General features: G+C 41.5%; 4 protein-coding genes and 1 long non-coding RNA gene across 6 annotated transcripts; 3 read left to right on the top strand and 2 right to left on the bottom strand.

Annotated features, from left to right (window-relative positions):
* Positions 1 to 225,491: 225,491 nt before the first annotated feature.
* ADCY1 (adenylate cyclase 1) lies at positions 225,492 to 494,295 on the top strand. The gene is made up of 20 exons (XM_075921701.2): positions 225,492 to 226,463; positions 307,826 to 307,975; positions 330,940 to 331,058; positions 349,697 to 349,808; positions 382,002 to 382,129; positions 400,938 to 401,096; positions 403,113 to 403,254; positions 430,449 to 430,604; positions 433,794 to 433,988; positions 437,061 to 437,158; positions 444,219 to 444,303; positions 449,282 to 449,371; positions 453,293 to 453,549; positions 454,488 to 454,614; positions 468,385 to 468,501; positions 470,592 to 470,738; positions 471,150 to 471,248; positions 477,682 to 477,796; positions 479,991 to 480,115; positions 480,885 to 494,295. The coding sequence occupies exons 1-20, from the start codon at positions 225,801 to 225,803 to the stop codon at positions 481,221 to 481,223; spliced, it is 3,423 nt and encodes a 1,140-aa protein (XP_075777816.1). The 5' UTR covers positions 225,492 to 225,800; the 3' UTR covers positions 481,224 to 494,295.
* Positions 494,296 to 507,121: 12,826 nt separating this feature from the next.
* CCDC201 (coiled-coil domain containing 201) lies at positions 507,122 to 513,577 on the top strand. The gene is made up of 3 exons (XM_075921703.2): positions 507,122 to 507,264; positions 509,495 to 510,082; positions 511,953 to 513,577. The coding sequence occupies exons 2-3, from the start codon at positions 509,513 to 509,515 to the stop codon at positions 512,037 to 512,039; spliced, it is 657 nt and encodes a 218-aa protein (XP_075777818.1). The 5' UTR covers positions 507,122 to 507,264; positions 509,495 to 509,512; the 3' UTR covers positions 512,040 to 513,577.
* A 10,096-nt stretch (positions 513,578 to 523,673) lies between these two features.
* LOC142827254 (uncharacterized) lies at positions 523,674 to 533,359 on the bottom strand. Of its 2 annotated transcripts, XR_012901854.2 has the most exons (4): positions 533,025 to 533,359; positions 532,634 to 532,755; positions 528,417 to 528,485; positions 523,674 to 525,893 (listed from the first exon to the last, which is right to left on the bottom strand). It is a non-coding gene; the product is annotated as an uncharacterized LOC142827254 (long non-coding RNA). The 2 variants fall into 2 exon arrangements; XR_012901853.2 differs by lacking the exon at positions 533,025 to 533,359 and having other exon boundaries at positions 532,634 to 533,015.
* A 225-nt stretch (positions 533,360 to 533,584) lies between these two features.
* Positions 533,585 to 542,446, top strand: IGFBP1 (insulin like growth factor binding protein 1). The gene is made up of 4 exons (XM_025189758.3): positions 533,585 to 534,021; positions 536,020 to 536,198; positions 539,818 to 539,946; positions 541,365 to 542,446. Exons 1-4 carry the CDS (start codon positions 533,661 to 533,663, stop codon positions 541,494 to 541,496), a joined length of 801 nt encoding a protein of 266 aa, XP_025045543.2. The 5' UTR covers positions 533,585 to 533,660; the 3' UTR covers positions 541,497 to 542,446.
* Positions 542,447 to 553,098: 10,652 nt separating this feature from the next.
* On the bottom strand, positions 553,099 to 568,490 carry IGFBP3 (insulin like growth factor binding protein 3). Its single transcript, XM_006133278.5, has 4 exons — positions 567,438 to 568,490; positions 563,758 to 563,984; positions 562,441 to 562,560; positions 553,099 to 553,839 (listed from the first exon to the last, which is right to left on the bottom strand). Exons 1-4 carry the CDS (start codon positions 567,808 to 567,810, stop codon positions 553,714 to 553,716), a joined length of 846 nt encoding a protein of 281 aa, XP_006133340.1. The 5' UTR covers positions 567,811 to 568,490; the 3' UTR covers positions 553,099 to 553,713.
* Positions 568,491 to 576,716: the final 8,226 nt, after the last annotated feature.

Raw genomic sequence — 576,716 nt, 5'->3', positions numbered from 1 at the left:
TTGTAACAGCAGTCTGGATTGAAGTATAAATTTATGCAGGGACACTTACAGAACGTCTCGGAAGGCTCCTCGCTATAGGAGAGTTTTTCAGGGAATTTCACTGTCATGTGTAAATGGCATCTTTAAGGAAATAGGTTTCCCATACCACTGCCGCTTTTCCAATCTATATCATGTTGTGTGCCTGGAATACGTACACTGTTTTGTGCTTTTCCAGTGAAGATACCATATGCCCAGTTTATGTAGACAGAAGAACTGCCTCCACACTTACATAACGCATCAGCAACAAAAAATTGGAAATGAGGCTATAAATATTCAGAGATCTAAAAATTGCTGCTGTCGTCTTTCCTTAAACTGCTGTCACTCCTCAGTATAACACAGACCTTCAGATTAATATTCAAGGAAATCAGTACTTCGCTGTGTTCTACCATGCTAAAAATAGAGAGCTCTCCCAAAAAAAGAATGTAGTTGAAATAGTATCTTATATAATTTTGCTTTTAGTACCGAATGTGTGATTAATGTTATGTAATCACATCTTACTTCACAATATAATTAAATCATCTGTTTAGAGATACACACACACACACACACACACACACACACACACACACACACACACACACACTGTAACCCATCTCCAATAAAATGGGAAGAGCAGTGCTTCTGAAAACAATCTCTAAGGCATCACTTGAAGAATGTTTTAATATGCCATATAAACATTCTTAATTTAAAGTTTGCCATGTTAATTGATGGCCTCTAAATACTTCAAAGGGGTAGCCGAATTAATCGGAAACTGGAAAAACTTAAAACAACAACGAATAGTCTTGCATCTCCCTTGGAGACTAACAAAACGTGTAAATGGTATCATGCACTTTCGTGAGCACAACCCACTTCTTCAGAATTGTATGCCATTTTTTTCTGATGAGTCTGTGACAACAAGGAAATTAACTTTACCCAATGTAGCAGTATATAATATACAGAGTATGTACGTGTGCAATTGGCAATATATATCCAAAGTAACCTCTGCTCTTTTCTGAATTTGGAAAAAAAAAGCTTTATTTTTAAATTTTCTTGAATTGAGGAAAGGCAAAATAGAAATTATACATAAATGTTTGCTTTCATGCTTGCTATTGAAATACCATAGTTGGATATTGCCATTTAGCATTTGATTGTTATTCCATTTACAGAGCCTTAGCAACATATGTAACCCAATTGTAATGACAGTGAAGTACAGTAGCAAATCTAATGATGTGAAAATGACTTCATAATTAAAGGCTTCCATAGTGGAATCCCAGAAAAATTCTATTATTGTAATGCTTTTTCATCTGGTATTAGAAGACTAGTACAGTGCTACAAGATCAACTTGAATGCAATTACAAATCAAATTATTTAATCTCCAAATGCAGGCATCCTACCAACAGGCTCAAATTTCACATGTAGATGCCTCATTTTAGGCAACCCATATTATTAGCCTGATTTACAGAAGACCTGAGCACCCAAACCTCCCTTAGACCTCTGTGGGAGGTGTTCGCTGTGCAGCAGTTTTGAAAATCAAGCCACTGATTTTGTGTGCCTAACTTTATGCCTCCAGTTTTAGAAAATCCTTTCCTCGGGCTCTTGCATGGTGTCTCAGGCTCTTAAACATGTCAGTTCTTTTAGCACTGCAGCAGAAAATGTGATGTTGAGTAGAATGGGGGAGAGGGAGGAGAGATGAAGAGACCTTAAATAGGTAAGGCTGAAAAACAGGGAGAACCAACACTCCTGAGACCCACTGCTTCCCAAAGCTTTTTAAAATTTGGAAATACATAAGAACAGTCATACTGGGTCAGACAAAAGGTCCAACTAGCCCAGTATCCTGTCTGCTGATAGTGGCCAATATCAGATACCTCGGAGGGAGGGATCACAACAAGTAATCCTCATGTGATCCCTCCCCTGTCATCCACTTCCAGAGAAACAGAGGCTAAGGATACCTACTATTCCTACCCAACCTGGCTAGTAGCCATTGATGGACCTACCCTCCGTGAATCTATATAGCTCTTTTTTGAACCCTCTTAGGGTATGTCTACACTACAAAGTTAATTTGAACTAACAGACGTTAGTTCGAATTAACTTTAATAGGCGCTACACTAGCGCTCCGCTAGTTCGAATTTAAATCGAACTAGCGGAGCGCTTAGTTCGAACTAGGAAAACCTCATTTTACGAGGATTAAGCCTAGTTCGAACTAGCTAGTTCGAATTAAGGGGTGTGAAGCCCCTTAATTCGAACTAGTGGGAGGCTAGCCCTCCCCAGGTTTCCCCGGTGGCCACTCTGGCCAACACCAGGGAAACTCGTCTGCCCCCCTCCCGGCCCCGGACCCCTTAAAGGGGCACGGGCTGGCTATGGTGCCCGTGCCAGGTGCAAGCCTGCCAGCACCCAGCCAGCAGACCCTGCACCTGGCATGGATCGAGCCAGCCACCCGATGCCCCCCAGCCCTCCCCCTCTTCCCGGGACCAGGCTGGCGGCTCCCGGGAGCTTGCCCGGGACCGCAAGAGGCGGGCACCCACCTGGGCTAGTACGGACATCGTGGACCTCGTCCACGATCTCCGCACTAGGCACAGGAAAGTGGCCGTCTAGGGCAGGAGAGCTGCCATCCTGGCCACCCAGGAGCAGGTGTGCATGAAAATCAAGGGGGTCCACTGAGACCCCCGACCCTGAGCCCTGAGCTTACAATGGCAGTCCTGGGTCAGAGCAAAGGTCCATCTAGCCCAGTAGCCTGTCTGCCAACAGTGGCCAACCCTAGGGACCCTGGAGGGGATGGACCGAAGACAGTGACCAAGCCATTTGTCTCGTGCCATCCCTCTCCAGCTTTCCACAAACCTTGGGCAGGGACACCACTCCTACCCCCTGGCTAATACCACTCCATGGACCCAACCTCCATGACTTGATCTCACTTCCCTTTAAACTCTGTTCTAGTTCTAGCCTTCACAGCCTCCTGCAGCAAGGAGTTCCACAGGTTGACTCTTTGCTTTGTGAAGAACAACTTTCTGTTACTAGTTTGAAGCCTGCTACCCATTCCTTTCCTTTGGTGTCCTCTAGTCCTTCTGTATGGGAACTAATGAAGAACTTTTCTGTATGCACCCTCTCCACCCCACTCATGCTTTTAGAGACCTCTATCCTGTCCCTCCTCCGTCTCCTCTTTTCTAAGCTGAACAGTCCCAGTCTCTTTAGTCTCTCTTCATATGGGACCTGTTCCCAACCCCTGATCATTTTAGTTGCCCTCCCCTCTCCCAGCCTCTCTCTTACCCTCTCCCACCTCCTTTTCCCAGTCTCCCCCAGTTTTGTTCAATAAAGACAGATTCCATTTTGGAAGACACGTTATCTTTATTTTGTACATCAAGAAGAGGGGCTAGGGAAGGGTAAATGGAAGGAGGTGAGGGAGGAATGGGGCACGAGCCCCCGATGGGGAGGACTGGGCTGGCTCTGCAGGCTTCTGGGGGTGGAAGCTCTCCTGCAGCCCCTCAATTGCCCCCTATCCCCAGATTGCAGTCTGCGGCAAGTGCAGCCGAGCTGATGTCCGAGTGGTGTGATGTGCCCAGTGTGGGTACTACGGGCAATCCAAACCAGGACTGCTTGGCAAGTGGGGCACCCCTGAGAACTGTCTGTCCGGGGTGGGAGTCAGGACCCTTTAAGCACAGCCCTCGGCTAGCCTGAGACAGCATCTCCACGCTCTAAGTCCTCCTCTGATGCCCTGCCGGCACTGCTTCCAGCCATCCTTAACCCTGGTTCAGGGTCCACTTAATGTGGACATGCTAGTTCGAATTAGCAAAACGCTAATTCGAACTAGTTTTTTAGTCTGGATCCGTTAGTTCGAATTAGCTTAGTTCGAATTAACTAATTCGAACTAAGTTAGTTCGAATTAACATTGTAGTGTAGACATACCCTTAGAGTCCTAGTCTTCATCATGTCCTATGGCAAGGGGTTCCAGAGGTAGACTGCATTGAGTGAAGAAAAACTTCCTGTTTGTTTTGAACCAGCTGCCTATTAATTTCATATGGTGACCCCTAATTCTTATAATGTGGGAACATGTAAGTAAATAACTTTTCCTTATACACTTTTTCCACACCAGTCATGATTTTATACACCTCTATATCACCCCTTAGTCTCCTTTTTTCGAAGCTGAAAAGTCCAAGTCTTTTTAATCTCTTCATATGGCACCCGTTCCAAACACCTAATCATTTTTGTTGCCCTTTTCTGAACTTTTTCCAGTGTCAATATATCTCTTTGAGATGAGGCAGCCAAATCTGTATGCAGTATTCAAGATGTGGGCATACCATGGATTTATAGAGGCAATAAGATATTCTGTCTTTTTCTCTATTCCTTTTAAAATTATTCCTATCATTCTATTTGCCTTTTTGACTGCCACTGCACATTGAGTAGATGTTTTCAGAGAACTATCCACAATGAATCCAAAATCTCTCTCTCAAGTAGTTAAATCAGGGCACATTAGCAGTTAATAAAGTAAAGAACATGGAAGAAGTATGCATCAAAGAACATTTATCTATGCTATCTCATCTGATTTTTGAGAATGGAAGAAAGGTCAGAAACAGGAGCAGTGCTGAAAATATGGGATGTAAAAATGTCATCAGGAAGAGTTAATCACATGAATTGTGCTAATGCAGGGCATAAAAGATAATGTAGGGCAGATACTGGAAACCAGTGTAAGGCAGAACACAATTTTAGGGGTTTTTTTCTCAAAGATAAATTGACATGAATTAATGCTATCTTAAAATGCAGTTACTAGGGTATAAAATTAAATTCACATTACAAAGCTAGAATTAGAATGGATACCAGAAGAAAATTAGTTAGACATTGATTGCTCTTGAAATGAACATTAAGATGTATTGATTGAGAGGTAAATCTAATTGGGGGTGAAGCTGAGGTCAGTTTTTAACTCCTGGGTCAACAAATGTTGATGATTGGTTGGAAAAAGTCAGTGAGCCAAATTGCCCCTGTCTTTAAATTCCAAGGCAAATGTAATAAAATCCAAATGGAAATTTATCTGAGTAATAAATGATTATTTCTGTTGCATTAGCACCTAAGGGCCCCCAAACAGAAGATGAGTCAGCAGATATTAGGCATTTTGGAAAATTCCAGCATGAGGTTTTTTACTGTGGCAGAGACTATCTCTGAAATTTACATTGCAATTTGTTTAATGACATCTGTCTGGAATATTTTTCATGTATGGTCTATTCTCATGTTCATGCAAAAATAACCTTACATGTTTGTTACCCCCAAAAATTCCCACTAGAGAGAACCCAGAATTACACTGGTATAGATTTATTGATTGAGGAATTTACATTCCTCTGTATGCACTACAAGGCTCCTCATTGCAGGAGGAGTAACGGTAGTTTGAATTAGGAGCTTTAATTAGAACTACCTTGTCCGTGCCGCGTGTAGCCACGGGCAGGTATTTCAAACTTTGGGTCATTTAAAAATGGCGGCGCCCGGAAACATGCAAATAAAGCCCGGAATATTTAAATCCCGGGCTTCATTTGCAAGTTCGAATGCCTACATTAGCCACCCTAGTTCGAACTAGGGTGGCAGTGTAGACACACCCTCATATGGCTCCGTTGACAGAGCCATGTAGTCTAGAGAGAGTTTCAGAAAGAAAGCTACTGCCACGTGTGTTCTCCTTTTATTGCCTTTGTACAACCCCAGTGACTAATCCACATTCGTCACCAGGGAGCATGTTGAGACTTCCCTTGATGCCTCTGATGACTCTTCACCTGGCTCCAAGGTGCTCAACTTTGCAGTTTCTAATCCCAAACACACAATAGTCTTCTCTCTCACTCTCACTCTCACTCTGACACACATTCAAATCTCAGGGGAGAGTGCAGTTTAGAGCAAGTTACAAGCAAAGTGGATGAAAGTTACAAAAATTACAAAGTTGAATGGACCAACAATCACCAAGCTTACAGTAAGTTTCTGAACTTAAAGCAAAGTTGCTGAGAGTTACAAAGTTGCAAGGTTTTACAAAGATTACAACAAATTGCAGAGTTTACAAGGCAATGCAGCTGAAACAATTACAAAGCTTCAGAGAATCATTTACAAATCATCAGTAATGAAGTGATATAGAAGACATCTTCCCTTCCTCCCCCAGGAGGTTTTTTGCTAGTCTCCAACTCATGTGCTGGCAGGACCCCACAGTCTAGTGTATTTCCAGAAATTCCATATGTAAAATCAAGTAATAACTCAGGCGGAGGCTTTTATGTGACAATATTAATTCTATGCAAACATGTCAAAGGGGAAGATATATTCCCTATTATTTAAGAGGAAATTTTTACTTCACATCATGCAAGAATCAAGACAAACAATCAGACACTCACAAATGAAGCAGGAGGAAAAAATTCCAGAAAAAAGGAATGCTGCCACTGACAACATTGTTGCCTATGCCCATATTTTAACTTCTCTAGCTATTCATCACTGATACTATATGAAGTAAATTTTCACATGTCCTGGCACATCCATACAAAGTCACGCCATAATACACCACTTATTGTACATGCTACAAGAGATTATAGAATGACACTATAATATGTGGTATGACTCAGTGTATAGTAAATACCGAACATGCCATCTTTTATAACATTGTTCAGCTAAAGGAATATTCTATCAACTTAAATTCTAATCCAATATGCTTACAAAACTTTCCTTAATGTTTACAGAAAAAAAGTATTGAAATACTTTCCAAAAAGAGTGGGATTTTGCATTTATTACCAAATTCAAATAAAGGTGTTAATCATAACTGTTTTCAGTTTACTCATGTAACTATTTCCCTTGACCCTAATGGTGGCTAGGGCATCAATCCTACAATAAGCTTTATATGGGTTGACCCTTTTGTAGAGCCCCACTGAAGTTGGTTGGTTAGATTCAGGGGACTGTGTCAATACAGAGAAGAGTTCCCTGCAGAATTGGCTAATTATGCGATAGGAACATGATTTTATATATATTGTATCTATACCTTAGCTCAAAGTAGTACAGACTCTCTGTTGTGGTTGGGTGAAACCAGATCTGTTGGAAAGTTTCTTTTGCTTATGTCTCTGACATTTGGAAAAAATATTAAATTCAAATAATGATATAGGGAGTTCTGTAGCAATTATTATTTTTCACTCTGAACATGGTTTTTTTTTACTTGTCATCTAACTTAATTTCCCTTTTTAAAAAGAGAATTTCATAAAGAAACAGGACAACCAAAATTCATTATTTAAAAAAAATACCAAATAATAGAGGAACTTACAGGTATGTTTGATGAAAGCATTCACAATTTATGTAACAGTTATAAATATTGACTTCTTATTTTATAGAGATCAAGATTTATTGGTCCTTGAAGAAAATATTGACTTCAGCTTCACCTGGCTCAATAAGTCTTTATATTCGCCTCAGCGGAATTCAATATCTTCTTGAAGTCTGGATAAACAATGGCAGAATGCATCAAAAGTAAGACAAGCACATATATTTGCATGCCAGCATCAATATAAATCATTGTAGGGTATAAATCTTTGCAGGCCATAAGAGTTTCTTTTGCTTTTTCAATAACACATTAAGCATAGTAGACTCACTTGAAAAAAAAGTCTACTAGGTCTAGAGATCCTAGTGGTCCTAGCTATATTCCTCATTTTAAAACTAAGGGATAACTTTATGAACAAATTCACAGGAGGGAAATATTCTGAAAATGATAGGAAAGTTTTGTTTACTTCTGTACCCAGTAACAATTAAGAATATTATACTTGAAAGATATTGGAGATTAGAATCTGTTGATTTAATGAATTGTAGAGGATTTTTACCTGTCTGTTTGGACACTAATATTTTCAATGCCTAAAAAGAATTTGTGCCTTTTAAATTGATCAACTCCTTCTCTTTCTAAAGTTATGTCTTTCTTTAAAAAAATAGTATTGTTTCAGAAAGCATGATGAAAGCATTTCAGAATGAATGGAATATTATTCTTGTTACATTGAGCATATAGCAAATACTTTTCCTAAGGTGTCTTCAGCTGTGCAAGTTGATAAAAAATATTTCTTCCCGTGGGATGGTGAGTTTTATCTGTATTTGTCCCAGAAAAATTGTGACTCTGAAGAGAATTTCTTTTTAAATATGATGAAGCAAGAGGATATTTTTACCTAACCTTTGCAGATCCATAACAATCTGTAAATGGAGATAGGGTGGTTTGTATACTTACATATTCTCCGCTGCCCTAGGACCAAATCCTGCCACTGATTTCATGAATGAAACTGTCTTTGTGCCAACCCAAGTGCAAATCTGGGGCATAATTGCAGAATTCTTGGCTATAATAGGAGAATTGCGTCTTACAAAGCTTAATTTTTTTTAATTTTCAGAGATATATTGAAAATGTAGTGTCATATTTTATGTTTATTTAATTTATAGATGTTTAACTTTGTTTTGTTTTTTAATTATTGGATAATCTACTTTTAGGTTTTATCCTCTTCTTAGATAATAGTTTGTAATTGGAGGTGATCATCTATTAGAAGAGGCACTCTTTTCCCTCTCCTGTTGAGATTCTTATAATTTATATACATGTGTATATATAAATGTATTAAGAGACTTGGGGTTGCTTTTGGGTGGAAAACCAAGAGTGACTGATAGAATGATCTGAAAGGGCAAAAGCCATTTTACAATCTTGAGCACCTTGTGACATTTCCTCCCCATAATATACACCCAAGTACCCTGTTAGTCAAAGATTTTTGCCATGTATGGAAAGCAAAAGGCACATCTAATGTTGGAGTATACTACACTCTGTTTAGAGATCCAGATCCATAGCTCATGTCAGTCACAATGAATCCATCAATGCAGTTATGCCATCGTACAACATGTAAGGATCTGGCCAATAGTTGACAAGTTTATAATCCTAGCTATCAAATCCCTAGAGTTATTTCGGAGATATTTATAGATATGTAATTTTATCCTAAGGGTTTTTTTTTTTAATTTAATTTGAGAACTTCCATGAATTTTGAAAGTCTCCCAGTATCTTATCAATGAATCTGGCCAAACCTGGAAGTCTGCTAGAAAGGTGCTTATCTGAGCATATATGCCCTTTATTTTCTCCAAATATGATCCTAGCCATTTTTAATGCTAACTTATGATCTGTTATGTTTGACTGAAAATAAACTCTGTCCTTTATTCACCTCTGATCTTCACAAATGTCCTTCAGGTATGAACCAGCTTCACTAACGCGTGATCCAAACCATGGCCTGTTCAGTGTATTGTTCTTTCATAGATAAAAAGACAGCAATTTGATATTAAGAAACTATGATAGTATTCAAAACCAAAATCAGAATGTTTTCTTGTTTCATTTTTTTGGCTGTTTGCAGTCAATGTTTTAATGAGCTGCTGACCACATTAATTCTTTGAAGTAAACGATTCCACAAAATAATAAAAACAGCAATAGCACACTTTTCAAACTTTTCTGCTAAGGATTTTGCTTTGGTTTTTCAGCATTTGATGTGACTATGTCTAATAAAGTTTTCTTTAACATTGTAGTTTATTTTAAAAGCCAAAACAGCATCTGCAAAAGGAGACAACCTGATGTCACAATGCAGAGGGATTTTCATTGTTCAGTTTTGCCTGTAGACCTTAATATTTTCCTGTCATATTTGTGACATTATCAAAACTCTGCCCAAAATAATTTTTGATGACCAAACCTAAATTTTCAATGATTTCCAAAACCATTGTCTCTAGACATTCAGAAGTGTGAAATTTTTGTGGGACAAAAGAAAGAAATTGATCTAAAACTTCACAATCACTGGTCACATATCTTAAAATTAACATTAATTAGTGTATATGATTCACATCTGGTGTTGAAGTGACTATTGTGGAATAGTACTTGGCATTCTTTACTTCATCAGTGAATTTGTTTCTGAGGTGCTCTGCCAGTGTAGTAATTAATTAATTGTAAGTTTGGTGTATTAAAATGTTTGTCTTTTCTGAGTCACAATACTGATAATTTTTTCAAATGTTCATTGAGAAAATTGTCAAATGCACTAAGGGTATGTCTACACTACCACCCTAGTTCGAACAAGGGTGGTTAATGTAGTCAACCGAAGTTGCAAATGAAGCCCGGGATTTAAATAAAGAGGGATGCTGCAGCAACCTTTCACTTGCAGTAGTTTCCATTGTATTCAGGATTTACAGATTTTGCTCTTAGCAACCCACTGTACAAATTGTTCACTGGTGCACTGTATCTAGGAGCGCTGGAAAGGGAAAACCAAACAAAACAAGGACACAGAAAGCACACACTTGACTACATGACGCCTCTCTACTTTGGGCATCTTTCAGTGATTAAAATGGTCTCTTTCCTCATTTCTCTGTGCCTTGTGATTAGGGAATCTCCTGGCTCCCTGGGCCAAAAGGAATGGAGAACAGTGTCTTCATCCCTCCAAGAACCCAAACTAGTTCCACTAGTTGGCTAGATAGCTACCCTAATCAGTCCAGGTGGGGATTCTCCAGCAGGCTAAGCAGCTTCTTTGGTGTGAAGCAGGCCCTCTGATGGATTCCCTTTGAAGACAATGAGCCTCTTCCCTGCCTGGCTGAATGGAATCTTATCCTATCACACTATGTTTAACAATCTGAGTTTTTGAGAACTTGGACATTTTTTTCAGGATTTTAAATTTAGGTACCACACTCGGTTACATCCAACTCGCCGCACTGTGTCACATCAGGTTTAACTTGACATCCCAACAAGACTCCAATTATGCAGGCCACTGCGATGCTGTTTAATGCATTGCATGAGCTTCAAGATTTTCAATGGTGTAATTGCATTAAGCTTAGGTTCACAATCTCACTTTGATAAAAGTATATTTGGGGGATAGCTTAGTAAGCCCTGCTACATAAGCAGGGCTTGATCCTGGGTGGGGTTTATTTTTTGTATGATTTCTGCATTGGCCAATGCAGCAGCAGTTTATAGCAGATTCTTCCCTTTGATGTTTGCAGTTTTTTCTGGGGTTCTGGCTATTGGGAAGACTATTTAAGGTTGAATTGGATAATGTGCACATAACAGATTGGATGTGTTCAGGACATTGTCAAATACAAATATGTGCCCAAAATATTCATATTTGTCACTAGGGGTGTTTAATATTTTCTTGTCTGCAATTCGATTCAGGTTCTTACACTGCATCCATTGTTATAGTAGCTGAGTACCATCTAGTAATTTTCCCCAACATCAATGGTGTGTTCTTATAAGACATTTTCCTATTTATTTATGCTCAGTGTGTTAAATTATCATATGTTAATCATATAGGAAAAATTAATATGGAATCTTCCAATGAGAGTATTTACCTCTGCTGGCTTCCACTGAGACTTGGATCAAGACCATCTGTAAAATGGGCATATTAATATTTACCATCTTTACAGATGAGTAAATTGAGGCACAGAGGTAAAATAATACAGCTCACACAGCAGGCCAGTGGTAGAACTGAAAAAAAAAAACCCATAGTCCAAACCCTGAATCACAGCCTAGAGTCCTATTGCATATATATGCGAATAGAAGTCACAGCTAAAAGCATTGTGCTCTTTGAAACCTGAATGTCAGATATTTGAGAGTGTCTGAGTGCAAGAGAGAAACATTGTAATGTACATTTGTTACTAATTATTTATATACCTCATCAAACTTTCAGCACATTTAGCCATGGTGAATGCACAATTCACTACACTTCACCACCCACAGCACATCCCCTTCTTATTTTTATTTAATGGCCTTTTACATAAACATAGTTAGATACTTTGGATGAAAGCCTTGCCCCTTCACTTTAATGGAGCCAGGAATTCACCCTTAATTTCTAAAGCTGTCACTTAAAAAAGAAAGTGCTTAACTGAAGCACTTTAGAATAAAGAGATTAGAGAGACAGGACTACTGTCCTAGCTCTGCCTTTGTTTTCATATAATCACAAAAGAGAGAAAAAAAGGATTTTTTCCCCCTGTGAAATGACAGGTAGAAATGCAAATCTGAGTATATTTAAATATCAGACTCTCAAATCCCAGAGGTGAAATATAGAAGCTTTCAAATTCAAAACCAAGACAGAAAATAGCTAGCTACTGGTTGTGCTTGTTGGACAGTTAACAGTATTTTTATCTTGAAACAGATTGATCTATTACACATCTCTTTTCAGTTCATAGTAGTGATGCTGTCTTTACTCCATGACCAAACTGTACAACTTCGATATGCTCGTGAGTGTACAAAATCTAATCACTAATGATCGTTAGTTTCCATATTCTGCAACATTGTACAGCACAGTAGGAAACAGAATTATATTACTCACACACGAGCCATAAGGGGATGGAATTTCCTAGCAGCTTCCAAGCCTTTGCTTCCCTTTCCCTTTCCATATGGGAGAAGTACCATCAAGTGGTAAGTGGGAGTGACTAGTGAGCCGGGAAATGAGTCCTGATGTTTATATAAGGTAAATCCATACCTACATAAGCACAGATGATTTGTTCATTCTGCTTGAAGGTCAGTGAGGTTTGTAGTACTATATGTGGGGTCCAGAGTAATCTGTGAAGGGGCATGCTGGCCCTGGACTGGCACAGTGGGGTTAATGAGATCCTGGGGCTCCTCTGTCCATGCTGTGCTATACATAAAGCAAATGTCAAGTGTGGAGAGGAGAGTTAAAAGAGAAGGTCCATCTCAGTTCAGGGCTCACCAGGAAAGAGAGCAGAGTTCTTCTGCTACTTTGATAAGGGAAGATAAGTCTGAGAGAGCTTTCTTTCTGGGGGAGTCTCTGGGAAGAAGGGACAACTGGGGTCAGGCAGTTTGATTCAAGGGGCTTGCTGCATGAAGATGTGCCCTGAGCAGAAGGCAGGGTCCTGCTGAAGACTCTTTGGATGATCTTACTGAATTCTTAGCTTTTTTTTTTTTTAACTTTAATGCTTTTGTTGACTATGAGCAACTGACCTAGTTTTGGAAGGTCTTTATTATAAACCAGAACACAGTTTACATGCTAAGAATTAGTATGTTGTTAAGGAACTGAATTAATGTGTAGTGCAGTTAGATGGAACATATACATTGTAATGACGTTTGTAATAAGCTTGAGGCCTAGTAATATGCATGGTAGTTGGCATGATAATTAAGCAGTAGTTAGGTTAAGCATTCATGCTAGGGCTGTAAGATTTAGCCATAAGTGTCTTGGAACAAAGCAAGTTTGTAATAATGGATTTCTAGGGAATTCTTATCATATGGAACTGCAATGGAAATATTGGTAAATGTATTAATGCAAAGAGCTTATGCCAGCAATTGGACTCCGAGCTATGGATGCCATACATGGATTCAGGGCCAAGAAGCAATCTAACTATATACAACAGCCACATCTTGATGTGCAGAAAAATTGTATAGAGCAAGGTATGTATCCAACCTCTAGTGGATGTATTGGAGTCACAAAATGGCAGAAGCCACATCCCACTTACGATGACTTCAAACGTGATTGTGTTTCTTTTATCTTTCTTTCCGTTAATTTCCATAATGTTGTGACATCAGTAATGGGGTTGCTCGTATGTATGTGTTTTCTATCTGTGAATCCTTCTACTAGGATTTACTGGGATTTAAGCAAAGTTTCCATGCATGATTCACCTATTTCATCCTTAATAATGATTTATGTGGCTTCCAGAATAAAGAATATGTTATGAATGATTGAGTAAGTTAGAGCACAAAATTAAATCAATCAAAGGCAGTACCCTAAAAGGAGTAGAGTACAAGTATGTCTTAGCCATAGGGCTAAAGCACTAGACCCCAATTTCTGGAGACCTTGTGATGGAGTAAATGATGCCCTTTGGGGCCACAAGGAGTCACCATTTGAGTGGGCCCTGACACAGAGGTATCAAAGAACAATTGTGACACATGAGCAAATAGTAGCTCAGCAGTATGAGTTTGCTGGAGGGTAATGGGCTGAGAGAAGCTGGCATTGCTGGGAGCGTGATGGAAGAAGAGTCCTCCTTTGCATTTGATCAAGAAGCTATCAGGTCCCTTGCCTCTGGCAGAGCTGCATCGGAACCTCAGTAGATGCTACATGATAACTGGAATTCCCTGTTGCCCATGCAATTTTTCATGCAAGTTGTTCCCTTCCAAATATTTTTATTCAAGAGAAATGTACAGTCCACTATCAGTCACACCCAACAACAATCCTGACTCAGGAGTTCACCAGGACCATTCTACTGACAAATGTGTGGTTGCATCAGATGAGGATAAGTCACCCATATCTGTGATGTCTGAGAGAAAGTTTATAAAGCTAATGTAATAAAGATGTGAGACACAGGAGTACTGATCAAAGCCTGATTCGGATTCCCCCCCTTGGTATTGAGTTACAAAAGGATAATACCTGTATCACCTGACAAAGTGAAGTGTCCAGTGGCTGGTTAGTCTTTGTGAATAGTCCTGGCAGCGGCTGAATAGACATGGATATGAACTGTCCATCCATTTGTAGATGTGGTCCCTAAAAGTCAAGACTCCTACACATCAATAGCCTGTATCATGTTTTCTTGGTGACTACATATAGAAAGTCTTCAGGAATCTCAGGGTACATCTACACAGGGATAAAGAATGAGCAGCTGGCCTCGGTCAGCTAGCTCAGGCTCATGGGGCTTAGACTCCAGGCTGAAAAATTGCTGTGTAGGCATTCATGCTCAGGCCTGAGCTTGAGCTCTCAGACCTTGGAAGTGTGATGGGTCTTACAGCTCAGGTTCAAGCCCAAGCCTAGCAGCCTACACATCAATTTTAAACCCCAGAGCCTGAACCCTACAAGCCATAGTCAGTTGACCCAAACCAGCTGTGGTGTTGCTGAGTGTCTTTTATTCCTATGTAGATTTAACCCTGTTTTCGTAGTTTTAACAAATACCTGTTTTATGTGGGGATGGGGGTGGGGGATAGTTAATGTTTTCTCTCTGACATGCAATACTAGAAGTTAGTCTTATTTCAATTTTTTTTTTGGTGGAGCTATTTTCAGGAATACATGATTGAAAAAAGGGCAATGAAATTCAGTCTGACAGCTTTTTAGACTATTCCTACAAATTCCGATGAAGGACAGGTAGCAGGTTTAAAACAAACAAAAGGAAGTATTGCTTCACAAAATGCACAGTCAACCTGTGGAACTCCTTGCCAGATGATGTTGTGAAGATCAGGACTTTAATAGGGTTAAAGAAGAACTACATAAGCATTGATGGACCTAACCTCCATTTATTAGCCAGGATGGGTAGGAAGGGCATCTCCAGCCTCTCTGTTTGTTAGATGCTGGGAATGTGTGAGAGGAAGGGATCACTTGATGATTACCTATTCTATTCATTCCCTCTGGGGCAACTGGAATTGGTCATTGTCAGAAGACTGGATATTAAACTAGATTGGCCTTTGGGAAGGGATGATGTTGGTTCTCTAGAGTTTCAATAAGGATGAGAGTAGATTTTGCTTTGATGATGAGAAAACAAAATAATCAGCATGGATAATTAACCATGCCTAAAGGTTGTCTCTTCAAGTCAGGCTTGATACATAATCCTAGGAAAGCAGGAAGGAATGTGTAATGTCACTGCAGGTTTGAGCTGGCTGGGAAGATCTTTTCTTTTCTTCCCAATTCTCTGACCACCTTTACTGCCATCCTGTACGTGCTCTGTTGGGCAAGGCCATCATTCGCCTTGCAGTCAACTCTCCCCACCCAGCAGGAAATGAGTAACTCCTACTTACTTTAAAAGAAATTATTTGTCTTGGACTCAATTCAAAACTCACTAAAGTCAATAGAAGTTTTTCCACTGACTCATTGGACTTCAGATCAAACCCAGAGTGTGCACTTTTGTGTGTGATCACATGAGAGATGGAATTAATTCTCTAACTCTCAATCCAACATTATTTTTTTCACAAGCACTGTGGTATTCTCTTTCGGGACATAATTTCCAAATGTTTTTTTTTCCAAAATGTTTCATTTCTAATGCTCTGATTTAATAGCTGGTGTAGTGTAATTTCTCTCTGCACTCTTTTAATTACTTCATGATTTCCATGGCTTTTTGAATGCAGTATCACTTTTTCTCATGCTTGCATGTACACTAGTTTATACAATTAAACCATACAATAAAACCAAGGAAAGAAATGCTGATAACATGAGACACTGCTCAGCTAGTAGATCTGCACCGGGTCAATAGTACCTATTATTATTTGTACAGGCAGTCCCCGGGTTACGTACAAGATAGGGACTGTAGGTTTGTTCTTAAGTTGAATCTGAATGTAAGTCGGAACTGGCGTCAGCCGCTGCTGAAACTGATCAGTTTCAACCGCGGCTGAATCTGGATGCCAGTTCTGACTTACATACAGATTCAACTTAAGAAACCCAGGCATCCCCAAGTCAGCTGCTGCTGAAACTGATCAGCAGCTGATTCCAGGAAGCCTGGGGCAGAGCAACTCTGCCTCGGGCTTCCTGTAGTCAGCTGCTGGTCAGTTTCAGCAGCGGCTGACTTGGGAACGCCTGGGGCAGAGCAGCTGGGGTGCTGCTGGGTTGCTCCAGTAGCGCGGCTCCTCGGCACTACTGGAGCAACCCAGCAGCACCCCAGCTGCTCTGCCCCAGGCGTTCCCAAGTCGGCCGCTGCTGAAACTGACCAGACTTTTGACAATTAATAGTTTATTTTCTCTGGATTTGATAACAATGTAAATAAAATTCATTTTAGTTATGACACAACTTTCATTTAACACAAGAGAAAATTCTTTACTATAAAATTATTCCCAAAGGATAAGCTGACTGAGGAATTCTCTGCCCTGTTTAAAACAAAGAGGTACTGAAATAAAATGAAATATGATGAAGGTGCCAACTATATGGTAGATCGCTGATTAATTTTAGGAGCAGGCTTTGGAGGACAATGAAGAAATCTGTGAACCAAGATCTAAAGTTCTAGAAGCAGGAAGAGAAAGGAGGAGAAGTTGGGAAGACTTTCACCTAGGTTGGTACAAAGGCACCATTTCAGAGACATGAACTCTGCAATCTTATCACCATCTTTGCACCATCACATCATAACTCTGGGGTCAGGACAAGGTAAATTGAAGGAGAAATGAGACAGATCGGGAGTAGAAGAGGATATGTCCATGTCAGTCTTTGTATCCTAGCTCTGGTATGCCTTTAAATGCCAGGAAAGGAAACAGATAGGGGTCACATAAGCCCAATCTCCTCTTCCTGCACCAACAGATAGATGAATCTACCCAAACATCAGTGTAGCTTCAGGCATTTTAAAATCTTTTACTTAATTAAATTTCTTCAGAATATATTAGGATGTGTTTACCCAAGGTGCAGCTCTTCTATAGAAACAAGTCCACCTCAAAAAATTGTCATTCAGTGGATATCCCTTCAGTCGTCTAATGCAATACATATGGCTAATGATACTTCCTTCACCACATGTCTGTCAAGTAATAATGCACAGCCACTTTCTGAAGGGGACAAATGCCTTGTGCTAAATAAATAGTACTAAATAAATACAAATAAACCCTTTAATTCTTGGCAGAGCATATAACGGAATGTAGAAATGTCAATGCATTTATAAGAGAACCATGTACTGTATATACCCTTGTGCTAGATGGCAGGTGATCCTTACTTATTATTTATGGTGATATGAGGTGCCCTTGGGCCATTGATGTGCTTTACTTTTTTCCACAGCACCTTTTGTATGCAATGAGATTTGCTTCTGAGAGAGTAGCACTCTTTAGGTGAATGACAAATTTGCACCATCAGAAAAGATGCCCTTTGGCTATTTGGAGGCAAAATCTCTGCTTTCGCTTACATCTTTCACTTCATTAAAAATAAGTCAAAATAGCATAGATGAAGCATATTTTGCTATGTTTATCCCCATTTTAGCCTTCACGCTAGTCTCCATTTGGACATATGAAATCACCCCATCATGGCAACCTAGTGGAATACTAATGTATCCCACTGATGAGAATGTGTTACAAGTCCCCTTTCATACCATTTCATGGAGGATATGAGTTGTTACTGTTCTACTGCTAGAGTGTTGAACATTAGCTGAAGCTACAGGAATCCATGCTGTTTAGCAGTGGAGGTGCCTGGTTCAATTCCCAAGATGGCATTCATCACACGACCCTGTCATAGTATGCATTGGGTAACTATTTTGTAATGGTAAGTCTCTACCATTTAGACTTCCACTCTGCTGAGAGGCTATAGAGCTCCTCGTCCTCTGCAGTTACTAGAGAGTACCAAGATGGGTTGTAGAGGGAGCTTAATAAAATTATGAACATCCAAGTCCAGTAGTTCTCTAGAAGCTGCAAAAGCCACAGATTTTATTGTTTGTCATCACTCTATGTACTCTGAGGGTATGTCTAGACCATATGGTTCCATCGACGGAGCCATGTAGATGAGTTTACTAGACATAGGAAAATGAAGTGGGAAGCCTTTGTTGACCGCTCCGGTATGCCTTGTGAAATGAGATTTACCAGAGCGGTCGACAAAGGCTTCCCTTGTTGACCATGGCACATCCAGACTGCCCCCGCTGTGCCTCCAAACAGCTGATTGGCACAGCGTAGTGGTCATTTTGATGTAAACAAAGCAGTGATTATTTAAATTGCTGCTTCATTTTCCTATGTCTAGTAAACTCATCTACGTGGCTCCATCGATGGCGCCATGTAATCTAGACATACCCTGAGACACCTGCTCTGGTTGTCACAGGAGGAGGAAAAAGAATACACGTCTCTTGAATTAGAGTGGTGTTTCATCTGCTACAACACAGATTCCTAAGGAGAACCCTCCTCTCCTCTCTGTGCACAGTAATGTAGCGTCTATTAACAGAAGAACCAAAAGTAGTACTGCTGCACAAAGTGGGAGGAGATTGGAGTTGAGGAGATGATTCAGTGGGTATCTCTTGCCTGAATGGTCAGCAGCCATGCTATGCAGAGTGGTTGAATGGACGGGCATAGGTGAAGCAGAGAGAGCAGACGTTTTACTGCTCTTAATCAAATTCTCCTTTCCTATCTTAACAATATGATATATTGCTACTTTACCCATTGGAGGGTGGAGTGAAGTTTAAGGGTCTAAATGGGTATATGAAACTAATGTTTTGTGTGAACAGATGAGAGAAATATGTGGTGGATGTGAGAGGGCACAACATTGAGTTTGAGGAGAAAGTGGTGGGGGCAAAAGTTGGTAGACTTGGATGGGAAAGGTGATGGAAGAAACAGGAGAAAGATTTGTGGACTGTGGAAATGAGAGAGTAGGGCAACATGACGGGATCTAATATCTATACAATGTGGCTGTGTCTAGACTGGCAAGTTTTTCCGCAAAATCATCTGCTTTTGCAGAAAAACTTGCCAACTGTCTACACTGGCCTCTTGAATTTCCACAAAAGCACTGACGATCTCATGTAAGATTGTCAGTGCTTTTGCGGAAATACTATGCTGCTCCCGTTTGGGCAAATGTCTTTTTCCAAAAAACTTTTGTGCAAAAGGGCCAGTGTAGATAGCAGAGATTTGTTTTCTGCAAAAAAGCCCCAGTCGCGAAAATGGCGATCGAGGCTTTTTTGCGGAAAAGTGCGTCTAGATTGGCCACAGACACTTTTCTGTAAAAAGTGCTTTTGCAGAGAAGTGTCCTGACAAGCTAGATGCACTTTTCCGAAAATGCTTTTAATGGAAAACTTTTCAGTTAAAAGCATTTTCAGAAAATCATGCCAGTGTAGATGTAGCCCGGGTGTTTTGGGGGAAAAAAACTATATGACCAAGACCTCTGAGAGACAGTGATGGCAGTTGATGTCTGTCCTGGGTTGAGGGGAGTTCTGAGGAACTTGTAGTGTCTAAGATTCAACGTTTTCAACATGATGGGAGAGAGTTGTAAAATATACATATAAAGTAATAAAAACACAAAACAAAGAAGTCTGGGAAACCAATCTAATTTTGTCCAGTTTCTTCTTCTTCCTTCTCCTTCTCCTTCTGAATAGGTTGGTTTAAATGAGTTTTGGAAATTACCTGAAATACCTCTTGAAATGTGCGATCAAGACACTTTGAATATTAACTTTAGCACTTCATTGTTTACCTAGTTGAACTTGTCTTGATGTTGGAGTATTTTAATTGTTTGCCAGCACTAGGGGCTCTTAGGAGGCACATCCACATATGTATTTAATATACCCACTGTCTTTGAAATCAATAGGAGTTAGATATCGAAATAACCATAAGGATCTGGGCCTTGAGCCATTGTGGCAAAATTGCACTTCCGTCAGTGTGGTGACTGGGGGAAAAGTAGAATAGTTCAAGTCAGGAAGAGAGTGTAAACAGGAAAAAAAAAGAGGGTCTAAATAAATAAATGATTTCCGCAATGATATTTACTACTCCTCTTAAAAAGGGAAAGGAAAGTGATAGAAGGAAGTGAACTGATGTGCAGAAGGGTGGTTAAGGGCAATGGAGAGAGCGACATGGTGTTAAAGTCTCAAAACTATATTATCTCCAATTTCAATGGGAGACGTATCTGCAACTCTGTATTTGTCAGTTGGCACTAGCACATCTTCACATTTTTCCTTAGTACCTCTCCAGATACTAACCGCTCCAACAAACAGGAAGAACTGGAGGCTCTGGCCCAGTCCAAGAAATATGACTTAATTGGGATAACAGAGACTTGGTGGGATGACTTGCATTACTGGAGCGCTGTCATGGAAGGGTATAGACTGTTCAGGAAGAACAGGCAGGGGAGAAAAGGAGGAGGAGTTGCGCTACATGTAATAGAGCACTATGATTGCTCTGAACTCCAGTATAAAGAGGGAGAAAAACCTGTTGAGAGTCTATGGGTTAAGTTTAAAGGAGCAAACAACAGCAATGATGTTGTGGTTGGTATCTGCTACAGGCCACCGAATCAGGTGGATGAGGTAAATGAGGTTTTCTTTGGACAACTATGTGAAGCTGCCAGATCTCAGGCCCTGGTTCTTGTGGGGGACTTTAATCACCCTGACATCTGTTGGGAAACCAATACGGCAGTACACAGGCAATCCAGGAAGTTTTTGGAGAATGTTGGGGCTAACTTCTTGACACAAGTGCTGAAGGATCCGACCAGGGGCCATATGCAGCTTGACCTTCTGCTCACAAACAGGGAGGAACTAATAGGGGAAGTAGAGGTGGGTGACAACCTGGGAAGCAGTGATCATGAGATGGTAGATTTCAGGATCCTGACCAAAGGAAGAAAAGAGAGTAGTAAAATACACACCTTGTACTTCAGAAAAGCAGATTTTGACTCCCTCAGAGATCTGATGGGCAGAATCCCATGGGATGCTAACATGAAGGGGAAAGGAGTCCAGGACAGCTGGCAGTATTTTAAAGAAGCCTTATTGAAGGCACAGAAAGAAACCATCCCTATGCGTAGCAAGAGAGGCAAACATGGTAGGAGACCGGATTGGCTTATAGGGGAAATCCTTGGTGAATTTAAGCACAAAAAGGAAGCTTACAAAAAGTGGAAACTTGGACAAATAACCAGGGAGGAGTTTAAATGTATAGCTCGAGAATGCCAGGGGGTTATCAGGAAGGCGAAAGTGCAAAAGGAATTGCGACTGGCTAAAGATGTAAAGAATAACAAGAAAGGTTTCTACAGGCATGTTAACAAGAAGAAGGTAATCAGAGAGGGTGTGCAGACCCTGCTAGATGAAGGAGGTAATCTAGTGACAGATGATGTAGGGAAAGCTGAAGTACACAATGCGTTCTTTGCCTCTGTATTCATGGACAAGGTCGGCTCCTGGACTTCTGCGCTAAGTGATGCAAGATGGGATGAGGATGGACAGCCCGTGGTGGGTAAAGAACAGATTAGGAACTACTTAGAAAAGCTAAACATACACAAATCCATAGGTCCGGACTTAATGCATCTGAGGGTACTGAGAGAGTTGGCAACTGTCATTGAGGAGCCTTTGGCCATTATCTTTGAAAAGTCGTGCAGATCGGGAGAAATCCCGAATGATTGGAAAAAGGCAGATGTAGTGCCCATCTTCAAAAAAGGGAAGAAGGACGATCCAGGGACCTATAGGCCGGTGAGTCTTACCTCGGTTCCTGGAAAAATCATGGAAGGGATCCTTAAGGAATACATTTTGAGACACTTGGATGAGAGGAAAGTGATTAGGAATAGTCAGCATGGATTCACGAAGGGCAAGTCGTGCCTGACCAATCTGATTAGCTTCTATGATGAGGTAACTGGCTCGATGGACATGGGAAAGTCAGTGGATGTTATATACCTTGACTTTAGCAAGGCTTTTGATTCGGTCTCCCACAATATACTTGCCAGCAAGTTAAGGGAATGTGGATTGGATAAATGGACGGTAAGATGGATAGAAAGATGGCTAGAAGGCCAGGCCCAGCGGGTAGTGATCAACGGCTCGATGTCAGGATGGCGGTCGGTTTCTAGCGGAGTACCCTAAGGTTTGGTTCTAGGACCGGTTTTGTTCAATATCTTTATTAATGACCTGGATGAGGGGATGGATTGCACCCTCATCAAGTTTGCAGATGACACTAAGCTAGGGGGAGAGGTAGATACGCTCAAGGGCAGAAATAGGGTCCAGAGTGACTTAGACAAATTGGAGGATTGGGCCACAAGAAATCTGATGAGGTTCAACAAGGAAAAGTGCAGAGTCCTGCACTTGGGACGGAAGAATCCCAAGCATAATTACAAGCTGGGGACCAACCAGCTAAGTAGTAGTTCTGCAGAAAAGGACCTGGGGGTTACAGTGGATGAGAAGCTGGACATGAGTCAACAGTGTGCCCTTGTAGCCAAGAAGGCTAATGGTATATTAGGTTGCGTTAAGAGGAGCATTGCCAGCAGATCCAGAGATGTCATTATTCCCCTTTATTCTGCACTGGTGAGGCCACATCTGGAGTATTGTGTCCAGTTCTGGGCCTCCCATTACAAAAAGGATGTGGACGCATTGGAGAGGGTCCAGTGGAGGGCAACGAAAGTGATTAGGGGGCTGGAGCATATGACCTATGAGGAGAGGCTGAGGGAGTTGGGTCTGTTTAGTCTGGAGAAGCGAAGAGTGAGGGGGGATATGATAGCAGCCTTCAACTTCCTGAAGGGAGGTTCCAAAGAGGACGGAGAGAGGCTGTTCTCAGTAGTGACAGATGGCAGAACAAGGAGCAATGGTCTCAAGTTATGGTGGGAGAGGTCCAGGTTGGATATTAGGAAAAACTATTTCACTAGGAGGGTAGTGAAGCACTGGAATGGGTTACCTAGGGAAGTAGTGGAATCTCCATCCCTAGAGGTTTTTAAGTTCCGGCTTGACAAAGCCCTGGCCGGGTTGATTTAGATGGGATTAGTCCTGCCTAGAGCAGGGGGCTGGACTTGATGACCTTCTGATGTCTCTTCCAGTTCTATGATTCTATGATAAGGGGATTGTTTGAGAACGTGATCTTGGTAACTAATTGACCATTCATTATCAGTGGGAAATAGGTCAATGGAGGGATGATAGGAGTTACTATAAAAAACTTTCTGGGTGTCTGGCTGGTGAGTCTTGCCCACATGCTCAGGGTTTAGCTGATTGCCATATTTGGGGTCGGGAAGGAATTTTCCTCCAGGGTAGATTGGCAGAGACCCTGGAGGTTTTTCGCCTTCCTCTGTAGCATGGGGCACAGATCACAGCTGGAGGATTCTCTGCATCTTGGGGCCTTCAAAGTATTTGAAGGCTTCAATAGCTGAGACATAGGTGAGAGGATTATTCTAAGAGGGGTGGGTGAGATTCTGTGGCCTGCACTGTGCAGGGAGTCAGACTAGATGATCATAATGGTCCCTTCTGACCTTAAAGTCTATGAGTCTATGAGAATGCTAAAAATACAGTTGGTCAATGACAACATTTCCTTTAAAGAAATTTCAAAATTCTAAACTGTCTTGCCTTCTGTGATTTTCCCACAATTTCCCATCAGTTGCTGCAACAAACAAATAAAGAATATTACTCCTTAAAAATAGATAAGGGAATGAAATTCCCTTTTGCTATGGAAGGAATTTGGGATTTGTTCCATCAGACATGTTTCAGACTCCAGGCAATATTTAAGATTTGTCATGTTTTCTGATTCTTAGAAAGGTTCCACAACTTCATTTTTTTTTTCAATTTTGTCCCTTTGTAGTTTTCCATTTCTTTATTAATTAGATCAAGCCAGATTTCTACCAAGATTGATGTAATTGTCCTTAACCTACAATCTTGGAAACTATGCCTTCTAGTGAGAGATTTAAGAGCTTGATCTATTTAGTTTCTCCCAGAGAAATTTGAGGTGACTTGATCACATTCTATACTATCTATCTGGAAAAGAGATTTCTGATTGTAGACAAACGTTTAATCTAGCACGCACATAAAATGCATACCAAGATCCAAATGCTAGAAGCTCAAGCTAGACAAATTCAGACTAGAAATGAGTCACATTTTTAACAGAAGGTATATTTATGCATTGGAATAATGGATAATAGTGATGTGATGGATTCTTCATACATTCTAAAAGATTTGCTGTATTGAACCAGAAGTTATAGATTTGAGGCAAAGATTAGTCAGTGATGTTTGTTGGATGGTGTTATGCAGGAGGTTGGAGTAGATGGTGATAGTGGTCCCTTCTGACCTTAAATCAATGAAGTCCTTCCAGCTTTAGGTTTCTTCTATATAGTACCATCCCGTGGGTGTAAAATCTGTACTAGTTGTTATCAAAGTATTCTGTTTTCCATCTACATTTCAACGTAATTGCGTTTTTTGGATAAAATTGAAGAGATTTTTCTTAATGAGTGTCCATAGAATGTAATTCTTCATTCACGCAGCCAATTCTAATTCTGAAAGTTGTTGTAAAAGAATGTGTGTACTTAAGTATGTCATAAACTGCATTACTTGTGAATATTTGACTTTCAGATTGAATGTACATACTTCTCTCTCTGGCTTTCAATGACTCTTAATTCCATTCACTATGTATCTACCTGTTTCCGTACATCAGTGACTTTCTAATTTTTTCAGAATAGTTATTATTTTCAGTCCTTAGTTGAAATTAGATCCTAGTTTCTAGCATGAAAAAACTTTTAAAATTCTACTGTGTTAATGCAAATATCTCCGTCACAGAAATGTGGAACATGAACAACCCTGGAGAACCATCATGAAACTTGAAAAACCTACTTTTTCATTGTCAGAAATTCCCCATTGTAATATCAGTGCATGTTTCACATTTGCTGGTATTCTGACAGACATTTATTCCATACATGGGGAGAAAATTAGAAGGAACAGTGGCAACTATTTATATCTGCTGTGTGACAGCCAGGAAAATACTCAGCTGCAGTCAACATGTTAAAGGTACTCTATTATGGTATGTAATTAATGCTGTAAAGAAGAACCGGCCAACCCACTTGACCAGCAGCAGGTGCCACTAAAACAGAGATTCTCAGAATATAGATCACAATCTACAAGTGGCCCTTTAATCTGTCTCCTGTGGCTCTTTGCAGCACTTTATATTAAAACAGTGTGTTATTTAATTAACTAATCGGGATGCTTTTATGTTATAAACCACTTGTAGTTGATAAAAATAACACTGCTTGGTCCGTCCATTTTGCTGTGAGAATAATATGATAGCAAATGAAACAATGAATTTACCCCAAAGAGCCAGAGTTGTGTGATGTTGATTGCTAATTTGGCTCCTGAACAAGTGAGGTCTGAGTATCACTACACTAAAGAGAGAGTTGACCCATAGCCAACACATTAGTAGGGGATCCATTTTCTTTCCAAAATGAAGAGATCTGAAAAGAAAAAACCATCCAAATTCATTTTATCTACCATTTCCATTCATTTTCTTTCAAGTTAAGAGGTCCTGGAATCTGAAAATACCACAGGGGCTTGGAGACATGAGAAATTGGCAGACTAGGGTTTCAAGAATGATGAATTTGTGATGAAAATTCATAACAGCAGGAGGTAAAGATCTGCTGTAATAGATCTATTTATGGCAAGGCATGTGGCCTCAGGACTGCAAGTGAAATTTTCCCAGGAGTCATGATAGTCAGTGAGGAGGGAGTAAAATGTAGTCCTGTAGACTTGGTGGTGGTGATTGTTTATTTATAAGAGAACACTAAAAACTATTTACTGTATTTAGATTTTTTACTGTTAAATATTGTTGTTTATAAAGTTTCAGTTTTTGGTTTGTGAAAAAGTATTTGTATGAAGTCAATCACAAGCGATTTTGAATGTGTTGTATAAAGTTTGATTCCATACTGAGAAGAACTTGGAGATAGAAACATCCAAAAATGTGTGGTGGTTTCTATATTCCCATTTCTTTGCAATCTTATAATTATTACTGAATTTTAGCAGTATCTGAAACCCATAACAGTTGCATGATTTATTTAAACACACACCTGCATACTTTATACCCACTGACATAAAAAAGAAAGATATCAAAAACCCATTTGGAACATGATGAAGAACAGCAGTGATTAGCTGTGGAACAACTGCAGGGACTGCCATTAAAATTCAATATTTATCTCCATTTGCCACAAGGTGAGATCTTAGATCCTGCAATTATTTACTTTTCCAAATGTAGAGAAACACTCAGCTGCTGAAATTGAAAGTGGCATAATAAAAGAGGCATGTTCATTAAGATTAATTAAAGTGGGCTCTTACCTACATTATAGGTTGACACCTGGAATATTCTTTCTTGTCTTTCTCTGATATAGACAGTGTGTACATAAAGCATGTATAAAATGCATGGGGAGGTCTTTTTAGAAATAGCTAAGCTTTTTATGTTACTTTTTGTTACATGAATGAATTGGTAGCTAAAGCCAGAATGACATTGCAAATACATATTCACTACAAATTAGTTTCCAGCACATTGAGAAATCAAAAGATAAAATGAAATAGTTCCTCTGTGCAAATTTTCTGTTTTTAAAAAAATTGCTTAAGATGAAAAAGATCTCAAAAGCACTAGGAGCATGGGCAACAAGAATTGAATACATAGCTTTTGAGAGTCAAGTCAATGTCATAAAAGCAATTCTTGATGACAGCTACAAGCATGTTTTCTGTTTTTTTTTCTCCTGAGATGAACCTAGTAGTATTCGTTTTACTGAGCACAAATCTGTTGAAAACCCCACTAGGCTTTTCCAGATATAGAAATGTATTGAAGCCATCTTCTACCTGGGAAAGGATAAATATGTTCTGTTAAAATAAATGACCCAAATTTCCCTCAGAACTCAACGTTGAAGTTTAAAATTGTTTGTTGGTTAACAGCTTCAGAAAATAAGTTCCATATACTTCTGCATTTTTCTCTTGTTCACCTCCTCTCCTTTCCACATGTTAAAGTTAAGGGTCCAACTAGAACTGTACATCACTTAAACAAGCAGTATGTGGACCTCACAGTCCAAATTACCACAACTTTAAACAATGTTGTTTCCGTATAGTGTTTTGGGACACCAGTGCTTAATATTTATTTATTTATTTATTTTTATTTTTTTTACAAGCGTCCCCGAGAACTGAATAAGGATGAAATCAGAAGGGTTTAAACTATATAAGTTACTAAAAATAACTCAAAAAACCCCTATAGAACTTAATCATACAGAATATCCTTTTTATGGGCCATGTATAGTGACACTTCACCCCAGACATGTATCATAAAAAAACCCTTCCTTTACCTCATGGGGGGCGGGGGCAGTAAGAGACAGAGAACAGGGGAAATGGCAAGTTTTGCACAGAGGCTCCTTTACTTTTTCATCTGAGTAGCACAGGTAACCTCTTGCTTCTGAAATGGCTTCAAATCCCTTGAAATAGTTTATGGGCAGCAAAGGGATTCCAATATCTAATTTTGGAACCTCTAGCATAGGAAGTGAGAATGGAGCACAAAGAAATGAGACCAAGGATATAAATGGTGGCAAGATTCTGTAAAGCCTTCTCTGGGACAATTCTGACAAGTTTGCACACCTTCCTGTCATTGCTAAAGGGGGCTTACCTAAATAATTCATTTGGGGTTCTTATCCCAGGAGTGGTATCCCAGAAACCTGGGCCCTAATCTGCATTTTCCTTGGACCTAGGAGAGTTTTGGTGTATGTACTGCTCCTTGGGGAAGGGACAGTGATTTCAGCTCTGCGCTTTGGGTGGGGAAGACCAGGGAGCTGGCCCAGCAGGCCAGGGTGTCAAGAAATCCCGGGGGCTACGTCTACACTGGCCCCTTTTCCGGAAGGGGCATGTAAATTTCAGCAGTTGTCGTAGGGAAATCCGCGGGGGATTTAAATATCCCCCGCGGCATTTAAATAAAAATGTCCGCCGCTTTTTTCCGGCTTTTAAAAAAGCCGGAAAAGAGCGTCTAGACTGGCCCCGATCCTCCGGAAAAAGTGCCCTTTTCCGGAGGGTCTTCAAAGTAGGAATAAGAGCCTCCGGAAAAGGGCGCTTTTTCCGGAGGATCGGGGCCAGTCTTTTTTAAAAGCCGGAAAAAAACGGCGGACATTTTTATTTAAATGCCGCGGGGGATATTTAAATCCCCCGCGGATTTCCCTACGACGACTGCTGAAATTTACATGCCCCTTCCGGAAAAGGGGCCAGTGTAGACGTAGCCAGAGAGCAGAAAGGCAAGTGTCAGTGGCTTTGTCAGCACTCCAAGAAGCACCCCCAATAGGTCTTCTGTGACCAAACCCTGTCACAGAAGGTATGTCTACACTTGATTCCTCCTTCGAGGGAGGCATACAAATGTAGACATCCAAAATTGCAAATGAAACGTGGCTTTAAATATCCTGCACTTCATCTGCATAATCGCAGACTGCCGCTTTTCCACAATCACGCTATTTTGGGACATAAAACTCGGTCCCCACGGGGTTATTTTGAGAGAAAACCTTTCCCTCGAAATGACCCTGAAACCTAATTTTTTGAGGAGTAAGGATTATTTCGAGGGAAGGATTTTCTCTCAAAATAACCCCGTGGGGACCAAGTTTGATGTCCCCAAATAACGCTATTGCGGAAAAGCAGCAGTCCAGAATTATGCAGATATTTAAATCCCCACTTCAGGGGAATATTAGAAGATTTATTTAGTTGAAGGGGTATTTATAATAAAAATATTTGCTGCTGTACCACAACAGGATACAGATAAGAGAAAACTATGCATGTAATGTCCATTAGATTTGTGAAGTGTAAACACTCAAAATACTTCTACATTTAAAATTTTCTTCGATGTATACTGATACATAAGTGAATTAACCTGAATATACCCTGACATGACCTAATGTTTTATATAGTGCAAGCTCAAAGTTGCTTGCTCCCTTTATCAATGAGAGAGAGAGAGATGCACAGCTGTTGTTCTGTTCAGGCAGCAATGTATTTATACTGGGTTTAAAAAAGTGTTTTATTATTAATAAAGTATAAAAAGTAGGATTTATGTGGCTGCATGAGATAGCAAACAGATCAAAGTAACTTACTAAACAAAAACATAAAACAAAAACATGCCAGCTAAGCCTAATAGTCAAAGAAACTTGTTACATGTAATTTCTTACCCCAACAGTAGTTCTAATCATATTTTCTCAACTTTTACTCCCACCTAACGCCTGATACTTCTAAGTTCATTTTCAGATGTTTGCAGTAGGCATCTTAGAGGTGTCCTGGAATCCGCCAGCAGCTCCTATTGTGTAGTTGTCTGCTTATATATAGATTTTTGCCCAAGGTGGAACTCCTTTGTGTTCTGTTTAATCTTTTTTTATACTTCTCATAGAAGTACAGCATCCAAAATGGGTTCCAGCATCAGGTGATCTGCTGCATATCAGGGTGGGTCAGATCAACCACAGTTCAGGCTTACAAGAAAAATAAAACTCTTCACAGATCATTGTCCCGAGTACCGGGCTAATAAGCTCTAAGTACTACTAATGACCCTCACATAGTAGGTCTAGACTAGTAAACTGGTTTATTCTTCATATTTCTGTCTTGAGATACAGGTATGATACATGCACAGAAATAGAATACACATTCAGCAGATTGTAACTTTCAAAATTATGTTATATGAAGTGTTTTGCATAAAGCATATTCCAGTTATATCATATTCCTATTCATAAGCATATTTCCATAAAGAATATTAGGTGCAATGTCACATTTGGTACCATCTTCCTATGTGTGATAGACTATATAAGTCTGGCCAGAGTCTTTTCAGAGAAGAAGTTAACTCTCTGAGCATAAGAAGGACCACAGCTATCTGCCTTCAGCAAAAGATCTGCAGGGTAGCTGGTAGTTGTGAGTCACATGTGGGAGTTAACCCTCCTTGTACGCACTATAAGAGGAAACTGCTTGGGAATTAAGCACTGACTTTGGCAGTGAGAGAGTCAAGAGCTCTGAGAGGAGAATCACGATAGAATTAACGGACATGGTTAGAGAAGCTGTAGGAGAAAGAAAGAGCTTGAAGCATGGGTGTGGTGCCTGAACCAAAGTAAGCAAGAGTTATTCCATGAGTAACAGACAGGCCCTGTCAAAAGCAGATGTTTGCCTGCAAGTCAGTGTCTCTCAGCATTAGAACTGCTAAAAGCACATGAAATAAGCGTGTCTCAGCACTAGAACTGCTAAAAGCACATTCCACTAGGACACCCCAACTTAGCACATGATAAAATAGTTTGTGGTATTGTGATATTTGTCTGAAAACAAAAATAGTGATTTGGTGTCTGAAAACAACAGGAGTGAATAGGAATTCTTTGGAGGAAAGTACAAAGGGAGGTACCAAACATGTCATTAATACATAAGATGATACGTAAGGTGTGTATCATAGATTGTTTGTCTTTGTTGATAAATGTTGGATTATCTCGACTTAGCTCTTTTTCCAGCCTAGGGGGCAATAGTAAATCCATACTATTGACTGAGCTATGTTCGACAATAAACCTGACTTGGCTGCCTTCGTATCTTACCTGAGTCTGTAGTCTTTGGGGGCTTCCTTGAAGTCTGTTATGCTAGCTATCTGCATAGAGCTGGCATAGTATACTGGGGGAGCATACAAAAATGCGTGCAGCTGAACATTTATCATCACTGACAGAGGAGACTTGTCAGGACACCACACCAGTAAACCCTGAATGTACTACATCTCTTTCCTGACCTACTACAGAAGCCATACTTTTGAATTCTTCTTTGAGATGACAGAAACAGTGGATGTGTTACATGTTGACTTTGTAGTAAACCCCTGTTGTGTGTCAGCTTCCTAATGGAGAAAAACATTCCTTAATTCACTTTTCTGCTTACAAAGCCCACTACAAAGGTCTTCAAGCAAGTCTAGTAAAGGATGTAGACTTCTTTCCAGATCTAGGTTCCCATTACAAAATCAGACAGTTTTATATGGTAAATAAAACATACAATTTAAGCAAATAACTGCTGACGCAGAGAAACCCCTTAAAAACAAGAAGTGCATCTCAATTTTTTCCCTTAATCTCAGACAATGCACAATCCTTCAAATAGTTCATGGATAAAAATGTGAGAGGAAATTCTAATCATCCTAAAGAAGAGGACTGAAACCTTTCTAATGTGAGGAAGGGACACTTGAAAATACGAATTGTAGAAAATTAAGCACAATTACATAAGTACAATTTCAGAAACCATTAAAGGTAAGGGGATAGTATACTTACTAAAGGCCCAAAGGAAATATTTGGTAAAAGATTTCATACTCCTTACAGTTAGTGTCTAAAAGTGTCCTAAATGACTGTAAAAGTATTCTAAACTGCAGGCAAGAGAACAGAGAATACCTTGACAAATATTTTGCAACTTTTTAAGCAGAGAGAGCTATTAAGATTGATAGACAGTGCTAGTAAGAATGAATATGGCTTATTCTTTCATTTTAGAAACAGGTCTTCCTATGCTGTCTGGAACATTTAGATACATCTTAGAAACCAGTCCCTTCCTACCCCATGAATCAAGCAAAAATAATTCTACTAAAAAAGGTTAGATACCACTTTTCTTAATGGTAGTTCTATTCCAGTATCTCAAATCAATACTGATTATAAGGTGTCAAGACATGATGCTTCCAGGGAGTGCAAGGGAATTTAAATTGGACAAGAACAGGTGTGATTTGCAAAAGGCTGCTTGTTGCCAAACTAATTATAATTCATTCTGCAAAGGGAAGTCAAGGAGCCTGTTAGGGCTGTTGCCACAGATATGGAAAAAGCCTTCAAAACTATGTAATAGGATTTTCTTTGCCAGGCACAGGGAAAAGTAGAGACTGACAGGGAAAAGTAGGATATAGCCTATCCTACAGCAGTGTTTCTCTACCTTTTTTTATAAAGTACCCCTTTTAAAAATAAATACATATTTTTAAAGTGTGTGTGTGTGTGTGTGTGTACCCCAAGTGCCTTCAGTTTTCAGACACACACTTTTTTTTCTACCATTACAACACATTTGTTTAAACAACTTAATCGTAGCCGTGTGGGCAATGACATTTTTCCATGTAAAGAGTACAAAAATAATAAAGTGCTGTGAAACTTAAAACAAAAACAGTCTTCTCCAAATTTCAGTTGTGTTGATGTACCCTCCAGAATTCTTTCGAGTACCCCTAAGGGTATTCATACCTCTGGTTGAGAAACACTGTCCTATGGAACAGTGTGTGGAGGGAGGGAGATATTTGTCTGAGCTACAGGGATAGGGAATCAATTCATTTGTTTTCCCATGTGAATAAAAATATCTTCTCGTAGCCCAAACCACTGAGATAGGGAAAGCCATTTCTTAACTGTGATTTAAACAAAAATGAAAAGGGGCTGTAGGTACCATTAATTTAAAAATAAAGTGAAATGAGCAGCCTTTTCTCTCTTCCCTCTGACAAATCTGATTTCCCTCCAAAACCATTGGCTTCTGCAGCCTGAGCAAGCAGATGCGCTTTATAATACACCATCTTTGCACACTGAAGTAATAGTTGGAGATGTTTCCTGCAAAGATGCACTGAGTATATTGTAAGTACAGCAAAGAATTTAATTGACATAGTTTGTGGTTCAAGATTGGAGTGAAGACATTGGAGCTAATCCACAGGTACAATCCTATAGGATTTTTTTTTCTTAAATAACAATAAATCAAGTTGATGCAATCTGGTCCATTGCAGAGATGATGCATTTACTCTTCATTAGTATTTGTATAAGCCCAGTAATTTCAGAAAGGGCTGTTTCAGCAGAACATAAAGAGGAGACCTGTCAGAGGCAGGGGAATCATGATCTCATTTTAACTGGGTAGTAGGATTATAACAAATGGTCCGTAAGAACTGTCACGAGTCACAAGTCCCTAAGAGATCTGGAGAAAAGAAGATCTGTTTGTCCTTACTACTAGATTTGACTAGAAACATTTTTCAAGAGGGCAGCTGCGGACATGTAAGAAGATGGTCATTTGGGTGTGTTCTTACATAGATTATATTGCTCTCTGAGTAGGCTGTGGATGCGGGGTGTAGAGATTGCCATTAGGAAATTAGCAGCTTCACTGCCTATGGTATTTGCCTCTGCCATGTTGCATTAGGTGCACTGTCAGGGACTGTTTGAAGAAAAAGGCTGATATCATGGTGCTCACTGGAAGCCATGAAAGATTGATGATCACAACAAGTGTTTCCTAAATCTTAAGTGATCAGAATAGAACGAAGGGGGCGGTATGCACCCCATTCAATTGTAAAGCTTAAATAAAGGTGAAATGTTATGCCAGTCTACATTGAGGGAAGAATATGTATGCTGAAAATGTGGAGCCTGGCCAATTTTTTTATTGTCTTAGTGGTGATTCCATGCAAAGCCCACCCATTAGGTTTAAAAGCTGAAAAACAGGCTTCCTCGGGAGTTCAGTTTGATGTATAAAAACAAAATTAAGAAGACCAAACTATGCTTCTCAGGAGAGGGGAACAGTGTTCCCTGTAAGCTGTGCTCTTACGTAGCCACTCAGGAGAGATTCCAATGCCATTCAGCAGGGTTAGCAGATCGCCCACAGTTAGGTTTTTGTTTCTCTTGGTGATGCACAGTCACAAATGCCTCAGATCACAGAACGAAATGTATTCCACACATGAATGGGCAAAATATACCCATGGATGGAAAAGATAAGAGGGAATGCTGGAGGGGAGGTTTTGAAGTTCCAGACATGCTAAAAGATAAAAGTGAAGAGTGTAGTACAGAGACCAATGTCAAAGGGTCTCCTGTTGTAGATAAACAGCTCTCCTCTTAGACTTGACAAACTCATTATAGCAAATGCATATCCTGCAGGGTATTTATCAATAAGTGTTATCATGTGAGGTGTCTATAGCGAGCTTATAAATTGTCAGTGCTTATAATCTTTGCGAGATGGTTGTAGGAGTAATGTTTAAGGAATTATATTTCTACTAAAAGTGTGTTTTCTAGACTTGGACTAAAAAGTAAAAATGTGCCTCTGCCATTGGTACATCCTGGCAAGAGGGAGTTATTACCCCTCCCTGTCTGGCCTCTAATATAAAGCAAGACTCAGTTCTTCCGCCTTGCACAATACTAAGACTTAGAATGGGAACAAAGGCAAGGACCAACAATGAAAACCACTTAAAGGTGTTAAAAAAAACCTTTTCAACAAGACAGGATCTCACCTTATCTCTGAATCAAGAGAAAAGGCTGCTTACAGTATAACAGAGGACACGCTGTATCCATTCATTGAAGAAATCCCTTGAAGAGCAGGGCTGCATTCATAAATGCTTGGATCATGGTTAAGTTTGTCTGAAACTAGCCAGATCTGCAAAAAACTGATCTTTTGAGGGAACTCTAGGTTGGAAAGGTAACCATGGATAAGTTTGCATCCAGGTTCATATTTTATGTTTTGTTTTGTATTGCAAAGGCTTGGTTTTTCCCCTCTCTCTGGTTTTTCGGTAAATCTTAATTCTTCTTTAAAATAAAAAAAATGAAACAAAAGATTTATCATAAGTGCTCAAAAGTTCAGTGGGGTTCCAAGGAGTAGTGGTCTGAGGTAAAACTGATAAATTGGGTTATACTGCAACTTTGGATGTCAAATATCTGGAAATTCTGTGAGCAGATAGTGTGAAGGGCTGTCTAGCACTGTAGTGAGACACAAGGGGACTTGGGAATGGGGGTGCACCCCTTGTTATCGTGCAAGAGAAAGAGAAAGCTAAAACAGCCCAAATGAGAGTACTTGAGTGATTAAAAGACTTGTGGTGCCAGGGAGCTGACACCTAGCTACCACAAGGAAGACCCTTCTTACGGGAGGCAAAAGGTAACAGGGTGACTCTCAGTCTTGGGAACCCCCAAAACTATCATAGTATAATCCCCTGTTACCAGTCTAATAGAATGAAAGTGTTATAAAAGATAGTAAAGATGAATCTTAAACAACTTTTGATCTTGTTACGTAGTTTAGAAATATATTTTTGATGACAGTCAAACTGCTTTGCTCAGACACAGCAGAGATCTGGTATTGTTTCAGTGAGGCTGACAGTTATACTGTGGATGCCACTCTCTGCACACTCCTCCAGTCCCAGGAATCTTTAGATGCCTTTGAGCTGTTAATAAGTAGAATAAAGGCTGTTTTTTACCCTCAGCCCTGGCAGCAATATGACTGCTCCATTGCTAAACAGTTTGCAGAACTCAACAAAAGAAACAGCTGAAGTGCTTTAGAAAAAGAACTCAACCTTTGCCAAGTTAAATGCTAGAAGCAGTGCACCAAAAGACAAAAGGGTGTAATGTCTTAAATGCCTAAATAACCTAGGAATCCATGCCCTATTTTCAAAAAGTTTTAAATCAGTGGATGTTAGGAACCTAAATAACTCAGAATCTGAGTCTTCTTGAGCATTTAGAACCAGATTTTTAAAGGCATTTTGATATCTAAAGATAGATGCCTAGTAGGATTTTTTAAAAGTACCTGTGCAAGTTTGGTGCTTAACTCTCACTGTTTTTTTCTTTGAGACTTAGAAATCTGTCTAAATCACTTTTGAAAATTATGCTCTGGGTTACTTTTGAAAATGTGACTTAATCTGTATTACTGAAGATGTTATTTTAAAGTTTCAGCATTTCAGGGTTTTAATGTATGTCTAATCTGACACAAACCAGTTATGGAAGTGGTCTTGTGCATATGCAGGTAGCTGTCATTAAAATACATGTAGACTGACTGAAATTCAACCTGTGTAGTATATGGGCAAGGAATGAGCTTGCAAAGAATGTGTCTCAGTATAATGCTAAATTGGATACATTTGTTCGCTAGGCTACTATGTAAGAATTATTTTCAAGAGATATTTCACTTACCATAGAATCATAGAATACTAAAACTGAAAGGGATCTTGAGAGGTCATTGAGTCCAGGTCCTCATGGCAGGACCAAACATCTTCTAGATCGTCCCTTACAGATGCCTATCTAACCTGCTCTTGAATATCTCCAGTGATGGAGATTCCACAACCTTCCTAGACAATTTATTCCAGTTTTATCCACCCTGATAGTTAGGAATGTTTTCCTAACGTCCAACCTAAACCTTCCTTGCTGCAATCTAAGCCCATTACTACTTGTCCTATCATCAGAGGACAAGGAGAACATTTTTTCTCCCTCCTCCTTTTAGTTACTTGGAAACTGCTATCATGTCTCCTGTTCTTCTTCTCTTTTCTAAACTAAACAAACCCAGTTCTTTCAGTCTTCCCTCATAGCTCATGCTTTCTAGACCTTTATCTATAGCTGATTTTGCTCTTCTGCTCTGTGAAGGGGGAAAAATCTTTTTTTAACTTTAGTTTCCATAGCACTTCAAATTGCTGATGGCTACTTTGAATTAAAAGAGACATCAAAGTAATTATATACTTAGAGATAAGGTTTATTTAAGGACATCAAAGGAAGTCCTTGTGGCAAGTTATAGTCTGTCAAAAGTGAAGCTTAAAGTTTAAAATGTGATACATTCAAGTTTTTAAATTTTCTATGTGGAAAAATCAATGTTTTGTTCTTAAATCATGTTAATCAACACTAACCTTTCAAAGGTAACTATAGGAATGTATGTAATAATGATACTAATCAAGCTCTAGTGCAATAATGTACTTTATAATCTAACCTGCCTATATCTTTTCTCAAAACTAAGAACTTTAGACGTGTGTTCACCATGCTTTTCGAAGGTGTAATATCAACACATGAACCTAATTCAGTATGAAATTAATACAAAAAGACAAATGATTCTCAAAAATAAAATCAGGGTCAACTGGAGCAGAACATTATCCATTTGATTCAAAGACATATACAGAGTAATGCACATTGCAAAAAATAAAAAACAAAGCAATGCACATTGGAAAAAAATAATCCCAACAACACATACCAAATGAGGGAGTAATTTAGCTATAATCACTCAAGAGTGAGATCTTGGAGTTATTGTGGAGAGTTCTCTGAAAACATCCACTTAATGTGCAGTGGCAGTCAAAAAGCAAACAATGTTAGGAACCATTAAAAAGGGGATTGAGAATAAGCCAGAGATTCTATATAAATCCATGTTACACCAACATCTTGAATACTGCGTGCAGTTTTTTCATCTCAAAAAAGATATATTGGCATTGGAAAAGGTTCAGTAAAGGGCAACAAGAATGATTAGGGGGTTGGAACAGGTGCCATATAAAGAGAGATTAAAAAGACTGGGAATTGTCATCTTTGAAAAGCGGAGACTAAGGGGGGATATGATAGAGGTCTGTAAAGTCATGACTGCTGTGAAGAAAGTAAATAAGGAAACGTTATTGACTTGTTCCCATAACATAAGAACTAGGAGTCACCAAATTAAATTAATAGGTAGCAGGTTTAAAATAAACGAAAGGAAGCTTTTCTTCACATAGCGCACAGTCAATTTGTGGAACCCGTTGCCAGAGGATGTGGTTAAGATGAGGACTTGACTAAGGTTAACAAAAAAGAGAACTAGATAAATTCATGGAGGTTAGGTCCCTCAATACTTATTAGCCAGAATGGGTAGGAATGGTGTCCCTAGCCTCTGTTTGTCAGAGACTGGAAATGGATGACAGGAGAAGGAAGACTTGATGATTACCTGTTTCTGGTCACTCCCTCTGAGGCATCTGGCATTGGCTACTGTCAGAAGACAGGATACTGGGCTAGAGAGACCTTTGATCTGACCAGTATGGCCGTTCTTACGCACAGCCATTTTTGACAGTTGGGTGTCAAACAAAAACTGAATGTCACTATTATTTCTTTACTGTGTGATAGAGTCTGATGTCTGATGGGCTTTTATTCATTAGCTAATTGGATCAGAAGATGAATGACACAAATTAAGGCCACATCTATAATAGACTCTTTTTATTAGAATTTCTCATTATATCCACTGTTGCTAATACTCCTAGTGGCAAAAGCATAGAATAGCGGTCAGTGCTGACCTTGCTGTGAAAAAAAAATAGGCTAGTTTAGATACAGACCTAGGACCTCATTGCATTGGCCTTTTAGCTGTCTTGGGAAGCTATGTAAAAACCATTTTGTGCTTAGAAATCTATGGATGAAAAGCCCAGCACAAGAACAAACATTACAATACTAATACAAGCAATGAATAATATTTAGTTCTAGAAGTGGTATTTCAGATCTCACATGAAGAGGGAGACCATACTTATCCTCTAGATCCAAACATCTTTGAACCCGGTGAAGTTTTTGTCCGGATCTGAACTTTGGATATGAGCCTGAACCACACCTGAAGATTTAATAATTCAGCAGTTACAAATTGGTTATTCTAGAGATGTCTGTGGAAAGAACAGGTACAAATGCATCTGGGGTTTCTTTATTTTTATTTTTCATGTGCATATGGTACAAAACTCACTTCTCCAGGTGTCTGTGGAAATCAGATGAAGAAGTAGGTTTTGATCGTGATACTATAATATATTTTTGTTAGTCTCTAAAGTGCCACAGAACTACTCACTTAACTGTCATCACTTCTCTGTAATAGAGCAAACATTAATATCCATTAAAGAGCAGTATCTTGTAAGATTCGCCAGTGGGGTGATGTTCAGTTTATCTGTGTTATTACTCTCTTGCATTTTTTTCTTAAATGCATTTCATATAAGATATTTACATCAAACATGGATGTACTAGGCTGAAATCATAGATACAAAAACAAGTGTAATTGTTCAAGAGGTTTGTTGATAAGGTAGGATGTTTACTGAGTCCTAAGCATAGAAACAAGGGTTCAGAATTAATATCCGAGGGTTGGAGAAAAATGGTATCATTTGGTCTATGTGATTTTTGGTTTTAGTCTAACTATGCATATGTGTTTTTATAAAGATATGACAAATGAAACCTGAAAGAGCATATCAGGCAACATTTAGAGGTGATAGTATAGTTACCACTTAAATGTTCCAAGTGAACCCCCATTGTACTAGGCAGAGTACAAACCCCTAGTAAAAGACAGTGCCTACCTCAAATTGTTTACAATCAGAAGTTCAGATTATGATGTCCTTACTTGCACTTTACTCCACAAATAATGGTAGGTGTAAAGTACTATTCATTATGAGGAAGAGTATCACAATGTGACCTTGAATAGGCAGAGGAGATGTAAGTCTGCAGGGAAGCAAGCACTATAGGCACATATACACTGTGACATTTGACTGAATTTATTAAGGGTGATGTTTTACTGCCCAGTTTGGTTATGTCAAAGGTGTGTGTCCCCACTTTTCAAGAGAAATAGACTTTTTGAAATAGGTCAGTGTCACCCATCCCCAGTTCGGAGGCTACCGCTGACTTTGGGAGCATGGGCAGTTTGTGCAGCCTGGACTGGGGGAGGCAGACTCCCAACCCCACCTATAGCTGTGCTCCTCCTCTGAGGCCCTGCCCCCACCATGAGGAGTGGAGGAGACAGGGCAGTGTGCCGAGTGCATGCATGTACCCTTCCACCACCACAAAGAGGGGAAGAGCGCATGAGCCCCAGCACACCAGGGAGGGATGAGGACGTGTGGCATGACTCTCCCTGGCCCCTGGAGCAGTGGGGAAGGAGGAGGCTGTACAGCCCAAGCTGGCCTAAGCCTTCCTGGCTCCTGGAGAACCAGGAAGGGAGGAGAACATGCAACCTGAGCCAGCCCAAGCCTTCCCGGCCCTGAGAGCACCAGGAGGGCATATGACACACATTCCTAGCAGTGAGGAGAGTGGGTGCTGAGGGCAACAACACTCTGCCCTCACAATGCCTACAGCAGATGTTCTGGGGGCCGAGTGTGGGCGGGGCCATGCCTAGAGGTTTGGGAAGGCAAAGCTTTCCCCCACCTAGGCTACCGGATACTCATGTTTGGGAGTGATGCATTGTGGGAAGCTATCCCACAGTGCCTGTGCTCCTTTACATTCTGAACTAAGCTCCCGGTGGACCCTGGAACCAAAACTGCACAGAGTGGTTCTGGGAACATGTCATCAGTGTCCCATAATTCACTCATCTACTTACTCCACCTGTGCTTTATGGTAATAGCAAACATGCTTTTGGCACCCTTTCTTTACCTGACTACCCATGCAGATGCCATACAGTGCAAGCATTGATCCACAGTGGAGTTTGCTATGCATCAAAGCAGTGTGACAATGATGCTAGCCATCATGTGCCTTATGCTGGAGTATATACAGAGGTATCAAGGGTCCACTGGAACGAGGATGAATTGTGGAACGTACGGACCAGTGGTAGAATCTGTGTTTTTATGTTTAAAGGGAAGGTTCTGCAGTTGACTGACTAGGTTAGACCTTAGTGAGAGCAACATTCTCATTGTAGTGGGAGCCTGCTGTGTGCTTCATAATATATGTGAGAGAAAGGGGGAAGTTATGTTGCTGGGTGGAGGGTTGAGGCAGAGCACTTAGCCACGTATTATGAGCAGCTAGATGCCAGGACAATAAGGAGAGCTCAGCAATAATCAGAGATGAATTGAAATATGGTTAACGTATGGCAGGATTTGAGAGTCATGCATGTTGCTCTTAATGAGGTGCTCCTGTTGTCAATGTGCTTTCCTCTTCATCCTGTCATCCTACCCCCCCCCCCCAAACAAGCATAGTTTCAGAAAATATTTTTGTTTATTTAGGGGACACAAATAGAAAAGAAAAGGAGTTCAGGGCAGAAGCGGGGTGGGGAGGAATCAGTGGTGCAGAGGGAGAGCCTTTTGCTCCAGGACGCAGCTTGAGGGATTGAGGCTGCCCTTGACCTCACCCCCACCATCAGATTCTAGGGCCCCTGGGAGAGGAGTCTATGGACCCTGACAATAAGGGAATGTTGTTCCTCAGAGCTGGAGAAGGCCTCTGCAGGAATGCATCCTGGAAAGCTGCCATGCAGTCCATCACATCATCTATGCATGATATCAGTTTCTCCTGATTTCTCATTTCCCAGTCACTGCATGCTCTCCTGTCCTCAAGTTGAGCATCCTTCTCCTGTAGGAGCATGTTCTTCCATTCTTCTAGCTGCTTTCCATCCAAGTGGGTGGATTGCATCTACTCCTTGAACATTTCATCCATTGTCCATTTTCACCTGTGGATTTGCACCAGATGGACAGCTGGTGGAGCCAGAGGTGTGCACAGCAAGCTCCTTGCTTTTCCTGTGCAACAATTGGTGAAGGGTAGACTTTTCAGTAGATACACTGTGGAGCGTAAAACCTAATCTGTTAACATACAGTCAAGGTCAAAAGAAAATGAGAATGTGTTCTGTGGAAGGCCACAGTTATGCTTTTAAGCAGATACTGTACAGCAGGTACACAACAGAAATCTTAGGGTGTTGTACTTAAAAGAATTGCACGGGATATTTTTCAGAGGAATAAGGCAAAATGCCACATTTATTGGTAATAATGCAATCAACAATGTATCATATACATATGATATACTACACTAATGCACACACACAAACACACTCTGTCTTGTTACCAACTAGCTGCTCCCCTTAACTTTACTGGCCAGGTAAGTTAGATGGGGGAGGAGAGGAGCTGGGCTTCTGCTGATCCGGATCGGTGCTCCAATGTTGACAACATGAGACCCGGGGTCCCCTGCAAGATGTCCTACATTTATAGAAGCTTCCCTCTTATGCAAATCTATGCACTCTAGCTGTGTCAGTCATCTATGGCACCTTCTTCTGGGTGTTGTCCTCAATGCTGCCAAATTCATCTTCAAGGAAGGTTTTTTATTTGCTTCAAAAGAAGGTTCTTGCTTCTGACTCTCAAGGCCATCAATATGTTTGATTTTTTTCTCAATGAGCCCACTTGACAGATCTTAGTATCTTTGGGTTTGGCTCCTATTCCTCTCTGCGTCCAACTACTGCAGCTGTTCAGAGGTGGACGCCTCATTCATACACATTTCATTCATTCAGTAGGGCCACATTCAAGTCAAAGGAGAGAGATCTATTCTGCTTCTAATACAAAAACATTTTCTTTACCTTAATTATTCCACAGGACTATAACGTTATAAAAAGACTTAGTACGAAGTTTCTACAATATGAAAAGACTTAACACAAATTACGAAAATTTCTACAATATAAAGCATTATAAAAAGACTACATTATAAAACTAATACAAAGTTTCTATAAGACATTATGAAAAGATTTAATACAAAGTTAAAAGACTTACAAAGTTCCTATATTATACAATGACTAATACAAAGATTTATCTACAAGGGGAAACAGGTGGACTCGGTTTGTTTTCCAAGATGGTTGCACACAAATTCCCTTATTCCCTTTTCCCTGCCTCCACACTTGGCAGGCATGGTAAGGGACATGCTAGGGTAAGTTCCCATAGACAGGAGGGGGGAATGTGGTCCCCGTTGTGCTGGAGGGGCAGGGTGGAGGCTCACATGGCTACCCTTATGTCGAGCATACTCCTCCTCCTGGGCGTTCTCATCCTGTGAGAAGCTGTAGGTAGGAGGGAGGATGGGGTCAGGATTTGAAGGGCAGAAGGACAGGAAGCAGGGAGAGTGAGCCAGGGGCTGAAGCCATGCTTTAGTGGGTATGGGCAAATGGAGATTAGCAGCACAGGCAGCAGCTAATAACTTTCCCTTCTTCATCCAGGTTGCCATGCAAGTCTTCTCCAAATCACAGAGAGTGATAGGGAGCTGATACTGACTGAATGTGGGCAGAAAACTGGGCCTTATGCCGCAATGCTTTATGCTGCGATGATGCCAGACCATTTACTGCTGGCTTGGTGTGGGAAGGTGTCCTGCTGTGGAGGATGGAATAAGGAAGGTCTCCCCAGAAACCTTGTGAGAAGGATCAAATCATTCCTCTTAAAGGGCTTCAGGGAGATGTGCAGGGAAGATTCCTGCTTCATCTCCAGACATGGTAACAAGCTATTCTGGGTCCCCTGCACTGCGTAGTTACAGAGAACGCCACAGATCCCCACCTCACACCTGTTTTCCTTAACCCACTTGTACCAAGATAAAAAATGTGAATGCACCAGAAGTGCCTCCGCCATGGGTACATCTAGACTGAAAGCTTTTTTCGAAAGACAGCATCCACACCTTAAAACTGGATTGAAAAAGGCATCTGCTTTTTCACAAGAGAGCATCTAAACTGTACAGACACGCTCTTGAAAGAAAGCCCTGATTGCTATTCACAGAATGGCCACCAGGGCACCTGTGCTTTTTTGACTGCCTCTTCTTTCGAAAAATGTGCCTGTTCTGCATCCACACATGCCTTTTTTCGAAAAAGCTCTTTCAAAAAAGGCATTATTCCTCATAATTTGAGGTCTACCAATGTCGAAAAAAACCCTGTGTTCTTTCGATTTAATTTTGAAAGAACACAGTTGCAGTGTGGACGTAGGTAACGTTTTTTTTTGAAAAAAGGGCAGTTTTTTCCGAAAAAATAATGTAGTCTAGACATATCCTATGACACGTCCTGGGTAGAAAGGGTTGTCTTCAAAGCAATGAAAAGTTCTTGGCTCTAGGCGAATTTGATTGCTCCAATTGCCTGCTGACTATTATCCCCCTCCTTCTCATCTACGCTTTTCTCCATGCCACTGACTGATGCTGCCAGAATGTCTTGTGAGGAATCCACAGTCTGTCTTGAGAAGGTGGTTGGATCCCCCCAGGATCACCTGCAGTTGGTCATAGAAGTGGCATATTTGCAGCAATACTCCAGACCATCCATTTGCCTCCTTTGCCTTTTAGACTGCCTCAGCTCCTTTATTTTAATGCAGCCCTGCTGGGCATCCCTTGCGTATCTTTTCTCCAATGTGCCCTTTGCAATCTTTCCATAAATGTCCATGTTTCTTTTGCTGGCTCATAGCTCCGTGAGAACAGATTCCTCTCCCCACACACCAATGAGGTCTACGGATTCCCTCATGTTCCATGCTGGTGCTTGTCTGCAAATCTAGGCACTGGAGCCCATGGAGCTCATGGAATTTCAACTCATGGAACTCATGACATGCTGCATGACAGGCTCACCATGCTACCCACACAGGAAGTGGAAATTAAAATTTTCTTGGAGCTTTTATTGTTCATCTGGAGTCACAAGTCCTGGTCAGAGTGGTCACAGCAGAGCACTGTGAGATGTCTCCCAGAGGCCAAGAACATCAACTTTTGCAGTGCTGCAACTACACAACAATAAAGTTGACCATGAAAGGTCTACTTTTAACAGCCCTTAAATTCGATGGAACTGTCTTGGTAGCTTGGATTCGTTGTTTAAAAAATGGACCTAATGAGGTTAAATTCAACTTAAACTCCAGGCTTAAGTCAATAGCAAAACTTTAAGTAGAACACAGACTCCTGAGTCTTGATTTTTTTGGATGCTAAAACAAAGAACTTGGAAATGACATGTGTTTTAAAAGATCTACCAAGGCTTTTAGTTCAGAAATGGGGGCACTGAGACGGACAGATTACAAGCACCCTATATTTTCCCCTTCACTTTCAAAGATTTAAACTTTAGAGTTTCTTTATGCAAATTCCTATCTCTTATTCAGAAATGTCACTTTGCCCTAAAGGTTGGATATTCTCCCACAGATGTTTAACCAGATTAATTAGCTCCATTATTTCTTTTTCTCCCCCAATTATTTCAGAGTGTGCTCTATGTCAGAAGCCTAAAGAATCTATTAATTAAGCCCAGGAAATAAAGGAAATATTTGTCTGCCAAGATTGGTCAGAAAGCTTAGCCTCACAGTGACAGTGCTTAATTTTTCTGTCATTCTAGTTTTCCAACTTTTCCATTCTCTATTAAAATATTCACAGGTGCTTGAAAATTAGCACAAGAATTTGGGGAACATTCACTTTCCAAGGAGCAGCTAAGAAACATCAGGAAGTAAACTAATTGACCTATATTTTCAAAACTGCCTTGTGATGTTGGGTTCCTTAAATGTTGGAAACCTAATTTGACTGACCTGAGAGGGGTCTGAGTTTTAGAAACAGCTGAGCACCCAGACTCTGAAAATTATGTCCTTTTAAAGTTTTTCAAACAAGATACCCCAAAATGATCACATTAGCCATTAGAATTTATGGTCTTTCTAGTTTTTTCCACAGAATTTAAGCCTCTCTTCTCCCTTACCCCATTAAATACAGTTTTTTCCCTGATAGAATGGGTCTGACATATGTCATGTCTAAATCAGTTTATCAGTAGCCATCATGCTCACTATAAAAAAATTGAGATTGAGTTCTAAAAAGATTTGTGGATTTATAAACCATTCCTGTTTCTAGGGTCAGCAATATTGCAGCAGACACCTTCTTTTTCTATAGGGTGATGCTTAATGTAGCAACTATCTCTAAGGGTGCATCTACACTGTACCATAATGCAAAATAAGATACACAATTTGAGCTATGCAAATTGAATATCTAATTTCAGTACTAGTTTGAAATAGCTTATTTCTTCCTTTGGCAGAGTCTACAAAATGCCAAATTTTGAAATAAAGTGCTATTCCAAAATGTCCCTTATTCCTCGTAATATGAGGTTTACAGGAACATTGGAATAGCAAGCCTGAAAAAATGGGTTTGCTGTGAAGAAGCAGGATAGCTATTTCGGGATACTCCGGTATCCTGAAATAGCATTGCAGTATAGACGTAGCCTAAGAGTTGGCAATGTAAGCATTGGTCTAATGTCTCTAAATTGATTTTCAGTGAGTTCCTAATCTCACAGTGATCCTCACATATATGCATAGAACTTTATGGTGGTAAAACTGCCTCTTATGTTTTTCTATGAATCTGTGGCAAACAAGAATGGACAGCATGCTGCAAATAGATGAGGGTTGTATAATGAATGAGGCTGTTGTCTGGCAGACCCTTGCTTCATTTGTTGCTGAAGCCGGAAGGCATATAGTGAATGAGGATGGAAGAGAAAGGATGGTCATCTAATTAAGGCAGTTGAATAGGGCCCTGGAGAATTGGATTTTATCCTTGCCTCTTCTACAGTGTTCCTATGTGATGCTGGACAAGTCACTCAAACCAAGATTTTCAGAAAATGTGTATTCCTATTTTTCAGGGTGCCCTATGTGGCATGATTCGCAAAAGCATTGAGCAGAACAATGCAAATTAAAGAAATGTTTCAGTTCACTGTTGATTCTGAAAAATGTAAACAGGTTTTGGATCAAAGAAAAAAAGTATTTTTTAAAATTTTTGTCAAATTGAAAAGTCAGTTTAATTTAAGATAAAAACAAAGTTTGTTTTAGATTTTGGCCAGTTTTTAAGCTTCAAACAATTAAATGAAACATGAAATGAAAAATCATTGTCAACTGAAAAGATTAATTTTAAAATGTCAAAATAAAATATATTTTTAAAAATGTTGTTAGAATTAGAAAACACTTTTGGCAGTTTTTGGTCTTCATCTGTGTATAAATTCTTCATCTTTAAAATCAGAATGATTCAACCAACTAATCCATTACTATTTGTGAAACACTCAGGGTATGTCTACACTACAAAGTTAATTCGAACTAACAGCTGTTAGTTCGAATTAACTTTCATAGGCGCTACACATACAAACCGCTAGTTCGAACATAATTCGAACTAGCGGAGCGCTTAATTCGAACTAGGCAAACCTCATTCTACGAGGACTAACGCCTAGTTCGAATTAAGTAGTTTGAATTAGGGGCTGTGTAGCCACTTAATTCGAACTAGTGGGAGGCTAGTCCTTCCCAGCTTGCCCTGGTGGCCACTCTGGGCCAAACCAGGGAAACTCTTCTGCCCCCCTCCCGGCCCTGGAGCCCTTAAAGGGGCACAGTCTGGCTACCGTGCTTGTGCCAGGTGAAAGACTGCCAGCACCTAGCCAGCAGACCCTGCACCTGGCATGGCATGAGCCAGCCACCCGCTGCCACCCAGCCCTCCGCCTCTTCCCGGGACCAGGTTGGCGGCTCCCAGGAGCCTGCCCGGGGCCACAAGAGGTGGGTGCCCGCCTGGTCTAGTGCGGAGATCGTAGACCTCATCCAGGTTTGGGGGGAGGCCTCCAATGTCCACGACCTCTGCACTAGGCACAGGAAAGTGGCCGTCTAGGGCAGGATAGCTGCCAGCCTGGCCACCAAAGGCCACATGCGAACCCAGGAGCAGGTTTGCATGAAAATCAAGGTGGTCCAGTGAGACCCCTGATCCTGGGCCCTGAGCTTAGAACATAAGAACGGCCGTACTGGGTCAGACCAAAGGTCCATCTAGCCCAGTAACCTGTCTGCCGACAGTGGCCAACACCAGCTACCCCAGAGGGGATGGACCGAAGACAATGACCAAGCCATTTGTCTCGTGCTATCCATCTCCAGCCTTCCACAAACAGAGGCCAGGGACACCATTCCTACCCCCTGGCTAATAGCACTCCATGGACCCAACCTCCATGACTTTATCTAAATTCTCTTTAAACTCTGTTATAGTTCTAGCCTTCACAGCCTCCTGTGGCAAGGAGTTCCACAGATTGACTATTTGCTTTGTGAAGAAGAACTTTCTTTTATTAGTTTGAAGCCTGCTAACCATTCATTTCATTTGGTGTCCTCTAGTCCTTCTATTAAGGGAACTAATGAAGAACTTGTCTTTATGCACCCTCTCCACACCACTCATGATTTCATAGTCCTCTATCATATCCCCCCTCAGTCTCCTCTTTTCTAAGCTGAAAAGTTCCAGTCTTTTTAGCCTCTCTTCATATAGGACCTTTTCCAAACCCCTAATCATTTTAGTTGCCCTTTTCTGAACCCTTTCCAAGGCCAAAACATCTCTTTTGAGGTGAAGAGACCACATCTGTACACAGTATTGAAGATATGGCGTACCATAGTTGATACTTCTCCTCCTCCTTCTTCCCCTGGCTTCCCCCTTCCAGCTCCCTCCTCCTACGTTTCCCCCTCCCCTCTCCCATCCTCTCTCTTCCCCTCTCCCACCTCCTTTTCCCAGTCTCCCCAGAGGTTAATCCCCCCTCCCAGTTTTCTTAAATAAAGAGAGTTTCTATTTTTGAACACACGTGTCTTTTATTTTTTACATCAGGAAGGAGGGCTAGGGAGGGGTAAGTGAAAGGAGGCGAGGGAGGAATGGGGCACGAGCCCCCGATGGGGAGGACTGGGGTGGCTCTACAGGCTCCTCAGGGTGGAAGCTCCCCTGCAGGGTCTCCTGGATCCTGACAGCCCCCCAATTTACCCTCCCGGATGGAAGCCTGTGGCAAGTGCAGCCGGGCTGATGGCCGAGTACTGTGATGTGCTAAGTGCAGGCACTCAGGGCACTCCAAGACAGGACTGCTTTGCTGTCCCTCATCGAGGTAGACAAGCAAGTGGGGAACCTTGAGAACTGTCTGTCCGGGTTGGGGGTTGGTTCCCTTTAAGCACAGCCCTCGGCTAGCCTGAGGCAGCAGCTCTACGCTCTAAGTCCTACCCTGATGCCCTGCCGGCACCTGTTCCGGCCATTCTTAACTTTGGTTCAGGGTCTACTCAATGTGGACATGCTAGTTCGAATTAGCAAAATGCTAATTCGAATTAGTTTTTAGGTCTAGATGCACTAGTTTGAATTAGCTTAGTTTGAATTAACTAATAGTGCTGTAGTGTAGACATACCCTCAGATACTTTAGGTGAAAACATCATAGATATGCTTATGATCATTAATAATATAATACACAATAATATTGTATTCAATAAAGGGTTTGAACTGTGTGCTTTAACTAAGGTCTGGGACTTCACATTGAATGTAGAGCATTAAAAGAAATACTAAAGAACTACCCATTCACTGAATGAGGCTGGGAACCTACCATGGGGTCTATACATCCAATGCTAGTTTGGCAATCAAAGGGTTAATGCAGAAACTTCCTGCTTACCCAGCTCTGATTGGCAACCAATTGTCTTGATGTTAGATGGGTCGAGGGGGGCCTTACACTGAAAAGACCCTGTTTCCATTTTTGCTGTTCCTTGCCACTCATGGCAGCAGAGCAGAGAACTCTGTGGCACTTCATTCAGAATCTATAAATGTTCTCCAGTTATTCAGACAGAATGAAAAAAATCACATATAGTTCTATGGTCTCAAGGCCCTGTCTCATGGGCTTATTATAATCTTCCATGTCCTTTATAGAATCAAGCGCCAGGTTCTCAGGTGGTGTAAACTGGCTTAGCTCCATTGGAGTCTATGGCATTTTGCCAATCTAATTCTGCCAGGACTGCACCAAGGTTTTGGAGGGCTCAAAATCTGGAATAGAAGGTCCCACCCTTCAAATAAAATTGCCACTGAGAAGAAATGGAGGGAGGTGCTGGTGAGTGAGCCATCACCACACTTATCCCACAGTGGCAGCTCCTTTCCTACAGGCCTGTTTCCAAACAATACAATTTGGTACATGAGGTCACAATGTTACCTAAGGTTTTTAGAACCCAAACTAACAGTGGTAACAATTATTTCTCTCCAGACAGTGTGAGGAATAAATCAAAGGTGGAACAGCTCCTCCATATGATAAATGATTGATACAAACCAGGGTGCTTTCACCTAAAGCTACTTTTTAATTAGGTCTCAAATGCACATGAACACACACACACACACACAGACTGTAGCAGTAGGTTTAGAGCATTCCAAACATGTATAGTTGCCCCAAAAGTCTGAAATAGTTTTGCAGAATTGACAGCCAAGTTTCTGGGGATCTCCTTTCATCTGACTGCTGGAGGACTTGTATCTCAAATCACCCCTTGGACTGCTCCAAAGCATGCTTTCTAACTAAACTTTCTATAAATTTCCCCCTTACACAAAGCAAATCACTTATAATAGCTCCCAGTAAACCATGGGTAGGCAATCATTTTTGATGAGGGCCACTCCAAGATTCTATCTCAAAATACTTCATAAAATTAAATAGCAAGTGGTGCTTAAGACTGTGTTAGTTCCATGAACAGGTTAAAAAAGAATAAACATTTGTTTCATATTTGATTATCATTGCCAAATAGAGTGAAATCTATACAAGAGGCCATTTGTCTGAGGGACCCTCCTGTCCTAAAAAAATCTCCCCCAGTGCATGCCACATCAATATTGTATAACATTTCACTTGTCTCATTAGAAGAACCACTTTCATTACACAACCCATTTTCAAGTGTCACATCTAGATGATATTCCCAGTGTAGCAGTTCCCGTGTATAGAAATTTGTGGAGTAAAAATAGAACAAAAGGTGATGATAGTCTCAGTGACCACTTTATTCTAAGAAGCTTGAAAAACTTACAATGGTATCCACTTCTAATTACTTGGGAACAGGTTTTTCCTTCTACATATTTTGGAAGAGGATGAGAAGACCTAGAATTTAACGTTTCATTAGTCATTAAATTAACTTCAACCATTTCTGTGTGTGAAAAGGACTTTTTCTCCCTGTCTCCAACTGAGACTCGTGCTGTTTGTATTGTTAGCTTATAAAGCAGTTATTTATGTATAGCATGTATTGTAGATGTGGGACAGATATGGTCAGATATATTTTTCTCAATATAGTACCACAGTAGGGAGGGTAACCTCAAACTTGCCTTCTGTAGAGGCCTATTTAGTCAGTTTACTATATTAAATCCATGTTTATAATACAACATGACATTTAAAACAAAAAAAGAAGGTTCTCCTATTTCTTTATTGTAGACACTGGAGAACTCTAAGACAGTGGGGAGTGTTTTAATTATTTTGGAATTAAAAATAGAAAATGAGACTGGTTCTTCTTACTGATACATATTAAATAAACTCCTAAAAAGAGAAGGGCTTGGGCCAACAGAACTGAGTTAGATTGTCTGTGCTGCCCCACAGTTTGGATTAGGAGGGTGCAAGCTAAGTTTAATTAATGCCCACAGAGTCTGTATGAGAGAAGTGCAGGGTAGTACTTGAGTGCGCACCGACTGCATTGTAAACAAGCCCTACGGCCCACTAGTTGCTGAAATGTGAACAAAGAAAGGGAAAGTTAATGGGCTGTATTTGTCTTTGACGCCTTTAAAAATGCTGATATGTTTTTACCATGTCATGACAGATCTACTTGTATAAAATGAGTAGAAGGAAAATGTGCAAGGAAGTCTACTTGAAAGAATCTGCAAAAAAAAAGAAAACACTTTTTGAGCTTGAGTATGGCGAGAGAAATGCAATGAAATTTTGCTGTGGTAAACTTGATTTTAAAATGTGGGTTTCTGTTACACATATGAAATGTGCAATCTGTGCCATGCACACACAAATGTGTGTGTACAAATGAGGTGACAGATAGCTGGAAGGGATGCATACACCATTGCTAGTGATGAACCTGTTTTGTGTACAGACTGGACTTCTGTCTCTAGGATTGTCATTTCCATACCTGCTGTGAGTACTAAGCCTCTAGGCTTACAAAATATTTGAGAAAAACAGTCAAGAAGTGATTAGACTAATTAAAGTAGTGGTTGTATGAATCCAAACAGTTGCTCTGCCTACTACCCAGTATTCATTTTTTTATATACTTATTTGTGCTGGAGAATTTCTTTTAGATGAGACACTTTGTCAGACTTACCCCTTGGTATTGTTATTTTTAGGATAAACATTATTCTAGCCATGGACTTCATCTTGCTAGTACAGTAGAGGAGTATGGGACAGGCAAACAGGATTTCATTTATACTAGTTTAAACCCTTTAAGTCAATCTGCAGTCACACAAATATGAGGTCAAATTGCACACTTTACCTTTTGCAGATTTTTAATGCTTCATTGTTCAGTAATGAATTTTTTTCATGCAGAACCAGTTTGTTCCTATTTAACTTAACTCTGGGAGGACTGTGTACATCCATTGTGGTGTAGAAGGGGAAACTAAAGGACATTATTCAATACACCTTCTACTCTATTTGCTAATTTTCACCCACACTGACTGCTCACATTGCTGGACAGGGTTTTTGGGATAGAGGTGCAAGGTGGGAATAAGGAAGAGAAGAGTCCTGACCTGTCTCCTGCTTGCTTTTCCCTGCCCCATTGGGAGTACTATGTGTCACTGAATAAGCAGGGAAGCTGCAAATTTGCATATTTCTTAACATGGGCTTTACAGGGGCTTGCACCCCTGACCTGCTCTGTGTTCTCATGAGGAGACAGATAGAATCGGGCTCATAAATTGTTGATCCAACTGGCAATATACTAACTTAACTATATAAGCATTTAATTTCTGCATCTTATTTACTTACTTTCTTAAACAAAAAATATCATTATTTATCAACTTGGAGTGTTCTAATTCTGTGTTCCATTGCTGAAGCAGCAACTCATTCATTAGGAAAGTTTAGATTGTCCCTATGCTTACTGTACACTAAAGTTTGATCAGCAGATTATGTCAGACAGCAAAAATCAGTAGTTTCTTCAGCTACATAGTCTGACATAACTCACTGTTTTTCTCACTTGGTATATTTTGTTGACATACAGTATGGCTACGTCTAGACTGGCATGATTTTCCGCAAATGCTTTTAACGGAAAAGTCTGACGCTCCCACTCAGGGATAAGCCCTCTTGCACAAGTATTCCTAAGCAAGAGGGCCAGTGTAGACAGCCTTGTTAATTTCTTCCGCAAGAAAGTCCGATGGCTAAAATGGCCATCGGAGCTTTGTTGAGCATGAGAGCATCTACACTGGCACGGATGCTTTTGCGCAAAAGGTGTCTTTTGCGCAAAAGCATTCATGCCAGTGTAGATACTCTCTTGCGCAAATACTTTTAACGGAAAAACTTTTCTGTTAAGTATTTGTGCAAAATCTTGCCAGTCTAGACACAGCTAAGAAGTCTATGGTGTTTAAATGGGATGAGTAGCACAAAAGCAGGGCAGACTGCTCACAAACATATTACACACAACTTCTTCAGTATGTTTGGTGATGTTTTTCATGTATCCAACTGATGATTCTTCCATTGATTCCCCCGCCATGGTGTTCCAGTCTCAAAACTGGCAGAATGGAATTGCACTTTTGGATACAAATAAATACATGCGATTTATTTTTTTAAATTATTTATCCAGCTGTGGCTCACACCTATAAGGTATATACATACAACATGATTAATTATTATTTATTTATTTTTTAACCGAGGATGATACTAGAGGAAAAGAAAGAAATAGAAGAGGTTTTGAGGGGTGACGTATCCTCTAATACTTCAGAGAACAGCATGATTTGAAGAGCAAATCAGAATGGGAAAGGAAAGAAAAAATTGACTGACGAAAGAAAGATTTATTTAACCATATATATTTGAATCTTCAAAACATTCTCAGCTTGATTTGAGACTAGAACTGCTGTTTATAGGAACTGGTTTGTCCAAATTCTCTTTATGCTTTTTACTTGGGTCAAATAAAGTTCAAATCTATATGCATGAAATACCTGTTCTGCAGTTAGAGCTTTCAGTATTGGAATTAGCATTATTGGGCCTTGCAGAAATTGTTCACTGAGGAGAGAACTGAAGGGGAACGTGCCAGGGATTTTGCTAACATTAAGGACATGTCTAAACTGCAATTAAAAGCTCACAAGTGACCCATGCCTGGCTGATTTGGGCTAATGGGACTTGGATTGCAGGGCTGATTATTTGCAGTGTAGACTTTCAGGCATGGGCAGGAGCTGATGCTGTAGGACCCTCTAGGATGGGTGAGTCCCAGATATCAGGTTGCAGCCTGATTCCAGAGTTCTGCAAGACCAAGTCAGGTGGCATAGGCCACCATATGTCTAATTGCAGTGTAGACATAGCCAGAGAGCCCACTCCAGGTACATGGAACAGCATAAAGAAGAGAAATACGAATGAGAAGGATAGAAAAGTAGTAGTGTAATAGAAAAAGGGGATATTTAGGAGAAACAGGAGATGTGACCAGGGAGAGAGGGAGACTCAAGAGTGTAAGAAAATTTCCACTGAAACTGTTTTTGTCTGCTTTTTTTTATGCCCTACATTCACCAAATTAAATCCAGCTTGCTTAGTTGGTATGATTCTTGTAATTCATTAGGAACTGTGCTCATGTTAGCAGCTGGGAAATTCCCAAAATGCAGATAAATCCACTCTCAAAACATATTTTAAGGTGCTTGTAAACTGCCAATATACTTATGGTTCAGCACATTCATTGCAGAATGAATTTTACATTTGTCTGCCTGAACATCCATTTGCTTGGGGATTTGCAATTCATAGACATGCATATAGAGTGCATGCTTAGTTCTATCATTGCTATATCAGCAGTTCCATTTAAAACTTATCTACTTAACAAAAAAGCAGGGTATTGAGTAACCCAGTTATGGGAGCTAAACATGAATTTTTCATAAATTTTTCACTAAGTTATTTCCTCCTCTTATCCTTTATACTTGTTTCATACATTACTTCATTGTCTCTTACCTTTTCCCTTTATATTTGTCTTTTCTCAATATCGAGGTTAGCCGTTATTTCTCTTTCAGAGACAATTTAATATTTTAAAATGTAATAGTTTTGGAGGTGTGCTTTGGACACCTTCCAGTACTATAGGCATCCCTTGAGTCTTCAGACTTAGTTGTGAAAATGTCATACACAGAGGCTGTGTCTACACTGGGCCACTTATTCCGGAAAAGCAGCCGCTTTTCCAGAATAACTTGCCAGTTGTCTACACTGGCCGCTTGCTTTTCCGGAAAAGCAATGACGATCTACTGTAAAATTGTCAGTGCTTTTCCGGAAAAACTATGCTGTTCCCGTTCGGGCAAAAGTCCTTTTCCGGAAAAACTGTTCCGGAAAAGGGCCAGTGTAGACAGCACAGTAGTCTTTTCCGCAAAAAAGCCCCGATCACGAAAATGACGATCGGGACTTTTTTCCGGAAAAGCTCGTCTACATTGGCCACGGACGCTTTTCCGGGAAAAGTGCTTTTCCGGAAAAGCATCCTGCCAATGTAGACGCGTTTTTTACGGAAATACTTATAACGGAAAACTGTTCCGTTTTAAGCATTTCCGGAAAAGGGTGCCAGTGTAGATGTAGCCAGACTTTCCCATAGTATTCTGTTACTTTACGTTCCTGGTTGGTACAAGGAAATTCATAGGAATGCAAAAATGAAAATATAAAACTAAAGGCTTCTCTGCACAGACACTTAAATTTGCCTCATATTGATGGTTCTCTAGTGAGGACAATATAACTGCTCATGTTGATCCTAATGACTCACAAAAACTGTGTGTTGCTGTAGTTTGATTAGTCCTATTTCAAAGGAGACTAGATCCAAGTGTATTTACAAACTGGAAGGCATGTCAGCAGGGTCCATGTGCAGGGTAAATTTGGATTACAGCTTGCCACAAACTATGTTTGTGTAGACAAGCCCTGAGATTTTCAAGAATAGATACTAAAGTTTTGCTCTTAAAACCATATGAAAACACCAACGTAAGTCATCTGATTGCCAAAAGTTCTGAATACGCAATTGCTTCCATTGAGTTCCTAGTGTCAAAAAGTTAAATGATTTAAATATTTTTTAAATCCAAAAAAGATTTGAGTTCAGTTTGAATTTGGGCAAGATGTTCATGTATAGGATTATGTCGAGGGTGTATGTATTGCCATTTAGAAAAAAATACTTCATCATACATAAGAATGGACATACTATGTCAGACCAAAGGCACACCTAACCCAGAGCCTGTCTGCCAACAGTGGCCAGGACCAGGTGCTCGAGAGGGGATGGACCAAAGACAATGATCAAGTGATTTGTCTCATGCCATCCATCTCTAGCCTCTGACAAACAGAGGCCAGGGACAGCATTTCTATCCCCTCGTTAGCCTTTTATGGACCTAACCTCCTTGAAATTATCTAGCTTCTCTTTAAACTCTGTTATAGTCCTAGTCTTCACAGCTTCATCTGGCAAGGAGTTCCACAGACTGACTATGTGCTGTGTGATGAAGAAATTTCTTTTATTAGTTTGAAGCCTGCTACACATTAATTTCATTTGGTGTCCTCTAGTTCTTCTATTGTGGGAACTAATAAATAACTTTTTTTTATCGGCCCTCTCCACACCACTCATGATTTTATATACCTCTATCATATCCCCCCTCAGTCTCCTCTTTTCTAAACTGAAAAGACCCAGTCGCTTTAGCCTTTCTTTATATGAGACCCGTTCCAAACCCCTAATCATTTTAGTTGCCCTTTTCTGAACCCTTCCAAGGCCAAAATATCTTTTTTGAGGTGAGAAGACCACATCTGTACACAGTATTCAAGATGTGGGTGTACCATAGTTTTATACAGGGGCAGTAAGATATTCTTTGTCATATTTTATACCCTTTCTTAATAACTAGCCAATTAGCCCATCATAAGACAGGATTTTCAGGTCTCTCTTTCACGTCCGTCTTCTCTCCTGAGCCTCCGGTCTCTTGCTCCATCTCTCTCTCTCTCCTCCTCCTCCTCCTGCTTCCCTGTCTCTCTCTCTCACCTCTCCTCCACCTCCTACCTCTCTCTCTCTCTCTCTCCTCCTCCCCCTCCTGTCTCTCACTCGGGGGACCGCGGAACCCAAACGGCCATTTGGGCACCATGCTCCCTGTGCTGCATGGGGAGCGTGGAGCCCAAACGGTTGCTTGTGCCACTTGCTCCCATGCAACGGTCTGGTTGAGTGGTGCAGACATTCATGGCCATGGGGTGGGGCCTGGAGCCGCTGTCACGCCGCACGTCACCACCCTGCCCCCCTTCGTCTCCTGCTGTGGTGCTCGGCTGACTTCTGCACCGCTCAGCTGGGTCACTGCAGGGTAGCAAGCAGAGCAAGTGGCCATTTGGGCTCTCCCATGGCAGCCCTGCTGAGCGGAGCAGAAGTCATCGGAGCACCACGGCAGGAGGTGAAGGGGGGCGGGGCGGTGACGTACACAGCCAGGCCCTGCCCTCTGGCTGTGTACGTCACTGCCCTGCCCTCCTTCCTCTCTCACTGTGGCGCTTGGCTGCCTTCTGAAGTCAGATGTGTGCCACGGTGGGAAGCGAAGGATGTGAGTCAGGAAACAGCGCTGCCCAGAGGGAACAGCCAGGGAGGCAACAGCATTTCAGCATTACAGAGTCACAAACATTGGGCTACTATATATGGGTATGTCTACACTACCCCGCTAGTTCGAACTAGCGGGGTAATGTATGCATACCGCACTTGCTAATGAAGCCCGGGATTTGAATTTCCCGGGCTTCATTAGCATAAGCGGGGAACCGCCATTTTTAAATCCCCGCTGCTTCGAACCCCGTGCAGCGCGGCTACACGGGGCTCGAACTAGGTAGTTCGGGCTAGGGTGCCTATTCCGAACTACCGGTACACCTCGTTTCACGAGGAGTAACGGTAGTTCAGAATAGGAACCTAGTCCGAACTACCTGGTTCGAGCCCCGTGTAGCCGCGCTGCGCGGGGTTGGAAGCAGCGGGGATTTAAAATGGCGGCTCCCCGCTTCTGCTAATGAAGCCCGGGAAATTCAAATCCCGGACTTCATTAGCAAGTGCGGTATGCCTACATTACCCCGCTAGTTCGAACTAGCGGGGTAGTGTAGACATACCCTATGTGATTCCTAACATCCTATTTGCCTTTTTGACCACCGCTGCATACTGTGCGGAAGTTTTCAGAGAACTGTCCACGATAACTCCAAGATCTTTTTCCTGATTTGTCGTAGCCAAATTAGCCCCCATCATACTGTACTTATAGTTGGAGTTACTTTTTTCAGTGTGCATTACTTTACACTTATCCACATTAAATTTCATTTGCCATTTTGTTGCCCAATCACTCAGTTTGGTGAGATCTTTTTGAAGTTCTTCACAGTCTGCTTCTGTCTTGACTATCTTAAACAGTTTAGTGTCATCCGCAAACTTTACCACCTCACTGCTTACCCCTTTTTCCATATCATTTATGAATATGTTGAACAGGATTGGTCCCAGGACTGACCCTTGGGGGACACCACTGGTTACCCCTCTCCATTCTGAAAATTTACCATTTATTCCTACCCTTTATTCCCTGTCTTTTAACCAGTTCTCAATCCATGAAAGGACCTTCCCTCTTATCCCATGACAATGTAATTTACACAAGAGTCTTTGGTGAGGGACCTTGTCAAAGGCTTTCTGAAAATCCAAGTATACTATGTCTACTGGATCCCCCTTGTCTGCATGTTTTTTAACCCCTTCAAAGAACTCCAATAGATTAGTAAGACATGATTTCCCTTTACAGAAACCATGTTGACTTTTGTCCAACAAATTATGTTCTTCTACGTGCCTGACAATTTTATTCTTTACTATTGTTTTGACTAATTTGCCCAGTATTGAAGTTAGACTCACCGGTCTGTAATTGCCAAGATCGCCTCTAGAGCCCTTTTAAAATATTGGTGTCATGTTAGCTATCTTCTAGTCATTAGGTACGGAAGCCAATTTAAAGGATAGGTTACAAACCACAGATAATAGTTCTGCAATTTCCCATTTGGGTTCTTTTAGAACTCTTGGATGAATGCCATCCAGTCCCGGTGATTAGTTAATGTTAAGTTTTTCTATTTGTTCCAAAACCTCCTCTAATGACACTTCAATTCAGGATAGATCCTCAGATTCATCACCCACAAAAGATGGTGCAGATTTGAGAATCTCCCTAATGTCCTCAGCCGTGAAAACTGAAGCAAAGAAATCATTTAGTTTCTCCACAATGGCTTTATCATCCTTGATTGCTCCTTTTGTATCTCTATCGTCTAGGGGACCCACTGGGTTTTTATCAGGCTTCCTTCTTCTAATGTACTTAAAAAACATTTTGCTATTGCTTTTTGAGTTTTTGGCTTGCTGTTCCTCAAAATCTTTTTTTGATTTTCTTATTACATTTTACACTTGATTTGACAGTGTTTATGTTCCTTTCTATTTATCTCACTAGGATTGGACTTACATTTCTTGAAAGATACCTTTTTGTCCCTCAGTGCTTCTTTTACATGGTGGTTAAGCCACGATGACTCTTTTTTAGGTCTCTTACTATGTTTTTTTTAAATTTGGGATATACATTTAAGTTGGGCCTCTATTATGGTGTCTTTAAAAAGTGTCCATGCAGCTTTCAGGGATTTGGCTCTAGTCACTGTGCCTTTTAATTTCTGTTTAACTAACATCCTCATTTTTGTGTAATTCCCCTTTTTGAAATTAAATGCCAAAGTGCTGGACTGCTGAGGTGTTTTTCCCACCACAGGAATATTAAATGTTATTATATTATGGTCACTATTCCCAAGCGGTCCTGTAATTGTTATCGCCTGGACCTGATCCTGCACTCCACTCAGGACTAAATCAAGAGTTTCCTCTCCCCTTGTGGGTTCCTGTATTATCTGCACCACGAAGCAGTCATTTAAGCCACTGAGAAATTTTATCTCTGCTTCTCCCTATATTATTATATCCCTATGCAATAATATATCCCTATACAATACATAAAGAACTCAGTGCCCTATAGATGCCTAAATGTTAGAAGCAGAATTGATAGATCAGTATGTTCTACCTGAAAGTTAGCAAATAGGCTTTGTTTGAAATTACCTTAGAGTTATTTCTTAAGTCATCACCCCATTACTGTATTTCCCCACCATCACCATCCCCCTTTTGTCATCTCATGCTGGTTTTTTACTTTCATTTTATCACCTTATATCCATTTTGAAATTGATTCACAAACTGGTCTGAGGTTCGTTAGAGGATCACTAAAAAGGATCTTGCACCAAAAATATCACCAAAAAGAACTGACATCAGAAGTCAAAAGTGAGTCAAAAGTCTGTGGATTTTTGTGTCCCAGAATTTTCTCAGCCTTACGCACATACATCTTGTGTGCAATCCTTAAATCTTTATACTCCATTCTGGCGATACATAATATTATGAGGGTCAACAGCAAAATAAAACCTGGATTTTTCAGACAAGCATATGTAGACTTGTAGAATACTTTGCTAGAAATAATGATTTCTGAAAAGTGCACCGCTGTCTCCCCACCATTCCATAAGTAGCACATAATCTAGCAAATTGACTTAGGAAAGTAAAAGCCAACTCTTGGGACTAACATGAAATAGATGGAGAAGCAGTGCTTCAGACCTTGCTGCTGGTACAAGCAATCACATTCCTCTCATGTTGTGTTTTAAAATAGATCTTTTGTGACATGTGTGCAGAAAGGAAGCCACCTACAAAATGGGGAAAAATAGAAAGCAATTCCTCTCTTTCAATTTTCTGTCCCTTTTTGTCTTTTCATGGAAGATTTTCAAAGTTTTCCTGCTGTCTTTGTTCCAAGCACAAAGGTGAAGAGATGTAGGCTATGATACCTCATGAAGTGTCTATTTATTGTGAAGGGTTTTTTTTTAGGCCCAATTCACTTTGAGTGGATGTTGGCTGGAGGCAAAGCCTACAGATCACAGCTTTTGTACAAATATATAAAGCTTTACCAAGACTTTCAGAGTCTTTGAAGTATTCGGTCTAATTTATGTAAGCCTCTGACTGGCCATTTTGCCCATCTGCTACCTAACTAATAGAATGGGAGCTGAGATGGCTTTAATGATGGCTTTTCATATTATCCTACAGCATATAACCCCACATTTTAATAGAGGAAAGAAAGCTATGTGAAAGCTAAATACAATGGAAGGTTAAGTGAAATAATTGAGTATTTCAAATGTTAACTGTTAAGAAAGATGAAAATGGCAAAGATAGAAAAGAGGAGGGTGAATTCCGCCTGTAAAAGAACTTTCCTATTTTAAGATTACTTTTCTATAGAGTGCAAGAAGAGAAAATTCAGACACCTATCTGATGGACCTCCTCAGATAAATATTTCCCTGATGCACCCCAGGGTTTCTCTGTATGCCATTTCCCTTTTGGGGAAGAAAACTTAATGGAGCCAGTTAATGGCACTTGCACTTCAACTAAAAAGTCACCGATTAGTACTCCTTATTCTCAGCTGAGCATGGGTTAATTTAAATGATCTACTCACTATTCCAGGGGCAGCAAAATGGCAAAGGTGATTCTTCTGTCTTTTGCTAGTGGTGTTGCTCTCTGAGGAATTAGGGATCTCTCGTAGGGTAGCACAACTGTCACCTGTACAGCTCTAACCAGTCACACTGGAACACTTTTAGGATGGAAATCTCATCTAAAATGAAGTCCTAGCAGTCTCCGGCTACCATCTGGTTGTATGCGCACACTAGTGAATTTTATGTTCTATTACATACGATTCATTAATTTTCAGGACCTCAAATCTGCTAGAATGTTCAGGTTATTCTTGTGTTTTGCCAAATGTACCTGAAGATTAAAAAAACAAAAACAAAAACAAAAACAAAAAACCTCGTGGCCTCTCTTCTCAATGTCAGAGCCTCAATATCCCAACCTGCATCGGGAGATAAGGGAGAAAGGGGTTGTTACATTGCCATATCGGATATCATCTGGGACTGAAGAGTAGATGAGTGTGGGACTGGCAATCAGGATGCCGTTGACATTGTCAGCTGTCATCCAGTAAAGGAAGAATGGATGCAATTCACTTTGCAGCTGGTCAATAATGTTTCTTTATCTGTAAAGGATAAAGTTCTGCCTGACTTCAGAGCACTCATTGTCCTTAAGTGACCCAGTTTTCATCTCTACTGTAGCAAGACAGCTGTTTGCAGAGAGAATAATATCCATTGTTTTCAAGTGTTATGACAAATGTTAAGGGCCCTTATTTCTTTATCACTTACTAAGTGCTTTGTGTGATTTGAAAGCCATGGGCTGGATAATATGGCTCTTTCAGTTAAACTATTCAAATTATATTTATTTCCTGCACTTTCAGTCCAGCTGCAGTTTGGCCCATTATATGGAAGTTGTGTAGAAGGTGTGCAACCCACCAGGAGGAAAAGGCTGCATGTGATGCACAGATGGTAGCATGTATTGTGTTCAAACACACAATGGAATACGCATGGGAATGACACCACCATCATGAACAACATCCCCCCACCACCACATTTTGTATCCAAAATGTTATACGCACTTAGAACCTGTGGTTCTAGAGTGAAGATGGACATTTAGAAAGTCAGTCAAGCCATTCCATGGCCTTTCCTGCATTAATTCAATCAGTTTTCATGTCTTGAGTTCTAAGAGTCTTACCCTCTCAGAAACACATCAACACTATATAAAAATAAATGTCTTCTTTATTATTGTTTAGTATATTTTTAGTCATGCGATAAGGTATGTACCCTACACTGGCAATAAAAGAGTTAACTGGAGACAGAGTAATTAAGACACCTGGAGGAAATTAAGATGGTGGGGAGGGGGAGGAACTAAATGGTGGCCATAAAGAGAGGAAATCCAGATGAGAAGGACACACTGCAGGAGGGAATGTGGGGGCAGGGGGCGGGGGGAGAACTCTGCAGTCCCTCTGTCATTTCTATAATGTGGAGGAAAGAGCTAACAAGAGACAACTGTATGGTAAGCACAAAGAGGAGTTGTGGGAAAGGGCCAGAGGAAAGGCCAAGCTAGGAAGTTCAAGAAGGCAGTGAGGAGTCTGAGAAGGTAGATCTTCATTGCTTGCCATGAAATCCCTGGACTGGAACCCAGAGTAGAGGGAGGGCCTGGGGTTCAGTACCAGTCCACCAAGAAGATAATGCTGAAAGACTCTGACACAAGGGGAGAAGAACTATTGGACTGTGGACCTGGACTCCAGGGCTGTGTCCAGACTCAGGGGTTTTTTCGGGAAAAGTAGCCTTTTCCCGAAAAAACTTCCCCTGCGTCCAGACTCAAGCCGCGTTCTTTCAAAATTAATTCGAAAGAACGCGGCTTTTCTTTCGATGGCGGTAAACCTCAATTTACGAGGAAGAACGCCTTCTTTCGAAAGTTCCTCTTTCGAAAGAAGGCGTTCTTCAATGTAAATAGGGCGTCTTCGAAAGAGAGCATCCAGACTCACTGGATGCTTTCTTTCGAAAAAGCAAGCCGCTTTTTCGAAATTTCTCCGTGCAGTCTAGACGCGATCTTTCGAAAGATGCTCTTTCGAAAGATGCTTTCGAAAGAGCCTCTTTCGAAAGAAGCCTGCAGTCTAGACATAGCCCAGGAGGTAAGTCCTGGGAGGCATCTTTCCACTCAACATTCAGAGAATGATCCTGCAGAGCTATTTAAGGGTCTATGGTGTGACCTCAGATTGGGGTTAAGAATTAGGTTTATTTGGGCTTAGTTTATGGGCTCTATCATTTATTCTGAAATGGGTGGAACTAAACATGGCCTGGCTTGAGGCATGGCACTTGAGAAAAGGCAGACCACTACAGGGCCTGAGCAGCTGCTGCTGGCAAGGCTAGAAGAGGAGAACCTACTACACTATACCATTCTCAATTGTACATCCTAGCAGGGAAACTACTTGTTTGCAATAGTGAATGGGTCCTGACATTTTTAACTGTTTCTTATCAGGTGACAAGATAGGGATATTGCCACCTGGACCCTTTTGTAGAACTGTTATTTGTCAGTATCCCAAAAGTGTGCTAAGCACGTCACAAATTAATAAAAACATTCCTTTCCCCAAATGAGTTTACCATCTATGATTAATAAGACAAAACATGAGAAAAAGAAAGAGACAGGGAGGGAACACCAAGGTTGCTTAGAAATTTTGTTGATGCCTCTGAAAATTAACAGAGGGTTGCTGTGTTAGTCTGTATCCACAAAAAGAACAAGTCCGATGGCATCTTAAAAACTCACAGATTTATTTGGGCATATGCGTGTTTTTGTCCATGAATGCTTATGCCCAAATAAATCTGTGAGTCTTTAAGATGCCATAGGACTCTTTGTTGTTTCTGAAAATTAAGATATGGTTAAGGTATGTTTTCACTCAAATTAATTTGGAGAGGGAATCTTTTCTTTTGGATGGGAAATGAATCTCTGGGGCTAACTAGAGTGAAGAAGGGATTGGAAGAGTTGGGGGCATGTGGAGGGCGGTGGGCTGTAGAGAGGAGCTTTGAGTGGAAAGACATCTCCACTGGCAGAATGGAAGTGGAGGTTCAGCATCAAAAAGGCTCAAATAGGAGGCATGATTTATCAGGGTGCACTGGTGAGGCAGGAGAAAATGATTCTGATGGCAGTGGAGAAGGACAGAGTCTAAATTTAGAGGGGGTAGACAACTCGTGCTCTTGTATGGTGCCTGTGCTTTGAGATGCCATTCAGGAAAGTGTTATTTTAGGAGTTGGCTAGAGGTGGGAAAATGCAGCTTGGACTCAGTGTCCCTTGGTGAGCTGCTTCAGAAGAGCTAGTGGGTGGAGGAGGAGGAAGACAGTGAGTTATTTCATTTGTATTATAAAAGCAAGACGGCAGGAAGTCCTAAAACCCATGCTCACTTTGTGAAATATTATGCAATAGCACTTCTCACATCTGTTCTATCTCTTTTCCATGTCCTGTACTTATACTTTAAAACTATCATTTTATAGAAGTGTAAAAACATTTACCAAGTGCAAGCTCACAGATGACCCATCACATGCCATAATTATTTTTATTTATTTATATTCCATGAACATGCTCATACAAAGTTCTGGGGGCCATGACATATGTCTATATTATCCAAAATAGTCACAGCATTTTCATCCTTAACTCACATCACTTAATCATCCACCCTGTGACCAATACCTGTTTACCCCCACCTTCCTCTTTCTTAATTGCTTTAGCCTTCCCCCTGTGTTCATTTAAAAGATGGTCATCACATTTGGGTTATTTCATATCTTGAGGTGGGGAGAACCGAAAATGTTCACAGAATATTCTACCTGCCACTTCCCCACTTTTATTCTAAAGGGCAAGAGTCTCTGAAGGTTGTAACCATGGCATTTAAACATGGTGAGCTTTTGGTTAGGCACATTTCAGCCAATATGTGGTTTTATAAGTTAAAAATATCCCTGTTAGTTCCAAGCCAGTATGCAGTCAATTCACATAATTACGATACTCTGATTTTTCAAGTGTCTTGCAAGAAGATAGAACCCTTCAGCAAACTGGAATTTCAAAATAAAATCCAGATAGGAGAAAAATTACCTTAGCAACTCTAAAACAGAACAGACAATGAAACAAATCCACAGGTCAGTTTTCCAAACAGGACTTCTAGCTGTTCATATGATATTCTGCCAAGTTGACCTTCTCCTTACAAAAGACGCTGGCAGTTCATCCTTTGTAACTTCCTTAGGAAAATCAAACTTCTTCCCACATAAGTTTCTTAGAAGAAATCTGAATGGGTTTTGTTTGTATTTTTGACATAGAAGAAAACTTTCTGAATTAGTTTTTCTAATCTTTCTTCCTCAAATTACTACATTCTATCCAAACTGTTTGTTTTTTTCATCCCCAATACTTGCTGTTATAATCAGTGTACTTTCAAATGAAATAAGACTTAAAAATAAAGCTGGGTCTGAAGACTGTGTTATGCGGTAACCTGCTATATGTAAGGTTTTATAAGGGACACCCATTTCTACTCTATTAAATGTTGTATTAATTGCAATGTTATAAAGGTCTAAATCAGGGCTACTCAACACATTGCCCGTGGTGCAATTTGAGTTTATGCAGGGCTCAACACGCGGCCTGAAGATGGGATCCTTTGAACATGGCCTCCACTGGGAACATGCTCCACAATGGTGAGGATTTCTCAGGTGAAGTGAGCACTGAAAGATACAAGTGAACAGGCTGACTGGAACTGACAGGTGTAGGGTGTTGGTGTTTCTAGCCCCCAGGGAGAAGTTGCCCGAAGTGCCAGGACATTGTGTGAAATAAGCTATTTGCATATATATTTGCATGTATATGCATCCACACTTAAGTTGCAGCTCTCGGCATATGCTGTGAGTATCATTGTGTCCCCCCAGGGCTTCTAAAGTTGAGTAGTCCTGGTCTAAATATAGACCACACACAAAAAGTAGAGCTACGGCTAAGCTTACAACTTTGCAATTCTTGACTCATCAATGGTTTATTTCTGCATTTTAACTTTTCATTAATACTAGCTTTTGCACAGGACATACGTAAAGATGGACACAGAGATACAAATTTAAATGGAATTGTTCTGATTTAAACCAACCAAGATTCTGGCCCTATATTTTTTCAATATGTATATAATAGGTTTGAATGAGACACTGAATCACAGTTTCAGGCTCTTGCATTTCTTGCAGTCATATGGAGCTTTTCCCAAGAAGGCACAAAAATCTTACTGTCTGCTTCCACATTTTTAGAGTGTTGGGGGGAAGGCGGGGGGAAAGGATTGGAAAGGGAAGGAAGGAAAGAAGGAATGCCTGATTTCTAGAGCTTCCTTGTGTTCCTAAATTATTTCAGCTTTTTCTTCTGTTGTCTTCATTGACAGAATATTCATTTAATCCAATCTTCCATAGCAGCTTAAGCAGAGTAAAAGCAGCTCACTGTGTTTTTTATGAGTGGTGCATTATGGAAGTAAAATGTAAAGAGGCAGGATACCAGGAGAGCAACATCAGGAAATGGAAATGTCTTATGCGTGTGACCTATCGCATCCAGCATCCCTTCTAGGGAAAATATAAAATATACAGTAAGTACAAGAGAAAATTATCTAATTCTACCTGAGCAGTTTGCAAAAATCATAGAATCCTAGAACTGGAAGGGACCTCAAGAGGTCAACAAGACAGTTCCCTGCACTTACAGTAGGACTGAGAACAATGTAGATCATCCCTGACTGAGGTTTGTCTAACCTGCTCTTAAAAATCTCCAATGATGGAGATTCCACAACCTCTCCTGGTTTTTCCTAATGTCCAGCCTAAATGTCTCTTGCTACAATTCCCTAGCTACAATTTAAGTTCTTTGTTCCCCAAAGGTTAAGGCGAATAATTTTTCTCCCTTTTCCTTTGAATACCATTGCCATGTTATCTAGAATGATTATTCCTCTTCATCCTTCTATAATGTTGCTTTCCCATTCTACTCCAGAGATCAAGTCCTGCTGTACATTCATCCTTTTCTAAAATAATTGTTTCCCAAATCTACTCCCTTAGAATCTGGGATCCACCCCCTTCCCCCATGTCTCCAGAAGACCTGAAGCTCTTTGTTGTCTTCTGTATCAATACCTCATTTATGGCACTTCATGGATTTAACATTTAAAATAGGGAGATTAACTAAAGTCTGTGAAGAAATTTTTTTCTCTTTTCCGAGAATATCATATTGGTGACATGCCGTAATTGTATACAGTCCCAGTGTTTTTGCCATACTGATTGAGATGCCATTTCCCCATTGGCTGGAACCTGGGGATTAATGTTGGCCTCTTTCAACTCAGAACATTCCCGAATTGGGAAAATAAAAGCTTTAGTCAGTAAACAGATACCACCTCGAGTACATAATTTTCTTTCACAATAGTTCTTGCACATTTGGCCTATTCCTCACTTCCCTCTGTTCTGTCTGTTAAAGAAATAACAATTCCTCTGTGAAGGCTCTAAAGTAATTTAATAAATGTGTCCTTCAGGCAATACTGCATAAAACTTTAGTCTCTTATTCTATTATGTCAGATGATGTCCTTCACCTACAGATACTAATACTTTGTCAAGGTTTCACAACATTATACCTTTGCTTTTTCTCAAAATTTTCTTAAATTCACCTATTATAATCATAGACGATTGGGGTTGAAAGAAATTACCTGGTCGAAGCCCCTGCTCAAAGCAGGGCCAATCGGAACTAAATAATTCCAGACAGGGCTTTGTGAAGCCTGGCCTTAAAACCAAGATGGAGATTACACCACCTCCCTAAGTAACCAATTCCGGTGCTTTGCCATCTTTCCAATGAAATAGTTTTTACTAATATCCAGCCTAGACCTCCCCCTCTGCAACTTGACACCATGGCTTCTTGTGTTATCTGCCTCCACTGAAAATAGCCTAGCACCATCCTCTTTGAAAATGTCCCTTCAGGTAGCCACTTCTCTTCTATAAAATAAATAAGCCCAGTTCTCTCAGCCTCTCCTCATAAGTCATGTGCCTCAGCCCCCTCATAATTTCTGTTGCCCTCCAATTTGTCCACATCCTTTCTGTAATGGAGGGATAGGGCACAAACTAGATGCAATACTCTGGATGTCGCTTCACCAGTGCTGAATAGAAGTCCAATATACCATCAGCCTTTGGCAATAAGGGCACACTGTAGACACAGGCAGTTATTCCAGGCTAGTCAAAGTAAACCCCTAACTCGAATTAGCTGTTACTCCTCATGGAATGAGGTTTAACAGCTAATTTGAGTTAAGGGGTTTACTTTGAACTCCCGTTTCACTGCTGCATGTATACATGGGCAGTTATTCCAGGCTAGTCAGTTTCCAAAATGGCGTCTGCCCGGGAACATGCTAATGAAAAGCGGGATTTTTAAATCCTGAGCTTCATTTGAAATTTTGGTCGCCCTCATTAGCCTCCCTAGTTTGAACTAGCAGACTAGTGTAGACATACCCCCTACTGTGCTGCCCAATTCCGCACTCTGAGAGCTGACTTTGTCTGCGAAGACTGAGGCAAAAAGCATTCCAATAGGGAGTGAGGAATGTAAGTTTCTAAGCTTCGACCCTTATTAAAAAATTGTTTTGTGAAATTTCCCAATAAAAACTACTTCACCATTTTTATGAAAAAAAAGCAAGCAAAAACTCCAACCCTTATGACATTGTTTTTTAGAAAATTCTTACCACAATTTTTTGCCCATTTACTACTGCAGATATGGTTGAATTAGAAAGCAGCACAGAAAAGCCTCCAGTTGAGGTACGGGAGAGGTGGTGGATGAGTGCATTCTTGCTTATCTTCAAATGAAATTAGACTACACTTACAGAGTAAAGAGAATTTGAAAAATGCTTACTGAACATGTGAACTAGCATCTTGTTAGCTTATAAAGTGCACCCTGTAGGAGAATACTCATCTTGTAAAGGTAATTGTTTTCAAACCATAGTAAGACAAAGCATTAAGGCACAGTCCTGCTTATTTATTAGCAATAATATATAGTTCAGATTCCCAGAAATCTTTTGGGCATTTGGAATGCACATAAGAATGACACTCCTTGTTCCAAAGAGACAAAGGTAAGTATCAAACTCATGAAGTGAGGAGAAAAGCAGCATGGTCAGAAGGGAAGAGGGAATATGAAGGCTACAATGCTAATGCCTTTCACATATTATCAGACTACTATAATATGTCTAGAGAAATCTGTACAAAATATGACAAATGTGACTAGTTGTAATGACCATTAGATAATGCATATACTCCTGGCTCTGGAAAGTGAAATGAGAAAATGGTATCAGAGAAGGTAAAAGTTACAGTTACTATATAAAACATAGCAAAGATACTTCATCAGAGACCTTCATATTAAAGTATGTCTCTACTCCTGGATGAAAAGGACTGTACTTACTGAAACATTGTGATCCTGTGTGAAATGGTCCCTAAAAGACTATTATTGATGTCCTTTCCATAACAGGAACAGAGCAGGTTTTGATGGATAGTTGAGTTACTATGGAACTCCAGTCAGTCAGAATCTAGGATGTGCTGAGACTGTTGCCTTACATTTTTCATGAATTTATTGCCAGAGATGGGCTCAAACGAGCTAGAAGGCTCCAGGGAGGAAAAGTGTGCTCAGTACATACCTAGCTGCAAAGATGGTATTTCTTCGGGTGGCTAGCCCACCATGTTTCTGAAAACACCATGACTGTACTTTCATTGTTAGCATGGTATCTCAATCTGAGCTAGCCCAGAAAAGTCTTCTCAAGCTAGAAGTTTAAAGAGTCAGCATACCCTGAGTGCATGTTTGTGGAGAACATTTATTCAGAGTCACAGAACAGAGCAATGAACTGGAAAAAGTCCATATAGTAGCTGCCTCTGTTTTCCAAAAATATTATTGCATATGGTGAAGGTAAAGGTGTAGTACCTAAGTTTTTGGTCTGACACCAGAAACATGATTAGTGGATTTATTAAGTTCCCGCCTCTCAGTGTCATTCCTGAGTAATCATAATTACCATTAGATGCTTTAATAGCTGAAACTCCTGCAATACTGACCATCAAGTATTGTTGTACAATTTCTAGTGGACAAGGATGTTTCAAAGCTGTTTGCAGAACTGAGCTTCAGATAGCCTTGTGGATAGGGCATAGAACTGGGATCAATGAACCAACATTATTTTCCTAGTTTTCTATATGGCATTTGGCCAACCATTTATCCTCTCTCTAAGATAATGGGGAAATTACATTTATCTCCATAAACTGTATAGATCTGTTTAAGTGCTGGCTGACAGAAGATGATATACAGATAATGCGTATATACATTTTGCAAAATAAGATGGTTCAGTTTGCCTAGGGCAGCTGGCTACAATAGTGGAGGGCAAACATGCCAGTAGCTGGGTGAAATGTTTTTGTTTCCTGAGTGCACTGTCAGAGAATGCTGCCACATAATCCAGGCAGGCACCTGAGGGTAATTAAGAACTAGCCTGAAGCAGCAGGCTAATCACACACCTGCAGCCAATTAAGGCCTGGGGGGCTGCTGTAAAAGATTCCCTCCATGTAAGGGAGGGGGAAGGAGAAGAGTCATAGACTGAGAGGAGAAAGTGTGTTGCTGAAAATGGAAAGATTCACTTAGGTGCCAGGGGAGCGTTTGGGGAAGTAGTCCAGAGAAAAGGCTACTATATCAGGGCTAGAGGGAAAGCCCTGTCAGTTGCCACTACCTAGGGTCTCTGGGCTGGAACCCAGATTGGTGGGCAGGCTGAGTTCCTTGCAACCCTCCCCACACCACTGAAGACTGATCCTGGAAAAAGGAGGCTCAGGATTATGGAGGGGTCTTCCCTCCTTCCTTCCCCCCCCCCCCCCCCCAGTCCTTTGACTTGCCAATGATGAGACTGGCCTCTAGAAAAAGATGAGGTAGCCCAGAGAGTCACAGTGAGCCTCTGAGGCATATAATAGCCACCTAGAAGCATAGAACTTACAGGGCATGGCTGGAGCCTGTTTAAGGGAAAGACCATTTTATAGAAACAGGGATGTAGAAAGGACTATGGCAACCAGGTGTTAATCACTCAATACAATTGTCCTTCATTTAAAAACAAAATGGTAGCAAGTCTGATTACATTGAAAGGAGAACCCTACTCCATGTTTTCTCAGTATTGAATGCTTCTGGGAAACAAGATTATAATAAAAGTGACACATTTGCTCCAAGTTTTTAATATAGTTATAATTTTAAAAAAAGCCTTTTCTGTTTCCTTTCTCCTCTCCTTCATGCACCAAGATTTGAAAAATGTAGCATATGGGATGAAACAGCAGGAGAGAAAATATTCATAAACTTTTGAAAGTCAGGTCATTCATAATTTCTGCAGGACTTTAAACTGCATGAAGTTCACTATTCCCAAGGTATGATTTTACTTTTTAAATCTAAGATAGCTTCATGGTTCACTTACCTGGATCATTTTGACAAAGTCTCATTTTCAAAAGCATTCCTCACAATACAAAAAAAAGGGAGGGGGGGGGGCAAAAATCTATAGCATATGCTGTACTTGTGCTATGGAAGTGGATGGTAAAAATTATTTAAAAAGCTAGAGTTTGAGTACCTGACTCAAGTTCTACCTGGAAGCAGGCAAGAAACTTATATGAATGACATAATAAAAGCTAGCGAAGTGTCACAACAGAAATCATAAGGATTTAGAGTTTAAAGACCTAAAATTCTATCAGTCACAATAAGCATGTTCATGGCCAGTCTTGTGCACACAAATGACTGTGCCTGCAAAATTGAGTGAAAACACCTTTCTTTTACCAAGCAAATTGTGTTGAAGGAGAACAGGTTATCTGCATCTCTGTCCTCTCTTTGGTGGGGGCATTGGTAAGCCCATTCAATGGCTCCAGTTACATGCTGGAGGATCTCTTCAGTTAGCACTTTTTGTAATGCAGGTGCTGAAAGGGCTTCCTGATACCACTGGGTTTTGATGGGAGTGGTGATTCCTTTGGTGGTAGATGGTGATGGAGATCTTGCTAGGTCACTTAAAGCTGGTAATACATTGTATTCATGCTCTTGGAAGCTATTGATGACTTGTACACTCAATCATTGGTCACAAAGCCACATTGGGAGCCTTCTTGATGGCCAGCGTGGGGTCTGGTTCATAAAAAAAATTAAAATGGTATGAGTTCTAAAAATTCCTTGCTGGCTGATAGTTGAGTTTCTAGGATCCTGGGTAGTGTAAAGTACAGAGTATACACACTGTTCAGGCTGATAAAAAGGTAATGATTTGTCATGGGTTTTGGCCAATCAAATTGAGAAGGTAATAAGTGTTGAGTTGACCAGCAATGTTTGGGGCTAATTGGTAAGTGAAGCTGCTGTGGTTGTGGGAACTGGTAGGCCAGCTGGAGGCAGCTGGAATAACGGAAAGACTCAAGTTTTTCTTGGTGGTCAATGATTTTGTTGAAATCTTTTTGGCTGATAGTCCTATACAAATTGGATATCAGTCCTCCTGGACAAAAAGAAAAGCAAGATGAGAGTTGAACACTGGTACAAGATATGATAAAGCCATTTTATAGGTAGAAAGCACAACCTTTATTGTCCTTGTCTTATCTTCTTTCAAGATTCAGTTATATTTGAAATGATACAAACGTGGTGCATGGGTTATATGTCATGCGAAATTATTTGTCATACACATTTCAGGCTGAAAAAAAATCTCTCCTATTCCCTTCAGTTTTGTTCTGTATTTGACTGGGTTTCTTTCATACTGTCTTTTCTCAAGAAAGAAATGCCACATCATATGTAGCTAGGTTCCTTCTTTGTTGTTCTTGTCCAACTTCTTAGTGGGCTACTACAGTGAAACAGCAGTAGCATGCAGAATTAATTGCAGCCTGCTTCTCGTGTCTAATTTTAAAAATGACTTATATTCCCAAAGGATCCAATTGGCTTATCCATCTCTTGAGCAGTAACTTTGCAAATAGTTCCACTTAACCTAAAGAAGGAAAGCATCATGATAACTGGGAGGATGAGAGTTAAGTCAATAGACAATGAAGAAAAGGGCTTTACTCGTGCTCAGCTTCAGAAGGGAAGATGTTCCTTCTTAGGAACAGGAAAATATTAATATTAAATATTTAATTTATATTTTCTTTGTCTTAATATTTGCCCTATCTATAGGTTCCTTATGATCAATAAGGTTTGGGTTTTTTATATGTCTGTAAACACCATGAAAGGCACCAGTGATTAAAGAGTTAATTAACACCTTCCATGTCTTTGAGATTGAAAAGGGGTAGCGGCATTAACTGTTTCCTTATCCAAATGAGTCAGTCATGTATAGTTCAATATAATGATAACATTAATCAGACAGTTATACAATATCTGGAAAATGGTACTTTTTAAAATATGTCTCAATTGGTATATTTCCTGTTATTGCAATGGCATTTTCCATTAGTATCTTTTGAAACTAAAAAAAATCCCAATTTATCATCCTTGTAAAGATTGCTTGCATAGCGCATTGTCATGCAAAAATTTTCTGATTTTAAAAAAAATCTATATTCTGCTTCACAGGATTCCTTGTGATTTTAAAGGTTTGCTGACTTTTGGGGAATGATTTACATTTACTTATATGACTGCTGGACTGCTCTTTACTTTTGATTTTGACCTTGGCAAGGAAAATCCATGTAACAGTGTCAGGAGTCTAACCTTCAGTTAAAATGGCAATAATAGGGTCAGATTCAAACCTCTTAATCCAGCTAATGACACACCCATAAGCAGCTCAAGAAGCAACAGAAGCTGTCAGTAAGTTTTAATTTTCTTTCATTCTTTGCTCCCACTTGGCTGCTTGTATTTTACAAGTTAAACTTCATAGGTGGCATGTGCTATGTCAGAGCTATGTTTGCCAACATGACAGGAGCTCAGTATCAATACTCGTAGCATTTGTAAACACCACAGAAGTTCGGTCATAAAAAGGAAAGGCATCTGATAGCAGCAGTGAAAGGGGGCAGAATCAATATTTCCCTTACACTGCTCACAAACCCAGCTGATTTGGATAAACTTTTTTGGCTAGTGAGTTGTTGGCAGAGAATTGATGAATGTACATTAGTTGGATTTATTTCTCTGAGTATAATAAAGAAAAAGATTTTAATTGTTACATAACGCACCCACCCCAAATTTCTTCTTAAACCTTCTCCTTTTAATGTGAAACCTGGTTAACCAACTTTTAGTTCTAAGAATGAATATCCTGTCCTTCAAGTCAAAGACCTCTCATTTTTCATTGCAAGAAAATTGACATATCTGTAAGGAAAATGATTAAAAGTAAAAAATGATACATGGATAGTTATAGAATCATAGAACCATAGAGCTGGAAGAGACCTTAGAAGGCCATTAAGTCCAGCCCCTTGCCCATGGCAGGACCAATCCCAATTAAATCAACCCAGCCAGGGCTTTGTCCTCAGTAAAGAGTGTGTGCTTCTCTGTGTGTGAAAGGTTTTGTTTTCTTAGATTTTTTTCTAAATTGAAGTGCTTTTTTAAGGTTCCATCAGAAAAGATTGGTAAAGACCTATTCATGTACAAATATGTGGCTCTCCAGCTGATCCTTCAAGCTCAACTCATCATCCAATCCACAATCCGGATTTTACTTGCATCCGTCCAGCAAACCATCTGAAGAGGAGGAGAGAGGGAGCACAGATGATCGAGGAGGGGCAGGGTCGTGTAGGAAGAGGCAGCAAAAAAGCAGGCACTGGGGGTAAGAGGCAGCAGGGACTGGGACTCTGCAAGTTAGTGCTTACTGGGGTGGGAGAGCAGGGACAACCCTGCTCCGGTATCCACTGCACTATATGCGGTTCTCCACAGATATGAAGTGGATATCAACAGATATGCAGGGCTCTAAGAGAGTGGTGCTCTATCTTTTCAACATTAATTTCTTCTTAGGTCTTATTTATACTAAAGTTGCCTGTCCGAGCAATAATAGTGTCACTGTACTGACAAACTCTCCTAGTGTAGACAGTTTTTACTGTCATAAGTTTTTACTGTTTTGCTGGCATAGTTTACCTTTGTTCCCTGAGAGACATAAGCTGTGCCAGCAAAAACAGTAGGACTGATTCAGCAAAGCTATGCCGGTTAATCAGCCAATCACACAGCTACCAGTTTTAGCTATGTCAGTATTAAAGTATAGGCCAGGCTTTAATCAAGTTGAATTTATTTACTTATTGTCCGGAGTTAAACTAAAGAATTGGCACGGCCACCCTGCTTTTTACTAGCTGGAGTTATAGTCATGAAACCAACCTGTTATAACATCTCCTTTATCTAAACAAAAGGTTCCAAGTAATGACTCATCCAAGGATGTTTATTTTGCATTGTCTGGAGTTGCTGCCACAAGGGTAGTATAGCTTCCACCAAAGAGGAACTATTCCACAAAACAACTCTCTCCATTTTTGCTTTCATTGTCACACACAATTGAACATAAATAGCATGGTACCTAATTCAAATGCTTGTTCTGAATACCCAGCTACAGCTAACTTTGTCTTTGTTACCATTACATTTATTATCTCTTAAATTAAGAAATCTCCAACTTACAAGCAATGCAAAATTGCAATTTAGCCTAATAGCCTCTTTTAACACACTATAATTACAGTCCATTTGATGAAACAATTGCAAACCTGGACTCATACCTTAAGAAACTAATGCTGTCTTTTATAATTCAGTTTTGTAATGGAGACAATATTGATTCAGAAGCTATGAATTCTAATTGACATTGGCTCTGGCTTAAATTGACAAAAGTCAGAACTATCAGAGCACATAGACATTGTCGATAGGCAAATTTTGAATGCTTCACGGGAGTCTGCATTTGGCACATCATGCTATGGTGATCTTTACTTACATGCATTACCGTGGTAATTGGAGGTTCAATGTTTATAAAGTGCTTAAGTTATGGAAAAAACTAACTGTATTACTAAAATTCTGCCCAAAAAGGGTGTATCTACACAGCAGTGTTATTTTGGAATAATGGCTGTTATTCTAAAATAAGGATGCGAGTGTCTACACGGCAATTCCGTTATTTCAAAATAAATTCAAAATAACGTACAGCTTATTCTGACTTCTGTAAACCTCATCCCATGAGGAATAATGTCTTTTCCAAAATAGCTATTTCGAAATAGTGGAGCATCCACACTACAGCTGCTGCTATTTCAAAATAGCTCCTCCCCAGGGCCTTTCAAAGTAATTACTCCCTGGTGCACTTGGGGCTCTAAATCGAGGTAGCATATCCACATTAGGGGTACCTGCCTCGGACTAATTTCAAGGCTTTCTGATAGTGTAGATGTGCTATTTCAAAATAGCACATTTCAGAGTATTTCTGATGGAATAGCTTATTCCAAAATAAGTGTGTGGTGTAGACATCCCCTTAGTTACCTGAATCAGTGCATTTCCTGGATGCCATGAATGTGGAGCTGCTCTCTAGGGCTACATCTACACTGCAGCGCTATTTCGAGAGGTATTCCCCATTGTTTGAGCATGCCCATTATTTCAAAATGTAACAGGGTCGCTAGTCTGATGTCTCTGTAAACCTCAGTCCACAAGGAGCAAGGGACATTTTGGAATAGTGATTTATTTCAAAATAAGTGCTGTGTAGACAGTGCCAAATTTAAAAATAAGCTATGCAATTTCCATAGCTCAAATTATGTAATTTACTTCAAGCTCTGGGTGCAGTGTAGACAGATTTAGTGTAGATAATAATTTATGAATGCTGTATATCACCTGGTTATTGGATTAGCTACTATATGGCTATTTCAAGTCATTAGGATGTGTAAGTGTTTAGTTTAATAGAAGGAAATTCGGAAACGTGCAAGAATGCCAAGGAATGGCACCGGATAAAAATCATAGAATCAGAAAATACTAGAACTGGAAGGAACCATGAGAGGTCATGAAGTCCAATCCCCTGCCCTCACAGCTGAACCAAGCACCATCTAGATCATATCTGATAAATATATCTTTCTAACCTGCTCTTACATATCTCCAGTTGTGGAGATACAACAACCTCCCTACATAATTTATTCCAGTGCTTAACAACCGTGACAGTTAGAAAGTTGTTCCTAATGCCCAACCTAAACATCCCTTGCTGCAATTTTAGCCCATTGCTTCTTGTCCTATCAATAGAAGTTAAAGAGAATAATTTTTCTTCCTCTTCCTTATCACACCATTTTAGATACTTGAAAGCTGCTATCATGTCTCCTCTGTCTTCTCTTTTCCAAACTAAACAAACCCAATTTTCTAGACCTTTAATCATTTTTGTTGTTCTTCTCTGGACCTTCTCCAAATCTTTCCTGAAATGTGGTGCCCAGAATGGGACACAATATTCCAGTTGAAGTCTAATCAGTGAGGAGAACAATTATTTCTCGTGTCTTGCTCACAACAATCCTGTTAATGCATTCCAGAATTATGTTTGCTGCCTTTTTTTTTTGCAACACTGCCACACCATTGACTCATTTTTAGCTTGTGATCCAGTGTGACCCGTAGATCCCTTTCTGCAGTACTCCTTCCTAGACAGTCACTTCCCGTTTTGTATGTGTGAAACGGATTGTTCTTCCCTAAGTGGAGTACTTTGCATTTGTCCTTATTGAACTTTATCCTATTTGCCTCAGACCATTTGTCCAGATCATTTTGAATTATGACCTATCCTCCAAATACTTGCAACTCCTCCCAGCTTTGTATAATCTGTAAACTTTATAAGCATACCCTCTATGCCATCATCTAAATCACTGATGAAGCTATTAAACAGAACCAGTACCAAAACTGATCCCTGAAGAACCCCACTTGTTATGCCATTCCAGAGTGATTGTGAACAATTGATAACTACTATCTGAGACTGCTTATCCAACCAATTATGCACCCACCTTATACTAGCCCCATCTGCATTGTATTTCCCTAGTTTATTGATAATAAGGTCATGTGAGACCTTATCAAATGCTTTACTAAAATCTAAATATATCAGGTCTACTGTTTCCCCTTATGCACAAGGCTTGTTATCCTATCAAAGAAAGCTATCAGGTTGGTTTGACATGATTTGTTCTTGGTATACTCTAAAAGTTTTAAGAAACCATTTCTGTGTTAACTGGAAACAATCTACTTTGGCTTCAGCCAAATGATGCAGGTTGTTTTGCCAATGCTAGAAATCCACAGTTCAGAATGATTCAGTGTCAGGTAAAAAGACATGATCTAGTGTCCAGAGGTCAGGCACTGTGGAAAATAGTCTGACACGCACAGGCGTGACTGGCAGAGCTGAAAGAGGTAGGCCTTTCTATGCCTTCTATTATAGGGTGGTAGAACATCAGGGAAGAGACACACATATAGACTGTGTTTTAAAAATCTGCTTTCTCTTATGTTATGCTTTATTCCTACTGTTAAGATTAAACAATTATTTAGTGTGAGAAGTCTGGTCTGGGAATTAAGAGAACCACAGTCAAACCTGATGGGATAAGAATAGTTGAGCCAGAGGTACTTTAGACCAAGTCTGAAAGTGGGAGGGTCATATCGTTCCTCCCAAGAAAGGTAAAGAAAGGGAAGCCTTAGTCTTTGAAGGGATACACACAGAGACAATGGGGGGTCAGATGAACACCTGCCTTTGTAACTGTAACAGTATAATCTTCCCCTTGCCTAACCACTCAACCCCCTTTAAAGGCTGCCTTGGCTACATTGGCCCACAAAAGGAGCAGAGGTTGCAGGTGTCTTGAGCCAGCACAACTGCCCTCTATTTGTACTTTCTGCTGAAAGAGTCTGTGTGCAAAAACTGGGATATCCAGGTCTCAAAAAGGCCTTTTGTCTAGACAACTATTTTTATGTGAGCTACGACTGTGGTAACTCGTAGGATAAAATCGATTGACAGTTATTTAAAAAGACAGAAATAGCAGAGAAAACTGTCACTGAAGAACATTTCATTATGAGAGCATGAAAATGGTAATCTGATTGCAAGTGTTTCCACTGAAAAGATTTCTGTTGAACAAAATCTTCTATACTGAGGAATTCCTGCTAAGGGTAAAGGCTTCAAATACCAAATCTTTGTACTAAGAAATTGAATAACTTTCTGATGCTGCTGCTGCTGCTTCCTCCTTCTCCAGTAGTCCCAAGATACCATAGCCAGATTTGGATACCACAGTGCTAAAACTATACAGATACATAATGAAATAACATCCTTTTCCAGCAAGCTTATAATTTAGTTCAAGACAATATACTACAACTGAGTGACAGAGTTGGAAAAACAATATGTCCATTGAAGACATATTGTGAAGCTCCTGAAAATAAACACATGTAGGCAGTTGATATTATCTAGAGATATCTGTCCTCCAATGATGTAAAGCAGTTTGCTAAAAGCTCCTGGGTTCTCTTATGAAAGCTATCAAAATTAGTAACAATAGCCATGTAAATTTCAGTTGCTCCACATGTGTAGATAATCACAGATGAAGAAACTGGGCCACACAGTAGTTAAGTGACCAGACCAAGGACACATAGACCTCGACTACACTAGACCAGGCAGGTTGGTTAACGTTAAACATTTTGCATAGATGGATGGTGTATCTTAAACCGATACGTCATAGCATCTACACTACGGGAAGCCAATGGGAATACATACTCCTTCAGCTTCCCTTACTCCTCACAGAATGAGAAGTACAGGATGCCAGCAAGGGGCTGCCCTGAGCTTTGGATTTGGGGGTCTATGCTAGACCCGCTAAATCAAACACTAGAAGATGAACTTCTACAGAGTGGATCTTCTCCTCAATGTAGACAAGCCCATAGTGAGTCAGTAGGTGGAGAAAGGAATAGAATCCAAGTCTCCTAACTATCTTAAGTCCCAGGACCAGTTCATCAAACACACCACTAAATCTCACTGAGATACTTCACAAATATTTAATTGGCTCTTTTCACTGAGGCTACGTGGGAATTACTACAGCTACACCGCTGCTTTTTTGCAGAAGAGGATTATCTGACTTTTTGCGGAAGAGGTTTTGCTGATAAAAAGCCCCGTGTAGATGGGGCCATTTGTCAGAAAAAACCCTCTTTTGCAGGATCCTGTAAACCTTGATTTTTTTTAAAGGAATAGGGGATCTTGCAAAAGTGTGTGTTGTTTTTTTTGGTTTTTTTTTTTTTTGGTTTTTTTTGACAAATGGCCCCATCTCCACAGGGCTTTTTATTGGCAAAACCTCTTCTACAAAAAGAATTGGAAGAAGATATGCAAATGCAAGTGTGATTTGCATTGGAAATGCAACCCTATGGAAATATCCCCCTAAGGAAACAAATACGTAAACGTATAAGGAAAAGGAATTGACAAGCTAATTTAAAGTCAGTACTCATAATGCCCCAAATTCAGAAGGTTCTGAAATATTAATCTTTGGATGTTCGTTTTTCCCTTTTGCACATTATGTATTATTTTGGGGCATTTTTGCCTGTCTAACTTTTGGCTGGGACCAGAACCTGAATCCCACAAGTCTGTTCTTGCAATGTGTTCTCCTTGACTCGAAATAGGAAGCATTGGGAACTTTACAAGAGAGCCTGTTCTTAACAAGTTTCCAGACACTTCTTTTCTAAGACACAAGAGGTTTGAATTTGTGAACTACATTCCAACTTTGAATGTTCTTTATAACTAAAGAACACTTTCAGATTTTATTTTCAGATACTGAAGACATTTTGATCTAAAAATTGTTCCTATCATTTTTTGCACTTGTCAGAACTCTGTGGCCAGACTCTCAAAATGTGTAAATGAGTACAGTTGCACTGAAAACAAAGGACCTATGCTGATTTGCACCAGCTGTAGATCTGATAACGGTTTTGACTCTTTAAAAAATGTTCAGCAACGTACTAACCATTATGCTATATTATCTCTCATCAGCTCTCTGTTTCATGAATATTTTTACACAGCGGTAGACTGGCATGTGAGCAAAAGTTAAGTGAGCATATACTATTTATAGACACAAATATAAGCTGGTATGTGAAGTGCTTCTAATATAAGAATAGCCATACTGGGTCAGACCAAAGGTTCATCTAGCCCAGTATCCTGTCTTCCAAAAGTGGTGCTGCCAGAGGGAATGAATAGAACAGATAATCATCAAGTGATCCATCCCATCACCCATTCTTAGCTTCCGACAAACAGAGGCTATGGGCACCATTCCCTACATATCTTGGCTAGTTGTCATTGATGGACCTATATCCTCCATGAATTTATCTAGCTCTCTCTTTTTTTTAACTCTTTTAAAGTGCTGGCCTTCACAACATCCTCTGGCAAGGAGTTCCACAGGTTGACTCTCTTTCTCCAGGAAAAAAAGTATTTTTGACGTAGTGAAGCTTAACCTTAGCAAAAATTTCCTATAGAATTTTGAAGGATAAGTGGTGTTAGTAACAAAGATAGTATCTGAAAGTGTGTGAAGCACTCTTTGGAGATTTTTTTGGGGGGGGAGGGAGGGGAGTTAAAGAACTGAGAGCAGAAGTTTTGATATGCCAAAGCCTTAACACACATATAGATCATGTTCTAGGCCAGCTGCTCACATTGTGCCAGTTCAAAATGCACAGCTTTCCAAGGATGTCTTTCATCCAGCTTAGTATGGGAAACATAAAAAGCATTTTGTTCTGCTTCAGCAATTTAAGTGCTTTGCAGATTTTATGTACCATCAATCTGAAACATCAGTATCCCCCAAACATCCCAATTGTCCTTCTTTGTGGGGAAAATGGTACAAAGAATCTTTATGTGTGTTAGAAACAATAAAATAGCCAATGTTCTGCTGTGTAAATAATAGTAAATAACATTTACAAGATGATATAGGTATTAATATGTATTATTACATGTTTTATAGCACACTCCATTATGGTATGCTAGTACAAATTTAAACAATCTCTAATAGATAAAGCTTCTCCAATATTCTTCCAGAGTTCTGTCTTTTTTTGGGTAGGAATGCCTCCTCTCCTATGGAATTTTCTGTAAATTTGCCTTTAAATGGGACTTGGGCTCCTAAAAGCCTAAACTCACTCTTCAAAATTTTACCTGGGGTTTCAAGAAGGGATTTGAAGGAGAACAAGACCTTAGAGGGGTCAGGTCAACAAGGAGGTTTCATGCATGAAAACATCAGGGAAGGAGGCACAACTGTTTTTATGAGAAGCTGATATGCATGTGGATGAAGCTGGCGCAGTAAGAAGTGAAGTGATGGATGATGAAATAAGTGACACACAAAGAAAATGGCAAGTTGAGGAGAGCATTAAAGGGCAAGAAGTTACAGAGTGACATATTTATGTAGCAGCAAAGACATTTTGCTAAAGAAAAAATACTAATGGAACATCAGGAGAAATAAGTCTCCAAGCTATGTACCACTTCAGTAAGAAAATAGTAATTTTATCAGACCTTCCAAGTTAGGCTGGGTAGAACCTGATCCTTTTCAGTATGACCCATGAAGGTGTTGATGAGCCACTAGGTGGAACCTTTTTCTTGGTGTCAGTACTGAAACCTTGTCCGAGCACAGGTGCTGAAGATGCTGGATCAAATACAGCTTGGAACAGCTCCCCTTGACTCTGATGGGAATGTGCCCCACTTGTATTCCTCATGTGTTAGGTCCTTTGTATTTTGGATATAACAAAGTCTATGGGTAAAATCCTAGCTTTATTGAAATCAATGGCAAAAGTCCCATTCAGTGGGGGTGAACATTTCATGCTGGGTCTTAACACTTTTTTTGGTCTTTAACCCCTTTATTCTTGAATTACGTAGGATAAAATGATACCTTACATGATTACTGACTGGCACAACAGAAAAAAGGGCTATTGGATGGAATAAGGGGAAGAGAAGGGCTGGAAATCAGTCAAAATTGGGGAAAATGGCATCAGGAAGGTGGGGAAGGGTCAAGTACACTAGGCGCATTGGAGATGGGACAAATAGCAAGAGTTTGGAAATGTGGGGAAGAGTTGGAAAGAGTGAGAAGTGTAAAGAAACTCAAAGATAAAGAGTTGGGTATTGCAGGATATTAGAGAAAATAGAATGGGAGTATCAGGGAATGATTGGCTAGGAAAAGGGGATTGCATTAAAGAGAACAGAAATGCAGGTTGGCCTGGAGCAAGGAGAAGCATCTGTGAATGTTGCCGTGGTAAAGTGAAAGGTGACCTACAATGGTAAGAGTCCAAGTTTAGAACAAGACCTGGAGGACAAATTCTTTTTTACATATACTAATCAGTAACTGATTATCAATTTATCAAAAGCCAGTAACTGATAGGAAAATGTTAATTGTGGTTATGTTTTAGTGAAAGGTGTTCTCTTGAATCTGGATTAGTTTAATAATCAACCTCAGCTAGATCAGCTTCAATAAATCTCAGTAAATTATCTTTGATTGGATTTATTAATCAAACAATTAGTACAGACAGCACATACACAGAAACGCATACACTTACCAACATCTGTGGAAGACTTCCCCTGTAGTTTCTGACAGCCCATGTTGAGATGGTTAGTCTTTCACCATGACTACTTAGGGTAATTTATGCCCTTATTGTCCTTCATCATTCATCATTCCAACCCTTATCTATTGTCTCCTTTTTGGTAAACACTTAGGGTTTTTACGAGGATCCTTGTTCCATTGCCATATTTCAACCATCTCAACATTTAGCTGTTAGCATCAATGTCCTTTCTTTTTTTTTCCTAATTTAATTCCCATCATATATCTTCTGGCTAGTACATTATAAAATATATCTTAAATAGTTTTTAAAATAAATTAAGGGTTACTGCTTGGCAGCATGCCATTCATTACATGAAGCTTGATCTTAACAAGCATCAGGCGAGTCTTTCTTTGCCTCTGTTCGTATCAGCAAAAAGGATTTGATTTTGAAATTTGGCTTCATTTTGATTTGGGCAAAAAAAAATATTTTGAAATTCTGCATGAAGGAAAATTATGAAAAATGTTTCAAATTGTTCTGTCTAAAATTCTCCAACCAGTTCTAGTTAGATTCAGATTCTACAGCATCAGGAGAAGCACTTCAACCCTTTGACCTTGGGGTGCTTTGAGGGGAGTTCATTAGAATCAAGGTCTTTGTTAAATCCATATTGGGGCCATTTTTTTTAAGTCCCAATGTCCTAGCCAATGCAGTAATTATATTCCATATATCTAATTTACGCCTTCACTTCAGTTTTCACTGAATACAAAATTCTTCACTCACTTTCCTACATTTTTGTAAAGTTTTTCTTTGTACTGGGGAATAACTGCTTTAAAAAAACAGAAAAGATGACACAATATGTGCATAGTTTGTAAAGTTGTTTGTGATCTTTCAAGATCAAAGGCTAAATACATATAGGGTAGAATTACAGATTTGCTTCACATGTATTATATTTCCTTAGAATGAAATTTGATCAAACCTCCGATAACTATACTAATAGCCATGGCATAAGAATCTGAATAGAACAGAATTAACATTCATGTTGTCCTATGTCCTTAAAAATTGCTCCTCTATTATCCTGGTGACCAAAACTATTTCTTACCTAGCCTAGTAGCTGTTCAGTTGACCACAAGGAGCCTAGTCTATTGAGAAGCAAGGTTAGCAGGCTGCCAAATTGAAGTTTGGGGCAGTCAGAGTTGGTCCTGGTATCTCTAAGGTCTGAAGGCTTCCATACTGTGGAAAATTAGTACAAAAGTTATGTTTGCCTTTTCTAAATAATAGAAGTTTTCTCTTTGACATCCACCATAGATCTGCATTCTCTTTGCCCCTGATTTGAGCAGCATTAAAAGCTTTAAATTAAAGTTTAGCCATGACATATCTCATGGTATTTCCCATTTTAACTTAGTGGGAACTTTCAGTTGTAAATCTGTGTCAAAGATCACAAGCACCATCTGTATTTTCCTGTAATATATCTTTGAAAAGCACAGAAGTTGAATTAGCGCAAAATGCAAGGTTGAGTTCACAAAGTTGTATTTCTGAGAATAACAACATCTGAAGGTTTGGTTGGATGTTCACTTCATGGAAATAAGCAGCAGGTTTTTTTCCCGATGGTTGCTGTAGGCAGCCCCACTAGTTAATACAGAAGACATTTGACTTAAACAGGAAAAATATGGCTTACACTATCCCAATACGTATCAAACATAAGATGACATGGATCTTTTATTAACTGAATTCAGAAAATAAAGACATTTCTCCTCAATTTGATTTTTTGAGCCAAAGAATTAGGGGTCAAACCCACTACAGCATGTCAACCATGTGCTAGCCTAGCTATTTCCAGGGACACATGGTTAGTTGCCACAGTTAATAATTATGTGTGTTGTGTGGGGATGCAACTAATATTTAGAGCAAGCCATTCACTAGCACATTATAAACTTGATGAAAAAATTGCAGGGTGAGATTCTACAATCAGTCACACTGATGTAAATTGAGAATCATTACACAAAAGCCAGTGGAGAGCTGTGTTCTCCTCACTGAGAGCAGGAAGTGGCCATAATGCATGGGAGGTGATGCCTCTGGTGACACTCCAAATTAAATATACTGCCTTGGCAACTCTCATGATTTTGCCATGCGGGCAATTTGGGTGATCTTTTTCTTCTAATTTGTCTCGTGAGAATGCGATGAAAGGCTTCCAGCTCACAAACATCTCCTTATTCTCAGTGGCCTCCATCTTCTATTGTTGTCAATGAAGGAGAAGCCAGCAAGATGGCCATCCCTTCCCTATAGTTTATGTGAATGTGGAAATGAGGCTGCTGCTAAGGATAAATGGCTACCACTTCCCAATATTTTAGACTGAAGTCATGCACACAGACAAAATGGCCGACACTGTATATTTTATGGGGATGGGCAAGATACTGTTAGGAAATGGACTGTGAGGAGCAGCAAAGACTGATTGGATATGCCTGGAACTGGTGGACCTGGAGCTCAGATCTAGTACTTGTAGGAGAATGGAGAGTGCTTAGGGGAAGATCCTGGTAGGGCAGAGAAGACTAATGGGAGAAGGAGGGACACTGAAGTGATGCAAGAAGAACTTCTTGAGGGTACTGAGAAGTGATGGAGGTGGGAGAGAAGAGGGACAGGATGGCAGCTTCCTCACCTTACAGGTAGTGACCTGATAGAGTTGTTCTAACAAACAGTGAGCATCTCTCATGTCTTTCACTTCTTCCTAATTCCATCCCTCACTATACAGGAGTCCATTTTAAGCAGTACGTTTCACTTTGTAATCACAAAACATGCATGCATATTTGCATATGTATTGTTATGACATACACATTATTGAATCATATGACCCCATGAACCTCTGTCCCTTTTTCTCCTGAATATTATTTTGGAGTATGATACTTCCGGTCAAGATCTAACGACAGGTCTGAAATGAGCTGAAGTGATTGATTTACCCAAAAAACAATAATGGTTCATTTAGAATAAAAGTTCTAATTCAAATAATATTTAAAAGTATAAATTAAATTAACAGATTCCAATACATTCATAATTAAACTTTCCAGAGCATGCTTATTTTGGTGACTACTGCCCAAAAATCTGGTCCTGTAATATTGTAGGATGGGAGAGGGGGAGACAATAAGTAGCTTGCAGGCCGGATATGGTCCACAGCTAGATGCTTTACTTACCTGCACGTCCACAGATACGGTCGCTCACAGCTCCCATTGGCCACAGTTTGCCATTCCCAGCCAATGGGAGCTGTGGGAAGATGCATGGACTGGGACCCCCATTGGCCGAGAATGGCGATCTGCAGTCAATGGGAGCCGCAAGCAGCCATAACTGCAGACATGCAGATAAATAAAGCATTCAGTGACTTGCCAGCAGCAAACCCTGGTGAACTGCATCTGGCCTGCGAGCTGCTTATTGCCCACTGCTGCTGCAGTACTAAGCAACAATAGAGTAGTAGAGGGAGGGTTTAAAAAAAAAAGTTGAAATTTTGGAAAAAAGAGATTCCAAGATGTACATTGTTTTATGTCTTGCGAATTCTCAAGTCCCTTGCATTGGTTCTCATTGGTTATGATGTTATGAGAATGTGGTCCAGGTGATAGGGCCCTAGACTGGGATCTAGGAGTTCTAGTTTCAAGTTCTGACTCTGCCACTGCCGTGCTGGGTGACCTTTGCCAAATGATTTCACTCATTGAAATGAAGATAATATTGACCTTCTCTGTAAAAAAAAAGTGTTTAAGCACTATAGAAAATAATCGTTATAGAAGAACTAAGCATTATTAGATCAAGAGCACAAATTGATGAGTGAGACCAGACTGATTTCAATGGAATTCTATCCATTAACACTAGGTCTGAATTTGGCTCCACATTTCTTTTAGGTTACTAAGTGATCATCAACAATGTGCTGAGGTTTGGCTATTCAATGAAACGTTTGTGCATGAATTTGGCTTTTTATATAAAAAGTGAGTGGTTTGAGGTAGTTCTCTATTGAAGTTACAAAATGTACTACAGCTTAGAATTTATGTAAATAAGGGTATGTCTACACTACAGCGTTAATTCAAACTAACTTAGTTCGAATTAGTTAATTAGAACTAAGCTAATTCGAATTAGCACAGCTAGACTTAAAAACTAGTTCGAATTAGCGTTTTGCTAATTCGAACTAGCATGTCCACACAGAGTGGACCCTGAACAGAGGTTAAGGATGGCCGGAAACAGTGCTGGCAGGGCATCAGATGAGGACTTAGAGCGTGGAGTTGCTGTCTCAGGCTAGCCGAGGGCTGTGCTTAAAGGGACCCGACCCCCACCACGGACAGACAGCTCTCAGGATTCTCCGCTTGCAAAGCAGTCCTGGCTTGGAGTGCCCTGAGTGCCCACACGTGGAACATCACAGCACTCGGCCATCAGTCCGGCTGCACTTGCCACAGGCTGCCATCCGGGGAGAGGGGGCAATCGGGGGGCTGCAGGAGAGCTTCCACCCCGAGAAGCCCACAGAGCCAGCCCAGTCCTCCCCATCGGTGGCGCGTACCCCATTCCTCCCTCACCTCCTTCCACTTACCCTTCCCTAGCCCCCCTTCCTGATGTACAAAATAAAGAAAACGTGTGTTCAAAAATAGAATCTTTCTTTATTGAACAAAACTGGGGGAGACTGGGAAAAAGAGATGGGAGAGGGGAAGAGAGAGGCTGGGAGAGGGGAGGGCAACTAAAATGATCAGGGGTTTGGAACAGGTCCCATATGAAGAGAGGCTAAAGAGACTGGGACTTTTCAGCTTAGAGAAGAGGACTCGGAGGGGGGATCTGATAGAGGTCTATAAAAGCAAGAGTGGTGTGAAGAGGGTGCATAAAGAAAAGTTCTCCATTAGTTCCCATAATAGAAGGACTAGAGGACACCAAAGGAAAGGAATGGGTAGCAGGCTTCAAACTAGTAACAGAAAGTTGTTCTTCACAAAGCAAAGAGTCAACCTGTGGAACTCCTTGCTGCAGGAGGCTGTGAAGGCTAGAACTAGAACAGAGTTTAAAGAGAAGTTAGATTAAGTCATGGAGGTTGTGTCCATGGAGTGCTATTAGCCAGGGGGTAGGAGTGGTGTCCCTGCCCAAAGTCTGTGGAAGGCTGGAGAGGGATGGCACGAGACAAATGACTTGGTCACTGTTGTCATGATTATGAGGGTTAGCCAGCAGCCTGGGGATTAAGGGGTTAACTACACCTAGCCAGGTGGAGTGACCAATAGGAATGTAGGTGGGACTTTTCAAACTGGGACAAAGGAATTTGGGTTTTTTCTTTTCTCCCTTTTGTCGCTCTGAGGGTGTGTCTAGACTACATGCCTCCTTCGACGGAGGCATGTAGATTAGCCAGATCGGAAGAGGGAAATGAAGCCGCGATTAAAATAATCGCGGCTTCATTTAAATTTAAATGGCTGCCCCGATCTGCCGATCAGCTGTTTGTCGGCAGATCGGGGGAATCTGGACGCGATGCCCCGACAAAGAAGCCTTTCTTCATCGACACAGGTAAGCCTCGTGAAACCAGGTTTACCTGTGTCGATGAAGAAAGGCTTCTTTGTCGGGGCATCGCGTCCAGACTCCCCCGATCTGCCGACAAACAGCTGATCGGCAGATCGGGGCAGCCATTTAAATTTAAATGAAGCCGCGATTATTTTAATCGCGGCTTCATTTCCCTCTTCCGATCTGGCTAATCTACATGCCTCCGTCGAAGGAGGCATGTAGTCTAGACACACCCTGAGAGAGTTCTCTGCAGCTACAGAGAGGGACAAGCATGTCTCTCTCTCTCTCCAAGACACCATTCTTCATTTTCTGTAAGTAGGGTAAAGTTTAGGTAGTTTCGTTAGGTTTTATTGTTTTAAGGATTGGGTATGGGATCTGAGATCTGGCACTGCTTAAAGATGTTTTGGCTTTTCTTTGTAACTAAGTTATAGGCCCATGGAGTTTCTCCATGAGTATATTTTGTTACCCTCCTATCTAGTCATTATGCTTGCAACAGGAATATTGTTGTAATAATAAAAGTTCTTTCTTTTCTTTTTATTAACCTGGCAGTGGTTAATGGTGTGCCCTGATTTTTGTTTTAGGGGTAAGATTTCCCAAATGATCTTTCCCCTGATTTCTTTATCAACATTTGGGTGGTGGCAGCGGAAGTTTTATTCCCAAGATCTAGGTTTTTAAGATCTTGGGGGGAAGTTTTATACCAAAGCCTGGTAGATAAGGCTTTGGGGTACACTTGCTGGCCCCCACTTCTGCATTTATCATGCCAGACTGGGGAAGGAGCCATGACAACTGTCTTTGGTCCATCCCCTCCAGGGTACCTAGGGTTGGCTGCTGTTGGAAGACAGGCTACTGGACTAGATGGACCTTTGGTCTGATCCAGGACGGCCATTCTAAGCTCAGGGCTCAGAGTCGGGGGTCTCAGTGGACCACCCTGATTTTCATGCAAACCTGCTCCTGGGTGGCCAGGCTGGCAGCTCTCCTGCCCTAGACGGCCACTTTCCTGTGCCTAGTGCGGAGTTCGTGGACAAGGTCCACGATGTCTGCACTAGACTAGGCGGTTGCCCGCCTCTTGCGGTCCTGGCCAGTCTCCCGAGAGCTGCCAGCCTGGTCCCGGGAAGAGGCGGAGGGCTGGGGGGGCATCGGGTGGCTGGCTCATGGTGTGCCAGGTGCAGGGTCTGCGGGCTGGGTGCTGGCAGGCTTGCACCTGGCACGGGCACCGTAGCCAGCCCGTGCCCCTTTAAGGAGTCCGGGGCCGGGAGGGGGGCATACGAGTTTCCCTGGTGGTGCCCAGAGTGGCCACCAGGGAAGGCTAGCCTCCCACTAGTTTGAATTAAGGGGCTACACAGCCCTTAATTCGAACTAGTAAGTTCGAACTAGGCTTAGTCCTCGTGCAATGAGGTTTACCTAGTTCGAACTAAGCGCTCCGCTAGTTCGTTAGTTCGAATTAACTTTGTAGTGTAGACATACCCTAACTGTTACATTGGAGGAGTAGACCACTTCTACCAAAGGGTCTCACATGCTAGGCAGCATGACATTCATTAGCATGAGGCAAATACCTCATTTAGATTTCACATGTATTTACAGTGAGCAGAGATTTACATATCTGGGACCTGGGCCATCAACTCTACTAAATGCTAATATAAAATGACAACCTGGCAATGTGCTTTCATTTACAGTAGAGGATGAAATATGGAACACTTTATTTTTAATTAGCTTGATCAGATGTGGCATTAGGAAGATAAGGGCTAGATTGGGCCATTCTAAGCAGGCAAAAGTTTTTAGGAACAACAGTCCCAGTGCTCCCCTGAGTTCACAAACCTTTTTCCTAGCAACCTGTGAGGCAAGAGCCAGCCCATCTTGTGGAGGGAACAAGACGACAACTGATGCGGCCATCTCCACACTTTCTAGAAAAGGAGATTGATCACTCTAAGGGTGTGTCTAGACTACATGCCTCCTTCGACGGAGGCATGTAGATTAGCCAGATCGGAAGAGGGAAATGAAGCCGCGATTAAAATAATCGCGGCTTCATTTAAATTTAAATGGCTGCCCCGATCTGCCGATCAGCTGTTTGTCGGCAGATCGGGGCAGTCTGGACGCGATGCGCCGACAAAGAAGCCTTTCTTCATCGGCACAGGTAAACCTGGTTTCACGAGGCTTACCTGTGCTGATGAAGAAAGGCTTCTTTGTCGGCGCGTCGCGTCCAGACTGCCCCGATCTGCCGACAAACAGCTGATCGGCAGATCGGGGCAGCCATTTAAATTTAAATGAAGCCACGATTATTTTAATCGCGGCTTCATTTCCCTCTTCCGATCTGGCTAATCTACATGCCTCCGTCGAAGGAGGCATGTAGTCTAGACACACCCTAAGAGTAGCACAGCAGGGGCTAAAGGAGACAGAAGGGCATGTGTCTCAAAGTGCAATACCTCCTGCATTTGGGCAACTTCCCATTACCTTCAATGTAGGACAGCATTAGAACTCCCACAAATGAACACCAATCTGACTTGATTATATGGCCCCTCACTCCAATAATGTGGCATCACACCCGATGAAAGAAAAATTGAATACTTACTATCATTCACTCAACTTTAAACAGCCTTAGGATGAAAGTCACAGATATTAAGTAAAATATGTATAAATGTCCTTATTAATAAACAGAGAACTATTTAAGGGTATGTCTAACCTGCATCCCTCTTCCGGCAGAGGGATGCGGATTAGGCTGGGCGAAATTGCTAATGAAGCGGGGATTTAAATATCCTGTTCTTCATTAGCATAAAAATAGCTGCCACTTTATTCTGGCACGGAGCTTTGTCGGAGAAAAGCGGCAGTCTAGAGGCTGATCTATCGCTAAAGAAAGCCTTTTCCGATAGTTCCCTTATGCCTCGTAAAATGAGGTATACAGGATCTACCGGAAAAGGTTTTCTTTAGCAATAGATCAGCCTCTAGACTGCCACTTTTCTCTGACATAGCTCCATGCTGGAAAAAAGTGGTGGCCATTTTTATGCTAAAGAAGCGCGGGATATTTAAATCCCTGCTTCATTAGCAATTTTGCCCAGCCTAATCTGCATCCTTCTGCCGGCAGAGAGATGCAGTCTAGACATACCCTAAGAGTTCTTTTATGTCTATGCTATCCCAGCTCTCATTTGGCCATTTTTATAAGTGTATTGTTCCATTGTTTATTTCATTTTTGAGCCATCCCAACAGAGTGAGTGCCTGTAGTCTCTGCTGCTGTTTTAGTTGCTCTGCTCTCTGTATGTGAACCGTTGTTCACTATCTTGATTTTTTTCCAGTTTTATTGAAGCATTCAATCCACCTCCCCAGTTTCCATTTTCTAAGATGAATCATCATGTAAAAAGCTACATATGGCAATTGAGAATCTCTGGTATTTTATCTCTATTGTATATAATTACGGACCCCTACAAAACCCACATGCAAGATCTTTTGACACTTGGAGTAGGGGGATCAGCAGCTAAATTCAGATATGAATGTAATATCTAGTCCCTAATTCTAATGGCTTGAAACAAATTTCCATGTCTGTGACACCGCCTATTTTCTTCTCTGTTTGGGAGTTTGAAATGAGGAAACATTCAGATCTTGATTGGCACACCTCTTCTTTCAGGGAGCATTGACTAGTTGAACGGGTGAACTTGTAGTTCTTAAAATTCATCGCATCATGGCCACTTCTGACCAAAGAAGAAAAATTATCATGTGACCCCCATGAGGGGAACAAAACCTGAGTCCTCCCAAGCCTGGCTGTCCCGGCCAGGGTGTTGAGCAAAATTGCCCAAGGGCTTCTTCCCTGGATAGTGGGGTTCAGGCTTCAGCTTTGACCTTGGAGCCAAAAAAATTTAACATCAGTCTTGGTGCCCTATTACAATGAGCTCATGACCCAACCCACAGTTTGAAAATCCCTGGAGTAAGGGATTAGATCTTGGAAGGACAGGAACTACACAAATAAACATTTCTTAGACACATTTAGTGGTTTCCTACAAGTTGTATATTTTTTTTTCAGAAATGTTTGGTAAGGGCTAGCTGTGAGCATTCAGTACCAATTTCATTTGTACAAGCTGCAATACCACCAAAGATGTATGTTCTTAATAATAGGGGAAAAATAGCAATTTGTTGCTGCTGTTTGAAAATTCTTTCTAGGTACATTAGAAACATAGTTCATTTGACTACATCACTGCACAATAAGCCACATCAACAGCAAGCTATCAACACAGCTGTCATTTCAATTTCTCGCTTGTTTTCTTTCTTTGCTATACATTTTCCATCACTGACGACTCATCTCTTAGCACTCTGTCAATGGAGCCTAGTCAATAACAAATCTCAATCTCAAAAATGTCAAGCAAAATGAAAAAGGGAAAATCACTAATGAGACAGCCACTCTTATGAGGTCCCACTTATTCAGGTTTTGCTGGTTAAAGAGAGTTAGAGGGCACAGTGCATCTCTGGTGTTGTTGGTCTCTCTCGAATATGAATATTGTCTATCCTCACTAGAGTGGGACAATGGGTCTGCTGAGAAATAAGGCAGATTCACCCTGGACTAGTGTTTATCACTAATATATCAAACTGGTAACAAATGTTAGCTTGTCTCACCACATTGGTTACTAAGAAGTGAAAAATACAGTCTCCTTAGACATACTAGCCCTTATTTTATCTCCCAGACACTACTAGCCTTTATGATGTGTGGTTATTGCAAACCATTGTCATTAAAGAATTTTTCTGATATCAAGATACAAGCTACATACTCAGGTCAATCTATATCTCAGATCTTCTCCAGTAATCACACTGTTGGCAGTCCGTTAAAATCTAAACGTTTGGTTTATAATAGAAAAGAGTGCACTGCCCTCTTCCCCCCACCCTGGCAGCTCTCAGAGCTGCCCAGAGCACAACAATGTGCTGAGCTCTGGCAACGATTTATAGAGCCTAGGGCTTTGGCTACCTCCACTCATTCAGTAGTGGTGGCAGGAGCCCCAAGTCCTCTCAAATTGCTGGGCCCCAGGATAAGGGCCCCATTCCCTCCCCTACCTCCACCTCCTTCCCCCATCAATAGGCTTTTTTTACAGTCCCTCTTTATGGAGAACAAGATGTTACATGAGTAAGATGTTACTTGCTCATGCCCTCATGTGGCTTGCTGACTCGGAGGAATAATCTGACTCTGGCAACCACAGGAAGACCTAGTGAAAGGGACCAGCTTCTTTTATGGTTCCCTGGCTCTAAAGTAAATCTTATCTGGTAACCAGGAATAAACACACTTAGGATCAAATACAATGCCAATATTCATAACTTCAGATATGTCATGAATATAAACAGGATAATTATATTTGATCGTAACTTTTCTATTGACACCTTACATGAGACATGCTGTGTAAGGTTTGTTGCAATTGCATAAGTTGTATCAACAGTTATAGAAATGGTTTTTTTCTTATCAACACACCTGCCCCCAGGGGAGTGCCTTACTTACCTATTGGTGTTCTTGTATTCAGTCTCTGGCACAATAAAACCATTTTAGTTTTACAAAACGGAACTGCTTCTGTGGGAGAGATGGCTAAAGCCCCACCATACCGAAGTGTCTAATCTGAGAGCATTAATATGGTGGGAGAAGATTAAGTTCAAGTCCCTATACTGGAGTGGGGTTCAACATTGGTCTTTCACAGCCAAGTTAAGTTCCTCAACTACAGTACTAGGTTAATGGGAGCAGTTCTTATGTTCTGACCCAAAGTGACTTTTTCTAATTTACTGATGAAGCTAAACATTTTTAGCATCGCACCTAACATTCCCCTGATTTTTCAGTTTGCTAGCCAAACTGCAAAATCAGTTATCTGTCTTCTAATAATGACACCTTCTCAAGTTCTGGTGGCAGAACAAAGTAAATTATATAAGGATGTGGATAGGAGATAATTTTGGATGTGGTTTGTAGCCTGTTTATTTAACTGGAATAAAAGTAGAAACATAAAAATAGAAACCAAGAAAAATTCCACTGGTTTTCAAAACAACTATTGCACAGCACAAAAATCAGGGGCAACATTGATCGAAGTGTGTTAAATCTGCCTCTTATGAAGTATTTCTCTTGTAGGAAGCAGCCTTTACAATATTATGGTTTTATCTAACCCAGCATACCAGTTCTTGTTTATATTATGGTAGCACCTTCAGGCCAAAGTCCCATTGTGCTTGGTGCTATACAAACATATATCAGATAATCTTCACTCGACCCAAATGCACTGATACACCGAATTATGAAAAAGACATTGAGATAAGAATCTAATTTTACAAGAAGAAATTAATGCACAAAACATCTTTATTTTTTCACTGTATAAAGAGAAACATATATATTAGTCCTCACTCGAGAAAATGTAAAATTTAAGGGTATGTCTACATAGCTACCCCTTGCCAGTTAATTCAGGCTCATGAGGCTCAGGCTATAGGGTTATTTCTCTGCAAAATAGACTTCTAGGCTAATGTTGGGGCCTGGGTTTCTAAGATCCTAAGAGGTAAGAGAGACCCAGAGCTCAGACTTTAGCCTGAGCCAGAATTCTACACAGCAATGAAAAAGCCCCGCAGTCTGAACTCTGTGAGGCCACATAAGTTTGCATGGGCCAGCCTCCGGTTTTGCTAAATTGTGTAGACATAGCCTATGACGAGACTATAAATAACAGGGGACTAAAAGAGATGAGGATCACACAGGAAACACTGAGGTGATTCTGGTCAGTGTGAGGCACACTGGAAACAGTAATCCAGCTGCCTAACTATTGATGAGTATTTTTATAGACACCATGGCAGAGAGGGACTTAAAGGCAGCTCTGCTGGTATATGAGGTGCTCCTCCCATGCATAGTGAGTTCCATGAGAAAAAGTGTAAGGTGTGTGCTGAAAATATTTTAACTAGGGCAATCATGACCTTGTTCATAAAGGAGTAATGCACCTACCACCAGACTCTAACATAACTTTCTATTTTCTAAGGAGATCTTCGTCTATATTTTTTTCTATGAAATCATTATAATTTCTTGATTTCCAGATGATTAAAGTTCCTTTTTTTCCTACTTTTGAATATTTGCTTCTTCATTCTCTATTCTTCGTTGCTTGTGGATGTTGTGAAAGAACTGGACTCAGGTAATCAAGTGCATGAAGACCCTTGACTTCAATGGGATTTAAGAATCTGATTATGTGCTTTGTTGACTAGGGATGCTTTCCTACACTGGGGCCCAAAATAATTAGTCATGCAACCTCAGTTTCAATTTTGTCACAAAAGATTACAGCAGGCTATCAAATTTTGTTCTTACTAGTTTTGTTGCTGCTGCTGCTCTGTTTGGTTTTTCATTTCTGGTCCGATCCGTCTTGCCTGTTTGACCTTGTAATAGTGTTTCTCTTTGCAGAAAACAGTCAAGGTGTCAGTGTAAGAAAGAAGATTGTTTATTGTGGTAAGGATTTCTCTTTGATTTGGGGTGTGATTATTGTTTCCAATCAATAAGTTAGTCTTCCAAATCATATAAACTGTAAATCAATGCCAAGCTAAAGTTCAGGGAGCTATTTGCTTCCTATGTCAGGATCTGAGCTGAAAGCGATGGTTTATGGGAGCTTGTGAGCAGTGCTTAAAAAGCAATTTCAGCTTTTCAGGGCTTGTGACATAGGACAACTGTATCCTCTAATCACTTAGATTCACTAAACTGTTAATTAATCCAGTCCCTGCTTTTTACTCATGATTACAACAGTGGAAAGCAGTTTTTCTCAACCTTGGGTTTACAGGCTTTAATTGTGTGTTATACCTTGCAGCTCTAGCAGAAGCCTGTTGGCCTTAAAGACAAGTGGAATGAAAGTCAGAACCGTAGTATCCCTGGCTTTTTTATCAGTCTGCAAAAAGTATGATGTGTCACTTTCATGGTAGTGCATCACTGCCATGGCCAGAACCGGGAGTGGTTGAATAATGTAAACAATAGCTCAAAACTACCCATTTTCATACCCCCAAAAAAGATTTAGACTGTGGTGAGAGTAAAGATTGAAAAGAGCTACCTACATCTTACTGGCACGTGTATCCTTCTGCACTTGTGCATGGAAAAATATGGACCATCAATCAGAAACCTATCCCCTTTTTTGAAGTTTCAGAAAGAAAAGCAATAATATATTGCCTCTGAATCATGTTTTAAAAAGCTATCCAAGTTCTTGGCATGTCTACAGTAGGCTATGATTGATTTCCAAATAATAACTCCTAAAATAACTATTTCAAAATAAGCTTATTCCCCAAGGAAAGCAGGAGTTATTATTTTCAAAATAATGGGCTTCATAGTGTGGATGCTCTGCTTGTTATTTCGAAATAACTCCTTAGCATAGACAAGGGCCTACTGGATTCAAAATAGCTTGATCAGACTCTCCATGAAAAAGAAAAGTTACAAATGGACATCTCAAATTCTTTGAGATTTACTTGTCACTGGAGCTGGAGATGTCTGATATTTATAGTACACTGAAAAATATCGTTTTTGATTCTTCTCCTTGTCAATAAGATTTATAAGATCTCACATTTTCATAGCATCCTGAACATGCCCTATAATTCAACCTTGTCAAATTCTACTCAGCCACTAACCCAAGGTGAGTGTGGATTGATTTGTTTTTAATAGACCAGTAAAGTATTATTTTTCTTCCTCCTTATCGTTGTAAATTGTAGAGGAATAGATTTTTGTCTCTATTGCGACACTTGCATGGCAATTTTGCCAGGCTTCTGCAATCAAATATATTTTTTGAAATGTGACATTTAAAGCATAATCATATGATTCTCACTTCACATTTCTAATTTTATATGCTTTGTGCATCTTCATCAAAACAACCAGAAACAAGGGAAAGGCAATGGTCTTAGCTTGTGAGCTCCTCCACTTAGATTCTAAGCTGTTTGGGACAACTAGTCTCTTATGTTTATATGGCACCTACCACAATGATCTATAGCTGCTACTGTAATGTAAATAATAAATTATATGAGTGAACTAAGGCTTTTTAGTACAAACAGGAGTTTGTAATGCTAAGTGATTTTAAATATTTACTCCAGTCACATAATTAGAGACTGTAACATCATCCCTATGCACAGAGAACTGAATTAAGGTTGCACAGGAAACTTTCTTTCTGATATTTTTTTAACTTTTGAGTGTTTGATGTTGTAACCTTTTAACATAGTATTTAGGGGTTATTCCCTAGATTTTTTTTTAAAAAGAAAACAAACTGAAAAAAATTCCATCATCCTGCATTCTATTGACACTTCTGCAAATCAACTGCAGGGTTGAAACCTTTAGCTCTCCTACTCAGGCCTCTGCCACTAAAGTTAATGAACTGACTGATAGCAGTAGTAGGTTGTCATCCTTTCTGTGGATGACCCACCCACTCTACTACTGAGTTTTAAAATGCAGATGAGGAAAGGTAAGACTCAAGAAATCTGGATTGTATTATGCTCCAAGAGAGACAGACTTTCTCCCAAAGCTTCACCCTACATTTACCCTGTCCCTCTATCAGATCTTTAAGAAATCTTAGTTTGTATATGATCAGTAGAGATTTACTAGAGCTGAACAATGACAATTTCTGACCATCCCCACTGAGCATGCTCAAGCACCTCGCAGCTCCTAGTTCTGATCAGACTGTGAAGGTACCATCCTATAGAGCAAGTGCTCATGCTTCAGCCATGATTTCAGAACCAAAGGTGGACTTTTTCCATGATGGCTGCTTTGGTTGGGAAGCAGCTGGATACTGAAACTGAGAGCAGGGAAATTTGCTCTCCTGTGTTCTCATTGGGGCCCTGCTGACACCCAAGAAGGAAGAATCCATCAGGCTCAAATGTTGAGGGGACACAAGGGCAGTCTGGGGGAAGGGAAAGGAGTAGAGTGAGACACAAGGACTCTGGTGAGACTGGAGGGAGAGCAAGAGAAACAATGGGCAAGAAGCCAGAGAGTGGGAGCCACTGGGGAGGAGTAGCTGGAATAGGATTGGTTCAATAGGAATACTGGGACAAGGAGCAATGGGGGGGGCGATGGGAAATGAGGGCTGAGACTGGGAAACAGTTGGCTGATAGAAGACAATGAAAAGAGGAGGATGGAAGAGAGGGAAGGCTGAGGCTGGCTGGGCAAGAAGCAAAGAGCTACGAACAGGGTGAGATGAAGACTGAAGTTGGAGGGGTGGGGAGGGAAACCAGATAACCAGTGTGCGGAGAGAAGTGACCGATCAAAGGGAGCGTCAGGAGGAGGGAAGTGAGATTGGCTGGGCTAGCTGTAGGAAAGGAGAAGGAGACTTCCGGGGGAGATTGGGACTCTGACAGAGACCAGAAAGGGCAAAGAGAATGGGACTGGGACAAGAAGCCACAGGTGGAGAAGGAGAAAAGTATGATACTGGAACAGGCTGGAGGGGACATAGCAGAAGGGGTGAAGCTTTGGGCAGAAGACTGTACCCACTAGGGCATGCTCCCATCCAGAACCTGGAAACGAACTCAAGATTCCTGGATTTGTTTTAAGGGGACATCAAAGGGCACCTCACCAACAGAAGTCCAGTCCTTGCTCACTTCCAAGTCCATGATCCAATGCATGAGAGCACCAGAGCATTTCAAAGCAAAGATAACTTGACCTTTAATATGGATCAGACATGATTTTCAGTACTCTACTTTTTTGGAAATAGATGAATGATACAGGCTGAAATTTTCCAAAAGTATTCAGCCAGAGGTAGACACAAGGCATGGAACAGTTGAGTCAAAATGGTTAAAATGTCACAAATTGTAAGCAACTGAAAATAGGGTCTTAAAATAAGCATTGGACAGCATTTGTAATAGGTCCTGCTACTGGCTCTGGGGCTGGGTCGAGGGAGCAGGGGTGAGTAGAACATGTGCTACTAGCTACCAGATGAGACTACTAATAAGAAGAGGAGTGAAATCTTGGCTCTATTCTAGGCCATTGCAAAACTCCCATTAACTTCATTGAGACCCACGTTTCACCCATGGTTTCTCATGCTATCTCTGTCAATAACCTGCTGAGTGGTCTTGGACAGTCACATAACTCTTCTGTGCTCCAGTTTCCTAGGTGCAAAGTGGAAATAATAATATTTACCCCTTGTTTAAAGTGCATGTGAGATCTCTCCGTGAAAAATGCTATGTACGTGCTAAATGTGATTAATTATTAACTCAGAGTAGAATTTGCCCATTGCCTTCAGTTGGGTCATACTGTAGGAGCAGATTAGTCAGAGCAAAATCTGGCCAATCAGCTACAGTCCCAGCTTTCATATGAGATCTTATTTTTTATTCCCCTATTTATTATTCTCTAACCTGAGAAATGAGTTCTTGTCACAGGTTGAAATATAGCTGTGGGATGCATCTCAGATAATGACACAATGAAGAAACAACATTCCTGCAATGCTGCCTCAGTATTTTAAACATTATTAAATATACATTTTCTCCATTCTTTGCTGACAGATTACAGGGAGAAGACTGGTTGAGTAGATTCCCATCTCTCTTTAAGAGTTATAGCTGCTGAACATAATGTATTGTGTATCAGTCACTTGACACTAAGGGGAAAACAATGTGACTGGCAGAGATATAGCCATTTCTTAAATTTAAAGCAGCTCCCTCAATCACTTGTCCAAATAAATTTAACTGCACTGAGATGCTGCTGATTTTTTTTTTAAGAATCACATATGAACATTTAACAATAAATGGCTAGTTTATTGCTGTAATATTAAAGTATGTACAAAGTACAGCCATTTCTATATTTTCACTAGTAGAGTGTCAATACAAATATTATTGTTAGTGCTGAATTTAATTTTAAATTTGGAGAGGTTTTTTAATTTATTCTGCCTCATTATAAATGAATCCTGGAAACAGAAATTGCCCTCCCTTAAAAATAAATATCAGTGTGTGGTGTAATCCTAAGAAATAAAATCATAGTGCCTTACTGAGAAGAAAATTGCCTCCGTAGTCTAGCTAGCAAAAAACCTCTTGCGCAAAAAGTGGCCACTCATGAATTATGCAAATGAGGCGTGGCGATATTTCATGCTTAGCCTCATTTGCATATTTATTGCACAAAACCAGCACAGTGTAGACATAGCCTAAGTGGTGATGTCAAAACTAGGGTACAGCTCATTTCCTGAGAGCAGATAACTTGTTTGTTCATTTCCATGAGAGAAAGATGTCCATTATCTAGAGTTCTAGGTATTCTGAGTGAAAATGAGTGGTGTTCTGATGAGACTGCAGCCTGCTTTTGTTCAGCTCTCAGGAAACTCGGAAGAGCCACAAGATTATAGTTTTGAACCACGTGTGTTATCTAAGGCATGTATCAGTAATTGCCCTTGTCTTAGTGTTGCTCTTGTGACCCTGACTTGAGTCTCGTGAAATCTGGTGATTTGTATTAAATCTCCAGGTCCTGGAGTCATGTTATCTTGGAAGGCTCTCCACTTAGTTTTTTTTTAAATGTTGTAGTGGGGTGTACCAACCATGCACTGAGCCAATGGGGACAGACCAATCTCTGTGGGCTCAGGATGCCATGCCCCCTTTACCTGGCTTTGCTGCACATGCTCCAGTTGGAAAAGCTAGATAAAAGGAGGCAGTCCATGTTAATGAGGCCTGGCTGTGAAAGAGGAAGTATGTGTATGGCAAATTCCTCCAGAGCAGCCAGTGAAGCTCCAAGTGGCAGAGACAGTGGACCTGGACTACACTGTTGGAAGCTCACCGACTGTGCAGACTAATGAGGATGCTAAACTACCACCAGATGAAGAGATGCCTGGTAAGAAGTGACCCAGGGGATATAGTAGAAGCCAAAGTCTAAACCCTTAGCTGGGAAGTCCAGAGGACCCTGGGTTGGAACCTGGTGGAGCAGGAGGGGGCAGGTTCCCCTACAGTACCTCACCAACTTCTAGCTGTGGCTGCTGTTTGCACTCTGTCCAAGCCAGGACCATCAGGGATCCCAGAATATTTATTTGCCCTGGCCAAGGGCTATAGACTGATTGCTGTTCTGCCCTGCCCAATAGGCTGATTCCCCAGTTGCTATGACCTGCTGCAGCCAGGAAGCTAAGGGTTTATAGACCCTTTGCCCTGCCCAATCAGAGGGCCAGAACCCCAGCAGAAACTGCTTGCCCCAGAAAGGAGGCTTGAGAGCTAAAGACTGTTTGCTTCAGCCCTGCCCGGGGGTTCCTGGCAGACCATTGTTCCATCCTACCCAGAGGGCCAGAACTCCAACTATTGTTGTCAGTCCTAGCCTGGAGACTCGGGGTCTATTGACTATTTGCTCAGCCCCTCCCAGGATCCTGAGCCAACCATACTACTAATCTAACAGGGAATAATGCTGACAACTTTGTGATGAGATGTACCAGTTCTGCACTGGGCCAACGGGGATGGCCTGGCTTGACAAATAAGGCCCATAGAAATAAATTTGTAGCTCTAATAATGGTGAGGAAAAGCTTCAGTATGTGATCTGAGTGCTCCATAGAGGCACCAAAACCCAAAAGTAATTAAAAAAATCTTTTAAAATCTTTATCTCGCAATCTTTTGGGGGAGGGGGAGAGAGAACTGACTCATGACTTGTGAATGCTTGGGGTTGGTAACTTTTGTCACAAGTCAGATTTAACTGTGATGGGGCCTAATCCAATGCTTAGCACAGTCTGATTAACAATAACAAAATAGTAGTAATACTTAAGTTTTTTCATCAGTAGATCTCAAAGCACTTTACAAATTATGTCAGTATCATTATGCCCACTTTATAGGTGGGAAAAGTGAGGTGCAGAGCAGACACTTGCTCAAGGCCACACCGAATGCCATTGGCAGAGCTGGGAATAGAACTTGTGTCTCCTGAAACCCAGTCTAGTAATTGATCCAGTAGACCACATTGCCAAGATCTTATTTGTAAGCTCTCTGCCCCATTCAACTCTTTAGCTGAACAGCTCTATGTACTTTTTGAATCAGTATCATTACTATCCATGTTTACAGATGAGGAAACTAAGGTAAAGAGAAGTAAAATGATTTCCCCAAGCTCTCTCAGCAGGTCAGTGGTAGATCCATGTACAGAACCCAGATCTTTTAACTCCCAGTTCAGTGTTCCACCCACTTCTCTTCACTACTTATTTAATAAATGCTTCCCAGATAGTAAATGAAATCTAGGTCCATGTTTGGGAAAAAACACTTTGCGATACAGGAAATTAAAAACCTATACCATCTGCATATTTTGTACATGTGTTATCACATCTTCAGAGGATTCAAATATAATTATTCTGGGGAAACTTCATGGTATCTGTAATTATAGCACATATCTTTATGGCTAAGATTTTAATGAGAACATAGTCTACAACCCACATGGCCCATTCTTGTGATAAAGACTCTAATGAGGAAAGAAAGTAGAAACACAGTATATACTTACTACTCTTTGGAAAAAAAATCTAACAATAATACAGTTAACAGTGTTTTTCATCAAATGTCATGAGGATGGGCATTTTTTCCTCTTTAATCTCTCCTAAAGCTGCTCACAAATAGATCTTCCAATTGAAAGCTTCATTAACAAAGAAACAAAACAACAACTGTTTGAAAGTGCTTCCAAAATACCAATTATTATTACAGGTAACAAAAGCATATGGGTACTTTCCAACCCTCGGGTAGTATGGGGATTTTGCTACCTTTGACAGCTGGTACACATTTCTATAAAATGCTAAGTACATTTTTTATACTTATAAAGAATGTGATTGGTTTTGACTTAGTAAGATACATATTTTTAATTTGTTTTCTCCAAAATCAATTATAGATTGCTATTAACTAAAGAATCCCCATGTATGATTCTTTTAAGCATAGCACAGGGACTTTATACCATAAGAGGGCATTCTTCACAATAAGCACTCTTGGCCAACACTGACTGAATTACATTTTGATCAGTTGCCATTTGTAACAAAGCATGTGGTGTTCAGTTATCCAGCATGGCTCCACTAAACCACACTGCCTCCCAATGACTGTTAGTATTGCTCATGAATCAAATAACCTTTCAAGCTGGTTCATAATTTCCCTAAGTATAGCTTTGGGGGAAAGGGTACAATAGTGATTACATACAGAAATATGAACATATGATGATGCTTATTGGCTATGCTGCAAGTTATTGTTATCTACTCTCTGCAGTAATAGCAATACCACATTGAATATACAGTATATAATGTCTTTAAGCATTTTCTCTAGAGTTCTCAAAGTCAAGACTCATGCCATTGCATGAGTGCCCTTTTCCGGAGGGTCTTATTCCTACTTATTCCTACTTTGAAGTAGGAATAAGACCCTCCGGAAAAGGGCACTTTTTCCGGAGGATCGGGGCCAGTCTAGACGGAAAAAAGCCGGAAAAAAGCGGCGGACATTTTTATTTAAATGCCGCGGGGGATTTAAATATCCCCCGCGGATTTCCCTACGACGACTGGTGAAATTTACATGCCCCTTCCGGAAAAGGGGCCAGTGTAGACGTAGCCTCAGTGTATAAGGAGTAAGGGAAGTTGGAGGAAGAGTGCTCTATTTTGCTATAAGTACCGTGTAAACTATTTCAAAATAAGCTATGGAATTGACATAGCTCAATTTGCATAGCTTATTTCGAGGTAAGCCCTACTGTGTAGACACACCCTGAGTTTGGCTCTAAAAATGGATGAAAGTCTGGAGGGGAGGCTTGCTTGATTTCTGATCTCCTTTTTATTTATTTATTTATTAGTTTGTACTGTACTCTTCATCTTAAGAAACAAATGTGCAGGTTTATTAAATATTCTTGTAGACACTAGCCGTACTGTATAACTTTTGAAAGGGTATCAGTGGTCCCCAACCTTTTGGGGCTGCCAGGCACCTGGGGCGGGGCTGTGAATGCGCCATGCGCCTGGGACAGCCCCGCATATGCACCATGCACCCGGGGCTGGCACCGCGCATGAGCCACGCGCCCGGAGCAGAGGTAGGGGCCGTGCATGCGCCATGCACCCGGGGTGCAAGAATGGCTTGGGCCAGCCCTGATCATTCAGTGGGTGCACATAGATGCCCCAGCGGGTGCCATGGCACCTGCGGGCACTGCCCTGCGGGCCACAGTAGATGAAATCCAGAATTGAAATATTAGGAAGCTTATATGGCTATGTCTAGACTGCAGGCTTCTTTCAAAAGAGGCTCTTTCGAAAGATCGCGTCTAGACTGCAGGCGGATCTTTCGAAAGAGCAATCCGCTTTTTCGAAAGAGAGCACCCAGCGAGTCTGGATGCTCTCTTTCAAGGAAGCCCTATTTACATTGAAGAACGCCTTCTTTTGAAAGAGGAACTTTCGAAAGAAGGCGTTCTTCCTCGTGAAACGAGGTTTACCGCCATCGAAAGAAAAGCCGCGTCCTTTCGAAATTATTTCGAAAGAACGCAGCTTGAGTCTGGACGCAGGGGAAGTTTTTTCGGGAAAAGGCTACTTTTCCCGAAAAAACCCCTGAGTCTGGACACAGCCTATGTGTACAAGGACTGCAGCATTGCACTTCTACGTGTCATAACAGCAATGGTGCGCAGTGTTTGAATACATGAGATATTGTTCCAGTTCCCCCCCCAGAAAGAGCTGCTGAGGTCATCTGAGAAATCTGGATCAGTTCCACCACCTATCCCACTGCCCAATAGTGGTCCATTAATTTACAGGACATTTGGAGGGATGCCTCCACTGGTCATGACTAAAAAGCCTCCTTCTGCTTCCCACCTTCAAGGAAACTTTTTTAAAAATTTATTTCTATTTAATTTTAATTTATTTCTAGCAGCTTCCAGATGGTTGGAACTTTCTCCTTCCTTGCACTCCATCCTCCAAGCCTTCATTATACTGTGTGATAGCCAATAAGCCTTCCCTGCGTGAGTGACTTCTGAGGCCTTCTCCACCATGATCCTGCCACCTGCTTAGCCCTCACTACAGCAATCTAGTAATAGAGATGTAGCCGTGTTAGTCTGGTGTAGCTGAAACAAAAAACAGGACTATGTAGCACTTTAAAGACTAACAAGATGGTTTATTAGGTGATGAGCTTTCGTGGGTCTGGCCCATGAAAGCACATCACCTAATAAACCATCTTGTTAGTCTTTACAGCAATCTGTTACTCTTCAGAGAAGCAAGCTGATGAGGAGCTGCAGTGGGCTCTCGCTGCTGTGACTGCAATCTCTACTGTGCCTATCCCTAGCCAACTAACCCCACCCCTGAACACTCTCGGGACTATTGGAGAGTCATTTGGGGATGTGTTGAGAGGTTCTCCCATCCCCTACTACCATGCTGTCAGTGAAGCTTTCAATAAAGTTAAGCTGTGCCAAGTGGGCCAATAGATCAGGCTGTTCATCCTCCCAGGAACCCTAATACAGTTTTCAAGCAACTGGGCTGGAATGGGGTGTTGGGGTTTAGAGTATATCTTCCTTCCTTCTTCAAAGGTACCACACTTCTTCCAGGACAAAGGGCATGGTGGGTGCAGTTGTAGCTTTCACTGGATTAACTCTGTTGGTAAGAGACAAGCTACGAACTCTGAGACCCTCTTCCCCAGACTCTCCAGCCTCTGCATTCAAATGGGGATGGGGCAGGTAAGAGGCCAGCAGGGACCCATGAAAACAGGGAGGAGGCAGGGAGAGCCCAGCCAGAAACTCCAGGCTTGCTGCTGAGCTTTCCCTCCCCACTTCCCTAATACCACCAAGTGGTACAAGACTCTCTGGGGAGTGGAGGTGGGGCTGGAGCAGCCACCGAGCTTGAGCAGGGCTTTGCTCCGGCCTGGCTGAGAGGATCCAGAGAGTATCTAGAAACAGGAAGTTGTAGGGATGGCAACCCATCTCTTCTACTGGCTGAGAGCAGTCCAAGACAAGGAAAGCATGTGGTCATATGAGGGCATCTGAAAATCTTGGTGCCCCAAATTTTTGGGTGCCCTGTGCAGCCATGTATTTTGTGTATGCCTAGGGACAGGGTGCTCAAATCCCTGCTCTGCCCCCCAGGCTCCATTCCCAGTTGCTCCCCTTCCTCCAAACCCTCACTGCTGTCCCACCTGTTCTTACTCATTTTTGCTCCCTCCCTCAGTGTGCCACACCCTCACTCCTCCTCTTCCTCCCTCTCCAGTGCTGCCTCTGTTTCAAAACACTGATTGCAGCAGGAAGGAGGTATTGGGAAGGATGGGGAAGAATTGATCAGTAGGACCTCTGGAGAACTGGAGGGGAAGAATTGATCAGTGGGCAGCTGACTGTCGGTGGGTGCAAAACACCCCCTAATGTCTTTCCATGGGTGCTCCAAGGCTGGAACACCCACACAGTCAGCACCTATGGTTCAAGATAATTTTCTTGATTTCACACCACCTTCTCGAGGGTTGATTATGGCTGATGCCATGCCTGGTCAATGTATAATATACAGACTGTGTGTGTTTGTATCATGATGTTCTCATATAGCCAGCTGCCAAAAAGGATAAGAGAGAACCGCTTTCATAATCTATTTTTAATTGAAAAAACAACTAGAATTCCCGTGGCACCTTATATACCAGTGTTTCTTAAACTTTTTAAGACTGAGGAACACCAAACAATAATTTTTTTTAATGGGGAACACCAAGGATTTTTTGTTGAGCAAAAAAAAAAAAAAAAATCAGGGGGAAAAAGGGTCAGCGGGAAAAGTTATTGAGGGGGAAAAAAAGGTTGGGGGAAAGTAGTTTGTTGGGTTTTTTGCTCAATAAAAGTCACTTGCCCCTTTAAGGGAGGCCATTTTGAATTCTGTTGTTCTCTGCAGTGCACCTCTGACTGTGGTGTTCTTCAGAACACAGTTTAAGAAACACTGTTCTAGACTTATTAGATTTAATAGATTATTTGGGACATAAGCTTTCATGGGCAAAGACTGTGAATGGCTAGTCAACTACAAAAGCAGTTTCTCCTCCCTTGGTGTTCACACCTCCACATCAGCTGCTAGAAGTGGGCCTCATCCTCCCTGACTGAATTGACTTTGTGATCTGTAGCCTTACTCTTCATTGGAACTCTTTTCTTATGCCTGTATATTTATACCTGCCTTTGGAATTTCCACTACATGCATCTGACGCAGTGGGTCATTGCCCACAAAAGCTTATGCTCCAATAAATCTGTTAGTCTATAAGATGCCACATGACTTCTCGTTGTTTTTGCAGATTCAGACTAACACAGCTAACCCTCTGATACTTATTTTTAATTGCTGAGTCCTGACTCCCTGTGTCTTACTCAAAGAGTAGATACCTCTGTCCATGAACATGGCCAGCAAGGATGGGGCATTTATAGACAAGCTAGGAATTGGGCCTATTCAATGCATCCCATCTGGATGGGCTATTATGCTACTACAACTGGAGTGTACAGCTGCCTTTCCCTAGTACTGCCACTTTCCTCTCGCAGAGGCAAAGCCTGTCTCACAGGTTGAAAGGGTTATGAGAGTGCCATGTGTAAACAGTTAGTTAGTAGACAAGATAACCAGTAGATAACCCTCAAGAATGTGTCATGCAGTGTTTTAGTTTTGTAGGCTCAACAAAACTTAGGCACTGCAAATGGCTTCCTCCATATAGCTCTTTAGATCAGCATCTGATACACACTAGTTCCTATTGCCCTGCATGCTTTTTTATTTTTAAAATAACTCTACCTTATTGATTCCTACATCTGATTAAATAACCCTAGATTTGCCATGTGACATCAGTCAGAGCCTGTTTGTTCTTCCTCTCACTCACCTACCACCCTTCCATGTGTTTCTCCATCTGCCAAGGCTCAAATGTGAGATGTGATGTCTGACAGATGCGTGTAACAAGGGGCACAAAAATATTTACACAGAAAACTCAGAGCTGTGGGATTCCTTACATGAGTGTGTGTGCCACTTTCAGTGACCTCCATTTAATGGTTCTGCCTTTGTGATGTCAGAACCTGGCAATGGATGTATAGGATAGTTCCTGGGTTGTCTAGGATGCAGAAAACATAGTGTGCTCTGAGTGAGGAAGAGTAGGAGACAGCATCAGGCAAATGAATCTTTACTGCAAGGAAAATATTGAATAGTATTTGATATAATGTGGTCCCATCTAACCAAGAAAGAGAGGATAGAATTTGCTCCTCAATAGTAAATAAGCTAACTGAATAATAGGACAAACAAATTAAGCAATTTTGTTTGTTCTGCTTTATTTATATAACTTGTACACTATAACTTATTTGAATTCAGGATGCTTTGTAAAGTAAGACAGGTGTTGACACTATCTCACCACTTCTACCCTGGGATATTTATTCGCTACCTCTCTTAAATGGCTGCTCTCCTTTTGGTCCATGCTCACTGGTCAGACACAGTGAAATGTGACAATCTTGAGGATTTTGTTTATGTATAGACTTTGTAACTTCTAGCTACAGTAGTGGTCATCGGAAACGTGATAGGTTGTACATTTAATTTCAAGCAAATCATATCCCAGGTGTACACTTCACCTCCCTGATATGCAAGAAAGTTTGTTAAATTCTTCAAATAGTTGCCATTAATTGAACCTCTCTTTGTCTTTTAATCTCACCATGAAGCATTGTAGGGATGAAATAGGATTCTATTGTATGTAAGAAGTGGTCCCTTCCATTTTCCAAACTGAAACAAATATGTTTCCCTTTAATATTGATCTTCTACAATATGAACATTAGGTCGGTGTGTCAATAATTATCTCCATTCAGGATGACCGTATGTATTATATAATTTACCATTGCCATTAACTTGAGGTGGACTGACTGATTTATGCCCACAGTCATCTAAATGAATGTGCACTCTAGTTAATTTGCATACTTACACACTTGCCCATCTGCTCAAGTGGCAGCATGCCGATTCAAAATGGTCCCAAGCCAAAGAATATAGCTGCTAATCAAAAATGGACTGTGAGATGTAGACTGTAGAACAACACAAGTGGTATCTCTTCCATTTGTTTGTCTGCCTACTATAAAACAAAGGCATCCCCTGCTAGCCAACATACCATCACCTCGGTGTTACTTGTTGCCTTAAATTTTATTGCAACTACAAATGCTTTAGCATATAATGCAATTAACAAATGAAAGTAATTAGACTGAGGAATAGCAATACATTATTCCAGAAAGGAGGATGATTGCACACTTCAGTAGTCATCTATGTGGATCAGAGACATTTTTCTTCATGGTGCCTGCTCTGATTCATACTAAGGAGTGCAGGCATGACCTCAGTTTGACTCTCTCAGAACATATTAAAGATCTGAATGTATTCAACTTAGGGAGAAATTATTCTGTCATAAACCTAGGACTTAAGATGTGGTGTGGCAGGTTCCTCTGACTTCTCTGAAAAGAACCTGTTGTAAAGAATCTGTCAGAATAATTACAGCAACAAGTTTAACATAAGCAAATTTCTTTACTTCTTTCTGCTAAGCATTTAACAAATGGAGACTTTCCTACCACTCTTATAGGACACTTAGGGTGTGTCTACAAAACACCCTCAACTCAAAATAAGATACGCAATTTGCATAATGCAAATTGTGTATCTTATTTTAAATCTATTTCGAAATAGTTTATTTTGAAATTTGGCATGTCTACACAGTGCCAAATTTCCAAATAGCACACTATTTGTAGCCATCCCATAACCCTTGTGCAATGACGTTTATCAGGATGGCTAAAGAGCGTGCCCAGTATTTTGAAAAATATTTCAAAATAACGGGCGGCTTGTGTAGAGGTGGGGTAGCTATTTCGGGAAATCTCCAGTATTCTGAAATAGCTGGGCAATGTAGCCATTCCCTTATTTGATTGTGAATCATTGATTCAGACAAGATCATCTGGCACATTTTCTGCTTTTCTCCTACAAGTTTACAAAATCACTCAGTCTTCATTAAGGTTCACTTGAAAGAGAGATTCAACTTCTGTGCTCAGATGTGTGTGTAAATTTAATTACAGTAGGATATGTGTTATTGCTGCAGGATCTCTCCTAAGAATCACAGGAAAAGCCACAGGCTTCAGCTAAACAGTCATTTCACATTATTGGGCCTTGTTTTTAGGTACAGTACTTGTCTGAATATATTCAAATTCAGGGACATGTAGGTCCAAGTGGTTTTTTTAGTTTCTCATCTTAGTTCCAGAGTTTTCATAATTTTTCAAAGCAGAGAACATACATTTTTTTGTCTCAAGGACACCTCCCACTCCCTTTTGCCATTGTTCAAACGACCGCCACTGCCTACTACCTTATTTGTAATCTCTTATATCTGACTCAATTACAAAAATTGCTGATATCATATGAGGACTATTATAAGTTATATTTAACATGACTACTGAGCTTCAAAAGTTACACTAAAGAAAGTTAAAGGAACTTGACAGGGGCCTAACAATTCTGCTCTGTTAACATCAGTATTTAACCAGATACTTTTATGGCCCTCATAGCCATTATATTTGAGCACCTAAATCCAAAGCAATTTCCCTGATGTCAGTAGTATTGCTTTGGATTTATGCTGAAGTAACAAAGAAGAATTTGGCCCAGTGGAACTCATGTTAATTTTTATAAAATATTTATTGTAAGAAACTGTGGGAAACCATGATCTGTTCTGTGCAGATATATTTGCTTTGCTTTTTCTTATTGCCAGTTGAGTAAACATGCAGGCTGAAGTAGCAAAGATAACAACTTTAAAAGGAGAATGAAAAGGCAGTAACTTGCAAGATACACCTATTTATTTCACTTTCCCAAATGGGTATCTTGTTTATAAATAAATACATAATCTTTCCATTGCAGCCACTAATGTATTAGGGTTTACAGTATGTGTTTAGATTTAATGGATTTTAGTTTACCCTTGAGAGAAAGGCAAAGTCTCAGAAAAGCAGCCTTATTTCCTTTAGACAAGACATAAGCAATAACTGTGCAAATGCAGCACCATCTCTAAAAATAGCTTTCTGGCAGCGTAGTACAAAGCAATGAAGTATAAAGGCAAAATACTCATGCTCACGCTGCAGTGAGCTGTTCACTGGGGATTCTCTCAGCTTTAATTCAAGCTACTAAGAAAGGACCAATACAATGTAATATATATAAGAACGGCCATACTGGGTCAGACCAAAGGTCTATCCAGCCCAGCAACATGTGTGTTGACAGTGGCCAATGCCAGGTGTCCCAGAGGGAGTGAATCAAACAGGTAATGATCAAGTGATCTCTCTCCTGCCATCCAGCTCCACCCTCTGACACCATTCCTTACCCATATTGGCTAATAGACATTTATGTACTTAACCTACATGAATCTATCTAGTTCCCTTTTAAAGCCTATTATAGTCCTAGCCTTCACAACCTCCTCAGGCAAGGAGTTCCACAGATTGACTATGCACTTTGTGAAGAATAACTTCCTTTTATTTGTTTTAAACGTGCTGCCCATTAATTTCATTTGGTGGCCCCTAGTTCTTATATTATGGGAACAAGTAAATAACTTTTCCTTATTCACTTTCTCCACACCACTCATGATTTTATAGACCTCTATCATATCCCCCCTTAGTCTCCTCTTTTCCAAGCTGAAAAATCCCAGTCTCTTTAATCTCTCCTCATATGGAACCTGTTTCAAACCCCTAATCATTTTAGTTGCCCTTCTCTGAACCTTTTCTAATGCTAATATATCTTTTTTGAGATGAGGAGATCACATCTGTACACAGTATTCAAGATGTGGGCATACCATGGATTTATATAAGGGCAATAAGATATTCTCCGTCTTATTCTCTATCCCTCTTTTAATGATTCCTAACATCTTGTTTGCTTTCTTGACTGCCGCTGCACACTACAACGATATAAATTGTACTATTACACGTGCTAACTGTATTTCATGGAGTTTCACCTGACTAGATACTGCTAAGGACATGACAAGGTGCCCCAGCACAAAACCTATCAATTCAATAGGTATTAATTTGCACTAGTGGAACTCTCAGCAAAGAGGTTAAGAAATGAATGCAGCATGGAGACTGAACAACCTGTCCTTCACAGATGGCTATTCCAAATGACAGTGTAGGAATGATGACAGAGAGGATTTGCAGGAACTGGCACTGCTGCTATCCATCCTGCACTTTTCCTTTCCCAGGAACTTCAGTCCCTGGGATTGTTTTCCACATACCTTTCACTTCTACAACTAGAGGCAATGGCCCTTTTGTCCTGATGGTCTGGGTTCCACTCCTAAATACCAATAACATCTTCCATAAGCACCACATTTATTGAACAATTAAAACACGTGCAGTCATTTCTGTACTGTTCTGAAGAAGTAATGGAAGTTTGTTATCTAACCGTATGGAGTGTCAGTGGCTACTCTGAAATACAGCCCTATCGCAAAGAGTAATTAAGGCACACTTTCTCTTTTGGCCTTCTTTTCCACACTTCTTACAAATCCCTACATTCATGTTCATTTTTTGGTTGTGCTGCCATTTTTAGACTTGGGTGCCTAAAGCTAAGCACTTTGATCCATAGTAGCCAGACCAAAAATTCTGCCTAAGACTGGCTGAATACTCTGTTTCCCTCAAACCTAGTAGTTTTTTCTCTCTCTAAAAATTGGAACACTTGTTCAAGTGCCTAAAGTTAGGCATCCTGAGTTGAAAACTGTCTCCTGTGTTTCTAGTTTCACTATTTTAAAGCATGTTCTATACTCATTGTAAAGAATTAGTTTTCAGTCCACTAGTATTGAAAATAAATGCAACTCCTCTTGAAGGGGACTTTTTCTGCTGACAATCTGCAAATTTATCTTCTGTAAACAGTAATAGCCATTACATGTGCAGCCAGGGCAGAATAGATTTCTGCTGTATTTGATCAAGAATAATATATACTAAAATGTGCTTTCATTATGAAGCATTGAGATATTTTCTACAGCAAACTATTGGGTTAATGCACAACTCCTCCTTTAGCTCCACCAACACACATATGCCATTAAAATAAAGGTGATCATTCACCCTTCCTCTTAACTGCATTTTTGTTGCTAGATAACTCTGTGTGACAAAGAAGCCCATTTCAGTGCATTGCTCAAGCAGCATTGTACCTATATATGAACTGAATCCTATAATTAGGGACATTTCTGCCCATTACTACTTCAAATAGCTTTTAACAACTGTCTCTAACATTTTTTATATTTGTTTGGGCAGTCCTTTATTTCACTATTTGTTACTCCCCTTTCACTCTCTGTTCTCCTGCAAGGATTTAAATGAATCTGATATCACTGTTTTGCTTTTTCCCCTCCCCCAAAAGAAAGGGAAACATGCTTATAGACATTTCTAGACTAAATTGAAGCCTCTCGCATTCAACTGTCATCAGTGATTTTAAAAGTTAAAGGTCACAATCTATTATGCAAAAATCTGTAGGTCATTCTTTCCACACCTCAGGGCAAACCATCAGCTGGTTTAAATTGATGGCAACAACATTGAAGTGAGTGGAGATATGACAATTTGTTCAACCTGAGGATCTGCCTCCATAAAGTCAGCTCAGACAAAACAGCTTGATAAGGGAAGAACTAGGTCAGCTCAACTGTTTTCATAGGCCAAATGGGGACTGGAGGAACAAATTCAAGACTCTTCCAAATTCACTGAAGTATTATAGATGAAAACTCTTCTGACAGAAATTAAATCTACTGGGTCTTTGAGCTCCATTAGAGATGTTGCCCTATTAAGGATGGCAAGAGAATGACTGAGTTACAGTGTACTTATCACAGACAGCAGGTCAGAGTGCAGCAAAAGGTCTAATGTTGGTTGAAAATGAATCATGGATGCTCTATCGAAGTTCACTAACCTAGTATACTGTTCTGGCTTATCTAGTCAGTGGTGCACAAATTAAAGTTCGACATAGATGTATGCCCCAGAGGCAGTCAGTTAAAACATAGAGCCATGAGACCAATGGGAGCAATTGAAGGAATGGGGGAAGAAAAATCTAGAGACACATTTCAATTTTTTAGAACATCTAAAAATTGAAGGTCTTAGTTAAACCAAGCTTTAAACGTTAGCACTAAAATTGTGTCTTAAGAGCTCTGTGCAGCATGAGACTGAGTGATCCGTTAAGGAGCTGAGCACTCTTATCTCTGAAGATCAGAGCACTCAGCACCTTGAGCCCTAAGGTCTTGCTTTCACTAACCTCTGCTTTCGATCTAATCTATGTGACTTCAGCTATGCAAATACCATAGCTGAAGTAGATGCACTTAGCACAGCATCCTATCTGTGTGGTAAGGGCAGCAGGGACTGCTCTCCTGTCACTGCAGGCTACTCTTCTTGCCCTGGTGGAATATCAGCATCATTGGGAGAGTGCTCGAAGATGGATTTATCATGTCTAAAGAGATGCAATAAATCGACAACCTCTGCAATATTGATCCTTGGTATAGTGGAGACAAGCCCTCAGCCATGTGTATGCAGTCAAAAAAAGCAAATACTAAGCCGTGTGATTTACAGACAGAAGTGAGCCAAATATTTAGATTTCACAGCTTTTGTCAATTTAAATTGAGCTCTTAACAGTGCACGTCAGTCTCTCTGTGAATATTCTTTTAAACTTGATTGGAGACTTTGATGTGGTCTTTCCCCCCTATAATGCAATCTCTTTCCATTTTTTCAGAGTTTCAAATTTGTAAAATCTAATGGTGTAACGCTACAGTGGCTGAATATTAAGCTGTTAAGATGCCTTTTCTCTCTGATTCTATACCTTTGATGGCTCAGATTATTCCCAGAGGTATCTCTTCACTCACTGGGACAGCAAGTGGAAATGAGAGGGGGGGTGATGAAAGAGATGTTAAACTTTCTTCTGGGATCCCTAATAGTCCCCATGAGAGTCCTTTTTCACAAATGGATAAACCAGTTGAAAAAAAAAGATCTTTTGAAGTACTTATTTTTTCCAATGTGTTAAAAAGGGAATCTGGCTCTTTAAAGAGCTTTGAAAGAAACTGGCAGAATAAAGGCACACTGATAAAAGAAAGGGGAAAAATAAAGTAGAAAATAACATGTATTGATTAGTCCAAGAGAAAATCACCAGGAAATCATTACAGTAATGAGATTGGAAGCTGTGTGGTCAAGTAACTGACAATAGTATGAATTATCCCTTACAGTACTTCTGTGTAACTTGAAATACCCATTCTGAAAATGTTCAAGAGCAGTTATATGCCATGCAGTGTAGTATGGTGTCATGTTGCTATGGATAGACAGGGTTTGCTACATATCTTGATTTTGCATCATTTTCCTTCTAGGTTTTCAGAGCATTTTGCATCACCACACAAAACGCATGGCCAACTCTCATTCTTTTTATCACGACTCTCGACATATAGAGGTATTATTAAAGACCCGGGTCCTGAAATCAGGTTCAAAACATGGGAGCAAATTTTAAAAGTTCAAATTTATTTTTACCTGTAATTTTTAAGCCACTTACGATTTTTGGAGACTGACTTATGACTTTGTCAATACCGTGCCCCTTCTTTCCTTCCTTCTCTCCTGTTGCCAATGCCTTGTAGCAGTTGTGTTGTAGTGCAATGCAGGAGCTAACAATTAAATGAAAAATACTCTCCTAGCAGATCAGAATGCTCTTCATCCAAAAATACTTGAGCCAAGAAGAAAAAGAGACATAGGTTATATAGAAAACTCAAAACAAAAATTTTACCCCAAGCATAGTATTGACCTCAAAAAGGGATAATTGCCAGCAATCTACCGAGGACTTGAATATTGTCATAATTTTTTCAGGAAGCTTAGCTCCTCAAAGGTATTTAGGACCTAACCCCATTGATTAAAATTATGTAGGGGCTTCAGTACCTCTGAAGATCTGGGCCTCAAACACTATAGATGAGTGGCAGCATAAAGAGCTCTAGGTGGCCTTTCACATATCTTAAACAGTAAATTCCTCAGGTGAAATTCTGGCCCCACTCAAGTCATTACTGTTGATTTATTCTGGCCAAATTTCACCCCACACAGTGAATATTTGTTACCCTTTAGAAGGTGAAATGTATTTGTGCAAATAATAGTAGGAAAAATCTGAAAAGTCAGCAAATGTATCAAAACTGAGATCTGTTAATGAACAGGGGAAGGGGCTACAGCTGATAGGACAATTTGTTTACAGAATTGCAGCGAACAATTCACCAGCCATACAAAGAATCTTGTGGCATCTCCATTCAGAGCAATGGGCATGTTCATTGGGAAATAAAAGTGAGATCGCTTTAAACTTTTTGTTAACTTCCATGGTATAATTGGAAACTCAAATACATTTGCCTGGATGAGGAAATGGAACACAGCTGTTCCCTACTCTTTCAAGAATTATCTCCTAAAGATAATGCCCTAGGTGATATTTCAAAAGTGCTTGTAAAGGTAACTGTCATAATATACCAGAACTGTAACAAAAACCAGGCATATGAGCAGTGTGGAGCTAGTGGCTAAAATAATGTATGAAGGAGAAAATAGAAGTTTAATTAACTACATAATTGGGTTTGAAATTCACTTCACCCTTCATTAAAAGGTCACTTCAGAAATCATGTAAAAAAGAAATGTGTTTCCAACCACTCTGGCATATATTTGATCTGTAAGGTGACCATCCTGAAAATGACCAGAAAAGTAACTGGTGGTGAAAACATTAAATGGAGGCACTCTGAACCACCTTCTCAGCTGGTTATGCTATAGAGTAACTCCATTGACTTCAGTAGAGCTGTACAGATTACACGAGATGAGGATCTGACCTAAGAATTGCTAACCTCTTCTGGGATGAATGAATTCAAGAGCAAAAACACAGGACATTCTTATTTTTTCTAGGATTTAGAAGGGACCAGTTGCATAATGGAATAGTGATTCAGCTGCATGGAAGTCTATATTTAGATTGTAAGCTCTCTGGCTATGTCTAGACTGCGGGCTTTCCGAAGAAGCTCTTCCAGAAAAACTGCTTCCAAAAGAGCGTCCACACTGCAAAAGTGCATTGAAAAAGCGATCTGCTTTTTCGAAAGATAGCGTCCACACTGAATTGTGATTATTATGGAAGGAGTGGCCACCAGGACACCTGTGCTTTTTTCTCTTTCCTCTTCTTTCGAAAGAACTTCCTCTTCCCTGTCCCCACACACCTTTTTCCAAAAGAGCTCTTTCGGAAAAAGGCTTCTTCCTCGTAGAAAGAAGTTTACCCATGTCAGAAAAACCCCTCTTCTTTTGATTTTTCTTTCGGAAGAATGCGATTGCAGTGTGAATGTAATTGAAGTTTTTTTGGAAGAACATCAGTTTCTCCGAAAAAAACTCTGTACTGTAAACATACCCTCTGTGTTGGGGTCCAACACTGTTGTGTTTGTACAGCACACAAAATATTGGAGTCCTCGTGTGGGACTTTAGCTCTTAGGTGCTACTGCAATATAAATTAATAATAATGATTACTTCTTGCCCGTGTAGTTTTGGAAGCAATAAAGGTGAACCTTTAACAAATTATTTAAATAGATCATGTGTTGCCTGTTTTATTTTCATCTGAGCAACCAATCAAAATTTCAGGATTATGGAGATGTTCCCCTGGAAGTAGAAATTGATGGTGTCTGGTATTTTCTTTGGTGCAGTTTTTTGTTTATTTATAAAGAATGGACCAAGTCCTGTGTATCTGAATGAATACTCAAAATAACAGGACACAGCTCACAGCACAAAGTTTTTCTCTTTTGCCTTTCCACACACACCCTCCACAAGCACATTCCCAAAACAAAATTCAGGCAGGATCACACTCTTCTTTTGTCTTAGGTGTGGGCTTAACTCAACTTATAACGGGGTTCCAACCAGCCCAAATAATAATTAAAAAGTGCCTCAGCTTCTGCACTTAAACCAACCTCTGTTAGAAATTAGGAAGGTTTTTTTCCCTCTGGACAAAGAAATTGCTGTAACAGCTATTGCAGGGTAGAGGCTAGATCACTGATCTCTGATCCAGTATGGCAATTCCTGTGCTGTAACACTATCAGACAATTTCATCACTGGCTAACTTTATTTCCTTCTGTGGAGTCAAGCCAGAGATGGATCTGGCCTAATACAATTTTTTTTTATTTAATGAAGTAAACCCCATACACCTTGCATACCTATGGCCTGTGAGAGACCCAGGCAGTGGTCTCACATTTAAAATGAACAAAACCTATACACAAACCTCACTATGCAGTTTACTTTTATTGCCAAGGGTGAAGTACATTCTCTATTTCTCCTCAGATAGTACAACAACTAATGCTAATCCCACGTGGTTGTTGTTGATAGCTAAGTGATAAACATCTCATAAAACCTATTTCTTTAGAGCACTTATGCCAGCCAAAAATAATGATTAATTGATTAGTGCCTGCTATCTAGAGAAGTCTATACTTCATTTACATTTTTAGCTTCAGATGCTTAAATGTGAGTCCAGAAAGGTCTGTGCACTACTCACACTGTTTTATTTAAAAAAACCGCTGCTTTTATTTAAATAAAAGTATGCTGATTGTTGTCACAGTATTCATGACTAGAAAACATTGTAAATGCATAGCCTTTATCTTCTGATATCTTTTTCCTGGAAGATATGCTAAATTGTCGGTAATACAAAAAGTAGAGTGTAATGAAAAATTCTGGGTTCTTAGTGAGAAAGTTAGTAATTTGTTTTTAACCAGCTACTGCTTAGGGGTGTATTTACAAGAGGATTTAAGATCACCTAACTTTTAAATGCACTGCCACCTAGTGGAACTCCTAACACTGATAGAGGCGCCTTGTTTCTATATGAGTGATGGACAACCTAAGCTAGTGAGTGGGGTTGAATGAGTGGCCCTCCTTCATCTCACTTGGCTGCAAGACTGTTGCAACAGCCTCCCAATAAGTTTTGCTAATTATGCTTGCTTACTTAGAATTTGCAGGATGTGCCTATGGAATCATAGCAGTGCTTTGAATGCAGAGGGAGTGCACGGCTCTCACAATCAATGTTGTGTGCAATCAGTATGCACCTCACTTCATCTGTCCTTGTTTTAAGTGTGTCCCAGTTGAGTAATACTACTAGAAAAAAAATCTACACAGATGGAAACCAGCCGAATTGTGGTCAACAGTAAACAAAATGTCTTGTGGGCCACACAGATAATTCCGATGGGCTGCAGGTGGTCCACCACTGCTCTAAATATAGCATATGGGCAGAGCTGTATGCACCTTGGAATGGGATTTGCAAAGACAAACAAGCTAAGCAGGGAGCCATCTCAACTGGCCAGTAGAAAATGCTAAGAAATAGCTGTAGTCCAAGCCTTGCCACTCTAAGTGAGGTAGATGCCATAATTCTAGCTAAAGTATGTCACCTCCCTGACTGCACTTAAGATTTTCAGCTATGACTCTTCTCCGGGAGTTCAATGCTTATAGTAGGTAAATAGTGGGGGGGGGGGGGGGGTTAGGGTGCTGCTACTATTGCCTTCCCCCCAATCTATAGTCCAGTGGTTAGAGTATTCACCAAGACGTGCGTGACTTAGGTTCAGTTTCCCTACTCTGCTTAATTTGGGGCAGAGATATAAGTTTACTTGGCCTACCTCTCAAGTCTGTCTCCTATCAGCTGGGTTATGCTGTATTCTTCAGCACAGGGATCTCTCAGTCTGTCCTGTTGGAGCTGTTTCACCTCTGTATAACTATTTAAATATTCAACAGGCCCGAAAGACAGTGGGAGAATGACTCAATAGCCCAGTAGCTAGGGCTGTCATAAGGAGGTATTAAATGTTGTATAGTATGGTTTTGAAAATGTATATAAAGGATATTGCTTAAGTACTTTCTCTGGGTTTTTATACGCATTCCTATTGTATCCTATTCCATTTCTGTTGAACCCAAATACATTCTGTATCACAGCGGCAGAAGTGGAGCTGTTCTTAATTAATGAATACTGTATGTTGACCTGGTTACAGGGATACTCGCTGTATGATTATATTGGCTTAGTTTAATAGTGGGTTGTAAGGAAAACTGAGCAGGAAGGACAAAAAAGGTGTAAGTCAGCAAACACCAGAGGCTATTAAGAGGCGACATCAGACTGGGAAAAGGCCAGGTAACTAGAAATCACATGGCCATTTTTTAAAATGGACTCCCTCATGATATGGGAGGAAGCTGTCTGCAAAAAGCAGACTGACCAGCTCTCCATAGGAAGAAGTAGGGCCTGCCTTGGTTACCAGCAGGAGGCTGATAAGCCCATGGGTCAGATAGACACATGTACAGAGTATTTGTTTAAAACCTTTTATCTCTTATCCTTCAGCTTGTTAAACAAACAATATGTTGGCTTCAAGCAATCTGTCTGGTCACTGTATCCTATTGGTCAGGGGACAGAGATGTAGCTTTTCTTGTAACTATGACAGGGACTTTTCCATAGGGTGAGGAAAAACACCACAATAGGTGTCAGCTAGTTGGTGGACTAACACAATACAGTGTAATTCTACTGGATTCTACTTATTACAGTTAAAATAAAACCCAGGAATCCCCTTAGCTCCTTCAGACTTTTGATTAATCCCCTCACTGAGGTAAAAGATGCTTGTACAATCCAGACCCTTCTAGCTAACCCATCCATGGGGTATATAGATAAAATATATTCTATTTTAAAAGTTAGTGCCCCATTCAGAGTTCATACTATAGTAGAACATACTCATAAACATGATGCATGTTTGCTTCTTGAAGAAAAAAGCTACCAAGCCAATCAATACTCACCAATTTGGCTCATTTTAAAGATCTGATTGAGATTTTAAACATCAAGGCAACTTAATACTGTACTGTAACTTACTATATGAAAAAATATCTGGCTTTTATTAATATATCTTTCTACATACATAAAAAAGTTTTCCTGCTGGATGACAGAATGTTCCTGCTGGGCAACAAAATGACATCATCATGACATCAGTGTTAACAGGATCTCTCAGCAAAGCGAAAGTAGTTGGGACAGAGGGGCAGAGCAGGCGAACATTGCAATCAGAAAGCACAGTCCTTGGTGATATTTTTATATCATTAGTCAGTGAATTTAATATATTATGATATAAGTAGAAGGGACAGAGCTGAGGTTAACTTTCCAAACTTAGTTACTGGTTGCTTGATTTTTGTTTGTATTTGTGTGGGGAAAGGGAGGGGGACTGATCATTTCCCCTCCTCCCCTGTTTGTGAGGGGTGAGACAGAGTTGTAAAGCTTTTTAAAATGGTTATAGTTGAGATGTCCACTATGGTATGGAGTGTGATACCAATAATTGTATTCAGTTTCGTGTTCCTCTTTTATTTAGGATGACTATATAGTCCTGCCATAGGACTGAATTGTGCCTTTAAAGAACATCCCTGTTGGCCCAGATTGACCATGCCCACTATAGTTTGAGTCCAGAGAGGGCAATATATTCTTCTTGCATGACTGAAGTTCCACCATCTCTTGCAGAGGTAAAATGGGGCCAGGATCTTAACTACCTCCATCCCACTTTTGAGGAAATATGCTTCTCTGGTGCTATATGGAGGGAACGGGCTGTGTTCCTCAGAGCAAGAAGAGCAATTCTGACCAACACTTGCATGCCACACTCCTTCCTGAACTAAGGGGCTCCCTGTGGATATGAAGGATATGTAATGTAGCAGGTTTTCCTTTGATTGCTAGCAATTATCCCTCTTGAAATTAAACTCAATAATATTCCTTTACTAGCGATCAACTGGTTACCACTGGTAAGGTGAATTTTATTTTATTTTATTGTTTTTAATTTGCTTACGGTAGTGTTAAATAATGCCTTTGGCACTTTCTAGAATGTGGTCTATACACTAGGAAGTTCAACCTAGGGACAAACTGCTAAAGCAGAGGGGTGAGAAGATGGGGAATAATAAATGAGGCCCCCTTTTCTATATCAGACACCATGATGCACTACAAATAGGTCTCTAAAAGAGACTTAACAGTGGACAGAGCCATTGGCTTTGGGCACAAACTCATGTACAGGAGAATGCACAGAGGTGACTGTGCAAGAAGTGGACAAAAAAATGGCAGGAAGGGATCAGTGGCAAGGACTGGCAAAAAGAAGAAGAGAAACTAACAGACATTCTGGTTGATGTATCTTTTAAGTGAAGTCAGAAAGGGGCAGCTGTATGCATTTGATTGAAGAGGGATCTTTGAGAAAACTGTCAGACTGTAAATGTTCAGAATTCATCATCTAGGCTCTACCTTGAAATGCTTCTGATTAAATCTAATCAGCTATAGTGTTTATCTGATTACACACATGCTGGGGCACTCTGCATTCTAAAATACTCTCTTTAGTGCTTTTCCATGTGTGTATAAAAAAAACAAGCATAGACGCATGCAGACTATTTTATGCATAGAGGTATTTAGCAAAACTAAAAAGACGATCATACTCTATAACTGAGTAACTGTATGATGTTACTGTAACCCTTGTCCTTCCTCACTCATTCCCCACATTGCAGCAGATCCTCAGCTGGCATGGTATCACGGTGCCATTCAAACCAGTGGAGCTATGACAAGTTAGCAACTGAGGAACTGTCCCTATATTTGTTTTCTGCTCCTTTTGAGATGATATCTATAAGTAGACTGCACATTCTGAGAAGAGGAATCATACAGTTGAATTGTACTTTAGAGTGTCAAACAGACTTTAAATTGTATAAAATTAGTGCATAATACACACACAACAACCCCTGCCTCATTGAGAGGAGGGTGTTTCATTGATGGCCCAAGAAGAATTAATCAACCTACTATGTTACCCGGATTGCATCCAGTGAGGGTATGTTCAAAGGATAAATAACTTTTGACACAAGTGCTGTGATATCTTTCTATGTGATCACTACACATACCCGGGTAGGAAAGCTAGAAGGTGTAACAGAATTTATACATTGCATAAAGACTATTCAGAGAAAAGGATATTATATAATCTCAATCTATGTATAAAATGAAAATTTTGACTTTGCCAAAATGTGACACAGAAAAGTATTTTTTGATAAGTGTTCTTTGCCTTCTTAAAATATCAAATCAGATGACGTTATAAACTAAAATAGTGTCATCTGGTTTCATTTTTAATCCTCCTGGCCAGAGGATGTTGTGAAGACTAGGACCTTAGCAAGGTTTAAAAAAGAACTTGATAATTCATGGAGGTTAGGTCCATCAATACTTATTAGTCAGAATGGGTAGGAATGATGTTCCTAGCCTCTGTTTGTCAGGGGCTGGAAATGGATGACAGGAGAGGGATCACTTGATGATTACCTGTTTCTGTTCACTCCGTCTGAGGCATCTGGCACTGGCCACTGTCGGAAGACAGGATACTGGGCTGGATGGACCATTGGTCTGACCCAGTATGGTCATTCTTATTATTTTCACATGCCCCACACCCACCAAGCATCTCCTTCCTGCACCTGCCATTCCTGGGCAATTATCAATCCCCTCCACACTGCCAACAGTAGTTCAGCAGGGCTAGTGCAGCTTCTGGCACATTCCTGTGGTCTAGGGGAGGTGTGTGCAGAGCCGTCCCATTCATAAGATGATTTGTCACAGGTGCTCTCGTCCCCATGATCTTTGGGATCCAGCAGCAGCCACCCCAACCGTCCTATAGAAGGGATGGTCCCCCATGCTCAGGTTAGTCTGCAGGACCCTGGGTGGGTTGGACCCCACCCCCCGTACTCTCCACAGCAGCAGATGCCTTGGGGAAGCGGAGCTACACAGCAGTCATCTCCCAAGTCAGCCCACCATGGGGCTGTGGCACTCTGCTTCTCGCTGCCATGGTGAAGTCGAGCAACCCGGCTACCCAGGGAGATAGCAGTGGAGCAGAGGCTGTTGTATCACTCCACTTCCCCATAGCTCCTGCTGGTGGTGAGTGTGTGGGGGGGGGACCCCTGCTGCCAGCCACGCCCACCCCTGCCCCTGTAATCCTCGAGGCTGCATCCCTTGGAGAGAAAGGGTGCAATGTGAGGGAGCAGGGGCTGGACTTGGAGGAAGCATATGGACCACCCCTCCAGCCTCAGGGAATCACATGCCAGCAGCTGTGCGGGGCCAGATTGTGGAACTGCTCAGGCCATAGATGGCCCCTGAGCTGTGAGTAGGAGACCTCTGATGTGAAACCATCTAAATGCACTGCAACAATGCAGTCACCCGATGATACTGTATTTTGTAAACTGATTGAAGAGAAAAACAATTATCTCATACTACAACAAGAAAGCTTGTCTTCTGTCCAACCTATTCCAAAGATAACCCTACTTCCCTCACACATAGAAACTGCAAGGTATTGGAGTAGCAAATTACAGGCAAGATTAGAAAAACACTATGGTTCTGCAATTTCATTCCAGACACAGCATGGACAAGGCAATTCTACACATTCTGTGAATTGGCTGCTGAGTACTTGAGACCAAGCTAATTCTGTAATCAAAGTCTTTGACAAGTATGACAAAAGTAACTCTGTGAAAAACTGCAGAACTACAGTTGCTGGACAGGATCTAATATTGGCTGCAATGTATGCCAAGTGATTAACGGATGCACTAGGCCTCCAGGGAGACAGTTGCCAAATATGGCATATAATAAGCTCGTGTAAAATTCCTCTGAAGGGATGATTCAAAATACATCTGAATGTGTAGGAGCACACCCCAAACAAACCACCGTACTGGAGGCTTTTCTAATGAATTAGAAAAGTGCATCACAGGTAGAGGTGTTTAAGGGCATGTCTACACTAGGAAATTATTTCAAAACTAGACAATTAATCCATCATAAAACGGGATTTTCAGGTCTCTCCTCCATGTCCTATTCCCTTTCTATCTCGGTCTTCTCTCCTGAGCTTCGGGTCTCTCACTCTGTCTCTCTCTCTCCTCCTCCTACTGCCTTCCCCCCTCAGCTCTGCTCCATCTCCTGCCTCTCTCTCCATCTCTCTTTCTCTTCTCCCCCTCCTGCCTCTCACTCTTTCTCTCCTCCTCCTCCTCCTGCATGGGGAGCGCGGAGCCCAAACAGCTATTTGCGCTGTTTGCTCCTTCGCAGCAGCCCAGCTGAATGGCTGCCTATGACCTCCAGCTGCCCTCTGCACCATTTCCCTTCCCCCAGCACTGATCCTGCAGCCTCCCAGTTGTCCTCCACCTCCCCTTCATTTCCCCAACCTCTCCCCCAGCAAAAGTCTGTTCACGGCCAGGGGGTGGGGCCTGGAGCTGCTGTCATGCCACACATCACTGCCCCGCCCCCCTTCGCCTCCCACCGTGGTGCTCAGCTGACTTCTGTGCCGCTCAGCCGGGCTGCCATGGGGGAGCAGGCGGAGCAAGGTCATTTGGGCTCCCCCGTGGCAGCCCAGCTGAGTGGCGCAGAAGTGAGCAGAGCACCACGGTGGGAGGCAAAGGGCGTGGGGTGGTGACGTTCACAGCCAGGTGGTGGAGCCTGGAGCCGCTGTCACACCATACATCACCGCTCCACCCCCCCTTTGCATCCTGCTGTGACATTCAGCTCACTTCTGCGCTGCTCAGCCAGGCCACCGTGGGGGAGCAAGCAGAGCAAGGGACCGTTTGGGTTCCCCTGTGGTGTGTGGGTGCTGCATGGGGAGCGCGGACCCCAAATGTCTCCTTGTGCCACTTGCTCCCACCCGGCGGCCCAGCTGAGCAGCGCAGAAGTCAGCCGAGTGCCACGGCGGAAGGCAACAGTGCTCCCCAGAAGGAACAGCCAGCATTTCAGCATTACAGAGTCACAGACATTGGGCTACTATATATATGATAACTAAATTTGACTTAATAACTCCTGATTATACAAAATCAAAAAAGCATGTCTCCACTGCAGAGAAACTTCAAAATTAGTCTGATACAGGCTCTGTTAATGTGGACGCACTACCTCAACTTAGAACCCCAGGAAGCACTGGAGAGTAACTAGTTCCAGTTACTCTGGGGAGTAGTTATTTTGAAATAGCGATATTGGAGCATCCACACTAATGCTATTTCAAAATAACTATTTTGAAATTATTGTTATTTCCCCAAGGAAAGCAGGAGTATAAATTTTTAAATAAGCAAGCCCGCTATTTCAAAATAACTGAAATATTATTATATTATAAATTATATAATTCAAAATTTATAATCCACTTGTAACTTCAACCTAAGAGGGGTTATTTTGAAATAATTCCGTAGTGTAGATCGGGGCTAAGAAGTATAAGACTTGTACAGGACTCAAAAGGAAGTAGTTCAAAGGACACCTGTGCCACTGTGGCTTTTGGGTCTCGTGGTGTCAAAGCATAGCAATTAGGCCACTTGATATAGATGTTTTGGTCCTTGCTGATCAAAAACAGAAACACACAGCTAACATGTGGCTTGAAACAAACACCATTACCAGCACAACTGATAAGTGTTGCTTCACACCAGTGCATCCATTTTGAAAAGCACTTACTGCTGACCTTTGTAACATACTTCCTTCTGTTCATACATTTACATGATATGAGTCACCATTCCTATGTTGTACTGGGGGGAAAAATCTGTTTAATATTGTGAGATAGGGTTTACAAGCTCCACACTGGTGAACGAAGTGTTAAAGAACACCTCTTGACCCAAAAAGCCCCACCAAGGCACATCTATTAGTCATGCTTACCTTGGAGGCTGAGTTCAAAAGGGAGCAACTCATCCATGATGGGTGGATAGACCAGAAAAGCAATTACATAGTGCAGACTCCTCTAGAGAAGCTGCTAGAAATCCACACAGTTGAGGCTAGGTCACACTGCCAAGCTATCACAAGGCCTTCACCCCACAGAGGCTGGGATCAAGCAAGATCTTACATTTGTCCATGTGATACACCAATGGATTCAAATCATAAACAAATAAACTATCCAGTAACAATGTTGGGAGCAGGAAAAGGGTGAAATTCATCAGATAAGTTGTTCACTGTGGATAGTTCACTCAGATGTAGTGAACTAGAGGATAAACTGAATTCCTTTCTAGTATTGCCATCTCAGTCTCTATTAATCAGCTAATGTGGAGTTACTGATTTGTGCATGTCATAAGGCCAGCTGAGAATAATTGAAATGATGACTTTTCGGCAGGCATACTCAGTAAATAACCTTGTCAAATGTTTTACTTTCAGTCTGTTGACTTTTTCTATATTGTCTCCTCATACATTCTCTTTATTTTTGGTAGCTCATCAGACAGGTATTTTCAATTAAACATTAAACCAAACTAAGTATATGGAAGTGGGAGTGCTTTGCTTCCATTGTACTGACTAATTTGAAATATTCCCTAATGTGCTAGAGTTTAATTATGTTGCATCAGCTAAGAGATTTAGAAAAATACTCTAGGGAAATCTATCAGCAAAGCAAACAATTAACTAGTAGAGGTGCTCTATAATTCAGATAAATGATCATGAGATTGGGAAGGGATGAACTGCAGTTTTTTTATATAATGTCATGAAATAAGGCACAATAGTAGAAAATCCTGGGGCAATGAGTAGACAAATAATTTACTAATCTTCAATATTCACATCTAAACAAAGAGAACAATTTTATGTATAACACAGAAAGATACTGATCAATATTTTTTTCTCCATCTCTAGCTATTATACAAAAAGCTTAAACTTTTTAAAAAGGGAATCTTTCTCTTTCCATTTTTTGGAGTAAATATTTGATTGAATTACCAGTAAATAAATAAATCAGTTTATGGCATTCAACATGATGTGCCAGCAAGACATAACCTAAAACCCCTTATCATTTGAATAAAATCAATTTGTGTATTGTGCTTAAAGAAGTGGGAAATTTGGACTGATTACTGACGAGAGATCATCACTGTTTTAAATGGTGTCCCTGTTTTGATTATTAATAAACTTTGAGCTTGTCTGCATAGTGCATCAGTCCACACTAGAGAGGTAAACATTTCCATGAACCACTAGTACCTTGTTTACTGACTGGCTCATGTGGACCCTGCTGCTTTGTCCTGAAAGTACCTTAGTTGCACTGAATCCACTGTAGACAACCTCCTTCACACTTTAGTTGCCCCACATTACTCACTTGCCAACCTTCCTGCTCTGAATAGGTTCCCAATGCCTGTTCTGACTGGTATCTTAATGAATTTGCAACATCTTTGGCATTTATCTTAATTCAGGTCACTTCCTGACAATATCACTCGTATTGCAAATAAAATGATGTGTATTGTCCACTTGTATGTTGCTAATAATATGTGCCCATCCGCTACATCTGTAGAAAGGGCCATGGATGTCATTTAATTAGGTCAGCAAAAATCCAGATGCTTTAAATAGATCCAATTAGTTTTGTGGACCCTGAGGTATTTTTGTTAATCTAACATTGTTATGAAGCAGTAAGCAATTCAGTGGTCCGTGCTCTCAGAGATCAATAGGCATGTTTCCTTGCAAGTGCTGGATGCTTTGACTCAATCAACTAATTATATCAGCTCAAATTGCCATTAGAGAGGTCGACAGGTCAACACCACCTTGACCTGTGAATACAGAGTTTTTTCATAGATTCCAAGGCCGGAAGGGACCATTGTGATCCTCCAGTCTGGCTGCTATATAATACAGGCTATGGAACTGCCTCAAATAATTTCTAAATTTCTATTAGAAAAGTATCCAATCTTGATTTTAAAATTGTCAGTGATGCAGAGCCCACCACAATGCTTGGTACATTGTTCCAGAGGTTGAATGGTCCCTCTGACACATTGGCTAGTGGTAACTAATGGCACTAAGATTACGTCCAGCTGAACTGACTGCATTTCATCAGTGAATTTCTTCAGCAAATGTGGGTTGCAACTCTTATAAGACTACATTTCCTATTTCCAATCTGAAGCGCTACAACATCTGCCTCTCTTAAGGGATTCTTCTGGCAATTCTGGTCAGTTGTGGCTACCCACAAAAATGTGTAATTAGTGCCTTGCCTCCAACATTGCTTGTTCTTTTTTGCAGAGGCCCTGTTCTCTTTCTTCTTTCTCTTGCCAACTGTTAGCATTCTTTATATTATCATTTTAGGAAAAAATCAGCACAATTCTATGACAAAATGAAATGCAACTAGAGACACTGGTTGAAATTCTGCTTCCACTGAACTCAGGTGGGCTGTGTCTACACTGGGCCACTTATTCCAGAAAATCAGCCGCTTTTCCGGAATAAGCTGTGAGCTGTCTACACTGGCCCTTGAATTTCCAGAAAAGCAACGACGCTCTACTGTACAAAATCAGCTGCTATTCCGGAAAAACTATTCTGCTCCCGCTCGGGTATAAGTCCTTATTCCGGAACACTGTTCCGGAAAAGGGCCAGTGTAGACAGCCCAGTAGTCTTTTCCGGAAAAGACCCCCGATCACAAAAATGGCGATCGGGGCTCTTTTCCGGAAAAGCGTGTCTACATTGGCCACAGACGCTTTTCCGGGAAAAGGGCTTTTCTGGAAAAGCAGCCTGCCAATGTAGATGCTCCTTTTCCAGAAAAACTGAAAAAGGAATAGTATTCCGTTTTAAGCAGTTCCGGAAATTCATGCCAGTGTAGACGCAGCCTAGGGGTTTTGCCATTGGCTTCAGTCGGGCAGGAGTCCTCTTCCCCCATATTTGTATGTGACAGCCTTTATCTTCAGCAGATGTGGAATACAAAATGAAAGTGTGTGTGGGTGCCAGGAGAGTGCGCAGGAAATGTTAGCTGAATGTTCTCAAACCTCCAGAAATGTTGAGTTCGGGTTGGATTCCAATTCTGGGTGAAGGCAGGCAAAGGGAAAGGTGTTCGTGTTTTATTTCAACCAGTTCACCTACTTCTAAATGCAACTAGACTATGTAACATACAACATTAAGAAAGGAGTTTCAGTTCAACGTCCCTATGTGCTAAAATGGACTTGTATGTAAAGTGAAAGTGGCCTGAGGTGCCTGTCAGTTAGAGAAGAGCAATAATCTCTACTAGCTGCACTGCCTGCTTATTAGGAGAATTTCATCATTCCCTGCTGTAGTTCCTAAATAGCTGTGTGTAAATCTATAGAATGGAACAGCATAGAAGGGTCTACCTCAGTAATTGTGATAGTGCACTATACTGTACAAAACTTTCTTGCTTATTAAACTAGGAGACTGAAAAGTCTTGGAGGATCCATTTCACTTTACTGGGTAAATAAGCTATTAAAAGCTCTTTTATATGTTTTTACTCCCTATGGTATCTGATGAATATCATTTAAACTATAATCACCTGTACTATAACTGCAAATACTAGCCTAGGTTTTTGTGCTTTTTGCATCCTAAAGCAAAATCAAGCAAACATGAAAAAGTGATCTTGGTGGAAACTAAACAACACAGAGGGCAGAACTCAGCCTTAAAATGTAAACTCTAACAACTGAATTATGCTTCCAGTATCTGAGTGTACATTATTATAAAGTTCCTATAAAGTCAGATATTGTATTTTCCAAATGCACATATAGTTGGAGATTTTACAATATATATTTCAGCTGATGCCCAGCTATCTGTAGACAGTTTATTAAATTCCTCAGTTTAAAGTGCAGATGTGCTCTGAAAATTGGCTATGTAAAAATGTCAGCTTGTTAAATAGACAAGGTGGGTGATGTCATATCTTTTATGGGACCAACTTTTGTTGGTGAGAGAGACATGCCTTTGAGTTTATTCAGAGCTCTGTGTAAAATCTCCAACTAAAAGTAAACATAAAAGTGCAATATTTGACTTTAGGAATAGTAATAATGCTGGAAGCATAGTTCAGTTATTAGAGCTTACAGTTTAGGGCCAATTTCAGTCCCTTGTGGAGTTTAGTTTCCACCATGGTAACTTTTGTAATGACCATTTGTTTTTAAACTCTGTGTAAGCTCAAACCTTGTCTCTTCCACCAGCAAAATTTGGTCCCATAAAAGATATGACCCCTTAAATTGTGTCTGTTATATATAGCATAGCTACAATAGGACTACATACCTTCTTAAACGGACCAATGTATAGCATTTAATTTGAGTCATTAATTATAAGTTTTGTGACAATCTTTTTTTTTAAACTTTGTGCATCATCAGAATTGTTTAGTAAGGTCATCGCTGTGCAAACCCAATGAAGTGAGGAAGTGTGAGACTCTGTACCCCATGTTCACCACTTTCACGTGGTTATATTTTATAAAAAGAATGCTTTGTGAGGTAGTATTTGACAACTCATATTCTGCAAAGTTTGTGTATTTACGTATCTGATCTAGAGTCCTGAAGCAGGAAAATCTCCTATCGACTTATGATGAATGATGTTCTACCCCAGAATTTCATATTTTCTTTTCTCTGATATATTAGATGTTCTGTTCCGTTGAACAGAAAAGATAAGTACCAAAATATTTTGCCACATTTTTATATCTGGCATTTTCTAATGCTTGAGTACTTGCCTTATAATCTTAACAGTCCTTTGATATAGTTTCTTTGTAATAACTTCAGATTGTATTTCTCCCTAGTGATTTACACAACCTTTTCATTGGATATTCCAAACTGTCTTTTGCAAATTACTTTACCCTTTCTCTGACTTCTTTAGATACTTGTTTCCTTTATTACACAGATTATTACATTTCTACACACTGCTTATGCCTTTCTAGCACTCTGCATGTTGACTGACCCTATATGAATGTCAAAGCAGGATTTTAATAAATGGTCTAGCACTTATTTGCATTGCAGTAGTGTCTAAAGGACCCCACTGAGGTACAAGCCCTTCTGTGAAAAGTGCCATACAAAGACATGGTCCCTGACCCACAGAATTTAGAATGTAGTCTAAATAGACAAGACAGTGGAATGAAAATAACATGCACATACTCATCCAGCAGGTCACTGGCAGAGCCTCGCTTAGAATCAAACTTCAGTACAGTGTCCACTATAATAAATTGCCTCTCCTTTTGCACTGTATTTTGGTTTTTAAAAGTAGTTGCATTCATCCTTTGTCTTGGAAGTCTGGATATGATAATACCAAGATGGATAAGATTTCCGGTGGCCTGTTTTCTGAGGTCCCCTACACATTATTTCCTGCATCTTCTAGGATAATGCACCACACAATCTGACTAAGAGAAAAAAGTGCAGGTTTTTTTATTTACTTTATTTTGTTGCTTCATTTGTTTGCTCTGCTAAGAAATCTGGAATCTCCATCAGCTTATTGTGGATCAATCACTATGTGATGCTACCCAAACTTAATCTGAATTTCAGTAAAACTACACTTTATCAAATATGGATAATCCTATGAAAATCCAGGCATCTCCTTCTTCTGATAATAAACACTATTTTAGTTTAAAGTTTGAAATAAAATAAGAAACGGTTATACTCTGGCTACTGCAATAGATGGATGGCCCATGACCAGCACTCCTACATGCTACCACAATACAAATGAATACTAAGGAAAAAAAACTACATATGAGAGACCACTTAGAAAAACGGCACTGTAGAATTGTGAAGGTCAAGGATGAAGGTCATTTGGGTGCCTAATCCATCCACTGTCCATACAATTGAAATATGAAAATGCTAATTGCAATAAAGAGATACAATTATTCTATCTCCTCCTTATTTTATCTTAGTGACCTTGCAGTGCACTGCTCAGGGCAAATTTGTGGTGTTAATTTCCATATTTGTGCTCGACAATAAGTTTTCATATACTTGGTAATTTCATGGTGATATTAAATCTAAAATTAATACCATCTCACAGCAGATAGAAGGGTGAGAAATTTATTAGGACCTAATCTGTTAAGTGAATGGAATTGTTTTTCCATTGATTTCAGTGAGCTTTATATCAGCTCCTAATTTAGTAAGATTTTAAAGCAGGGTTTATCACTTTCGTTAGGTTGTACAGTGTTGCCCTCATGCTGTAGCATTGAGGCATGTCCTTCAGGTAGCATATTGAGGAATCCCTGCATGGAGTGATCCTGAAGGCTTGCACCAAATAAAACACAAAAATTTGTTGCCTGTCTACACTGGTGGGGAGTTCTGGCGCAAGAACACTGACATTCTAATGTATGAAATCAGGGCTTCTTGTGTAAGAACCATGATGCTCCTGCTCAGGAATAAGCCCTCTTGTGCAAGAGGCTAGTGTAGACAGGAAACATGCATTTCTTGCCCAAGAAAGCTCTATGGTTAAAATGGTCATGAGCACTTTCTTGCGCAAGAGAGTGTCTACACTGGCACGGATGCTCTTGTGCAAAAGCACATCTCTTGCGCAAAGGCACATGCCAGTGTAGACGCTCTCTTCCGGAAGAGTTTTTGCACAAGAAACTGACAAAGCATGGCAAAGCAGCTTCTTTTTATAGCAGTTTTCCTTCATTGAGATCAGTAAGTTTTGCACTATCAAGCTGTTCTTCTCATATCACAGCTATCTTGTCCTAATTGATAGATGATTGCCTTATCTTTTAGAGTGATCAATCTGCTCTTCATGTGCAGAAGGGTATACAGCAATCTCCAGGCACCTTTCTTTACATCTGTCTTCAGCTTCTCCTTAGAACATCTGGGCCGATGATGTTCTTCACACTTATCTTCTAACGCACATCTCTCATTCACACTCACAAAACAGAATTGACTTCTTTGTCATACAAAAAAAAATATGAATATTGAGACAGGAATGTCAAATTACAATGTAAAGAAAACATTCATCATACTTTTTTACTTATGTCACAAGGCTAATTTTAAAACTTAAAAATCATAAGAATCTATTCCTGCCTAGGAAACAGCTTCAGACACACAATTCTGGCCGGTGTACCAATGGTAAGGTAAAGATCCTTTCTGCTTTGAGAAAGTGTGCCTGGAAAGATATAAGAAATCATAATCCTAAAATACATCAATACATTAAATACCTAAGCTACCTAATTATTATTTTTCTTGTAATTTGTACATAACCTAAAATAGGTGGTATTTCTTCCCAGTGAAACTTCTTTACTACAAGCACAAGGACTGGCTTTGATGACAAGGATAAAGATGCCTAAGCTCTTCTTGATTAGATACATCTGACACACCTGGCTTGGATCAATGATAAAGAAAATCCGCACACATTCGAGCTAAGCAGAGTGAACAGGTCAAATTATGGCAAATGAAAGAGGACTGGTGGAAATGTAAAGCATTTAAGCTTCAAGGCACAGTCAATGGATACAATTTTAAAGCATTATATGATGATCAGAAGATAGTCTTTGGGCCATGTAATGCTGGCTCTACACCAGTGGGCTCTGCTGATGGCAGCAATCTGATTCTAGATAGTACTAAAATCTTTGACCACCGGGCTGAACATTTTCACAATATATTAAACCAGACATCAGCTTTTGACAGCAGTAGTCTTGAAAATATTCCTCAGTGGGTTAATGATTCACAGCTGGTTATACCACCAACTCTTGACGAGGTACAAAAAGCTGTCAGCAGATGAAATCTGGAAAAGGCAACTGGCGGTGATGTGATCCCATCAGATAGTTACAAAGCTGCTGGTGTCCAGATGATGCACCATCTTACCTGTTTGTTCATCACAATTTGGGAGAAAGAGCAAGTCATACAGGATGTCAAGGAAGTCCTGGATGTACACATACGTAAGAGAAAAGGCCAGTAATTGTTGAAGGTACTCAGCAGCTCATAAATGTAGGCTTTTCCATTCCCAGCTCTGCAATCCTATTTTCTAAGCTGTGCTTTCAGGGGAGATAGGCCAAAGTGCAAAACCACTGATGGAGATCATATGTCCTGGGTGTACAGCTTCCTGTTACCACCACGTTCATTTCCAATTGTGGCCTGCACCAAAATGGAACAGTTCTCCCCATAATCTTAAAAACACAGAAACCTAGAGCAGATTGTACTTTGAGAGTCTGCAGCTTACTTAGATTAAGAGCTGTTGATCATCCCCACTGTCTGGGACCTTGAAAGGTAAAGACTATAGACCCTGTAATACTTAAGTCTTCCTGGCATGTCAGTTGAGTAATTCAGTCATTCCAGGAGTTGACTGAACATGAGCACTGAGAAACGGTGACTGTCCATTGCGATAAAGGGGTGGGGGGGGGGGAGGGCTTGGTGCTATTGTTTTCTACATGTTGCATCCTGTCTGAGGCCTGCAGGATGTAGTGTTGGAGCTTGATAGTCATTCTGGCAATACGGGATAGACCAAAACCAGAAATATTTATCCAGTCTTATTGAGAGGGTCCAACTACCCTGACGGAAGAAGTTTTATAAAGCCATTCTGGTTTTGCCTATTCTAATGTTTACATCCATTCTCAAAGCAAGACATTAATTGCAGTACTTTCATGAGGCATAAGATCACCTGGGACTTTTTACCTAGTTTTTCAGATTGACAGGAACTTAGCATCTGACCTTACACTCTGGTCACTAATAGCAGGTCTAGTTAAGACCGCTAATTCAAACTGAGAGGGGCACTCCAATCAATTCCAGTAACCCTGCTTCCATGAGGAGTAAGGGAAGTCAAAGGAAGAGAGTTCTCCCTTCGACTTCCTGCAGTATAGACAGCACCAAAAGCTGAGTTAAGCTGCTTTGACTTCAGCTATGCCAGTGTTTTTCAAACTGTGGGTCCCGACCCTGAGGGGGTCGCAAGCAACTTAGAGGAGGGTTGCAGTATCACAAAGTTTGAGAACCCCTGAGCTACACAATTCAACTATGTCCCGTAGTGTAGACATACTCTAAGGTACCCACTATTTCTTCCTGGAATGGACTTAGTTGGGAGATGAGTGCTTAATGGTAATTAGGCATGAGGTAAATGAGCTAATGAGAGCAATCAACTTTATCAGCTGGGAACAGGAAGGCAGTACAAGGAAGAAGGTTTGTAACAGCTAGGGGAGTCAGCATCTCAAGATGAAGAGAGCTTTCTCCAAAGCAGGTAAGGTGGAAGTTTACTTCTAATTTTATGGTTCTGCACTGGTGGAGGGAATCCAATATATAACAGAGTAGTGTGTATCTACTTGAAAGCATCAAGTCTCTCTTTGGTGGTGCAAAGGGCAGAGAAGAGAACCTGTCACACAGACTCAAGAAGAACATTTGAATGTCTGAGATCAAAGTTGTTTACGCTCACATAAACAGATAAACAGTAACTAAAGTACGATATTCCCCTGAAAAGAGGCGTTCTTTCTAAATGCCATCTAGATTAGTGGTGCTGCAGTATATAAGAAAAGTATGTGAGGAAGACAGTGGGAAGTCTCTGTGAGCTTTAGGCATGTAGGAGGAAGCTGCAGTGAAGCAAATGTCATTAATATTTAATAAATATATCCTATCTCCTATATATTCTATCTATCTCATAATTGTTAGCTTCATGAAATGAAGCTAATCAATATTCCATATGTTTTGTCTGGCAAAATGCCCCCTTTGCTCCTACTCATTCTGTTTGAGTATATGACTGACATGATCGGAGTTCAGTAAAATGTAATGTTGGAAACTCATATCCCCTCTCCATAATTAATACAGGTCAGGCTTTCCTGGGCCAGTATCCTTGGGAACTTTGCTGGAGTTTGCTGGACAAGGGGAAGTCAGGCCTCAGGCTCTCTTGGGGCTCTCCTCTTGGCTGCTGGCCTGGCTAGTGCGTTGCCCTGGCCTGATGGCAGGGCTCCACTCCAGGCCAACACCCTGCTCCAGCTGGCTGAGCTCCCTGCCCCTGATCACCGGGGCTCCCTGTCCCACCTGGCAGAGCTCTGCTCCCGGCTGGTGAGGCTCCCTGTGTGGCCCTGCTCTGGCTGCTGGCCCACTGGACAGGATCCCTGCCCCAGGCTACTGGCCCTCCAGGCTGCCTGCCATCAGAACAGCTGAGCTTCCAGCTGCTGGCACCCTCTGTGGCTGGAGTTCTCTGGTCCACAGATGTTATTGGGTCAAAAAGTCCAACCTGTAATAAAAAGCCTGTTTGTGTTTTAACCTGAACACAAATTTATTGTCTTCTCTGAAGAATTTGCAGTTTGCATTCATGTTTCCATGGGAAATCAACGGCTGCATTTAGGAGTAAATTTCATACCACTTCTTCTGCCTGATGAAAGCATTGGGACTGTAGCTCACCACAGAGGTCCCTTTATCATGGCACTATATAGGTCAATGGCTTGTTTTTGACAGCAGATGGGTCAGGCGGGATATAAGACATCTCTGTGTTTGTATTTATGAGAGAAATTATTTAAACATTCTAGAGCTTCTGGGTCTGTGGTATTAAGGAAGTGGGTAAAATAGCCAGCACTGACAGCATCCAAACTGTAACATTTGCTTGCTCTTTTTCAGAGTTTGTCTGCGAGTGGATTTATCAAACCAGGCTTTTCCAAAAAAGACAAACCCATGCTTAGTGTGTAAAGAGTCATGTCAAACACATAACAGTCCATAACATCAAAAATCATCAGACCTGATTTCCTTTGTACTTAGAATGGATTCTCAGGAGCAGGGAAGGTCCAAGAGTCTACCCTGGGCAAGACCCAGGGGCCATCACAATTTCTGTGTTATTCTGTAGCCTCTTAGGGAGGTAGCAGACAGAGCTGCTGATTAAGGATGTGCATGCTACTATCCAAGATTTTATTTACATGGGGTTTCCATTGCTTTCCTTGAGAAAAAGTCTAATAGATGTTAAAACTTGGAACTTCTTTCTGTTGTCCAGTGTCAACTAACCCTTTGTGTAATTTCATTTTATTTCTACAAACTATGCCCCCTTCAGAGCTTCTTAACTACTTATTCTCCTTAACAGAAAATTATTCTCCTTTTTGTTTCAAATACCTGTGGGCAGCTGTTGAAGCCCATCCTAGCTCTTATTTGCTACGTGAATTATTAAAGCTCAAAGATGTCAAATCCCAGATCTATATTGTGAAAGTTGCTTATTTATGTGTTGGTTAATTAAAGTATTATTCTTGGCTTCCATAAAACCTCCTATTTCATATCAATAACAGCAAAATCAAAGCAGACTCACCAAGCGGTCCAAAGTAGAAAAAAACAATGTATTTAAAGACCCTGAATATTATCCATATATAAAAATTCTTGGGAACTGATCATGCAACATGTATCACATGGGTATAACAATCTGCTCACACATTACATATTGTCAGATCAGGGTTGAGACAGGTTGAATAACAGAGGTCATCTGGAGGCCTATCTGTGCTTTGGGGCTCCCCATCACCCTGTCCTGCTGGGCAAAATGTTCTTGTCTGTGTCTATAGCGCTTTGTGTCCTTCAGAGTTCTTTGTTTTCAGATTTCTTCATGTGTATCCTCTTAGGATGGTAGGCAATTTGAAAAACCAGTTGAAGACAGAAGATTGGTTGCTCTCCGTTCCTTAAATATAATTTCCCCAGGGTGCAAATCCTTTGTTTTATTTCCACATCCACGGAAAAATACAAGATTCAAGAAGGATTCCAGAATCAGGTTGCATGGTCACATGTCTTTCTAGGACCAACTACAGTTTAGGCATACAAAACCATTTATAGATCATTGTCTTGAGCACCATGACATTGAGTTTCCTTAAGGACCACAAATGGCTTTCATCATAAGACTTATATTAATAAAACAGGTATATACTTCATATTTCTAACATCACATACAAGAATGCTACATACAAGAAAAAAGAATATACACATTCAGCAGATCATAACTTTAAAAATGTTGCATGATGCATTTTGGCTAAAGCATCTTAAAGTTCTGAATGTTTGTATTCATAAGCCAATTTTCATAGGGCATGGGAGAAATGCCCTATGGGAAAAGGCTGTAAATTGCTTTCACAATAGATGGGACTGAAAATTGTAATAATTTTGAGTACACTTTCAAAAACTTCCACCTCCGCAATCATTTTGCTGTTTTGTTGGTTTTTTCCCCCAAAGATGTTACAAACCGGTGCTAAATTTTTCAAAAATTCAAAATACTGATCAAAACTTCTGAGAAAATTTCCATTAAAAATGTTCTGTACTTTTTTCCACCAGCTCTGCAAACAAGTATACTTGAAAAATGAACAGATTTACTTTGCTTTGACTTTAGCCTTCTCTGAACCAAAAAGTTGCACTGGCTTAATTAGAGTTGTCTAATTACAGCAATACACCTTCCTCCCTGGCAATGGCACAGTGATAGTGATATAGCTTATCCTCATACACAAAGAAAAACAAGCTATGCTGGCATAAGACACCTTTGTAACATTGTCCACATGAAAGCTTCTACCCTATTGATTAAAAAAAAATCACACTTCTAACTGAAATTGTTATACCAGCATGACTGACTAAGTTTTTTTCTGTGCAAATTAGCCTTCAGCATGTGTTTGCCTTATCCATTTACTATCTCTAAGAACCCACAAATGGTTTTCTCACTCCCCTAAATGAAGCACAGAGCTAAAATATGTGCAAAAAACATTCTGATCGTCCACTAATGTGCACACTCAATGTGTGCCATAAAACTTGTCATTCATTTCTATGAAGTCAGAAATCTACCATCTGCTAGTAGCCATAGTCCTGTGTCCATCCAGACTAGAGCTGGTTGAATACAGAGCAGTTAGCTTGAGGCCTATGGATTTTGGCACAGATAAACAGCCCAATGGTAACTCCTAATTTGGGGGGAACAGGCTCTAGAGTGCAAGGGGAACAACTTTGTCTATAATGACATCAGCCAACCACAGAAACATGAGCTGACACCAGCTTTTGGAAAGTCATCCAATCACTAGAGTTCCATGGCAATGAACTGATATACATGATAATCAATTAGGATCATTAATATACTAACCTGTAGAAGGACATCTCACCATTACAATGGTGAGGCAATACAAATAAGTAAGAGGAAGAGCTGAATATGTAGTGTCAGTAACATAAAAGTGGCAACCCTACTGTGGGCAATACGCGCAGAGATGTAGGCCTTGGGTAATGCCACTGGTGAAGACGAGGAAGGTGAGGGTGATGAGGAAGACAATAGCTAACATTTTAGGTTGTCCTGCAAGGGATGGTGTGAAGATATAGATGTTTAAATGTACATTATGTGGTCTCTCTCCCCCCTCCCTGCCCTTACTGTCTTTACCACGTTAGAATGTTTATGACTTTTGCTAAATGGGTTGTTAAACTGTTGAAGAGTTCCTATAGTACAGTGTTTCACAACCTTTTTTTATAAAGTACCCCATTTTAAAAAAAAAATTATAAGTACCTATAGTTTTCAGACACACAATTTTTTTCTACCATTGAAACACATTTGTTTAAATGACATAATCGTAGCTGGGTGGGCAATGAAATTTTTGGGTGTAAAAAGTACAAAAATAATAAAGTGCTGTAAAACTTAAAACCAAAATTTAGTTTTCCTCAAATTTCAGTTGTTGATGTACCCCCCCAGACTTCTCTCAAGTATCCCTGAGGATACTCATACCACTGGTTGAGAAACACTGCTTGTAAACTGTAAACATCAGGGTCCCCATCTAATGCAATAATTTTAATAATACTGGGCCTGGTGCTGGGACAAGAATCCGTCAATCCTCAAAGTGATAACTGGGATTCTTAAGTAATCAATATAATTAATACATAATCTGTAGATCAGTCTGGCATCCTGGGGTATGCAGACCTTCCAAAAGCCTATGAAAATCACTGGACTATCTCTCTTCCTTCTAGATTCAGGCTTAGTAAGTCAGACAAATGGTTTGGTTCAACTTGACTTCATTAGGACTTGCTTCAGTGGATGAAACCAGTGACATAAGTAACCCATGGCACTGACAGTAATTGTACCATCTTTACTCACTGAAGAATTATCTGTTCCCAGTAACTTAGTGTGAAACAGCACTTGATTATGCGAAGATGAAAGCCATCTAATCTGCAAGAATAACAACTGCATAAGCCAATAAAGAACCCAGGCCATCTGGCCCTTCAGCACTACTTATTGTATCTCCATTTGGTGTGATAAACTAAAAGCTGTTATCTATGGGCCCACAAAGGCCAAGCATATTTCCTGCAAAAATATCTGTTATCTTAGCCTTTCTTTAGGTCAGAGAAGAGTCACTGATCTCATTTAATTACTGTTCTGTGTCCCCCATATTTTCTGATGACACCTTGACATGCTCATGCATAGAAGCATGCCAGTTTTGGTGCTTATTAGGGATTCCTAGGCAAATAATGTCCAGTTCTCTGTGAAGATTTACAATCAAGATTTTCTCAAAACAGGCAAGTTTTGAAGTTGAACTACCTTCACAGCCTGCTGCTGCTTTGCTCTCTAGTGACTGCCAGATTCAGTTCCACTAGGATGCTGAAGGCTTGTCTGCTTTGATTCCACTACCCCCCAAGGACCCAATCCAAGGAAGAGTAGCTGTTTTCTCATTGTTCTAAGCTGCTTAGGGTGGGGCTACAAATCAATATTTTTCTTTTTACTCACCATCCCAAAATCCTCGCATTCCCTACTTGTCCTGCTTCTGTCCATTGTGTCACATCTCTCCATGCAGATCTAAGGTTAGGATTTTGGGATGGATCAGTGAAATGATTTCTTGTCTCTGACCCCCAAACTTAATGGCCTTATTTGGTTCAGAAATATTTGGAGTGCCACCAGCTTCCTTTGCGGAGAAGAAGTGGAGTCCATCTCCTTAAAAGGAAGATGCACCAATTAATTTAGAAGGGCGTGGCTTCCAGGATCTTGGTGCAGGTGGGAGAGTGTGAGTTTTCCTTTCTTGTTCCCTATGTATCTCAGATTATTTAATGGGAAAAAATTAAATCATAGCAAAAAGCTGGTAGATCCATCAAGTTAACTATTGATCATGGGTTGCTTGTGCTTCTCTGAGAATTTCCAGCATTGGGCTGAGCTAAATTTTTTTGCAACACATGTACCAAAAACAACATAAAGCCCTGTATTATTTTTCCATCTTTCAATATAAGTTTAGATATAATTTTAAATAAGGGTTGTGCATGTATATGGAAGGTAGAAGGTCAAATTTGTGGCAGTAATCAATCATTGATTTTTGAATATTACAGGTCCAAGTATCCACCACCTAAAACTACCAAACAGACTTGAATATGTAATAAAGGTCTCAGACTTTGTTTATGGTATAGGCCTAACAGACTCACCTCTCTTTGAATAGCAGTTTTAAAGGTCAAGTTTAACAGCTAGGCAGAGAGATTTTGGGCAAAGTGTTCCTTTGATCTCTTTTTATTATGTGTGCTGGTCATATGTGGTGGAAAACCTTCAAGTGCAGGTTATTAACTTCCCTTCCTGCATTCTGAGAGGCTGTGGTTGCTGGGAGATTTTGAACCTGGTTACATTTAGTGCCACCTTAAAAGAACATCTGTACTCTAGATTTCCTTCAAAATAAAATATTGCTCTCTAACACACCCCCCTCAGCCTAAGCCACTCAGCCTGAGATTGGCATATCATTTATTATTTTCTCCTACCAACCATTGTTCATTTTTTCTTGTAAAATGTGTGGGATGTTTACCTACATAGATTATTATACCGTCATTGAAAGCTGCTAATCTGAAACAGTTTTATTTATGAAAATTGGATTTCCAGTATATTGCACCCCTATTGAATGTAACCCTGGCTCTCTTTATGGGTGTGCAGCTGGCTCTCTGTATTTTGAACACTACCCAAAATATGTAGGATGGTGGAAATGTCAAAATATCAATTTTAAACTGTGTGAACAAATGTGCATGTGGTGGGATATCTGTGTGTGTGCTTTTTGAGCTTGCCATGCTTCTGATTTAGTGTTTGTGGGTGGTTTTTCCCTTTGTATTTGCAGGTATTTTTATTATTGGGCATTATTTGACATACTTGCAATAAGCAATGAACAAATCAGACCATCAGATGTGGGTACATGTACCCTCACTGAAATTTTACATTTTGACAGTACACATTGGAGATTCTATGAAGCAACTGATAGACAGAGAACAGATCTGCTGTATAGAAAGCATGTTCTTTAAGTCCATGTCTTAGAAAACATGGGGGGGGGAAGGAAATGCTAACAAATGGAAACCAATTTTACTTTTATATTGAAAACTGGTCAATATAATTTCCTTTTTCCTTGTATCACATGGTAGGCAAAGTTCTTTAAAACAGCTGTTTTTAAAGAGTTCTTGCACTACTAACATTAGACCTGAACCTGTGCTTCCCTGAACATTGTTATGCTCAGTGCTCACTGAATATTATAGTGCTTGCACGAGCTCTACTTTATTCCCTGTCTGGTTCCAACTAGAGCAGCATTAACAACAAGAGCTTCATGGCTCCCTTCCCATATGCTCTCAGAGACTATCAGCCCTTAAAGGCACAGTCCCCAAGACCAGGCCTTTCCTTCAATAAAACACACAAAAATAGTTACAAACAACCTAAGAACTAAACTTTCTAACAATGCTCACTTAGTTTCTGAGGTGCTTGGACTTGCAGGGCTCCTCTGGGACATCCGCACCACTGCTGTCAGGAGTAAGTGTCCATCTGGGGTGACCACCTCATATGATCGCAGGGCAACTTCTTGTGACACCATTTGTTTGGGACCACAGTCTCCCCATCATTGTCTGTTGCAACATTATGCACTGCTTCCATGAAAAATTCATCAGAACTAGTGATGCTGCCATCATCTTCTTTGTGTAAGCTATGCATTCTCTGCCACTGCTTGCCAACTCTTGCATAGCAATTATATTCCCTGCATTTCCTGCATTGTTTCCCATATGCTGGGTTTGTCCTGGCTTCTATTGGTTGCCAGTGTTTGTGTAGTGTCCTGTTTTGTTTTGTTTTTTGTGGACTCAATTTTTTAGCTCTACGTGCTTTTCTGACTCGTATCTTTTTTCTTGCAGTATTTTAGATTCTTGATCATGTCTACAGTGTAACAGTACTGACCACCCCCTTGTAAGGTTTATTCTGGACTGGGTGTCTACTTTTGCTTTGCAACTTTTAAAGGGTTTGTCCAGAATTAACTCTACATTTTCTGAATGGGGATGGGAAGGAGAAAGAGACAGACTCTCTCTCTGTCCCCCTCCTTGCCTCTGTGGTTTCACCTCCTCTTAGTACTCTGTTTAAAAACACCTTTCTAATTTGTACTTGAAGTGCAGTATTCAAATTTCTGTACTAGTTCCATAATTAGCCTCCCCTATCTGAATTAACTGGAAAATGGTGAAACACATCAAAGGTCTCAGAGTAAGCTAGTGACAAAAGTAGACTTATTTCCAACTCTTTGCTTGCACCCAATGAAATGCAGAGTCATGCACTGATTAAATGTTCTCCATTTTTCCACATGTCCTGAGTTTCAGCTCCAGTATGGCTTTTAACTGCTCCATTCTTCCACTCAAATTAAGGTCTTAGTTCCTTTTTACTCCTGGCACCCTGTGATATCTGATCATTCAGTGCTTGTGAGACCTCTTCTTTATTGCATTCCTGATTCCAACAGGCTTTGTATAACAACGATGCCCTGTCTAGACTCTGGTTGCAATGTGCAGCTGTTAAAGGAACAGCCCCCAATAGCCGCAGATGATGCTACCCTTGGCCTACACTGCAATGTGTGCTAGAGCCAGGGTGGAGCCTTTGCCATAGTGCCTACTTCTGTTGTGTTTGGATCCCCCTGTGGATCCTCTAGAGTGCAACTAAGTGCAAAACCCTCTCTGGGCTCTGCAGCCACAGAGTGCTAGGGCCTCGGGTTGCCAGATGGTTTAACAAAAAATACTGAACCCCCCCCCCCCCTCCAAAAAAAAACAAAACAAAAAACAAACAAAAAAAAACCCACACCGGGAAAAAATTATGTCAAGGAAAAAAAATGGGGTGACACCAAAGTTGTTAAGCAAAAGTTGCACCACTCCCTCCAGTTTGGGACCCCACACTAACCCCCAATGCACCCACCCATCCCCTGGAGCCAGGCCACCCAGTCTCCCCATCACAATGCACTCACCCCTGCCTCAGACCCAGGGCCCTCTAGCATCCTTCCATCGCAATGCATTCACCCCTGCATCAGAGCCAAGCCCTCCTAGTCTCCCCCCATCCTAATGCACTCACCCCTGCATCAGAGCCAGGCCTCCCTAGTGTCCCCCCATCCCAATGCGCTCACCCTGCCTCAGAGCTAGGCCCCTCCCTGTGTCCCCCCATCCCAGTGCACTCCCCCTTCCCCCGGAGGCAGGCATCCCTAGGGTCAGGAGCCTCTGCCCCAATCAAATCTCCCCCCTCTCCCCTGCAGAACCAGGGATGGAGGAACAATCTGACTTTCAAAGTGGATGCTTCTGCCACCCGGCCCAGTTGCCTTGGCTCACAGTGTGTAGAGGGAGGCATCACGTGGCCAGCTCCTGGTCTCTGCTGGTCATGTGGGCCAGAGCAGCGTGCACTCAGCTCCCAGCCTAGCCCGGCACCCTGCTACCGGGGCACCAGGTACGTGCTCCCTTCTGCCCCCGCTTCACTAGACTCTGCCGTGCTCCTCACTCCCCCACCCTCGCCAGATGTGGCAGGGGAAAATTGTTCCTGCCGGGCTTCCATCCCAGGGGAACGGGAAATACTGGACATTGCACGTGTTTGGTATTTCTTGGTTTTTTTACTGGGCGGAGTCTGCAAATACCAGACTGTCTGGGTGAAAGCTGGACACCTGGCAACCCTACTAAGGCCCAGTCTTGGCTTGCTGGCCTAGCTCTTTGTTGTATTATTTAGCCTGAAAAATGTCAGGAATGTATTTTGGATCATTACTTAACCAATAGATCTGAAGTCTGACTTCTCTGTGTCTGTCAACATTGCACAAAAATCTGTAGGTCAAACATTAATTCTTCGCTTTGATAACAGCCACTTTCTTTATTAAGATTCTATAGGGTTTATATAAACTTTTTGTTGCCATCTCCCTTGCTGAGGGGAGGGAGGGGGGTGATTCCACTCATATTCCCATCCTCAACCAGGCCCTCCTAGAGAATGACAGAGGCCCAGGCCACTCTGAGTTTAGAGGCCCCAGCCCCATGACGTATCTAACTTCTCATCCAAAGGGTCATACTAAAACCAAAACAATATATGAAAATGAACTCTTGAGGCATTTATTTATTAACAATTAAATCATTATACCAATAGCATGTCTATTAAAAATGTAACTTTAATTGTGAGTCTCCACTGCAAGCAAAACTCTTCATTTTAGGAATGCTTTTCTGGCTTTGTTCTGTGCAAACTTGTTTATAATTGAAAAAAGTCTAATTTACATGAAACATCACTGTTAATGTTAAGGATTGTAAACCCATTCAAATACTCTTGTCTTGTTGTAGAACAATAGTTCTTTACTTGTTTTAACACATTGAATGTGTATTCACCTGAAGCCAGTGATGCAGGGACACTGACAAAAATATGTAATGTGGGAAATTAGGAAATATAGTCGACAGGCCGAGACTGAATAATTCTTGAAGCAGTGCTTTTGTCTTGCAGTCTGATTTAAATTGGTGGACTGTATATGTTTCAGGAAGATGATCTAGTCACAGAGATCTCTTGGCATTTCATTGTTGTAGCTCTAATGAAACTGTTCGACTGCTGAATATAGCCCTTCATCACTTAATTCTCTGAACTCCCAAAGGAATCCAAAAAGAGTACAAATTTGTCACAGTCAGTCAAGTCAACATGTAAAACTGATTTGATGGAGCCAATAATAACAAAAAAAATGACTCGATAGTGCCTTTATGCATCAAATTGCAATATTAGGCTGTGACTGGTGGAAAACTCAGATGAAATGTCTATACCTTGTGCTACTGATTTGGACTCAGAAAGGATTGCGTCCAATTGATCACTAATCTTTTGAATATCTTTAAGAAATCATTCAAAGTTAACCCTCTCAACATCTAATGTAGCACTGCATGCTTCAATTACAGGCAGTCCCCGGGTTACGTACAAGATAGGGACTGTAGGTTTGTTCTTAAGTTGAATCTGTATGTAAGTCGGAACTGGCGTCCAGATTCAGCCGCTGCTGAAACTGACCGCCAGTTCTGACTTACATACAGATTCAACTTAAGAACCCCAAGCTTCCCCAAGTCAGCTGCTGCTGAAACTGATCAGCGCTGATTCCAGGAAGCCTGGGGCAGAGCAACTCTGCCTCGGGCTTCCTGTAGTCAGCGCTGGTCAGTTTCAGCAGCGGCTGACTTGGGGATGCCTGGGGCAGAGCAGCTGGGGTGCTGCTGGGTTGCTCCAGTAGCACTGCTCCTCGGTGCTACTGGACCAACCCAGCAGCATCCCAGCTGCTCTGCCCCAGGCGTCCAGATTCAGCCACTGCTGAAACTGACCAGCAGCGGCTGAATCAGGACCTGGGGCAGAGCAGCTGGGGTGCTGCCGGGTTGGTCCAGTAGTGCCCAGAGCGGGCGCTGCAGAACCTATCCGCAGCGCCCCAGCTGCTCTGCTCCAGGGTCCAAAACAAAAGCCTGGTCTGCTGGGGGGGGCACACTAGCCGCGCCCCCCCCCAGCAGACCAGGGACACGGGGAGCAGAGCCACAGCGGCAGCGGGGTGCCGCGCCTCTGAGGCTTTGCTCTGGCAAAGTCTCAGAGGCGCGGGACCCCCCCACGGCTGCGGCTTGAGTCCCGGTGCCTGTGGTCTGCTGGGGACGGTCCCCAGCAGACCACAGGCACCGGGACTCAAGCGGCAGCAGCAGCGGTTCCCCGCACTTCTGAGGCTTTGCTCTGGCAAAGCCTCAGAAGCGCGGGAACCCGCCCGGTGCCTCTGGTCTGCTGGAGACGGTCTCCAGCAGACCAGGGGCACCGGAGCAGCTTACGAACGGGGCTTTCTCGCCCCAGAGCTCGCAGGTAGCAATCCGCTACCTCGACCTCCGGGGCGAGAAAGCCCCGTTCGTAAGTGCGGATCCGACATAAGTCGGATCCGCGTAAGTCGGGGACTGTCTGTACAAGATTAGCTTCATGGATCATTTTTAGCAGCCTCATCCACATGGATGACATTAAAATGCATTCAAATTTGGATATATACTTCTGAATTGACTTAAGCTCAGTGCAAGCCTGTGCTGTGAGAGTAACAGATTCAAGCTCACTTAAAGCCTCTTTCACAGAGTGCAACTGGTTTAACACCATCCATTCATGCTGACCATCTCGTTGTCAACATGTTGTGAAGGGAAACAAGCAGATATTGCTTCAGAATTTCTCACTTTCAAGGTCTGCTACTGAAGAGATTTTACAATTGCTGGATTGTTTCAAAGTATGTGATTGCTTCCTTGCATGATTCAGCATAATCAGCACTGACAAGATGTAATGTGTGGTTGTCACAACTGGAGAAAAAGCAGTTTGGATTTTGCTCAGGAAGGACTGCTTGTACTCCGTTGTACTTCCCAGCTATATTGGATCTCTTGTCATAGGCTTGGCCAATGCAGACTTGAAAATTTTAATTTAAAGCCTTCTGAAATTTTTAATGCGTGGTTTCTTTTCCATTTTTTTCATGAAATTATCAAACAAAATAAATTGTTCTTCCATTGAAACCTTTGAGCTTCTGCAATTTTAAGATATGGAACAACCAAGGTCACCTGTTCTTTATGAGAACAGTTTGGAGTTGCATCAATAATAATTGAAAAGTACATCATATGTCGTATCTCTTCAAGAATTGTTGTTTGTACAAATATCCCATACAGCTCAATAAACTCATTTTGTATTCTGGTAGACAGATAATGGACTTACATACATTTCTTCTCTCTTGTGATTCAACACACTTAGCATAGCCTGTTAAAAATGGGTCATACTTGCTAAGAAGCTCAAGTATACTAAGAAAGTTTCTGTTTGTAAGGTCATCAATATGTTGACAGGAACCGAACAAAGCCAATGCCTGTTCAGAAAGAAAAACAATGACATTCAAAATGCACTCAAGGAGATTTTTCCAGTTATCAGTTTCTGTGTTTGTTTCAGTCAGGAGTAAGTTTTCAATTGAACTGTCAGCTAGTGCTTCTCTACTTGTTGATTTCCATGAAACATAGTTTATGTGATACTGAAGTTTCATGTGCAGCTCTTTCAACTTCCTCCAGCCTCTGCTGATGCTCCAGCTGGGTGAATCAGACAGTACTGATGCATTTGAAGTATTACTGTTAAAAATGAAACAGGGTACACAGTACAGACCCTGCTTTCCCATGCTCCAGCAGAGCCAGTCTCTTGTGTAGATCTCTCCATATGGAAGAGTTTTTGTCAGCAGACAAGTGGCAAAAGTATGATCTTCAGCAGTTTTTGATATATTACTTGGAATCTGAAAACAACTAGCTTTGAGAAATGACTTCATTTGAGCAACTTTGTTATTATCAAGTAGTCCATTATCAGTTTCTGATGCCACTGTTGTTACACTGTGTCCTGTGCTAGTCATAAGTTCTTGCTCTTGTTACGCAGCATCTTCAAGGTCCTCATTTTCTTCCTGCACAGTCTCTAAATTAAGCGTAGATTCCGCATCTATTGCTACTGTTGGCATCCCCGTCTCTTGATTAATGACCTCCTCCTTTTGAGGCAGTGGCATTGAAATGTCATTTGTGGGTACAAAGTTTTCATCATCAGAACTGGAAGTGTCACTGTCAGTGTGGTCACCATTTAATGGCTGAGGCTTCTTTTCTATGAGAAAAGATGTTATTGACTTTAAACTCTTAACTGCTGCTTCACTCTGTTGCTTTTGCCATCTCTGACTTGCACCACTTTCAAATCTTCACTTTATTTGTACAAAGGGGTTCTTTTAAAACACAGTCACACATAATAAATGAATTTGCTAAAGGCTATTGCTTATACAAAATTTTAATTGTATATACTTTGCAATGAATATTATATAATAGTAGCTTGGAGGGGTTATTTACTACAGCCCTTTTAACCTTATTTCAAAATCTTGAAATTTCATCTGCTAACATGTTCCCATTATTAAATTCCTCTAATAACTGGTGAGTTATTATGAATATGAACATGGGGAGATTGCTAGATTAGATATAAAGTTTATTAAACAACTAGAATTAAAAGTTTATTACAAAAAAGTCTTTAAAGGTGAATCTAAAACCAGATGAAGAAATAGCTTGGTTATTGTATTCTCAACGACACATAAGGAAAAAACAGGAATACAAAAATCTCCTATGCAGAGATAAACATCTAATTTAAAGGTTAAACTTACCTCAGACCAAGAAAAATCACTTTATAGTAACAGAATTAAATACAACTTTCAAAACCTCTAAACTATGCAAAGACTGTAAACAGAATTTTATAACGTAGAATCACTAATCACAGAAGCTACTCCAGGTTTCAGTCACGCAGATGAAAACTCAGACGTGACTGAAAAATAGTGAAGACCCTAGGTCCCACAATGATTTGAATCAAATTTTTGTGGGTATATCTAGCTTCTTTTGTTGTCTCTGTTATAACTGCAAGGTGTATAATAAATGGAAATTACTTGGTGGAAAAATGTCAAAAATTGAGATCCCTTTGTCTCCTGAGGCCTGAGCCAAATTGGCCCTTCTTCTCTCCTCCCCTTCCATCCCCCCATAGGGCCTGTCCTCAAAGCCTCATTTTTTTCCATCTCTCACATATGCACCTTGACTATATTAGCCCTGTGCATAGTTCAGCCTTTTCTGAGCTCATAGACAAGTTCCTTACCCTCAGTTAGTCCTTTGCATAGACCCTTTTCTGTCATGCTACCTACATAGCTGATGTGTATCTGAGATCTACGGATGAAAAATGTTGTATAAGAGCTAGGTATTATTGCTATATTTACACTATTAAATTATCTTGGCATCTCTTATTCTGGTCTTGAGTTTGAGCATTGTCTACACTTTCCCAAATGGTAGGTTAGGGAAAGTGAAGGAGAATCTGTTTACAACCAGAACCCCAAATCTACCTGAATGTATCTTGTTTTGATCTTCAAATACAGGTGTCATGTTTACATTCACAAGCTGAGACTTAGAAGGTTACAACTGTTGACAGAGCTATTGATAAAATAGTCAGCCTTCACTGAGAAACAGAATTGTAGCCAAGGTAAATTGACCTATTCAAGCTAGTGCTTCTGTAATTCAAGCTTTCTGAACTGGCTCAATGATTTCATGAAAAGTAAGTCATCAAGGGAGAGTCTCGTGTTGTGCTTTGTTTGCTCAGGATCCAGGTGCAGCACATGTTTGTAAGTTTAAAATGCTGATACTACACAATTTCTGCAGCATAGGTAAAATATATCACAAAACAGACCTCACCATTTCCTTCATTTTTCTTTCTGCAAATCAGTAAGGTACCTTTCTCCCCAGTGTAACATACCTGAAAGAGCTGACTCTGAAAGTGTCACACAGAAAGGAATATACTATTAGATGAGCATTCAAATTTTGCTTCATAGATACTCATGAATTTATTATTTTTCTGCCATGTTGATAAACACAGGCCAGAAATCATGCTTCACTCACCTGCTTTTAGGAAAAGTTTTCATTGTAATATGGAAGATGCAATGATTGTCACCTAATAGTTCAGCAATATCTGACATCCTTTATTCATCAACAATCAAACATTTTCACTTCCTCATCTTAAGGTTACATTGACAAAGTTATCACCCATCTCCTGGTGATGTGGAATTAATCATGACTCCTCCAAACAAAAAATTTTGTTTCAGGCAACTAGTCAGGTATCTATTAAAATCATACCACAATAACCCAGAGCACATGTTCAGTAAGCAACTGCAATGAATAATTGATTTGTTGTTTATGGTATGTTCAGACTCAAAGAGCAGATACGTTTGTCTAAATTGTTTTCCTTTTACATTGAAAGCTGCAAAAGTCAAATCACCACAGAACCAAACACAAGCTGTGCTTCTGCAATAGCCTGTATCAAATTGAACACAAACTGGATGCCAGTCTGCAGGCAGACAACCCTATTAGAGATATAAATACTCAGTTTGTTAAAGCATTTTAAATGCAACACAATTCAGATACTATTAGAATGCAGCATTGTAAAATGCATGGGGTACTGCATTAGGAGTCAGGAGAGGTGTGGTTCATTCTGAAGTTTACATTTGACTAGTTGTGCCTTCGACAAGATATTTTACCCCTCCATGGCTCAGTTTTTCCATCTTTCAAATGAAACAAATGAGACTTTTTTTAAAGGGCTTTGGGATCTCTGATGAAAACCACTTAATTGTTATTAATTATAAAAGGCCTGATCTGAAAATAAACAAATCAGAGCTTAACATATTACAAAATTAATTGATAGTTATATATCATTATTAATATTAGGATCTATTCTATGTATAATATAATAAATCCATAAATTGAAGGAAATTATCAATAGCTACTTTACTTACCAAGGAGAGCAGAACTTTAGGGTGTTTAAAGTGATTGGAGACCATCTAATGGAAGGTGCCATGAATCATTAAGGTAATTAGTAGTGTCCATAATTAATAATGGCATTATTATCTTTCCCAAAAGCAATAAAGATAAATTTGTAATAAAACATCACCAGTGTAATAGAAGCAGTTTAGTTTGGTCTTAATACAAGTTAAATTAAAGAGATTTTTACAAAAAATTACATAATGCCTGACAAATAAAGAGCACTTCCTTCTCACTAATTTGATTTTTTTTTCTTTAGTTACAGCAGTCAGGTAAACGTAAGATCAGTTACTTCAAAAGTGCTAGCATCTAATTCCTTAAAAATATTTTCAATACCTAACTCCCATTGAGACCACTCTGGGCCAATACTACTACTAGATATTGCTTTAATTAAAGTCTATGGCAAAATTCTCAGTGGCCTAAATTGAACAAAATGTGGAGAATAAGAATCTCCCTCTTTTGGAATGCCTCAAAGGCCCATTTAATTCTGCTACACATTACTTGGATCACTTAGCCCCTTTATCTCAAACCCTATTCTCAGACCTTAAGGTCTCCCATACTCACCCACCTTGCTCTACACCAGCTTTCCAATATCCGTTCCTATTTCCTATATGTTGCTGAAAATTCCCTGCAGACCAGGGAGACACTGAGCAGAGCGGCGGAGGACCCGGGCCGGACCCGCAGCGCTTTCAGCTGATCTGGAAGCCGCGGGTCCGCCCGGGTCCTCCGCGGCTTTGCTCAGCGTCTCCCTGGTCTATAGACCAGGGAGACGCTGAGCAAAGCCGCGGAGGACCCGGGCCGGACCGCGGCGCTGATCTGGAAGCGCCACGGTTCAGCCCGGGTCCTCCGCAGCTTTGCTCCACGTCTCCCTGGTCTGCTGGAGAGGGGGGGGCAGCTAGTGCCCCCCCAGCAGACCAGGGAGACATGGAGCAAAGCCGGGGGCCTATGGTAGAGCAGGTGGTGCACTGCCGGTTGGTCTCGCAGCACCGCTCCTTGGCGCTACTGGACCAACCCGGCAGCACCCCAGCTGCTCTGCCCCAGGTGTCCTGATTCAGCTGCTGATCAGTTTCAGCAGTGGCTGAATCAGGATGCCTGGGGCAGAGCAGCTGGGGTGCTGCTGGGTTGGTCCAGTAGCTCCGAGGAGCGGCCGCGCTACTGGACCAAGCCAGCAGCACCCGAGCTGCTCTGCCCCAGGCGTCCCAAAGTCAGCCGCTGCTGAAACTGACCAGCGGCTGACTACAGGAAGCCAGAGGCAGAGTTGCTCTGCCCTGGGCTTCCTGGAATCAGCTGCTGATCAGTTTCAGCAGCAGCTGACTTGGGGACGCCTGGTGTTCTTACCTTGAATCTTTATGTAAGTGGAACTGGTGTCCAGATTCAGCGTCTGTTGAAACTGATCAGTTTCAGCAGCGGCTGATGCCAGTTCCGACTTACATACAGATTCAACTTAAGAACAAACCTACAGTCCCTATCTTGTACGTAACCTGGGGACTGCCTGTATATATATATATACCTGCTTCAAGTTCTGGTCTTTTAAACACAGGTCTTCAGGGAACTGTGGTCCCCTTAGGTTACTATGGCTGTGTCCAGACTCAGGGGTTTTTTCGAAAAAAGTAGCCTTTTTTCGAAAAAACCTCACCTGCGTCCAGACTCAAGCCGCGTTCTTTCAAAATTAAATCGAAAGAACGCGGCTTTTCTTTTGATGGCGGTAAACCTCATTTCACGAGGAAGAACGCCTTCTTTCGAAAGTTCCTCTTTCGAAAGAAGGCGTTCTTCAATGTAAATAGGGCTTCTTCGAAAGAGAGCATCCACACTCACTGGATGCTTTCTTTCGAAAAAGCAAGCCGCTTTTTCGAAAGTTCAACGTGCAGTCTAGACGCTCTCTTTCGAAAGAGGCTTGCAGTCTAGACATAGCCTATGAGTGTAGACTAAAAGCAGGGTGTGTTGTGGGAAGGGCTGACATAGACTTGGAAAATGACCTGTGAAAGAATGAAAGCAAGCTGTAGGAGAGAGCACAAGTATTACACTCTGCAGAGGAGAGAAAAGAGTGGTCCTTCACACACTCGTATGGCTTCCTTTAATGGATTTTAAGGTACAGCAGTGCTATTATCCCCTCTTTACACGTCAATCCCACATTTTCCCATGGTGCAAAACAGTACCTTAAGCATTGGACCATCCTTCAGGAGTGCACAGCCTGGGTGGCTAGAGTTCAATGAAATTTTTCAATATATTGATAGTTTTTCATGAACATTTAAACAAAATATAGGTGGGGGCAATTGCAAAATTAGTCAGCCAATTTCCCACCTAAAGCTGCTTATAAAAACAAACAAACACCCTATGGCTTGCAAACTAAGCTAGATCATCTTGTGCAGATTATAAAGGCATGTGTTGAGTACTCAGGCCAGGTGCTGAAATATTCTTAAATATAATGCAGCACAGTGATTTTCTATTTTGAATAATGAATACTGCCATTGTAAAAACCTTCAAAGGCTAATTTTGAAGTATAGGACATGTAAGCAATGCTTTGAAGTCAAAGCCTGGCCTGTAAGTCACATAAGTTTTGAAGTTTTGATATATAAATGGGGCTGGTATATAGGGGTGCATCTACACTGCACCTGGAGCTTGAAATAAGCTATGCAGTTTATTTGCATAGCTTATTTCAAGTCAATTTCAAAATAGTTTATTTCAAAATTTGGCACTATCTACACAGCACTTGTTTCAAAATAAGTCACTATTCTGAAACTTCCCTTACTCCTCATGGAATGAGGTTTACAGGGATATTGGAATAGTGAGCCTATTATATTTCGAAATAACGGGCACACTCAAAAGACATGAAATAGTTATTTCACGATACGTCCGGTATCTCGAAACAGTGCTACAATGTAGACACAAGATAAAGTTAGTGGAATCCCCAACTACGCTCCTGTAACTACGCACTTCTTGTAGATTCAAGAGTCTCATACTTCCATGAGTTTGTTTTATGAACAAAAATGGTTATTCAAACTAAGCCTTCTCCGTAGAACTGGCTGCCTCTAGGGCTTCCAGTCCTGAAGATGTTTGTCTCAAACTCTGTGTTTTTCTTCTCAAAGGGCTACTTCCACCTTCCTTATATCTATGTTGCAGTCTAACAAGTCCTTATGCATAGGTGGGTCGTTAGTAATTAACACAAGGAGGGATAGCAGGGGAAAAAGTATATGTAAGTGAGAGTGGGGGGAGGAAACAAATTAAAACTGTTGGTAACTTGAGTTGGCTTTTGAATTTTTATTTTAAGAGGCCAATTAAATTTGTTTAAAACCAGTGTAATTGATCAGAGGCACTCTTTCTTTCTCCAACGGTACATCTACACAGCAACATTATTGTGAAACTAGCCAATTAGCCCGTCATAAGACGGGATTTTCAGGTCTTCTCTCCTGAGCGCTCTTGTTCCGTGTCTCTTTCTCTCTCTCTCCTCCTACTGCCTACCCCCTCTCTCTCAGCTCTCCTCCGCCTCTTGCCTCTCTCTCCATCTCTTTCTTTCCCTTCTCCCCCTCCTGCCTCTCACTCTTCCTTTCTCTTCTCCTCCTCCTCCTGCCTCTTTCTCCCCTCCATCTCTCCCTGCCCCTTCCCCTTCCCTCCTGCCATGGCGCTCGGCTGAGTGCTGCCTGCTCATCCGGGATGCCGCAAGGGGGGGTGGGGGCAGGGCAGTGACATACACAGCCGGGGGCGGGACTGTCTACGTCACCACCCCCCCCTTACCCTCTCCTGCGGTGGCCCAGCTGAGGTGACATAGGGCCCCGCCCCCTGGCCATGTACGTCACCGCCCTGTCCCCCTTTCCATCCCACCGGGGCTCAGCTGAGCGGCACAGTGCCAGCGCCACTCAGCTGGGCTGCGGCGGGGGAGCAAGGGGTAGCAAGTGGCCTTTGGGGCCCAGCTAAGCGGCGCTCCCACCGGGGCTAGGGTTGCCAGGTGTCCGGTTTTCTACCAGACAGTCTGGTATTTTCATCGTCTGTCCGGTAGAAAAATTCAGAAAATACCAGACATGTGCAATGTCTGGTATTTTGTGAATTTCCGTCTGAGCGCTGGAGGGAAGCCTGGCGGGGGTGGGAGAAGTGCAATTAGCTTTGGGAGCCCTGTGGTTGTGCGCAAAAGCCAGGTGGGGCAGGAGCCGGGACTCCCAGCCATGCCCCCCCCCGGCCCGGCTTTTGCACGGGACCAGAGGCTCCCAGTGACAATCGTGGCCCATCTCCCAGCTGGGAGCCTCTGGTTGCATGCAGAAGCAGAGTGGGGGGAGTGGCTCCTAGCCTCGACCCTGCCAGGTTTCTGCTGACAAGTAAATGGAGCGCCTGCCGGGGGCGTGTCCGGAAGGACTCCAGCTGTGGTCAGTGGCTGCACCCCCCCCACCAGGTCTGCTTCCCGCCCCATGGCCCCCGGATACCCCCCACCACCAGCGCTGCTTCCAGCCCCCTTCCTCTGGGCCCCCTCATCCTCTCCTCCAGCCCCACAGCCCCTGATTCCCCCCCCCAGCTCTGCTTCCTGCCTCCCTTCCGGCCAGCCCCACCTCCCTTCCCCTCCCTCCATGGCGCGCTCAGCTGGGTGGGGGTGCAAGCGGTGGCAAGCGTGGGGAGCACGAACCCCAAATGGCCGCCTGCCATTGCTTGCCCCCCCGCCGGGGCCCAGCTGAGTGGCGCAGCATGCCACGGAGGGAGGGGAAGGGGTCAGGGCGCTGACGTACACGGACAGGGGGCGTGGCCTTGTACGTCAGCATTACAGACGCACAGACAATGGGCTACTATATATATGATAACTTAGTTCTCATCTACACAGCAGGCAGTTATTTCAAAATAATGTTGAAATACCGTCAAGCTGGGGGACTTCTTACTCTGACTCCTGTAACCTTCATTGTACGAGGAGTACGGGAAGTTAGAGGAAGAGTGGTCTATTTCAAAGTAAGTGCTGTGTAGACACTCCCAATTTCAAAATAACCTATTTCAAAATAAGCTACGCCTTTGACGTAGCTCAATTTGCATTGCTTATTTCGAATTAACCCCTGCTTTGTATATACATCCCAAGTGAAATATGGATCTTCAATATGACACTGAGAATTTGCTATCTAAAGATGAAAAGGCCTGACCTTGCATTGTTACCGTGGGCCAGTGATTTAATATGAATCTGTGTCACAATCCTTTCTGGACAATGTGGTTGTAATTGTTAGAATAGAAAATACTTGGTTTGGAGGTTTGCAGGAGTTAAAATTAAATAATCATTTGTCTCATATTTAAATAAATGAATGTTCTGCTTTTCTTGCTAGTCTCCTATAACCCTATTTAATAGCCCCCCCCCCCCCCACAGCCCTCGCTGCTAGAGGCGGGTGAGTTAATCAAATTTCTAGCCTGGCATTAATACAAATCTGTCCCATTATCTGGCTCTGCTTCCTGTCCCTGATCAGTGATAAGTCAGGGACAAGAAGAACAAAGCTAGAAAAATATTCAGCCATTGCAGTGCTAGTACATAGACTAAAACTGTAGTCATGTATCATACCCAAAACTGTAGTCATGTATTCTGAAAGGTCCCATAGCTATCCCAAGTTGTCTTACCAAACTTGCAGCAGTGCTTGCTTCTCCCCAGTGGGTTGTATTTCCACAGCTCTCAGGGTTCTGCACTGCTAGTTAGCTCTAATTTACCCGCAAATGTTTTCGAAGAGCTCAGCAGTAGTAGAAGTGTTGGTAATGCTGTTACACAATATTGACTCTCCCGTGGTCCAGCAAATTCTCTGGTTCAGCACCATTCAGATCCCAAGAATACTAAACTAGAGATTCAAACCATACTTTAGTTTTCAAGAGGGGAATTAGTTACTCCTAAGCAAACCCCAGTCTTTTCACATGCCATGTTCAATACATCAGCTATTGTACACAGCTTGGAATACCTCCATGCAGTGCCCCTCATCTCAGTTCTACAGTGATGATCCTAGGATGTATTCTCAAAATACACAGGACAACAAAAAACTCTCATTACTCCTCCATACAGCTACTGAAAAGCTTTTATTAAGTACAAAAACACACTATTAAAGCAAAAACTTTCCAACAGATAACTTGGTTCCCAAAGTATATGTCTACCTTTCAAAGAGATTAGACATTATCAATCACTTTATCTATCCTTCAGACCAAAATAGATACCACTGGGTTCTGAATTGTCTTAATTCTTGCCAGTGACATCTTGCTATGTACCTATGTACTTTTCTCTTTCTCCTATCACCATTATATTTGGGCACCTCACACGCATTCATGGACTTATTCCTCTCAACACCTTTGTAAGGTAGAGAATTATCCTCCCAACTGCACAGAATGAGAACTAAGACACAGGGTAGTTTAATGCGGTCAGCTCAGAGGTCACACAAGAAGGCTGTGACAAACCTGGGGTCTACACCCAGCTATCCTGAGTAAAGCTAGTTGGGACATTTTCAACTAAATGTTGTGGTTTTTATTGCTTAAAAATGCAGATACATCCAAACCAAACTCCCCCTCCCCCTTTTTTTAATATTTGAAGCCTAACAAGTTTTTGTCAGGAAGGTTTTTCAGTTGTGAGGAGGAGGGAAGATTACTCCCACCCCACAACAGCCAATAGCTCAATGGTTAAAAATACTCATTTGGCATATGGGAGACCCAAGTTCATGTCTCTGAGTTGGAACATGAACTTGAACTTGGGGGAAGGGTCTCACATGTCAGTTTATTGGCTAGAATGCTCACCTATTAGCTCTTCTGGAATGGGTTTCTCTCTTGTGAAATTTCAAACAGTCCCTTTGTTCTAATGTGGGCAGGTCTGCTGACAGGGGCAAAAGGAACAATTGCCCTTGGGCCCAGTGATTCAAAAGTGCTCAGAGCTCCAGGCCATTGCTGCTACTGCAAGAGTGGTGCTGGCTGGAGCCCTTTAACTCACTGAGGAGCACTGTGTCATGCACTGCAGATGGCTCTCAAGACTGGCTGGAGTGGGTGGCTAGCATGGTGCACCCTGGGTAGCACTGAAAGCTGGCTACTCCAGATACACCCCTTCCATCTCATCCAGGAGTGTGGAGCTGGGCCCCCCTGAATACGGGACAGAAAGCAAATTTCAAAACCTGAATTTTTTTTTGTTTTCTTTTTTTGTGTGAAGCAGAATTCTAGTTTTCCAGCCAGTCCTCCTTCAGAGTTCTAATGAAGTGTCCTGTCCTTCCTGTGTCTGAGGAATAACAGGCCCTGTGGCTTCCTGACATTTCAAGTTTAGCACAATTATTTTTCCTGTACCTCTCCATAAAATCCAGTAGTGAGACACAGTAACTGGTTGTCTGTTAGTTCAGTGAGAGGGTGGGATACCAGTGAAATTCCTTGGACCAGGAATTCATCTATGAATAATGATTTGTTTTATGGTTGCTTCTTCTAGAATCCAAGGACTTATTCTTTCCATGAAAATAAAATAATATTTACACTTCAGTGGCGCTTCCCTTAACTGGAATTCCATTTAAAATATTACTGGCTTTCTGCTGTCACTGATCTATTGCAAAAGTCCCTCTGACATTCAAAGGAGTTGAATGTATGGATCAAGGGCAATATTTACCCTCCTGTTTGAATTTTATGATGACAGGCTCTCTCAGCTAATATTTCTTTCTGTGGTAGACACTGTATAAATATCTGTAGTACTTTTATCTTTAAAAATATGAGGCAGTAAATCTTTCACTTCCCTAAGTCTCATATTTGTTTAAAGGGTTTCACAGAACTGTGCACTACAGGATGTCAGAAGCAGTGTCTCTTTTAGGCATTGGAATTCTCTGTACCCTGCTGTGTTGAGTTTATTTTAGTTCTACATTGATCCATACAGTTAAAAACTCTGAGTCTTGTAATCCTTTAGCAAGTCAGGGAAATAGCATACTTTCTGCAAGGAAAATGTATTTACTGTAATACTTACTATTATACTTATTCTAACACTATTGCTTCTTCCATCCCTTCTCAAAGACTCACATGGAAAACAAAATATCTGTATGAATGCACTGGCCAGTTTAATGGTATGCTTTATTATGTGCACATATGCTTATTTGTTTGTAAAAACAATTAAAGTATCATTTATAAGAATTCAGATAGTAGTACTGTAAAATAAGTACCGTTTTTGTGAGTTCATCTTAGTTTAGAATTCATTCCAAATTATTTATATATAATATTATTCCGAGGCAAAATGAAATTTTTCATGAAATTTGGGGTAATCAAATTCTTTTATCCGTTGCAGCCATTAGACCCAGTGGAAACTTTATGCATCTAAAGAGAGACTTTGAGCTTTGGATGTTTGTTATAGATAGATTAATCTGCAAACTGTAGTCTGTCTATTAAGTATTTCCCGGCACTCAAGTCTGTTCATATGTACCCAATTGCATTTCCCAGTACTAATCATCTTAGTCCCTGGCATAATAAAATGAACCAATGAAGGAAATGAATACAAATATTCTGCCTGCCTATGTACAGTATATAGCAAAAGCAGTAAGCTAGCAATATGGAAGGGTGAAAATTGTTCAAGGTTTATACTGCAGGATGTTAAATGCCACCTTTTGATACGTGATGCCGAATTTGAAATTGTGCTGGAGTAAAAGATGACTTCCCTGGGAAGGTAGATATATTATACCTTACTTTTCCTTCTCCTAGTGTATTTTTAGGTTGGCAGTGGCATAGTATAAGTCACTTCTGTAGCAGATGAGTGCTGGCGGCTTTATAGAACCCAGATGCCTTAAGAGGTTTTTTACTTACTCTGGTACAGTGCTAAGCATCCTTTCAATTAGTAGGCAGTGGATTAGGCTACTCACCATAGGTAATGATTATCTTTAGCTATATAGCCTGCAGTACACTGTTTGGCTAGAAATAAGAATCAAGAATGTGAACTTTAGTGAACTGTGTGTATTTTTTAACCAGGAAAATTTAGTCCGATTAATCTTTAAAAAAACAATCCTCAATCTTTTTCAATGAATTTTTCATTCTCCTGTTGAGCTTCCATTTAGCTGTAGCTGATCTTTAATTATTATCATTATTTATTTAATTTTACTGGGAAAGCCTACCCATGCTCTCTGAGGTGGGGGTGTGATTTAAAAAATCAAAATAAATAATATGCAGTAGCCTTCAATTCTCAAGATACAAAGTACTGTTAATTTGGGTTTGATTTTGCATACAATTCCTAAGTGGAAAATTAGGAATTGCTGGGATAATGTTTCTGAAAAGAACAGGTGTTGGGTACTCATTCACTGTCATGTCACGTCAACTCTGGCAGGGCCTGTCAGTGGACAGTTAACATTCATAAGCAGTCAGGGTAGCAGGTGTGAATGCAACAGGTCTCCACTTTTGTACTGCTTTGTGTGTGTTGTCAGAAGTATCACACCGAAATGCTATTTAGCAGGCATTTCTGGGCATGCTTGATAAATGGCAGGCGGCCAAAAATATCCTCCATATAGTGTATTAAGATAATGAAACTAACCCAAAAGGTGTTTTTGACTGTTATATACAGCTTAGGAAGCTTCAGACATGTTCTGCATCAAGAGCAGACCTCTATGGCAAACTGAGTCACAGCTAGCCAGAAGGTGGTCTGCTATTTCTGAAGACATTCTTGTTTCATGTTCTGTAAGTCATATATCCTTGACAAAGCAAATTAGACTTAGCTGCTTCCTAGCTCTTTCAAGATATCATGATTGCTTACTACGGCCTAGTCTACACTAGACCAGGAATATCAGCTTAAGGTACTCAACTCCAGCAGCATCCACACTATGAGAACTCCCGCCAGCTTCCCTTACTCCTCACAAAATGAGGAGTACCAGTCGCGGTGAGAGCTGCCCTCAGCATTTGATTTACGGGTCTAAACTAGACCCACTATATCAAATGCCAGAAGATTGACTTCCAGAGCATCAGTCTTCCGGTAAGTATATATGTGCCCAACCTGCGTAGGAATAAAGGTCTCACTGTTATCTGCCCTGAGGGTTTTGATGCCAACCCACCGGTTATGCCACGGGTGCAGTCTCTGAGGCTATATCTATACTGCAGGCTTCTTGTGCAAGAAGCTTTTTGTGGAAGAGATTTTGTGCAAGAGAGTGTCCTCACTGCAAAAGTGCATCAAAAAAGTAATGTGGTTTTGCAAAAGAAAGCGTCAGGACTGCATGGGCGCTCTCTTGAAAGGAAACTCTGATTGCTATTTACAGAATGGCCACCAGGGCACCTGGGCTTTTTTCAATTGCCTCTTTTTGAGAAAAAAAATCCCCTGTTCCCCATCCACACACACCTTTTTGTGCAAGAGCTCTTGCGCAAAAAGGAGTTATTCCTCGTAGAAAGGAATACCTACACCGGAAAACCCCCGCTGTTCTCTCATTTTACTTGCACAAAAATGTGCTTGAGGTGTGGATGCTCTGTGACTTTTTTGCACAAAAACTCTGTAGTGTAGACCTAGCCTGTGAGACTGGGATTTAATTTCACTGAATAGTTGAGGTGAGCAGCAAAATTCTGTCCAGCCAACAATTTTGTAGGGATCCCTGCTGTTTGTGCACTGGCTAGCTATCCAATAACAGAAGCTGTTTTTGCCAGTTCAGCCATATCGGGTCTCAGTGAGTGAAGATCCACAGTTGCCTGCATATAATACCTTATTATATTAGTCATTTAGTTCTAATACACCCTATTCAAAGGGGAGAGTTTCTGTTCAGTGGGTAAAGGAGAAAAATAATAAACAGCACCAACTGGAGATGGCAAAACAAAGCCAAATAAAAAAAACTAAGTTTAGCCACCTGTAAGGGAAACTTGCATATGCAGAGTAGTGCAAGATTAAGACAAACATGGTAGTACATTAAAATGCTTTGGAGAGGGAGAAATCTTTTTATCTCTCAGAGCTCAGTGTGCCCAGCATAAGATTATCTCATACGCTGGTGAAAACAGAATGCAATCAGACTTCCAAATCTATCTGCAATTTGCAATGTCTTTTCTAAGAGCTCTGCTCAGCAGTATACCCATGAAGTGACTTTCAGCCACACTGAAGATACCTGCTCTGATCACAGATGTAGCCGGCTCCCTGATATTGCAGAAAGACTTGGATGTAAAAAAAAAATGTACATGCCCAAATTGCAATATTAAATACTATCCTGGAGCAATCCTTGACATTTCAGTTTTGGACTCTGATTACTGTAAGTTGCAGTGTTGAGATTATCATTATTATAATTATTATTCATATGTATTATTGTAGTGCCTGAGCATTAACCAAGAATTTTCCAAGCTCTATAGAAACGCAGAGTAGCTAGTAGTCCTTGCCATAATGAGTTGACCCACTAGATGCAATGATTGTATGTTTCCCATTTATATTCTTTGAACACTAGCATATCAATTATTACATTGCTCATTACAGGTCTACATCCCAGGGTGGATTCTACTTCTGATCTAGTTTCTTGTCTGATTCTGAGTTTTCCCCAAAATACTAAAGTGTTTGGTTTTGGGGTTCTGATATAGTCACATTTCTGCTCACAATATTATCTGCCTCCAGCACAGTGAGGGTGTATGAGAAAGTGTGTATGGCCACACAGCATGAGGTTTTTTTAGTTGCTAATAAGAGAGAGATGCTGGATTGTGTAGTTTAATATATTATTTTATTAAGTAAAAATCTCTTTTCAGCCAAATCCTGTTTGCTACTTTTTCTAGGAATTTCTCCCAAAAAATAACCATCAGAGTGAACTGGCCATGTTTTATTCTAGTCTCTATATATGAATAGGATGTACAAAAGGGTAAAAAAATTTATTTATAAACATGCACGTTGACTCGAAAATGAATTGACCCACAGGTTCTGAAAACTGAATACTGTGTATAGACTTTAATTTCCCTTCTTAAAACAGATTTTTTATGAGTTTGCTATGCATATTCAATTACTTATATCATACGTGTGAAATTGTGCTTAATGGCACAGTATTTGTGTTTAGAAATGGCTCTTATCTAGAAGCTAGTTGGAATTCCATATATTCAGTTGAGTTCCATATGTCAAATGATCCAAAAGACCCTTCATACCTGCTGTTTCCTCCCCCTGGCCAGTGAATTCAAGTCCTGAAACGAATGGCCTGAGATGAGCTTATCAGGCAGTTGGGGATCACAGGCAAGTGTGGGGGGACTGCAGAAAGGATGTGGGAATCTGCACTTGATGGTGTTAGAATAGGCCAACTCTATTCTTGATGTATTGTTCAACAACAGAAATCATCTATAAGAGAAATGAATTAGGCTCAATAGATTAGATACTTGTATCTGAGAAATGTTAGTAAATACCATTTTTAATGATCTCTGTATATGTTGGTAGTGTTGTGAAATAAATGTTTCCTTTGGATGTGCTATTCAAACTTTTTGACTATCTGAATCTGATTTGGGGGGTTTCAGTTAAACTCATAGCCTACATTTACACTATGAGTTTTCTTGGCAAAAATCTGCTAATGAGGGATTCATTTGCATGAGTCATGATCTCATTTGCATATTTTCTGCTGATCCAGTTTTGCACTGGAGTTTTTACACAAAACCAAGCACCATGGACATTTTCTTTTTGTGCAAAAATCCCTTTTTCCGCAAGATCAGTAAACCTCCTTTTTTGAGGCATAAGGATCTTGCGGGAAAAGGGTTTTTTGCACAAAAAGAAAATGTCCACACTACTTGTTTTTGTGTAAAAACCCCAGCACAAAAACGGATTGGCATAAAATATGCAAATGGGAATATAAATGGGAAACATACAAATGAGTCCCTCATTAGCATATTTTTGCCGAGAAAACTTGTAGTGTAGACCGAACCATAGTGTTTTGCTATGTTTTCCATATACATGATGGAAGTCTAAGAGATTTATTTTGCCACTATGAGAAATTTTATCTTCAGAATATTGCTAATTGCCAAGATATGTACAAATAACAGGCAAAAGAACAAACTGAAAGTGCCACAATCTGAAATGTAGTAGCAAATTGTGAGAGAGTCTCTACGTCTATGGCTTAATCTTTTTTTTATATATTTTGACATCAAAAGCTCTGTCACAAACTTGGTATCTGCGCTACAAAGTGAAAGCAGAAGCATGTTGACAGACTCAGTGTTAGTGCCATTAATCTAGAAAGTCTGTATCTATATTAACTTTATTTCAGAGGTAACACAGATGCATTTTAACATTGCACAGATTTGGATAAAATATTCTCCAGATTACATATATAAAACAGTTTTGTCAGCTATCTTCAAGTGAATTTTGGTAAAGCGCATAAGGCAAATAAGAGCGGAGGATGGAATTCTTCTATTGCTTGCAGTACAAAATAGAACTCCTGCACATCCTTTTTTGTGCTACGTAGTTCAAATATCTAACATGTTGTTGGTTACTGTTTATTTTGCTACATTGATTTATTTCACTTTTTAATATTTGATCTATCTAGTGAGTCAACAACTTGTAATGTTATACACTGAAATATAATAAACAGATAAATAACCTCCTTGCAGGAGGAATAACGGTAGTTCAAATTAGGAGCTTTAATTTGAACTACCTAGTCCATGCCGTGTGTAGCTGCGGGCAGGTAGTTCAAACTACGGGATTTTAAAAAGGGCGCCAGCCCGGGATATTTAAATCCTGGGCTTCATTTGAAAGTTTGAATGCCTACATTAGCCACCCTAGTTCGAACTAGGGTGGCAGTGTAGACATACCCTCAGTGACCTGAATTGAGACCCTAGTTCCAAAGTCCTTTGTATACTTTATCTAATCTTTCTAACAATCTCTCTTGAACCTAACAATCTTCTATGTTCTCTTTAGGGCACCAATCACTACACCAAGTAGACATCAAATACATTATTAAAATGTGTACAACAATTAATTGAAATCAATACTGCTTTTGATATATAGTGTTTGGTAACTTATACTTGAATTTCTATTACTTCCACATCTTCCCCTTTCTTTATCTCTGTTTTTCCAGATTTAAAATCTGTATCCACATTTTGCACGTATTGCCCACCTACTGTCTTCATAAGCTGAGATGTTCAAATCCATTTAAGGATTTTGAATCATCACTTCCAATAAATTTAATGACGATAGTGCTTCCAAAACTACCAGTGGCTTTGAAGATCTGAACTATAAAATGTATTCAGAACTAATAGCTAGAATGAGACGTAGACCTAGTAATTTGTTTATATATTTAACACATTGTCCACACTTACTCCCTGTGTACCTCTACTGAAGGCAGCAAATCCACTAAAGCTGAATTTTGCCACTGTCTGTAATGGTTAAGTAACCAATGTAATAATCCTATGGATCCAAACTTTACAAAATGATTCTGGTTAAAAATGTGTAAATAAAGTCAGAAGATCTGCTTTCGACTGCAATCTTGGAAAAACTGAGAAAACTTTGCACTTTTTTAACCATTTTCTTATCAGTTTAACTTTTCTTATCAGTCGAATGCTCTTCTTTCCTCCCTCCTCCATTTATTTGATTCTGCTTCCATGGAAATCAATAGGAGATTGATATCAATGGAACCAGAATCATGTCCTATGTGAGCCCTCTGGCCCTTAGAACTTCACAGTGTTGAAATTTTCTGTCTGTGGCTATGTATGGACTGCAGGCTTCTTTCAGAAAAAGCTTTACCGGAAGAGATCTTCCAAAAAAACTTCTTCCAAAAGAGAGCGTCCACACTGCCCAAACACATCAAAAAAGCGATCTGCTTTTTTGAAAGATAGCATGTATGCTGAATAGATGCTATCTCACATTTAAGCTGTGATTACTATGGACAGAGTGGCCACCAGGACACATGTGCTTTTTCCTCTTTCCTCTTCTTTCGAAAGAACTCCCTCTTCCCCATCCACACATGCCTTTTTCCGAAAGAGCTCTTTCAGAAAAAGGCTTTTTCCTTGTAGAAAGAGGTTTACCAATATCGAAAAAAAAAACCCTCTGTTCATTTGATTTTTTTGAATGAATGTGATGGCAGTGTAGACGTAAGTGAAGTTTTTTTGGGAAAATGGCCATTTTTCTGGAAAAAACCCGAAACCTTGTAGTGTAGACATAGCCTGAGATTGTGAAGGACTCCTCAAAGCCAGGTATTTAGGTACCTGGAATCCTGTGACCTGAGGTAAGAGACAATTTCAGGGTAAATGAACAAATGGTATTTTATTTGCACAGGCAGTTGGACATTTATGATTTATAAACAAGCTCATGCAAGATTTGACTTGTATCTCGAAAAAGTACTTCTTGCCCCTGAAGGTGTGCTGAGTTGGAAAGGACACCCAGCATGGTGCGTAGTTGTAATGTGAGACAAGCAGGAGTTGAAGTAGGTTGTGATTAAGTGAGAAGAGAGTGGGGGAAATGGCATATATATTAGTAGTTCTTAAAGGCTGATCTAAGCTATTACATTCTCTCAGTCCTAGCACAAAGTCTCTTTGACTACCTGAACGACTGAATGAAAAATGTAATGATATGTTTCTTACCCATCAAGAAACATTACTAATCTTTGGAAAATGGAGCAGTGAAACATGCAAAGTTAAGATATTTACTCATGGTGTCCATTCTGCTAAAACCAAACTTACTAGCATTTTAACAGCTGAATTTATGGGGGCTGAGGAAAGAAATGGCACAATTGGGCCATGTGTTCCTAATAATAATAGGTGCCATAGGACTCCTCACCGCTAATAATAATATAATCAGTAAACCCAAGATGAAGTTTAGCCCATTAAATTGAAATCACATTTTTAGGACTTCCTTCTGAAGTGGTGAGAGTTCAAAGTGTAACTTTTTTTTAAAAGCAAATAACTATTTTAAACTGATGTTTGGTATGGACTTAAACTAGAAAGAAGGAAAACAAGACCACACTGAGGTATGTCTACACAGCAGAGTTATTTCAAAATAACTGATGTTATTCCGAAATAACTGAGAGAGTGTCGAAACTGCAAGCCATTATTTCAAAATAATGGTTAGCCGGAGGACTTCTTACCATAAATTAGCGCATATAACCCGCTCACAAGTATTACCCACACCTGTATATACCCCATGGTTTTTCCTGATTGAGTAAAAATAGTCTTACATACCCCACGCGCGTGTATAGCCCGTGGTAGATGAATTGTGGTTACTGTTAATGAACAGCTCCTGTAATGAAGTGTTAATGAGCCGCAGCTGATAATGCTGAGCAGTAAGTATGCTATAACCCTTATCACTGGTATATAATCCCTTTTAAACACCATTTTACCATTCATTTATTCCTTTAGTAATTTTAACTTGCACTGAATTTTAAAAAGGTATTTTAAACTTTTTACACTTTTTAAACATGCCTAAGCGCAAATCCTACACAGCCAGTTTTAAATTGTGTCTTGTGACACATGCAAAGGACAATGGAAACAGAGCCTCAGGGAGAAAATACTCTGTGAACGAAAAGTCTGTTCAGGAGTGAAGAAAGGAAGAAGCAGAGCTTGAAAAAATACACCCTAGGAAAAGAGCGCAATGCGGAAAGAAAGCCAAGTGGTCAAACCTGGAAGAAAACTTGTTGATGTGGGTTCGTGCACAGAGAGCAAACAAATGGGGAGCACACATTCACTCCGGCAGGTCGACAGCACCGTGCAACTTACTTGGAAGTTTGCATATGGGTTTTGGCTGCTTGGGACAGAATAAAACAGGCTACAGTTCTCAATGGGTTCCGTAAATATGACATTCTTCCCTATGTTGACTCTTCTAGCTCTGAATCAGACTACGACAGCGATTCTGATTCAGCACCACAGACATCAGCTGTCACCGAAGCTCACCTAACCTTGGCTATGGATTTTATGGATGTTTTTTGTGACAGTGACTACGATGAAAGTTCTGATGGTTTTGAAAACTCAGATGCTGAGGAGGAGGATGCTGGTGCTGATTCTAGAGCTCAGCGTGAATGAACGTATGTATTTTATGACAATGCGAAGATGGCTTTCTTTTAAATAGTTTTACCATATATTTATTATTTTACTAGTAGAATGTATTTTAATGTATTTTCACATAACTGCCTAAATTATTAAATTAAAATATGCTGCTTTTATCAAGTAAGAGTCAGCCTTGTCTTCCTGCACTTTCAGTAAAAAAAAAAACCCTGTATTACACGCGGACGAGTATAACCCGCAGGGGAAGGGGCGGGGTTTGTAAAACTTTGCATAACAAGTGGGTTATATATGCTAAAACATGATACTCTGACTCCTGTAACCCTCATTTCACAAAGAGTAAGGGAAGTCAAAGGAAGAGTGTTCTTCCTTTGACTTCCTGCTGTGTTGACCAGTGTTTCTGAAAGTGTTCCGTGGGAACACTTAGAGAAACACTTTTACTGGTTGCCCCGGTGTGTTTACTTACCAGCACATGGCCACAGAGGCTTGTGGCTCCCATTGGCTTCGTTTCACTCTTTGAAACCAACTGGAACAGTGGGAAGTAGTGGCCCGGCCCATACTGCTTCCCGCGGCTCCCCTTGGCTGCAAAGGATGAAACTGAGCCAATGGGAGCCGTGAGGCTCTGTGGCCACAGCGCTGGTAAGGAAACACACCAGGGCAGCCAGTTAAAGTGTTTCTTGAAGTGTTCCCGCTAAACACTTTCAGAAACACTGATATAGACAATGCCAAAAACAGCATTAAGCTATACCAACTTTAGCTACGCAACTGACATAGCTCAAGTTGCATAGCTTAATTTGACTTTAGCCCAGCAATGTAGATGTGCCCTGTGTTACTGAACAACCTAGGTATTTGGTGACATATTAGAAAGCACGTCTTTGCAAATTACAGTTCTTAGTTACATTTATCTTTAGCTGGTGTAAATCTACACAGCTCCATTAAAATCATCTGAGTGATGATTTTCACCAGCTGGGGATTTAGTCATGTGTCTTTTTGTCCTTCCTCTTCTTCACAAATATCTTCTTTTCCTTCCACCATCTTAATAAAACATCACCACAGCTGTTTGAGGATTCAGTCCCCAAACGTTCAGTCCTTTTCAATTGTATTTCTGCTGCAGCACTCCCTAATTTCACAGGGCCCTACCTTTTCTTTGTCAGCTCATGTTGTTTGTGACCATATAGATTCTCTGACAAAGTCCATTAAGTTGCAGCTTTTTTATATATATATAAATTAGTGGAGGGGTTGATTGAGGGAACTTTTCCCCTTGGAGGCATTGTGACACAGCTTCACAGTTTAATTCTATTACTCTTTGTTTCTAATTGTCTTGGGAGTGCCTACTCCATAATAAAGCTCTCGGAAAGTCAACTTAAATCAATAATTCTTCAGTTAAAATGTAATAGCAATTTACCAATAGACACATTGGTAATTACATAGTATTACATACTTGTAATAAAGGCCAATGTATTCCCTATGTGAATAACCCCCCTTGAATTTGCAACTCCATGTGTTATGGTCAGGCAGAAGCTACAAGCCTTTCAGTTTGGAGAAAAATCTGTTTATCCTTCTGTGGCAGAAGAGACTAGGGTGTAAGTTCATTAAGCTACTGAGTCTCATGACGTGATATTGCACCAATATACTGTGTCTTATTGTATTTTATTAGTGTAACACATGGAACAAGATGGTCTGCTTTTCTAAAAAAAATCTTTAAACATAAAATAGCTAGAAAGGCTACTCTTGTGAACAAGTCTCAGACCTTGGTCCAGGGGTGTGAGCTTGGCTATCGATTCATCCACAAACTCATTGTGAAACTTTGGGAAAGTCATGTTTAACTGAAAATGTTCAGAATTGGAAGCCTCTGTTAGAGACTTAATAAAAATGGTCCAATGTTCCACTCTCACTGGAATCAACTGGATCTGCATATCTTTACCTGTTCTGAAAGTCAGGCAACATAAACTTAGGTGAGATTTGGTATGGTTGACAGCGAGCATGCTGGTGCTCAGTCTGAATTTAAAATGCTGCTGGTAGGTTATGGGAAACATTAAGAGGATGTAGTGGTAAAGATTAAGGCTGCGTCTAGACTGGCATGATTTTGCGGAAATACTTTTAATGGAAAAGTTTTCCCATTAAAAGTATTTCCGCAAAAGCACATCTAAATTGGCTTTTGCGCAAAAGCATCCGTGGCCAGTCTACATGCAATTTTGCGCAAGAAAGCCCCGATTGCCATTTTAGCCATCAGGGCTTTTTTGCACAAAACAGTTCTTCCCTGTCTACACTGGCCCTCTTGCACAAGTATTCTTGCACAAGAGGGCTTTTTCCTGAGCGGGAGAGTGAAAGTATTTGCGCAAGAAGCACTGATTTTGTACAGCCGCTTTTGCGCAAAATCTTGCCAGTCTAGATGTACCCTATATGTCTCTACAGGGTGTGTGTATGTGTCCAGATTTTTTTTTATCTCAGCCTTCATAGGAGACATTTGGTTTATTTCAGATGCAGTCCTTGCTGTTGTGATCCATTCCTTTGACACCGGCTACTTCACAGTACTTCATAGGGCTGTTTCCCCCCCAAAATGGAAGCTAGTGTGGAATGGAGCAGCTTGCTTATTAAGTGAGGGTCTCTGAGTGAGAGCACTAAGGGTATGCCTCGTGGAACGAGGTGTACAGATAGTTCGGAATGGCTTGCTAGTTTGAACTATCTAGCCCGTGCCGCGTGTAGCCGCGCGGCACGGGGTTCGAACAAGCCGGCATTTAAAAATGGCGCCGGCCGGCTTATGCAAATGAAGCCCGGGAAATTCAAATCCCGGGCTTCATTTGCAAGTGCGGTATGCCTACATTACCCCGCTAGTTCGAACTAGCGGGGTAGTGTAGACATACCCATAGTGTTGAGGTTCTGGGAGTGTTCAGGTTGCCTATTGATTTCTGAGTAGAGTTTAAAGTTTGGCCTTTTTTCTCCCATTGTTAAAGCCATCACTGGCTCTGGATATGTGTTCTTAACCCCCCAGGACATAACTGTGATCTGCAAGCTGCTGAAGTTGGACCTTCTATGTCATGATACAGAAAGAGCCCTTGTCAAGATAATTTCTTCAAACATGAAGCCCACTCCCATCTCTTTCTTTGAAATAATCCAGCTTTGTTGCGCCTCAGATCATTCTACAACGCTCATCCTTTTACCTGAGATTTTTGGAAGGGAGGGAACCACTAATGGCCAATGTCTGTTGGAGAAGGGGATGCTATTTGAATTTGATTTGTTATAGTTGGGCACTATCTTTTATTTAGAGCAAGGGCACCCTTTATGAGGGGCTAGGGGACAGTACCCCCCCCTTGACGTTAGAACCCCTGGATTTTATACTTGAGGTCTGCTTAAAGCTGCATACCCTGACTCCAGAGGCAGTTCTTAAATGCAACAGAGTTTGAGCTACTTGCAGCTTTGCCTTTGGGACAGAGAGTTAGTTATAAAAAGGGGAAGGCAGGGTCATTAAAAATAACAAAAGATTGGGCCTTCAAGCAATTGAAGGATTGTCAGATTATTGTGAAAACATTGCCAGGTACTCCACTTAAAAGATAAGGGCAGGGAGAGTGGGAATGAGTGTTGTGTTGCTGGGAATTGCATTTGGATTACTGCATTAAATTTCTAAATACTCTTGAGAAAGGGGTGAACAGGAGCTAATCTGAAGTTCACTGCAAAGAGTTACAAAAAGATTTAAAAAACCAGGTGATTGGGCAACACAAAGGCAGATGGAATTCAGTGTTAAGTGCAGAATAATGCACATGGGAAAATATAATCCTAACTATCAATACAAAATATCTGTTACCACTTAAGAAAGAGATCTTGAAATCATTATGGATAGTTCCCTGAAAACATTTGTTCAATGTGCAGTGGCAATCTAAAAATGAAAAACCTAAGAGAATATTGGGAATCATTAGGTAAGGAATATATAATAAGACAAAATACCATATTGCCGCTACATAAAGTCATTGTACACCCACATCTTGATTACTATTTGCAGATCTGGTCACCTCAGCAAAAAAAAAAAGAAAGATATATCGTATTTGGAAAAGTTATAGAAAAGGCAACAGAAATTATTAGGGGTAAGGAACAGCTTCCATATGAGGAGAGATTTACAAGACTGGGACTTTTCAGCTTGGAAAAGCTATGACTAAAGAGTGTGAGGGGGATATGCTAAAGGTCTAGAGAAGCATGAATGGTATGGAAAATAGAATAAGGAAATCTTATTTATTCCTTCACTGACATCACACAAGAAGCTGACCCAATTAAATTTATAGGCAGCAAATTTAAAACAAACAAAATACCAGAAGCTGGGAATGGGTAATGGGGGAGATGGATCATGATGATTGCCTCTTCTGTTTATTCCTTCTGAAGAACATGGAATTGGCCACTGTTGGAAGACAGGATTCAGGGCTAGAAGGACCATTGGTCTGACCCAGTATGACCATTCTAATTTTCTTATATAGAGCTGAAATATACCGCCCTTTTGCTGTGTAACCACCTAGACCCTACTCCTCTTCCAGAGCTGAGATAGAGCCAAGGAGTCCTGGTGGGTTTCTCTTTCCACAGAGTTACTAACAAAGTAAGAATATACATTAAAATGTTAAGGCTAATCAATGTCCCGTAAGTGACTTGTCACAAGATGTCAGAATATGTTAGTGTTAGAGCTGAGTGAGTCTAATAGTTTTTTAATTTTCTTTCTTCTATATAGCAATTAGATGCAGTGCTCCTGTCAGCTAACTGCTAAGTTGTCTGCCAAAAAAGTGGAATTTTCCAGTTCCTTGGTAGCCCCTGGATAGAGATGACGTGTGTGGGGGTGGGGGGATGGAGGGGTGGGGAGCAGTTGGGGTTGGTTTCTCCCCTCTTCATTTGGTGCATGCCTTGTACTAAGCTGAAACCTCTGTCCTCAATCTGCCTTCCCCCACCCCCATCACAGCATGCAAGTATCCTCCCCCCACCTCCAAAATCTGAAATGGAGCCCCTGATTTGGGGTTAGGGAGCAACCTCATGGCTTTATTTTTTAATTACCTGTATTTTTAACTCGCTTGTCAAATATACGTCCAACCTGGGATAAAAAGCTATTTTTACTATATAATTTTTATAAATAGAGTTGAGTGCTTAGCTCTGTGCATCCAAATCTGAATCTTTTGTTTCTCCTGCTTGAACAGCTGATCTGCAAAATGCATATTTTACTGACCTACTCCGCTAGACTGGTTTTAAGACTTAATTCATGTAATGTTTGTATCATGTCGAGAGCTCCTCAGAGAGAATGCTGTACAGAACTGCAAAGTATATTTATTAAATATGTAAGAAGGATGATTAAAAATAAAACATCAGGTATAGTATAAAAAAGTTGGTTAATGGTCCATTTGGCAAATGGGCAGCTGTGTTCTTTTATGATTACTGCGGCAAAGACTGAGTTCTCATGAGCCTAAGTTCTCAGAGGCCTTAAGCATCTACAACTTTAACGTTAATAAGCACCACAAATGCTCGGGACCTCTCAAAATATTTCTTTTACTCCTCCATGTTCTGGTTAATCATAGGGTTGATGGAGCCTGGAGGTAGAGATGAGGAGAGTAAGCTATTACTTCTGCTTTGAAGAAGTCTATTTGATTTTATTACTCTTCTTTCATTTTGCTGGCCATGACTTATGAAGCAAAAATCCCTTGTTACAAAGATGGAAAGGAGGTAAGTACTGGGTAGAAAAGCTTGGACAGACTGCTGTAGGTAAAAGCGAGGCGCCTGCTAAGATAAGCTCAAGAAGTCTTTTATAAAAGTTCTGTTCAGCTGAGTACAATCCTTCCTTTCTCTTTACATAAAGATTATTGTGTATTTGTTTTTGATTTGACTGATACAGGTTGCACCTCTAAAAACCAGCACTCTCTGGCCCATCAACATCCACGGTCCTGCAAGGATTCTCCTGGACCTGAAAGCCCGAGAGCCTAATGGCAGGAGGGCTAGCAGCCTGGCCGGGGCAATGAGGCCAGAGCTCCACAGCAGTGCTGGGACTGGACCAGAAAACCTTGGCAGCCCAGGTCAGAGCAGGCCCAGAGAACCTTGGCTGGCCACAGCAGCATGGAGCCGGGGGCTAGCGAAGCCCAGCTGCTCACAGCAGCGCAAAGCTGTGGAATGGAGAATTTTAGCCACCCTCTGCAGCACAGAGCCAGGGAAACTTGGCTGCCTGCAGCAGCTCAGGGCTGGAGATCCCCAGCTGCCCATGGCAGCCTGGGGCTGGTGGGTCAGCAGCAGTAAGACAGATAGCCTGGCTGGGGAGGAGGTAGAGGGAGCCAGAGGCAGAAGACTGGCTGGCTCAGGGCCAGTGGCAGGGGAGACTTCCACTGGTCCGGCCAATTCTTTGGGACCTGTCAGGTCCTGATAGTGCCAGACCAGGGAAGTCCAACTTGTAATTATACAAACTTCTGACCACTAAAGTATAATTTACAGCCTCTATATAGATTCACTTATACTTAGGAATAGACACTAATTGTTTTTTGCTAGTAAAGCAGAAATGAAACATGTACATAACTATTTCCACTAGAGTGTGATGTGGGCATCATTGAAAGTTCCCCAACTGTAAAACAAGGGTACTTCCGCCCCTAGTTTGATGTAAGCTGCTGAGGACAGGGACTGTTCTTTAATAGCATGGGCATGTGTACAGTATCATGGAGTTCTGAGCTTGATTGAAACCTGTGGGGTTACCAAAAATACAAGTAATTTTTCTAAGCTGCCTATCATCTTGCTCTCCAGATGGCCTAATCCCATAACACTGTAGTCACAGGCAATTTTGTCTTTTAATACAAGGGATCAGAATCAAGGGCCAGGAGCCCTAAGTTACCTAGTTCCTGTCACTGTTGTAGAATGAAGTCTGCTTGGTTTTGTTTCAGAGGGAATGTCCCGAGACTGCAGCATATGACTTCCAAATGGTGCCAGTTATATTTCCAGAGATTGCTTCTGTATTTGAGAGTGCTTGAAAGCACTCATGGTTATCTGAGTGCATCCTTCACACTTTTGTATGGCAAGAGAACCATGTAGCTAAGCTGAGAAGATGCAACACTATAAAAATGTGTGAAGAGGCACTTTCATAACCACAAGAGTGCTTCTAGCACAAATTCTGTTTAACATTTTGGTATAACACCACTTAAAAACCACCTTCAATTTTTAAGGAGAAGCATCAATATAAAATTGTATTGTAATGTGCCTCATATATAGCAGTAACCTTCAATGCAGTGGGAGTGGATAAAATACTGCAAATCCATGATGGTTCTAAAACACATCCATGAGCATAACGATGAATAGCTGAAGGCAAGGTGACACAATTTTCCCATGCTAATCAGGTGTAAGTCTCAGGATGCAAGAAAGCAAACTACTCCTAGTTAGTGAATAATGGCTTATTATATGTGATATGTCAGACTGTGTACAGACTTCCTGACCCTGCTATCTGACCCATGCAAGCAGACTTCCTCGGCCAGACAGAACCTGTAATCTGAGCACTTGGGCAGCCACCCAGGAGAGATTCAGATGTTTCCCAGCTAATTAGCAGAACACTCATTGCTGGCAACATGTGTTTCTAGTTGTGGTGCACATCCTCACGTGCCTTGGCATATAACAGACTTTATTGCACACATGGATGGAAAAAATTAGAGGGAACATTGAGCAGAAACCTGTTGATTTCAGTACAATTCTGCATTAGGCTATTTTACTAATGTAGATCATGCTGTGGTTTCAGAGCTTTCAGTCCTAGTGTTATTAAAATATCCAGATTAACTGTTGATCAGTAAATTCTGTTGGAAGCAGAGGTGAGAGGAAGATATAATTCTCCCAACTTTTGTGCTGAGAGTCTGAGGTAATGCATCGCCGACTAGCCAGTACTACTGTTCTACCAGGGCATTTGATATTGATACCCTTAGCAGGCAAGGGATCTATTCTGCCTCTGTAGCATCGCAGTTAACACTAGTAATTCTCCTGCTCCCAGAGTGATGCCACTTCTCCCAGTGATCTCTCCTGCTGTGATTGTGGTAGGATCGATTGTGATGATGACTGTGTAGAATTCTTTTCCTCCAGATCAGGCAGAAACAGTTTTTCAGGGAAAATGCTAGGTTGTGATGTTTGTAGCTTTTTTGGAAGGATGGGGTGTTGGTCAGAGAATGAAAGATTTTTTCAGACAGCCCTCTTGTCAGGGAGAGTCCAGGATTTTCTCTGTCTTTGTGAAAAGAAGAGATAAACATACTTGGCTTACTGTGAACTGTCTATGACAGACTGAAAAAAATCACAGAAGATAAATTTGTATAAGGCTTCTTATTTACTTTCCCATCCCTGCTGCTTTCCATCTTTTATTTTCCAAAGCACTTTGCAATCACAATGCAAATCACAATGAAGGTTGTGTCGGGTGTTTGTGGAAACTAAATGTAGAAGATAAAACCAACCAAGCACTTTTTTCCCCTTGTAAAACAAATATAGGATGTGGAAAAATCCACTAGGCATCCAGTGTTCTTACATTTTCAAACATGACTAGCAATTACAAGTTTCTGACTTGTGAAATCTTAAAAGGAGCCTGATTTTCAGAAAGTACTAAGGTTCCTGTCTGAAGGCCTCTTCAATGTATCGGAAGTCGGACACTCCAAATTGGGGGCATCTAAAAATCATTGCTTGCATCTGAAAAGCTTGGCCTTAAGTCCCAGTTCTATGTTCTTTATGCACCCCCAAAGCCCAGAAATAAACTATTGATGGCAAATAGAGCTAACCTATTGCCATAGGCTATCTGTCCCCATTAAAGGGAGTCAGGTACTGCCTTGGCCTATGATGCAGGAGCTATACCCTAGATGGTCTTCAGCATACACCTGTGGGCCGCGTGTTGAGCCCCTGCGTAAACCCAAACAGGCCACAGGCTGCATGCAGCTTGTGGGCCTTGTGTTAAGTAGACCTGCTCTAGACTATACAAGCCTCTGTGTTTTAAGGACCAATAGTCCCTTGCAACATTGATGCTTCACCAAGGAGGTGGCGTAGGACTTGAGATATGTTTTCCTGATCCAAATTGCCTGTCAGTTGCCATTGCTTCAATGTACTTTGGAACCAATAATAAGGCTGAAACAAACAGGATAATATACCTAGATACTTCTGCAGTGAGTTAAAAATCAACTGTGACATGCTAAACTTCACAACATTTAAAGAGAGAGCCTTATTCCAGTACCACTCATGCTCTAGGCTTGTTTGTTCAGATTGCCCCGCATGTGTTAAATAAAAGAGGCGTTTTGCATGAAAATGTCCCTGAAGACTTCTTCATTCTTCTGGATTGTTCTGTCATTGTTCACCTACAGAGAAGCCACCTATAAGCTTGACAGATCCAAAACGCCAATGACTCCTTAGGTTATAGTGATTTCTGAGATTTCTGGATATGCAGCAGGAGATCCATGCCTGTTGATACACACTCAGGGTACTTTTAATTTATTCCAAGTGTCTTCCATGTGCCTGGAGTAGGGATGACTTGCCCACTATTTTCCACACACATCAGTCAGTCCCTGGAATTTGTGAGCACCCTTTGCAGGCTGAGGGGAAAGGGAGGAGGTGCCATGTATTGCCCCAATCTCCTGTGGACGACTGGAAATTTTCACATAAAACACCTTAATACATGGGCTCTCAGGAGGTGTGATCAGGTTGCTACAAAGGACACATTGTCTGATACAGTATTGGGAGTGAGGAGATTTGCATGTTGTTCCTCACTCTGCAACAGAACTGTTAAGTAGCCTTTGGCAAATCACCTTACCTTTCTGTGTCCTGCTTTCCCCTCCTGAAAACTCAGAATAATGCTTCACTACCTCACAGGAGATTTTTTTAAAAAAAATAATCCATTAGCATTTGTAAAATATATTGCACTTGTCAAGGAGAAAGAGAATGGTTTCATTCTTTTTAAAATCTATTACAAAAGCTGGAACTTTTTTTTTTTTTGAAGGCAATCATCTTATTGGCAAAACATGAAAGCAAATGGTGACGGGGAGCTTAACTGAACAAAATGACAGTTGTGAGCAATTCCCACAGAGGTTTCCCACTACGCTGAATGTGATCTGACTAATTGTTAACAAATTGTAGAATGGAAAAGGCATGGAAAAGGCATAATGTATTGTACATGTCAATTTACAACAGCTCTGATACATGCTAAAAATGACAAGACTGATATCTGACAAGACTGCAATGCATTTTTCCTTCCTCTACCCTCATCCAAGAATGTACCTTGGAGGGTGGGAGAGAGAAAGTGTGGCACATTCCTGTTTCTCATTAGCACTATTGAATTATTATGTGATCTGTAAACTGCTGTAAATGAAACTGCTGCAAATTATACATTTTTCTGATTAGTTTAAAAAAAAAAACAAGTGGTAAATGTATGTTTACTGTTATACAATGGGACCACTGAATTTAAGAAGCTTTGTAGCAACGGCTTCCTTTGATAATTAAGTCTATGACTGTAAAGAAAAGTTGGAAAAAGATACACAAATTGCGAACTGCAATTTGTGCATCTTTTTCCGCTTTTTTTTGGAAATGGCTTTTCTGAAATGTGGCCTGTCCACACGGGGCCAAATTTCATAGACACTTCCTCTTTTGGAACATCTCTTCTTCCTCATACAATAAGGAATACAGGGATGCTGAAAGAACGTGTCCGCTTTTTTGGAAACTGGACATTCCTTGGACGCAGCATAGCTTTTCCGGGATACCAGAGGTATCCCAGAAAAGCTCTGCAGTGTATACATAGCCTAAGTTTGCTGAACTTATTTTTTTTCTGCCACTGTTGGTATTCCAGTAAATTACATGCCACTTTACAATATACTGGGGGTTGGATTCTGCCAGACTTACTCAGGTCGAGTAATACCTTACTCCAGAAGTAGATCCATTAGTTTCAGTAGATCTGACCATAGAGTAAGCTACTTCTTAATCTGAATAAAGATGGTGAAATCAGGTCCATGTTCGAAACTAGAACACCACTGTCTTAAATAAATTGGTGCGGTTCTAACAATGTGAATTGCCATTGAGCAATGAGGTGATAGCCAAAGCAGTGAAATTGTTTCACTGGAAACTAGTGTTTTATACAATAACAACACAAAGATGTCATTCTGAGTTTTGTAAAATTGCCACTGTTTTCTGTTACTTTTTGTCCGGGTGTTAGCCAAAAGCCAGATGTTCTTGTATCCAATGAAAAAGTAAATAAAAAATAAGTCACATAAATAGAAGAATCTTATTTATATTTTTTTTGGCTATCCTTTTTTTAAGGCTCCTGATCCAAGAACCATTGAGCTTAATATCAATGGGCTATAGGTCAGTCCCCAAGACAGCATTCCCCTTTGCCTTAGAGTCTCAATTTTGAATTGGCAAATGGTGCACAGTGACATGGGGAGGGGCTTTAAGTCCTAACAAATCTGCTGTTACTGCCATGTTGCCATAATGATCATATCTCTTCCCGTTTCCTCCTACTCTTTCTTTTTCCTATTCCCTCCCCATCCTCCCATCTGCCGCTAATTCTTAATCTCTTTTTTGTTGTTCCTTGATATGTATCTTGCTGACTCTTCACATTTCCTTTGCTTGTTGGAGGTGATAGTGAAAAATATGGCTAGGGAGAATTTAGGAAGGGAAAACCAAGATGATAAGAAGCTCCATCTAGGACTGTCCAGGACTGATACCCCTATTTTTTCCATTCATGGGCAGAATGCATTTTGTTCTGTGCACCAAAGTATGCACAGAGGTGCACCATACTTCCAGCTTTGGGAGGTTGTGAGCACTCTGCTAATCTGCTGGGCAACTGCCCAAGTGCTCAGCTTATAGGAAACACTGGCTGTGAGTGTGCAAAAATGAGCCGCATATGAGAACCAGGAGGATGGAGCCTGTCCATGGGGCCAGAGATGCATGGTCTGTGTTTGGGAATCCAGAATCCATTTTGATTTACAGTTTTCTCCCTCCTCCCCCCACCGCCACATAGCCCCTCCCCTGTGTGTATCTGGTTTGATTTTAAAAACATAAAAAGTGTGTGTGTGCATAAAAGCACACTTGGAATCTATAATGTATGATAGGGCTTCTAGTCAACTAAATGAGTCACACTTGGAAACTTCTAGAGCAGTGACGGGCAACCTAGGCTAGTGAGTGGGTTGCTGAGTGGCCCTCTACTTCAATGGGTTGCAAGACTGTTGTAACCAAGCTGGTCTCCTGGAATAGGGTAGCATTGCTTACTGCACTTGCAAAAACCTAGAATTTGCAGGCAGGGGCGTATGAGAATTTTGAGGGGCCCAGGAAAGCACAATTTCATGGGGAGCCCCCTTTGACACGGCGTGCACCGTGGTGCCACGGCGCATGCGCGGGGCTTCTTAAAGCACGGGGCCCGGGGCAACCACACGCTCGCTCTGCCCTATATCTGCCACTGTTTGCAGGGTATGCACACTGAATCATAGCAGCACTTTGATTGTGAGAGCTGTGTGCTCCCTGTGCAGTCAATGTTGTGTGCGATCAGCATGCTCCTCACTTCACATGCCTGTTCTTTAAACATGTATCTCTTTTTAAAACCGGTAGAAAGAAAAACTACATGGATGAAAACCAGCAGAATCCTGGCAACCCTGTGCATGGGCAATAATAAACGGAGTGTCTCGTGAGCCACATATAGAACCCCAATGGGCCACATGAAGCCCTCGGGCCACAGGTTGCCCACCACTGGTCTAGTGGAAAGTAGAAGTGAAATAGGGTCTTTGCGCCTGAGGATAGCAAACCCCTGATGATTGAAAAACAGGAAGAGCCTGAGGATAGAAAAGCCAATAAATAAATAAAAGTTGATAAATGGAAGCTGTAATCTGAAGAAGAGCACGTGGGCATTAGGGATGTAAGCAACTAGACGATTACCTGATAAGCCTAGGCTTATTTTGTAGTCGCGTCACTACTCGACTAGTCGCTCCCCTCCACCCTTTGCTGCCTCTGTATCAGAGGCACCAAGTGGGGGGAGTAGGAGCTGGTTCCCCCTAGCACCATCTCCACATGAGGGGAGGAGATGCAAAGGCGCAGTGGGGGAAACAACACGAGCAGGAACTGAAGCAGTCCCCACTCACATGGGGTCCAGACTGCTGTGCCTTTCTCTTTGAAATGTACAAGAGGTTCTCCGATTCGCCTCTTCCTTTGAAATGTACAAGAGCCGCGGGCTGCTCTTGTACATTTCAAGGGGAGAGGCACAATGGAATAGCAAGCATCCCCTTTATTGATTAATTGAGTCATCAATGGAAATTTCATTGACTACTCGATTAGCTAATTAATCAAAATTTAAAATCCTTAATGGGCATTGCTCCTCAGCTGAAAGAAAGCTCCTTTTGATGTCTTCTTGTAACTGCCCTGTTTCTTGAGCATCATTCCTTGGTCAGTGACTGCTGCAACTCAGAGAATACAGTAACTTGGTCTGCAAACTAACTTCTTGTAAAACTCTTATAAAAACTGCTGGAGTTCAGTGTGCGCTGGCCATGTGGGATAAGGCCTGAAAGGAACCTAGTGAACCAAAACTCAGTTATTTGGTTGGTGATCCCAGGACACAACTATCTGAGATGATTATGGCTCCTTTAAGTGCATTAAAAGTTGTAATTAAAACTGTAGGCCTAGCTTTGCCTACTTGATGAAGTCCATTGGAGTTCTGTGTACCAGTGACTTGCAGGGTTGACTAAGATTCAGCAGGAGGGTATGGTGACAGCTTCTTTTAAAGCTTTCTAGTGAAGACGCTCCACTTCTAACACTCTTAGTATTCCATCTGCATGAGTCCATACCCATTGCTCTGCTAAATGTGCTAATAGAGGGCTCTTATTTCACTCCTGCAGCATGCCCAGGGTGCCCTGTAGTGTATGTACTAAGGGGAAAATAGTTGGCCTCTTGAATTTTCCATACCTTGATTTGTTTTTAACTGGTTGTTAGCCCAAAAACTTTAGCTCATCCTCCCTTCTACTAACATGCCATCTGCCAAAGATATCTGTCAACAAGACTTGTATGATATCCAAGGGAAGGTTTCCAGACACCTGCTGGTATTTTATAGCACACGATCTGGGGGAGGAAGGAAGAGAAGAAGGATACTGTTGCCAACTTGAAATCATGTTAGTGACTTTCCATCTGATTTGAAATTCACATGATTTTTTTCCTCCTGAGGCACCAAAGTCAATATTGTGGTCTGAGATTTAAAAAAGCCAGGGAACTCTCTTCAGCATCATGCATTGTTAATATTAATTTGAATATTGCCACACACAAAAACCTCCTGACGCATCTATTGAATCTCTGGGTCCTGATTTATGATGGCCCTGCATTTGGTCTCGTACCTGGTGACACTACTGCTTTGATTTGGTAGCACTTTATGTCTATCTCCCACTGTTGTAAATGTCTGTACAAGGTGACAGGGCAATAATTAACTGGGTATTTACTCTGCAAGTTGCTTCGTTCAGTTCAATGGGACTACTCCCAAGATAAGTGCTGTTTAGTGTGAAATCTGGCCATAAGTAATTATTTAATTAGCTATTGTGGTAAGAACTCGTTGGAGGCTACCTTTGTCTTGCATGACAGGCCTCGCTGTAAAGCAGAGAGTAAAGAAAGTCTCACACTACTGAACAGCCATCTCAGCCCTTCCCACAATTCGAGCTGAGGGGTCAAAGAGAGAGTGTGTTTGCTGCAGATTTAAGATCAACAGAGTGAAAATCTCCCTTAAATTTGGAGGCCCTAGGGAAATCCAAAGAACAAAAACAGTGACTATGCACATAACTGCAAGTGAGAAGTCTTGTCTGCATTATTAATATCACTAATAGGTGAGCCCACATAAGTATGAAAATCCTGAGGCGAGGCAATGCAATAGTTATTGCTGTATTCAAACTCACATGTTATAGAGTCTGGGGGAGCTCTCAACAGGTGGTCATCAACAGAGGCTAGGAGCTTCCCAAGGAGTTTTCCCTCAGGATCTTTCCACTTTGTCCTGTTATTATGACCATGAGGATTCCAGTCCCCTTTTTCTTATTTGTACTTTCATGCCTCATAAATTTTGGGGTGCCCTTCTTTTCATTGGCTGTTGTTAGTTCTCCTTATTCTCATTGCCATCTTAATAACACGTTCTGTAAGCACGTTCCCATGGTAGCATGCTCTCAGAACAGAACTTTCCATGATGTTACACTCCAGTGGCTTCTAGTCTAAGTGGGCACATTGTGGTGTATTTTTTCCAGAGCATCTCTCTATCCCAGAGGACACCACTGCCAGCCTGATAGCAGACCTATGTAACTTTGTTCTCACCCACAATAATTTCCAGTTTGAGAACAACTTATACCTCCAGATCAGCGGCACAGCCATGGGTACACGCATGGCTCCACAGTATGCTAATATCTTTATGGCTGACCTAGAACAACGTTTCCTCAACTCCCGTCCCCTTTTACCCCTTCTCTACTTATGCTACATCGATGACATCTTTATGATCTGGACACATGGCACATTTGTGAGTCTTGACTGATGCATAAAATGCCGTGAAATCTCCTCAGATAAGAGTTGCTCTGCCCAATTACATTTCCCTATGCATTTTCATAAATAATAAATGGCTTGACCTGTGCACGATAGATTGATAATTAGAGCATGAATCTCAAATTCTTATAAGAAACACCATACCAAACCCTTCTTAGATTGTTGCTGAATAAATGTTGTCCCGCGCTTCCTAACTTCCACATGAATACAACCCTGACACTAACATCTATTTTTTGTGTCAGAACATATCAAATATATCAGCACTGTGTGGCCCCAGTCCTGCAATCTACAATGTACGGAGGAAGGGAGACTTGATAGAAATAAACAGTGCTCCACAGGGCTGCTCCCAGGCAGATTCAAATGCAGGACTGAGCCCAATCTACACAGCACTTAAAAATATATATATCATGCCCAGTTACTGGGCATGTTCTGCTGTCAAAACAAAGGGAGATAGAGCAGAACAGAGAAATTTTACAGTGTATAATATTTCTTTCACCGCCTGTATGAGAATTGGGTAAATATAGATTGAGATACAGTCCCAAATTTAGTTGAAGTATTTCTGTCTGGAAGACGTGGTGCTTGTTGACTACAGCTTTAATTTCCATCTGTCCAATGCCTGGATGTAAAAGGCATTCTCTTTTATCAGAACAGTAAAATGAGCCTTTGAGATTTCCAATTTAGAGCTAAGTAATAGATTCTCCTCCCTCTGCCCCCTCCCACCCCCAGTTTCTGATTCAGTCTTCGGTGATTCACTCCTGGCTCCCCCAACCCATAAGCCTTTGCCTATAAAGTTGGAGTCAAAACTAGCTTCCAAAGTCTGAATGATACCAAAGACAGTGATTCTCTTGGATATAGGTTCTTATACTCCACTCATCAGTGTAGAATAACTTGCTCATAAAGCACTTTATAGATAATTGTCCTATATATTTTCACTTTAATATTATATGTACAGGTTGAACCTCTCTAATCCGGCACTCTCTGGTCCAGCAACATCTGAGTTCTGGCATGATTTTAGTTAGCAGGATGCCTACTTATCATGAGGGAGGTCAAATTTCCTGCAGTCCCATAAAGTTTGTTTACAGTCACCAGTCCCGGCTCTCAGAGTTCTGTGTTGTTATTTACCTTTAATTTACCCCTAAATGTCCTCTAAGAGACCAGTAAGCAGTGGAAGTGTTCTAATACTGCCAGACAATATTGACTTTCTGTGGTCCAGGAAATTCCCTGATCCATCATCAGTCATGCCCCAGGGTTCTGGACTAGAGAGGTTCAACTTGTATTTCTCCATGTTGCAGAAATATTGAAAACACTGCACTCTGAAAACACTGGAATTATATCATGATATAATTAGGTATATCCTCCTATTTCCTACCTTGTGTCTGTCGTATCTATTAGACTGGATACTCTGTGGGATGGGAGATTTCTATTTCTGCAGTACCTGCACAGTGGGCCCAGTTCTTGGCAGGCCCTTACACGCTAATGTAGTAAACATGATTGGTAATACAGCGATGTAAAAAATACAACAACAGTGGTGTGCCCTTGGAACTGATGACATGTCCATAAACATCTACATGGTAGATGGCCTTGGTTGGCAGGGAAGTCTCGCTAGCTGAGCACAGGTGAGCACTGTTGGCTATGAGACTCAGGAATCTCCTTGAGGGGGCTTGTGTAGACCCCCATCCTGGCAGTGATGGGGAAAAGGGCAGCTTGCATGTCTGGTTAACCCTGGGAGAAAATGGGTAATTACATGACTCAGGTGGGGTGAACCAGACTGCATGGTTCCTATAAAGAAAGGACTGCAAATAGAGAAGAACTGAGAGAAGAGAGCTTCACCCAGAGCTTATCCCCTGGAACTGGCCCTGAAGGGAGAGGCCAGGAAGCATTAAAGGGTTCCAGGTGGCTGCCTGAAAAGCTGATGAGATCAGGACCTTCCAAGCATAAGTTGGTGAGATGCCACTCAGCAAGCTGGACCTCTTGGAAGACAGGCACACAGGGCATGATCCAAAAGTGAACAGCCTGTAAGCAGCCCAGCCGAGAAAGGGGCAGTTGCCCCAAGGACCAGTTATTCTAAAGGACTCGGGACTCCCAGCCTCTGCAGAAGTGCAGAACTGCAGCAGTGACAGTGTTATATTAAAAAGCCAAAATGGACTAGATGATGATCAGTCCATTAAAAGAGGGAAACTGAGGCAAAGTTTCTGTCTCGCCCAATGGCAATAGAAGGGGAATCTGAAATGTCAAAAGCATATTCCAACATCCTTGCAAGCTGAAAGTAGTGAATCTGGGGAATCCATTAGATAGAAACTTACTCTTCTTTTAAGAACCCATATTTTATGGGGCTACTGGGCATGCTATATCACAGTCCTGACTCCAGTATATGAGATAAAGCTAAAGGTGTAGAACTGGTCAAAATTGTTACATTTTATTTAAATTATTTTTGTTTAATTAATTGGAAAGGGAAAGGTTGGAGTTTTTAATGATGTGTTTCCCTCTCTTTTTTGACCAGTTTTATTTGGATAATAGCCTGCTGCCTTTAAAAAATGTTTACTTTTGTGAACTGCAAGCAGAGTTTAACTTTATTACTAGAAAACTCTCTTGATATGTCAGGTCATACAAGAAGAAAAGGAGATAAAATGGGATAATGACTTCATGTAGCAAAGATTCAGGGTGATGATGAATGCAGTTCATTCAAAATCCTTGTCTGACTCTACATAGTTATCATGCAGGTCAAATATTGCTGAGTAGAGACCTAGGACCTGTACCTAAGTAATAGAAACAAAGGAACTTGGCAAAGAGGAAATTAACAAAAGAGGAGGCTTTGATACCTCCTGGGAGCAATCCTGAACAGCTCGCTTGCTAGATGTTTTAGGACAAAACAATGCTTATTGCTGAGCATCCAATTGTCATGGCTTGCCTGCCAACATTTAAAGGAGACAGACCCATAGTCTCCTATAGACCTAAACTCAGGATGATTCTTACCAACAACCACAGGACATATCACACTAATACCAACCCTGGAACTTTCCCTTGCAACAAACCCCGGTGCCAGCTTTGGCCACATATTTACTCTGCTGACACCATTATTGGACCTAACCATACCAGTTACAAGATCAAGAACACATATTCCTGTTCATCCAGAAATATAATTTATGCCATCATGTGACTAAAGTGTCTGTCTGCTATGTACATTGGACAAACGTCTCAGACACTTCGCCAAAGAATCAATGCACACAAAACAGACATAAGACTCCCTCACAAAGAGAAAGCCTGCCATTTCAGCCAGACTGATCATTCACTTAATGACCTTAAAACATGCATATTGCTTCAAAGAGACTTTAACTCCAAACTACAATGAGAAGCTTCAGAATTGTCATTCATGCTTAAATTTTACACTTTATGTATGGGTTTAAACAAAGACTCTAATTATCTCACCCATTACAAAGATAGCATCCCCAATTATCACCCCTAATGTCATTACCTCACAGAAACTTCCCCTATTATCACCCCATGTCACTAACTCACAGAAACTTACCTTTCTCCCTTCCCCCTACTCTGTTCTAAAATTTGATTTGTCAATTTCACATGCGTTCAATTTTTTTTTTGATTGTATCACTTTGGTATAAATGGTTGTGCCAATTTTCTTCCACATATTGATCTGAGGAAGTGGGTCTGGCCCATGAAAGCTCATCACCTAAAAAACCATCTTGTTAGTCTTTAAAGTGCTACATAGTTCTGTCTTTTGTTTCAGCTACACCAGACTAACATGGCTGCATCTCTATCACTATTCAACATTTAAAGTGTGTGCATGGCATAATAATGTTTAACTTGCATCCTTTTCTCAATGCTCACACTAAAATATTTGCTCTTTGGAGGTACCTGTATAATATAAAATGTTAAAGAATGAAACAAGAAAATGGAATTCTGGAAACATGTTGAACTTGGGATATAACAATTGCCTGCATTGCTGTGACTTAAATAGAAGTCATCACCAGAACTCTAGTCTGATGTACCTAATCATTTAAAAACATCTGTTGTATGTCTTCCCTTCATTCATCTTTAAAAACCTACATTATAAAAGGTTTAATTGCAAAGAGTTTTGCCTTAAGCCAACCTGACTGGTCTAGTGTAGACCAGGCCCCTGTGTCTTGGTCTAACCCCCTTCAGCAGAGTTGTTACTTTTCTAATAAAAGTAACCTGAGTAATGAAATGAAGTCACATTGAGTTTTTTGCATCCTAGAGAATTGGATGAAGTATTCTTCCAGAACTGCATGAGCTGTTGTGGATAAACCAAGTGGAAAGAGTCTTGGAGAAAACCCAAATAGGCAGCTTGTACTGTCAGGCAGAGTTCAGATGGGGCATAGCTTTGTAAAAGCTATTATGAAACAATTTTTCACCAGACTTTGGTAACATTTTTATGATGTTATGCCTTTGCAAAACTGGCTGGTTTAGCCACATTCATGGAAACTAATGTCATAAAACATGTCCTTAATCCAGGGGAAACTGCAATGCACGTGGCCAAGAATAAGAAACCCGAATCTCTATTAAATCCAATTTTGGTAGTGAGCAATGTTAGTTCAAATAGGCCATCTCTCATTTCTGACCAATTGTTAGTTGGAAGTGTGGAGCCCTTATAAACCATAGGGGACAGTATGTAATATAATAAAAATCAGAGTTCTGTGTGCTCATTTGACCCTAATTCTGACATGTACTTAACTTTGTTATAGCTGCAGACTAATGAAAAAACACAGAAAGCAGAAAATGCAATTGTGGTTTTTGCCCTGAGACCTTTTTTGAGATTACATGGTAAATGAGCTTGCATGGTATGACTAGATCTCTGGGGTTTGTTTTCCTTGTGTTCAGCCTGCTGATGTATCATTAAAACTTTTTAATAAAAGAATTCTTAAACTGGAGACTTGCTGTGAGCAACACAATTCTCACCAAACTTACCAAGTATTCGCACCACCACTGAACTATGTAAACGATATCCCAAATCTCTACAACTCAACCAAAAAATCAAGGTATGAAGAGAAAAGGCAGGTAGGGAGGAGGAGAACGTACCTATTGTGAAACTAAACTCTGTGTCTTTTTAATTTTATACTGGCCTTACTTTGGTAAATAATCTGGATGAGAAAGAAAAAAGGAACAGCTGCTTCCAAGAACAGTCTGTGTTCTTACACATATGGTGGCAGCATGCACTTTATGCAAAAGAAAACACAGGGAGGTGGGTGTATGGTTTTTAAATGGAAGCCAATGACAGTAGAGCTGTGCAAGATATTTTTATTGAACCTCAAACTCAAACCTGCAGCTTAGCCTTTGGTTCATGGTGGTCTGATGTGTTTCCATTCTGCTTGAGAGAGGGTGGCTAATATGGATGGAGAGTTTGGAATAAGATGACAGTGTTTGCCAGATACACTAGGCTCTATTAAAGCATCCTGCTCTGCTTACACATTGAGTCAGGTGGTTCATGACCCAACATGAAAATAAGGGAATTAGGAGTGGCTCTCCAGTGGGATGAGATGGAAAGACTATCTAAGAACAGCCATGCGTAAGAGGGAGCTTTGATCTGAAGATGTGATAAAGGAAGCTAAAGACAACAGGAAAAAAATCTATGGACTTGTCTTCACTGCTGTGGAGATCGATGCTGCAGAGGTCAATTTTCTGGCATTCGATTTAGCATGTCTAGTAAAGACCTGCTAAATTGAACACTAATGGTGCAGTCATGAGGAATAAGAGAAGTCGACAGGAGCTTTTCTCCCATCGACCTCCCGCTGTTGGAACAGCCCGAAAATATGGATTATGGTGCATCGACTCAAGCTATGTTATTTATGTACCTGAAGTTACGTAGCTTAAGCTGACCTTCCGGCTTTTTTACAGACCTGCCTTTTAATTGGCGGCTATAATGACAAGAAGAAATGTAAATATTTTAGGAACAAACAACATCTTAGCAGTGGTATTAAAAATGGGTAAGATAGTTACTAATGCCAAAAAAGACAAACATATTCAGTAAATATTTCTTTTTTTCTCTTTGGAAAGAAGCAGGATGATAGAATCAGACACTTGTAGGACTGGAAGGGACATACTTTGACAAAACAATGAGTTTCAGCAAATTACGATCTGTTGAATGGTACCTTATAATTTAAAGCTTTTTATGAAATATCACAGCCTCATACAAATGATGAATATGGCGGTTACAGGGTGCTACTTTTGATGTATAATGTGTCTCAGAGCCAGCGGCGCTAACAGCCTTGCCAGACTCCTAGACAAGACTGAGAGGCTCAGCTCTGTGCCCCTGAAAGGGGTGGAGCCTCATTTGGAAAGGGTGGGGCTGGGCTAAGCAGCCCTCAGTGCTTCTCAGAGACTGCTGTGCCACCCCCAGGCATTCCACAGTTCTGCCAGAGCATGCAGCATGGCATTATAGCAATTCTTTAAAAGGCCTGGGGCTCCGACTACTGCTGCTCCAGGCCCTTTTTTTCATCAGTGGCAGTTGCTCCCTTCAGGCCTGCTGTGGGCACATAATATTATTTGTTATCATTAGTCTAGTTTGGTATTTAATAGTGCTGGTCAATGTTTTTCAAATGAAAGGGGTTTCCTCTCACAAAAGCTCCCCCTGCCCTATATATTAAAATGTTGGCAAACTCTTTTTAATAGCTTTATTTAACTATTTTCAATTTTTTATGATTTTTATTTTGTCATTTGCTTTTTTTTCTTTGTTTTTTTCCAGTCATTTTTGAAAATTCCATATCTGTCGTTTTGCAAAATGACCGAGAGGGGAAAAATGGGGTGGGAGGTTGAAATGAAGAGAAATGACCAAAAATCAAAGATGTTTAAAAAAGAGAATTTTGTGAAAAGGGGGTCTCTTGACTGCACTGAAAACAAACAGGTTTGAAATGTTCCTTTTCATTGTTATTTTTTTGGCCAACTCCAATCCTCCCTCTTCACCGTGCTATCTTGAAGGGGTGGCATTCTGGGGTGTAGTAGCTTTTGTACCCAATGAAGTTTCATGATTCCCTGCCAACCTGAGACACAGTAACTGCAGATCTGAGCAATGGCTATCCTGTGCTCAATGCAGGTTTAGGGTGCTTGGAAAGAGGAAACAACAAATCACCTTGTTGCAGGTCCTATATCCTGAGGCTGGCTAGGAACTGGTACAGAGTGCTCCGCACAAGTTAGAACCCTCTGTCTCCTCTAACTTTCACTTGGCTCTCTCTCACTTTAAGAGCTCATTTCGGCAGCCAGGAATAGCCAGATTGTAGCAATCATCATGCCCCTTATTCCACAGCCACACTTTATATACCAAGGCCAGTAGAGAAGGTGGCACGGAGCTGGTACTTCCCTATCACTTAAGCAATTCTCCCTTAATGACCCATGGAGTTGAGTAAATGAGATTTATGACAATGGCAGTATCTATACTCAGAAGATTTGGTGAAGGAAGTGGTATCGACATGCAAAAGTTGCTGAAAGTGAAAACCGGTCAAACAGGTTTGTTTGTTCTTTACCTCCCATTGTTGACATCTCCTGGCCACATTTTGCTAGCACCCTATCGACAGAGAAAAGAAATGTAGGTAAGCATCCCATAGTGCACTGTTTTGGGAAGGCAGAGCTCATCTCTGCACCTTTTAGGATTCCCTCATAGTTCTGTAAGCTCTCCATGCTGAGAAATGTCAAAGCAGCACAGCAATCTCTCCAGCTATCTCCCTGAAGCAGCAGCAATCTGCCTGCTGCTGTGTTCCTAGCAGGGCAGAACAGAAACATTCCAAATATTTGTTCTTTGCTACCCAAATGGAGCCGCTCACTAAGCTGTCCGATACATCCCAGAGCTTTGAAAAGAGAGGGGTACATGCCTGCAGGGCAGTAAAGATCACAAAACATTGAGCATAGTCATTAGGGCAGGCATTGTGGGATACTGGTGGAAGCCAGTTCTCTCTAGAAAACAAATAGCAGAGTCCACCCTGTCTCTTTTTTCACAATAAAGAGAGGGGAAAAGAAAAAAAAGTCTCTCACAGGGCTGGAAGATTTTTGTCCCCAAATCTGTGTGTCTCTCCTAACAAAAAGTTGCATTTCAGTGTAAATGCTCTCACTGTTTTGTCATCAAAAGGTGGCTTTTGGCAACAAAATGTGCCAGTGTAGGCAAGGCCTGTGTTGTGTTACAGAGGACAATGTAAAGTATGAGGACTGGGGGTGGAGGAGGTCAGGAATTGGGGCTTGTAGCCAGAACATGGCCTGATGCTTTCTGGCACTCCCAATAAGATCCTGAAGCAGTGCTTTACAGGCAGTCCCCGGGTTACGTACAAGATGGGGACTGTAGGTTTGTTCTTAAGTTGAATCTGTATGGGTATGTCTACACTACCCCGCTAGTTCGAACTAGCGGGGTAATGTATGCATACCGAACTTGCTAATGAAGCCCGGGATTTGAATTTCCCAGGCTTCATTAGCATAAAGCCGGCGCTGCCATTTTTAAAAGCCGGCTAGTGCGAACCCCGTGCCGCGCGGCTACACGCGGCACGGGCTAGAAAGTTCGAACTACGTAGCCATTCCGAACTATCTGTACTCCTCGTTCCACTATCCGTACAGATAGTTCGGAATGGCTACGTAGTTCGCACTAGCCGGGGTTCGCACTAGCCAGGTTTTAAAAATGGCGGCGCGGCTTTATGCTAATGAAGCCCGGGAAATTCAAATCCCGGGCTTCATTAGCAAGTTCGGTATGCATACATTACCCCACTAGTTCGAACTAGCGGGGTAGTGTAGACATACCCTATGTAAGTCGGAACTGGCGTCCAGATTCAGCCGCTGCTGAAACTGACCGCCAGTTCTGACTTACATACAGAATCAACTTAAGAACCCCAGGCGTCCCCAAGTCAGCTGCTGCTGAAACTGATCAGCAGCTGATTCCAGGAAGCCCGGGGCAGAGCAACTCTGCCTCGGACTTCCTGTAGTAAGAGCTGGTCAGTTTCAGCAGAAGCTGACTTGGGGACGCCTGGGGCAGAGCAGCTGGGGTGCTGCTGGGTTGCTCCAGTAGCGCTGCTCCTCGGTGCTACTGGACCAACCCAGCAGCACCCCGTCTGCTCTGCCCCAGGCGTCCTGATTCAGCCGCTGCTGAAACTGACCAGCAGCAGCTGAATCGGGACCTGGGGCAGAGCAGCTGGGGTGCTGCCGGGTTGGTCCAGTAGTGCCCAGAGCGGCGCTGCAGGACCAATCGGCAGCACCCCAGCTGCTCTGCCCCAGGGTCCAAAACAAAAGCCTGGTCTGCTGGGGGGGGCACACTAGCTGCGCCCCCCCAGCAGACCAGGGACACGGGGAGCAGAGCCGCAGCGGCAGCGGGGTGCCGCGCCTCTGAGGCTTTGCTCTGGCAAAGTCTCAGAGGTGCAGGACCCCGCCGCGGCTGCAGCTTCAGTCCCAGTGCCTGTGATCTGCTGGGGACGGTCCCCAGCAGACCACAGGCACCGGGACTGAAGCCGCAGCCACGGGGGGGTCCCGCGCCTCTGCGGCTCTGGCAAAGCTCTGGCAAAGCCTCAGAAGCGTGGGAACCCGCCCGGTGCCCCTGGTCTGCTGGAGACGGTCTCCAGCAGACCAAGGGCACCGGAGCAGCTTACGAACGGGGCTTTCTCGCCCCGGAGCTCGCAGGTAGCAATCCGCCACCTCGACCTCCAGGGCAAGAAAGCCCCGTTCGTAAGTGCGGATCCGACTTAAGTCGGATCCGCGTAAGTCGGGGACTGCCAGTACTTACATATTGCTCCTTGATACAGTTAGCTGTGAGCAAGATTACTGAATGTAAACAAGCCCTCATGGAACTATCATAGTAAAATGTAGTTGTCACCTTGACTGGAATAACACAGCTTAATACAGAAATGTTGGTTGGGATCCTGTAGGACTCCTTGATTAGAGTCATTAATGGCTGTCACCACTGCATCAAATGGAAGTGTGGAAATGCAGCATGCACTGTCACTGGACAGATGCTTTGCCTACAAGAAAAGGGGATTGATTACCTTATTCCCCTGGGCTGCATGTTATGAAAACAATACTTGCTGTTCACAATAAAACAGAATTTTTAATGACCTATGGAAACTTTTTATTGATTGATCTAAGAAAAAAATAGAAATACTTAACACTGTAAGGTATATGGTTTCCCTTCTTCTGCTTTTCTCTTTCTCTAGCCCTGTGGTCACAAACCAGTAGATCAGGATCTACTGGTAGATCTTGGAACCTTTGATGGGTAATCCTGACAGGTTTGGCTGGGAGGCTATCCAGTGCCAGCACTTCATCTGCTCCTCTCAGAACTGCCACTCCTGCCCTCTACATTGGAGGTGCCCCCTACCCCCGGGATCCTCCTGTTTTCTGTGCAGGGCATGGGAAGAAGAGGAGGGGGTGCTCATGTCAGGGTGCCCCACCCCCATCCTGAACCCCATCTCCACAGAGCAGATGGGGGTAGGGACGGAGAGTTTGCTGGCTGCTTTTGGGAGTGGTACATGGTCAGTGTAGAGGTGAGCCTGTCTTACCCCCTCCCCCCGCACCACCACCCAGAAGCTAGCTGTGGTAAGTGGAGCCCAGCTGGAGCCTGCATTCCAGTCCTCAGCCCCTGTCCTGAACCCCTACTGCACCCAGAATCCTGCCCTAGTCTCGAGTCGCCCTGCACCCAAACTCCCTCTCACAGCATGCATCCTGAATCCTCTCCTGCACCTCAACTTCTTGCCCCGGGCTCAGCTCAGAACTCCCCCACAGTCCAAACCCTTTAGCCCAAGATCAGTGTCTGTGTCTGCATCCTCTTGCCTGAACCTCTGCCCCCAGCTTGATAAAAGCGAGTGAGGAGGGGGGAGGGAAGATAGAGTGAGCAGGGGTGGGAAGGAGGAGGGACAAGGTTGTTTAGGTTTGAAGTAGATCCTGACTTGCACTTAAATTCAAAAAGTGAGCTCATTCTTAAAAAGGTTGGAGACCATTGCTCCAGACAATAGGCGTATGTAGTAGCACTATCCTATTATAAATTGCTAATGTTAACGATTAGTCATTTGAAAGAACTTGACAAATTCTTTCAACACAAGCTGTATTAAATACAACACTCAGTACTCCTGCATCCAAGATCAGCTACATATGGGGTTGGCTATAGATCCTTGGTTCTGTGACCTGTTCTGTGCCAGCCCTAGTTCCAACATGAATTCTAGCAGCCTAGTGCTAGAGATTGCAACAGGTTATGCCCATGGTGCATGGGTCTATAAGAGATCCTACATCAGCAGAATGTGACTCCCCACTCTTTTCACAATCAGTACCCCCCTGTCCCTGAGAGAGAAGTGTTTGCATATGAGTAAACTCCACAAGCTGAGCATTGCCACCTGCTGGGGAAATTTTCAACAGGCTAGTTACCGGCAAATATCAGCTTTCTTGTGCTGAAATGATAATCCAGCCTTCAAGGTATTGTGTTGCAACTGGAATCTAATTTGTGCAGTTAGAAGGGACTGGTACTACTTAGATAATCTCTGTATTAAAGGTGGAGCTGGAAGCATAGCCTGTAGTTGAGTGCCTGACGTTTTCCATTTTTAACAGCCTGCTTGCAGTTGCTTGTAACTTCAGGAAATTTAAAACAGTTCAGGCTGAATTTTTCCATGGTGGGAGTCTGCCTCAGGCAGAGTATTTTTTTTATCTGTAAAGTTTCAGCTAAATTGTTCAGTGGTTTTTAAGAATGAGATTTGGAAAAGACAGTCTCTTGCCCATGTTAAGTGGTTCTTCACTCCTCCCACTTGCCTCTCTTCGTGTAGGAGGTGTGTCGAGAGAAGATATGGCCAGCCAAACATACTGTATTATAGCTATTCTTGACTGGCTTTGTGGCCCTTAGGGGACAATTTAGTGAAGCTCTGAGGTTATTCAAAGGGTTTATCAATGTGACAAATACTGTTGCGGTAGAGCTCTGCCAGGGAATTCCCTGAGTGGAGACAGCTTAGACCAATGAAAATAAATTATTTTGCTCCCTGAAGGAGCTAAGAAAACAGCCTTTTGTGCCCATATAATTGCATCTGTGTTATGCTTTTGTTGACATAGCCACATCAGCTCTGGGGTGCAATGTATTTGTTAACACTCCTAGCTGACATAGTTATGCTGGCAAATTTTTGTAGAGTAGACAAACCTAAGTTGCACTAGGACTGAACTGATCCTGGACAACTCCAGTATATGAGAAGGCACAAAAGTAACTAAAAGGCACCTGCCTATTCATGCCATTTACACACACTTCTTTCCTGTACCAAGTAAAGCTTGTATAACACAGACCTTAGGTGCTGACTCTATGAGTGCTCCGGGACTGGAGCACACGGGAGGAAAAAATGGTGGGTGTTGAGCACTGAACAGCAGTCCCATTACCAGCTCCCTTTCTTCCATAGATCCTCCCACTTGTGGGGGTCCTGCAGATCAGCACCTTTCTTTTCCTCCCCGCATCTCCTCCCCACTGCAATCAGCTGTTTCCATTCTTCCATGCAGGAGTCTCAGGGGGCAGGCGAGGAGGTGCTAGAAAAAGGCACGCTTGGGAGAGGGAGAAGGAAGAGGCAGGACAGGGGTTGAACCTTGGGGAAAGAAGTCTACCTGAAATTCCCCCAACACACTGGGAAGTTGTTACCTGTGAAGCAGACAGTCTGATACACTGAGGTTGCAAATAGAATGCTGATCTTATTCGCATACACAGCATTTGAAACCACACTGCTGAAAAAGGAGAAAACAGGATTCCTGATCTCTGAAATTTCCTCGTTGTTATGGGCACCCTTACTATAGCTGGCACTGTGTGGGAACTCTGTATAGTCCCTGTTAGGTGACCACCTAAGCATATGTGGAGCATCAGAAATACTCTATGGAAAATTGCAAATTCCACTTGTATTACCTCAAAAATGATAAACTTATTGTGACATTTTTTGGACACTGCAGTACACAAATGTTAACTGGCTTCTGTAAAGATTTTTTTTCCAGAGTGGCTAAGGATTTTTTCCTTTGTTTTTTTCTCAATGTCTATGGATTATGTGGCTTTTTAGACCAATATTGTCAGTAGTGAATGAATGGGTAATAAATATGCTAGTGTATTCTGTTCCAAACCTTTCAAAGTTACGGTTGGCCAATTCAGGAAGATTGCAGGCAAAAGGCCTCTTATATTAGTGAAGATGATCTGTACTTGTGTTATGGGCCTGTTCCTTCATAACAAGTTGAACTTGTATAAAAGAAGGTACTGTACTTTAACTCTAAATGTATTACTCTGCCTCCCCACAGTTCTTGTTTCCATGAAGAAGGAACTGTTCCGGATTTGGCATGGAATGCTACAGCTTTATGATTCAAAATGAATGCCCAGCTGGATCACAAGAGTGGGGGCAATATTTTCTCTTGTCATTTTTATTTGCTAGTCTTTGTTTCCTTGCACCTTTCAGGAACAAAGTGTTTACTTTATTTGGATGATAGTTTTCATAAAGGAAAAAAGGAAAGAACATATTTTAATAAAGGGAACTAAAGACATTTAGGCTATGTCTAGACTGCATCTCTCTGTCGACAGAGGGATGCAAATCAAGCATGTCGAAATTGCTAATGAAGCCGGGATTTAAATATCCCACGCTTCATTAGCATAAACATGGCCATCACTTTTTTCAAAATGAAACTGAAAAATGAGGTTTACAGAATCTGTCAAAAAAGGGTTTATTTTTTACAGATCCGCATCTAGACTGCCTTTTTTTTTCAGAAAAGCTCCGTTTAAAAAAAAAAGCAGCAGCCATTTTTATGCTAATGAAGTGTGGGATATTTAAATCCTTGCTTCATTAGCAATTTCGATGTGTCTAATCTACATCTTTCTGTTTACAGAGAGGTGTAGTCTAGACACAGCCTCTGATATATAATCCCTTTCAGTTAAAAAGGGCCTGAATTTAAGCTCTGGATTCAAATCCCTCCAGATTTTAGCAAAGTTTGGACAAAGATTCAGGCCTAAACCTTTCCTAAACTATGTATGCTAGCCCCATTTCTCATGTCTTCCAATATAGGAAGAGTTGTTGTAGCTGTATTGATCCAAGGATATTAGAGACACAAGGTGGATGAGTAATACCTTTTTTTATTGGACCAACTTCTGTTGGTAAGAGACAAGCTTTCAAGTTTACACAGAGCTCTTCTTTGGGTCTAGGAAATGTAATCAGAGAGTCACAACAGAGAGTCACAGCAGAACCCTATGGAGAGGTGGAGCTGTCGGCAGACCATGTAAGGTGTATCAACCCTCCACCCCCTCCATTTCACCCAGGTTGAGATGGTAAAACCCTCCTGGTGAACAACTTTTGAACCCTGGGGTGGCACTGACCCCGGGCAGAGACATTTGGGGTGTCAGACTTTGGGTGATTTTTTTGGGTTGCTGTACTCAAGAGACTCTTGGGGTGTTGGACTTTTGGGGACTTTGGGTGATTCTTGGCTGGGGGTGGGTCTTTGGTCATGTTTGGTCTATGAATCCAAGTTGTGGTGTTTTCCCACTTAAATGCTGATGTTGGTTACCTCATGTTATTAAAGATTTGCTGGTATACCGAGGCTCTGTGCTTGCAAGAGGGGAAGAATTGCCTCTTTGAGGCTCCCAGGGGTGTGTGTAGGATTTCCCAGGTCACTGGGTGGGGGCTCGAGCCTGTGTTGTATTACATTGTTGGGAGGAGACCCTTAGATACTGAACCCGGCCCTTGCTGCTATTAACTCAGCCTGGCAGAAGGGTTACAAACGTATTCAAAATACCTTTTGAAATAACAGGAGAGCTATCCCGATGTCCCTGTAAACCTAATTACACAAGGATTAAGGGATGTTTCAGAATAGTGCTTTATTTTAAAATTTGGTGCTGTGGAGACAATGCCAAATTTTGGAATAACTTATAAATACACTTGAAATAAGCTATGCAATTTGCGTAGCTCAAATTGCATAGCTTATTTCAAGCTTCGGGTACTGTGTAGGCGCACACCAGTAGTAGTCTTCTCAGCTTTACTTTGGAAGAGAAAATACTGTCCCTTTCTTTTGAGGTGTGTGATTCACTTCTCTGTCCACCTGCTATGGACAAAACAATTTCATCTGTAAATGATCTTGAGTAGTAAATATGACAGAAGATGAGGGTGATACATCTTTTATGTTCAAACAGAATTAGATTGATATGTCTTAATGCTTTGATTTGTAATCAAATATGTATTAATATCATAGTGTTACTCTTGAATACTGTGGGATCAGATACTAAGGAGCAGTGGGGGAAAGGGAAGGAGAAAGATATTTCATGAAAGTATAAGCGCTCTGTGATGGAGTGTATAGTTCATCCTTGTTCTAAAAGAGTTAACTGAGGTGAAGAGCTTGTTTAAGGCTCCCAGTTGCATGTAGCGGGAGTCCCTACTGAAGGAGAGCTGTGTAATTTCTGTGTCAGATATGATAATACCTTGTAATATCCTAGACAAACCTTAGGGTACGTCTGCACTAGCCCCCTAGCTCGAACTAGGGAGGCTAATGAGGGCAACCAAAATTGCTAATGAAGAGTGGGATTTAAATATCCTGTGCTTGATTAGCATAACCCAGCCGGTCGCCATTTTGGAAGCTGACTAGCCCAAAGTAAATGCCCGCATCTACACACGGCAGAGAAGCGGGATTCCAAGATAAACCCCTTAGTTTGAATGAATTGTTAATCCTCATTCCACGAGGATTGTTACTTCCACATGAGCAGTTACTTCGGGCTAGTCAGTTTCCAAAATGGCGACTGGCCAGGATTATGCTAACCAAGCATGGGATATTTAAATCCCGTGCTTCATTAGCAATTTTGGTCACCCTCATTAGCCTCCCTAGCTTCCAAAAGCTTGAATAGATTTGGCCATAGCTGAATGCTCTTGCTGCTGAGGAGAATATTCTATGTCTTCTCTAGAGAAAAATTTGGCTCCTGGGTCCTTAATACCATCCTCTCCTGCCCTTTACTCTGCGCCCACACTTTTAAAGCCTTTTCAACTGTATTCAAGCAAAATGTACTCCGCTGCTCAGTGGCAGAGCTCCTTGTAAACAATGGACCAAATTCATCCATGCTATAATTGAACTGACTTCTACTGCGCTCAGAACAGAGGAGTACAGAATTGTGTTGCTATGTACTATATATAGTACTATGCCATTTGTTGGAAACATTATTTTAATAAATGTTCACCTCTCAAATGTGCCATTGAAAGATGGAAAAATATACAAGCCTTCATGCCCTTACTAGTATTCATTTGGCACTCAGTAGGGAGCACAAAATAGTAGCACTCCAGTGCCACAAAATCTACCTGAACTATGTAGAATAAAACCCAAAGGAGAGATCTTGCAGAATGAGATGCCTGATGGTACTTGGCGGGTGTGCAAATGGCATCTGTTTTGTTCTTAGTTAGCCTGATGTAGGACATTCCTGTCCCTGGAAATCAAGCACACATGCAAAATTGTCTCCATGGTAAAATTAAATCTCAGACAAATGATGAATTCCTTTTCTTTTACAGAAAAACTGCAAACAACAATTTTAAGATCCTGACAAAGTGCTAGTTTTTTAGGGCAAGCATTGAATTGGTACATGATGGGAGAAGGCTAGAGGGTTGGAGATATTTGGGGTGTGGAGAGAAATCAAAGATTCTACAGAGGAGGTTAAAGCATCCTCTTCAGACAAAGATACGTGGAGAGCTGGAAAGGCCATGCATGGATTAAGGCTAGCTGGAGAATTACTGGAGGCTATTTAACAGTTTCAGATATCCACAAGACCAGACAAATTATCTGCTATCTGATGTGCTTGATTTAGAGAGGTGACATACTTTTCTATTTGTAGGCTCAGAGGTGCTCATTTGACCGGAAGTTTGTTTACAAAAGCTACGAAGCTACAACAGTAAATCCGTAATTAGGGCTGTAACAAGATTTCTGCTTTTCTGTTTTCTCTCCACTCTGACATGTGCCCCTTTCTATTACTTCATGAGAAGAGTACCATTCTGCCTGACGTTTCTCATGTGTTTTTTTATGCCGCTGAAGTGTGTTGGGAAAGCTAAGCTAATCGGACAAGACATTAATAAGAGTTGAGCTAAAAAATGGAGAGACTTGCTGCTTGTAAGTCTCCTGAAATTGTATGAAATCTGTCTGAGTATTTATATCTCTAAAACAAGCTGGTCTGCAAAGTCCATTTTCAGTGTCCATCTTCCTGACAACTACAAGTGCCAAACTGTAAAGGATGCATTTTTGAGGAGTTCTCTGATTATCCCATTTACATTCTGGGTATTATTCTATCAAGGAACCTGCAGAGCTTGTAAATTTTGCGGGCTCCTCGGTGGCATTTATAAACTCTTGATTAGAGGATACCTATAGAGAGTGAACAACCTTAGGGTATGTCTACACTAGCCCCCTAGTTCAAACTAGGGTGGCTAATGTAGGCATTCGAACTTGCAAATGAAGCCTGGGATTTAAATATCCCAGGCGGGTGCCATTTTTAAATCCCCTTAGTTCAAACTGACTGCCCGTGGCTACACACGGCAGTAGAAGTTAATCCAAACTAAGTCCTTAGTTCGGATTAACTGTTACACCTCATTGCAGGAGCTTCATTTGCAAGTTCGAATGCCTACATTAGCCACCCTAGTTCGAACTAGGGGACTAATGTAGACATACCCTTAGACTATTGTCCGGCTTCTCAGATAATACTGTTGAGGCTTGGGATGTTAATGGCATTTATCAACTCTTAGGATCAGCAAGAATTGAGTCAGGAAGCCTGGTGAATATATAAGAACACAAGAATGGCCATACTGTTCCAAAGATCCATTTGACTGAGTATTCTGTCTTCCAACAGTGGCCAATGCCAGGTGTCCCAGATGGTATGAACAGAACAGGTAATTATCAAGTGATCACTCCCCATTGCCCATTCCCAGCTTCTGACCAACAGAAGGTAAGAACACCATCCCTGTTGGACTTATCCTCCTAGTTCTTTTTTAAACTCTGTGATAGTCCTAGAAATGTAGCCGTGTTAGTCTGGGGTAGTTGAAGCAAAATGCAGGACAATGTAGCACTTTAAAGACTAACAAGATGGTTTATTAGATGATGAGCTTTCGTGGGCCAGACCCACTTCCTCAGATCAAATAGTGGAAGAAAGTAGTCACAACCATATATACCAAAGGATACAATTAAAAAAAATGAACAAATATGAAAAGGACAAATCACATTGCAGAACAGAAGGGGGATGCGGGGGGGTGTCCCCCTTCTGTTCTGCAATGTGATTTGTCCTTTTCATATTTGTTCATTTTTTTTAATTGTATCCTTTGGTATATATGGTTGTGACTACTTTCTTCCACTATTTGATCTGAGGAAGTGGGTCTGGCCCACGAAAGCTCATCATCTAATAAACCATCTTGTTAGTCTTTAAAGTGCTACATTGTCCTGCATTTTGTGATAGTCCTGGCCTTCACAACATCCTCTGGCAAAGAATTCCTCAGGTTGTGCATTGTGTGAAGAATACTTTCTTCTGTTCGTATTCAACCTGCTGCCTATTACCTTCATTTGGTGACCCCCGATTCTTGGATTATGAGACGCAAATAACACTTCCTTATCTGCTTTCTCTGTACCAGTCACGATTTTATAGATGTAAGCAGGGGCTGAACTACTGCTTGTTATCAGCCAGCTAAAAGGAGAGAGCTGCCCTGGGGGTGGGTGTCCTCACTCAAATTGTTTAGCTCTACAAGATAATTAACTGTTAAGTGTTGATATGTAAATACAGCTCATGCCAGGAGGGGAAGGAATCCGAGGTGTGGCTATGTAAATCCAATTCAGCCAGGGCTGATGGAAGATCAATGTTGGAATGGAATGTGGTGTACTGTAAACAAATTAGGGCTGTTGTGGGGGTCACAAATCATGCTACCCCTAAATGTGGGAACTGTAAATCATGACACCAGTGCTTGCAGGAGAGATGCCATCATTGTAAGAGGTCTCCGAGGAACAAGCCTCCCCCCTTCCAGAGTTGAGCTGGGGGGAAGGGTTAAAGGGTTTGAGTAAGCCTGCTTCACACCTGCCAGGTGTGAGCTGTGAGGGTATGTCTACACTGCCACCCTAGTTCAAACTCCTGCAATGAGGAGTAACGGTAGTTCGAATTAGGAGCTTTAATTTGAACTACCTAGTCCATGTCACGTGTAGACGCGGGCAGGGAGTTTGAATTATGGGGTATTTAAAAATGGTGGCTCCTGGGAACATGAAAATAAAGCCTGGGATATTTAAATCCCGGGCTTCATTTGCAAGTTCAAATGCCTACATTAGCCACCCTAGTTCAAACTAGGGTGGCAGTGTAGACATACCCTAAGACTGGCCCTACCGGTCCCTTTCCCCCTTTGTTGTAAGGACAAACCTAAAGCAGACTCCATGAGGAGTCTTTTTGCTAGTCCAGTGGAAGCTAAATCCTTTGCCAGTCTAGGTGGTAGCTAAAGAGTTGAAATCGCTAAGAGCTGAAATCACTGGTTTGGCTGAGAGCCAGACCCATTTCAGCCAGCGAAGCGGTGGAGGCCAGCGGAGTGGCTGATGGGAACCACTGGCAGGCGGCTGGTAGAAGTGGTGGCGTGGCGTGGCTGGTAGGAGTGGTGGCAGGTGACCAACGACATGGCGCGGCGTGGCCGGTAGGAGCGGCGGCAGGTGACTAGCGGAGCATCTGTTGGAGTGGAATGAGACAGCTGGTGGAACGTGGTGGAGTGGCTCGCGTTAAAGACTGAAGCAGAACCCTATGGAAAGGTGGGGCCATCGGCCTCGGACCACGTAAGGAGCCCCTATCTATCTCCCTGCCCCATTTCCACCCAGATTGGGAGGTAAAACCCTGCAGGTGAACTTTTGGACTCTGGGCGGCACTGACCAGGGACAGAGACTTTCGGGGTGTCGGATTTTGTGACTTCGGGCGATTATTGGCTGGGAGGGTGGGCTTAGCTCATGTTTGTGCTATAAACTCTGTTTGTGGTATTTTCCCAAGTTAATGCCGTATGACTTCTTTCTGTCTTTCATTAAATATTTCTTTCCTACACTCAGATGCTGTGCTTGTGAGTGAGGAAGCATTGCCTCTCAGAGGTGCCCAGGGGTGTGTGAATTTCCCAGGTTACTGGATGGGGGCTCGAACCGGTTCTGTATGAGATGGACCCCTAGATATTGAATCCAGCCCACTGGTTGCTGCCAGGCCTACCTGGCAGAAAGATTACATAGATATAAATCATATCTCTCCTTACTCTTCTCTTTTCGAAGCTGAAACATCTGAATTGTATCAATCTCTCCTCATCCGAAAGCTGTACCACAACCTCCTTTTTGGAACCTTTTCCAATTCCGTTATATTTTTAGACGGGGTAACTGCATCTGCATTCAGCATTCGAGATGTGGGCATACCATGGATTTATTTAAAGGAAATATATTTTCTGAATGATCATTTATCCCTTTCCTAATAATTCCCAACATTGTGTTAGCTTTTTTAACTTCCACTGCAAACTGAGTGAATGCTTTCAGAGAACTAGCCACAGTCACTCCAAGATCTCTTCTTTAACAGTAATAGCTAATTCAGACCCCATTATGTATATGTATAGTTGGGATTATGATTTCCAATGTGCATTAGTTTGCATTTATCAACACTGAATTTTATCTCTCTTTTTTTTTGCTCAGTCACTGAGTTTTCTGAGAGCCCTTTATAACTTTTCACAGTCACCTTTATAGTTAATTAACTAGAGTAGTTTTGTATCATCTGCAAATTTTGCCACCTCAGTGCATACCCCTTCTTATAGACCACTTATGAACATGTTGAACACTGCTGATCCCAATACTGACCCAAGGAGGACAACACTATTTTCCTTGCTCCATTCTGAAAACTGATAATTTCCTCCTACCCTTGGTTTCCTGTCTTTTAACCACCAACAATCCATGAGAGGACCTTTCCTATTATCCCACGACAGCTTAATCTGCTTAATAGCCTTTGATGAGGGACCTTGTAAAAGGCTTTCTAAAAATCTAGATCTTCTCCACACGCATGTTAACTCCCTCAAATAATTCTAGTACACCTCATTTTGGTGTAGTCTCCCTTTCTGCAATTGAATGTTATCATGTTGGGCTGCTCTTGGTTTTCCCACCACCGAGATGTTAAATTTAATTATGGCTATGTCTAGACTGCAGGCTTCTTTCAGAAGAGATTTTCCAAAAAAACTTCTTCCAAAAGATTGCGTCCACACTACCAAAGTGTATCGAAAAAGCGATCTGCTTTTTCAAAAAATAGCGTCCACACTGAATGGACGCTTTCTCGCATTTAAGCTGTGATTACTATACATGGAGTGGCCATCGAGGCGCCTGTGCTTTTTCCTCTTTCCTCTTCTTTCGAAAGAACTCCCTCTTCCCCATTCACACATGCCTTTTTGAAAAAAGGCTTCTTCCTCATAGAAAGAGGTTACCAATGTCGGAAAAACTTCTCTATTATCTCAACTTTTTTCAAAAGAATGTGATTGCAGTGTGGACGTAAGCGAAGTGTTTTCAGAAAAACAGCTGTTTTTCTGAAAAAACTCTGCAGTGTAGACATACCCTTTATTATGGTCACTATTACCATGAAGTACAGCTATATTCATTTCTTGAAACAGATCCCATGCTTCACTTAAGACTTAATCAAGAATTATCACATCCTTATAGGTTCCAGGACTATCTGCTCCAAGAAGCAGTCATGTAAGATGTCAAAAACTTTATCTCTGCATCACATCCTGATCATAGAATCCTAGGGCTGGAAGAGACCTCAGGAGGTCATCGAGTCCAGCCCCCTGGCCAAAGCAGGACCAACCCTAACTAAATCATCCCAACCAGGGCTTTGTTAAGCTGAGACTTAAAAACCTCTAGGGATAGAGATTCCACCACCTCCCTAGATAACCCATTCCAGTACTTCACCACCCTCCTAGTAACAAAGTTTTTCCTGATATCCAACCTAGACCTCTCCCAATATGGGGATAGTTAAAATCCACTATTATTCTTGAGGGTTTTATTTTTATTTTTACAGCCTCTCTAATATGCCCAAGTTTTGCTGTCACTACCATTATGTTGGTGAGCTGGACAGTAGTATTTCCCTACTGCAGTATTCTTATCATTCAAGAATTACTATACGCGCTTCAAGATGACCAGGTGCAGAACACCTGCAAATCGAAGAAGTTCCGTGGAGCCAGGGAGAGCTTAGGAAGCAAAAATATGCTGGCTGTGAGGTGCTTGGAAGCATCACAGATTTCCCAGATCCATTGGCTGTTTCTGGAGCTTCTGACCTATGAAGCTGGTAAGCACTTCAGGAGTCCTGGTCTATGTAACTCTCTGGGGGTATGTCTACACTACCCTCCTAATTCGAACTAGGAGGGTAATGTAGGCATACTGCACTTGCAAATGAAGCCCGGGAAATTCAAATCCCGGGCTTCATTTGCAAGTGCTGTATCCCTACATTACCCCGCTAGTTCGAACTAGCGGGGTAGTGTAGACATACCCTGGGCTAGTGATGGGCAACCTGTGGCCCACAGGCAGCAGAGAACTCATCAGGATAAACCACTGAAGGCTGCTATATAGGTTGTTTACTTTGCATCTCCAGGTACAGTTGCCACAGCTCCCAGAGGCCTCAGTTCACCATTCCAGGTCAATGGGAACTGTGGGAAGAAGCGCAGGCCATAGCGAAATGCTGGACACCACGTCTCACAGCTTCTATTGGCCAGGAACGGCAAACCATGGCCAATGAGAACTGCAGTGGCCATACCTGAGGATGCAAGGTAAGCAACCTGTCTGGCAGCTGCCAGCGGCTTACTCTGATGAGCTGCCTGTGGACTGTAGGTTGTCCACCATTGATCTGCTCTCTGTAGAGACAGAAAATAAAGTGCTCTTCAAGCAATATCAAACTGAAAAAGGAAACAGAGCCTTTGTTGAGTCTCTTTTGATAGAAGTATGCCATAGATGTTAGCATATAAATGTTTTTATTTTGATCCTAGGTGTAGGTGGCATTTACAATATCATACGATATTCATTTAAAATATCAAAGATTTTCAGATGATCCTTTTAAAAATTAAATTGAATTACAGTACATGGTCTCTTTCAAGGAGTCAGTCAGCTGGGCACTATCAGATAAAATGATGCAGTTTCATCTCATTAGGGCTCTGGTAAATACCTGTAGGTATATAGCTAGGTTAACTGAAACCTAGATGAGAGTTGTTGCCTTTTATTGCTTCAGACTGTTCAAACAACCCCAGGAAAAAACAAGATCTGCTTTTTCTCCTTTCAGTTCTATGGTGAGATTGTCTGGGTGAGGGAGTGAAAAAAAATTAAATTAAAAAAATATTTGCAATGATAAAGCCAAAGAAAAATTAGCCCTGCAATGGAGAAATTCATAAGCATGACTGCCCTTTCCAAATACCAGACTTCACTCTGTCTTGGACATGCTTTTACTTAATTTTCTGCCAGATAAATTATTAAAATGATGCATATCATGTGGTTCTTTCATCTTTTTAATGTAGTGAGTTTTCTGTTTTATTTGCATCAATTAAACTGTAGAAGTTTGAAAGGTAGAAGTTGGGAGTGTCTGATTCTTAAATTGGATGTGTACCAAGCAGTGTAAATACATAATTAGTTCAACTGAGTGTGGCAAACAGTCCTTAGCTATATAATTCTGCTAAAAGTCTACCTGCACAATCTGGTTATGCTGGCAAGTCCTGTCAGTCAGCTTTTTTATTATTTTTTAACAAGGTGCTGACTGAATACAATTTTACATCTTCCTTAAATAGTTCTAGGTACAATAGCAAGCCACAGGAAAGCTGGTCCAGATTTTAAAATGTCAACTATAGATAGTGTTTAGCTTTAATCCATTGGTTGCCAGTTAAGATCTTTTCTATTGGGTTGGACCAATAACCTTAGTGGCTCCACTGTCCTAAAGAGGGAATCCCAAACCCAGGGTGATATCCTAGTCCGGTTCAAGTCAATGACCAAATACTCCTTGACTTTAGTGACACCAGAATTTCACCAGGTTTTTGAGACCTGGACAGCAAAGACTTCAGCATAGCAGGAAGGCACAATGTCTCCTGAGAGGAAGAAATATACAGGCGGTCCCCGACTTATGCGGATCCGACTTATTTCGGATCCGCACTTACGAACGGGGCTTTCTCGCCCCGGAGGTCGAGGTGGCGGATTGCTACCTGCGAGCTCCGGGGTGAGAAAGCCCCGTTTGTGAGCTGCTCCGGTGCCCCTGGTCTGCTGGAGACCATCTCCAGCAGACCAGGGGAACCGGGCAGGTTCCCGCGCTTCTGAGGCTTTGCCAGAGCAAAGCGTCAGAAGCGCGGGAACCCGCCGCTGCTGCCGCTTCAGTCCGGGTGCCTGTGGTCTGCTGGGGACCGTCCCCAGCAGACCACAGGCAAAGGGACTGAAGCTGCAGCCACGGCGGGGTCCCGCGCCTCTGAGACTTTGCCAGAGCAAAGCCTCAGAGGCGCGGCACCCCGCTGCCGCTGCGGCTCTGCTCCCCGTGTCCCTGGTCTGCTGGGGGGGGGGGGGGCGCAGCTAGTGTGCCCCCCCCCAGCAGACCAGGCTTTTGTTTTGGACCCTGGGGCAGAGCAGCTGGGGCGCTGCCAATTAGTCCTGCAGCGCCGCTCTGGGCACTACTGGACCAACCCGGCAGCACCCCAGCTGCTCTGCCCCAGGTCCCGATTCAGCCGCTGCTGGTCAGTTTCAGCAGCGGCTGAATCAGGACGCCTGGGGCAGAGCAGATGGGGTGCTGCTGGGTTGCTCCAGTAGCACCGAGGAGCAGCGCTACTGGAGCAACCCAGCAGCACCCCAGCTACTCTGCCCCAGGCGTCCCCAAGTCAGCTTCTGCTGAAACTGACCAGCGCTGACTACAGGAAGCCTGAGGCAGAGTTGCTCTGCCCCGGGCTTCCTGGAATCAGCTGCTGATCAGTTTCAGCAGCAGCTGACTTGGGGACGCCTGGGGTTCTTAAGTTGATTCTGTGTGTAAGTCAGAACTGGCGGTCAGTTTCAGCAGCGGCTGAATCTGGACGCCAGTTCCGACTTACTACAGATTCAACTTAAGAACAAACCTACAGTCCCTATCTTGTACGTAACCCGGGGACTGCCTGTATCCTTCTCTATGGCTATGTCTATACTATGGGGGTTTTCCAGGATACTGAAGGATCCTGGAAAAACTCTGCCGCGTCCAGGGAACGCATCTGCTAGTCCGCTTTTTTTTTTTTCCCGGAAAAATCAGATGAGCTCTTTTGGAAGCCCTGTCTTCCTTCTTCCATGAGGAAGGAAGGGCTCTTCCAAAAAAGGAGGCTTTTCCGAAATTTGGCCCAGTGTAGACAGGCCAAATTTCAGACAAGCTTCTTCTGAAAAAAGGAGCACAACTTGCGTTCCTTTTTCTGATAGATCATGTAGTCTGGACATAGCCTATGTCTCAGTGCCTACATTCTCATGAGAGAGAAAATTGTTACAGTGTTGGGACTTTGGGATTATGGGTTCTTATGATAGGATGATAATTTAAGAAGTGTTGTAAAAAGGAGATACTTTTTTTTTGGTAGAAGAGACACATCATTTCCTTTGTTGTTTCTGTCTATATGGTGTGATGATAAAAGCTGCTAGTTTCTTACACCTTGGGAAATTAACACAGAATAATCCTCCAAATAGGTCAGCTCTTAACTATACGATACTTTCCAGCATAGCAGTAATAATAACATAGTCATATTTGTGCCAAAGGAAACGGTTGCTGTTCTGGAAAAATGCTGTTTTTCTGTGCAAACTTCTAGAGATGCTCTAAAATGATAGGTCTGGACATATTCATGTTGCTATCCTTTATATAACTGTGAATGTCTTAGGAAAAGGAGGTAAAATATCTATTTATTGTTACTAAAATAATTCACATGTTGAAGAATACATTGTAATAGTTCTCCATTATAGGAGTAACAAATTACCTTGCACAAAGGACTAAAGTGCTCATTTTTCCTTTAAATGGCTCAGAATAGCTGTATATATGTGCAGCACAACTTACAACACATATTAGGGCTATCCCTCGGTGTTTTGTGACCTATCCCTCAGTGTGTTGTGACCTATCAAGTGTGTTGATCTGGCTGTAAGCATAATATCCAGATCTCTGGTTCTGGCAAAGATTTGTATAGCTATAAAACAGAGGCAAGAGAAACAAGAAAAAAAAAACGGGAGCAGTGAGTCCATGGAGAATTTTTAAAACCAGAAAAGTTGACTATGAGTTGGGTATACAACCTGATATGGAATATCTTGCTAGTACCTCAGTTTGACATTCTGAATATGATGAGTGATATGTAAATACAAATTATCTTCTATGTACTTTTCTACGTCCCTTCCTCTTCCCTCAACCCAAAAATATTATGAATCAAGGATTGAAATCTTAAGACGGTGGTTATTTGAAGAGATAGTAGAATTGACAATGGACACATGACAAATCTTTTTGCAAGCATTAACTGTTGTTAATATTATTTATGGTCTGTTGTAGTGTGTAGAAGCCATATAGTTCCTGAAAATATGTACTTTTGTGTAAATGTTTAAAGAAACAACTAGTATCCTAGTCAATCTCTAATATTGGCTATTACCAACTGATATAGAAATGTTATTCTGGCATCTAGATAACATTATTTAAGGTATTTTAAAGCTTGTATGACCTAAGCGTACTCTAACCAATTACTCACATCTCTTTTTATACTCTTGCTCTTCATTATATGTGACAAGATTTACAGGCAGTGTCTATTCCCATTAGGCTCTGGAACATTGTTTTACCACCTATAACACAAACAGCATGTTGTTGATTTTATCTTCTTCCTTCACAGTTTATTTTCTAGCACAAAATTCTATAAAGGGGATTAAAATTATTCAAATTGGACTTGATCCAGCACCCATTGAATTGAATGAAAACTGTATGGATCAAGAGTCAGATCAAGTTCATATTGCTAACTTTGCTGTTATGCTTTGTATCTGACCCTGGAAAATACACCTTTTTAAATACACAGGATTTTTACATTGTATGTAGTAAGGTTGATTTTCTGTACTAATTGAAGACTTTAATAATAACTTGTTTTAACAAACGTAGCAAAACTTTCGAATATTCTTGACACATTTACTGTTGGTTTTCTATATTCAATGCTTTTGAAGTTACAGTGTTTCCTATTATCACTTGGGATTTTAGAATTTGTCAGTTTTTAAAGGAGTAATTGCACTTATTCGCTTTTGTGAAATGTTGGTGGATAACACCGACTTCATTAGAAGGTTCAGGCTGACTGGAGACAGAAGGAGAAAGACTGAGTATACGTCTGTATGACCCTTGGGAGCAGACTGTGATTGGTGGTTTCAAATGGAAAGGTTCTCTTTCAGTCCATACAGGTGAACTTGGAGCCTGAAACATATTCTATGCCTAGGTCTATGCCCATTTTTTCCGAGACAGAATATTAGCTGGAAGTTTCAGTTGGTAATGGGCTTCAGAGATGGAAAAGTCCTATAGTAAGATATATCGACTTTAACAGTAGTAAGTAGTTCAGATTTATTTGGCTCAGGATGTGAATTTTATATAATAAAAATAGGCCCCATTCCTGCCAAGCTCAGTGTGATTAACCATCTGTATAAAGATACTCCCATATATGAATCACTTCAAGACTTACCCGGCATTGCCTGGGTCCTTTAGGGCAGAGGGCAGGTGGTGTGCAGGAGTCAGGGTAGAGGGCTGAGGAGAGGCTCAGGGCAGGGTATGTTGTGGGGAGGTGCAAGAGTGAGTGTTTGGGGGTGAGGACGCGATCAGGGCAGGGAGGTGGGGGGTGCCAAAGTCAGGCCAGGGTTTGGGGGTCCAGGAATCAGGGCAGGGGGTTGGGGATGGGGGAGTTTAGGAGGGGGACTTGGAGCAGGAGATGGGATGGGATGGGATGGGATGTTGACCTCTCCCCAGAGGTAGCAGGGACTGCACATCACACCCTCTAGCTTGTCCCTGGGGACTGGGCCAGGGCATGGGGAGCCTGGAGTGGGGAGAGGCACTGCGCAGGATGGCTCTGCCAGTGCTGCCTGGCCAAAGGGCCGGGGGGGAGAAGGGGAGAAGGGGATGCAGGCTGGCCCCAGTGATGCTCTCTGTGCCATGTCCAGGGGGCTTTCTCCCTTCTTCCCCACCTCTCAGTTGAGTGTGGCTTTCTCCCCCGCCCCCTACTAATGTCTTCTGGTATTTATATAGCATATGTTGATTTTTTACACTATAATAAACTGTATGTTTTCCAGAACCATCTCCTTCATGTTTATACCAGCTTATTTCTGTGTTTAGGTCCTCTGACACATACTAAACGTGTCTTGTGTGAGTGTGTGTGTAGGTGAGGGGAAATTTTCTGTTTCTAAGGTAAAACTAGGGATGTAAAATCCTATTTAATTGGTTAACTGGCTAAACATATTGTTTAATTGGTTAACCAGTTAAAGGGAGGGCAAGCAAGAGGGCCGCTCCAGCCTGGCTGGAGTGGTTCCCCGGCTGGGCTATAGCACCCCCACCCATTCCCTGCTGCAGGCTTTGAAACAGATTCTTGCTATATGTAAGGATTTATTCACAAAGTATAGTAAAAATGAAATTAGTCCCTGGCTCAGCCATCCCCTCTGAGCTATGATGTGATGATTTCACCACCCTGTACTTCTGATAACTAAAAGGCCAGTATGACATTACCCACGATACAACCAGGACTGATAAATAGCTACCTCTCTGTTCTCCAATGTGGGGGTATCTTTTCCCCTGCTTTGCTGTGAGAGCAACCACTCTTGATCTGCTCACACACAGCTTCCGACATGTAAATTACTCCCAGTTGTATCATAAAAGTTCTATAATCAGCCACCTTGAATTACATTGCGGGGCCACACCAGCAAATTTCCAATCCCAGACTTTCCCTCAGAAATGGGCAATACAACCTCATATGAAGTCTGTTATTTTAATAAAAATGATTTTCACATACCGTGTTATCCCAGGGTGCTTCCCACATGCACACTGGTTTAGATAAAACAAGTTTATTAATTACAGAAAGATAGATGTTGAGTGATTACAAGTAATGAGACCTAAAAATGAGAATTGGTCACCACAAAATAAAAGTATATAGTAAGAAATGCCTAACTTAACAAGCAAGAGTGGATTAAAAGCAAAGGTTTCTCTCACCACATGTCATAGCAGCCTTACTATGTGAATATTTCAGTAAGGATCTTTCCCCAAATTCCCTTTGTTTCCTTTGTTCTTCAGGTGTTGTAGATGCTGTGGGTAGAGAGAAAGGAGGAATAATGTGGGCCATTTGCTCGCCTTTTTTCTAGCTCTTTCAGTTCTTTGAAAGAAATGTGTTACAGAAGGCAAAGTCTGTCTGGATGGAAACCACCAGCTATTTCTTTGTCAAGATGTAGATTTTCACCCACATCCTCTTTTCTGCCAAAGAATGGCCAGGTGACTGATTTTTGTTGACACCTGGCTGAAGTGTCAGCTAGCATTTGTCTTTGCGGAATTGGTTTATGTCTCTTCCTCAGACTTAACACATCTTTAGCAGAGTCATATAACTTTATGTACAAACTGTCATGCATAGTTTACCAGGACAATATTGCTTGATATTATTCAGTTTTTTAAAATGATACCTCACAAGTCATACTTTTATGAGATGTTGTCATAGCCTTATAAAAGGGGTGAGAACATAAGGGCACAAGCTGTTGCAGTCAGGTCATGAACTTTTGTTGGTAAGCAGTTACTCATAAGTAGTCCCATTCACAGCAATGAACCTATTCATGTGAGGAAGAGCAAGCAAGTAGGGATATGGATAAACAAATCAAATAGAAACAAATACTATTAAACTTTGACATGCAATGGGGGGCAGGTCCAAAAGCTGAAGGCCACTATTAATTTGTTTTAAAATTGACTGATTAGATAGTTTGTTATAGCATATGCAGTGGGATCTATTTTGCATGTAGATAGAGAAATAAAACCAGAGCAGGACTTGTGCATAAAGGAAAACAATCTTAATGGCACAGCTGGGAATCAGCCTGTATTCCTTTGTGTGAGTGTTCTGAAAGCTGCAGCTCCGCACTGGAGAAATTATTCTGATCAGCAAAACTGACTCAGTGAACAAATCTTACTGGAGGATGCAATAAATTTGAAAACATTTGTCTCTCAACTAACACAGCATTTTGTCCCAGATCTGTCTGTCATAAAGGAGATGGTTCTGGAAAACATACCGGTTTATTATAGTGTAAAAAAACTGCCTCAGGCGGGGGTAAAACAGTTTCCTTGTATTTTTCATGTTTGTTACTGCCTACAGTTTTCATCTATCTTGTTTGTTTAGCTTCTAAGCTCTTCAACACAGGGACTGCATCTGATTAGACATTTACACAGCACTTGGTATGATCTAGAATAGGGATGTGAATGGTTAACTGGTAACCCTCATCTTTAATGAGTGAGGCTTACTAGTTCCAGTTAACTGGTGTTGGCTTGAGCAGCTCCCCACCCACCATGGACAGGGAGCTGCTTCAGCCCCAGGGGTGCTCTAGCTTTCCAGAGCAGCCCTGTCCATGGTAGGCCTGGCCTGGCCTGGCCTGGCCTGGCCTGGCCTGGGCAGCTACCCCCCAAAGTCAGTAAATCTGTGACTGTGGGGAGTTTTTGTAAGCAGAGCCTATAAAGGCAAGGTATTTAAGGTCACTTGCGAGCCCCCATCTTCTGCAATTGGAATGCCAGAATGGGGAACAGCCCTAACAAACACAATTCCTCATTTACTCAGATTCTTTAAACAGAACACCCAGACAGGCAAATTCCAATCAGAGTACCAGACATGATCTCTTGAAAAGGTCCATAAGCTTCCATCTATCTTAAAGATCTCCAGATGAAATGCACAAATACTAATTAGAGCCAGAACAGAGCAACAGCTGCTAATGAATTATTCTCAATACATATAGGAGATGGCAACGATTTCAAAGCAACTGTAAGAGTAGTATGGGAAGAATGGCTTGCTTTATATATTTTTTATGTATTTGCATTTTACAAATATGTACAGATGTCCATGCTAGGCTATTGGTATGACCTATCTTACGAATAAAATGCACAAAACATGTGAACAGACTTCCCATAAACATAATTGACTTATGCTCAACCTATATTCAGTAGTCTCTGGGAAAATAATGGGCTTTGCAATTCATTTGATGGTTAAATAGTCTGAATACTTTCCTGAACCCATCAAGGGGGGCAAAAACAAGTTCCAAAGATAAGGATTCCCCCAACTCCCTCTTGTACCCCAAAAACCCCCAAGTGAGAGTGCTGTTTTTTGGGGTCCTATTTGTCCGGGTGCTCCCATGGGGGCAATGCACCAGACCACGCACATGGCTCTATAATGGCGAGGGAATCAAATCGTATCCCAGTGATGCCCATTTGACTTTATAAACACTGCCTCCTCCCCACCCTGAACCTATACAATCCTATAGTTATTACTTTGTCTCATCTAGTCATGAATGTCTTTTGAGTCTGGAGTGCAGCTGGCAGGGAGAAGTGATAAGTGTTCTCTGCTAGTCTAAACAGTAGGTATATATTGTCTCAAATCTTTTTTATGAAAATAATACCAGATGAATTGCTGGATATTATGACTAGTATAATAGCTTGTACTCATTATCATAAATGTATGCATAATACTGCTTGCATTAACAAAAATACCCCATGATAAATCTATCAACCCCCAGAGAACCTATTAAAAAGCCAGACTGATCCATTTAAAAGAAAAGTGATATTTCAGAGTTATGTTTCATCTAATGATTCTAATCAGACTAGCACAAGTAGCAGACTAGGTGAAAGGAAATGTTGCCTATTACAGATCTATAAAGAACTTTACCACAGTCACAAGAATACAAAAAAGGACACACAGAAGGATGTTAATGAACCAGGACAAATGGCCTTCAGCATAGATCTACTAGCTGAGTAGTGTCTCATGCAGTCAGCATTTCCCTTCCTTGGTTTAATTGTGTCGTTTAACTGTATAAACCGGTGTACATGCAAGCATGAGGGAAAAAAAGATACTGTTGATCAAAAAGCCATGGAAATCATGAAGTAGTTCAAAGGCTATTAAATTAGAGCAATAAAAACTGAGATTTTGTCTCCAAAAAATGCATTTTGAAACTTTGTATGCAAAGATCAAATACTTCCGTGCTTGTGAAAAAAATATTGGGTTGAAAATCAGACAAGTTCCTTCTCTACATACAAATGTATATACTCTGGACCTGATCTGAAGCCCCAGGAGTCAGTGAAAAAACTTGTATTGACTTCCGTGGGTTTTGAATTGAAGCTGCCTCACCTCACCCAGCAGGTATAGCCTGCCAGTAGAAGTGGTCAGAGAACTAGGAAGAAAAGAAATTGTCTCACAACCAACTCAAATCTGCAGTGACAGTACACATTCCTTCCTGCTTCCCTAGGAGTGTGTCTCAAGCCTGACACTCCCTCTAGGAGTCAGTTAATTCTTCATGCTGATTATATAACACAGTTCAAATTCAGGCTATGTCTAGACTAAAAGCCTCTTTCGAAAGAGGCTTTTTCGAAAGAGGCTTTTTCGAAAGAATCTTTCAAAAAAGCTTCTTTTGAAGGACAGCGTCTAGACTGCAACCACTTCTTTCAAAAAAGCAAGCCGCTTTTTCGAAAGAGAGCACCCAGGCAGTCTGGATGCTCTCTTTCGAAAAAGCCCTGTTTGCATTCAAGAAGACCTTTTTTCGAAAGAGCACTTTAGAAAAAAGGCATTCTTCCTCATAAAATGAGGTTTTCTACAGTCGAAAAAACCGCCTCATTCTTTTGATTTAATTTCGAAAGAACGTGGCTGCAGTCTAGATGCAGGGAAAGTTTTTTCGAAAAAAGGCCACTTGTGTTTGTTGTATAATTATGACACACCCTCAGATTCTGTTCTTTGAAGGCACCAGATTCTTTATCTTAAGTGGCATAAACATCTCTAATACAGTGCTGAGAGAGACTAAGGGTCTATATTTGGACAAGGCTCAAACTAAAATTTCCCAGATGCAGTGGCTGGATAACTTGATTCAATAGCCTAATAACAATGAGCTACATCATTTAAGCACCTTTACAGTACATAGTGGTCAAGGCCTGACCCAACAGAACAAAATAACAAACTGCAGATTACTTTCAGTATCAATACATTCCTAGCACTTCAAACCATTTTAAATATAGGCATAAATGTTTTAGAACTCTTTAAAGCATTACAGTACATGCCTGTAATGCAGAACTGAGAGTCTCAGGGTCTGTATGAAATAGGACTCAGATTAAAATGTTTTTTTCCGGGCCACAATAAACCTAGCCAGTAACAATAGGGAGTGTCTGAAACCACAACCTCTGAGGAACACTGGGGGTGGAGGAGAAATGTCCAAAAGATTCATTCATTGTGCAAAACTTCAGTTATCAAGATAAGAACATAATGCTCTTTCTTGTGTATGTTGTATAATTATGCTACCTCTGTTCAGATTAATAACAGAGGTAAAGGAAGAGCTTGTACTTGGGCCCCCTATTAATCATTTAGTGTGTTTTCTGTGGGGCAGGGCTCAAAAGTATTCCTGCTTAGGGCCCCCCGTGGGCTAGTATCTGCACAGGGTGAAGGGTTTTGTAATATGGACATCTGTCTGATGAACTAATCCACCACACTCATTTCACTTCAGATGCCCAAAAGCCATGAAATTGTAACAGTTTGTAGATTCTGTGGACCATGGTTGGAGTCTGCTCCCAGTACTCTGAGCTATCTAATTATTCTTGTTGCAGATTTCTAAAAATACAGTTATCACATATTAATGCACCTTCTTAGGCAGCTTAGGGCAGTGCAGAAGATCAGAAGCCAAATGGAAGAGTCTCTTTGATTTCAATAAGAGTTGGATCAAGAACTAAAAATGGGCCAAGGTCTAGTAAATCTCTAAAACCTAATCTCAAAATCTCCAAACCTCTAGCAGAAATCACTATTGAAGTGTTTGATCATTCTTACATTTTTTTCAATATGAATATTTTCCTTCCTTTTCCTTAGCCAAGTAGGCTAGGTATACAACCTCATGCCTATGGTGTCCCTAAACCTGCAACTGCCAGAAACTTGGATTGGAAGACAGGATTTCTAAAATTTCTCTGTTCTCTTTATTCCCTCTGTGAAGCATCTGGCACTAGCTGCTATCAGAGATAGGATATTTAGCTAACGGCCTACTGGTTTCTGAACTTCTATGAATATTGTGTTTTTTCCTCTGTCATCTTTCTTGATGTTGTGTTGTCTCTATTTGCTACTGAACTGAGCCAAAAACTTTTGGAAAACAAACAAACAACAACAACCACCCCCCTTTGGTGTCACCTGATGTATTTGAAATAATCTTGTGTGACCTTTGTCCCATTAAATTGGGCTACTAGAGCTGACCTCCTAATCAGGATTAGAAGATGAAAAACAGCACTTAACCTTGTGGTTACAAGTGAGGTAAACTTCAGGCTAAGGGATAAGACCTTCTCGGCAATAGATGCATTAGGTCTTGTAGGTATTCAGTCTAGAGTTAAAAGCATTTGTAAGTTCATTGTACATAGAATAATATCTCTCTCTGTGCTGTAAATTGCTACCAGGACTGGGGAGGGGAAAAGTTTTCTAGAACTGACCTTTATGGTGTTACAACAATAGCTTTTCCACAAATCCATATATTTAAATCTTCACCTTCTCAGTTTTAGAGTCTTGGCATAAATTGTCTGCCACGGACACTTGTAAACTCATGTTTAGGCATTTAAAGAAATGGCCTGATTGATAGTCTCTGTTGACACTGCACAGATGAGAAGACAAATTATTTTATAAGAGCTGTTAATGTGTAGATTTGGCATGCTTTCTTTACAAAAGATATATATGTATTAGATGAGATTCTAGGAATGTATTCCTTACCTCAGTAAACAGGTCTCTTCTCTTATGATGTCAGTTTCTTGGATAAGAAAAGATTAAGATATTTCCCTTTTCTACATTAATAGAAAATTCATTCACTGAATCCTACATCATGGACAGTCAAAATAAATGCTACAATATTACAGGCTGGTTTTAGGGCTGCTGTTTTTTGTATTATCTCAGAAGACTTTTGTGCTTTGACTTCTCATTGTGGGCATGTTGACATTTATTGCTTAATTCTCACCCTTATCCAGACATCACAAGGAAGGAAGAATGATACAAGAAAAGAATTGCCTTACTGAGCTGCAGCTCTAGCTCATTTATTTATAGTAACAATGGGGACATAAGCTAAATAGCATTAAGTGGATTTATAGAAATTGTTTAGGGTGAAGAATGGGACAGTGAGAGACAGGAAAATGAACCTAGCAGTGAAAACTAATTGAAATCTGTTTTAAAAGGGTAATGGCATGACTAAGGGAATACTAAACATAGCTCACAATACACTTTTTACTATAATCTGTGCAGAGCAGCATCTGAACCTCAAATAAAAAGGTAGCCCCATCATGAGGGGTTAAATTCAGAATGGACCTAGTAACATATGTGCAATGAATTTGACCTAATTAGTTGTTACTGGTTCCAGGAATTATGTGAAAAATCTCATTATATAAGTTAGATGTAAGAAAGATAGAATCTTTATCTTTGCAAAGAATAAGGGTAATAAGAGCAAATATTTGATACATCCTCTGTTTGGGTACTTGCAGAGCGGGTGGGGTTGAAGTTCTAGAAAGTACCCACCATCTCAAAGTTGTCATAAAAATCTTAATGATACTTTTCAAAGTCTCATCCTCTTATGCGGATGCTTTACTTATGTTTGTAGTTATAAGTGCAAAGGGTAATAGAATGTCAGCAGTAATTAGTAGGGAAATCCACGGGCTTTTTTTATTTAAATGAAGATAAGCATATTCCTATTCTTGTCCCCCAGGCACATTAAAGTTATATTTTTATTATTGTTTGATATGTCTGAGCTGGGCCCCCAAAGGGGCAGCAAACCTTTGAGTATAAATGTGTATACATTTTCATCAATCATTATCTTATTACTTTATTTGTATTACTGTAGGGTCTATGGTCCCTAATCATGGACAGGAACCCCATTGTACTAGGTGCTATACAGACACATAGTTAGCTTTTGGAAGTCAGTAATGTAGTGCCTGATGCAAAGCTTATTGAATCAATGAGACTCTTTATTTATTGATTTGAATTGGCTTAGATCCACAGTAACTTGCAAAAAGCAAAAGTTTATTATGTGCTGTGGTGGATTTGCAAGCTGGTGCAGCTATTATTGGCTTTACAATTATAAACAGCACTGTGGTGTGTCCCTACAAGAATGGCATTTTTTTTTCTCCAGCAGGAATTGAAGCAAAAGAGTGTTTTTACTTTTTGATGCTGGTCACCTTGAGACTGTCCTTTTCATTCCGATAAGACAAGACATTTTTCAGATGAAAATATGTGCAAATAAGGCTGCTCTTATACTCCTTACTGAGATAAAAATCTCCCCCCGTGAAGTCAGTGAGGAATCTTGTCTGAATCAGAAGTCCGAAATGGACTTCAGCAAAATTGATAATCAATTTGCTACAATGGAAAGTCATTAATAGTATCAAGAGAGAAGGCTTCAGAGGAGGAAAGTATGTATGAAACTGATACCGTAAATAACAAATCTTACAAAATAAAACAGTCCTTTACAAAGTCCCCTTCACCCATAAGGTCTTGGAACTAACCTTTTAGCAGAAGTAGATCCAGAAATATATATGCCATGTACAAGGTACAGTGATTCTTGTCAGTACATTGTTCTTTTAGTGCTTATTCTATGTAGCCGGATGCATTCAATGATACCAGAAAATAGATCCAGATGTGCAAGTGTAATCACAATCTTTATCTTTGCCTACATTTCAGCTTTTTCATAAGTTCCTTGGCTTTTGAACTTTCAAAATATTATGGCCAGGTCTTTTTCCTGAAACTGCAATGAAAACACTTCAGATTAGGCCAATTCAACCAACCAGATCAGACAATGCCCGTGCATTTTTCATGAAAAATGAGTAATGGGAAAGAAAACAGATGCAGATAGGATCTTCCCTTGGAAGAGACAGATGTTAACATGCAGAGAACCTCAGCCCTGACCCAGCTGAAACTAATAGCGTAAGTTTCGTTGCTTTCCACGAAACAGGATCAGACCCATATACAACCATTCAATATTATTGCCATCTTGTGATGCACAGTTTTGCTCAAATCTGAAAATGCAAATTACAGGATAGAGTGCACGGTAATTCTGCGGCTCATAGAAACATTTTAGCCTGAACACTAAGTCTAAGAGCTTTTTAAAGGTATATTGGGTAGCTGGATGCCCATTATTGAGACCAGGGTGTCAAACCCCTTAGTCAGCTTTGGAAATCTCAGCCTAAATGTTGATGATGATGATGTTGTCTTGCTTCTTTTTCTGAAGGCATCTGAAGAGGAACAATTATAGAAAAAGTCCATGAAGCCAGGTAATCAGTGGATTCTTCATGTAAATAGCACTGCATTGAATAATCTTAGTGACCTTATTAAACAACCCTTAGATATCTTTAATTTTTAAATGAAGAACAGATTCATCAGTACTGAAGGTATGCTGATGTAGGTGAATGATTTGCCAAAAGCAAGGAGGAGTCAGCTGACCTGCCATAAATTATGTTGGCTGAAAAGTAAGCAGCCCATATTTGCCTGCTTGCAGGAATGATTCATTAGTATTAAAATAGAAGTTCAGTAGGTCACAGGAGTGTCATGCTGTCCTGGAACGCTTAGATGAGAAGCAAGAGTTGGAGTTCAAGACACCCTGATGTGTATAGATATTCAATTCTGTAGACTTAGGGAAAAGAAGTAAAAAAGCAACATTATTATGGCATATTTTCTGTGTCTATATATAGAGTCAAGATAATGAGACATTGCTTTTTTAACAATCAAGTTTCTATCTGCTATGCATATACATAACAAAGGGGCAATGAGATATTAAAAGAAAAGGAGATTAGTTAGATGTTCTTGGACAAAGAATTTTTCTCTCCCTATTTTTGGACAGCATGAGGATTACCAATTAGCTAGCCTTTCTGTACAAGAAAGATTTAATTCTTTGGTACCATAATTAACTATAACAGTAAAAGAAATAAAATAGCTTGTCAGATTCTTTTACAAACTTATTTAAAGCAAATTTTATTTATACCACTACTCTTGTCAATAAAAAGTAGACATCTTTACAGCTAAGATAAGTTATCCAAATTCAGCTTTTTTTTTCAGGCAAAGCAAGTGGCAAAGTATTGATGAACAATTTTATATCTTTTTAATGTTTGAGCACTGTAGCTGTTTTCTCAAATACAGATCGCCCAATGAATGGTCACGATATCATACATTTTATTTTTTGCGCTTTAAAATTTCAAACATCAAGAACTTGATTAAAATCCAAGGGTTTTCAACAAAATAGCTAACCTGTCAACTCTATCTGAAGTAATATTGATTACAGGAATATAATAGACAACCTTGTGTATGTTTTGATCTTTTCTGTTATGTTTGACACTACATTGAAACGTTTATCGAAGCCATTTTTATCACTCCAAAATTACATATTAAACACCAAGGTAGCAATGCAAACCATCCTACTTACGGGTCATTCACAAGTTGATGGCCAAGAGTTAAATGACATCAATGAGAGAGAGATTAGGTCATCAAAACTTAAATGTACGCACAAGATCATTAAAGCAATCCTATGGTCTTTCTTAGACAAAAAACAGTATCATCCACATGTACTGTTTATAATGTGGTTCGGGTTCTTTAAAATGTGTTCCTAATTATTTTCTTATGAAGTCTGATTTAAGGCCCATTGAAGTGGATTAGGAGTCTTTTCCCTTGAATGAGTTTTGAAACAGGCCAACAACCTCAAAGTTGAGTGGAATGGTTACAGAAGTTTACAACTGAAATAACATGGCAGTATTACTGTGCAGTAGTGTAGTGTTAGCATTGGAAAGCTTTAAAAAAAACTTGCTGAAGCATAATATACGTTGTAGAATTGAAAATAATTCATATAACAAAAATGTGTGTCCTCGTCTATTAATGTGATTTATTACCTGAAAATGAAGTGCTGATAGAAATGTTGTTTGATGTTTTTAGATCATTTTCTATGTTCTTTATTGCCTTTCACTTATTTTAACATCTGCGCACATTTTAGAAACAAGATGCAAAACCAACATCTATAGATAGATATAGGCTTGGTAAGATTTTATTTTATTAAATAATGTTGATTTATTTACTTAGCATTTTAGATTGTTATTGTTTTTCACAGATGTGGGAAATTAAGAGCAGAGTTTCAGACAATTATTTAATACCGGAGATGCTGCCATTCAAAAAATTAAAAGTTTTACAAACTGTTAAAGCCCAAATTCCCAATATGTCAAAATATAAAGTAAGTATCCTTAAATCAAAAAATTATACCAGTTTTAGTATTAATCTGCTAATTTATTTGTAACAAGCCTAATTCCAAACCATTTTTCTTACTTTAGCCATCTATACATTTTGTTTATCTATGGAAATTTATGTTTGGTGAGATTGACACCTACTGATTGGAAATCTAATCTGTCTGTGCACTCCAAATATATAATTCATTTTCATATCATTTAAAAAACTTAAATACAGATCTTGGAATAACTTCTGCACTAAATGACAGTTGATGAAGTCAAGTCAGTAGTCAATGAAAAATGGGACAGAATTTGCCCCAGAATATGTAAAAGATGAACAAGAAAATTAAACTTTTGTATGATTTAGCGGTTGATTTGATGAATAATGAAGGAATGGTGGCACATCTTTCTTTTATACATCCCATTAAAATCAAATCATGCTATTTTACATCCTACTGTAATTTTTTCTCCCACATCAGACAGACTAACAGAACGTCTACAGACCAACTAGGTTGTAGGTGAAAGTTTTTCTCTTTCTCGTGGCTCGTACCAAGAAGGTTAGGATTTTCCTCCTGTCCCGCTGGCAGGATGTGGCTGGTCCACACACTAATGCCTTTGCAGGGACGTGAAGCAAATGCGGAGCCTTGATCAAAGCCCGAAGTGAAGCAAAGCACGGCTCCCTCCCTGGACAAGCGGAGGCTGGATGTGTGTGTTCCTGTGACTGGAGGGAGACAGCAGGCGGGGGCGGTGGGCGGTAAGGGGGGCAGAGGTACAAAGCAGCCTCAAACGTGGTCCTGTTGTCAAATCTGTGTTTTCTTCTTGTCAATCTGCTCCGATTGGGGAGACGTGTCTGGCTTCTCAAGCAAGGAGTGCGCAGGCGCATCTCGTCCCTGAGTCCCAGTGAAATGCTCTTAGACGTAGGAAGGGGATCACCCTCTTTCCCTGTCTGTGTCTCCTTCCCTCTCTCTCTCTCTCTCCGTCTCTCTCTCCTCCCCCCACCTCTCTCTTTTCCTTTGCTCAGCCCAGACCCCCTTGTTGCTTTTAACATTGCCTACTCCCTAGAAAGCAGTATCCCCCCCAGGCTCTCCGAAGCCAGTTCTGCCTGTTGATTACTTCCCCGCCGCCGCCCCCCTTCTCTTCGCCCCCACCTCCCATCTCCCCCCTTTCCTGGCTTGATTTCCAACCTTTGGATGGTATTTTGGTGTCATTAGGAGATTAGCATCCCTGGCGCGCCGGGGGAGGAGGGGGAGAGGCTGGAATAACTGAGCTTTGGACTCTGTCCTGCAGCCCTTCCAGCCAGCACCAGGTTGCATCTGGGGTGGCCGGGTCCTCCTGGCTGCTAGGAGGTTGGCTCTGGTTGCCGGATCCTGGGAGGCTTGGCAGCTGGGGGTTGCCGAGTCCTCGCTGGCGGCGGCTGCTGCTGCTCCAGCTCGCAGCCCCTCTATGAGCAGAGAGGCAGAGGAGCAGCAGCAGCAGCAGCAGGGGACGCCAGGAGGAGCCTTCCTTCCCCGGGGTTTATGAATGGCCCTGACATGGAGGAAATACCGTTTCAGAAAGTCAAGACCAAGAGGAAGAAGTGCTGCCGCTGCTGCCGCTCCCCCCAGGCTGCGGCGGGCGCGGGCGCCGGGCTGGGGGGAGCCCATCCGTTGCTGCTGCTGGATGCCATCGCCTGCGAGGACGAGTTCGACTGCAAGGAGCTGGAGTCCCTCTTCCAGAGCTACAACCTGAAGCTGGAGCAGACCTCCACCCTCAAGGCGCTGGCCGTGCTCATCGTGCTGACCGCCAGCCTGGCCCTGCTGGAGCTGCTCTCCGGCCCCAGCCTGACCATCTCCAAGGGCTCGCACCCGGTGCACTGCATCATCTTCCTCTCCCTCTTCATCGTCACCAATGTCAAGTACCTGCAGGTCACCCAGCTGCAGCAGATCGTCAAGCTCACCCTGCTCTTCAGCTTCACCTTCTCCTTCCTCTGCTGCCCCTTCTCGCTGGGCGCCTACGGCATGGAGCCCCCCAGCGCCCCCGAGCAGGGCATGTGGCAGCTCATGCTGGTCACCTTCGTCTCCTACTCGCTGCTGCCCGTGCGGACCCTGCTCGCCATCGTTTTCGGGCTGGTGGTGTCCGTCTCCCACCTCATCGTCACAGCCACCTCGGTCAGTGCCAAGAGGCAGCGGCTCTGGAGGACGGTAAGTGCCTCCCCCCCTCCCCACCCCCCAAGCCCAGGGACAGGAGAGTAGCCAGGGTCACGGCGCGGCTGTGTGTGCTGGGGGGAGGGAAGGGGAGAGGATCCGGAGTGTGAAGAGTTAGTTGTGTGTGCTGTGGGGTGTGTATTAGGCACGGGGTGTGCAGGCAATGGAGGCAGGGGCTGTGTGTGTTGTGGGACACGCGGCGCGCGTTGGTGTGTTTATGCATGTTATGGGGGGGGGGGTGCTGCAGGCTGCGCGTGCGGCTGTAATTGTATTTGGGGCAGGGAGTGTGTGCACTGGAGAGACGCGGCGCGTGCACAGGCCGCCTGGGGGGGTGGGGGTTGTGCTACTATTACTGTATCGGGCTGTCAGGTGTGGGTGTGTGGCGGCCGGTGAAGAAGCGGCCGGTGCTGAATGGGACCTGTGTGCTTAGAGTAGGAGGCAGGTCGCTGCCTTGCCCGCCGGTTCTCAACAGCTCCAACTTTGGAGACGGATATTGGCTGAGGCGGGGTCAGAGTTAAGGAAGGGGTATTCCTTGCTGGGTGACAAGATTTCTGACTGGGTCTTAATCCCAAGAATAAAAAGCAGCAGCAGCAGCGCTTCCTCTGTGGGGAAAAGACAGGGACGCCTCTTGCGGCGGGTGCAAAGTATAGGAACCCCCCCCCCCCATATGCCTCACTGCAAACGAGACTTGTTTGGGGCATTGCGCCGTGAACTGAGATTCTCATCCTCTCCTCCCTCCTCCCCTCCCCTCCCCACAGGCTCTCCCCCCAGGAGAACCGCTCCAACCCTTGACCCAGATAGCAGAGCTCAGAGGAGCTGGAGAAACTCCTTGGGAGAAGTGGAAATCCCACCCCCTTCTCCACCCAAGGTGCCTTAGATTCCCAATTCCAGCCACTTCCTCCTCCCCACGCAGGTAACTTAGTGTGTCATTGAACTCCCCTAACCATCTGTCACCCCTCAAGAATTAATCCAGTCATGCCTCCCTCTGCAGCATCTTTGGGAACGTGCGGCTGCACTCTCCTTCCTCCTCGGAGCCGCCCCGGGAGAGGCTATTTATAGCCCTGCAGGGCTTTCTCCGGCTCCCATGGCCTGATGGGCCGCACAGGGGATGTGGGAGGAGGAGAGCAGGAAGATGTGCATGTTTGAAACAGTGCGTGTAGGAGTCCAGGATTGTGGTGTTAGGTTTTGTTATGTTTCTGAACCAAGATTGATGTATTTTTTGTAGTACTGGATCAGTTATGTTTGCTCTTCAGAGGAACAAAAATGGGTCCTAGGGATTTTAGATTACTATTTAGTGGGAGTTTATTTCTTGTTTAGAGTATTTGCTGCTTTACTGCTTTTGATTTTTGATGCTATTCTCCTTGGTCACATTAGTCGTGACACTTAGACATACACCCCCACATACAGTAACAAACACAGTCACCTGCATAAAGGCATGCATTCAGATACCCTCACTTAGAACCTCTCACACACATACATGGGCATATTATAATAGATAGCCAAACAAGCAAGGTTGCTGGGACTGTAGGATTACTCTTGGCTTGATGCTGGTGAACAAAATAAATTGTATGTTTTGAAGGGGAAGATAGAGATAAGCTGAGCTTTATGATTTACCCAGATAATCTGTTAGGTCTATTTTTAAGTGCATGATTTAGTTTCCATGAGAGAGAGTGCTGATGAAATACAGGGAGTCTTCATTGCAAACATTGAAAAGGATATAAGAAAAACACTAACATATTCTGCTTTGAATGGGGTGACAGGGTACTTCTTGTACCAGAAATTGGGAACCTTTTACTTCCAAGTGGAGCTCAAGCAATCTTTATTCCCAAGACATGGAGGGAGATATTCATTGATGCTGGGCTGTAGCTACGTGTGGCACCTGTGATCCCCACAGAATTACAAAAAGGCTCTAACTTGCACAACCAAATCTATTTTTATGGCATTATCTTGCCCAGGGCTTGATGATCAACATTTTGATAAGCTTTTTGTTCTCTTATTGATCTCCCCTCGGCTAATCAACAGACAACATCCAAAAATCCTGCTAGCGGCTAGTTTAGCACTTGTACATTTTCCCCCTTACAAAGTAATTTCAGTCATTTATACAAAGCCCCATGGGCATTATGCTTTGATAATAATAATAGGCAGAAAACTGCTCCAAATTTGGCAAATTAATCGGTCTGTGAATTTAACAGAACTGTGTGCTGATTTGTCCCCTATTTGCAATCAAAATGCCTTGTGATTTGAACAGAAACACTTAATATTCTTTTCTGATATTATTATTATTATTTTATTTAGTATTTTCACAACCACTGAAATTCTGAGCCTGCCTAATACCAGAGAAATTGAATCTTACAGGGGGATATTGGGCAGCACAGCCCTTTTTTTTTTTTTTTGCAGAAGTCCTGTCCATGAGTTGCAATAGCAGCTGAATCTCAGATAAGGAATGTTTTATAGTTACAGAATTTAATTCAGCCTTTCTTCAGTGCTCCCTTCTGTACTGGCCTGTTTGGATGCAGGATATACTATGTTGTCCAGTCTTGTAGAGCTGTGCAAAACTGCAACAGAATAAAGGGGTTTGAAGGGGCCCCTTACACAGAGATTTACTGCAACCAGATATGCAAAGCAATAAAATACCCAAGGCCAGCTTTTACAAATGGCCTCAGCCTTCTGGGTGCCTCCAGGTTTTGGGAGCCCAATTTGAGACGTATTGGCTCTGATCATCAGAAATGCACAATGCCCATATCTTCCACTGAAGTGAGTTGTCAGCAAAACCAATCCCAAAGCGTCTCAAGTTGGAATCCCCAAAATAGAGGCACCCTAATTTACAGATCATTTTCAAAAGTTTTTGGCCAAAATGGTTTTCATTCTGCTATAACCAGAGTTCCTTTATTTCCAAGTCCTCCATCAGGCCCTGATCCTTCTCCCATTAAAGTGTCTAACTCTAATGGACTTCAGTGGTGCAGGATTACTCCCTAAATGATCTCTACTGTATGCATAAAATTTGCATTCATATAAAGGTAGGAACAATTTAGCATATCAAAACCAATAGATCAGCTTGTTGAAAAAATAATTTTTCATGAGGTTCAAGCCTGAAATGAAGTTCAGGAATATTTAGATCAAATATGATCGTCGTTAATAAAGCAGGGAGTTATTTGAGGACTCCGTGGTTCATTTCACATAGCCTTTTACACTACTGGAGCTGTTCTCTACAGGTCAGGCAGGGCTAAGGCGCACTGTCAGGGTAAAATATAGAAAACAGACAAATAGCTGTCCATCCTGTACCTATTTGTGACTAAATGGGAGATCCCAATCCCCAGTGTTAACTGAATAAATAAAGTAAAATAAAATATAAAATTGAATGTTTCTTATAGATAACACATTTAGGGCGAAATCTTGACCATACTGAAATTAATAACAAAACTTATATTACCAGCATTGGGGGCATGATTTCACATATTTTTTATATGTAATGACAGCATAGTCATAAAGGTTTAAATAGTGTATTTGGTCAATAGCATTTTGACCATATGACTCTCATTGGCTAGAGTGGAAGTCATGAAATAACATACTGTATGTTGACTGACTATTCCCTTCCCCTAGGGTTTTTGTGAGCAAAACCATAAAGTAGTATCTGGAAAAGTTGGAACCTACAAAGGATGATTTAATGACATTTGCATTCGTTAAATTTATTTATGTAGTGCCCAAATATGTGCTAGGTGTTTAACAGCGCATTTAAAAAAATATAATCCCTGCCCCAAGAGCTTAGTCTAATTTGTGTTGAGATGCAATGCGTGGGTGTTACAGATGCTAAAGGCAGATGGGGTGAACAAGGGTTACTGTAATTACTTAGCCATGGTGCTGGCACATCTTCATGACTTAAGTTGCTGTTAAACAAATTAACTTTGTATAACATTTTAAATATTTTAGTCTTATGATTTTAAAAGCATGCTATCTATCTATCTATCTATCTATCTATCTATCTATCTATCTATCTATCTATCTATCTATCTATCTATCTATCTATCCACACACACACATCCCTACAAATTTACAGGTGAATATTTCTAAAGCAATAGGCTTTCAGTGGTGGCATCCCGTTGATACAGAATTATTTATGCAAACCAAAGAATTGCAACACAAGTGACTAGAACAAAGCAGAAACATGGATGCCACTTTAAATTACCTTTAAGATATCTTGTTTTCAATCCTGTATGACAGAGCAATATTTTTATTCTATATCCATCAATCTTTGTTATATTTAAATGTATTTTAAGCTGAAAATATATTGAGTCAAGCCAGTAACCAAGCAGTGACAGGTTGGAAAATGTTTGAATAGAGGGGAACTGCTAAATTGTGGAAGACCAGGGAGGCTGTTGATTTAGAAAATGTTGAAATAAAACATTTGTATGTGCTTTAACATTTACAAGGTGATTAAGTTACTATAACACTTCCCAAATCAGTGGCAAAATAATCCTCAATATCACCCTAGAGTTATCCATGTTTTATGTTTATATGGTTTGTGTTTTTCTGCTAGCATGGAAAAGACAGTTTATTAATCACCTCGCTGATAGAACTGTTGATCCTTCTAATCTCTCTTTGCAAAACAGAGGTGAGGTCTAGTGGTATAATAAAAGGAATGGCAGTCAATAGCTACTACACTCTAATCCTGTACCTGATTCATTCTTCTATTGTTACATTAGAAGTAGCTGCTTACTTTCTCTGCTTCATTTTCCATGTATATGAAATAGTTAATGTTGGAAAAGCATTATGTACTATAAGTATCAAGTATGATAGTTTAAAAGTCTCAGAGGGGTAGTCGTGTTAGTCTGTAACTTAAGAAAATTGAGTGGTCCTGTAGTATCTTAGAGACTAACAAAAATCCTTGTCTCGCAAAAGCTTCTACATATCAGTACTCCCATTGAAATCCTTTGGATTCTTCACATGCCTGAAGCTACAAAGTGTTTGTAGGATTGGGGCCAATAATGTTAGTGTGCTCAGCTACCATGCTTCCAGCTGACGTTCATTCTGTATTTGAAAAACATATTTTTGGAAGAGTGAAGGACACTGATCTCTTCATATATAAAGTAGAATTTTAGTTTTAATTTACAGTATACCTTGAAAAGTGGTGAATAGGTAAGTCCCTGGTAAATTGGGAGACAGAGTGCCATTTATTTTTGCAGATTGTAGAGTTGCATTTTAAAAAAAAATCAATTGAAGTGCTACAGTTGTGAAGATGATTTGCACATGAGAACTGAATACAATCTGATTGTGTTGGGCTCCTAAGTCTGCAGACAGGCATCTTTAGTTCTTCTGTTATAGCTTAAAGCTTAGACAGCTACAGAGTGCAGTTTAAAAACTAGTCAGTTTCTTGGCTGCCTTTGAGAACTGGTGGGCATCAGTGAAACTGACAAAAATCACAGAGAGCTGAGCAAATAATTAACAATGAATAATTTATCAGATAAGTGTAGTTATTTTTCTTCTACTTACAGTGTTCCCCTCACATTTATTCGAACATACATTCATCAATTTTTTTGCACTTAAAAAAAACCCCTGAGTTGTTTCGATGCATTTCTACACAAGTATTCATTATTCAAACTTGGCTGGATAGCTGTGATTGGTGAAATAACTTAGGTTAGTAATAGTATGAGTATTAGTATTTCTTAGGTGCTTTGGTGCCACACTCATCAACCAAGATCCCATTGTTTTAGGTGCTGTATAAACAGAACAAAAAAAAGATGATTATTGCCCCCCAAAGAGCTTACAGTTTTGTTAGATGATTGGATGAGAATGTAAAAAATTGTCCTTCAGTTTTTGTTTTTCATATCCCTTTTCTAGGAATACTAAACTCATTTTGTACCATGAGTCCAACTGTACAGTGCCAGAGGAAAGGAAATGTCATACCAATAGAATTTAGAAATGTATAGACTTAACTAAAACTGTGTTCCAACATATAATAATGATAGATTGGAAGGTTGGATGTTTTGAGTTCTACCAGGACTAGAAAGGAATCTTCTAATATATAACATGTCTATAATCAAGATCTGATGCCTGGGAATGTTAGAAGTAGCCCCAGTCTAACAGAGGTTGGGTGGAGGTGGAGCTGTGAGCAGAATGCAGACAGAGAAGGTAGGTAGCAGCATCACATAGACTGTATGTGTAATTATATTTTTGTCATTATGCATTTAGGCTTGAGCTGGTCAAAGCAGCATAGTTAAGGTTGAGGCAGATGTTTTCCCTCAATGTAAGTGCAAAATTTGGCTCCAACTATTATTTTATTTTGTAGCAATATGACTTTCCCAATTATATTTTTAATAGAGTACACTACTTATATCTGGTATAGCATAGTATCTAGATACTGGGCGTTTCAGATTGATTTTATCAGCAGTCATGAATCTTACATATTTCATTGTGTTTTTCCATTGTGTGATATGATGCTTTCTATGTAAGGTGACAGTGATAAGCAGTTTCATCTATAGCTTTCTTATTACGTTTTTGTATTTGTGAGTTTAGGCACATTATACTGTCTCTCTCTCATGTTTCTCTATGCTGATTTCATTTCCATAAACAGCTGGCAAGCATAAAATAATGGCTTTTGGCTGTTACTGGTAGATACCTGTCTTAGGATTTTTAGACTCAGGGTATGTCTACACAGCAAAGTTATTTCGAAATAACAGCTGTTATTTCGAAATAACTTTCCTAGCATCTATACAGCCAAACCTCTATTTTGAAATTAATTCGCAATAGTGGAGCGCTTATTTTGAATTCGGTAAACCTCATTCTACGAGGAATAATGCCAAATTCGAAATAGCTAATTTGAAATAAGCGCTGTGTAGATGCTTATTTCGAAATAGAGGGCCTCCAGCCCTTCCCAGGGTGCCAGTTCCCAGGAGCCTGCCAGGGGATGGAAAAGGCGGAAGGCTTACTGGTCCAATGCGGAGATCATGGACCCGATTGAGGTTTTGGGGGATGCCTCCAATGTCCATGATCTCCGCACTAGACGCAGGAACGCAGCCGTCTACAGATGGATGGCTGACAGCCTGGCCACCAAAGGCCACGTGTGCACCCAAGAGCAGGTGTGTATGAAAATAAAGGAGCTGAGGCAGGCCTCTGCCAGAGCCACAGGGGGCAGCTCCCAACCAGGGGCAGACCCAGACCCCTTCCTCTAATTTGACACCCTGGACTGCATCCTGGGGGACTGGACGTTCCGTGCGCCCCAGGTGGTCATCGACCCTGACCAGGGCATGGAGGAGGAGGAAGACGGCCTACAGTCGCAGGAGCCTGGAAGCAGCATGGCACTCACCCAAGACCCCCGAGCCATCACAGCAGCCATGTCACCTCTATCTTCTGAGGCTGGGGAGGCCTTGACATGTGAGTGCTATCACTGTCCCCTTATGCAGGGTGCAGGGGCGGGGGGGGGGGGGGAGAGGGAACCCAGGGACCACGCGTGTGGGCCTTGCTGATCATGGATCACATAGCAACCTGTGCATGTGCCGTTCCAGCTGGGGCATGTGAACCCAACTGGCTGCCACACAGGGGCCTTGGCCTGTTACCCACACACATGTATGTATGAAGGCACATGACATGTTCCTGACCCTGGGGAGAGACACTACATAATGCCCTCCCTCCAGAAGCCCCCTCTATGCAGAGGCTGGGCACATCTCCCCTCCCCCCCACTATATACATGGGTGAAGTCCTGGGCCAGCTCACACTCCCAGAGGATAGCAGGACATGATGATGCAGAGACCTGCCGTCCTTGCCTTGCAAAGGGGAGCTGTGCTTTTCACACTGTGTCCACAGGGATAACTGACCACTTCTCTTGTTTCTCCACAGCCGCACCAGCTGCGAGTGCAGGGTGCACCACCCTGCCTAGGACATCCTCCCACATCCAGGCCAGCAAGGTGACCCAGAACCAGGAGGAGTACCAGCGGCAGCATCTGGGGTTACTGCAAAGGCAGGTCCACAGCTAAGAGCACTGGGTGCATGAAGACCTGCAGCTGCGGTGGGAGAGCTTGTGGGAGTTGCTTGACCAGGGCCGTGCCATCTGCGACCACCTGCAGACCCTGGTGCAGAGATTGCTGCCTGCTGCTGCTCCAGACCCTGTGGCCACCCCAGCTATTGCTACTCCTCCCACTCCTGCTCCCCCCAGCTTCTTCCTCCTCCTTACACCCTCCCTATCCTCCATACCCATTTCCCCCAGGGGACACTGAGGCCCCCTCACCTGCAGTGCTCGGAAACAGGTGGACCAGCAAGACCCCCAACCCTGAGCTTCTCCTTCTCCTTCCACCCCTTGCCTCCCCCTTTCAGCTCCCTCCTCCCAGGTTTCCCCCTCCCCTCTTCCACCCTCATTCTCCTTTCACCCCAGTTATGGTCAATAAAGAGAGTTTGTTTTTGACAACACGTGTTTTTATTATACATCAGTAAGAGGAGTTAGGGAGAGGAAAGTAGAAGGACATGTGGGTGGAATAAGGCACAAGGCCCTAGTGGGGCACACCAGGCAGACTTCACTCCTCCTCTGGGTGGAAGCTCTCGCGCAGGGCCTTCTGGATACGGACAGCCCCCCGATGGGCCTCCCGAGTGGCAGCCATGCAGGGCTGCGTGTAGAGGCCAGCCAAGTGGTCGGCCTCCACCATCCAGCCTGGCAGGAAAGCCTTCCCCTTCCTTTCGCACAAATTATGCAGCACACAACACGCTGCCACCACGTGCAGAATATTCCGCTCAGATAGGTCCAGGCGGGTGAGGAGGCCAAATGCCCACCGAATGCCCCCTCCACCACGATGCAAGGCCCTGCTGAGCTTGGCATTAAAGGCATGTCGGGAGGGGTTGAGGTGTCCCATGTAGGCTTTCATCAGCCAGGGTTGTAGGGGATAGGCCGCATCCCCCACCAGGCACACAGGCACGTCCACATCCCTGACTCTGATATGGCGGTCGGGGAAGAAAGTCCCGGTGTGCAGCCTTTGGCACATGGAGGAGTTGCGGTAAACTGGCACGTTTTATGCTTTGCCGGACCAGCCCATGTTAATGTCCACGAACTGGCCCTGGTGGTTAGACACAGCCTGCAGGATGACTGAGAAGTATCCCTTCCGGTTGATGTAGAGGGAGGCCTGATGGTCCAGGGAATGGATGGGGATGTGCATCTCATTGATTGCCCCCCCACAGTTGGGGAAGTCCAGTGCGCCAAACCCCTCGTTCACCACATCCACATCAGTCAGGCGGATGACTCTGTGGAGCAGCACTCTGTTGATGTCCTTGACCACCTGCATAGGAACACACAAAACCACCGAGAGTCACTGGGGTGGCTGAGAGTCCTCCTTCCACGCCACTGCCCCACGTCCCCACTCTCAGGAGAAACCCCCCCTGCAATCTTGGCCACCATGGGCAGTCTATAGTGCAGGTGGGACAGACCAAACCTGCCTGTGGAGGGGACTTGCAGCCCCTCCCCCCCTTTTCCCTAGGGCAGCCTATCCCCTGCTCGTACCCCCCCTCCTGGCACACTGTCTGGAGATTGCCATACCTGCATGAGCACTGCTCCAACGGTAGATCTCCCCACGCTGAACTGGTTTGCCATGGATCGGTAGCTACCCAGCGTGGAAAGCTTCCAGAGGGTAATGGCCACATGCTTGTGGAGGGGAATGGCTGGCCTCATGTGCGTGTCCCATCACCGCAGAGCAGGGGCGAGCCACGCACAGAGCTTGAGGAAGGTGTCCTTCATCCTGATGTTCTGGATCCATTATAGCTCTCCCCAGCGCTCCAGGGTGATGTGGTTCCATCAGTTGCTGCTGGTGTCCAGATGCCAGATGCGGCGGGGCATGCTGGCATCCGGGCACTGCTGCTGCTCCTCCACGGCCCCCAGGGGGGTCTGGAAGAGGACCTGAGGGTTGGGCTGCAACAACAAGACATCCAAAATGAGCACCAGAGTGCCCAGGGGCAGCTCTGGCTCCATGGTGCCGAGTGCTGTGGTGTGCTGAGTCAGGGCAACTAAAACCAGCAGAGAAAAAAATGTGTTGCTGTCCCTCAGTAAGGAAGGCAAGCAAGCAGGGAAAGCTGAGAACTGGCTGTCCAGGGGGATTCCTTTAAGCACAAGCCTCAGATAGCCTCAGGCAGCAGCCACATAAAGCAACTGCTGACCTGATGCCCTGCTAGAACCGGTTTCAGCTGCCCTTAAATGCGATTCAGCATCCAATCAGTGTGAACGCACTGTTTCAAAATAGCAGAACGCTATTTCAAAATGTATTTTGTGTGTAGATGTGTTATTTCAAAATACCTTATTCCAAATTAACTATTTTGAAATAAGATATTTTGAAATAATGGTGTAGTGTAGATGTACCCTCAGAGAGCTAGATCCTCACTTTCACTTTAGATGTAGTGACAGTAGGCATAGCACAAATCAAAGCCAAATGCAGATGGAGCATTTGGAAGGTGGGAGAAGATCCTAGTAGCATCAGTATTTACTGTTCCTAAGCTCATGTTTACCTTCTCTGCATGAACACTAAGTTGTTGTACTCTCTAGATTTTTGGGGGAGTATAAATGGAGGAGATGGGTGCATTCATTCAGTGAATCTTTACTCCCTAGCAAATTAATGAAATTCCATGAGAAAATTCCAACAAAACTTAGTGCTGCCTTTGGAATGTTGCTTTCAGGGAGGAAGCCATGGAAGAACAACTCCTGGAGGAGCAGTGATGCTGAGAACTATAGTTGACTGGCAAGCAACACAGGAGGAAGGTCCCCTTTGTAGATCCAATATCTCTAGGGTTGGAGACTGAACTTACGTTAGTATAGTCTGAGGATCTTATGAGACCCTACTCCCCAAAGAAGGGAAGGTAGTACCTGTATGTGTTTCTTTTTACTTCAAAGTCGCAGAAATGTGCGATTCCCCCTGTCCTTCCCTCCCACCAACCACAGGACCACATTTGCTTGATAGAGGACGATTTAGCTCAAAATCTTTAATGAGCAGAGTTTTGAGAAAAATAGGAAATTTTAATACACATTCCATCTATTTATACTAAATCTGAAGGAAATATTGATTCAGTTAATCCGGATTATACTACTGTTATTGGGTCAAATTCTCCTCTCAGTGTAGATAAACATAACAGTACAATGCAAGTATATGTTGAGTAGCATTTTCATACATATCATCTCCCAAAAATTCTTGCAAGAAATAGTAAACCATGATGGAAGAGACAGAACTTATTTAGGCTAGGCTAGGTAGGGTACAATAGAGATACAGATCCAGTTTTGCTCAATACACTATTTTCTTCAGTGTTTCAGAAACTGCAGGGCTGCAAGATATGTCATATGAAAGAAGAAATGCAGACTACATAGATGCATTAAAATATAGTTTTAGTAGAAAGCGCTGTTGATATTTGCATACACTACAATCCAGAAGTTGATTTTTCACACAAAGGAGTACATTATTGAATTTGCTCACAATAGTTATGCAGCCTCTGAGATAAACATAAGGATTACAATTAATTGTCCTTTCCAACTGTTGCCACAATAAAAATGTCTCTAATTATAGCAAATCTACAAGTCTGCTTTTCTTTCACAGAGTACTTTAGTTGTTCTTTCATATGTTATAATACCAGAGACATTTTTGGACTACTATAATTCCACTTATGAAGCTGTGAGGACTATAAGTAATTATCCACCCACCCAAAATTAGGAAATAAAGCAGCATTAATAAACACATTTATAATAGAGCCTTGCTTAAAATATACTTTTAGTCTGAAGTATTGACAAGCTAGAAAAATAATACTGTGCTTTAGTAGTACATATGTAATTCCCTACTTAAAAGCTGAGAATGGTCCAGTGCTTATAATGTTTGCCATGTGGGATGGTTTCATGTTTGAGGTTGGGGAAGGGTAAAGAGACATTTAATAAATTCCATTTTGGAGGCAGCATTTCAACTGGGTCAGTTCACATTTTCATAAAATCTACTTCAAAATTAGTAGTACTATGTTTTACCATGCTATTTGGTTATGCTGACACCATGAAATGCACCTCTTCATACAGCAGTATTTGTCTCAATGAAGAGGCACCAGGCAAGGCACTCATACCATTTATGGTTGACTTACACTCCTATTACAGGACTTTGTGGAGAATTATGGGGTGTGCAGGCCCTGCACAAGCGTTCTACACTGCTGTGAATTCCACTCACCATGATTCCAGATATAGTGGAATTCCATTTAATGGGACACGTTAAGACAGTCAAAGTGGGCTTTATGTGCACTGTAATATGTAAATAGTAACCACAGTTAAAGGGAAAAGCTGCTTGTAGAGAAACTTATCTGTAAAGCAAAAATGACATCAGCACCACTGGGACAAAGTTCCACAGTATTTCAGCATAATATTTGCCTATCTTTACATCTTGATCCTTGTCTTTTATTTCTGTAGATAAGATTGTAGCAGGGTGAATGCAGTAGTCAGAAAAAAACTCGTTTCCTCTGCCTGAATTTGTGGAGATAAGTCCTCTCTACTTGCCATTCAACTAGGGTTGCCAGATGGTTTCAGAAAAAATACCGGAAAAAAAAATGATCCAGAGAGTTGTTAACAAAAACAAACAAACAAACAAAAAAAACCCAAAGAAACAAAACACACCACCCACACCAGTGTGTGGCCCTTTTTTTAAAAAAAGCACGGTGAGGCTTTTTGGCCCTAACAGGCTGCCAGCGGCCACCCACCATCTTGCCTCCCTGTACGGGGCCAGACAGCTCCCCTGCGGAACCCAGTAAACACTAGGATTTCCAGGCTGCCTCCATATTGAGCTGGACAGCCCGAGATTTTCACCTCCTGGCTGGGAAAAAATCAAAAAGTACCGGACATTTTAGGTGTCCAGTATTTTCTGAATTTTTTTACCGGACAGGAGGCGAATACTGGACACCTGGCAACCCTACATTCAACTAAGCTTTGAAATGCAATCTCTGGTTATTTTGAAATCAATGTCACCTTCATGTTGAAAGAGTGAATGGAATTCCCCCAGTTGAGTAAAGGAGGAGAGGAACTGACTGTAGCAGCTGTCACTATTCTACCACTTTGGAAGTTTCTATTTGCTTTTCTCATCCTTATCTCATAATCATGCTAAAATTCACTAGAGGTTCCTCACCATCTTATGGGGTCCTAGTAGATATATGATTTTCCAGTCCTTCTCCAGAGATTGGGAGCCCTGTTGGACAGAAGGCTATGTCCAGTTGCTGGATCAAAAAGAAGACTCTGCGTCAGTTTAAACACAGCCCTTTATGCCACAAGACATATCTTTGTCTGTTGGTCTCTGGAACGCCAGTGTCGAACTAGCATATGCAAGCCTTCCCAGGGGTGGTAACTGTTTGGAGGTGTCTACAACGTGAGCAACTGACCTCTAATCACCTGCTTTTTAGTTTCTGGAAGAATTGTAGCAAACCTTCTCCCCATTGGAGCTACAGATAGCCCCTGGCCCAGAGTGATACATAAACTAGTCATAAATTGAATACCAGTAGCAGAGCTGGGTTTTGAGCAGCGATGCAGCCACCTTTAATTCAGGCCTCCTCTTGGATTGAAAAGGCCCACATGTACACCTAGCAAATGCTGTGGAGGGAGAGTTGCCACTTCTCTCCTCCCTTCATCCCTATATTGCTTAATGCAATATATTACCCCAAAGAGCCTACAGGAATGATGGGATTTCTGTCATTAACATACACAGTGAAGTAGAAAATACAGTAACACACAAATTGCAGGGGAGCTGTAGTATCCCCATAAGAAAATTAGGGGTTCCCTAGTAGTTAATAACATTTTTCCTACTAGATCTGCTCCAAGTTAGAGAATGGACCAGGGATGAGAAGACAGAGTATTCCCATGTGGATGAGGGAAGCTTGCATATGATTAGGGCAAGAGCTGAATTGTCCCCTGTTAATCAGCAATAAGGGACCGTATGGCTCATCTATTGTGATTGGTTGCTCTCTTTGGACCTTGCAGTTTTTATTTCCCAAAGCCTAGAGAGAACTAGAAGCAGCAACTCTGAGCCAGTCTCCTCCCAACTCTCAGTGCACTCATATGATGATGAGTCAGGCTCAGCTGCAGAGCATAAGTTTGGGGTTTGCCCTTTTATTGAATGAAATGCACAATATTTAGAGTGAAAACACTGTCTGCAAGAGGCCTATACACCACTAAAATTCCATTTATAGACCATTTAGATGGGGGTAACCAGGACTCCATCTGAATAAGCCTTATGCTGAATTACTGCACAGGGATGATTTTCACTCATACAGATAACCAGTCACCTAACACACCATTAAAAATCCTTTGTGCAGTGAAAAAGAGGAGTCAAATAGTATGTAGATTTGCTTTTCATGATTTCTGACATTTGCTGCAACTGCATAGAAAAAAACAATATGCTAACTGTGGGAAGCATAGGGCTATGAAATAGGAGGAAAACTGCAGCTGATTTGGGAAGGAGATGTATCTTGGCATTGAATAATCCAACCACAAGAAATTAAAACTTATCTTTATCCAGAATGATCACAAGTAAAAGGTCTGTCGTTCAGAAGAAAAAGATAAGATAAGAGAAATCTACTTCCAAGGCTAGAACTGCTTTATACAAGACTTTGTAACTTGTTTCTGAGACTGTCCCTTGGCAATAAAACAAAGAATTCCAAATCTGATTTATACCATGCAGCTGGATTAAATTACTATAGATCATCTACAAAGGATGAATACTGTATAAGCAAACAACACAGGTATGCAGGGGCAAGATTAGAAAGGCAAAGGCACAAAACAAGCTCAGTCTAGCTAGAGAAATAAAGGGTAACAAACAGACATTCTATAAATATATTAGAAGCAAGAGGAAGACCAAGGACAGGGTAGGAGGGAGAAACAATAACAGGAAACTTGGAAATGGCAGAGGTGCTTAATGACTTCTTTGTTTCGGTCTTCACCAAGAAGTTTGATGATGAAGGGATGTCTAAAATAGTGAAAATGGGGTAGGTTTAGAAGATAAAATTAAAAAAAAAAAACAATAAAAATTACTTAGAAAAGTTAGATGTCTTCAGGTCACCAGGGCCTGATGAAATGTATCATAGAATACTCAAGGACATGATAGAGGAGGTATCTGAGCCCTTAGCTATCATCTTTGAAAAATCATGAAAGTCGGGAGAGATTTCTTAACTGTGGAATAAATTGCCTAGGGAGGTCGTGGAATCTCCATCACTGGAAATATTTAAGAGTAGGTTAGACAGACATCTATCAGGGATGATCTAAATGATGCTTGGTCCTGCTGTGAGAGCAGGGGGCTGGACTTGATGATATCTCACGGTCCCTTCCAGTTCTAGGATTCTATGATTCTATGATTCTAAGTGCAAACTGAGACTGTTCTATTCCACCATCAAAGTCCTGATCAGGATGGCATTTTTTTGGTTTTGTTTTTCTTTTTAAGTTACATAGCTCAAGAGAGGAATAATGTGATGAAGAGCTTTTCCTCTCTAAGGTCAGTAATTGCACTTAATTTAACAGTGACTGAAAAGCCAATGTCATCTAATGTTTTTTGTGATGCTGTATGGCTTGTAAAATGGACTGATGGTGTTAGTCCAATTTGTGTTGGGCACATGTACAAATAATCATTACAATTGGCTCAAAAATCCACCAGTATTAACTGGCACCCTTTGCAGTTGCAGCAAAGAATGGCCAAAGATTTTTCTTAGAGATAGCCTGTTCAGGTGAGGAAAGCATCTGTGGCTACTTGTATCGTGGCAATGGTGTGGACATCATATTAGGCCTGTTGATCTGCCACATTTAATAAAAAACTTAAAATATGAAGTTAATCCTTTTGTCATACAGGTCATCCTGTGCAGATCACAGGGAGGATCTGCAGACATGATTCAATGTACCAGAGGAAAACCATTCACAAGTTACCATCTATACTCTACTTTTTCCATGCTGTAGAAGCTATTTACATATAAGGATAATTACTTGGTGGTTGGAGTTTTTAAACCAGAATTGCTCAACTTTTCTCTTGTTTACTTGGTTTATTGACCAGAAGAGTTGCTCCATGAGTTAACAACATATCTTAGATTATTAAGATTTAGTTTGCAGAGAATGTAACTACTTCAGACTTTCCACACTACAGTCCATTGCTAGTATTAACTTATTCAGTAAATCAAAGTGGAAGGAACAAAACATACAGTCACATGTTTGCTCACTGGGTCCAGTGGAGGATATCTCTCATCCTTGGTCTGCTTATCTCCTGATCCTTCCCCACATAGTATTGGAGGACAGAGGGACACGGCTGTGGAGGCAACTGAATGGCCCTTTTCTATCTGGGGACTGGGGTATTTGTATATGTAGAGTCCCCTCTTCATGCAGAACCAGAGGACACAATCAGTCTCTGAAAGGACTTCAGGATTTTATATAACATTATTCAGATGAGGTGTAGAACAGGGGTGGTCAAGAAGACAGTGGTCGTTTGCCAGGATTAGCGCCTATGTCTCCACAGCTACTTAAAGCTCCCATTGGCTGCAGATTGCTGTTCCTGGCCAATGGGAGCTATGGGAAACAGAGTGGACTGAGACACTGCTTCCCAAAACTCTCATTAGCTAAAAACAGCCATCCATGGCCAATGGGAGTTGCAGACACTCATACCTGCGCAGGTAAATACAGCCATGGCAGCCTACCAGGGGCTAAACCTGGCCAACTATGTCTGGCTTGGTATTTGCCCACCACTGGTGTAGAATATAAGCAGAGTTTCTCTCTAGAGGGTTTATTCATTTTATTTTTGAGTTTTATGTTGTTGCCTATTAAGTTGTTTCTTTGGCACTTTCTCTTTTTATATGCTGTAATAAGTAATGAAATTATTTACATTACTCACAACTCTACTAAGTTATTTCCTTGTAATGTTCTTTAGTGGGCATTAATGTAGTAGTGTTTTAAAGTACATTAGGGACAGTTAGTACAACCCTGCTGTGTGTGCATGGAGCCATTATGTGCAGCACGCTTGTGTGCTTTAGAAGCTCACCCCTGTAGTCTATATTAATGCCCTGTGCAGACAAGCCCATATTGGATAAATTCTTTCTTTCTTTCTTTCCTTTCTTTCTTTCTTTCTTTCTTTCCTTTCTTTCTTTCTTTCTTTCTTTCTTTCTTTCTTTCTTTCTTTCTTTCTTTCTTTCTTTCTTTCTTTCTTTCTTTCTTTCTTTCTTTCTTTCTTTCTTTCTTTCTTTCTTTCTTTCTTTCTTAATTGAGTGATATATTGGTATTTTATTGTTTAAAACCTCAAACAATGCATGCATCTGACAAAGTGGGTCTTTGCCCATGACAACTTATGCTCCAATACATCTGTTAGTCTCTAGGGGTACATCTAGACTACATGCCTCTGTTGCCAGAGGCATGTATATTAGGCTACCGGACATAGTAAAATGAAGCGGTGATTTAAATAATCGCCGCTTCATTTAAATTTACATGGCTGCCGCGCTGAGCCAACAAACAGCTGATCAGCTGTTTGTCGGCTCAGCGCGATAGTCTGGACGCGCGGGTGTCGACATCAAAGGTATTTACCTGGGTTTACATGAGAGTTTTACCTGGGTGGTCGACAAATACCTTTGATGTCGACACCCGCGAGTCCAGACTATTGCGCTGAGCCGACAAACAGCTGATCAGTTGTTTGTCGGCTCAGCGCGGCAGCCATGTAAATTTAAATGAAGCGGCGATTATTTAAATCGCTGCTTCATTTTACTATGTCTGGTAGCCTAATCTACATGCCTCTGGCGACAGAGGCATGTAGTCTAGACGTACCCTATGGTGCCACAGGACTTCTAGCTGTTTATGCAGATTCAGACTAACATGGCTACCCCTCTGATACATAACTCTCTGAAGTTTCTTACAGGCAGAGCTGCAAATCCTAGTTAATATTAGGATTGCAACTACGTGTATCTGCACATCCGGCATATGTGTGTGAGAAATATTTATGGGCAAAATTAACTTGGTCTTTTGTTGGTTAGCATTTTAACAGTAATGATCTTGAAACACACGATGTTTGTGCAACAGACACATTACCCCTGAAGGGTCTTCTATTGCTGTAACTTAATTGAAGCCTAACCTATTTAGTTAGTCCACAATATAACAGGATTATTTTGGTATTACATAAATTGAATACAGTAATTCTTCTAATGCATACCCTTCTAAATGGGAAATATTGTTGGAAGTTGTTTTAAACTAAATCCCCAGTGGGTATTATACATAAATAAAAGCAAGACTATCATCTGATTGCAATTAGTAAATGCTAACCGCTTGATTCTGCCTTCAGATTTATGGATTAATTTAGGGCTTATTAAACTGATGGACAAATAGCACTGACAGTGCCAGGCATAGAGCTGAGAAGCACTAAGTAAATTTCAGCTTGCACATATCTGCTAATGCACTTCAGTCCTGATCAGTAAAACAAATGCTGTTTTGTGTACAGAGGCTGTGCTGTTTTTTGTAATGTGTATAAATGTCCAGTAAATTTGATGGCAACCTAGTCTAATGGATTTTCATTTCTGGCCCTATGGGATTGGGACCTGAGACTTGGGAGGTGGAAATCTAGTGGGTTAGTGAACTAACTTGCCGATAGAATTCTGGCACATTGACCAGCTGCACCATAGAGTCTCTCCTGCTCTCCCTCCCTTCAGCTTTCATTTTACCTTAATTTTTCCTGTGCCTGTTCTATCACAATACTACAGACTGTTTCAAGACCCTGTGAAACATTGGCATAGTAGAGAAAAGAGTGGCTAGCAGAGTTTCAAAAGTGCACAATATCTGCCTAACTTTATTTCCATTGAAGGCAATGGAAAAACTCTGATTTCAGTAGTCAGAGAGCTAAGCAAATACTGAGTACATTTGAAAATGCAACCTCTATCATTTTACTCTTTATTTCACATCCAGGCACATGTATTTCTAATCCATATCCCAATGCTTTGGCAAGAAATAAAACTCAGAAGATAGGTATAAGGGCTACACAAATTGCAATTACGCTTCACCGCATCCACAAGCCATTTATACGCAATGGGCCAGATCTTCAAAGGTATGCAGGTGTCTAAAGATGTAGCTCTATGCTTCGTGGGATTTTGAGAAGCATAGGTGCTTCAGTTCCACTGATTTCTACTTAACCTGCTTTGGTGCTTTTGAAAATCCCATAAGATGTCTATCTGCACTTTTAGGCACCTAAATAATTTTGAAAAAAAATGGCCCAACTGCCTTAAAGTACCATTGTATTGATGTCAGCAACAGTAAATTAAATAAGTGCATCATATTGAGTCATTAGCTCTGGGGCAGGTAAAGAGAATGATGTAAGTGGGTACTAAAAATATGAGGCACTGTACTGTAGGATGGAAAATCAGTAGGACTTTGTATTTTATCTAAATAACAGTTCCATTACATGCTGTTCTTGAGAAGACGAGTTATAAAAACGCACTATTCCACATATATAATAGTGTCCACTTTTGACATTAACCTGTCGATAATTCCATTGCATTACTAATGTCTGCACTTGGAACACGTATATTATAAGGGAAACACCAAAGAAAACTTCAATTATAGGAGCACACATGATATCTTATAATGAGCCATATTCTATAATGCTGGAGTGTTCTCAAGCCAGTAGTTCTCAAGAGCTGAAGCTATCTCAAGACATTTTTTTAAAATTTGTCCTCACAGTATTTTGCAAAATTAAACTTGCATAATGCTGTAGTCCAGGGCTACTCAACACATGGCCCACGGCCCATTTGTTTGTGGCCCGTGGTACGGTTTGGGTTTACTCTGGGCTCAACATACAGCCTGTGGGTGGGAGCCAAAACAAAAAAGTAGTCAATATAATGGTCTTCTGTTGATATGCATTTTAGTATTTAAATTTCTGGACTGTCATTGCTCATTAAAAGCACTGTCATATGGGTAGAAATTGGGTAAATATTGTATTTTATTAATATCAGCAAAACTGACTTAAATGTGGCCTGCATGTTGTGGAGTCTTGCCATAATCTTTGTATTTGTGCCCGTCAGTGTGAAAGAAGCTATTTGAATATATTTGCATATAGACTTGCATATGTATGCAACCACACTAAGTTGCGGTCCTCGGCACGTGCTGTGAGTATCATTGTGGCCCTCGAGGCTTCCAGAGTTGAGTAGCCCTGCTGTAGTCTCATGTGTTCAGATAACATCATCTTAAAGCAAACTCATGAGGGTATGTCTACACAGCAAAGTTATTTAGAAATAAAAGCCATTATTTCGAAATAACTTTACTAGCGTCTACATAGCCAAACAGCAATTTCGAAATTAATTCAAAATAGCAGAGTGCTTATTTCAAAATTGGTAAACCTCATTCCACAAGTGTCAGCCGACAGTCAGGGCAGTGAGTCCCTTATGACCGGCTGAAGTTCTTTTTAAATTGTGCTTGGTTCTGTTACAGCAACTGAAGGAGTCAGGTTAAAGCTTAAACAGTTACTATTTATTGTTACAGGGTAAACTTAGTTGTTAAATGTTACTGCTGTGTTACAGATAACACAGCCACTACAAAGGACAGGACAGAAATTACACTAATAAGTCACTTACAGGTACCATGAAACCTTTTTGGTTCTCTGAGCTCTTATTAAATGCATGCAAAATACACATAGCAGGTATATATTCTCACCCCTGCGTTCCAGACTTGGCGTGGCCAGCGTCTTTCTCTCAATCCCTCGGGAAGAAGTAGGGCGAGGTTGGGCGTCCCACAGACCTCGGGAGACAATCAATACCTGCCAGCAGGTATAGATGATTGGAGCTCAAATGGGGTGGGCGGCTGAACCTCTTTTTATACCCCTTGGGTCATGTAGGCTTCTTCCTGGGCTCAAGTGGCCATTAAGGAAAAATGGCTTTGAATGCCAAGTTTCCCACGAAGGGTGCAAAGCATAATTTACACCTGGGAAAATGCAGACAATGGGCACCTCTGGTATGTGATGGGCGAAGATTCCTCTCTGGGACAGTGCAGGCGTGTCAATTACTGGTACTAGCCATCAGGGCGACGGGAGGCCCCGGGTCGTCAGCTAGCCCATTTACTGTCTGGTTTCTGTTTATGGTAGAGTCAGGGACAGGCAGCAAACCTGTGTTCCCAGGGCATCAAAGGCTGACTGCCTTTCTCTTGCTCTCTGGGGGGGGGGGGGGAAACAAGTTGGGGCTCGTGGAAAAACAAGATGGGGTTTTGTGTCTGGCTACATTCCACCCCCTTGACACGCCTCACTATGTTCCAGAACGCAAGATGGCGGTGATGCCAGCACCCTTTGCCCTCCTTGGAGGAAGCTAAAATCGCCCTATCAGCAGGGTCTGATCAGATAATTTGGATCAAGGGATTGATTAGGATCGCTTCCCAATGCCATATACCAGATTTGTGCAGAGGAGGTAGCAGTGTACACAAAATGCCTAACAATACATAGAAGCATGCAGCAAGCAATTACAACAAGTAAAATGGTTAATATAGTATTTACAATAGAGTGAAGGAAGGGAGTTAACGAAAGTCCAAGGTGTTGGGCTAGACAATCTAGCCATGAGGCTTTACATTTTTAGTTACAGCATGTCTTATCCCATACCGTTTGTTGCCACTTCCCTTGCCTCCCCTCTTGACCTCCCCCCAGAGTTATTTAGAGTCGCTGTCATTGAACCATACCGGTCCCCATCGGAAGATGTCACTTTGTTTCACCAGTCATTTGGGCTGAGAGGGACAAACTTGATTCCCAGTCCAGTAGAGGAGTCAAGTAAGGTGTTCTGGTACAGCAGTAGCAGTTGGGATGAGGAAGAAGACCATGGCGAGTTGGAGTACCATGTCTTATTTCAATAGTCTGTAACTAACAACAGTGGTTGCAAGCACAACAGCAAGCGGTATATATATACATATACAAAAAGTTCATGGTGGTTTCCCGGATCCACACCAGCATTGGGAGGGATCCGTCCCACTGGAGCACTGTTTAGGGCTATTGCCTCAGTTTCCTGTAATAAAACATAAGGTTTGCCGGTCTTGGATACAATCCAAGCCTCAGTAATGGTTATTGGTGTTAGCCCAGCATCTGCAGTTGTCCAGACTCCTTTTCCCTTATAGGAGTGCAGTACATGGGTTTGTGTTCCCAAACTGGGGTGTTGGGACAAGGGCTATTAAGTGGTTTAGTCCCATGATCGTAGACAACCCTGTTGTCCATCGGGTTGGGTAAGCAAAACCAATTTTTGAAACAATTTTTACTCCAGTTAAAACATACTTCCACCCTTGCTTACTGGTGGGTAGTGTACCAATATAATTTACTTGCCAGGTTGCCCATAGTATTTTTCCATCTCTTAGCCTGGCAAATCATTGCCTTTTTGTTATATGTTTTTTTTTGAGTTCAGCACATAGGGTGCAAGCTTGTACCAGATTTCTGGCTTGTTTGTGGGTGATAGGCCACCCCCTGGCATGTGCCTGCCGCACCAGCTTATCACTTTCTGTGTATCCCAAGGTTTCATGTAGCCAAATGTACAGGCGTTCCCAATCCACCTGGGCAGCAAAAATTTGTACTGCCGCATCTGCTAGGTTATTTAACTGTGCAGCTAGAGTATTATTTCTTTTGGACACATGACTTATGCTTAAGGCATGTGGGGTTGCATGCTGGTATATCCATTTCCAATATTCCAATCTCCAAACAGGTTTTCCTATTTCCCAGTTATTATTCTTCCAATTAGTTATCCACTGGGTGGCTCCAGCCCATACAGCATAGGAGTTAATGTAGATGGTACTGGCCCCTGCCTCACAAGCTAATTGATTGCTGCCAGCTCTGCAAGCTGAGCTGTTCCTTCTATGTTTGTGGTCAGGGGTGCAATGGATGTGTCTGCTGAAACAGCAACAGCCTTCCCTGTCCACTTTCCTTTGAAATAACCAGGCAGCCTGTATTTACATATAATGTTGAATTTAAAAGCAAGCCAAAAGTGTTATTAACTCAGCCTTGAAAGAGACAGTTAAGTTTCAAAGCTTGAGTTTTTAAACTAATAATTTGGTTTCTAGAAAGTTAAATGTCCTTAAGAGTTGAATGCCCAACAGAAGCACTAACCAATTTGTGCCTTGTCTGTTTGCAATTTTAAGCAAGAGGACATTATCCAAAACAAATAAAACTAGTTAATTTGAAACCCACAAAATAGAGTTACAATATATAGAGCTCATTCCTTTGCAGATTTAACAAAGGTGCCCATAGACAAAATGTTTACATTTGATTGTTTCTTTGCATAGATGGTTTGCACAGTGCTTAAGGAAGAGGCTGCAAAGAAACAAGGTGTCATTTTTAAAACAAGATTTCCCTTCACATATTACTACCATTGCTTAATTCCTTCCATTCTCCCATGGAGTCCACCTTTTATCTTCACATTTCCTTAAATCACTTGCTTTGTCCTTTCAAAGAAAATGTCTCATTCCTAGTAACTTTCCAATGTCTGCTTTACTTTCCTTATTCCTTCAACCATGCCCATATAGGGCTCCAAACTTTCTGCCTTCCCCTTCTTTTGGTCCATCCTAATTCCTGCTAAATAATTTAAACTTTTCCTAGTATACCCAACCTCCTATTGGGACTAAAATAGCAATACCAATACCTCCTTTTTCTTTTTTTTTCTGGAGGGCTACAATTTGAACTTTTGATTTCAGGTAGTTTGCTAATCAAACTTAGCTATTACCTGCAAAGCTTCTTTGTGCTGCCAGCTAGGGCATTTGCACCACAAAGGAAATCACAACCTGGTGTGGCTCCTGGAGCTTTCACAGCATTTTAGTCTGTTTGCAGTTTTTACTCATTCTGTAGTTTACAGGAAAATGTGCAATCTTTGTTTACAACACTACTTAGCCACATTAAACTTTGCATATAGTGTAACTCTTTCTTTATGCTTACAGTTTTCCTGTACCTTCATTAAACAACTTGGACTAAAATGGTCTTACCAAACCAATTTGTTTTAAACCTACAAACAAACGAGATTACTGGACCTTAAAACTTCATATTATTTACACTATACATATATATATCTACACACAGATACACATACATTCTCTCTGAACCTTTCTTACACTACTTCTACATAGCTGTACAACAATTACATTCCCTTTTTAATTCAATGGGGTAGTTCAGTTCCAATAGAACCCCCTCCCTTTAGAGTTCTTTTAGCAGTCTCTCTAATCAAATGTTCAGATTTGAGTCAAATTTGCCTGGATTATTTACAGACATTCCTTTGGAAAAAGGGCCCATTTTTCCTTCAGAATGACTGTAAAGAAACCACAATTTTCTATCTACACCATTTTACCATTTGCACAACTGCTCAATTCTCTCCATTCTCTGCAGAGTTTAAATTCTCTGTTTTCCTTTTCTTAAAACACTTTCTTATCTCTAAAATAAAAAAACCTGGCCTTGTTTCAGATATTACTCTTGTAAGTATGCTTAAGGATTGAGATTTCCAGTACTTACTGCCTTTTTCTCAGTTCTACCACAAGGCTTTCAATCTTATCTGTTACCTGCCTGCTTGTCTGGGCCTGATCCTGTTTTTCATTTCTGCCTTCTTGTCTGGGCCTGATCCTGTTTTCCTTGCTAAATGGAAAGTGGCTCCTTTCCACAGACTCAGGCTTTGTCCCATTCTTTAGCTTGCAGGCAGTTCTATACTTACAGAACTGCACCCACAACTCCTCAGGATTTCCCCAATCCTCTTCTAACATTTCTCTATCCAATTTTGGGTTGCCCCAACCTTCCTGGGCAAACCCTTTCTCTATACCACTAAAATCCATGTCTATCATGACAGGCTTCATGTTGCTGTATGTGAACCAGTAGCACAATCCTGCCGACTACGCCAATTCTGTCAGCCGACAGTCAGGGCAGTGAGTCCCTTATGACCGGCTGAAGTTCTTTTTAAATTGTGCTTGGTTCTGTTACAGCAACTGAAGGAGTCAGGTTAAAGCTTAAACAGTTACTATTTATTGTTACAGGGTAAACTTAGTTGTTAAATGTTACTGCTGTGTTACAGATAACACAGCCACTACAAAGGACAGGACAGAAATTACACTAATAAGTCACTTACAGGTACCATGAAACCTTTTTGGTTCTCTGAGCTCTTATTAAATGCATGCAAAATACACATAGCAGGTATATATTCTCACCCCTGCGTTCCAGACTTGGCGTGGCCAGCGTCTTTCTCTCAATCCCTCGGGAAGAAGTAGGGCGAGGTTGGGCGTCCCACAGACCTCGGGAGACAATCAATACCTGCCAGCAGGTATAGATGATTGGAGCTCAAATGGGGGTGGGCGGCTGAACCTCTTTTTATACCCCTTGGGTCATGTAGGCTTCTTCCTGGGCTCAAGTGGCCATTAAGGAAAAATGGCTTTGAATGCCAAGTTTCCCACGAAGGGTGCAAAGCATAATTTACACCTGGGAAAATGCAGACAATGGGCACCTCTGGTATGTGATGGGCGAAGATTCCTCTCTGGGACAGTGCAGGCGTGTCAATTACTGGTACTAGCCATCAGGGCGACGGGAGGCCCCGGGTCGTCAGCTAGCCCATTTACTGTCTGGTTTCTGTTTATGGTAGAGTCAGGGACAGGCAGCAAACCTGTGTTCCCAGGGCATCAAAGGCTGACTGCCTTTCTCTTGCTCTCTGGGGGGGGGGGGGGGGAAACAAGATGGGGCTCGTGGAAAAACAAGATGGGGTTTTGTGTCTGGCTACAACAAGGAATAACACCAAATTAGAAATAGCTATTTCAAAATAAGTGCTGTGTAGACACTTATTTCGAAATGGGGGCCTTCAGACTTTCCAGGGTGCCCTAGTGGCCACCCCAGCCTCAACCAAGAACACTCCTCTCACTCCTCCCTCCCCGGAGCCCTTAAAGGGGTTGACTCTGGCCACAGTGCCTGTGCCACCTCCAAGCCTGCCAGCCCCTGACCCAGCGGCCCCAAAACATGAGCCAGCAAGCCACTGGCAGCTAGCCCTCCACTGCTCCCCAGGAGTAGTCTGCCAGCTCCCAGGAGCCTGCCAGGGCCCAGAGAAGGTGGGCGCCTTCCTTGTCCAGGGTGGAGATCATGTACCTTATTCAGGTTTGGGGGGGATACCCCCGAAATCCATGATCCACTAGATGGAGGAGCGCGGCCATCTATGATAGGATAGCGGCCAGCCTGGCTGCTAAAGGCCATATGCAAACCCAGGAGCATGTTTGCATGAAAATCAAGTTGGCTCCCAAGCGAGACCCCCCAACCCTGAGCTTCCCCTTCTTCCACTTGCTTCCCCTTCCAGCTCCCTCCTCCCATGTTTCCCCCTCCCCTCTCCCACCCTCTCTTCTCTCCTCTCCTGCCTCCTTTCCCCAGTCTCACCAGAGTTTCATTCCCTCCCTCCCAGTTTTGTTAAATAATGAGAGTTTGTGTTCATGAAAATACATGTATTTTATTTGACATCAGGAAGGGAAGTTAGGGAGGGGTAAGTGGAAGGACGTGAGGGAGGAATGAGGCACAAGTCCCCAGTGGGGCAGACCAGGGAGGCTCTTAGTGCTCCTCAGGGTAGAAGTTCTCCCACAGGGCCTCCTGGATACTGACAGCCCCCCGATGGACCTCCCAGATGGCAGCCTGCAGAAAGTGCAGCCAGGCTCGAAGCAACGCATTCAAGTGAAGTACCAGAGTGCCCAGGGGCAGCTTTGGCTCCATGTTGCAGAGTGCTGTGGTGTTCCGAGTGAGGGCAACCAGAGCACACAGAGACAAAATGCTTTGCTATCCCTCATCAAGGTAGGCAAGCAAGCAGGGAAAGCTGAGAACCAGCTGTCCAGGGGGGGTCCCTTTAAGCACTGGCTTCAGATAGCCTCAGGCAGCAGCCACACAAAGTAACTCCTGACCTGATGCCCTGCCGGACCTGGTTCCGGCCGGCCTTAAATGTAATTCAGTGTCCACTCAGTGTGGACACGCTATTTCGAAACAGCATTTTGAAATGCATTTTGTGTGTAGACATGTTATTTCGAAATAACTTATTTCGAATTAACTATTTTGAAATAAGATATTTCAAAATAATGCTGTAGTGTAGACATACCCTCACAGAATAGGGCAAAAGATTACTTTCTGATCATTAGTAACTTTGTGATCCAGTGCTTTAAAGTATACTAGTTCATAGCCTGAAAAAAGTCTCTTTGTACTAGTGTCAGTTAAGCACAGTTTAAATGAGGAAAACCTTTTTGTTGCATTGTTGTCTTCTCATCCAAATTCAGAAAATATTAATAGAGACAATGGATGGTTGCAGAAGCTAACTACAAATGCTAGGCTGTAATTCATTAGTGTTTTATATTATTTACAATTTGTATTAGAGTAACATTAGAGTAACATCTAAGGTTGCAACCCAGATTAACTCCCTGTTGTGCTATATGCTGTTCTTGCACATAAGAGAAAGCCCCAACTCCTAGGATCTTACACTCTACATAGATAAGACAGACAAAGAACAGGAAGTGAAACAGAAGAACAAAGTGATCATATGACCTCTCCAGCTCATACAGCAGGTTAGTGGCAAAGTCAGGGATAAAGCCTGCTTTCTGACTCCTTGTTCAGAGTCATAGGGTATGTCTACACTACAAAGTTAGTTCGAACTAACGGATGTTAGTTCGAACTAACTTTAATAGGCGCTACACTAGCGCTCCGCTAGTTCGAATTTGAATCGAACTAGCGGAGCGCTTAGTTCGAACTAGGTAAACCTCATTTTACGAGGATTAAGCCTAGTTCGAACTAGCTAGTTCGAATTAAGGGGTGTGTAGCCCCTTAATTCGAACTAGTGGGAGGCTAGCCCTCCCCAGGTTTCCCTGGTGGCCACTCTGGCCAACACCAGGGAAACTCTATGCCTCCTTCCCGGCCCCGGACTCCTTAAAGGGGCACGGGCTGGCTACGGTGCCCGTGCCAGGTGCAAGCCTGCCAGCACCCAGCCAGCAGACCCTGCACCTGGCACGGCACAGAGCCACTCACCCGATGTCCCCCAGCCCACCCCCTCTTCCCAGGACCAGGCTGGTGGCTCCCGGGAGCTTGCCCTGGACCGCAAGAGGCAGGCACCTGCCTGGGCTAGTGCGGACATCATGGACCTCGTCCACGATCTCCGCACTAGGCACAGGAAAGTGGCCGGCTAGGGCAGGAGAGCTGCCAGCCTGGCCACCCAGGAGCAGGTGTGCATGAAAATCAAGGGGGTCCACTGAGACCCCCGACCCTGAGCCCTGAGCTTACAATGGCCGTCCTGGGTCAGACCAAAGGTCCATCTAGCCCAGTAGCCTGTCTGCCGACAGCGGCCAACCCTAGGGACCCTGGAGGGGATGGACCGAATACAGTGACCAAGCCATTTGTCTCGTGCCATCCCTCTCCAGCCTTCCACAAACTTTGGGCAGGGACACCACTCCTACCCCCTGGCTAAGACTTCTCCATGGACCCAACCTCCATGACTTGATCTCACTTCCCTTTAAACTCTGTTCTAGTTCTAGCCTTCACAGCCTCCTGCAGCAAGGTTAACTATTTGCTTTGTGAAGAAGAACTTTCTCTTACTAGTTTGAAGCCTGCTACCCATTCCTTTCCTTTCCTTTGGTGTCCTCTAGTCCTTCTTTATGGGAACCCATGAAGAACTTTTCTGAATGCACCCTCTCCACCAAACCCCTGTTTTAGAGACCTCTATCCTGTCCCCGCTCCATCTCCTCTTTTCTAAGCTGAACAGTCCCAGTCTCTGTAGCCTCTCTTCATCTGGGACCTGTTCCCAACCCCTGATCATGTTAGTTGCCCTCCCCTCTCCCAGCCTTTCTCTTCCCCTCTCCCACCTCCTTTTCCCAGTCTCCCCCAGTTTTGTTCAATAAAGACAGAGTCAATGTTGGAAGAAACGTTATCTTTATTTTGTACATCAATAAGAAGGGGGGCTAGGGAAAGGTAAGTGGAAGGAGGTGAGGGAGGAATGGGGTACGAGCCCCCGATGGGGAGGACTGGGCTGGCTCTGAGGGCTTCTGGGGGTGGAAGCTCTCCTGCAGCCCCCCAATTGCCCCCTCTCCCCAGATGGCAGCCTGCGGCAAGTGCAGCCGGGCTGATGGCCGAGTGGTGTGATGTGCCCAGTGTGGGTACTCCGGGCACTCCAAGCCAGAACTTCTTTGCAAGCGGGGCACCCCTTAGAACTGTGTGTCCGGGGTGGGGGTCGGGACCCTTTAAGCGCAGCCCTCGGCTAGCCTGAGACAGCATCTCCATGCTCTAAGTCCTCCTCTGATGCCCTGCCGGCACTGCTTCCGGCCATCCTTAAGCCCTGTTCAGAGTCCACTCAATGTGGACTTGCTAGTTCGAATTAGCAAAATGCTAATTCGAACTAGTTTTTAGTTCTAGACGCGTTAGTTCAAATTAGCTTAGTTCGAATTAACTAATTCGAACTAAGTTAGTTCGAACTAGCGCTGTAGTGTAGACGTACCCATGGATACTAGACCAGGATGTCAGAGATGAAAGAATTTTGCTTGAATTATTAACCCCATAGGATTATCTCACAATATTTCAGGTTAGCTTGAGCCATCCTATGTTGTTAGATCCTCTTATTTCCAGTTACTTTGAGAGTAACACTTTCTCTCTTGGTTCAGCATTCTGACTTGGGGCAGTATGCTCACAAAAGAAAGAGGAGTTTCGCATTACAGTTGAATGGAGCATGTATAAGAGCTGCTTAGACTTTGTTTAAAAATATATATTTGCCTCAGTATCTTGGTTTATAACAATATAAACTTTTCCTGAAGTGTTGTTCTTGTTTGTCTGAAGCAAGAGTGACAATGAATGAAAGCAAGAAGAATAATTTTATTTATGTGGGTTTATTTTTATCCACTAGAAGTTGAAATAGCTTCACTTTACAATTTGTCCTACTGTGGTCTATCTGATAACATGTTATACAAACATGTTATACAAAAACATTTATTGTTTAAACACAGCAGCCATTCCTAGAATATTCAGGGATACAGCTCAAGGAACTCTTGCCAGGCTGTGTCACACCATGGGCATGATTATTTATAGTTATTTGTATTGCAGTAGTGCCTAAGAGAGGCAGTGTTGAATTAGGACATGATTATGCTTCATTCTGTGAAAAGAACGATCCAAAAAAAGTTCTTAAATGCGAGGGGGGGTTTTAATATTGATTTTTTTTCTGTTCTGAATGATATTTTTAAAGGAATATTAACAGGCTTGAAACAGCATCTTACTGCTATCATAGGGAGAATTTTAGTTTTATGTTTCTGCAGTTGCTAAAGCAGATGAAAACAGGGAGGAGGGAAAGCTCTCACTGTATCATGCAGGGTGGAAGGGGAGCTTCAAGAGAGCATTGCTTACCAAAGCCAGGCAGAGCAGGGGGAGTGGTTCTTATTTTATCATCTGTGTTGCTTGGTGGCAGTTCAATCTGTTGTGATTGGATCAGAAATGAATCCTGCCAATTCTTGTTGGCCTGGAAGGATGGTAGCTTTTCAGTGTAACCTTGTGGTTGAAAGTGTAACTCTCAGTGGTATAACAAAGTAACATATAACTCATTTTAAGGACTTTTTGTCCCCTTTGTGTATTTTATCAATGCTCGTAAATTGATTCTTTATGTCTTTAATTTATACAATATCATAAATAAATGTGCCTAAATAAAATAGACTTAAAAAACAACATATGGTCTGGTAGCACTTTATAGACTAACAAAACATGTAGATGTTATCATGAGCTCTCGTGGGCACAGCCCACTTCTTCAAATGTCTGGAATTTTGAGTTTAGAATGTGCAGACCCAAATAAACATCCAGATAAACTACAGTGAACTGCAAAGAAAGGGGCAGACAACCCCCTGTAGTTGGTGGATATTCCAGTACTTAGATTTACAAGCCAGCACAAAAGAGCAAGTATGAAATCTTACTGGTTATCCAGAAGCCAACAGTTCTCTTAAAGCAACCCAGCCTTAGGCCTCCACTCAGACACCCAAATATGATGAGGATCACCGAAAGTCATATTCATCATATAAGTTCTACCAGTCCCAGACTGTCAGATACATTATCTCCCCAAGTTAATGAATATTTCAGATCTTATCCAAGTACATGCTTACACCCAATTCTTATTAACTGAACTAAAATTGATTGAAGAAAAGAGAGAGTATTGGTTAAAAGAGATTAGCACACATAAACACATGAATCAGATTCATAGTAAAGAGGTGGAACTTTGCAGTTACAAAGAGTTCTTACAGAATTAGTCCATAGGTTATAGCCCAATGTCCATATTCAGAGTAAATCCAAGCAGACTTGGGGATCTCAGTCTTGCAATTCAAGCTTCACCTCACAAAGCATAAACAGATCTAAGATAAAAAGGATCAGGTCCCAAGAGTCTTTCATACTGTTTCATAGCAGCCGCTTGACCATTCAGTCCTGGGTGAACAATAAGCAATCATGGAGAATTCCAAATAGACTTATCTCCCAAGCATCATGGGGAATTAGCTATATGAATTAACATAAGACAATTGCCTGTCTTTCACAGATGATTTGTTATACACTTCAAAGAGAGATGAATACACTACAGCTAAGAATGGTTTGATTACATTAGTAACCTCTAATAATATATATGTAAAAACAAAACCTCACAAACATCACCTACCAGTATGTCCTTAAAAGTTTCATTTGAGTCATTTAACCTGCAGGATGCTTAACCTTTTTTGGCCATGTATCAGAGAGACAAAGTAGATTTCTTTTTTATTTTGGTAAAACAGAAATAATACAGATCAATGTGTTTGTAAGGTTCTGAAGAAATAATTCTTTTAAAAATAAAATCCACCGTGTTCTTAATGTTGAGACTTCTTGTTAAGTTATAGGCTAAATCAAAATTTTACTGCCGATGTGAACTGTATACAGGCAGTCCCCGGGTTACGTACAAGATAGGGACTGTACGTAAGGTTTGTTCTTAAGTTGAATCTGTATGTAAGTCGGAACTGGCGTCAGCCGCTGCTGAAACTGATCAGTTTCAACCGCGGCTGAATCTGGATGCCAGTTCTGACTTACATAGGGTACGTCTACACTACAACGTTAATTCGAACTAACTTAGTTCGAATTAGTTAATTCGAACTAAGCTAATTCGAACTAATGGATCTAGACTAAAAAACTAGTTCGAATTAGCGTTTTGCTAATTCGAACTAGCATGTCCACACAGAGTGGACCCTGAACTGGGCTTAAGGATGGCCGGAAGCAGTGCCGGCAGGGCATCAGAGGAGGACTTAGAGCGTGGAGATGCTGCCTCAGGCTAGCCCAGGGCTGCGCTTAAAGGGACCCGACCCCCACCCCAGACAGACAGTTCTCAGGGGTGCCCCGCTTGCAAAGCAGTCCTGGCTTGGAGTGCCTGGACTACCCACACTGGGCACATCACACCACTCGGCCATCAGACCGGATGCACGTGCCGCAGGCTGCCATCTGGGGAGAGGGTGCAATTGGGGGACTGCAGGAGAGCTTCCACCCCCAGAAGCCCACAGAGCCAGCCCAGTCCTCCCCATCGGGGGCTCGTGCCCCAGTCCTCCCTCACCTCCTTCCACTTACCCTTCCCTAGCCCCTCTTCTTGATGTACAAAATAAAGGACACGTGTGTTCAAAAATAGAAACTCTGTTTATTTAACAAAACTCGGGGAAACTGGGAAAAGGAGGTGGGAGAGGGGAAGAGAGAGGCTGGGAGAGGGGAGGGGGAAAACTGGGAGGAGGGAGCTGAAAGGGGGAAGCAAGGGAAAGGAGGGGGTGGGGAAACTGAAGGATCAGGGGTGGGAGTCTCGCCGGGCCAACCGCCTCCCAGCACGGCAAGGGAGGGGGCCTCGGCGTCCCCGGGGGGATGGGGTGGAGGGTGCAGAGGTTGAGGTGGGGGGTGTGGACATTGAGGAAGAGGTTGTGGGGGTTGAGGAGGGAAAGGTGGGAGGGGGAGCAGGAGTGGGAGGAGGGACAGCAGTTGGGGGGGCAGCAGGTGCAGGACCAGCACGGGGCACCATGCTCTGCAGCAGGAGCTGCAGGTTGGTGCTCAGCCCTCGGAGCTCAGCCAGCAGCTCGTGGCGGACCTGCAGGTCTTCCCTCATCCACGCCTGTAGTGTGCGGTGCATGGCTCGCAGGGCCCCTAGGTGCTGGTCCCGGTACTCCTGCTCCATGCTGGCAGTCCAGAGCAGGCCGTGGGTGTGGGAGCATGTCCCGGGCGGGGTGGTGCGCCCTGCACGAGCAGCTGGTGCAGCTGTAGAGACAGAAGAGAAGTGGTCAGTTCTCCCTGGGGACGCAGAGGATGATTCCCAGCCCCCTCCCCAACTCCGCAACGTGAGGGTGACCATGTCCTGCACCGTCACAGCCGCTGTGCTTGTACAGAGGCCATGGTCAGGATGTCTGGCTCTCCCTGGGACTGGGAGCTGCCCCAAGACCGCACCCATGTCCCTGTGCCATGTATAGTGTGGCCGGGGCGGTGGGGGGGAAGGGGAGATGTCCCCTGCCTCCGTGTAGAGGGGACATGTGAAGGGAAAGCATCCTGCTGGGTCCTGCCCCGGGGTCGGGAGCATGTCACGTCTCTTTGCACAAGCATGTGCCTATTGGGCAATGGCCCCTGGGTGTCACGCAGCTGGAGCCACCTGCCCAAGGGTGGCATGGCACATGCTCGCTCGTGCACAGGTGTCTGCGTGATCCGTGGAAGGCATGGCCCACGCGCGCGGTTTCTGGTCTCCCTCCCACCTCCCCCCCCCCGAACTACTTAATTCAAACTACTTACCCGGTACGGTCTCCCTGGACGACCCTGCTGGAACTGCTGGCGGTGGCCCTTCTGGTGCGCCCAGGTCAGGGCCCTCTGGTCCCCCGGGCTGGCACGGACCGCCCTGCCCCCCAAGAGTTGGTGGAGGGCAGCGAAGTAGGGGCAGGTGGCAGCCCCTGCAGCGGCGCCGCCCCTTGTGGCCCTGGCGTACGCCTGCCGCAGCTGTTTAACCTTAATGCGCACCTGCTCCTGGGTGCGCCTGTGTCCCCCGCTGGCCACGGCGGCTGCTATGCGCCCATAGACGGCCACATTCCTCCTCCTAGTACGGAGATCATGGACGTTGGGGGCCTGCCCCCAAACCTCAATGAGGTCCATGACCTCCGCACTAGATCAGGAGGCCGCGCGCCATCTACGGCCCCTGGCTGGCCCCTGGGTGCTTGGGGACTGGGCAGGGGACGTCTCGCTGGCACTGGCTGCCTGGCTCATCATGCAGCCACTGGCTCAGGGGCAGAGACTGCTAGTAGGGCTGGCTGACTCTAGTGCCGTCTGGCCAGAGTCTACCCCTTTAAGGGCCCGGGGCTGGGGAAGAGGAGAAGAGTTTTCCTGGTTGTGCCCAGAGAGGCCACCAGGGGGAACCTGGGAAGGGCTAGCCTCCCACTAGTTCGAACTAAAGGGCTACACAGCCCTTAGTTCGAACTAGCTAGTTCGAACTAGGCTCAATCCTCGTAAAATGAGGTTTACCTAGTTCGAACTAAGCGCTCCGTTAGTTCGAATTAAGTTTGAACTAACGGAGCGCTAATGTAGCGCCTAGGAAAGTTAGTTCGAACTAACGTCCGTTAGTTCGAACTAACTTTGTAGTGTAGACATACCCTATACAGATTCAACTTAAGAAACCCAGGCGTCCCCAAGTCAGCGGCTTTGCTGGACCCCCCCAGCAGACCAGGGAGACCGGGAGAAGCTTTTCTCGCCACGGAGGACACGGGTGGCGACCCGCTGCCTGTGAGCTCTGGGGCGAGAAAAGCCCCATTCGTAAGTGTGGATCCGACATAAGTCGGATCTGTGTAAGTCGGGGACTGCCTGTACTGTTTGTGGAAGAAATGGTTGGGTTTCTCTTCAACTCATGTAAATCTTTCACCTTTTACTATGCAATTGTAATGCAGCTAACATCATCGGGTCCTGACTAGGCCTCTTGGTACAACATCAGTATAATTTTAACAAGAGTAAAAAGAAACACAGGCAATGGTTAAAACTATGGTGGTGTTGGTGTGCTCTTTCTCCTTGTTTCTTTGGGCAGGTTGTCTGTGTAACCCAAGCTGACAAGTGTTAACACTGAACATGTGCTGGTGTTGTCTTTCCAAAAACATGTCACAACTCTAGTATTTCTATGTTTTACCTCCCAAGAAGAGAGAGAATTTATTATGAACTAGGACACAAAAAAGTGCCTCACTCCACCTCTCTGAAATGAAGTTTTCTTTTGTGAATAAATACTCACTGAGAGTTCTCTTCTGAAGCTTTGATGCAGATGTTAAAAGCTTCTGGGACAATATAAATAATGGCCTTTTACAAATATAGTTTCCAGAGCAACTAAAGGGTCTACTCTTTTATAATCACTGTGCTCTCAACTAGAAACATTTGCCTGTCTGCTGAAAGATTATTTTACATTTAAACACATTCATCTTGAAAATCATATCCCCAGTGAAAAAATGTGTCTTTTATCATACGCATTCAGATCAGGATTATTTGAAACTAAGGCTTTAAAATATATTGTATAACTGCATTTGTAACTATAAATATGACTATTATACTAAAGAAAACCTGACAGGTTTTCCCTTGTGCTGCCAGTATCATCGTTACTGAGCCCAATAAGCAGTCTGACAAACAACCCTCTCAAAATGCTATATTGTTTGTAATTCATATCTGCTGATCTTCAAATCCCAGATTAAATTTGTTGCTGTTAATTCAATGAAAAGGCAACTTCTTTGTTTGGCAGTAGATATATGGGTTTTAGCAGGCTTGTGGAAATAAGCAGCATAATTTTCTGTTGACAAAATCTGGTTGAGAAGATTGTACACATTTTATTGAAATGAAGAGAAAGATGTAATGTTGCAATACAGAAACATTATGTACATAACAAACATTCTGTACCTTCATAGCTTGAATTAAATCATTCTAGGAAGAAGGGGTTTTAAAGTCATTGGTACCCCTGCTGTTGAACAGTAAAGACAGAAGAAGGCCATGGATTTCCTGTGTGTGCAACCCTACTGAAGTCAGGGTTCTCTTTTGTCTCAGTTTATTAGGCCCTGATTCACTAAAATCCTTTATTCTATACTAAATAGGTTCTTATGCCATGTTTATCATCATAATATGAGTGCCTGCTTAATTGCCATTGATTTTAATAGACTTAATGGTATAGCAGAAATCACACTCAAAGATAAAATAGTTGTGCCCAAAAGATTTCCACATTTGCCTTAGATAACCTTTCCATGGTATTTATAGTATGATTATTCTGGGGAATATCCAGAGAAAATGAAATAATGTTACCACAAGTATTTACAGTATTCTGTAGCAACTGATTTTAAGCACACCTGTTGAAATTATGAAAACTGGGCCAAATTCTGCCCTCAGATAGACTAGCACAGATTCTATTGATTTCCTTAGAAAAAAGCTTTGAGCGCATCTAAGGACAGAATGTGAATCAATGAGCTAAATTAGAATCTCATTATACCAGTATGAATCTGAATTCACCTGGAGTTCCTGACATTAATCTAATTTTACATTGGTGTAATTGAAATCAGAGTCTGGCCCTATGATTCTATTCCTTACAGACCTGATCCTGAAATCCATGCATGTTAAGTGTCTAGATCCTTTTGAAATTTGCACTAGGTGCCTATCTGCATCTTTAGGTACCTAAATATCATTCTATATTAGAGCCTAAAAAAGAGGGGGGGGGGGTAAATATTTCAAGATATGACCCACTAGCTACAGCAAGACTTACATGTGCTCAGTTCCTCAGTATTTGAGTCTATGATGTTTAAGAAAAATATTTAGAATAGTTTTTTGCCAATATGAAATAGCATAGTGTGCTATAGAGAACCCTTCACTGCCATTCAAGTCAGTAAGGATGATATTTGTCAGAAGTACCTAAACAGGCAAAGGAGCTAACTCTCCACTGAAGTCAATGGAAAGTATGCATCAAGTCTGAGTAGATCAGTGTTTCTTAAACTTTTAAGACTGAGGAATGCCAAACAATAATTTTTTTTATGAGGAACACCAAGGATTGTTTGTTAAGCAAAAAAAAAAAAAGGAAAAAAAAGTCAGGGGAAAAAGGGTAGGGAAGAAAGTTATTGAGGAAAAAAGGGTCGGGGGAAAGTTATTGGGGGGGGGGGGGGGAGTCATCTGCCCCTTTAAGGGTGGCCATTTTGAATTCTGTTCTCTGCAGCACACCTCTGACTGACTGCCTTGCGGCACACCGGTGTACCACGGAACACAGTTTAAGAAACACTGGAGTAGATGCTTTTGAAATTCTACTATTAGTACATTATAGAAAGCTAGGTCCACAGGGGAATTTAGTTGCCTCAGTGACACTTAAAATGTCTCAGTCCAAAATTTGGATCCTTAGATGGTATCTGTGGATGTGTCTATACTGCAGGGCTTAACTCAAAATAAGCTACGCAAATTGAGCTATGTTAACTGTGTAGCTTATTTCAAAATAGGAAGAATCTACACAGCATTTATTTCAAAATAGAGCACTCTCCTTCCAACTTTTCTTACTCCTCATACAATGAGGGTTACAGGACTCAAAGTAAGAAGTCCTCCAGCTTGACAGTATTTTTACACTATTTTGAAATAACTGCCTGCTATGTAGACATGAACTAAGTTATTTCAGGATAGCACTAGTTCCTAGCACTGTCGCCCTCTAAAATGTGGCTGCTCTAGCCCTAGGACTATGGTGTATTATGGAAAAACTTTATTGCCCAACTTGCATGTTTCCAGGAATCTGCTCAAGATGGAAAAGGCTTGATTGGTTCACGTTCTATTGCAAACACAAGAGGCCCTCTGAGGCTATGTCTACACAGTGACACTATTTCGGGATACTGGAGGTATCCCAAAATAGCTATCCCATTCTTAACAGCGCACCCATTATTTCAAAATATAACAGGCTTGCTATTCTGATGTCTCTGCAAACCTTGTTTCATGAGAATTAAGGGACATTTCTGAATAGCAGGTTATTTTGAAACTTGGCATCAAATTACAAAATTAATTAACTATTTTTAAATTGATTCAAAATAAGCTACGCAATCGCATAGTTCAAATTGCCGACATCATTTTGAGCTATGAGTGCAGTTTAGATGCACCCTGATAGTGTGCTTGTGGATTGGTGATTAGAACAGAAGGATTAATGTAGACATGAGCTGCTACCATTTGGCAAATATGGGTTAACTTCACTTTTCAATGGAATGGATCACAGACTGTTGAGATAGAAAAGACTAAGGAAGTTGTCCCATGAAATTGTGGGATAGGTCCTGCTGACTCCCAGGACCTGAGTCAAGTGGACTGAGGCCTGGGTTATGGCTTAACTCAAGCCTGGATCCTGAGTCAGAGGAATTGCAGCATAGACACAATGTGATTAGGCTGAGGTACAGGCTTATGTTGCAGTCTAAGGGTATGTCTAGACTACATCCCTCTGTCGCCAGAGGGATGTAAATTAGACATTCCAAAATTGCTAATGAAGCGGGGATTTAAATATCCCGAGCTTCATTAGAATAAAAATGACCGCCGCTTTTTGCCGACGTGGCACTTTGCCGGCAACAAGCAGCAGTCTAGACAGGGATCAATCAACAAGGAAAGCCTTTTCCAACTGATCCTGTAAACCTCATTGCACAAGGCATAAGGGATCGGTCGGAAAAGGCTTTCCTTGTCGACCAATCCTCGTCTAGACAGCTGCTTGTTGCCGGCAAAGTGCCGCGTTGGCAAAAAGGGACAGCCATTTTTATTCTAATGAAGCATGGGATATTTAAATCCCCTCTTCATTAGCAATTTCAGTATGTCTAATTTACATTCCTCTGGCGACAGATGGATGTAGTCTAGATATACCCTAAGGCTGTGTCCCTTTCCGGAAAAGGGATGCTAATGAGACCAGTCGGAATTGCAAATGCCGCGGGAGTTTTAAATATCCCCCGCGGCATTTGCATGAACAAGGCTGCTGCTTTTTTCCGGCTTGGGGCTTTGCCGGAGAAAAGCGCCAGTCTAGACGGGATCGTTCAGAAAATAAAGCCTTTTCCTTATTACTCTTAAAATCAGGAATAAGGGATCTTCTGGAAAAGGCTTTATTTTCCAAAAGATCCCGTCTAGACTGGCACTTTTCTCCGGCAAAACCCCGAGCCGGAAAAAAAGCGGCAGCCATGTTCATGCAAATGCCGCGGGGGATATTTACATCCCCCGCAGCATTTGCAATTCTGACTAGTCTCATTAGCATCCCTTTTCCGGAAAAGGGTGCTAATGTAGACAGCCTAAGTGTCTGACCGTGTGTATGCTCCTTAACTTTTGATGCTGCTAAGCAGCTCAATGCTGAAACTCCAGTGGAGGCGCTCAATCTAAGTGTTCCTCTATCTCTATGTCCTCTGGTAGCTGTTGCAGTAGGATTTCTCAGAGACCAGTTGCTGCATCAGACCATGCACATAGTAACCACGGAGAAAATGTTTTCCTGCTATTCTCTAGCTCAGTGACTAGAGCACTCACCTAGGATGCATGTGAACCAGGTTCAGACTCCCTCTCTGCTTGATTTGAACCCAGATATCTCACATCTGAGAGATTTTTGTCTTACCCCCTGCATCACCACAATAATTCATGAGAAAGGAATGATCTGATCCTGCTACCTGCATCCCAGGAAGAGTTCACAGCTGTGAATTCCAAATGGCAGAAAATGACTTAACTCCTTTTGAAGGACAGGACTGAGGCCTCACTGCTGTCTTTGGCAGTTCATACTGGCTCCCTGTTCACCTTGCTCTCTTCTGCGAATCTCCTTATTAGGCTCCAAACTCTTCCCAAGAATTATATAGGGAAGTATAGGCACCTAACTTTGGGCTGTGGATTCCACGGCGTGGCAGGGCTCTTAAATGTTGGACATTGGAATGCTAAACCTAAGTTGTTGTTATGGATCTAGTCCAGAGCTGATTCACAGGATTGGTTCCTTTCATAGGCTCAGACTGCCTGTGACACAGCAGCTATCCCTCAGCCACTTGGCTGATCCAGTGATGATTAATGATCCCAGCTGGGGGTGATGGAAACTTAATTATAATGACTGCCCCTAGCTGTGGGAGAATTAGAGGAAACTGAGCTGTGAACTCCAGCTGAGAGTGGAAATGCAAGGGAGATGAATTCCCATAGGGAGCAGGGTAGTCTCAGCTCCTGTAAGTGAGCCCTGAGCTGGGGCTTACAAGGAGCAGAGTGGTTCCCTAAGGGATGCAACTAGAGTTTCTAGGGAAGGAAAGGAGGAGGAGGAAGAAGTAGCATAACAGAAATTATTTTGGGCCCAAAGGTAGGTGTCAAGAAATGGATAACTTCAGCATATCCCAATGGGACAGAAGAATGCCTATCTCAGCTAGCCCCTGAAGCTTCTGGATATTTATTGGGACTTTCAGTTGGACTGCTTGTTATTCCCAGAACAGGGCTGAATTTAAGAGATGATCTGGTTAGAAGGTGAGGCCACAGAATAACTAGGCAGAGGTACCCATTATGAGGCTAAGGAAGGTGGTCAAAACAGAGTGTGATGGAGTGCCCTGGCCCCGCACTTCCCAGGCCCGGGTTCCGGCACGGGAGGGAGGAAGATGGGGGGAAGTGCACGCATGCACAGCATGCTCAGAGAGGAGCGGCCAGTCCAGAGGGAACGGAAGGCGGGGCGCAGGTGCAGAGTAACACCAGGCGGTTCGGCCGCTGACCAAGGGGGTGCCCCGGAGTGACGTAATGCCAGGGCACCAGGATTTAAAAGAAGAAGACTTGGGAGAAGGAGCGGGGAGGCTGCAACCCCAGCGGGAACTGGGGAGACATCCAGGGTGAGTGACGAATGGGTGGAAGAAACCACCTCAGGGGAGAGGAAGCAGCCCAGAGTAGGGCAAGGTGCCCGTGGGGCTGGCGCATTGCAGTGGAAAGCCCCATCAGCCGGACAAGACCCGGACAGGTCTACGTCCTTAGGGCCCTGGGCTGGGGTCCGTAAGTGAGGGTGGGCCCGGACTCCCGGACCGCTCTCTCTCCAATGCCAGGTGAAGGCTGTGTTGGCAGGATCTCCGTGGAAGGATTCCTTTGGTATATTAAGCAAGACAGTACCAAAAATCTGATAAACTGTAAAATTACAGTCAAGGTAAAACATATGGTGGCGACTTGAAACCCTTACAAGTACCAAAAAGCTGATACACTGTAAAATTATGGTCAAGGTAGCCAATAAAACATATGGTGGTGACTAGAAACCTTTACAGGAGCATGAAAGGCAAAGCCTGCTGCTATGTGTGTTTTTTTTTTTATGCCAGGTTGTGCTGTGGCCGTAAGAGCAACCATGTAGAGGCCCTTAATATGGCACCTTTTGTGAGCTTCAAGGCCAGAAGGGACCATTGTGATCATCTAGCCCAATCTCCTAATAGTTCCCACCAGAAAACTGATTTTTTTAAAGAGTTAAAGAAATGGATGACCCATGTAATTATAGGCCTGTCATTCTGATATTGATCCTGGACAAGATAATGAAGCAGCTGAATTAAGCATAATTAATGCTAATAAACATGGTTTCATGAAAATAGAGGCTGTCAAACTAGCCTGGGACCTTCTTGTGATGAGATAACAAGTTTGCTTGCTAAAGGTAATTATGTTGATGCAGTATGCTTAGACTTCTATAGGTATGCCTTCACATTTGATTTAAAAAACAAGAATTATAAAATTAGTCCACTTTTAATCAATATAATAGGTACTGATTTATGGGTCTTAAAATGTAATTTTAAATGAGGAAAGGATTGTTTCTTATCTCTATTTTAAACTTGGATCAATAACATGGAATAAAACATACATTTATCACTGAATAAAATTGCAGGTGATCCCCAAATTAGGGGAATGGTGTATATATTGAAGAGAACGGCTCACAGGTACAGAGCTATCTGGTTAGTTTAGTAATCTAGACACAAGTAAATAATGTGGTTTTAATGTAACTAAATGTAAATATCTACATCAAGGAACAAAGAACATAGGCCACACTTGTAGGATAGGGGACTCCCTTCTGGGAAATGAGAATCTAAAAAAGATTTGAGGCCAGGGATGGATAATGACACTGATTCAAGGAAAATATGCATTCTTGTGACTGAGCTTCTGAGCTTTTTCTGGAATCTTAAATTATCTAAGAGAAGTCTAAGGGGTCACTTGACTGCATACAGTCTGTACATACCTACATGAGGAACAAATATTTGATAATGGGCTCTTTGTTCTATCAGATAAAGTATAATATGACCCAATGGCTGGAAGATGAAGTCAGACAAATACAATCTGGAAGTAAGGTGTACATTTTTAACTCTAAGGGCTATTAATTATGGGAACAATTTACCAAGTATTGTGATGGATTCTCCATCAATGACAACTTTTAAATCAAGATCGGTGGATTTTTTTAAAAAAAGAAGATGTGCTCAAGGGGTTGTTTGAGGGAAATTCTTTGGCCTTTGATATACTGGAGTCAGACTAGATGATCACACTGGTCCCTTCTAGCCTTCCAATCTAAGAACTTCTCCAAAATAATGGAACAGTGGGTATTTCATTTAGTTATGAAAGCCAGAGTGCACAGAATAATTCAGAACTGTGAGGTTATTATACATTCCATCCACAAGAATTGAGTCCCACGGGCTGATCATGAAAACACTACCAGGCAGAGTGGGTGGATGTGCACAGTCCTGTTCATGTCAGGTTACACCAGCTGATGATCTGCCCCATAGTTTTAATTATCAGGAATTAATCCACTGAGCACTGCACCTGATAATAGGCACTTCTAGAATCAGGCCGCAGCACGTTTACTATCACCAAACTAGTACTTTGAAGAATTTAGGAAGAAAATAATATTATTAACAGTCTCTCTCCCTCAGTCATGTATACTCCCACATCACAGGGGGACACCAATTTTTTTCAGAGCCTCACAAGTTTGGATAATTGAGAGGGCAGGAGTTATTCAGCCTCCTCACCATTGTGAGTAGAGGGAAGGAGGGCTCTGCTCTGTTTTGCACTACTTTGCTAGCTTTCCCCATACCTTGTGTTTGGGCTTGGGCATCACTGGCCCGGTGGCATCCCAGAGAGACTGCTGTCTCAGCTCTACTTACTCCCCTGGCAGCTGGGCTGCACAAGGCTCCCTGACCTGCCACTAGAGACATTCAGCAGTAGAGTGGTCTCCCTGGCAGATCATCCCTGTTGCTAGCTTCCTCACAGTCCTGACTGGGAGTGTCTGCTCAGTTATCCAGCTTTGCTCATTATCTGAGTCCCTTCCTTGTCCCACAGCATGTGAGGCATGTTACAGAGGGCATGTATTTCATGCTGGGGGACTAGGAAGGGATTTGGATGAAGCAGAGGTTTGCTTATAGGAAAACAGGAGTTTACTGTACTTTACACGTGAAGAATACAAGTGATTGTGTGTGTGGCATAAGTCTGAGGAGAGAGCAACACAGACAGAATCACACAGATAAGTGATTTCTGCCCCGGTAGGAGGGATTGTGTCAAAGTTAGCATGTGTTTGTTGTTGTCCAGGTTATGATTTTTGTTTTCTAATCATGCTGATGAGCACAGTAATACAGCATTAAGGCAGGGAATTTTCAGGCGCTTAGCAATTATTGAAGGCAGAGCATGTGAGATGCATATGTTGTGTTCTCATGCTAAGAAGTCTAATGAGCCTGTGGCAGCTGGAGACCAGTGCTAGCTCAATCAGTACAGGGAAGCCGCTTTTTCCCATAACAGCCAACAGATGAACATTCCCAGAAAATACTTAAGCTCATTTTTTTAAATAATAATATTGGTGTTGTATGCAGTGTTGTTGTAGCCATATCACTCCCACGATATTAGAGACCAGCTAGGTGAGGTAATATCTTTCATTGGAGCAGTTTCTGTTGGTGAGAAAGACAAGCTTTTCAACTTACAAAGGCTCTTTTTCAGCTTTCAGGTGTTCTTGGTAAAACTTAAAAAAACCAACGAATAGTCTAGCAACACCTTAAAGACTAATACAACATGTAGATGGTATCATGAGCTTCCGTTGGTACAACCCGCTTCTTCAGATGACTGGAGTATTAAAAGTCCAGTTCCAAAATAAATAGAGGATGCGGGGAGGAGGAGGAAAATAGTGAATTTCACAGTTATTGGTGTTAGGGATGTGACGGACTAGTCAACTAATCGCTTCGCTCCCCCACCCTTGCTGCGTCTATCAAATAGACGCAGCAAGGGGCAGAAGGAGGGGGTACTTCAAAGTGGCAGAGCCGTGTGGAGACCGGGGTCAGCTGACCCATGTGGCGCTGCCACTTTGAATGCCGCAGAGAGCCCGGCGTCAGGCTCCTCATGGCATTTCAAAGCAGCAGCACCTCTTGGAGCCTGAGATCAGCTGGGGACTCCGCAGCTGACCCCAGGCTTCGCACGTGCTGTCACTTTGAAATGCAGCCGCGGCGTTTCAAAGCGGCAGTGCCACATGGAGCCCAGGGTCAGCAGCAGAATCCCAGCTGACCCCGGGCTTTGGTGCTTTTGCCTTTGAAGTGTAGCAACAGCCCTAGGTGGAGGCATCCTATCAACTACTCAAATAGTTGATGCAAAAATGCATCGAGTATTCGATTAGTCCATTATCTAATACTTAACATCCTTAATTGGAGTTAGGCCACTGTCTGAGAGAGCTTCTGCTTTTCAAGCTCTTGTGATATATGGGAGGTGACATGCCTGCACGTGATCTTAATAGAAAGATTGTCTCCAGGACCATCTCCCCACTCACATGTAAATGAGTGGGGCACCTCCTCTATCCTCCCAGATAACATCCCCATTCAAATTATGGCAGTTACTTTTCCCTGAGAGCAACATTAGCCAGGAAACAGACAAACCTTGGCACAAACTAACCAATCAATCAAAACAGAAATTCTCTATTCAAAGTGGAGGATTTTTTTAATTCCCAAAAGAAAGACCCACCAACCATCTCTTTCAAGGTCTATGGGGGACTTTGGCTTTGCTGTGTAGGCACTCAAGGTGATGAGTTGCTGTATAAAACTCTAAGTAAGATAAGAAAGCATCTAATGTATTTTATATTATCTTTAGTGTGATAAACGGTCTGTCTTCTTTTTTTAAAAGTTAATTTTGATCTCTCCTTTTGATCTTGCTTTCATCTCTCCTTCCCATGTGCTCTATGTCTCTCAGCTTGATATAAAGAGGGAAGTCATTAACATATGTCTACCTGACTTTCCAAGGTTCACCAGTTAGGGTATGTCTAGACTACATGGCTCCATCAACGAAGCCATGTAGATGACTTTACTAGACATAGGAAAATGAAGCTATGATTTAAATAATTGCTGCTTCATTTACATCAAAATGGCTGCCTTGCTGTGCCGATCAGCTGTTTGGCGGCACACCGGGGCAGTCTGGACGCGCCACGGTCGACAATGGAAGCCTTTGTCAACCGCTCCGGTAAACCTCATTTCACGAGGCATACTGGAACGATCAACAAAGGCTTCCCTTGTCAACCGCGGAGCGTCGAGACTGCCCCGCTGTGCCGCCAAACAGCTGATCGGCACAGCCTGGTGGCCATTTTGATGTAAATGAAGTGGTGATTATTTAAATCGCAGCTTCATTAACCTATGTCCGTTGACAGAACCATGTAGTCTAGACATAGCCTTAGTGTTTTATGGAGCAACAATGCTTGATAGGCTACAGTTTGAGAACCTCTGGTCTGCTGGAGCATCTGTGGGGCTGAAAGCTTAGATCTTAATTCTGATCCCGGTTCTTGACTTTCTGATTAATCTTGGGCAGGTTCTTTTAAAGGAGAGCTTCAGAAGATTAGTCATTTTGTGGTCTTGTGTTGTAGAAAGCTAGAATCTACTGTGTTATGTTTTTTTTTCCCCCCAAAAATATATTTCCTGTGCTTTTATGGTCTAAATATCCCGACTTAACTAGGAACAACAAACAACAGAAATCACAGCAGTTTGGTTTGGAATGTGTGACGATGGGAATTAGGAAGAGGGTCAAATTATATTTTCAGTCTTTTATTCTCTCACTTTCCCGCTTTCTGTTTGTCTGTAACTTATCTCACTTAAACATTGATCCTGCATTGGGGTCTTTGAACCAGTGTGGGTCTTTGTATGAGTGTGGAGTCCCATCAAATTCAACAAGGTATCAACAAAGACATTTATTTGGTGCTTATCTTTGGTTTAGTTTACTCTTGTATTTTTTTAACTGTCACCTACTCTGTTTTTATATTCCTCCATTTCTGATGTATATTAAAAATGCCTGTTTAGTGATAAGTGTATTTTTATAGAGATGATATATACTCGTAATATATAGACAGACAGTCCCTATAAAAATACAATTAAACTGTACCTTACTGGCCACGCATGATATGTTAACAGACATCTGATGTTTGCAGAGGTAAGTTAGGCAGACACTAATGTAAGCACAGATTTGAGCAAGTATGAACATTTGATCTGTTGTCTCTAATATGGTCCTAAGAGTCTCATTTTAAGTTCTAGTCTGGAATAATGTTTTAGACCAATGGTTTCCAAACTTTTCTATACCGCAGACTGGCCAACGCATTCACAAACTTTTGGCGGACTGGTCACATTGTATTTGCATATTCATTATGCAAATAATGACTATTCAAATATGTGAATAAAATGTTACTTTTCCACAAAACCTCACACCACCTCAACCCTGATTCCTGCCTCCACAGTCCATTGCCCCAGGCCCCTCATACACTCCAACGCTGACTCCTGTGTGCCCCCCCATATTCCCAGCCCCCTACTCTGAGCCCTCCTCAAACTTACATTTCTTAGTGTAGGAAATGTTTGTTATTTTCACCCCTTCAGCCAAGTATCTCATGAGCAGGACCATTAGTGAAAACCATAAGGTAGACTCCTATGGGGCCAGGACCAGAATGGGGAGGGGCCACAGTTCCCTTGGCAGGGCAGACTCTGTGTGGCCCGGCTCATGCAGGTACCCAGCGTGGGAGCATGCATAGTGGGGAAGTTCCCCACAGAAACATGTGCTGCCACCAACACACCCGCAGCCATGGATGGGCCATTCAGAGGGCATGGGGTGCGCAATGGCTAGGCACCCACAACCCACCTCCCACGGCCCTGTCCTTCTTACCCAGCCCCGTGTCCTGCCTCTGTCCCGCATATGCTCCTCCCAGAAGTGCTGATGAAATCCATCATCCAGCCTGCAACTACAGCCTCCACCTCCACCAACAGTCCAGGATCTGCACTGCATCCTTCATGCCCCTGTCCCCCTGCCCGTGGGGCCATGCACCACCCTGCTATGCCTTGGCCCCATCCCCATGGATGAGGCCTAGTGGCATGTTGTAACCTGGCAGCCAATGGTTCATGGCCTGGCACCTGGGAACCACTGTTTTAGAGAAGCCCTTGTGTGCTCCCACTCTTGTGGTACCACAGGGGCTTCTTAAATGAATTTGCCTTAGCTGCAGTACCTGCAGCAGAAATAATGTGTTGGCTAACAGACTTTCTGGCCTTGTTCCATTGTGCAACAACTCTGTAAGCAAGTATAGTGTAACCTATTAGCATGGCATGCACCTTATTAACTGCAGTCCTCAGTTACTGTACTAATGTAATGAATGTTGCCCACAATCAGTCCTTGTCCTGCCTGCAGTACTGCAAAATGTATCCTGTTGATTTATATAGACATCAGCTGTTTCTATCCCTTCCCTCCTCCTTCCCCCAGAACATTATGCTTCTGTAAACTGCAATGGCTATGCTACAGTGACTTCCATTTAGCTCAGGCACTGGTTGATTTGAAATCTCATTTGAGTTAATCAAAATGTTAGCAAGTAAGAAAAATAAAAAGTAGAGGCCAAACAATTTGTATTAAAGTTAGTATATGAGACCCAGGGGACCCCTAGCAAAGGATTCACCAAACACATTTGAAAAAAATAATAAAGCATCCCTCAAAAGCTCAGAACTTGTCAAGGCTCCCAATCATGGCTAGTTGTATGTATGGGTAATACTGAACGAGTAATATATTTATACTGAAAGCATGCTTCATAGATTTAGAGTAGAAATCAATCACCCGGGGTCTATCTCATTGATGATTTAGTCAAACAAGAAGGAGTTAGAACCCCTGGTCAGATGGCAAGGTCATGCAAGGTTCTGTGGCTCACCCTTGCCACATCCTCAGACAGCCACTGGAAAATCACCAGAGACAATGACAAACAGCTGAAACTCCTTAAGGGTTGAAAACAAACTCTGCAGCAGGCAGGGGGTTGCCCTACCTGGATATAGAAACAAAAGATTGTCTTTCCCTGCCCTCTGTTATGAAAACATTCTGGAAGCATCTTTCATGAATGGTTTGGTGAAACCAGCCAGCTCTGCAATGGGGTGAATTTTGGGAAGAACCCTACTTTATTAGATAGGAAAGGTAACTATTGCTAAGTGTGCATTCAGGTTTCTCTCCTCTGATTTTATCGCAACAGTTTCCATCAATTTCTGGGTAGACCTTTATTCCTCCTTTAAAAAGCCTTCTTTTGTTTTAAGTGCTGATAGGCACTGTGTGCTTACTGGGGGCGTGTGGTGATTTAAGATACAACTGGTATATTGGGTTACACTGAACCTTTGGGTGCAGAGGATCTAGACAGTTTATGAGTAACCAGTGTCTGGGGCTGGATATCACAGGGGACTGATTCAAAGGGATTTGGGTAGTGGGGGAGCACCTGTTTTTAACTTGCAAGGTGAAGAAAGGGCTGACATAGCCCAGAGAAGAGTGCAGGAAGGGCTGGCAGTGTCAGAGAGCTGACACCCAGCTACCACAAGCTACTCCCTGTTGCTAGAGGCAGGGAGTAACAAGGTACATCCCACTCTTGGGTACATCCCACTCTTGTGCCCTCCGTCATCTAACTACTTAACTACAAGCTTATCTGCAGAACACTTCCTGATATAAGGAACACTTTATTGCATATTCTGGTGAGCCTGTAGAAACCACCCATAGATCTTTACTAGGGAAGAAAGAATCCTCTCCCAACCTAGAGGGACAGCAACATGTGACTGTCATGAGAGCTGGGTAGAGGCTGGGCTGGGTTTAATTAATTTCTACACTATCTTATTCCACCCCTCTTCCTGGAATATTCTTATAAAAGCCATGTGCTGAGGGAAGCTGAATCTCTCAGGGTATGTCTACACTACCCTCCTATTTCACGAGGAGTAACGGTAGTTCGAACTAGGAAGCCTAGTTCGAACTACCTAGTTCGTGCCCCGTGTAGCCGCGCTGCACGGGGTTCGAACCAGCGGGGGTTTAAAAATGGCAGCTCCCCGCTTATGCAAATGAAGCCCGGGAAATTCAAATCCCGGGCTTCATTTGCAAGTGCGGTATGCCTACATTACCCCACTAGTTCAAACTAGCGGGGTAGTGTAGACATACTCTCAGTGAGAGAAACTTAACAATGAATAAACTGGTAGCACCTTAAGGACTAGCAAAACATGTAGACGGTATCATGAGCTTTTGTGGGCACAGCCCACTTCATGGCTACCCCTCTGAATCTCTCAGTGAGATTCACAAAGAAAAAGCCTCCAGGAAAAGGGCTGTGCTTGCAGGTGAGAGAACTGGAGTGTTTTACTCTTCAGCTTGGAGCTTAGCTGAACTGAGCCACACTATAGACACTTACATTGGACAATGGGGGTACGTCTAGACTACATGGCTCCCTCGATGGAGCCATGTAGATGAGTTTACTAGACATAAGAAAATGAAGCGGCGGTTTAAATAATCGCCACTTCATTTACATCAAAATGGCCGTCGTGCTTTGCCGATCAGCTGTTTGGCGGCACAGCGGGGCAGTCTGGATGCTCCGCGGTCGACAATGGAAGCCTTTGTCGACCGCTCCATTATGCCTCGTGAAATGAGGTTTACCGGAGCGGTTGACAAAGGCTTCCATTGTCAATTGCGAAGCATCCAGATTGCCCTGCTGTGCTGCCAAACAGCTGATCGGCACAGCGTGGCAGCCATTTTGATGTAAATGAAGTGGCAATTATTTAAATCGCCACTTCATTTTCCTATGTCTAGTAAACTCATCTACATGGCTCCATTGACGGAGCCATGTAGTCTAGACGTACCTTGGCTGATGGAAGCCCTATTGCATTTGATTTACTCTGAAAGAGGCAGGCAGGCTGTCTGATGTTTTTGTGCCCAGATGTTATCCTTTACATTGTCACTACCTTCAAGGTTCTGAGAATCTATTATTAGGTCAAGAGCATGATGTGTCAGCTCGTCAGAAAAGCCTCTTTGTTACTCGGTGTGCTGTCACTCTGTCACTTCATGCTCTGCTTTGTGGGCCTCACCATTCCATTCCCACAGTCTGTGGTATGTTCCCTCTACTGAAGTTCTCACTGATACAGCTCTCACTTTCCTTGGTACCCTTTGCTGTTTGTTAATCGCCCTGGGATAGCCCAGTACCTTTTCTCTAGGGCTTCTATTCTGCTGCAGAATGAGACTCCCTGTCAAGTTATTTCAGGTATTGGCTCTGAATACGATCCTCTGGGAATCAGTGTATTGAGTTGAACAAGGATAATATCAAATTCAAAGTGAATATACATATCACATTATTCACTTAGACCTGATCACAAGTAAGCAGCTAAATCTTATTGGAGACAGATAATAACAATCTACCATGTCAAACAAGTTGTCAGTAAAGCCATTTCATCCACATCATCAATAACAATAGTGAGGAAAAAAACAACAGCGGGTGATAGTAACAATTAAAGTAACAAGCATGCATGAAATGTGCACACCACTATCCTCTTTTTCACCCAGTTTTGCTTAAGATGATCTGACTACACATGCTCCCCACACAAATATTCTAGCATGACAAACCCAGAGATCAATAAATGCACAGATTCCAGATACACATCAAGGCACTAAATAATGTGTCTTTAATCTTGCATGCCTACCAGAAATGTTCCATATCTATTGTACTCCTTCTGTTCTTCTCCATCCCCCAGAAGATAAAGACCCATGGAATGCTAATCACAAAGAATGCCTGGATGGTTCAAGGAACAGGGACTGGAGTAGGGAATTTTCACCTCCAGATTGCTGATTCAGTTTAATCTCAGGTCCATAGTAATCACATTCTTACCATTTGACTACTGTCCATTCTGTCAAATAAAATAAATTGGGCCACCTGAAATTGAGTGGTATCAGAATATTAGCATCACTTTCTCACTTGCAGGAACACTTTGTGGAAGTTCAGCTCTGTGTCATGAAGGGGAAACCTTGGCCTTCAAGACATGGCAAATTGATGTAAATTGTAACAGAAGAAAGAGGTCTGGGTCATAGTGAATATGGGCACCTTTTTGAGATTTGAATTTATAATAATAATCGTGATAACTAAAAAACCTATTTTGAATAGGAATTAGGAGTGTTTTCTTCTGAAATAGTACATTGTAGTAAGTTAAATTCAGGCTGCTTTGACTGGGGATTCTAGTCAGATGATTAGTCAACTATAAACGCTGTCTTCTGAACAGCATTTATGAAGCACAGAGGGGTAGCCATATTAGTATGTAACTGATAACAATTAAAAAACAACGGATGATCTTCTTTGATCTGAAGAAGTGGGTTGTGCCCACGAAAGCTCATGATGCATCTGCATTTTTTATTAGTCTCTAAGGTGCTGCAGGACCATCCATTGTTTTTCTAAGTTTATTCATGAAGCTGTAATGTTAAAAAATAGGTGATATATTACTCAGGGGTTTTTGTTGAAAAGGAATATTTCCTGCTGTTGGGACAGATCTGTCAGCCCAGTTGAATTTTGAATAATTCTGAGTGATCAATTATCGAAAAATCCATGGGGGAACTTTAAGTTCTGTAGAAAAATATTCAGATCATTACAAACTGAAAGGAGACAATCAGGATATAGGTCAGCTAGGGATTTTCTACTATGCTATTTTGAATCTCTGACACAGTAACAAGGCTAAGTGTCCTTTTCTGGTCTCTTGGATTTAGGTCTTGGGCCCTGAATAGACTAGTTATTCTTCAGTTCTTGGAGCAGCGTGCTACCCTGCATGTATCAACTGTTTATCCCCTTGCACGTCCAACTGTGTTTTGGGTCTCAGTCTTTCTTCCCCTTTGGAAACTGTGACTAATGACAAAACAGCTTTTTTAAAAAAATGTATTTTTATTTTCAGTTGGAATAAAGTATCTGAGAGCACAGAGGACAAAACAATTAAAACAGCAAACAGCCTACAGGCATATTTAGTCTCATCTAATGTTATACTTCACTAGAAGCTAAGTTAGATAGGCTATCCTCTTAAATTACAGGCACAAGATAGACCCTATCTACAGTCTCTTCTAGCATCCTAGATTCTTCTGTAACCCACCCTGGTATTCACTCGCAGCATGCTCTGCTAAAAACAGCTGGTCCTGTGGCATCATAGGCTATGTCTAGACTGCAGGCTTCTTTCGGAAGAAGCTTTTCCAGAAGAGAGATTCCGGAAAAACTTCTTCCGAAAGAGAGCGTCCACACTGAAAGATAGTATCCATTCAGTGTGGACACTATCTCACATTTCAGCTGTGATTACTATAGATGCAGTGGCCACCAGGGCACGTGTGCTTTTCCCTCTTTCCTCTTCTTTTGAAAGAACTCCCTCTTCCTTGTCCATACACACCTTTTTGCAAAAGAGCTCTTTTGGAGAAAGGCTTCTTCCTCAAAGAAGGAGGATTACCAATGTTGGAAAACCCCCTCTGTTCTTTCAATTTTCTTTCAAAAGAACAGCGGTATTGACACATCTATGTCACTAAAAGTTAGGCAGTGTGAATGCTGTTTTTCAGCACTATTCCCGACAAAATACTTCCCCTCCCTCCTGCGAGTGGGTTTCACATTGTCGACAGCAGAGGGCTCCTGTGACAAAGAATTGTTTAGACTGCCACTTTGTTGCTGTAAAACTTTTGTCTTTTGGGAGTGGAGGTTTAAGCATCTGTGAACACCAACAGTTTTGTTTAATTGGTGGTGTATACAAAGCCTAATCCTCAGTCAGGCTGTTCAAACTGTGTTCACTTTGGTTTTTTTCCCCTCCAGTCAGCAGAAGTGTCCATTAGGGCCTATCCAGTAGAATGTCTCATCATGGTTGTTCCATTGTTTGTGCACTTGGAGCACTTTTCATGAGTAGTAGTCACTGGCCTAATAACCTAGAGGTGTTGAAATAGTCTCAGCCCATGTTAGAAGTCAAGCACATAACTCATTTATGAAATTGACAGATATTTAGCCATATTTAATCACAATAAAATGTAATATTTCTGCACAGACTGTGACTTCTGTTAGACTGTGCAAAAAACTAGGAATTTATTTGTTATTGTGGGATTTCAGGAGGTGCAAATTGCTGGTTTTTGCAGTAATTTACCTTAACATCTGTTTTACGTCTCTGTTCTGCTCACACGTAAAATCAGGAGAGATTACTTTAATGTATATGTTGGTTTTTACCCTCTAAACTTCTTTGTTAGTGTGCCAGTTCGGTGGTTTTACTCAAGCGTGGAAGACAAGCACAAAAAGCCTTTGAACCACCCTCAGTTAAACCTACAAGAGGCCTATTCAGGTTCCATTTACAACTACAGAATAGATCTTAAATTGGTCAGGAATGATCCATAAGCTTTGGCTTGACATTTTGTATTGACTGACTGAGTTTCACTCTAAAATCAATAAAGGGGGTTAATAAAAATTCTATTTATACCTAAGATTGATGGAATTTATTTTGTATTTTTTTATTTTAATTAATATCAACATTTAAAAATAAACATTTATTTGTATTGGTTTACATTTTTCAGAGTTATGAGGAATTGTTACTCTATAACCATTAAAACACAAATGATCATCCTCATCATAAAATATATAAAGCAAATATCATTAAGTCAAGCAGCACTTTCTTTTAGTTTGCCTGTGCATATATTTTTGTGCATATATGGGAAAATCAAAAGTTACCAATGTTTACTTAGAAAAATCTAAGTCTCCTAAGGCTATTTATACCAAATCATTTTGTAAATTAAATTAAATTGATTTTGGTAAAATAACGAGAGGGCAGATCTTTTTACATTCCTTTCATGGGAATCTAAATAATAAAAGCTACAAAACACAGTATGTCTACATGTCACCACAAATCACTAACTTCACTGTTGAAAATATATTAATTTGCAGCTTTTATCTGTGTTTAGTGAAAAATCATTGAAACTTTGGTACGTCAGTTTGACTGTAACAATCTATGAGTCCTCTAAATTACTGCACAGGAGGCGGCGATCTGTCTCTTTTAGTAGGCCAAGACTAGTTCATTCTCTGGTCACATGGTTAGCTGGTAGCTATCAAGTAAACTGGGACTGATTTGGCAGCAGAGCCAGCTGGCTCATTTTATAGATGACTGCTATCACTAACATTTCCACCCTGGACAGTGCACAAGTTAATTATCTGTTCCTGCATTTTGGCTGCCTGACTGAATTTTCTAGATGATAAATAGTTAACTGCCAATTTTTCCTCTTCTTTGTCTGCCTTGCTGTCTTCAGGACTAAAAAGCAGCCTGTTTTCTCATTTGTCTGCCTATCTGTGAGTTTAGCAGGTTGAAATTAATGTTTCTGACACTTTATAGCCCTCCCATTCTTTCCTAGGATGACTTGTCTGTAGATCTGAAAAATAATCCCATGTACATTACTATTTTCTTCAATTCACCCTAGTTCATTTACCTGTCCAATCACAAAATCAAGGGCTTGGCCCACCTTGTATCGTGATCACAATTCCAGCAAAAACATCTTTTATTGTCAGAAAGAGTCTGAAATTGTTTGGCCTCTCTGGGCCAGTTGGTATGCAGAATTTTTAAATACTGATTTATTTCTATTACAGACCCAATTCTACTTCTGTTTAAGTCAGTGGTAAAACTGCCATTGATGGCAGACGAAACTAGGCAGACGAAATAGAACCTTAACTGTCATCTCCATGTTCCCTTTCCTGACGAATTTACCCTGTGTAGGGGGCACCCTTATATCACATTCACTATTCAGATTTTCTCATTAACAAAGAAATATTTTCATTTGGCACATTGTTTCTTACTCTCTTGCTGTTAGGTTGTACTACAACCTGCTGCAAATCTGATAGTCCTTGGCATCTTCAGAATGTTGCTGCCCTCAAGAGCAGTCCTTCCCCACACTCAATTCAAATAATGCTTATTATTTATTAATTGAATTGTATCCAGCTTTCAAGACTTTTCAGAAGTGGTTCACAAGTGAATAGGTCTCTAATTTGTAGCTAGTGATAGGTACAGAGGCTCCTAGTTCACTAACCGGGAAAACTGAGCTACCTTCCCTTACTTTGAGGCTGTTCTTCTAGTCAGAATTGTCCTAATGGGAAGCTCAAATTTCTGTTGTCGTGTTGTATCTGTTCCATTGTTAAATAGCCTTGCTAATTAAAGTCCTCTGTCAGTCCCCTTTTGTGATTATTTATTTCACCAACAAAAATTAAACCTGTGAACCTTAAAGATACTTATAATTTCCTACTTCCCTATGCAAACAGGGAGTGAGAACATCTTATTATACAGTGGAACCTGATGTATTTTACTGCTTTGTAATCTTCAGTCACTTGGAATACAGACAGAGACATTGTAGTATGTGACACATTACTAACTGCTCCAAAATGCTAAAACTCACAAGGCTCCTTCGAAAAGTGGAATTATTTGTAAACTGTGCATAATATTCTTAGAAGTACCTGTGATTGGAACTTGGGCTCCTAAGTGCCTAAATCACTTTGGGGGAAAATAGAACTTAGGCTCCTTAATCACATAAGTGATTGGAAGTCATATTCCAAAATAATCTTGGGGATATAATTATGATGATAATCAGGGTTGTGTTTGCATAGTAAAAATTGGAAAAGTACAGCAGAAGAAAATATGGCTTTTTACTGTAAAGTTTGACGACAACCCTAAAATGACTGCAGGGTTTTCAGATCCCTTAAATTTCCTAAAATTATACTATGTTTTTTTCCATGAGTATGCTTTTCCATGTCAGATCATGAGTTCATCTATTTTATGTCCCGTTCCTGGCATGAACCATAACACCAAAGTAATGGAAATCATTGTATGCTCAGTAAGTCTTATTCAAATGCTAAAGTATTCTACATACCCTTGAGTTCTGCAGTATCTGCTGACAAAATTAAGTTCACGTGTGCAATAGTGTAACAGCCATAAGGGGATCTGATTGTTTAAGGCAGTACATGGACTTCGTTAATTGTGTGATGCTAACAGGTTCCATTTTATTTCTTTATTTCCTTCTTTCAAAAGCATCAAGATAGTTCCTTTACATACTTAGTGGGATCACTTAACATATTATACCACTGACATGCAATCACTTATTAGGTGAAATACAGAATTTGTTTAGTAGTAGAATTTTGTAATCCAGGTGAAACTCACAGGTAATGTAGACAGGCAAAATATGATAGCTTGGTGTGTGAAATAAATCAAGTCAATTGAATAAGGCTATACTTGGTGAAAGAGAAATAGAATGATGATCATCACTGGGTATCATATAATGCCTCCAAAGAGAAGGCTTATTATTTATTAATGGTCAGAAAATTATTTAGACTTATAAAAACCAGCTACCGTATTTACTTCAGTGCCAATCCACATATTGACTATACAGGCAGTCCCCGGGTTCCGCGGATCCGACTTAGGTCGGATCCGTAGTTACGAACGGGGCTTTTCTCGCCCCAGAGGACGCGGGCGGCAGGACTGCCCAGACGCGCCATGGTCCCGCCGCCCGCATCCTCCGGGGTGAGAAAAGCTGCTCCACGTCTCCCTGGTCTGCTGGGGAGGACCCGGGCGGCGGGACCGCGGCGCGTCTCGGTTCTGCCGCCCGTGTCTCCCTGGTCTGCTGGGGGGAGAGGAGGGGCGCAGCTAGTGCACCCCCCCAGCAGACCAGGCTTTTCTCGGGACGCCTGTGGTAGAGCAGCTGGGGCGCTGCCGGTTGGTCCCCCAGCGCTGCTCTTGGCACTACTGGACCAACCGGGCAGCACCCCAGCTGCTCTGCCCCAGGCATCCCCAAGTCAGCTGCTGCTGAAACTGACCAGCGGCTGACTACAGGAAGCCCGAGGCAGAGTTGCTCTGCCCCAGGCTTCTTGGAATCAGCTGCTGATCAGTTTCAGCAGCAGCTGACTTGGGGTCGCCTGTGGTAGAGCAGCTGGGGTGCTGCAGGGTTGGTCCCCTGCAACGCCGAGGTGCGGTGACCTACCCGGCAGCGCCCCAGCTGCTCTGTCCCAGGCGTCCAGATTCAGCCACTGTTGAAACTGATCAGCGGCTGATTCAAGGAAGCCCGGGGCAGAGCAACTCTGCCTCGGGCTTCCTGTAGTCAGCCGCTGGTCAGTTTCAGCAGCGGCTGAATCTGGCGCCAGTTCCGACTTACATACAGATTCAACTTAAGAACAAACCTACAGTCCCTATATTGTACGTAACCTGGGGACTGCCTGTACTGCAAAAACTTTTTAATATTACACAGTATGAAAATATGTATGTTTAAATGTCTATGATGCAAAATTATCTTAACATTGGATTGAGCAGTAGACTGGCCCTTTTCTTTAAGCTAATAGCTTGGGAAGAATACAAAGGAAAGCTACCCATAAACATTATTAGCAAATGCTATAGGAAAAATGTAGGAAAGTGGAATAGGAAGGTGAAATAAGACCAACAAGATTGTGATGTTAAAAGTCTATTTGTAGATGGAGAATTGTGATATAAATGTAAGAACTAAAATTTAGAAAACTGACTGGGAGATTTAAACTATCTAGGCAAAATTCTGCTCTCAGTTATATTTTTATCCATTCCCATGAAGTCCATGAAATTGCACAGGTATAACCGGACAAAATTTAGTTTGGTGACAAGGGAATTTACTTTAATGAGTTTTAGTCATTGCATTATTGGTGAGAAATTATATTAAATTAACATAAAAATATGAGGCTTGATCTTACTAAAGCAAGTGAGAACTTTGTCTGGGAAAAGCCTGTGTTTTGATTGACACTTTAGAGAAGCGGTGGGCAATAAGAGGCTGGATTCAGTTTGCCAGGATTAGCCCCTGGTGTGCCACCAGATGCTTTGTTTGCCTGTGTCCCCCCAGGTATGACCACTCACAGCTCCTGTTGGTTGTGGCTTGCTATTCTCTGTCAATGGGAGCTGCAGGCAGTGGAGTGGGCCAGTCTACTGCTCCTCGCAACTCCCATTGCTTGAGAATGATAAACCATGGCCAATGGGAGCTGTGAGCAGCAATACCTGCAGACACACAGTTAAATAAAGTTTCTGGTGGTCCAGCAGGGGCTAAAGCTGGCTAACCACATCCAGCCCATGGGTTGCTTATTTCCCACCTCTGCTTTAGATACTACTAGAAGGTCTACCTGGTGTTGCTCAGGTCCTTAACTCAATTAATTTTTTAAAAATAAAATGAAAATGTCCCAGCTTCATTTAAATTGTTGCTCTGGGGTAAGACTGGGGATGAGGGGCTCAGTATGCAGGCTGCCCTGGGGAGAGAGGACTACAATGCCCCCCACTACAAAAAGGATGTGGACGCACAGAAGAGGGTCCAGCAGAGGGAAACCAAAATGATCAGGGGGCTAGAGCATATGATCTATGAGGAGAGGCTGAGGGAGTTGGGTCTGTTTAGTCTGCTAAGAGTGAAGGGGGATTTGATAGCAGCCTTCAACTTCCTGAAGGGAGGTTCCAAAGAGGATGGAGAAAGGCTGTTCACAGTAGTGACAGATGGCAGAACAAGGAGCAATGGTCTCAAGTTACAGTGGGAGAGGTCTAAGTTGGATATTAGAAAAAACTATTTCACTAGGAGAGTGATGAAGCACTGGAATGGGTTTTCTAGGGAAGTAGTGGGGTCTCCATCCCTAGAGGTGTTTAAGTCTCGGCTTGACAAAACCCTGGCTGGGTTGATTTAGTTGGGATTGGTCTTGCCTAGAGCAGGGGGCTGGACTTGAAGACCTTCTGAAGTCTCTTCTAGCTCTATGATTCTATGATACCCTAGCCCTCTCTCAGCACAGCAGTTTGGGGCCAGGTAAGAAGCCAGGGGAGGAGTGCATGTCCCTCAGAGATGGCACTTAAAGGTTCATCTGCTCTCTGCACCTCCTCCCCGCCCCACTAGAATGAGAAATGCAACAAATTGCACTTTCCCCTTACTCCCTGATGAATGGGAACAGCCAACAATGTCCCCGTATGAATCTGGGGGAGCAACCTTATTCCAGGTGCATCTGGTTTTCCTGGCATAACCAAATCCTTACTTTGCCTTAAGTTATGCTAAGAGGAAGCTAAATACCAAATTTGGTGGTCCTAGCTCTTACCATTTAGGAGGAATTCTAGACTACACCGACAGACAGACAAACTCTCTCTGGTATTAGATTTAGATTTGAAGATTGAATATTAGAGGGACAAGGTGGGTGAGAATATCTGTTATTGGCCCAATTTCTGTGGGTGAAAAACACAAGATTTCAAGCTATGCAGAGCTTGTCTTTAGATCTGGGAAAGGAGCTTAAGGTGCCACAGCTAAATATAAGATGGAATAATTCTATAGCATAAGTAGCTAGTACCTATATGAAGAAACAATTCAGGGTGAAATAGCCTGTTAATAACTGAGTTTTGGAAGGCATTGATCATTGTGGCAGTGGAGATATGTCTGCAGGTTTTGCATCTGTTGTGCTGATAGAGTTTGGTGCCACGTTTAGCCAGTATATCCTGGTCTGTAGGGGGTTCTGATGATGAGCTTTGTGAGGTTAGGAGTTGGTTGAAAGCCAGAAGAGGGGTTCCTTACAAGGTGTGATCCGCATCAATTACGGGCTGTAATTGTTTAACTGTTAAGTGTCAACTTTCTCTTTAGAGTACATTCTGTGGTATCTGAGTGCCTATCTGTAGATAACGGATTTCTTGATGTGCTTTGGGGTTGCTACTGGATCTTTGTAAGTGTGGTGATCTATAACTTTCTGGCACTGGATTCCATTGTTGATGCTAATCTTGGTACCTGGGAAGTGATTCTGGTTTGAATGTGTTCTGGAGAGAGTTTGATGGATGGGTGAGGTTGGCATATTGGGTATCCTACTATCCAAGCCTGTTTCCATGGTTTGGACCAAGTATGTGTTGAATGTAAAATTGTTATGGGTGAGGATGAAATGGGTGAGTTTGGCAATCTGTTTGGGGTGGATATTTGAGTTGTGTCCATTTTTTTATAGCTATTTGAGGCCAGGAACAATGCTGTCATTGTGATAGATTTTGGTGCTTAGGGAAGTGATGTCCATGCTGGAAAGACGGTATTCAGAGAGTGGTTGTTAATGTTACGCAGTTTCTGCAGGAAGTTGGTTGTGACCCTTTATATGGTGAGTAGTTTGAGGATTTGATTCTATGAAACCTGATAATCCTTCAGTAAGGTTGCCATGCCAGATTTGATAGGTTTTCTGGAGTTCTCTTGTTTGTGTAGCTTGGGAAGCATGTAGTAGGTCAGTGGGGTGGGTTTACAAGGGATGAAGTTGTAGAGTTTTCAAGTTATTTGTGAATATCTGATTTGTTGATATCCTTACTGCGATGGGGTGTGGTCAGAGAAGACACATTGGGATTGTTCCTCAATGTGCTGATCATACCACTGATGCCCACCTTCTTGCTCTCTGGGGTTCCCCACCACCTCGTCCTGCTGGGACAGATTCTCTGGTCTCCATCAGACAAGGCACAGAGTTGGGGTTATCACCCCCTGTGGAGCAATGCAGACACCGAATCACTTCAGCTATGGGAGAACACAGTTCTAGGGCACAGCACTCAGGAAACCAACCCCCAAATGGGATCAAAACCTCAAATAAATCTGTCTTTTTCTATGTAAGAGTTTTACCCAGTGAAAACTCATCAGGTAAGCTCCCTTTAACAAGCGACATGCACAGTTGTTGCTCCCGTCCAGGTGACAATTAATTACACTAGGCCTGCCAGTAAACAAAAGTGATTTTATTAAATACACACAGTTGGATTTAAGTGGTTGCAAGTAAAAACAGACAGATCAAAGTAAGTTACTACATTAAAATGAATAGAAAATGTGTAGCTATTTTTAATTCACAAAGAAACTTGTCAAGTGAATTTTTACCCTAAACTACTGTTCTTACTTCAGGTCTAAATTTCAAGTTAGAGTCAAAATCTTTCACTCTGGCTTGGATCTCCAGCCCTTCAAAGTTTATTGTTTCCTCTCAGAGTGTATCAGGGAGTTTCAAAAGCCAGCTGAAGACAAAATGTAATTGCTTCCCGTTGCTTAACTAGACCTTTTTTTCTTGGGTGGGAATCCTTTATTTTACATCCCTCCTTTCATGGAAAAATACCAGGTTCAAACTGGATTTCAGCACCAGCTGGTGTGGCCACATGTCTTACCAAAGTGTTACTAGGACAAACAAATAAGACAGACAAGGCTATTTACATGTTGTTCAGTTGATCACCAAGTCATCAGGCTTCTGGGGCACCTGTAATGGCTCTTGTTAGTACACTTAAAACTATGACCATATTCACACTTCTTATTTCTACCTTCACATACAAGAATGATACGTGCCCAAATAGGATATACAGATTCAGTAGATTATAACATTAAAATTGATAGGTTACATGAGATACTTTGCAGAAGGGTCGGGGGGTCTGGTTGTGTGGCTGAGAGCCTCACAGCGCAGGTGGGAGCCTCGCAGTTTTGGTGGTATCAGACCAATGGCCCATCCAGCCCAGTACCCTGTCTGCCAACAGTGGCCAATACCAGATGCCCTAGAGGGAGGGATCACAACAGGTAATTCTCACGTGATCCCTCTCCTGTCACCCACCTCCAGAGAAACAGAGGCTAGGGATACCATTCCTACTCATCCTGGCTAATAGCCATTGATGGACCTAACCTCCATGAATCTTTCTAGCTCTTTTTTTAACCCTGTTAAAGTCCTAGCCTTCACCACATCCTCTGGCAGTTCCAGAGTCCAGCAGCAGCAGCGGGGCTGTGGCAGGGGCCCAAGCCAGCAGCAGGAAGAGATGGCAGGCTGGGAGGTCAATGGCGAGGACTTCCCCTTGTCCAGCAAATTGCCTCATTTGGGACTGTTCAGGTCCTGAGGGTGCCAGATGAGGGATGTTCAGCCTGGAGTACCTTTAAAATCAGTAAAAGCTATATTCATATGTCTAACAGTAAGATTTGTCCTGAGAAAAGAGACTCAGAGTTTCGCATGTAAAAATCTCAAGATAGAAGTTTGTTTGTAGAAATAACAAGACTTTTCTACAGAGTATGTTGACTAGGTAGGTAGGTCAGAGGCTGTTCTGGATGTAATAATAGGTAATAAGTTAGGTAGAATGTTGAAATTGGAAAACTACAAGCAGCATAACTTCTTCATGTCTAATATTTCTGTGGGTGCATGGAAAGGGCAGAAACAGAAAAATATTAAACCTTAGAAGAGCAAAATTAAAGAAACATGAAGTAAGAGAGAAAATTGGCTGGAATTCAACCACATGGGAAATCAATACTAAAACAGTGGGAAATATTTAAGGTACAGGTGCAGATGCTACAAGCAAAATTAATTCCACGAAAATCAACTGCACTAAAGGGAAATGGAAACCAATGTGGCCAGATAAGAAAGGAAAGAACAACATAAGAGAGACAGGTCACTTGAAAACTAGAACAGAGACCGAGATTATGAAAGCTTTTTACAAAAAATCAGCAAAGTAAACTGAGATAGTAGAAAGCAGAAACCAGTAAATCTAACAAACCATAGAAAACAGCTCAAACCATATTAATAATAAGGATTTTCTGTATACACAAAGGGACAGAAGTCTTATTCTTTGTTTGTAAAACACCCAGCACTCTGGTGCTTTAGCTGTGACTGAGGTCGTTTAGACGCTACTTAACACAAATAATAAGAGAGTGGAGAGCGCCTCTTTATTAGGTATGTACTTTTTTGCAATCTTTATTGAAGAGGGTGGACTTCAGCTTGAAAATGGAATATTAGAGGGACAAGATGAGTGTAGTAATTCTTTTTTTTTAGGCCAACTTCTGTTGTTGATTTAGACAACTTTGGGGTTTTTACAGAGCTCTTCTTCAGGGTCTGGGATATGTACTCTGAGTATCACAGCTAAATACAAGATGGAAGAGATTGTTTAGTATAAGTAGTTAAAACATATTTCAAGTAGGGATGCCAGGCATCTGGTTTTCAATCCGACTGCTCAGTTGAAAATGGACCTTGCTGATGGGGGCAGTCTGCTTGGTGGCAGTGGCCAGTTCTACACAAACTCCTGGAAACGGCAGACATATCCCTCTGGCTCCTAAATCCAGAAGGGCTTCATATGTTGCCTCTGCCCATAGTGCAGATGCTGTCCCAAGTGCCAGTTCCACAGCAGCGCAGGGGTGAGAAGGCATCAAAAAGGTAAGGGCCAGACCAGGGTGTTTGGTTTTCTATAATCAGAAATTTAGTAACCCTACCAGGGGACCATTTAAGGAGAAATGGAAGAAAAGAGAAAAAAATAAAAAGCTGGTGGAAGGGTTAGGGTTAGTGGGCTATAGATTGTTGTACTGCATAAAAAAGGAATGACTTTTCTAGGGATGAGAGGAGGAGCTAGGTAATGTATAGTTAGTAAAACTGGTGGTTATTAAAATGTTGCTGTTGCTAGTCTCGTGCCCCCTTCTTGGCTTCACCCCAATGCCAATGCCCCTCTATCCGGGTGAATACGGCTCTTTAGTCGGGTCCCAAAGTCACTGCCCCTCTATCAGGGTGAACATGGCTCTTTAGCCTAGTCCCAAAGTCAATGCCCCTCTATCGGGGTGAATATGGCTTTTTAGGCCTAGCCACCGGGAGAAGCTTCTCCTGGGTAGGGATTAATTGTCCAGGGTAAGGGAAAGGGTGGTAGGGGGACCCGGGCCCTCCCTCTCCACCGGGTCCCAGCCCAGGGCCCTATAGGCAGGGACTATGGCTCTTGCCCACTTGGCGGGGAATCCGGCTGATACACACCAAGCTGCACAATTAATGCTTTGCCCTGGGCTGCTTCCTACCACACCCTGGTATCCCTGGGGCTGCTGGCCTCCTCAGCTGGTCCTTACCAGGGCTGGCACCGGGGCTGCAGGTGTTCCTGCCTCCCTGGGGTTGGCGGTTGCTGGCTCGGCTGCAGTCAGCACCTCCGGTCTCCGCTGCGGCAGTAACACAGGTGGAGCCTGGTCTACTCCCTCCCCCTGTGGCCCTCCTCACTGCAGGTCTCTCTTTGCTTTTATAACCTGGTCCGGATGGGAGCATGCCCAGCTGGGCTGGAGGGGCGGGGCCTTCTCAGCCAGCTGGGCCTGGGCTACTCCCTTTCTTCAGTGTGGGGCCTGTCCGCCCCACCACAGTTGCATAACATGTAAAGTAGACAGGGAATTAGTTCTGAAAAATGTACATATTCACAAGTGTTTACATATAATGTGTCTTAGTTATGTATTTTAGTGCCAGTAATGTTTTTAAAATTTGTCAGGTGTCAAGACCTTGAGCTTGATGCAATAAAAGTGATATACATAGAAATAATATAAATTCAAAAAGTGCACAAATAAATTGGTGCAGAGCTAACAGAGATACATAAGCTACTTTAAAGGACAAAGGAAAGGGTAGAAAATTTTCCAAGTGGTTCTCAGCAAGGATGTGAAGGACTAGTTGACTATCCAATAAGCAAATAGTTGACTAATTGCTCTCCCCCTTGCTATTTCTGTCAGATAGAGGCAGGAAGGGGGGGCAAAGAGGCGTACTTCAAAGCGACAGCACCACAAGGAGCCCGGCATCGGGCTTCTCATAGCATTTCAAAGCAGCAGCACCGCGTGTAGCCCGGGGTCAGCTGTAGACTCCCCAGCTGACCCCGGGGTCTGTGCGGCACTGCCACTTTGAAATGCTACGAGGATCCTGGCAGCACGAAGCCCAGAGTCAGCAGTGGAGTCCCCAGCTGACTCTGGGCTTCAGTTGACCCTGGGCTTCAGTGCGTTCACCTTTGAAGTGTAGCAACAGCCCTAAGGCTGTTGCTACATTTCAAAGGCAGAGGCGCCCTATCGACTAATCGAAGCATTGATGCAAAAATGCATAGACTATTTGATTAGTCAATTACCTGATACTTAACATCCTTAAGTTTCAGTGGAGGATGTCAAGGATCAGTTTCAGAAACTATCTGTGAAGTAGTTAGAGTGGAGACTGTGTCAGGAGTCCTCTTCTATGCCCAATTCTGTCATTAATTAGTTTTGTGTCTTGGACAAGCCTCTTTCTTTTTCCATTTATAATATTGGTAAAAGTGCATAATCTTACTTGTATAGCACTTTGATATCATCAGGTGAAAGGTACTATATAAGTACAAACAAATATTGTTTTGAAAATTGTTTGGATGTGGAGGTTGAAAACAAGGGGACAAATGTTACTCTCATTTGTGCAGGAGTGGGCAATAATATTTGATGAGGTAAGCGGTCAGGAGTCATACTTTTCTATGATATTGATAGAGGGGGAACAGGGTCTGGGACAAAGTTTGGGTACAGGAGGGAGCTCTGGGTAGGAGATAGGAGTGTAGGAGGAGTGTGGAATCTGGGAGGGAGTCTGGGTTCAGTAGGGCGTTCTGACCTGGGGCAGGGGTGCAGGAGGAGGGTCAGGATCAGGGAGGGAGTTTGGATACAGGAGGGGGTTGTTGAAACAAAATACAGGACTATGTAGCACTTTAAAGACTAACAAGATGGTTTATTAGATGCTGAGCTTTCGTGGGCCAGACCCACTTCCTCAGACCAAATAGTGGAAGAAAATAGTCACAACCATATATACCAAAGGATACAATTAAAAAAAAAGAACACATATGAAAAGGACAAATCAAATTTCAGAACAGAAGGGGGATGCGGGGGGGGGGGGGGAGGTAAATGTCTGTGAGCTAATGGTATTAGAGGTGATAATTGGGGAAGCTATCTTTGTAATGGGTAAGATAGCTGGGGTCTTTGTTGAGACCCACGCATAGAGTGTCGAATTTTAGCATGAATGACAGTTCAGAGGATTCCCTTTCAAGTGCAGATGTAAAAGGTCTTTGTAGCAGAATGCAGGTGGTTAAGTCATTGAGAGAGTGTCCTTTCTGGTTAAAATGGCAAGAAACTGTTTTTTCTTTGTGATCTTGTCTGATATCTGTTTTGTGGGCATTAATCCTTTGGCGAAGTGTCTGAGATGTTTGTCCAATGTACATAGCAGACGGACACTTTCGGCACATGATAGCATAGATTATATTTCTGGATGTGCAGGAATATGTGTTCTTGATCTTATAACTCACTTGGTTAGGTCCAATAATGGTATCAGCAGAATAAATATGTGGACAAAGCTGGCAACGGGGTTTGTTGCAAGGGAAGGTACCAGGGTTGGTATTAGTGTGGTACGTGCTGTGGTTGTTGGTAAGAATCATCTTGAGGTTAGGTGGTTGTCTATAGGAGACTATGGGTCTGTCTCCCAGAGCCTCTTAGAGTTTAGTATCCTGTTCCAGTACAGGCTGTAGTTTATTGATAATGTGTTGGACAGGTTTAAGTTGGGGGGCTGTAGGTGATGACAAGTGGTGTTCTATTGTTGGTTTTCTTAGGTCTGTCTTGAAATAGATGGTTTCTAGGTATTTGTCTGGATCTTTCAATTTGCTTTTTTATTTCTCCGGGTGGGTAGTTGAGGTTTATAAATGCTTGGTAGAGATCCTGAAGTTTCTGGTCTCTGTCAGTGGGATTAGAACAGATGCGGTTGTATCGAAGGGCTTGGCTATAGATGATGGATCGTATGGTGTGTGCTGGATGGGAGCTGAAAGCATGTAGGTAACTGTATGAGTAAGTGGGTTTTCTGTAGAGGATGGTGTCTATTATTCCATTGTTGATTTGTACTGTGGTGTCCAGGAAATGGATCTCTCGTGTAGAATGGTCCAGGCTGAGGTTGATGGTGGGGTGTAGGTTGTTGAAATCTCTGTGGAATGTCTCCAGTGTCTCTTGGCCATGCGTCCAGATCATAAAGATGTCATCGATGTAGCGTAAGTAGAGAAGGGGTAAAAGGGGATGGGAGTTAAGGAAACGTTGTTCTAGGTCAGCCCTAAAGGGGGTTGTGACCTTTCTCAGGGATTCAGGTGTGAGAGCAGAGGGTTTAGGTAAATGAGGAGGTTGTAATCTGGGACCAGGAGTTGGGGTACAGGAGGGAGTGCCAGGTGCAGGCTCTGGATGGGAGGTGCTTACCATAGGTAGCTCCCAGCTGGCAGCCCACCAAGATCCTCAGGCAGGCTACCTGGCTGTCGCAGCCCCATATACTGTTCAAATCACCTGGCTGATGGAGCTAGCATGTGTGTCACTGCACAGCATGCAACTTTTGGGGGCAGGGGGCAGCAAGTCTCTGCTTGATACACACACCCACAAGCTCTGCCCTTGCAGCTTCCATTAGCTGGTTTCCCTCCAATGTACCCCCTGGAAGTCCTCTTCTGTATCCTTGACTGAGAACCACTGCCTTATTGTAAGCGAAAAAAATTATATTATTGACTGTGAGGGGTCAACTCTAGTGCACTCCTTGCTGAGTGGCAAAAGTCTCATTGACGTGTTTTTTTGCCTTCCTCTGTAGCATGGGGTACAGATCACAGCTGGAGGATTCTCTGCATCTTGGGGTCTTCAAAGTATTTGAAGGCTTCAATATCTGAGATATAGGTGAGAGGATTATTCTAGGAGGGGTGGGTGAGATTCTGTGGCCTGCACTGTGCAGGGGGTCAGACTAGATGATCATAATGGTCCCTTCTGACCTTGAAGTCTATGGGTACGTCTAGACTACAGGCTTTTGTCGACAGAAGTTTTGTCGACAAATACTGCCGACAAAACTTCTGTCAACAAAGAGCGTCTAGACTACATTCAGTTCTGTCGACAAAGCAAGCTGCTTTATCGACATGGCAGTGTAGATGCAAAGGACAGTTTAGATGCAATAATGCCTTCTGTCGACAGAACTTTGTCGACAAAAGGCGTTATTCCTCGTAAAATGAGGTTTACCAGCGTCGACAAAACTGCTGAGTTCTGTCGATGTTATGTCGACAGAACTCAGCGGTAGTGTAGATGCAGGTTTAGTTTTGTCGACAAAAGTCCACTTTTGTCGACAAAACCCTGTAGTCTAGACACACCCTTAGAGTCTATGAGTCTATGAGAATTGGTATTTCATCGCAGATCAATTATTCTAATGGAGACTCCTTGAATTTCCAGTAGGAGCTGATCCTGCAGACACCACAAGACATAAGGCCTGATCCAATATTCTAATGACATCAATGGGACTCTTCCAAATTGACTTTGTTGTCTTTTGGATCAAGTCTGTAGTGTTGCTTCTGATGGTAATGAGGCTGTGCCCAGTGAGCCTACTTGTAAGGACTACTCATGAAATGAGTTTTTGAGATGGACTGATTATGCTGAAAGGCTAACAGCATTACTTTTCATGATTGCTGAGAGCACAAACATCTCCGAGGACTGTTGAAAACCTCATAGGATAGAACTTTGCCATTGGGAAAGTGAGGATTTCAAAATGACATGACAGATTTTGAAAAAAAAAATCCACCCTCTTTGTATTTAAAAATAAAAACCGTTATGAGAATCGTTATGAAGGAGAACGGTAAAGGGGATAAATATAATTCTCTGTGATATTATATTTTGTAGCTTGTGTTTAGAATGAAATATGTCTAGTCCATCAATATCCTCAGTTATTATGAAGCCTTAATTTGAGACTACCTATATCATTTCTATAATCCAATCATCTTCTGTAGCATTGACTCATAATTTCCAGTGTTGTTGTTATCATGATGCTATACTGATTGAGGAACTACTGAGTTATTTTTTAAATCATTCAGTAGGCATAGAAATTTTTGAAAGGATTGGGAAAAAAATTGACAAATGAGTTAATTGCTTAATGTATTCCTTCTTTCAATGGGTATCAAGGCTTTCACATGGAGTAATGATGACCTTGACTTGTTTTTTGCATAATGTAATTCTCGTGTACCTACAGTGAACTCCAGGCTAATTAATGAATGGTGCAGTGTTGCTTTATTTATTACATAACCTTTTTATTATCAGATCAAATGGATTTGCAGAGAGTGATTTGGCACCAGTCTTTGACTCAAACTATAGCATCATGGCCTGAAATTTGAGACACCCCAATTAGTGGATTCTTTTAAAAAGATAGTGATAGGCTTTGCTATACTAGAAAAGAGCAAGGATATAATCCTGTAGGTCTTAGGCCCTGGCTACAGTACACCCAGAAGGTCAGCTTAAGGTTTGCAACTTCAGCTTCTTTAAAAATGTAGCTGGAGTCAACGTACCTTAATCCCAGTTTAGTGCTGTCTCCAATGCGGGAGTTCTCCCGTGGACTTCCCTTAGTGTTTGCGACATCAAGGAATACCAGGATCAACAGGGGCACCCTTGGTATTTGATTTAGTGGATCTTTACTAGGCCTGCTAAATCAAACCCCAAAAAGATTGATCAACAGAGTTGATCCTCCAGTAAGTGGAGATATGGCCTTATTGAGGCAAAATTTCTCTTGCTTTCAAGACTACTGACTTCAGTGGGAGTTTGGTCTGAATAAGAGCTACAGAATCGACCTATAATTCCAATATCCTGCTTGCAACCATGATCAGTGCTTCCAGTGTAGTGCTGTACATGAGGGTGCAGGGAATAGCTTCTTGAATTTGGCATAACCAGGAACTGAAACAGGATCTTTGATTTCCTGTCTTAATTTCATAAATACAATGTTGTTAATAGTTATAAAATTTTCCAATATCTTTTTTACAGTCGAGTCATGGCAACTGACTCCATTAATTGCCTCCTCTGGGAATGAAGCCATATGCTATGTGAATTAATTTCATTGAGTGCCCTCTTGCTCTCTAGTTATGGGCTATGATAAGAAGTAGAGACTAATTTGTTTTATGGCCTTTATAATTCTTGATGCCTCAATTAAGTTCCATTCTTTTTTGTTTTTTGTTTTTTTTAAATCAGGTTACACAATCCTTGTGTTTCCAATCTTTTGTAATATGTCATATATGAAAATACCACTGTATCTCTTAACTACCTGAGTTCCTCTTTTCTGACTGCTTCAGGCTCAGCAAATTTGACCAGACTTTCCAAGTGAAAAACCAAGACACCTATCACAGTATGTAGGAGGGAATAGGCTGTGATAACATCTATGTGAGTCAGAGACCAAGACAATGGAGGCTTTTGGTAGCTGGGAAGGAAGAGGAGAGAAGAAAGGAGGGTAACTCCTCCATGTTTAGTCAAGCAACATTTCCTCCAGACTCCTTCCTGGCCACACCTTCTTCTTAAAAAATTAAAACTGTAAAGTCACAGTGAAAGATGGTGATAATAGCATCTATCCTTCTGCACTCCTTTATTGTTTTCTCTCAGTTCAGATGCTTTGTGGCTTGTGCCTTTAATTTAAGATTCATCTCCTCCAAGTCCTACTTGAATTCTTCATCTTCTACTTTTAATTGCCATCCTCCTCCTTTTTTTTTTCTCCTCCTTGAGGTTTTTTTTGCTTCTGTTTGCTATTTCTTTGCCCATTCCTCCCACTTAATGCAACACTCATTCACTCTGAGTTCGGTGCCTTCCTCTCCCACAACTCAGACATATCTCCCCCATTCCACATCCATCACTCAACCTCGGAGAAGGAAAACATGGCTGTTGGATTGCTCAGGCACTACAGCAGTCTGGATATGGAAGCAGTACAGTTTAGCTATTGTGATACCTGGATTTCAGCACTGCAACTCAGGGAGGACAGTACTGCTATTTCTTGCTGCCCCTCCCCCCACAGAGCAAGTGAGTATGGATGAGCTACAGACAGCTGACTGACAACTCCGTGAAGTGGGTTGTAACCATGAAAGCTCCTGACACTATATGTATATAATTTGTTAGTCTCTATGCCCTGGTCTACACAAGGGAGTTATTTCAAAATAACGCCCCCCCCCCTTATTTCAAAATAATAAGTGGAGCAGCCACACTACCAACCCTGTTATTTCAAAATGAGTTGGTTATTTTGAAATCTGTACTCCTGCTTTCCTCAGGGAATAAGCTTATTTCAAAATAGTTATTTTGGGACTTATTCTTTTATATTTAGTTATTTTGAAATGATTTCCTAGTGTAGACATGCCCTAAGGTGTTATAAGACCACTCTTTTTTCAGTTAATTTTAAAGTAAGTATCCTGAATGTTTGCAGCCCAACTCATGATTTGTTTAATGTTTGGAGACGGGTGCTGTAATGCAGTTTTTCCAGAATAAACTTTATATCTAAATGGTGACACACAAACAAAACAAAAATCTCTACAGAATACAGGAAGATCAATTAATTCTTTCCTGATTATTGCAAATTCCCATGAAAGGAATATTTCTTTAAAATTCATCCTGCTTATTTAAATGACGTGTTAATAAGGCTCTGATCTAGCACTTGCATCTGCCGGGTCAGATTGTGATTCTATACACATAGCCCCATTTACCAAATCAGGGCTCACATTTGTTAGTACACCAAGACCTTTTTATTAGTACTATATGGAGATTAGATTACAGTCAAATTCATTTCTGGCAAATGTCCATTAACTCTTCTGGCTTCACCCAAGATATGTGAAACCTTTAATGTTTAGTTTTTTGCAGTCCTATGATTTCTATGAAGAATCTAACCCTCAAAGGAAGTATTTCCATTTGTTTTTCTGCTAGATATCTCAAGTAAAAGAAACTCTAAAAATTTCCACTTGCCCCACCAAAAATTAAAAACAAAAAGTATGGCCTCTTATCTATGTGCCTATTTGACTGTCATCATCATAGTATTTGCATACCTGTATGCTAATATACAGTATATAAATGTGTTCTCTTTGAAAAATGGTTTGAAAAGTTGAATAGAAAAATACAGAAAATGACTTAAAAGTGACCTGCTCTATTCTCCCTGTGTAAATTACTGTCCAACCAGTTTGTCAGTATTAAAGCTGTCAAGTGCTAGTGCTGACAGAAGATGCCATACCTTAAATGACCCTGCAAAGTGAAAATCTTATTATCTGCAGAGACAGCTCTTGGAAGTCATAAAGCACAATAGGAAAAAAGTAAACTGGCTCAGTGTAATAGAACATGAAAATCAATGTTCGAGATAGCTTCCTCAAGGCAAACACTTTCATCTTTTGAGGACATTTGACCAAACGTAACATCATTCTCTGACTGCTTCTGATATCTGCATGGGGAAAAAAGAGAGAGAGAGAGAGAGAACATTTGTCAGGTTTAAGCAATCTGTTTGAGGGAGGAAGAAACTGTCTGAGACCAGTTTAATCCTAATGCAGCCATGCTGTCACTTACCAATATGCAGTCAGTCAGAGTGATAGTGTTTTCCCTTCCTCTGTCTTTTTTCCCCACCAAAACTGCCCTCATTCGGTTGGAAAGGGATCAGGTGCTTTTGCGGAAAGTACAGTTTAGTCACTCAATTTAATTTGCAGGTGAGTTATTACAAGGCCTCTGTATATTTTTGGCCCATATTTGGTGATCTTTTTAAAGCCTAAAATAAATGTGGAGCCAGATGGGTGTTTTTAAAATCTCTGCTTGACATAGCCTGGTTAACAAGAAATCACTTTTTAATTATAAAGTACATGCTGGACAAGTTGGAAAGGAGTGTTGTGTTGTGGTTAAAGCAGGGTACTGAGTCAAGATTTCTGCATTCTATTTGCAAATCTGCCACTGTTTAACCTTTTGGTACATTGATTTCCCAATCTGTAAAAAATGTCTATAATCATTTGTAGGTAAATTAGAAAGATTAAGGATATGAATTCAATTCCTGAATATTCCACAAACTTCCTACACAATCCTGCACAAGTACCTCAGCAGGGATGCTTGGTTTTACCCATCCTTCTCCTGACATTATTTACATTGCACATTCTTTGGAAAGTGTTTAACTGGTTAGCCAATTAAACTAGATTTTACATCACTAGCAGGATTTTATCATTTGACTTTCCTTCAAATATTGTCTTTCATCTATTGTAGTCCCTGTATATTTTTTTAAAGGAGATGAGCCCATGAAAGCTCATGATACCAGCTACATTTTTATTAGTCTCTAAGGTGCTGTAGGACTATTTGCTGTTTTTTAAGTTTTATCAGCATCTGCGTCACTCTGCAAGAAGGTTGTTACCCTACCCCTTTGCCTTTACTAGGGGATATCAGAGCATCCCAGCAGGACAGGGTGATGGGGTGCCCCAGAGGGCAGGTAAATTTCCTCAGTGATATGATCAGCATATTGGGTGATTGTCTCATGAGCATCTCTGTGATCACAAAATGGTTGGCATTTCACTTCAGTATGACTGAGTAAATGCCGATATGAGAACAAGAACACTAATTCCAATAATAGAAGTTCAAAATCCCATGGATGAAACCTAGAGCGTATTGAGATGGATAAGAAATTGACTTGAAACGGGGAAAAAATAAGGCTTTGTTTTTGATAGATGGGACTTTGCAACCTACTGCTGTACTTGGCACCAGTTTCTAGCATTCTCAGTAGAGTTCAGCCAACTATCATAACAAACAGGTTCTGCAGTGTACTATTTGCAGGTTGAATCTTTATGACTGAACAAGATTCAGCCTATGAGTTGCTTGCAAAACATTTGTTGTGATTATTCCTTCCTATATTTCATCTGCACAATTCTGTATTTGAGCAACAGCATAGGTTTTAATATTAGAATGTAGGTTAGTCACCTAAGACACGTGGTATTTTTGGATGGATGATTTTGATTGGATGATTGAAACTTTAAAACTATGTTTCCTTTTGACATACATTTCATTTTGCTATGAAACAGATTTTCCTTCGTGATTAAGTGAACTTTGGCTGTAGCCTGAAATTTGCTTTCCATGAACATATGTATGTTTAAAGAAAACATGTTTGGAAAATGTAATACAGAAAAGGGCTGTAACAGCTCAGTACTAAATTGTATTTAGAATTGTAAATAGTTACAATGGCCAAAACATTCAAAATCAGAAACCTCACGTTAATCTCATAAATCTATATTTAAGCACCTAAATAAGAAGCTTGTTGAGCACTTAGTGCTTAGTGGGTGGACCTCACTTTTAAAAATGAGGCCAAATGTTTAGATACTTATATATTATAGCTAGTTGGGAAACATGTTTTTTATTCATTTTCACTGACATTTTGGGAATGTTTTCCTGAAAAACTAAAAACCATAATGTCTACATTTTTTAGTTCAAACCTGAAAAAGCAGTTTTCAGTTGCTAACACAAAAACAGTGAAGACAGTGTTGGCTATTTTTTCAATGAAATCCCAGGAAGTTCTAATGAAAATAGAAATATATTTAATCTCCCTGTATTGTATGCCTTGTATAAAAGAGAAAGAAGTAAACATATTGGCTACGTCTACACTGGCCCCTTTTCCGGAAGGGGCATGTAAATTTCAGCAGTCGTCGTAGGGAAATCCGCGGGGGATTTAAATATCCCCCGCGGCATTTAAATAAAAATGTCCGCCGCTTTTTTCCGGCTTTTAAAAAAGCCGGAAAAGAGCGTCTAGACTGGCCCCGATCCTCCGGAAAAAGTGCCCTTTTCCGGAGGCTCTTATTCTTACTTTGAAGAAAGAATAAGAGCCTCCGGAAAAGGGCACTTTTTCCGGAGGATCGGGGCCAGTCTAGACGCTCTTTTCCGGCTTTTTTAAAAGCCGGAAAAAAGCGGCGGACATTTTTATTTAAATGCCGCGGGGGATATTTAAATCCCCCGCGGATTTCCCTACGACGACTGCTGAAATTTACATGCCCCTTCCGGAAAAGGGGCCAGTGTAGACGTAGCCATTGGCTGTGTCTACACTGGGCCACTTATTCCAGAAAAGCAGCCGCTTTTCCGGAATAAGCTGTGAGCTGTCTACACTGGCCCCTTGAATTTCCGGAAAAGCAGTGACAATTTATTGTAAGAAATCAGCTGCTTTTCTGGAAAAACTACGCTGCTCCTGCTCGGGCAAAAGTCCTTTTTCCGGAAAACTGTGGCCAGTGTAGACAGCACAGTAGTCTTTTCCGGAAAAAAGCCCCGATCGCGAAAATGGCTTTTCCGGAAAAGCATCCTGCCAATGTAGATGCTCTTTTTCCGGAAGTACTTATAACGGAAAACTGTTCTGTTTTAAGCATTTCTGGAAAAAGGTGCCAGTGTAGACACAGCCATTAAGTGCATTGCTGAAAGCTCTCTTCCCCATAGACATTGTTTGGCTTTAGTGGCATTAAGATATAGAACTTGATGGTATTCAACAATAATCTTTGTTCTTAAAGTACATCTTTCATCTACATTTCCAGGATTATATACAATATTGAGACGTATATTTTTAAAACCATACTCATGAGGTGTCAAATACACATGTATGTAGAAGTGAGTGTATGTGCAAATCCTTGATTTATATGTGCAGATCATGAATTGTGCGTGTGCCCTTTCTAAAAATATGGCACATAAACACTGTATCTTGCCCACTGTCACCAGCATAGTGGTTGATATATCCACAATGTCTAGACTCTTATTAGGCCACATTACTACCATTTACTTTCCTCTTGAATCTGCAAAGGGAGTAGAAAGAGTGATCAGGACAAAAGTACAAGATGTGTTGAATAACTGGCAAAATCTAATTGAAAAATAAAACAGCAAGAATAAGGGAAGGCTTTATAAAAATTTGGAATAAATGTTACATTTGGAGATCATCTGTTTGGCTGACTTTACTTTGCGGGTACCAGGGAGCACTGTTTGGAGAGCGTTATGAACTAAAGGAACATTGTCAGCACTCTGCTCCTGTGTGATGACACTTCAGCACAAGGAGGTAGCAGATGTAGTAATTAAGTGTTCTCAAAAGGCTGTAAAATGAGTTGATTAAGTGAATTACTAGACCTAACAAAGCCACATCAGGATCAAGAGGCAATCGTGCATCTGGAAATATTAGAATTGACGGCACCTTGAAAGTCTCTTCTGTGCTGTCATGTACTGAAAATAAGTGACAAGCTCTAGTGTTAATATATCGCACAGAAGAAAAAAAAATCTGACATTCTTGTTTTAAACTCTGATAGAACCTTGTTCATTCGCTTTTTGATTATTTACAACCTCTCTATTTCTCACACACAAGAAAAGCAGACTTGTCTCACTTTTCAACAAAGATTTAATGACATTGTGTTAATGTTAAGGCTGTGTTTTCAATACAGAGACCATACCAGCATCCCTACAGCATAACCGTGTACAGGGCTACTCAACTTTGGAAGCCCCGGGGGGAACAGTGATACTCACATCATATGCCAAGGGCCACAACTTAAATATGGTTGCATCTACCTGGAAATATATATGCAAATAGCTTCTTTCACACTGACGGGCATGAATACAAAGATTAAGCCATAAGCCATGGCGCCAGACCCAAATGCGGCTGATATGAGCCAGTCAGCACCTCTCTGGCTAAGCACCCAGAACGTCCCACAGTGCCCCAGCATCTCCTCCCTGGGGGCTAGAAATGCCAACACCCTGTACCTGTCTGTTCCAGCCAGCCCGTCCGCTTGCATCTTTCAATGCTCAGCCCACCTGGGAGATGCCTCGCCACTGTGGAACGTGCTCTCAGTGGAGGCCATGTTCAAAGGATCCCACATAAGGGCTGCGTGTTGAGCCCCACGTAAACCCAAACCACATTACAGGCCAGAAACATATAGGTCACGGGCCGCATGCAGCCCGTAGGCTGCATGTTGATAGCCCTGCTGTAGACAAAACCTACACAGATAGAATGGATTTATCCATCAGTGTAAGAACACTCATTCCACTAGTGACAGTAGCAAAGATGATTAAAGCATTCCTCTGCCAACCTAGTTGTATAAACATAAGGGGCTAAATTGAAATGGCTGAGCCTTTCAGGGTTGTGGATTATTTGCATCCCTGAGCTTCATAACAATATCAACCTACATTTTAAGTGTAGAACAGGCCTAAAACTCATGTAAATAAGACTGTTATTATCACTGTTCTATGTAGCCTGCTGCTCTTTCATGGATACTGGAGTTGTTTTGGAAAATGTATCGTACATAATACAAAAAAATCTTTCATCCATACGTCTCAAAGTATTTTACAAAAGTGAGTAAGCATTACTGTTTCAGTTTTAAAGACATTGTAACTGAGGCAGAGAAAGGATAAGCTATTTGCTCACTGGTCACACAGCAAGTTAATGAAAAGAACTAGAAAAATAGTTCTTACACTCAGTATCTCTGATTACTAGTTTTTATTCTCTTTCAGTTGGTCACAGATGCTTAAAACCCCACAAGAACGGGACCAGCATTTTCTGCAGATCTTGGCTTTCTACTGAAATTGCTGACAGCAACCCCTCTCTGTTCCATTCTGCTGCATCCTCACCTCCCACAGGACAATGTGGCAGTTCATGAACAGCTGTGCCACTGTGGGAGTGAATCCCAAGTAACTGATATTTGCAATTATGGCCTCCTCCAGAGAATGCCAAGCATCTGCAACTCCCATTGAAAGCAGTCTTCTATTCCACACGAGATCATAACCTTGACTTTCTCATTCAGAGAACAAAATCCCATTCAATTTCGGGCTCTCGTTAAAGATTGTTCCACAGTAATTTACATCCCTCATTTACTTTTAGTTTATTCCAGCTGTGTATTTTAGGATACTTCCCTAGTAGAGCCATTACATAGGAGACCCTTTGACTAAGCAAGAAACTGTTTTATTATTTGTGATTTCTCAGATTTATATTATGCACCAGATCATAGTCCAGTGGGAAGGGCTGGTGGTGAAACCTCAAAAGTTTTTTTCCAATCAAAAACAGAAAATGGTTTTCAGGTAATAATTTACTGATGACCTTGTTTCACTAACTAGTGGCTAGCCTGTTTATGAACGGCATCAGTTATTTATATTAGAACCCCAGAGTTAGGAACACCTTGGGAATGGAGTTTGTTCACTACTCTGAAATGTCATAACTCTGAACAAAATATTATGGTTATTCTTTCAAACGTTTACCCCTGAACATTGACTTAATTCAGCTTTGAAATTTTGCTGTGTAGATGAAAAATGCTGCTTTCCCTTTATTTCACTAGTTTACATTCAACACAATACTGTATGGCATTAGCTTTTTTTTTTTCCTGCTACTGCCTGATTGCATAATTCCAGTTTGAAATTGGTCAGTGTGGTTTACTGGTCAGTTCATAACTCTGGTGTTCATAACTCTGAGGTTCTACTGTATTAAGGAAACATGCAAAACAAAAACACTTCCTTGTAATTTCTTTTTCCATTAAATAAATAAAAAAGCGTTTTAAGCAACTGGAAGATGGTGATTTCTTAGAAAATGCCAGCTTTTTTATCGCTACCTTCTAGTGTAACCAGTGGCATATATTCTGAGTATTATTATTACGTATTTATTTGAATTACTGTAGTGGGTAGGAGACACAGTCATGGACTAGGAGTCTGTTGTGCTAGGCACTGTACATACACATAACAGAAAGACTGTCCTTTCCCACAGAAAATTCTTACCATGTAATGAATATGGTTTTAACAAAGATTTTTGAACATCATTAATGATTTTTTTAGATGCTTTCATTTCTGGGTACCGAACCCAAGTCATCCTTTTAAAAGCATTGCATTTTCAAAGAGCTTCCTTGGCACTTTTTGAAAATTAGACTTCTTTAAGGTGTCTCAGGTTGGGCATCTAGAAATTCAGACACATAAATTCACTAGTAATTTTTAATCTTGGCCTTTGCTTGAGTCCATCTAGTTGGTGAAAGCCATTTCCTTATTGGCCTTTATTTTAAAAAACTCACTACCCTTTCCTGGGTCATATGTCAATTGTGTATGTATATGAGGACCACAAAATGGCATACATAAAAAAAAGTGAAAGAAATATATGGCATTTGAAAGGGGATGGCAAGATTCCTACCCCAGGAGACAATTTAGCCCACTTTCTTTTTTCTTATATTCTTAATTCTGTTACTTTTACTTGCTTTACAGCTTTTCCTGATTCCCTGCAGGCCAATGCTGACAGCTAAGCCTCTGTTTTATCTTGAACTGTTCAAACTTTGTCAAAAAAATGACGTACCCTGCTGCGTTTGAAAGTGGCTGTGTGATAGCAAAGACTAACCTACTGGTTTCTCAGGGTTCAGATGACCACCAGAGTTTGAGTGAAATCATGATGATAGCCCCAGAATAGCTTGCAGATTGTTAAAATATATGCTCTTTTACTGCTTCTGATGGAAGGCCAAGAAATTGAATTCACTTTTTTCTTATTCCATCTGAAAACAATTATCCAACTCCCATGTCACTGTCATGTCAATATCAAAGAAGAATATTAGGTCTTGACACCATTTGATAACACAGTCTTTTTGCTAGAACCACTTCTGAGCAAAGTCATGTAATTTGCATTGTCTATAGTTGTTCGGATTGTTCATTCAGTGGTCTTTGACATCTGCCATCAGACTTGACTGCTAGACATCCATGGTGTTTTTCAGTCACTGAACCTGCACAAATCAGCTTTACAACACACTGGTATTACACCACATGATCTAATGGTTGTGACTATTGTATGATAAAATGCAGACATTCAGTGATCGTGGTACCATTTATGCCTCTAAGAATCAGGCTCTACTTAAGTTTCTCTTGTACATCTCCTTTTTCAATGGCTTTTATTTGTGCTGAAATTTGATAATACCACAAACAGCTTTCTATTACAAGATAAATGGAGACAAGAATTGTAGACCTCTCATTATGCCCTCTATAACTTTAAATAATAACATTCACATTGAACTTTTCATCTTCAGAGTGCTGTACTAGTGGTAACTCATCCTTGTGATCAGAAGTAAATATGTTTATCACCATTTTATAGATGTGAAAATGGAAGCATATAGGCCATATGTTTTCTCACCCAATGCTGTGGAGAATCTTGGGCCTGTGTATTGAAAACAACGAAGACTCAGCTTCACTCCTTCCTCTCTCAAGAAGGTGCTGCAAGAGCTGCACTTTAGTTCTGATCTTAGGGTCATTTTGGAAAGAGAAAGCAGTCCAGAACTTAATATTTGAAAGCAAGAGGAGGAAATGAACAGTCTCCTGTAAACAAAACTGGCACCGTGCAGGGCACAGACTGTTGTGGTGGTGTTTTGCAATTCATCTTTAAGTTTCTCATATCCTTAAAGTTACTGATCTGCTTAAGTGCTGGAGCAGAGCCTCCCTTCTTAATTTAGCTCAAGACCCAATGGGATGAATCTAAGGTGGTACCTTACACAATAGGACCTTGTTTGGGTTTAACACACATTGTTGTTTCCTTCTTTCCTATGTAAAAAGAACAGTTGTCATTGTTAAATTTGTATTCTCTCTAGCTAGTCCATTTCCAACTGACTTCAGTATTCTGTTATGGAATTGCTCCTGCTTAATACCTCCTACAACATATTGTCTGTGTCTAGACTACATGGCTCCATCGACGGAGCCATGTAGATGAGGGTTGTAGGCAAAGGGAAATGAAGTGGCGATTTAAATAATCGCCGCTTCATTTAAATTTACATGGCTGCCGCGCTGAGCTGACAAACAGCTAATCAGCTGTTTGTCAGCTCAGCACGCTAGTCTGGACGCTCCCCTGCCGACATCAAAGCCCTTTGTTGGCAGCCCTGTTATTCCTCATGGGATGAGGTTTACTGGGGTTGCTGACAAAGGGCTTTGATGTCGGCAGGGGAGCGTCCAGACTAGCGCACTGAGCCGACAAACAGCTGATCATCTGTTTGTCGGCTCAGCGCGGCAGCCATGTAAATTTAAATGAAGCCACGATTATTTAAATCGCCGTTTCATTTCCCTTTGCCCAATAAACAAATCTACATGGCTCTGTCGACGGAGCCATGTAGTGTAGACGTACCCATTGTGTCCTCTCAACTACTGCTAAAGTCAATGGGGTATAGGGAGGCACTCAGTGCTCTACAGGATCATTGTGTCAGTAATTTCTTGTGTAGATGTTCAAAAACATATACTATGATTGGTAATAGCACAGATAAAGACTGGATAACCTAGTGGATGGAATACTGAAAAGAGATTTAGGGTAACTGGGTTAAATTCTTGGCTCAGTCACAGATTTTCTGTGTGACTGTGAGCAATTCAGTTAATATCTTTGTACCTCACTTACCCATCTGTAAAATACTTGCTTATCTCACAGGTATGTTGTGAGGCTAAAGTCTATTACTGATTCATATAGTGATGGTTGTGAGGGCCATATTGATACATAGACAGATTGGCTAATGACATAATTAAAGACCCATTGATGAACAAAAATAAGAAGTCACAGGTCATCTTAAGAGAAGTTAACTTTAGCAAATTAAAAGTTGTAAATTGATATGTCTGCCTAGACGCATGACAGATGGTAATGTTGCTTCTTCACTGTTGTAAGACAGGAAAGTGTTTCACTATTGTAGTCTATAGGCAGTATTTTTTAAATAATGACTTGTTCATTCAATGTGAAAAAATCTGTACATTAAAATATTTTTTTCTCTTCTCCTCTTACAGCTCATGGCCAATGCTATCCTTTTTGTCAGTGTAAACTTATATGGGCTCTTTGTGAGGATTTTGACGGAAAGGTCTCAGAGAAAGGCATTTCTTCAGGCCAGGAACTGCATAGAGGACAGGCTACGGCTGGAGGATGAAAATGAAAAACAGGTCAGTTTAAAAGCTCTCTTGCTTTAGTTCATCATTCTTTGTTATCATTATAGATACATGCACTGTAGGCTGAGAGAATGATTCATGAAGAAAGGTCTTTAACTACTTCATTGATAGGGGAGTTTCTCTGTTTTGCGTTTTACTCCTGATCTGCTACAAAAATACAGTATGCAGGGATAGCCACATAGTTACCATTAGCACCCACACACCAAAATGAAAAATGTCTAGGCTGAGGGAAAAGGTAACAATTTATGCAATATAAAAATCATATTTTTATTTGCATGTGAAATATAAGGTAGATGTCATACATCCTGTAAAAAAATCTCTCTTTCCTAGGAATATGTCTACACTTCTCATTAATATTACTGAAAGTTATGATAAAACACTCTTTATGGGGAGAATATACTCCAGTGTTGCAGCCAAACAGTTTGGACTGCAATCCATTCCTCCACTCATTCAAAAATAATACTGTTTTTAGTATATTTTACTTAAAACTATAATGGTCAGCCTTTGCCATTGACACAGAAAGAAGGTTTGATAAAGAAAAACACTGCTCAGAAAAACTCATAATTACTTACATAACCCCTTTTTTCCTCCCTGGGGGTATGTCTACACTACAGCACTAATTCAAACTAACTTAATTCGAATTAGTTAATTTGAACTAAGCTAATTTGAACTAGTGCATCTAGACCTAAAAACTAATTTGAATTAGTGTTTTGCTAATTTGAACTAGCATGTCCACATTGAGTGGACCCTGAACCGAAGTTAAGGCTGGCAGGAACCAGTGCTGGCAGGGCATCAGGTTAGGATTTAGAATATGGAGCTGCTGCCTCAGGCTAGCCGAGGGCTGTGCTTAAAGGGACCTGACCCCCACCCCGGACAGACAGTTCTCAGGGTTCCCTGCTTGCTTGTCTACCTCGATAAGGAACAGCAAAGCAGTACTGTTTTGGAGTGCCCTGAGTGCCTGCACTCGGCACATCACAGCACTCAGCCATCAGTCCAGCTGCACTTGCTGCAGGCTGCCATCCGGGAGGGTCAATCAAGATCCAGGAGGCCCTGCAGGAGAGATTTCACCCTGAAGAGCCCGCAGAGCCACCCCAGTCCTCCCATCAGGGGCTTGTGCCCCATTCCTCTCTCACCTCCTTCCATTTACCCCTCACTAGCCCCCCTTCCTGATGTAAAAGATAAAGGACATGTGTTTTCAAAAATAGAAACTCTCTTTATTTAACAAAACTGGGAGGAGGGATTAACCTCTGGGGATACTGGGAAAAGGAGGTGGGAGAGGGGAAGAGAGAGGGTGGGATAAGGGAGGGGGAAAGGGTTCAGGAAACTAAAATGATTAGGGGTTTGGAACAGGTCCCATATGAAGAGAGGCTAAAGAGACTGGGACTTTTCAGCTTAGAAAAGAGGAGACTAAGGGGGGATATGATAGAGGTCTATAAAATCATGAGTGGTGTGGAGAGGGTGCATAAAGAAAAGTTCTTCATTAGTTCCCATAATATAAGGACTGGAGGACACCAAATGGAAATGAATGGGTAGCAGGCTTCAAACGAATAAAAGAAAGTTCTTCACAAAGCAAATAGTGAACCTGTGGAACTCCTTGCCACAGGAGGCTGTGAAGGCTAGAACTATAACAGAGTTTAAAGAGAAGTGAGATAAAGTCATGGAGGTTGGGTCCATGAAGTGATATTATCCAGGGGGTAGGAATGGTGTCCCTGGCCTCTGTTTGTGGAATGCTAGAGATTGATAGCATGAGACAAATGGCTTGGTCATTGTCTTTGGTCCATCCCCTCCAGGGTAGCTGGTGTTGGCCGCTGTCGGCAGACAGGCTACTGGGCTAGATGGACCTTTGGTCTGACCCAGTACGGCTGTTCTTATGTTCTTATGTTCTAAGCTCAGGGCTCAGGGTTGGGGGGGTCTCACTGAACCAACTTGATTTTCATGCAAACCTGCTCCTGGGTTCGCATGTGGCCTTTGGTGGCCAGGCTGGCAGCTATCCTGCCCTAGACGGCCACTCTCCTGTGCCTAGTGCAGAGATTGTAGATGTTGGAGGCCTCCCCCCCAAACCTGGATGAAGTCCATGATCTCCGCACTCGACCAGGCAGGCACCCACCTCTTGCAGCCCTGGGCAGCCTCTTGGGAGCCGTCATCCTGGTCCTGGGAAGAGGCGGAGGGCTGGGTGGCAGGGGGTGGCTGGCTCATGCTGTGCCAGGTGCAGGGTCTGCTGGCTGGGTGCTGGCAGGCTTGCACGTGGCACGGGCACTGTAGCCAGCCCGTGGCCCCTTAAGGGCTCCGGGGCCGGATGAGGGGCAGAAGAGTTTCCCTGGGTTGGCCCAGAGTGGCCACCAGGGCAAGCTGGGAAGGGCTAGACTCCAAGTAGTTTTAATTAAGTGGCTACACAGCCCTTAATTTGAACTACTTAATTCGAACTAGGTGTTAGTCCTCATAGAATGAGGTTTACTTAGTTCGAATTAAGTGCTCCGCTAGTTTGAATTAAGTTTTAAGTAGTGGTTTGCATGTGTAGCGCCTATGAAATTTAATTTGAACTAATGGCTGTTAGTTCGAATTAACTTTGTAGTGTAGACATACCCTCGGTTACTCAGAGCAGGTCACACTCACAGGTGTGTCTGGTCACCTGATGGTTTTAACCTAAAAGGAGATCCTGAGTACCCCAGTGGTGATGTTGTTTAGTTGGGGATTCCTTATCTACCTCCTCGCAGCATTCCCTTGTTCATAAAGAATATACAGTGGCGATGCCTCCACATGGTTGGCCCCGTACACACTTAACGGTGTTCCTTGGGAGCCTCCAGGAATACAATTATTCCAGCAATAATTTGGATTTAGCTCCAGAACAACAATTACAAATTATAAATAATATACATCTCATTGATTACATTAGAATGAACACACCTTTACTTAACTTAAAGAAACAGGGTTTAACAGATTAACAGTGAATAAAATCAATTAACAAGAAGTAATAGGAACTTATCTAGCTGGCATTTGCACTGCCAACATTTATCCCACCCCAGAGTGTGCACTCCTCTGGACTCAGAGTCCCAGACACTTGCTTGCGTGAGTGCGCTTGAAGATCTGTAGCTGGAGTGGAGGTTCTCTGTAGATTGTGGGTGTGCTAGTCCAAGCTGTGCAGCCAGCTCCAAACTCCCTCTGCCACTGAAGCAGGCTCCACCAAATGCCAGCAGTTCTGGTTCCCTGGGTTGGACACTCTGCCTCTCTTTGGACCCAGAGTTAGTCTAAACCCAGGCAGCACTTTCCCAAAGAGCCCATTTACTTACAGCCTCTTTTTGTGTGCTGATTGTTGTGTAGTCCTTTTGAGCCACAGGCACAGTCAGACTCTCTCTCCTCTAGGGAAATCAGCTGCCCCAGAAGCAGCCTGCTAGATCCAAGTCCCAAAGGCTCTCAGATCCAGGATGTTGCTGCAACATAACAGCTCCTGGACTGGATAAGGCTCCTCCAAAGCAGCCTGGCTCCTCTGTGCCCCCCCAAAAATGGAGAATCCCAGACTCTGAGACCCTCTCTCCGCATGCCTGGACAAGCCTTCCCTTCCTGGTTTCCTCAAGCGCTCATGGGAGTTGTAGTCTCTAGGGCTAGATTGCTGCACACAGGATCCTCCTAGAAAAAGCCAGAAGCACCTTTAATAAAGGGACTACACTTATTGCTTGATTCAGATCCCTCCAAAGTCAATCCCTCCAAAGTCAGTCTGTGTTTCTATTGACTTCAGTGAACTGTAGATCAGGTCTTTGTTGTGGTATGACCTCATTATCATTGGAGAATACGTAGGGCTATATCCTGAGCTTGTGTAAACTGATGTCGTTTCTTTGCCTTCTGTGGAAATATGGCACCATATGCCAACTGAGGATTTGGTACACAGGCTGAACTCATGATTATACAGCTCTGATCCAGAGGAATACACATATAACTCTGAGCCTGTGAGTTGTCCCATTCTAGTCTGTGAAGCTGCTCATCTGTTTGAAAGGACACACACTTAAGTACCGTACTGAATCAGGACTACTTATGGCATACACTTACTGTAAAGGAAAATGTACCATGGTATACTTAAGAGATTTGCCCAAAATTAAGTCTTTTCTTTGAACAGTGTGGGGGGTAGTTAGATCCAAGCTGCTCCTTTGTCCTAGTTTTAATTTTATGAAACAAAACTCACTCTGGTGAGATTCTGAAAAATCAGATCTTCTCCTGACCCTGTCACTGGCCCTTTCTGTTTGAAACACAGCCCATAACAGGGACCATAGGTAACAGACATTTAGGGCTAGAAGCGTCCTCAAGAGTCATCTAGTCCAGCCACTGTACTGAGGCAGGATCAAGTACACATCCACCATCCCTAACTGTTTTTTGCCCAACCCATTCTGAAAAATGTCCACTGTTGAGGAATATTCTATAACCTCCTTTGACAGCCTATTCCATTGCTTAACTACTCTTATAGTTTCCTAATGTCTAGCATAAATCTCTCTTGCTGCAGATTAAGGCCATTACTTCTTCTCCTCCTTTCAATGGGCATGGAGAACCACTGACTGCCAACATCTCTATAACAGTCCTTATTATATTTGAAGATTTGATATCATGTCTGGGATTGCCACAAATGGGGATTGTGAAGGAGCGAGGGTTGCAAACCTATTATGGAGGGCTTACAGAATTGCCAGGCTCATTTCTATGCTGTGTTCAGAGCTAAACCCTGAAGGCAGCACCCATGGCGCTCCTGCAGTTGCAGGAAGTTCCCAGAGCTGAAGGCATGTTTGAGCTCTTATCAAGAGTGTCTGTGCAGTTCTGTCCCTCCCCAGCCCAGCTAGAGTGAGGTGCCCCCTGGCTGGGGTGATTCGAACACTATAAGGAGATCAGGAGGACTTATTTCATAGTCCATGATTGTGTTTTTTTGTGGCTGCGAAATTGGTAAGGCCCTACTCATCAGTTAGATATTTCAAAACCTGTTGTCATTTTTGTTGTTCTTCTCTGAACTCTCCAATTTGTCCACATCTTTCCTAAAGCATGATTCCAGAATTGGACACAGCATTCAGCTCAGATGTTACCAATGCTGAGTAGAGGGGCAAATTACCTCTCATCTCTCACATTCAACAGTCTTGTTTAAACAGCTCAGAATGATAATCACCTTTTTGTAAATCTATCACTTCATTGACTCTTATTCAACATGTGGTCCATTATAACCCCTAGATCTTTTTCAGCAGTACTGCTATCTAGCCAGTTATTCTTCATTTTATAGCTGTGCATTTTATTGTTATTACCTAAGGGTACATTTAGACAACATGCCTCTGGCGACAGAGGCATGTAGATTAGACTACCCGACATAGGAAAATTTACATGGCTTCATTTAAATTTACATTTGTACACGAGGCATCATTTGTACACGAGGCATCCCTGGGAGGCAGACAAATGCCTTTGATGTCGACCGCGGAACGTCCAGACTACCGCATTGAGCCGACAAACAGCTGATCATCTCAGTGCGGCAGCCATGTAAATTTAAATGAAGCGGCGATTATTTAAATTGCCGCTTCATTTTCCTATGCCGGGTAGTCTAATCTACATGCCTCTGTCGTCAGAGGCATGTAGTCTAGACATATCCTAAGTGAAGTACTTTGCTCCTGTTTATGTTTGTTTTCATCTAGTTGATTTCAGACCAATTCTTCATTTTTTTTCAAAGTCCAATATTATTGTTCAAAGTGCTAGCAATACCTCTGGGTTTGGGACCATCTGCAGGTTTTATGAACATGCTCTCCACTGCATTATCCAAATTATTAATGCACATATTGAATAGCACCGGACCCAGAGCTGAAACTTGAGAGACTCCACTAGGCACAGCTTCCCAGTTTGACAGAGGTCCCTTGATAACTACTCTTTGAGTACAACCTTTCAACCAGTTGACCCACCTTACAATAATTTCACCTAGATCACATATTCCTAGTTTACTTATGAGATTGTCATGAGGAACAGTGTCAAGGGCCTTACTAGAATCAAGGTATATAAATCTACTGCTTCCCTCTCTCTTCTAGGCCAGTAACCTTGTCAAAGAAGGAAATGAGGTTGGTTTGATAGTATTTGCTCTCAGCAAACTCATGGTGGCTATTTCTTACAACCCAGTTAGCCTCTAACTGCTTACAAATTGTTCTAAAAATGCCTCCCACTGATTCTGTGGTTTATAATAGATCCCCTACCATGATACCACCCTTATTTCCTCCTTTTATATTTACCCAGAGACTTTCAGCTGGTCATTCTCTCATCTTCTTATGGACCTTAGTATATACATGAAATATATATGTTCTTGCTGTATAATATAATGTCTCTTCCCTTTGTTCATCCTGTCCTTCCTGAAAAAAGCTCTCTATACCAATATTCCAATTGTTAGATGTATCCCACCATGTTTCAGTGATGCTACTTAAGTCATCATTTAGCTTAAGTATCAATATTTCAGGTAATGTCTGTTCATTCCCCATACTCCTTGCATAACCTTAGATAGATGTACCATGTGAGTATTTTTGTGCATGTGTATATGTATTTAAATAACACATATATGGACACCTGATTCCACTTTGGAAGTTTGGATAAAATGTGACCTTCATTCAGATCACCCTTTGCTTTGGTTATGATTTTACAAAGATTAAACCCATATGAAAAGGGAGGAGAGTTTTCAGTGTCTGGCATTTAGACCCCCAAGTCACAATGAAATTCAGCAGGACTTAGATGCCTAACTCTTGTTTGTGTCTTTTAAAAATCTGCTTTTGGGTTCTCAAGCCAAAGTACCATTTGTTCTGCCCCACCCTAGTTATTTGATAGGTGTCTTTCATATCTATTTGTAAATAAGCAAAACAAACTCCTCAAAAACTACAGACAAAATAAAGGTAGTTGTTCTGCTTTTAAAGTAAGTTGTGTAATAAATATTTGACTAATAAAATATGCATGTACATCAGTACACTGAGCATCTTACATTGTTCACTTTAATACATTTCCGGAAGTTACTTTATGCAATACAGTATACAGTGGTGAAAAGCAATAGTTTTCTAATGAATAGTACCTTCAAACAACTGTTGTGACCTCTGCTCTTGCTTTTAAATGAAGTAAAAACTCCTCTAAAATGGGAGGGGGAACCCCAAATCCCTCTCCGCCCCCCCCCAACCCAACCCAGACCTAATTATAAGCTACAATACTGTTATAAAGCTATTATGGCCAAATGCTGCCCAAGTTTCCAGTTGATAACACCCTGAGACCTCATCATCAAGCAATTTAGTCCCACTCAGAACTTTAGGTCAGTTAAAAAGTGTAGAGGCGGGAATACAATGATATTAGTGAAGTACTTTGCCACATATAATTATCCTAGTACCTTCATTTGGTGAATTACAAATATTAAATGTAAAAAAAAGTATTAATACTTTTAATCCAATATTGTTCTAATGTAAATGCCCTGACCCAAATACTGTAGCTTTTTTACATTACGAATTTGAAACAAAAACATTAAAACGTTTTCCCTGATGTTTCTATGTATGTCATTAATGAAACAGCAAAATAACCCCCCTTCCTATTGACTTTTGAACACACACGACTTTTCAGATTTAAAATGGTCACTTTGTGAAAACTGAGACTGCAGCTGTGTCTATCTGTAAGGGACATTTCCTCCTTTGTGGATTTCCTTCTCTGTGAGATTTCCTCCTGATACTACATCTGCAGTAGCAGACACACATGATAATTTTGGTAAATCTGTTTATAACAGGGAAAGCTAAGATTCTCTTTTTTTGTACACCACATGCTCAGAAAGTCAGCATCCCCTGTGTTAGGAGCAGGCAAGAAAATATTTGAAGCAGGGTGATTTAAAAAAATAATAATTTCCCATTTACAACTTTTTTGCTGCATGCCATTAAGTCAGATAAATTATCTCATTGGTATGGCAGCATGCTTTCATTATGCTGCCAGATGGAAGGCTAAGGTTTAAAAACAACCACTGAATCCAAGGCTCTGGGCCAAGAAAGACTGAGCACATAAGAGAATAACTGTGATCAGCCTCTTGGGAAAATCATGCTGCTCCTGTTATTCATAAATCTCAGCAGCAATACTATCCTTTCCATAGCAAGAAGCTGAATGTAAATATTGTGATCTCCTCCCTTCAAAAAAATGCAACACTCTCCATGTCTGAAGGGGATACTGTGAGGCTAAATCCACTGTTAATTATGCATTTGATGTTGGGTGAATTTCTATGATCAATTTTATGCAGAAAGTCAGAACAGTTAATCCTAATAGTCCCTTCTAGCTGTAAAAATCTCTGCATCATGAAAACAGAATACTCTTCCTTGGCATCATGAAGGGAACAAAATAATGATGTTCACAATTGTAGGCTGTCACTGAAGTTTTAGTTGTAGCCTGTGGTTTTCTGAAAAATCTGTCCCTTTTATTTTGAGTTGGGTTTTATCATTGTCCATTTGGCAAAGAGAACCTGCATTGTAAACTGATGTGCTAACCGAGGCTTTCAGAGGAAAAAAAGTCTCTAGCCAACCATAGTAAGCACCAAAGATTTGAACATCCCCATTCTCCATTCCAGTGGACCATTCACACACTTATCTTATTTCCATCTCAAGCAGCCTGTTGGCTGCCTCTCCCCCACATTGCATCCTACTCCTTGTCTCCCTCCCATTTTGCAAGGTAGAGGAAGGTGTGTGTGGATGTGGGGGAAGGTTGCTGGTCAGGACAGTAGCAATTATACAGATTTCCATTGTAATCAGTTAGGCCCCACACCTGCAAACACTTATGCACATGTTTAAGTCTAAGTACCATGAGTAGTAAATCCCAAGGTTACTCATGATAGTAAAGATAAGCATGAGCATAAGTGTTTGTGGAAGTAGGGCCTTAAGTTGACCCTCCCTCCCTCTGCAGGTTTGGTATCCTACCCCACTTTGCTCACCAATGCAACTCACTATGGAAGGTACATGTGATTGAATTAATATCCATATTCATTTTACAATATAATGTGGTCACTAGGGATCCATTGGTAGGTAGAGAAATGTCTAAATTAGCTGAAAGAGTCCCATAGCAAAAGGTGGGGTTTTCATATAGCATTGGTATCCAGAAGCATAGAACAAAACAAAAGCAACACTTGAGACATCTTGTATCAATCTGTAAACTCTATTATCAAAGCATTTAATTGCACTGTAATTGTACTTGCACTATAATTTTTTTTACAAATTATAAAATAATTGTAACAATCTTTTATCATATTAAAAATACAGAAAACCCAAGAAATTCATAAAAGAACATTACTCATAACTCCTGTCATGTTAGGCACTTTAACATTACATTTGCTGTTTAATTCCACCCCAATAGCACACTGACATTTAAACAAAAAATCAGCTTTCAACCATTATCTGGCACAAGGTCTCAGAGCTATGCCAAGTAAACAGATTTTAAAGCCTATAAAATATAGTACATGAACTCTAGTTCCCAGGCGCAGGTCTCATTTAAGCTAATGTCTCTATTAATGTCGTCCCAATTGCATAAGGCAGGCTCCAGTTATTAATAATTGATATGATGTAGAAGAGAGGTTTTGAACTATTCTTTATTCCACTATCTTTTTCATAGATGTGTCGAAATATTTAAGGCAACTAAAATGAAATGATCTCTTAATTATCCTAGTGGAGTCTTGGCTGGCTCATTGTAGGTTGAAGAGATGAACAAAAACAGTTAAATTAAAATTTCCTTTTTGATACTTCAACAGGTACAGGGGATTCAGTGATTAAACACAGTATAGTTCCTGGGAATTTTCAGATGTGTTCTCCTTTACCAAACCCTCACTGAATAAGAAAAAGGATTGCATTGGTGGGCAGGAGTAAAATGTAATTGTGCATACTGCATGTGGGTGAGCACAAATGAACGGTTCTCTGAGGGCATGTGACCATTCCACATGTTGCTTCTCCCTCCGCTCCCCTGAAACTCGATATGTATGTAGTCAAGATACACTAGGAACTACCTCTTCTTCCTTCTATTCTCTGTCCTGAGATGATCCAGCCCCCTGCAGAGCTTGCAGGCATCCCTGCCTGCCTGAACGATCCTCAATCAATTTACCAAGTGTTCAAAAAAAGGCCAATAAAAGGGGCAACATTGTTGGGATGGACAGTCCCCCAGGCACCATCATGATGGGTGGTGCAGGGGTGGGATGGTGCTTGGATCTCGATCGTCTCAGTTAACAAGATGTTGGAGAATCGTCAGTTTTTGTTGGAGCAGAGAATATGGCACTCCCACATTACATTCTCCTTGATGGGTACATAGGAATCAGCTGCTATTTCAGTGCTCCCTCAGCTGCAGGAGGGTCTGCCCACTCCTTTCCCACTCTCCCCCACACAACTACCAGCTGGCAACCTTCAATCATGCCCAGAGTTCTTGGGCTGGATGGGACCCCACCATTGAGAACAGGAGCTGTGCTCACTCGCAGCTGTGCCCCACCCCCCAAATCACCTCAGTGACTGGGCTGCAAAGCAAGCTCTGGGAAATGCTAGGATTTCAGCAGGAAGGAAGTAGCAGGAGCCCATAACAGGGGGGAGGAACTCAGACATCAGCCAGCCATCCTGCAGCTTCCTCTATCTATTTTTTTGAGCTAAAACAGTAAAAATTGTTCAAAATATTGTAAATTCTGTAAAATGTTGCATATTTTACCAAAATAACACAGTGTAATCATGCAAAGTCTTGGCGAGAATGAGGGTTCAGAAAGGAAATGAGGGAGAGGGAAATAACTGCTGGGAAAGAGCCTGGGTGTGAACACGGAAGGTTGTTGGGTGTGAATAGAATAAGTTTACAGTAGGATTTATTGGGGGCAGGAGCTGTTAGGGAGTCTTCTGCATGCAGACCTGTGGCTGACCCATAAGCTCTCTCATTCAGTCAGGCACATCTGCCCCGTCCTTATGTGGTCAAAGTGCCCCACTCAGTCACTTCTTATATCACTATGTGGCCCTGCACCCCAACTCTCATTCAGCCCCAGTTTGTCTCCCTGTTAGCCCTTATGATGCTCCTATAGAGTGAATGGCAAGAGATAGGAGCTTTACAATGTGATCCATCGAGTCAGCATGCTAAGTGGGGGCCACCTGAACTGGCCAATGGGATGCCGATGAGAGAGAACCCAAAGCCCATGCTGAAGTCTCTGCTAGCGATCCACAAACCAGGAGAAGATAGGTGCTTATCTGCCTACATTGCATTTAGAATCTGATACAGTGGGCATGCTCAGAGGCCACCGAAATGCACAGTGGTGAGAGGCGGTCCTTCCTTATAGCATTTAGCCCAGAGCACTCAGTTGGAACAGGGGACTCCACCAGTTCAAACCTCCCTCTGCCTGATATGAAGAAGGGATTTGAACTGAAATCTGCTATTTAGTGCAATTAATGTATGTTCTTATCTCTTTCTTTAAAATATCATTGGCTGTGAAGTAAGCTGGTATAGCTCCACAGAGTCTAGTAAGACAAAACCAATTTACATCAGCTGAAAACCTGGCCTTACTTGTGTTTCATATGTTCTTATCCTAGGAAATTATTCCAGTCCTTAATTCAGCAAGCAAGGTGTATTCTGGCAGATGTGCTTTACTTTGGATCAAAAATACAACAGCATAATTCCCAACATATGCTTTATCCTGCTAGAGATCTGCACATGTTCCAGTATAGCAGACCAATCTCTGCTGGTAAAAAGATACCAATCAATGTAATAATATGTTGCCATTTCTTGCTGCACAATGCATTTTGCATGCTGTCGTTGTTACGTGAATATTCTGTTCAGATAATAGCGTTCTGGAGTGGAGAATATTTTTATTTAGCTTAAATTCCTTCAGATTTCACAGAAGAAACAGGTATCTAGTGCATCTTTGAATTGTGTTAATTCTCCTGCCTTTTTCCTTCTCTTTGAGTTGCAAACCATTTCCTCCCGCCAATTGTATGGATAGGATTGCTTTGCTTTCCATTTTAGAGATGACATGGACAAATAGCCAGTGACAGGTGTTATTAGAGCTCTATAATTCATTTAGAAACACATCCATTGATATTCTGTGCCTTGAGTTATTTATGGTTTTACTGCCAAATCTGATCCTCAATTTGGTTTCTGGGTAGTCTTGAGAGATATTCTGGTTTTCTGTTATGCAATGAGATTCTTTTTGCTTAGGCATTAAGTATGAGTGTGGTTTGACTATTGGGCCAAGATTTTTCAAAAAAATATTGCTGGGTGCTCAACACTTTTGAAAATCTGACCCCCTATTTCTAAATATTGACTTAGGAGCCTAATTTTAAGATCAAGATTTTCAGAATTAGGCGTCTAGTGTATTATAGCATGGCCAGTCATCAGGCCTGCTGATGGAGGGGCAACAGGGGCAGTTGCCCCAGAGTCCATTGATTCAAAGGGACCCATGGCTCCAGGGCACCACTGCTGTTACTGCAGAGCTGCAGCCGGAGCTCTGACCACTTTAAATCACTGCTGGAGTGCCAGAGTGCTCTTTGCATGGTTCTGCGGTATGGGGTAGGGTCCAGCACCATGGCTTGGACACCACTGAGGGCTGGCTAACCCTTGGGACCATCCCTTCCATCCAAGCCCCTTCCCCTTCTAGAGGTGCACAGCTGCCCTCCTCACACACACACTTTGTCCAGGGGCTTGCAGAAACTGTTGGTCCCCCTGCCAATCATAATGCTGCTCTTTGCTGAACTAAAGTTAAATTTTTAATGTTTCCACATAAAATAATTCTTAGAATTCAGATGCAGAAAGTTAGGGTACTGGTCCCAGATGGTGGAAAGCTCATGCATGAAGGACTTCTCATTCATGGAAAGTCAGCGAGGACGAAGAGTGTTTATTTGGGGGTCTTAAAGGTAGGTGGTGTGATCAAGGCATGGTTCAGGTTGGAAACCAAGTGATCCTTCAACAAGAGAGGAAACTTTTCTACTTTTGTGCTGTACTGGGGGTAAAGTGCTTACCATTTCTCTTGAAAACGAGCAGTGTCAGTGAAGATGCTGTTTATAATGCGATCATCTTAGTGATAGAAATGTAGCCGTGTTAGTCTGGGGTAGCTGAAGCAAAATGCAGGACAATGTAGCACTTTAAAGACATCCCATCATCTCTGGTATTGGCACTCTCACTACTGGTCTATGCAGCTATGTAGACTCTCTTCTCAAACCCTTCGCAACCAATACCCCCAGCTATCTCCGAGACACTACTGACTTCCTAAGGAAACTACAAAACATCGATAACCTCCCCAATAACACCATCCTTGCCACCATGGATGTAGAAGCTCTATATACCAACATCCCACATGAAGACGGATTTCAAGCAATTAGAAACACTATACCACAGGACACTACTGCCAACCTGATAGCAGACCTATTTAACTTTGTTCTCACCCACAATTATTTCCAGTTTGAGAACAACTTATACCTCCAGATCAGCGGCACAGCCATGGGTACACGCATGGCCCCACAGTATGCTAATATCTTTATGGCTGACCTAGAACAACGTTTCCTCAACTCCCGTCCCCTTTCACCCCTTCTCTACCTACGGTACATCGATGACATCTTTATGATCTGGACGCATGGCCAAGAAACACTGGAGATATTCCACAGAGATTTCAACAACCTACACCCCACCATCAACCTCAGCCTGGATCATTTTACACGAGAGATCCACTTCCTGGACACCACAGTACAAATCAACAATGGAAAATTAGACACCACTCTCTACAGAAAACCCACCGACTCATACAGTTACCTACATGCTTCCAGCTCCCATCCAAAACACACCACACGATCCATCGTCTATAGCCAAGCCCTTCGATACAACCGCATCTGCTCTAATCCCACCGACAGAGACCAGAAGCTTCAGGATCTCTACCAAGCATTTATAAACCTCAACTACCCACCCGGAGAAATAAAAAAGCAAATTGAAAAAGCCAGACGAATACCTAGAAACCATCTACTTCAAGACAGACCCAAGAAAACCAACAATAGAACACCACTTGTAATCACCTACAACCCCCAACTTAAACCTGTCCAACACATTATCAATAAACTACAGACTATACTGGAACAGGATACCATACTCCAAGAAGCTCTGGGAGACAGACCCATAGTCTCCTATAGACAACCACCTAACCTCAAGATGATTCTTACCAACAACCACAGCACGTACCACACTAATACCAACCCTGGTACCTTCCCTTGCAACAAACCCCGTTGCCAGCTTTGTCCACATATTTATTCTGCTGATACCATTATTGGACCTAACCAAGTGAGTTATAAGATCAAGAACACATATTCCTGCGCATCCAGAAATATAATCTATGCTATCATGTGCCGAAAGTGTCCGTCTGCTATGTACATTGGACAAACATCTCAGACACTTCGCCAAAGGATTAATGCCCACAAAACAGATATCAGACAAGATCACAAAGAAAAAACAGTTTCTTGCCATTTTAACCAGAAAGGACACTCTCTCAATGACTTAACCACCTGCATTCTGCTACAAAGACCTTTTACATCTGCACTTGAAAGGGAATCCTCTGAACTGTCATTCATGTTAAAATTCGACACTCTCCAAAGAGGATTGAACAAACACTTGAACTATCTTACCCATTATCAAGATAGTTTCCCCAATTATCACCTCTAATACCATTAACTCACAGACATCCCACTCTCCCCACCTCTAATATCATCAATTCACAGACACTTACCTTCCTTCCTTTCCCCCCTCCCCTGCATCCCCCTCCTGTTCTGAATTGTGATTTGTCCTTTTCATGTGTGTTCATTTTTTAAATTGTATCCTTTGGTATATATGGTTGTGACTATTTTCTTTCACTATTTGATCTGAGGAAGTGGGTCTGGCCCACGAAAGCTCATCATCTAATAAACCATCTTGTTAGTCTTTAAAGTGCTACATAGTCCTGTATTTTGCTTCATCATCTTAGTGATGAGAGAGGATCACAATGACCAGTGGGGCCAACAGCCTCTCTGGGCCCCTGGGCAATGTGGGTGGGAGGGAGCTGCTCCATGCCCTGGAGGGGGTAGACACTCAGCCAGAAGAAGGGTGCACCATGCAGGGTTCAGGCAGCAATTTACAGGGCCCAGATCTCCATCCAGATCTCCATCCATCCACCTCTCCCATAGTAGTACCAGTGGTGGCCAAGAGCCCAGGCCCCTTTTGAATCGCCCTATTCTCCTTTCCCAACCCCACTGTTGGGAAAAGTTTTATTAACAGTGTTATTGTTAACTTCATAATGGAAATAGAATGGTGTGATTATCCAGTGAGGATCATAAGGCCATGACCACTTTGAGACTGACACAAACAGTTTGTGGTAAATGTGAAGGCTTACCACACTGCCTCTCCTGGGGAGGAGAACACTGACATAAGGACTGTGTGGAAATGCAGGATTTCAGTAATGCTGTTTCCATAATTATTGTATATTGTAGCACTGGTGTGGGGGCTGCAGGACTTTGTCAGGAAGCTGTCTCACACCATTTGATAAGATGACCAATTGTGGGTTAACTCCTCTATTTCCAGGGCACTACTTCCTGGATTGACAGTTTCACTCCTGGTACGTCTACACTGCAACAGTATTTCAAAATAACTAGCGCTATTCCGAAATAACTTAGTCTGTGTCTATCCAGCAGGCAGTTATTTCGAAACAGTGTCAAAATACTGTCAAGCTGGAGGACTTCTTACTCTGACTCCTGTAATCCTCATTGTATGAGGTGTAATGGAAGTCGGAGGAAGAGTGCTGTATTTCGAAATAAGTGCTGAGTAAACGCTCCCTATTTCGAAATAAGCTATTTCAAAATAAGCTACGCAATTGATGTAACTCACTTTGCATAGTTTAGTTCGAGTTAAGCCCTGCAGTGTAGACACAGTCTAATTTGGCTGAAGTGCTCAGTAAACTAGGAAGAGTAAACTCTTCTACAGTATGTATGTGTGAACTCTCCCATCAAGAAGCAGTGTTTTCTTCATAACAGGGAAACAATACAAGTGCTCAGTACAAGCCCTCATCCCAATAGTGATAATGGGACCTCAATTCACTCTTTGCCAATGATATGGCACTGATAACTTTGTGGGGAGAGAAGACCTTAACTTAATTTGTTTTAGGAAACAGCTGCAGTTATGCTGTTCCATTATCATTCTTTTTTGATAGTCCCTTTAGAAATATTAACAGCCTCTCTTCTCATGCTCCTTGTTGCTTAGCTGTGCCTTCTTTTCTTCTTCCTCCCATTTGCCACCCCCGGGAACAGAGGAAGAAAGGGAGATGAAATGGAGCATTCCACACCAAGCTGGTTAAGTGGTGATTGCGTCATTTCAGGTTTATAAGGATGGCACCTATTTGTGATAAAATGAAACTTGGACTCAAAAGATTAACAGCGTACTGAAATACAGTCAAGTAGGGCTTTCATTCCACCACCTTATGGGCAGAGTTTCAGTACAAATGACCTGTTCTGTGTAGAGTTCCTGCTTGATTTCTTTACTGACATTACCATGTCAGAGAGGTTGGGGCAAGCAATATTGTTTTTTTGGCTGGCAACATGAATCTAACTTCATTTCATATTGTTTTTTTTCCCACAAGGAGACTCTCCATGAACTTAGGAAAGATTCTTCTTTTTCCTGTTAACAGCACTCTCAAACTCTTGACAAACAAATTCAACTTGCAGCCCAGTTTCTGTACAATAATAACACGTTACAAAACACGACTCACTAAACAATTGGTTTTACCGCTAGAAATTGAACAAGAAGTTGTTACAATGAGGTGAAAAATTCACCTGTAAAATCTTCACATCTGCCTCTGACATAAGCACCATGCTATGTGTGTAGAATATTCTCTACTCGACCAGGCCTAGGGAGGTGGACTGCTCTTGCATCTAAAATACACCTGCTTTGGGATGAGCCAATGATCATTTTATAGACTATTGTCAATTAGGTTTCAGTGGTGTGGGAATGTCTCCCTAGGAAGTGCTAAGCAGGATTGTGCGAGGCTGATGCTGGTGTCATTTAGCTTGATTCCCAGATTTATGTCTGGGAGCTTCAAATAACAAATCAGCTGTGAGATGTAAAATCTGCATTTTAACAGATCATTTTCTAGCATAACACTGCAGTGAGCCAACAGCTTCTCTGATATTCACAACCCGTGCATTGCGGTACAGCATCACTAATGATCTTCAACAATTATGATTGCAATAATAAAGCACTGACAGATTATCATAACTTTTGAGACATTACAGTAATGCTCTGAAACATTGCCATCTAGTGGCCATTTTTTAAAACAAACAACATCCTCTTAATATATCATCTTTCCTCTAACACTGAGTAGAGAATACATAACACTATGTTAACAACATGATTTTTATTTAAAAAAATATATAAATGAAATCTTCTGCCTTTGTTTTACAAGAGACTAGAATGAATAATAGTAAAATCCACATGATTGTTTGCAGTGTGCTGTAGCCACGTTGTCCCAAGATATATGAGAGATGTGATACATCAGATAATATATTTTGTTGGACAAACTTCTGTTTATTGAAAGGACCACCAATATGAGCTTTAAAAAGCTCTTCTTTGGGTATGAAGAAAACCAACCCCTGAGCTAAATACCTGTTGGGACTGATAGTTAAGCACAAGAGATACACATATGAAGAAGGATACCACTCAAAATGAAGTGGGCAATTAAATGTCAACAGATACAGGAACAAAATACAGGACTATGTAGCACTTTAAAGACTAACAAGATGGTTTATTAGATGATGAGCTTTCGTGGGCCAGACCCACTTCCTCAGATCAAATAGTGGGTCTGGCCCACAAAAGCTCATCATCTAATAAATCATCTTGTTAGTCTTTAAAGTGCTACGTAGTTCTGTATTTTGTTTCAGCTACACCAGACTAACACGGCTACATTTCTATCACTATTCAACAGATACAGGGTATGTGACAAATTGTTAAAAAGGGCCAAAAACTAGATTCTCAGTTAAGTCCATAGCTTTTAGTAACTAGAAGAGTTATGAATTTAAGTTCCCAGACTCATCTTGTAAAGATGCTGTGTAGGTTTCTTTTGGGGCTGGGGACTGAGAGGTCAGATATGGATTATTTTGTAAAAAGTGTTCACCCCCCTGGATGATGGGATATCTTTGTTTTAATATCACTTTTCTGTGTGAGTTAATTTAAGAGGGCAGTAATTGTCCAGTTTCATGCACATTGTTTCTGTATAAAAAGGTATTTCCCAGAGTTGTTGACTCGAGTTCCTAGGTGACTCAACTTGAGACTCAACTCGGGTTCATTGTTTGTGACTTGAGACTTGACTTGAGACATGCTAATTTTGTTAAATCGACTTGGTGAAAAAATTGTCCAAAAATGCTGATATTGATGGCTTATACAAAAGTGACTTGACATTTTTTAAATTAAGACTTGGGACTTGACTCGAAGTGACTTTAGGGACTCGAGACTCAACTTGAGACTTGAATTGTAGTGACTTGAGACTTGACTTGGACTTGACAACAATGACTTGAAGACAACACTGGTATTTCCTCACCTTTCTTGATTCTCATAGTAAAGTTTATATAAAGTTACTGCCATAGTTTAGCTCCAGAAGGAAGTGCAATAGTTCTGCAATGTAATATAGTGGTAGCAGAGAGCTTTGAAACCTTCAGCTCAGTAGTTTTATCTTAAAACTGATGCAGGCATGAATCTTACTCAGGCGTTGTTGTGTAACAAGTCCTAATATTTAGGGTGCATTTAGAAGCTTCTGTTGACACAGTAAATGCTGAGTTCCAAAATGAAGATAAATAGAACTTTGATGCACTTTTATTAATTATATTAGTTCCTTTTTCTCAAAAAGCAATAACTGATGGAAACAAGTGAAATAACTCAGTGCATTTAGGATTCAACAGAAGTTATGAACTTGAGGGACAATTAGTGAGGTTCTGTGCAGGGGTGAGACTCCCAGTGATCTCTTTGTGTCTTAAAATATATGTGCCCATCTATTAACTTCTCCTCCCTCAAATTGTCTAAACAAAGAGTTTTACTATAACAAAGAGTTTTACTAGTACATTTTTCCTGTTCTTTCACTGTGGATGTGATGCAAGCTACTTCTATCTCTTGAAAATGCAAAGGACATTGGCAATTGGGAAGATATCAAGAAAACCATACTTTTTAATCCCAGCATATAGCTGCTGCAGTATGACTGTTATGCATTTTTCTTTACATTCTCTCTCAGTGAAGGCTATAGAAAAGGTCTGAAAGGTTTGATTTTTTTGTTTTCGTTTGGGTTTTTTTTGCAATTCTGCATGTTCACTGTGCTACATTCTCGGCAGTGTTTGACTGTAACTGTATGATGTATCTGTATTCTATTAGAGATATATGCAATACCACCATAGAACAGGTGGTAATGGAGCCCAAGATGAAACACAACAGAGATGGGGAAAGGTCAGTCTAGAAGAAGGCCTTTGGCTTTGGGACATCCCTATCCATCTGGAACATCAGTTTGTCTTTTGTTTTTTTAAGCATAAAGGAAGACATGTCCTCTCTTGATAAAAGTAATCGACAAAATGATTGAATGAGATTTCCTTTCCTTAAATGTATTTTTCTCTTGTGATGATCCTTAAAATGGCCTAACATAGTGGGGGGGGGGGGGGGGGAGGGAGCTAAGTTGTTCCAGGTTCAGATCATGATGTCCCTGCTATTATTAGTTGTTCTACTGGCACCAGGATTTCATGATATTTTATGAACTCATGGGTATACTAGAAATAGAACGTAAATGGAAAAGCAACCAGTTTGTGGGTAGAAAGCAGCACAGCATACAACAGAAGGGAGAGAAAAACGTTGGCCAAGAACATTATGGAATTTGCTGTTTTGAGGCCGGTATTCTGATGAAAGTTTTGATTTTTAAAATGATTTACAGGTTGCTGAAAGGATTAAAAAATGTGTCACATTCATATCCCATATGGACACTCTGACAAAGAATTTCACAGAAAATAATAGCATTTTAATAGTGGTTTGGAAACTATTGTTTGGGGGCTGCTTAAAAGCTTATAAATTGGTATAGATACTTTAAAAGTAATATGAGAAAATATTGATTATTTGGAAAGAGAAATTAAATAAAAATATCTGAGGTAAGCCCTACATTGAGTCAAGAATAAAAGTGAGTTAAATTTGACTAGGTTCAAGAGGCTTTAAATAAGGATGGCTGACTTCAGGCTGTTGAATAGGTCTAGATTAGGAAATTTATAATCTCCAAAGTCTAATATCACAAATCCTGAATTGTGGAAGTTGAAATCATCCCTTGATGGTGTAGCGTACATCATGGGTTTTTCTGGTGTGAGTTAAAGTTCAGTTTTTTATGAGTTTGGTAGTAACACAATAGTTTTGTAACTTAAATATTGGTTAATAGGAAATCATACAAATTACCATAATTCAATATTAACTGAACATGGTAAGATGTATTTTTTGTGCCATACAGAATATAAGGTTATAAAAGCCATTTCAAATTTCTAAGTAGTAAAGTAAAAAAATCTGTACAGTATTTTCAAACTTAATTTGATATTAAAATAAAATTCTAAGGAGATGGAAGTTATAGGTCCAATGTACTCAAATATTTAAGATTTCTCTGAGGCAATAATACCTTGTGTGCTTCTCATTCCAAAAATGCATTAGATTAAATCCTGTCCATCTTGAAGTTAATGGGAGTTTTGCCATCAATTTCACTCATTTGAAATATCTGTTTTGGTGCAAACAGAATTGGAAATCACCATATTCAATAACTTACCAAAAATATGAGAGCTTGTGTTTTCGGTCAGTGTTGAACAGTGTGCAAAACAAAATACTGTTTTGCTTTCTTCATATTTGTTACGTCAGTGGACTTGTTTGTCTGAACTTTACCATACTTATGCTTACAATGACATATTATCAAAATATCAAGGAGGAGCAAATGAAGACAGACTGTGAAGTCCAAAATAATATATTCTGTGTATGCTGTCTGAATTTGTCTGTTACATCAGTGAGATGAATTATGTGGTTAAAATATAAAGACCCATTACCACCAAAAAAAAAAAAAAAAAAGTCACATTCTGATGTTTTCGGGCAGTTATTTGGAGGGTTTTTTTTTTTTTTTGTATGGCAATCTTTTTTGTAGCTTTTCATTTTGCACTGTTCTGTCGTATTCTATTGTTCAGAATAGTGACAACATAAAAATGCCCATTTCCTAATTTGTTTGCCGTGTATATTCTTAGTCCTATCTGCCAAGGTAGGGGACTTTGTAAGTCTAGCAATTAAAATACAAATCTAATGCAGCATTATTAGTGGAAGAAATCCATAGTCTATTCTGCCATTCCTTGGCCTCAGTGAGATTTTGCACAGTACAGGGAATGCTAGTTTGGGTCTGCTATATGGTTGGACCATAAACATTGAACCCTTTAATGATGTCCTAAAGATAATTGTTTTTGAAGCGTATGGTCACACTTTAATTCTGATTAATGTTTGTGTATGTGTTACATGTTGTGAATAGACTGAATACAGAAAATAATACCCTAGCTGAAACCATGGCCTCATTGAAGTTAGTGGAGTTTTGCCTTTATTCATTTCCTTTATTCTTGTGTCTGTCTCTTTGGTTGGCCCTTCTGGGCAAATGAAAATACAGCTCAGTGAGACTCACTGAGGATTTGTTTACAGTACATAGCTTTTAGTGACACAGCTTTTGTCTGCACTTTTGCTCACAAAACCTTCCACTCCCAGGTGCAGTTATAGTGGTATTAAAAGGTTTTACCAAAAATGAGAATCAGGGCTCAGTAAAAATTTCACTCCTTCACAGTGTAAATATCTGAATCATCAGTCTTTGGAAGCAACCCTATAGGTCAGAACCCAGAGTAGGAAGCTTTGTGTTGTACTTTAATACTGTCCTGAGCTCATGAATAGCACATAACGAGTATGTAGTAAAATGTTATAGAGCATTAGTCTGATCACACCTCATCTTAACCACTTCTCTTTCTCCCTCTTACTGTTTATTTCACCTTATTTATGTTTGTCCCCTTTAAATTCCTTGTTCAATTAGAATAAGAAGAAATGTGAGGCCACAGTTCGCTCTTGAGCAGTTGTTCACAACTCCTCCTGGTTAAGCTTGGAATCTTGTGATCAGATGTGGCTTCAGAGATTTTATCTACCACATAGAACCCTATGGGACAGTAGCAGATCTGATTGCAGATTTGAGTCCTTACATTCTTGGACATTTTAGGGCAAAAGTTGGCATATTTCAGTGTTAAACATGAAAAAGTGCTGGTACTCAGATTGTGTTCACTTTGAGGTCACCATTTAGGGAATATAATTTAACCAATATCAGCGCAATCAAAATCCTTTGGAAATACGGGATTTTGGTCAAGAAGGAAAGCATTATATGATAAAACCACTCTCGATTATATGGCAAGCTTTTCATTAAACTATGAGTTGTATAGTGTGCTTGCTAGAACTAGATTTTTTTCCCTGCTGACCCATATGTTATAAAAATGTACCTTTATTACTGTTCAATTGATTCAGGCTATATGGAAAAAAATGATGATAGAGCTCACTGTTTAATAACCTGCTCTACTAGACCTAGTGACATAACACTTTGAGTTCCAAATCAGTAGATATAAAAGCATAGCAAATGATCCTGGAATTCCTTCATTGATGAATGATAGTAAGTTGTTATAGTAAGTTTTATTAGTTTTATGATAAGTATAACTATGGACAATTATCTGCTTTGAAACTAGCTCTCTCCTTACCGCCTAGTCTTTTCTGTTGAACAGAGGAATTTGAAAACACACTCCAATAAGCAACAGAAATATAAGAGGGGAAGGGTTGTGTTATTTATGGAACAAAAATTCTCAGGACATAACCTAAAATGGGAAAAAGGTTCAATTTTATTCAGAATTGCTGAATGGGGAAAAATTACACCCCAAAGCTAATGGGTTTGCATTTTCTTTTAGGAGCGTCTCCTGATGAGTCTTTTGCCCAGGAACGTTGCCATGGAAATGAAGGAAGATTTCCTGAAGCCACCCGAAAGGATTTTTCACAAGATTTACATTCAAAGGCATGACAATGTTAGGTAGGATTGACACCAGCTCACGAAATAATGTAAAGTGGGGCAAACAGTGACGTGCAGTGACTTTGAGATCTTAGAGCACAAAAAAGTAATCACATTGAAGATGTGTTGTGTTCATTTGGGGGAGGTTGGAATAGCCTATGGAAACTGTGGATATGAATTTTGAGTTGATAAATAATTTAGAATAATAATGCTAGGAGGAAACCTAATAGTCTTCTGGTTCAGTCTCTTACAGTTGTGGTAGATACAAATATTTATTTTGCATGATAGTAACATGGAAACATACCTACAAACAAACAAATATTTTTTTGCTATAATAGCTTATTTATCTGGAAGGAAGTAAATGTCAGTGCAGTGCAACCATTTGTCATCTTAGGAAAATGCGTATCAGTCCCCATCACTTGAGCATTCAGCTTCACAGATGATTGATTGAGGACCTGTTTCTGTTAAGTAGCATGTTGTTCCAGGAGCACTCCCTCTGAAATCAATTGTTATTATGTCAGTCTTGCTATTCTTCTCAATCCCTCACCAACTGTACTCTTCTTGAATAACCTAGCCCTGCTAGTGCTCAGAAGCACTCAGCGTTCCATGCCAGAAAGTCATTTTCTTTTCTTACTACCACAAAACCCTGGTTAAATGATCCAATAGTTCAAATTCTTTATCTACTAACTGCGTTCTTAGGAGAAAGTTATATTATTAAAGCTGAAAACTTAAAAAAACTAACTCTGCTTTCCACCATTAATACTCTTTGTTTTCATTTGCCTCTAATATTCAGCTTGGACAAGGAAAACAAAGACATTTTTTCACTTAAATTTGCACTCAGTTTCTAGCCAATTTCACTTTGTTTGCATTTCACAAGCAGTGCTTTAGGGTTTGACTTTTCTCAGAAAATTATTTCCAAACACTTCTATTGAAAATTCCCAATAAAAACACTTAAAAAAAAAAAAAACTTGGGACAGGAGGTTACCATTTATTTTACTACCAACTCTCATGATTTTAGTGCAGGTCTCATGGAAGATTTTTTTTGTTTAAACACCTCAGTTCCCAGAGTAACGTGATTACATGAGAATCTCATCTTTTTCAGTTTTCTAAAATACATTTCTAACTTTCAAAGTTTCTGATAAAAGCTTGACCATGGGACCTAAGTGCCTCCTATAAACTCAGAAATCAAAAGGTAAGTAAGATTTAAGCCAGTCTCATTGATTTTTCTGTCCTGGCTGATGATTTTTCCATCCTTAGGGTTAGTAATACTGCATTTACATTGATCTTGGATTTTGCAAAACCCAAGCTCAGAGTTTTGAAAATAGATGCCTGTCAGTGGGACTTGGGATTTTAAGACACTTTTTCACATTTTTGAAATTTCCTCCCTTGAATAAGAACTCCCTACTTTTAAAAACCAAGCCATTTTTTTGGTCACAATGGATTTAGAACTTAATTTTAAGTCCCTATTTAAAAAAAAAAATCTTTCCCCATCTTTGTTTCTCCTAGCTAATACTAAAATGATACTCTCCCCATCATTTTTGCAACTCATTATAGTTTTCTTGTGGCCTTCAAATAATGAAGTAATAAGGATGGGATCTAGGAGAATTGATTGAAGAAAACATCTTCTAAGCAAGATAGTTTGTCTCACGTTCCTATGCTGTGTGTATGACAGAGTCAAAGGAGACACTCTCTTCCTCAGACATATATCAGCAAATCCTTCTCCAGTAGAACCAGTCATGTTGGGTTCTGTAGTGAACCCTTTTTATCTTGTTCTTTTAAAGAACTGAGTTTTTCTATTTACAAGCATTCAGTTTATTTTCTGCAACAGTCTACCGAAGCTAAGTGGGTGACACTTGCAATCAGATTTATTGGCGCATAAGCTTTCATGGGCAAAGACCCACTTTGTCACAGGCATCTGACGAAGTGGGTCTCTGCCCATGAAAGCTTATGCTCCAATAAATCTGTTAGTCTATAAGGTGCCACAGGACTCCTCGTTTATGCAGATTCAGACTAACACGGCTACCCCTCTGACACTTGGAATCAGCGTCACTTGGATATTTTCAGTGCATTACCATGTCACATGGATTTTGTACAGTCAGTGAAATCTTCCATGTTAAGGTAATTGCAGCCAGTTTGCTAAGAGATGGGCCTGCACTTCTTGGTTTGTGAAGATGAGCAAGAGAGTTTGGGGCTAATTATTGAGATCTTTAAAGGTTTCTCTTAGAGAAAGTGTAAAGAGTGTCAGAACAGGTCATCATCGGTAAATGAATTTGGGATCTCCAGTGCTTAAGAAATGCGAGCCTCTACCAGACTCATCATTTATAGAGCATTGACTAGAGAGGGGTGCATCTTACTCACTGAACAGTAAGTTATTAATATGTGATGCCAGCTACCAGTCTTTACCCTAATGTTTTCAGGGAAGCTTATTGAGAAAGTAAAGTGAGGACAGTACATGTTACATCTTGATCTCCTGTGTGTCCTCTGGTCTGGATTTGGCCACTTTTGTGGGGCAAGCTGGAAATGTTAACTAATGTGCTTCTTAGCTTATTACAAAATGCTTTCCCAGCATGTTTCTCAGTGAGTTTTGTCTCCCTGTATGCCCAGCAATTCACAGATGAATCTCTCTCCAGCTGTAAGTTATTTCCAGATTCCTTCTTAATACTGAAGGGGTTTATTCTCATGGCAGTTCAAAGCATTAAACTCCTCTGCGTGAAAGTCCTGTGTGTGGAATGGGGGCAAGATTAAAACTTTAAATTAATTTTGCTTTTTAACTTGATATTGCTCCAAAAACCTCAATGGGTCATATTTAAACCTTCATTAAAGAACAAGCTACAGTCTTTCTTACGTCTGATAGCATTACATTCATAAGTTGCGACTGTAGTGACACCAGTAAATTCTGTACTCCCAGAAACTTGTGAGCACTTTGAAAACTTTAATAACTTTTTAGTAATTTTTTGAAATTTTCAGATGAGAAATTTTAAAAGCTTATTCAGAGGAATTTTTCATTTTGCTTTTAACTCGAGTCACATAAATAGCATTACTCTAGTGTAAGAAAGAGCAAATTTTGGCTCTTGATCATGCAATGCTGTGCTAACTGTTGGTGCTAAATAAATTACATTAGAATGTTATAATATTAGTATCAATTATGGTTTAAAGTGTTCTATGGTCCTTATTGGCACTGCATTTCTTCTCCTATAATTTATCTTTTTTATAATGTTTTCCTTTGAAGATGGCTTATTTTTGTCAGTATCATTGTAGTTATATTATTTGAATTTAAATAGTTAAATGAGTTCCCAAAATCTTGCTTATCACCATTGTTTTTCCCCATCATAAACACTGCCATAGCAGTGATAAGCTTTTCTTTCTGGATTTCTTATGCCTGAAGTACAAGACTATTGATAGCATGGTTTACAGTTAGAAAAACTCAGTATGTTAAGAACTGTTTTGTTTTGTTTTGTTTTTTTACTTCTATCATGAAGTTGTTATAAACCATAAAGAGCAAAAACACTTTAGGTTGTGCTCTGTTTCCCACCAAAAGACAGGATAAATGAGACCCAAATTCACCACACACTTAGAAGCCAAATAATTGCACAAATAATTGTTATGGGAGGCTTCTCTGTGTATGTATTTATTATGTGTAGGTGGGGCAGGGGGGCATGGAGAAATCTTTCCAAGGCACAGTTTCATGATATCTAGGATGTGGACCAATGTAAATAAAGCATGATTTAAAAAAAAAACCCATGGATCTTTAGAAGCTTTCCAGGGAAGAGATCAAATGGACTTTTCAATAGCTGATGGGAGTCAATACTGTGCAGGTTAAATCTGTACTCTTCTCAGTAGCTCTCTTTCCTCTTCCTATATTTTATGTGTAATAGGCTACATCTACACTGGGAAGGTTTGGAGGCAAAAGTGCTGTTATCATGCAAAAGTCACCAAAAATGAAAATTGGTCAGACGGGTTTTTCAGCCTCTCATTGTCAACATCTCATGGCCACATTGCTAGCACCCTGAGAACAGACAGAGAAAAGCAATGTGGGTTATTATCCCACAGTACAGTGTTGTGGGAAAGCAGAGCTGATCCCTGAGCTTCTTGGGATTCTCTCATAGCTCTATGAGCTCTCCGTGGTGAGGAATGTCAAAGCAGCACAGCAGTCTCTCCAACCCTTCCCTTGTAGCAGCAGTCTGCCTGCTGCTGTGTTCCTAAGAGGGCAAAACAGAAGCATTCCAATAATTTGCTCTTTGTTTGTTCCCCAAAGGGAGCAGCTCATTCAATTGTCATATACTTCCCAGAGCTTTGAAAGAGGGATGGGGGGGGGGGGGGGAAGAGAGCACATGCCTGCAGGGCAGCAGAGATCATACAACACTGGTAAAGCCATCAGCACAGACATTGTGGGATATTGGCAAAAGCCAGTTCTCTTAACAAAACAGAGTCCAGACTGGCTCTTTGTTGACAATAAAGGGAGGGGAAAAGACAAAAGTCTTTTCTAGGGCTGGAAGTTTTTTGTCACCAAAACAGGGTGTTTTTCCTAACAAAAGCTGCATTGCAGCATAAACATGTTCACTGTTATGTCACCAAAAGGCAGTTTTTCATGACAAAACATGCCAGTGTAGACAAGTCCTTAGTGGTTATCTTATGGGTGGACCTTGACCTCAGAGAGACAATTGTGTAAGTCATCAAGAAATCAACATGACTTCTTGCTTGCTTGTGTTTTGTATTTAATGGGACTGTTCTACGTAACAATAAGGACAAGTGCAAGTGTCATTGGTTACCAGAAAAAAGTACTTACTAGGATAAATACATGAAAGTGAAAAAGAAAGATATGGTTGTGTTTGTGTGTCTGACATGATCAACAAAGATGTGGAAAATGCATTAGAGATATGGTTGTGTTGAAAAGTTGACTCAGAGTGGCATAATGAGGGTGGCTAGGAGCCGAAGATCAGTCTTTGCCTTAGTTGTCTGTAAAATGGAGATAAAAATGCCTTATTTCTCCCACTTTTTCTCTACTTTATTTAGTTCATAAGTTCTTCAGGGCAGAAACCATCTCTTACTATGTATATGTACTGTGCCTAATATGATGGGACTCCAATCTTAGTTGGAGTTGCTAGGTGCTGCTATAAGACTAATAAAAATAACATACTCTGCTCGTCTGCACACTGCATATGGGGGCCTGCAGAGAATCTGCTTGTTCCTCTACTTTACCTCCTTTAACTTGCAGTCATAATCATGTGCTAAAAGAAATATTTCAATATATGCAGCTTATAGCAACATAGCCAGTACAAGCTGTGAATAGACAAATACCTACACGTCTCTGCGAATCAAACTCCTCAAGATATAAATGGATCATAAGCATTGAGCTACTACCAGTTTTCTAGTCTCTAGTATGGTAGTTTAGTTTAGTCTCATTTTAATAAGGAACAAATAATAAACTAACTGCAGGCAACTATATACATTGTAATTGAAATATTGATCTCTTACGAATGGAGTACCCAATCCAGAGCCTAGCGATGTCAGTAGAAACATTACCACTGATTTCAGTAGGTTTATGAGCTCAGTTCTTTTGACATTTACTTGTGAAAGTAATCCCAATGTATATCTCTGGGATTATTCATATGAAGCTTTGCACCATCTAAGTGAGGGACATTTAAGGCCTAAACTGAGGCTGCTGTTCTTAACAAATAGCAAATTTCCTAGATTAATAGAGGCATCCTCATGCTTAAGAAAGATCACATCTGTAATAACTGTTTAATTAGAAATCAAATGTTATGAAATGTCAAGATGACTTTAAAAATTAAATTAATATACCCTGTAGCAAGGTTTCAAAACTTCTGTTCTATGATGCTCATAAGGCAGAGGGTTCGTTAAGAATTGGTTATAAGAACATTTCTGAAAAATGAAAAGCACATTTTCTCTCATCATGATTTCATTGTAATAAGCCCATGTGATAATTTACACAGCCTACTGTAGATCTTAGTGATTTCGAGTATGACTTCATTGGAGCTGGCAGGTGAGATTCCTAGCTCATATAGCATACACATGCCAGCTGTGCTTAAGCTAACATAGCAGTATAGCCAGGCTAGCATAGTTAGCAGCTCAAGCCAGCTGCCTGAATATGTGCCCACTCAGAGCCCCTAGGTACATACTTGGGTGGCTAGACCAAGTATGCCTGTGCTGCTGCCTGTGCTATGCTGGTTACACTGCTATTTTTAGAACTAGAACAGGTTCCTCTATGCACATTATGAATCACACCATCTCTTTAAATGCAGATATGCTGTTAGAAACAGCTTTATTTATCAAGCTATTATAGATTCTGTCCTCTGACAGTATGTTGCACTAGACTATTGTTCTTATTGTATGTTGACTGCAGGTGACCTAAAGGCTCGGTCAGCAACCCTTTCTCGCATGATTGAGCCCATACTTATATGAGTAGTTCCACCAAAGTCAATAGGGCTGTTCATGTGAATAAAGTGTATGCATGAACAGTGTTAAAAAGCAAACATTTAGCACCTCTGGTAGTTAAATTTGCTATGGTATTTGCAGCATTTTCCTTATATTAATAGTGGGGTAGAGCTGTGAACCATTCCAATGGTATTTGCTATAGGGAAGCAGCCTAGATCTGCTCTGCTAGGCAGCAGGGTTTTGCAGCACTACTTCTAGCAGGTGTTGGCCCCCTGCAGAAAGCTGCTGTGTGTCTGCTGACACATTGTGACAGGTGCAGCTCATTAATGCCATCAGAGCTTTAAGGGTGGTGGGTGGGAGCTAAGGCACAGAAGATCCTTGAGGGATGGCGTAGGTATTATTTATGAGTGAACAATAAAGCCAAAGCACAGACAAGGTAGGGACTTGAACTATTCCCATACTGTTTGCATTGCAAATAATTAAAACATCACAGCACTGCTCAGGTGTATTATTTTCTTGCAGTTACTCTGCTTAACAATCTTGCAAATCCTGTGGCAGCACAAAGCATATAAACGTCTCATGTTCTTGCTGTCGGGATGCATTTCTCCTCCTTTTTTGCAATATCCCTTCCTTTCCAACAAATGGGTAAGGACATCACAAAAAGCAATGTGTTCATCACACAAAATGGAATTTTTAATTGTCAGGCATATGAGCCCCAGTGGTTAACCAGGACCGCCCCCGCAAGGGGTTGGATTTGCATTGCTCTGCTAATGGCTGCTCCTCAGGCAGCTGCAGTGGTGAGACTGCTGGCCATAAGAGCTCCTCCCCATCCAGTGCTGGGAAGGAGTTTGGCAAGAAGCTTTGGGGCAGGAGGACCTCTTACCCAGGCCATTGATCTGCAACTAGGGTTGCCAGATGGTTGAAACAAAAATACCCCCCCCCCCCAAAATATGAAAAAAATTCTGTTGAAGGGGAAAAAAGGGGGGGGGAGACCAAAGTTTGTTGAGGAAAAAAAGAAAGGACTCCAGGGACTTAAAACAGTGAGTGCAGGGATAGGAACAGGGGAGTGATTGAGTACTAAGACCCAGGGGAAAGCATTGCTTCCCCCTAGGTCTTTCAGCTGGCAGCCATTTTGTGCCAGCAGCCTTGGGGAACAAGGTAAGCATGGAGGTTGGGAGCCAGGAGGGGGCTCGGGGAGGCTAGGCTGAGCACTGAGTGTTTGTAGGATTGCCAGATGCCTGGCATTTTCACCTCCTGGCCGGGAAAAATTCAGAAAATACTGGACATTTTAGGTGTCCTGTATTCTCTGAATTTTTTTACCGGATAGGAGCTGAAAATACCGGACTGTCTGGGTGAATACTGGACACCTGGCAACCCTACCTGCAACATGGAGAGACCTGACTCCAGCTGGCCACTCTCTTATTGGTTTAGCTCCACCTCTCCCTCCCATGGTCAATCTGCAGTATAATTGTCCTGTGCATTTGCTGTACCCTGAGGTCATTGTGGAATATAACTGTCCCTGCTTCAGATCTTTCCCATCCTGTGTATGAAAAGCAATCAGATTCCAGGCACATCCCATATTCCTGGCACAACCAAACCCTAACCGTGCTTTAAGTTATGATAAGAAGTTGCATACAACATTTGGTAGTCCTTGTGATTCACTGTCCCATGTGGTGGCACTTATACCACTTATAGAGAGAAAGAATGAGTTTACAGCCTTACATGAGTGCCAGCTGACTTTATAGCTCAAGCTGTAGAGGATCATGCACTGAGGTTCCAGGTTTGGTTCTGCCTATTGGTGTTACACTAGCTTTTACCATTTAGGAAGAGTTTTTGAACAAATGGACTTGTGGATGGACAGACAGACATACAGATGCATGTTTTTAAAATATATGGTAGATTAAATATTTTGTATTGGAAAATGAATCTCCATTCCACTTTTGCGTGTGTTAAATACCTCTTTAAAAATGTTTTTCATAAGTAGAACTACACCTACTCTTTTTTACAACAACAAACCATTGAATGAGTAAGGCTGTAATATATCAGAGACCTGGGATTCAGAAGACCCCTACCTCATTCACTGCATACTGTCTGTTTTCTGTGCTGATGACTGAGTTTTGCTTTCTCTTATTCAGGAAAAAAAATCTGTGCCTAAACAATATGGCTGCATCTAGACTGTCATGATTTTGCACAAAAGCAACCACTTTTGCGCAAAGTCTTGCTACCTGTCTACACTGGCCGCGAGTATTTACGCAAGAACATTGACTTTGTAATGTACAAAATCAGTGGTTCTTGCGCAAATACTCTGACGCTCCTACTCAGGGATAAGCCCTCTTGAGCAAGTGGGCCAGTATAGACAGCAACATTAATTTCTTGCACAAGAAAGCCCAATGGCTAAAATGGCCATCGGAGCTTTCTTGCACAAGAGAGCGTCTACGCTGGCATGGATGCTTTTGCTCCAAACCAAATCTTTTGCGCAAAGGCACATGACAGTATAGACGCTCTCTTGCGCAAATACTTTTAATGGAAAAACTTTTCCGTTAAAAGTATTTGTGCAAAATCATGCCAGTCTAGACGCAGCCTTAGCCTTACAAAATATATAATATGACTTACAGAATACATCTATGGCTTGCTACAGGTTTTTACAGTGGTAATAGAAAATCATAATTTAATTTATCATAAGGCACAAATCTGCAGGACCTCTGTTTTATTCATTGTGTATTGTCCAATCTATACATGGAATGAGACTAATATCCCACAGTTATTTGAAATCATATAATTAAACTGGATCATTGTGAATTCACACAAGAGGGCAGAGTTAATTTAGGGTCCAATTTTGACTTTGACATTTCTACTTTCTTTTGACTTAAAACAGCTATTTTTGAACATTATAAATTTGTAATAAAGACTTGTGATTAATATTCAGCCATGCACAATAGGAACACTAGAAATAAAATGTTCAAGAATCTTGCAGTTATTAAAAACAAGCAAACCCCCCAAGTTTTAAGAGTAAATTACGATAAGGTAAGATAATTTTTAAAAGATTTTTAAACAGTATTGATATACTGTATAGAAATTTACCTTTAGATTTCAAACAAATATACTGTGTCCTATAATATACCCTTCAGAACTCTCTCAACACTGATTGCATAATTATATAAATACACATTTTCATTTCATATATATATATATATATATATATATACAATAGTGATGTATGAAATGAAAGTGTTTGCAAGTATGCATTGTGGGTTACTTTATACATCCTCAGCTTGTCCTTATACTAATAAAGCCCTATGGACCAAATGGTAAAGTATGAGGATCAAATTATGAGCCAAATAAATGTTCCTTATTAATGATTGCATTTTTTAAAAAAATAACTCATTGTATCAGTTTTCTGTGCTATGTAAAATAACCCCCCTTTAAGCCCACCTTTACTGTAGGCCATGGTTAAATAATTTAGAGATCTAGATAGAATTGCCAATAACATACCTGTTCTTAACAGTAACTATAGGTCACCTACTAGATTTAACATTTAAGTATTTGAGTATTCTTTCAATTCAAAAAGAGCATTCTATATTGTGTATGTTTGCCCAGAGTACTGATTTGTAAATTTCTTGATTAGCAAATACTTGAGTTTTACTGTCTTGTATGTTTTGAAAGATTGAAAGAAGTGGACAGATTTCAAAACAAGCAACCATAAAATTCTAAAGCTATCATTTTCTAAAAAGATAGCCACTGATTTTGGGTGCCTTGCTTGAGGCGTTTCATGATACATTTGGTGGTCTCCTATTGAGCAGCTAAAATCAATGACCACTGCTGAAAATTTGATTGCATGGAACTAGGAAAATGTGGAGAGCAAAACATCAGGTACAAATAGAAAAACTCATTACATGCTTATAGAAATCATGGGAACTTCTGATGTGACAGACACAAATGTAATAATAATAATTCATAAAAGAGAATACATGAATAAGAAAATGCATGAAAAATATTATGTCTAATTGAATATCATTTAAATCTGACAGGTGGTACACTGGACTGCAACAGTGGGTTTTTTTTTCTTTCTTTCTTTTCTGTCCTTTTTGCCTTTTGGATAGCTGAGTGTCTGTGTGTGTTTGGGTCAATTTCTAGAAATCTTCAGTGTACATCTGAGTGTATTTCAAACACTTCAGGGAATTCTCCTATGATGATTTGGCATCTGCTGACTGATGCCATGAAATACCCAGATCTGACAAGCAAGAGCCCAGATCTGACAAGCAAGGATGTTGAAGGTCTAAAATGAAGTACATTAGCAGAGCTCTGTGGGCAAAGCTGAAGAGCACCAATTGGCACTACCATATACATTCTATTCTATTTAAGTCTGTTACCATGCCATCTCCATGGTATCTCATGGTGATGACACTATAGTCACAAGACACTAGAGAGAGATTAATCTGTACATGATGTTGTGATGAGATTCCTCAGGTTGCAGCCTGGAAATGTGAGACCATTGTGCCCCTTTTAACTCACCTGCCTGGGCTATCTCTCATAATGCACTGTTAGTGACAACAGTAACCCCCACCAAATGTTATTATCACTCAGAAAAAACACATGCTTCCAGAGCCACTCATGAATCCCTTAGAGTAAAGCACCATACAAATCCACCCCCAGCTCCCAGTATTATACCTCAGGAATATACAAAGTAATATTTATTAAATGGTTCATCACTTCATCAATGGTGAGTGACTTTTGAAAGCTGTTGAAACTATGCTCTAAGGAAGAATGTTCTAGGAAGTGAGGAGGAGTTACTCTAACAAATGGAAAATAGCACATATATGAGCTTGTACATCTGTATTAAGGTTTGGAACTGTTAAAATGTAGATGATTGTAGGTAATAATTCTGGACACTCTGGATGCAGGTGGAAACAAGCTGAGGATTTATTGTACACCAGCACTGGTACCAACCAGGGGTTAACCTGGAGAGCACTAGTTAATCATAACATTACAATGAATTATATAGGTAGCAGGTGGGTGGAGTAGAAGCGATTTGATAGGGTCTAGCAGCAAGAAGTAATGAGGACAGAAGCCAATAAACTACGAAGGTTACACAGCATCTCCGCCCATTACCAATTTAACATCTTATCAATAATACAGGTAATTATTCCTAAAAAGCTAAATAAGCCAACGTAAACAAGACAAGCATTTTAATGGCAACTTTGTCTGTTGAAATTATGATGCATCTACTGAGAGATGATACTGCCTTACGTTGGCATAGTCCTTTGGTCTCAGGCTTATCTAGGATTAAAGGAGACAGTGAGAACGACTTCTGTGAAGTTTGTTTTGGTACCAGCCAGGGTCTTATCAGAGTGAGGCCCTCTTGGAATATGGTTGCCAGGGCGACCAGGGTCACGTTAGCTGCTTATTCTGTGTGTTTCCAGGCCTTGCCTCAAATTTAGGATTCTAATAGAGATTCTTAGCAGAATACCATGGACTGCCTCAGTTTATCCCTACAATGGTTCAGTGTTGTGTTGGGCAATGTTGGGGATCCTGAAAAGATTTTTGGGGGGCAGATGTGATTTTAGCAATTGCAAGGAATCAAATTAGGTATAGGGAGGATTTGTGGCAGCAGGATGGCTGATGTACCTTTGATAAGGAGCTGGATTGGGACTCAGGAAGGTTACAGATTGCTGACCTTCTCTAAGCAAGAACGGGAGACTGGTTAGGTTTGTATTAGCATCTGTTACATTAATTGAGAGGGAAGGAGCTATAATTGTAAGAGGGGAGTATTGAATTCAGGCCTTGTCTACACTACGAGATAAGGTCAAATTTATTAAGGTTGATTTCTGATCACCCAATTTTGCAAAGTTGAAGATCCATGTCCCCATTGTGCAACCTAGTTTGAAGTAGTTCATCATTAGAGAGACTGCCATCGACTTTGAGAGCAATGCATGGTGGGTAGCTATCCTACAGTGCCTGAGCCACTTTTCATTCTGGATTATACTCCTGGTGCACATTGGGACAAAAACTATGCAGCAGGTAGTTTGGGGTTCATGTCATCAGCATCTCATAATGCTCATGGCTACTCCCTTCTCCTCTTGCTTGAGATCAGTGATCAGAAACAGTCTTTTCACACCCTTTTTGGCCCTGGTTACCTGTTCAGACACCATGGCAGCGTGAGCATGGCTCTCTCTCATGGATCCCATTTTGCATCATTGCATTGTGAAGTTGATGTCCACCTTGTTATGCCTAATGGTGCAGTATTTTGAGAGTGAAAGTATGTCACTCTCCCAGGAAGAGAACGAGGAGAAATCTCTTCCATCTCGTGGTGCACTTTGTACTGGCAAGCCATTACACTGAGTGAATTGGAAACGCAGCCGGCAATTGAGCCTCTGGAAATAGTGGAATGCTGGTTCAGGTACCGTGAGACAAGCACAGACTGATGGGACTGCATAGTGCTGGGACGATCAGCAGTGACTGCAACATTTCTGAATGCACAAGGTCAGTTTCATGGAACTTTGTGAATGGCTTTCCCCTGCCCGGAAATGACGGGACACCCGAATGAAACCTGCTCTGACAGTTAGGGTTGCAAGGTGTCTGGTATTTGTCCAGTAAAACAAATCAGAGAATACTGGACATGTGCAATGTCCGGTATTCTCTGATTTTCCGGCTGCTCACCAGATGGAAGCCTGGTGTGGGCAGGGGGAGCAGCTGGAAGGCGGGGCCACGATCAGTGCTGGGAGTCTCTGATTGTGCAGAAGCCTGGTGGGGGCGGGGGGAGTGGCTGGGACTCCCAGCCACTCCCCCCACCCCTACCAGGCTTCAGCGCAATCACAGGCTCCCAGCACCAATGGCAGCCCCGCCTCCCAGCCTGGGAGTCCCAGCTAGTAGGCGGGGCCGCGATCGCCACTATAGGTGCTTCAGAAGCCTTGCCTGCAAGGCTTCTGCGCAATCATAGGCTTCCAGCATCCAGCCCGCGTTCCTTTTTTTTTTTTTTAACACGTGTCCGGTATTTTTTGGGAGACCATCTGGCAACCCTGCTGACAATGGAGAAGCACGTGGTAATTACCTTGTGGAACCTTACAATGCCAGACAGCTACTAGTCAGTTGGGAATCAATTTGGAGTGGGGAAATCTACAATGAAGACTATTGTTATACAAGTAGCCAAAGCAATCAATACCATTCTACTAGGGAGTGTAGCAACTCTAGGAAATATGGCTAGCATAGGGGAGGATTTTGTCATGTTGGGGATTCCTAACTGCAGTGGGCTGATAGAAAGAATGCACATCCCCATCTTGGCACCTTGCAAAGGAGTACATAAACAGTAAGGGATCTTTCTTGATGGTGCTACGGGCACTGATGGATCACAAGGGTCTTTTCACTGACATCAGTGTGGGATGGTTGGAAAAGGCTCATGATGCACACATCTTTAGGAACTTCTGCCTCTTCAGAAAGATGCATGCTGGGATTTTATTCCCACACCAGAAAATTAGAATGGGAGAGGTGGAAATGCCTATTGTGATCCTTGGAGACCCAGCTTACCCTTTGCTCCTGTGGCTTATGAAGCCTTACAGGGACAGACTGGATTACAGTAAGGAGTGGTTCAAATACAAGCTGAGCAAGGAGATACATTTTGGAGCCTAAAACCTAATCTGTTAACATACAGCAAAGGTCTCTGTAAAGAAAATGGAGATGTCTGTGCAGAGGCATAGTTTTGTTGTAAAGCAGCCACTGCACTGTAAAGTGCAGCAGATACACAGCAGAGTTCTCAAGGGAACATCTGGACTAATGCAGTTTGGAGGCAGGCTTAGAAAGGGCCTGCCAGGTTACAATCTTGTGGGTGGGATGGGGGACATTGAGGGCAAGGCGATGGCTCACACAGATTCCCTCCTCTATGTTCACTGCACCCATCTTCTGAGGAAAGTGCTACTTTCCCATCCCGCAGAAGTCTGTGGGCAGGAGGGCAGCAAGAAGGTAGGGAGTGCCAGAGACTGAAGCCATGCTAGAAGCAGAGGCAGCAGCTAATAGCTTTCCCTCCTCTTTCATCTAGGTTGCCATGCAAGATATCAGTCTTCTCCAAGTCACATTGAGTGATAGGGGGTGGATACTGGCTGAGTGAGGCCAGCAACCTGGGCCTTGTATTACAAATCACTGCAGTATAATGATGCCAGACCACTTACTGCTGTCTTGGCGTGGGATGGCCTCCTACTGTGGAGGACAGAATAAGGCGGACCTCCCAGAAATCTTGTGAGAAGGATCAAAGAGTTCCTATCTGAGAACTTGTCAGCCGACGGTCAGGGCAGTGTGTGTGTGTATGTTTCTGAGAAAAGGTTTAACGTCCGTGTCTTTACTGCTAGGACCGGGGTCCCGTCGCAGAGGGTGGCCAGCAGGCCAACAGACGCCCCGTTATATAGGAAGAGCTTATTATACCTTAGATTTTAGCTGCTAGAACACAGAGGTTCCTTCGCAGTGGGCAGCCTAGGGAAGGCTGAAAAGTGCCCCAATGGATCTGACACCTGGGAGTGACACAGATCCAAACGCCCAAGCTCTTCCTATGCCTGTCCCTTTATGACCGGCTGAAGTTCTTTTAAATTGTGCTTGGTTCTGTTACAGCAACTGAAGGAGTCAGGTTAAAACTTAAACAGTTACAGGTTTAAAGAAGCTTATAAATCATATGGTTACAATGGCTATTGCTCTATTTCTTAAATGCTAGCAAATATATATATATATAGGTCTTAAAAATGATTACAGGAAAAAGGTAAAGATAGAAAATAGAAATAATGGTACCAAGTGACAGCTTAATCTTTAAAGAGCTCTAACACTATGTACATATATACTTAAGACAAAGGACCACATCCAGGTACAATTTTTACCCCTTTCTGTGCCTCTCGACTCCAGCGTGTCAGGCCAGAGCCGGTCTCTCAATTCCTAGGAAAGACGAATACGAGGTGGGTGTCCCCTTGGAACCTCGGGAGATCAAACACCTAACCCGACCAGCAGATATATGGTAGATTGACACTCAGAGAAAATGTGCTGCTGGACCCATCTTTATACACCGGGGGACCCGTATCCTCTTTCTTATCTAAGAGGCCAAATTCTACTGGTCCGTTTTGTGGCCCCAGTTCTTACAAACAAGTTTCAAGTTAATTTACACTTGCAAGAGAGATAACTAAATTGTGAGTACTAGACATTTTTTTTACTGGGCGAGAGATTCCTCCCCCCGCGGACGGATGTGTGTTTGTATCAATATAGGTTAAGTCAAGGACACTTCTTGGCAGCCTCTTGGTCAGCAATTGGCATATCTCTGTTTACAGCCATTCACGGTCACACAGCCTGGGCCTTCTCCTCTGTGTGCCCTGTATGCTCCAGGCAAGCAAAAATGGATGTTACAAGAGGGGTCCCTGTCTGGCTACAGAGCTGCATGGAGATATGGAGAGACAATTCCCGCTCCATCTCTAGATGTGTGAAAAAGGTGTTCTGGGCCCCGTACTCTGTGTAGGCACAAAGTATGCCACACATCACACCCCATTGCCTTAACCCACTTGTGGCAAGAAAAAAAATTGGGAACTGACTAGAAGTGCCCTCTCCAGGATCAGTGCTAGGCTGTGAGACATCCTGGGAGGAGCAGATTGTCTATAAAGTGATGAAAACTACTTGGCTATTGCTACTCACCATTCTCCTCTTCCCCCTCCTCCTTCCACCACCCTGCTGTCCTCCACATTGCTGCTCTAATTGTCTTGGGCAGACTCCACAGTCTGGCTTAGGAAGCTGGTCTGATCCCCACTTAGGATCACATGTAGCTGGTCATAGAAGCAGCATGTTTGCAGCAATGTACCAGACCATCAGTTTGCCTCCATTGTTCTGTGATAGGCTTGCCTCTGCTCCTTTATTTTAACATGACATTGGGGGGGGGGGTCCCCCCAGAGTATCCTTTATCCACCATTCACTTTGCTATCTTTACATATATATTTGCATTTCTTTTGCTGTTTCGGAGTTCCAGGAGAATGGATTCCTTTCCTTATGCCTCATTGAAGTCTATGATCTCCTGTACACTCCATACTGCTGCTCCTTTGCACCCAGGGGAACTGGAGCTAATGGGACTTGAAGTCATGGCCATGTGTGCTACTCAGGTGTGCTTACAATGCCGGCCACATGGGAAATAAAATTCAAACTTTCCCGGGGCTTTTGCTGTTCTCCTGGAGAGGAGTAAAGGCAGAAGTTCTAGCAAAGCTGTCATTGCAGAGGATACCTCCAAGAGGCCAAGAACCTCAACTTTCTCGACACTGGGTTTACACTACCGTGAATTTGACCATGCAAGGTCGAAATTGGCATTACCCCTCATAAAATCAAGACTATCCAAAATTGACTTCAGCAGTCCTTCAATTTGACAGAGTGTGTATAGTAGTGTTTACTCATTCTTTAGAAAAATGGCATCATACAGCTAAAATCGACCTAAACTCCTAGTGTAGGCCAAGCTTTAGAGGAGGGAGATTTATGTTGGGTTATCTTAAATTGTTGTCCTCAAAGAGGTATTTTAAATTATGCCACCACATCTAGAAAATGGTTAGGTGGCATTTTTATAAACCTGAATATAATAAATCAATTTGTTGTTATTTAGGCTGGGTACTGCATGTGAGTAGATCCATAGGATTTCCACAGGTGAGTTCATCTATATAATTAAAACTTTTATAGCAGGGCTAGTCAACATGTGTGTGTTTGCGGCCCACTGTACAGTTTAGGTTTATGCAGGGCTCAATGTGCGATCCACAGGTGGGAGCCAAAATGAAAAAATTGTCAATATAATGGTCTTCTGGTGATATGTGTTTTAGTAGTTAAATTCCTGGACTGTCATTACTCATTAAAAGTGCTATCATATGGATGGAAATCGGGTGAAAATTGGATTTTATTAATATCAGCAGAACTGACTTAATTGGGACCTGCATGTTGTGTTGTCTTGCCTTAATCTTTGTATTCATGCCCATTGGTGTGAAATAAACTATTTGCATATATTTGCCTGTATATGCAACCACAGTTAAGTTGCAACCCTTGGCATGTTCTATGAGTATCATTGTGGTCCCTGGAGCTTCCAAAGGTGAGTAGCCCTGTTCTATAGCCTCTGCTATTCAAGGATCTATCTATGTACTTACATGGCGCCTTTCATCACCAAGTATGTTTAGATTTATCTTCTAAACTTCTCTGTGAAGCAGGGAAGTGTAATTACGGCAGAGAGGGCAGGTGGGCATACAAGTTTCACTAATTAGTCAGTGAGATTTGGGTGTTTAACTCCTTTAGTTTGCTTTGAAAAATCCAGCTAAAGTGACTTGCCCAGGGCTTTATAGTCTGTGGCAAAGTAAGAATTGAACCCAGATCTCTTGAGTCCTGGACCACAACTCTAATTCTTCACAGTCTTTTGTGAGCATTAATCATTTGAGCCTCACAGTACTTTCTGTGAATTATCACCATTTCACATGTGGAAGGCTGGTCCAGTGGTAAGTATGCTATCCTAGGACTTAGGAGCCTTGTTGTGCCACAGTTTTACTTTCTAACGTGGAGGAAGACACTTCAGCTTCTTTGTGGCTCAGTTTCTATCTGTATAATGAAGATAATACAGGCAGTCCCCGGGTTACATGGATCCGACTTACATCGGATCCCTTCTTACAAACAGGGTGAGGCAACCCCGCACTAGCTGCTTCCCCCCAGCAGACCAGGGAGACGCGAAGCTAGCGCCCCCCCCCCCCCAGCAGACCAGGGAGACGTGGAGCAGCTTTTCTCAGCAGACACCTCATCTTGAGAATAAAGGACTGAGGCAAGTGAGGTGTGGGAGAATAAAACTGAGCTCTGGAGAAATGTTTGGCTAGAGTTTCCCCTACAATATGTACCAGTTCCGACTTACATACAAATTCAACTTAAGAACAAACCTACAGTCCCTATCTTGTATGTAACCCGGGGACTGCCTGTAGTACTGTTCTATCTCACAGGGATATGGAGGCCCTAAGACTCCTACAATCATGGGGTGTGCCATAAGTACCTAATACAAAACTGGCTTGAGGTCCAAAGAAGCCTATGGCAGAGCCAGGAAAAGAACACAGATGCCCTTGACTGCCAGTTCTGTGCTTTAAATGCAAGACGATCCTGGATCTTTTATATTTGTGCTCTGCATCACCCTTTATTGGTGGGAATCATTTGTCTGGGTTTGTGCTCTGGGTAGCACTCAGTGCATAGAAGATGATAATTAGAATAAGAAGGTGTGTTCTGGACTAATGTTTCCTTCCTTCTCTTTACAGCATTTTGTTTGCAGACATTGTGGGGTTCACTAGTTTGGCATCACAGTGCACTGCTCAAGAGCTGGTGAAGCTTCTGAATGAACTCTTTGGGAAGTTTGATGAATTAGCTACAGTAAGCATGTCATTCTCTTTTTTCTTTTTTTTCTATTTAATTTGAATTGCTTTTTGAATAATGATGTCTCGGGTGGATTACATATGTTAGAGACATGAAAGAGATGGATCACTAGCCCCATTTCCAATGCGAGGCTCATAAATCATGACTTGCTAAAGTTTCTGTTCATTGATTCATATACTTGAGATAAAGCAATCCATTTAAATAGTAAGAAAGGAAGCTGCAGGTGCTATTTTTAAAATACTTTTTTCCCCAGTGCTCTTGACTGTACCTGTTAACACGTAGTGGTGATACCTATTAAAATGTAAATTATGATTAATCATAGAAAAGAAACAATATAGAAACAATAGAATTATGTTACAATAATACAATACTAATAGTTTATTAATTTCTCTCTCTCTCTCTCTCTCTATATATATATATAAAAATTTCCTGCAGGATGACAGAATGACATCATAACATCACAGCATCCACAGGCTGGGCGGATAAAGCCAAGCCCCGCCCCTTTTGTCCAAGGCTCCACCCCTGGAGCCAAGTCCCACCCACTACCAGCCCAGCCCTCTCTGGTAGCCACATGGAGAGCCGGGGTTGGCGCGCCATGGCCTTGGCTCTCCTTGGCCTCCGGGAACAAAACCAGGCCTAGGATGCCACAGGGGGTGGGAGAGAGTTAGGTCTGCTGTCGCCTCGGGAGTGGGGGGCCTGTGGGTGGAGGGAGGAGAAAAAGAGCCAGGGCATGGCTCTGCCCTCCTCTGTGGCCAGGTAGAGATCTGGGGTTGCCTACCCCTAGAAAGAGGAGGGTGTGGTGAGCATAGTGAGCAGGGGCCACAGACCCCTAGTAACAATTATATTATTTATTTTCTATAAATAGTCATAATTTACATGTTAATAGTTATTGCCACTACCTGTAAACAGGTCCAGGCAAATGCACTGGGAAAACGTATTTTTTAAAATAGCAACTGCAGTTCCTTGAATATTGAATGTATAGTACAAATCCATTATGTCTTGGTGACAGGAGTTGAGCGCCTCAGTTCAGTTCCCCAGTAACAGATGCCTATGTCACAGAAACTGTGATGCTCCTCAGAGAGGCCATTATGGATGAAATAGAGATATTGTGATGACAAGAATTTAATGTCTAGTCACAGTTCCCACAGAGTAGTAGATGCCTTATGGAACAAAAGACAAACACATTCTTTGCCCATAGGGTGCTCTGATGGTATAAAGGAATAGCAGTCAAGAGATCCAGACTGTTGGTGGGGAAGTTGGGGGATGGGTGGTTGCAGATGATCATGAGTTCACATGATATTTGTGTGTGACACCCATACCCTGTTCCAAATTATGTTCTATATTATGTACAAAGTATTTCCTCCACAAGAGTCCTTTTCAAGCAATAGCAATCCTTCAGTCAAGATTCTGTTCCTTCCCACAGAGGACTCACCATCCAAAAACATCCTCCCATGCACTGTGCTCTCTCACCATCCTACTATCTCCTCTCCTGATTCCACACAGCAACCCAGGCCATGCCTACACTAGGAAACTTTCAGAATTACTAAATTCAACTTAAGAACTCCCAGTTTAATACATCTCAACCAGCGTGTCCTTGCTACAGGGAAGAATTGAAATTAGTCCAAGGCAAGCTCCATTAGCGTGGCTGTGCTACCTCTGACTTAAAGCCCCAGGAAGCACTCTGGGGAGCTGCAGGAGGCCTCTGGAAAGCCAATTATTTTGAATTAGTGGCAGTGGAGTGTCCACACTACTGTTACTACAAAATTATTATTTCAGAATTAGCATTATTCCTGATGAAAAGCAGGAGCACAGAGTTTGAATTCTTTGGCCCATTGTTTTGAAATAACCGTCTTGGCAGTGTGGATGCACTGCTTATAAATTCAACCTTGGGGAGGGTATTTTGAAATAAGGTCCTAGTGTAGACCAGGGCCTGGTCTGTGTAGTTCTCCACTTCCCAGGAATTAGCCTCTCTTCATTTCCTCTGTACAAATTCCCTAACCCTGTATGTTACTCAAGCGTGGAGATACACGAGCAGTTTCCATCCTTCTTCCCCTTCCTTTGCCAAACTGCCTGTTGATGGCAATAACTGGTGCAGTGTAATCTGAGTGGGAGGAACACTCTGCTGAATTTGATACCAGATGGTGGAGAGGGTGTGGTAATATAAGTGCCCTCCTTTTCTCTCAGTTGGCTGAGGGAATGGCATGAGGGTCATTATGGTGATTAGGGCCAATTATAAAAGATCAGTTTCCATATCAATTATAGGAGTGCAGACACTGGTGAGGGAAGACCATGACTGAAGCTTCTCTCTCATCACTTAGGGTACATCTAGACTACAAGCCTCTTTCGAAAGAGCGTTTTTTTCGAAAAACAGCATTTAGACAGCAGCCTCTTTTTTTTGAAAAAGAGAGCTGCTTTTTCGAAAGAGAACACCCAGGCAGTCTGGATGCTCTCTTTTGAAAAAGCCCTGTTTGTGTTTAATAGTGCCTTTTTTCGAAAGAACACTTTCGAAAAAAGGCATTATTCCTCATAAAAACTGCTGCGTTCTTTCGATTTAATTTTGAAAGAACGCAACAGCAGTCTAGACACAGGTGAAGTATTTTAGAAAAAAGGACACTTTTTTCAAAAAAAACCCTGTAGTCTAGACACACCTTTAAAGTCCTCCTTTCATATGATGGTCAGGTCCAAAGAGCTGCTGTTGGTGGGCTGCTGCCCACTGCCCCATTGCTGCAGCAATTCCAGCTGAAGTATCTGTCATCCCTCAGTACAGCAGTCATTTCTAGGCTTCTCAATTCTTCCCCCTTCAGCTTACAGAGTTTTCCTGATCTCCACAAGCTGGCACTTTGGCCCAACAGAGGGAACAAAGGCTCCTCACCACATGCTGGATATAGTTAAGAGGAGCCCAGTCTGGCCTGAAGGCCTGAGGTTTCCCATCCCTGAGGTTCCCTACGCCTATAGTACAACAAAAGTAAGGGAGAAATTCACTTTTCCTTTTAGATCAAATAGCCTAAAACTTACCTCATGTAGTCACAGACGCTTTTATAATTATCTCAAGAAATGATTCACCCTCATAGCTGCATTTAGGGATGCCAGATGCACCAAACACTGACACAGACAGAGCTGATTAGACTGAGGGCCTAAGGAATGGATGCCAAATGACAATGGATTTAGGTGAAAAGCTTTGCATAATTTCTAAATGCCATCACAGCTCCACTGCTACATCGACCTTGTGTGACAATAAATATATATATGGGCCATTTCTGATGCCCTTTCCACTTGAGCACTTTTCACAGTTAAAAAAAAATCACTAATCAACTAATCATTATGGGCTTGGCCCAAAGCATATTGTAGTCAAAGGGGAGTCTTTGAATTAGGCCCTGTGTCTTAGCTCTCAAGCAGACATTCAGCTCAAGATAAAAACTACATTTTCTTCTTCTAAGGTGTTAGTAAGAACGAACATGTAAAATAAAGAAATACCCAAACTCCAGGAATTCAGTGAATCTGGTCCTTACTATTTTATTTATAAAATGGGCCTACAGCAATGGTGTCACTGGCCTTTGGTCAGATAGGGTACAATCTGATTGTGCAATATTATACTTATGAGCTGTGTCTAGACTGGCATGATTTTCCGCAAATGCTTTTAACGGAAAAGTTTTTCTGTTAAAAGCATTTGCGGAAAAGAGCGTCTAGATTGGCACAGATGCTTTTCCGCAAAAGCACTTTTTGCGGAAAAGCGTCCGTGCCAATCTAGATGTGGTTTTGCGCAAGAAAGCCCCAATCGCCATTTTCACCATCGGGGCTTTTTTGTGCAAAACAGTTTTTAGCTGTCTACACTGGCCCTCTTGCATAAAAACATTTCCGGAAAAGGGCTTTTGCCCGAACGGGAACATCAAAGCATTTGCACAAGAAGCACTGATTTCGGACAGTAGAACGTCAGTGCTTTTGCGCAAAATCAAGCGGCCAGTGTAGACAGCTGGCAAGTTTTTCTGCAAAAGCAGTTGCTTTTGCGGAAAATCTTGCCAGTCTAGACGCAGCTATCGTGTGAGTTAGCTTGCCATTCTCCTGATTTTTGTTAATGGTGCTTGCTTTTCCTTTAGTTGCTATTACTTCCATAAGAAGTATCTATTGCATGCTGAGTTCTGTGAAGGGGAGAGAGGAATGAGAATAATGCATAACAGGAGACAATGATGAGTCTAATAGTCAAGTCACACATTGATACCTGAAACTCCCCTTTTGTAGGGCATGTGCATTAAATATATAACCATCATGGTAAAAGGGATTGTCCCTGCTACCAATTCTCTTTTCCCTGTTCTGAGCTTGTTCCTCTTGTATTGTTCCATTTCTTCTTGTTGACACATTATCTCCTACAGGTGTAGCTCCTACTCATTCTCTCTTATATATTGTTCATTTCTTGCACTGTGTTTTTCTTTCTGGGTTCCCTTTTACAGTGGGAGGACCCACTACTTGGGAATACTTTAGAGAAAGAATGGACACCCTTTGAGAAACCAGAAGAGAAAATAATTTCATACTCTGAAATTTTCAGTGTGGCATAGAGGTGCAGCCAGAAGACTCAGAGAATGGTTTAATGAAGGCTATGAGAGCCACGCACAATTTAAGTGAGCGCGGTCTCTTGAAATTCCCTCCAACAGCTAAGCAGCCAGTGAGGTGGTTTTCAGCACTTTCAGTGTATGGTTCCGGTCAGCAGATCACAATTATTCCTACACAGCTATTTGTCCTTCTCACTTTCTTTACCAGAACTCAGAAGACGTACGTGTTTGATACTCCAAATAGAGATAATGGTATAGATGGTTATATGTCTAAGGCACTTATGTATAGCAACTGAGCAGCTCACAATCTTTAATGCATTTATTTTCACCCTGGCAAAGTATCCCTATTATGCAATGGAGAATTGAGTCATAGAGAGACTACCACTTTTCCAAGGCTACGCACAAAGCCTATGGTACAACGGAGAGTTAGACCCAGCTATCTTGAACTTCAAGCTCATGTCCTAACCATTGGATCATCTTGCCTCTTCTAGGAAAGCTTATCAAAGTCTTGTTTCTGCTTTAGCTGCATTTATGCTATTCAAAATCAATCCAATTCTTACATTTTTTGTTTTCTGACATTGGGGGCTATACAACTAATCAGAACACAATAAGCCTGATTCTCTTCTCATGGAATGTCTACTTTAGGATATACCAACATTCTAGCACTGTGGCAGCATGCCGTGTGTTTATGTAAATGGTAACAATAAGTATATTAAGAACATAAATCCACATATAAACACTAAAGGAGGTCTGTGGTAGGATTTTATGCTCTTTCAAGATAGCCAGTTATACATATACCAACTATTCACTCTGCACATGGGTAGTGTGTGGCACAACCGGAAAAATGAAATCCACTGCTCAAGCCAGGGTCAGGATGCAGGACTGCTAATGCAGCCTATGGACTCTAGAATTGCCTAGTTGAACTGCTTGCACTGGATATTAGTGTTACTGGAGCTGCATAAACAAATGTGTGGCTCCTTCCTGTTCCAGCCCCATTGTGTCTGGAGCCAGTGTATGAGGAGGTAATGGAGAAACAATTTACATGGCACATTGCAGTTTCACTTAAATCTCTGTGGGTATGTCTACACTACCCTCCTATTTCGAAGTAGGAGGGTAATGTAGGCATACCGCACTTGCAAATGAAGCCCGGGATTTGAATTTCCCGGGCTTCATTTGCATAAGCCGGGCGCCGCCATTTTTAAATCCCGGCTAGTTCAAACCCCATGCCGCGCGGCTACACGCGGCATGGAGTAGCTAGTTCAGATTAGGCTACCGAACTAGCTGTACTCCTCATTCCACGAGGATTACACTAGCGGGGTAGTGTAGACATACCCTGTGAGATCAATTGACAGTTGGAATCGCTGCCTGAGAAGCAATGTTGTCTTAATGCCCAGGGGTATGTCTACACTGCAAAGTTAATTTGAAATAATAGCCATTATTTTGAATTAACTTTAATAGCGTCTATACATGCAAACCGCTATTTCGAAATTAATTCAAAATAGCGGAGCGCTTAATTCGAATTTGGTAAACCTCATTCTACAAGGAGTAATGACAAATTGGAAATAGCTATTTTGAATTCAGTGCTGTGTAGACACTTAATTCGAAATAGGGGGCCTCCAGCCCTTCCCAGGGAGCCCTGGTGGCCACTCTGGGCACAACCAGGAAAACTTACTCTCCTCTTCCCCAGCCCCGGAGCCATTAAAGGGGTAGACCCTGAGCCAGTGGCCCCAAAACACGAGTCAGCAAGCCACTGGCAGCCAGCCCTCCACCACTCCACAGGAGCAGTCTGCCAGCTCCCAGGAGCCTGACAGGGGCTGGAGAAGGTGGGCAACTTCCTGGTCCAGGGTGGAGATCATGGACCTTATACAGGTTTGGGGGGGATGCCCCAACATCCATGATCTCCGCACTGGACGGAGGAATGTGGCCGTCTATGGCAGGATAGCTGCCAGCCTGGCCACCAAAGGCCACATGCGAACCCAGGAGCAGGTTTGCATGAAAATCAAGTTGGTCTGGCGAGACCCCCCAACCCTGGGCCCTGAGCTTCTGCTCCCCCTTCTTCCCTTTGCTTCCCCCTTCCAGCTCCCTCCTCCCAGGTTTCCCCCTCCCCTCTCTCACCTCCTTTTCCCAGTCTCCCCAGAGGTTCATCCCCCGCCCCAGTTTTGTTCAATAAACCCAGTTTCTATTTTTGAACATACGTGTCTTTGATTTGACATCAGGAAGGGGGGCTAAGGAGCAGTAAGTGGAAGGACGTGAGGGAGGAATGGGGCACGAGGCCCCCGTGGGGAGGGCTGGGGTGGGCTCCTCGGGGTGGATGCTCCTCGGTATGGACACCCTTCTGCAGGACCTCCTGGATCCTGATAGTCCCCTGATGGACCCCCTCGATGGCAACCTGTAGCAAGTGCAGCTGGGCTGATGGCAATGACCCCACGAGATGCACTGGCATGCCCAGGGGCAGCTCTGGCTCCAGGTGGCTGAGTGCTGTGGTGTCCCAAGTGTGGGCACTCAGGGCACTCCAAGACAGGATGGCTTTGCTGTCCCTCATCACGGTAGGCAAGCAAGCGGGGAACCCTGAAAACTGTCTGTCCGGGGTGGGGGTAGGGTCACTTTAAGCACAGAGCTCAGTTAGCCTCAGGCAAGAGCCCCACACACTAAGTCCTAACCTGATGCCCTGTCAGCACTGGTTCCGGCCAGCCTTAATTTTGGTTCAGGGTCCACTCAGTGTGGATGCGCTATTTTGAAATAGCAAAATGCTATTTCAAAATAGGTTTTGTGTGTAGATGTGTTAATTTGAATTAGCTTAATTTGAATTAACTATTTCAAATTAAGTTAATTAGAAATAGTGCTGTAGTGTAGACATACCCCAAGGCACTCAGGCAAATTAATAATTTTGAAGCTAATGGGACTATCATGTATTTAAAAGTACACTTGTGCTTTCAGTATGTTGTGGACTGCCTGTCCTCCACTGCTTTATTTCATGGTTGAATTTCATCCACTGAGGAATTCCATTTCCTTCCCTCACCCCTGACTTCTGAAAATGTTACACCATTTTCCTTTGAGATAGAAGTGAAATGTCCTGTCTCCTCTTAACAATGCAGAGACATGAGCCAGCATTTGCATGCAACAGTAGTTTTGTATTGTACTGCAGCAGAGTGTGAAGGAGGACAAAACCTGTCTGTCTTCTGCAAGAAGGTAGTCTTGTAATACTGTCTCTTTCAGATGATATGTGGATAGGATACATGATGTTTTTCATAAGGGTTCTAATCTGTTGATTGGAACAACTATTGGATGTGTTTTCTTACTGTTTAGTTTAAAATCCTCATCTGTGTTGGTTAAAAACAATGGAGTGCATTAAAATTCATAGTGAAGGGGTGGAATGCAGAAAAAATCTATGGTTGTTTACTTGAGATATGTATGGTCTCTGTAACTGCTGAAGTGCAATCAGTGATTGTACAGTGTGCTTGATAATCCTTAGAAATCAACATCAGTTGGGACAGGCAACTTGTGCCAGCCCTTGGTAAAATAATTGCTCTGACTTACAAAGGTAAATGATCCCAGACAGTATGTGTAGTAGCAGGAAAGGGCAAGTAATAAAACAGCATTTACTTGCTGTTAGTAAATCATATGGGCTTGAACATTTATCATTATCAATATTTACTAAGGTTTTTAACATTTAAATAGCACCTTTCATCTCAAATGATTATACACTACATTAAATGGATTCTAATAATCATTAAGGGTGTGTCTAGACTACAGGGTTTTGTCGACAAAGGTGGACTTTTGTCGACAAAACTATACCTGCGTCCACACTGCCTTTGAGTTAGGTCGACATAACGTCAACAAAACTCAGCAGCTTTGTCGACGTATGTAAACCTCATTCTACGAGGAATAATGCCTTTTGTTGACAGAGTTCTGTCGATAGAAGGCATTATTGCATCTACGCTGTCCTTTGCGTCCACACTGTTATGTCGACAAAGCAACTTGCTTTGTCGACAGAACTGGATGTAGTCTAGATGCTCCTTGTTGACAGAAGCTTTGTCAACAGTATCTGTTGACAAAACTTCTGTCGACAAAACCCTGTAGTCTAGATGTACCCTAAGTGTTATATTGAGTCTTTGTTCCTAGCACTGAGTAGTGGGTGGTATGTAGCTGGGTCTCCCTGAAAGAAGCTCTAGAAAGTTTACAGAACAACTCCTATGCAATTCCCCTTAATATTTCTCCATATTCCTCTGCCCTGTTATTGCATAGGAATTGCTACACTGGACCAGACCAATGATCCTGTAGAGTTCTTACTTCTGAAAGTGTACCATGTGTTTCAGAGAGAGGTTGCAAGAACCTTACAGGAGACAACTATGGGAAAAGAAACTTGTTACTAACTCCCAATATTTAGAGATAAGTAATGCTCTGAAAATGAGGATTAATATCTGTTCCTGAAATGATATATTCATTTACTCTTTGCTATTTAAACTTGGATATTCTTTTTATTCAACTATATATAAAATCCTTTTTTGAATCCTGCTAGGCTTTTGTCTTCAGGGACAGCTCAAGGCAGTGAGTTTCACAGGTAATTTGTGTTGTACTTTTCCCCCTTAAAGTCTCTTTGTCAGTTTTTATCTTGCCATCTTTCAATTTCAATGAATGTCGACTTGACCTGGTATTCTGACAGTGTTCTACCTTCTCCATACTAAGGATTATTTTGTATATTTTTTCTTATGTGTCCTCTTATTTATTTCTACTAGGCTACATCTAGACTGCAGGCTTCTTTCAGAAGAAGCTTTTCCAGAAGAGATCTTCCGGAAAAACTTCTTCCAAAAGAGAGCGTCCACACTGCAAAAGTGCATCGAAAAATCAATCTGCTTTTTCAAAAGATAGCATCCACGCTGAATGGATGCTATCTTGCATTTAAGCTGTGATTATTATGGACAGAGCAGCCACCAGAGCACCTGTGCTTTTTCCTCTTTCCTCTTCTTTCAGAAGAATTTCCTCTTTCCCGTCCACACGTTCCTTTTTCCAAAAGAGTTCCTTCAGAAAAAGGCTTCTTCCTTATAGAATGAGGATTACTATTGTCAGAAAATCCCTATGTTCTTTTGACTTTCTTCCAGAAGAACGCAATTGCAGTGTTGACGTAACTGAAGTTTTTTCCGGAAAAAAGGCCATTTTTCTAAAAAAAATTCTGTAATGTAGACATAGCCTGAGATAAATAGTCCCATTCTTCTCAATTTTTCTTCATATCACAATTTTTCCATGTCCTTAGTCTTTAACTTTTCCATTTCTGCTATGTCTTTCTCTCTCTCTCTCTCTCTCTTTTAACAAAGCTGTAACCAGAATTGAACACAATACTTTCAGCAGAGGTTAAACAACTGATTTACATAATGACATTGTAATATTTCCCCTTATTCTTCCTTCTATTCCTTATGGATCCTAATATTTTACTTGCTTCTTGACTATACTTTATATAGAGAGCAGATATCCTTATTGAACTGTATACAATGATGCCATGCCTTTTTTCGGGAGTTGATGCAGTTAATTTAGAAGCCAGTAAAGTGTGTAAGGAAAGGAAAGTATTCCCTCCAGCATGCATTACTTTGTCTTCAAATTTTGCCGCCTCACTGTTCATCCTGTTTTTCAGATCATTAATAAATCCATTAAACTGCACAGGTTCTAGCATAGAATCTGTTGGCACCCTGCTGTTAACCTTTTGCAATGATGAATGTTGACCATTTATTTCTACTCTTTTGTCTCTCAGTCAGTTTTTGATCTGTGACAACACAGCCTCTTAAACTATACGCCTGCGTCTAGACTGGCATGATTTTGCGGAAATACTTTTAATGGAAAAGATTTTCCATTAAGTATTTTCGCAAAAGCGTGTCTAGATTGGCACAGATGCTTTTGCGCAAAAGCATCCATGGCCAGTCTAGACACGATTTTGCACAAGAAAGCCCCGATCGCCATTTTCGCCATCAGGGCTTTTTTGCACAAAACAGTTCTTCCCTGTCTACACTGGCCCTCTTATGCAAGTATTCTTGCACAATAGGGCTTTTTCCCGAGCGGGAGCATGAAAGTATTTGCACAAGAAGCACTGATTTTGTACATTACAAAGTCAGTGCTCTTGCGCAAATTCAGTCGGCCAGTGTAGACAGCTGGCAAGTTTTTGCGCAAAAGCGCCTACTTTTGCTCAAAATCTTGCCAGTCTAGATGCAGCCTACATGTTTATTTCCTTTAACAGCCTCTTCTTAAGGATTTTGTCAAAAAAGGCCTCTTGAAAGTTTAAATTATCTCAACTAGACCTTGTATGACATTTCTTGGTGAAGCCATCTAGAGGCCCTTGGATCACATGTGATAATTTGTTTTAATGAGAGATTGTGTATTTTTTCTTAAAAGCTCAGCCACTTCATCCTCTCTCTTGGGCATATGCATCTGCACTGGGTAACTTTTTTGCTTCTTAGTGTGCCCATTTGTTTCAGCATACCTTCTTTTGACACTTATAATTTGGGCTAGTTCCTCATCTTTATTAACAGAAAAGGCCAGATACCTGCCTGACATGTGGTTGAAGACTGAAGCAAAACAAAAATTGGCTTCTCATAAATGCTCTGGTCTTCTTTAATTTTTCCCTTTAATAGTTGTGAACTGGAGCAGGTTCTCTCAAGGCAGCAATCACACCCAATGGTTCATCCTCAGCTGCTGCTCTGCCTAGAGGATACCACTCTTGAGCAGCAGTTATGCCTAGTGGGTGCAGTCCTGGAGTAGGGGAACCCAGGCTCTCCCACTCCGCTGGGTTCCAACCTAGGGTCCTGGGAGGCTGGTTCAGCTTTGCTTACTTCATGGTGTTTCCTGTCAGGGACAAGTCAACTTCCCTGAGTCATTTCCTATCTTCTTCTGTGTCTACACCAGCCATCCCCAGGGAACACTGCCTTCAGTGCTTATAGCTCTGCTATGGCTCCCCTATTGCTTGGTTTGGCTTGGTTTGGATCACATCCCTCACTGGTGCTCCCAGAACTAGGGATATCATGGGTAGTCAACTAGACAATTAATCAATAGGCTTATCAGTTAATTTGTCGACCACTCGCATTTCCTGCTCCCCTTCTCCCTGCTGCCTCTGTATGAGAGGCGGCAAGAAGGGGGAATCAGGCGCCAGTGCTGGGGGGAGAGGCAGCAGTGTGGGAGGGCAGGGGAGATTGCTGTGAAGCAACATCCCATGATCCCGCAGAGCAGATTCTATCTATAGCGAGCTTGGGCCTGCTGCAGACAGAGTCTGGTCCTTGGCAGCAGCCCCTGTCCATGCGGGCAGCAAAGCTCCCCAAACTCACCACAAACAGAGGCTGCTTTGTAGCAGCCTCTCCCCCCCACCCTCTCATGCCCTCCCCTCAGTAGCCTCTGTCTGCAGGGAGCTTGGACCCTCCCGCCCCGTGGACAAGGGCTGCTGCCACCTCGTGCTGCTGCTTCTGTATCAGAGGCAGAAGTGTGTGGTGGCAGACAACCGGTGTGCAAAGGGAGCTTGTTTTTAAGCTGGCTCCCCTTGTGGACTGGCTCCCACCAGGCAGCAGTTCGGGGTGGCAGGGGGCGCCCTGGGAATGGGGCCAGAGCACATTGGCTGCCAGCCTTACCCCCCCGCCCCCCCCAGGGACTACAGAATAGTCGACTAACTGCTAAGAATAAATGCGGTTAGTCGACTGTTCTATTACCCACTATCTAACATCCCAACCCAGAACACATCATTATCCCTGGCCTGACAGGCCCTGAGCCATCTGGCTACCTATTAAATCCCAACTCTAACCCTTGCTTGGCCTGGGTAGAGCAGTGGGGTTTCCTTGGCCCAGAGTTGCTCCTTAACCCTTTCCGGTCCAGTGAGAGCTTTATACTCCTCGTCAGAGTGGTGAACCCCAAATTTCTCCACAGGTTACCTACATATGATACACATAGAGAAGTTCTGACTATTTGTATGTATGCCTTCAATTATTCTATTCAAACTCCAAGTTGGTCCTACACCTAATTTCCCTCTTACAAATTGCCTATTGGGTTTCCTGGAATTGGACTTCCATATGCTGCAGGATCTCTGTTTAGTAAGGATGCTGCCATTTAGTTTCACTGGTTTATTTCCTGTCTTCCTACTTCCCTTTCATTTTAGATTTATGTATGTGAGACTCTGTATCAATAGAATCCACGGTAAATATAAGTATTTTAAGTTATTTATTCTCGACTTTATGGCCTTTTTGACTACCTTTCTATGAAAATCCTCTCTTTCTAAAGTTAAGTGCAAGCTTGCGGTAATTTTTTTCTTCTCAGAGACCTTGAACTCAATTATATTGTAGTGAATGTTATACAGGGGTTTAACAGTAGTTGCTTCATGAGCCAACTCTTGTTTCTTACTTTGTACTACATCAGAAACAGTTTCTCCTCTTTTGTGCTTTTAGAACTAGCCATTTCAAGAAGCAGTCATTTAAGAAATTGCTTCTATAAATATTATCCCATTGTGGCCAGTTAATATATACAGATAATTGAATTGCTCCAGGATTGTCATTTCATTAAACATTGCATCTTAGTGCTTTCTCAGCACTGTGAAATTACTTCCCTGGTCTGAAAGTTGTTAGTAGACTAGAGAAGAATACTGGTAGGGTAAGAATTTTGACTAACATTGGATTTGGATCCACACAGATTCAGTTATAGTCCTTTCCACTCAAAAAAATTTTCTCTCTAGATTCTCTTAGATAAAACACTACTCCTCACTAACTCCCCTTTGCCTATACAGTTTATAACCAGGTACTACAACAGCCCCTTGATTTTTTCTAATTTTCACCATATTTCATTAGTGCCCATTATACAAGGTCATTTGTCATCACCAGATATTTACATATGCATAATTTTCCAAAATATTCACCTGAGGTGAGCTTATTTTTCCAATGCTTAGTCCCACGTTAAAATAACATTATTTTTGGAAAGTTTGAACAAAATCGGTTCAGGGTTTTTTTGTGAGGTGAGAGACTGGAAAAGAAATAATTTGCATTTCCTGATTTTTTTTTTCCCTTTAGCACTTGGCTTTTCATCCTTGATATTGCATTAATGCGAGTTGTTGCATAGGATGTGCATAAAGCATGACTGAAGTATAGCCTCTTGGGGCTCTTGCTGAAAGCCGCGTAAGACCACTGTGTGCCACACTGCACAACATTTGGCAACGGAGAGTTTTGTCTAAGTCTATCACGGTAAATTACTTTTAGCAAGGCGCCTTACAGTAGTCAAGCATTAAATTAATGTATGTGACTATTAAATAGGTTCTCAACCCACAGGTTGTGACCACTTTGATGTTCCCATATTGCTAAACCAGAGGTGAATTTCAAGGCAGTAGGAGTATCCCACATATGAAAATGTTTGACATTCATAATTAACACTAAGGAAAATTGTATGAAGCAAAATGTGTCTTCCATTTCATTGTACCCTGATTCTGCTCTGTTTCATCTGTAAAATGTGGGTTCCAGGATGGTAGGAGATATACAATATCTTCACTTCATTTTCACATACACTTTGCTGAGTTGCAAATTTATATATGCTTGGCTAGAGACAACCAATTTTCTGCCATCAAAGCCATACAAGCCATTTGCTGTGGAACTTTCTATATTGGAGTCAGATTTGTTTTCCTTTTCTATTATTCCTTTCATCTTGTAAAAGGTCTTACTTCCCTTTAAGCCCGTGTTCCTTATTATTGTTACAATCATGTCTCCCATCACCTACTGGAATTGAACTCTGTAGGTTCTTGCCTGCTTGCTCCTCAAGATTTCAGCTTTCTGCATGGGACAATAGAATGAAAGAAAACTAGTGTAATTTTTGTAAAGTTACTGTTATAAACATTAAATTCCAGGAATGTGACTGCACAGAAGCCAAGAAGTTTCCAGAGAAGTGGGTTGTTGTTTCTTAAACCTAAAGTTCAAAATTAAGTGCAGCAAAAATATCCTTTAAATATGTGTACAGGCAGTCCCCGACTTATGCGGATCCAACTTATGTCGGATCCGCACTTACGAACGGGGCTTTTCTCGCCCCGGAGCTCACGGGCGGCAGGTCGCCACCCGTGTCCTCCGGGGCAAGAAAAGCTTCTCCCAGTCTCCCTGGTCTGCTGGGGAGGTCCAGCAAAGCTGCTGGACCCCCCCCTCCCCCCAGCAGACCAGGGACACCCAAACAAAGCCGCCGCCTGGGCGGCTTTGCTCGGGTGTCCCTGGTCTGCTGGGGGGGAGGGAGCGCAGCTAGTGCGCACCCCCCAGCAGAGCAGGCTTTTGTTGCGGGACGCCTCGGGTAGAGTAGCTGGGGTGCTGCCGGTTTGGTCCTGTGGGAACCTACCGGGCAGCGCCCCAACTGTTCTGTCCCAGGCTCCAGATTCAGCAGCTGTTGAAACTGATCAGGCTGATTCCAGGAAGCTGGGGGCAGAGCAACTCTGCCTCCGGCTTCCTGTAGTCAGCCCCTGGTCAGTTTCAGTGGCAGCAGCTGAATCTGGAGCCAGTTCTGACTTACATACAAATTCAATTTAAGAACAAACCTATAGTCCCTATCTTGTACGTAACCCGGGGACTGCCTGTACTGTAATGGACAGGAAATCCTCTTATATTAATTTGTTTTATATAGCATTATTTCTCTCATAAGCGAAGACTCCCTCTAACTAGAAGTGCTATTGATGCACAGAACACTTGTGCCACTTCTTATAATTGGGAGTTTTGCTATCGTGTATCAGTTTCTTATCAGCAGCTTCTACTGTATACACCTCATGACAACTACCCACAAAATATAGAGGTTTAGAATGCCTCACATATTCCGTAAATCATATCCCCTTAATCATAATAGCATACAGATGCAGACATTTCCATACTGTATCAGACCCATGATTCATCTAGTCTATCTAGCATCCTCTTTCCTATAGCAGCTAGTACCAGATGCTTCAAAGAAAGCTGTGAAGAATCTCAAAGTGAACAATGAACAGGCAATGAACACAGCAGGGCAAAAGTCGAATTAAGATACACAACTTCAGCTATGTCAATTGTGTAGCTGAAATTGAAATAGATTAATTTGTCTTTTGGCGCTGTCTGCACAGCAAGAAGTCAAAGGAAAAACATTCTTCCTCTGACTTACCTTACTCCTCGTGAAATGAGGGTTACATAAGTCAAAGTAGGAAGCCAGTTATTTTGAAATTATGTCAAATTAATGGTTTGCTGTGCAGATGTGCACTTTGTTATTTCAAAATAATGTCCGTTACTCCAAAATAATCCTGCTGTGTAGATGTATCCTTAGAGAATGCCCTGTTCATAGGGAAAGTTTCTTTTTAACCCTCATCTGATGGAGGGTAGCTTATCCCTTGAAGCATGGAAATGAATGAAACTGCTGCAGTTCTGTTTTGTTTTTACGTCTATGTAGTGTAACAGGGAATGTCCTCATTATCCAAAGAAATGTCCAGTCCTCTTTTGAATCCTGCTAATCTCAATGATATTTTATAGCAGTGACTTCAACAGGTTAGTTAGGCATTATGCAAATAGATTTTTTTTCTTGAGTTTTGCATTTCTTACCTTTCAGTTTTGCTGATGGGGCCCTATTCCATGTTTTATGAGGAGTGGTATCTAAGGGTATGTCTACACTACCCTCGTAGTTCGAACTAGCGGGGTAATGTAGGCATACCGCAATTGCAAATGAAACCCGGGATTTGAATTTCCCGGGCTTCATTTGCATAAGCGGGGCACCGCCATTTTTAAATCCCCGCTCGTTCGAACCCCGTGCCGTGCGGCTACACGCGGCACGAACTAGGTAGTTCGAACTAGGCTTCCTAGTTCGAACTACCGTTACTCCTCGTGGAATGAGGAGTAACGGTAGTTCGAACTAGGAAGCCTAGTTCAAACTACCTAGTTTGTGCCGCGTGTAGCTGCGCGGCACGGGGTTCGAACGATTGGAGATTTAAAAATGGCGGCGCCCCGCTTATGCAAATGAAGCCCGGGAAATTCAAATCCCGGGCTTCATTTGCAATTGCGGTATGCCTACATTACCCCGCTAGTTCGAACTAGCGAGGTAGTGTAGACATACCCTAAGAGAATCTACCTGATGTTATCAGCACCATTCATTACATTTTGCATACCTCTTTTTTTATTAATCTAGTTTCTAAACCATTGCCATCTTCTTTCCATTCATCTAATCACTTTTGTCACCTTTCTTCATTTTTGTCACTTTCATTGCCCGTTTTACATTTCTGCAATATCCTTTTTATTATTACACATTGAGTTATCCACAGTGATGTTCAAATCCCTTTCCTGAGTGGCTCCAATTGCTTACTGATGTAAGCAACTAGACGACTATCTGATAAGCATAAGCTTATCAAATAGTCAGCTACTGACTTGACTAGTCGCTTTGCCCTGTTGCTGCCTCTATCAGGCAAAAGGGAGGGAGCAAAATCTAGTGCTGGGGCAGGAGTCAGCCTAAAAGCCAGTTCCCCTCAGCATTGTCTCTGTGTTGGGTGGGAGGGCAGGGGCACAGCGGGGAACTGGCAGTGCTTCTGCCTTTGAAATGTAGTAAGAGCAGGGTTCTTCATTTCAAAAACAGAAGCACCATGGTGGCACAGAAGCCCCAGGCTCCCTGCTTTTGAAATGTACAAGAGCTCTGGGCAGACTGCTTCAGTCCTCTGCTGGCCCCATGCTTCCCATGCGCTTTGCTTCTGAAATGTACAAAAGCCCAGTAGGGGTACTACTTCAGTCCCCTGATGGCCCTGATGTCTCTGAGATGCTTCCACCTTTGAAATGTAGCAAGAACCAATGGGACTCTCATTGACTAATTGAATACTTGATGCACATTCCATTGACTGCTTGATTAGTTGATGAATCTAAATTTAACATCCCTGAAATTGCTTAAGACTTTAATGAGATGCCTGTAAAGTTCAGGTTATTCCTAGCAATGTGCATAGTCTTGTGAAGCATGAATTTCATCTCCAATTGGGTTGCCCATTCATCTAGTTTCTTAGGTCCCTCTAAAGTTCCTAGCAGCCATCTCTAGACACAAATAACCTGAGTAAATTTAAGCATTCTGAAGCTTTTTATATCTGTCTGTGTACTGCTTCTTCAAGAATGAATAATTGAATAACACCAGTGCTAGTAGAAGACAATGAAGCAACTGTAGAAACCATTTCATATTTAGCTAGAAGCCATTCTGTATAACAAAAGCCATTTCAGTTTCTTGTGTCTGCACGAGGGAGTGAGCTGGCCTTCACCGAGATGGGGAGAGACTAGAGGGATGCGCTGTTGGAATGTGTTAATAAACTATTTTAAGCTAAAGCTGGAACTCCCTTTTAACCTGTTTCTTTCTATGCTGATAATAATTCCTCTTTAAGGTTCTCTTTGATTTCTTGCCCTGACGTCAAACTTGTTTGGTTAAGGGTATAAAATACTAGGATTAATTGTATTAGCCAGCCTTACTGGGCCCGGCTTTGCTGAGACCACGTTTGGCTCACTTTGCTTTTATTGGCCAATAAAACTGTCTGTTAACCGCGTAAACTGAGTGAGGAGTTTGCTTTGACATAACCCTTTATTAAATTTTTGCTGTCATGAAAATTGACTTTTTATTCATGATCTGCCTTGTCTCTAGCCTGTTTCTAATCCATAGTTTTCGCCCTATAACAATTTAGTGAATGTCTACATTGCAGATACAGAATCTGATTCCAACTTGTATAGATATACGTAACCTAGCTTACATCCAGTTACTTTGCATACTGATAGCAATGAAGCTAGAGCAGCACAGGGTTCAGTGTATACTGGCCACTTGAGTAATACCCTGGTTTGTGATGAGCTTGTGCTGAAGCCTGCACTGCCAGGTTTTCACTGCCATCAATAGCTGAGCAACTAATAGAGATACATGTATACGTGCTAGAGTCATACCCTATGCTTGCAATGTGGACATGCCCTTTGTTTCCCTGGTACCATCTTGTAAAATACTTTGTCAAAGGCTTTTTGAAACTCTAAAATTACGTGACCTGGTTATGCTTTATCCACTCTTGTTGACATGCTCAAAGCCTTCAAATAAATTAGACACTCACATATCACAAAAGATCCTTGAGGTAGAATGAGCCTCAAATATTTTACTGCCAAAAGAATGTCGTAACGATGAAGCCATTGATGGCATGTTCCTGCTCCAGAGACCACCCCATGTGAGAGTCATTGAAGATCCACTTTATATAATCACTCTAGTCTGGGTGTGCTATTTCAGAGACAACAGCCCCTTTGCATGGATGGGATTGTAGGGCATGATGCAGAGTGCCTGTTCCATCCGTCTTCTGAGGACAGGAAGACCCCTCTGCCTGGAAAGCTTCTAAATCATTCGTAACTCCCTATAATCTGCACAAAATGCACATTTTGTCAGCAAGATACTCATTTTAAACTAATTTTATTGTTGTTATTGAGACATGCTATTTTCAGCACTCATGGATTGAATGGTTTTAGTCAGTGGTTTCCAACTGCTAGTCCCCGGACCAGTGCTGGGCTGCAAACCACTGGCTTCCGAGCCACAGCACACTGCCAGGTCATGCCCATGCCTTGATGTTTGGGTTGGCGGGAATCTAAGCTCCCTTTAACCTGCACAGCAGCACGGAGGTGTAACTGCTAACTGAATCCCACCCGAAGTTTTAGGGCTGCTGCTCAGAGAGGTTCCTGGCAGGGGAAGAGCGCTCCCTCAGCAGCAAAAGCTCCCAGCTCCAGACAGTGAGTGTGCTTGTAAGGAAGGGGGCATAAGGAGGGAGGGAGGGAATAAGTAAGTGGCTGGGATGGGAAGGGGCCACATGGGAGGAGAATTTGGAGCATGCAGTAAGTACAGGAGAGGAGAGCTTTGATTACAGTGGTCTGTTTACAGCAGCTGGGTTGGTCTGTAGCTTCCTGTGAGGAAACCCAACATGCTCCTCTGGTTTCCTGATCTGGGAGTTACAATTATGAGTTTTTGTGGGCACAGCCCACCTCTTCAGATGACCGGAGTCAACACTGTGGTCATCTGAAAAAGTGGGCTGTGCCCACGAAAGCTCATGATACCACCTATATGTTTTGTTAGTCTTTAACATGCTACCAGACTATTTGTTGTTTTTTAAGTTTAAAAGATATAACATCCACCTTATGTCACTGATATCCTGGGATCAACACAAGCTACAATACTGCAAGCAACATATATAGATAGCTTGGCAGTAGCTATTTTGCAGTCTTTTCAAAATGCTGTATTATTTTAGAGATTATAAATTTTGCTTGGCAATCACCAAGTTGCCATGTAAAATATATTTTCTTAGGAAGGGAAGGCAGATGTTTATGAATGACACCGTCCAGAGAATACTATTTATTCTTTTTTATTAAAAGCTGACTATGTTCTCCATTGTGTTCATTTTGCACATTTCTAGTGATTTATTCTAAATAATATCCATTGGCAGGAGGATATATTTCATATATGATGTAGGAAAGAGATGCAGGAGATATTGTCCTGAAAACAAAATACTTCAGGCTATCATCTAGAGAAAACCTAATAGATCTAGGTTGTTTTGAATATCTATACTTTTCTTAAATTGTTTCAGAATTTCCAAGTTACATACAATACAATATAGAATGCAAAAGACAGTAGATGGGGATACTGATCCTGCAACTGCATTACAGGCAGTCCCCGACTTACGCGGATCCGACTTACGTCGGATCCGCACTTACGAAAGGGGCTTTTCTCGCCCCGGAGCTCACAGGCGGCGGGTCGTCACCCGTGTCCTCTGGGGCGAGAATAGCTTCTCCCAGTCTCCCTGGTCTGCTGGGGGGGTCCAGCAAAGCTGCTGGACCCCCCCAGCAGACCAGGGACACCCGAGCAAAGCTGCTGGACCCCCCCAGCAGACCAGGGACACCCGAGCAAAGCCGCCGCCTGGGCGGCTTTGCTCGTTTGCCTGGGAGCAAAGCCGCCCAGGCAGCGGGACCCCCGCCGCCTGGGCAGCTTTGCTCCTGTCCCCCTGGTCTGCTGGGGGGGGTCCAGCAAAGCCACTGGACCCCCCCAGCAGACCAGGGACATCCGAACAAAGCCGCCGCCTGTGCAGCTTTACGAGCAAAGCCGCCCAAGCGGTGGCTTTGCTCGGGTGTCACTGGTCTGCCTGGGGGGGTCCAGCGGCTTTGCTGGACCCCCCCCCAGCAGACCAGGGAGACAGGAGCAAAGCCACACGGGTAGCGGGGTCCCTCCGCCTGTGCGGCTTTGCTCGGGTCTCCCTGGGGTGCTGGGGGGGAGGAGGCGCAGCTAGTGCGCCCCCCCCCCCCCCAGCAGACCAGGCTTTTGTTGCGGGAAGCCTCGGGTAGAGCAGCTGGGGTGCTGCCGGGTTGGTCCTGTGGGAACCTACCGGGCAGCGCCCCAGCTGTTCTGTCCCAGGCTCCAAATTCAACAGCTGTTGAAACTGATCAGGCTGATTCCAGGAAGCTGGGGGCAGAGCAACTCTGCCTCCGGCTTCCTGTAGTCAGCCCCTGGTCAGTTTCAGTGGCAGCAGCTGAATCTGGAGCCAGCTCCGACTTACATACAAATTCAACTTAAGAACAAACCTATAGTCCCTATCTTGTACGTCACCCGGGGACTGCCTGTACTGACAAATACCTATGCCTGTAGAAGTGAGTTGCAGTAGGAGGATTTCTGTTTAATAATTTAAGAAAATGTTATGGAAGGGAACGTACATATCCTTTATTATCTTGCTTTATACTTCCTTTTTTATTTTCTAATTGGGGATGTTTCTTTCCTGGACTTAACCAGAATTAAAAAAATAGGCAATAAAAGTAACGTGATCTGCTTATTTTTAAATGTGAATTTAATGTGGTATGGCAGTATACATCTTATTCAATTTTGCTTTTACAAAGTATCCTACAATTATTACCATTAACCTTAGCCGATAGCTAAATATAAGGAATTATGGGTCAGAAACTGAATATTTGAATTTGCAGTGTTTGTATGATTTTTTGTGCAGCGTTATCTCCAAAATAATCTGTCATTCTGCTTCTTGTATAAAATATTCTAACCTGATGGAAAAAATCTATACAATTTAATAGGAATGAAACCAGTAAGGGTCTATAGATTTTTTAAGCCACCCTATAGATTTCTATAGTAGAGATATATTGTACTTCCCTATTAAATTCTATAAGGTGCTTCAAAAAAATCTCTAAATCCATATTAATTTTCTGTTAGGTTTAATAGGAGTTTACAGCTGGTCATGTTTATTCAACTGAAAAGAAGCTAGACGGATAGCAATAGTTACATTACTTCTTATCAGTTTTATGGCACATCTTCAAAGTTCTGTACAGCCATGAACTAAAGAATTATGGCTCTTTATATAAATAGTACAAATGTTCTTGATTTTTGTGGGAGCAGAATTAGGCCACAGATTACGAAAATAGATGAAAGATTGAATGGGAGCTGTTTTTCTTCTTTTTTTACCCTTGATATTTTTTGGAGGGGTTTTTGTTAATGTTCTAACAATCATTTTACATTTACTTCCTATAAGAAGGATACAATTGTGATGGATTCAGTCTGTGTTAAATAGGTTAAGGGTTGGATGCTTCTCTGGTGTAAATTACTGTAGTTTCTTTGAACTCAGAGGTGCTATGCCACCTATTTGCAGCTGGAAATACGGTCCCATGTCCCTAACTGATATAAATAACTACAGTGAGCTACTCATATAAAGGCTGCAGGACCAGAGCTGCCAGCAAAACTTGTGGCTATCCTGGACAATAGGGACTGACAAAGAGGAACGGAAAAATGAGGGGATAGCAGTGAGAAGTGAAAATGGGGAACAAAGAAGTAAGGAAAATGTGGAAGGAGGTGAGGGAGCACCAAAAACCTGCTCCCTCAGTCAAGAAGGGAATTATTGATCACGCCTGTGACCACCATGAATTGAAGACTCCCTAGAGGTAAGAGGGGGAGGTGAGGTCCTACAGTCCTTTCTCTCTTCTGCACTGCATAGCCACAGAGAACACCCTGCTCACATTCCTGTTACACTTCCGGGTGCTCTTGCACAATCCCTCCTGGGGCTTCAGTGAGAAACTGAAAAGCCAGGGATGTTCATTTTAGCAGTTTCTCTCCTCCCTTTGACATGGGGGGGGGGGGGGGGAGCAAACACATCTTTTTTAAAAAAACAGGGCAATAATGTTATTTCCCTACTTTAAATGATTCCAAACATGCGTGGAGGGAAAAGAGACCAAGAGGAAGGATGTTAAGAGGTGCGTAATTCACTAATTATGTAGTCAATAGAATTTTTATTGAGCAGGTAGCCCGGCTCCTACTACATTTAAACTGCTGAGCCGCAGCCGGAGTATGTCCCAGACCTGGCGTGAACCAAGACTGAGCAAGTCAAGCTCAGTCCCAGCTCATGCCAGGTCCAGGAGCTACAGCAGCAGAGGCAGCAGCATGTGGAGGCAGGGAAAGGTGAGGGGAGGCTTCCACGAAGCCACCTCTGCCCACAGAGGGATAGAGGCAGCAGCATGGGTGGGCGGGCAGGTGGCACCACGGATATGGTGCTAGGGGGAACCGTCTTTTTAGTCTGGCTTCCCCCAGAACTTTCACTTGCTCCCCCTCACCCCTTCCTGCCTCTGATTGAGGCAGCAAGGAGGGGAGAATGTGAGTAGTCGATTCCACTAACCGATAAACATAGGCCTATTAGTTGGTTAGTCAACTACTTGCTTACATCCCTTCCCAAGAGCTGTCACCTTGCAGCCTGCCCAAACATGCCCCATATGTCTACTCTGTTTTGTGAGAGGCCAGTCTCACAATTTTTGCACAGTAGAGGCTGGACTGAAAAATCACTCAAGAGCCTAAGGTTAGATAGGAGTTTTCACTGAGAGGATGAAGCTCAGCACAATTTCTGAAGTGAGCACAAACTGACTCCACTATTTAGTTTAAGTAGCTGAATAGGTATACGGGACCAGTATTTTTGTTGTTTTCTTTTTAAAAATCTCTAGTCCTTGTAGTTTATAAATAGGTTCTTAAGCAGTAATTGAATTCACATTCATTCTTTCTCACTGGTATAAGAACTAAGTATTTCTATTGATCATGTCTGCGAGCTGTCTGGAGGATGGCATGGGGCTGCTGGAGTCTGCAGTGGAAGACATGGAGAACCCTGAGTTTGCATTTTCCCCTTGCTCTTGCTAACCCCCATCCTGTAACTCTGCACAGCAGAACTGAGCCCCACGTTTAGCTTCTCTGGTGAGTACACTCTTTCTGTAGCTGAGCTGATGCACCTTCTCTTGCTTTTTCTATTGACAAAAGAAGTTATTACTTACCCGATTTCTCTTCTGCCCCCACTCCTGGATTGTGACTCAAGAATGGCTAAACAATAAACTTGTTCAAAGAAGATAACTTCAAAAAAGGTCACAAATAGGCCTATAGAAAGTATGTTGGATCCACATGTCAAACATTGAGCTAACTGTATTTAAGTCCTAAAAGGTCAAATTTAGCCCTGAAGTGAATGGAGTCATCTTAGGGATACATCTGGCATTTAGATTTTAAAAGCTTGTTTATCTTAATTCAATTTAACTAGGTTTTTTTCCTCTTGTTTTTTGGTGTACTATAGCCCAGATAGATTGTTGTGGCCACAGAGCTTCCACTGTGCTCCAAATCTGTAGAGCCATGCACATCTGCAGGTATCTGCATCCGTGAATATTGAGGCAGATATCCATGGCTCATTTTTGTGACTGTAGATGCCGATGTGGATACAAAATTTTGTATCCACGCTGTGCTCTAAAAACATCTGCTCCTTGCATTGGTGATTTTCTTACATCTTTAAAAAGAAATGGAAAGCTCCAACGGTTACATCTGTACTTGAGCTGGAGGTGTATGTCCAGTAGGGCAGATATAGGTGTAGTAAAATGGAAGTGTAGTCATGGCACTGTGGGCATTAATACAGACTAGCTGCCTATGTACTCAGGGTCCTGAGCAGATATGGACTCGGAGTGGCTACCTTCATCCAATGTTGCTGCTGCTGTACTTGTATTTTCAATGCACTCACTCAAGCAAAATATCTGTTTGAGAGTAGACATGGCAGTGTTTTCAAAATGTTGACCTATATCTGTTCGTGTAGCAATACATTTACACCTATCCTGTCCAAAAAGGGAGTTGCATTGAACAACAATATGATGCCTTGTCCCTTTAAATGTTCGGGAGCACAGTGTTCTCCCCTTCCTTAGTGCAAAGCTTCACTTTCATGTTAGTTTCAGATTTGCAGCCAAAACAATAAAGCCCATGCAGCAGACAGCTGTATGCCCATCAGCATCTGTCTGTCTCCTCAGCTGGCACCAGAAATATAACCAGCAAAAAGCAATTTCTAAGTGCTGAGCTAGCAAAGCATTAGCTTCAGTGGGACGTAAGCATATATCAAGAGTTCCTTAAAGGTCAAAACTTTGTTCCTACTTTGTATTGTGGTCCTTTCTTTGTCTATGAATTCTGTTTGTTACTTTTATTTTGTTAAAAAAACTCTTTAACCTCTGAGCACGAAACATAATCTGGGTTGGGCTGTACATGGGGCCTCATCTAATGTATCTGAGATTCCAGCTTTGTATTCTGTTGCCCTTTGTGTCAACCAGGACTTTTGCAAAGAGAACTTGAAGAGATGTAAAAACAACAGTACCTATTCTGAATTAAGAAAGCTCCTCTGGCCATCCTCAGAAGAGACAAACTGGCTTTCAAGCCACTTCAGCTGAAAATTTGTAGTATATATACACAAGGGGCTTGATCTAATGTGTCTGAGATTCTGCGCGTGTGTGTGTGCGTATTAATGGGAAAAGATCAAAATAGCTTTATCATGTAAAATAATGTATTTTAAAGAATATGTGTGCTTCACAGTTGCCCTTCAAAATTATGCTTTATTGCCTAGGAACCCAATGTTGCATACACATATGAATATACTTAAATTCGACCACTACAACAAGAGTCTTAGTGAGAAGTATGCCTATATCCGATATTTAGGAATATTCTCAAAGATTGTATTGCAAGTTTTAAGTAAGAAGGACTGCAGATCAAGCCCTTAATATTTTGAAGGCCTTGGCTAAAAGAAAGTATTAATGGAAGGTATTATTACTATAAACAAAATACCTCCGAATTTATAATCCAGGAAGTCCATCCTGACATGAAACGGCCTAACAAATTAAGCCTTTTTAATGGAGCAAATTATGGAGCAGCACTAGCTGTTCTAGAGTAAAGGCTGAAACCCACTTTTGGACCCACCCTCTATAAAGCTTTTTTTCAGTTTCAGATTTGGTAGGTGTATTTTACATTTAGTAGGTGTGGACCACAGATGTCTGACCTAATCAGAAGTTATGTTAACAAAGCTACTTTAGAAATATGAATGCAGAAAATTAATTGGGCTACATTGCTTCTTCATCACCTATCTACAAAATGAATTGAATGAATGACTTAGTTGTATTAGACAGAGCTTGGTGTGTAAACCACATTTGAGATTATATCAGGAGAATATACTCAGTTAATAGTAGACTATTTGTTGTTTTTTAAGTTTACCCTGTACAGACTAACTCGGCTACTCGGTATCTTTTATTGAACCCACTTCTATTAGTGAAGGGGACAAGCTTATGAACTCCGCCTCTACCTTTTGAGCCCCCTTGCACAAATAAACCAAACCAAAAACACTTATGAAGGACCTGCAGCTAAATCAGCTATACTGCTTTGAAACATCCCACTATATTCTTTATCAGCTCTTTTCCTCCCTCATATCTATTTGTAGCAGCTGACTAATACACAGTCATCTGTAAGAGCTTGTTTGATTTTCTTCTTGCTGCTCTCTCTCTCCGTACGAGGTTGATTCCCAGTGCTAATAGCGAATCTGCATGAGAACTATCCCTTTACCTTGATATGCAAATCAACAAAAAGAAGCCCCTTCTTTTTCTCTCTTTAGTTTTATAGATACTCCCAGAAAGCACCCAAGTCAACACAATTCCCCAACAGTTCTAGTTATAAATTCAAGTTACAATTGATTCAGGCAACTCCTGTAATAGTTGATCATTTTGGCCTTCTGAGTGTAATAGAAGGCACCAGGCAGGGTCTGTTAGCATTTCCAGCCCACTGCACCCACTAACCAGGCCATCCACCTGCAGGGTTTTATCAAAATACTTTCAAAATGAGCTGTGGGAGAGTTCCCTCCAGGCAAGAGAGCAATTTGTTGGTATCAGGTGGAGGCCTAAATCTACAGCGTCACAGATGGCAGACTCTTTCAAGTTGCTAAGTAACCTTTACATTTTCAACTGAAATGGCTTATAAACTTGTTTGTCTCATCTGAATAGGGCCAGCAGAAATTTTCTTATTTCAGACAGCATTCTGCTGTTTTTACATCCGTTCTTCAAGTTATCTTGAAAAAGTCCTGGTTGCCATCTCGGGATATGCAAACCTGGAATCTCAGATACATTAGATCAAACCCCTTCATATATAAAAATATGGAGAAAATGTGAAGACTAATATGTTCTAAATCATACCCTATGGCATATTAAACAGTTAGCTGTCCTATTAACATGTCTATGTTGTTAGAACAGTGTTTTTCAACCAGTGGTACGAGTACCCTCAGGAGTCTGGGGGACAGGGAGTACATCAACACAACCGAAATTTGGAGAAAACTGAATTTTTGTTTTAAGTTTTACAGCGCTTTATTATTTTTGTACCTTTTACACCTAAACATTTCATTGCCTGCCCAGCTACGATTAAGTTGTTTAAAAAAATGTGTTGCAATGGTAGAAAAAAAATGTGTGTGTCTGAAAACTGGGATTACTGGGGGTACTTATATATATTTTTAAAAAGGGGTACTTTATAAAAAAAAAAGGTTGAGAAACACCGTGTTAGAACATTCCTGGAAAGAGTGACCTGCTTTCTTAATTGATGCTCTGTGAAAAGGATTTGAGCAAAGCACTCACCATTCATTTTATAGAATTCACTCTCTTTTCTGATCAAGGACAGATGTTGATTTTATATATGCATATACTTTATATGCTCTGTACATAATTTATCTTACTATGTTTTAGAAATGTGCGTCTGTCTGTCTGTCCATCTGTGAGTCCATTTGTTCAGGAACTCCTAAACGGTAAGAGTTAGGACCACCACATTTGGTCTGCAGCTTCCTCATATCATAACTTAAAGCAAGGTCAGGGTTTGGTTTTGCCAGGATAATGGGATGTGCCTGGAATGCTATTGTTTCTCATAAAATGGAAAGGGTGGGATGGGCAAGAAGAATAGATATACTACAGAATGACGGGGGAAGAGGACAGAAAGCGGCAAGAAATGGGGACTGAGACAGCTATAACCCACTGGGACAGAAGGGGTGAAGAAAGGGATAACTGTCTACTATATATTTTAAAGAGTTAGTCTGTGGTCTAGCTGTCTGTCCCCTAGCTGGGGGACATGCATCTCTCCTCCGACTGTGCCTGCTACAGCTGCAGCTGCAGTGGCCTGGCCCTTCTTACCTGGGTCCAAACTGCCGTGGTGAGAGAGAGCTAAAGTTGTCCTCTTTCCCCCAGGGCAGCCTGAATACTGAACCCCTCATTCCCAGCCCACCCACAGAACAATTGTTTAAATGGAGTAAAACAAAACTTATTTAAGTAACAAACCCAAGGTACATTTTCTATTATATATGTGTATGTAAGTACACACTTGTTCACTAGGCATTTTTATGGAAACACAGCCAACAATTCTTAGAATCTTAATATTGTTACAAAGTTATTTGCTCTTTGTTGTTACAAGTATGTGTGGTGATGGGAGTGAGTTATGTGCTATTGCTTCTGTTCCCGGATGGGATCGGTGTCATTGTAATTTGGTCTACAGCAGGGGTTGGCAACCTTTTCAAAGAGGTGTGCCAAGATTTAATCCTCTTGCCCTGGGCCATGCCACTCTCCCAGGAGGCGGGGATGGGCTCTCTCTACTGTGGACCACCTGGGTCAATGCACACCTTTCTACAGACCACCAGTTGCTAATGGAAACTTACCGTTAATTACATAATTACACCTGAGCCATTTTGCTAATGCTGCAGCTAGGGAGAATTTAAATTATTAAACAGATTAAGCATTTTAACTTTCTCATGTCAGTTTATCAAACTTCATTTTAAATAAAGTAAAATATCAATTTCTGTTCAACACAAAAGGTTTCAATGTTTTCTTTATTTTATGGCAGGAGTGGAGAACCTTTCTTAGGTGAGAGGATTATTCTAGCAGTGGGTGCTTGAGATTCTGTGGCCTGCATTGTGCAGGGGGTCAGACTAGATGATCATAATGGTCCCTTCTGACCTTAAAGTCTATGAGTCTATGAGACACTGACCCACAGAAAAATCAGTTGGGGACCACACAAGTGAGAAGCAAAAAAACTCCCAACCCTCACTGATGTGGTCCCCAACAGAAACACCTCACTCCTCTGGCACACCAGCTCCACAGGGTGAGGGGACGGGACAGGGAGGACTAAGGTCCAGGGCTTCCCATAGGCCAGATTTACTTTTCAAAATCCAGAGTTAGTGGATTTTGTGGACCTCCTTATGTTCTGGGGTGGGGACAAAAATGATGGGTTCACTGTGCAGGACAGGGCTGCCAGCGAGTGGGATAGTGATAGGGGTGCAGGATCTGGGTGCGAGGTGGAGTGTAGGAAGGGTTGAGAGTGCAAAGTCTGGGTGGGAGGTAGGATGCCGAAGAAGGCTGGGAGTAGGGTGTCTGGCCAAGAGAGAAGGTGCAGCAGCAAGGGAGGGTTTAGGAGCAAGCTGGGGGTGCGGGGTCTTGGGAGGCAGATAGGAGGTGAGTGAAGGGGATTGGGATGCAAGACTCTGGGCATGAGGAGAGGCACTTACCTGGCTTCATGCCCCCTTTGCTCCCAAGCACTGCCCTGAGCACTCCCATTGGCAGTGCCTTCTCGTGCAGGATGAGCGCTAGGCACTCGGTCAGCTCCCACAGATCCTCAGGCCACAGGTGAGCCAGCGGCTCTATAGGCCTCCAGGGCCTCAGCCATGCAGCCATCACAGGCCAGTATGTCCCCCCAGCACAGGAAGAGGTCTTTCTTGGGCTGCGGCAGCTCAGCGAATTTAGATACGTAGATCTAGGCCACTATCTTGAAGCTGCTGCTGTAAAAAGCCCTTGGGCAACTGCACCATCTCAGCACAGGTCTCTACTTGCTGGCAACTCCAAGGTGCAGAGGACTGGGAGCAGCTCCGCTGGGTTTTACCTTGGAGCTACCCACCTCTGCCCCCCAGCAGCAGCTGCAGTGGCCACTGGAGTAGAAGAAGGTGGCATGGCCAAACTGGGAGCCCCACACACCAGATGCAGTCCCACGGAGGGAGGGAAAGGGCCACGCAGCACGGTGGTGTGGCAGTGAGTGGCAATGTCCAGAAAATGCATGCCACCAGAAGCCAGCCTGGAAGCCTGCGAGCAAAGCTCCAGTGGAACTGCCTACATGCTCTGCGGGGTGGGGGGGAAGAGGGTTGCTGTGCAGCAACAAGGAACAATGACAGTGCACAGAGCTGTTTCTTGGTCGCTTCTTCCCCACAAGTAGTGAAATGTCTGATGGGTTTTTCAGGATGTTCGCATGCCAGGGAAAATCGGCTCACGTGCCATAGGTTGCTGACCCCTGGTCTACAGTTACCTACGCTTTTCATGGCATAAGCAAGTTGCCTCCACGCTGTGGCATGTAATTACACATAGCAGGGAAAGGATCCTGCTCTTGGGGAAACAGTAGGAAAAGACTCCGGCAGCAGAGAAGGCTCGGGTAGTGAGGAGTATGTGGGTCACTTAAATAGCCAAATATATCAGTGTAGATGTGGGAGGCACTGCTTGGGCATGCAGAGAATCATGTAGGGTATACTTATACTCTGTTCTACTTTCCTAAGCTGTGTACATGGCTTTTTATAGACCTGTAGTTCTCTATGCGCCAGTAAGTGTAGATCTACCTGTGGGGAAGTGTGATCAAATCACTGAGCCTTCCATTTTCTCAGTCAGACTGTGGATTTAGGAGGAGAGGATAATTTTAATCTTTTCACATCATATTGACACTTAATAACCCCATGAGACATGTGCCTTCATTGTCCCAGCCATAACAGTGGCATCCTTTAATCTGGTTTATTTAATTACTCTGTGTCACCACTCTGGCCAGGGGTTTTGTGCAATCCTTGTTGCAATGGATACCATCACATACCCTAGTCTTTTCTTATATAACTGTGGTATCATGGGCTGTGATTGAAGGTCCAGCTGGGGAAAGCAAGCCAAGTTCCTACCCCTTCTACATGAAGCCACACCCCTTCCCCTTGACACCATGCCCTTTCATTTCCCCCTTCCCCGCTGCCCAGCCAAGCCCCATCCAATCCCAGTTGAGGGCTGGGGCAACCTCGCTATGTGCCCCTAGTCTTTCCTGGCTGCCAGGTAAACAGACTGCCACATGGTGTAGCCCCAACCCCTCCCTTGCCTACATTATCCACCATCCATGTGTGGTATTGCTAGACACTGACCAGGAGGTTGCAGAAAACAGTCCCACCTACATTGCTCTGGATTATTGGTGAGGACTATATTGTAATTTTCCATATCCTGTACCAGCTACATCTAACAAATTTCCTGATTTCCAATTTCTTGTTACCTTTCACCACTCAACAGAATCACTGTTGCAAATAAGCAACAATTTCTAGTTCCATGGGTGAAGTCCTAGCTGGCAGCAGTATATTGGATCACTGGAAAACACCTTTTATGTCAGGATTTTGGACAAGAGTCCAAGGGGTGGAATTTTGAGTGCTGTGCATTCTGGGACATGGCTAGCTTTTCATCCCATTCCCCGGATGCTAAGGGAGTGAGAGGAAAGTCCTTGCATTCTGTGCATGCTTCTCACATCTGGCTGGTGAAGGGAATTCCATCCTTGCAAATATCTGGCAAGCAACTCAATCCCACTGATGCTGAATTATTACTAAGCAGTCTTCTAGTTTGCAAGTGGTGAAGGTGCTACTGAGAATAAAACAGTTGTCATCATCACCCATCATTTCTTCTTCAAATCATGGGAGATTTAGTCATACACTTGCTACTGAAGAACTTGCTAACCCATGTAAATATGTGACAAATTCAATACCATGACTGCATCTTCTGTTCTACTCATATGTCATGTTCACACATTTAAATTGAGAATGAGTTGGCCCTGTCATATTTATATATTGGTAAGACAGTCTAGTAATGAGCATCCTCTTAAAAAATACCACCACCATTGTAACAACAAAAACACCTGCCTTGTAAATTACAGATGGGTTTGAGCCACATATTAATCTCAATCCAACTTCCCTAATATTTACAGGTTGTTGGGTTTCAGACTTTTGACTTGAGCTATTATAGACATACAGTCGAGATGCAATGTTTGGGTCTAAATGTATGCATTGTTTGTGGCTTTTAAGATATGGTGTTTTCATTTGAGGCATCTCTACTGAAAACCATATAATCACAATGTTACACTGGAATCTGGAATTATAATGCTACCCAACTGAACAATGCTAGACTGACTACCCTATTTGATATACAAAAAGTGACAGTTCAGCAGTAAGACCTCAGGGCTTCTGCATTGTAGATTGTTTAAGATGACCACATAAACATTATATGAACAAGTTTTTTATTCAGAAATGTGATTTCTATTGTAAGTATTTTTAATGGATTATTCCTGTCTGTTTTTATTAAAGGAAAACCACTGCAGAAGAATTAAAATTCTAGGGGACTGTTACTATTGTGTATCAGGATTGACACAGCCCAAGACTGACCATGCCCACTGCTGTGTTGAAATGGGACTGGATATGATTGACACTATCACGTAAGTATCTGTCACTGCATTCAGACTTGAGTGCCCAAATGGGAACTGTAGCATCCCTGAAGTGTTTGTTATGTGTGCTATGAAAGGAATGGTAGTTTCTTCTGGAACTATGCTCATTTAAACCTTTATAGTGATTTTTTTTGTGCCTTGTTTTTACACAGGGCATTTTAGGCAATGCTTCTCTACTCCATTCCTAGGAAAGAGATTGAAATCCAGGACCTCCATGGTAGCATTTTCTGAAATGCTTCCAGTTCCATGTGCAAGGCCAGGTAGACAGGCAAAAACTGCAAGGTCTCAATGCATGGATAAGATGACGGTATAGAGAGGATGGGTTTAGATGTGTTAAGTGCTGTGGAAATTTTTGGGTAAGGGAGAGCCTACAGAAGATGGATGGGCTCCATCTACACCAAAATGGAACCAGATTGCTGGCACCTAACATTAAAAATGTCATAGAGCAGCTTTTAAACTAAGGGCTGGGTGAAGCCTATAGGTGAGGAGGGGCACATGGCTCGGGTAGAGATATTTTTTAGGGGACGGTCTATTGGTATATATTCTCTATGACCTAGTAAAGTATATTATAAAGAAGAGAGGATGGAAGATGATAAAATATGCGTAAGAACTTATGAAAAAGAGTACCATTCAATCACATTGTGTAATGGCAGACAAGTTTTTAAAGTGTTTGTATACAAATTCTAGCTGTCTAAATAGTAAAATGGGTGAACTACAGTGCCTCTTCTTAAATGAAGATATTGATATAATAGGCATCACAGAAAGTTGGTGGAATGAAAATAATCAATGGGACACAGTAATACCCTAGTAAACAATATATCGGAAGGATAGAACAGGTTGTGCTCATGGGGAAGTGGCACTATACATGAAAGGAAGTGTAGACTCAAAAACTGATACCACATTTGCTATCCACCAGTCATTTGCTACAGAAGCTGATTTAAAGCATAGGTTACAAACCACAGTTAGAAGTTCTGCAATTTCACATGTGAGTTTCTTTCAGAACTCTTTGGTGAATGCCATCTGGTCCTGGGGTCTTATTACTGCTTAATTTATTAATTTGTTCCAAATCCTCTAATGAGATCTCAATCTAGGACAGTTTCTCAGATTTGTCAGCTAAAAGGAACGGCCCAGGTTTCTTTGCAATGACCTTTTTGTCCTTGAGTGTTCCTTTAGTGCCAGCAATCTGGTTCCTCCGATCATCCAATGGCCCCACTGATTGTTTAGCAAGCTTCTTGCTTTTGACGCGCTAAAAAAATTGCTACCACTTTGACAGTCTTTTGCTAGCTGCTCTTCAAGTTCTTTTTGGCCTTCCTAATTATATTTTACACTTTATTTACCAGAGTTTATGCTCCTATGTATTTTCCTCACTAAGATTTAACTTCTTTTTAAAGAATTATTTTTTCTTCTCCTTTTTTTCCTTCTGCTTCTCCTTCTTCTTTTGTTAAGCCACACTTTTTTTGTTCTGTGTTTTTTACTGTTTTTTAATTTGTGGTATTCATTTAAATTGAGCCTCCATAATGATGTCTTTGAAAAATTTCCATGCAGCTTGCAAGGGTTTCACTTTTGTCACTGTATCTTGTAATTTCTGTTTAACCTCCTCATTTTGAGGTAGTTCCCCTTCTGAAATTAAATACCCTGGTGTTGGGCTGCTGTGTTTTTCACCACAGGCATGTTATATTTAATTATAGTATGGTCACTATTTCCAAGCGGTCCAGCTATAGTCACCTCTTGGATCAGAGTGGGCTCCACTTAGAACTAAATCAAGAACTGCCTCTCCTCTTGTGGGTTCTAGAACCAGCTGTTCCAAGAAGCAGTCCTTCAAGGTTTCAGGGAACTTTATCTCTGTATCCCATCCTGAGGTGATGGGTACCGTCACTGTGGAGATAGTTGTGCAAGAAGCAGGAGATAAGCTTGGGACTGGTGGGATCACAGCACCCTGCAGCTATGGGATGAGTGGCTACAGAACTTCCACATGCAGAAGGCCACCTTCCTTGAGTGGCTCGCCCCTGCCCTCAGGTGCCAAGACACCCACTTGTGACCTGCCATTCTCATGCAGAAGGGCGTGGCCATCACCTTGTAGAAGTTCAGCATGCCAGACAGCTACCCCTCTGTCGGGAACCAGTTTGGTGAGGGGAAGTCTACAGTCGGGGCCGTGCTTATACAATTAGTGAAGACCATGAACCAGGTGCTGCTATGGAGGGTTATCACTCTGGGGAACGTGGACCACATTATGGATGGCTTTGCTGCTTGATGGAGGGAGTGCTAATGGATTCCCCTCCTGTTCCTCCTCCCGGCAGATACCCATGCACATGATCAGACTCCTCCTCATCACTGCATTTGGCTGGCAGTGGATACTGCCTGAGTGCAGGCATGACCCTGTGCTATGTGCAGCACAGCAGAGTGGTTCCATGACCCCAGGCTGCTTAGTGGTGGCTTGTCGTGGGAAAGTATCCCACCATGGAGGCCCACCACAGAGGCAGGCTGCTCCAAGAACCTTGTGAGAGGGATTGAGGGGTTCCTGTGTGAGCATGTCATGGGGCTGAGTGCTCCATGTGTACAGGCTATTGTGTGGTCCCCAGGCTGAGCAGGCCAAGAGAATAGCACATAGCCCCTTGCAGCCCATCTTGCCCCCATGCACAGATACAGAAAGTTATAGAACTCCCATGAAGGGCCCTCCCCAGGTTTATCCAAAGCTTAGGAGACATCCTGGGAGGAGGGACCACCTCCAGGGTGAGGAGCAGGTTCTGGCTGGTGGGCAAGGTCATCTGGCTGGCTGCTTCCTCCTTCTCCTTCTCCTGCTCCTCCTCCTCTGCTACCCTACCCTCCTGGAGACTGACACCGATTGCGTCTTGGCCAGACTCGACAATGATGGGAGACGTGACCAGCCCCCGCTCCTAGAATGGCATCTAGCTGCTTGTAGTAGTGGCAGCTTTGTGGTGCTGCCCCAGAGCATCTACTCTATTTCCTGGCCTTGTGGTAGGCCTGCTGGAGCGCTTTTATTTTCCTCCAGCGCTGGTTAAATGTCTGGGTGTGGCTTTTATTGGCCAGGTTGGCGTCAATCCAGCCGTAGACTTCTGCTTTCCTCTTCATGGTGTGTAGATCCTTCCCCTCTTCCCCCCCAGACCTCAGTGAGGTCCATGATCTCTGCACCAGTACAGGCCAGAGCTCTCCTGCATCCCTGGCCAATGGCTGCTGAGGGAGCAGCAGGAGTGCTTGTAGCTGTGGGATAGTCTGCTGGAGCATCGGGGTTGCTCATGGCTGCCTTGGTTGTTGTTGTGCGGCATGGAACTTGCACAGCTCACCACATGGGACTTCTCCTGCTGCCAGCACTTTTAAGCTCTGCAGGAGGAGGGGAGCAGTGGAGATGCCAAGTGTAGCCAGAGTGGTCAGAGCTGCAGCTGCAAGAGGCCTCCAGAGGCCAGTTATCTCAAATTAGCAGCACCAGAGCATCCACACTAATACTATTTTGAAATAACAGTTTTGAAATTAGCATTATTCCCTGAGGAAAGCAGGAGAACAGATTTCAAAATAAGTGGCCCGTTATTTCAAAACTAGCCAATTAGCCCATCATAAGACAGGATTTTCAGGTCTCTCCTCCACATCAGTCTTCTCTCCTGAGCCTCCGGTCTCTCGCTCCTTCTCTCTCTGTCCTCCTCCTACTGCCTCCCCCTCTCTCCCTTTCAGTTCTCCTCTGCCTCTTGCCTCTCTCTCTCTGTCTCTCTCTTTCTCTTCTCCTCCCCCTCCTGCCTGTCACTCGGGGGACCGCGGAGCCCAAATGGCCGTTTGGGCGCCGCATTCTCCATGCTGCATGAGGGTGTGAAGCCCAAACAGTCACTTGCACCACTTGCTCCCACGCAGCAGCCGCGCAGAGGTCAGACGAGCGCCATGGTGGGAGGTGAAGGGGGATAGAGCAGTGACGTTCATGGGCAGGGGGCAGGGCCTGGAGCCGCTGTCACGCCACATGTCACTGCCCTTCCCCCTTTCGCCTCCTGCCGTGGTGCTCGACTGACTTCTGTGCCGCTTAGCCGAGCCGCCGCGGGGGAGCAAGCGGCGCAAGTGGCCATTTGGGCCCCTCACTCCCCATGTAGCACAGGCCGCCGAGACGGAACAGCCAGCATTTCAGGCAACAGCGCCCCCCAGTGGGAACAGTCAGCATTTCAGCGTTACAGACTGTCAGACACTGGGCTATTATTTCAAAATAATGGGGTTGGTAGTGTGGACACTCGGCTTATCAATTCAACCTAAGGGGGGTTATTTCGAAATAATGCCCCAGTGTAGACTAGGGTCAAATGAAATTAATAGGTAGCAGGTTTAAAACAAATAAAAGGAAAGACGTTACACATCACACAGTCAACCTATGGAACTCCTTGCTAGAGGATTTTGTGAAGACCAAGACTAAAACAGGATAAAAAAAAGTGCTTGAGAAATTAATGGAGGACATGTATATCAATGGCTATTAGCAAGGATGGGCAGGAATGATGTCCCTTACCTCTGTTTGCCAGAAGCTTGGAATGGGCAACAGGGGATGGATCACTCAATGATTACCTGTTCTGTTCATTCCCTCTGGGGCACCTGGCATTGACCACTAGCATAAGACAGAATGACTATTCTTATGCTCTTATTTAATCAAATTGATGAGAAAAAATGAGTTTGAGTGTGTGCACGCACATGTTTTGCTCAGTGAGGGAGAGAGAGAAATGGGGAACTCATGCATTACCTCTGTTGCTATTTGCCATAGCCATGTGCATTGAACCAGTAAGCAGGGACTCTATTAAAACTGCTTTCAGTTCACCCATTTGTATGTAAATTCCAAACTGACTTTGATGTATATCTCTGGTGTGTGTTCATATTCCCAAATCAATTGTTCACTCTGATTTTTGCCTTTCTGTGTGCCATTTTGAAACTTTTATTTTGTTTTGCCTTTCATCAGAGATGTAATGTGAAATTCATTTTGCCTCTCAGAGAAGTTTTTGTTATGCTTCAGAGCTCTGAACTGATTGCCTTTGTATCAAAAGACGTGTGAATGTGAGAGAGTTCTGAATGAGTTGCTGGTTACTAAGCAAAAGCTGGAAATGTATTTTATATACTGACCTCAGGAGGAAGTGGGGAGAAGTTTTGTGGTTTCTTCATTACTCTGTATCTCTCTCTCTCTACATATATATACTGTACATGCATACGCAAATGTATATTCATACTACATATACATAAACACTGAGTTGTATAACTCACATTTCACTACTGATTTTAAAGAAAGTGCCAGTGTACTGTCTTTCTGTCTTAGTTAGCCCCTCAAGTTTATCTATCCTGAATGTTTGAAGGCAATATCCAATAGAGACATGTGATAAATGAATTACATGTAACTTTGATTATTTCACCTCCTCTGCTCACTGATCCATCTCTCTCAGGACTTTGGGCTACTATTCCAGTCACTATTGATAGTTTCATACACTTGCCATGTCCGTGTTCTTTGTAAATCAGCTTCCCGTAGAAATGTTTCCTTGGTAGCCCACAGGTGAAATTTGCAGCCCTCCTGTCCTAGCCTCCAAAATTCTAATTGACCAAGTTGCAGAATGGGCAATTTCAGTTCTTGCTCAGTGACCTCTAAGGGTGCATCTACACAGCAGGGCTTAACTTGAAATAAGCTATGCAAATTGATCTACGTCAATTGCATAGCTTATTTCGAAATAGCTTATTTCGAGATTGGGAGCATCTACACAGCACTTATTTCAAAAGAGCACTCTTCCTCCAACTTCCCTTACTTCTTGTACAATGACGGTTACAGAAGTTGGAGTAAGAAGTCCTCCAGCTTGACAGTATTTCAACATTATTTCGAAATAACCGTCTGCTGTGTAGATGAGAACTAAGTTATTTCAAAATAACACTATTATTTCAAAATGATGTTGCTGTGTAGAAGTACCCCAAGTCTTGAAATGGGAGTTTTCCAGCTTCCCTATAAGGAGTGGGAGGACTTGGCAGTCACTTCTATCCAAGAAATGGTCCTGAATACCAGCCTTAAATTGGTAAGATATTAAGTACTTTTTAGAGGCATTCTAAATGCATTAGCTATATTTTTGAGAGCTGAACATCTGGGCAAAGACAGTAAGGACCAGGGCATGTTGCAATCTAAATATGTACAAAGTCCATTTAAGTCAATAGGACCAGTGAACATGTAAACAGGATAATAGAGACCATATTTTCACAATCAGAACATTATGAAAAATAGTCCTCATAATATTTTTAAAAAACACTCTCAAACTTTGTTGTAAGTATTTCTGTCTATCACATAATATCTATACAATACCTGATGGTATGTTGTGTTGTAAAAGTAGTACTGGACCTTGCAACCTACATAATTCAGAAGTGACTCTGCCCCCTGTATGTAATAACACCATCTGGAAAACATGCTTATAGAATCTGAACCGCATGCTGATGGAATCTGAAATGCATACTGATGAACACACACTATGATGTATTCCATTCATGTAAAATAGGAGCCAGATCATGCTGCTTCATGATGGGAAAATGTTTTAGGAATCTCCTTAGTTATTATTATTCCAAATTCTTTTCAGAGATGGGTTTGTCTGCATTGAAGTTGTGGCAAGATTGTGTCTTCCAAACCTGGAAGATCTTTTGGTGGTACATGGCAATAGACTAGGGGTGGGCAATTGCCAGCCTGCAGGCTGGATCTGGTCCACCGGGGTTATCTCTTAGTGGGCCCTGCACTGCTATATTTACCTGAACAGCTGCAGATAATGGTGATTGCAGATCCTGTTGGCTGCAGATCACTATTCCTGACCAATGGGAGTTGCAGGAATCAGTACCCTGGTCCACACTGCTTCTCACTGCTCCCATTGGCCAGGAACAATGATCCATGGCCAAAAGGAGCTGTGAGCACTGGTGCCTGTGGCTGTGCAGTAATTATAGCAGTGGTGGCCCACCAGGGATAACCCTAGTAAACTGCTGCCATGTTATTGCCCACCCCTAAATAGACACACAATTTTATATCTCCATACCCACTCTGGAGCTTCGTGGTGGTATGACTCCATGAGATTTCCTTGAAGGAGAATTCCATAGTGCGGATAAAGGAGGAGAACAACCTGATACAGCAGGTGGCTATATTCCATTTCTATCTCCTTGTAACAAACTGGTTCAGGCATGATTAGTTCCTATGTCCCTTTACTCAAAACAACCAACATTTTAAGAGTTTGGCTAAACTTGTCCATTTTCAGCCATCTATCCATTCAGTATAAATTCCTGTGGTATATGTATATATTATGAAATTTGTAAAACATTATAGGATGAAAAGCCATATACAAACCTAAAGATATATTTTTGTTTCTTATACTGTGTAATAATAATAATTATTACTTGAAGGATGTTATATAAACAGAGTTAAAACATAGTAATAAGGAATAGTTCAGTAATTCAGATATACACAATAGGGTCAGAATCAATATTGCCTTGACTAAATGAATGTATTCTACAAAGCCATCTATGCATAACATTCCTTCTGAGATGCATAGATGTTCCATTTATAGATGTTCCTTGCATTGGGAAGAAGTGGAGATAGACACATTGACCTTCTACAGATTCTGTGAATTTCTCATTTAAAATGTACACAAAGGCACTGCTTCTTCTTCTTACATATTTTAATTATGAAAGTTAATCTATAATTTCATTACTGGGACTCTCTTTCATGTGTATATATGTAGCCTAACTAAATCACTTGAGCTATCCTCTTTTTTAATATCTCATTCATGCTAATATTAGAAATGGCACATATTCTCTTTTTATGTTCGCATTTATTGTCTGTTATGATAAAGTAAACATCAATAAAAAGTCAAATTAAAAGAGAGGGAATGAAGCAGATGGGCTGCTATATATTATCTAGGCATAGTCAATGAAAACTCATGGTAGAAGATCATTAACAAGCAATTTCAGCATTTTCTTTTTGACAGGCATTACTACATTGGAAAAGACAGCACAGTGTGTGCATTGGAGATTAGGAGATGGTGGGAGAGGGCAAGATGAAGAGTCAGGGTTGACAGAACTGTAATCGATGGTATCAGATTTATGAAGTTAAATTGGCTGAAGCCAATTCATTGTTTTTCACATATGTTAAATAATCCCATTGATTTCAATGGAACTACTTGTGTGAGTAAGGATTAGAAGACCCAGACCTGCTGCATATGCCTTCTGTTAGTTTAATTAATGTATAACCTGTGACCATGACAGAAATCAGAAGAGGTGGGGGGGGGGGAGAGGAATAGCTATTGTTGCCTTTGAAATCAATACAAAAATGTTCCTTGTTTTGATATGAGTGTACAAGTGTGGCCTGCCCCTTTAAGGAGCACGAGCTCGAGACCAAACAGCCCTATTTAGTTTATCAAACTTGCCTGGAGAGGGGTCAGAAAGGTCTGATAAAGGGCTAAGTTTTTCGGTTGAAAAAGGCGGGATATGTGTGCAAGAGAGAGGTTGACTCTTATGACTAGCCTTGGAATAGAAAAATAGGGGAATAGAATGAAAGGCCTCTGGGTCCCAGCAGCCTGCACTGATTGTGAGGTTTGATTGAATTAATGAACCAGTGCCCTAAAAGAAGGGCCTGAAATACAGTAGGCAAGAGGCCTTCCTGAGAAGGTTGGAAAAATGCAGACAGGCAGTTGGCTTTGCATAAAGGGGAAACTGAGGCAGGGAATAGGCAACTAAAGGGGACACTGAGGCACAGTCATAAAACTGTGACTGGAAGCATTATTTAGTCAGACATTGTTGGCCATGTGTGCAGAGATTAGGTTGATTGGAATATATAGCCAAGCCAGCAGACACTCACAGAACTCAAGAGCAGCTAAGCAGATTTTGTTGCAGTATGGGAAAGAAATATGTATTATTTTACTTCTGTGCAGTTCAAGCTTGGAAAATTTCAGACCCCAGAGGAATTTAGTTTGAGAGTGCAATGAGCAAATGAAAAAGGGGGATGAAGGCCCAGTTTATAATGGAATTTGAATTTCAAATTTAACTGTTGCCCATCAGTCTGGTTAATGATTCCATATCTGCAGATTCTTCCATCAGTTCCATGAGATGCGGAAACATTTTAGGTATTTTAATTATCCTTCATTTCAAGCAATGTCAGAGTTGTAGAACTAGTGGGCTTCTCAAGGTCTATTTGCCCTAGTGCAGAAGGTGTGTATTGCTGGTATAAATTGTTGGAAACCTTTTTTCTCTTCCTAGTATCAGCCTTCTCACATTACGCAATGAAATGAAAAATCATCTGATTGAGCTATTTGATATTCACCTGGTGGATCTTCTGAAAAGGTTTAAAGATTAGCTAATACCAATAGACAATTCTAATTTCCAGGAACTCAAGGAGGTTCAAAAAAAGTCTTCAGTGTATAGAGTTAGTCCCTGATCCTCCAAACACTTATACATGTGAGTAGTTCTATTTGTTTCATGGGATCACTCACATGTACAAAGTTAAAGAAGAGCTTGAAGTATTAGGGTTTTAGACCCCAAGCTCTTTCAGGCTGACCCTGATATTACAAGCACTTGTGTACTTATTTAATTGTTACTATATTTAACTGTTTACTACATTTTTGTGTAGTGCCTAGGATAATATGGTCTGTGCTTCGTAATGTGTCAATGTTCTTTTTGATGGTGCTTCTCCTTTTTTACCAGTAGGGTGATCAAAGAGGTATTATGAGATTTTTCTAAGAAACTTACTGCAAATATCCTCATTGCCCTGCCTTCTTTCTTCCTCAGAATAATCTCTTCAAATGCATAATCCAGATCAGCCCATGGTCCATGTGGAAGGCTTCTCTCTTAGGGTATGTCTACAATGCATTCCTCCTTCAGGAGAGGAATGCAAATGCAGACAAATGAATTGGAAATGAAGCATGGATTTGAATTTCCCGTGCTTCATTTGCATAATTGTGGCCGTCCGCTTTTCCAAAATTTCTAAAATATTGTATTTCGAGAAAAAAACGGGATTATTTTGAAAAGAAACCACTCCTTCGAAATAACCCCATAAATGTCTTTTTTAAGGAGTAAGGGTTATTTTGAAGGAAAGGTTTCTCTCTTAAATAACCCCTTTTTCCCCTCAAAATACAGAATTTCAGAAAAGCGGACGGCCACGATTATGCGAATGAAGCGCGGGAAATTCAAACAGCAATTTCATTTGTCTGCATTTGCATTCCTCTCTCGAAGGAGGAATGCAATGTAGATGTACCCTTATAGTTCAGGTTAAACCTCTAAAATTTGGGATTCTCTGATCCGGCAACTTCCGTGCTCTGGCTGGACCATGGATATTGCTGGACTAGAGATCCTTGACTGGCCAGGTTCAGGGGTTGGGCTGGGAGTGGAGAGCACAGCCCCAGCTGGGCTTATGGCGCGGAGTACAGCCTCAGGTGGGCTGGCACAGTGGGGAGTACAGCCCCTCCTGGGCTAGAGGCAGCAGTGCCCAGGAGCACAGCTCTGGCTGGGCGGAGGCAGCAGGGCCTGGTGCCCACAGTGCAGTGGAGAGTACAGCCCTGACTCCAGGTGGGATTGCAGAGCAGAGTGGGCTAGGGCAGCAGAGTCGGCAGGGGATCAGGGCCAACAACCAGGAAGGGGCCTTGACTTCCCCTGGTCTGGCAAATTCCGTGATTCAGGATCACTCAGGTCCCAAGGGTGCCAGACCAGGAATGTCCTACTTATAGTAAAATGCTTAGGTTGCATATCCTATCCTTGTTCTGCATGTGGAATTCTTACATATTGCTATGGTAACAGGGCAAATTTCATCCCTGTGCAGGAGTACAGGAGAAGGTGTATGCCCCAATTTAAATCTTACCTTAATGGCTTAAGTGAGACTTGGTCAGGTTAAATACTACACAGAACTTGTTGGCCTAAAGCATGGCTGTGAATTCTGCCCATAAATCTTGTTTATCAAATTCATTAGTGACACAGTTAAATATGCCCATATTTTTTTAGTTTCTAATCAGTATGTGGCAGGTGGCATCATCTCACTCTTTAATAGTTTTTAAGCCAGGGATTCGTTCTCTTCATCTTATTTAAATTGCTTGGCCTCCTTGAAGATTTCAGTCATCAGTATTATTTACAAGGATATTTTAGTTTCAAAAATCATATATTTATGATGTAACCGCTGGGGTATATTTATTATACAACTGTCAAGTTTTTCCAAGCTGCTGGCTACTTCCCAGTAGAGTGGATAAAAGCAGGAGCCTCAGCCTAGTTTAAAGGTGGCAGATTTATGAATCTTTAAACAGAAAATAATAACTTGCATCTACCATCCCAAAGCATCCAAAATATATAAAAAACTAATATACAAGTTACATATAAAGAACCCCTCTGACTGGAAATATAGCCTCTTCTGGGATGAAATGTGGGGATAATTTAACCGCATTCAATAATGCCACAGGACATGTATCCAGTTGAAAATGAAGACAAAATATGGGTAAAGAGGAGATAAATATTACAGCAGGAATGTGGCCAGAACACTGGGGTTAACATTCATAAACTTGTGAAAAGTTTTGAGGGATTTTTAATCACTATCCCAGGGTATGCTTCTCTTCTGCTTGATGGCAATAACACGCTCCAGTCTCATGCTGAGACACAGGTTCAGCACAGAGGGAAGCATGCCATCTGCTGGATCACGAATAGCCCTCCCAGCAGCACCTCTCAGTGTTCCTGGGCAGTCTCTCATCCCATTACTCACCTGGTTCGATGCTGTTTAACTGTGGGAACAAACAGGATCATGGTATAAGGAAAGATTCTTCCTTGAATTTGAAGCAAGAATGGATTGGAATGTGGAGAAAAGTGGGTTTAAGCCACTTTACCCCACTTTATATTCTGAGTCAGCAAAGAGACATTCCATGTCTCATGGCGTCCTATAGGCTCAGACAGGCAGAAAATGACCATTGCATAGTGTGTTGCAGACATACTCCATTCACACTCCTGGCCTGCCTTTACCTTTTTCCCCCTAAGCAAAGCCCTGTGCTAGGGCCTTAGAGCATAATTAGTGAGCAGCCTTTACAATAGTTCCAAGGGTGCATCTACACAGCAGGGCTTCATTCAAAATAAGATATGCAACTTGAGCTATGTCAATTGCGTAGCTTATTTCGAAATAGAGCACTCTTTCTTCAACTTCCCTTAATCCTTGTACAATGAGGGTTACAGAAATCCTCCAGCTTGACAGCATTTTGACATTATTTCGAAATAACTGCCTGCTGAGTACACCGCTGACTTCCTTAATCCTTGTACAATGAGGTTTACAGGAAGTCGGAGTAAGAAGCCCATTATTTTGAATTTATTTCAAAATAACAGGCTTCTTGTGTAGAAAGCGCATTCCATTATTTCAGAATAAAGGATATAATACCAAAATAACTGCTATGTAGATGTACCCCCAGAGTCCAAAGCTGAATCGCCTCCCACCCTGGGTGGGGAGGGGGAGTTAGAGGGATCTTAAGTTAATAGCTGCTCCTGACTCCTGCTCATTCACTGTTCCCACTGGGTGCCTCCACTGGGTAATCCTTTAGGGTGTGTTTACACTTCAGGGCTTAACTCAAAATAAGCTCTGCAAATTGAACTATGTTAATTGTGTAGCTTATTTCGAAATAACTTTTTTTGAAATTGGGAGCATCTACACAGCACTTATTTTGAAATAGAGCACTCTTCCTCCCACTTCCCTTACTCCTCGTTCGGTGAGGTTTACAGGAGTCGGAGTCAGAAGTACTCCAACTTGACAGTATTTTGACATTATTTTGAAATAACTGCCTGGTGTGTAGACATGGAGTGTGTAGCTTTCCCCTGCCCCCCTGCTGCCCCACTGCAGGACTGGAGTACAAAATCCACTAGGCTAGGCCCCCTAGGCTTTGGTGTAGAAGGGGTATGTGGGGAGTCTCTTTCCTTCTCAGTTGTGGGCCATGTCAGTGAAGGGTTTTGGGGGGTTATTTTTCCCACTTGTGTGCAGCCCCCAATTGATTTTTCTGTGGGTCAGTGCCCCCACACCAAAAAAGGTTCCCCACCCCTTGCTTAGACAAAAATGTCACAGCATTGAGAGGAGACACTGAAATTTTGTCTCTGAAATGTGTTCAGTGTGTGTATTTATTAACAGGTGCTTAATATACTTCATTATTCATGTTTGCTGGAAAATTCATGGAAAGTAATTGCAAAATACAGTGAAAGCAAACTGAGAATTTTAAATTTGAATGAATATTCTTGAACAATTTTTTTTTTCTGCTTGGCTTCAATAATGATCCAATATCACTGGCCCATTTTGCAGTCTCTGGAAAGAGTGTAAAGATACATTCACAATTTAGATTTTGTGTTAATTGAACAATTTCAAATGGTTATTTGTTCAAAGCACATTCTTCTTCATGATCCATGAATACATTGCAAAGATCACATTCTTCAATAAGTCGTAATCAGTAATGCAATATTTATACTATATTTTGAGATATCTAACTAGAATTTGCAGATATTTTATGCTACAGTGCTCCTATTTTAAAAGTGCATTTCCTTAAAAGATGAGTTTTTTTACTTTCTTCAATGACATTTAGAGCAGAGGAAAGAACAAATTTCTCTTCCAGGTCTTGATACATTGTACCTCTTTTCTCTTTTTGAGGGATATTTCCTTCCCCTGTTCTTTAATTTAATGTGACTTTTGACATTTTTTTTCAAGATGAAAGAGTTTTTAGTATTTTGTAAATAGAAAATAATGTATGCAAACATACGTGTAGATATTGGACTCCAGATAATGCGCAACTTCTGTGTTATGTGACTAGACTATATGAATAGAGCCCTGCAAAGTTACATAATTGGTATTTGAAATCTGCAAAAATGTGGATACCCATGGACATAAAGCAGATATCCACAAATTTGCAAGGTTCTAGATAAAAATTGCTATCAGTGGATATCCGTATTTGCAATAATGAGCTGTGGGTATCTGCACCCATGGATGTGGATACCTGCACATATAAAGTGGATATCCATGGGTTTGCAGGGCTTTATATATGAAGGCTGGTAAGGCCCTAATCTTGAAATACTCATACCTGTACTTACATTTACTCATGAGAATTGGCATCACGGGTCTGCTCACATGAGTTAAAATAAGCATATGCATAGGTATGCATAGGATCGTGGTCTTAGTTGAATGTTGAAAATGGTCAGTTTGAACTAAATACAAAATTGACAGATTTTTGGAGTAAAAACTCTGGAGCCACATATACAGCACTATATCATAAGAGCAAGAGCTGAATTATTTTTCAAATTTAATTAATCAGACTTGTGTATTCCTAGCACCCATCAAATTGTGTGTATAGGGTAGAAACTTCTTGTCTATAATGTGAATGAATGCTAAAAATTACACCATTTTTTTCAACCAAAAAAACAAAACAAAACCTGAACATTATATCATTCTTCATCAGTGTCTGCTTCTCTGCCAAGTTACAGGTAAAGAGACAATGTTTTCAAAGAGATATCAGTTAACAATGAAAAGTTGCCACAGGGAAATTTCAGCCAGAGGCCAAATTCATAAGCTTCACAGTAAAATGTCTGAGGAGAAACGAAATTAAAACCTACATGGAAAATTCAAACAGCATAACATTAACCCTGTGTGAAATTTCACCCCAACTGGCCACTTGCCTCCAGAAAGAGAAGCAAAAATGTTATGTCCCATTTGAGACATTAACCGTGGAGTGTGCTGCTCTGTTAAGCTCATGTATAAGTGTTTGCAGTTTCAGGGCAATAGATTGTTGTCAGTTGTTGTCCCATTAACTTGGACTTTAATAACTAATTACAATTCCTGCTTGTGTAAAATGTAAATTTCTGCAGGCTAGAATTAATCTTCAGACTCAACCCTGCACATGGGTAGCTACGCTACTACAGAAGGAAAGATATTACAATTCAGTCAAAATTCTTCCTTTGCTAGCTTCCTACATTGAATGATCATGTTACTTCACTCTTTCTTGGGTTACTCAAGGTTACATCTACACTGAAGAGAGTATGCTAATGAAGTTCTCATTAGCATTTGTGCTGTCATTTGCATATTCTCTGCTGATGCTTTTTGCGCAAGAGGTTTTTGCGTAAAAACTAGCAGTGTAGACAGGTCTGTTTTGCGCAAAAAAAACCCTTTTGTGCAAGATCCTGTATACCTCCTTTTTTGAGGCATAAGGGATCTTGTGCAAAAACGTATTATTGTGCAAAACAGCTTCATCTACAGTGCTTGTTTTTGCGCAAAAAACATCAGCAGAGATATGCAAATGAGAGCGTGACAAAGGCTAATGAGCACTTCATTAGCATACTCTCTGCTGACAAATACCTGTAGTGTAGATGAAGCCTCACTGCCACAAGAAGGGTGTGCCTAGACTACAGGATTTTTTTTAAAAAAGTGGCTTTTTTTGAAAAAACTTCCCCTGCATGTAGACTGCTGCCGCATTCTGTTGACAGTAAATCAAAAGAATGCAGCAGTTTTTCTGACCACGGAAAACCTCGTTTTACAAGGAAGAATGCCTTTTTTCGAAAGTGCTCTTTCGAAAAAAAAGCGCTATGTAGTGCAAACTGTGGTTGTTCGAAAGAGAGCATCCAGACTGCTCTCTTTTAAGAAAGTGGCTTGTTTTTTCAAAAGTACTGGTTGTAGTCTAGATGCTCTTTTTCAAAAGAGGTTTTTTCAAAAGTATCTTCCGAAAAAACCTCTTTCGAAAGAGGTATGCAGTCTAGACGTAGCCTAAGTCGGGCCATGTGTGCTGTCTCACGCATGGAGGGTGGAGTCAAGACTTTGCCTCATTCCTCCTATTCCTTACTGGCACTTCACCATGCCCATTTGCTCACAGAGGTGAGGTGAGGGAACGGTCTTGTGTGCCTGAGCCTCAATCAGAGAAGGCTGTGTGACTGGAAGATCCCACTTTCCTGAGTGGCCTCACAGGATTAGACAAAATATAGCCCTGTGTATTTCTGGATAGCTATCCTAACTACACGCAGAAGCACAAAGATCAGGACCTAATTCTCCCTTCTAATCTTTTCCATCCATATTCAAATTTTTTCCATCCATGTGCAGAATAATTTCCATTGGCAGAATATTTTTTATGTGCACCAAGGCATGTACGAATATGCACCACCAGTAGAAACAAAACCTGGCTGTGGGCATGCTTTTAATCAGCTGGACAGCATGTGAATCTCTCCTGAGCAGCCCCACAAGTGCTCAGCTTACAGGGAGTACTGATCAGGACTGGCATATCCTGTTTGTGTGCACTGGTGAGGGACAGATTTTGAATCTGAAATCTTGAGAGCAGTAAGGAAATTAATACAAGAAAATGATTACTGACGTGTTAAATATGAATCATTGTAAGGAGGAAATTAAACAATCAGAGACTCTTAGAAAAAATTAGTTTTTACTTCAATAAGTTTTAATCAAAGAAATTGAGCTGTTCATCAAATAGTAAAACTAATCATAGCATGCCAAGCAAATACTACAGAATAAAGAAGTAAATTAGGGGAGATAAACATTGCTATTGATGTTTATTGTTTAGGACTTTCTCTGATGCACAAAGAGAAAAGCGTAGATGGAATTCACCCTAGTGCAGAAGGTGATCAGCGTCTCCTCCATGACATATTATTATCATTGCTATGAATCTGTATTACAATCACACCTAGAGACCAGCCACTGTGTCATTAGCAGACAAAGGCTGGGGGATGTTATTTCCATTTTGCAGACTATGAACAGAGACACAAGAGAGATTAAGTGATTTACCTAAGTCTGGCCTGGAGCTATGAATTGATGCCAGATCTCTTCAATTCCAGTTTAGTGTTCTACCCACAAGATTAACCTCCTCCTCAGTGCCCTATGCAACAGCTTATGGTGAAATCCCTTTACCCATAAACATTCGCCAACCTCTAACACAAAACTAGGCTGTTTAAATAGAATAGATGCTTTCTATGAAATGAAGGAACTCTAAAAGTAATGTTGTCTATTTTTATATTCATTTGAAAATGATCCCTTGTAATACTGTATTTAAATATGTTTGGTTGGATGCATGTCGGGTTAAAATTACACTTAATAAGATAGTTTCAACAATTTTCTTTTGATTCCACCATCAGTTTGCTGTCACCTGTCATAGCTGCCTAACGTAAATACACATTTGGGAACAGGAAAAATTATCACAGAAAAAACTGTGGGTAAATAAGTGTGAGACAGAGATAAACACACTTTGGCTGTCACTAGATCAGCTGAGTTACAAGTAAAGTGTGTACTGTTTATTTTGATAAAAGATCTAAGCTTTGCAAGAAATGTAATGACAAATACTGAGAAGATGGCAACTAGAACTACATAGTACAATTTGCAAAACTTCAATCACGTACCAAGTTCCCACAAGGTTTAGTAAGAGGAGCAGACTTTTCAAATGAACTTCAACCAAATTTCAAATGACCCTGGGACAATATAAATTAAAGCCCCATTGTTTTAGCCCTGTGTTTTTTTTCTGGGTAAAATTAGGTGCAAGATAATGTTTGAATGGATTTTGCTATAAATTGTTAGATTCATTCAACCCTGAAACTCAAATCAAAATTTAATTTGGTGCTGGAAGCTTGGGATAAAAATACTCACTCTTTCGTAAGAAATAAAACATTATTATTATTATTATTATTATTATTATTATTATTATTATTTATTATTTATATCAGTGGTGGGCAGCCTGCAGTCCACATGAGTCCATCAAGTTTCAATATGTGGCCTGCAAGACATTTTGTTTGTTGTGTTCTCCATGCAGGGTTACTAGATTCTATTGGTTTCCATCCACATAGTTGTTTTCCTACTGGTATTATTCAAGTAACACGCACATAAAGCAAGGGTACATGAAGTGAGCTGTGTGCTGATTGCACTAGTGAACATTGCCCACTGCTGGTTTAGATCTTTGGTAAACTTACCATCATCTTAAGCGGCCAAAAAGTGTTTTTTATAGGTGTGAAAGGAAATAAAACAAAGCAAGAACAATAAGGCTATGCCTACACTGCAGGCTTTTGCCAGCAGAGAGCATGCTAATGAAGCTGATGCTTTTTGTGCAAGAGGTTTTTGTGCAAAAACAAGCAGTGTAGACAGATCCGTTTTGCGCAAAAGGCATGAGAATCTTGCGCAAAAGGGGGATTTTGTGCAAAACGGACCCATCTACGCTGCTTGGTTTTGCACAAAAACCTCTTGTGCAAAAAGCATCGGCTAAGAATATGCAAATGACAGCACGACAAATGCTAATGAGCACTTCATTAGCATACTCTCTGCTGGCAAAAGCCTGCAGTGTAGACATAGCCTCGGAGAACATAAACCAGCTTTTAAAATGTTCTATAGACAGACACATAGGGTATTCTGCCGATGGGAAATCTACCACTGTGGACACTGTGGTGTCAGCAACTTTTCTATTGCTGGGATCATTTCTCTTCCCTGTTCTGTTGTCAGTGTAACTGCCCATCTAGCACACAGCTGTCTGAGTTTGTATTTTACAACTAGCATGAAGCAGCCAGGTTCCAGGTACCACTATGGGGTACTGAGATTTTGATTCATGGGAGGGGAGGGGGAACTACAGGCGAAATCATCTTTCACAACATCTATTTTGGTAGTAGTATGAATCAGAGTTTGAACTTTCCCCAAAGCTTGGGAAGGCAAGAACCTTAGCTTGCTGTGTCACTTGTCTGAAATTTTTAAAAACCATTTATTTGAAACTGGGAATATGTATATAAGCTGAAACAATAAGTCTTGAGAGAAAGAGACCAGGATATGATGGAAAGGAATGTTCTTCTCTAAAGATCTGATACCATCTGTTTTCAGGTCTGTAGCAGAAGCCACTGAAGTGGATCTCAACATGAGAGTTGGACTACACACAGGCAGAGTGCTTTGCGGGGTCTTAGGTCTCCGCAAATGGCAATATGATGTCTGGTCAAACGATGTGACTCTGGCAAATGTAATGGAAACTGGAGGATTGCCTGGGTAAGTCTCAGAAAAAAACCTCTACAGCCCTGTATGTGAGCATACATTATTTCTCTCTTTAAATGAAAGTATTTTGCAAAGCCATTTACTACGATAACTGATATGTATGGGTGTTTCAGGTTATGAGCTCTGAGGCTGCTGTACAAACATTTGAAGAACACTAGAGCTATGTCTAGACTATGGGGTTTTTCTGGGATACCTGAAGGTATCCCGGAAAAACTCTGCCGTGTCCAGGGAACGCTCTTCTGGAAGCCCTGTCTTCCTCCTCCCACAAGGAAGAAGGACTCTTCGAAAGAGGGTTTTTTTCCCCAAAATTTGGCCCAGTGTAGATGGGCCAAATTTCAGAAAAGCATCTTCCAAAAAAAAATCAGAAAAAGGTACGCAAATTGCAAAGTGCAATTTGCGTACCTTTTTCCGATAAAGCCCCATAATGTAGGCATAGCCTAGGATTGATTGGCCTGCAGATCTCTATTAGTAATGATTAAGAGAAGCAAATGTGAACAAAATTCTGATAAAATGTAGCTGTCCTCTGAATATGTTTTTCACTAGAAATCATCAAATATGAAGGGTAGGAATAAAACAATGATAGTTTCAGTCAAGAAAGAGCTAAATATTCCTATCAGTAAAATGGAGTTACCTCCATGTATTGTAGAGGAAGGTATGTCCATTTGTGCATCTAACTACAGGGCTTGTTATTACCAATACAAAAGTCAGATTTTCAAAGTTAGTCATGCCCAATACCTTGCAAACATTAGTTTGTGCCTAACATATGTATCCAAATATTCAGTGTATATGTGCAAATCATGCTTTTAATAACACTCAGTAATTGAATTGGATATGGGTCCTAGCGAGAACTGAAATTGCAAGGATGCATTGAGCATTTTTATACACAAGTTAGGTGCGTACACATGTGTGAGAACAGGACCCTCCGTATCCAATGAAGATTTGTTGGATTTTTACAAAACGGTGTGTGTTCTATTGAACAGGGAGGAATGGGGCCTGGTAACTCTTGTGGTTAAGATGAGAAATTTCTTTCTTGATTGGTATTTGTTTATTTGAGATGATTTTTGTAGTTTGATTTGCTTTGGAAACTTTTAAGGCATCACAGTAAAAAGAAATCGAAAAAACTTTAGAGAAGTAATATCTTTATAGTTAATTTCTATGAAGATGTTGCATGTATAAAGAGTAGCATGGAAAAAAAGTATAAACATGTTTCTAGGAAAAATAGACCAACCAGAAGAAACCTATCTGGCATTCGTGGAAAAACAGAATGGGATGGCTGAATTAAAACTTTCTACATGGGGACACTCAGGAAAATTAATCCAAATTAACCAACTGTGAGTGGATTAAACTTCATTAACCCCCTAAATGGACTCTCTTATTCAGAAGTAAATTGACCATAATTCAGTATAGCTTTATTTTAGTTTCAAAGTGAATTATGCTCAATTGAATTAAGGTCACTTCAGTGCTGAATTAGAGTGTCCACCCAGAGGCTTAACATGGTTTAACTAATCCACTTTGAAAGTTGACTTTCAGTTTCTCAAGTACACCTATGGAGGCAAGCCCTTAATGTTGTAAATGGATGGAAAAGTGAAAACAAAAACTTGACGTTTATGTAGCAGAAAAAGAACATCCATTACAAAAATTTAAAGAGTGGAGTTGCATGCATCAAATGGAGGGCTAATATATCCCACAAGCAGTTTAGTAAACACTTAGAATGCCAGAGAACTTGAAATATAACATGTATACCTGCATACTTTGTAAAATCAACAAGACTCTATAGTTACTCACATTTGTTCACAGCATTTGCTATATAGGAAGTTTATATGCTAAAATTCCTCTACTTTCTGGTTGGCTGACAAAATTTAGCTGCCCTACAACAAAAGGCCACTTATTATCTGTGTGTGTAATCGACCTTTGTATTGGCCCTCTGCATAGTGGTGGATCTCACCCAAATGAATAAGTACTGGCTCGTGGTAAATCATTGCATAAATTTTTTCCTGTCTTTCTCCCTAGGAAAGTTCACATAACAAAGACCACTTTAGAGTGCCTAAATGGTGACTATGAGGTAGAACCAGGATACGGCCATGAAAGGAACAGTTTCTTGAAGAAGCATAATATTGAAACTTTTTTTATTGTGCCATCCCACCGGAGGAAGGTAGGCTCCACTGGTTCTAGCTTGTTCTGTGGTGTGGTTTCATAGTTTAACAACTACATTGTAAAACCACCTTTAAAACAGAGGCAATATCTGTATATATTTAGAGAGACTGTATATATTTAGGTGAGGTAATACCTTTTATTGAGCCAACATCAGTTGTAGGAAGAGACAAGCCTATGAGCATCACAGAAGAATTCTTTAGTTCTTTGAAGCTCAAAAACTTGCCCCTTCCACCAACAGAAGTTGGTCCAGGAAATGGTGTTATGTCACTTACAAGGTGTCTCTCATACACTGGGACCAACATAGCTACAACAACCCTGCAAGCAAAGTCTTAATTTTTAAAAGTTCTTCAACCCTTCAGTGAAAATATGAATTTTTTTAGGAGGGAGGGGGACATCATACAGCATTAGTTCTGAAAATTGATCATCTCTTGAAAAATAATCTACTTTTAAGTGTGAACTGTCAGAAAAGCAGATGGTTCCTTCAAAGCTTGCAACTATACCACCTAAAATAGTATGTGATAAAATATCACCCAGTGAATAAATTCATTCTTTTCTCCTTCTTTTCTTTTATATAAGCATTTCTGAACATCAAGCCTTCCATCATTGTACTCTTTTTATTTTTGGTCATTCTAATTTCTCCCATGTCCATATTTGGACATGTTTACATTCCCATTTATGCTCCCCTAACCCTTCCTACAATAATGTGTGATACTAGTGGCCCATTCATTAGGCCTGAAGGAGTTCCCAAGGGTTAGAAGCAGCAAAATTAGTAATTACCGTTATGTTTTGCCTGTGGCACAGAAGTAAATGAAATGAACTCAGCAATAATTGAACTAATATACCATGTAAGTCTGAATAAGTTGCCATGTGAGCTCTACAGCACAGATGTAGTTATCTGGGTCAGGGGAAGAGCCTGGAATTAGCCATCCTAATTTTTGAGCTCGTATATCATTGCATCAGTCTTTGGTATACCTTATATCACAACATCACCTTGCATCACAACAGATAATCTATATTCCGCCCAGCATGTTCATTTTCCTCCTCCTGGCGAGCCAAGCTCCTTCTAAGACCTCAGCTTCATAGTTCCGGTTCATTCGTCCACTTCAGATATACCGCCCAACATGCCCTCAATGTCCTCCTGTAATCTGTGGCCTTCCCAAAGTTTTGCTCTCCCTATCCTTGTTTCCTTCCTGTGCTCCACACCAGATCTGTTGAGATGCGATGGGGGTGAGCAGGTGGTTCATGTGCAAGAAAGAGGCACTCGTGCTTTCTGACCTCCTTTTTTTCCCCTCCTAGAAGGCAAACACCAAATGTTAAGGAGATAAGGTTAAGTTGGGGAGGAAATTAACACCTTACAGAAGGAACCTTCACTTGGTACAAGTGTTGCTTAAAATTTAGCTCAACCTGATGGAGATGCTGATGTAATCTGGTTCTCTCTTCTTGCTAGTTCTTTGAGTACAAGTAAAAGCCCAGTGGTTAGATGAGAAATTCCTGGGCCTCAGCAGGGTTGGGCTGGTGACAACCATGATGTTGAAGCCAACTGATACATAGTATCACCTTTCTCCTTATGCCCCTTGCATCTTCCTTTTAAAAGAGCTTGCCATGTGATCCCATCTCATAAGAACTAAGCAGTCAAAACAATTATCCCATGGTTCCATTTACAACATCTTCCTCTCATCTTGGCATGTTTGTTTGTTACTAAAACTATTTGTGACCTCATTAGAAGCCTTGGAATTCCCTAATCACAGTTTAAACACATCGAGTTTGCACCATCTTTCCTGTAATATGTTTCCAGGTCAAAAGGAACTTTGGTACTTTTTATCCAAGTCAGACAAAATAATATACTGACTTCTGCACACGTGGCCCTCACACTGTATCCTAACAAGCTTTTCTTTGGCACTGGAGGATTACATATATAATCCAGCATTGTCATACTAAATATGAAAAAATAAACATGAGATTTGGAAGATAGACATTCCCATGATTCAGGGCAGTGGCCATTGTCTTAGTAATGAGGGTTGGGGGAAACTATCAGTTTGGGATGGTTATCCCACATGGTGGTTGTAGGGGTATATGTACATTCTCTGAAGCATATTGGACACTGTTGAAATGAGGATACTGGTGTAGCCCCTTTTTCCTCCCTAGGTTACTCGGGAGCAGGTCATGCTCACAGGTGTGCCGGGGCGCCTGATGGTCTTGACATAAAAGGAGATCCTGAGTACCCCAGTGGTGGTTATGGTTGGTTGGGGAAAACCTATCCACCCCCTTGCTGCAGTCCCTTGCTCATAAAGAATGTACAATGGCGGTGCCTCCACCTGGCTGGCCCTGTACACACTGGTGTGCCTTGGTAGCCTCCAGGAAGAAACTTATTCCAGCAATAAACCTGCTCTAACTCCAGGACAACAATTACAAATCATAAATAATATACATCTAATAGATTGCATTAGAATGAACAACCTTTACTTAACTTAAAGAAACAGGCTTTAACAAATTAACAGTGAATAACATCAATTAACAAAGTACACAGAAGTAAAAGGAACTTATCTAGCTGCCAATATTTATCCCACCCCAGTGTGCACACTCCTGGACTCAGAGTCCCAGATTCTTGCTTGCGTGGGCGCGCTTGAAGAACTGCAGCTGTAATGAAGATTCTATAAAGGTAGGGTGTATGTGGGTCCAAGCTATGCAGCAGCTCTTGTTCACTGGCTTGGCCTCTCTGCCTCTCTTTGAACCCAGAGTTAGTCTGTATCTCTGAGGTCTGTCCCAGGCAGCATTTCCCCAAAGATGCCCAGTTACTCACAGTCTCATACTGTGCCTATCAGAAGCAGCCTGCTAGATCCCAGTTCCAAAGGCATCTAGGCCCAGTCTGTAGCTGCACTCTAAGGGTACATCTACACTAGTCCCCTAGTTCAAACTAGGGAGGCTAATGAGGGTGACCGAAATTGCAAATGAAGTGCGGGATTTAAATACACCACGCTTCATTAGCATGTTCCCGGGAGGTCGCCATTTTGGAAACTGACTAGCCCGGAATAACTGCCCACGTCTACACGCGGCAGTGAAACGGGAGTTTAAAATAAACCCCTAACTCGAATTAGCTGTTACTCCTCGTGGAATGATGTTTAACAGCTAATTTGAGTTAAGGGGTTTACTTCGAGCTCCTGTTTCACTGCTGCATGTAGACGCGGCCAGTTATTCCGGGCTAGTCAGTTTCCAAAATGGCAACCTCCCGGGAACATTCTAATGAAGCATGAGATATTTAAATCCCGTGCTTCATTTGCAATTTCGGTCACCCTCATTAGCCGCCCTAGTTCGAACTAGGGGGCTAGTGTAGACGTACCCTAACAGCCACTGGATTGGATAAAACTCCTCCACAGCAGTCTGGCTCCCCTTCTGTTCCAAAATCCATGGGCAGAGTCTCTTAGGCCTCTCTTCTCATGCAGTTGGAGAGACCCTGATCTTCCACACCAGAGTCACTTCCTTCCTGTTTTTCCCAAGGTTTCATGGAAATTGTAGTCTGTGAGGCTAGATCGCAGCACACAGGGTCTTCCCAGAAAATAAGCAGAGGCACCTTTAGTAAGGAGACTACACTGGATTAAATGAATTACTGGTCTGATCAAAAGTAGCAATTCCTATGTTTCCTAAGGGCTTTTCTGTGGAAATTGTTGGTCTGATATAAACTTGTAGTGATGTTTGTGCCCCTTTACAACTAAATGGCTGGATCTTACTCCCATAACTAGAGGGTGTTCTACCTTTGACTTCTATCAAAGCAAGATTAGGCCCTAAATTAAACAATATAGGGACATACTAAGGGGCAAGAGGAGGAATTATTTAGGCTAGGAATGCTGCTTCTTGGTTATAGGCATTCTCCTCCATTATTTTATGCATTATGTCTCTGGTTTGTTAATAAAACTATGTGTGACTTCACTAGAAGCCCTGAAATTCCTTAATCACAGTTTAAAACATCCAGTTTACACCATATTTCTGTAACATGTTTCCAGATCAAAAGGAACTTAGGTACTTTTTGCCTCTTATGTCTTATATTGATGATGAGGGCTTAGAAGTAGGAGTAGAAGGCTAGCTAAAAGTAAACTTTTAGGAGGGATTTAATGGAGAAGAGCAAGCTAACTTGATGCACAAACGCGAATGGAAAAAGGAGAAAGGATTGGCAAAGTAAAATTTGAGTTGAAACCATTTTAAATATTATGGCAACCAGGTCAATATGCATTTTATTTGCAAGGATGATGAACTAATAATAAGTGAGTATATGGTTCTTTATATTTGCAAGGAGTGTGTTGAATAGTGAGAAGCTAATGATTAGCTTGTCACCAGCTGCAAAAAGCAAACGGCAGCTTCCCCATTATTTTGTCACTGATTGATTTATGGAAGTAGCAGATGTTGCTGTACAACTTGGCTAATAACATTAGTTCTCTGGTATGCATCAATGGCGTATCTGTGAAACTGGCAGAAAAACACTTCATGAATTTCACTGGTATTGACTGACTTCTCCACTGGGCTCACAGATCAATCAGCGTGTCACTTTGCAGTTCATCACAGCATATCAAACCTTTCCATAGTCATCGTATACTTGCATACTGATCACTGGACCATAAAACATTGACAGAAATGTTTTATATTATCTTTATATTCAACACAAAGGACATAGTCCCTTTTGAATCAACCACTAAACTGCTAGAGACAGATCAATGGAAGACAGAGTGTCCCTGAAACTTGGATAAAATCTGATACATTTAGCTGAGTTCAGATATCCACTGGTTTAATATTGTATTCCTTCCTCCTGAGCCTCAATAGCTGAAACATGGTCACATTTTTTATTCTTTATGCATCATCATCTCTGACATTAATATGAACTGACTTTAGCAGGTACGATGCCAAGAGGAATGAAAATCAATGTTATCAGCAACAGATGGCCAAGAATCTGTTCAATTTGAAAGGTAAATAGGAGCAGTTTGGAATATTTTGTTTTAATTAAGAAGATATATTCCCCACTTTCTTCAAAATTTGGTCTATTGGAATGATCTGTCATCACGATGATTTTGTAAGCCAAGAATGAGAATAATAACACATGAAAACCTGCTCATGGACCAATTGCACTTTAAATTAGAATAGCTTATAAAATATTCACAACTTTTTAATCTTTTATTTGAGGCCTATTAACATCCAACTCTAGAGGTCTGATGCGACTATTGACTTAAAACGCACATTAGCAAGTGGAATGAGGTTTATTGGAAGTGGCCAAAGAGTCATTTTTTCATTTTATGTTTTGCTTCATTATAAGTATTATTTTTCTGGAAGTGTGAGCTTACATTATAGGATTTGATTTTATTGCTGTTGTTTTTAATCAGTGAGCACTTTCTAACTTGATGACCCAAGATTAGGCTCCTAAACCCTTCTACATAATTTGTCTGATTTTTCAAAGGTTCTTTCTGAGCACTGACCTTTCTCGCTGAAGTCAAATTAAAATTTTGGCTTTACTATTGAGCTTTCAACTTGAGAACATCTCCAGTTATCAAGATTTTTTGGCTTTCTGGGATAACTGCTGATGTTACTGTATATTAACTCGCTGTAGAAAATTCCAGGCCAGTTCCTAACAACAGTGGAGTTCTCTGCTAGAACTCAGTATGTGTGCCCAGCCTGAGCTAAGTCTCTGGATCTAATAATTACCCTAGGACATTTCCTGGTTTAGGCTATTCTAACTTTAATGTCGTACTGCTTTCAAAATTAAATTCTAGTATGTGACTAACTTCCTTTGTTTCACCAGACTGCATCCTCATAAAAGCCAAAGTTAGTCAAGGCATCATTGCTTCATTTGTACAGATGAAATGTAGATTCCAGCTGGCTCCCAGCTGTATAGATGGAACATTTGCATTTATGAAGTTTGGTCTTTGGCCCTGGTGATAGCCAGATAGATACGATCTTAGATTTACTTTCTTTTTTATCTATTATGTCAGTTCTTTTCATGCCTCTTAAGAAACCTCATTATCTCACATGCTAAGAAAACAGCAAAACAGGTTTGATGATGTAATTTGTCCAGATATTTTACCAGACAGCCAAGCAGTAGCCAACTCTGAACTTACCTGTAGTAGAAAAAAGGAAATGTATGGAAAATTATCCCAGGAAGTCTCAATGCTTGTGGTCACTTGGATATAATGTTCCTCCAGTGTCACTTTTTTACTAGTTAATCCCAGAATACTAGAACAAGAAAGAACCTTGAGAAGTCATCAAGTCCAGTCCCCTGCCCTCACAGCAGGACTAAGCACCGTCTAGATCATCCTTGATAGATGTCTATCCAACTTGCTCTTAAATATCTCAAATGATCGAGATTCCACAACCTCCATAGGCAATTTATTCCAGTGTTTAACCACCCTGGCAGTTAGGATGTTTTCCTACTCTCTCCTGTACTTTTTGGAAAGACAAATAGCTATCAAAAGGAGAAGAGAACAAATGAGTAGATGGAACACCAGTTAAAAAAAGGGAGGGGGGAGTTCTATGTAAGAAAGTGATACTAAAACTATAATGGTCAAACTTAAAGACAAATGCGCATTTATAAGTAGTTTATAAATGGTTGTTAAATGCATAATGGATGCTTTAAATATTAAATATTAAATAGTAATAGATAATTATAGCATCCAACAGGTGAATGATTTCCTTATATATATCTGTAACACTTCTTACTAATATGTTTAGGGATTATTAAAAAACAATTTGATTTTGTCTTTGCATATTTGCCATTCTTTATTTGTGATATATGACTGGTGATCTAAATCAGGTGGTGTTTATTTCTGTTATCTGAGAGGATGACATTAATGTTCATCCAAAACATATGTTACTGTTTCTGTAACACACTTACAACATCTACTAATCATTTGTGAACTATTTATAAAATCTTCCATTAATATGAGTGTGATTGAAATTACTATAAGGGAAACAGAAATTATTGTATAGTCACAAGACCATTAAAGGCATTCTTAATTGTAGACACGTGCACAGCTTACTAGACACAGTCTAAAAGGAATCTGCACAGAAGAGCCCCCGTACTTGTGGAAAGTCCACTCACTTCTGTCAGCCTGTGTACAGATGTAAGGGCCTATTTATGCAAATGAGTATCCCAGATCCTTCAGTACTTAAGTCTGGTATCGTGACAATTTTTTACATGCTCATAACTGAGGGTGAGGTATGGCAGAAGGTCTGCGTACTTAGGTCTCAGCCTCATAGGAATCTATGGACTTGCTTGTGAGTGAATATTTCTTCATTTATACCTTTTGCACACTTTGCTAACCCTACTTGACCTACATCATCATTTGAGAAATCAACCCCCTAATTGCCTCATTTCAGATTCTGAAGATTCATTACCTTCCTGGTTGATCTGCAGTCTGTTCTGTGACTAGGCTCTCTCCTCATTTAGCTGTCTTATACTCAGCCTACCCTATCATAAGAGAATCTTTTTCCTTTTACTTTCTGTGATTAGTCAAATTCCTTCCTATGGCTGGTCTCTGTGTCTCATCTTCCCCATATATTTCCCATTTTCTCTATAAAAGGTCTAGCTTATTTTCTGCTTTTCTCATGTGCTTTTGCGCAAGAGCATCTGTGCCAGTGTAGATGCTCTCTTGTGCAAGAAAGAACATTTGCGCAAGAGAGCTTTTTCCTGAGTGGGAGCGTCATAGTTCTTGCGCAAGAAGCACTGATTTCTTACATTAGAACGTCAGTGTTCTTGCGCAAGAACTCCCTGCCAGGTGGCATGTTTTTGCGCAAAAGTGTCTGCTTTTGCACAAAATCTTGCCAATGTAGACACAGCCTGTGACTTCTGTGGAGTTTTGCCAGTTTACATCAGCTGAGGATCTCTGTTTTTGTATGTATTACTGAGCCTTATGACGTCTCACCATTAAAAAATGAATGTTGTTTAATGTATTTTATCTGCAGCTAATATGATGGTTTTGTTCAGCATGGAATGCTCACAGAGCAAATGTTTTGTAGTATAACTGAGAGCAAAGAGCAGATTTCGAATTCTATCAGCATTCAGTATGTTTCACGTTCTGTGTGAAGAACACAGACTTTTGATATTTCATTGAAATGTTCTGTCTAGGCCATTGTGAGATCTATCTTCATCTAAAACCACTTCTGGCTTTCATAGGAGCAACAGACAGAAAGATTACGAGACTGTACTCCAAGAATTAGGGAGACTGAAAAGGAAATGGGAAAGTGTGACATTATGTGGCTCTTTTTGTAATGTGCAAATAGTATGAAATTAACAGGTTTAGAATTTGCTTTTTCATTCAGTGTTCAGAAAGAAATTGAAACACTCATTGTGGGGAAGCTGAAAGTCTGGAAACAACTTGTGCACATATATATTTGCACAAAAAGTTCCTGCCAGAATTGTTTATGGTATCCATCTTCAAATATCCTCTTCAGTAAACTTTGTCATCCTATCACTTAGCAGAAATAGAAACATCTGGTGACTCAGATGACGAAGCAGACACTACTTATGAAGATTAGTAAATATTTGAAGATATAATCAAATATTTTGGAATAGCTGATAGGCTGATATTTGTTTGCATAAAGACTTCGCTGAACAATTTTGAATAAATAGCATATTTGTAAAAAATCATAGCTTATCTGCAGACAACTCACAAAAAGTAAGAGTCCATCCAGATATTCACTACAAACAATTCACACAAAAGGAAAACCAAGTTCAGAATTAGCAGTCTTCTTCAAAGCCCCTAAAACATCATATATATAAAAGCCCAGTGTCTGAGAGTCTGTAACGCCGAAATGCTGGCTGTTCCCTCTGGGGGGCGCTGTTGCCTGAAATGCTGGCTGTTCCCTCTGGGGGGTGCTGTTGCCTGAAATGCTGGCTGTTCCTTCTGGGCTGCGCTGTTGCTGAAATGCTGGCTGTTCCCTCTGGGGGGTGCTGTTGCTGAAATGCTGGCTGTTCCCTCTGGGCTGCGCTGTTGCTGAAATGCTGGCTGTTCCCTCCGGGAGGACCGTGCTGCTCCCCTGTGGTGGCCCAGCGGAGCGGTGCAGAAGTCAGCCAAGCACCATGGCAGGAGGCAAAGGGGGGCAGGGTGATGATGTGCAGCTTGACAGCGGCTCCAGGCCCCGCCCTCTGGTCATGAACGTCACCATCCCACCCCCTTTGCCTCCCGCCATGGCTCTCGGATGACTTCTGCGCCGCTCAGCAGGGCCGCTGCTCAGGAACAAGTGGTGCAAGCAACCGTTTGGGCTCCGCGCTCCCCATGCAGCACGGGGAGTGCAGAACCCAAATGGCTATTTGGGCTCCGCGCTCCCTCGAGTGAGAGGCAGGAGGGGAAGGAGAAGAGAAGGAGAGAGACAGAGAGAGAGGCAGGAGGTGGAGGAGAGCTAAGAGAGGGTATGTCTACACTATCCTCCTAATTCGAAATAGGAGGGTAATGTAGTCATACCGCAATTGCAAATGAAGCCAGGGATTTGAATTTCCCGGGCTTCATTTGCATAAAGCCAGCCGGCGCCATTTTTAAATGCCGGCAGTTCGAACCCCGTGCCGCGCGGCTACACGCGGCACGGAGTAGCTAGTTCGGATTAGGCTTCTAATCCGAACTAGCTGTACTCCTCGTGGAATGAGAAGGAGAAGGAGAGAGAGAGAGAGAGAGACCAGAGGCTCAGGAGAGAAGATCGACGTGGAGGAGAGACCTGAAAATCCCGTCTTATGACGGACGGGCTAATTGGCTAGTTCTTCAATAAGCAGCATAGCATGCATTGTGGAATATGATACATTAATGCCAACACACACTGTAAATTCAGTAAATATGAACAATTACAGGGCTTATCCATCTCAACTTCAGCTTGTCCTGTCCTCTTTCACATTTTCATGTGGGATGCTTTCTCTTCTTCAAGGCTGCCTGGCTAATTAGGTAACACTGAATGTACAACAGAAAGAGCCTCCCTGCTCTCAGCTTCAGTGTCCAGCACCACAGCTTCTATGAGCAGCATATTGAAGGGAAAATTCAGCTCAACTGCTCTGTTGTCTTGGGTTGGAGCATGCTCAGTGCAGACAGATTCTTTAGCACCCAGCATGTTGCAAACCTCTACACTGGGTGTGTGTAAATGGCAATTTTCAGAGTCTTATAACGTCCAAATCTTGGTGGATTTTTACGGAGGTGGGGAAAAAAAGCATCTCGTTAACCCCAGTCAAATTTAAAATCTTTACTGGAAAGCAAAGGTTGCTAATATTTCTAAATTAAAGAGCTGTAAAAAAATTGGCAAAACAATCCATTGTCTCCAATATTGTTCTTAGATATGATTAAACCAGTGTTGTTGAACTTTGTCAAAATTTTTCCAAAATATTTGACCGCAGGCAACTGTTACAGCTTGGCTAAATTATAAGCAATTGAAAGCAGGCTCCTCCAGTGAAAAATGTTAGGCAGCCTTACTTATTTATTTCCCCAAAATATCATTAATGCAGAATTAACATAAGAATGGCCGTACTGGGTCAGACCAATGGTCCATCTAGCCCAGTATCCTGTCTGCTGACAGTGGCCAATACCAGATGCCCCAGAAGGAGGGAATACAATAGGTAATCCTCATGTGATCCCTCTTCTGTCACCCATTCCCACAAACAGAGACTAGGGACACCATTCCTACCTATTCTGGCTAATAGCCATTGATGGACCTAACCTCCATGAATCTATCTTCCTCTTTTTTGAACCCTGTTAAAGTCCTAGCCTACACCACATCCTCTGGCAAGGAGTTCCAGAGGTTGACTGTACATTGAGTGAAGAAAAACGTCCTTTTGTTTGTTTTAAACATGCTGCCTATTAATTTCATTTGGTGATCCCTAGGCTATGTCTACACTATAGGCTTCTTGTGCAAGAAGCTTTTTGCGGGAGATATCTTCCGCAAATCTTCTTGCATAAGAGAGCATCCACACTGCAAAAGTGCATCGAAAAAGCACTCTCGAAAGGAAACTCTGATTGCTATTTACAGAATGGCCATCAGGGCACCTGGACTTTTTCTGATTGCCTCTTTTTGCACAAAAAAACCCCTGTTCCCCGTCCACACACACCTTTTGCGCAAGAGCTCTTGCACGAAAAGGAATTATTCCTCGTAGAAAGAGGAATACCTACACCAGAAAAACCCCTCTGTTCTTTCATTTTACTTGAGTAAAAGTGTGCTTGAGGTGTGAATGCTCTGCGAGTTTTTGTGCAAAAACTCTGTAGCGTAGACCTAGCCCAAGTTCTTAAATATGGCCAGCAGTTCCTCATGTGCCTCCAGAATGTTGAATGCATCTGTACTTAAATTTCTGAAAACTAGGAAATGCAGAGTTCCAGAACACACCAGGCATGCTAAGCAACCTTAACTCTGCCCCCAGAACCAGTGGGGATGTCTTGTCATCTTCTGGTAGGACTGTACTATAATCAGACATAAGGACTAACTAAGTAAATGTCCCCTTTTATGTACTATGTTTTTTCCCTACGGAACTCTTTTCTCTTATTGATTGTCATGTACTCCAGCTGCCCTTCACTGTGTTAGGTGAAGCTGTACTGACTAGTAAAAGGATTACTTGCAGCAGGTTGCCACAGCTCACACTGACTATCATATAGACAGGTGCATCTGCACCCAAAGGAATCATATAGCCTTATTTCTGTGCTATGTTTTATGTGCCTGAAGAGCACAATAGTCTATTCTTGCTCTGAAGATTAGTAGTCTGATAGCATACATAACAATGCACTGTGGAACAGAGGGGAAAGCACAGGTTCCAGAAGGAATCTGTAGGTGAAGAGATGGTAACATGGATCTGGCAATTCTGGTGTGCCTTGCTCAAACTCAAAGGAAAACGTAACCTCTGTAGCCAGCAGAGGGAGCACGGGTACAGCCAAAGAAATAATTCTGCAGTATTGGCACATAGGCAGAAAAGTAGAACCAGGGCAGATACTGCAGTAACAATAACAACAACAAATAAACAAGGCCCTCCCCCAGTTTTCCTGTGTAAGAGAAGTACAGGAGGTGTGAGTTCATAGGAGTGCAGTGAAATAGCCTCTTTTATGGGCATCATTAGTGAGTTAATAAACATGAGTCCTGGGTTGTATACCTCAAATATTTTGATCAATTTGTAACCTGCAACACCATTCCAGACTGATAAATTTCCAGCTTGCTGATAGCTTTTTGTGCTACAACTGTATGTGCAGGGGCGGATATAGGGCAGGGCGAATGGGGCGGTCACCCCGGGCCCCGCGCTTCAGAAAGCCCCGCGCATGCGCCGCTGCACATGCGCATGGCGTCACTGTGCATGCGCCGTGGCAAAGGGGGGGCCCCGCGGAATTATGCTGCCCGGGGCCCCGCAAAATGGTCATCTGCCCCTGTGTATGTGGAACTGCCACCTATGTCATAATTACTGCAACAGTGCAGGAACCTTTTCTCGCCTATCCTATCAAGACAATCAGGGAGGTGGGGAGTGAGTAACACAGCTTGTTACTGCTCTAAGAAAATTTTTGTTTGGAGAAATGTTAAGTGATGCCCTGTGTGACCAATTAATCTCTGGATTATGCACTAAAACAAGCTATTGACCATATCAGTGCTTACATTCGGAATGACTATTGAAGTGGCTATTGCAATGGAAACCACAGAGGAGGATTCTCTGAATTTCAGTGTAAACCAAAAAATTCGTCTTGTGAATCGAGGAGACAGAAAACCACAGGAATGTAAGGAATTTCCATATGGGCCACTGTGAACAAACTACACAAGCATGAGAAGGGCATGGCAGCTTGTTTGTAGAAACTGCTAGAGGAAAGAATATGTCACTGTGACCTGTCACACAGTTCAGTGCCTGCAACCCAGAGTAACCATTAATCTAAGAAAACAGTAAAAAAGACAGGAGAGAATTTGGGAAGTGTGAAGCTCTGTTGATAAGGACCAAGGCCTAGCATTGCATATGTTCTCAGAAGATGGAGACAACGAGGCCAAACCCTGACTGAAGCACTTCATACAAAAATTGAGCCATCTCATTGATTTCTGCATCTACCTATCACCAGATGTTGTCACAAGTTCCTCTGGAAGAAACTGCCACAGTTTTGGACTTATACTGGAGAGAAGTTAGACCCAAAATGGATACTCCGGGTGAAAGTTCAGCTGGATGGACAAGCATTTGGTTTTATTGGAAGGTAAATGTCCACCACCATTTTACAGATGTTGATTTGAGAAGCACAAGGTGAATTAGACTGAGATCAATTTAGTTATGAAAGCATCTTGAAATATTCAAGCAAAACTGGATAGACACTTCAGATTTTTTGAAAAAGAGTTTGGACAGATGAACAATAGATCAGTGAATCTCACTGTTAATTCAGACAGACAAGCAAAATATTGCAAGCTCAGATTTGTTCTGTATGCTCTGACTGCTAGCTGATTCAGACCATTTAATGAAATATTATTGTCATCAGTTGCACGTAGTTTGTAAGCTACCCACATCATACTGATGATCAAACCAGTGATCCGAAAGGAGGCAGCGTCGATCTTCTGTGTAGCATAGACATGCCCTTAGAAGAGGGTGCGCTGCCACATAGAGCTAATTCCTAAGACAACCACCAGGAGGTGACAGAATGTTGGGTGAACTTCCTTACAGTCCGGCATCTCTCAAATATCTCACAGTGGTTCCCAACCTTTTTTATACCACAGACCAGAAACACATTCATGTACTTTTGGCAGATTGGTAACATTTTATTTGCATACTTGCATATTCATTGTGGTAACTAATGTTAATAGTTCACATGCTATTTTACATCGCATCTGTACATACACAATGCATTTTGTTGTAACAGATCAGAGTTTGCAGATATCTGGAGAAGACACTGACCAAAAATGAGATGTCAATATAGTTTGTTTCGACACTTGCAAAACTAAATCATTTTAACATGGCCAAACATTAGAGTTGATTGGTTTATTTGTTTCCCAGCCAAAACTATCCGCCAAATTCACTCCAACATTTGGGACAGGTTTGGATGTCCCCCAAGCGATACATTTGGTAGGAAATTTACTGTTCACCGAAACAGCTCTCACGGTTCCAGTTGGGATGGGTCAGCTCTCTGGACCCAGTGGCTTCCCCTTACAGCCAGCTTTGCACTGCTACCTGCAGCCTCCGGGGAAGCTACTGAAAGGGCTAGCATGAGCCTGTGTACCACTTTCTTTAGGGCGCTCACAGGCGCATGAGCATTTCCAAGACAGGGGGAGAAGAGAGGCCTTGCCAGCCCCAAACAAGTTAGGCCTCAGTACCTTGCTCCCCCCTGCCCGCTGGCTGCCTGTTGTATACACTGAGTATTCGGGTGTTGCAGCAGCTTTTCGCACAAGGCAGCCTTCCTGCCCCCCCAGCCCACACACACACCTGCCATGCAGGCAGTGTGCACTGCTCAGGCCATGTTCCCATCCTGCTTGTCACCATCAGCACCCTGAAGCTGGAGGTGGGCGTGAGAACACACATGCAAGCAAAGCTCCTCCCAACCACCGCTCTTCCCCTACTACCTGCCAGCCAGTGTCCGGCCTCCCCCTTCTGCCCAGCCTGGGGTGGTTCAGGGGCAGCTCCCTCCTCCTCTCCATACAGACAGCAGCTCCCTGGAGGTAGCGGCACCTTCCTTCCACGCCATTGGGATCCTGGCCCCACGCTCACCATTTCCTTCCATGTGCAACAGTGGGAGGGTGAGGAGGTGGGCGAGGAGCCAGATACCAACAGGGCTCTGCTCTTACCACAGCATCTCCTGCAGCCCAGAGGAGTCAGTGCAGCTTGGGGCAGGGCTTAGCATTGTCTTGTGGCCCAAGAGCAGAATTAGTGGGGACAGCGCACGTCTACATGGCATAGGCATGGCCTGGCAGCGTTTCACGGTCTGGCAGCCAATGGTTTATGGCCTGACACTGGTCTGCAGACTGGCAGTTGGGAACCACTGTCTCACAACACACAAAAAATGCTTATTCTGTTACAACAGGCTGCCTGTTGGTATCGCACCAGTACCTGCCCTGTTCCAGAAAGTTCCTGAAGGGTCTGAATGTAATTCAGTTCTATTTGAATAACATTCATGTTACAGCAAAGGACTAAGAGGATCACTTTCCAAATTTGGATACTGTCTTGCAACATTTGGAAGACCGCGGACTGAGAGTCTCTTAGAATAAACATAAGTTTTTCAAACCTTCAGTTGAATCCCTTGGATGTGTAAATAATGCCATGGGCTTAAGGAAATCACCAGTGGGGGAAAAGTTGATTCTTCAAGTGCTGCTGACAGAGACCATGTCACAGTTACATTCATCCTTAGGACTGTTTAATTACTATGGTAAATTTCTAACTAAGCAGACAACAGTATTTGTACCCTTTACAAGCAAAGAGAAATTGGAAAGGAATTAAATATTGTGTTTGTGTGCATTTAAGGAAAGAAGGAAACTTGACATTTGCTGAAGTTTTTACATGCTTTGTTACCATTACAAGGGGCTTGTTTTGCTTCACCATATGGAATGGGTGCAGTTCTTTTTCACTTTTTCCCTAAAGGAATGGAGAAATCAATTGCCTTTGTATCATGAACATTTGATACTCCCGAGAAGAATTATGCACAACCAGAGCAAGAAGCTCTCTGAATTATCTTTGGAATTTAGAAGTTCCATACCTATCTATATGGCTGATGTTTTACCTCAGTGATAGCTCATTACCAGTTTCTTTCAGTTTTTGGACCAAAACATGGAAATCAATAAGGATGATGTGTTGTCTCTTATGAAGGGAATGGTACTATAAGGATATTGGTGGCTCATAAAAATCCCCAGTTTACATAACATGTGTCCTATCAACGTGAAGTAATTGTGAATCACATGTACATTTTATGGGGAATGCAATTGATCATTCTGAAATGACTTCATTCTCATGTTTTTGAAACTCAACACAAAATTTGTCCAGATGAAGCCCAAAGTCTAGAATCATGTCTGGTGCCCAGAGACTGACAGAGACATCGAGAGGAAGATGAAATTCTGTATTGTGTATCAGCAAATTCAGCAAGATCCTAGCTGAACTTGTCTATAACCTTACTTATGGCCTCAAACTATGGGCGCTTATTTTCACAGACTTTCCTGGACCTTTAAGAGATTATATATGTTTGGTCATAATTGATGTCTATTTGAAATGGCTTGAAATTTTCAGAATAGCTTCTGTTATAGCATACAAGTCAATTGGACATCATCTTCACATCTTATTTAGTCAATTTGGTTCACCATTATAGTTGGAGAGTGACAATGATTTCAATTCTATTCTGAAGAATTTTTCAGATGTTCCTAGCTTCACATGAAATTCAGTACATATGCTCTGTTCCACCTGCTGCAAACAGACTAGAAGAATACTTTTATTCAAATATTAAAGCATGCCTTAAGAGCTAATGAGTCTATTTTGAGTCACCAGCAGCAATTGGATAATTTCTTTCTTGTCTACAAGAACACCACCTAGACCAGGAGTCCCCTGCAACTTGAAGTGACCTTTACATACCAATTTGGACCTGATCCATCCTGATATTGCCTCCTGCTAAACTCTGCAAATTGATCAACAACATGAGACTGATCATTCTTTTCAAGTGGGAGACTTAGGGTGTGTCTAGACTACATGCCTCCTTCGACGGAGGCATGTAGATTAGCCAGATCGGAAGAGGGAAATGAAGCCGCGATTAAAATAATCGCGGCTTCATTTAAATTTAAATGGCTGCCCCGATCTGCCGATCAGCTGTTTGTCGGCAGATCGGGGCAGTCTGGACGCGACGCGCCGACAAAGAAGCCTTTCTTCATCGGCACAGGTAAGCCTCGTGAAACCAGGTTTACCTGTGCCGATGAAGAAAGGCTTCTTTGTCGGCGCATCGCGTCCAGACTGTCCCGATCTGCCGACAAACAGCTGATCGGCAGATCGGGGCAGCCATTTAAATTTAAATGAAGCCGCGATTATTTTAATCGCGGCTTCATTTCCCTCTTCCGATCTGGCTAATCTACATGCCTCCGTCGAAGGAGGCATGTAGTCTAGACACACCCCTAGTGTGAACTCACAAGTACAGTTCTGGAGTGAAATAAGTACCTTAGGAACTTATAACATAAACAGGACCTGTTAGATGATAAAACCATCTTATAATATAGCATTTTATTGAGATAACATAAGGATCAGTTGCAGCCTTGACAAGTACTAGAATATAGGAATGTTCCAATAGGACTTTCTGTTCCGCCAATCAAACCTCCTTCCATTAGAACTTCTAATTTCAATCACTTGTTGAAATTGTGGTACCAAATCCAATTGATTCCATACTAGGGCCAGCTGATACCTTACCACCATCTATTTATGTTGTTCAGGGTGCTGTCACACGCCCATCTCTCTAGTATCCTTAGGGTGAGTCTACACAGCACCGTAACTTGAAATAAGATATGCAATTTGAGCTATGCAAATTGCGTCTCTTATTTCAATACTATTTCAAAATAGTTTATGTTATCATTTGGCGCTGTCAACACAGCACCAAATTTTGAAATAAAGCACTCTTACTCCTCATAAAATGAGACTTACAGTGATGTCGGAATAGCGAGCCCAAAATAATGGGCTTGCTGTGAAGATACTCCAATATCCCAAAAGAGCATTGCAGTGTACATGTCCCCCAAGAGAGTGTGCAAACCAGTTGTGCAGCCGGTCTTGTATGTTAGTGAGCTACTATTTCAGGGCAGAATAATCTCTTGCAATTTGAAAATCTATGATAGGTCACCCACAACTTTTAATTAGATTAAATAGTGTTATGTTAACCATTTACATGATAATGTGTTTATACATATTTGGGATTTTTTTTAAAGTGGGATGGAGGAAAGTGATGTCTTGTCCCTATGAGCACCACCCTACTGCTCCCAGTCTGAAGGCTTGCTTTCATGTTGTTTCCAGATTTAGCTGTAACAACAATAAAGCAAGCACAGCAGAGAGAAGAGTTTTACCTCTTTCTCTGTTGTGTCCAAATATAACAGCCAGAAATCTGCTTTCATTCTCTGTCTCTGCTTTTCATCTGAAACAGTTTCCTTAGTCATTTGTGCATATGACAGATGCTGAAAGCATCCCCTAACGCATTGTGCTGATTCCCACTGGAGCGTGGAAACCAGTACAAAGGATTCTAGAATGTGGTTGGAAGGCTGAATTACAGGTACCATCACCGTATGAAAAAGATTGAAAATTCATATATTTAAAGGGAGAGAATTCAACATTTTTTTTGCTCATTTATTCATGATATCCCCCCACCCTCCGGGCTCTGCTCTTCCATCCATCTTCCAGCAAAAAGCATACATGGGACATACCAGTTGTCCCATATTCCTATATCCCCAAAATATCACTTCAGTTATTCCCACCAATACCTCATTGCCGGCCCCCTGGAAAACTCCCTCCAGAAATGGAATTTAATAATCAATATCAAAGAGTGATTGCATTGTCACAGAACAGCAGAATAAGCAATTACTATATGTTTTTACAGTGCAGCTTTTATCGGTAAATTATTGTTAGCAACTTGCGTTCTTCAAATTTAGCAAGTGCACCTCGTTCTATACTTTGCAATCCCCAGATGCTTTTCATTTTATGTTGTGAAGGCTTTAATTAAGTGTAGATATTATATCTATCTATCTATCTATCTATCTATCTATCTATCTATCTATCTATCTATCTATCTATCTATCTATCTATCATCCTTATTGAGATAGGATTTTTGACAGCAGGCTGTTGTTTTTGTCAGACCAAATAAAAGAGACTTTACCATAGTGGGGACTAGATTTTTATGCATCTTAACAAAAATTAAAATAAAATAAAATCTGAATTTGTTGAACTGAAAAATTGTTAGTCAGCAATGTGTAAACAAAGGAAAAAGGAATCTGGCAGGGGTGGAGGTGAAGAGAATAAATTGCGAGAAGGAAGAGGACTAAATTAGCATTCCAGTAACTATTTTATTTTGATATCCCTTTTTACACTAACAGAGTCTTAAATTTCAATCTTTATTTGCAGGCAATTTCCTTCCTTGCAGGAAGGTGAAGTCCATAGAATAATATAATGTCCCTGTAGAAAAGACACTCTCTTCCTGCAGCACTAGTGAAAATTCTGAGGTTTATGTTCTGTACAAACAAAGAGGAAACCACAAAATAAACAGGCTAGGCCCAAATGTTCTCACACAGGCTCTTGAACTTTAGATTCTAATCTATAATTAGGCACTTAATTATGCAGTCTGATTTTTTTTCTGAGCTGCTGAGTACCCCCAGTTCCCATTGCCTTCTTCTCTGTGGGAAAAATGGATGCCCAACACATCTGAAAATCAGATCACTTTCATTTAGGCACTTAACAGTGGATTTAAATACCAAAACTTTAACTGCCTAAATTTGAACATTCTGATTTTTGTTTATGCAAATCTGACATAGCAAAAGATCAACATTAAAATTCAAAACCACTGTAAGGGTATCTGTATTCATTCAAACATTTTACACAGACATGTGCTAACAATAGAGAGCACTATTTTAGATCTACCAAACACACAGCTAGTTTTGGGAGTAGCTTCTCTGTGCTACAACTGACCAGCGAAGTAGACGGGCATACTGCTGTCTGGAGTGGCTCACAACTATGAGTGCTTACATTAGGGTAAACTGTCAGAAAACCAGGGCAGATATTCCAACTGGTGGTATGTTCTGTAATTAGATTTCACCAAGCCAGTACCACATGTGAACTCCAGAATCATTATGCCAGTCCTACCATGGCATCACAAATTGTCCTCTTAGACTCTCTACCTTGTCTTGCCACCCAAACAAATTAGTCTTTGTGATAAATGGTTACTTAAGTCAAAAGTTGGACATCAGGTCCAGATCCGTAGTTACTCTGAATCTTATACTAAAGACAGTGCATGCAGCCAATTCTGTAGTAAACTGACTGAAGGTTTATTAGCTAAGAAAAAAAAATAAGTGTTAAGTGCATAAGAATGACCATATGGGTTGGACCAAAGGTCCATCTAGCCCAGTATTGTGTCTTCTAACAATGGTTAATTCCAAGGGCTTCAAAGGGAATGAACAGAACAAATAATCATGATGAGATCCATCCCCCGTTGCCCATTCCTAGCTTCTGGCAAACAGAGGCTTGGGACAACACACCTGCCCATCCTGGCTAATGGATGAACTATCCTCCAGGAACTTAATCTATTATTTATGGGTTGTTTTTTTAGCCCTGTTATAGTCTTGGCCTTTATAACATCCACTGGTAAAGAGTTCAACGGGTTGACATTGTGTTGTGTGAAGAAATATTCCTCTTGTATGTTTTACACTTGTCTATTAATTTCATTTGGTGATCCCTAATTCTTTTGTTATGAGAAGGAGTAAATAACACTTCCTTATTTACTGTCTCCATGCTAATCATATTTTTATAGACCTCTATCATATCACCGCTTTTGCAAGCTGAAAAGTCCCAATCTTACTAATCTCTTCTCATATGCAAGTTGTTCCATACTCCTAATCATTTTTGTTGCCCTTTTCTGAATCTTTTCCAACTCCAATATGTGGTTTTGTTTGTTTGCTTGCTTTTATTTGTTTGTTTGTTTGTTTTTAAACGGGGTAATCACATCTGCACACAGTATTCAAGATATGGGCATACCAGGGAGTTATTGAAAAGTTAATCTGGGTAAAATATACATACAAGTGAATTGCAGTTTGTAACCCCAAATGGTGGCTGTGATGTAATAAACTGCCAGTTTCCCATAAATCTTTCAGAATACCCAATTATCTTTAATGATCTCTATTTTGCATTTGACATTCTTCCCTATAAGAGTCTAAAGAGAGATAAAGGATCTTTCTTTGAATCTATATTATCTTCACACTCAGAACAAGCTGACAATGTCACTAACTATGTGGGCTTTTCCTTTGATAGTGGGTGAGGAATGCCCATAGTCTTTTGACCTCTGGTCCTCATCACAATGGCCATTTACTTTTATCACCATGTCTGATAAAGTCCTTCATTGGCATTTCACGTGGTTTTTTTAATGGGTTATGTAGATACATGGGTTTTTACAATGTCAATGTTTGGTATTATAACAAGATCACATAAATGAAATCCATTCTACTAGTTTTCACGGAGCTTGAAATCTGAATACATACTTCATTACTCACGTGGAGTTACACTGATACATGAGAGAATTGGCCTATGGCCCAGATCTGACCTGGTGTGCCAGCATCACAAAGGGTACGATGATTTGTTATAAAGTGTGTTGGTGTACGCTACAATATCGCTCCTGCTGCCACTGTGAAAGGTGCTAGGAACAGAAATGCACCAATGTCAGTCTGACAGCCCACAATCTGGAATTATTCCAGTTTTTCCATCCTAGTCAGTGGGAGCAGGATTTGGTTCTTTGTTTTATGATCTGTTTCTCCCTTTTTATTTTCCTCTCCAGAGACTTGACTCTTGGAAACAAGAGAAGTGACGGGCTTGAAGTACCATAGTATCTATTTTATTGGTCTCCCAGAAATCTTTAAACCCTTACAACCATTAGAAATATTTGCTGTATTTGTGATAGACAGATAAACTGGTTTGAACTATGTAGAATTCTTTCTTCTACAACTTGTATTCTTTCACCCCTGCCTAAGTAAAATGGACATCAATATACTGTATTAGCAAAAGAATGATTAAAAATGAGTGTAATATGGCATATGACAGAGGTCTCCAAAATGCTACTTACCATAGCTAAGAAAAGAAGAACCTGAAATAAAATTTGCTCACATATCTCAGGACAAAAAAAAATGTATTCAGGAAAGCTCAATAACTTGGAAGTAATAATAAGAGAGATGCTAGTACCAAGAAACTCAGACATGATTTACTGAAGGCAAAAGAGTGAGGGTATGTCTACACTACCACCCTAGTTCGAACTAGGGTGGTAATGTAGGCAATCGGAGTTGCAAATGAAGCCCGGGATTTAAATTTCCTGGACTTCATTTGCATAAAGCCGGGCGCCACCATTTTTAAATGTCCACTAGTGCGGACTCCGTGCCGTGAAACGAGGAGTAACGGTAGTTCGGACTAAGAAGCCTAGTCCGAACTACCTAGTCCATGCCGCATATAGCCGTGCAGCACGGAGTCCACACTAGCGGACATTTAAAAATGGTGGCGCCCGGCTTTATGCAAATGAAGCCCGGGAAATTTAAATCCCAGGCTTCATTTGCAACTCCAGTTGCCTACATTACCACCCTAGTTCAAACTAAGGTGGTAGTGTAGACATACCCTGAGACAATGAAGCATGGAAGCCTTCTATCAATGACCAATATCAATGGTACCTCCTTTTCTGTGATTTTTTTTCATGCCCTATTGCTGACCATAGCAAAATGAATTGCATTTTTTTTTGAGGAGCCAAGATAAGCACCTGGGTATTACAAGAGATGCAAACAGAGAGGTGTTTTCCCAGAATTTTGATTATTGTATTACTCATGCTTCGGTGTACTTTCGAATTTCTCTAACCTCTCAAAGCTGTAAATAGACTGGCAACTTTTATAAGGGGCTGATAGAACTTATTCATTCTTACCCTGATTTGATGGCTATGTTACTACAAAGAAGCCATCTAAAATGATGTTGCAAACGACGAGGCATCAATTCAGATGCACTTAAAAAGGAAGTGCCCAAGTAAAATAAAGCTGCCAAGTTTAGGGGAGTGCCTATCAAAGATGGCCTAATTATATGGGTTTTTTTAAGTGTGGCAATGCCCATATGTCTGTGCTATAGCAGGAGCCCAACAATGTTTAGAGACTGGTAAATAAACAGTTTGCTCCATCTGCTGCTTTGAAGCCCTATTAAATAATCTGTTATACATTCTGGAAGCTGCCTTTTAAAAATCACCTGCGCATATTAGGGCTCTTCTGAGGGAGAGCCATGTTGGGAGAATAGGAGGAGGTACACAGCCGGAGAAGAGTTGTCAGGAGACATTATTTCTCTCTAAATCATAATGATTCTCAGCATTCAGAGAAGCGTAGTGTTCACAGGAAATATGATACACTGACAGAAGTTTAGACTGTACTCTCCAAAGCACACTTTTCCCAGCACCTCTGGGGGAAAGAGAGAGACCATGGCCCTCTTCTTGCCTGTCTCATACATGCCCTCTTGGCTTTGCTAGCAAAATCTTCTATTAGCACATTCCAGTATATCCTATAAATCCTTACAGTTTCTTTTTGTGGGTGCTCTGAGGTGCAAAACAGCTTCTCATTCTTTACTTAGATCACCTCAGAATTAGCTGCACTATGGCCCCCAAAATGAAGGTGTGGCGCAAAAATCACTAAACTGTTCACTGTGCGACTTCCAGGTGAAGAGGTTTGACCTTGTCTGCCAGACAGAGGAAAGGGGAAGAGTTGTTCTGGAGTTGAGATCCAATGGTGATCCTTTGGTCTATTTGTATTGTAACCATTAGAAATATTGAAATATCACTGTATGTCTCCTTTCTATTACTGTGGTTTAGAACATAGAACAAAAATACTGGAGTTAATTGCAGAAAAAACAGCTGTTACATTTTAGTGGGTTTAGAGAAAGGTATGCAGCAAAATACTTCTATTTCTACGGAAGCTTTGGATGTGTTACTAAAAATGATGGGATTAATCAGCAACATCACAGCTAGCTACACAAAGACTCTGTTAGCTCGGGGCCTTGAACACCATTGATCTGAAGGTAGATTCTGTTTGCCATATTCTGACCTAAAGGCTTTCTATGCCTAAACATATCTTATTTGGTATGAACAACTAAGCAATGTGTTCAAGATATTTAGTGAAGTGAATGTCACTGTACAATGTCCCCTGGGCAAAATATTGCTTTCCAGCTGTGAGTCACTTGCCAGAAATTCCTCAACTGAGAGATTATATGAGAAGCCACTTAAGAGATTTTTTTCACTATTTCTAACTTACACGTAATCAACTCCTTGTACAGCAGAATAACATGCACACTATAGTCCTTTAAATTGAAGTACTGTCAGATGTGCAATATAATGCAGATTTACTTTAATCATCCTTCAAACACAATGCAGTAATTGTGCTCATTCAGGAACTTTTCCTGTTAAATTTAATAAAAGATTGTGTCATACATAAAGGCTGTGTCTACACTGCACCCATTTTCCGGAAAAGGGATGCAGATTAGACACTTTGGAATTGCAAATCCGTGGGGGATTTAAATATCCCCCGCGGCATTTGCATTTACATGGCTGCTGCTTTTTTCCGGCTTGGGGATAAGCCGGAGAAAAGCGCCAGTCTAGACGCGATTCTCTGGAAAATAAGCCCTTTTCCGGAGGATTTCTTATTCCTACTTGAAAGGGCTTATTTTCCAGAGAATCGCGTCTAGACTGATGCTTTTCTCCGCTTATCCCCAACCCGGAAAAAAGCGGCAGCCATGTAAATGCAAATGCCACGGGGGATATTTAAATCCCCCGTGGATTTGCAATTCCGAAGTGTCTAATCTACATCCCTTTTCTGGAAAAGGGGTGCAGTGTAGACACAGCCTAATTGAAATGTTATGCTGATATTTCAACAGACATTGATTTCTGTGATTGGTTGTCGCAATGCAACATATAGTCGACAGAACTGTAGCATACAGCATGTTAGGCAAAGCTCTGTATTGTACTATAAAATGTTATGCATTTCTCAATATCTAAATATACATATTTTAATCTGGATACAGAAATAAATTCTGCATCAACTCTGCATATAATACTGAGGAAAACTTGTCCCTGTTTCTCTACATTCAGATGACCAAGTATACACATGTTCATCATAGTATCGGTTCTGATTTACTTCCTCCTTTGTGCCCTGCTCATTCAGATTTCATGCAATGAAGCAGTTGATACCATTGCATCATGTAGATTAGATATCAAACCCTAAATGGCAGCCATTAAATCGAGCACTCAAAAATGGATATACACAAGTAACGGAATCTTCTACCAAATGTTTTCTTGTGCAGGTAGGACTTTTAGCGCCCAAGATGACATTTCCATGTAGTGTTCTTTATCTGACTCACCCACTGCTACAGCATATGGGATCAGTGCTGTCCAGATATAGAGAAGTTCAGCCCTCTGTGTATGCCAGGTCTTTTCCTCATCTGTAGCCCTCTCCTCTCCATCACTTTGTTGGATTCCCTTTAATTAGTCCCAACTTTCTTCTCTTAGTATTTGCTATGGTTGGTGTAGGTAGGGGAGTTATAGAAGAAATTATTTTGGTGAAGTAAGGGTTTGATTCCCTGAATCCTGATAGGCACGGGCAGATCCCAGTAGTGAACATATCTTAGACCCATAATGCTGCAATAAACAACCATTTAACTTCTCAACTCTTGATGGCAACTATAAACCAAATCATTTTTGTGCCTTTCAGTGACCATATACCTTGAATCATGAGGACAAAGATCTGAGCTTTGTTTGGGGTTGAGAATATGTTTCAGGTATATGGATCAAACTCTGTGTCTTTTGACTTTAGCCCCCAAAATAGGTGCAAAGTAACCTGATGAAAGTGGTAGTACTTTTTTGTGTTACTCTTCTGGCAGACAGTGTAGCCTTTCAGAATTCTCACAGATCCTTCTTTGCAGGTTAACTCAGGCCAGAAGTATAAATAATCTGTGCAGATGAAGTTGCATAGCTCCTGAGAATGAAACAAGGGGTTGTGGTCTTGGTTCTAATCAGCATATCTTTACATTCAATCAAAATAAATGTGTGTTAGACACATGTTCAAAAGTTTAGCAAGTGCTTTTTCTGAATTAGGCCTCTGTTTTGAAAGAAGTAAACCAATAAACATCGAGCCCAGAATTCCTCTCCGTTATTATTCCCAGTCATGAAAAAAACAAGATACAGAGTACAAAAATGTTGTGTCCCCTACCTATGCTCCTGATCGTGACTCCATGGATGTGTTCTTGTACCCTGGAATCAGTGCTGCCAGTACTCCAGGCTCAAACTTATTGAGCAAAAAAAAAAAAAAAAGGAGGGGCAAATATGTGGTCACGGCCCACTTAAGAGCTAAACCCCATGCTGGGAGCTGGAAAAAAAATGCCTTACATTCCGAGCAGCGCCAGGAAAGCAGGTGCCAGTACGTGCGGGGGAAAATCCCATTAATTTACTGTGTGCTTGGAAAATAAATGATGGTACCGTCACAAAAAATGCACTGCCTGGAACTTTACCTATTTTAAAGAAAACTCTAGTGGCTAATATGGGAGAGTGAAGTTAAGAAGAACATGACAGAAATAGTATGAAAACAAAGGGTATAAAGATAAAAGCTCACTTGTGCTTATACTTATATACTGTTTTATTTTAAGAAAAAATGGTTAATAAGTCAAATGAATATAAAGTAAAAGAAGAAATACAAATAATGTCTCTCTTCTAGTTCTGTTGCTAATGTGTGTTTCATACTCTGGGTTTCTAAAAAAAATCAGTTTTGAATATTAGGTATGTTGTTGTTAAACATGAGGGCTACGTCTACACTGCCAGGCTTTTTGTGCAAGAACAGCTATTCTTGCGCAAAAACTTGCAGAGCGTCTACACTGCACACACGTTCTTGCACAAGTAATTTTACAGTAAAGCATCAGAAAAGAGGGCTTCTTGTGCAGGAGTTATTCCTTTTCCCACGAGGAATACGCCCTCTTGCGCAAGAAGGCAGTGTGGATGGGCAACAGGGGTTTCTTGCACAAGAAACCCCAATGGCTAAAATGGCCATAAGAGCTTTCATGCCCAAGAGAGCATCTGCACTGCCATGGACGGGCTTGCACAAAAGCATATCTCTTGTGCAAAACTACATGGCAGTGTGGATGTGCTCTTGCACAAGAACTTTTGCGCAGAAACGCTTGAGCAAAACAGTTCTTGCACAAAAAGCCGACAGTGTAGATGTAGCCAGTGTGTTAAGCATATTCTTCAGAGTAGATAATTATTTTGTCAGTTTTCTTGATCAATCATGTTAATAAGTAAATTAACAGATTTTGAGTTCTGTAAAAAAGCATCTGTTGGTCCAGGTTTGGTCCCACTAGTCCACTTATTGGTTACCCTTAGATTTAAAAAGGAGAAATATTCTACCTCTGAGAAAATATGGTGGGTAATAAAATATGTTATTTGATCACAATATTAATGTATAATGTTTTCATGCTTATTGTGATCATCAGATGGTATGTATGTATGGAAGTATGGAAGTCTATATGTATCTTTTCATTTTTTTTTAATTGCCTGACAGATATTTCCAGGGCTGATTCTCTCAGACATAAAGCCTGCCAAAAGAATGAAGTTCAAAACAGTCTGCTACCTGCTGGTCCAGCTCATGCATTGTCGTAAGATGTTCAAAGCTGAGATACCTTTCTCCAATGTCATGACATGTGAGGATGACGATAAGGTAATTTAATAAGCATTCTCTAAGGTTCCTTGAATATGTGCTTTTAAAATGTACATGGCCCTATATTGTCTCACAAACTGAACCAAGAGAGGTTATTACTAAATATAGACAGTGCTGTCAATATAATCCCTTGTCTACAAAAAAAAAACAAGAATCCCCATCATTATTAATGCTATTTTTTGCTCATTGGGTAATAGCACCATTAATCCTTATGCAGAGCTCTGTTCCATATCTGTGCATTTCAGACACTATGTAAAATAGGCTTTCTCTGAGCATAGCTTGAAAAAGGGAAGTGATACCAGGCTTTCTGTCTGGGCTAGATATCCCAGAGTGCCCACTGTTGCTGGAGCTGAGTTGCCACTAACAATAATGAGAATTTTTTGCAGAATTTCCCCAGTATAGACTAAGCTGAAGTGTAGCAAATATCAGGTGAAAAGTTTCCTATACACTTACACAAACGTATGTCACAAGTGGCTACCATCTGGGACTTGTTCTTTAGAAAAGAGTTCCTGAGGCCACTGTAGACATTTTAAAAAGCTGTTTTTGCAAATCACTGGAGTTTGTCTCATGAGTCCTTCATGGCTTTCAGCTTACAGTACTATACATACAGTAATAGCATGAAGAAAGTGGATATATTTGTATGCCTATACACGTCTATTAACATGAGAATGGTAACTATCAATCATAAAGCTGATATGGTGTGGGGGAAAAAGTTGGATGAATTCTCAAATAATTTACTTTACCAATGAGTGGTGATGTTGCATAGGTTGCTACTAATATGTCAGCTGCTGCAGAGCAGGAAGTTCATTCATTGATATTTGAACTACGCCTTGGATTGTCTCCAATATGAATGAGATATACTTTAAAAAATTTCAAATCTGCCTTTCTAGCAGCATTAGAAATTTCCTATTTATGAAACTTTTTTTTGTTTCTCCCAGTACCGACAGAAAATTATAATAATAATAATAATAATAATAATAAAACAGCCTTTTTTGGGTTTAAACTTCAACTCTCTTATTGCAGTCTGCATTTGCCATTTATAGAAAGAGCATGTAACTTACGTATGACATAATAATTTTAAATTATGTCTTTGAGTAGTTTGAAAATCCATTCCATATTCTATATATCTCAATATGACAGTATTTTTGCAGGTATGCATATTATACATGCATACATATAGTATATTAGGGAACTGACTTACATTCCCCAAAGTCAGAATATTAAAGTTATTGCCATAATATTATCTTTAACTTACCTTTGTGTTTCAGGTGTTTGTAACTCATATGGAACTCTTATCTCAGTGTACACGGTGTAAGAGGTTAATCTACACAAACCAAGCTGTTATCCAAGCTTCTTTCAGAGATCATTATTCCTTAAATTGTGAAAGCCATATATAGCTCAAAACTTTGTTTCAGATGGCCCAGTATTATCTGTATCTGTGCTAAAATAAAGCTTTAAAACGATCTCTGACAAAATACTTAACTTTGCAAGAACCTGGGATATCACAAAAGTCTAAGATAAACAAGAGGTACAATGCATAATAGAAAATAAATGAAATGTTTAGTTACATGTGCACAGTTGCTGATTTCCTGTATTAAAATGGCTCACTCCATTTTAATTTCGGCAGCCACAAGAACAATTGTAACACATGAGACATGGTAATAGAGGAAATCTAAATATAAGGGAATCCCTTCATTAACCCTATATTTGTGGCTAACCTTGTGATGTAAAATTATGTGCAGTCTTATGCTGGGGATGAGAGGGAGGGAAGGAAAAGTTGTTTTGCAAATACTGCATCATTCCATTCGTTCTGAACAGCAGAACTCTTTCGGGTCATGAATAGTCTAGGTTAATTTGAGTTGTCTCCCCCAGTGTTTCCCTCTTAATTTTTTATGTCCGTGTGTGGAATGACTTCTGTTATGTGCATCAACATGGACAATGTGTGGCAGGGGTGGGGCTGAAGGATTGGCGTGTAGGAGAGGGCTCTGGAGTGTGGCTGAGAGTTGGGGTTCGGGGTGAGGGCTCTGGCTGAGGGTGTGGACTCTGGGGTGGAGCTAAAGAGGAAGGGTTTGAGGTGCAGGTTGCCCTGGGAAGAAAGAACTGCCCTCAGCCATTGTTCACCACATCAGTTTGGGGCCAAGGGAGAGGTGCCTTTCTACTACCAGGGCAATTCCTCTCTACTGCCAAAGCTGCCCCGGCACTAGGGAGTCACCTCTTACCTGGCCCCAAGGGAAGGGTGCCTGTCCCTCAGTCTGAGGAAGCTCCATGTGGAGATGCCTCTCCCCAACAACTCAAGGTTGGGGTTGGCAGAGAGAGGAGCTTCTGCCCTGGCAGTGGTAATTGTGTGGCTTAGAGAGAGGCATCCCTTCCCTGCTGCAGCCCTGAGCTCCTGCAAGGGACTTAATAGACAGCTGTAGGGGGAGGGAGGGGCGCACATTTGGGGTACGTCTATACTACAGGGTTTTGTTGACAGAAGTTTTGTCGACAGATACTGTCGACAAAGCTTCTGTCGACAAAGAGCGTCTAGACTACATTCAGTTCTGTCGACAAAGCAAGCTGTTTTGTCGGCAAAACCCTGTAGTCTAGACACAACCCTACATGCCATAACACCTTCTGTTGACAGAACTCTGTCGACAGAAGGCGTTATGCCTCGTAAAATGAGGTTTACCAGCGTCAACAAAACTGCTGAGTTCTGTCGACGTTATGTCGACAGAACTCAGCGGTAGTGTAGACGCAGGTATAGTTTTGTCGACAAAAGTCCACTTTTGTCGTCAAAACTCTGTAGTCTAGACACACCCTTAGAGGAAACTTAGGCTAATTCACACACTTGAATGTCTCTCATTTGTGATCCATTTTCTTCTTGCTTCGCTGATCAAGTCACCCTGAGTTGAACTGACTGTCTCTACACTGACAGAGTACAATGCTGTCTGAGGACAATATGAGAAGTGAAGTCAGTGATAGTCTTGCCTTTGACTTTAGTGGGAGTTGGGAAATTGTAACTGATTTGTAACTTCACTGGGACAAGGACTATGTCTTTCTGTGTATTTCTCTGCAAATTTGTATTTGCTTAGCTCCACTGAATCCCGATGCTGACTAGGGACTTGGCAATAAAAATTATGAGACATTTCAAATCACTGATAATGTCATTGCAGTGAACAGAAGTCATTCTTGTGTTTCTTTCTGCTGCAGAGGAGAGCATTAAGGACAGCCTCTGAAAAACTCAGGAATCGCTCCTCTTTTTCTACCAATGTGGTATACACCACTCCAGGAACTCGAGTAAACAGATACATCGGCCGTTTGATAGAGGCCCGGCAAACAGAGTCTGAGATGGCTGATTTGAATTTCATTACCCTCAAGTATAAACAAGTTGAACGTGAGCATAAAGTAAGTGAGAATTTTAATAACCTCACTAATCGAAGATAATTGCTAGATGAAGTTACAACTTTGTAGATAAGGTCCATGTTTTGCTCAATATCTTTTAAGCAATAATATGGGGCCTAAATTTCCCCTCATCCCCTGCAGAAATCCAGAGGTAGGGCTAAAATGGAGAAAATCCCAGTGAGGGATTTCCTCCCCTGTCATTCCATGGGGAGGATGGGAATTGTATTTTCTGCTTTGCATAATATGCTGCAAGGTCCATACATAGGGCCATATAGAGGGAGGAGCTCACACATCAATGCCAACAGACTTGCCTCCACAGGTCCTGTGGTTTGTTAGAGTAATCTAAGTTCTGTAAAACAGGCCACATTATCTTTTCTGGAGAATTTCTGCAAAGAAGGTGCCTGCTCTGCTCTGCCCACTACTCCCCCATATTGCACAGTCTCTGCTATGTCTCCAAATGTGGATCCATTCTTTGGAGTCTGGAGTTAGGGGACACAGCTAAGCACCATGCATCTACACAGGAGAGTCACATACACAAGTTTTCCTCTGCTCATGGAGCTGGTAAGGGACCCCCATGTTAGGATTATAGCCTCATGCTCTAGGCCAAACTGACATCATGTTTGTGCATATAAATCTGGAATAAAACCACTGATTTCATTGTAGTTAGACTGAGGTATGATCAGAATAGTCTTAATTCACATGTTAATTCTTTTTTTTTAAGTGAAGGAAGGCAGAAGGGGGTAATGGACTAATGTGGCAATAGCCCTTTTTTTTTCTCTGAGACATAAGCCATACAGTTAAGGGTACATTGTCACCTCTGATCAGAGTCCCACACACAAAACAGATTTTTTTTTACCTATTAATATTCATTTCAAGATGCCACAGGCTAATCATTTAATATTCATTGTTTAAAAAGTAAGCAGGCCCTTCTTGTATAAAAGAGTGAGGTTTACCAAAGAGAAAGGAATGGCTCGTTTTTGGGAAAAGGTATATGGAATCTTATGAAAATATATCTTCAAAATTTTTTAAAAGACATTTTGTTTAGCTGGCAGTTTTGTGTGGTGTACAGCAGAAAGCATCTTCATAGCTGCCCTAAAGCTAGAGCGAAAGATTCCACTGGAGAGAAGGGAATCCTCAGGTCATGTAAAGACCAACTCTGTGCCTCCCACTCCCTCACTTCCCTTTAGTAAGAGTAGGCACCACAAAGAGAGAAGATGGAGATCAACAGAAATAGCTTCAATATTCTATTAATTTGGGGAGAAGAAGAAAAGCAATAGTTTGTAAATTCCATTACCTGGGCCCTTTTTTGGGGAGGGAGGCTTAATTAAATGCGATGACCCCTGCCCTAAGAATTCCATAGTAGCAACCCCAGAGCCGTTTGTGAAGTGTGCTGAACCAGGGCTGTTAACTATGCACGTTCCAAAATACACTTATATCTTACAAAGTCAAAGAGTTTGAGTGTGCAGGTCCTTGGGCTCAGCCTGTGCATACTTTGCAATGGTGCACACACAGTGTTATTTAGCTGCATACCCTCTAATCTCAGCATCGCATGCTTACATGTGGGCTGTCTACACTGCACCCCTTTTCCGGAAAAGGGATGCAGATGAGACAAGTCGGAATTGCAAATGAAGCGGGGGATTTAAATATCCCCCGCTTCATTTGTATAAACATGGCTGCTGCTTTTTTCCGGCTCGGGGCTTTTCCGGAAAAAAGTGCCAGTCTAGACGGGATCTTTAGGAAAATAAAGCCTTTTCCAAAAGGCCCCTTATTCCTGATTTTAAGAGGAATAAGGGACCTTTCAGAAAAGGCTTTATTTTCCGAAAGATCCCCGTCTAGACTGGCGCTTTTTTCCAGAAAAGCCCCGAGCCGGAAAAAAGCGGCAGCCATGTTTATACAAATGAAGCGGGGGATATTTAAATCCCCCGCTTAATTTGCAATTCCGACTTGTCTCAGCTGCATCCCTTTTCTGGAAAAGGGGTGCAGTGTAGACACAGCCATGGTGTAAATCCTGAATAACTCTATGGAGCGAAACAAGTTCAGGTCTGTGCTGTTGAAACTGAGCTTAGAAAATGGCACTTAGCAAGAAAACATATTCAAATTCTTCCTTACCTGTGCAGCTCACTGTTTTCTCAGACTCATGATTTGGTTACACCAATACCAAGGATTCACCCCTATCTCTCAATAAGAGGCATTACCATGCCTTATATCACTGTTCATCCCTCAGCTGTTTCAGCTGAAAAGCAATTTGAAAGCAGCCTAGATTTTTCCACACTACCAAGTTTTGTCAACAAAAGTTGATAAAAATCTCAAGAGGATATTTAATGCTTCCTCTGTCAACAGATCATGTCCACATTGGAAGCACCATCATTGATAGTGTGAGCAGTGCACGCTGCGTATGTGTTCCACAGTGCAGTGCTGTGGGAAGGCAGAGCTGATTTCTGCACATCTTGGAATCCCCCCTCAGTCCTCTCACAGCCTTTTCAGCAACCAGGAGCAGCAGCATGATAGCTCTGTGAGCTCTCCATGCTGAAGAATGTCAAAGCATCACAGCAGTCTCTCCCCTCTCTCCCTGCAGCAGCAGTCTGCCCGCTGTTGTGTTCCCAGTGCAGGGCAGAACAGGAGCATTCCAATTATTTGTTCTTTGTCAGATCCCCAAAGGGAGCAGCTTTCACTCAGCTGTCAGATGCCTCCCACCTTTGAAAGGGGAGGGCTGCATGCCTGCAGGGGAGCAGAGATCAAAGGTGAGCACAGCCATCAGGACAGGCATTGTGGGATACTGGCAGAAGCCATTCTGTTGGCAACACAAACAGCAGAGTTGACACTGGCTATTTGTCAACAATAAAGGGTGAGGAAAAAAAGTCTCTCCTACTTGTGCAAATTTTTTTATGCCAAAACAGGTGTTTTTCCTGACAAAAGTGTGAATTAAAATCCATTCATTCCTTAGTTTGTAAATATGTGGAAATCTTTTATTTTAAAGATTATTTAAATAACCTCACAGTTATTCCTAGTTTAGAGTCAGGAAGCATGGTAGAGACACCTCATTAACTGTCTCCATGCATCTTCTCTTATTTACAGTACCACCAGCTTCAGGATGAATACTTCACCAGTGCTGTAGTTCTTTCACTAATTCTAGCTGCCTTATTTGGCCTTGTCTACCTTCTAATAATCCCACAGTAAGTATCTCTTGTTATTTAAATTCAAAACACGGCATTTTCAAGGATCTTGCACACAGATCCAAACATTAGCTGCTGTGAAGCGAGAATTGAAATGCATACTATTAGCATCAATTTACTAGATCCTGTAACTAAGCAGGAGAAATGAGAACCTAAACAACAAAAGACATTTGAAGAGATATTCTGAAAGTATTTCATGTTACCAGCCTGCTACCTCTGATACGCAATCTTTTAATAGCAAACAAGTAAAGTATGCATGAAGAAAAATATAGAAGAAACTTTCTAAATGGGATGTTGGTTAGCCTTTGGCTAATAATTCCTGCACACAAAATATTGATCTCTCCTCAGTTCTCAGCAAAGTTTTACCAGAACAGCAGCAAGGTCTCATATTTCTAATACTTTTAACTTGATTTTCTATGAAGTCTTATAAGTATTTAAAAATAAGCTGCCTTTAAGAAATAAAAGAGCCAGGAATATTTTGTGATGTATCATTGTCCTTTGATTGTATGTTTGCTGGAGGACTAATTCATATATTTAAGTAGTTAAATGGTACTTGTGTGAATTGGTTCTAATTGGTAAAGCAGCAGATATGATATCAGTGTCAAGTTTCCAAGGAGTTATTATAGTCAGCAAGTGGGAGGAATTATTTTAAAGTTATTATTATTATTTTTTACAATAGCCATTTTAAGGTTAAGATTTTCAGAAACACTCAACATTAGGCTAACTCTGTTCCCATCAAAATCATTAGGGAAGGCTGAGTGCTTCTGAATATCCCACTGTCAGCGTAGCAGGCCGCTGCAACAGCAGGTGTTCCTAGTAGGCCAATTAAGAGGTCAGGGCTGTACCTGAGATTATAAAGGCTGGGCAGTGTTCCAGTGAAAAGCTGATTGTAAGAACAGAACTAGCAGAGGGGGGAAGGGGCTAGCTAGCTAGCTGCAGAGAGTGGGACTGCCAGAGTCCCCTGGGAAGAAAGGCAATGAAAGATGAGAAGGGTGAGCTGGAAACCTGTGCTTTTGACTGGCTTTTAAATTTGGACAATAAACTTTTGCCTAAGAGAGATTGTGGTTGTGGAAGTGAACTCCTGCTACCATAAGGAGAAACTCTGCCTTATGATACCCGCATTTAACTGTTAATTCAGTGATCTCATACTAAATTTTCCCAGTCAGGATGTTTTCTTGTAGTTTAATATGGTTCTGTGATATAAAATCTTGTAACATGTTTGTGGTTGAAATAGTAATGCTGTACTTTAAAGGATCATGTCAGTTTTCATCTGAGGATTTCAAAACCAATTACAAAAAAGCAGATAACTAGCCCTCTAACGGCCTCCTTTAAGTAGGGAAAGCATAGTTAGGAAACGTTTCATTTACCTCCAAAGTAAAGCCCAGCAGCAGCATATTGAAGTTTAGGACAGGCAGTGGTCTAATATAGCAGATGCAATTTGAACTTGAGAATTCATTTAAGGGGACAAAAAATGGTAATTGGATATTGGCTCTTATAGAAAGGGGCATAGTTATTTAGTGACTGTCTGCTCTTGCCTTCAGTTTAACATTGAATCTGACAGACCACCAGCTGATCAGCACTGCAGAACGCCATGGTATTGCACTGGTTAATTACTGATTTAAACCGAAAAGTTGCACTTCCTAAATCACTAGTACCACTCCCTGCAAGATCCACAGGAGGGTTTTTGGGTAGTGTTTCTGCTGAGTACTACTGAGTAGGGCAGTTCCTTTGAAGGTTGTGACAAAATCACAGCCCACCCATTCTGAACCTTGGAAGACACAAATTCTTGCTAGGAAAGGCCTGATTCCCTAACCCATAACACTTCTGACTTGGAATTGTATTTAAATTGCCAATCAGCCCATAATGATGAAAGAGATTCTGGTCAGTAGAGACAAATACAGGAAGGAAGGATGTAGGTTATGTTATTGAAACAGGAGTGAAAAAATAGCAAAGCATCAAAACGCTTGATGAATCTAACAGGAGAAATATTCCCGGGGGGGAGGGACATGCAATAACAAATACTTCAAGTTACTTCTCTGTGTTAAGAGACACATTCTGGTCAGTCTTTGCATTAGAACACAACAGAGAAGGAGCCTTTGCTCACTCTGTTGCCTATCAAAGGGTTGTGATATTTTCACAAGGTACAATCTGGAGTGTTGGAGAGCTGTGCCCCCTCAGTTCTCTGCACTCGTACAGTCTCTCACATGTAAATTTGTCCCCATTTATACCGCAAGGCTACGTCTACATTGGCATGATCTTGCGCAAATACTCTTTAACGCAAGAACTCTTGCGTTAAAGTATTTGCTCAAGAGAGCATCTACACTGGCATGTGCCTTTGCGCAAGAGATGTACTTTTGGCAAAAGTATCTGTGCCAGTGTAGATGCTCTCTTGCGCAAGAAAGCTCCGATGGCCATTTTAACCATTGGGCTTTCTTGTGCAAGAAATTCATGTTGCCTGTCTACACTGGCCAGTTGCGCAAGAGGGCTTATTCCTGAGCGGGAGCATCATAGTACTTGCGCAAGAAGCACTGGTTTCACACATTAGACAGGCAGCATGTTTTTGCGCAAAAGTGGCCACTTTGGCTCAAGATCGTGCCAATGTGGACTCAGCCCAAAAGTGCTTCACTCAGCCAGCTTGAAACATACTGCAGAGTGACACCAGTCCCTGTCCCCCACACCTTCCAAATATGCATCTTGTGTCACACCCTTGTGCACAATAAAAGCTCATATAAAGTCTGGTGTTTCATGATTAGAAATTTAATCTGCACAAAACTTATCTCAAATGGAGTTTCCCAGACACTGCAATCTGACCACATACTGGCTTAGATAAAACAATGTAACATGTTTATTAACTACAAAAGATCGATTTTAAGTGATTACAAGTATTGAGGCACAAACATCAGGATTCAGCTACAAGAAAATAAAAGGTAAAACACAACACACAGGTAAAAGTGATTTGAAAACAACAATTCTCTGCCATAGCATATTCTAACATTTTACTGGCTGAATCTTGCAGCTGGTATCACTGCCTGATCTAGCAGTACTTCTCTTGCCTTTTGAGTTGTTGCTTTAAGTTGAGATGAAGTGGGAGAGGTAATCTGAGGAGTTTCTTGTAGCATTTCTCTTCTTTGAACATCCTCTCCAGCTGGGCTTCAGCCAACAGCAAGTCTGTGGGACAGGAGCTTCCAGCAGTTTCTTTGCCAACCTGTATATTTCTCACTTACAGCCTTCTTCCTGCCAAAGAGTGTCCACTTAAACTGGCGATAGTCTATTTGAGTTTAACACCTCACTGAGGCATTAGTGTGCCTTTTGTCTCTAAGGAACTGGTTTGTGCCTGCTTTTCTAAACTTTGAACATATCTTATACAGTAGAATGTCATAAATGTATATACAGTGTTGCCACATACAATTTACCAGGATAGGAATGTAGCATGGGTTGGGTCTATGAAATCTCCTTGAAACTCTCACCTGATGGGCTGATAATACCCCTGAGTCCATGTACCTTCTCTCTGGGTCCCCTCACCACCCTGTCCAGCTGAGCCAGGAGCTCTGTTCCCTCACATCAAAGGCATAGAGTTGGGGTCACAGCCCACAGCAGAGTAACAGAGACTCTAAAAGCAGCTCCGTTCTAGGAAGTCTCAGTCACAGGGTCTTGAAATAGCACCCAGGTGCACAGCTGCAATGAGAACAGAACCCCAGATAAATCCATTTTGCTCTGCATAATTTTTTGTGATAGAGTGCAAGCTCATAAGTTGTTCACTCCCTTTATCAATGAGAGAGAGAGAAATGCACAACTGTTGACCTCCCCCAATCCCGCAGATAACAATTATTTACATTGGGATTAATAATTAACAAAAGTGATTTTATTAAATCTGAAAAGTATGATTTAATTGGTTGCAAGTGATAACAGAAAGATCCCAAAGTTACTAAGCTAAATAAAACAAAACATGCCAGCTATACTTAATACTCTTAAGATACCCTAACAGTTTTAATCAACTTTTCTCACAAGTTAGGCAGACCCCTAGCTTGGGCATGGTCCTTCCCCATGTTCAGTCTTAGATGTTTCTAGCAGTGATCTTGGTGGTTAGCGGGGGGTGTCTAGCAACTGTCCCTATTGTTTGGTTTCCTACCTGTAAATATATTTTGACCAATATGGGAATCCTTTGTGTTCGGTTTTAAACCTTTCACACTCTCCTGGAAAAGTACTATATCCAAACATGTGTTCCAGTATCAGGTGACCTGCCATATATCTCGGCAGGACTAACCATAGTCCAGGCTTACAGGAAGATCAAGACTATTCACAGATCATTGTCTTGAGTAGCAGACCATTAAGTTCCTTGAGTACTGTTAATGGTCTTCATTAGCGCATCTAGATAGATAAACAGGTTTATACTTCATATTTCTAACTTCAAATACAGGAATGATACATGCAGGCAAATAAAATATACACATTCAGAGATTTACAAGCTTCAGTTAGGCATATTCATATTCAAAAGTATAAAGAATATGGAGGTGCAACATTCCAGAATGTTCAGTTTTCAAATGACACCTTACATGCCAGACTTTGTACCAAATTATTCATAGTATTGTGAATATAAGGACACAGTCACATAGCTCTGTCACTTTCACAATCCTTGTGATCAATTGCACTAAAAGACTTCACAGACCAACTGGTGCTTGCCTCCCCAAAGCCATTGGGGCAAAGTTAGGCTATATGATCCTGTCTAATTTCTCTGTCCAACTAGGGAGGAGACTGTATGCTTTCCCCCTTACTAGGTGATGCAGCTCTCCCAGCTGAGGTGGTCTGAGTTTGTACCTTATACAAGCCAGTGCCTTAAAAGAATGGTTGCACCTGCTTTCTACCACTGTTAGTAAATATTTATATTGCAGTGGCATCTACAGATCCAGGATATCACAATTTAGGGCAACTGAACTTTTGTTCCCTTTCTGTGGTTCAGCAAGGGCACCCGATCTTAGGCTGCTGGCTCATCAGCCATTATACATTTTGGATGTAGTCATGTGTCTCTCTTTTCCTCCTGACCGGAATGTTTCCAGGCTGCACAGTTCCCAGCCTATACTGTGAATTCCCCAGCCAGTCAGAATGATTCTCCCAAGAGGCTATAACCATCATAACTATCCATACTTAAGATACCATGCAGCTGTTTTTAAACAAGCATATTTATTCTTAAGGTAAAAGGATTACAGAGAAAACCTATTGCAAACAATAAAAGCCTACCAAAGATCACCCAAACTCCAGTTTGGGCTCTGGTAGGCAAACAATCCTTTGAACCCTACAAATTGGTTTAGACTTATAGGTTTTTCTCAGGACAAGAACACCCCATGAATAGGTCGAATCCTTCACAAGAATGGTTGGAGCTCCCTTGGACAGAAGGTTCTGTCAGTTTGCTGGATCAGAATCAGGTCCTGAATCAGTGTAAATTCAGGCTATTTATCTAAAAGTCCTTTTTTCCACCTGTGTTAGTCTCTAGCAAATCCAGTACATGGAAGCTTCTCTTGGCTATGGTACCTCTTGTAAACTGTTACAACCTGAGTAATTTTGCCTAGTCCCCTCTCTGTCCACTTCTTAGTTTATGGAGGATGGTGATTTTCCCAATCTCTGGCCCACGATAATAAATACAATTAAAATCCCCAAAAATATATTGTAGGAAATTGCCAAATCTGTTACTACAGCCCCATTATGCCAGGCTTTGTACAGTCACATAGTAAGCAGTAATTCTTGCCCAAAGGGCATACCTCCAGCTAGACTTGAGTCTCTCACAATTTAAAAAAAAAGTCTTTGTAGTATGGGAAGGCTTCTCTAAATTTTTAATCAAGGATATTTATTGGGGTCATATAGTGACTTGGAGAAATTCTGCGGCAAAGCAGTCACTATCTACTTCCACTATTGCATTTCAAAACTGTATCAGAGCAAGAATGATTTGGCAGTAACAATAAAGAGCACAGACTTAGACATGATGGGCTACCGAAAGGTTAAGACCCATATGTGCTCCCTTGATCCTGGGCCTTGCCAAGGATCAGCCTGGCCCGTGCATAAATTAGCATGTCTGAATGGATGCTGTAACTTATACCTGGCTGGCCACATACCCAAAGAACTATTCCAGCAACCAAAGATCCGCAAGGTATACGAAGGCCTGGCCATACCTCCTTTCTCCTAGTCTTATATCCTGCTTTGGGGACTGGAAAGAAATTTGACGCACGAGTTATTGTAGCAATTCCTGCAGTATCCAATATTCCCCTGTGAATGGTGAATTCTCAGGGATGAGATCTGTTACTTTTCTGTTTGCATTGTATAGAACAGCTGTAATGGAGAAGCTAAGGTCTGATTTGGTAAGTAATCAAGTGGGAAAACCTCTAATCTTTATAACTCATCATTCTCTCCAGAGAATTAACAAGAGAGGAACTGATAACCATTATGTATGAGCCAGGCCCTGAATGCTAAGTAATTAGGAGAGACTCTTTATTTATAAGGGATGTAGTACAGGATATCCTGTATTAACCTGCAATTAAAAAGTAATATAAATCCCTGAGACATAATACAGTTGAGGCTCTTAGACTGTGCGGTCCCTTGTTAGGTTCCTAATAGATACTATATGTAGAGAAATTACCAGATTCTTGAGAACTTCACTAAAGGGTTTCAGGCAGCACAATACTAAGAAGTGTTTTTTTTTTTTAAATGTGAGAATTCCCTCTGTGTCTGCCTGTTTTATGTTGTATTCCCTATAAATTATGTAGTTGTGCAGCTGCTCAAGAGAAGTTCAAATGCTCCCCAGCTGATTGGCAGAGCACCCACAGCTGGGTTTTTGTTTTTACTGGTGGTGCACATTTGCACATGCCTTGATGTACATAAAATTTATTCCACACATGGATAGAAAAAAATCTGCATACGTATGGAAAAGATTAGAGGGAACATTGATTAGGAGGGAAAATCCCACTTGCATTGCTCTGATCTACCAAATGGCATTAGAAAAACATGAATACAGCTAGCTCAGATATACAGTTTGGTTTCATTGCATAACTGCTATGGGTTTTTTTCCTTGCAGGAGTACGGTCGTCCTTGTTCTCCTGGTGTTCTGCATATGCTTCCTAGTGGCTTGTATTATGTACCTACATGTCACACAAGTACAAGTAAGTGATTTGAGTCTTCTTGCTACCTTTTCCTTCAGAAATTTTATTTGGTGGTGCAAGTTGAACCTTTGCAATCGGACACTCTGTGGTCTGGCAACATCCATGGTTCTGCATGATATTAGTTAGCCAGATATCCACTTACCATGGGTGTTGCCAGGTTTCTCATGGTTCCATAAAGATTGTTTACAGCCACCAGTCCTGGCTCTCAGTGTTGTGTGAAGTTTTTTAGCTCTAATTTACTTCTAAATGTCTTCTAAGAGCTTGGTAAGCAGTGAAAGTGTTGGTAATGTTACCAGACAATATTGACCTTCCATGGTTCAGCAAATTCGCTGGCTCGGCACCAGTCAGGTCCCAAGGGTGCCAGACTAGAGAGGTTCAACCTGTAGTTATTTGTAACGTGACACAAACGTGCTCTTCATAGCCTGATGCACACTGGGTATTTTTCAAATCTGTAGCAAAGCAACGCATTAGAAACTCCCAACAGAGCCAACAAATTTGGGCTGACTGTGTTTCAAAATGTCTCTTTCCTTCTGCTACACTTACTTTTGAGCAGAGTGGCACATGACTCTTTATAACACCATTATTTCATTAACTGTAGCATCTCACTTCTCTCGATCTTTGTCACCCACCAAACTGCTGAACCCTTCCACTTGTTCCTCCAAACAAGTGTTGTGACCTGACTTCTTCCCTGGCAATTGCTCAACACTCAAGAAGCCCCTTCCCTTCTGACTGGTTTCTAAAGGAATGACAATATTGCAGTTACAAGGTGTGATGGCAGCTGGAGTAGACCTACCTACTGTACAAACCTCTTGGAACTCTGAGTAGTCACTTCAGCATGCAAGTGCGTTGTGACTGCAATGACCTGGCTAGGCTAACTGAGGAGAGGCAGAAGCAAACCATGAGAAAGGGCTAATCTTAAATTTGTAAAACTTTAAGGGGAAAACCCCCAAATTGTACCAGAAGCATAAATTAATGTAAAACATTACCAAAAACTTACTACTTTGATAAACTAGAGATTACCAAACACACTGACCTTTGTGAGACTGGAGGTGCTCTTCTTCTGTACTCTGTGTAATTAATACCAAACACATTATTATTAACAAATACAAATATAATTATGAAATACATTGTGTCACTTCAGAGAGGAATCAGTTTCTTTTTTCCTTTGCTTTACTCTGTTCTTTGCTTCTCTTCCACTTGAAATGATCTTTAGAGTGATGATCCTGTGGCTATACTTCTTTTCTCCAGGTCTGTCCCCAAGTTATTCTTCACCCAATGGGCCCACCTCACTTGTCCATTAGGTACTTCTGGACTTTATTTCATCAATAGATAGTCAAATAGCCATTCTCTCTATTCATAGACTGCAGGTGGTTTGTGGGTGAGCTTCTCATTTATTGTTTTAGGATCTACTTTCATATAACAATAGGGGGCTGCACCCTCTGCTCGCTATGCTTGCCTACCCCCCTCTGTCCGGCCGCTTTCACTTCACTGAGAGAACCTGATGATGTGATGACGCCATTCTGTCATCCGGCAGGAACATTCTGTCTAGCAGGAAAAATATTTTTATAGAGAGAGATTATTTTCCCACCAATTATAGTTCCTTTCAATTGTTTCCCTTTTCTTTTTCTCTGGTATGTCTGCAGATCCTCTGCTTCTCTTCTTGGATAGTGTATGCTCACATGCCTCCGTCTCTTTCTTTTCTGCTTTTTTGCTTCTCGTGGCCAAAAACCTTTCCTATCTTCCTTCTTTCCTCCTTCTTACTTCCTAGTCCCCAGCTTTTGTTCTCCTATTTTATCATCTCACTTCACACCCTAACTCTGGTTCATCCACTAGCTCAGCATCTAGCTTATTTTCCTTCCCTCTTTCTTCTCTTATAGCTTTGTCCAACTGCCCCCTCCTGGCAAATTCTGAACCCCTCCCCCAGCTCGGGCTGCCCTCTCCCCAGCTCTCTCTATCTCTCTCCCCAGAACAGCATTCTGTATTTATGCCACAAAGCTGCTGCAGGTGCTAGTTTCAGGATCATGGTTACTGCATAAACATAGCCTTTGACTGTAATACTGGTAAACTCTGGGTCTAATGTTTCTCCTGTTATGCCCTATTGAACACCGTGCCAGTCTTCCAATTTTTCCAGACTCTTTGTTCATCCAACCATCAAAGCTCCTGTTGACCTCAATGAAATAGTGTCTTATAGAAACAAACTCTGGCCTTTTCAAACTTGTAGTGCTGATTAATTATTCGGTATGACATTTTCAACATGGCAATACAGCAGAGGCTATGTCTACACTGCAGAGCTTTTCTGAGATACCAGAGGAACCCAGGAAAAGCTCTGCCGCATCCAATGAACGTGTCTGCTTTTCCAAAAAATTTTTTGGAAAAGCAGATGCATTTTTTTGGCATCCCTTTAAACCTCATTTTATGAGGAAGAAGGAATGTTCCGAAAGAAGTTTTTTCCCAACATTTGGTCCCGTGTAGATGGACCAAATGTTGAAAAAGCCTCTTTCAGACGAAAAATGGAAAAAGATATGCAAATTGCAGTTTGCAATTTGCGTATTTTTTTCCAACTTTTCCCTGCAGTGTAGACATAGCCAGAAAGACATTCTGCACATTTCAGAAAGAGAAAATTGTTTCCTTAATAAGGTAAGGATTGCAGAGACTAATTTTTCCAGTGAAAAGAAGTCCTTACTGGATTAGTCTTCATTTGATATTCTCAAATAAAGATCAGGGGGAAATACCAACACAATTAATCAGCTCTGCTGATTAGTACACAATTGTTTTAAATTAAGAAAAATTCCCTTCGGTTAGTGGAGAAGAATTGTTTTCTTGGAAACATAAATAGTTTAATTAGCAGAGTAGTTGGTAAAAAGCAAATCTTTATTTACAAACTTACACAATTACTTGGGACTAATTTTGTTAGTCTTTCTCAAAAAGCCTCAGTAGGTCCAACTCATGCAGTTTGTAGGAGACCGTTCCCTTTATTAAGGTCCCTCGAAGCTAATATAAACTTAAGGTATACCACTGCTCTTGTTAGAGTTAATGACAATCCCAACAAAAGTATACAGCAACTCACTGATTGAACCCTTTGTTGGAAAACAGAGAAATGGAAAATTCTATATGTAATATCAGCAGTTGCTAGAGAAGCAACTTTGTCAACATAGAGGACAATGTGTAAAGATGCTGTGTTCTGACCACGTTTACTGCTGTAGAAAAAATTTGCTCCACAGTAGAAGTATTCTTTTATTGGTTATATCACAGATGTTCCATCATATGTTAATGATATTAACAGATGATCTTATTGATTCCTGACATTTTATTGTACTCACTATCCCATTCTCTTTTAAACATGTATATAGCAATCTATTATTGATATTATAACAATGGTTTATCTTGTCATATCCATGTGGACTTTTACCCCTTTGTCCACACTGTAGCTAGAATGTATGTATTTCAGGATCACATAATACGAATCAAGTTTTGTTTTGCTCTTTTGGTGTTCTTAATGAGCTATTCCTGTGTTTTTGGCAATACAGATGAGTACAGTTCTGCTGCAATCACCTTTCATACATTCTGTTACCATCATGCCTAGACTTATGCTTAGAGGTGACACAGCCCTGTGAGTCCATGGTTCCATATGTGAAAAGAAGACCAGGGTTAGGGTTCCAAGAAATACTAGCTGTTCCTTCAGATGCCTCTTTGTGGTACTCTGCAGTGAGGTGAACATGGTATTTTCTCTGTTCCTCATGTAGTTAGGAGGATATCATATGTAATCCAATTTAATTGGGAAGACTCATTAGTCTCTGGTTGGCCTACCCAGCGCATCTTGAGCTTCAGAGTAATTCAATATCCGGGACAGGGCAGTACTTGTAACCTCCGGTTGAATTGTCAGCCATGGGGATCAAAGATGCCTAAGCCAGAAGATGCACAGCTGTTAGCCAAAGCTGTAGCCAAGGCTGTAGCAGGCAAATTTAACTTTACTTGGCCTCGCCACCACTAGAGGAGGACAAAGGGCCACACCAAACAGACTTACATATATTTACCAGCAGGCATACAAAAATTGGTTCTTCTCTGGCCTAAGCCAAATCTAGACCAGATGGGAGCTAAGCACTTTTCTTCTCTTAGAAACACACTGATGTTCCCCCACTGAAGCTCCTTTTGTCTTGATCCTGCTCCCATTCAAGTCACTAGGGAAAAAACCTGAATGGTGCAGGATCAAGTCCTACATATAACAAATTTGCCACTCATTTGCAAGCCAAGGGGACAACAAGGAAGCAAGCAGCTCACCAAAAAGATCAGTATAACTCAACCCAGCATGAGTGCAAATTCCAGGTAAACTGTAATCCTGCCTTTCCCACCTTCTACCCCAGAACTTCAATTGTATTGAGGGCAAGTGCTCAGATGCTTAAGCCTCTTCCTTTATTAACCATCACTGCTCAAAACTGCTTTTTTCCCTAGCCTGACAAATTAGATTACTTTTTAAATATGGGCTCTATTAATTAAAACTCAGCTGGTATTCACTGTTCCTGGAAATATTACTACAAAATTCTATGAGTTATGTATGGTCTGAAATCTTAGGTTGCTATCGACAGTTGACAGTTTTCAAACCATACAGTTATGGTGTTTGTTTTTTGTCTCATTGCATGTGCAGAATAAAATGCTAATTATAGTTATAAAATGCATTATAATTCATTGCATTTATTGTGCACAGAAATCATATGGAAAATAAAATAAATCAGTTTTAATTATAGTGAGAATTTACTTACAAATCTGTTTTCTTTTTGTTGCAGAAAATACATCTGACCTTAACATATTTGTGCTCATTTCTTATTTTATTATCATTTTGCAATCTACAGCACAGGCAGAATTCATATATTGATTCCCTACTTTATTTGACATCCTAACCTTGTAAACAATAATATGCCCATTTTTACATGATTCAGATTTAAAATATCCTTATTTTATTATCTTTTTTTTTCTCCTTCAGTGTTTTCCAGGGTGCCTGACAATACAAATTCGTACCATTTTGTGTATTTTTATTGTGATCTTAATTTACTCTGTGGCTCAAGGGTGTGTGGTGAGTATACATCTATAAGCCAAATATATAAAGTTTAAATTAAGTTTAAGAAAAATCTGCAATAGACCACATATAGTTATTTTATCTCATCTCATTTTCTTTTCTCTCTCATTGGCAAAATATGTAAATCTATTAATTGTGTATTTTTTGTGAGTAGTGGAATCCACTAGTAAGCTGTTCACTTCATTCCAAAATAAACTTTCGTATGAAACCACACCAATATATAGACTGCACATACCATGTACTTTACAGAAGAATTATGTTTGAGATGTTCAATGTCAGACCAGGAACCAGCTAAAAATCTAATATATTGTGACTTTATCAGGGAAACCACACTTTGAAAAGGAATAACATTTAATTTTATACCTTATAGATCATGAGCGATCAGATCTTGAAACAATGACAGTATTATGTAATGAAAAGAGCTGTATAAATATAGTAGTCATAATATCCATCTCTCTCTTAGGCCTGTGAAATTCCTCTGGTATAGAGTTACTGGTGTTCAGCATATCTGAAAATAAGGTCACTTAAGTACAGGCAGTCCCCGACTTACGCGGATCCGACTTATGTCGGATCCGCACTTACGAACGGGGCGAGAAAGCCCCGTTCGTAAGCTGCTCCGGTGCCCCTGGTCTGCTGGAGACCGTCTCCAGCAGACCAGGGGCACCGCTTCTGAGGCTTTGCCAGAGCAAAGCCTCAGAGGCACGGGGAACCGCCGCTGCTGCCGCTTCAGTCTGGGTTCCTGTGGTCTGCTGGGGACCATCACCAGCAGACCACAGGCACCGGGACTGAAGCCGCAGCCGCGGCGGGGTCCCTCGCCTCTGAGGCTTTGCCAGGGCAAAGCCTCAGAGGCACGGCACCCCGCTGCCGCTGCGGCTCTGCTCCCCGTGTCCCTGGTCTGCTGGGGGGGGGGGGGCGCAGCTAGTGTTCTCTCCTCCCCCCCAGCAGACCAGGCTTTTGTTTTGGACTCTTGGGCAGAGCAGCTGGGGCGCTGCCGATTGGTCCTGCATCGCCCACTCTGGGCACTACTGGACCAACCCGGCAGCACCTCAGCTGCTCTGCCCCAGGTCCTGATTCAGCCGCTGCTGGTCAGTTTCAGCAGCGGCTGAATCAGGACGCCTGGGGCAGAGCAGATGGGGTGCTGCTGGGTTGGTCCAGTAGCACCGAGGAGCGGCGCTACTGGAGCAACCCAGCAGCACCCCAGCTGCTCTACCCCAGGCGTCCCCAAGTCAGCTTCTGCTGAAACTGACCAGCGCTGACTACAGGAAGCCCCAGGCAGAGTTGCTCTGCCCCGGGCTTCCTGGAATCAGCTGCTGATCAGTTTCAGCAGCAGCTGACTTGGGGACGCCTGGGGTTCTTAAGTTGATTCTGTATGTAAGTCAGAACTGGCGGTCAGTTTCAGCAGTGTCTGAATCTGGACGCCAGTTCCGATTTACATACAGATTCAGCTTAAGAACAAACCTACAGTCCCTATCTTGTACGTAACCCGGGGACTGCCTGTATTTAAATGTGGATCTAGGAGCCCAGGTTTGAAAATGTAGACAGAAATACATAAAAAGAATGAGAAAAAAACACTGGGTCTGATTCTGATCTCACTGAAGCCAAAGTGAGATTAACTTTTCATTAACATCCTTAGGATTTGAGTAAGGCTCATTATAAGCTGTATATTACAAGATGGCTGATGTTGTCAGTTAAATGTGATGTGTCACAACATGGCACTTGGGAACTAAAAGCCAAGTTAGAGAAGCAGAGTGGTGCATTAGAGGCTAGAAGCTCTGCATTTCTAAATTCTGTCCCTGGCTCCTGCCCTTAATTGCTGTCAGACCTTGGTCAAGCCACATGACTTTTCTGTGGCTCAGTTTCCTAACCTCTAAAATTGACATAGTAATATCTACCTATCCACTTCCCAGACATGTTGTGAGATTTAATTACCTAATGTTTATAAAGCATTTCAAGATGTATAGTGCTAAGTATTACGGAGATCTTTTATGGCTCAAAAAAATTCAACTTCTCTCAGATGCATGCACATGCAAATACACACAACTCTGTCAAGATATTTAGGTGTGTGTAGGAAGATCAGGTGTTTCAATTACCTAAACCACTACTTTCACATCCTGCTATTTGGCTGCTCCCTAAAGTAGAGTAATAATTCCAAGTAAAACAGACCTTCTTGCTGAAATTACAGTGCTGTTCTAAGAAGTGCCACCAGGAATTTAATCCCATCCTGTTATAAGAATCTACTTGTATGCATCTGTAGGCATTTCTGAAGCAACTATTACTTGCCACATTAAATCTTCAAAGAATATAATAAATGGCTTACTTCTCCATCTCCTGTGAAATAAATATTACTCCTGTTTTGCACATGAGGAAAGTGAAATACAGAGATTATGATGTCCAGGGCCTCAGAGTGAGTCAGCGGAAGATTGGGGCTAAATCTCAAGCATTTCTGCTCCTCCAAATCCCCTATTTCTTTCATTATCCTATGCTCCATCTCATATTTGTAGTTCTACAAAGGTAACAATAACTTGTGATCTTCAAATATTAAGGGGGCTTATTCAGTAGAATAAGTTCTTGCAAAAAAACAACTACAATTGGCCAGGATCAGACTGCAGATGTTGAGTTTCACCCTAGTTAGTTATAGAGTAAATGGTGTTTTCCTGGATGTGTTGAGTATCATTTATAAAGCTCTTGTATGTTTTTAAGTTTTCAAATGTTGTGGGCTTGTCCATTGTACAAGTGACATGTCTAAGTAAGCTGTTGAACAAAATTGAGTTACGTTTAATTTTTTGCTTCCTTCTTTCTGATTTTGTATCACAATATTCGCTATTCAGTACGTATCTCTTAGTTTGTTATTCTCATCATCTTAAATCATTGTAACTGCCTACAAATTGTACTGTGCTATCACCTTTCAGACTGTCACTGCTTATGACACACTGTAAAATGTAATTATCAATGGTTAATTTTTGTACAAGAGTTAATAATAGGTGTCAAAATAGGAGTTTACAGGTACAGCTTATACAGAGGGGTCTAGTAACATCAATATCCTCCTAAACCCCCACCTTACCAACATTCTCACCCATTTGATGTTATCTCTAGTCCTCCCCAGTTGTGTGCGCTAAATGCTAATGTGCGATTATAATCACAAAAAATGTTGGGACTACATCATGCACTTGGGATTCCTCATTTTCCAGGCTGTGAATTGGGATGTGTCACTTAACATCAGCTTTGGAAGAATTTCATCATACAGTACTTCCTCCCAGCTGGCAGATGAGTCTCTAAGGTGCTGGAACACTATTTGTTGTTTTTTAAGTGTTTCCAGTTACAGACTAACACAGCTACCCCTCTGAAACTTTTAAACTAATGGTGGTTAGAGAAAAGGGAGATAGGATCCCTATCCTTAGTTATCTGTGAATCTCTGAATTTCCTGCTTATCTCTAGTTATATACCTCTTCTCTTACATCAGAAGTTTAAATATTGTTTGACATATGGGACTTTTTTCTTTTTAAATCAGTACAGTTTATTTTGTGTATACTCAGCATGCTTTTTCTTCTGCTGTGTCTGAGGACTATTCTAACAAAGATCAGTATTTGTATGGGCATTAAAATACTTTTTAATCTTAGTAAATCGATATTTTCTTGGGTTCTTGTGTTGTTTGAACACTTAAAAAGGGAGAAGGTTTTTTTAAACTATGTTCAAACTCTAATTCTCTACCTTCACTGCCATCTAGTGGACTGGGAGCATGCCTGGAAATGTGCTTGAAAAGGAAGAAGAGTCTTGCAAAAAGGCAAGGTTAGGAGTTAGGAAACATGAGGTCTGTTTCTGTCTTGAGGGTCGAATTGAGGAAGAAGGGCTGTAACCAGGACTTAGAACTGCTGAACCTCTGATGGCATGTTTCATTTTAAACCCTATTGTTTTTCCCAGGTTGGCTGCATGCCTTGGGTATGGAACACGAATTCCAGCAGTTCCATAGTTATCATTTCTCCTGGTGGAATGAATAAAACCATGAATGAACTTCCATGTGATACAGCCCATTATGCTTTCCTCTCCTGTGTGGTGGGGACTCTTACATTGGCAATATTTCTACGTGTCTCTTCCTTGCCAAAAATGATCCTCCTGCTTTTTGTTACTATTTTGTACATAGCTGTTCTGGAACTCAGTGGATACAGAAAAGCAGTAGGGTAAGTACACTGTAAAGTTAAGGAAAGTAGTAGCATTATGTATGGTCTAAAACGTTGTCAACTCTGCTTTACTACTCTTGTCCCAAGATATTGGAATACTGTATTAGGGTCACATACTGAGGGCTCTCAGCATCCCCATAAGAGGTGCTCAACACTCAGTACCTTGCAGGAGCTAGCTATCATGATAGTACTCATGAAAGGGACGTCTGTTTTTGTGAACTAACAGCTATGGCCTGATTCCTCATTGCATTACCCCAGTTTTGCGCTGGTTGATTTCATTGGAGTAACACAGGTACAAAAATGGTGTTAACAGACTAGTGAATGAAGCCCTTCTGTGTAACTGAAATGCTGAAATACTAAGAGCACAGTGAGATGATGCCCCTTGAGTAAAACAAAGAACTTCTTGCTAAAGCACAAATCCTTAATTTTCCACCAGCGCCTCTCATCTTCTCTTCTCCCCAAGTCAGTGAAATAGCAGTCTTCAAAAATGCTTGGCTATTTTTTAAAAGACGCATGTCCCACTTTAATACAGTTTTTAAACAAAACTACTCATATGCATATGGTGCATATTAATAGATGATGCATATTATTTACATTTATTTTCATGATGGATAAGATCCTGAAGAAGTTGGGCACACTTTTGGGCATGGTACAGGTATCATACTTACAGCAATATCGACCTATGTGCTGACAGTATTTCTGTGTGAGGATCTGCATTTGAGAAGTGGCTAGTGGTTTTGGATGCCTCTATTTATGTGCACCTAAGTTTAAAGGATATTGATTTTCAGAGGATAAATACTCAGCACTTTAACAATCAGAACCTTTCAGTGGGTTTCAAATGTGGCACCTCAAAACATTAGTCACTTTTGAGAATTTAGACCAAGTTTTTTTGCTTTAAAAGATTTATATTAACTTGTGCTCTCCTTTTCTTGTTTAAGGGGTGGCTCCTTTTATATGCATGGCTATGAACCTATATTAGCCATCTTGCTGTTTTCTTGTGCTTTGGCACTTCATTCCAGGCAGGTGGATTTGAAATTACGTCTGGACTACCTCTGGGCTGTGCAGGCAAGGCATTTATTTTTCTCTTCACACACACAAAATGTTGTCTAATTGTTTTGTTTGCTGTCATTTAATAGTTCACACGTTGGCTAGGCAAAACAAAATTTCATATTTGTTGTTGCTCACCAGCAAAGGATTTCATTATGTTCTTTCCACATGCAACTTCACAATGTTTTCCTCCAAGAACTGAATCTTTTGTGCAATAATGTATTACAATAATACATCAATATTAGAGTAATTATATCTATATTGAGAATTTCATATTAAGGCATGTAATCCACAAAACAGTGTTGTAAAGTTGTCACAGAGAAGACAGATCAAAAGCTTCTGCCCACCATGTCTCGTGACACAATGAGGAGGGGCAGAGAGGCACTGAATTTCAGTAAGTGGTAATTTCAAAACTAATATAAGGAAATATTTTTTCACACAAGGTTTGATATCTTATTGCCACAGGATGTTGTTGAGGCCAAGAACTTGGCAGGATACAAAGAGGTCGGACATTTACATAGAAAACAGGAATATCCAGATTTACTATAAAAACAAAAATATTTCAAAGGGATATTAAACCTTGTGCTTAAGCCAATCTCTATCCAAGGTCAGAATGAGTCCTAATGTGGAAGCAGAATATCCTGCATCTGCTTGCTTTGAGGGTTCTTACACCTTCTGCTGAAGCATCTGGCAATGACTACCGTCAGAGAAGACACTGGACTGGTGGACATTTGGAATTGTCATTCTGCATCATGTTCCTTTACATCCTGGTGGCCAAATTCTGTGGTGGCCTATGCCCCATTGAATGCAGTAGCAATGAATTGCACCAGGGTATAAATTATCACAGTATTTGATCTTACGTGTATGGACAAAATTGTAACGAATGGGACAAGTGCTCCATATAACTGGAATAACTGGGTAGCAGTTGGTCATATAGAGGCTGGTGCATAGTAGTGGTTTATGGATGCATTGGCTTTAATACTTTGTACCACAGTAGTCAGAATTCCAGCCAGGAGATGGAATAGCCACTGGAGCCTTAGAGCCACTTTGCAGCTCTACGGCTTGCCTGAGAATCAGAGGTGAATTCCATCCTTTCAAACCCTGCTGAGTACTCTGCCTAAAGCTCAATTTTTCATGCCCTGCTTAAAGAAGAGAAGTGTGCATCCCTAAGGCATAGGATCCTTAAAGGGGCCTTACTTTTATAATTTTACAAATTCAAGTATATATAAGAAATGGGAATTTCATGTGTCTCCCCGATGTTGGGGGTATGTCTCCAGATACCAACAGTCCACAGGGACCATTCCAGAAACTGAAGTTTGCTGGGATAGGGGCATTCTGGCCAAGTGTCTGTTCTTCTAGAATCACCCCCTGAATTTGGCAATCTCAGAGTCACTATGGAAACTCATTGCTCCCAGAGGTGGTGTCGACTATGCTGGCTATCCTGCCTCCAACTTTTACTTTGCTACCTTCTTATAAGTGTTTTGCAAAGTGATGTATTCTGTAGTCTCCTATTCACTCAAAGTGGCCAAGAAATCACAAATGACAACAACATGGGATGTAATGACCAGTGGAATTTCACTACAGGTTGGACCTCCCTGGTCTGGCACCCTGAGGGCCTGGCCAGTCCTGAACAAGGGATTTTGCCAGACCAGAGGGAGGTCAATTCTTTCCCTTTTGCTGATTGGCTCTGGGCTCTCCCAGCTATGTGAGCTGTGTCTCATCCGCACACGCAGCTGGGCCCCCCTCCAGGCTGCACACCCCCAACTGGCTCCTCTGCCAGTCAGTCTGGCTCCCGACCTGTCCACTATCCTGACTGCCAGACCCAACCAATCCTCACTGCACCCCAAGCCGGGCCTGGCCCCAGCCACTGTCCAGGCTCTGGTCTGCTGTCAACCCCAGCCACCAGGCTCTGCGCTATGGGCTCCGCAGCCAACCACAGCACTGGGCTCCAGCCTCCTCTCCCAGCCAGAGCTTTCTGGTTCTGCAACATCCATGGTCCTGCCAAACCACCGATGTTGCCAGACCAGAGAGTCGCAGGTTCAATCTGTACAACCAAAATACAAGGTGCATTGCCTTTCACTTAGCTTAGCTCTATGCCGACTCATCATGTGACTGGTCATGTAGATCCTTGCCCACGTCAATAGGCCCATGTGTGACTCGGTAGTGTGAAAGACTTTCTGTTCAATGTTTTGTTTATTTACACTTGTACCAATGATTAATGCTGCTCCTACTGATTGCCCAATGATTTATAACCACATCCTGCCTACCTCATTCTGTTTGGCAATCTAGTCCTAATGAAATCATATTTTAAACATGACAGAGGTGTCCAGAGAGCATCACTATTAATAAGCATGTAAAGATAAAACAATTTGCTGCTTATAATCTTTCTACTATCTAAAGGCTGTCTTAAAACGTATATATTTTCTGTTAATATTTTGGATAGATCTTAAACATTCAGTATAATATTTTAGATCAAAACTCAAGTGTGTTTTTTACTTATTTGTGTTTATTACTTATTAGACATTTCTACAATGCCTATCTCTGTAATATCTTGGAGTAATTTTCACCATTCTTTATAAAGTTAACAGATGACAGAGAAACTGAAAAAACAATAAATTGTCTGATAGCACTTAATAGACTAACAAAACATGTAGATGGTATCATGAGCTTTCGTGGGCACAGCCCACTTCTTCAGATGACCAGAGTGTTGGATGTCTAGGTCCAAAATAAATAGGGGAGATAGAAGTGGGGGTGAAAGAAGGGAAAATTGGGAGGGGGGAACAAGAAAAGGCAGTGGGTAAAAAATATATCAAGGGAAAGCCGAGTCTATAAGCACCTAAAGACTAGATAGTCAAAGGGGGCAGATAAGAACCATTAATTAGCAAACAACAAAGAGTCATGAAAGGCTCTTGAAAGACTGATGAAACATCTGCATGGTATCACGAGATTCTTCAAAGACAAAGAACCATTGTCGCCCTCATTGTTTGATAGGTAGGTAATGACCTAACTATCCAATATCTTTGTTTAAACCAGAGGTATGAGAATTGAACTTGCCAAAGAACTGAAGCGCTAGTCCTTCCCTTTGTATTTGGCTCCTGTAATTGGTTTGTAACAAAACAGCCACTTGAAGATCTGTTAATGCATTCCCAGGGAGATTAAAGTGTGCCCCCACAGGCTTTTGTATGTTCCCTTTACAGATATCTGACTTGAGTCCATTAATTCTTTCACGAAGGGACTGTCCAGTTTGTCCAATATATATTGCAGTGTGGCATTACTGGCATTTGATGGCATAGATTAAATTACTGAATGTGCAGTTGAATGAGCCTCTGACTTGATGGCTTATGTGGTTGGCTCCAGTAATGAGTTCGCTTGTATAGATATGTGGGCAGAGTTGGCACCGTGGTTGATTGCAGGGATGGGTTCCTGGATGTTTATGATGTAGCTGTGTAGCATGGTTATTGGAAAGAATACGTTTCAAGTTGGCGGGTTGTCTGTTAGCAAAAACAGGCCTTTCCTCTGAGGCCTCTGACAGTGAGGGATCTTTTTCCAAGATAGGTTGTAGATTGTGGATAATGTGTTGCAGAGGTTTGAGTTGTGGACCGTGGGTGATGACAAGTGGATTACTGTTATTTTCTCTTTTGGGTCTGTCTTGGAGTAGTTCATGTCTGGGTACTTTTTTGACTCTGTCAATTTGTTTTTTCTCTTCTCCGGATAGGTATTTAAGTTTTAGGAATTCTCTATAAAGATCTTGTAGGTGTTTGTCTGTGGGATTAGAGCAAATCTGGTTGTATCTTAGGGCTTGGATGTGTAGAATAGATCAAGAAATGTGTCTGGGATGGGAGCTGGAGGCATAAAGGTAAGTGTAGTGGTCAGTGGGTTTCTGGTATAGATTTGTCAATTTTTTAATTGTACTGTAGTGTCCAGGAAGTGGATTTCCCATGTGGACTGGTTCAGGCTGAGGTTGATGGTGGGGTGGAAGTTGTTGACATCCTTGTGGAATTCTTCAAGAGTCTCTTTTCCGTGGGTCCGTATGATGAAAACGTCATCGATGTAGCGTAAGTAAAGTAGGGATGTTAGAGGGCACGAGCTGAGAAAACGTTATTCAAGGTCAGCCATAAAGATGTTGGCATGTTGTGGTGACATGCAGGTGCCTATGGCTGTGCCGCTGACTTGGAGATACAAATTGTCTCCAAATTGGAAGTAGTTGTGGGTGAGGACAAAGTCACAGAGTTCTGTAACTAAGTGTACAGTGTTGTCATCGGGGATGGTGTTTCTGATGGCCTATAATCCATCTTCATGTGGAATGTTGGTGTATAGAGCTTCTACTTCTACATCCATAGTGGCCAGGATGGTATTTTCAGGTAGATTACTGATGTTTTGAAGTTTCCTCGGGTTGTGTTGCAGAGGTAGCTGCTGGTGCTGGAAGCATAGGATCTGAGGAAGGAGTCGATATAGCCAGATAATCCTGTTGTAAGTGTGCCAATGCTTGAGATGATGGGTCATTCGGAATTTCCAGATTTGTGTATCTTGGGTAGCAGATAGAAAGCTCCTGGTTGGGGATTAAGGGGGATGTTAGTGTAAATTTGTTCCTGAGTAGCATCAGGGAGCTCCATGAGCATTGTTTTCAGTGTTTGTTGGTATTCCTTAGTGGGATCACAGGAGAGAGGCTTGTAGAATCTGGTATTGGTGAGTTGTATGGTTGCTTCCTGTTCATAATCTGTCCTGTTCATGATGACTACAGTGCCTCCTTTGTCAGCCTCTTTGATTATGATGTTAGGATTATTCTTGATGCAGTGTATACCATTGTGTTCTGCATGGCTGAGGTTATATGTTATATGTTGTTGTTTGTTGACAATGTCAGCTCGAGCACGTTTGCAGAAGCAGTCAATGTAGAAATCAAGACTTTGTTACAACCGTTAGTGGGAGTCCACATAGAGACCTAGAGGCCTTCCTTTTGTGGGATTGGCAGGAGGGAGCAACAAGGTCAGTGTGTTCTACATCGGTGGGCTGAAAAAATTCCTTCAGGTGGAGGTGGCGAAAATACAATTCCAGAACTCCACAGAACTGAATCATATTCATAGGGGTAATGGGTCAGAAGGAGAGTCTGCAAGATAGGACAGATTCGTCTGCTGGGCTAAGAGAATGGTTAGAAAAAAAGGACAATAAACTATCCAAACATGCCTCAGGATCTTCCATTCTAGATACTGTCGACTCACCCATCAACATTGTCAACCTATCTAACCACTCTCTTAGCCAGGAGCGTACTGGCAATCAAAATAGGGAAATGGGTTGAGAACGGCCCTCCCCATGACATCACCCCTGCATGCCCCACAAGTCCCGCCCCCGGCGTCATGTCTGGCACGCGGTGCAGGCGGTGGGTCGGGTTCTGTGTGCAGCATGCAGCGCAGATGCAGAGCCACTCCAAGTGAGGGGCAATGGCATGTGGACACAAGGGCCCACTGGATGATGGCCCACTGGGAAATTCCCGGTATCCCGCTGGGCCAGTCCGCCCCTGCTCTTAGCCCAGCAGAGGAATCTGTCCTATCTCATCAATTCTCCTTCTGCCCCACTGGGAGCCTCACAGCTGTCCCCTGGGAGCCTTCTGCTTGTTGTGCAGGGTGGGGAAGACAGAGGCAGGGGGGCGCTGTTGTCACTCTGTCTCCATCTTCTGTATTCCACTTCACGGAGTGAGGAGGGAGGGGACTCAGTAAAGGGGCAGGAAAGGGGTATTTGGGTTTGAGGTAGATCCTGGGCTAACTTGAATTCAAAAAGTGATCTTGTGCTTTAAAAGGTTGGAGACCACTGGTCTATAAAGTGCTACGAGACTATTTGTTGTTTTTTCAGTTTACCTGTACAGATTAACTCGGCTACCCCCTGAAGCTTCCGAACATGTAAGTTGATAGAGAGTATGGCAAACATTGTACATGTCACCTTATATGATGGCTGTCTATCACTGACTAATATATAGAAGTTTATACTCCATGGAAAATCCAGCAATACAGGTCTGCCTGAATCTTAAAAGATGTAGAATATCCATAGCTCTAATTGATTCTGATGAGAGGGCAGGTGCTAACTATTTGGTTCCTGGGTTACTTTTTGTTTTGTTTGTTTCTTTGTTTTTGGTAACTGACCATAATGTAGCCCTATAATATCATGAAAATTCCACAGGCAGCATACTTATCTGTCAATTAAATACCTGAATCTTAAAGATAGAAAATAGTAGTGTAGGAATATGGTGACTGGGGCCAGATTTTTCGAAGTGTTTAGGCTTTAAAGATGCAGGTTGACATCTAGTGGGATTTTGAAAAGTGTTTAAGTATCTAACTCCCATTGAAAGTTGAAGTGAGCTGTTTTAGCCCCAATGAAAGTTAGTGTGGCAGCCTGAAAGCAGAGAGCTAGAGAATCCTGGTGGAAGGCAGGTACACAGGGAGTTGGGTATGTGGGTTTATGTTCCCGGAATAGGCTGCCAGAGACTGTGGCTCAGCCATTAGGTCAGGCAGGTATCTGAAGCCCATCAGGAGTCAGCCTGGAGTGAAGCCAGATTAGAGCACCTGCTGCCAGTTAAGGCCTATGAGCACACTATAAAAACCTTCCCTCAGTCAAGGTAGGGGAAAGGAGAAAAGGGATGGACCTGAGGAGAAACTGAGCAGAAGGCTAGCTCTGAAGGCAGCAAGCTTAAGGCGCCTGTTCCAAGATGCCAGGGAGGAGGTACCCAGGGAGTAGTTGGGGAAGTGGCCCAGGAAGGGGCCACTATTCAGTGGTGCAAGGACCAGATCTCACAGCCCCACTCGGGGCTACCACATAGGGCCCTGGGCCAGAACCTGGAGCAAGTGGGTGGGACCGGGTTCCGTGCAACCTTCCTCATGGCTGGTGGGCAAGGAAAGAAGGACCGTTGGACTATGGGAGGGCCTGGCCCCTAATCCCTGACTGGCCGACGATGAAAAGGGCTCTTGGAGCAGGGTACCCTTGTGTCCTCAGCAGTGATGGGGCACCACGAGCCTCTGAGGCACAAAAGGATCCTTCTAGGGAATGCCGGACACAGGGGCATAGCCCATACTCGCCACAACAGGTACTAAAGCATTAATAGAAAGTCAGGTGCCTAGGCATTTCTGAAATTGTAAATAACTCTGTATGCCTATATGTATCTTTAGGTGCCTAAATACCTTTACAAATCTGGCCCCAAATGAAAAGCCTTTTTTCCCCTTCTTTGAGGGTTCAATTCTGCTCTTCAAGCAGGCAAAACTCTTATTTCTTTCATACATTTGAGTTTGGTGAAAGACTGGAGTAAGAGGGGATGTCAAAGTTTAATTTAAATTCATTGTGTGAACAAAGAGCCAAGAGATACATTCTGCAACACAGAAGAAATTCACAGTGTAGATCACATGTGCCAAGAACTGCTGAGTAACCAGTGCTCCTAAAACTTTTGCTACTACAAATGTACATCACATAAGCTAGTTTTGTTCAGAGATCGTTTTACTGAGAAAGAGGAAGGAGAATATTGTTTCATAGCACTTTAGTGCTCTCCTAAGAGATATATGTGGTAAGATTGTTCTTCAGTAATTCCAAATACATATAGGATAATCATAAGAACAAGGGACAGAATTGATGACATGAGCTAAGGAATAATATGATAATTCTCTAACCCACAATGGCTGTCTCGGCTCTCTTAGTTCTAATTGTGACAAGGCCTGGTCTTCATTAGAACTTTATTTCAAAATAAGGTTGAATTTATAAGCGGAGCGTCCTCACTACCAAGCCACGGAATTCAAATCTGTACTCCTGTCTTTCATCAGGAGTAACATGAATTCTGAAACAGGTATTTCAAAATTATGGTAGTGCGGATGCACCAGTGCTACTATTTCAAAATAATCTTTTCTTGTCTATTAACTAATTGCATGTTAGCTCAAGAACATTTCAAATCATCACTTTAACACAGAGTTTGAGAATGTCATCACTTGTACATACTGTTTGCTTGATAATGGGACTTTACTCTCTCACTACCTTAGCTTTTTGTAGGTCTGGCGGTTATGCAATAGACTATGTAATAGAAAGCTATAAGTCTATCCAGGTATCATGTTGACATTAGAAAACATGACAGTGAAATATTTACTTTTATCAAAGAAAAAAATCCTGATTTACAATGTTGCAATTTTGAATGATCCGAATGATACCAAATGCCACTAAATGCTAAAATTATCAAACTACTGTAGTCCATATGGAAGTTACTTTTCTTGTTGCTATTCCTTCTGAGTTCCTGTCTCATGCTTTTTCTACTTTGTTCCTGGAGCCAATATTTATTATATAAACAGCATGCTGGCAGCTATCCTGAACTAACCAAAAGAAACATGAGGCCCACAGCCCATTAAATGGATAATATTCAATCCCTGAATGTAAATATAATCCCATATGAATATGGGTCAATTATTCCTTCTGCAGACCTTGATATTTTTTCATGTGTGTCAGACTACCTGGGCAAGGAAAAGGCCCAACCAGATTTTCTCATCTCCTGAGGGCAGCAGGAGTCTTTGCTACCCTCCTCAAGAAGTCCAAGGAGGGGAGGCTAGAGACATAGCAGTCATGTTCATCCCCCTGAAGGACAGTGGGGTTCATAAGGAAATCTCCTTGCTTTTCTCCCCTCACCTTAGACAGCTAAGGAAAGTCATACTGGAGTTATCTTTGTTGATGAAAATCAAAGGAAAGCTTTCCTCACTTCTCTTAGAGCACGTCTAGACTGCCTGCAGCTTTTGAAAGAAGATATGCAAATCAGCGCAAATTTGCATATCTTCTTCCGATCCTGTTTTCAGATGAGTTTTTTTTTTAAAAAGCAGTCTGGACACAGTTTTTTCAGGAAAAAAAACCCTTTTTCGAAAGAACCCTTCTTCCTAAAAAAAATGAGGTGCACAGGGTTTTTTCAAAAAAGGGTTTGTTTGTTTTTCAAAATAACTGCATTTAGACTGCTTTTTTTTAAACCTCTTCCGAAAACAGGATTGAAGAAGATATGCATATTCACGCCAAATTTGTATATCTTCTTTCAAAAGCTGCAGACAGTCTAGTCAGGCCCTTAGGCTGTGTCCAGACTCCATGCCTCCGTCGACGGAGGCATGTAGATTAGCCAGCTCGGAAGAGGGAAATGAAGCCGCGATTAAAATAATCGCGGCTTCATTTAAATTTAAATGGCTGCCCCGATCTGCCGATCAGCTGTTTGTCGGCAGATCGGGAGAGTCTGGACGCGATGCCCCGACAAAGAAGCCTTTCTTCATCGACACAGGTAAGCCTCGTGAAACCAGGTTTACCTGTGTCGATGAAGAAAGGCTTCTTTGTCGGGGCATCGCGTCCAGACTCTCCCGATCTGCCGACAAACAGCTGATCGGCAGATCGGGGCAGCCATTTAAATTTAAATGAAGCCGCGATTATTTTAATCGCGGCTTCATTTCCCTCTTCCGAGCTGGCTAATCTACATGCCTCCGTCGACGGAGGCATGGAGTCTGGACACAGCCTTAGAGACCTTGGATATCTTTATTCCTCAGAACATGTGAGGAAGTCTTCAGTTGCCACTTAGGCATGGAGATCTTCTCTCCCCTCTGTGCTGACTTCCATGGAGATGAACCTGAGAGCTCAATGCATTGACACAGTGCATTGTCTTCATATTTAGTGAATTCCAGCAATCCAACCTGGAAGCAACAAATGTATGGATCATTATGGCCAGGTTCTTACTGGGGAGAAAAAGATGACATTTCATAGCAAGCTGGAAGTGAAAGAAGGTATTTTTAGAAACTGGTGCTATCCAAATGTTGTGAAAAGTCAAACAAGAATCCAAGGGTTTGAACCACTTAGACTAATGGGGGCCACATCGAAGAACTAATTTCTTGCAGGCATTGTGACATTTTAGTAATGGTGTTCACACTGGCTGATAAATACAGTTGAGTGTTGTCAGCATCCTTTTGGCAGATGAACCCACAAAATGTCATTCTCTCCTCCAGTGGCCTTATGTAGATACTAAAAATAAGCAGGAATAGTATGGGTCCCTGCAAGACGAGAATACTAGTCTGAGTTCTATTGGAGAGGAGTAGTTGGATCCACTGTAGTGCTGGGCTGTCTACTCCTCTTTTGTCCTGTAGATATGTGAATACCTTTTGGTGCATATATTTTTAGTGCCACGAGAGTGGTCTCTGCTGTGCCTTGATCTGAATCCTGTTTGTGAGGCCTTCAGGGTGTTGGCTGGTGTTGCATGTTGCTTAAGTTTCACAATTATTTTGCCCAGGAGTCGGATGCTTGGCCTAAAACTGGACAAACCAGAGTTAGAAAAATGTTAATCCTGCGCTCCTGTCTCAAACAAATAGTGAGTGAATAGCAGCAATATTCATGCAATGCTTCAAATTTTCTGTTCCACTTACCCAGCCCTACTATTAGACCACTTTGATTTGATATGTTTCCACACATCTGTTACATGACTGGAATAATTTGGTATACCATTACTTTAATTTCCATTCTGTTCCATCATGTTAAATTGGAGGGTCTTTTGCTTCATACACAGTTATATGATGGCAGCCATGGTTCACTGTCTGTGATGACTACCAGATGGTGCATAATCATAATTTAAAGATATCTTGATCCTAATACATGCAAACAAGAAAGAAGGCCAAAACTGGAAGCACTCCAAAAAGACAACAAGACATCTGTCTTACATCATAGTCTGTGCATCATTGCAGAATGTTTACCTGGTGGTTCTTCACACCTAACTAGTGATACATTTTTGTATTCTGCTTTATTGATGTATACTTCTTGTTTATCATTCACACTTTGATTTTGGTAAAGATTCTAATTAAAAAGTATCCTTATACAGATTTTAGGAATAGAGAGTGCCATCATGATCATCTAGTGCCATCATGATCATCCAACATCCTGACCGTGAAGAGTTTATCTAGATTTAAGAGGTTTCTATTTTTAAAAATGTTGTCTTTAAAAAAGAGACCCCTAAAATTATGCTCCAAAATTCTTACAAGGCACCTAAATTTTGGTCTGATTTTTCAAAAATGCTGAGTTCTCAGCAATAGCCATTCAATAGGATCTGTCAGTACACCACACCTCAAAAATCAGACCATTGCTAACTAATCATCATAACACTCGAGGCATGTCTATACTAGAGAGAAGATTGACCCTTTCAGCATTCGGTTTAGTGGGTCTAGTGTAGATGCCTCAAATCGAATGTTTAGGGCAGCCCTCTCCAGGGTCCTGTACTCCTCATTCTGTGAGAAATAAGGTAAGCTGATGGGAATGTGTAGATGCGGTGGCAACTCGGCTTAAGGTAAGCCCAATCCAGCTACGCATTTTGTGTACTTGGATGGTGTAGCTTAAGCTGACCTTCCTGGTCTAGTGTAGATAGGCCCCCCAGAAGTAAAAGATGAGGGAAGAAGCATGTGCTAAAGCCCACAGATAGAGTAAGAATTCAGGCGTTCAGGACTCCTATTATTATTCTCAGAGCCCTAGTTTCATGCATTGAGTGTAACACAAGCCAGAATTTATACAACTCAATTTCAGTTTGCAGTTCAAGGAAAGCTTTTTCGTTTTACAATTAAAATACTCAGACTCCACCGATAAGGCTGCAAATTTTTGTAATTCACATTCAAATGCTTGTAGATAATGATAAAGAAACAGTGTTTGCATCTATAAAAAAAGGAGGGGGAGACTGTTTTCGGAAGCAAGAGAGTGTGAACACTAAGCATCAGAAAGTGTCAAGAAAATACTTCACAGATGGAAAACAGAGATTTTTGTTGGACTGCAAATTGCATTCAGAGTCACGGAGGGCTCAGCTTCAGTAAGGTATCCAGAATAAATTATAATAAATTCTTGCAGCCCAGATTGGAAATACTCATTCAGCTTCTGCTCTATAGGAGGGGTAAGGATTCCCAAAGGGGTCAACTTGACAAAATCAGGATTTTTTTCAGTATTCTTTTTCTGTCTCTTTAAAGAATGACAAGATGCTCCAATAAGGCTGTGCAGAATTAAGCACAACTATTTATATTGAATTTAGCAATCACTGTTGTGTAGAGATTATCAAAAAATGATTTCCAGGATAAAGTTTTCATGAAAATGTTTCCTCTAATCGTGAGATTGTATGTATATGGAAGATAGCATGCTGATTTCTCTTCTAGGCAAATCTATACCAAGCAACTCTCCAAGTTATGCAGTTTGTTAGAAGAGCAAATAGATTTTGCAGTTTTAGTAGTGTGACTAGCTCTATATATACAACAATACACAGGGAAATTTTAGGCTGAATTCTCAGATGGTAAAAATCCATCTTTGACTTCAACTGAGATATATTGATTTATAATACCTGAGAATTTGGCCTTCATCTTTTTACTGACTTTGCAAATAGATAAACAAAAATTATGTTGTGCTTGATGACACGTGAAGTTTCTGTTATAGGTTGGTGAGGGAGGTTCATTTAAACTTAAATGAATAAATTCTACTTGCTGTGATTTCCATAAGCTAAGTTTTACCCTCCTGATCTGGTGAATAAGACAATTGCTGGCACATTTGAATGAAAGATCTGATATGTACTGTGTCTTGAGAAAGGACTAGGGATATGCAGTTTTGGGGCAGTTGTTTTGCTAAGTGCGGAGGCTAAAATTTTCACACCAGGGTACGTAAAGTCAGATTTCTAAATCCATGTTTAGGCATATAAATAAAAGTGGTTCGCCTTTCAAAAGTGCTAAAAATCCTCAGTTCCCACCAGTGGACTGACTGAGCAGAGCTGATTCATTACCTGTGAAGCTGTGCTGCCACATAGTTTAGAGGGAACGGTGATTCCCTTTGTAATTTGACGATCAAATCACTTACATTTGGGTGCCTGAATATGGGACTCAGGAATCTAACTTTAGGCACTAAGGGTGAGATTAGCTTGCGACGTCCAAGCTCTTTTTGTGTGCATTTTGCCTGTACAAATGTTTTAAAACATTCTTTAGACATTACCATCTGCGACAACAAATGATAGAATCTGTTACCTGAATGTGCAGGAATCTGCAGCCCCCCAAAAAAAATTCTGTCATTGGCAAGTGATAAAGTCTGTATACAAGTACAAAGAATTCTTGTTTAGCATAGAAATCATTCAGGAATGCAAATATTATTTAGTATCAGAGGGGTAGCCGTGTTAGTCTGAATCTGCAAAAGCGACGAGGAGTCCTGTGGCACCTTATAGACTAACTGAAGTGTAGGAGCATAAGCTTTCGTGGGCAAAGACCCACTTCGTCAGATGCAACTGACGAAGTGGGTCTTTGCCCACGAAAGCTTATGCTCCTACACTTCAGTTAGTCTATAAGGTGCCACAGGACTCCTCGTCAATATTATTTAGGAAGCTGTCAAACTTAACATTTTAAGGGCACTGAGGGATTTGTGGGTCAAATCCTGAAGTACTGACTCAATTCTTCCTCATACAAACTTCCATTGGACCAACTTGCCTCCAGAGGAGTTACACTTGTAACTAAGGACCTGATCAAAAGTCCTTTGGAGTCAATGGGAGACTTCTGTGGACTTTGGTGCAAGACCTAAGAACAGAAATTGGCCTACAGATTTTAGTGGGAGCTTCCTTAATAAGGAATTAAGGATTTTTCCTAGTATACTAAAAACAGACAGCTCTTGCTACCATAAAAGAGGGTGATAGATATTATTTTGCAATGCAATCTGATTTTTAATGGCTACAGCCAGATGAAGCAATTTGATAATCTGAATTAATGTTCTGCTCATTATAGAATAGTATTTTAAAGAGCTATTTCTCCTCTTCACACTTAGGCAGAAGAAGAGAGAGATGATATGGAGAGAGTAAAGCTGGATAATAAAAGAATTCTCTTCAATCTCTTGCCAGCACATGTTGCACAGCACTTTCTTATGTCTAACCCAAGGAACATGGTAAGGCCATGGGGGAAGAAACAAACACATAATGATATGCATTATTCGTGTGTGACATCTGGGTCTGGAAAATCATATATTTTCTTAAAAGCTTGAAATAGTCCCCTTTCATAGGCATGAAAGTGAATACTTCTGGTAAAAACCATTGTTGGGGTTATTACCCCTTTCTCTGTAGCTTTCACCTTTTCTGTATATAATTCAGGTGAATGAGATGTCATTCCACATCAGCGCCACTGAGTGCTTACATGCAAATAACGAATTTCTTTTTTTAATCAAGTCAAAAGATCAGAATTTGTGACAATCTTCTGCTGAGATTGTTTGGTTTTGAAGACAATATAGATGTCAGGCAGTTCCAGTTAAGCCTCTCAGGTTCTCAAAATGTGCCTCATTTACAAAACTATAAATGTAAATGTCAAAATAAGAAATTCTGCATATGCTAGAAGGATACAGTAACCTTGGTGAAAACTAATCTCAAAGCTAGGGCAATGAAACAAACTACTACAGGATATTGTGGAATCACTATAATTGGGGATATTTGAGATTAGAACTGATAATATTTATTAAGGGAAGCATGTGGGAGTAATTAGATCCTATAGTAATGGATAGGATGGAGCAGCTGGCCAACTAATGACACTATGAATTATTATTGGTAGCGTTAATGTTGCAGTAGCATGTAAAACGCCCAGTCTGAGGTCAGTTTCTCATTATGCTGAGTAGTAAATGTGAAGTTCATCAAAATGTTTAGGGCTACATTATGGTTGCCCCGATGCTCCTTAGGGAAGGGACCTGTGTAGAGAGCTCCTTACCCACCCCCACATCCCATTGTACATTGGAGATATGGGTGCAGAGGAAGGTTCTCAAGCTCTGGCAATTAATTCTGACCCAGTGTGAGGGTAAATGCATGGCCTTGTCCTTTCCCATCCCTGACAGATGCACTGCTAGGCTCATACTGCATGCATAGACAGAATGAAGAAAGGATGAGCTCTCCCACCAGTACCAGTGCTGCAGGAATACTACCGCTTCCTATCCACCACCTGGCCCAACCTCAGAAGATGCATGATTGAGTCCTTATAGTTATTTGTTGTATGAATGCAGTGTATGTGTGGACTGTTTTTATCTATGGTTCACAGTAAGAGGATAGTGGAGCAAATAAACAAAAAAGTTATTACAGATAGGGCCAAGTCCTTCACCTAACACACAGAGTATTGAGTCTGTGTGCTAGGAAGGTCAATAGGATTGTCACAGGAAGGAGCTGTCCCTTCCACCCTCAGACTGTTCTGTGATAGCAAAGTCACTCTCTGTTGGCTACAGTCTTTTCAGTGCTGTAATAGCCCATAGAGCCACAGTTGCTCCTCTTATTACAGGCAAGAATAGCCAGTGAACGTGCATAGTCTTTCTTTGTTTTTATCACACATCCGGCTCCAAGCTCCCATCTCTCAAGCATGCCAACTTCTATGAATTCTCTAAGGGTATGTCTACACTACCCCGCTAGTTCGAACTAGCGGGGTAATGTAGGCATACCGCAATTGCAAATGAAGCCCGGGATTTGAATTTCCCGGGCTTCATTTGCATAAGCGGGGCGCCTCCATTTTTAAATCCCCGCTCGTTCGAACCCCGTGCCGCGCGGCTACACGCGGCACGAACTAGGTAGTTCGAACTAGGCTTCCTAGTTCGAACTTACGTTACTCCTCATTCCACGAGGAGTAATGGTAGTTCGAACTAGGAAACCTAGTTCGAACTACCTAGTTTGTGCCGCGAGTAGTCGCGCGGCACGGGGTTCGAACAAGCGGGGATTTAAAAATGGTGGCGCCCCGCTTATGCAAATGAAGCCCGGGAAATTCAAATCCCGGGCTTCATTTGCAATTGCGGTATGCCTACATTACCCCGCTAGTTCGAAATAGCAGGGTAGTGTAGACATACCCTAAGTCCTATCCCACCTTGCACAGAAAAATTTCATTGCTTGTGATGCATCTCAGGTGGGATGTGTCATTTTAAAGAAAGTATATCTGAGCTCAAGAAATCAAAAAGATGATACTGCCTGTTTATGTCCATCTCTGATTTTAAAAACCCATACAATTTAAAAATTGCAGGACCTTTATTACCAGTCATATTCACAAGTGGGAGTGATGTTTGCTTCCATCCCAAATTTCAATGATTTCTACATTGAACTGGATGGCAATAACATGGGAGTGGAGTGTTTACGCCTCTTAAATGAAATTATTGCCGATTTTGATGAGGTAAGATTAAACTCTCTGTCATTTGATCTTACTGACGCCTGTCAATTCAAGATTATTTGTGGAACATTTCTCTTTGTTTGAACTATCTAATAATGTCACTTTGTAAACATCTGATTTAGGTGGGAGTTAGGTGCCTATGCGCTTAATGAGATCTACAAAAGCACCTCTCTGCCATGTTACATGCTTAAATATCTTATTAATTCTGGCCCACTATGTCCATTAAAAACTTTGTTTGATACAGCTTCCACAGAAGTCATTCAGAGTATTGCCACTTGCCTTGAATGGGAGCAAGACTGGGCCTTTAAAGTGGGAAGTGGTTTATCAACTTTTTTGTGCGCATGCTATCTGATAACTATGGTTTGTTGTCTAAAATATTATGTAATGTTTAACAGTTTTATGTTTTAAACAAAGCTTATGGACAAAGAATATTATAAGGACATAGAAAAGATCAAGACAATTGGCAGTACATATATGGCAGCTGTAGGACTTGTACCAACTACAGGAACTAAGGTGAGTTAGCCACACAGTATAATGAAAGATTCTGTGTACTCCATGTGCAAATGCTACTAAGTCAGTCTCCAACTGAAAAATGCAGCCCCATCAGTTGTAAAATTAAGTCTGGAATGATAACTGATAATAGATTTTTTTGCAACAATTTAAACTTTTTTTAAATCTGAAAAACAAACAATAACTGAAGACTCTGGGGCTGCGTATAGACTGGCATGATTTTCTGCAAATGCTTTTAATGGAAAAGTTTTTCCGCTAAAAGCATTTGCGGAAAAGAGCTTCTAGATTGGCATGGACGCTTTTGCGCAAAACCACTTTTTGTGGAAAAGCGTCTGTGCCAATCTAGACGCGGTTCTGCACAAGAAAGCCCCGATCGCCATTTTTACCGTCGGGGCTTTTTTGCGCAAAACAGTTTTTAGCTGTCTACACTGGCCCTCCTGTGCAAATACATTTGCACAAGAGGGCTTTTTCCCGAACGGGAGCAGCATAGTATTTGCGCAAGAACATGGACAATCTTACATTAGATCGTCAGTGTTCTTGCGCAAAATCAAGCGGCCATTGTAGACAACTGGCAAGTTTTTCCGCAAAAGCAACTGCTTTTGCGGAAAAACTTGCCAGTCTTGATGCAGCCACTATAATGCAAGCATTGTGTTCTGAGCATTACCTAAATGCTTAGGACTTGGGGTTTGATTCTGTGTTCTCTTGCACCTTGTGCAGTTATCTTCAGTGGTGCAAATTAATTGTGAAAGTTATATGAGCAGAATGGTTGTGCTTTATACCCTCTGTACTTTTGTCAACTCCATGGCTATGTCTACATTGGCATCCCTTTCCGGAAAAGGGATGCTAATGAGATACTTCGGAATTGCACCATGTTATTTCAAAATAACATACTTGCTGTGTGGACTCTCACATAGTTATTTCGGAATAACGGTCGTTATTCCAAAATAACTTTGCTGTGTAGATACACCCTAACAAAGTAATACATGAGAATAATCAAAGCAGGTCTGGTGTTAGACTTCAATATCTGGGGCCATAGTCAATGCATTTTAGAATGTACACCATGCCTGATCTTATGTCCGTATCTGTGAACTGCAGAGACACCTTGAGAGAACAAAAATAGAAGTGCAGAATAACACTGCTTTGGCGAACAAAAGAAAAAACTGGTAGGATAAGCCATGAACTTTTCAATAAGACAATTAACCTTGTTAAATAAATAAAACACAAGGCTACATCTGAAACAGTTATGGGGTTCAGTTTGGATTCTATATCTCACATACTGAATATTCTGTGATTGTTGGATACCTCTGATGTTTTTGTGCCATTCCTCTTCATTTCTATGCTACTGTTGAAAGAAGAGAAATCCAAATACAAAGAAAACTATTTTTAAAATACGTGTGTGTGGTAAAATTGTTGACTCTAATTTAGGTCCTGAGGTAGTCAAAAACTGATCACTTGAATTTTGTATCAGTGTGACCTCAGGCAAACAAGCAGAGGCATACGAGTATGTTTGGTATAAATGCTCTTTAAACTAGAATCCCAAAAACAAGTGTGTTACTGGGTAACTTCAGCAGTGTATATTCCAAAAGCTAAATACATTGATTTCATCTATTATATATTTGCTAGCAAAGGAGCCATCTGAAATAGTTCAGTACTGAAAATATTCAGTCAAATCCTATAGTAGAGTTTTGGTTAAAATTATATAGAAATAATTCTCTTACAAAAATATCCTAATTATTTTGCTATGAAAACAGATGCTGAAAAGGCCAAACTTTTAGACAGTGAGATAGATTTTCAAATGTGCTCTGCTCCCTTTGTGTCGTTCATGTGATAGAAAGTGTATTTCACCTTCTGGAGATTTCCACGTATGAAGAAATCCTCTTCTGGCATATGTGTTGCCAGCCTTTTACGTCCCTCCTGTTCCTCTTATTTCACCCAGTACTAGAGGTGTGGAAGGAACATGGCCAGAGCTCTGTCAAACCCAGTTTTGCATATGTTCCTTCAGGGATCATTGCCAACTGGTGTATGTCCAAGAAGCCTCTAGCCCAGTGGTTCCTAAACTTTTCAGCATCACGCCCTGGAATTTCTTCACACCCCCAGTTTGGGAGCCCATGCTCTAGGCAGTTCTGACCTAAATGGAGTCAAAGTTGGAACTGAACACAGAGTCGAGCTCCCTGACATTTCTGCATCTCCTCTGTGCCAAGTGACTCTCAAAACTGCCACACAGACAATCTCACCCAGCCTTTAATTTTGCACTTCCAGGTTTGTGCCTAAAAGTTTGAGATGGCACATCCACGGGGTGGGGAGAGGAAGGTGGGGGGAAGGAGGAGATGACAGACTAGCCGGAATCCCTGGGCTATGGAGAGGGGCAGCAGGACTAGGGGCTGGGGTTAGCCTCCCCTTCAGCTCATCAGCACTGCCCTGAATGCATTGTTCAGGGCTCCAGCTGTGATTTAAAATGCCTGGAACTCTGACTGCTGCCACTGGCCCATTTTAATTGCCAAGCCCCAGGGCAGTTGTTCCTTTGCCTCACTCCCTCCTGTCAGCAGTCCTGGGAGCATCAAAATATCCATTAGCCAGCCATGTGGCTAGCTATGCTTTATTTAGCTTTTCTCACTTCATTTATACCTCACTTTATTTAGCTTTTCAGGCAATCTGCAGAGACTCACATACCAGGGTACCGACCTCTGGGGAAACTGTCAAGAAGCAGGGCACAAACCCCAAATAGTTTGTATGTCCTGTAATTAGATTTCAACAACCAAGTACAATCTCCACAATCACTATAGAAACGTTACCACGGGTCACAGACAGTTCCCTTGTGCACTCTGGGCTTCTAGCTTTCCCCCTAGATAAGTTTACCTTTGTGATAAATGGTCCCTTTCTCCACAAATCACAACAATCTTCAGGTTACTCCCAGGCTAAAGGATCAGTCACTCACCCCAAGTCAATTGCACCCCCTGATCTCTCACCAAAGACAAACCTAGTGGACAATCCTATAATAAACTAAGGAGTTATTCACTGGGGGTATGTCTACATTGCATTCCTCCTTCAAGAAAGGAATGCAAATGCAGCCGAGCGAAATTGCAAATAAGCGGGGATTTGAATTTCCTGCGCTTCATTTGCATAATCGTGGCTGGCCGCTTTTTCAAAATACACTATTTCAAGATGATTAACTCTGTTTAGATGCAGTTATTTAGAGAAAAAACCCTTCTTTCGAAATAACCCTTACTCCTTATAAAATGAGGTTTAAGGGTTATTTTGAAAAAAGGGTTTTTTCTCAAAATAACTGCATCTGAACAGCATTTTTTATCTTGAAATAGGGTTCTTCAAAAAAGCGGCCAGCCGCGATTATGCAAATTCAAATCCCTGCTTCATTTGCAATTTTGCTGGGCTGCATTTGCATTCCTCTCTCGAAGGAGGAATGCAGTGTAGACATACCGTAAGAAAAGAAATGCAGATTATTTACAAGGTTAAAGCAGGTAAACATACACATATCGATGAGTTAGTCTTAGGTATCAAAAGGTGTTAGTAGCTGCTATATATTCAAGCTCCGTATGTTTTAGAGCTAACTCAAACTGAGCAGCTTGAAAATCCCTTGCTAATGTCTAGAAATATTGCCCTCTCCAAATCTGAAGCTGCATAATGATAATTTTTCTTTAACAGGGATTTTTATTCCTTTCCTCCATTTTTCAAACTATGATGGGATGTGGGCTTATGCAGATACCTTCTTCATGGGCATGAGGGCAGCAATCATCACAGTCTTTTGTCCACTGATTTTCCACAATGGCTTGTCTATTGTCTATAGGCCTTCTTTTGTATGAGAGGAGATGACACCTTATGTGGTAAACTAGTGTTTCAAACTTGGGGATGCTTCTTCCTGACTGTAGGCTTTACCATCTTAGCAAATGAAGAGCAAATACTAAAATGTTACTTTTATAGTCGAAGAGCAAATACTTAAATGTTACTTTGCCACACTAACCATATTCTTATAACTCTAATACATATTTTAATGCTGCTAACACACAGGTGAGCCATATTGGTTTCCAGCTATACATTTGTCAATATTCTGTGGCCTAGCAACCTTGGCTTGAGCTGGAAGTGGGTCAGCCAACATCAGAAATAGATCCTACAAGTGATTTCTATAGGCTTGTTCATCCAGTTCAGCTTCCTTCCACCTCCCATGGTTCCTTCTTCCCTCCCACTTCAGGAACCCATCTCACAAAGATCTGTTAAGGCAGGAGGTATAATCCCTGCTAGGTTTTGGGATGACTGAATCTGTTCCACTACTAGAATTGGTTGGGAAAATGTTCTATTCCTAGTACTTCCTCATTCTTCATCTCCCCCCAAAATGGGATAGAATAAATCTAGACAAAAAATGTGGTAGAATAATTCTGGACATGAGGACTTTACACTTTTGCCCACTCTCATTGGATCAGAATGGTAACCTTGGCAGTAATAATTCCCTTTCTAGATTTGGATGATTGGTCTGTTCTCTTGATTTTCAGAATGCTTATTTTCTCATTGTTATTCATCCCTCAAGCAATCCCTGCATTCTGTGGTAGGCAGCGATCATTACCAGTATTATGCCTTACCCTTAGTGATCATTACCAGTATCGTGTCTTACCCTTAGCGATCATTACCAGTATTGTCTTTCCATTGCCCAAAGGATTATTGCCAAAGTTCATTCAACCACAGCAGCCTGTATTCACCAGTTGCGCATAATCATCTTCTTCTACAGGACAATTGGCCCCTCAAAGGTCATTTACTTATTGAATCACAGACAGCAATCAGCAAGGCCATTTCTCTGTTTCACTCTCTGCTTCAGTATCAAAAAGCTTCCACTAACAACCAATGTATAGATTTCATCAGGGCTACACTGGACACTTTCTACCACATTATACTTCCCCCCAAGGAAAGATTCACCACAATGTTCAATTTTGTTTCAACAATGTTCACAAACCACTTCAAAGTCTTGCCTAGAACTTCTGGGCCTTATGGCAGCCTTTTCATTCATGACTCCTTTAGCAAGACTTCAAACTCCATGTCTTCAAGCATGGTTAAAAACCATCTATGCCCCCAACAACCACAGTCTATCCACGCAAGGGGTTCATTGCTCAGAACGTTCTCACTTAGGAGGAAGAACCCACAAACTGTGTGGGAGAGAGAGTTCCCTTTCTGTACCTTTCTCCCACCAGGATTATCCCAATAGGTTGGGGCACATACTTCCAGAGCCTGTCTGCTCAGGGCAAATGGACGTCTCAGGAGATTTGCCTCCATTTCAAGATTTGGAAGCTCACAACAGTTTATTATACTCACCAATGGTTCTTACCACACGTCAAGGCCACAGAATCAGAATAACACTGGACAACAAAGCAGCAATAAAGCATCTCTGGGGACCACTCTGAACTGCCCCCAGGTAGATACGTAGCATCCTCACCACCATGAGCCCATCCAGTGAGTTGTCTGTTCACCTACGTTGATTCGTCCTTTCCAGCCACCAAAGCCTTCCTATGCAAACCTTCCTGCCATTCCACCAAAACCATCCCCTGCACTGGCCCTATCTAGCCTTCTTCCAACCTCTACAGTTGTTCCAAGTTTTTCACATTGCAAAACTGATCTACCTATTCATATTTAATCTTGACCTAATTCAGACTAACCCGAGACTTTGAAGGATGCAACCACCCTCTAACTCCCACTGAAAGCAAATGAGGTAAGACTTCAACATTCCTCACAGGATTGAAGTCAATCTCGCACCTTTCAGGTAAACAGGAATGTTATCAACAGGATCAACATGAAGCCCCAATACCCACATAGCTAGCAAAAATCCCAGTTACCGGTTACCACAGGAAGCAATGCTTATAGCTCTGAGCAAATAGCTGTTGCCCTCTAATGGCAGAAACATTTTTTACAATAGGAATGTTGCTGTCCTGGAGTATACCCATCTGTTTCTTCTCTCAAAAACACCTGGGAAAGGCAGGAATCCAGAGCATTTGAGTTTAAAGCAGAAAACATGGATTTTCAAAACTAAGGACAGCTTTGTCTTCAAGTTTAAGCTGTTAGTAAATCCTTAGTTGGTCATGTGTCAGACCTGCAGTGCTAATCAATAATAAATAGACAAAGAATTTCAATTGATTTCATCTAACCTTAGGCTTTGGCCACAACTGATGTGTTGTTGTGATCCCTTTTTTCCATTGAATGTCTGTTTCTGAATCTCCTGATTAGTACCTATAACCCTGGAATTCAAAAAGAGAAATGAAACCAATTCAGCACTGGAGAAAAATTGCACAAATATTGAAAGCACAAATGGAAAGTTCCATTTCACATTTAGCAAACCAATTTAGATGCAGTTCACAAGCTGTTCAGAATGAAAGGTATGGCAGTGTTTTATCTGGCTCTCACTACTGTGTAAATCTAATGTAAAATGTTATTTTGTATCTAGGCTAAAAAATCAATTTATTCCCACTTGAGTACACTGGCAGATTTTGCAATAGAGATGTTCGACGTCCTTGATGAAATCAACTATCAGTCTTACAATGACTTTGTCCTCCGAGTTGGTAAGTCATGTTTCTAGAGTTACTCTAAAAACTGTAGTATTGCTGTTGGCTAGCTTCCCCCATTTTATCTGAACAGATTCAGTAGTAGAGAATTACCCATGTTTTAGAATGAAATTAGCTCAGATTCGTGCTCTAGAGTGAAACTTGGAGCCAGAAGAATCTAGATCGATGCCCATTTTATCATCAACATGTTTGCACCACTGCCATAAATTTAATGGGAGTTACACATGCATAAGATGGGAATGAAGGCATGAATATTAAGGGTGTTAATCCTTATGTTCAGGACTAATTCCAATCTTGTTAGTTATGTGATGCTTAGCTAAAATTCCTTTACAGTTTCTGTTGCATACAGTTAGCTTTCATTCCCTGTCATGATCCGTTCTCTACTATTACTGTGTATTGTTAAACTGCTGCAAAATTCCACTCCAGAGCTGGCTGTACAGCATGGGTGTTTATACTTATAGTTTGCAAAATGCTTTGGAATCTTTGAGATCTTTCTTACATTATTATAACCCACACACTTACTGGGTATGGTTTACTGTCCCATGTAGTGGTACTTAGACCACTTACAGACAGAGAAAATGTGTGCTCTACAGCCTTAGGTGAGAAAGAGCTTCCTTTCAACTCAAACTGTAGAGGCTCATGCATGAAGCTCCAGAGGACCCAGGTTTGGTTCCACTTGTTAGTGTTACGTTATGGCTATGTCTATGCTGCATTTTTTTTCTGGCAGTAGATATGCAAATGAAACACGTATTAGCATACCTCACACACTCATTTGCATATCCTCTTCCGATCCTTTTTGCGGAATAGGTTTTTGCCATTAAAAAGCCCTGTGTAGACAGGTCCATTTGTTGGAAAAAAAACCCTTTTGCGCAAGATCCCTTATTCCTCAAAAAATGAGGTTTACAGGATCTTGAGCAAAAGGGGGTTTTTTTCCCCAACAAATGGCCCTGTCTACATGGGTCCTTTTAACAGCAAAACCTTTTCTGCTAAAAAGATCAGAAGAAGATATGCAAATGAGTGAAAGATGCTAATGAGCACTTCATTTGCATATTTTCTGCCAGAAAAAAAACGTTGTGTAGACATAGCCTATCATAAGGTTTTTTGTTTTTAGCTCATTTTCTCTCCTACTTGCTGCAGCTTCTGCTTCCCTCCAGCAAGTCAACCCCCCTGCTCCCTCCTTCAGCCTTTTCTTCAATCACTGCAGCGTTGATCCACTGCATAGTGGAGACAAACCCATTCTGTCTTCCACATGAAGTACAGTACTGTGATCTTCTTCCATGAAAGCCAATTTCCTTCTGCAACCTTCTTTGGTTCAATACCATCCCTCTCTCCAGCCCTTCCCCAATGGGAACTCCATGGCTCTTCTCCTGTCAGTGAAATTTGCCAGCATGATTTCCCCCACTCTCACCCCTTTTGTTTCCTCACCTTTGACTGGGTTGTGCATGCAAACTGGAGCAGATAAATGAGGATTCTAGCAGCCAAGTGGTGCAAATGGTCATAAGCCATGGCAGTAATAGTAATGAGAAGCAAGTCATACAACTATGGAGGATTCCCCCACTGCCCAACAGCTGGAAGCTTTCCTCCATCATTGCTACAATGCCTTCCTCTGGATGCAAAATGTAGCACTAGTCTGATGCTACTATCAGAGTTTCTCACTTGATCTGCTTTCTCTTGCCCCAACCGCTGGTGTTTCCCAGCCCGTAGGAGGCTGTTTGTTAAAAAGCACAATAGAGCCCATAAGAAGGAATCAAGGATCAATAAGCTCTTGCCATGAGCTAAAGGGCCTTACTCTGTGTGACTAAAAAGCTGATACATTGTATGCCAGAGATGATTCTTCCTTCCACCTTTGCCCCAGTCCTCATAAAAATGGAAATTGATTATTTCCCCCATGAGATTAGAAGTGGTTGTGGGGTGGCTGTTGTTTTGTTTGTTTGTTTTGGGGTTTTTTTTTTTTTTTGTAATTTGAGTTAAAATAATGTTATATTTCAGGTGTGCTTTGTGTGCTGGTAGAGTTCTATTTCTAATACTCTTTGGAATACTGGGTGTTGAAAAGATCTAATTTAAGATGATGCTACTATTTACTATGGTGAAAACACTGAAGTCATTTATGATGAAATAGTTTAAAAGAGCTATGTTTCTCTTAGATCTATAAGCATCAACAACAAAATAAAATCCACTGTTCTGATTTTAGGTATTAATGTTGGGCCTGTAGTGGCAGGAGTTATTGGGGCGAGAAGACCACAATACGATATCTGGGGCAACACTGTAAATGTGGCTAGCAGAATGGATAGTACTGGAGTGCAGGGTAAAATTCAGGTGAGTACATTACAATCACTTTTTATAAGTTTGAAGTTCCTCTTTAGTAACAATTCTATTGTTATATTTTCAAAGCTGCTTTCAGCCTCATGGCCTTCGTGTTTCTTAGGAAGATGGCAACATCCCCAAAATGATTCAGGTGCCTGCTGTGTAGTTATTCTTCTGTTATTTGCTCCACTGCTTTGAAGTGGTGAAATCAAAGGATCACCATGCCACAAAGAGAGGGTTCCCCTTCAGATTCCTGCTGTACTGCATGCAGTTGGAGTATAGGCCTGAATCTGTGATATTTACACCAGCCAATCACCCAAACTTCCACTTCACTATGGGAATTTGGACTGAGTAAGGACCATAGGATAAGGACCTATATTGAAGTCGGTCATATCTTATATAGCCTTTGGAATGTCTCTGGATTAAAACAGCTAGGAGTCCTATGGCACTTTAAAGGCTAACTGATGTATTTGGGCATATGTGGGCATTTCTTATGTTGTTATGTTTCTAATGATCAGAACCAAAACCTCAGAACTTTGGAGTCCTTCAGAGCTAGATATGAAACTTTCTCCTTAGGGCACATCTCATTATTAACTCTTATTATTAGTAGTACCATCAAAGTATGTGAAAACAGGGGAAACCCAAACCAGTAGTTACTTATTCATTCCATGGATCATCTTTCATCATAGTTGAAGAAATTGCCACAGAGAAGTAGAATTCTGTTTCCTTACTCTAGGTGATAGGAATAGTAAAATGTAATACTGACTCTCCTTACCCGCAGGTGACAGAAGAAGTTCAGCGGATATTAAAGAGGTGCAGTTACGAGTTTGTATGCCGAGGTAAAGTCAGTGTAAAGGGAAAAGGCGAAATGTTGACCTATTTTCTCGAAGGCAAGTCCAATGGAAATAATACACAAACACGGTCTTTAAACTTAGAGCGGAAAATGTATTCCTATGGGAGAACAAACATTCAAACCAAACTGGGGACCAGTTGTCCATCAGTGTCCTCAGTTGCCAGCTTTACTGTAAAAGCTGGGCTTGGAGCACTTCAAGCTCCAACAACCCACACAAATCAAACATTGCATTACCTTCCATCTGTGCCAGCTATCAAAGAAGCATAGAGCAGAGAAAAATTGGTTACGCCATTCGCAGTGATCTTAGAGAGCAGAAGTTGCCTGAATTTTCACCAGGAGATCAAGGATCATAGGCCATGGCATCAACCAAGGATCACTACAACCCAACCAAAGAGAACTTGGGACCTGCATAAATGAACTCTTGGAATGGAACAAATAAGGGCTAGCAATTCAGTTAGGAAAAGTCTAAAACTGATTTTTTGGGAATAGGGAATATTTTCTTGGCATTTTTAAAGGATAAATGCTATAACTGAAAAAAGTGTACAAGTGACACTGTATTTGTGTGTGTATGTGTATGTATATATAAGCTATATATGCACATATACAAACACTCATATATAGAGATAAATAATAGAAATTTATATATATAAAAATATGTATTTATTTACACATCCACCTGCAATAGCAAAAGGGAGAGGTTTCTCTTTACCACTATATCCAGTATTGTTGGGTCTGAGGTTAGTAAAGCTGCTATTAGGAAAGGAGGGTGAGATGACCAAAAATTATCTGAGGCTGTAGTAAGAATTATAGAAAGCTTGCCCACTGCTTGAAATAAGTAAATGAGAACTTGCCAGCAATTGGTCAATGAAGGCTGAATTAAAGCCAACTGCTAAATTGAGGTATCTTTTAAAGTTTTATTTGCATGTTCAGTACCTTTCAAAACTTTCCAGTTACAATTACAACATAAGCCTATGAGTTAGACAAAAAGCAGGACCTAGGAATTTGACCAGATACTATTAAATATTTTATTGCATTGACAAAGAAGATTGCTAAAATACTCTCTGTCTGTAGGACATTTTGGCCTTGTGTGAGACAGAGATGCCACCCTGGAAGCACAGCAATATGCTTATGCAATATAGAAACAGTCTTCGCTATATTCTACAAATTGTCAATGATATTGATAGTAGAAAGCAATGGGATGCTCTCTTTTTGTAGTTGTAGATTTTCACTGAAAGCACAGATTTTCTAGCTCAGTGAGGATTTAGGATTGTTTGAATTGTTCAACGGGCTGACCAGTACCAATTGCAAATGTGCTGTTAGTATTGATATATTTGTACATTTGCCAACTAATTTTTAAATTGTGATGCCACCGTTTTATTATATATCCTGATTCAACACCAGGCATGTTCTTCTTAGTTTTGCAATAGAGAAAGCATATACCTGTTTTGGAAGATAGGATTCTGAAAAGCAAGCACACCAGACTTTCTCCAAATGAAGATCATGCTGGTAAACTTGCCCAGAGTTTGAGGAACTGCTCTTAATATGCATAGAAGGAACATACTTCAGCTGCTCTCTTCTCTAATACATAGATGCATTCCACAAAGAATACCTGTCTCAGCATGCAGTGTTTCATATTGAGTCAACATAATGTGGCATGCACTTATGTATTAAAGATGAGGACAGTGGGTCATATTGCGGAGCGTTTTAGGCCACAGATAGTCCATGGTTTGCGGCCATACAACATCCCCAGGTACTGGCAGCACACACAAGTGACATACACATTGTCACTAGGAGAGGCAAAAAAACTAGTTTTGTTTAAAAATATTTTTAAAATGCAGATATGCCGAATGTACCATAGAACAAAACTTGTAATTGCTGTACAAGTTTCTTACTATCTAATGCACATGCTGTTTGCAAAATTCTCATCTCTGGGCAGGTGCCACTAGAATTTTGGTATTGGTTTCAGTGGGACCAGGTTTGGGTTTTACATTTTGTTTGTGATTTTGGGTTTGTGATTTTAATACTAGAGGCTTTTATTTGGAGTAGGCTTTTGTCATGGATAAGTCTATCATCTTATACCACACTCAAACTACTGTGGCATGTGGAAACCTGTATTAAGCTGTAGAGTATACAGCCCAGTCAGTTTTTACATGCCACTTCTTTTGTAAGCTGGCCATCCATATGTCAATGTTCTTAAATCATCATTACATTCACCCAAGAGTTCAGAAGGGACTCAAATTTAAAATAGCAGAGCTACTAACTATTGAATATAACCTGTCACTGAAATCACTCTGTACCAGATGATTGGAAGACAGCTAATGTATTGCCGTTTCTTTAAAAAGAACTTCAGAGGATATTCTGGCAATTGCAGGTTAGTGAGCCTAGCTCGAGTACCAGGCAAATTGATAGAAACAAATAGTAAAGAACAAAATTATCAGACACCTAGAAAAACAAGATTTGTTGGGGAAGAGTCAATGTGGCTTTTGTAAAGGGAAATCATGCCTCACCAATCTATTAGAATTTATTGAGAGAGTCAACAAGCTTATGGATAAGAGTGATCCAATCAGTATAGCGTTTTTGGATTTTCTGAAAGCTTTGGACAAGAGCCCTCATCACAGGCTCTTAAGGAAACTAAGTAATCGTGGGATAAGAAGGAAGATCCTCTTATGGATCTATAACAGATCCCAAGATAGGAAACAAAAGCTAGGAATAAATGGTGAGTTTTAACAATGGAGCTAGGTAATCAGCAGAACAGGGTCCCCCAAATATCTCTACTGGAACCTATGCTGTTCAACATATTCAGTAATGATCTGGAAAGGAGGTTAATTGTTGAAGTGTCACAGTTTACTGATGACACAAAATTATTTAAGATAGTTACGTTGAAAGAAGACTGAGGTGTTACAAAGGGATCTCATAAAACCTGGATGACTGGGCAGCAAAATGGCGGATTAAATTTAATGTTAATAAGTGCAAGCACCTGGGGGAAAAAATCCTATCCAGGAGAGCTAACAGCTTCCACAGGCCCCTCGGGCAAGCTGGGGGAGGGAGGCAGAAGGGGCAGTTTCTGTACCTCCAAAAGGGAACGGGCTTTGGGTGGAAGGGGCCAGGTCAGTGCAGCCAGACCTCAGCACTGCCCCCCGCCCAGGGCCGGCCCACAACATTTTGGCACCTGAGGCAGGGAGCTCAAATGACACCCCCATTCCCTGTCACTGCACCAGCAGCAGATACAATTTTCTACACTCTGGGTCCCAGTGGCACCCCCTCCCCATACACACACAGTCTGGCACCTGAGGTGGCTGTCTCAGTTCGTCTTATGGTAAGGCCAGCCCTGCCCCCGCCAGCCCTCAGTGCTGCCGCCTGGAGCAACTATGCCCTTTTGCCCCCACATGGTAGGCCTGATCCTAGCTATAAATATACAATGAAGGGTTCTAACTTAGCTATAATCACCCAAGAAAGATCTTGGCATCATTATGGCTAGTTCTCTGAAAACTCTTGCTCAGTGTCTAGCAGCAGTCAAAAAGGCTAACTACATCCTACACTATTCAGAAGGCTATGAAAAGTAAGACAGAAAATATGAAAATGCCACTATATAAAAACTTAGTATACACGCATCTTCAATACAGTGTCTAGTTCAGGTCACCCCATCTCATAAAGGATATAGTGGAACTGGAAAAGGTTTCAGAGAAAGGCAACAAAGACAACCTCACTTCTGTACAAGCCAGGGGAAGAAGATTGGGGCTGCTCATTTTAGAAGAAAAATAGACAGCTAAGTGGGGATGTGATAACAGAAATCTATAAGATTATGAATGGTGTAGAAAAAAAGGTGTTATTTACCCCCAAACCAGGAGTTGCCTGATAAAATTAGTAGGCAGCAGATTTAATCCAAAGGGAAGAAAGTTTTTTATTTTTTTCATACATTGCACAACTACCTTGTGGAACTCATTCCTATGGGATATTGTCAGGTCCAAAAGTATAACTGGGTTAAAAAAATAAGTAAGTTCAGGGAGGATACATCTATTAATGGCTATTAGCTGGAATGGTCAGGTATGCAGCCCCGTGCTTTGGGCAACCCTAAACCTCAGATTGCCAGGGGATGGCAGTGGACGATGGTTGGATCACTCACTCCATAATTTCCCTTTCTGTACACATCCCTGGAACTTCGGTCTTGGCTCTGCTCTTGGAGGCTGGACACTGGGCGAGATAGATCACGTTCTGCTCACTGTGAGAATTCATATGTTTTTAAAAGATTTGTAATAAGATCTGTTTATGAACAAATTTGGTCCCAAGAGTTGTAGAGGGTGAGATTAAACATAATGAAGTTTGTTTTCAGGTCTCCCTATAGCCAAAACAATGATATATTGTGGATTTATGGAAGATATTTATTCATTTCCGGAGCCATTTTCAGAACAGAGATTGACAGGCTAGACTTGCAGTTAAAGCACTGAACTAGATTGATCGTACTCAATTTTGGACTTTGCAAGAGGCTTTCTGAGGGACCTTGGGCTAGTCACTTAATCTCTGTGTATTTCCATCTTCAAATTGGGAGTAATAATAGTTCCCTGCCTCACAAGGGGGTTGCTGGGAGTAAATTTACTGTTTGAGGCACTCAGATACTATGGTGATGAAAACCTGTTAAGTAAATAGATCACACACATTACCAAGAACAAAAAATAGCATAACTTAAATGGAAGCAAACTGTATTAATGCAGTACTGAGATTGTATTTTTGAAATAAAAAGTTGTCTGGAAATGCCAAAGATAAGGTTTTGAGAGCTATGGGAATCTGGTCACATTGCATATCCTGTATGTTTTATAATATGCATTTTATGAATTAAACCAACCTATGTTAACCTAGACATTTAACCACAATGAAAAACTGTAGATAGGCAAAATACCATCAGTTAATTTATGCACTTACTGACTTTGAGTTTAGGGTCATTAATTCCTAGTGCAATTCCAATAATGTCAAATTAACACAATGCTTTTGCCTTTATAATGACTATTAGTAGTAAAATTATTGTAGCACCTGGATCCCCAGTCATGGACCAGAACCCCATTGCACTCAGTGCGGTACAAACACACAGAACAATAAGCCAGAGCTAAATAATTGTCTAGGATTTTAAAAATAGGAAAAATGAAGGGGAAATCATCTTGCCTCTAATATCACTGAGGTGATAGAGTGTGGAGGAGTGAATTCCTCCCTTTGCTTTGCTGTTATTGTTGGAGACAATTCTGCAGAGCTGGTTTAACAGGGCAGCAGAATTACATTGTAATGGCTGCATCTTTCCAATGGAAAAAAAGATTGTTTAAAAATTAAAACAAGGTTATGATAGAAATTGTTTTGCAGCCATTACAGCAGGCACTACTAGGTATCCTCTCTAATAATGTAATATTAAAAATGTATTTTTGCCTGTCTGCTTTCATTTCCTATTTTTCTGACTTTCCCAGTTTCATTTTTCTATGTACATTTTTGCATCCTTTTTTTAATTGCATATTTCTGTAGTCTCTGTGCCCTTATACATTCTGGTGTATGCTTTTAGCAGACTTCATGCAAGAGAGATAATAAGCAGTAATAATTGTGCTCTGCCCACAAAATCTTGTGGTTCTTGATAAATTTAAGACATTCCCTTACATTTATTTGTGGCAACCATCTTCAGATAATATTTGGCCTGATCCAAAGGCCATGAAGATCAATGGAAAGTTTCCTATTGATTTCAGTGGGCCTTGGATTAAGGTGGCATTACTCATGCAGAGATATGCATTTCACCTATATTAGATGTATTATTTTTCAATTCACATGATGAGGTTTTGATCTGGGTGATCTTCCTGTAGCCCCACTAAGGGGTCAGTGCTGCCCTTTGATTCACATACATACTTCTCATTTTGATGAAGAGAAGTTACATGGACACATCCTGGGCAGAATACGGTCCTAAGTTTACATTTATTCTTGTGTAGTTGTCAGCTTGAACACTTAAGTGGGAGGAGCCCTACAATAAACTGGTTCCAGTTTTGGCAAGATGTCATTAATGTCTGTCAATTGCAAGCACAATATTTCACATCAGTTTGCACGTTTTCTCTTAAGATAATAGTAATAATTAAAGTCTTTCATTCTTGATATAAGCAGATGAACATCAGAGGTCTTCAAACTTCCTTCTGTCTTGGGAACTAATTTCAAAATGTTCCTATGTTACCCATATGTTTAAATTTTTTTTTAACGTGATTACAAACTAGCATTCAGCTGAATGACTGTCTAGACATTTCCAAAAATGTTACACATGCATCGATTAGAAAGCAGTTTTACCCAACAGGTAAAGTCCATTGCTTCTCTATAGATGTTCCCACCTGCATGTACTGACAATTCATTTCTATCACATGAAACATAAGCACACTCTTGTAATCCTTAGCTCTGCTTCTTTTACTGGAGATTTGGGGAGATCCTGAACTTTCAGCTCATCAGGCCTGAATCTGCATTCCTTATGCACGCAAAAGTATTATGGAAATCAGTGAAATTGGGATGGGGGAGGGTTTGATAAGGAATTTAGTACTTGGGCCCGGTGCGTGCCAGATTCTGCTTTTGTTTACACTGGTGTAAATCTCTAGTAACTCACTATTTACAACAGTGCAAAAGACTAGATCACAGACAGAAATGTCTTTCCTATCTTTGCCTATATTATAACTATAAGGCAAAGAAAGCACTTGGGAAACATCTGTGTTTGTTTGTCCTGTGCCATTTCAAAACTGAGAAATTGAATATATTAATGGTCAACGTGAATAATTTTAATTCATTTGATTCTCTGCTTGTAGCACAAGTTAAGCATTTACCATCAGCAAGTCCAAAATCTGTACATGTTCTCTCCAGTCAGGATGACTATTTAGCCATAATGTTCTTTCAAGTTACAGTTTTGTATTGCAGTGACAACCAACATTTTTTAATTTGTGATAAAACTGTATTATAATGCCTTATTTATTTTTAATCTTGTACAGTGTTAAACATTGGCCTTTCATGTATTATTCACTTAAGAGGTATTGTATGAAATTTTGTAAATAGTTTTAGCTATGACAGGTTATTGCATGTACACTTGTATAAAAAAACAAAAAGGCACACTTTTAACAAATGTTAATGATTTTTGTAACAGAGGTTTTACATGCGCATGAAGATTATAAATCCTTTGGAAATGAACATCCATTTGTTTTTCCTTGCAATCTACTGCATGCCACACATGCCTGACTTCAGTAAAAAAAACAGTTAAGTTTTTCCTAAATATTTTTGACATATCACTTTTGACAGAGTTTAATCCACTAGTTGCATGTGCATTCTGCAAAGCAAAAGCAAAATAAAAACAGCAAAACAAAGAAAAACTGTAACCTAATAATCACACCAACCTCAGTGTTGCTAAATCCATGTTATGGTATATGAAATGTGCTATGAACATCTATGCTATCTTTTAAAAAGTACCTTTTGGTCATTAGAAGCAATAAATTAAACACCATTTACTGTAAAATAAAAACAAATGAAATATTAGTTTCTAACAGTGTAACAAGTCTGGCATTCAACAGGTACTGTTTGATTTAGGACAGGCATTAAGGAAGAATGAGCAGTTGTCAAATTTAAGTGCAGTAAGCAGGCACAATTCATTTGAAGAAAAAGAAAATAAATTTGGCCCATTGGTGTTACCCAGATTGTTTTTATGTAGTAATAAATACTACAGTTATTGTATCTGAGAACTACACTATACAAATACATTTTCATATAAATATATATGTGTGTATATAATAAACATTTCATTCTATGGCCTTATTTTTTGACTCGTGTTGTTGCAAAATGAACCATAGTTCAAAATATAAGAGAGCTACACGTAACTGTGACAAAAATAGGAAAATTTTGATTTTTTGCATTTGGTTGGTTTGGGGCGTCATGTATAAGGTCCCAATCAATCTTCCACTGAAGTCAGTGGCAAATCTTTCAGGCACAGTCTACACTACAGCAGAAGGTCAAATAAAGATATCCAACTCCAGCTACATTAATTAGGTAGCTGGAGTCGACGTATCTTAAATTGAGTTTCTGCACTGTCCACACAGCAAGAGACTAATGGGAACAAATGCTCCCATCAGCTTCCCTTACTCTTTATAAAGAGCAGGAATACCAGCACCAATGGGGGTGCCCTCTGAGTTTGATTTAGACCTGCTAACTCAAACCCCAGAAGATTGACCACAGTAGCATTGGGCTTCTGCATAGTATAGACATGGCTTCATTGGCTATCGTGGTACAGTACCGGCCCGAGAGTCGATTTGGCTCTTGTATAACAGATCAGAATCTGTTCCCTTAACTGATTCTAGTTCATGCTTCAGAACAATTAATCCCATTTGTTTCAGAGAAGATGGCAGAATTATTCGAAAACCAATCTCCTATTTAATCTCTCATGAAAACTTAAAATCCATAAAGTATTGTGCTGTAATATTTGTTACTATAGCTAATGATAGTTTTTGATAAACTATTTACATAGCTGTAATTTTGCTCTATAACAATTCAATAATATAATCACAGAACAGTACAGAGGCTGATGGAAGTGGGAAAAAAGTGTCCACACGATGGATAGTATATCTTAGTTATGCTGTTGTTTAACATAGACTTGTTATGTTTTGCAGATTTTTATCTAGTGTTATAAAGGACTTGAAATCCTTTCACATGACTGCATGGTTAATTAACACTACTGTTTCTGTAAGTAACCTTATCATAAATGCAGACACAGATCAATATATCTAAATTGGTTTCATACATGAGTCATCATATTCTATTGAATGACTGGCTTTGAATGACAATTTAGGATTTTCTAAATCCATTTAATAGTATCTATAGATTAATTCCATCTCAAATGCAGTACTTTTATTTTGTAAATATGATATATTTGTTATGAGTAATGGCAACCTGGACTACTTATGCCTCTTTCCCTACTCCCGTCACCATCCTAACCCTCTTCTTCCTTTTTATATATTATTTTCTTCCCTTTTTCACCTGGTTTTCTCTCTCTCTCAACTATGTCACTTTCCTTATCCAATGTCTGTACTACATGTTCTCCCATCACAGCCATACAACCTGCCCAAAGACAGCTTATGTTGCTGGTGGTGTCATTTTAATTGGTAGTTAGTTACCTGTTGGTAGTTAGTTAACTTATTTCCCTTTTTAAACTGCCATACCAGCACTTAGCGAAGTACAAGGCTAGGATGGGCCAGACTTCAGCAAGAGCAAGGACTGGGAGGACAATGAAAAAGAGCAACTCAGGAAGGAGGTCCAAAATACTGAAGGGGCTAAAAAATCTACAGTGAGGAAAAGGAATAGTACTAGTCTCATCCTGTAGCCTTTGAAGTTAGTAGCAAAATTCCCAATTGTCTTTAGTGGAGCAAAATTCAGTGCTAAGAGCCCAATTCAGCAAGTCATGTGTCCAGCTTCAATTGGACTTAGGCATGTACATAAAGTTAAGCAACTGCTTAAGTGCTTATCTGAATCAGGTCCACATTTGTATTGTTTGTTTACATTTTCACAATAAAGTGTAAGATCTCTCAACAGAGAGATCTTACACTGTGTTTTCACCTGTGGTTGGAATCTTAAACTAATTTGAAATGTTATTTTTGTAATGTCTGTTTTTATAATCACATTATTTCAGATTGTGGATTAATGTACATGGCCAATGTGTGGAAACACTTGGCTTTGCTTGTGCCTTATTGTACGGTTAAGGAGACACTAGTTCTCTATTCCTATGTTCCAGTTTTATCCCTGGGCTTCCATTGAAATAAAAATTCACACCAGCTTAAAACGAGTGGAAACAGCATGAAGAGTCAGGCCCTAGAGATGTATATCTGTACAAAGCATTTTTACCACTTCCTCCCCAATTTGATGTAGTACAAACACAGCTGCATCAGTGCCATTAGTGATGGAAGTATTTGCATAGGACACCCACAGGAACATTTACTGCCATCATTATTGTTATCATTTATCGGCCTGCTTTTAAAAAGTGTTCAGCCCCCATTTAGAAAGCTAAATAAGGCATTCTCCTAAATCCTCCTCAGCATCCAACATGCAAAGCTCTTCTGAGAATCTGGCTGGTTATGTTGGCACCTAAATGGGGGAACTGAGCTTTTTTTGAAAATTTCGTCCTATATCGTAAAAAACAGACAGCTTGATAAAACACCAATCTGCAGCAACACTCAGATTTATTAGCACCAGCATAACTATCTGTGCTAGACCTATGGTGCTAGAACTGCTAAAAATTCTGGAAAGTAGGCCAAAGTGTCTTACTGCTAAAGTGCCTGGCACATTATTTTTATCGGAAATATATTGATGCTGGGAGCAGCAATGACAAATTGGAATTAGCAAATTTAAGTAATTTCAGGAGAGTGTAAAACTTGTATTATTCTCTAGACAACAGAGAGATATTCTTTTCCTTCCCTTTCAGTTGGAAATCAAGTGACACATCAACATCTTCTGACTAAATGTAGGTTAATGGGAGGTTAACTGTGTGTATTTTACATGAAAAGTAGCCCCAATAAAAAATCTCCCATTGTTATTCTTGCTTTCATAACCATATCAAATGATGTCCTGATTCTCAAAAATGTGTACCTGTAAATTGGCTGCCTGACATTTGTATACACACTGCAAATTTATAACATTTGCATTTAAAAATTTGGATTCAGCATATGCAAATAGTGATTTCTTTATGCATCCAAACAGGTAGTTAAATTCCTAAGTAGGCAACTAGATGGGAAAGTGCTATGGAACTTAATAGGGATGGAGCCAATAAAATTCTTTAGACACTACTCCAAAACCAGTATTCAATAGAGGACACCCAGTCTTCAGAACTTTAAATCAATTTATAGAATTCCATGGCAACCGGCATGGACATTATTCTCTATGAAATTCTACAGATGGTTCAGAAATTCTATAGATAAGTACAATTTTATGTTAAGTTCTATACCTTTCTTCCATAATGAATTGATGCATAAATAACCAATTTTTGTTCAGAATTGGTGTAATTGTACGTACATATTAAGCATGCATTTGGAAAGTAAGGCACTGTAACATTTAAAAAGATAAATATGCCTTTCAAAATTCCAGCTTTTGGGGGACACATTTTACCTAGCAAGTTAGAAAGCCCATAGCAAAAACCCTTATGCTGCCCCTGTATGGCCTTTGAAAGGAGACAGTCTACAGTCTTTGTGACAACTGCCAAGGTGTAAGATGTAGTGTGGTCAGAAAGTATGATCCATGTGTTGATGCAGTTACACTTTGGATGCAACAGTAGTCCTTTGCACATATATTTGCACAGATTTATGCCTCCATTTGGAAGCAGGGTGTGAAGCTGATATCTGCCCAAACAAAGGTGCATATTAACACAGCTTTCACAGTCAATATCGATTTGGAGCAATCATTTTGCTTCTTACCAGAATTTGGTCCTTAGTATTATACGCACACACATGCATTGCTATAAGATTTATTTTGCCATGCTCCAGCATTTTTAATGGGCATTAGTAAAAGTATAGGTGCTATACTTTGTTTTTAAAAGCTACAGATTTACAGCTCTTTTGCCTGCTTTCACATTCATGTGACTATGCCCTTAACATTTTGAGTCTGTATAATGTATTGACTATTACAAGTGATTTTATTTCATTGCTTTTACCAGGCTTCCCTAGGGGCCAGCATGCCTAGCAGGCAAGCTGCATCGCTGCAGTCTCCCATAGCCTTGGGATGGCTTTACCAGGCAGGCTGAGGGCTCAGCAGCCATGTTATAGTCAACCTGGTGCTCTTGGGGGTTTTGAAATTAAAAAAAGGAGGAGGGAAGGGTAGAGGGACCCAAGCCCATCAGCTCCTAGGCCAAAACCCTGGGGAAAGGAGAAGAAGAGTCTCAGCCCCATCTTAGCTGATATACTAGCCCAGCCTCCCCTTGGCCACTTTGTACCTGCCTTGTTCTCTCCTCAGTTTGGGGCATAGTCCCAGCACTTTGTTTCCCTCTCACAGAGGGGCTGGTCACACAGTCTCAATGGTCCAGATAATCAGCCAGGGCTTCCCACCTCATTTGGTCATCCCATTGTTCCCTTGTCAAGGTGTAGGGGGTCAGGCCCCTGTTTTCTCCCATTCATGTCTTACTCAGGCTCTGGTTCCTTCCCCTGCAGATCCCTGTGTCCCAAAAGCTACAGACAGTCTGCTTCTCCTTCACTTCTCCCCGCTGTTTGACTGTCAAAGTCCCCGTTTAAGCAGATCCTCCACTTAAAGCATGATCTGCAGCTGCTGAGTGGTAGTGCTTTCTTGGCTCAATACTGCTCCTTCACTCCCTTCGCCTTCATACCCATCCCAATGCTGTACATAACTTTTTCACTCCATTATCTTGAAAGAATTGTTGGCTTACTTATAAACAAGTTTACTTATTGCATAGACACAATGGGTCACTTTCTGCTCCCTCTACTCATACAAATAGCCCCCTTACAGTTAATGAGGCCATTTACAAGAGGAAGCTCTGCTGCTGTGTCTGCTGTCATTTATAGAAAGATTGTCCTTTTCAGAAGCACAGCAGTTGCTTGACTCTTTGGTATGATATCATCGGTGATATGTAGCAGTAAGCTGCTTTGCTGCATTTCCCTTATTAGAAAGCACTTTTAATACATGGCAGGCTGCATGTATTTTAATTTTCAAATATCCTTTCATTAAAGCATCCGTTCCGTACTGCTTTTGATTAATTTCAACGGCTTGATTAAAGAACATCACTTAAATCCAGGCTTTGTGGAAGTCTATGTATTGGCCTCCACGGAGACAGAACTTCACCCCCTGATTTGAACTGTAAAGCAAAAATGCAATTTGAGTTGAACATAATTTGACATCATGGTTATCTCTATCTCCTACTAACTGGGCTGTTGGGAAGATTGGGTATTTAGCCCAAAACATAGCCAAATTCTGGCCCACAAAGTTTAACATGCCTTGTTCTAACTTGTGTTCCCTCTGAGAAATTCTCGGTGTATTCCTTGTGACCTTTAAAGTATCGTAGATGTATGTTTAAAGAATGGGGGTGTGTCTAAACTACACCTCTCTGTCAACAGAGAGATGTAGACTAGGCACATCAAAATTGCTAATGAAGCAGGGATTTAAATATCCTGTGCCTCATTACCATAAACATGGCAACTGCTTTTTTTGAAAAGTAGTTTTTTCGAAAAAACAGCAGTCTAGATACAGATCTGTCTAAAATAAACCCTTTTTCGACAGATCCTGTAAACCTCATTTTTTGTGGAATACAGTATCTGTCAAAAAAGGCTTTATTTTTGAGAGATCCACATCTAGACTGCCGGGTTTTTTTTAAAAAACTTCGTTTCAAAAAAAGTGGTGGCCATGTTTATGCTAATAAGGCATAGGATATTTAAATCCCTGCTTCATTAGCAATTTCAATGTGCTTGATTTGCATCCCTCTGTCGACAGAGGGATGCAGTCTAGACAAAGCCTGAGATTTGCTATGTGAAGAGAGCCCACATAAGAGGTGGAAGTCCAATCCCATTGATTTCAATGGTGCCACGATTTCACCCCAGGACTATCCATCACCCAAGTGGTTTCTCAAATGAAACTAAGGGCATATCTACATGGAAAGTGAGTTAGTGAATCTCCAGAGCAGCAACTTGCCATGTAACATCCAGTGTGGACACTGCTACAGCTCACTGATGTTCTGGAGCATGCCTTAGCTTTCCTACTTTTGGTTAGTCTTTGTGCTAGCCCCTTCACCTCACAAGATAGCAAACAAATCATAAGTGATTTCTCTGGTGCTTTGATATGAAAGAATAGATATGGTTTCCTATCCCTGCTTTCTGCCTCCTGTGTTTCTGCTTTCTACCAGAAACTGTCCAGCACCAAGAAGGTAAATAGCAAAAATGGAATGGAATGTTCCACAATCAGAACTGGTCTGTCATTAAATGACAGCTGGCCACACTAGACATTGTTACCCCTTAAATCTTTGAAAGTGTCCAAAAGACATTTCAAATCCTATCAACACATAGAGCGATACTAGAAAGAAAAAGAGCCAGGTACTTTCTCACGCATTTCAGAGGGTAACATTTTTGTATATTATGATATATGTGATAGTAAATGCTTTGATGTGGCTTACACACAGTCTGTATTGTTACAGACAACTAAGCAAGTGGGAATGTGGCCCAAACTAGATAGTGTAAGCAACTTGATTTGGCTAAAAATATGTAACAGAAATGATCACTGAGTCTGAGTATTTTAGTGGTATTTTTCTCCAAAAATCAGAGGAAAGAAAGTTTGATTCTGAAACTGTGCAAATTTGAATTAAAAGTTCATTTATTATACTTCATTGTAACCTAAGTGTGACCAAGAAAACCATGTGGAAGTAAGCTTACCTTCTATGTTACTTGTACCACAGATGATTGCAGTAAATTCTGTGGCTTCCAAACTAACATGCATATTTTAATGAAAACATTTGGGCTCATGATCACTGCATATAATTTATCACCATCTTTAGTTATGGGAAGCCATTTTCGTTGGTTGCATTGGTTATAAGAGCCAACAAAAGATCCTATCAGACTGATACAACCAATGGAAACATCAACTTCAATGGGATTTGTATCAGGTTTTATAGTAAAGGTCAGATTCCCAAAAGAGGGTTTGCCATTGACTTCAATACTCATTGTATTGTAGAAGGTATCTTGTTATAATAGAGTATCTTTTTATAGGTAAAACAACATGGATATTCATAGCTTTGAGGAATGGACTAATGGGCCAAGATGTCATTGTTTTCCAATTACTGTAGCCCACTGATGCTTCAAAGAAATACACACACACACACACACATATATATAACATACAACAACAACACTGGGTAACATCTAATGTTAGATTTGCATAAATACGGGTCTATTTTTATGTAAATAGAATACTGTAGGGTATCTTCTACTCTTTTTCAGCATTGTTAAATTGAGAGAAGCAATTGAATATTTGTCCTATTTTTATGTTAAAAAAAGTGAATGGGCTGAAATGTTAAATGTGAATGTAAATTTCTTATTGCAACTTTTATACTGAGTGTTTTCACTATTATAATTTCTGAAATCTAATTAAAAAATAAATGGAAAAATTTGCTTGAGTAAACAGCTGCTGTTTCTTTTACTAAGTTCTATACATTAACCAGCCTAAGCTGTGCTTCAGAAGGCTCACAACACTGCATTCTAAAAACTCATATCTAGGATTCCAAGTGTACATTCAGGATTGCCTTAAACTAGAAAATCCCTTGGATTCAATCCAAGTCCCATTTTAGTTAATACGAGTCATTGAATTGACTACAACCAGAGCTAACTCAAGCTGTATGCTCCCATATATAGAGCTATGCAGAAGGATGTTCAAATACTGGTAAAGTGTGTCCAGGAAGTAGAAGGTGAATATCAGCTAAGTCATATGATAACATTTTTCCTCCAACCTAACAGCAGTTCTTCCATGCAAATAATATGTAATTAGAGAGCCATGTTCAGAATGAGCAGAGTAGCTGCTGTGTGTAGCAAATGCCAAAGGAACTCTATGTTGAATGAATGCTGCATGAAGACAGAGGGCTGGTCTACACACAAAAACTGCATTGGGTTAACTAGAACTGGTTTAAAAACAGATGTGGTTACATTAGCACAGTGGTCACCAACCAGTAGATCAGGATCTACTGGTAGATCTTGGCGCCTCTGATAAGTGATCCTGACTGGTTTGGCCAAGAGGCTACCAAGTGCTGGCACTTTAGCTGGCCCTCCCACCACTGCCTGCACCTAGAACCCCCTCCTAAATCCCAACTGGCTGCCCCAAGGTCAGATCAGAGCCCCTCTCAAAACACTCCAAATCCCTTAATCCAAGACCAGAGCCAGCACCTCAACTCACTGCCCCTGCCTGGTGAAACGGAGGGAGGATGGAGAGGGAGGGAGAATGGAGTGAGCAGGGGAGGGGTCTCGGAGAAGGGTCACAAAGGAGGCGGGGCAAAGGTATTTGGGTTTGAGGTAGATTTTGGATTGCACTTCAATTAAAGAAGTGATCTCATGCTTTAAAAGGTTGGAGACCACTGCATTAGCACAAAACCTTGTGTGGACATTCTTAAAACTGTAGTTTGTGCTGATGTTGTTGAAATCAATTTCTGAGGCCCAAAATTAGGCAGTCTTTTAAACTGAAATACATGTGTTCACAGCATATGGTGGCAATATTTAAATCAGAGCTTAAAATGTGCCTAGACAAGGCCTTGATGCTATGAGCAGGGTATGATCAAGTGATAAGTACTACTAGAAAGCTTTATTCATGAATGGCCTGTTCCAAAGCCCATTGAAAGCAGATGGATCTTTTAATGGACTTTGATGGAGTATTGATAATCCCCTAGGGGGAAAATTTGAAGCTATTGAGAAGATCAGCATAAAGAATGTACACTTCTTTGAGGACAATTCATGCTTTGTGCACCCAAAATGAGGCCTAGAGTCTGCCCTCTGATATATATAAACAATTCCTACTGGTATTCAATGGGGCAGATGTGGCTCAGCCCAAGACCTGGGCAGCAAGAGATAGGTAATGAAAAATCATTCCTTTCTCCTTATTAAAAAGTCTCAGAGGGGTAGCCATGTAGTCTGTAACTTTAAAAACAAGTAGTCCCGTGGCACCTTAGAGACTTATATAATTATGAGCTCTTGTGGGTAGTGAGAAAGGTAGAGCAAAGATACATGTTTTGCATTTGGATATGAAAGTTATGAGTGTCATGGTCAGTCTACTTGCTTTGGGAAATAGATTCTGTAGTCAGAGGTTAGGACTGCAGAAAAGGAGATCGGATTAGGTACTTTGGAAAGACTGGAAGCATGGTATCCATTTGTGATAGAAAACAGGCAGGATTCAAGTGAAGGATTCTTTATTATAGTGCCCAAACGTTCTTGCATGCAGCTTCAATAACACAGCTTACGTTGCACAGTTATCACACTGACACTGAAGTTAATGCAGTGACTCCTGATTTTCCTTGGGAGAGGCATAGCATCAGGCCTGACATAATCATTTATGGTCATTCATTCTTTTTTTAACAGAGCATATCATGAGCTGGTGTAAATCAAGGCAGTGCCACTGATGACAGTACAACACGAAGTCGGGTGGCATTTACTAATTTATTTAGGGATTAGAGCATAATCCTCAGAAAAGCTTATGCTCTCATACCCAAATAAATTTGTTAGTCTTTTTAATGTGCCACCACACTCCTTGTTGTTTTTCCTGAGACAGACTAACACTGCAACCCTCTGAAACTGATGTCAATGGAGAGGCACTAAGTCACACTAGTCGAAGATCTGTCCTTTCATGGTTGGAATTCTTTCCCACTTAAGTACTTAATGACATTTTTTAATATTAAAATGTGTACCTTTTCATAATGTTTCCTTTTAAATAATCTCAGTGCAACCTATTAGTCCAGCACATCTGTGCTGATTAATGACCTTGCTCATATACCTTGAAGACTGGAAACAGTTTGTTTCCTCTTGTTTCCTCCCAACACAGCTGAACTGGGTCAGTAGCATAATCACATGCTCTGAGATTTTTGTATTGCTTACGCAATGAAGTACTACGGGCAGTGTGCTACTTCACAACGGGTTCATAGCCTCAGGTGATATTCTGGGACAAGAAGGCCAAACCACCCAAGGACGGAATAACACCATAGAAATGCAGTCTCTGGAACATTTTATTGCTGTTAGGAAATAGTTTATACCTTTAAAATAAAAGAGTAAGTGTTCTGTGGAATGGCTGGGCATCACTGGTTGGTTGCCAAAGGGGTTATACCTATGTTAAAACATGCCAGTTTCATCCAGAGTTTTGCAGCCATTTCTTGAATCAGAAGGTTAGTTGGATTCCCATTGCTGGTGGTGGAACATGATGTGCAGGTGCGCAATGGACTGAAACACTTATACTGATTGTGGCCCATATTCTGGCTGGGACTGCCCCCACACAAATGCCACTGCTGGAAAGGGGGCCATATGTCAAAACTTTCACTGTGATTCTGGCTGCCTATCAGGCCATGGAACTGTGCAGGATATATTTGAAGATGGGATTTGGGGAGCATGCACAGCTCACACAGTTTGGTGCATATGAGTCCTGACCCAATCCCACACGCCCAGTCCCATTCAGATTATTCTTGCTGCTGGCAGCAGTAGTAATGTGCAGAGGTTTACTGTGCATGCTAGCAAGGACAGTCAGAATATATGCTTACATTAACAAGGCATCAGTTGAGCCCACTGTTTCACACCAATTTATGTTTACATGCCTGAAGCCAGCATTTGGCTCAACATTATTACAGTTTGCTATATATACCTTTACATTGACATTTGCTCCTAACTAGACATGGCCTGATGATATCAGTGGTTACATCAATAGAAATAGTGCAGCTCTAGCCACTGGTACGTCTCCACCACAAAGTGGATGGATGCTGTAGCGATCAATTCACCGGTGGTCTATTTAGCGAGTCTAGTAAAGACCAACTAATTCAACTGTTGATCTCTCTCCTGTCAACTCTGGTGCTCCAGCAGAATGATATGAATTAGGCGTGTCAACAGAAGAGTTTTTTCTATTGATCCCCTGCAGAGTTGGACCCTACGGTAAATAGATCTAAACGATGTCGATTTGAGTTATGTAACTGAAATTGCATAGCTTAGATCAGCCTGCCCTTGTAGTGTAGACCTGCCCTAAGTGTTGTTAAACTACAACAGATATAGAGCCTCTGCTGCTATTTATGCCATGTAGAATCAATGACTTCATTTCAGTTACTATCTTTTGCATCCGCTAAGGTGCTTGCCCAAAGATTCTAAGGCCAGACCAAGTGGTCAGATCTCCAACATGACACAGACTACAGAATTTCACTCAGTAATTCCTGCATCTTTTTAATAATTTAGTGCATTTGAGATATGGGTTATGATCTGACCATTTGTATGTGCCACACAAACATTTTTGTTTATGCATAGCTGGAACAAAGAAATGAAAAAAAATCATCACTTACTGATCACTGAAGGAGCTGGAATTTAGACATTTGTTTGGCAATAGTCAAACTATACTCGTTGCCAAAGGTCTTGGAAGTATCACTGTCTGTTTTCCCCTCATACTCTATTGTTACCAAGTATGTTCACTGAACTTTGGCAGTAGTAGCCTGTCCTTAGCAACACTGCCAACATCATTAGAAGGGAGCAGTCATATCAGAAAATACACAGCAAACTAGAAAGGAAGGCTTCCTGTTGAACATTAACTTGGCTTGACTTCAACCCAGCAGAACCATGTAGAAATTGTATATGAGGCCAAGTAACTCATAAACAACATGAAGACAGAACTCCATGTGGCATTCAGCAATGACAAAAATTTACAATAGATGCTGTATGTGTGAAACGGAGTTTATGCAGAAAAATCATTGAAGTCATGGTAAACCAGATGATGTAGTTTTTCAAAAAGCTAATGACATCTACAGCTGTCAAATTGTACCTCATTCTTTATCATCAAAGTAATTAAACAAAACACTAATTAGTCGGCTCTGAGCAAAGTAAATACTTCCCCTTAATTAGTAGTCCCTGGGACATTTAAAAACAATGACCCATCTACTGCAATCTCCTTTTAATAAATACAAAGTGTCATAGTGATTTTATCCCCTGATCCACTGAAAAAGTTTGAAAGTATTAAAACAAATCTTTAAATACAGAAGTCCCAGCTGTCCTTTTGCACTCACAATCATGGATCCCACTGAAGTTACATATTTGAGGGGAATATTGTGCCATTGGGGTGTATACGTGATAGTAAAATACTTATTTCTGATCTTTCATATACACTTGAACCACCACAACTAACACCACCCCACCACAGGGAAATATGTTGCTTGGAATGACTGTGTGCTCTTCACTGCTTTGTTTACATCAGTACTGACAGCATGTCAATCCAGAAAAAGGTTCCGTTAGCAGGCTGCTGAACTTTACTGCTTGGTCATGTATGGCTGTGGGGGAAATCTAGGCCAAAACAGGTGCTTAAAGATAAAGGCAGTTGTTCAAGAGTACCAGAGGCCAATTGACACCAATTTAGGCCTCTGAAATTTTCATCCTGATGCCATATTTTGACACCTAGATAAGGGATGAGAGGTTTCTCCCTAAGATGTCTGAGCATCTACAAAACCTATTGATTTCATCTTTGGTTTGAACACTCTTCCCCAATATGAGATAGTCCACTAGAAGCAGGATTATCACCTTTCTGTTGTTTAAAATAAAAAAGGTTATTTGTAGTTACTTATTGTAACAGGACCGTGCAACTTCTGAGTACGAGTTAAACATTTCAAAAGAAGCACCTTAGCTTCACTCTTGATGCTTAATGCTTAGCTGATTTCAGAACCTTTTTCAAATGCGATTTAGGTGTCACACAACAGTGTATGTGACTTAGGCTCCTAAATCAACAATGGGCTCCTAAATCAGTTAGACAGCGTGACACAGAATACAGCAATGCCTAAATGTCTTTATAACCCCACTTCTAGGTGACTTATGAGCTTGGGGAAGCTTTATGGCCTGTGAAATACTAGAAGTCAGACTAGATGAGCACAATAGTCTCTGGAATTTCTGATTCTAAATCAGTCCTGTTTTTAAAACAACATCACTTAGGGTACGTCTAGACTACAGGGTTTTGTCGACGGAAGTTTTGTCGACAGATACTGTCGACAAAACTTCTGTCGACATAGAGCGTCTAGACACATTCAGTTCTGTCAACAAAGCAAGCTGCTTTGTTGACAAAACCCTGTAGTCTAGACGCAACCCTACAGGCAATAACACCTTCTGTCGACAGAACTCTGTCGACAGAAGGCGTTATGCCTCGTAAAATGAGGTTTACCAGCGTCGACAAAACTGCTGAGTTCTGTCGACGTTATGTCGACAGAACTCAGCGGTAGTGTAGACGCAGGTATAGTTTTGTCGACAAAAGTCCACTTTTGTCGACAAAACTCAGTAGTCTAGACACACCCTTAGGGTCAGATTGTTATTTGGGCACCTAAATTTACTGACCAGCACCTTTGACAAAATCCAACTCAATACCGACCTGCATCTTTAGGCACCTAAGTACCTATTTAAATCTTTTGAAAAATGGGACTTAGGAGTCTCAATCACACAAGCATCACAAGAGTAACCGTGTTAGTCTGGATCTGCAAAAGCGACAAGGAGTCCTGTAGCACCTTATAGACTAGCAGATTTATTGGAGCATAAGCTTTCGTGGGCAAAGACCCACTTCATCAGATGCATGTAGTGGAAACTTCCAGGGGCAGGTATAAATATGCAGGCAAGAATCAGGCTAGAGATAATTAGGAACATTCAGTCAGGGAGGATGAGGCCCACTTCTAGCAGCAGATCTGGAGGTGTGAACACCAAGAGAGGAGAAACTGCTTTTGTAATTGGCTAGCCATTCACAGTCTTTGTTTAATCCTGAGCTGATGGTGTCAAATTTGCAGATGAACTATAGCTCAGCAGTTTCCCTCTGAAGTCTGGTCCTGAAGTTTTTTTGCTGCAGGATGGCTACTTTTCAATCACACAGGCTCTTTGAAAATTTTACCCTGTAACTTTAAACTGAATTTTTACATCTTTTATTGGTTAGTTTATTCCTTTCATCATCGTCTCCCCGTCCCCTGTTCCTTCCGGCTAACCCATTTTTTCTTTCTCCTGTATACTTTCTCCTTGTTCTTGCTCATCCCACCCGCTCTCTTTGTATTCTAGCTATCATTGCATTGTGTGTGTTCCTGCTATGTTCTCTGTTGTGTATTGGGTTGTTGTAGGTATAGATCTTGCTGTTGTTAGGATAACTGAGTTAGGACATTAGGGGTCAGTCCAGCCAGTTTGGGCTGGTTCTATTTAGTTCTGTGTTATGAAATAAATGGACACTTACAACTGCTCAAGCTCTCTGTGTTTCCAGTGATTTATTTCTAAACTGTGTAACTCCAAATGATATAACAGTTACAACAACAAGATCTATAGCTACAACAACCCAATACATAGGGCTACGTCTACATTGGCAAGATTTTGTGCAAATATTTTTAACACAAGAGTTTTTGCGTAAAAGTATTTGTGCAAGAAAGCGTCTACACTAGCATGTGCCTTTGCACAAGAGATGTGCTTTTGCACAAAAGCATCCATGCCAGTGTAGACGCTCTCTTGTGCAAGAAAGCTCCGATGGCCATTTTAGCCATCGGGCTTTCTTGTACAAGAAATTCATGTTGCCTGTCTACACTGGCCTCTTGCGCAAGAACAGTTGCGCAAGGGGGCTTATTCCTGAGTGGGAGCATTATAGTTCTTGCGCAAGAAGCACTGATTTCACACGTTAAAATGTCAGTGTTCTTGCGCAAGAACTTCCCGCCAGTGTAGATAGGCAGCAAGGTTTTGCACAAAAGCAGCTGCTTTTGCGCAAAATCTTGCCAATGTAGACACAGCCAGGATGTCAGTGTATTTTTTCCCCACTGCATGGCAGATTTTAGTCTCCCTGGAATCGGGGAACTTCTCCCCAAAGGCGAGCAGAGTAGTAGCAGAAACAATAGGAAAAGGACCAATCTGGGATTTGACCTCCTGAATTATAGTCAAAGAACCGAGCTGGTACTTTAATACATGAGGGATGGTCAAATTATTTGGCCACTACCATATGGCTTACGAGCTATGGATTCAGATCACTGCTTTGCCAAAAACTTCCTGTATAGCCATGGGTAAGTCATTTAAACCCATTTTTAAATTCTTTAGGTGCAATGCCTAACTGATTTAGTAACATAAATCAGTTCCAACACAGTTTAGTCACTTAGAACTCAAAAACCTGTTGACTTCAATGGAATTCTGACTCCAAAATGTCTATAATTCTTTGGAAAATAGGATTTGGATTCCTAAATCAGTTAGGAGGTGAGAAGTTGAGTGTGGCAACACTTAGGTAGATTTAAAAAGCTAGGCTCTATTACGGCCCTATAAAAGAGGATAATGTGATATTTCCCTACTGAGTTGTTGTGAGGATAAATACAGGAAAATCTGGCAGGCACACTGAGAGCTGTTCGTACAAAGTATTATGTTAGATGTAGGTATTTTTGTCATCATTGCATCAGGATTGAAGTTAAAGGCAAATTAAACATGTTACTGCTCAGGCAGGAGTTATACCTCTGGACCAACAAGGTACTTGTTAGGGGAGTCTTGACACAGGCCCAGGTTTTGTTTTGACCTTATCTCTAATGAGTGTCCAGCAAAAGGCAGAGGTGAAAAAGGTGGTCACAGCAGTCAAGAAAGTTTGCACAATGATGGCATATGCATCCAATTCTATTCTCTCCAATCTAGCTATCACAAACTCCCCAAATCACTGACATTTTTCATGAAAACCAGGGATCCGCTGGTTACTGCTATCTGTTGTAAAATGTATGTACAGATACTAGGTAAAGTGGCCAAGCGAAACCAGCCCCCTTTAGACCTTTTCTCATGGCAAAGATCACAGTAGCCCTATTCTGAGCACAAACCCCTGCTTGCATTTCCCTCAGAGGAGACAACTTTTCAGATTAATCAAGTGCTAAGATTAACAGCAGTACTCGCCTGTAATTCAGCACAGAAATCCCATAAGTAAGTAACTCCCTTCTTGTGACCACAGCAGCACTAATGGGTCCTGAAAGTATTGGAATGAAGCAAAGAGTACTGGTTTTGGGAAATGGCATTTTATGCCTACGGCGTAAGTATGGAGGAAAAAAAAAAGATGCAGGTACAGGATGGAGTGTTATACAGGGCCTCGAGGCAAGGATGAAAAATTCTGGTATGCAATAAGAAATCTGTAAAGGGATGGATGCATTCACAGCAAAGGCAGCACACAAGCTGGCCAAGCTGAGCTCACTTTACTCCAGCTTGTATGGGTAACATTAATAGCAAAACCAGGACAGCCAAGTTTTCAGTACAAAGGGGCACAACCCCCGAGTTTGAACCTGGCTTATTAGAATCCTAGAATCATAGAACCCTAGAATTGGAAGGGACCTCAAGAGATCATCAAGTCCAGTCCCCTGCCCTCATGGCAGGACCAAGCACTATCCAAATCATCTCTGATAAATGTCTGTCTACACAGTGTCCCAGATTGCAGCTTTGTGTAGCCATATCCATAGAATGAGGTGATGCAAAATTACTCAGTGGCACAAGATGAAGCTTCCTGGCCTTACACAGTGATGTTTGCATCATAGCCCTGCTGAAGCAGACAACAATGTAGTGTCCCTGTGTGAAACAGCCCAACAGTAAAAACACAGCAACGCTGTGTCAGGACATCACTCTCTGCTCCGCATGATATAAGGAATTGACTTCCCAGCTCTGCAGGGCACAGTAACAACCTAGCTGGTTCTTTCTCCAAGCTGCAACATGTCTGGCTTGAAAAGCTAACTACTCATATTCAAAATGAGGTAAGGGCTGGTCTACCCTCTCCTATGTTTATAAAGAACTGAAGGCAATACTCAGGGAATTTTGCCCAGCCACAAATATCTCAAAATAGCTTTTGTTCAGTTCTCTAAATGTTCTTGTCAGGGACCTCCACTGGGAGTCTATGAAATAAATAGCTTATCCCGAACAAACTGCTTGTTTCAGGATGTTTACTTGTACAAGCCATGTGATTGTGTGTATCTATTTCTCACATGCGCTTTCAATTCCTGTGGGGCCATCACTTAAACCAAGTAGATTGCCCCATATACTGACAGACTGTTATTCCTCAATGACAACTCCTAGTTCTCTATTCAAAGTGCAAATACTAATACAGCTAACTAGGGGTGATTTAGTGCCTGAGATTAGTTTTGCTATACCTCGATGCCTTGGAACTGTGAGTTCAAATCCCAGCAAGCTCAACTCCTTTAGGTGTTGGAGTAAATCCACTTCATGCCTTTTACAGCATAGGATACATTGGTAAGACATTAAAATGTCTCATCAGGCCTGGGTGGATAGTACAGACCACATGGCTCTCTTTGAGGAGGGGCCTCAGTGCCCTTGTAAGTGGATCCAACAGAGTTTGTTTTGCAATGCCCTGTGCATAAGTTGTTTGCCACCTTGCCCTCAGAGATGGCTAAAGTTCCATGGTGCCACGGTTCATATATAATTTATATGGCTAAGATTTTGTCACAGATATTTTAGTAACAAGGGACTAGCAGGAGTTGGGACCCCTCCCCACACTCCCCAGTGGCTGGGGGGAGGGGGGGGCAAGGGGGAGTGGAGCAACTTGGCCACAACCCGCTCTGCTCCCCTGGCTCCCAGCTGCATTGATTGACTTTGCAACACTTGTGAGTGTTGCCAGCGCCAGATCCCCCACTAGTTTCTCTGGCTGCCATGGGCCCTGTGCCTCCTGCCCAAAGCATGGGGACCAGGACAGCTCTGCCTGCCATCTACTGGCCCTCTAGCCCTAGCCCATGGCATTTGGGGGTCACACGGCCCTTTGTCCCACCCCACCACCCACACATCACCCCTGCATCTAACCTGTTCCTGACTTTCACTAAAAATATCCATGGGGTGCTGCTGGGTGACCACAACCCCTCTCAGAAGCTGGGCAGCTGCAAGGTCCCACTCAGAGCTCTGGGGGCTCCTGCTGCCCATAGTAGCTGAGAGCTGCAGGATACCACCCCACCACCACCACTGCTGCCTGCAGCAGTTAGAAGCAGCGGGGTAACCATGACACTCACAGGGCCTAGAATTACAAGGGGGTCTGCCACCCATGGTGTCTGGGAGTTGCAGAGTCACTCTTCTGCCAGGGTAGCTGGGAGCTCAGGGACCCCCACCACCAGTGAGGTCAGGGACCCTACAGCTCATAGTCACCATGGCTGAAGTCACAGAGGTCTCTAGAAATCATACATTCCATGACTTTTGTGTAACGTCCGTGACCAAATTGGAGCCTTAATACGTGTTTAATAGGCTTTGAAAGCTAATGTGGGTGCTATGTGTAAACGATATCATTTCAATCTGAATATTTCTCATCCAGGAACTGATATTTTGGAGGCATTTATTTCAAGCCATTTCTACATGTCCTTAGCCTACAAATTCTAGAGAGATTCTAACCCCAATTCCCAATGATGAGCTCATTTTGTTATTGTTTTTTTCTTCTCTTTGAAATTTGGAGCAGATCAGAGGTGGACAAATATGTGACTGGGAGGAATTTAAAGGATGAATTCCCATCCCCCACATAACAAAGGATTCTGGGAAGCTATTTGGGCTATAAGAACTCAACTGTAGCTGCAATCTAAAGGATATGATTTGGAACCAGGAGAGTGATACTAAAGAAGGCTGTGTGTTGGGTAGGTCCAGCAGGACTGGTAAGACTTTGTTTTGTAGATTTCAAGGCTAGCAGGGACCACTACAATCCTGTAGTTCGACCTTTAGAATTTCCCCAAAATAATTCCCATTGCAGGTCTTTTAGAAAAGCATCTAGTCTTTATTTAAAAATGGTCAGTGATAGGAAATCCACTGCAGCCCACTGGTTGATTACTCTTCCTGTTAAAAAATTGACATCTTATTTCCAGTCTGAATTTGTCCAGATGGAATTCACCTAAGCTGGTTTCATTATTGTCAAAACAATTCCAAGTTATGGAATGGTTTTCACACTAGCGAACCTAATGTTCCAGCATGTGATGTTTTGGGTTTGTTTGTTTTCTTTTGTTTCCTGTTTATCTGTTAAATTTCCTTCATATCCAGGTCACTTATTTTATCTAAATATAGGAAAGTACTTACCACTCTATGGCTAGCCACATCAGACACTTTTGAAAATGAAGTCTAAACCCTGCATGCTAACTTTAGAGGAGGACTAATGTTCAATTTAATAGGCAAACTTTAACCTAGGCTTGTGATTTACCTCATTTCTTTAATTAAATTGCTCATAAGGGAAAGCTTAAGTTAGCTAAGTGCCCTAAGTGTTATTAATTAAAATAATTCAATTTAATGCTACTACCTTGGTAAGTACCTGAAGTGGGCTTCTACAGAAACAATGATTATTTCATTTTTGAAGGAAAAAAATGTCACTCCAGACACTTCTCACAGGGAAAGAAAAAGCAGCTCCTCTCAGCTGAGTTCTATAACAATGCAGCAGAAACTACCTGTACTTTTAAAAGATACATCTGAATGAAAGTCCTGGTGAGAAATGTCTTTAATGGGGTATTCTGGTGGCTTTAAAAGGATTAATGTTCCTGAGTCTCCATGTCTTTTCCCTTGTGCCTTTTAACACCTGTGCATGGATGTAAAACTCTTCTAAACCCAAATGATGGTATTGGGCACAGGTGAAAAGAACTACACAGGGTCGTGTGGCAAGCAGCAGAGAATTAGGTCTGACTTCGTCAGCAGAAGGATTGATTGTTTTGTTGTTGTTGTAAGATCTTTTTAGCTCTATTTTGCTTGGAGTGCAGAGATGAGAAAGTTTAGTTTAAGCAGCCCTTAAAATAGCGAACACTACAAGCTTTATAAATGAACTCTTTTATAAAACAGACAAGATGTATAAGAACACTGACCCAATACTTGTATGACCTTCCAAAAAATACATCCAAAACCCAATTTTGTTCTCCTTAAAAAGTCAAAGCTTCTTTGTTCCTCTGCAAGCATTGTGGTATTATTAAGGCCTGCATATTGTACATGCCTGTGCTTGGGCAGATTACTACTGCAGGATCTGGTCCAAACACCTAAAGCAGAGGGCAGAGCTGATTTGTGTTGTCCTCAGAGCCTGAGGCATCCTAAAGTTAGAGCCTGGAAGGCAAGTAAAAGAAGGAAATATTTTCAAATACAATGGAATCACTTCCTAATCAATTGGAGCAGATAGCTAAATGCTGCATGGGGTCTGATCCTGTCCCGCTGAGATCAATGGGAGTGTTACCAGTGACTTCAAGTTCTCAATTTGAGTGAAATATTCCCAGAATGTTAATTGATTGGGTTTCTCTCTTTTTATAGCAAAGTTTCACTACTATAACTGGGTTTATGCTACACTAATTGACTCAGAATGCAGCAGTTATCACCTGCCATTGAAATTCTCCAACCTAAGAGGACTATTAGGTCTCTGTGGTGAACTGGAGGAACCTGATTACCCAGCTGTCACTATTTTAATGAATGTTTCAGGTATCCTGAAATATCTTTAAATACATGAAAGTCCTAGTGCACAGCTCCACATCTGAGAGTTCCTCCTTGTCTTATTTCTGTTCTTCAAGAAAGAAAACTGTATAGATCACTTTGCAGTGAGAAATCTTCTAATGCTCCTTCCTTCTATTTTGAAGTGGCACTACTTCAAACAATCGTCAAAAAAGAATAGCTCCCTATAACCTCTGAGCTTACACAAAAGCACTTGGGAGTATTTTCTTTAAATACTTGAGAGACTTAAACTGCTATCAGCTGCACTTTAAAAAGCAAACAAATGTGTAACTTGTGGCAGTGAATAAACATGATAGAAGTTTACAGTGAAATTTCCCTAATGGTGGCTGTCTCATTCGTATTGTGATACCCTGTTATACATGGAAATAGATTTCATAGCCCTTCAAAGGCTAATTTTTTTTTTTTTTTGTACTAAAGACATAACCGAATTAGAAGATGTCGGAAGAAGAAGATTCTTTCTTAAATGTCAAAAGATCTTCGAAAAAGGCAGCGGTGAAACATAGTACTCCAGTGGATTCAATGTTCTCCCAAAGTATGTTATCTCTGGTGGACATGACGAATCCATCTATGAGAGAACAAAACATCAATAAGAGACTTTATGGGTCTCCAATGCCAAAAACATCCTTCCAGAAGCAAGCATCATCCCAAGAACAACAAAAGCACCTTGACAAGCTCATTTCTCAAGTCACTTTTCCAAGAAAGCTTTCCACTGTATTCGACCCAGAGGAATCGGGTCATGAGATGAGCCACAGTTCTTGGGCTGTAGTTCCTAGAAGAAGACTTTCAACAGTTTTGGCTTCCGAAGAATCCAGTGAAGCGCCAAGCCTCAAGACAATGTTTACCCCTATAATAAGTGTAGCAGCTGAAGTCCCTGATGAACCATCTAAGAAGACAGCCAAAGTAACTCCTAAAAGTGCTTTTGCATGGTTAGTTAGTGAAATTCCTGGTATAAAAGATCCCACAGTAAGAAAAAGAAGAAAAAGGACATTTGAAAAAAAACTATTGGTAAATACACTTTTTCTTAAACATTTTCAGACATGATTAAGCCGCATGACATTCAATCAACATCTAGAGGGTAAATCCAAATCTTTCCAGTAACTGTTCAGGACTTTCTTAATAAGCTGATAAAAGTTGTGTAATTTAAATTCTTTGCTTGAACTCCACTAGAATGAATACTCACAAAATAAATGTGTAGCCTATGGTTCACATACATGATAGCCTCCTTTTTATCACTGGGCTTTCCATACCAACTTCAGTAAAGCTTGTTAAAGGTAATTGAAATTCAGAGGGGGGGTGGGCATCAGTATTTTCAAGGGTTTTTTGAGGTGGGTTGTTTTGTTCAGGAGGGGAAGAGGGATTTTTTTTTTTTTTTTTTGCATCTCCAGTGTTCAGTTCTAAAGCTGCTCCAGAAACTTCAAAATCTTTTCTCTTTTTTAATTTGAACATCAATGAGGAGTGTTGTAAAACTTTTAAAAACACCTTCCTCTCATTTCTTGACCAGCTCTAATTCTTAGGAGGGTTGTACTTGTGATGCATTTATGTGTATCCTTTTTAATAGTGATTAACATGCAGTTTTTCATGGTGAAATTCAGGTTTCCAGTAAGAGAAATGTCAAGCCTTTTGCTTTTCATTCTAATTTGGGACATTTCCCCTGCACCACACACACACACACACACACACACACACACACACACACACACACACACCCTCCCCCCCCAATTTTTTTTAAGAAGTGAAATTCTACAATGTTTTGTTTTGTTGTTGTTGTTTCCTAAACAAAATATGCTTCCTGGAAACCACAGCTGCCAAAGAGCTGAGGAAGTAAACAAGCAGATGACTTATCTGGAAACCAGGCAGGCTTCTGTTGGACACTAGCTTGGATTATATCAGGTTTAATCAATCTATACATTTATTTCCATAAAATCAGTATTTTTCTGTTGGAAAACTTCCATACAGTTCTAATGGAAAGTTTGCTCATGCTTGGTTGCTTGATTTAAATTTTTTTTTGCTTGTGTTTTGCAATGACTATTTGTCTTCTATAAACCTCTTTTGGGGACTTGCTTAAAATGATTATGTTTTGGAGATAAACTTGTAGATATGCAAATAGAAGATACAGATTCTTTTTTGGAGGCTGAATTAATTGAGTTTGCAAAGAACTACATTTCTCATGCTTTGAGATCAAGCTATAAATAAGCCACAATAATAATGGAATAAAAATAATTAACTCCAAGTAGAAAGCTGGAGAGCGTGAATAAAGCCAATGCAGGCAATTGCTTCAAGTTCATGTCTGGGATTTGCTTCATGTCAAATTCTCTTTAGAACACTCAATAGCCTTTGACTTAACAGTGCAAATTTTTCCCAGCAATTCCAACTAATATTAAAAGTGGTGTCAGCACTAAAAAAAAAAAGTGGAACATTTTTATTATTTATTTAAATGTTTGGCTTAGTTAAACCTTAGACATACTTTGAATTTTGTGCAAATGTATGTAGACCAACCCTGTGTGAGATGCATTTCTTTTCTCCAGGCTTTCTACTATGTGATGACTCCAACTCCTACAATTTAGTCTACTGGCTGTCACAAAGTCACAAGCCCTTCTATTAACTTCAGTGGGCTTTGGATGGGGCTTTCAATTTTGCTCATACTCAGCATCAAATTCCAATAGCTATTATGCTAGTGTAAATCCATAGTAACTATTGTATTATGTAGTACAGTTGCTGTTTAAGTAGTGTGGAAGGGGAATCAGGCCTTTACTAAATCACGCAGATGGTTGATTGGTTTGTTAGTTGTAGAAAAAAGTCCTGTTACATTGGCTATACTGAGGATGCATCACAACAGAGCAGTGTCCGAAGCTAAACATTTTTCTCTTTAAAATAGGAAGCAAAACAGCAAGAATGGGAATTACGGCAGCTTAAAAATATTGATGAGGCGACTAGACATGAGCTGACAATTGAAGATGTTTGATGGAATGAATTCCCGAATGAATATGGCTGCATGCTGCACAACTAAAAACTGGTTCTGTTAAACTATAGACTTGGATATTGGTTTGCTCTAATTGTGGGAGCAAAGAGGGATAGGAGGAAAGGATAGGGTTCAATGAAACTAGTAGCGTGTTTTGTTTTGTTTTGTTTTGTTTTAAATAAGGAAGGTGGTGGTTGTTGTTGTTGTTTTTAGAGGCCTGATGCCAAGGGTCCAGATCCTCAATAAAGCTTATGCCAATGCATGTCAGCTTAAAAGCCAGCCCAGGGGTGGAAAACTGCTCCCCAAAATATTATATTTCATCATGTGAGGGCCCACTTTTCTTCATGTAACACCTTGTCTACACTACAGTAATGTAGCTGCATCATTGTCCCGTGGCACTGCTGGTGAAGGCGCTCTAAACCAATGGGAGAGAGCTCTCCTCTTGCCTTAACTCCTGCCAACATAGCACCTGTATGGACCGCAGTTAGGTTAGTGTAACTTACATCACTCAGGTATTGTTTATTCACTTCCCTGAGCAACATAAATTATACTGAAGTAATATGTAGTGTAGAGATAGCCTTAGTCTTCCAGGACTATGGACATAGCTTAAGTAAAGCGAGTAGCTGCTTCATCAGATTGTTTGCAATATAATCTCATTAGCCCTGAGAAGAATTTCTTCATCTATAGAGAAATCAATTCTTATGCAATCAGGAAAGTTCTTGCAATTGGCTGGAGATATGAGGAAATAGTGAGAGGCACAAAGAAGGGAGAACAGCCTTTGGAGATTACTAATTAATTACAGTTTGTTTTGAAGGGTTGATTCTACCTGAACTTGCTATAGCCCTTGATATTCTGTTAAATGCAGCATGTATAGCTGATTGATTTTTTTTTCTCTCCCCCCCCCACTTCCCATATTGCCATTTGTCCCCAAACTCTTCCTGCTGTTCTAGCTGATCATGGGAACTATTGTATCTCCCCTACCCTCTTTTGAAAGATATCACTGAAAGTCTGTTTAATTCATTGCAGATGACTGTGTTAATAAAGGGCCACTAATAATGTAGAGAATATAAAAACATTATGAGCTACATCTGGTTACAACTAGCTGTTTATAATGCCATTACTACTGGTGAGGCTGGTAGCACTTACTTATTACTAAGCTTAAATTCTTGTCCCATTATAACATGCTGTTTCCAGTTGCTTATAACTTTGCCAAACTCTAACTCTGTTGGTTTTAATTTTACAGGTTGTGTGTTGGCCACAAGTGTATTACTTTTGGAAATTTCACCTGTTTCCAAAAGGTTGTTTTCTCTATGTTAAAATCTGACTCTTTGACAAGTACTAGTTCCCTCATGACAGATGAGGAAGGGGAAGGATGGACTTCTTGCTGTCCTTGTGAAAATTCAGCCATCTTGTATGATTCAGGTTTCCATGAGTTTATTTTGTGACATGACCCACACCAATCACGCTGGCCCCTGTGGAAGCTGTAATATCCCTTGGTTTCATGGGAATGCCTCTCTCAGGATGAGCAGTGGGATCAGACTGGGGGGAAAAACCCTCTACACAGAAATGATAGTGTCACTCACTATCAAAGTGGTTTCTCCAGTCTTCCTTGTACAGATGGCCACCCTACAGGCTCCTCTGACAGCATGTGTGTCTGGCTGTTCTAACTGGCGGTAGGTGAAAGAATGAGATACAGAGCCTAGATGCACGAACACTTCACCCTTACTTTCACAGTAATTATGTAAGCAAAAGCATGTGGCCGCCACAATGTGGATACGATACTCCAGAAGGCCCAGCCTGCCAGAAAAACACCTCCATCTCCTTTTCAGTCTGGCAAGGGCACATTCAAGAACCATGCAGCATCAGCTTAGCCTGTTGTTGAACTGGCCCTCACTGCTATTCAGTGATGGGCAGCAAAATGTGACGTAATGCTCTGCACACATGCAAAAGTAATGCCACAACAGTAGACTTCCCCACTTCAAACTGATGTGCAACTGAACGGTAGCAATCAGGAGTTACCAGCTTCCATAAAGCAATTGAAGTACTCTTCTGGACTAAGAAAATAGCTCTCATCTGGGTGTTCTTGTGCTGCAGTGCAGCACACAGCTCCAGGAAGGTTGTTTTATGCATCCAAAAGTTCTGTAGCCACTGCTCTTCATCCCACTGCTCTGTGCCAGCCCAATGAAATGCCACTTTGCTACTGTCCCTGTTGCTCACATCATCATCCGCAACTGAGTCTTCATCCTTATCTATCAAGTGCATAAGGAGCTCCGCTGGAATGTGCAATGTCCTAAGCACATTGAATACAACATGGGAGAGAAGTCTGGGATTCACGATTTCTCACAGCAGTTGCTAGAGTTTGCAGCAAGGATGGTCATTCAAGTGGCACAAAAGTAAGCCCTGGGAAGGCTGGGAAGCCAAGAGATGGCTGACAAGATATTTTTTCAAAATGGCTCTTGCTATGTTGTGCATTCCCATAGGCTGTGTCTACACTGGCCACTTATTCCGGAAAATCAGCCGCTTTTCCGGAATAACTTGCCAGCTGTCTACACTGGCCCTTTGAATTTCCGGAAAAGCACTGACGATCTAATGTAAAATTGTCAGTGTTTTTCCGGAAAAACTATACGGCTCCCATTCAGGCAAAAGTCCTTTTCCGGAAAATTGTTCCGGAAAAGGGCCAGTAGTGTTTTCCACAAAAAAGCCCCGATTGCGAAAATGACGATCGGGGCTTTTTTGTGGAAAAGCGTGTCTACATTGGCACGGACGCTTTTCCGGAAAAGCGTCCGTGCCAATGTAGATGCGCTTTTTCCGGAAATACTTATAACAGAAAACTGTTCTGTTTTAAGCATTTCCGGAAAAGGGTGCCAGTGTAGATGTAGCCATAGTGTTTAGTAACTGAAGGTGATGCTAGGTGCTGTGGGATGCATTTCCCTTCCCCCCCCCCCCATTGCTTTTTCTGCCAACAGGAAAACTAACAGTGTGGCCGTGATATGCCGACAAAGGGTGGCAGTGTAAAGATGATTTGGCAACTTTATTTTTGGTGTCTTATGAATGACAGCACTTTTGTCACCAAATCTTTCCAGTGTAGACAAAACCTGAGACAAGGAGCTGAGGTGGGGAAGAGCTAAAGCAGGTCCTATTGGAGAAAAATTAGACATGGCCATATAATTAACAACTGTATCATAATGTGTATGCACAAGAATGCTGGAATGAGCTTGCAGTAATCTGACCAATTTGTACCGAGCCCAGGGACAGGCAAATTTATGCCTGCTTGTAATTCTGTGTCTGGCCCCAATTACTGCAGCTTTCCAAATTGCCCATGACTCCACGGGGATTGCTTGGGCATGAAGTCTTTGCAGCTGCCTCTAATTTCTCCCAGGAGTAGCCTTGATTTAACCTGACAGAGTTTCCTTTTTTTGCAAGTGGAAACCTGGGGAGGTCAAATCAACAGCTGAAATCATGCGGACAGACACCCTCCAGAAACTTAATGAAATATTAAACTGACGGCCACTGTAACCAGGGTGCATTGCTTCACCAAGAAAAGAACACTCCACAGAGACGGATCTGGTGCCAGTCTTGGAAAGTTTCGCTCTAGGAGCTAATAGCAAAGAATTTTCTAATTAACCTTTAATAGTGCGAAGAGATGTCTGGTCATATTCCCAGTGGCAATTAGGGTTTGGAACACAACAGGGGCTAGATCCACAAAGGGGAATTAGGTGTATCAGTGACTAACTCCAAGGCACCCTGCTGCCCAGTGGAATGTGCAACCCACCTTAGGTGCCCAGGCACCATATGATTTATATGGAGAGAATTAGGTGCCTAACAAAGGGAGGCCAGCAACAAAATGGGCAGTTGATTAAGTTAGCTAGTAGGAAATGCTGAGGAAAGGGGTCAGGAGATTAGAGAGTTGGGTATCTAACTAAGGCCAAAGGAAAGCACCTGCCTTCACTCCTATGGGTTCACAGTCAAGAGGTCTCTCCTGGAGTTAGGTGCCTAAAACCGGCCAGTCTTCCTCATGGTGATGGATTAGGCATTGATCCTATGGGAACCATGCCTAGGGGCTCTGGCCAATTGGGAGGTCCCCAGAAAAATGGGCCCTGTGCCCTGGCCCACTCTGCCCACCTGCCGCTCCTGCTGGAGATTGGGTTTGAGGTACAAGTGCAGGAACTTGTCCCACTCCACCTGCCCATCATTCCTGCTAGAGAGTGGGGAAGTACACATACTCTGACCCTGCCCTAGACAGGTGTGCCAGACATGGGGGCCGGTTGGGGCATGGAAAGCCCCTACACCAGGGTGCTGGGGTATGGAGGAACTTGTAGTGGAAGGTGTAGTGTAGGCTTTGCCCACTTGCTCTGCTCCAGAGCCCCTCAAACTCCTAATCTGCCCCTGCTTTCTCACCACACCTTATAACCAGTATTCTTGTGATTAAGGCAGTCTCCTGAAATGGACCACTTCCCGCAGCTCCCATTCGATGGGAATGGTGTTCCCCAGCCAACGGGGCCTGTGGTTGCTGGTACCTGCAGTCGTGCAGGTAAATATAACAGTGGGGGCCCACTCGGAGCTAACCCTGGCAGACCAGGAATTTTCCCATCCCTGTACTAAAGCTCTGAGTAGCTGGGTAGAATCACGACATATGTGTGTAGGAGACTTAACCAACATAAATGTAGGTACCTATGGACTTCAGGGGACTCCCATGTTAAGCAGCAGCTGGGAGTGGGGTTTGAGGTTCACAGTAGTGCTGAAATGTTTAAGTTCTTCTGTAGATTTGTTCACTGAAGCTCAGGTTGGTTTGTGGCTAAAGCTATGGACTGGGACAGTAGAGACTTGGGCTCAATAGCTGGCTGTACTGCAGGCTTTGTGCAAGCTTGGGCAAGTCATTTAACCTCGCTTTTTTTTAGGTTTCCCATCTGTAAAATGGAAATAATAATATTTTGTTCTCTCCTCATTTATATGTGTATGCTGCAAACGCCTTTGAGTAAGGACTCTCATAGCCTCTTGTCCGGGTTCAGAGCAGGGCTTTGAAGCAGTATCATGGTATAAAGTAATAAGTAACATTCAGTCAGCAAGCAGCTATGCAGAACAGCTGTAAGATTCTAATGAACTACCCTGGAATTTCCTCAGTGAGGCAAGTGAATGGCACAAGTGTTAGTGAGGGCAGAATTTCACTCACAAAGTCTGTATTTTTCCTGATACTACAGCAGGCAGAAAGAAATAATCCTTTATACTTGTCCTTTTCAAAATGCTGCACACTATTTTCATTTTCTTCTCCATGTCAGAACAAGTATCTGATTTATCCAGCATATTTTAAGTACAGTTGAGGTGTCAGTTATCTGAATTATGACTGTGAAATGGAAACAGTTAAAACATTTCCTTGTCGTAATTCAGGTCTCTGTGTATAAGAAAGAAGTCACACTCCATTAGCATCCCTTTTAGTTTCTCCCTTAAAAGTTTCATCAAAGGAAATTGAATTTCAGCAAAGTTTAAGAGGTAATGATGTGTGATAACAGTATTATTGTTAATTATGATTTAGTTGGAGGGAACATATCCAGATCTCAACGAGGTCAAGACCCCATTGTGTTAGGCAGTGTTTGGCCACCTAGTCCATAATAGTCACTGCCCAAAGAGCAACAAGGAGCCATTTCAGTGTCTTATCTGTTCACCTATTATAAAATAAAAGGCCATGTGTGGACTAATTTATAGCTGAGTACAAGAAAAAACAACTCAATATTTCATTTGGTTTCAGGGTGTTAGGCTTTCACTGTATGATTCCAGTTCAATACCAGAGCTTTTAGTTGTTTCTCTTCCTTAGCATGCAGGTCCAGAGGAAGTAGCCACACATCATTTTAATGTTCATCCTCTACTGGCAACAAAGGTGAATTGCTGGTAAGCTCTGCTACTTGTATGGCACATTGTGAAAAGGTTTATTTTGGCATATTATTGCTATTTGTTTGCATTCTGGCAGTGCCCACTGCGTACCAAAAAGCCAGCTGGTCAGTGGGAATAAGCACCCATGTATCCAACTGAAGTCAACAGAAGCTGCAGGTGCTCAACACCTTTCAATATCAAGCATCTTTAGTTGGGTACCTAAATGTGAATTTTAGGGGCCTAACTTTAGACTACCAGGTTAGAAAACTTGGGATGGGATTTCCAAAAGGGTCTAAAGTCAGTAACAACGGGGAAGGAGCTATCTTCTGTAAGCACCTTTGAACATTAGACCTTGAGCCTAATCTCTTTCCGCAGGAGTCTGAAAAGTGCCTTTCCTAGGATCCAAGTGAAAACAAGAGTTTGAACAGGTTCTTGCATCATGCTATTGGGCAGCCTTTCGAACGTGACAAAGGACGTGTTTTTCTGAATTTGGAACAACCTTCCCTTGGAGGGTCCCCCCTCATTACAATGTTTTTCCTTTAGAAGTTGAATGGCGACCTTGACCCAAATGTTGTTTTTCAGTACATTCATTACACAATCTACCTGCTGATGGTGACTAAGCAGGATGTTGGATGGAGAAGCGCAAAACACCACAAAAAATCTATAGAAGTGGGTTACTTGAAAACAAATGTCATAGATTGCCTTCAGACAGATATTGCTTCTACTGAAGGCAATGGCAAAATTGCCACTCACATCAGAGATGCAAGAACTGGTTTTACTCCTGTTGGGAGCAAATTTAGAGCACTATTAGACAGAGAGAAATTTAAAGAGTCAGGGTAAAAAGTATATTTTTGAAATACCCTCTTGGTAAAGAAATACTACGTCATATTTAGTCTAGTTCTTTCTTTGATGATCCACCTAATACATTAATAGATATCTGGGGGGAGTGGGAGTGGAAACCTTATATTGTAATTGATTATTTCCTCTGCAGTCAATTTCATATCCAATAAAAACAAAACAAAAAATTGCCAGCAGCGCAATGCAGTACTGTTAATTATAATCCTGCTGAACTGTGGTCTGGTATGTACAATTACATAGGGCCATGGAGCCAAATCATGCCCCCTGAAATTCACACATGGATGAGCCATTCCATACCAATGGGGTTCATATGCCTTATGGAAACCCCTCTCTGCCTTCCTCCACAGATTCTCCAGAAGGTCCGTGTAGACAAAATGGGGTGGAGTCAGGCTTGGCCAGAGGAGAAAGTGACAGACTGTGATGGTATTATGGGGATACACAATATTACCTCTTCATCTTTCAAAGGTATTCACATAGGCTAAGCTGTATGAGATGTCATGTAGCTCTTTCCTTGCACCTAGCAAATCGGGCGGGCCCTGGTAGCATGGTTGCAAGCAAGCCATGTCAGCACCAGCACCAAGACACAAGCAGAAAGACTGCTCGGAGTGAACAAGGCTTCCACTTGGATGGCCCTGACTCCCCATAGATACCTTGGAAGCTGCCATGTTTGTGGTGGCTTATGAGTGTTTGGCTCAATTTGTTAACACCTATTAAAATCATAGCTGCCCAGGCCATGCTAGGATTTTACCACATGAATTAACACGTGCTAAAATTCTGCCTTTTTCCCTAGTGAAGGCAAAGCATCAGTCTAAACTACCTTGTACTTAGTTTCTCACTCTGCTTGGAGACTCTCAGCTCAGGCGTATCTATATTCTGAGAGCTGGTTGCAAAAAGGAGGGAAAAATTGGCGGGGAGAGCTCCTCAACGTTATTCACCATGCTTTATTTGTATCTATTATGACATTGCAAAATGTCATCAAAATTTTGAAACTGGGAAAGTGTTGGCCGGCTTTTATAGCCTTCCATATATTAAAAAAAAAAAAAAGAAGAAGCTTGTAGAACTGAGGCTACATGGTAATATTTTCCAAAACAAATAGGGGACCACTATTCTATTTAGACACCCTACAGCATAATGGAATGCAGAGCTCTAAATGAACAGCTCAGGCACCCCATACAACACATGGGGAGAGTTTGGTGCCTACAAAAGGATTCACTGAAACCAGGGAGATGAATGGGAAGCAAGGTTAGTCAATGCACAGACGGGCTACAACTAGACTGGCATGATTTTCCGGAAATGCTTTTAATGGAAAAGTTTTCCGTTAAAGGCATTTTCAGAACAGAGCGGCTAGATTGGCACGGACACTTTTCTGCAAAAGCACTTTTTGCGGAAAAGCGTCCGTGGCCAATCTAGACACGCTTTTCCGCAAAAAAGCCCCGATCGCCATTTTTGCAATCGGGGCTTTTTTGCGGAAAACAAGTCTCAGCTGTCTACACTGGTTGCACAAAAGTTTTGCGCAAAAGGGACTTTTGCCCGAACAGGAGCAGCATAGTATTTCCGCAAAAAGCACTGATTTCTTACAGTAGGAAGTCAGTGCTTTTGCGGAAATTCAAGCGGCCAGTGTAGACAGCTGGCAAGTTTTTCCGGAAAAGTGGCTGATTTTCCAGAAAAACTGGCCAGTCTAGACACAGCCAAGAAGTATAGGCAGAGGGACTTAGACCTGAAGATTGGTGCCTTCTTCCACTTCGGATTCTCAGCTACAAATCCTCTTATGGAATTAGGCACCTAAGCCAGCTCAGCTGCTTAGATAGTCCTTGACCTAGCAGCCAAAACCTAGCAGTCTGACTCCTGCTCAATACCACTTTTATGCTCACCCTATCTTTTCCTGTGTGTGGTTTATTGTACAGGGCCTGTGGTGCTCCCACAGCCCATTGATGGCTTGTATCCAGCTCTTCTAATGTGAGATCTGACAGATATCTTAACTTATGCAGACTCTCAATTCACCTGTTGATCCAGGAGATTGGGTCCTGCTGCCACGTAGGCATTCCTCTGCCTCCTTGGAGAAATCCACTTCAGCGCCTCTAGGGCTACGGTTTGAGTGATGGCTCAGAGTGGATCATTAACTGCTGGGCAGCATCAGTGCTAAGGTGGCTGCTTTTGGGACATTGGCTCCTCTGGAATTTGGCAGCGGCTGAGTAGTGATTTTGAAAATGTCAGACACACCCAAATGGAGGACTTAGATGCCTGAGAACGTAAAAACCTTTGAGGAGCACCCCATGAGCAGCTGCAAATCCACTGAAGTCAATAGAGATGTGCTTATTAAACAAGCAGCAAATTGGGCTTTTCCTCTGTTTATTCCAAAAAAGCAGCTGAGTGACCTAAAATCATTCCCAACAGAAAATCGTTTTTGATTATTCTCAGAACCTTTCCTGTTTCTTCTGTATCTTCATACTTCTGCTAACTGCCATCATCTTTTCATATCTCCCATCTTCATCTCCTGGCCTATCCTAGCTCTCTACTTCTTCCAGCTCCAATTCTTCAAGGTCTTTGCCTAATGTCTGTTCACCTTATTGTAGCCTTGCCTTTTTAAATTGTTTATGAAACCCTGAACCCACTGGTTGCTGCCTCGGGACAGCTAAATGATGCAAGAAAAACATGGCAGTTGCAAAGTAGAAAATAACCTGTGCATGACCTTGAGACAGGGGTGCGTGTGTGTCCCCCTGAAAAAGGTTGATCCAACTCCCTGGAATAGGGGTGGGGGTGGGGGAGGTCACATGAGTTCAGGTACAGTAAGTTGGGAACAAATAAACTAAGAGTTGAGCAATATTGCTATCAAAATTCCCTAGGAAAACAAAATAGTTCAGGACCACCTCACATGAAGGTTGAAACTTATTTAAACATTCAAACTGATGCATCTTTTGCCAGGAAAAGTACAAAACATAGATAAAGTAGGTTTAGCTGTGTAATTACCAGCTAATAGAACATTGATCAATTTACTGCATGATCAAGTGGGCAAGTAGGTCAAACAGCATGTTTCTCACAAGTAACAATTCAGGGAAACTACTGCATAGCAAATGTCTGACTGTTTTTATAAAGGAGTCACACAAAACTAGAAAAATGGGCAGTATGGTAGCTGCTGAGTTTATTCGTGTCTAATGGGAGGTAAACACAATAGGAGGAACAATTTGAACTACTAAACGTGTTGGGATCTATGCTAACTATGACTGTTTCAATCCCCTTCAAACCAAAACAAACCAAAACAAGCGACATTTAATGTAGCTCAAAATCCTCAGCTTCATGTGCAAGGATGGTAAAAAAAAAAAAAAAAAAAATCAGAGAAAAATTTAGGCTGTGTAAAAGATGAAATAGAAAAATGATACCATCGACATTATGATGCTGTCACCCAAATCAGGTGTAAAACCTGACCTGGAATACAGTGGCCAATTTAACCACCCTACCGCTAAAAAAGATATTACTGAATGAGAGAAGATTCAGAGAGCAGTGAACAAAAACCAAAAATCCCAGAAAAAGAGAAAAATATTTCGATGTGACATGAAAATGAAATGATTGAGGCATTTTAGCTTTGAGAGAACATTTTAGAAAATAATGAATGGTTTTTAAAAAAATAAATCAGGTACTCTTCTTTATAATACAAGATGATAATCAATGAAACTGAAAGATGTGTTTAAGGAAGTTGGTTGTAAAACTGATATAATACCGTTTGTCCAGTGAATAATTAATGTGTGGAACTCTGTGTCACTTGATATCAATGAGACCTAGGGATTTGTAAGCTTTGAAAAATATTTGACATTTATTATGGAATGAGAATGTCTGCAATTATTTTAAATAGGTTTAAAATATTTGTTTTTATAAATTCACACATTCGGGCATAAAACAACCACTAACTAATCACTAGGGGCCACATTTAGCCCCTAACAGCAGAGCTCCTTATGAATCTGCTTTTGAACATCCCATTAGGTGCTTAAGGACTTTTGAAAAGCTGGTCTAAATCACTGATTTCAGGTCACTAAAATGTTGTTATTTTTCTGTACCAAAGGTCACCTGTCCTGGTTCAGTCCCAGAGGGAGAGAAAGTGCTCATTTATTGAAAGCAATTAAATACCTGCTTTTGAAAGATGAAAGCTGAGTGCCCTCTTTTATAAAGTATCTCAACAATCTAATCTTGTCCTTCTGTTTTATTTCATTATACATTAATGATATTGATTCTTTTTTTTATTCAGTAACTCTATGTGATCCCTGTGCCTAATGGCTCCGATTATTTATACAGTAGGGCAGACAAATATTCGTGTGACATTTAGTCAAGTTGCCAGTGTGATTTTAATATATGAACAGATTGGGTTAACTCCATCAATGCTGAATGCCTCCTCACTCCACACAAATGTGTCATGGTTTTAGCACTTAAGGTGGCAAATAGTAATAATTGATATCAACGAATGTGTCTACACTGCACCCATTGCTTGAAATAAGCTATGCAATTTGAGCTATGCAAATTGTGTAGCTTATTTCAAGTAAATTTCAAAATAGCTTATTTTGAAACTTGGGGCTGTCTACACAGCATTTATTTCAAAATAAATCGCTATTCCAAAATGTCCCTTAGTCCTCATAGAATTGTTGGAATAGCGAGCCCAGTATATTTCAGAATAATGGAAACACTCAAAAGATGTGGAATAGCTATTTTGGGATACCTCTGATACATGAAATAGAGCTTCAGTGTAGACGTAGCCCTCAACATGGATCAGGAACCAGATTCTGATTATATTAAAACTGAGCTAATGAAATAAGAACATAAGAAAGTCCATACTGGGTCAGACCAAAGATCCATCTAGCTCGGTATCCTGTCTGCCAAAAGTGGCCAATACCAGGTGCCCCAGAGGGAGCAAACACAACAAGGAATGACCACGTGATCCCTCTCCCGTCATCCATTTCCAGAGAAACAGAGGGTAGGGATACCATTCCTATAACCATCCTGGCTAATAGACATTGATGGACCTAACACCCATGAATCTATCTAGCTTTTTTTTGAACCCTTGTAGAGTCTTAGATTTCACAACATCCTCTGGCAAGGAGTTTCAGAGGTTGACTCTGCACTGAGTGAAGAACAATTTCCTTTTGTTTGTTTTAAACCTGCTGCCTATTAATTTCATTTGGTAATCCCTAGTTCTTATATTGTGGTAATAAGAAAATAACTTCTATCTTCATTTTTTTCACACCAGTCATGATTTTATAGACTTCTATCATATCCCCCCATAGTCTCCTCTTTTTTAAGCTAAAAGTCCTTTTTAATCTCTCTTCATTTGGGACCAACTCTAAACCCCTAATCATTTTTGTTGCCCTTTTAGGAACCTTTTCCAACGCCAATATATCCTTTTTTCAGATGAGGCGACCACATCTGTAAGTAGTATTCAAGATGTGGGCATACCATGGATTTATACAGAGGCAATAAGATATTCTCTGTCTTGTTCTCTATCACTTTTTAATTGATTCCTAACATTCTATTTGCTTTGTTGACTGCCACTGCACACTGAGTGAATGTTTTCAGAGAACTGTCCACAATGACTCCAAGATCTGTCTCTTGAGTAGTTGTGGCTAAATTAGACCCCATCATATTGTATATATAGTTGGGATTATTTTTTCCAATGTCCATTACTTTACATTTATCAGTTTCATTTGCCATTTTTTTCCCCAAACACTTTTTAGTTTGGTAAGATCTTTTTGAAGCTCTTCACAGTCTGCTTTGGTCTTAACTATCTTGAGCAGTTTAGTATCATCTGCAAATTTTGCCACTTCACTGTTTACTCCTTTCTCTAGATCATTTATAAATAAATTGAATAGAATAGGTCCCAGGACATACCTTTGGGGGACCCCACTAGTTACCTCTCTCCACTCTGAAAACTGACAATTTATTCTTACCCTTTATTTCCTGTCTTTTAACCAGTTATTAATCCGTGAAAGGACCTTCCTTCTTATCCCATAGCAACTTATTTTACTTAAAAGCCTTTGGTGAGGGACCTTGTCAAAGGCTTTCTGGAAACCTAAGTATACTATATGCACTGGATCCCCCTTGTCCACATGTTTGTTGACCCTCTCAAAGAACTCTAGTAGACTAGAAGAATGTGAGTCTGAAAATACATAATGCAAAATTTCTAGTCTCCTGTGCACAGCATAGGGACTTTGTTCAAGAGATCTTCTCCATGGAACAGAAGGGAAACAGAATTCTCTCTGGCCTATGCCCTCGGGTTGTAAAAGTGGCTGCTATATCTGAAATTTCAGAAAAATGATATGGATGCACTAGAAGGTGTCCAGAGACAGGTGACAAAAGTGATGAAAGGCACAGATAGAATTTTGTGTGAGAAGAGGTTGAGAAAATTGAGATTTGGTTAGTTTATCAAGGAGACGCCTGGACAACCCGACATTCAAAAAATAATAACTTGTATAGGGAAGACAAATCCTACACTTCTAGTTATCATTCCTCCAAATACAAGAACATGGTGGTCAATATCATTGAAAGGCAACACATGTAAAACTGTAAGGACACAAAACATAACATCAGCCTGTGGGACTCTCTGCTGAAAATATCTCTGAGGAAAAGGGTTTAGCAGCATTCATAAAGGACCCAAGATAGTTAGGTGCTCAGATCTTACTGAATTTCAATAGGAAATGGTCATGTACCTCCCTTAGGCTACTTTGTAAATCCCCCTGCCCTATATGGTGAATGAGATTAGTCAATGCAGATAAGCTAGAAAGGGTGGGTGATGTAAGAACTTTTATTGCACCAGCTTCTGTTGGTGACAGAGACAAGCTTTCAAGCTTACACAGCACTTTTCTTCAGGTCTTCAAGAGGTCATTCTGACATACGGCAGAGCAGAATAAATTAACCACTAACTGATGGGGTTTGGCAGATGCTTTCCCGATGGGCAGGGTCTCTGTCCATTGAGGTAATTCTCAGACCGTCTTTTGAAGTATAAAGTGCTTCCCACAGCTTGAGACAGAACATCACATCACACAGAGCTCTGGTCTGAATCAGTATGGCAGTTCCTGTGCTTCTAGTCACACTGCTGCGCATGGGACCATAGGTGACTTATGGTAGGATTCAGGAGGAGCGCTGTCCCCTACACTCCTGCCAAAATTTTAATTGGTCAGTGGGGTGCTGTCACATGATGTCCACTGCCTCTCTGGGTGACCCTCCTTGTATTTCCTCCTGCTCACCAGTTTCCCCTGCTTGGGACAGTAAATCAATGCAGCAAAGGAGATGCTCAAGTCTTCTTAGGATATGTCTAGCCTACACGTGTCTGCCAGCAGAGGCATGTAAATTAGACATACTGACATAGTCAATGAAGCAGGGATTTATATATTCCCGGCTTCATTAAAATCAAAATGGCCGCCGTGCTGTGCCGGCTCAGCTGATCATCAGCACAGAACGCACGTAAAAACGCGGATTGGTCGACAAGGGAAACCTTTGTCGACCACTCCTGTAAACCTCATTTCACAAGGCATAAGGGAGCAGTCGACAAAGGCTTCCCCTGACGACCGATCCACGTCTTGATTCACGTGCTGTGCTGACTATCAGCTGAGCCGGCACAGTGCGGCAGCCATTTTTATTTTAATGAAGCCAGGGATATTTAAATCCCCGCTTCATTGACTATGTCGGATAGCCTATTTTATATGCCTCTGTCAGCAGAGTCATGTAGTCTAGACATACCTCTAGAGCCTATCTTCACCATGCCACCATAGGGTGATGCACTGTACTGCCTCATGATGCATCAGGGTTTTGAGACTTCCCGTATTGTTTCTATTGGTCTTTTCCACAGCTGGGAGAAGACAGGGCTTCCCCAACATTGGCAGCACCAGGCCCCCTGTATGAACTCTGGCTTTATTTTAAGTTATACAATTCTCCTATTACTGTGCAAAACTAAAATTTGAAGGTGAGGCTTTAATGCGTGTTTGAAAGAGCTACTGAGTTTACATTGTGAAAATAACTCCAGGATGAATGTGTTTGTTTGACCAGCATAGAATTTCAACCTTAAAAAAAAAAGCAGCTCTTGCAAAGGGCTTTGGAATCACAGGCCATGAGGCTCAAGGCCACATCCTATGCTCTCAATATTTACTACCCAGGTGGCCATAGCCAAGCTACTCTACACACTGCCCAGTCCAAGTGCCTATGTACTGACAGATAACAGTGACCTTAGGGAGAGAGAGAGAGGCCCACTGGTGGGGAAAGCAAAGGAGTTAGTTGCTCAGGTGTCAATGCCCAGCAATTAAAAACTCCCAGATAGGATAGATACATATTTTAAACAAAAAATTAAGATAAAAAAATCCAATTTCCTACTGCTACTGCTGCCACTCAGAACTGCTCACTTTCAGTGTCAGAGTTTGCCAGAGCGCTGCCGCATTCTGCTGTGCTGGCAGGCGGGGTTCCTTCTAATTTTTCCCATCCGTGTGTAGGACGATTTTTGTTTTGTGCACCAATGGGGAGGTGATGTGTGCCACATCATCTCCCTATTGGTGCACATAACAAAAATAATTCCACGCATACATGGGACAAATTAGACACTTCACCTCCCTATTGGTGCACATAAAAAATCTCATGTAGCAGGGGGTGGGGCCAAGAAGCTTAGTGTGGAAGGGAGCTCTGGGCTGGGGCAGAGTGTTGGCGTGTGAGGTGTGAGTGAGGGTTCTGGGGTTGGCTCCGGATGAGGGGCTTGAGGTAGAAACATGGGTCTATGGTAGGCAGAGAAAACTCTCCCCATCTCTCTCCCCCTGCAGCAGCACCTGTGCTTGGGGGAGAGACACCTCTCCTCACTACGGCAATTCCTGGGCTGGGGCCATGAGATAGGCGCCTCTCCCCATCCATGGCATGTCTGCCTGGGAGAAGGGCTCCTCTCCCCCAGCAGCAGCAGTCTGGGGATGGTCTGGGAGGCATTTCTCCCTGGCTGAGCACCTGCACAGATCTTAATAGGCTGCTGTAGCACAATTTAGAGGAGTCTTCCAATTTCATGGTCAATTTCAGTGCTGTAGGCTTTTTTTAAATTGTAAATTTCATGATTTCAGCTATTTAAATCCAAACATGTTCAGTCTTGTAACTGTAGAAGGCCTAACACAAAAAGGAGCTGGGGTTTTCAAGATCATTATAGTGGGCTTTGTGCTACAGGTGTCTTTATTTCTGCCTTGTTGCAAGCAGTGGTGCTGCCTTCAGAGCTGGGAAGCTGGAGAGCAATGGCTGCTGGCCGGGAGCCAGCTCTGAAGGCAGCACCTCTGACAGCAGCAGTGCAGAAATAAGGCTGGCATGGTATGGTATTGCCATCCTTCCTTCTGCACTGCTGCCTGCAGAGCTGGGCCCTCACTCAGCAGCCAGCTCTCCCCAGCCACTCTGAAGGCAGCAGCACAGAAGCAAGGTACGGTATTTCCATTCATACTTCTGCACTGCTGCTGGTGGGGCGCTACCTTCAGAGCCTGGCATCTGGCCAATAGTTGCTGCTCTCTGGCCTCCAGCTCTGAAGGCAGCACAGAAGTAAGAGTGGCAATACTGTAACTTTGCAACCCTTTGCAACTCCCTTTTGGTTCAGGGCCCCCCAGTTTGAGAACTGTTGGTCTCGGTGTAGTTAGGGTGAATCAGTATCTGTGTAGAAATGGAGTTACTTACATTGGTTATTAGCTCTCTTGTCAATATAGCTGGCATCTGGAGCAGAGCTGTCCTCACTTTCCCTGGAACCTGAAAGCCAGAGCAAGAATAGATCCAGGGAGAGAAGCCCAGGCAGTTACACCCCACTCCAGGTGGGGATCAGGGAGGTGAGGAGCCCTGAGCGGCTTCACCTCCGCTGGTGGGGAATGGGAAGGCGAGAAGCCCTGGGCAGCTTCCCCCATTCCCAGCAGGGAACAAGGAAGGGGAAGGGCAGACCTCTGGGAGCCTGAAAGCTGAACTTCCAGGAGGGAACTGCCAGCGTAGCCGAGGAAGGGGGATCTCAGCTCCCTTCACTGCCCCTCTGAGGTAGATGGAAGCACTCCTGGTGAGGACACACACCACTGACCCAAGGCAAGTAGTATGGCCATATAACACGACAGCTATGGCTACACTGCATCCCTCTTGCGCAAAAGCCTATGCGAATGAAGTGCAGATTAGCATATTGCCTCACTTCATTTGCAAAATTAATTAGGAGCCGTTTTTGCACAAGAGGCTTTTGCGCAAAAAGGAGCTGTGTAGACGGCTCCTTTTTGCACAAAACTCCCCTCTTGTGCAGGAGCCATTCTTCCTCATTTTTTCAGGAAGAACAGCTCTTGCGCAAGAGGGGGTTTTTGTGCAAAAAGGAGACATCTACTCAGCTCCTTTTTGCACAGAAGCCTCTTGCACAAAAACAGCCCCTAATTAATTATACAAATGAAGCATGGCAATATTCTACTCCACTCTTCATTCGCATAAGCTTTTGCAGAAGAAGGGTTCAGTATAGATGTAGCCAACAGTTATTTACTGTGGTGTCTGCAAATTGACCTAATATTGGTTGATTTAAGTGTTTAATGGAGATGGGTCCTAAGTGTTGCAGGTATCCATTCAGAGTACAGAAACAACACGATAGGACCCCTGAATCTAATCAATGTTAACCAACAATAGATGTAATTTCAGACCCTTGTAAGAAACCACTTGTGAGCAATCTATAGAACAACAATTATTCATAGAAATCATTTGATAAATACTTTGAATAATGAATAAATTGGTGGAAATCATTTTAAACAGGTTTATCAAGCAGAAAAGCGGGCAAAGTTCATCGAATAAATTAGTGTTTCTCAACCAGTGTTACGAGTACACTTAGTCTACATCTAGACTGGTATGATTTTCCGGAAATGCTTTTAATGGAAAAGTTTTCCGTTAAAAGCATTTTCGGAACAGAGCGTCTAGATTGTCACAGACACTTTTCCGCAAAAGCACTTTTTACGGAAAAGCATCCATGGCCAATCTAGACGCACTTTTCCACAAACAAACCCCGATCGCCATGTTCGCGATCGGGGCTTTTTTGTGGAAAACAAATCTCAGCTGTCTACACTGGCCCTTTTGCGCAAAAGTTTTGCGCAAAAGGGACTTTTGCCTGAACGGGAGAAGCATAGCATTTCCACAAAAAGCACTGATTTCTTACAGTAGGAAGTCAGTGCTTTTGTGGAAATTCAAGCGGCCAGTGTAGACAGCTGGCAAGTTTTTCCGGAAAAGCGGCTGATTTTCCGGGAACACTGGCCAGTCTGGACACAGCCTTAGGGTACTTGAGAGAAGTCTGAGGGTATGCAACACAACTGAAGTTTGGAGAAAACTGAATTTTTGTTTTACGTTTTACAGTGCTTTATTATTTTTGTACTTTTTACACCCAAAAATTTCATCGCCTACCCAGCTACAATTAACTTGTTTAAACAAATGTGTTTCAATGGTAGAAAAAAAATTGTGCATTTGAAAACTGTAGGTATGGAGGGTACTTATAATTTTTTTTAAAGGGAGTACTTTACTTTATAAAAAAAGCTTGAGAATCACTGGAATAAATATTATTTGCTCCTCTCTCGTATGTAAGGACCATTTTAGGATATTAAACGTATAATTTCCCTCTAGAGGCAATATTGATCTTGAGTTCTAACAATAATTTCACTGCCTGGGGAATGGACAGCAGAAATGGCAGGGAAAATATTTTACAAAACAGCTGAATTTCTGCTAATTAGGATAAAAGGATGAGTAAAAATCACCTGCCTGTTTCCATACATTGAAGGAAGGCTAACATAGCACTGATCCCTCATGGATCACCTTAATCTCATCTTTCTTTTTTGAAAAAAAAAAGTTAGCTTTTTATCATACAAAATGAGATCTCGGAATGAAATGACAGCGACTGGTGAGTGATTGCCAGTGCACAGACGGTGATTCATGTGCTGTTTCATGATGAGTGGTCAGATAAGATGGCACTAGTAAAAAGACCTTAAAAATACTGTCAACAGGTTTCAGTCAACACAATTTTACATGGTGAACACTTTTTTGTATCCGATAACTCTTATCTGCGCTGTTTGTGTTCTTTAAAGCTATGTCAAGGTCAGAGATGTGGGTTGGGTTGGGAAGTTGTAGTATTACATCAAACAGTGCATATATAAACAGCTGCACTAGCATCACTTCATTGATTACATCTGTCTTAGGTAGTTCTGTTCTGTTCTAAAGTAAGCAAACTACTTACATAATAAAAGATAGTTAGACCGGATTCCCCGCTACCTTGAGCCTGTGCAGTCATGTAAAACCAAGCAACATCTGGTTTACTAGAGCACTACCCTCTCTGTGCAGAGGTGTAACTGACCATAGAAGATGCAAAGCAGTGGAGAAGCAGGCCTGTAGCTTTGTGCCCCAGTAACTGTAGAAAAAAATCCCCCAGGATACTGTATAATTCATGCTTTTGTGTGCTCAGCATTAGAGGTGAGTCTGAACAAATGCCAGGTCCAAATACTCCCAACTAATAGAAAAAAATATAATCTGGCACAGATATTCCCAGCTGTATCTTATCTATACAATGAATCAAAGAAAAACTCCAAGAACCAGGACACCAAGGAACTTTGAAAGAATTAAGATTTCAATTAGAATTTGGCAAATCAGACCTATTGTCAGTAATGCTCAAACTAGGATTACAACATGTGCATTAGCATGTTCTTCCTTTAAGCCGTTCACTTAAAAATGCAGTTAAAAAAACCCAAAACTTTTCAGAAAAGGCTGCACATTGTTGTAGTGAAAGTATTTCCCTCTTTCATAGCCCCTTTTCACTTGAAGGAATTTATTTGAGATTGCAATTAGGATTGCTAAAATATGTGTTATAGTCATTTGATGTGCAGGAGTTTCTTGATGCTCGCCAGTCAGTAGTTATACTCAGTTCTGTACAAAATAGTCCACTCCAAAGCAATAACATGTATGAATGAGCTTTGGGGCTTTATCACTTCCAGCAATTAGTTTTATTTCAAGAATGTTCATAAATTTGTTTTTCCTTTCCCAGAACACTGCCTCCTTAGCATCTTTCTGTGCAAGATTTGCTGGCAGAAAAGAATTCATAAGCTCGTGAGAAAATAAGCATCAGACTTGGAAAAGATGCCAGTGCTGTGCTTTTACCATGGAACTTCTGTGCCATGGCTTTGGGCCAAATTCTGCTCCTATTTCCATCAATGTAAACCTAGAATAAGGCTATGTCTACACTGCAGAGCTTTTCTGGGATACCGGAAGTATCCTGGAAAAACTATGCCGTGTACTAGGAATACGTCTGCTTTTTTGGAACAGTTTCCGAAAAAGCAGATGCGTTCTTTCGGCATCCCTATATTCCTCATTGTATGAGGAAGAAGGGATGTTCTGAAAGAGGAGGTTTTTCCAAAATCTGGCCCCATGTAGACGGGCCAAATTTCGGAAAAGCCTCTTCCAAAAAAAAAAAAAGGAAGAGACGCAAATTGCGATTTGCAATTTACATATCTTTTTCCGACATTTCTTTGCAGTCTAGACATAGCCTAACACTTTTATAGTCACTGGAGACACTCTGCCTTGCAAGTGGTTTGGGATACTTTGACTTTTGGCCTATGCAACTGATAATACCTAAAAGGAACCAGATTTTCAGAGGGTCAGTGCTTAGTATTTTCTGAAAATCATACCTTATCAACATATGTCAAGCTGAGTACTTTATTAGTAGTTGCTTTTGAAAATATAACCCTCCATATGCAAATGAGGGACAAGACCAAAGGACACAATGCCCAGCAATTCACAGTACAATGCATCTTTATTTCACTTTGTTTCATGCAAAATGAATCTCAAAAAGTTTCAGGAGCAGAGGGGGGAGAGGACTTCAATTTAGAGAACAAAACCAAAACTGTTTCACTTACGCACTGCAGCTGCTGACTTTCTTGAGGAATTTTCTATTCCAAGTCTGCTAGGATATAGGGCAAATGAAATGTAGCATTTTCCTGTAGCATTTTACTGTGATTTCTATTTTCCTTCACAACCTCTGTATGCAAGAAGAGAAAACAAATGTCAGATGAGATGAGACGAGATGAGATGGAGAGGCAAAGTGGCTGAGAGATGCAGGAAAGATACATTTCTTCTCTGTTTCACAAGCATTGTTTTCCACAACAGCAGATGCTCATGGCTGAGATATCCTGCCCCCACCCCAGTAACTTTCATCAAAGAGCAGCAGAAACTGAGCACATCCCCAGGAAATCAACACAATCTTGGCCAAACAAGCTTTCCAAACAGGTTAATGACATGAGCTCCTACGTGTATGCGTTCAGTAGTACCCAGATCCTGTTTTATTGCCCTCGGGACCTCTCTCTTGGTATGTCTGTGTCCTCATAACCTGAAGCCACATGATGAAAATTAAACAAGGGGTTTGGTTTTTTTTTTTTTCTCCCTGATTCCTTCATTGCTGTGGAATTATTAGGTCAGCTGTTTCTGCATCAAGGGGTTTTCCCCCGCTCCCTCCTCCTTCCTTTTTACATTGAAATCTTTTATTGAACATCAAGAAAAAGGAGACTCTGGTGGCAAATAAAAGTAGACAGAGAGAAAAGCAAAACAAAACAAAACAGCCCATCAACCCTTTCCCCTCTGCTCACTCCCACACCTGTTTTCTAAGCAGACTGAGGCAGGACAGAAAAAATAAAAGTCTGATTGCAACTTTAAAGAGAAAAATGAATAAAGGACTGAGGGGGTGGAGGAGACCGGCAGGGGGGCGAGAGAGGCAGGAGACCCTAGCTACCAATGAAAGGATGCTACTCCAACCCTCCCGCTCAGCTAATAGCTAACCTGGGGTTAAAGATTAATAGGCAGGCAAATCAGGACATAAAGGACGCAGGCTGGGCTGGCTGGTAAGAAACCTGCCTCTTCAGCTGGAGCCACTGGGTGCTCCTTGCCGCCATGACCACGAGGATGGCTCTGCTCTGTGGCTGCTGGCTGCTGCTGCTTAGCCCTGGCCTCGCCTTTGGGGCTGCCCTCCAGCCGCTGCACTGTGCCCCTTGCACGGAGGAGAAGCTGGCGCTGTGTCCACCGGTGGCTGCCAGTTGCCCAGAGAGGGCCCATCAGCCAGGCTGTGGCTGCTGCCAGACATGTGCCCTCCAGATGGGGGAGGCCTGCGGGGTATACACCGCACGCTGTGGCCAGGGGCTCAGCTGCCAGGTGCAGCCAGGGGACCTCAGACCCCTGTATACTCTCACCCATGGGCAAGCGGCATGCCTGCCAACAGCAGATGCAGAAGGGATGCGGATGGCAGAGGCTGCAGGTATATCAATGTGGTGTCTCCCTGCACCTACTCCAGGTGTTGGGTCTGTCTTCTTGTGGCAGGTGCTATGCAGAACTAAAGCCTGAGGGAACAGGATGCATGGGGCAAGGAATAAACTGTGATAGGAGAGCAGGTGCCAGAATAATTTTTATAGTGGGGAGGTGCTGCTGTTGGAAACCATGTATTTGGTGTTTGTTATTACTTCTTCATACCAGGGGGCGCGGCACAGCACCCGGTACACCTACTTCCAGCACCACTGAAGGGGAAGGGCATTGACCAAGACCAGCCATGAGCTGGCCTGAAAACTTAGAAAAGTTAAAAATGTAGCTGGAAAATGGGGGTGGGAGAAAAACTGGCAATTTTTTTTCCTAGCAAAAGTTTCCCATAGTTTGAGCCACTCACCCTGACACACATCCCCTTACAAAGTTGAGACAAGCTTATGACAGTATCCAGGTGAGAAGGCAAGACAAGGGAGAAAACAAAACCTTGGTGGAGGAAGAGTCAGAATCAGCTAAAGCTCTATGGAAAGGGAGTCCGAGTAATTTATTGATTTTGGTTTGTTTGTTTGTTTAGGGCATAGTTGACCAGGTCAGATGCTAGTGAAAAATGTAAACTGTAATAACAATGGGCCGGGATGGTAGTGGATATAAGATTTTTGCATGCAGGGCAAAAGCAATCACAATTTGTTCAAGTGTTACAAGTAGAGATGCATTTGATATTATTGCAGAATATCAGCAACTTTTGTGATTGAAATTCTGGTTCAATGGGCCAGTGGGTGATTTTTTACAGTCTTCTTCCCCCCTCAATGTGTCCAAAATATTATCATAGGAAAAGTACTACAAGTTGAAACTCTCTTAACTGGGATTCTCTGATCTGGGAACATCCATGGTCTGGCACGGAGGTTGTAGGACCAGAGAGTCCCAGTAAAGGGCCAGCGATAAGGATCCCTGTAGAGTTGGCAGGACAGTGGGCTGCAGTTAGCCGATGGTGGCCCATCTAGGGCATGGGAGCAGGTCTGCTCTGCGGGGTTGGGAGGTACACACATGGCTGCCCAGTGGATCTGGGAGTCCCGGTAATTCGGTGGGGCAGGGATCGGTGGCGAATGGCTGTCCTGTAGGTCCCAGAGCAGCGATGGCTGCTCAGCAGGGTCGGCAGGGCAGCGGGACTAGCAGGAGGTGAGGTGCCAGCTGGGAGGCCAGTGGGTCAGGTGGCGGCATGGCAGCAGGGGGTCCAGAAATGACTTCCCCTTGTCTGGCAAAATCCCTCATCTGGGACCCATCAGGCCCCGAGGGTGCTGGACCAGGGAGGTCCAACCTGTAATTGCTATTTTTTCAGGATTTTTTTAACTGTTCCAATGAGATACTTAAGCACATGCCTAACTTTAACCATTTGAGTAGTTCCATTGAGTGATAACAACCTCTGTTGATTTCAGTGGAAAGGTACACATTCTTAAAGTTAGGTGCAGGTACCTTGCTGAGTCAGGGTGTGAGTGCTTCACTGTTGGAACAAGTTCTTGTTTAGCTGATGTACTGCATGTTGGACAGATCTGTTGCCTATCTCTATGAATTATGTCATTGTTAGACACTTCAGGACTAACCTGAAACATGTCACATAGGTCCCTGTTTGGAGCAATTCCTTCTATGATTAAAAACCACACCTCTTCACACAACTGAAGGCTCTAAATTACTGTAGTTACAATTTTGATTTGAGACTCCTCTAGTTTAGCCCACAACCTGCACTTGCATACCATGGTAGGGTGAGATCATTCATTTCCAGGAGTGTGGGTCCAGCATATTTGTGATTTACAGTGTAAAAGGTAACAAACTAATTAACTAATTAACGCTGCCATATTTGTACTAACACAAATTTATGATGAGGGTGTATTTTATTGTGATACACAAAGTTTTCATATATTCCTTTTATTGGTTTGGGTAAATAAATGTAGAAGTTTACTGTATCAAAGATTATTACCCGACTGTTACTGTTGTTTCCATATAGGCTCTATGGAACCTGAGGATGCACCTCCAGAAAGTACTGAAATAACACAAGATCGATTGTTTAACTATCATCTGAGGTTCCCTAAAGGCCAGGAAGAGTCTATGCCTTGGAACGCCATCAGCGCTTATGAAAACATGAAAGCAAAGAAAATCACCGAACTAAAGAAATGGAAGGAGCAGGTAGGTTCTCCTACAAGTCTTTCAAGTAGCAGTTTATTAGTAAACTTTTGACTTACAATTCAGAAAATTGAGAATGAAATTTTCATATTGGCTCCATTGACTTCACACTAGTGTATGCAACCAAGTAATAGCCCTTGGTCTTTGAAATGTTTTGATCAGGTGCTTAAGGCTATGTCTAGACTACATCCCTTTTTCTGTAAAGGGATGCAAATTAGGCATGTCAATATTGCAAACGAAGCCAGGATTTGAATTTCTCGTGCTTTGTTTGCATAATGCTAGCTGCTGCTTTTTTTTCGAAACTGGGCTTTTTCGAAAAAAGAGCCAGTTTAGATGGGGCATTTTTGCCAGAAATGCCCCATTTCAACAGATCCTGTATGCCTCAAAAACTGATCTTTCGAAATGGGGCATTTCTGTCGAAAATGCCCCGAGTAAACTGCCGCTTTTTTTTTTTTCAAAAAAGCCCCATTTTGGAAAAAAGCGGCAGCCGCCACTATGCAAACAAAGCACGGGAAATTCAAATTCCAGCTTCATTTGCAATATCGACATGCCTAATTTGCATCCCTTTACCGAAAAAGGGATGTAGTCTAGACACGGCCTAAGTGACAGGCAAATTAGAAATAAAGGCAAAATGTCTCTGTATATTTTATGTATCATGTAAGCCCCTCTACTGAGATAAATTTTACCCCATGATAAATACCTGATTATAACATAGAAATTGCAGACACTGATAATGAAACACTTGCTAAAACTACTTGCATTTGCCTATTTATGATCACAATAAAATACTATTAAACAGATGCATATAAAGCATTTATAATTTATGATGAATAATGATTAATTTCTACATTTGACACTGACTGACAGCAACCAGCCTGGTGAATGCATCAGTAATTTAATGCACCACTTGAGGGCACCAGAGAACAGATGTTGGAAGGCGTAATCCAAAGTATTTGTATAGCTTGGATAGAGCTAAACTGGATAGTGGAACTAAACTGGATAGAGACATGGAATGGACTCAGTCCTACAACCTTAACAGTAGTATTCCTTACTTATATAGCTCATAGAATCATAAAGCTGGAAGAGACCTCAGGAGGTCATCAAGTCCAGCCCGCTGCCCAAGGCAGGACCAATCCCAATTAAATCAACCCAACCAGGTCTTTGTCAAGCCGAGATGTAAACACCTCTAGGGATGGAGATTCCACCACCTCCCTAGGTGACCCATTCTAGTGCTTCTCCACCCTCCTAGTGAAATAGTCTTTCCTAATATCCAACCTAGACCTCTCCCACAGTAACTTGAGACCATTGCTCCTTGTTCTGCCATCTGTCACTACTGTGAGCAGCCTTTCTCCATCCTCTTTGGATCCTCCCTTCAGGAAGTTGAAGGCTGTTATCAACCCCCTCCTCACTCTTCTCTTCTGCAGACTAAACAAACCGAAATCCCTCAGGATATGTCTACATTGCCACCCTAGTTCGAACTAGGGAGGCTAATGTAGGCATTCAAAGTTGCAAATGAAGCCTAGGATTTAAATATCCTGGGCTTCATTTGCATCTTGCCAGGCGCCGCCATTTTTAAATCCCCATTAGTGCGGACTCTGTGCCCATGGCTAAACGCGGCACGGAGTAGGTAGTTCGAATTGGGCTCTCTAATTCGAACTACTGTTACGCCTCGTGGAACGAGGTGTACCGGTAGTTTGAATCAGAGAGCCTAATTCGAACTACCTACTCTGTGCCACGTGTAGCCGCGGGCACGGAGTCCGCACTAACGGGGATTTTAAAATGGCGGCACCCGGCAAGATGCAAATGAAGCCCAGGATATTTAAATCCCGGGCTTCATTTGCAACTTCGAATGCCTACATTAGCCACCCTAGTTCGAACTAGGGTGGCAGTGTAGACATACCCTCAGTCTCTCCTCATAGGTCATGTGCTCCAGACTCCTAATCATTTTGGTCACCCTCCACTGGACCCTCTCCAATGCGTCCACATCCTTTCTATAGCGGGGGGCCCAGAATTGGACACAATATTCCAGATGTGGCCTCACCAGAGCCAAGTAAAGGGGAATAATCACATCTCTGGATCTGCTGGCAATGCTCCTCCTAATACACCCTAATATGCTATTAGCCTTCTTGGCTATAAGGGCACACTGTTGACTTATATCCAGCTTCTCATCTACTGTAATCCCCAAGTCCTTTTCTGAGAAACTGCTACTTAGCCATTCAGTCCCCAGCCTGTAACAATGCTTGGGATTCTTCCATCCCAAGTGCAGGACTCTACACTTGTCCTTGTTGAACCTCATCAGATTTCTTTTGAACCAATCCTCTAATCTGTCCAGGTCACTCTCAGGGGCAGCCCATGAATATAGGCCAACTCGGCCATCGCCTAGGGTGCCACCTTCAATTGGGCACCCAGGGCGCCCGATGATGACATCACGCAATTGACAGTGCCATTGACAGCGTGCAGGCAGTGGCGCCGATTGTGCATTCTGTTTGGGGCGCCAGAGGCCGCAGGCCACCTCGGGCCACTCCTGGTCACTCTGGACCCTATCCCTGCCCTCCAGCATATTTACCACATACTTAGCTTTCAGGAGTCTGTTTAAGCCCCATTGACTTCAAAGCTTAAAGTTAAGCTTTATGTTTTCCTATGTGCTATCCTGAATTGGGGCCCCAAGTGCTTACATGAGGATTTCAATGTTTTGCAGGATCACACACTAAGGTTATTTTTGTTTTGCTAAAGTAAAGCTATTAGTTTGGTCATAGCATTCCTATTTACTATTATTCAACATTAAATATATTGGTAGAGCTCTGCACAGATACAAAATTTGTATCTGCATCCACATCTGTATTTTCAAAAATGAGCCACGGATATCTGCATCCACATCCATGGATGCGGGTACCTGCAGATATAAAGCAAATATCCACAGTTATGCAGGGCTCAACATATTGGCTATTGTTCAGTTCTTTGTTTATACAGTTATGCTTTTAAAAACATCAACAGCCGTTAGAATTAGCCATATGTTACCCTCCAATTTACACTTTCTAGATTTTGGTGTTTCTTATTTTGACATGATCCTTTTCTGTAAAATTATTGTTCAGTAGTACATTTGAAGGATTGGTTGACAACCATGTCAAATTATTTAATTGTATTATCATTATTTGTAAATACATTCCAGAAAAGACTTTTTAAGTAAGAATAATTGAAAAATAAAACATTTTATTATGTTCTGCGCATGTATCAGGAATTCATTGATTCACTTAATATGACATCTAATGTCAATATGGAACATGCAGATGGCAACAAAAATTATGTATTCATTTCTGCAAAAAGTCTATTCCGTGTGCATTAAAAATACAGGAAATATACATATCTGTGACTATAAGGCCAGATCCTCAGGTAGTACAAACTGGGACAGCAACTTTGAAGTGAAGAGGGCTATCCTGATTTATAAGATGACATGACCATTGTGTCTAACCATTAATTCGATTGTTTAATAAGGGGAACATCTTAATGCATGGGAATTTAGGAACATAAATCCTCATGTTTCAGCCTCACCTATTAGTTAATTTTATATGGATTTTATATTTTTAAGGCAGCATTTTAATTGAATATATAAATATTCTTTCAGGGGCCTTGCCAAAAAGAACTCTACAGGGCACTGGATAAATTAGCTAAAGCCCAAGAGAGAACTGGAGGAGATTTATACAAATTCTACTTACCAAACTGCAACAAGAATGGATTTTACCATAGCAAACAGGTAATTTTTTTTATTGCCTACTCACACTGCTGTGACTAGTGGGTGATCAGCTACAGCCAACTTTCCATTAAACTTCCCATCCCTAAACTTAGAGTTTTTAGAGGGGATATAAATTGATCATGAAAATAAACATATTAAGGCTTCACATTAGGAGCAAATTGGTTTTTTTATTTCCCTTTTCTCTCCTTATATGTGTTCTTAATGCTCAGATTGGCAGAAATGGAGGCTGAAGTCCTCTTGTTATACATAGATGTAGTACAGTGCCCTTCTAAAGTACTTTAACTTACTGCCTATCCTTAAACAAGCTCCATCTTCATGCTCCTAAAACATTATGGTATTCATAGCTAATCTCTATTCACAACACGCTTTGCAGTCAGCACGGTGATTGTGTAATAAGGGCTACTTAGAGGGGAAGGAAATCTATGCCCTTTGGGTGATGTTCTGGCCCCATGAACACCAGGCCAAGATTTTATCCTTCACGTTTTGAGAGATTATCCTTCAATGAATAAAATACAGATAAATAAATTGTATATTGAACAGATTACTGATAAAATTTATAGACAGAATAGTTAATCTGAAGAAGTCATTGTGAGATGTATTGCAAATGGATATTAAGAACAATTTATAATATAAACTTCGTTCACAGCAGTACCCATGAACATATATATGGGTTATGTTTTTCCCTTTTTTGAAGACTCACAGCACTATATTCAGATAATAAGAGGAATTCAGCTTTTAGGTTAATCTCCATCCATGCACTTAGTCCATATCTACCTTTTCCTGGGCAAAACAAGGATCAGTGTCAAATTCTGGATGATTTGTCATGATTTAGTGTAACCTTGAAAAACTATTAGAGACATATATTAGTCTAGGTATAAATTTACTAGTCATGCCTTACATTTACACCATACCCACAGTCTTCACTCCTGATTTTATCCTTTCCTCACACACATGCAATCCAATTCTGCCTTCTTGCTCTATCGTATATCCTAATACAGAAAGAGGTGGTTGCCTTAGGCTCACCAGCTGGAATTCACTTTCAAACTTCCCTTTACTTCAGTGGAGGGAGAATCAGGCCCCTGAGTCAGTGTTCTTACCCTGAGTTTCTTCACTCTGCCTTCCCTCTTCCTCCCTCAGGAGAAATGTATGACTGTCTATGGAGAAGTCAGCAAGCAGAATTTTGCAAACCGCTTTAAATATCACATCCAACGTAGTTCAGCTAGGGTCACAGGACCGGGTGCTATATAGTTTCTAAAATCTAAGCCATAAGTGAGGAGGTTTAGAGGTTATATAAGAATAGGGTACAATATACAAAAAGTCTGTGCACTTTAGCTTCCTCATTTCTAGCTTTTGCTATTTTTAAATACTTAATATGTTTAGTTTCTTAGTGTCCTTTTTTTTCCCTCCCCATTATTTAGTGTGAAACTTCGCTGGCTGGAGAGCCTGCTGGATGTTGGTGTGTCTATCCAAGAACTGGGAAAAGAATTCCTGGATCTCCTGAATTGAAAGGTGACCCTGAATGCCAACAGTATCTTGGTTCACAAGAATAAGGCTAAACATATGACAGCATTTCTGTTTGCTCATGCAAAGTCTTTTGTAGGGTCCTGATCTGCCATTATTTAGGGCTGATTCACCATGGTACTTAAACATGTGCTAACTTTGAGCATAGGAGCAGAAGGGACTTTGAGAGGTCATCTAGTCCTGTCTCCTGCACTCATGGTAGGACTAAATATTATCTAGACCAGCATACCAGCAAAACTGATGTTGGTAATGCTCACTCCCATGAGGAATGCCATTGAATTTAGTGGGACTAATCATGTGCTTAAAGTGACACACATGTCTAAGTGATTGCAGAATCAGGCTCCATTACTTGTATATTATATATTATATTATATATGAACTACTTTTGTACTCTACAGATTCTATAATATGTAAACCTGTTGAATTATTTATTTCACTGTAAATGTATTTTTTTTCTGTGGTATTATTAATTTATATTCTCAAACACTTCATAACTTTATGTGTAAATAGATAATATTGCTCTTAATATAGGCATTTTTCTATTCTGAAAGAGCACTGGTGGAAAAGCTTCAGGTGGAATAACACTCAATATCAGTGGGAAATGGCTTGTAAAACTTGCATTTTGTATTTTATATTTATAGATTGCAGTTGCAAAACTGATGTTTTTAAAGAAAGCTGTTAGAAAAGAACATGGTTAGAAACTTACTAAAACTCATTTTGTTTGTATATCATGTTGCTTTTGCACCTCTGTTTCAATGTCAATCTGTTTTTGTTTTGTTTTTTAAAGAGTGATGACTCTGGATTATATAATGAAATACTGACAGGAGAATATTAGTTTGTATTTTCCAAATATATGCACTGGATGTATTGTAAAAATAACAGGAAATATTGAACAACCATTAAGAGGTGTAAATTGTTCACATGCTGACATTGTCATATTATTTAAGATGAGCTATTAAATAATTTCCTTTGGATGCTGCTTGGTTGTTGCTTTTGGAGATGTACTATACTGTAATCCTATGCTGTGGAGTTAAAATGGGATCGTTTCAGTGAAGTAGGAGTGGAAGGCTATGTCTATACTATGGAGCTTCATCGGAAAAAGGTACAAAAATTGCGCTCCACAATTTGTGTACCTTTTTCTGATAGTTTTTCTGTCTACACTGGGCCAAATTTCAGAAATAAAAAAACCTCTTTTGGAAGAGCCCTTCTTCTTTGTGGGAGGAGGAAGACAGAGCTTTTGAAAGAGCACTTCTACTCTTCTGCAAAAAAAAGCGGAAGGGCAGATGCATTCCCTGGATGTGGCGGAGTTTTTCTGAGATACCTCTGGTATCCCGGAAAAACCCCATAGTCTAGACATTGCTGCACTGTGGTCTGCTCTTAGCAGACAAACATGGTGGGCAGTATAGTTGTGGGAAAGTATTAGCTTACAAACAGGCTCCTTGTGCTGTTTACTGGCCTGTGGTGAGAGCAAGAATACTGAACAAAAAATCACCCCTTAAGGATTCTACCTCTTCTTGGAAGCCAAAGGGTTCCTAATAGCAGATGGTGGGCACTTTTTCTTCTTCCATTGTAGCCTTGTGGCATTACCAGACAATGAAAGATGCTCAGGGTTTTTGCCCCATCTCAGGGGACTTTTTCCAGGTTAGATGTATCCTGCAGTCCAATATTGTCTTTTCCAAAAGTTCTGTCTCCTTAAGAACAATCAATTTTTTTCTTGTTGGGTGTTTCTTTCTCTCCTCTGTTCTTTTTCAATGTCTTCTTTGTACCATTGGCCTTGGCAAATTGAAACCCAAAATGTGAATTAATAAAGCTTCCTGGACAGGACAGTCAGATGCATTGCCTGATCAAAACATGCAGAGAGGAAGCATGAGTGTGTTTAAGAGACCCTACCGGGACATGCTGAATTGACAAGTGAAATGCTTCCTTCCCAGAATGTCTTTTCCCCTTCTGCAGCTCCACGGCACATCTCAACAACCCTCTCAACTTTCTACCTCCTCCTCCCCCCGTATGGCTGACGCAGCCGGTTTCAATCTACTTTAACCACTGACAAAAGTGGAAGAGGAGCCATACAAATCTACCTTCCACTTAGCAACAGGCTAAAGAGGAGTTGATAACCTTGTCTCAAAGCCCAGTGGTAGAGGAGCTCAGCATAAAATCCCCTGCAGTTCTTTGGCAAAGGCTTTAGCTTTGATGGGGGTAGACAAGCTGGCTTAATAGAAAATCTTATTTGTTCTGCCTTATAGACTTTGCATTTGCCAGGCGTTAGCTAGTTACTGCTCATTGCTTTGGGTATATTTGTTGTAGTTAGGGCTTAAGGAAATATATATAAACCAAGACACAATCTCAAAGCTGTAATATTTCTTGAATGGCATCTATGCAAAGGGATCCTTTCTACCTCAATCAACTTGCTAAAAGTGACTCACAGGTCTAAAAGTGAATAGCTTTTGGAAGTCTTGTCCCTTTAAATAAACACAACCAGCAGGGTTTAGTGTTTGTAGACAGGGCTCCCTCCAGCAATAGGGTCAGACTGATTCAGACACCATGCAACTTTTTGGTTGGAGGGGCTCTTAGGAGAGAATTCTGTTTGATCACTATTCCAGGACCAAAAGTCAGTGGAGAGATGGAGAGGATGCATCTTGAATCTCCCCAATTTTGCTGATTCTCCAGGCCAAGAAAGACTCTAAGCTGCCCTGGGGCCACCCTAACTTGTGTTTTCTGCTGCCATCAATCCTGTGGAGTTTTCTGCAGTAGGGAGTCAAAGGCACTCACATCTGCTTAAGCCAGACCTCTGCTCAGCCCTGCCTCATCCCAAAGTGGCCTGGCTTTAAGACAATGGTGAATTTCCCCCCACCCTTGTTTCAACCCTAGAAGAGCAATACCACCTCCAGTATCCTTCCAGTACTAAGCTCTGCTAAACGTTAGGCAATATTGCCTGTACATCACTTACCTAGAGCAATGTCAGAAGCTGTACCTTGTAGCAGACGTTGGAGGGGCAGCAAAGTGCAGGCACCGAAAGATCAACAGCATCAGGTCTGCTTTGCTTTCACAATGGAAGTGTCCTCTGCAAAGTTTGTTTGTGCAGGGAGCGGAGCTCTCTCTGGGGCTGATCCAAGACGCCAGCAGGAACGAAGGACAACCTCAAACCTCACCACTTTCCTTTCCAAGAGCAAAGCACACTCTTTGGACCCTGTTTTCTCTAATAAAAACTCCAAACACATCAAAACAGACAAATAAACATAAAACCCACACACGACTTTCTCCCTGGGGCGTGTACTAGAGAAGAACCACACGTAACAGAGGCTAGTCACGTTGCTTAAGGCACCCTTGAAGGCACACACATTCCATGGTAATGGATGTGCTATAAGACCCTAACCTGAAGCGCATAGAAAAATAGATGAGGGTTGCTCCTTCCTGAATGGTCACCTGCAGAGGTGCCCACAGATGACAAAGTCCCATTTGTAACCTGAAAAATACATTTGAAATTCAGCTGTATTTGTGGTACTGTTTCCCTCCACCCGCGCTCAAAACCTCACAATCATCCATACCTTTGCAATTGGTGACTCCCACTTCCCTGTCAAAATTAATAAATAGTGGGAGCAGAGGTATACCTTGGCACTGGTGTAGTTGGCCTTAAGTTTTCATTACATTTGAAAGAGGCAGCCTGAGCAGCCTTCCCTCCTGAGGGCAAGGGAACCCCCAGATGACAGCAAGCATAATACTATTGTTGCAGTCCGCTTCCACCATGCTTTATGAAGTTTGACACATAAATATAAATATGCATAACTTGAAAATGCTTTAAACACAATACCTCGTCTAACCTATCCATTTTAGTGTTACAATCTGCTAGATCTGTGCATCCTATTTTGGTGTGTGTATCATTCTTGTATGCAAAGTTAAAAATATGAAGTGTGAGACTGCTTATAGTTTTAAATGTGCTAATGAGAACCGTTACTGGTTCCCCACATTCTGGAAGTCTTAATGACTTGGTGATTGACATAATGACTTGTGAATAGCTTTGTTAGTCCAGTAAGCCCAAAAGTGATTGTACTAGTAAGACCATACCTTACTGGAATTCCATTTTGACCTTGGTAGTTTTCCATGGAAGAAGGGGTGATGTAGAACAAAAGGATCTTGCTCTCAGGGAAAGACTATTTAAGCAATGGGAAGCTATCAGCTCTTTGTCTTTAGCTGGTCAGAAGCTACAAAGGATTGGGGACCCAGGTCAGGATAAAAGAATCTCTTACCTGAAGATTATGCCTAGAATAAGAACACCTCATTAGAGTAAGAATCTGCTTGCAACAAGGGGTGTTTTTTTTAGTGAATTAGCACTAGCTAGGCAGTTTTTTTCATTTGAATTTAGTACCTTACTTTGATCTGTCTGTTTTAACTTGAAACCACTTCAATCCTTGTGTTTGCATTTAATAAAAACACTTTTGATTACTATCAGGCCCAGTGTAAATATGCTTTTACTGGGGGTAGGGATGGTAATGACCAGTGTGCATCTCTCTTTTATGGATAAAGAGGGCAAACACCCTCATGAGCTTTCCTTGTATAAAACGTTTACACAGAAAAAGATGGATTTGGGAGTTTGATCACTTTTGGGGGTTGTTTTCCCGGGCGCTGTGCCCTAGAACCACAGCCTCGCAGAGCGGAAGAGATTCAGTTTCTGCAAACACATCGTCAGGAGGGTGGTAAACCTAACTCTGTGCTTTGTCTGAAGGCGACCAGATAATCTGGCCCAGTGGGACAGGGTGGTGGGAAGCACCAGAGAGCAAGAAGGCGAGTGTTAATGGCATGATCACCATTCTGGGAAACACTCGTAAGAGGTTTTCTGTGATCACATCCCATCACAACTCTTTCCATTTCTCCTTGGCCAACTCTCCCAACTCAGCTGACAATGCTGGCTGCCTTTACAGAATGCCTGCAGCAACTGCAACTGACCAGCAAACACAGAGCTACACAGTAAGTGATGGAGTCCTGCACATCTGTCCCTTACTTTTCACCAAAGTCTATTTGCATTTACTATGGACTTACACTGGAGTTTAATGGAGAGAATAGTTGCATTCTCTGTGGCTAGAGTGTAATGAGTCAGGCAGGAGCCTCCACGCCATGAACATTGGAGATAAAACTAAATATTGAACAGTTGCTTTATGCACCGTGCATTAGCCAGCATAGATGGGGCATGAGGCAAAGGGACTATGATGTACTGGAGATGGGGCAGTGGAGGTAGGGAGGGGTCCAAAAGAAAAGAAAAGAAAAGAAAAGAAAAACAGCTTTTAATTCATGCAGAACAGTCACATAACAGCACAGCTGGGAATACTCAGCTTCATGCCCCACAAAATAATGTGTTGCTTCAATCTGCATTCCCTCAGCATCTCTCAAAGCACACCCACCTGCAAGCCAACTGGTCGGCGAGGGATAGCTTACTGCATTATTATATGATAATATTGTTGTGCCTAAGCACCACAGAGCGGTGTTAAAATCATGCAGGCAAATCTTAACATGCTCCTTTGGGGATTCTTGGCTGCTTCGCTTCGCAACACTTTTCTTTTAGCAGTTTTATGTTGTATGGAGGCTATTATTATTTGATCATCTATTTAATGCACTAGTTGCCGGCCTGTGAACCTCAGGGTAGGGAGTGGAGGGACTTATTGGGGGTTGTGGTGGAACCTAGGCCAATCCTCACAATGGGTGGGGAAGGAACACCCAAGCCCTAGTCTGCCTCCAGCTCTATTGTGGCCTCAGCTCGTGGCTGCACCTCTACTTCCAGGCCCAGCCTTCTACCCTGCCCATGGCTTGGCTGTGGCTTCATTCCCAGCTCCAACTGAACCCTTAACCCTCCACTCCTGGGCCAAGTTGCACCACCCTGCTCTGCCTCATCCCCTGGCTTCTGATCCATTCTCAGATGCAGCCCCGGGTGCAGATCTGTTCCCAGCTGTGGTTCTGTACCCGCCTCCAGGTGCAGCCCCAATCTCAGGCCCACTTACTGGTCCCCTGCTCTTGGCCCTGCCTCCTGGGAGGGTGTGGACAGGGTCAGCGAGGGGTGTAACTGTGAAAGCTTTGGGGACCCCTGATTTAATGGCACACATCTAAAGTAGAGAGTTATGGTTAAACATGCAGTCTTGTGATAGTGCCTGACTGATGTGTTCATACTCAGCAGTGCATGCAGAAGGTGATCTTAGATGAGGTTTTTTTTGTAGGTGTGGGGAATTTTTTAAATAAAAAATGTTGGAATGGAGGAAAAAGCATTAAAAAGGCAGACCCTTTCCATTACCAGGCCTTTCAAAAAGTTGATAACACACAGTACACCACAAAGTCCATAACCAAAACTGGAGCACCTTCAGAGGACCATTGGGGCTATGGCTACACAGCAATCTTTTTCTGGGAAAAACATCACAATTAGCATACCGTTTTCTGCTTTTTTGGGGGGAAGACAATTTTCCGGCATTTGGTCCATCTACAAGGGGCCAAATGTGGGTAAAATCTCCTCTTTCAGAACAGCCCTTATTCCTCATAAAATGAGGAATGCAGGGCTTCTGAAAGAATGCGCCCGCTTTTTCAGAAAATTATTCTGAAAAAGCTGACGCGTTTCCTGGGCATGGCAGAGTTTTTCCAGGCTACTTCTGGTATCCCAGAAAAACTCTAGTGTAGACATAGCTTGGGAGAGCTTGCTCTTCTGAAACCACACGATGATGCTAACTGCCATAAATTATGCATGGAATGAGCCTCCATCACCAAACCTTGCAAAGAGGGCAGCATCCCTCCTGAACCACACCCCACTTTACAAGTGCAGCGAAGGCATGGCACTGTTTAAAAACTGCAAAGTTGCCTTCTGACCTCTTTCATATTTCAGTTTTAAGCTCTCCAGAAACCATGTGAAAGGTTGCCTCATCAGTAAAAATGCAGATGCTTAGTCTAAGTGAAGAAGAGAGAGCTCACCCATACGTTTAATAACTCCAACTCTGTGAGCGGTGGTAGCTATGGGCTATCAATGGATGGGGGCTGCTGAACCTCCCTAAACAGTCATGTGTGGCACCACCCAAGCTCTTCCCCAAGACCCTCTACTGCTTCCTGATGCTCTGTGGCTCTTCCCCCATGGTCTGAAAGAAGGCACGGGCCTCAAGCTGGTAAGTGAGGGCTCAACCTGTGTCCAGGCACTCTGGACAGCTGGAGCCACTGCTTGTGTTGCTTGTCTGTCCATCACTCCTGGCCTGGTGCCTATGCTGTTTGTCCAAGCTTGGGAGCTGCATCACGCACCTACCTGGTGCTCTGGGGAAAGCTCTCCCCTGACACAATTCTATCTACACAGGAGGTTCAGCTCAATATAACTTGCATCGCTCAGGTGTGCTGCTTGTGCATGTTCCTGAATGACACAGTTATACTGAAGACTAAGTTAGTGCATAGTATAGTCCTGGCCTTAGCGCGACAGAGTGGGAGAGGTAACAGCTTCTCTTGGACCAGTGTCGGCAAGAGAACGCACGCACAGGAAAGAGAAGATTTTGAGCTTACGCAGCTCTTTTGCCAGTCGAGGGAACATACTTCACTGTCACAGTTAGATACAAGGTGGAACAGATTGTTTAACATAAATATACATTTATAATACACAGTTCTAGAGACCATTGGAGGTGAAGTGGCCATAGGATAGGCCCTGACTTTTATTTTTCCCTAAGGGTGTTCTACCTCCACTCACCCCAAGGCTCTGCCCCTTGCCCTTGCTCTGACTTCTCCTACCACTTCTCTGCCCATTCCCTAAAGCTCCCACCTCTTCTCATCCCCCACTCTGCACCCTGTCCCCCACTGCCCTCCATTCTCCTTCAGGCACCTTACCAGCTTTGGCTACACAGCTGATTGGTGGTGCCCCTGAATAGATGTGGTTAGTAGGGAATGGAGTGTAACTGCCACAGGGTGGATTTGATCCTGGAATTTCTGGAGCTTAATGTAGGAGCCTCTACCCTTTGAGCTAAAAGCCAGCTGGCTGTCAGCCCATGCTATAGAGGTTTCTTGTTCTTATCTGTTGCTGTAGGTGGTCTAGGTGCCACTTCATGGAACAGTGAACCACCCTTGGTGGGTGGGTTACAGGAGCACTCACTTTTTTTTTAATAGAAAGTTTAATCGTATTCCCTCAGCTGATCTAATACAGTAGAGCAATGGTCACCCAGACTCTACATATTGATATATGAAATGGGTTCAAGCTGAAACAAGATATTTATCCCCAAAGGATATGCAAAAACATTTTCCTTCTAATAGTAAGTACTGCCTAGAACTTCCCACACTTGCAAACCTAGTGGTCACACATAGTGACCACTCAAAGCCAAAAAACCCCACAAATCCCCACCTCTCTCCCCAGAACCCAGTCACCCTGGCATGGTCAAACATCCCTAGTCTGTAGAAGTATTTATCAATACATATATAAAGGGGGGCAAGGATCATTTTATAAGAAGCAAACGTGTAAATCTGTATAAGCCTGTCATTTTGACTATGAAGCTCTGCCATCCTGCAAAGTTGCTCAGCACTTTTCATATTTCAATTGATATGGCTAATACAAAGAAATCTGCACGGAGCCATCCATGGATATCCAGAGTGAATTGAGATACCAAAAATGATTTCCCAAAAGATTTGTAAAAACATTACTTAATTTTAGGGCTCACCTCCATAAAGAATTATACTGTGTTAATGTTTCTATGGAATTTAGACAGAAAAAAGTTCAGACTATACTAAAAACTAATTAATTCTGTGGTTTTGGTATTCATTGAAGTCTCCTTTCCCTGTCACAAAGAGTGAACATTATGCCCTGAAGGGTGTGCATGCCAAAATGGTGGACAAGGATATTCTGAGCTCAAAAGATTATAGACAGTGTGTTTATTTAAAAAGGAAACTTTCTCAAATGGCTTGAAAGATAATAGAGCTGCCTGCAGGCAGATTTAATTTGCATGCTGGTCATTTATGGGGTTATGATGCAGCTACTTATTACTCTGGTTAAAATAAACACTTACTGCCACACTGCTTCATAGATACGGTATTTGTGTAATATTTAGAGACTAATTATCTTTCATCGAATCCATCATTCACAATATGGGCATCAAGACTAACTTTTCTATGTCCCTGAACTATGTAATGTGAAAAAAAATGTCAGAAATAATCTTTTTTTGGGAGGAAGGGGGTTGGGGGGGGCGGGTAGAAGTTTACAGTGTTTTCATCTGGAGTGTTTGTAATTCTCAGAATAGGTTTTTTAAAAATATAATCTAATATATGTTGACTTAATAAAACATTAAGCTGAAGATAGGAAAGGCATAAAAACAGCAGTAATTTATCTAATGCATCAGTTCTATTTCTGCCCTCAATAACACAGCAACAGTAACACATTTTTTACTGAATAAAGGCCTTCACTAATTACAGCTATTAACAGGACTAGTTTTTAACATGTGGGTGGGGTGAAAGGAGATCTTTCCCTAAACTGATATTGATTGACCTATATATATTTGCATGTTCACCCGATTCTGCCCACATTCTACTGCTCAAACATAACCCATAAATATTTTGTGTTTAAATCGGGCACTCATTATACAGTCGGACTCCCATGCAACATTCCGTGGGAAAATCATTGAATGCCCATGTAACTTGTTGAATTGAACCCTTGTCTTAACAGAAATAGTAACATGAAAAAAGCACAGTTCATCTTCATTTTAATGAGTGTTCTTGTGATAGCAATAAGGTTACTTTATGTTTCACACCAAGAATGTTGTCTGCTGGGACACTTGTATACACAAACTGTAGTGTCTGGTATTAGAATAAGTATACCATGGTCATGTGAAATATATAGCAGTCAACTACTCATCAAGGAAATGGTATATATATACACAGACACATAAGAGAAACATTTTATTTGCTATTTTTAGCTACATTAACTTTTTTTTAATAAAGTTGAAAAGTTGACTGGTGCATGGCCATAAAATCCTTTTTACTACTAAGGTTATGTGTTTTATGTGTCACAAAAGACCACTACAGTCATTAACATTGCACAGGCATGCAAGTTAATCAATGAATCATATTTTTTAAAATAATTTATGTCTCTCCCAGGTTGCCTTAATGAATTAAGGAACATGTTTGAGCTGTAAAAGATTTGGCATTTTTGTAAACTATGAATGGTCCATTAAAGGACTTTGTGTAATTAAAAAACCTTAGTCAACCACCCAATTTTGCCTGTATTTAGATATTTTTCCTTGCTGTCAAGGGACAAAAAATAAACTTTCAAGGACTTAAAAGGTAACCAGAAATGTTGCTACAAGCAGATACATTTTTTAAACGTTCCTTGCATGCATGAAGAATGTTGCTTGGAAGGCATCCATCCTCCTTTTCTGGTACGATACTAGCTTACATTCCCAGCAACTCAGGAATGTATTAATTTTGTATTATTTAATATTGTTAATATTGGCTTTATTTCATGAATCTAGCCCTTAGTTTCATGTCTACTTACATAATACTGCTGAATACAATTTCTTGCTCAGATAACAGTATGAGGGTAGACTGATTATAGCTTTAAAAGGATGTTATTTCAATGTTTTCTTGGTACAATTTTTGCAATTGCAGTATTTTAATCGGTTCACAAATCTGTCTGAAATGGAAATATTCGGGACAGTACACTTTTTAGAGTAACAATTATTTCGCAAACCTCTGAGGGATTACGATTTCAGTTTTAAAGATGATGCAAGGTCATTTTGTAAGATTCCAAACTGAGAAACTGAATCATATACAAGTGAGGCTGTCCAGTTAAACCAAGCTAAATATACAACAGGACATTCATTTATTTAACGGTAATTTTCTTTTAAAATGACACCACTTTAATACCATTTTCTGTCAAGTTACATATAAGAATTTTCAAATCTTATCCAAAAAGGAAAAAATGCTAAATTCCATAGACTACCTACTGCCACTGATTTTTACGTAGATATTCCCATTAATTTTAATTGGAAACTGATTCAAATTGATGTCATATGCCAGTTATTTGAAAGAACCACAAATTAAGAACATAAAAGCTCTCTTCAGATTGAAAATCTAAGTGAATCTGTAACCAAAGAGCGGTTTTTCAAAACTGGATGATTACTCTTCAGCTCTTAAAGGCAAGATGACAACTCCCAATGAAGTCAGTGAAAGTTACAACTATGCGATGCAAGAGTTGAGCCCAGAGAGTGATAAAATTTATATATCCTATATCCTCTTTTCTGTATATGTTTGGCACTGACTTTAGTAGGAGTTTCTCATGTAGAATCTTTAATTAAGTTTTTTTTAGTAAGACAATAAATGCTTGAGTTTAAAAGAAGTGTCATAACATGAAGGAAGATTATCCACAGATAAAAAATTAAACTAGTTAGCAGTTTTAAAAAAGGGGAAGAAGAGAAAAAAATTAAGTTTGAGTAGCTGAAACAAGTAGGAGGGAAGAGTCGTAGGAAGATTAATTAAAAAGTTAATTTGATGGTTTTCTCAACGTCAAATAGGAAAACTCTTTAAGAAAATTTTTCTTCACTCAGTGAATCTATTTTGGCTCATCCACATTAGATTAACCTATATATGCCATTCTATCTACAATCCCCTTTTTTGACTTGCATAGAACAGAATGAATGTGTACATTTGGTATTCACGTTACATTTAAATAAAGTTTATTAAAAAACAATTATATTAAATACAGATTAACAGAATATTCATAATATACTTTACAGAAAAAATAGCCATGTCTTTATTTTAGAAACACGTTTCTTTAAAAAGTTCTTTGAGATTTTTATAAAACATTTTACCCGTGAAGATAAGTTTCCCGTCAGACCTGTATAAAAAAGCTTAAACTTTAAATCCTTGTTTTTTTAATATTTTTATGAGCTTACAATCTATAAATTCTTTAAAAATAAAACACAGTATCTTTCGGGATCAAATTGGTCACAGGCCGTTATTTTAAAAAGTCAGTGGAGACTCCCTGAATCCATTCTGAAGTGCCTTTTTTTTCTTTCTGGGGATAAATAGTGCAGATTTACTTGGGAATTCAGAGCTCCCTATATGTTCTGTAGAAAGCAGGAAGTGTGTCAGTGACAGGGTGCAGCTGAAGAGTCCACAGAGTCAATGAATCTCCCAATATCAGTAGGAGGCAGAACTCATAACTCCAAGTCCAATGCAGTCCACGCTTTTTTTCCCCAGTCCCTCCAAGGTCTCTGATGGGTCAAAATGCCACACACAGATTCCACAGGAGATGGCACCTGCCCTTCATTTGCTTTCCAAGTTGTAGCAGTGGACATCGCCTTTTCCTTTTCCATCATATCCAGGAAGTGGCTGTCCATATTTATCCACACACCAGCAATAGCCTCTCTTTCGGCCTTTGGATGGGCGGCACTGAAACAAAAGGTAGATTTAGTTAGCAATATTTCTTTTGCTAGAGCGGAGATTCCAGTTAAACCTAATCTCTTTGATAGCTTCAATAATATAACATTGTCAAAGCAACACTGCTGATTACTCTGAGTAAATGGAATTCCGATCACTAGCACAAATTATTATGATATTTTACTTCTATTGACAGCCAATTATTAGGAAACTAATCAAACAATAAACTATTATTAGAAGCATAAAAAGACAGCATTATAAACCACTCTACATGATATTATATTGCACAGTTGTTCCCTATTGAGCAAAACCAATGTCAAGGGCTCTACTTGCAACAGTAAGAGTTGTAGGATCAGGTCCTTTATCTGGGAAAAAAGCTCAGCAGATTACTCTTAGCACCCCAAGGGAGCATATGTTTGGCAGAGACTACTCTTACAGCAATAACACCTCAGCTTGCATCTGTTTGCCAGAGGAATTTCAGTACTGTAGTTGACATTTATTAACAGATATATAATCCCCTGCAACAGAGTTATCACTTCAACAACTGCTAGGTATATTAGAGCTTTACATATATATTTCCTATAAATAAGGTTGCCTGCATGTTAATCCATAACCTAAATAATTTCTAGCAAAAGCACTTATCTATCAGAACTAGTTATCTCTACAAGCCAATTGCAATACGCAGTGTGTGTGCAATCTCTTTCTATAAATTATTTATATATCAACATAAAAGCTGAAGCTTTCCCTAGAAATAATAATTTAGTACAGGAAAGATGGGAAACAAAATTATTTTTATTTTACCATGCATACTAAGGAGCTTCTTCTAAAGACCCCAAGAGTTACAAAATAGAATATAAAGTAGCATACATAGTTCCTGATCACATATTCCTCATGTATCTCTGGGCCCAGTCCACCTGAAATATATCTCTGTAACTGTGAAGGTTTTTTTTCTATTCTAAGTGGATGCACTTTTCTCTAGTAGTCATGCAATGTCATATTGTGCATTCTACAGTCAAACTCCTTCCCAGGATAGAATCAATATCTATGTCAGCTGGTCATGCAGGATTTTATGGCTGTAGATTCACTGAATGCCCTATTGCAGAGATACATTCATCAGTGCTAAAAGGGCCCCCATTTAGTCAGTGAAGAATTTTAAAGAGTCCATGGCACAAACTTACCAGGTTCTTGCTGGATGACAACTACAACACACTTATCACCTCCAGACAAGAACAGGGAAGCCATGCAGCCTGAAGACCTTGCCCTACCTCCTGCCACCAAAAATAAAAACACAAATAAAAGAAGGCTACCCCTTCCTCCCTTAAAGGGGGCTAGAGAACTCATTCTTCAGAGCAGGTGGATGGCATGATGTAAATTTCCAGCTTGTGCATTTTATTCATTTAGAATGAAATTTATCCACATTGAAAGAGCCTACAGAAGGCCTATGCAAGCACAAATTAAGTCCTCAAAACAAGGTTTAAGTAAGACTTAACTGGTGCATAGGTCTGTGTCAGAGTTCATTTCACCCTTAAAATATAGCTGATTCACCCAAGAGCCAAGCACCAGTAATTTTCCCATCCTAGTCCACCCAGTCCAACACATACAGTCCTGCTAGCTGGGGATTGTGGGAAGCTCATCTGCTCCTTTATCCCTATCCCTAGCCAGCTCCACAATTTCTCACCATGGACTTTTGGGGGGAATAGATTGGATTCCTGTCATCCTGCCAGTCTTTCAGGACCTGCACGGTCAGAAAGCTGCATATTGTGTCAGGCAGATTCCTCTCGCTGAGGAATGTTTGCTTTAAGCATGTTTATTATGGTACATGAACTAAGAGCACTCATTCTAACTGAAAATAAGCAGTCATTTAGATTCATGCATTCCTAGGCCAGAAAATGATGACTTAAATCTGTATTCTGGTTATGTCTTTGGGCTGGTTATATCATCTCACGTGCTGAAACAACACAACACTTTTTCTTCTTTGGAACCTCAACACCTTTATTTTGCAGTCATACTGCAAGCAATGATCCTAATCACTTAAATGGCAGTTGTGCCAGAAGTGTGTCTGCGAGATCAGGTCCAATGCAAATACACAGTTACTTTCAGAGGGAAAAAACATCACTAGCCAATCGAGAAAAGAGATGTATTAGTACTTTGCCTAATTAGCCGATTATCTTTATTTAAATTACAAGTTAGCTCTTCAGTCTGTTGTCCTTAAACATTAAACCACCATGAACTTTATCCTTTTACATTGTTTAACATTTCCATTCATGGTATGAGCCAATGCCCACTGAAGTCAGTGGAAATACTCCCATTAGCTGTAATGGGCACTGGATCAAGCCCTAAGTGAACTGGGAATATTTAACCCTGTAAGGGGGTGAACAAGGCCCTGAAGCCCCCTACTGGAGCTTGCAGGCTTTCCACCCCTCGTCCCAGGAAAGGACAACAGAGTGGTCCGCCATGCAGGCTAGAGTGGCAGCAGGAGAAGCAGCTAGTAAGAGGACAGGAAGGCTGATTAAAGTTTCTACAAAAGCAGAGACAGTTCAGTTCCTCTGGAGCCCTAAAGGGATGAAGACTGAGTGACTGGGAGACTAGCAGCACAGCAGACAGCACATTGTGTATATATATATATATATATATATATATATATATATAATGAGACTGTGAGATAAAGCCCTGTGGTAAGGGCAAGGACACAGTCTCCAGGAGGGGAAGCCCACTCTCTACCAGACTGTGGAACGGACTGAGTGAATGAACCTAGAGACACTGCCTCTCTTTTACATGATATACTTGAGGATTGAACACATCTCTTTAAAGCCCATCTATGGCACTCCTCAGTTTGTTAGAAGGGATACTGAAGAATGAGGTAATTAATGTATGCATTTCAATGGGCATGATAACAATGATTCTGTACCATGTTTGCAGTCTCTGAGGATCCAGGAGCAAAACTTAAATTAGAGACTCAAAACTCTGACCAACCACAAAGCCAGCCTTCCAGTTTTAGCTTTAAACCAATGTTTATCAAGAAGCATCAGGCAAGAAAAGTAGAGTAAAAAACAAATATTCATTTATAATGGACAGAGAATGGAGGACAGAATTCCTTTTGGAACTGTTCATGTAGCTTCCAGTACCACTGGCTTTCCTATTTGATTTCATGTTATATATCATATGGCTTGGCAAGACAGTAAGTGCATACTGGCAACCACATTTATTTGATAATTTTCCTGTGACCCTGATATAAAAATATAAATACCTTAAATTGCTTTAAATGATGTATCTGGATAGATACAATTCCTTTACAAAAAAAACTCTCGCTCATTAAAACTACTCCCGAGGGCGCCTGGAAAGGCAATTACTAGATAACCACAAATCAGATCATGAGGAACAATTGCATTCAGCATGTCCCTGAAGAGCCAGTCAATGAGGAAAAGACATGGTTCATGTTAACATGAAGAGAAAAACTTCCTTATGAAAGACTTTATATAGCTCTTTCAGAGGATCAAGAAACTTTATTGGATTTATCCCAAATCTATCATTTATCTGTAGACAAATGCTGTTTCTTTATACGCATGTTGTTTCTTTGTGTAAGTTCTGCACTGCATATTATGACACTGTGTTGCAACACACACATTGTACTACTGGACTGCATCTGTATATACATCTATCTACATTTTACTTTATACAACAACTTATGACATTAAGATGAGACAAAAAGGACCTAATCCTGCAATTTATTCTTATGAAGAGACACTCATGTTCTTTAAATAACTGGGGATCCATTTAGGTATGAGCGCATTTGCCTATGTGGAGTAGGGATGTTAAATATCAGTTAATTGAATAGGCAAGTAACCTCATGAATTATTATTGGTTAGTCGACTATTCTATAGTCTCTAGGGGTGGGACCAGCAGCCAGTGCATTCTGTATCAGAGGAAGCAGTGTGGGGTGCCAGACAGGAGCTGGTCCACAGAGGAAGCCAATTTAAAAACCAGCTCCCCTCATGGACCAGCTGCCTGTTGCCCTGTGCTGCTGCCTCTGATAAAGAGGCAGAAGCATGAAGTGGCAGTAGCTCCTTTCTAGTGTGGGTTTGAACTCCTGGACCTGGCACAAGCTGGAACTGAGCCAGGCTGCCTACCTGCCTGGCTCCTAATATACTTTAAATGCAGAACTGCAGCAGGGGTAGGTCCCGGACCCATCGCAAGACAGGACTGAGCCAGGCTGCTGTCCAGCCTGCTAAGAATGTAGTGGCAAGGGGAGGGAAATGCATGCAGTCTATAGCATTAACCTATTAGCTTTTGCTTATTGGTTAATAGACAACACTATTACATCCCTAATGTGGAGCAACTTGTGAGATCAGAGTCCATGTCAGCAGCAAAGCCAAAAAGAAACAAAGAAGGAGTTCTGCTTTCCAATTACCATTTTAACTAGGGATGTAAGCGGCAAGTTGACTATCCAGTAAGCTTATGGGATAGTTAACTAGTCCCTCAGCTAGCCTTTCCTCCCCCCCTTGTTGCCTCTGTCTTAAAAGCTGGTTCCTCCCAGCACCATCTCCACGGGGGGCAAGGGAGGCAGTGGAGTAGCAGGGACCAGATGCGAGCTGATTCCTGGCTTGCAGCCAGTACCAGACGCTGCATCTCTGCTTTTTGAACGTACTAAGAGCCAAAAATCAGAAGCACAGCAGGGGGGACCCAGAGTGAGCTGGGACAACTGAGATTGCTGGCTCGCTCTGGGTCATCCTCCCCCGCCCCACACACACACACACTGTGCACTAGCCTTTTAAATGTATTAAAAGCCTGCCAGCTCTTAAAACACTTAAAAGGCAGAACAGCAGTAGGGTTAGCTCCTGGGGAGGGAGCTAACCCTGCTGTGGCTCCCTGGCTTATCAACTAATGGACTAGCCAATGGAAAATCCATAGACTAGTCGATTAATTGATTAAACTAAATGTAACATCCCTAATTCTAACCATTACACCACACAGATTCAGATATGATAGCTAAACTGTTCTGGTAAAGAATGAGCAACTTTTACAAATATGCAAAACACATAAATGTTGCTAATCTTTCAGGGACAGCATTCTTTGGAGGTGGGTGCCATCATAGTGCATATACAGCTGCATATCCATATCAGCAGGGCTCGACAAACCGTTGTTTCTACTCGCCCATGGTGAGGAGATTTCAGCCGGTCGCTCCATGCGTCTCATTCTCCAGCGCTGCACGCATGCGCAGTGCCGGTCTGGTGCATGTGCAATGCAGGGCTGGCGAGTAGCTCTTGCTGCAATTTGTCAAGCCCTGCATATCCAGCTACTTTAGAGGTGTCAGAAGAAAGCCAGTATTTCCACCTCATAGTACAGCGAAAATAATATTATTTAGGATGATTTACTATTTCCTAGAATAACATACTGACTTCTTCTGTCATAATGTGGGTACTATTGAATTACAAATGCTAAATTATGTTAATAGCAGCAATTCAGGAAACTAATACAATAGCCTAGTGTGATTATATTAAAGGACTATAGCATGTAAAAAAATATGTCTCTCTTGGAACAATACTAAAAATAAATATGCTAACCAATTCTTTGTCACAGGAAAAAAACACACACTCTTGGTTCGCACCCCAATGGGGCAATGCTGTCTTCAGTCCATCAAATAACTCTCATTGAAATCACTAGCATTTTTGAATGAATGCAGATTGAGAGCTGTAACCTGCATATGTCCCTATGTTAATTTACATCAAAGATAAAATATCATGGAACAAGAATTCACACCAGATTAAATGAGACCTCAACCCAAAAAAAGAAACTTGCCCTGCCTGGGAAAATCACCAGCTGCTCAGGAAAAGCTAGAGTGAATAGATAAGCTATGTGGCATGCCCTAAAGGTCAACAAACACAGGCACTGTCAGACCAATGGAAGAAGCGTGTTCTAGAGCCAAGAGACCCCCCACTGTGAGTGCCTATCATCAGATCTACAAAGGTTGCTGTTCTCACTTGCTGAGATGCAAGGGAAGAGGAAAGGCTGGCTCTCCCGGGTACACCTGTGCTGAAAAAAGGTGTGTTCTTAACTCAGATTAGCTAACCTGGATGAAAACCGGGGGGATGCCTCAACAATTTGGTTTGTAACTCAGGTTAGAAACATAAGTTAAAGCCTATGAGACAGCCTGGGGTTGAATTCAAGCTTCTAACCTGTTTTAAAGGTCGAGTTGCTGTGCCTTCACTGCGGCTGTGTCTACACTGGCATGAATTTCCGGAACTGCTTAAAACGGAATACTATTCCGTTTTAAGTTTTTCCGGAAAAGGAGCGTCTACATTGGCAGGCTGCTTTTCCGGAAAAGCCCTTTTTCCGAAAAAGCATCTGTGGCCAATGTAGACGCGCTTTTCCGGAAAAGAGCCCCAATCGTCATTTTCGCAATCGGGGCTTTTTTCCGGAAAAGACTACTGGGCTGTCTACACTGGCCCTTTTCCGGAACAGTGTTCCGGAATAAGGACTTATGCCCGAGCGGGAGCAGCGTAGCCTTTCCGGAATAGTGGCTGATTTTGTACAGTAGAGCGTCGTTGCTTTTCCGGAAATTCAAGGGCCAGTGTAGACAGCTCGCAGCTTATTCCGGAAAAGCGGCTGATTTTCCGGAATAAGTGGCCCAGTGTAGACACAGCCTGCTACTTTAACCAACGTTAGCTACCACAAGTTAAGAATACACCTTTTTTTTTTTTCACTGTAGACATACTTGAAGAAATTCATGATCCAAGCAATTGAAAGCAGCAGGACTTAGGCTATGTCTACACTGCAGTTCTTTTTCAGAAAAAGGTATGCAAATTGTGAATCATAATTTACATACCTTTTTCCAATTCTTTTTTCAGAAGAGGCTTTTCCGACATTTGGCCCGTCTACTCTGGGCCAAATGTGTAAAAAACCTCCTCTTTTGGAAGAGCCCTTATTCTTCATAAAATGAGGAATACAAGGCTTCTGAAAGAATGTGCCCGCTTTTTTGGAAACTGATCCAAAAAAGTGTACACGTTACTTGGACATGGCAAAGTTTTTCCGGGATACCAGTATCCCGGAAAAACTCTGTAGTATAGACATAGCCTTAGAGTGAAATTAATGGATGCGTGGTAGCCAAGTTGGGCTGGCTGCTAATTTCATTCTCAATTCCAACTGATAAACAACATTAGAGACAACTAAAAATACATGGAATGCTTTCCTAATATTATTTTCCAGTGTAAGCCATTGTTGTGGTTACCACAAGGATGTGAAGAGACAAGTGGGCCTGAGTAATTACGAAAGGGAGGGGGGAGGTGGCCCACAAAACAATTATCTTTAAAGACATGATCCAGACTGTGGAAAAGCTTGAGAACCACTGATATAACACTCTGCAAATTAGAAACTATACCTTGATTTGCACCAAGAAACTAATTCAGAGCCAACTGGAATTATGTGAGCTGACATGGACAGCCCTGATATACTTTTCACTAGCCAAAGCTTCCTGGACTGCATTAAGTAGGGCACACTGCAATACAGGTTGAACCTCTGTAATCTGGAATTCCGTTGTCCCACAACATCTGTGGTCCAGCATCAGCGGTGACTCCATAGGTGCTTCAGGGTACTCCCCTTGTGTGCCAATGGCCCCACACTTAGCAACTCCTCCCTAGTGTTCAAGCTCAGAGAGGGTGGGGGAGAAGCAGAGTTGGGACGCACTCAGCAACTCCTCACCTGGGGTGCCAGGCGCTGGCCACAGGAATCCACTCTTTGTCCTGGCTGGTGCTCCATAGCCACTCCCTTCTATGGACTGAGCCAGGAACAGTAAGGGGCGTGGTCAGAGATAAAGGTCTAAGATTTCAGGAAGGAACAGAGGGGGTGGCAGCTGGGACCCCAACTGCAAAGGAACCAGTGTTTGGGACCTGCCACCAGTGTCTAGGACCTTGAGCTCTCCTGATTCGAAAACTTCTCTAGTTTGCCCCAGGTCAGGTCGCAAAGGTTCCGGACTAGAGAGGTTCAACCTGTAGTTTCAATATGGAGATGACAAAGGCATGAGTAGCTATGGTGGTGTCTGTATTTGTCAAGAAAGGTCACAGCCTTGTAACCAAAATCAAATGGAAAACCAACGTGGTTCAGAGACAGAGTAAATACTGAGTGTATCACTTTCACTATGATCTCTGCAGTGTATAAAGGACAGATATATGGCTTTCTCAAGTTGCTTTTTGTAATTTGACCTAATCCAGTTCTTCTAGGAACTCTCAAGCAGCTATTTACAATTCAAAGCATTGATCTATTACAGTCATATGGTGACTCCAACATTTAGCTCTGTGGGTTATTACAGAGGCAATGCTTTTTTTAAACTGACAGGCACTGATATCCAGGACACAGGCCAACCCATAAGTGATTGGGTATGAAGTTTCTCAGATTAATCTGTTGTCAGGAACTACAGAAAATAAAAACACAGTCCACACCTGACATGGTTTGGTGCAATGCCACCAGGTGCTAAAACTAGGCCTAAACTAATGTTTCAGTAAAATGCTATGCAATGCACATGAACATTGCTAGTAATGTCAAACTTGTCTTTGTAAGAACAAATAAAGGTGTGGAAAAGCAGGAATACACATACAGAAATGATCAAGAAATATTACTCACTTGCTTTTTCTTATAGAATCCCTTCTTGTCACAATTTGGAATATGGAAACCTCTTGGACTCAAGACATTCTGGATCTTTAGGTGATTTAATGTGTCTTCCATTTCTCTACGGCAGGGACCCTGTCAATAATCATGTTTTAGAAAGCACAAATGAAATCCTCTCACTCCAACCCTATCTCCAATATTCTTTAAAATAGTATATCTTTAGACATTAAAAAGCAGTAAGCAGCAAAATACTCCATGAACATAGGGAGATGGATCCATATTTCAAATGTAATCATGTTGTCTTGAATCCTACTAGTGTAAATCTGACTACCTTGCTCCCAGCTGCAGTGTAGCCAGACCCTAGAAAACATAGTTCTGAACCAGTACCCTATAATATTACATCATCCCTAACACTATCCTAAGATGATAACTCTGCTATACACAAATTTTTGGGTGTGTGAGATGGAAGAAGGATATTCTGAACCCTTCAGACACTGATGTGTTTTAACTGAAATATCTGACTTCTCCGACTTCAGTAATGTATTGAGCATGCAAGAAAATTAACCTTTCTTATTATCCTAACCGCCATATACTCTATATGGAACTCACTACCTTATGTAGGTTTTGAAACCTTCCTTTTGTAGAAGGACAGATATGTGTGGATCACTCAAGAATGTTTTGATGACGTACCAAAGTATACCCAAGCAGCATTTTGTATGCCTGTTGGCACTGGTATGAGGAGAACCAGGCGTGTGCCAAGAGCAGTACATAAATCAGTTGTACCTGCTTACATTCTGACCTGCAGACATTTTCCATGTGACAAACCAATCACTACAAATCTAGACATTGATTTGTGTGCATTATACACTCCAGTCAAAAGCTGGCACTCAGTCCCATGCAAGAGCACTTTCCATAATTTGCTTCCTAGAGGACAGACTCAGACCTTCGGATTGAATGCAAGGTCTTTTTCTTTTTTGCATTGTCTTTTCTTTCTTGCCAATGTATAATTACATTTAATTAAGGTATTTTTAGTCCTCAGTAAATCTGTTCCCCTGAGTGATAACTATAGGTAAGATTAAGGGCTTTTACAGTCCAAAGATTATTATTGATAATTAGATTAAAAACAGCCTTCTATGTTTTCCAAATTTGATCTGTCTGGCCTGCTGACCCTCTGCATTTGTATCTGAAACAGTTTTATTGGTCATAGAGTCAGAACTCCTTAAATGGCTACAACAATTACCACCAGCTGGTTTTCTATTCATCATGTCAAATGCAGCATACCAAAAAGCAGCAAGAGAATGCATTTATCTTTTTGCTTATACAAATACTTACATATTCAGTCTCTTGTTTGGATTCAGAAGAGAAATTCAGTGTATCTGTACTTTGTGAATCATATTCCACTTTGTAGCGCTGAGTATTTTTGGCTTGTTCTTTCCTGATGATATCTATTTTGGTGTGGGGTGGATGTGATTTGGAATCTGACACCCTGGGAGAGCTAGGGATGGCCTGATTCTCTATGCTACTGGCATTCTGGTCTTCTTCTGAATCACTGGAATTTCCTTCAAATAAAATAAATTCAACAAAGAAACAACGTTAATTATTCAGTTAATCTTGGAGCACAAAAGCTTATTTTAAAAGTTTGTATTTTTTCTTTTGTTTTTTGTTAAAAAACACAGAAAGTCAAAAATGACATAGTATTCTCTGAGCAGCAATGACTATACTTCCCGAACAGAAAACATTATAATATTCTCAGAACTGAAATATCTCATAAACTCCTGAAGCTCTTTTAAACTCTACCATTCCACTATCATTATTAGCAGCTAGCTATTACATTCCTTTATTTGCTACTTAACTGTATGAACATTTTTATGTATACTTTACATCAATTTGATTTTTTAAAACTATGACTATCTAAATATATAGCCATTTGCTTCCTTTAAAATGAAGTTTTTTCCCACCAGAAGGGGGCGGGCTTACACTAGGACTTGATCATTTCCAGAGTTTGGACCTGAATCAGAAATCTGTTATCACCTTTACCAATGAAGACATGCAAAAAATTCAAATAATTTATTTCTGTTCTAGCACAGATTTTATTATCACTTAGTTGAGATAATGAATTCCTGTAACGTCTTATGATGATTAGTACAGTACTCTGTAAGGTAGAATCTCTCCTTTCTATTTTCTCCAGGAAGGGAATTAACAAAAAAGGAATTATTAAAATAATCTTACCATGTTGACTTAATAGGTCTTAATACAGTTATTTCTTAAGTTTTTCTCCACATACTGCAAACATTTGGTGAGTTAAATTTTCCTTCTTGGAGGATAGAGAATGTTCCAATTTGATTCTATTTTTCTATGAAACACATTTTTCTACGAAACACACAGCATCACCATCAACTCTGCCATGGTATCAAAAAACAAACATCCTGCTTACTGGCTTTTCACTATGAGCCAGAATAGATTAAAACTATTTTCTTCTGTATCTACTTTTCATAGAAGTAACACAAAAAAAAGTGCCCCAGAATACTATGGAGGCATAATGTTTCTATATACTTAAGAGGATGTGTCTGTACTATACTATACTATACCTTACAGGGTTCTTCTAATGTAATTGTAGAAGGCAGCATTTTCTCTAAGATATTTTTAAAGTTTCTATCTTTCTATAAGCTAAGTCAGACTGCAAGCTGCATTTCAGCCTTTTGGCTGCAGGCCATCTGAGCTTTTCAAAAAAGGAAAGGAAAACACATTGGGAACATACAATGATAACTGATGTGAAGAGCACAGATTACTTTCAATACTGTTGATTCATTATACTAAAGTTAAAGCACAAAATCTGTATTAAAATAGTGTTAAAAGGCTCGCTAAAAAACACCAAAGCCAAGAAATTCAGCCTTTTTATCACATCCCAATGAGTCCAACAATATCAGCACTTAAGGCATTAAGACCTTTGCAATATAGGCACAGGAAGAAGGAGGAAGGATCAGAGTTAACATCTTGTACCAGTAGCTTTGGTGTAGCCACTGCTGGCAACAAATATAACTGTATTTAACTCAGACTCTCACAAGTATCTGAACTTATTTTTTGTGCTTAATTTTTTTACAGTAATATTTTTTCTCATTCTTAATGATATTTGGAAACATTGATACAACAGAATATAATATTGCTTTTTCCTTTTATTAATAGTATTATAATGGTCCTTAAAATGTGTGAGTTGTATTAATGTCAGGAATATCTGTTGGTGGCCTTCTAAATCTGGCATTAAAATGATATCTTAAAATATAAAGCTATATAATTTTTGTAGCTCTTGATGTAACTAAAAATGACAAAAACAATTTTATATGATACTCTACCTACCTGTGTATGTGAGAAAAGATTTGATCCTGTTCTGAGAGTTTGCTGTATTCTATAATCTGTACTGGAAACTTGGATTTAGGGTTGAAACTCTAGTAGTCCCTTAAATGCAGGCACTATGCATGACATTGATTAAGCAGATTAAGCACTGAATTTGTATTCCCAGGAAGAGGCCTAACTCTCACTTTATACACAGAAGCAAAGTTTCCATTGACTTCAACAGGATTTATGTCTGAATAAGGAGTGCAAGAATAGGGCTTTAGTATTTTAACTAATTAGGGCTGAAGTTAGTAAGAGATGCGGAACAGAAGTGAAAGTCCAGATCCAGCTGCCCCTTTCCTTCTTCTAATATTTGCAGTTACAAAAGAATAATAACAATATCTGATAATTAGCCTTTGCCAAGTTCCGCCCCTTTGTATGGATACTCCCCTCTTCCAGGATTCCTTTTAAGGCAGAGTTAGCAGCATCAGGATCTTATGATGAAGGATGTTGCCATGTGTTTCAGTAAGGTTTGAAACTTCACTCAGCATGTTTTGAACTCTCCCACTGTCACTGCTTGTAAGCTGCACATGAATAAATAATAAGACATCTTGTCTTCCTACAACAGCTAGTTAAAAGCACAATGGCAGCCACTTCACTCAGCTAAGGAGAGGCCAGCCAATGAATACCTGCAACTCAAAAGAAAAACTTCAGCTGCTTTAAAAATAACAATGCAAAACCTTTTAAATTGCTTTCCTATAAGGTACATGGGACTGCCTCAATATTGATTAGTAAACTCATGAAATCTGTGCAAATATTAGTTGTGCTTTCCTGATCTGAATCTCAATTTTCCCTGTTTCTGAACACTGCAAAATGTGCGCGCTTACAGAAATTGTTCCAGCCTTTCCTTCTCTCTTAAATCATAGAATCATAGAATAACACACTATAAATGGTTTTACGAGCTTACAGGAGGGCAAACTTCAGTTTGAAGAGAGAAACTTCAGTTTTTACCAACAGTTTATTTTCAAAGGTGTCGCCACAGTATTCACCTTTTTAAAACCTACCAGTCTCTGATGTTTTGGTTTTAAATAATAACTTTCTAGCCTGGGAAAAAAATGTCCTATTTTTCTCTGTTCTCTCATCTCTTTCTAGGAATTTCACAAGCAAATCATCCATTTTTAATATCTCAGCCTGGCAGACCTGCCTCAGTCACCCTGTTCAGAGGGGGAGTGACGCCCTCATTAAAAAAAAAAAGCATCCTCACCTTACAGGGAAGGATTTTGCAGCACAAGAGACTTTTTTTTTCTTATTTCTCATCCCTATGATCCCAAACTTGACACCCAGCCCTAGATGTGACCACTAGATCCGAAAACACGACTATTTATTCTGAAGAGCAGGAATTACCACGTCAGTCTTCCCAGTGCACTAAGGTTGAAGTTTTGTTTAGGAATCCATCCGCGAGGAGTTGGCTGCAATGCCTGGGCGGCGATTAACAGAAACGTTTTTGCAGCACACAAGGGAGAGGTGTGTGTGTGTTGCACACTAAACTTGTGGGCCTCAAGGGAGCAGATTCATAGACCGGCCCGCCTCAAACTTTCGCACGGGCGATTTTTTTTTTCTTTTGCATTCGCCAACACACCCTGAGAAGAAGCACACACGCCGCGGGCGCCTGCTCTCCTTACCTGGCCCATGTGGTCCCTGCAGCAGGAAGGTCCGCAGCTTGCTGCCCGTGGTCACGTTGGTGCAAAGCCCCCTGCCCTCCAGCAGCGCCTGCAGGGGTCGGAGCTCCCCTCGGCGCGGCTGGCAGCTGAGGCCGCTCCCGCAGCGCTCGCTGTAGACCCCGCACGGGCGCCCCTCCGGCAGGGCGCAAGTCAGGCAGCAGCCGCAGCCCGGCTCCCGCACCAGTTCGGAGCACTCGGGCGCCAGCGGCTTGCACTGCTCCAGCGCCCGCGCGTCGCACGGCTCGCACCGCACCACCGGCCCCACCGCCGCCGCCCTCCGGCTCAGCAGCGCCAGCGCTGCCACTGTCCACAGCGCGCAGAGCCGCGACACCATAGCAACAAGCGCCGGGGAAGGGGGAGGGGGAGTTGGAGAGGGGACGAGGAGCGGAGAGAGGGACAGAGCCGCAGCCACACACGCACCTAGCCCAGGGCAGAGCCGCCCCCCTACCACAGGAGGGGGGGGGGGGAGTCGCAGGCACAAGGAAAAAGGAGAGACCCGGACAGAGCCCTGCCGCGGAATGGGCTGGGATCAGCGCAGAAGGCTCAAGCCCCAATCGCGCACCCCCCACCTAACAGAGGGTCGAGCCCAACCGGGTCCCGCCTGCCTGAGTGGGAAGACCTGCAGCCCCGTTGACCCCCCTCGATAAGAAGAGAAGGAAGATCAGCTTAGCGCCCAAGACGGCTTGTAGCTTCCTGCCCTCCAAAAAAGCTCCCAGGTCACTTGGCTTTGCCACTGATTTCTTGCCGCAGGCACCACTTTGAAAAAGCAAATAAATTACAAAAACAAAACAAAAAAAGCCAACAACAAAAAATACCCAAAGCGAGCAAAAATGGTCTGGCTAGGAGGAAACGTGGTCCCAAAACGATCACGGAAAGAGAGGAGAGCAGAAGGGAAATGAAGGAGAAAAAATAAATTAAGAGAGCAAAGTTCCCTTTTTATTCTCTTTGTTGCCTGCTATTGGCTTCTACTCTGCAACTCTAGGCTCCCATCTGTTCTCTCATTCGGCTGAACTTCTTGCCTATATACAACTCCTGCTTAGGACACGCCCCGGACTATGAATAATGAACAACTCTGGCACTCCAAGAGAAGGGGAGTGACTATCGAAATCCAGATTTCGGTTCGGAAAGTCCTGTGGGGGTGGGGACGCCACACAGTTGTGATTTGCGTTTGAGTGCCCGTCTTAGAGCCCCGCTTTGAGAAGATGCCTTGGGGACTGACTTTGGGGAGAGAGGGCACATCGCATGCGCTGTATGCTTGTGTTTAAGTCAAAGAAAAGTGTTCTTCCCCCGCTCCCTCTTGGCACTGTGAGCGGAGACACGAGCAAAACTAAATGAGCGTCCTTTTTTGGATTCCTGTCTACAATCCTGTCCACACTGGAGCTGATTGATAGCCCAAGACATCCTGGGAGGCGTGCCTGATAACACACTCAGCCAGGTTTAGGACGTACCTTGGACTAGTTTCCCTTTCACATGACAGTTGTAACTTCTTGAGAAAATTGAAATATGTATTTATGTCTCTCTCTCTCTCTGGCACTGGAACGCGGTACTTTCGGTACAGCTGATGTATGCATGTTTCCTCCTAAGTATCCTTTTAAAAGTGCTCTCTGAACTCTTCAGACTTTACCTCCTTGCCAAGACAAAACGGTTTACATAACTACTTCCTTTTCCAATTCTGAAATGCAAAACTGGATTTCGAACAGTGAATTTAAGGGTCTTGTATCAGTGCGTTGCAAGCTCTATTCTGCTTGGATTTTTTTAAACGTCTCTCTGAACTCTTCAGACTTTAATTTAATTATAAAACGTAATCGAGAAAATGTTAAAGTGGCACAGCCAATGTTTCTGTATAAAACGTGTTACATGCTACAGCACTTAAACAGACCTTAATTTATGTTCATAGGTATGGTCTTTCGCTGATAAACATTTTTCCTCACGAGTGAAAATTAATAGCGCTTCCAAAATACTGTCTAGCAAAACTGTTTCCTGTCATGGAAACGAAATGAACCAGAATACTAATCTGTTTCCAAACCATTTCCTGGCACTGAGATTCCCCTCTCGGTGATTTCTTGTCACTCTGCTGTACGCTTGTCTAACTCCAGACGAAAGAGAAAAGGGGGTTACTTTATTACCAAGTATATTACCCACTCCACAGAGATATTGTATTCAGAACATTGCACATTTAAATTCGAATGTTTTAAAACCATTTACGGTCAACTTTCTAGTTATTCTTCCTTGTTCTTATTCGGCGCCAATACTTCTCTGTTACAGCCTTTTAACAACTTTAAAGCAGGTCTGATTTTGTACTCTAAAGAATATAAGTAAGAGTACTTTATTCGGGATTTTAAATAGGAAAACGAATTGAAAGTGCACGGGAAGAGTGGTCTGCCTCATTAATCTGCCCATGCATAATGTGCGATGACTTGCAGACTTCTTTGTCCTCCGGTTTATTTTATAAATTCACCCATAGAGGTCGCCGGTTGCCCAGGATTGAATGAAGGACTGAATAAACTTGATTGAGTCCATTTACAAAGAAGGGATTGATGAACTGCTCTAAACTGAATGCATTTTGTTTGGAGACTATCTCAGGAAAGTTTTCTGTTACCATCCCTCACCCCCACATTCTTATAGAGGGCAAAGCTTGAAAAGCTTTGGGATCATTTTAAGGTTGGATCAGGAGGACTCACAACATTGCTCAAAGATCAGGTCAAAAAGAAGGATTCTTTTTTCTATCCCAGCACTGCAGGGTAACATAGTATATCAAATATGTATAAAAACATCTTTTTCAGCCAAGGACAACTTTTACGCTTTATTGGTTCAAAACAAAAGTAAAAAGGTAAAGAAGACAATGAAGCACAATAAATACATAACTACAGAAACAGTGATTCCCTTCTCTTGCCACAAAAACACCTATAAATTGTTCTCAAAGTACACACTATTGTGTCTGAAAGTAACTTGTTCTTCATATTGCTTTATGAACATGTCCATTAACCAGCAAAGAAATCCCCACTGTCAGTCTGCCCTCACCTCTCAAGCAATGATTTGCAATCCCTGTGAACATTGTTGCTATTTATTTCATTTTTAACATAGAAAATATTTGCAATGCTACCAAAAAAAGTATTTTACAAACTTTTTTTTAAACTATCTTTGGTGAAATTAGCTTGTATGCCAATTGAATAATAAAACCTACACTAATGCAACTTAAAGTCTCTACATTTGAATTACAGCAACAACAAAAGGAAATGGAAATGTTAAAATTCCATTATTGAATCTAACCCTCCCCCCCACAGGTTAGATTTAGCTTTATTATGAGTATAGATCCCATGATATGGAGTTGTACCATCTTATACCAGAGCTGAATTTGGCCTAACAAGTATTAAACTAGCCATTTAAAAGCATAATTATGCACGGATACATACCCAGTACAATTCCATTGAAATAAATAGGATTGTTTGGATTTGAATCATCACAGATTTTGGCAATAACCAGCAATCAATGATACCACCAGTCTAGCTTTCACTAGAGTCAGAGGTCTTGCCATTTAAGATTGTCAACTTTTTACTTGCACACAACTGAACACCCTTGCCCACCCAGCTCCTCCTCTGAGGTCCTCCCCATGCCCAGGACTGAATGTAATTTAAAAATCTGGCAAGTACAGGGCCTGACTCTAAAGAGACAAAGCTTTGGGCAGCAGGGATGGGGATATCGGGGTGAGCATCCTCCAGCCAGCCCTTTGCTACTGTATAGCACTGCCTGGGGCTACACTGGTGATTCAAAGAGCCTGGGGCTCCAATAGTGGCAGCCAGAAGCCTGCTGGCCCCTTTTAAATTACTGGGCTCTGGGGTCAGTGGTCGGTAGGGTAACCAGATGGTTTAAAAAAAATACCGGACACATTTGATCTCAGATGTGGGGGGAGGAGGAGGACCGGCCGGCAGGAAGCGGGGCTGGCCAGGAGGGAGTTGGGGGGAGCGGGTCTGACCGGGGGAATCGGCCGGTGGGGAGTGGGGCTGGCAGCAGATCGGGCGGGGCGCACGGGCAAGTCTGTCCACGGGGATTCCATCCCACCCCATCACTGTCCCCCCTCCTCACGCCCCATCCCCGCCCCCTCGTGTCTACCAGCCAGGCAGTATGCAACTACGTACTGATTCTCATGATAATAATAAAACTTACTTAATTAGAAAATATCAGACATTTATATGTCCTGTATTTTCTCAATGGCTACGTCTACATTGGCCCCTTTTCCGAAAGGGGCATGCTAATTTGACAGGTCGTAATAGGGAAATCCGCAGGGGATTTAAATATCCCCCACGGCATTTAAATAAAAATGTCCGCCACTTTTTTCCGGCTTTTAAAAAAGCCGGAAAAGAGCGTCTACACTGGCCCCGATCCTCCGAAAAAAAGCCCTTTTCCGGAGATCTCTTATTCCTACTTCCTACTTTGAAGTAGGAATAAGAGATCTCCGGAAAAGGGCTTTTTTCCGGAGGATCGGGGCCAGTGTAGAAGCTCTTTTCCGGCTTTTCTAAAAGCCGGAAAAAAGCGGCGGACATTTTTATTTAAATGCCGTGGGGGATATTTAAATCCCCCGTGGATTTCCCTATTACGACCTGTCAAATTAGCATGCCCCTTTCGGAAAAGGGGCCAATGTAGACGTAACCAATCTGTTTCCCGGACAGAAAGCTCAAATACCATGTGTCTGGTTCAAAACCGGACACATGGCAACCCTAGTGGTTGGGAGGGAGGGCAAAAGGGCCAGTGACATTAAAACAGGCTGTGCACATCTGTGTATGGGCTGGTACTTGTGGCCATGTCTCACCAGTACCCCATACTGGTCTATACCAATTCACTTTCACCTCTGCCCATGTGTCACACCTTCACTGAGGCCTTACGCCTACTCAATCCATCTTCCATGTCTCTGTTGCTAGCTCTCCCCACCTTCATTCACTTGCTTATTTTCATTGACCTGTCTCAGGGGGATGTGGTATGGGAGGAGATGAGGGCTCTGGCTGGTGGTACTCTGGGTTAGTACTGGGGATGAGAGGTTCAGAGTGTGGGAGGGGGCTTCAAGCTGAGGCAGTGGGTTGGAATGTGAGAGGGGTGAGGGCTCTGGCTGGAGAGGTGCCAGCTCTGGTGTGGAGTCAGGGAGGAGAGTTTTGGGATGCAGGAGAATGTTCTAGACTGGGACTGAGGAGTTTGGAGGACAAGAATAAACTATAATGGCATAAGGCATCTACATACAAGTGTAACTGTTGACATTGGGGTTTTTACTAACATAATTATGTTGACAACCCCCCCCCCCCCGCCTTACTTAACACTATCCTCTTGGTAAAACGTTTAAGTATAGATCAGTTTTTAGTTACATTGGTGCAATATTTGTGTGTTGACAAGACCAAAGGCAAAATATGTAATATGGCAAGGTTAATAAATAGGGTTCTACCAAATGCACAGCTGTGAAAACTCGTCATGGAACATGAAAATTGACACCCCCCCCCCCCCGTCCAGTGAAATCTTGTCTTTTGTGTACTTTTACTCTCTGGATGCATTTCTTAAATGAGTTCTCAGTGCAAAAGGGGGTTGCAAGCCTATTGTTGGTACAGGGGAATTTTCTATATTATTTTCCTGCATACACCATCTTGGATTTCCTGTAACAACTGGTTGGAGTCCACATTTGGTACCCCTTTTATCTACTCTGTTAATTTTGGGCTCCCTTTCCCATCCAAAATCAGGAAACTGACTGATAATCTGCCCAGAAAATAGTCAGTATAAAACTGTGCCAGTGTGCAGTCAGTGCCCATTTTGGAGGCAGCATGTGCTGCTGTTTGGTTGGAATAGTTAGTGTTGCTACTCATCTGATAACTAGACCTAGTAGTAGCACACTAAAGGCATGTCTATACTAAAGGGGAAGGATGACTTAAGATACGTAGCTGCAGTCAATGTATCTTAAATCACTGCCTACACAGTTGGAGGTCAACAGAAACAAATGCTCCCGTTGGCTTCCCTTACTCCTTGTGTGGAAAAGAAGTACCGGCGCCGAAAGGGGTACCCTCAGCTCGAATTAACAGGCATTCAACTGACCCATTAAATCCAATCCTGGAAGATAGACCTTGTTGATCTTCCCCATAGTATACACATAGCCTAAGAGTTGCTGGGAAGATACTTCCCTTGCATGGGTGCTTGTTATTCGCCATCTTGATCTTTAATTTACATCCATCCATGACAATGCAGGGAAGATTTGCAGAAAGAAGACAGTGAGTCATCCACTTGTCCTGAGAAGGTGCTATCTTTGGTAATGTAACCTGGATATGGAGTCCAGTCCAGTTGTGCTGGTGTGAACTGTCCATTAAGTTGCAAGATATGGTAAAGAAGCAACAGCTTTTTTCTATCCTGATCTGGGAATAGTCTGGGGTCAGAGACTTAATCCTATATTCCATTACAGCCAAAGTCTGTTTTGTATTTGGTCCCTTAAGTGACAATTTGGAGTCCTTATTGTTTTACCTTAATACTTAACTTGTATTTTACCTTGTGTTCAGTAAATCTCTTCCTCATTTTGTACCTTATCCCTCCTACAATAGTTTTGCAATGCTCTTTTGGGTTGTGATTAAGGTTACCAATCCTCCATGATTGCCTTGGAGTCTGTAGGAATTAAAGATTAATCTTTAATTGAAGATCATGTCATCTGATGAAACCTCCAGGAATATGTCCAACCGAAGTTGGCAAGCCTAGTTGGAATCCCAGTTTGAGAATCTCTGCTTTAGGGTAAAAGCATGCAAAAGACCAGATTTCACAGTTCAAGAGCTTTTCATGGCTGTGAATTTGATAGGGTCCCACTAATGTAACTTTTGCTTTTAATATCTGTGTTTAGTTGTCTTTATTTTCAAAAACAGAAATAACAGGGAAGAGAGAGAATGAGGGATAATAACACAAGCTATGGTACTTCACAGTTACACAGGCTACACTGAGCCTTTAGACATGGTCATTAATTGGAAAAGCGTGGATGTGCAACTGTGTGGTTTGCTGTCCCATGCAGTGACACTTAAACCACTTACAGAGCGAATGAGTTTCCATTTCAGATTTAGCTGAAAGCCAGCTGGCTTTTAGCTCAAGCTGTAGAGCAGGATTGGGGAACCTCAGGCCTGAGGGCTAGATGTGGCCCCTGGCTTGGCTGTATCTGACCCCGGAGGCTCAGGGTTCCCCCTGCGCTGGCATTCCAGTCCCTCTGCCACCCTACTGTGGAGCACACAAAATCTACCACTCTGGGCCCCCCTAGCTTTGGTGTGCAAGAGGAATGTGTAGAGTGACTTTCCCCTTCTCAGTTGGTGACTATGTCAGTGAGGGTTTTTTATTGTTGTGCTTCTCACTTGTGTGCAATCCCCAACTGATTTTTCTGAGGGTCAGCAGCCCCTGACCCAAAAAAGATTCTCCACTCCTGCAGCAGTGGCTCCAGAGGACCCAGGTTAGGTTCTGCCTGTCAACACTAAAGATGCACAGCTGCACCACTGTAGAAGGAGCACAATACAGGAATTGTGCCTCAGAGCACAGGTGCCAGCTTCCAGCTTTCCCTGAGAGTGCTCAACCCCTGCTCAGCCACAAGCCCTGACCCCACTCTACCCCTTCCACCACTCACCCACTCACCCCCTTCCACTCTGCCACCACCCTACTTCTTCCCACTCAGTTCTGCCCCTTCTCGTAAGAACACCCCCTACTGGCTGATCTGCAGCAGGCAGGATGTGATGGGGGGATGCAGGGGAGCTTGGCTGCTGGTGGATGCTAAGCACCTGCTAATTTCTTTCTGTGGGTGCTCCTGAACTGGAGCACCCACAAAGTTGATACCTATGTCTCAAAGAGTCTCATTTCCTCCTGCCATTCTCACCTGCTTGCTTTGGGAGGGCTTAGTAATTTATTACAGCCCTAAAAAAGGTGCATCTTGTTTCATCACTTGTTCCCAGACATGTCTCTTATTGGAATACTGCTGGGTGAAACCACTCATTTCACTTCTTCCCCACCCACCCACTTGCTTGCTGGTGGAAGTGGTGCCCGGAACTACGTTCTGCGGGGGAACTGATACTCTAGATGGTTCTCATATGGCTGAACAAGGGCGGAGGCATCTGTTACTCTTTCTTATTCTACTGTACAGTTACAATAGGGCTAATGACAAAGTAGACTTTTTTCTTGTAGTTCCAGTGTACTGCAACTAATTTGCCACATAACATTTAATTTAAAAAAAATATGATTGTGCATGCCTAAAACCATGTTTAAATCATGCCGAACATGGTAATTACTCTTTTCCAGATTTATATGGCAACTCTTCTTCATTGAAATCTACCTTCTTGTAATGTTTATAATATTAAAATTCAGTCATTTTTGAGCTGAGCACAAAGACCCACATTTTCCAAAATATCCACTGTTCGGGGTAGTTCTAGGCTGGGGTTCCCAAGCTGCAGAGAACTGTGGTGAAATATAGGTTCGCACTGAGGCCAACAGAAGATTCAACATTGACTTCAATGGGGGCCTGATGCTTCATCTGTAGAGTCTTATTTTTCAAAAAAGTAATGAGTGCCCACTGCTCCAGATGAAGTCACTGGGCGCTGAAGATATTCTGAAACTCAAGAAAAACAGGCATTAGGAAATTCAAGTAGGGTACCCAAAATTAATGGACACTTTTGAAAATTTTGGTCAAAATATCTCAGGTTTTCATTTATATGATTCTTTGTAGATAACTGGCTGACAGAAGTGAAGCCTAAAATTCAACTTGACGGTATTTCTCTGTCTATAGAAAATTTAGGTTTAATGGTCGTTACCTTTAAAACTGCTAGAGAATCAGGAATAGACAGCTCCCTCCATTTATTAGATACTACTTTTGTGAAGGTTCAAAAATATGCCAAGCTGCTCACTAAAACAAGTAAAAAATATCCCTTCTCTAGACACCATAGAATCTAAATTCAACATAGGACAACACATGAGGGTCATAATGGTAGACAAAAAATATGGGGATGAAAATAGCAGAGGCAGTAAATAGATAAAACTGTGATTTGCAAATAACTCCACTTATCAATAAAGGTCTTCCTATGAGTAATCTATTGAAGTATAGCTCTGTTCACAGGTATTGGTTTGTGGAATTGGGCCCTACATTGGCGTCGAAGACTGATATGAAAGAAGCATAGATAGGCAGTATTGTAGGGCAATTTTTCCAACACTTATGTTTACTGAAGCGACAAGGGGTACATCTAGACTACAGGCTTTTGTCGACAG

The sequence above is a fragment of the Pelodiscus sinensis genome, chromosome 2 (assembly GCF_052426305.1).
Source record: "Pelodiscus sinensis isolate ZL-2025 chromosome 2, ASM5242630v1, whole genome shotgun sequence".
Lineage (NCBI taxonomy): Eukaryota > Metazoa > Chordata > Testudines > Trionychidae > Pelodiscus > Pelodiscus sinensis.
This window is presented reverse-complemented; position numbering and strand designations above follow the sequence as displayed.

Coding starts and splice junctions, on each gene's coding strand:
- CCDC201 (XM_075921703.2), top strand. CDS start 509,513: ATGTCGGAAGAAGAAGATTCTTTCTTAAATGTCAAAAGATCTTCGAAA. Junction 510,083..511,952: donor CATTTGAAAAAAAACTATTG/GTAAATACACTT, acceptor TCTTTAAAATAG/GAAGCAAAACAGCAAGAATG.
- IGFBP3 (XM_006133278.5), bottom strand. CDS start 567,810: ATGGTGTCGCGGCTCTGCGCGCTGTGGACAGTGGCAGCGCTGGCGCTG. Junction 563,985..567,437: donor GCAGGGACCACATGGGCCAG/GTAAGGAGAGCA, acceptor TTTTATTTGAAG/GAAATTCCAGTGATTCAGAA. Junction 553,840..562,440: donor GATTCTATAAGAAAAAGCAA/GTGAGTAATATT, acceptor CTTTTGTTTCAG/TGCCGCCCATCCAAAGGCCG.
- IGFBP1 (XM_025189758.3), top strand. CDS start 533,661: ATGACCACGAGGATGGCTCTGCTCTGTGGCTGCTGGCTGCTGCTGCTT. Junction 534,022..536,019: donor GCGGATGGCAGAGGCTGCAG/GTATATCAATGT, acceptor GTTTCCATATAG/GCTCTATGGAACCTGAGGAT. Junction 536,199..539,817: donor TAAAGAAATGGAAGGAGCAG/GTAGGTTCTCCT, acceptor ATATTCTTTCAG/GGGCCTTGCCAAAAAGAACT.
- ADCY1 (XM_075921701.2), top strand. CDS start 225,801: ATGAATGGCCCTGACATGGAGGAAATACCGTTTCAGAAAGTCAAGACC. Junction 401,097..403,112: donor GAAACTGGAGGATTGCCTGG/GTAAGTCTCAGA, acceptor CTTTCTCCCTAG/GAAAGTTCACATAACAAAGA. Junction 433,989..437,060: donor AAGTTGAACGTGAGCATAAA/GTAAGTGAGAAT, acceptor TCTTATTTACAG/TACCACCAGCTTCAGGATGA.